The sequence below is a fragment of the Lissotriton helveticus genome, chromosome 3_1, assembly GCF_964261635.1.
Source record: "Lissotriton helveticus chromosome 3_1, aLisHel1.1, whole genome shotgun sequence".
Taxonomy (NCBI): domain Eukaryota; kingdom Metazoa; phylum Chordata; class Amphibia; order Caudata; family Salamandridae; genus Lissotriton; species Lissotriton helveticus.
This window is the reverse complement of record NC_136061.1, coordinates 551,543,970-552,120,685: the sequence shown is the minus strand read 5'-3', so window position 1 is coordinate 552,120,685 and position 576,716 is coordinate 551,543,970. Positions and strand designations below refer to the sequence as shown.

The 576,716-nt window shown below is 44.6% G+C and overlaps 1 protein-coding gene and 2 long non-coding RNA genes across 7 annotated transcripts; 2 read left to right on the top strand and 1 right to left on the bottom strand.

The window, feature by feature from the left end:
- Positions 1–98,143: 98,143 nt before the first annotated feature.
- C3_1H3orf70 (chromosome 3_1 C3orf70 homolog) lies at positions 98,144–233,638 on the bottom strand. The gene is made up of 2 exons (XM_078680453.1): positions 232,890–233,638; positions 98,144–101,844 (listed from the first exon to the last, which is right to left on the bottom strand). The coding sequence occupies exons 1-2, from the start codon at positions 233,071–233,073 to the stop codon at positions 101,285–101,287; spliced, it is 744 nt and encodes a 247-aa protein (XP_078536579.1). The 5' UTR covers positions 233,074–233,638; the 3' UTR covers positions 98,144–101,284.
- On the top strand, positions 195,198–476,320 carry LOC144822677 (uncharacterized). Of its 5 annotated transcripts, XR_013608674.1 has the most exons (8): positions 195,198–195,324; positions 195,430–195,486; positions 195,582–195,645; positions 195,740–195,859; positions 196,021–196,141; positions 196,240–196,313; positions 196,550–196,622; positions 196,776–197,155. It is a non-coding gene; the product is annotated as an uncharacterized LOC144822677 (long non-coding RNA). The 5 variants fall into 5 exon arrangements; XR_013608673.1 differs by having other exon boundaries at positions 196,240–196,622; XR_013608676.1 differs by lacking the exons at positions 196,240–196,313; positions 196,550–196,622; positions 196,776–197,155 and adding an exon at positions 475,536–476,320.
- On the top strand, positions 213,819–276,073 carry LOC144822680 (uncharacterized). Its single transcript, XR_013608677.1, has 2 exons — positions 213,819–213,959; positions 272,069–276,073. It is a non-coding gene; the product is annotated as an uncharacterized LOC144822680 (long non-coding RNA).
- Positions 476,321–576,716: the final 100,396 nt, after the last annotated feature.

Sequence of the window (576,716 nt, the reverse complement as noted above, 5' to 3'; positions counted from 1 at the left end):
TTTTTGATAATATGTATTTTTATGTTGTGTAGCATAGCAATGTTCTTGACTGGTTATACCCTATTCGTCTTTCAAGTTTCCTTGTTCTCAAATGACACTCGGCCAACTCCTCCTCTCACTCTCTCCACACACTCCTTTCACCCTCTACCTGAACACGAGTCTGCCAGAAGACTCAAATTTGTAAATAACTCATTCATTCAACTTCTACACCAACACCAGTCCATAATGAACACATCGAACTGTTGGGTATGCGGACTCATGCCGCACACGACTGATAAGGGTATCCCATACTTCATCCTGCCTTTCAGTTATTATGGTTCTCTGTGGGCTTTCCAGACCATGTTCCTATTCGCCCGAGAACCATACCCGACCCGTTCTACTGAGAGTGATTCCAGTAACAAGGCACTAGTAGCAGGGATAAGAAATATGAGTAGAGAGTTCGACACATATCTTACGATTCCCAAAGATGAACTCACTCCGTACACTCGTTGGAACGTAACTAAATATGGGGTTTACATGAGTAAGAGCCAGACAGCAAAGAAATCCCGCCCAGTTTGGATAGTACCCAACCGAGGTCACTTATGTTTACAAGGTATCGGCAGGGATCCCAAAGCACAATTAGGAAAGAGTATATGCACGGAAACATATGTGTTCGCTTCCCGAACTTCCCCTATACTATTAGCAGCCAAAGGCACGTATTTCGTCTGCCATGACCAAGCCTACACCTGGTTGCCCCCTGACTTCTCAGGTACATGTTTTATCTCATTTCTGCTGCCTCCCACCTACACGGCCAGAGCAGATTACCATTGGACAAGGACAGCTAGAGGTGTCGTGAGTAAAGACGACACCGCGGGTCAGGAATTCGCTGACTTCGCAAAGGGTTTTCTGTCATTTTGGGGGCCTATGGTGAACAGCAGGAATATTCGCCAGTTATCGAGGATAGTTGAATCCGCCGTGATTACAACGGCCGGAGCCCTTGGCAATTTGACGACCGAGCTTCAGTCGGATCGACTTATGACCCTTCAGAACCGAGTTACCCTAGATATCATACTCGCCGATCGTGGTGGTGTGTGTAGAGTGATCCAATCCAGTTGTTGCATTTTCATCCCTGATAACGCACCGACAGTGTACCAGGCCATCTCTAAGCTACACGAGATATCTGGTTCCCTTCACGTAGAAAAAGGGGACTGGTCCTTACTAGGGTGGTTCTGGGAACTGATCCCTACCTGGGGATGGAAAACACTGATCTTCATTGGGATGATCTTAGCACTTCTGTTTATGTTCTGCCTGTGTGTACAGTGCGCTCCTGCACTATGTGGCCTCTGTGCTACCTCATGTGTACGGAAGCCTGTGTCAAGGGACGAACTGAGCAACAGAATGATGCTACAGCAGCATCTCCACGAATTCCTTCATACAGACTTAGACTCGGATTAACATGAATTATTGCCTTATATGAGGGCAAAAGGAGGGTCTGTGGTTCTGAAATTTTGGACCCTACTGTTGTCCCGGTATCGAGGTCCGATACCCGTGTCCCGAAACATCAACGTACCATGACGAATTTGGTGTTGACGAACCGATAATGATTAGGACATCATTCCTATGCATTTGCGTCATGATCGAGACATGCTAACACCCCTGAATCGTAGTTTCCGTCCCGACCCCTCAGACTCCATTTTGTAAACGGTATCCATCTTGTGTCTTGCCCTCATGATAAGTCAATTAAAGGTCGAGCTTGATCTAAAAGGACACGTCCACCTTCCCTGACTCCCCCCTGACCTGTCCCAACTGACTCCCTTGCCTCCAGCCAAACCTGTTTGGGCAGCTCCTCGCCCAGTGGCCTAATACGATAGCATCAATGCATAACATGCCCCAAACCATTCACTACATCCAGATCATGTTTTCTACACACACGCCTGTCTGCGTTCCCTGTTTATGGCCAGTTTTATGACTAGGAGGTGCCTTCTTTTATTGGGGCTTCACCGATATCTGATGGGAGTTCCGGGCTTGGCTGGGTAATCTATCACGAATTGGACATCTAAAATACGAGCTTGCCTACATGACTTCGCTCTTTTGTATTATTGTAGAAATATGTGTATAGCCATATCATAAACTCAAGAATTCTTGCTTGCAGCTATTATTTTTGTATATAAGGAGAAGGCTGGTTCTGTAAAAAGGAACAGTCTCCTGAGAACACATGACCCGTGTTTGTCGTGCTTCTAGGACACCTGTTACTTGGTAGCTGCCAATAAAACTTGATCTCTGACTGCGACTAGAAGACTCAGTGTTTCTGTGGTCCGGAACAAGGGAGAACTCAGAGGTCTTCGGGTGTTATCCCCTGGCACCAAACGGGTTCCTAAAAACCTGTTACCTCAGAAGGACTACTTCTGCTACCTGTGTAAGCCTATGTAAGGGTGTGGGGTCTTCGTGGGAGCCGCTTTTAACTTTTAGGATCACTTTTTCAAGTTCTGGCATATCTACAGGCGGAAAAAGATCAAGGCTAGGCTGCCCATTGACAGGGTGAGTGAGCGGAGAGTTTTTATCTACAGAGGGAAAGGAGGAGAAAATAGTGTTGATTTTGGTGACAAAGAATTCGGCACGGTTGGCACACTGGGAACCTGAGGTGTCGGAACTGGCGGGATTAGGGGGAAGCTTTGAGAGGGATTTTACAACCTTAAAGATCTCGCACGTTGAGTTGGCTGCTGCTAGAATTTTTCCCGTGTAATAGCTGGCCTGTGCAGTTCTAATATTGGCTTTGTAAAGGTTGATGTTTTTCCTATATATCTCTTTTGAATCTGGGGAAAAGTTTTTTCTCCACGCTATCTCAGTTTTTTTTACAATTCTGTTTTAAGACTCGGAGAGCATCCGTATACCACGTTTTTTTGGTTTTTGGCCTTGATTTTAAAATCTCTTTCAGGAATAAGGGAATCCAGGGAACCTGTGACCCAGCGGTTAAAATTATGGTTGGCTGTCACTATATCTGCCGAGGGTGCCGGCTTGGAGGCTTTCAGATTAGTGGCCCATTGTTCAGATGACAAATTGGACCAAGGCCTGGCTTTTACGGGAATGGGGGCTATTTCCGTAATTTTGCCTGGTGGGGACCAAGTAAATGGAATAATAAAGTGATCAGACCAGGGAACAGGTATAGGGTTTACCACAACCAAAGTATCCAGGTTTGAAAAAATGGCGTCCAAAGAGTGGCCCTTTATATGAGTGGGCTTAGAAACTTTGTTTGACAATTGGAAGGCCGCAAGATCTTCAATTAGTTCTGCCGCTGAGGTGTGTAAGAGGTCGCCAAAATGAAGATTGAAGTCCCCAAGTATAGAGAAGTTGGCGGATGAACTGGCTAAGTTAGCAACCGAGTCCAGAAGAGATTTGCAGAAGTTCAGGGAAGGCCCGAGGGGGTCAATAAATTAACATACCTGTGAACGTAAGAACAGGGCTAAATTCAATGGTGAATATAACATTCTTACAGTCTATAGCAGGGCTACCCAGGATTCTGCAGGTCAGTTTGTGTTTATAAATGATAGCAATTCTGCCACCTTTCCCTACAGGGCGGTCCATCCGTGTGATAGCATAGGCCGGGGCCAAGATTTGGACGAGGTCAGGATCCGAATTAGGGGAAAGCCATGTTTCTGTGAGAAAGATCGCCTCCGGCGCATCTTCTTCAAGAAGAATAGAAATTTTGGTAGCATGGCAAGGCAGAGATCTGCAGTTTATTAAAAACATTTTAAAATTCAATTTGTTAGCGGGGGGCGCATTGTGTCCTAACTGAAGGCCACAAGTGGGCATAGTGGAGGAAGGCTGTGCGGTGCGTGGTATGCTTACATGCATCCACCAGGGAGGAGTTCAGATGACAAAGTGCCTCTGGGCTATAACATGGCCGCTGGCCGGCTCAGAGACCATGGTCTGTGGCCCCTGGCCCCGAACGGCCGCGGAGGGGCGCAGACGGGTTTGCCTTTGGCGCGTCCACTGTGTGACCGGGTAAGCATTGCTTTTTATGCACTCGAGTGGGGCGTGCGACTAGACCGCTAACCCTGACCCCAAGATGGCATCCCTGCCAACTAGCAATGTGGCCCAGGCCTCCCTCCGCACAAATGGGACCACCCGCGGCGGAACAGGGAGGAGGGGCATGCAAGATTTACAGTGGGACAGCAAGAATCCGGTGAGCAAATAACGAGGCTAACAAAATTAAAGTATAAACTAATGCAGTTGAGGCAGGTACATAAAACGTTTTAAAATACAAGAGGTCTGTGCAAATAGCAAATACAAAGTGCAAATCTTAGAAACTCTGGTGCCCTCAGCGCGTGCTTCTGAGTAACAGAAGGGTGGGAAGTCAATTATTTTAAATTAATTAATAAGTTGTTAATTGATATTAATTTATTAATGTAAAATTAGTTATGGAAATTGTGTAATGATGGTGTGGAATGCGGTGTTTATTGGGGTAGAGGGTGGAAAGTAATTTATGTCTAATAAATTAATAATTGGTTGATTATTATTATTAATTTATCAATTGATAAATAATTATAGTAAGTGTTTTTTGTTCTTTTGTGTGTGTGTTCAGTTTTTGTAGGGGTAACGATTGGGGAGTAAATTAATTTATATTTGTTTTACATTTTTTTCAATTAATAATATTTGTTCAACTGATCATTAATTATGTTAATTTTGGAGGTACATGTTAAAAAAAGAATTATGTGGGTTGTGAATTGTTTGGTGCTAATGGGTAAGAAATAAAAAATATTACATTTATATAATAGTTCAGTAAGCGCTACAGGGGATTGGGGTTATGACAGATTGCACCTATCTTAAGTCCTATATCTATACAAAGATTTTTTGGTGCCACGGACCGTAGATTCAAAATCCCCTAAATTTCCAAAGACATAAAAATTTCCTTACATATAAGCACAACAAGAAATGGTCCAGCACACTTAATCAAAACAGTGACAAAACTGCATGTACATAGGTTAATCATTCAAAAGGCTGAATCAGTGATCTTGTGGAAGTTAATTCTTTATTGATTCTTCATTAAAAATGCTGTAGCCATTGCCAACGCGTTTCGTCCTTCACGGACTTCTTCAGGGCTACAAACAACATACATACAAAAAATTCTTATCCAAAAATAGTTGACCCATATGTACAAATTAAAAACAGTTCACATTTCTAGATACAATTTTCTACAGTCCTTTTCCTAATATATACACTTTATACAATATTTATATTCATCAAAAATTCGCCTTCACTGATTCATCACCATTTGTCCTTGTAAGTATAGATATTTTTACCTTTATAAATGCAACCCTTTATATGGTAAGAAGACAGCTCCAAAACACATTCTGGCCTAATCCTTTTTCTTCTACTTTTAACAGGGTTTTTTAACAAATCATCAAATTTAAATTATCAGAGAAAATAGTTGTTAGATTCAGCTTACCGAAATAAATCTTGTAATATAGAAGTAATTTTGCATCAATTCCAGTGTTTTTCTTTTTTTTTGAGGAACAATCTTAAAGCATACGTCTATAACAAAATTCAAAGCAATACCCTTAGTATCAACTATATCGTTGTTAGATCACATATGGCGGGTCATCTGAGTACACATAAGAAATTCTAAAATAAAGGGATTCACCTCAACAAGTATTTTATATCCTCCTTGGCGTTGTATTTTCACAAATGTTTTGGTGTTGGCCTGCTTTCACGTTGATAATAAACTTCACAAAGTAATTCCTTTAGTAGGTATCTGAGGAAGACAAAAATATAGTGCATAGCAATGTGACCTTCTTCCAATACCCAATTTGATTCATTTTAATTTTGTATATTGTTATATATTCTCATTCAGATATTTTTTAGTCATAATTCCTTTACTCCATAAAGAAGAAATAGGATAGAACCCTCATATCCACTAAGAGAGTTTTATACGCGGGCATAAAGTGGATATTTTACATGCCTAATTAACCTCAATTTCAGAATTAATGTCTCCCACGTAACGTTTATGAGACAAGGTTTATACACTATAAGGTGATCCTGTTTCTGTTATTTTGCTAACACACGAAGTGGAGGATATTCTAATCACAGCCACTCACTCACTATACCACAGTACCCACGTCTATCCATATGGAATGCACTAAGAGGGAAGGTTAAAGATGGACGGAATTGCAAGTAAAAACGCCATCTTGCAACATCCATTGCATATTTTAAACCCATCTCAAACATTTTCAAAGTCTCTCATCAGTGTATTGCATAAGATATTTATCAATTTTTTAGAAACCGCAGGTATAAAAGAGGAAACATAAAGCTACAACCCGAGGAATATGGAGTGAGAAACAAATGTAGATTTCACTCAATATAATTAAGTGATATCGCTCCAAACGCCCATTTAACGTGTACTAACGGCCCCACGGTAGTAGTTTTAAGTCCCACCGAAGCCCTAATGACACTTACTTTTTCTTCCGATATCGGCTGGCTCCATGGCGTGGCGTCCTCCATGATGGCATGAAAACTACTGCCCGGTGCGCCATTTTTAAAGGTCACGAATATGTGAAAATTGGATGCACCTGATTCCAATTGCCGTACACAACCTAAGACGCGTCATTTATCTCTGCGCCATCTTAGAAGGATAATATTATACACATTTTCTATGCCTAAGTTCTCTATATTCGCAACATATCTTGATTAATTAGAAGAGAACATTAAGATTTTTATGGTATTAAATGACCCAAATGTTTACACAAGCAAAGAACAAATGGGCGATTTCAATCGCCGTACACAATCTAAAAAAGTCATTTATCTGGCGCCATCTTGGAAGGGTAATATTGTGCACCATTCCTATAAAAAAGTTACCTATATTCACAACACATCTTAATTAAACAGAGAAGTTTTTTTTTTTTTTTTTGTAGTATCAGGCAACTGTCGTATTAACGGGAGCAAAGAACTAAAAAGTTTTTTGGCGGTCCAATTTTTAGAAACGGTTACAGAGGCTGATGCGCACGAGTTATAACCGGCGCCATCTTGGAAAAATTATATTTTCAATCGATCTTTGTAGATAGAAACATGTTCTCATCAATAATTTATATTTCTTCTTTACCCGTTTCTTTTTTCTTTTTATATTTAGTTACGGTATTCTTAAATATATATTATAATATAGTGTTCAAGTTAATGGCATAAAGTCAATCAGTTTTTGAATTTTATACAAACGTTCACATTTCTTTCAATAAACTTTAGATTTGTACATGTATTGGTTATATTGTATTATACAAGTATCCATTATCTGATCTAATTCGTTTTTTATATATGAACTTATGCCCCCTAGGCGCATTTGGATTTTCCATGTGGCCCATACCAGCATATATTAGCGGGATATAATTTAGCTATATGATATACCTGACACATTATCCTTATATGGACTTATAAGATGTATATTAATACAGGACAATCCTTGAATAAAAAAGCATATGCTGGATCAACTAGTATTAGCACAATTTTTCACAATTAAATATACAAGCATTAGTAATTGGATAAACAAGCATTTTCAAAAAATTACAGATATCCGAAGATTCATCTGCATATTATAGGCCTAACAACCAATATATATTCTCTTCTTCTTTCTTATACATAATATCCATGATATACATGGCAGTTCAGGAGACAAATCGATTTACATCCAAGATCTTTTTTCATATATAGAGATATCATAGAAAATGATGCAGTTCATTACATGTATTGAGCCCCATAAACGTTGTCCTCAATCTATATATCCACCCAGCCTCTGCCTTTCTAAGGGCTAACTCTCGATCATCACCCCTTAGTGGGGTTTCAACATGTTCCAATGCGTGAAACCAAACATCCATTTCTAAAGGATGGCTTTTCTGTATGTGAGCTGCCACGGGGTTTCTTTCATCTTTATTTTTAATCGCCCTAATATGCTCCTGCATTCTGATCTTTAGGCATCTAATGCTGCTTCCTATATAGATTTTAATTGCATGCACATCCCAGTGCGTAGACCATATAGGTGGTGTTGGAATTGATGAAATTACGAATGACATACTCTCTTTCTGTGTTATACTTAAATTTCTTTTTTTTATTCACACCGAATTGGCATGTCACGCAAGAGCCACAAACATAAAAACCAGCCGGTTTTTTAGTTAGCCATGATGTCCCACTCTCCTCTTTTTCACTTCTTGTTCCTTGACATAGCTGGGACAGAGAATTCTCTTGAGATTTTCTCCCCTCCTGTACACAACCCTCGGTTTCTCGGATATTGTGCCTCCAGGCATTTGACCAGAAGCAATCAAATGGCAATTTTTCCGTAAGATGTTATATATATGGTTAGTGTGTACGTTATACCCAGTTATAAAAAGAACCCCGGGGCCTGCTCCGCCCATTCTGAACCGGGATCTGACTCGGGGCCGGGGTGGCCCAGAGAAATAGCGTCACCTGGGCGCCTCGCGCTTGGATGCCCTGCTGTGCCCATCTTGACCATCAGATCTGAGTGCGAGTGACCTGAGCAGTGAGGACGGCGGTGGCCGGTGTGGGGCCTGTAGGCCGGGGTCTGGAGTTTCGCGATCCCCCAAAGGCGAGGGATCGGATCTAGTGCTACCATCCTTGGAGGAGCCTGCGGCCTCGGGTGCTTCGTCGTGGTCCCGGTCCGGGTGACGACTGTGGCCTTTGCTGGTTGGGTGCCTGGATACTGGAGGGGCTTTGTGGTGGCGGTCTGTCGCAGCATAGCGCCCTGTGGGGGTCCCCCCGGCCTCAGATTCGGTGGGCCAAGGCCATCCTGGTGGACATTGGATTTGAATTGCGGTGAGTGGCGGGTCTGCCACGGGCACGGAGCAACCCATCTGAACATCCTGGCCATGACCAGAGGCGGGGGAGGAAGTGGCTCCGCCAAACAAGGGCCAATTGACAAGTTTACTGGACCCAGTGGGGGACCCAGTGCCTCCGGGGGTGGCCAGAGCACGGGACCTGACAACGCGGCATTGATGGCGGCCATCACCCAATCAAGGGACATGTTGGACGCTAAAATCGGTGCGGTGGGGGCTGATGTAACATTACTGCGACAGGATCTCCCCAACGCAGTCGCTCGCATCACGGAGGCCGAAACCAGGATCACGGGGGTGGAGGGTGATGTGAGCACCTTGAAACAGAAAGTGGCAGAGATGGACAGGATTCAAAAAGGGCTGGCGCTCCGCGTTGAGGATGCAGAAGGGCGAGCACGCAGAAATAACCTCCGCTTCGTGGGTTTTCCGGAGGACTGTGAGAAGGGGCCCATGGATGAATTCCTGACACGGTGGCTGGAGAGCTGGCTTCCCCCGGACGTCCTGTCGCGTTGCTTTGTGGTGGAGCACGCACACAGAGCCCTGACTCAGAAACCGCCTGTGGGAGAGCGGCCTCGGCCAGTCATAGCCAAAATACTGAACTTCAATCAGATCATTTCCACGACAGGGACACAATACTGCGGGAGGCGAGGGCCAAGGAGACTCTGCTGTTCGATAATCACAAGATTATGATTTTCCCGGACTATACCAAACAGGTACAGCAGCAGCGTCATTCCTTCCTGGCGGCGAAGGCCAAACTGCGTGGTCTGAAGATCCAATATTCATTGCTGTATCCGGCCCGCCTTCGAGTTGTTTTTCAGTCCAAAACCCACTTCTTTGATGCCCCGGAGGCAGTGTTCAGGTGGACGGATGAGACGGTCAGGCTCCGACCGAACGCCCAACCGGGCCTGGGCTCTGGACCGTCGCGTGGATCGTCACAGGAGAGGGGTGACTCTGCCGCCAGGGGTAAACGACACAGGAAATCTCGGTCGCGGAGACGCTCCCTGTCTCGCAGTGGCCTACCGGATGAGACGCAGCTCGACACCGATCAATCGGGAAAAGAGAACTGAGCCCTGTAGGAGTCCAGCCCTCCTCAATTAGCGCTTGTCCATTGATGGATTCCACAGAGGGGCCTGTGAGACTGTTTCATCGGCCGAGCGGCTAGCATTTGGCGCTGTGCGACCTGGATCTTGGTCTGGATCAAGGGGAACAATGCTGGTGGTGTCTGGCTGCCTCGTTCTACTTGAGCTCAGAAAGTTGTGGTACAGTGGGGTTCGGGGTACTGACCTGTAGGGCGGCCTAGTCCCCCCACGGTAGGGGGTGGCCCTGAGGGAGGGTCCTTTTGGTTGGTGGGTATAGTTGGGATCCATTGGTATGGCTGGCTTTGGGCGCTCTGTTCTGGGCCCGAAGCTCCCCATGCCGCGACAGGTACTTCAGTGTTTCATGAGGTATAGGGGAGGGGGGTGGGGAGCAGGTGTTGGGCAGTTGGGGGGGCGATGTTGGAGGGAAGTGACGGGGGAGTGGGGGGTGTTTTGAGGGGGGTGCACGTGATCTCTGCTGCATTGACGTTTCTGGTGTTGAGTGCCTGGGCTGGGTGCTGGGGTCCTCGGAGACTTTTCCATCGGGACTATGGCTGATACTTCAAGGCAGGAACTCGCTGGAGACTCTGTGCGTATCTTAAGCTGGAATGTCAGGGGAATGTTGGACAAAATCAAGCGTGGGGCGGTCCTGCGATGGGGTAAAAGGGATTCAGCTGATGTGATGCTATTACAAGAGACGCACATGATGGGGACAAAGGTGCTTAGCCTACAGAGATTTGGTTACCAACAAGTATTTCATGCTGGGTTCTCCAGGGGTTCGAGGGGAGTGGCTGTTCTTATCCATCGGAGGTTGTCCTACACCCACGAGCGTCAATGGATTGATCCGCAAGGTCGTTATGTGTTTGTTAAGGGCATGATTGGTACGGAACCGGTGGTGTTTGGTAGTGTGTATGCCCCCCCCCCTCTACAATGGTCCTTGGCAGAGAGACTATTCGAACTGTGGGCCGAGATCCCTGACTCCTTGGCCGTAATTGGTGGTGACTGGAATGATGTTGTGGATGTGTGCCTGGACCGCAGGAGGTTACAGGGGACTGTGGCGGCGGCCTCCCCTACACGGTTAAAAGCAATGGTTGACGGATTGGGCTGGGTGGATGCCTGGAGACACTTGCATGCCATGACGCGTGAATATACCTATGTGTCTGCTGTACATGGCTCCTTCTCACTTCTGGACTGTGTGTTTGTACCAAGAGCTTTCCTTGATAGGGTAAGACAGGCCACAATTCAGCCTAGGGGGCTATCCGACCACTCCCCTGTCGCGGTGCGGATCGAAATGCGCAAGAAACGTCAGCCATTCGGGTGGCGGATGTCCTCGTGGCATCTCCAACAGGTGGACTATACACAACATATGCGCAGCGCGGTTGCCCACTACTGGCAGGAGAATCTGGTGGAGGGGGTGGATAGGGTGACGGTCTGGGAGGCCATGAAGCCCACTCTGAGAGGCATAGACATAGCATGGTGTGCTGCTGCCCGTCGTCGTCGTCGAGAGGCCGGCGTCGCGGCTGCGGCACGGGTGGAGGTGTTGGAACGACGGTGTCAGGGGGGTGGTGACGAAGTGGCGATACGACTGCTCCTGCAAGCACAGCAATCCTATGCCTCGGTCTTAATGGACGAGGCTAGACAGGCGTGGCTGGCCACGCGGAGCAGAGTATACCAGTGGGGCGATAAGTCCTGCACCATGCTACATAGGCTGTGTCAACATACTTTACAGCCAATCACACTGCCGGGCCTCACTGATGGCGAGGGAGTTGCCATAACAGACCCTGCGACTCTTGCTGCGAGCTTCGCCCACTACTATGCGGAGCAATATGCTCACCGAGACAGCCTCCCGTCGGACGCAATTGTCAAGTTCATTGCAGCCCTGCCCCCCGTGCTGTATCGGACGATGCCAGGAAAGCTCTGGACCTCCCCTTGACTGCGGAGGAGCTTGGAGATGCACTGGGGCAACTCAACACGGGTAAGGCGCCCGGACCGAGTGGATTCCCCTGTGAATTTTATAAGAAATTCCACCTGCAGCTGGGACCGCACTACAGGCGGGCATTGGAGGCAGCGCGGGAACGAGGTGGCTTGCCAGCAGACTGGCGCCATGCTGAAATTGTAGTTTTCCAGAAGCCGGGTAGGCCTCCCGACCGACATGAGTCTTATCGCCCCATATCATTGCTCAACTTTGAAGCCAAGTTATTGGCCAAGGTGTTGGCAAACCGCCTTCTCCCATATGTTGCAGACTTGGTTCATCCGGATCAGGCGGGCTTCATGCCGCATAGGGCGACGCGACACAACATCAGACGTGCGCAGGCGGCGGTGGACGCTATGGGGGCGACTGGAGAACGAGCGGCGCTACTGCTGGCAGACATCGACAGGGCGTTCGACTCGGTCAGTTGGACGTACCTCTTCGCCCTTTTGCCACGCCTCAACCTGGGCCCGGTTTTTGTTTCCTATGTCAAGCTGCTGTACACAGACATCACCGCTTCGGTGCGTGTGTCAGGGGCGATTTCGGAGAAATTCTCCATTGCCAGGGGGACCCGACAGGGATGCCCCCTATCCCCTTACCTCTTTGCGTTGGCCATGGAACCATTGGCGGCGTGGGTGCGCATCGACGCACAGCTTCGTGGCTTTGTGTGGGGGGCGGGACTCTCGGATAGAATCGCGCTGTATGCGGATGATGTCCTCTTCTTTATGACTGATCTTAACCGCTCTGGCCCTCGAATATTGGAAATAATGTGTATATTTGGAGAGGTATCGGGACTCTTCCTCAACCCGCGCAAGTCGACCCTGTGGGTGCTGGGCGGAGAGCCAGGGATATACCCTTGGGCATCGGCCTTGCGGGTGGCGGTCGGTGGTCTACAATACCTAGGAGTCTTCCTGTCTGAGTCCGCCGCAATTGCGTGGGAGCGCAACGTGCTGCCCGTGTGGGATAGAGTCCAATCGGACATTAAAACCTGGTCTCGCATGCCTCTCAATATCTAAGGTAGGTCTGCAATCTTCAAAATGGTCGCCCTCCCGCGTCTCTTGTATAAACTGCAGAACCATCCGCATAAGATCGAACCACAGTGGTTCCGTCGGGTAAATTCGGTGCTGGTCCGCTTTCTGTGGGTGGGGGGTGCCTCCAGGGTGGCGCTACGGACTTGCTTCTTATCCACATACTGTGGAGGTATAGCTACCTCAGACCTTCTGTCCTACTACCAGGCCTCCCACTTATTGGTTCTGAACGAGTGGTGGTACAGCGATAGCAGTGACCCTGCATACGCACTGGAACGCATGTTGATGGGTGACGCCATGCTACATACGCTGTTGTACTCGGCTGGGCGGCGGAAGAAACTGCCGCAGGTCACCCAGGTGGTCTTCATGATCTGGAGACAGGTACTGCGCCGTATGGGCTGGTGGGGTAGACTGACGGCGGAAACCCCACTATGGCACAATGGACAGCTCCCCGCACTGGCCTCGTTGACGGGGTTTGGTGGCTGGGACTCTATCGGAATTTCGTCGCTCGGACATGTTCTTACTGGGGTTACACTCAAATCCTTCCAAGACCTTAGCACAGAATTTAGTATGCCCAGGACCCAATTCTTTAAATACCTACAACTCCGCCATGCGCTTGCACCTAGTCTGGTTGGGTTGGACCAGCTTCCCGAATTTAGCCCAGTGGAAGCCAAGCTCTTCATGGGAGATCTGGGGGATAAGAAAGTCTCCAAAATATACCAAACACTGGTCACCCATTGCTCCTCTTCCCTACTGCCGCTGAAAGACTCCTGGGAGACAGACATTGGTCCTTTAGATGAAGATGACTGGAGGGAGGCCCTGGAGTCCCCCCGTGGGGCTGCCATAGCCGTGCGACTCCGGTTCATACAGTTCAAATACCTACATAGGGCCTATTACACCAGAGAGAGACTGTGGAAGGCTGGCCTCATTGCGACTCCGGAGTGTCTGCGCTGTGGGACTGAGAGAGGCACACTGCTACATACTGTGTGGTCCTGTGTGGGTCTGACCCGATTCTGGACTGGGGTGTGGAATTGTTTGTCGGGGGTGCTGGGGTGGGACCTTCCCCGTACGCCCAAGCTGGGTCTTCTGCATGTTCTGGAGAATGTTGGTGGGAACATCTACAAGCGTCACCTCCTGTTTTTGGGCCTAGTAGTGGCCAAGCGGGATCTGGCGAGGGCATGGAAGAGTGACCGTGCTCCTCCACTAAGCGCCTGGAAAGCGGGCCTGGATTATCTCATGGGGTTAGAATTGCCAGTGTTTGAAGCCAGGGGATGCCCCCGGAAACATTACAAGATCTGGAAGCGGTGGGCGGATTATAGAGGGTTAACCTTGGAGCCCCCAATCGACTTAGATGATGGACTGCCAGCAGATGGGGACCTCGGGGCCTAGGGGGGCGCTCGATACCTACTGTACTCCATTCTTGTGCGGCGGTTGATGGTGATCACATGCATTGGGTTAGGGTGGGATAAGGGGTGGGTAGCAGGGGCGTTGGGTGGCTGGAGGGGTGAAGGGGTGTGGGAGGGGGGCGATTTAAGCGTTTAGGCTATGTATACATCCTGCTATATGTTTGCCATTTGACAGTGTCCTCCTGATTGTGGAGAACTGTGCCTATGCTATGCCTAAACGGTCAATAAACGCAGTTGTGAAAAAAAAACTCATCAATGAATGCATCCTGAGGTCTAAGTGGTAGGAACTTGGATGGTTTTCTCAGGCCACTATCAACAGATATATCTTCAACAATGTCCAATGATCTAGCAGTCTCAGTAATATCAACCAATTCATCTCCTTCCTCTAATGTGCAAAGCAAGTGTGTTACATTTAAATCAGCAATAGACATTTCAGTTATTTTAGGCTGGCTTAACTGATCATTCTGCACAACTGTATGATTTTCAAAAAATAATTTTAATCTCAATTTTCTGACAAGTTTACAAAAAGGTCAATATGCACATCAACAAAATTACAAGTTTTTGTGACACAAAAATTCAACCCTTTTCGCAACAAAGTTTCTTCTTGAGCAGTCAGATTTTTATCAGAAAGATTTACAATATTCAATACATTGTTTTTTTTTTCTTTTTTCTTTTGTCCTCATACATGCCACCAGTAGATGTTATCTCTAGATGAGCTTACTCCAGGCCACCAACACTACTGTTCTTTTCCGCCCGTGTGTTATGGAGAGCCTTTGGAGATTGCCCAGAGGTAGGTCAATTCCAATCCAACTCCCGATTTCGATGTTGCTTGCCTCTTTGGGAGGATCGGACCATTTAACCTCTGGCATAATCATTGGACTTATGTATTTCATTTTTCACACCATGCGTTTAATGCTGACCACAGTTTTGTTGAGTTAACACCACCACACAACAAATCTAGACGACTTATTTCCATATTATTCCTTAAACAGTCTGCAAATTTTGGAGGACATTCAGATTTCCACTCCCTGCAGATCTCTCTCCTAGCGATTACAATAACGTAAAAAATAAACTGTGTAATGCGACTGTTTATGTTGTAATCTTGTGAGAGACCAAATAAAACTAATCTAGGGCTGTAGCTTATTGGTATTAATAACACTTCCTCGAGAAACTCACAGACCTGCCTCCAATACGTAACTATTTCTGAGCATTCCACAAACATATTACCATCGTCCGCTGCTGAAGATTTACATCTTGGACATAAGTATTCTTCCGTTACAATTTTAGAAAGTTTCGCAGGTGACCAATATGCCCTGTATGACGTAAAGAGATGGTTTCTTCGCAGGTTTGAAGGTTTTATGATTTTTTGGGATAGGGAAAAGGAATCTTTCCAAACTTTTGGCAGGTCACCTTCGATCTGTACAGAAGAATTACCCCATAACTTAATAATTTCCACTTCATAGTTATCCCTTCTTCCCACTAAAATCCTATACCATAGTGCAATCTCACCTTTCCATCCCTTGTCTCTACTAATTGATTCGAAAATGGGACTCTCCTCCTCACGAGACCAGATCTGATTTCCCCACTAAGCTGATAGTTGATCAAATTTAAATCTAGTCATCGTTCCTCTTGTTAGATTTGATAGGGATTCCCAGCTCAATAAAGAGGAGTTAGTACATAAATCTCCCCAGTTAGTAATACCAGCTGTTTTCAACGGAAGGGCAAGTTGATCCTGTAAACATTCCGGAGTGCCAGGAGAATCCCATATCGGTGCATGAGAATGGTAATATGAAATATCCAAAATTCTTCGTATTGATTGCCAATTATCCAAGGCTGCCCGTAAAAGCTTCAAACGAACTTTCTTAAAAAACTTCTGATCTCCAAATTTATAAAGAAAAAATCTGGGCCGTATATTAGGTCTGATGTCATTGCTCGAAAAAGTTTACCATGCGATGAAGAGTCCAATTTATTAGCCAAGAGTCTGAAGTTTTTAAATTGAAAAGCATAACAGTAAAAAAGTAAATCCGGAAGAGCCAACCCCCCCAGTTTCAAGCCCCTCCTCAATTTCTTCCAAGCTATTCTTGGGGATTTTGTGGACCATATAAACGAACCAATCCTCCCTTGCAGTTTATAAATGTCTTTTTTATCAAATTTTAAAGGGATAGAGTTAAAAAGGAAAGAGACCTTTGGTAATATAATCATTTTTATTAGGTTAACTCTACCATAGATATTAAGAGGCAGAGTATTCCATCTGGTCAAGAGCTTATTTATTTCCTTAATAACCATTGACCAACTCGTTTTTGGGATTTCTTCCAACTTATTTGTGAGATAGATCCCTAAATATCTAATTTTTAATTTTGCTTCAGGGATATGAACTAGATTATTCCAACTCATTATGTCAGTTTTGTCTTCATTTATGGTGTACCCTGATACTGAACCAAAATTTTTAGCTAATTCAAAAAGCCTTGGAATAGCCTCAATAGGATTAGATGTGTAAAGGAGGAGGTCGTCTGCGTAGAGGGCAGTTTTAAGGATCATATCTCCCATTACAAATGGTTTAATTATTGGATCTTGTCTCAGGGAGCAAACAAAGGGTTCGATGTAGATATCGAAAAGGAGAGGAGACAGGGGACAACCCTGTCTTGTTCCCCTGGAGATATTAAGCCACTCAGACATGCTACAATTAACTAGAACTTTAGCCCGTGGGCTCCTGTATAAGGTTTCGATCCCTTTAATGAAAATTTCTGGAAACCCAAATTTTGTCATAGCCTTCCATAGGAATCGCCAGTTGACTTGATCGAATGCTTTTGCAGCGTCTATGGCCACTATGGTGAGGGGTATCTTCTTTTTAATCGCTACATCAATTGCGCCTATTACTTGGAATGTTAGTTCATTCAATTGACGGTGAGGAATAAACCCCCTTTGGTCTGGGTGAATAATGGACTTGATGATTTTTGCCAACCTAGATGCCAGAATTCCGGAATACATTTTTGAGTTTGAATTTAAGAGAGAGATGGGTCGGTATGATTCTATTTTTTTTGGGTCTTTGTTTGGTTTGACTATTAGAGAAATTGTGGCCTCCGACCATGAGGTTGGAATGCTTTCCCCCTGTAAGAATATTTTATTGAAAAGCCTCAATTGCGTAACTATCATTTCCTCTATGTTGTCTTTGTAGACCTCTAATGGCAACCCATCAGGGCCGGGGGCCTTATTTCCAGCCATTTTTTTCAGTTGGGATCTTACTTCTCCCTCCGTAATCTCAGCAGCTAAAAAAGTTCTGTCTGTCTGACTAAGCTGAGGAAGGTCTCTCGAAGCCCACCAGGTTTCTAACTCTTCCACCCCTTGTGTATTCTTTTCACGATATAGTTCCTCCATAAAGGCTCTTGCCTCTTCTTTTATCTCTGTATCTTCTGTTAAAGGTAACCCCGTATTCCGCTGTGTTAGAAAGCTGATGTTATTCCTACCACGTTCTGACCTTACCTTCCAAGCTAACATAGAACCGCACTTTTCTCCATACTCGAAGTTACGCAACTTACTCACTTCCCACCTGTCTTTAATTATTTTATCCGCTCAGGCTTTGAATCTTGCCTGTAGATCTAGTCATTCTTTTTCGAGACCCTGTATTCTATTCCTATCATTTAATACCACCTGCTGCAATAAAAGTTCCTTTGTTTTTATTAAGTTCAACTCCTGAGTATCTCTTTCTTTCTTAAGTTTCCTATTTAAGATCATTTGAGAACTAAAAGTCCCCCTTAAATATGACTTAAGTGTGTCCCATAGTATTTGGTCTGAGGTCGTTCCCTCATTAAACAAGAAAAATTCCACCACACTGGCCTTGGTATTATTTTTAGTCTCATTATCTAATAGGATGGTCCTATCCAAAGTCCATCTGTATTCTAAATGACTGATTTTGAGAGATAGTTTTAGTTTGATCGCTGAATGGTCTGACAGTCCTACTGGAATATGTGAAATTGAGTCTATATTGGAAAAAAAAGATTGATCTACCAAAAAAAATAATCTATTCTAGAGAATTGGCGATACTTTTTACTATAAAAGGAATACTCTCTAAGATTTCCATACTTGGCTCTCCAAACGTCTCGCAAAGAAAAGTCTTTCATGATATTCTTTAAGGCCGAGAGGGATTTATTGGGTGGATTATATTTAGTTTTGGAGGTACGGTCTAGTTGCGGGTCCAATAGAAGATTAAAGTCACCTCCCAATATAACTGGTACTGTGTATTGTATTAGGTATCGCTCCAGTTTATGAAGAAAGCATGCGTTATCCTCATTGGGACCGTAGTAAACCGCACACAAGAATTTAAGGCTATCAATTGAAAGAACAGCTGCTAACCATCGACCCGTCTGATCTGTTCCCCAGTCATGAATCCTGATTCCTTTGTTAGATCGTAGTACTAAGGCTACCCCTCTAGTAGAACCAATTTGCTTAGAGCAAAGAACTTCCTGTACCCAATTAAATTTCATAAATACTTTCTTGCACTCTTCCGCCCCTAAGTGTGTTTCTTGTAAAAAAAATATGCATGCTTCTGAATCTTTCAAAAAATCACAGACTCTTTGCTGTTTTTTTGGGCTCCCAATACCATTTAAGTTCCAGGAAAGGATTTTGCTATATAATGCCATATCTATAATTATGTACTAGTACCTTTACAACTGCTGGTGATAGTGGCCTGTGGTCAAATTTCAGTTTAGAAAAAAATAAGCTTATGGCAGTTGAGGACATTTTTATTTGTTTTTCCCACTTGGTGTCCCTCCCTTCCCACCCCCCGAGGAACCCAACCCTTCTGTTTGGCGTACTCACGCCGTTTGGAGCCTCCGTACCCCTGGACACCCTCTATGTGTAATTTAACCTACGGTGCTTTTTTCCCAAAACAGTTTTTAAACACAACACAACACCACACCCCTTTTTTTTTCCCCCTCCTTTTTTAACAAATTACAATTATTATTCGCGATTATTTTAGTTCTTAAATAATAATTTACCAGGGTAACAATAAAGTGATAAAAGGGGGTTAAGTAGACTCCTCTACGAAAGAAGAGAGAGAAAAGAAAAATTAACTACTTCTCATTTTTGCTAGTACATCATCTACTTCTTCTGGGAAGTGGCAGGTAAACATCTTATTGTTCCACATTATCTTCAATAATGCGGGAAATTTCATTTGGACCTGGGCCCCTAATGAGCGTAGCTCTGGCATCCTAGAGCCCAGCTCCCATTGTCTCTGAGCAGTCTTACCCCCGATGTCAGATCTAACCTGGTATGGGTTTGCTCGGTAGTGGAGAGAGGTGCGTGCCAAGCACCTCCCAAGAATTAGTTCTTCAACACTATATGTTTGAAAGTAGACCAGAATCTTCCTCGGTGCCTTACGTTCAGGATGAAGTCTATAGGGGTCTCTGTGTACTCGCTGAATTTCAGCTTCAAGGTCGATATCTGGCCGATCCTTCAATATGTCTTCGCGGAGTAACCTACAAACAAACCCCTTAATGTCTTCGACCTCTGCCCCTTCCGGAATTTTAAGAATTCTAAGGTTGTTGCGTCTTGTCTGTGTTTCCAGCCTCTCCAGATCCATCGTGAGTGATCGATTTTGCGCTTTAATGGCATCTATGTCTTTGGAGTTACCTCTTGTTACCTCTAAAAGTGTAGCGACTTTGCCCTCCAGGGTAGTAGTCCTTGCTGCGATCTCTTCTAGTTTAGTCTCTAGAGTGTCAAACTTATCATGTAATCCCTTTTGATTCCTCTCGGAAATTTCAAATTTACTCCACAGGTCCTCTCTAAGCGATTTAAACAGAGAGCCGAGTCGGTCACTCTCAGTCTCTGATTCGATCCTAAATCCAGTTCCATCCAGTCCATTAGCTCCATCAGCTCCGTCAGGTTAAGAGGCCCCACTGCGTATGTCCGATATTAGTTGTGGTTGGAGGGGAGACTCAACATGAGCGGTATGAGGAGGAGGAGGAGATGGGACCAGCACAGGACCGAATAGTTTCATATTTAGAGCAGTATGTGGAGTGGTATGTAGGGCAGGAGCTTTGCTCACCGTGGCAACTGGATGGTCTGTGTCCACTGCTAAGCCTCCCTCTATTTCTAAATCAACTTCATGCCTTAAACCTGGTCCATTTTCGTGCTCATCCTCGTCTTCATGCTCGGGGGTAAGAGTGGTCTGTGCTGCCGCCCCCAGCTCTCCCTTACCGTAGTTGTTAACTGACTCCAACACTGTGTACTTATTGCAGAGGGGTAGTACCTGAGTAAATGGAAGAGAAAATAACTCTTTCGGTGGAGCCTTGTCTGCCCCATTAGGACTTAAATTAGTTCCTTCGTTATGCTTTGAACTCTCCTTAGATTTAACCGCCCTCTCCATTATATTAAAATAACTTTTGAGTGATGGAGTACTTTTTGGTATTTGAAGCTGTAATTGCTTTGCAATCTTTGCTGTTCCACCCTTTCTCACCCCTCCTTTCCTTGTTTGCTTGCGTGGAGTAATAGGTGCCGGCCCCCCTCTTTCAATAGTCCCAGCAGAATCCCAATCCCAGATTCCCTGCTTTTTTAACTCTTGTTTCGATCTTAGTTGGTATCGGTTAATTTCCCCCACTTTTCCTCTAGTTACACACTCGGGCTTAGGACAATTGGAGACTGACACTCCCTCAGCATCAACTTCTATACTGTCAATTATTGTGGACTTTACTAAATTGCTGTGCACACTTTGGCAACCTGGCTTGCTGGCCACTGCCTCCATGCAGTCTCCCCCACCGCCATTCACCTTACCAGTAGTTAGAATGATACAGGCTTCTCTGCCTACCGGACTTCTTCGTCGACAGAGCACCTCCCTGGAACGAAGCCAGAGGGACCGGAGATTTGCACAGGACTCACGCCCGTGACCACAGTTACGCTCGGCGGTTCGTTTTGCCGTGGCTTCCGACAACTCTCGGCCCTGGATCCGTCGCAGCTGGCCGGTCTGTACGTCTGTGGCGTAGTACCTTACCAGCATTCCGCTTGGTCCTAGCGCCCTATGCGCTACTCACTCGCTTGCCGCTGCTTGCCAGCCCTCTGCGAAAAAACAAAACAAGAAGAAAATCTCTTACGTTTTGTTAAGCGCTAAAAACGTAAGGATGTCTGCTCATTCTCACCGCAATCTTAGAGGCAGTCCTCCTCTCATTCCTAAGAAAAAGACCGTCTGTATCCGCTGTAGGTGTTTCGGAGTGCGGAGCTCCTGCGGCAGCCGTCAGCCTACCGCCGCCATGTTCCTCCCCGTCCTCAACTAATCAATTCATTCAATACATTGTTGGCAGTATCATTGTTTGTTTTATCAATTACTTCCTCATCTGTGTCCTGCTCTGCAACCTGGTTTGGGCGCCTGGCTTTGTGTTTCTTCCATCCCCTTCTGATTCTGAATTTTGATTTTTTCATTTGTTGCCCAGCCTGTAAGTACTATAAATGCAATACCGTATGGTGAGATGATACGAGCCCGGCGCAATTGTAGCGAGGAACACAATTTTCACAAAAATGTCAGAACTTTGAAAAGCGAATTCAAACAAAGAGGATACACGAAACAGTGTTTGGAGAAAGCTGAATCAAGAGCCACGAAAGTAGATCGTAAATCCACATTAAAGATCGTCCCCAATAAACACAGCAAGGACAAGAATGTGAAAAAAGATGAGGTTCTTTTTATAACTGAGTATAACGTACACACTAACCATATATATAACATCTTACTGAAAAATTGGCATTTGATTGCTTCTGGTCAAATGCCTTCAGGCACAATATCCGAGAAACCGAGGGTTGTGTACAGGAGGGGAGAAAATCTCAAGAGAATTCTCTGTCCCAACTATGTCAAGGAACAAGAAGTGAAAAAAGAGGAGAGTGGGACATCATGGCTAACTAAAAAACCGGCTGGTTTTTAAGGTTGTGGTTCTTGCGTGACATGCCAATTCGGTGTGAATAAAAAAAAGAAATTTAAGTATAACACAGAAAGAGAGTATGTCATTTGTACATTCATCAATTGTAACACCACCTATATGGTCTACGCACTGGCATGTGCATGCAATAAAATCTATATAGGAAGCAGCATTAGATGCCTAAAGATCAGAATGCAGGAGCATATTAGGGCGATTAAAAATAAAGATGAAAGATACCCCGTGGCAGCTCACATATAGAAAAGCCATCCTTTAGAAATGAATGTTTGGTTTCACACATTGGAACATGTTAAAACCCCACTAAGGGGTGGTGATCGAGAGTTAGCCCTTAGAAAGGCAGAGGCTGGGTGGATATGTAGATTGAGGACAACGTTTATGGGGCTCAATACATGTAATGAACTGCATCATTTTCTATCATATCTCTATATATGAAAAAAGATCTTGGATGTCATCGATTTGTCTCCTGAACTGCCATGTATATCATGGATATTATGTATAAGAAAGAAGAAGAGAATATATATTGGTTGTTAGGCCTATATTATGCAGATGAATCTTCGGATATCGGTAATTTTTTTGAAAATGCTTGTTTATCCAATTACTAATGCTTGTATATTTAGGTTTAAAGCATTTTATTGAGACATTTACAAAAACAAGAAACAGTGGTCGCAAAGGATTCGTGTTATGATACAGCTATTCAGGAGCGCATTTGGTGCGTAAAGTCTCTGGAAACTAAGTGCCCATCCGGTCCGTCATTCGATGCGCATACAGCGACAATAATACACAAATAAACAACCCCCTTTCAAACTCCCCCCACCCCTCTTACCCCTTCTGTCCCCTCCCTTCCCTCCCCCGTCCAGTGCCAAGTTCGCCCCCCTGCTTCACTCCTCCTCCGCTTTCCCTTTTCGGCCAATCCCATTCTAAGCCTTATCAATCAGTTGAATCTGCAGGTGACGTTAGTCCAAAAGTCGAAGATATCGTGGACATGTGAGTTCTTTAAATTCCGTAACCAGCAGTGAATGAAACGGTTGCCACAGGTCGTTAAACTGCTCCACCTCTCCCGCCACTGTGAGCGACAACTTTTCCATGCCCAGGACATGCCATAATCTATGCAGCCAGCCCGTGATAGAAGGGAGTGTGGTGGTGCGCCAGTGTATGAGAATGTTTTGAACAGCCGAACCCAGCGCTATTGCAATCTGTCTGCCTCTTCGGGACTTTAGGGGGTACATCAACCGGTTGGGCAAGCCCAGCAGTACATACGCAGGGAAGCGTGGCAGTTCAATGTCAAAGTGTGTGTCAATCTCGTCTAAGATCTCCTTCCAGTAGGGGCTTAGCAAAGAGCAATCCCACAACACATGTGTAAGTGTGCCTACCTGCCCACAAGCCCGCCAGCATGTATCCTCAATACTACAATTCAATTTGTGCAATCTTTCTGGGGTGTAGTACCAGTAGGTAGTCACCTTAGTAAATGTTTCGGTAAGTCCCGTGTGGTATGCAGAATGTCGCGCCCGATATGAAATCTGGTCCCACTCTGTATGGCTCAATTTCCTCCCCAGTTCCCGTTCCCAACGCTCCCTACCCGGGTTATAAAGATGAGAGGAAGGAGGCTGCAAAAATTTGTAGAGATCCGAGATCAGTTTCGCATCCGAAGTGCGTGTCACAAGCCACTTCTCATAAGGTAAAAGCCTTCTGTCCGCTGACTCACGCACCTGCGGTTGCAGTGCCCAGTGGCACACCTGTAAATACCGCATTCTCTCCGTTTCAGGTAGGTGATATTCGCGCTTGAAGTCCTGAAATGGAATGATGCCCTCTGGAGCATACATATGGAACAGCGCCCTGCACCCCGCAGTCCGCCAGCGCTTAAAGGCACTCTGTTCCATCCCGGGGGTGAAATCCGGGTTCTCGACCAATGGTGTAAACGGTGAGGGGAACGTGGTGAGCTCATGAACAACACTAGTGGCATCCCACACCTGCAGTGGGACTCGCTTGATGAAAGACGCGTACAGATTGGGGGGGCGGTGTGCCCTGCGTAGGAAGGGCACCTCCTGTAGAGGCCGGCCCGCTACCGCCTGGTCTTGGAAGAGACAGTGTTTATCTGACTCCCATCTGCTCCACTCCACGAGATATCGCAGTTGTGCCGCTTGAAAATACTTGCGCAAATCTGGTATACCCAGACCCCCTGCCTCAGGGGCTAGCGTGGTGAGAGCCCTCTTCAGCCTAGGTTTGCGGCCCTGCCAGATGAAGCGTGCAAGGTCCGCCTGCGTCTGCTGAATCCACCCCTTGGGAGGTAGGAGCGGCAGGGCCCGGAACAGATATAGAACCTGTGGTAAGATCGTCATCTTAACCGCTGCTATCCTGCCTAGCCAGGACAGAGTGCCTTTGTTCCAGCGCCCCAGTTCTTCCTTAATTTTCTTTCCCAAGGCCGTGTAGTTGGCGTTTACCATAGCGGGCAGGGTGGGCGCCAAAAGGATGCCCAGATAAGGTACCAGATCCGAAGACCAGTGCATGGGGAAGAGGTTCTGGAGTTCAGTTCTTGTGGCAGCGTTCAACGAGACATCAAGGGTTGCGGACTTCCCCATATTCATTTTGAATCCCGCGACCGACGAGAAAGCTTCCAGTTCTGCAACACACGCTGGGAGCGCCTCCCTTGGGTCAGCTAGTGTCAGTATAACGTCATCCGCATGGAGGCTAATCGTGTGGGTATATCTCCCCATCTTCACTCCAGTCGCGTTCGGGTTCTGACGTATCCTTTGGGCAAGAGGCTCCATATATAGAGCAAAAAGTAGCGGGGATAATGGGCACCCCTGCCTGGTGCCCCTCTCTATTGAAAACCTCCGGGAGCTACAACCATTCACCCAAACTACCGCCGATGGGAATCTGTAGCAATTGAACACTAGGGTGCGGAACTTCTCCCCAATGCCCACCTTTGCCAGGACCTGCTCTAGATAAGGCCAATGTACCCGGTCGAACGCTTTCTCCGCGTCCACGGGTAACAGCATTCTTTCCCCGGGAATCCGGGAGGCTTTCTCTAGATGTGTACCACTCTCTTGGTGTTGTCCACCGTCTGCCTCCCTGGGACAAATCCTGCCTGGTCCGGGTCCACCAGTCCTGGCAGATGAAGTGCCAGCCGAGTCGCAAGGATCCCAGTGTACAGCTTGAGATCAATGTTCAGGAGAGAGATCGGTCTGTACGAGCTGCAATGAGCCCGGTCCTTCCCTGGTTTGGGGATGACCGACACGGTTGCCTGGAGTAGATCAGGTGGGATAGCTCCAGGAGCGGAGAATGAGTTGAAGAGCCGGGTAAGGACAGGGGCCAGCACGGAGCAGAACGTTTTATAGAAAAGTGATGTATAGCCGTCCGGGCCTGGAGCCTTCCCATTCTTGAGTTTAGAGATGGCTGTAATCACCTCTTCAACCCGAATGTTCCTTTCCAGGTACTCTGCTTGCTCCGGAGCTAAGGAAGGGAGGGTGACTGAGTCCAGATAGCCAGCTTCCGCATGTGGCGACGGGGATTCACTGGCGTATATTTCTGCATAGTATTGCCGGAAAGTCTCTGCTATCCGGTCGTCCTCCGTAACTGTCTCGCCGTCGGAGACCAAAAGCTCCTTCACTAAGTGCCGTTGATGCGCCACTCGGAGTTTGTTCGCAAGCAGCCGGCCGCACCTGTCCCCCCCTGTGTAATACGCATGTTTCAGACGGAACGCCGCATACTCCGCTCTGTCCATATCCAAGGCCGACAGGAGTTTCCTAGCTGCCTTAAGTTGCCTCCATACCCTAGGGGCTCCCGTGCGCTGATGTACCTGCTCCAACTCACGTACTTTGTGTGTGAGCTCGTCTCGTTTGAGTTGGCGTTCTCTATTCTCCGCTGACGATATTGCTATAAATTCTCCTCTGAGCACTGCCTTTAAGGCTGCCCATTGCGTTGCCAATGAAGTGTCGGTATTATCATTGTGGGTCTGATAATCGCGGACTGAGTCTGTGATGTGTTTCACTACTTTTTTTTATGCAGTAGTGTATCCCTGAGGCGCCAAACCCCACGCGACGAGGACACCGGCGGTAAGCGAAAGGTGCCTGTAACGGGTGCATGGTCTGATAAGGAGAGAACCCCCATTTCAGATGCCGTAGCTAGGTCACAGACTGGCCCCGTGACCAAGAGGCGGTCTAATCTCGCATATGTCTTATGTGCATGTGAGTAATAGGAGTAGTCCCTGTCGGTGGGGTGAAGGCGGCGCCAGAGATCGTGGAGATCTAGGTCCTATAATTGGGATTTACCCCCTTGCGCAATCTCTCCCGTTTGTGGGTACCTATGCGCTGACCTGTCTAGAGACGAGTCGAATACCATGTTCAGGTCCCCTCCTATGATAATGTGTCTATCTGAGGTGGCCGTAACGTCCACTAAGGCCGAGTTAAAAAATCGCTCTTGATGCTCGTTGGGGCTATATATCGATCCTATGGTGAACACCAGACCTCCTGACTTAACCCTGTACACTAGAAGTCTCCCTTTCTGTTCTGCAAACTTATGTAAAACCTCCCCCTTGAATGTTCGGGACACTAGGATTGCCACCCCCGCTGTCTTGGTGGTGTTGGAGGAAAAGAACTGTGTTGGAAATTTGTGAGATCGCATCCCATGGCAATCACAGGCTAGCAAGTGGGTCTCTTGTAAGAGACAGATATCCACCTGTGTGCTTTCTAGCAGAGACAAGACCGCCCTCCTCTTGACTGGATTTTTCAACCCTTTCACATTAAGGGTTACTACCTTAAGGGCTGCCATTATTGTAGGGGCAACTGTAGCGCAAGCAATGAATCGGAACCCAGGTCTGAGATAAGTAGCGCGCAGGGGCCCTGTCAGGCCAGAGTAGATGCAACAAAAGCACTGGACGACCCTTTCCCCTCCCCCCAAACTCCCCTTAAACTTCCCCTGAACCGCCCCTCCCCATCCCCTCTCCTCCTCCCCCACTCCCCAGCCAATAATTCCCTCTTGCAAACAACCAGCCCTTCCCAGCCACCTTCCCTCTCTCCCCCTGTGCCCCCCCCTGGAGCGCCAACAACCTTTAGTCCCAGTCATGTCCCAAGTGGACAAGTCTGTGGTGAATTACCTGTATGGAGTTCCAGCCAATGTCTTCTCCCTACGGCCCCCCACCCCGGACCCCAAACCTGCAATATCAGTAAAGCTATGATGTTCTCCCCCCGGAGCTTCTTTACGCTGTCAACGCGACATCATCAATAGGAGCTGTGTCTCTGGCCACTTCGGACACAGCATTCGCCATGCTGGCTCTAATGGTGGGTGAGTCTGGTCTCAAGGGGGTGGTAGGCGCCCGCCTCCTCGACACTCTGTGCCAGCCGTCCCTGGAGCTACGCCTTTGGCGTGGCGTGGTGGTATCATCTTCCTCTGTGGTGATCCCTAGAACCTCGCATGTCTCCCGCAGTGATCGTAGTTGGTGCATCGTGCCATTCCACTTAAAGATAAGGCGGAAGGGGTGGCCCCAGGTATAGGACGTTTCGTGCTCTCTCAAAAAATCAGTCACTATCTTAAATGCTTTGTGTTTCTGAAGGGTGATAGCGGACAAGTCCTGGTATAGAGCAACAGAATGGCCGCGAAAAGTAAAGGATTGTTTCTTTCGCGCTTCCGCCAAGATGCGCTCTTTCAATGGGAAGTCTGGGAAAAAGGCCAAAATATCCGGTGGTGGTGCCGACGCACGCCTCGGTGGTCCCACTCTGTGCGCCCTGTCAATCCGAATCGGAAAATCCGCCGGCTCTCCCAGGAGTTCCCTAAACAGGTCTCTTAAGTAACCGGCCACATCCGGGCCCTCTTCTGTAGATGGAACTCCGCGGACCCGAATGTTGTTTCGTCGAGACCTGTTTTCGAGGTCCTCGTTGTGCGTTTGGAGGTCCAGATGTTGGTCTGGTAGGCGTAACACCTCCTGTTGCAGCTGCACGATTTCGTCGTCAAGTCGGTGGTCCGTGCTCTCCACGGTGGCCACTCGTTCTCCCAGGCCGTCTACATCTCTGCGTATTTCTCGCACTTCTCCTGCTACTTCCTGCTTCAGAGTTTGAAAATCGTCCCTGAGGGTGCTGAAGAGGTATTCCAGGAAGGATCTAGTGACTGGCGGCTCCCCATCGTTCATGTTCTGAGATCCTCCGGCGGAGCTCGGTGATGGGTGCCCCCTGTCTCCTCTGTGCTGGGTCCTGTTGAGCATCTCTGGGAGTGTGCAGTCTCCCTTCTTGTTACCTCTGTTGCCTGCCATCGTGGTAAGGATGTGGGTCAGATCCCTCGCCCCACCTCCTACGCCACGTTAGGTTCTCCAGATGTCTCCTGTGATCTACTGAAAAAGCTCTATCAAATACCACCAAACTCGTCACTCACTGTGGCCGGGAAAAGTGCCCCCAGACCGCTAGGGCCCGAGGGTCAGATCTGGTCTCAGTCTGCTGTTCGGGGACCGTTGGTGGGAAGCTCCATATGTAGGATGATTGTCTGTCGCCACCAGGCAGCCGCTCTCCACTGCGCCGCCAGGGGACGTGGCGCACAAGGGTGTCCGTCGCAATTCGTGGTATTGGAGACGTGCCTCTAGGCTTGTAGCACACCGGGGACAACCCGTTGGGTGGTGGCCTCGTGGTAGGACAAGTCTGGTCCGCTCCGCTGCCCTTCCGTGGCAGCCCTTCTGTGATGCCTCAACGCGATCTCTGGTCTCACCAGCCTGTCTGTATTCGGGGCCGTGCTCCCGTGCTCCGCAGGTCTCTCCAGTCCGGCGCGTATCGTTGGGTTCCGCTGCTGTTACGACCCGTTAACACTGAGGGTCCCCCTTGTGCTGTGTTATCAGCAGTCCATGCATGTCAGTGTTCCCACTCCGGGCCAGGGCGCCGGGGTGTTCTTCCGCTCTCATGCAGCTTCCACTCATCCGTGCAGCAGGGCCATACCTCCGCTGTTCAGTCCCTGTCCATTGTGCTCCGGAGACCCCGCTGAGAGGCCGCAGCCGCGACCCCGAGATCTGCTGCTCTTTCTGTCTTGATAGCCGGGTTCTGCCGATCTCTGGACCGGCCGACACTGCCGGGTCCCCCGCCCAGTCGTGAGACTCTAGGGTCGGCGGGCGCGCCCCACACCGACGCGCCTCCTTCAGAAGCCTCGCTGGTAGGCCGCAGCCGCGGCCCCCGGTGCCGTCGCTCGGCTCGTCGTCTCAACTGGGCCCTGCTAGGCACTCGATGCGGTCGAAGTCGCGGGGCACATCGGTCCGCTCCGACACCCCTGGGAAGGCAGGCAGCCGAAGGCCTCTCGGGGCGGTCCTCCCTGCAGCTATGCTGGCGCTGCCGCGCTCTGGCGTCCTCGGTATGGCAGTCGTTCGCCGGCCAGCGTGGGTCAGGCCCCACCTCCGGCGCCCATTAGGCCACACGGGATCCCCTCTGTTCTTCCGTCGCCTCTTTGTCCGGGGGTAGCTCCTGAGGGAGCTCAGGTCTCTGGCCCGGGGCCTATCTCTAGGTTTTGTTTCCGTCGGCTGCTGGCCGCCCCAGGCGAGCGTTCGGTCCGCTAGGCCGCAGCCGCAGCCTCGATTATCGCCCCAGGCGATTCCCTCGGTGCCGAACCAACCGTCGGGGCACAAGTCGGACTCCGGGCAGTCTCGGCGCCGCAGAGTCCTTCTCTTCCCTGTGTGCCACACCGGGCCGAGGATTAGCGCGGTGCGCAGGCGGCCATGTAGCTTCTTTCTGTTTCCCGGCGGTCGGCTTCCGTCACCCTTGTCTCCGGGGTCGTTCTCCGTTGTCGTCCAGCAGGTCGCGCCAGGACCGCTCCGAGGCCAGTTCTTTTGGCAAAGTCGTCTTTTAGGGTTCCACCACCTCACCCGGCGCCACTGAACGGCAGCGGGGGGAGGAAAAGCTATGTTCCAGGGCTTGGGTCTAATCGGATCGGGGAGCCGCGAGGAGAAGCGTCCTCTCACTCCGCCATCTTGGCCACGCCCCCATGCTTGTATATTTAATTGTGAAAAATTGTGCTAATACTAGTTGATCCAGCATATGCTTTTTTATTCAAGGATTGTCCTGTATTAATATACATCTTATGAGTCCATATAAGGATAATGTGTCAGGTATATCATATAGCTAAATTATATCCCGCTAATATATGCTGGTATGGGCCACATGGAAAATCCAAATGCGCCTAGGGGGCATAAGTTCATATATAAAAAACGAATTAGATCAGATAATGGATACTTGTATAATACAATATAACCAATACATGTACAAATCTAAAGTTAAAATTCAAAAACTGATTGACTTTATGCCATTAACTTGAATACTATATTATAATATATATTTAAGAATACCGTAACTAAATATAAAAAGAAAAAAGAAACGGGTAAAGAAGAAATATAAATTATTGATGAGAACATGTTTCTATCTACAAAGATTGATTGAAAATATAATCTTTCCAAGATGGCGCCGGTTATAACTCGTGCGCATCAGCCTCTGTAACCGTTTCTAAAAATTGGACCACCCAAAAACTTTTTTAGTTCTTTGCTCCTGTTAATACGACAGTTGCCTGATACTACAAAAAAAAAAAGGAAAAACGTCTCTGTTTAATTAAGATGTGTTGTGAATATAGGTAACTTTGGTATAGGAATGGTGTACAATATTACCCTTCCAAGATGGCGCCAGATAAATGACTTTTTTAGATTGTGTACGGCGATTGAAATTGCCCATTTGTTCTTTGCTTGTGTAAACATTTGGGTCGTTTGATACCAGAAAAATCTTAATGTTCTCTTCTAATTAATCACGATATGTTGCGAATATAGAGAACTTAGGCATAGAAAAGGTGTATAATATTACCCTTCTAAGATGGCGCAGAGATAAATGACGCGTCTTAGGTCGTGTACGGCAATTGGAATCAGGTGCATCCAATTTTCACGTATTCGTGACCTTTAAAAATGGCGCCCCGGGCAGTAGTTTTCATGCCATCACGGAGGACGCCACGCCATCGAGCCGGCGATATCGGAAGAAAAAGTAAGTGTCATTAGGGCTTCGGTGGGACTTAAAACTACTACCGTGGGGGTGTTAGTACACATTAAATGGGCGTTTGGAGCGATATCACTTAATTATATTGAGTGAAATCTACATTTGTTTCTCACTCCATATTCCTCGGGTTGTAGCTTTATATTTCCTCTTTTATACCTGCGGTTTCTAAAAAATTGATAAATATCTTATGCAATACACTGATGAGAGACTTTGAAAATGTTTGAGACGGGTTTAAAATATGCAATGGATGTTGCAAGATGGCGTTTTTACTTGCAATTCCGTCTATCTTTAACCTTCCCTCTTAGTGACGCTCCGCATGGATAGACGTGGGTACTGTGGTATAGTGAGTGAGAGGGTGTGATTAGAATATCCTCCACTTTGTGTCTTAGCAAAATACCAGAAACAGGATCACCTTATACTGTATAAACCTTGTCTCATAAACGTTACGTGGGAGACATTAATTCCGAAATTGAGGTTAATTAGGCATGTAAAATATCCACTTTATCCCCACGTAAAAAACTCTCTTAGTATAATAGGATATGAGGGTTCTATCCTATTTCTTCTTTATGGAGTGAAGGAATTATGACAAAAAAATATCTGAATGAGAATATATAACAATATACAAAATTAAAATGAATCAAATTGGGTATTGGAAGAAGGTCACATTGCTATGCACTATATTTTTGTCTTCCTCAGTTACCTACTAAAGGAATTACTTTGTGAAGTTTATTATCAACGTGAAAGCAGGTCAACACCAAAACATTTGTGAAAATACAACTCCAAGGAGGATATAAAATACTTGTTGAGGTGAATCCCTTTATGTTAGAATTTCTTATGTGTACTCAGATGACCCGCCATATGTGATCTAACAACGATATAGTTGATACTAAGGGTATTCCATTGAATTTTGTTATAGACGTAATCTTTAAGATTGTTCCTCAAAAAAAAGAAAAACACTGGAATTGAAGCAAAATTACTTCTATATTACAAGATTTATTTTGGTAAGCTGAATCTAACAACTATTTTCTCTGATAATTTAAATTTGATGATTTGTTAAAAAAAACCCTGTTAAAAATAGAAGAAAAAGGATTAGGCCAGAATGTGTTTTGGAGCTGTCTTCTTACCATATAAAGGGTTGCATTTGTAAAGGTAAAAATATCTATACTTACAAGGACAAATGGTGTTGAATCAGTGAAGGCAAATTTTTGATGAATATAAATATTGTATAAAGTGTATATATTAGGAAAAGGACTGTAGAAAATTGTATCTAGAAATGTGAACTGTTTTTAATTTGTACATATGGGTCAACTATTTTTGGATAATAATTTTTTGTATGTATGTTGTTTGTAGCCCTGAAGAAGTCCGTGAAGGACTAAACACGTTGGCAATGGCTACAGCATTTTTAATGACGAATCAATAAAGAATGAACTTCCACAAGATCACTGATTCAGCCTTTTGAATGATTAACCTATGTACATGCAGTTTTGTCACTGTTTTGCTTAAGTGCGCTGGGCCATTTCTTGTTGTGCGTACATTTATATAATAAATAATGTTTTTGTTTACAAACATTTCTATTAAAAATAGATTTTTGATTTAAAATTATTTTTGATTTTTTTAAATAATCTTTCTAGGTATTTGTTAGATCTTTTTAACATTCGAATCTGAATCTTTCTTTTGTAATATTTAAAACTTTAATATATGTTTTTCTTCTTTTAAAATATTTTGTGTTGTGTTATTTTGTTTGTTTTTAATTTTGAACTGACTCCAGTGGAAATATTAAATGTGACCCCTCCACTATCCAACACTTTCCCTACTGTTGCACCCATTGGAGTGGGAATTGTAATTTTTACCCCTCCGCTATCCAACACTTGTCCTACTGTTGCACTCAATGGAGTGCAAAATGTAATTTGAAAGACTATTAAATATTTGTATGTTTTAATGTATAATATAATGTGTTTTTAATTAGGTTTTATGTTGTAAGTTTATGTAACCATATATAATATGTATTTGTACATTTTTATAAAATTATAAAATAAATTAAAATTAATAGTTTATGAATTGTTTTAAAGGAAATATATATATATAAAATGTTATAAACGTATGTTTAAATATTCTTTTAATTAAATTAATTTTATTGTATTTCTTAAAATGTATATTAAATCTAAATAATTTTTTTAAGTTCATTTTATTATTTAATATATTTAATCTACATTTTTATTTTGTACATCTATATGTTTACATCGATATTTTTCTTTTGATATTTTTGTACTTACACTTTTAAATATAGGATGTCGATACATTTGGCATCCATACTTTTGAATCAATATTTGTGTATGGGGATATTTTGGGAATCGATATTCTATCAGTGAACCCTGTAGAGCATATGCCCCTCTCAAGGAGGATCTTTGCACAATGCCATTGATATAATGATAACAGGTATTTTGCCATTTTACTGCAGAAAATGTGTCTCATAGATTAGATTCAAAATATATTCATGCAAGGCTTCTAAGGGGGACTGCGGTCACCCAATATGGGATTGAATGATTGTGATAACCATGGGCATTTCAGCTAATCTATTCAATCAATCAATCAGGATTTATAAAATGCGGCAAATCACCCGTGATGATCTCAAGGCACTGGAGTTGCTAGCTGCTTCACAGAGAAAGCAGTGAAAAAGAGGCAAAAGCAGGAGAAAGCACTCAGAAAAACAGATGGGGAGGAAAGGAGAAAGCAGTACGAAACAAGGCAAAAGCAGGAGAAAGCACTCAGAAAAACAGGGAGGAAGAAGAGTGGTGCAGCGGGTGACCTGGGACTGGGGCCAGCTCAATTGGGTTGCACTATGGCATACATTAAGCATGTCTTATGAGGAAGGATGCGGTGCTGAGAGGCGGGGTTAGGAGTGTGGCGGGAAAACGTGCAGCTTGCAGGAGTGGCAAATGAAGAAAAAAATGAGGAGGAGCAGTGAAAAATAAGTGAAAAGCAGGAAAAAGCACTGAAAAAATGGGGGGGAGAAGGAAGGAGAAAACCAGTGGGAGCTCCTTCGCTAAGGCAGAGGAGCGTTGCCCCACTGCCTTGAAGCAGGAAAAGAAAGGAACAAATAAAATGATAATAACATAATTTTATTATCATTTTATTTTGTCCTCCTGTTGTGGCAGCGTTGCGTGAGGGGACGGGGCTGGGCTGCAGAGCTGAGGACAAGTGGTAGAACCCAGACCCCTCCTAAGTCCGCAATAACTGGCCAGCACTCTCAGTCGCCCAAAACAGTCACATGCACTTTCCCTGTTCTCCATTTAGGCTGCATTACAGCCTGAGTGGAGAACATACCCACCCTTCCAGCCCTTGGCTGAGCACTGTGTCATGGCGCTCAGACCAGTCCCAGCATTGTGATTGGTCAGGGGAGCCTGTGTGCCGGGTGCTTCCTGTCCCTGGAGTCCAAGGCAGGAGAGCACGGACAGAGACGCAGGACCCAGCAGCAAGGTGATTCTTTTTTTTTTATTTGTGACCCGCACACACACACGGTGTGTCGGCTGCCACTGGAGAAAATAGTAAAGAACAAGGGACAAGCAAGAGAACGCACTCAGAAAAACAAGTGAAAAGGAAGGAGAAAGCAGTAAAACATGAGTCGATAGCAGGAGAAAGCACTCAGAAAAATAGGAAGCAGTAAAAACAAGGGAGAAGTAGCCAGAAAGACAAGTGGGAAAGGAAGGAAAAAGCAGTAAAAACAAGGAGAAAGCACTCAGAAAAACAAGGGGAAAAGGAAGGAGAAAGCAGATAAAAATGAGGCAACAGCAGGAGAAAGCACACAGAAAAAAAGGAGAGACGATGGAAAAAGCAGTCAAAAACGAGGCAAAAGCAGGATGAAGCACTCAGAATAACAGGAACTGGGGCAAGGGAGGAGAAAGTAGTAAAAAATGAGGGAATTGCAAGATCAATCTAGGAAGTAGGTTCCTTCTTTGAGGCAGATGACTAAAATACCATATCTTAAATCCCTGAGCCCTAAACTATGGTAAAAATGTTGGACACTATACTCGCAAAAAGAGTTAGAGATGGTTACACCCTTTGAATTGCCCCTCTTACACTCCCTCAACCTGTAAGACCAGTCTATGCTAGGTCCAGCATCCTGCTCAAACATGGTTGATCACTTATCCCCATATCAACACTAAAAGCACTGAATAGCTTTTAACTGGGAAAAGGCATACGTATCATTTTGGGGTAATTCTATAGCAATGTGTGCATTATTTTACTGAGCTCCTATATTTTCTTATGCCCCATTCTCCTAAGAGAATTTTAATTGTGGACCTCGTTATTTGACCTAATTTATATAATGTGGTTTGACTGATACTAAACTAGATCTGATCTAAAGTATTTCACTTGTGTTGTTGTGTGGGCTTCAAACCTCGATCATGTTTTATATTTTTCCCTTTTTTGTGTTTTGTCAAGTAATAATAATTAACATATACAAACTAAAGCTATACATCATTGTTAGACCTGACATCATTGGTGTGGGTCTCCCTTCCATTTTCTACTGATTGCCTCCTCTGTTTTTGATATGTTTTGCTGGTTATATGCTTTGGGCACTGTGCCACTGCTATTCAGTCCCACAGTGCAAGTGCTCCCTATGTTAAATTGATGCATTGATTAGTGACTCCATGATTGTGTTTTTTGATTTACTTGTCAGAACCTAGTATAGTGCATCATGTGTGCCCATGGCTTGTGAATCAAATGCTGCTGGTGGGCTTGCAGCACTGGTTGTGCCACCCACAGACGCAGCTTGTAAAGTGGGCCTGCCATTGCAGAGCCTATGTGCAGTCTAGATTGCCATGTCGACTTGGCCAGTGCACCCACTTGCCAGTCCCTAAACCATACCTTTTCTTCATATCAGACATCCCTATGGTAGGCCCAAGGGCAGGGTGCATTGTAAGTATAAGGTAGAACATGCCCTGGTGTGTGTGGCATGTCCTAATAGTGAATTACAGCCATTTTTGTTTTCACTATTGCTACCTGTTCTCCATAGGCCAGAATGGGTAGTTAGATTATTACATCTTGTAATCCTAACTGACTCAGGGAACATGGTAGAAATTCGAGTTTAGTATGCCTGAACTCTACATCTTTTAGTGAAGTTGGTTTTAACATTCTGTGTTTGAAATTACCACTTTTAGAAAGTAGGTATTTTCTTGTCTAACTATCCAAGCCTGCCTCTGCTAGGTTGTGTATTCCTTGTCTTGAGTTTGAGTGACAGGCCTGGGGGTTTCCAGGAGACAGAATGAGTCAGCCCAGTGGTGAATAGGGAGATCTGCATCTAGATGGGAGGGAGGGGTTGCACCTGGGACCTGAATAGGGCTGGGCCTTCCCTCCACAATGCTGGCTCCACCCCCTGGGGTGCGGCTGATGTCTGTGCCCTGCACTGTGAAAGAAGAGAAGGAATCATGTCAACAAAGTGCTCCAGGGCTGTGCTTTCCCTGCACAATGCTGGCTCCACCTCCTGTGGGGCATCTGATGTTTCTGCCCCACACTGTGAAAGGAAAGAAGGAGTTATGTCAACAGAGTGCTCCGGAACTGGTTTGGACTGGGCAAAGGCCCCTCTGCCTTCAGAGAACAAAGAGAAAAGTAGTATAAATATTGGGACCCAGACCCAAGAACTTTAGGGCACTTCAGGGAACAAGACAATCCTTTTGCCAAGGAGAAGAACCAAGGAAGCTGCAGGAGTTTGGACTGCCCCTCTGCCAGTGTGCTGTTTGCTGGGTTGGCCTGCAGTGGTTTCTACGTTGCCAAGGAGAGGAGAAGGAAATTTCAATGGACTTTCATCATCTTACAGAATGTTTCTCCAAGGGCTTGAACTTGTACTTGCCTCCTGCTGAAGTCTCAGGGACAAAACCAGCTTCCCTCTGAATTTCCTTGCTGGGAATTCTATCTGCAGGAGCCTGCGTTTCGCGGGGAGCTGGAAGCGCGACGCAATGAGAAGAAGCGTGACGCCGCCGCAGCTGTAGTCGCATCGCCGGAGAAGCGTCCCTCCGCCGCATCTCCCAGGAAGCGTGTCTTCGTTGAAGCTTTCTGCTTTCGCATCACCAGTGAAGCGTGACGCCATCGAGAGGGTCGCCATCGCATCACCGGACAAGTGTGTCGCAGGGCCTGTCGTGGCTCCAAAGTACAGAGTCACCGCAAGGCTTCCAGGACGTGATTGCATCATCATCTCATCGTCGCATCAAGGGCGCCATCGTCTCGCATCACACCTCGATTGTCGCATCGCATCGAGGCGCCATTGCAACGGGGCCGCAGGCCGAGAACCCACGCATCACCCCCGCACCGGTAAGGATCACAACGCATCCCCTACTCTGCGCAAGCATTGAGGCGCGACTCATCATCTCCACCGGAGCATGGAACCAACGCATCTCCCTCTGCGAGCCTTTTGTTTGTTTTGCGTTACGCATCCAGGTACTTTTGTGAGAACTGTGTTGCATTTATCACCAACTTGAACTAAGTAACTTTTACCATCTTCAAGTCAATCTTAAGTACAGTATTGTGGATTATTGTCGTTTGTGGTCTTGTGTTAAGTCTTTATAAAGAATACTTATTTTTATAAAACCTGTGTGGTGTCTATCTGTAGTGTTTTCACTGTATTACTGTGTATATTCACAAATGCTTAACACACTGCCTCTGGGATAAGCCTGTCTGCTCGTGCCAATCTACCAAGGGGATGAGCAGGGGTTATCTAGGAGTGTAATCCCCTTGTCCTGACTTAGAAGCAAGGGTCCATATTTGATCAAATGTGTATACCAACTAGAGACCCCCAGTTCTAACAATCATCTCTAGGCATCTGTAAATAGAGAGCAGTTAAGAAAATTTTAACCATGAGAACAGAGTCTTAAGCATGTCTTTGTACCAAGCAGATATTTATGGCCTGCTTCCCAGATCTACCCATGATTTGTTAATGCAGTTTCGTAACATAAATGTATATTTTTTAATTGCTTTATCCTCTGACTTCTAACATAAGTGGGGTAATATATCAGATGTGCAAATCTGAGTCCCCTAATAGACCACACAATGATAACTCTATAGGACGAATCCCACCACTTCTCAACTTAATAGTCTTGATCAGAGTCAGGGGAATGAAACAGGGGTCAAATGATCATCAACAATAACAGCTCTATCTTCAATCATTTTCTTAATCATGGAAAAGGGTTTCCTGACCAATTAGTGCAAAATCCGACTACGATTGTATATAATTCAAACGTGTTGACTTTTTCTCGTAATACAGCTTTGTAGTGCATGTGAATTTCTATTTGTATGTTAAACCAAGACTTCATGTTTAATGTTGGATTTACGTACTTGGTCTTACTGCCGGTGTCTATTTAAATCTAAATCTAATCACAATTTATGGATATTGTGTGGAGTATGTTCTTTGTATTCTCTATACTTTAATCTTTTGTGAATAAGATCCTTCAGACTGTACTCAACTAATGAAATATTGTACTACATAAACAGCTTGGGCACCACTGTATTGTTTTATAATTCAAGAAGTGTATTTGAGACTTCTCAACCAAGATAGTACCTATGTAGAAGCAGCTTGTGTTCAAGCCTCGTTCTCCTTTCAACAATTTGGAGCCAGAAAGTTACATCCCCAATAAATGCTCAACACACATAATCTACTTCTAAAACAATAAGTAAATGAAGGAGGGTGGCTGGTCGAAATAAAACACTCTCAAAAAAGTGATAAGCAAAACATGCAAGCATAATAAAGAAATACATTTTACAAACAGATAGAATCATTCGCAACCTCAGGCAACCTTATGAAAAAAACGCCTACCTCTTCCTCAACAAGCTTGCATATATTGGATAAAATGCACAAAGAGTAATGAGCATCTTTTAAAGAAGTATTTTATAAAAGAATGCAGAAGCACACAAAACTATACTAAGTAGGAATTTGCCCTATTGAGGGCTACATTGCCCTTCACATCATTTGCATTTGCATAACCCCTTTCTGTGCCACAATGTCAATAAGGTAACACTATAAATTAAAACAGAAGGTACAAAATAAAGCTGTTAAAGAAAAGAGGAGCTTTAGAGGGAAAAGCTAGTCAATAGGTCGCCCTCCACTCAATATGCAACTACTACACAACGAGACCTAGACTATAAAAGCACATGTAGACATTCCACCCTTATTTAGGATATTTCGTTTGTTGCTCTTCGTTAGCAAACCTTACTCCCCTTCTTAAATATTAAACGGGGTAGCCGAAATACCTGAGGGTAGTGCTAAATTCAAACAATTGCCTGATTCTCATTCACCAATAAAATACAGTTGAGAGACCAATCATACCACACTTAATCTCGTGTCCAACATATAAAGTGCTAAACCGAAAAAAAGTGTGCAAGAGCGAGATGGCGCCTCACGGGCGCACCACCAAACGGGGACCTGACTGGTACTCGCCAGGACAGCCCCGTTGTCATCATCGGTACCATCAAGCTCAGAACAGAAAATCGTGTCCAAATACACAAAAGATTTGTGAAAAAAAAGGTGCAGTGAGCATAAAGCAGAAAAGTAACCACTACAGTGTCAATCAAAACATTAAAACACTCATAACACAACACAGACAGTACAATTTTATTCAATTTCTTGTGTTGTGTATGGAAGAATAAAAGGAAAAAGTAGATATGGTTATCACCTATTTAACCACTCATACTTTTACTTGCCGACATGTTTCATTGCCTGGTAACTTGTAGGCAATTTCATCAGGGCGTCATGTATATTAAAGCCACTGCAGATGGACCCACACGTCTTCACAACCTCATATGGCCATAGGTGCTCCTACCAGCCGGATGGAACACGGTTGTAATTTAAAAGACATGAAAAATCGCTAGAAGTCGATAATTCACTTCTCCCCTTCGAATTGCGGACGGTAGAGAAGCGGCCGCTGTGTCTCAGCCCGTGCGTGAGGCGCCATCTCGCTCTTGCACACTTTTTTTCGGTTTAGCACTTTATATGTTGGACACGAGATTAAGTGTGGTATGATTGGTCTCTCAACTGTATTTTATTGGTGAATGAGAATCAGGCAATTGTTTGAATTTAGCACTACCCTCAGGTATTTCGGCTACCCCGTTTAATATTTAAGAAGGGGAGTAAGGTTTGCTAACGAAGAGCAACAAACGAAATATCCTAAATAAGGGTGGAATGTCTACATGTGCTTTTATAGTCTAGGTCTCGTTGTGTAGTAGTTACAAAATAAAGCTGGACAATAGCAAGTAATGAGTATGATAAACAGAGGTTTTTCTGCCATACTATTTTCTGAGGTATGGCTTACTCCTAGCTTTTCAGGAGTAAAACATGCTGAAGATGAAAGCCTTGTGAATAAGGCCCATTGTTTTCGACATGTCATTCTGCATGTGTCATATAACAAAGCTGCACTTCACATTGAAGCTGCCCTTGACCCCAAATAAAGGTGCAAAGTTATTCCAGATTCTTTGAATATCAATAATTTCATTATCTATTCAGGGTTTTTAACGTGTTCAGGGTCGGTGTAAGGTTTTCTGGAGTAAGCAGAGAATGAGGATAACTAGTAAGTAACCAAAACATTATTTAGCACTTAGAACTGAAAACTGTTTTGCATGCTGCTTAAGGATTGGCTAAATTAAATTATTTATTTTGCACATTCCGGGGTACCCCTCCCAAAACCTTTGGTTGAAGTCAAGCTTCCTGTGCATTCCTATTCATTTTAAAACTTCACCACCTGAAATTGCCTAATGTTTCTCTGACTGATAAGAAAATATTATTTAGCCTTTGTACCAGCAGTCCTTGATTTCAGATGAGCAATTATCTACAATGTGATGATCGTTGATTTTTTAGGTAGCTAATATGAAATCCATACTCAAAAACAATGGATAAATTAAAAAATACAATTTTGACAGGTGGAAGTTGCTACTAAGGGCCTGATTAAGAGTTTGGTGATGCATCCGCCGCGCCCCCACACAGCCCAACCTGTGGTCAGGCCGCCCGCTAAAACAGGAGTTTTCTCCTATCTGGTGGGCCAAATTCAGTTCCTGCACGAACTAGTGTGCCTGCACACAGGGGGCACATGTTGTGCCCCCCTATGTGCATCCACAGGGCGCAGGGGCACCAGGGGACCCTGTAGGGCCCCCTTTGTTTCCCCTCTGCCATGGTTTATATGGAGGAGGAACCGCCATGAAAACCCTGGCAGAGAGGAAACACTAATATGCCAAGGAACAGTGGTTGACTGGTGGCTGTGGCTGCCCTACTGCCCATCTCTTAATAGTATGGTTGGGAGGCCTCCACTGCCGCGCCTCTACGAATTTGGCTTTCTGAGGACCGCCAGACTCTTAATCAGTCCCTTAGTCACTCAGATTTCACGCTTTACTCCAGACATTTAAGTTTGCGTGCCTAAATTAGTAAAAGCTAAGAGTGTTTTATAGAAGCCGTTACGTTCACGAGTAAGTATTATCATTCCGCTGTTGTACAGATAGCGTCCATGAGTCAAACATTTTGTGTCAGTTCAATAACCCTATTCCACAATGAGGCATGCAAGCCTCACGACTCCTGGTAATTCAGTTGCCAATAGTAGACAGAGTACACTAAAGGACATATTTACCAGAAAATGACGCAACACAGCAAACTATCTTGCTGCGCTGAGTCATTAGGAAAGTACAGGAATGCATCATATTTACAGCAAAACAATGCAACCCTGTGCTTTCCTTTGCAGTGGTGCACAATTGGCTGTCTAGCATCAATGCAGGCACCTTTGCGCCATGGTGCAAGGGTGCCTGAGTTCAACGGATGATTGTTTTTGTGCAGGAAGGAAAACCTTCCTGCACAAAACTAATAATTGATGCCGTTTTCCTCCTATTTGCAAAATAAACAATTGATGGACGGAATGCTGGGCAATGCAAACATTCACCCCCAGGCACAAGGATCCATCATTCTTTTGCTCACCACACCACCCCAGTTTGGACCCAGCCATATGCATATCAGTCTTGACGCTGTTCCTTTTGGGAAGTGTACAGCACAAACTGCGAAGCCAGGTCCTCCCTGAAACAGATACAAGCACCCTGGGACCGGTTTCAGGGCATTACCCTTCATCAGCCAGGCTAGCTTGAATCCAGTGGTGTGATGAGCACGGTACGCACGTCTGGGCATACCCTTCCCACTTAGGGCAACATATGCAAAAGAAACAATTGATGGTCAGGATGCTGGCCAATGCAAACATTCGTCACCAGTCACAAGGATCTGGGTTAAACCTATCATTCTTTTGCTCACCACTCCAACCCAGTTTGGACCAAGCCATATGCAAATCAGTCTTGATCCTGTTCCTTGTGGGAACAGTCCAGCCCGAACTGCCAAGCCACAAGGATCTGGGTTAAATCCATTATTCTTTTGCTCACCATTTAGTCCCAGATCTCTGTATTGGGGTGAATGTATGACATTGTTCTGCATTCTCTCCATCAATTGTTCTTTTTGCATTTGTCACCCCGAGTGGGACGGGTATGCCCAGACGTGGGTCCTGTGCTCTCCATTCCACTGGAGTCAAGCTATCCTGGCTGATGAGGGCTAAAAGCCCAAAACTGGTCCTAGGATGCTTGTATTCCAGTCCAGGGAGGACCTGGCAGTTCAGGCTGGACTGTTCCCATTGGGTGCAGGGTCAGGACTGATTTTCATATGGCTGGGTCCAAACTGGAATGGCATGGTGAGCAAAAAAACAATGGATTTAGGCCCAGATCTCTGTACTGGGGTGAATGTATAACATTGTTCTGAATTCTGTCCATCAATTGTTCTTTTTGCATTTGTCACCCGGAGTGGGACGGGTATGCCCAGACGTGGGTCCCTTGCCTTCTATGCCACTGGAGTCAAGCTATCTTGGCTGATGAGGGCTGAAAGCCTGAAACCGGTACTAGGATGCTTGTTTCCAGTCTAGGGAGGACCTGGCCTGGCTGTTAGGGCTGGACTGACATATGCCCAGAAGTGAGTCCCTTGCTTACTTTGCCACTGGATTCAAGCTAGCCTGGCTGATGAGGGATGTTAGCCTGAAACTGGTCCCAGGATGCTTGTTTCCGGTCCAGGGAAGACATGGCTTGGCAGTTCGAGCTGGACCGTTCCCACAGGGTCAAGACTGATTTGTATATAGCTGTGTCTGAACTGGGGTGGTGAAGTGAGCTAAATAACAATGATGGTTTCAACCCAGATCTGTGACTGGGGGTGAGTGTCTGAAAAGTTTCAGCGCTCTGTCCATCATCTCCTTGTGTTTGACTTGTAAACATTACTCAGCATTGTGCGTCACCACAGCGTCAGAAAAAGTGATGCTCCAGTGGCACAGGGCCCTTGTAAATATGCCCTTCAGTTTTTAATGGTATAGACGAGTCCCCTGTCTCTATAATACATGTCAATCTGGAGGGATGGATCACATACACTTTAGGAGGAATTACAATCCACAAAAAGACATTAACTAAAATTAATTGCTTTTGTTGTTGTTGTTTTTTTTAATGCCACAGATGTTCATTTTCTTTAAATGTGTAAAACACTCAATTTAAGCAATATACCACTACTTGAATATAAGGATAACTGTGTTATTTTTAATTGGAATTTTTATAATGCACAATCTGCAATTAATGCGGCATCACTCAGTTTTAGTTGTCTAGGATTACATTTTCCAGATTAATTGCTAAATGGGTCAACAGCATTACCCGAAAAAGCAAATTCCAATCATACTGATTGTACGCAATAAAACAGCCAACCATCTTGATTATTTGAAAATATAAATTGTTTTGCGGTGTACATGAGGTTGCTGTCCATCTATTGACTCCTGGTGTTGGGCACCTTGAAATTCCCGGATAGGTGAAAGGTGACAGAAACCTCCACGGCCAGAGTATCATGACCTGAAGATTGATGCAGGCTTATATATTCTACACCAAGACTTCATGTCAAAGCTGTTGAAATACTTTGAGGTGGACATTTAACAAGAGAAAATAGGTAGCGGGATGACGAACATGGTAAAACGAGCCACTTCACCAGATTCGCCACTGATTTCTTTTTGCACAAAGAAGCTATGAGAATAGAAGAATTCAAGGTGGCATTTCTTTCCCAAATGTAGACTACAGTACAGTGCAACCATAACTGAATAAATTTAAAACACAATTCAAGACTTGCACTTTGACAACATATAATGTCGCATCAAAAATGCACATAAGGCAATAAATACACTGCCACTTTTGAAATGGAACAATAGATGTTTGACAACTAAGAAAAGCACTGCTCTGCATTACTTAGAACCAAGGGGGAGTTACTCGGGGTTGGTACATGGGCGTTCCCATGCAACCACCCATACAAACAATAATAGACAGGGGTTACCACCAAAAGTTAATGCCATTTGAAAGGAGGCGTTGCAAGGAGAAATATTTGTATTTCTCTTTTCTTTTCTGGCTTTGCATGCATGCAGCACAGTGCAGTACACATACAAAGTAGGAAAAGCTTTAAAGTGTGCCTAAGCATAGTAGTTTGAACTGGGAGGGTCTCTTTCAGTACAAAATATATGGTAGACTCAGGCACGAACCCTAGCACTATGGCACTAAGGTGTGTGCCTGACGCACGGCAGCTAAAATCTGCACTGGTTCTAGGGAGCGGGGAAGAGAGAGCTTTGAGTGACAGGGTGTGATCTCTCCTGCTCCCTCCCTGTCACGCAACGATGCCCTGCTTTTTCATGATTCTTTTGAGAATCTGGACCGTCCTGCTTTCAGAGGAGGAGGCTGTAGGGTGAAGATGGGCTAGTCTTAGGAAAGTTACCCCATACTTTATAAAACAACTGCAGCTAATACACAAACTACAAATTAAAGACTAAGATTTAACTCACGTATTCTGAATTTCTGACTAGTTTGTAGATATTCTACTTGTGTGGTGCAGATTCTGCTTGTCATCTGCAAACATTTGAAAAGCATGTTCTGTTGATTAATGATTTTTACTAAGGATCCCTGTGTACCTTGACTAGCCGCAGGCAGTGCTGCACTTTTAAGGACCCCAGGTGTTACCTCTTCAGAGCTCAGGCAAGAATTGACCGACATTTATTAGCGTTTACAAATCTTCACACAGAAATGGAAGTAGATTATTACTATATGATCAGTTTACACCAGCGACTCCTGAGAGTTCTGAGATGTCTTGTGCTGTAATGTCTAAATACGCAAACCGTGTATAGAGCTGTATGTAGTGCTTTTCCGCTTTCTTTGGAGAACGTCAAAGCACTCTAAAATGAATCCATCATGCCAGGTGCCATGTCAGCATTGCATTTGCCGCCTCTGCAAATCTTTTTCTGAGCACCATTGAGCTGAGTAAGAATAAACATCTGTTCTCCTGTCAATAGTGCCAACAACGCTTGAAGAGAACCCTTTGGGGTGCCTTCTGCAAATGCACATTATGTTATGTTCTCAGACCTCCCCTACTATGCGATGCAATTGGCCTTTTAATTGCAGAGTTTTCAGCGTGGCAAAAGAGTGATGTGCCTCTATTCTCTGATCCTGTTATTGTTTCCTGTATCCAATGTTACCAACCTATGTCTCCCTTCGATCTAAAAGTCCATTTGTACATTCTTTGTTAAGATTTCCTATCCTGCCTGCATTATTCTTTTGTGTTGGCATTACTGTGGAAATTAGAGAACATGCGCAATGTGCATGTTTGTGCCAGGGCAAACCTTTAATTAGATGCACCAGATAGAGATAAGGCATTGTTCACACTGAAAGGCGGATGAGCTGCTTCAAGCCACTGTGCACCTTTCAATGCAAGCTTCTTCTTTTTTTAACTTTATTTTCCATTTCCATAATACAAAAAGTCACAGCATTCACATATGTAGTACACTGCTGCACCGCAGTAGGCAACTCCACGTTGAATCATACAATGAACATTGCTTGCCGAGATTGTCTCCCCCAGCCTCCAACCGGCTTTGCATCGGTAACTGCCTATCTATGTAACCAGAACACCCAGACAATGCTTTCCAACCCCACAATAATCTTCTGTAATATAAGAAGGTCGGATTCCCCCCCTAAGATGAAATATACATAACAATGGGTGCATCTGAGAGGCGTATGCCCACCCTGTAGTGTTGTAGGAGGTACAGGAGTGTGACCCATGAACCTAGTCGGGATTAGGGTTCAAAGGTGTAGAAAAATACAATATCCCAACAGGTAATATTCGTTAGACAATTACTTTTGTATGCACGAAGCATTACATGAACATGGATAAAGGAGACACTGATTCGGATATCAAATTTGTAAAAATTAATCTTATATTTCAAAAAAGGTTCAGAGGCGCAGGGTCATATTCATACAATTCGGGCAGCGCAGCGTGAGACAATTCATATGACAACCTGAAATAGACTTGGTGCTCAAATATGTACACGTGGTCAGTGGCAACACAAGTGACAGGGTGAACAGCGTGAACGGCGCAAGTGAAACGAAGAATAATAAAGAGTGGGTGGCTCAGTGAGTGATACAATAAGAGTGACTTTGCAACTCAATTCACAATTTAAATGGAGCCACGGTAGAAAATGCGCCTGTAGTAGCGCTGCGGGGTCGATGGCGTTTCGGTCCTTGGTTAGTTGGGACCATCTTCAGGACATGGTTGTCTCAATTGTAGTGCTGCGGGGCGAAAAGGACCGATAAGGGAGGCGAAGGGGAGAGGGAAAAAGATAGGCAAAGAATGCCAAGGATAGAGGTAAGAGACAACTCGCAGGTAGCCTAAAACTGGGCTGAGTAGACCAAGGACAGGAGTGGCCCACAATTCGTAAATATCATCAAGAACCACTTGAATTATAGGGATACTCTATAAGTGGTTGTTGTCCATGGCGGCGGGTTTGTGATGGCAAAGGCACTGGGATGAAAGTGGAAAGGAGATGTGAGAAGGCGGGTGGGGGGCTGAAGAACCCGTTGGAAGTTTACCTGGAGGGTGCTCATAACCCACAACGCCAGGTGAAGGTCGTATCTGTGGTAGATGATTTCTGTAGGGGAAAGGGGTCAGGAATAAGGTGTGATTGTATGCCTAAGGGGGGGCGTAGGTGAGGAAAAATGCGCCTGAGGGATCCGCGACAATTACCTGTTAGTGACTTGAAGAACGGAGCGCCGAAACGCGGGCGTCTCTGTTGTAGGGAGCAATTAAAGTTCCAATTGGGCAAACCTGTGGAAAAACGGGAAGCAGGGTGAGATCGTGTTGGGGCTGATAGACGATCTCAGAGGGGGGACGTAGGGCAAGGGAAAGGGCGCCTGGGGGAAGTTAGACAATTACCTGTCAGTTACTTGAAGAGGGGAGCGCCGAGAGGTGGGCGTCTCTGTTGTAGGGGGCAGTTACTGTTCCAATTAAGCAGACCTATGGAAAAGACGGGAAGCAGGGTGAGATCGTGTTTGTGATTAATAGACGATCTCGGTGGGCAGCGGCAGACAGGACGTGAGCATACCTGTATGAATCACGGTCAAGAACCGGAGTTAATCCGTGGGGTGCAGTCAGCCGAGAAGGGAGACAAGGCTTCCGCGTTCAGAGCTCCAGAGGGAATGGAAAGGCGGGCTAAGTGAAGCCGCAGTGCGGGTAGAGGGAGCGGGGTCGGGGAGGAGTGGAAGGGAAAGAGGGAGGGGTCAAGGGGCAGGAACAGAAATTAAAGGGACAGCTTGTATTTAAGGAAGGCACATACAAGGATAAAGCAATCCAATTCCAAAACGCCCAAAAGGACCGAAACGCCGTCGACCCCGCAGCGCTACTACAGGTGCATTTTCGACCGTGGCTCCATTTAAATTGTTAATTGAGTTGCAAAGTCACTCTTATTGTATCACTCACTGAGCCACCCACTCTTTATTATTCTTCGTTTCACTTGCACCTTTCACGCTGTTCACCCTGTCACTTGTGTTGCCAATGACCACGTGTACATATTGAGCACCAAGTCTATTTCAGGTTGTCATATGAATTTTCTCACGCTGCGCTGCCCGAATTGTATGAATATGACCCTGCTCCTCTGAACCTTTTTTGAAATATAAGATTAATTTCTACAAATTTGATATCTGAATGAGTGTCTCCTTTATTCATGTTCATGTAATGCTTCGTGCATACAAAAGTAATTGTCTAACGAATATTACCTGTTGGGATATTGTATTTTTCTACACCTCTGAACCCTAATCCCGACTAGGCTTATGGGTCACACTCCTGTACCTCCTACAAGATTGTGAGCAGCTGCTGAGCTGCGAGAGTTGCACCCTTGTGGTACCTACTACTGGATCCCAGTAAATAGATCCCCTCGTAGTGTCACTTCTCAGGGCACTTACGATGTCTAAGGAGACCCTCACATTCAATCCCTCATGGTTGGTCCCTCACTTCTCTCTGGACCACCCATTCTACCCGCTTCTTCCTCCACACCCAATACCTCCCGTGCATTACTGGACAAACTTGAGCAACTTAAGAAAAAATAGATCAGGACAGAACTCCATGCACGCCTGCTGACCGACTATCTGAGATCAGGAGTGATCCCGGTGGGCCTGCACATTCGAAATACACCTGCAATTTTCACAACAGACCCTAAATTCAGAACCAGTTTTAGCCATTTAGCTACCACCTGTTCTCGTCATTGGATGGTCCTTGGAATAGACACTGCCATTGAACACAGCCGCCTGGAATTAGAGGAGATCGCCAAACTTGAAAAACTCATCCTAGCAGACACCTCTCTCACTGACGCCAAGAGCCTACTAGAAAAGATCAACAATACAATTTCCACCTTTAACACTTTCGAACTCAATAAAAAAGTCAACAAAATACAGAAAGACATCAAATATTACAAAGTAGAACAGACCTACCCATACTTGAGTGACGACTTCTTCAATACTGCATACATCCCTCCTAGAACACGTAACTGGGGACGCTATCGGAACAACCAGCAAATTAAATTTTCTGACTCTTCCAATACCTCCATCGAGGACTCTGACGGCCCAAGCACATCAGGCTCCAGCAATAGACCACCACCACTACTCTCCACCGTTTTTTTAGGACGTGGCCGCGGACGCGGCCAACTACCGCCGCCCCGCAAGAAACCGTCAATACCAACCACAGTTTGCAGGCGAACGCCAAACGCGCAATCGCTATTACCAATGGGGGCCCCCACAGTGAGCGCGACTAACTGCGTTAGAATTGTTGATCTCTCCATGTCCATTTTCAATCTGTCCGATCACATTCTGAGTCACGAAGAAACCTCGCTTCTATCTAGAGGCCTGACGTTTGTCCCCACTGAACGAACAGATTTACTTGATCTCCAATCCAACCTTTTGAAATTCTTCAGGCGCATTAGACTCACACAATTCTTCTTGGATAAACCTGATTCCACTAGCCTCGCAGTATCTTACTTCCTTCCACCTTCTTCCTTCAACCCCCGCTCAAATACCATGCCTCCAGAGATCCTTTCTTTTGAACGCCTATTGATGAAGGACATCATGAATCTTAAATCTCAAGCACATTACATCCCTTATAATCTTCCAATGGCTGAGAAAGAAGCTCTTCTCTCATTAAAGAATAATTCGGAAATTATCATCAAGCCAGCTGACAAAGGGGGTGGAATCGTGGTCATGGGATTAAACAAATACGATCTAGAGATACAAAGACAACTTACCAACCACCACCATTATAGGCCCCTTTCTAAGGACCCCTTAGAGGACATTAGATCTAAGATACTCACAGTCACAAAAGAAGCCAGAGACTTAAACATCGTCACTAAAAAAGAATTTGATTTGTTAAACAATCCCAACCTGCGGACACCTGTCCTCTATGTCTTACCAAAAATTCACAAGGACCAACTCAACCCCCCTGGACGTCCCATCGTGTCCGGCTGTTGTTCTATTTTGGAACCTCTGGGCAAATACATTGACTCTGTCATCAAGGAGTTCGTACCAGTCACAGATACCTTTATCCGGGACACAATGGATCTAATAAACACCATAGAAGACACAGCTTTTGACATCACCTCACAATTGCTGGTGAGTATGGATATCGAATCCCTCTACACCAATATCCCTCACGATGAGGGACTTCTAGTTATAGAAACACTTCTTCAATCAAGACCACAACCAGTCAAGATTCCCACCGAATTCATCATGAATCGTTTACGGATTGCCCTTCAAAACAACTATTTTCTCTACCGCAACACTTACTATTTACAAATAAAGGGCGCCTCAATGGGCGCTTGCTTTGCTTCAAATTTTGCCATTCTATTCGTTCACAATCTGGAAAAAACTGTTATTCTGACCCCCACCAACCCCTTCATTTCTCACATAAACCTCTGGCGTCGCTACATAGACGACATCCTACTCATTTGGACCGGTAACGCTGCAACTTTGGAGCCCTGCATCACTTGGCTTAACCAGGCCCAGGAACATCTTAGATCCACGAGTGAAAGCAAGACCAACGATCTCCCGTTCCTGGATGCGACCATCCATGCGGAGGATGGAATACTGGGCACCACGCTGTATCGCAAACCGACTGAGAAAAATACTTTGCTGGAGTATTCAAGCCACCATCCCCGAGGCCTCCGGGATGGTCTGCCCTACGGACAATTTCTTCGGATTCGCCGCAACTGTAAATGGCGTAAAGACTATTTTAAAGAGGCCGAAATTCTGACTAAAGAATTGATTCACAGAGGATACCCACGCCGTCTGGTTTCAAGAGCAAGAAAGAGGGCATGGTACTGCCATAGGGACCTCCTCCTCACACCCCAACCGAAGAAACCAATGACCAGGATTCCTTTCGTCTCCAAATTCAGCCCTGATAGCACCAAAATCAGTCAGATCATAAAGAAGAATTGGTCCATCCTCCGTGCACACGAACCCTTAAAAAAAAAAAACTTTTCTCCTACCAACGCGGCCGGAATATCGCATGCCATCTGGTCCATGCCATTACTTGGCCCCAGCCTTCCGCTGACAGACATACCATCACTGCAGCTTGGGGACTAGACCCAGTTCTTGGACACTATAGATGCCAAAACTGCAGCGTTTGCGAACTTACATCAAACACCAAAGATTTCATCAATAAAGACCGGACGTACAAATTGAAAAGTCACACCAACTGCAGAACACAGAACGTGATCTACGCGATCAGGTGCCCCTGTGACCTCATTTACATCCGGCAGACAACCCAAATGATAAAACAACGGATCATTCAGCATAAGAGCAGGATCAACTGCAAGGTGTTGACTGCACTTCTGGTCTCCCATTTCCTGGAACTGGGGCACCTTGACACGGATATCAAGTGGCAAGTGATTGAGAAACCCACACTACCCACACGTGGAGGCGACATCAAAGCCCTCTTAAATAAAGCAGAATGCAAATGGATGAGCATTTGCAACTCAGTCAGTTTAGGCTTGAACACCATTGATGAGTGGAACAGCACAGTAACTACCTGAGACAATGTTGCTTACACTGCTCAGTCCAAGTGCCACTCTCCGCAGCGATACACTGTGCCGTTATCAACGGAGCTCCTATGCCAGACCCGCAGCCCCACAGTACCACTGATAGAAGCATACCAGTAATATGCTCACGTCCTGATACTGTAACGGGTCATTCTGGGTTCCCCTGCCCCTTCTTTGTTATACCCCAGCTCCTGTTCCGCCCTGTCACCTTTTAGCGGCTAGCTCCCTAGGTTGCACTCGGAATTGTTTTGATTCAGTTTTTCTTTTGTCCATTGTACCGATCTATTCTACTAAACAATTATACATGCAAGGTATTTAGTTTTATGATTATTTCTTATACCGGCTTTGTACTTAGAATGAACCCGAAATGGGCGTTTTGGAATTGTATTGCTTTATCCTTGTATATGCCTTCCTTAAATACAAGCTGTCCCTTTAATTTCTGTTCCTGCCCCTTGGCCCCTCCCTCTTTCCCTTCCACTCCTCCCCGACCCGCCCCCTCTACGCGCACCGCGGCTTCACTTAGCCCGCCTTTCCATTCCCTCTGGAGTTCTGAAAGCGGAAGCCTTGTCTCCCTTCTCGGCTGACTGCACCCCACGGATTAACTCCGGTTCTTGACCGTGGTTCATACAGGTATGCTCACGTCCTGTCTGCTGCTGGCCACCGAGATCGTCTATTAATCACAAACACGATCTCACCCTGCTTCCCGTCTTTTCCATAGGTCTGCTTAATTGTAACAGTAACTGCTCCCTACAACAGAGACGCCCACCTCTCGGCGCTCCCCTCTTCAAGTAACTGACAGGTAATTGTCTAACTTCCCCCAGGCGCCCTTTCCCTTGCCCTACACTCCCCCTCTGAGATCGTCTATCATCCCCAACACGATCTCACCCTGCTTCCCGTTTTTCTCACATCTCCTTTCCCTCTTTCATCCCGGTGCCTTTCCCATCACAAACCCGCTGCCATGGACAACAACCACTTATAGAGTATCCCTATAATTCAAGTGGTTCTTGATGATATTTACGAATTGTGGGCCACTCCTGCCCTTGGTGTACTCAGCCCAGTTTTAGGCTACCTGCGAGTTGTCTCTTACCTCTATCCTTGGCATTCTTTGCCTATCTTTTTCCCTCTCCCCTTCGCCTCCCTTATCTGTCCTTTTCGCCCCGCAGCACTACAATTGAGACAACCATGTCCTGAAGATGGTCCCAACTAACCAAGGACCGAAACGCCATCGACCTCGCAGCGCTACTACAGGCGCATTTTCTACCATGGTTCCATTTAAATTGTGAATTGAGTTGCAAAGTCACTCTTATTGTATCACTCACTGAGCCACCCACTCTTTATTATTCTTCGTTTCACTTGCGCCGTTCACGCTGTTCACCCTGTCACTTGTGTTGCCAATGACCACGTGTGCATATTTGAGCACCAAGTCTATTTCAGGTTGTCATATGAATTTTCTCACGCTTTGCTGCCCGAATTGTATGAATATGACCCTGCTCCTCTGAACCTTTTTTGAAATATAAGATTAATTTCTACAAATTTGATATCTGAATGCTACGTGCATACAAAAGTAATTGTCTAACGAATATTACCTGTTGGGATATTGTATTTTTCTACACCCTGTAGTGTGTCACTCTACCCCTGTGCGGATCAGCCGGTCCGGGGGTTGTGAAGTGGGGGTGGTGTTCACGTCAACTAAATAGGCTTTGAAGGGACCCCAAATATCCTTTGGACGTGATGCTGCAGGTATGGTGTGCGCGTACCCATCACTATTCGTGTTACAGTAGGCTAAACTCTGGAGCCAGGCATTGGTCATGGGAGGGGCCTTGCAGCCCCATTTAAGGGCAATCTCCAGCTTGGCCAGTAGGAAGGCCATTGCAGGAAATGTACGATCTGGCTTAGGGAAGCTTAGTACACAACCCAATAATACAGATCCAGGTGAGAAAGCCACATCCCCATCAATCATCTTAGCTATTCCAGCAGAAATCGAACGCCAATATGCCCCAAATCTTTGCGCAGTTCCAAACTAAATGTGCAAAGTCTGCGTGTGCTGCGCCACACTTTACACATGGGTGTGGCCTGCTAGCGTCAATGGTGTGCATTTTTTCTGGGGAAAAGTAGACCCGCCATAAGAATTTAAAGGGAAAAAAACGGTGTCTGCTGTTTAAGGAAACTTCTTTAATTTGTGCCCAGCTAAAGTCCCAGTGTGTGTCTGGAATAGGATGCCCAAATCCATTTCCCAAGCCTCCCTGATCTTGGTGTCCTTTCCAGGAACTAGTGTAATGCATGAACTATACATTTTCAAAACCAGTCCGGCACTACCGGGGAAGAAATTATAGTGGTTAACAGGCCGAAGTCGGCTGGTGCTAAGGGAAATTCTGTAAATGTAGCCCTAAGCGTGATTCACACCCGTCGAAGTATGAATTTGTCCATAAATGTAGCTACACTAAATCTATCATCCTCGTCTCCATCAAAGACATGGCCGTCTGGAAATAGGTCGCCGATCTTGCTGATTGTAAATTTGGTTAAAGTGCCCTCCACTGTGTTTACAGTCATAATGGGGATCCATGCATTATTCAAAACCGGAATTTCAGAGGAATATAGTGTATTCACGGTTGTGGTTCTAACCAATGTCCGCCAGGCCCAGCTGGTTGTGGAAATGGTTTGAATGTCTCTAGGGTCTCTTGGAAGGCCCTAAGGTAATACTGTGTGAAGTTTTGCAGGCAACGCCAGGTCATCTTCAGGTCTTGAGTAGGGCAATCGAGCAACCGGATGGTATCAGGGGTGTGCAAAGCTGCACTGCGCTACCAGGTAATATATGTGAAAGTTCGGAACCCCAAATCTCCCCTGGCATAAGGCAATGTCATAGCGTCCCAGCTGACCCTGGGATTCCTGCCACCCCAAGTTAAGCAAATTAAATCGGACCGAAGTTAAAGAAAAAACTGTTGGGAACCAGAATCGGAATATTATACAAGTATAAAAACCGAGGGAGGATAATCATTTTTTTTTTTTGAAAACTTTTTATTGATTTTAAAACAAGAAAACAAAAGAACAATACAAAACAAAACAAGGCAGTACATTAAAACGTGTCAGCACGTGGTCTGTGGGGGGGGGTACATAGAGGAATCAAGCAGTAGTGTAATCAATAATTGGGGGGGGGGGTGAGAGGGGGGGAAAGGAGACCAAAATACATACAAAACAACTATGTTCCTGCGGAGGAAACGTCAGGTTGGGGGGAAGACAAATCAGCATCAAATTCCGACATTGGGGGAGTACATATATCTCCACGGTATGCGTTCCATTGGGTCCACACTTTCCCCCACTTGCCTGGTTTGCCACGGGAAACATACACAGTTTTTTCTCGAAACATGCACCAATCCATGTTTTGTGTCCATCCCAGAAGTGTCGGAGGCTTCTGAGCGCCCCACAGTTGGGCAATATCACGCTTGGCCACCATATTGCCCAAGGTCACCCAGCGGAGCTGCGCTCGATTGTAGTCATTCGGCTCCATTCAACAAGCATCTTCGCGCTTCAGGCATTAATCGCACTCCCGTGACCTCACTCATTACTTCATGCACGCGGTTCCAATAACGTATCACAGCAGGGCACTCCCAGATAATATGAAGGAACGTAGCCACCATACCGCATTTGCGCCTGCACAATCCATCCATCGAAAATCCCATACGAACCAGACGTGGGCCAGTCACATACACCCTATGCAGAATTTTCAGTTGGACGAACCGAAGACGTGCCGGGATAGCCACTTCCTTCGGGGAAGAAATAGCGGACTGCCAGTCCTCATCATCGAGTTCCAGACCATCTCCGGTCCACAACCCTCGAAGACTATCTAGTAGATCAGTCCTGGTATTGATCAACTTTTTATAAATTAGCGAGATCGTGCTATCAGGAACGTGACCATCCAGAATCCGATCCTTGAGCGGGGAAGCCTCCGGCACGTCCGAGCCTAGTGGAAAAACAGACAAGACCGCATGTCGGACTTGCGCATATCTGAAGAATTCCTTATCATTCAGCCCATACTCAACTTTCAATTCCTCAAACGTCTTGACCCTGCCCTTGATCCATACGTCATCTACCCTACTGATCCCGATAATGTCCCACCGATCAAATCCCTTCGATTGCCAAAGGGAGCCCAGTTTATCCGAAGCATATAGTGGGGCAGCCCGGGTCGGCCTATCGGCCCATCCCGTGGCCGCCGTAGCTCTACGCCACACCTGCACTGCTGTTTTGGTGGGGCCTGTAAGAGTGTCGCCAGCTGATTTCGCATATAGAGCCCTATTGTAGTCCCCACCGGGTAGCAACCATCTGTCCATCGCAAAAGCCGGGTTTAGTGGGGGAGTGTAGGTGCCATGGTTGATGGCCCCCAATTGAGAGGCCCAGTAATAGCGACGAATGTACGGGAGAGCGATGCCGCCATCGTACCAAGGGAGTGTAAGCTTCGAGAGGGCGATGCGAGGACGGCCCCCCCATAACAATTGCCGCTGTAGACTCTCAATCTCACGAAAATATTCCGCTGGCACTACATCAAGCGTGTTTTGAAGCGCATAAAGGAATCGGGGGAGCGACATCATCTTAAACAACGCAGCTCGTCCCAAGGGAGAAAGGGGGAGCTTGCTCCAAGTCCCGACATCCGCCCGAAGGCGTCTGAGAGGGGGCAGCAGATTGCGCTCATACCGAAGTGTGGGGTCCAGGGTGACAAAGATTCCCAGATATTTGAAACCATCTAGTACCACTGGAATAGGACAATCACGGGGCAGGAGGGGAGTATCACCGGAGAGAACATAAACGCAAGATTTAGACCAATTTATAACTAAGCCGGAATTTTTACGGAAAGAAGTCAAAACGTCAAAAAGGACAATTAACGACTGTCGGGGCGATGTGAGGTACAAAAGAATATCATCCGCATACAGAGATACACGGTCTTCAAAGTCCGGAGACCATCGAATACCCTTCATGGATGGTTCCCATCACAGCCAAGCCGCCAGTGGCTCTAAAGCAAGGGCAAACAAGAGTGGGGACAGAGGACAGCCCTGGCGCGTACCTCTACCGAGAACAAAGGAGGCCGAGACACGTCCATTCACCACTACCTGGGCTAAGGGATCAGCATAAAGCAATCGAACCCAACGGATAAAGGTGGGCCCAAACCCGAATTTGGAGAGGACCGCCCAAAGATAGGGCCATTCAATCGTGTCAAACGCCATGGTGGCGTCCAAAGACGCCAAGATGGCCGACTCTCTCAATGTCCCGGCTCGCGCGAGGACTCCATGCAAGCGTCGAAGATTAAGTGCCGTATTGCGATGTGGTATAAATCCGGACTGGTCCGGATGAACCAGATCGCTTATAACAGCCACCAGACGATTAGCAAGAACTTTGGCCAGGATCTTGGGTTCAGCATTTATTAGGGAAATAGGCCTGTACGATTCGCAGCGATCACGTGGCTTACCCTCTTTATGTATAACCACTATGGAAGCCAATCTCTGGTCAGGAGGAAGAAACCCTTCCGCCAGTGATTCCAGAAACATAGATCGCATATATGGTGCCAGTACATCCGGACGAAGCTTGTAGAGTTCTATAGGGAGTCCATTAGGGCCCGAGGCCTTCCCGGAGCGAATCGAACGGATAGCGGTCGCAACTTCATCCGCCGTAGGCGGAGCCTCCAGCAGGTCCCGCTCAGATTCAGACAAACATGGTAGCGAGATATCGCATAAAAGCATGTGGGAGTCCTGCTCCGGTCTATCGGACACAGGGGAGTACACTACCCGAAAATAATCGGCGAACCTCCCAACAATCCCAGCAGGGTCCGTGATACTTTCACCATTCGCGTCAACTATAACAGGAACCACTCGACTCGCGCATTCTCTCCTATCCAACCAAGCAAGCAACTTCCCAGCCTTATCTCCCACATCATACAGACGTCCCTGCTGTTCACGACTCATCTCCTTCGCTGCATCAGTCACCAGAGCTCTGTACTCATGTTGTTTTAGGTCCAACAGATGAAGCCTCTCAGGGGAAACTCCAGCATCAAACTCTCCCTCAAGAGCGGTAATTCCAGTCTCGAGACGAACGACCTCCTCTCGTCTACATCTCTTAACAGTGCCAATCGACGAGAGGGCCTGCCCCCGAATTACAGTTTTGTACGCCTCCCACAAGGAGACAGAAGAGGATACTGACCCCACATTTTCGGCAAAGTAGTGATCAATTGTCTTAAGTAGTTCCGCTCTAATCTTAGGATCACGGAGGTACCATGGGTTGATCGGGGCCACGCGACCCTCCGATCCCCCATGTGCGTTCACAACCAACCACAGTGGGGAATGATCCGAAATACCCCTGGCAAGATGTTTCACCTCCCCTATACGGGAAGTCTGGGAGGAGGGCATCAAAACATAGTCCAATCTCGAAAGGCTGCCGTGGGCCCCAGAGTGGAAGGTATACTGTTGTTTCCCAGGATGATGTAATCGCCAACAATCGGTCAGCCCCAGCGCCCCCATGAAGTCCCCAAGCCAGGATTGGAACTTAGCGAGAACTCGGGGAGGGTAACGATCACACATCCCAGATACTACTGAATTAAAGTCTCCCCCGACCACAAGCAAACCCTCGGGGACTCCCAGAATCACTCTTCCCAAATCCGCATAGGTCGTAGTTTGAAGACCTGGGGGTATGTAAACAGAAAATAGTGTAACCACCCTACCCTCCCAACGCCCCACAATGGCGGCGTACCGCCCTCTATCATCAAGTATAATGTCGTCAACAGCGAGGGGGAGGGAGGTCCGGATTAGAATGCCCACCCCTCTGGAGCCAGAAGTGAAACCTGAGTGTGCAATGAGACGATAGCCACGCCTATTCATGGCGTGGCACGTATTACCCAGCAAGTGCATCTCCTGAAGCAAAACCACATCAGGGGACAAGCGTCTCAGTAACTGCAAGACCACTCCCCGTTTAATTCTGTCTCCCAGACCATTTACGTTCCAACACAGTATCCGTAGTCCCCTACCCCCCATCCCAGAGTCCACCCCAAGCCTCCCCCCACGCCAGCCGCGACACCACAACACAGAAGATCAACAGCATTATGCCTTGAAAAAAACAAAGAAACACATCCCTGGACTTCCCAACCCCCCAAAACAACATCATACCCCCACCCCGCACCCCTGCGTTAGACTCAAAAGCCACCCCAACTCGCAGCGTGCCTGTCGCCCTAACATACAACTAATCTACGAAAAGAACCTCAGAGGAGGAAGTCTCAGCCGCCCCTCACCCACACCCCAGTGAGACAATGGAGTAGCAATCATTATCAGTATAGCATCGAACCACTGCCGAAAGTCAAAACGTTGGTCCGGGAGCCGATGTCGCTCCCTATTCCTGCTCCGTCGGGCCGCCCTCCGCTCCACCGGAAGGTTCCGATTGTTCAAACCGCCCTCGGCTCGTAGGCAGCGAGTCCAACCAGTCATTAGCCGCTTCAGGATGGTCAAAGAAAAATGTTCTATCATTGTGGACGATACGCAATCGAGCCGGGAAAAGCATGGCATATTTCATGTCCCTGTCTCTCAGTCTCTTCTTCACTCCTTGAAATCCTAGCCGCTGCTTCTGGACTTGTTGGGTGAAGTCCGGATAAAAGCTGACCGAAGCGTTCTCATGTTCCGTGGGGCCTGATGTGCGGGAAGCCTGCAGTATCACATCCCTGTCACGAAAGTTGAAAATCCGCGCAATGATGGGGCGCGGAGAGGCACCCAGCTTGGGCGGGCCACCCGGGACACGGTGGGCCCGTTCTACTGCAAAGAACTTGCTCAGGCCCTTGGGCGCTAAATGATTTAGGACAAGGTCCTCCACCAGTAGGTCCACAGCTGACGATTCCGTCTTCTCTGGGACACCGACCAGTCGGACGTTGTTCGGCCCTCAAAATCGTCCAAGCGACGGGAGAGATAGTCACGGGCGGATCTCAGATTACCGACCTCCGTCTGTAGGTCAGAGACGTCGGTAATGAGACTAGTAGTCTTCAGGTCGAGAGACTTGACCTTTTCGTTGGTTTTTGCAAGATCCGCCCTGATGAGATTGACATCTATGGCAACAGTGTCCAGCTGGTGGGTTAGGGCCTCATACTGTTGTCCCATCGCGGCCTTCATCCCAGCAATGGCGCACATGACGTCTTTCAACGACGGGTCATCACCCAGCAAGGATTCGTCCTCAATGCCGGCCGGGGGTTTAGCCATTCCGCTCGGAGAGCTCTTAGTGAGGGTATATCGGTCCATGACGTTGGATTGGACAGAACCTCCTCGAGCTGCCGGCCTGGTCTTGCGCCTCTCCGCTTCAGGCTTGGTGGCCATCTTAGGTCGTGTGCCCCGGAGGGTATTCTGAGACCTAGTGAAAATGGCTACACTCGATGTGCCCGCAGAAGCTCAAAGAATAAAGTGAGGACCAGTCACTAGGCAAAGAGCAAGAAAGTCCGGATCTCCAAGCGATGTTGCGAATAAACGAGTGAAGCAAGCAACCAGGGCGTCCAAGGCAAGGTCAATGACGTAGGATCGTCAAAATCGAAACCGAAAGTAGAAGACCGGGCAAGGGAGGTTAACGCAGGCCGTTGTTATTCAATTACTACCCGGCTGGCAGAGTAGGCAAGCCCGGGGCAGTGCCATGGAGCAGGCCGCAAATATTCAAAAAGCCATATCTTAGGTTCCCGGAGACCAAAGCGAAATCCGCCAACGGATAAGTGATCAGCAGGTTCACGACCACAGAAGCCCGTCGTCCAAATCAGGATTAGATGCAGGATAGTCGATGGAGGTGGCGAAGGTCCGGGAGCTCTGAGCTCACGCGACCATCTTGGGTGCGCGCTAAGCTCCTCCCGCAGGATAATCATTTTGATCAAGGCAACTCACCCTGCCAGTGAGAGAGGGAGGTGAAGCCATCTTTCAACTTGCTCTTCCAGAGTATGCATCGTGGGACCATAGTCTAATTATCTGGTCTGTATCTGTATGGATATGTATCCCTAGATACCGCGTCAAGTCGGAGCATCAGTCAAGAGGGACCCACAGTCCCATCTCTTGGTGACGGGAGTGATCGAAAAAAATCACAGATTTCTTCCAATTGATCCCCAAGCCAGAATGCAACCCAAAACGTATGATCTCCCTGATGAATGATTCAAGGTTCTCCTAGGGGGTAAATACATAAATAAAGTGTAATATCATCTGCGTAGAGAGACACAAGCAAAGGGCCGTTCTTGAACTGTAGTCCTCTATGAAGATGACGTTCTTGAAAGTGCCTAACCAGAGGGTCGATTGCGATAATAAAAAGTAACGGAGTAAGCAGGCACCCCTGTCTGGTGCCCCGAGAAAGGAGGAAAGACCCCGACAATGTACCGTTCAAGCGAAGTCTAGCAGTGAGGTTCTGGTATAGGAGTACAGTGAGAGCTATAAAACCCTTTGGCATGCCCATTTTGCGCATCACTGCCAGGAAAAAAGGCCATTCCAGAGAATCAAAGGCCTTTTCGGAGTCAAGTAATAGCGCGGCAGCAGGAACCTCCAGTGAAATTCTATGCAGGACAGCAAAAGACGTCCTCAGATTCAGGGCGGTCGATCTATGGGGAATGAAACCAGATTGAGCTGGGGAAATGATCTGGTCTAATAACAAGGCTAGATGCGACGCAATCATTTTGGCCAAGATTTTATAATCTAAGTTCAGGAGCGAGAGAGGCCGATATGCTCCACATGAAGACAGATCTTTACCCGGCTTGGGAAGTAGTATAATTACTGCCACCCCCTTTTGTACCGTCCCGTAGTGTGGGGGCAGTCGCCTTGTTCCAAAGCTTCATTATAAACTTCAAGCAAATGCGGTACCAATAGGTCTTTATAAGCCTTATAAAAATCTCCAGAAAATCCATGTAGTCCGGGGGCCGTGGATCCATTGATCGCGTCTATCGTGCTAGAGATTTCCTCTTTAGAAAAGGGTTTCACAAGGAACTCCTGCATACATTTTTCTAGCCAGACCACCGCAATCTCTGCCAGGTAGGTTGCTTGTGCAGAGCCATCATCGTCTCTCTGGGAAGTGTACAGGTTTATGTTGTATGATAAAAATGAATCTCGTATTTCCATTGTGCTTGTGAGAATCTGCCCTTAAAGTGTGAATTCCAGTGACATAGGCGCGTCCGGTGTGGGGCTTCACCAGTTTGTCCAATGTCCGCCCTGGCCTATCCCCCTCTCCATATCGCCGGGAGTTACTGTATTTGGTTAAAAAAAAAGAGTTTCCCTTTCTGAGCCCTCCCTAAATTCAGTAAGTAGGGTCAATCTAGTGCCATATCATGTGGTGTCAGATCAGGGAGCCTGCTCCCTAACTAGGTCTTCTAATTTTCGCTCAATGCTCATAATCGTAGCTCTGAGATCATTTAATACCCCTGCATGTTTAGAAATGCACACGCCGTGGAGTTAGGCCTTAAAAGCCTCCTAGAGTGTCGCCCCAGTAGCAACTGAGCCCATGTTTAATTCAAAATATTCTTCAATAGCTACCTGAAACTCTGCTCGAAAGAGACCCTCTAGCAGTGCCCATCCAGGGAATCTCCACTGTCTTTCTACCCCTTCAGGCCTAGGGACCAGCAGTTCTAAAATCACCAGGGCGTGGTCCAAATACGTTCTGGGTAGTAGTTTAATACCTTTGTACCAAGTAGACAAATTTGGAGTAATTAACCAAAAATCTAATCTGGTCCAGGTATCATACTGGGCGGCGTAATGTGTGTAGGCGGGGGTGGTCTGATGTCGTTGTTGCCAAATATCTAACAGTCCAATTGAATCGCAAAGCTCAAACATAGCTTGGCATGCTCGTGGCTTAGCATGTGAGGAAATGGAATGGCTATCTAGTTTTGAGTCAATTAGTAAATTAAAATCTCCCCCATGCATATAAACTCGGCCTCCATTTGCAGAATTTGGGAATGTACATCATGAAAATACTCCAGACAATCTATGTTAGGGGCGTATATGTTCACTCGGGCTACACGGTGGCCCATTAATTGTCCCGTTACCATGGTGTGGCGGCCCTCTGTATCATTATGTACTTTATGTAGGTGAAATGGCAAGCGTTTGTGTATTAGAACTGCTGTACCATAAGCATAGGTGCTGAACCAAGCGAAATATCTATGTGTACCCCAAGTGGAAGTAAACAAAGTAACCTCTGTTCTAGGGAGTTGAGTCTCTTGCAGAAATGCAATATCAATCCCATGTCTCTGAAGATACTGCACTACATTCCTTCCTTTCTTTGCATTGTTCAACTCCCTAACATTCCAAGTGACAATTTTAAGGTTGGAAGAGGTAGGTAAATCATCTATAGCAGGCATATTGTTCTGTTAAATTTTGTATTCAAATTGTTGGTGGTATTAATGTGGCAAAGTGTTCAACTAATGAAATGGAGTGGCAGCAAATATAGCCAGGAATATGGTAAACCCCCTCCCCCCGCCCTCTTCCCATCCCTGCACACCCTGAATCAGGGAACATCCCCAGTAAGCATACAGTTAGCTACCCCAAACAAACCATTTAACACTGAACAGAGATATGTATCCAAACAAATTATCAATATTGTACACAAAAGTGTACTAAACACAGGAGGGGTGGCATTTCCACTCTGTGTATCCAGACTATTGATTATCGAATTAGTCCAATGACAGTCCATGAATTAAGATAGCGCAGCTACATCTTGTAGAGAGATACCGAAGGCCACACTCCTGCACCTGTATTATTCAGTAGAGAAAAGCTCCACACTGGCAGCAGAGCCCCTATGTAGGGGGAAGGATTCCACTCCATCTTTGCTACCATGCTGCCAGCCACCCTAGCAGCCTCTGCAAAATTATTGTACTGCTGAAGGAGATTCAAATATTCGGGACCTGCCCTCAATATCAACACGAAGACGTGCTGGCTTTAAAAGCCCATATCACAGGCCCAAATTGCGTAGCGTTGCCTTCACACCGTTATATTTATGCCTCTTCCAACATAATAGTACAATCTGGGTAGAATGATAGTGTAGAACCCTGCCAGCTTAGTGAGCCCTTTTCCCTTGCTAGTCCCAGTGCTGTGTCCCTGTGGCGGAAATTTAGCGGGCACGCAATTATAGGTCATGGGGGGCAGCCAGGGTTAGGGCGAGGGCCAAGTGAGTGATGGGCATGCTCAACAATGAAAACTGAGGTGAAAGCTTCTCTGCCAAATAGATCAGCTAATAGGTTTTCCACAAACTGTTCCCAACAGTATTGGAAGTTTTTGGAACGCTTAGGATACGCAGGTTATTCATTCTACTGCGGGATTCTAAATCCTTGTGTATAATTGCCACATCCTTGAGAATCTTTTTGAATTGTTCAAGCTTGCGCACAGCCTGAGCCAACTCATCCTCCAAGTCTGACACTCTCCCCTCAACAGTGACCAGACGCTTGTCATGAATTTCAATCTTGGCGCCTAGATTGTCCAAACGTTTGTCCAAAATGTCAAATCGGCTGTCCAATCCAAGGCTTTTAATACCACACATAGCTCCTGCAGCAGAAAGTCAGGGCGTGTGGGCTGATCCACTGGGGGGGCCTGCGGCAGAACCCACAGCAGCCATATCTGCGTCAGTAGTAGGGACCTCTCCGTCACCTTGGGGAACTGCAATATTCGTTGCATCTGGTCATTAAAGCCCATGTCTTCTCAACCAGATCCACTAATGTGCACACTCAGTGCGCCAGCCAGAAGATTCCTAAGGTTGCAAAAAAACAGTGTAGAAGCTAGGTAGCAAGCTGTGATGGCCACAGGGGCAAAGCAGGTGACCCAGATAAGAGCTCTGGGCTGACCATTCCCCGCGCAGCGGGCACTGTCATCCACTATATCCTTTGGGGCGCTCTGCTGCGACACACCGCCCCCTAATTGTTTGAACCTGGGATAACCCGGCAGGCCTAAGTTCATGGCACACAGACTTTTAGCAGGCCCACATGTTGTTGGGTTCCTCCCTATCACCGATCTGCAAACAGAAGAGGAGCGCTGATGTGTTGTTTTCCCCCCAAGCACACAACTCTCCGGTCTCGCTGTAATGAATCTTGGGAGGGTAAAGGGAGTAGCCAGGATAGCCCCGCTCACCTCGCTGCTCACTCTGGTGTTCTGTTTGGTGGGAGTTCACCGCCGCTCAGCGAGTCTGCAGCACAGCTTTATGCTAGGCCGCAAGCCGGGGCCTGGATTTGGTCACAGGCCCCAGCACGCAGCTCCACTCGGTGAACTTTATCGGGCTCGGTCTCAATGATGTTTCCTCATAGGCGGCCGCCAGTCCCTGCCTTGCCGAGTCACCACTGCCTTGCGCCACTCGTTCGTTGGTCTCCCATTATCAAGGGGACGCCTTTGGTGCTAATAAATTAAGCTTCTGTAGGCACTACAGAGGAGTTTCAAAGCTGCACGGCCATCGCAGTCGGCAGCTTTCCCACGCCCCCTTCAAAGCACAATTCAGGCAGACAGGTGTAGTATCTAATTGCTTCCCCCCGCAGGAGAATTCCTGTGGGGGCCCTGGGAGCCTCTACTCCTGTCCAATTTGTCACCTTTTGGGGAAATACTGAGGTCCCTCCATATGTTTAGATTCTCAAATTTGGCACACCGTATTGCTTCTTGTCCCAGGACCGGCCCTGCAGGGTACGTCCTCCGCCGAGTGGGCGTGAGCCAAAGGCATGGCATACGTTAACTCAACGTGTTCACTCCATGCTGGTATCCGATGAGGCCAGTCTTTACTAGATTTTAGAATGGCAACTACACCAATTGACACCACACTCCACTGGTGCGGCTATACTGGTGAAAACTAGGTTACTAAACCCCACTACCAGTAATTTAGTGTAGATTCTAACTCTCAATTTAGGTCCTGAAGAATTGCCGCCTTATCCTTTTTTGGACTGTTGAGGCAAGAAACATGTTGACCGAATAAATTCTAGTGCAAATTCTAGTGCAACCGCCTATAACATCACTATAGACAGTCGCCTTCACTTATTTTAATCAGGGTGGGAGACAGGATTATTAAAATTAGTTTTCCTGATCCTCCCATTCCCCTGTTTTAATTCACTTGGTCTTTGAGAACCCACATCACTGCACTTCTACACTCTAGGGCCCCTTACACACACACCTCACCTAACAGCAAGGAATTAAAGATCTCCGCCAAAGTGACCCCACTGAGGGTGCCCATCGGGCATTGCAGCGCCGACCCGATGAGGAGCATGCCCAATGAGGAAGCATGACACCCAGCGGGCTGAGTGTGTGAGGGCCCTAATTCCGAAAGGAAGGATTCCCCAGCTTCCCTATTGGTAGCCACCTGTTGGATCTCACCCCAAGGCATTGTCAGCCGCCTTTCAAGAACTGCATACTCCTTCTTTGTTACACATATCCCAGGCTCGCATGTGTCGCCTGTTGCCATAGAGCCCCCTGGATCATCCCCCTGGCGGGCCACACGCACACAACTCGCTGGTCTTGTGGTAATGGCGAATCTGAATCTTGGGTGGGGTAAAGGGAGTAGCCAGGATAGCCCCGCTCACCTCGCCGCTCACTCCAGTGTTCTGTTTGGTGAGGGTTCACCGCCACTCAGTGAGTCCGCAGCACAGCTTCATGCTAGGCCGCAAGCCGGGCCTGGATTTGGTCACAGGCCCCAGCACGCAGCTCCGCTCGGTGAAGTTTATCGGGCCCAGTCTCAACAATGTTTCCTCATAGGCTGCTGCCGGTCCCAGCCTCGCAGAGTCACCACTGCCTTGCGCCACTCCTGCGTTGGTCTCCCATGATCTAGGGGACATCTTTGGTACTAATAAATTAAGTTTCTGTGGGCACTACAGAGGATCTTCAAAGATGCGCGGCCATCGTGGTCGGCAGCTTGGTCCCGTCCCCTTCAATGCAAGCTTCAGGCAGGCAGGTGCAGTATCTGACTGCTTCCCCCCGCAGGGAAATTCCTGTGGGTCCCCAGGAACCTCTACTTCTGTCAAAATTGTCACCTTTTGGGGAAATACTGAGGTCACCTCATATGTTCAGATTGTCAAATGTAGCACACAGTATTGTTTCGGTGCTCGCATCTTTAATAGCACTCAGGCACAAATGAAAAGGTGTCTTCATTTGAATTGGAAACACACCCCATGCAAATAAGGTAACACCCCTTTGTTATTGTGCCAGTGCATATTTTGCGCCAGTGCATATTTTGCTTCAGCTCAATTGGCGCTACAGAAAGGGTCACATAAGCAACTGCAGCCCAGAGGCAAAAAAAAAAAAAACCAGGGACAACCGCCTGTTAAACCCAAGGGTACTTTATAGAATACAGACCCAGATCTTTCATTTAGAGCATAATTTCAGCTGTGTTTGGTTATTTCTGTATGTAGTGCCTTTTTGTATAATTGCCATTCTTCCTTCTTCTATATTTCATCACAAAGTACTCTGTATCAGTTATTTGTCTTGAGAGACAAATCTTAGCATTAGCGATACATGTTACTGATAGAGTGAATTTCCTCATTTTGCAACATAAACACATCCAACTGAAAGTGCTAATTTAATGCTGAATAACACACTTACAATAAATGCAAATATTTGGAGAAGGTAATCGGATTTTGGCATTATAGGCAAGCATAAATGAATTAACATAATGTATTGATCAAAGTTAGCCTGACTTCTGATGCCATTTTAAAAGCCGATTTTACGGTTCAGAGGCGTGTTTTCGCAGGAAACTGTTGATTTAGCACACGATGCTTTTCTCTTTCCACCACAGATGCTGTAATTTTCCAGAAGCTTTCTGGTAGCTAGTGAATAGGCATTTGTTATGTACCAGACAACTGATATAAGTCTCTAACAAGGAGGAGAGGCGATCACAAGATTTGATCAAATGTAACAAACCAAGGGCATACTTCAATACTGCATTGTGAAGATGTGAGAAATAAGGAGTTTACTTGCTCCAAGAATTTGCCTGAAACGGATTGGTTGGTGGGAAGGTGGAATGTAAGATTTGTTGCTTATGATACGGTAGAATTATATTAGTGAATGTTCCTTACATTAGTCAAAGAGAGAAACCTTTAGAAACCCTTCCCACGGAGGCCTTTTTCTTTCCGAGAGCTTCGCTTTCTCTCCCAGAGACTAGTTATTGTGAGCTTACTGCATAACTTAGGAAGCGGACCTTAGGGATGCCTGCTGACTTTGAGCTTGCATTTTTTGCTCATTTCCATTTTGTGAGTGCTAAGGCTTAATGCCTATGCATTGTTGTTCTCTCATCAGAGCCCTTCATTTGGGTTTCTGAAACTGACACTTTAACTTGTCTTTTGAAGAAAATTGACCTTTATGTCTAAATCCCCATTCGTTTAGACCAGAGATTTTCCTTTATGTAACACACTTGCTGCATTTTCTCATTTCTCATTTTATTTGACAATTCTTACTAATGTGATATTCTATCTTGTGAAATATCAACTAATGGATTATTGGATCTGTAATAATGATAACTGACTTAATACATACTAAATTAACAAAATAAATTAGAATTAGCTTGTTAATAAAACATTTTGACTCACACCGAATCTGTTTATCAATTCTTGTGAATCCCCACTTGGACTTCACTCTTAGTGGTGTTTAATGTAAATGATTGCTCCTTATCTGTCTTTTCAACTAACAAAGGCCCTTACAACCAATGGCGGGAGTTATATAATGGTTATACTCGACCATTGAGATGCAAGAATCCCCGCTCCAGCAAGTGGTAGTAGAGTGAAAAGGAGCCAAAAATGAGTTTAATTGCCCAAGTTTAGAATTGCACATATCCCTAATGTCCATAGACCAACTTTGAAGATTGAAAGTGTTCAGCGGTTCCGACAGCGTTTTTTCAGTGGTGGAGGTGTACCAATAGTGTTGTGAGTCGAAATGGTCTACGGTGAGCTTATGTTATTGTGTTGAGGATGAATGCCTTGTGTTTTAGTGATATTTATGATTTAATTGTATAAATGTGCATATACATTTGATGCTGATAATTTGAAGTGATCATACTAGGTGCAGTACAAGATCCTGGGATAGATAAGAGATATTGTGATATCACTTATTTGCTAAGGTTGCATGGTGTTGGTTTGTGAGGTACCATCAGCTGCACATTTGAGGTCGGGAACATAACATATTGTTACGATTGTACTAAAAGTGACTAATGTTAGTAGAAACTATTGCGCGAAGGGGAAATGATATCAGTTAGGGTGATTTTCGTAGGTTGACCTTTCATCTGTGTGTATGTGAAAGTTGGGTAGGCATTATTTTTGGTAAATATTTGTGTGAGTGAACTACTTTGAATTCTTTAATGGAGTAGCCAAGGGATATGTGCTTGCTTAAAGTTGTGGAATTTAGTTTATGAGAAAGTGTTTAAGGAGTGTGAAATGCTGCAAGAAGCGAGAATTGCATCAGGGAGTACCTCGCTGGGATAGGTCAATAAGTGTGAAGTGTCGCGCTGGGATTGTTTGGTGAGTAATCAGAAGTCGTGTTGTGGTAGGTCAATGAAGAAAAGGATTGTGTTGAGATTCTCTACAAATATTGATCTTTATTGAACTGTGATGTGAACAAAAACAGTAAAAATAACTGAATTGGCGTTGCTCATTTCATTGTTGAACTGCTGTAATCATGACTGGTTTTAGATCCTTCGAGATTTAATGAGGGGTGATGTGTGAGTCTCTGACCGTGAGGGGGAGGCGGTTCCTCCATAAGGTATACCAAGTCATTATATTGTTACAAATGTAGGGCTTCATACATTTGTGGCTTCGCCAATGACTCAATATCACCAAAAAGGAGAGAGCATTAAGATTTCCACAATATGGCACTGTTGATATAAAGGTTATTGAAAATTTAAGGGGAAAAGTGTATGGGATGAAACCACCCCCTAAACCCACACAATACGAAGCATTAAATGCATGGGAACATGCAGCTCATACAAAAAAGAAATAAAGATACAGAATAGAGCAAAAAGAGCATTGCGTAATTACACTGATGATCAGTGGGGTGAAGAACAGCATAGCTGGAGAAAATGCGTAGTTGAGGGAACTCAAATGTATCCATCATTAACAACAGGAAAGCCTAAAAAGAACCAAAAGCTGTGAAATGAAGATGACAATGCTAACAGGAAAACCAATACTGATGGATGCTCTATTGTCCTAACGTCCACCACCTTATGTCACTATATCATCAGATTCATATAGTGCTACAACACCTAGTGGTACAGTTGCCACAGCCCCTGTTGATTGTGTTGAGATTCTCTACAAATATTGATCTTTATTGAACTGTGATGTGAACAAAAACAGTAAAAATAACTGAATTGGCGTTGCTCATTTCATTGTTGAACTGCTGTAATCATGACTGATTTTAGATCTTTCGAGATTTAATGAGGGGTGATGTGTGAGTCTCTGACCGTGAGGGGGAGGCGGTTCCTCCATAAGGTATACCAAGTCATTATAGTGTTACAAATGTAGGGCTTCATACATTTGTGGCTTCGCCAATGACTCAATATCACCAAAAAGGAGAGAGCATTAAGATTTCCACAATATGGCACTTTTGATATAAAGGTTATTGAAAATTTAAGGGGAAAAGTGTATGGGATGAAACCACCCCCCTAAACCCACACAATACGAAGCATTAAATGCATGAGAACATGCAGCTCATACAAAAAAGAAATAAAGATACAGAATAGAGCAAAAAGAGCATTGCGTAATTACACTGATGATCAGTGGGGCAAAGAACAGCATAGCTGGAGAAAATGCGTAGTTGAGGGAACTCAAATGTATCCATTATCAACAACAGGAAAGCCTAAAAAGAACCAAAAGCTGTGAAAGGAAGATGATAATGCTAACAGGAAAACCAATACTGATGGATGCTCTATTGTCCTAACGTCCACCACCTTATGTCACTATATCATCAGATTCATATAGTGCTACAACACCTAGTGGTACAGTTGCCACAGCCCCTGTTGATACAAATGTAATTCAGACTGGGCGACCACTCCCAACTCTTTCTGTTGCAACTGCACCTGAAGAAACAGCTACTACTGTAATTGCTGCAGGTGTTACAGCTTCTGATGTGATGCTTCCTGCGCCAATGTCACAAGTTATATGACCTCAAACATTATCAATTCCTGTTGTATCTGCACCAGTAAATATTGATCCAAATCCTGATGTATCAGGAGTTTTAGGTTGAGTAGCCTTGACAGGTTTTACCCCGACATCGCAAAACTCACAGATTGTTGCCTGGACCCCACCACAGAATGTTCAGACTTTAAGAGAAGGTAGAAAGATTGTTTTTACAACTCCAGTTGTACAGGGGGAAATGGACCATTCAAAAATGAGATTTTGCCCCCATGGTTTGAAGAAACTCCTGGGAACAGGAGATATAGAGAGACCATCCACAAGTCAAGAATGGTGATACCCCTAGAAGTTCCAAAATTTAAAGTGGAACTGAAAGAAATCTTTAGAGGATGTTTAAACATTTCACCTTTGAATCAATATCAGAAACATTAACTGATATACCTGAATGAGGAAATTGCAAGGCATGCTGCTACTACAAATGACGAATTAACAGAATTGACTGAGAAATACAAAGGAGATCGCTCCAAGAGTATTCCTTAACAGAAACGTTTCAGGGCACAATTAGATTATTCGGCAATTGTCACTATGCAATCTTCAGGAATGAAGCTACAAATTGCAGAATTGGTTATATGCATTCAAAAGAGGAGCGATCTTTTACAGATTAGAGAGCAAATGGGTGAAAAAGCAGAGAAAGAAAAATAAGCAACCAGACACTGTAGAGGTAAATGATAAACCACCTTTAGTACCCCCAGATGAGGATGAGGTTTTAACATTTCCTATGAGGGAAATACCAGGTGGAGGTGAAACTCCATGTTCATGTTCCTTGGAGTTAAGGTGCTCTTGTGACATTCACAAACAGCTTCCCTAAACCAAGAGAGAATCCTTTTCAATGGTATAAACAGGTTGATAGTTTAGTGAAAATTTCTAATGTTTTGTGGACAGGTTTGAATACCTTTTTCGACACTGTGGTAATGAGTGATCTATGGGCTGAATGTAAAAAAGCTGTACAATGGCAGCCTACAGAGCTCCCAAGGAGTCCACATACCCATACACCTTTACCTATGGTGCTGACAAAGTATATTAAGGTGATTACTTTCCTGGATTGAAAGGCTCCAGCAAAGGACACTGATTGAATAAAAATCAATAGAATGATTCAAGAAGCTAAGGAATCAGTGTGTGTGTATTATGAACAGATGTTACTGATGTTTAAACAACACAGTTGACAAGAAAATCCTAAAAGAGGACATATGGGGAGTTTTGTGTCACAGTTCATTCTTGGGTTGTGCCCAAAGATCTGTATGCACATACAACAGAATGTGGTTTGCTGGTAGAAAAAACCATTAGATGAGATTTTGAGGTGTGTTAAATACTGTAGCGATGAACGGTAAACAACCGTTACAACGCAACTTTTACAACGGACTACTTTTACAACGCAACTTTTACAACGCAGGATCCATTACAACGAACTACCATTACAACGCATTTTTTTACAACGCAATACCTTTACAACGCATACCATTACAACGGAAGTATTGGTAAGTATATAATTATAGTAAAAATGTTTTATTTTTGGGTTTTTAGGTAAAGGGGCATTTTTAGGGTTCAGGGTTAGGTTTGGGTTTTTGGGTAAAGGGGTATTTTTATGGTTCAGGGCTAGGATTGGGTTTTTGGGTAAAGGGGTATTTTTAGGGTTCAGGGCTAGGTTTGGGTTTTTGGGTAAAGGGGTATTTTTAGGGTTCAGGGCTAGGTTTGGGTTTTTGGGCAAAGGGATATTTTTAGGGTTCAGGGCTAGGTTTGGGTTTTTGGGTAAAGGGGTATTTTTAGGGTTCAGGGCCAGGTTTGGGTTTTTGGGTAAAGGGGTATTTTTAGGGTTCAGGGCCAGGTTTGGGTTTTTGGGTAAAGGGGTATTTTTAGGGTTCAGGGCCAGGTTTGGGTTTTTGGGTAGAGGGGTATTTTTAGGGTTCATGGTTAGGTTTGGGTTTTTGGGTAAAGGGGTATTTTTAGGGTTCAGGGCTAGGTTTGGCTTTTTGGGTAAAGGGGTATTTTTAGGGTTCAGGGCTAGGTTTGGGTTTTTGGGTAAAGGGGTATTTTTAGGGTTCAGGGCTAGGTTTGGGTTTTTGGGTAAAGGGGTATTTTTAGGGTTCAGGGCTAGGTTTGGGTTTTTGGGCAAAGGGGTATTTTTAGGGTTCAGGGCTAGGTTTGGGTTTTTGGGTAAAGGGGTATTTTTAGGGTTCAGGGCCAGGTTTGGGTTTTTGGGTAAAGGGGTATTTTTAGGGTTCAGGGCCAGGTTTGGGTTTTTGGGTAAAGGGGTATTTTTAGGGTTCATGGTTAGGTTGGGGTTTTTGGGTAAAGGGGTATTTTTAGGGTTCAGGGCTAGGTTTGGGTTTTTGGGTAAAGGGGTATTTTTAGGGTTCAGGGCTAGGTTTGGGTTTTTGGGTAAAGGTGTATTTTTAGGGTTCAGGGCCAGGTTTGGGTTTTTGGGTAAAGGGGTATTTTTAGGGTTCAGGGCTAGGTTTGGGTTTTTGGGTAAAGGGGTATTTTTAGGGTTCAGGGCTAGGTTTGGGTTTTTGGGTAAAGGGGTATTTTTAGGGTTGAGGGCCAGGTTTGGGTTTTTGGGTAAAGGGATATTTTTAGGGTTCAGGGCCAGGTTTGGGTTTTTGGGTAAAGGGGTATTTTTAGGGTTCAGGGCTAGGTTTGGGTTTTTGGGTAAAGTGGTATTTTTAGGGTTCAGGGCCAGGTTTGGGTTTTTGGGTAAAGGGGTATTTTTAGGGTTCAGGGCTAGGTTTGGGTTTTGGGGTACAGGGTAAAAATAACTTAAAAATAATATTAAATTAAAATAAATTAAATTAATTTTAAATAATTACATTTAAAAAAATATTATATACTTACCATTTTGGGGTACAGGGGTACAGGTTAAAAATAAATTAAAAATAATATTAAATTAAAATAAATTAAATTAATTTTAATTAATTACATTTTAAAAAATATTATATACTCACCAATACTTACGTTGTAATGGTATGCGTTGTAAAGGTATTGCGTTATAAAAAAATGCGTTGTAATGGTAGTTCGTTGTAATGGTTCCTGCGTTGTAAAAATTGTGTGGTAAAGGTAGGCGTTGTAAATGTATGCATGGTAACATCATACATCCGCGATGAACATGAGATAAAGCAGAAAAGGCTCAAAGTGATGTTTATGTTAGAGCAGATGAATCTGACTCAGAAAGGGTCTCAAAATCAGCAGTATATAGGAAATGTTGGTGGAACGCAGGGTGTCAGTTACCAGAATGGAGGTCAAATGCTGCAAGGTGGAGTTGGTGTTTTCACAATGAAGAGATTGAGGTGTTCCGGTTGATCCATATTCAGGGGTAGATATTGCAATGTTGAAGAGGTCAACTCCTTGTCCTTATTGTAACAAGCTTGGGCTTTGGAAGAGGGAATGCTGACAAAACCCTAACAGAATAAGTGTTGATGGGCAAATGCAAAGTATGAATCTAACTCAAATACTGAATATTTCAGTTCAGGTCCCAATTCAATGAATGTAAACTTAAAATCAGTCACAAGCTCCAATGATGCAGGTCACACAAGCTCCGATGGCACTACAAAATATAAGTAACCCCAGATTTTAATAAGAATCAAGTGCCAAGAGCAAACTCAAATCCTTTCCAAATCAGATTCCATTTCAACAATTCCCTACGTTTGAGAAAGAGAGCTGTGACCCCAACAATTTGCAATGATGGGCCTGAGGGGGATGGAAGATTACATACTTGGTGCAGTCTTAGAGGTAGACCAGTGTTGTCTACTTCTAATAGGTGAGGTAAATGGCTACCAATTGTCTTTTTTAATTGACAATGAACTACCCGTTCCACTTACAGCAGATGACCCATATCTATACAATTGGGAAAGAAGATCCAAGTTGTAGGTGTCAAAAATAAGCAAATAACTAACCCTGTCTCAAAGAAGGATTGCTGTAAAAATAGGCACTTTTTGAAGAAGATCCTCAGTTTGTTGTCTGGTAATCAAGTTCCATAAATCAGTTAGGAATGGATCTTTTGTGCAAATAAATTGCACCATTTACTGTACATCAGAAGGTGTCCCAGCCCAATGCATGTTGAAGACATTGATTTAAAAATGGCCAGACAAAGAACAGCTGTTGGATTTTCCCTGTAAGAACGGTAACGAATTTACCTCCCAATTTGATAGATGTTGTAAAACCTGAAGTATGGGATTTTTCAGAGAAGAGTATTGGGCTCAGCAAAGGTGAAGAACCTGCCTGAATAATGCTTAAACCAAATGCAGAATTTTCGAGAACATCGCCATACAATCACACACCAGAAACATTTACTGGAATCACTCTTGTGATTCAATGAATGTTAAAAAAGGAATGTTAAGAGAAATAATCGGAAGTCCTTGCAATTTGTTGATCATGGGCTTGCAAAAGCCTAAATGAAAATACAAAATGATGGAGCACTTACGAAATTAATAGCATAGTCATCCCATGTTGTCCCGTGATACCAAATACACAAGAAGCTTGCAAACAATAAACAATTGACTTGCTGAATCATTCGGTCGAGAACGGACATAAAGTGTCCCCGCATATGTTACAATACTGCCAATAAGAGGACCTGTATTAAGGGCATTTGATTGAGAAAGGAACAAGGAAGGTGTCACAAGAGAGAAAACTGCAGTCTTGAAAATTAGTCCACCCAAAATGCGGAGAGAAGTCAGAATGTTTCTGGGAATGGTAGGATGCTATAGACAGTGGATACTCAAAAGTTCCCTAGTGGCCACGACTTTACTGAGGCTGAAAACACAAAGATGTGCCTGATCTGCTTCAGGGGTTTGTTCCGTGCTGTCAAATCACCGCAAATGGTATTACTCTTCGAGCCATAGGGTGCTGCTTTTTTCTGCTGCTCAAGTAGATATTCTATTCGAGCTGCAGCTTCCTCAATGTGAGCAGCAGATTTCTTAACACGTGCGGTCGCGACCTGCTGCAACTGCCTGCATTTAGAAATTTCACCGGGAGGAGGTCTAGTGTGTGATTTTTCTTGCTCACCAACTTAATGTTGGGGAGCCGCTGAATAGAAAAAACTTAGCTTAAAATCACTACGCGGAACTGCTGCGCCGAGCGGTGAAAGCTCCTCGAACTCTGGCATTGGAGGGGAATTCTTTACCCACCCCTAGTGTGCTTATTTTTTCAGAAAATTGCAGGTGACAATATTAACTGATAGTCAAAATGGCTTTGGTTTGGTCCATAATTTTGAACAGTTATCGTCATAAAGGGGTTTCATGACTTCGTCCAGGTGATCTATCCGGAATGGAGAATATGTGACAAGACTATTGAAGGCATTACAATTGTCATAGGAAATTACAGTAGTAAATGTGTAGCCAACAGGAGCGGAAAAGATTATGTGATTACTGGAGACAGATATGCAGATGAAGTTGCTCAGCATTGTGCAATTATGGCATGCACAATTAACTAAGAATATGCAAATTAATCTGATTAAGAAACCACCTTTTCAATGTTGTTGTCAGTAGCTGATACTTGGGAGGAAATCAAGAGATTTCAAGAAGAAGTATCAGAGTATCAGGGATGGATCAGAGCAGGATGTGTTCAAAATGCAAATGCAATTTGGGTTTCATCTGATAGAAGATCTGTGTTGCCTGATAACCTATTCTTTCCTGTTACAAGGCATTTTCATGGCCCTGCACACATTGGAAGGGATGCCATGGTGAGATTATTTTGTTCAGAGTTGGCTCAATCCCTGATTTAGAGCTCTAACTAAGGAATTGGGATACACATATGTGACTTGTCAGCAGATGAATGGAGAATGGAGAACAACCTGTAACACAGAGTCACATTGGTAGATCAGGAGAAGCCTTTAACAGAATGCAGTTGGTTTTTAATTAAATGTCTCCTTGTAACAGGTTAACATATATCCTGGTCATAGTGTGCATTTTCTCTTGATAGGTGGAAGTCTACCCAACGTGGAGAAACGACAGCCTCACTGTGGCCAAACTGCTGTTACGAGAGCCCATACCGAGGTTCAGATTCCTGAATTTCTCTGGGGTCAGACTGAGAGACTCATTTTAATAATGAGATCCTTAGAATGCTGTGTGTAGCACTACAAGTGGAATAGGGATTGTGTTATGGTTACTGACCAGAAGCTTCAGCAATAATCGAGCAACTCAACAGTGCACTGAAATCTCGTTTGGCCAAAGTATGTGAATCTACTTCTCTAAAATGGCCAGATGCTTTGTCCTTAGGTTTTATGAGTCTCTGAAGCACTCCTAACAGAAGAACAGGATTCTCACCAAATGAAATACTCATGGTACTTACCATGTGGCTACCTGCAGTGCCTACAAATCTGCTTGAAAATATAACAGATTACATGATTCTCAACTAACGCAAGGGGTTGGCTGATGTAGTATGTTCTGTCTCTGACCAGGTTGGAACTTCCACTGTCATCCCAAGTCAGGAGAAGTGCCACCTTCTTACGCCCCGGCGATTGGGTCTTAATTAGAAAGGATGTTCCAAAATCCTGTTTGAAGCCAAGGTACAAGGGGTCCTATTAAGTGATCCTGTTTACCAACACTGCCATGAAACGTGGTGGGATACCCAACTGGATTCATACCTCACACAACCAGAGGGTGAGGTGCCCTCTTGATGAGGTAGTGACATTTGAGACAAGTTCGCAACCTCTTGTGTCTGTATGTCCTGAAAGACCAGAGGGGGTGACATCCATCAGATTACTCACCTGTCCAGGCTCCTGAAATCTCGCCAAGGTGGTGTAGAAGTATTCCCTTAAGACAAAAATCTGTGACCTGAAAGAGGGGACGTTGCTGAATCACCACTGGTGCAACCAAATGACCCTAGTGAAAGAACATGTGTGAAGAGTGAGAGACTTCAGAGGTAAGAGGAATGGCCAAGAAGTAGGATACAATTAAAATCTAGTGTGTCAGTTAAGCACATACCACAACACATTACCAAAGAAACAGAATCTAGTGGTAAAAGTGATACAGAAAAAGATCAACAGACAGCTAGGAAATCAAAGAGAGCAAGAGTACCTTGTTGCAGGTATTTAGCACCTGAGTGGACTTATTATACAGACAGTGTGCCTAATCAGGCAGCCTATGATCCGAATGAATTGAAAGCAGAACTATTTGAGTTTCTAGGATATGCTACATTAACACAGCACATGATTCAAACTCTTGAAACAAATTCATAATTGAGTTTTGGATATCTGATTTAATTCAACAATATTTGATCCTTTGAGTAATAAACTGTGTCTGAACTGTTAAATAAGGCTATGACACCTGATATATTAACATAATCATTGCTTGGGGAAATAAAATGTTTACTAAGAATTAAGAAGAATTCCCAACGGCCAAGGCTGCAGTAGAAGAGTAGGGTTGGCATTCTTAGAAGAAGACAAAGTAGGGCTAGGGATGCCTCACAAAGTCTGCTGCATATAAGCTGAATTAAAATAACTGCAACCTAACCATCAAGAAGTTGTGCTCAATTCGCACACGTAGAAACCCATGCAGAATATTAAGTCTGCGGCTTCTATCATCAACTTCAGGTCTGACTGTAGACAAACGTGTTTGCTTAACAAGTCTAGAAGTAGACTAGTGATTGCTGTTACCTTAACAGTTATTATGTATAGTCCTCTTATTTGGTATGATTATCACACCTGAGATAAAAATACATAGAAACACACTGCACCTACGGTGCAGAGCAGGAATATCGACGGAGAAATATCGAGGGACATTAATATCGCCACAGAAATATCGATTGGAAGAAATATCGACAACAAAAATATAGTTTGACCAGAATATCGACTGACAGGTAAGTAATATCGATAACAATAATATAGTTGTAATAAATATCGTTTACAAACATATAGTTTACAAAAATATTGATTTATTAATAATGTTATGTATTTTAGTGTTTTTAATGAGAATTGTATGTCTTTTTATTATATGGTTTTGAATTGTATTAGTTATTAATGTATTTTATGTTTAATTTTGTGTTATTAGTTCCGTAGCGGGTTGTGGGTTTATAGGGGAATAGGGTGGGAAGTAACTTAATTATATAAAATTAATTGATTCATTAATTTGTTAATTTATTAATAATAGTTCTATAATTAGTTGTTAATTAATTTCAATTAGTCAATTAATAATTAATTATGTTAATTGTTTAATTAATTTTAGGTGTGTGTTGTGGATTTTATACGTGTAAATGGTGTGAAGGGTGGTAAGTAATTAATTTTCTATTGATTAATTATTAAATACTATTTAAATTAATTACCATTAATTAATTAGTAATTATTAATTGTAAATGTGTAATTAATTTTAGGTGTGTGTTGTGGTGTTTATAAGTGTATATGGTGTGACAGCTGGTAATTAATTAATTAATTAATTAATTAATTAATTAATTAGAAATTAATAAATTATTTTCATTAATTAATTAGTAAATATTAAATGTAATTGTGTAATTAATTTTAGGTGCGTGTGGTGGATATTATAGTGTTAAATATGGTGTAATTAATTATTTTGTATTATCTTTGTTAATAATGATATATTTAAATGTATATATTAATTATGTTGATATTGGAAATTAAATGTAATAAAAATGTTGATAGTTTGGTTTTTTATTGTTTTGGGTTCCAGCGCTTTCCCTATTATTACACTCACTGGAGTGGGAATAGTCATGTTTACCCCTAATCTATCCAACGTTTCCCTACTGTTGCACTCTCTGGAGTGAGAATAGTAAATTTTACCCCTACGCTATCCAACGCTTTCCCTACTGTTGCACTCTCTGGAGTGGGAATCTTAATTTTTACCCCTACGCTATCCAACGCTTTCCCTACTGTTGCACTCTCTAGAGTGGGAATAGTAATTTTCACCCCTTCGCTATCCAACGCTTTCCCTACTGTTGCACTCTCTGGAGTGGGAATAGTAATTTTTACACCTACGCTATCCAACGCTTTCCCTACTGTTGCACTCTCTGGAGTGGGAATAGTAATTTTTAACCCTACGCTATCCAACGCTTTCCCTACTGTTGCACTCTCTGGAGTGGGAATAGTAATTTTTACCCCTACGCTATCCAACGCTTTCCCTACTGTTGCACTCTCTGGAGTGGGAATAATAATTTTTACCCCTACGCTATCCAGCGCTTTCCCTACTGTTGCACTCTCTGGAGTGGGAATAGTAATTTTCACCCCTTCGCTATCCAACGCTTTCCCTACTGTTGCACTCTCTGGAGTGGGAATAGTAATTTTTAACCCTACGCTATCCAACGCTTTCCCTACTGTTGCACTCTCTGGAGTGGGAATAGTAATTTTTAAGCCTACGCTATCCACCGCTTTCCCTACTGTTGCACTCTCTGGAGTGGGAATAGTAATTTTTACCCCTCCGCTATCCAGCGCTTTCCCTACTGTAGCACTCAATGAAGTGGGAATAGTAATTTTTACCCCTACGCTATCCAGCGCTTTCCCTACTTTTGCACTCACTGGAGTGGGAATAGTAATTTTTACACTTCCGCTATTCAACGCTTTCCCTACTGTTGCACTCACTGGAATGGGAATAGTAATTTTTACCCCTCCGCTATCCAGCGCTTTCCCTACTGTTGCACTCACTGGAGTGGGAATAGTAATTTTTACCCCTCCGCTATCCAGCGCTTTCCCTACTGTTGCACTCTCTGGAGTGAGAATAGTAAATTTTACCCCTACGCTATCCAACGCTTTCCCTACTGTTGCACTCTCTGGAGTGGGAATAGTAATTTTCACCCCTTCGCTATCCAACGCTTTCCCTACTGTTGCACTCTCTGGAGTGGGAATAGTAATTTTTACACCTACGCTATCCAACGCTTTCCCTACTGTTGCACTCTCTGGAGTGGGAATAGTAATTTTTAACCCTACGCTATCCAACACGTTCCCTACTGTTGCACTCTCTGGAGTGGGAATAGTAATTTTTACCCCTACACTATCCAACGCTTTCCCTACTGTTGCACTCTCCGGAGTGGGAATAGTAATTTTTAAGCCTACGCCATCCACCGCTTTCCCTACTGTTGCACTCTCTGGAGTGGGAATAGTAATTTTTACCCCTCCGCTATCCAGCGCTTTCCCTACTGTAGCACTCAATGGAGTGGGAATAGTAATTTTTACCCCTAATCTATCCAACGTTTCCCTACTGTTGCACTCTCTGGAGTGAGAATAGTAAATTTTACCCCTACGCTATCCAACGCTTTCCCTACTGTTGCACTCTCTGGAGTGGGAATCTTAATTTTTACCCCTACGCTATCCAACGCTTTCCCTACTGTTGCACTCTCTGGAGTGGGAATAGTAATTTTCACCCCTTCGCTATCCAACGCTTTCCCTACTGTTGCACTCTCTGGAGTGGGAATAGTAATTTTTACACCTACGCTATCCAATGCTTTACCTACTGTTTGTTGCACTCTCTGGAGTGGGAATAGTAATTTTTAACCCTACGCTATCCAACGCTTTCCCTACTGTTGCACTCTCTGGAGTGGGAATAGTAAATTTTACACCTACGCTATCCAACGATTTCTCTACTGTTGCTCTCTCTGGAGTGGGAATAGTAATTTTTAAGCCTACGCTATCCACCGCTTTCCCTACTGTTGCACTCTCTGGAGTGGGAATAGTAATTTTTACCCCTCCGCTATCCAGCGCTTTCCCTACTGTAGCACTCAATGGAGTGGGAATAGTAATTTTTACCCCTACGCTATCCAGCGCTTTCCCTACTTTTGCACTCACTGGGGTGGGAATAGTAATTTTTACACTTCCGCTATTCAACGCTTTCCCTACTGTTGCACTCACTGGAATGGGAATAGTAATTTTTACCCCTCCGCTATCCAGCGCTTTCCCTACTGCTGCACTCACTGGAGTGGGAATAGTAATTTTTACCCCTCCGCTATCCAGCGCTTTCCCTACTGTTGCACTCTCTGGAGTGAGAATAGTAAATTTTACCCCTACGCTATCCAACGCTTTCCCTACTGTTGCACTCTCTGGAGTGGGAATCTTAATTTTTACCCCTACGCTATCCAACGCTTTCCCTACTGTTGCACTCTCTGGAGTGGGAATAGTAATTTTCACCCCTTCGCTATCCAACGCTTTCCCTACTGTTGCACTCTCTGGAGTGGGAATAGTAATTTTTACACCTACGCTATCCAACGCTTTCCCTACTGTTGCAATCTCTGGAGTGGGAATAGTAATTTTTAATCCAACGCTTTCCCTACTGTTGCACTCTCTGGAGTGGGAATAGTAATTTTTACCCCTACACTATCCAATGCTTTCCCTACTGTTGCACTCTCTGGAGTGGGAATAATAATTTTTACCCCTATGCTATCCAGCGCTTTCCCTACTGTTGCACTCTCTGGAGTGGGAATAGTAAATTTTACACCTACGCTATCCAACGATTTCTCTACTGTTGCACTCTCTGGAGTGGGAATAGTAATTTTTAAGCCTACGCTATCCACCGCTTTCCCTACTGTTGCACTCTCAGGAGTGGGAATAGTAATTTTTACCCCTCCGCTATCCAGCGCTTTCCCTACTGTAGCACTCAATGGAGTGGGAATAGTAATTTTTACCCCTACGCTATCCAGCGCTTTCCCTACTTTTGCACTCACTGGGGTGGGAATAGTAATTTTTACACTTCCGCTATTCAACGCTTTCCCTACTGTTGCACTCACTGGAATGGGAATAGTAATTTTTACCCCTCCGCTATCCAGCGCTTTCCCTACTGTTGCACTCACTAGAGTGGGAATAGTAATTTTTACCCCTCCGCTATCCAGCGCTTTCCCTACTGTTGCACTCACTGGAGTGAGAATAGTAATTTTTACCCCTCCGCTATCCAGCGCTTTCCCTACTGTTGCACTCACTGGAGGGGGAATAGTAATTTTTACTCCGCCGCTATCCTGCGCTTTCCCTACTGTTGCACTCACTGGAGTGGGAATAGTAATTTTTACCCCTACGCTATCCAGCACTTACCCTCCTGTTGCACTCACTGGAGTTGGAATAGTAATTTTTACCCCTACGCTATCCAGCGCTTTCCCTACTGTTGCACTCACTGGAGTGGGAATAGTAATTTTTACCCCTTCGCTACCAAATGTTTTAACTACTAATGTTTTTATTTTGTTATTAAATGTATGTATTATTTTTTTAAATACTTTAATGTGTTAAATAAATATAGAATATTTTATTTTATTCAAAATGTTTGATATATGTGTTTATTTTATTTTTATATAATTATTAAAGTTTATAAATTAAATAAAGATAATAATAAAATGAATTTAAGTAAATATATGTATATGTACACATGTATTGTGTTTACATTGATTAAATTAAGTTTATTTGTTATAATTAGTTAAAATATAAATGTAATTTAATTTATTTTGTTAATAATATTAATATTATTTAATTATTTAATTTGAGTTTTATTATTTTTTAAAGTCGATATTTTTTACATCTATATTTTTTACATCTATATTTTTGAGTCGACATTATTGTAATTACCTGTTTAAGTATAGGGAGTCGATATTTTTGTAATCGATATTTTTACATCTATATTTTTGTTAACTATATTTTTGTTATCGATATTTAAACATGGAACCGCACCTACATCACCTGCACATACAGTAGATGAGAGAAAATTAAAGGTTTCATTCATAGGAGGAGAGTTTCACATTAAATGTTTATTCTAGATTAGTACAAGAGTACACACGTGCTTTAGATGCTAAGGATTGCTCTGTTTGTGCACACTTACCTGCTTAAGCCACTGAGGATGTTACCTACCATCATATACTCCTTTCATATGCAGTTACATGTGGAATATCGCTTTGTTTATTTTATACAGAGGATCATTTTGAGTATTATTTTTCAAATTATGATTTTATTCTTTTTGAAGTTCCTCTTCACAAAAGAAAGAATCTTCACCCACAGGCTAAAAAGATAGACACTGTTAAGACATATGCATGGACGTTGACATGCTCAATGAAACCATTAGAAAACAAATTAATCCAAACTCTAGAGGAAAGGCTGTTTTGAAGATTGTGTGAAAAGGAAGATGATGAGTATAAAAAGAAAATGGTATATCCTTGCTTGAAATTAGACAAACTGCAGAAGGGGAAATAATGATGTTATTAAAAAAAAGAAGGAAAACCAAAGGGGCTGATGGACGGAGCGTTGACAATACAAACACTCACCCCAGTCAACTGATCTGGGTTTAATCTGGGTTCCCATGAGGCACAGGGTCAGACTGATTTGCATATGGCCATGTCTGAACTGGGGTGGCGGAGTGAGCTAAAGAACGGTGATGGATTAAACCCAGATCAGTTGACTGGGGGTGAGTGTTTATATTGTCGACGCTGCGTCCAACATCCCCTTTGGTTTTTCATTAAAAAAAGAAACCACATCAGAACTAGGCACATGGGGAAAAGTAGCTTTGAGCATATATTTGAAGTTCTTGGAGTGTCTTTTCAAATATTAACTGAGGAAGACCCAGTTATCTGTGGAATGTACTTTATTTGTGGGCAAGATGCTTTTTTCCAATTGCATGCTGATTGCTAAGATGTTTTTTACCTTTATTGTTCCTTAAATGTATCATGTTAATAGCATTGAAGATTTCACAATGAATCCATCTCACAGGCATCGATGAAGTGCAGATTATGGGAGATAAATAGTGAGAGATATTTTTGGTGCAATTCTTCCCCCCATATGAGTAGTCCTTAATGACAAGAAAACTAGAAAGCTTTCTACAGTAGTAGACACTTTAGCCAGTAGTACAGTAGTACATGTAGTACTTTGTTAGCTACTTTGATAGAAGGAAATACAGAATTATTAGCTATTAGATTAATCGTTTTGCAAGATCGATTAGTTTTTGACAGAAAGATGTTGAAGGCACAACATTGCTTTTTATAGATACAAGAGAAAGGCGATAGAAGAATTTGCAAAAAACTTGTATGACTTAAAACCCGAAAAGGAAAACACAGAAACAACTAGTGTATTAGGGACCTCAGGTAAAGGTGCTCCTGTTATAAGTAGCTGGCTTGGAAATATTTGTAGTGGATTTTGGGGGTCTATATTGATTACATTTGCTTAATATGCCTATTTGCTTTATATAAGGGATTTTGAGGTCACTCAAGAAAGAAAAGTGAAGAAAGAAAGTAAAAGATAAAGGAGAGAAGAAATAGAAATGGAGGCTTTCAAAAAGTTGAAGAAGATTCAAACCTTAAAGAATAAGGTAGATGACATAGCAAAGGAAGAGGATGCACCTTAAAGATTAATTTGTGATAAACCGTGATGGCCATTGTAGCCATGAGAGGGTGTAACTGATAGAGCGAATTTCCTCATTTTGCAACTTAAACACATTTAACCGAAAAGTGCTAATTTATTGCTAAATAACACACATAGTAAATGCAAACATTTGTAGTTGGTAATTATATTTAGGCATTATGAGCAAACCCAAATTGATTGAAATAATATATTGATTTAAGTCAGCCTGACTACTGATGCCATGTTAAATGTCGATTTAAGAGGGCTGTTTTTGCATTAAATTGTTGTTTTTGCATGAGATGTTTTTCTCTTTCGACTTTAGATGATATAACTTTGAAGACGTTTTCTGTTAGCTAGTGAATAGGCATTTGTCCTGTATTAGACTCCAGCCACCTGAATTTGCTTGAGAAATCTTCCTGATCCCCCCTCCAAACCAACTTTAACAACTCAGCTAACATCTCATGTCTGCATAGCCATATCACCAACATGCTAACAAAGGTATATGGTGCCAGGTTGTGCAGCTTATGCCACACAGAGGTGAACTAAGCAAAACATTCAAATCAAGATAGGATTCTACCTGCATAAAGTGTTGAAAGGGGGGTGTTGACAGTGCAGCGTACACCCAATTCTCAGACAGGATTGGTGGCCAGGGAGAATTACTTATTTGAGCAGCTTACAGCAATCCATGGTAGAATGTATGTAATTGTCCCAAAAAGCAGTAATGCTCACAGCGGCATTCACAGTCATGTTGACATCTGCTTTCTCGAGTGCTAGGCTATAGTTTGTGACCGGAAAAATTGCATCTGTCAGGGGCCCAGCACCTGGGTACGTGAGGTGTGCACTCAGGTTTTAGCTCAGTGAGGCATCATCGTTATGTTGGTATGTCGATGGTCCACTTTTGGTGGTGGGCAGAGGCACAGGTTTTGTTTTCTGAACTAATCAGCAGTCTGGGTTCAGTAAAGTAGTGAGGCTTCACCATTCATGAGTATGTACAACCTAGCAAGGTAGAGTAAGCTGTATTGTACACCCGATCCCTGGAGAGAGTATTTGACCAGCAGAAACGCCCTGCATGCTGAAATAGTGAATTCTGTATCAAGAGCAATCTGATTGCCATTGTATTGCATGTCCCCTTGCTCTCTAACCAGGCAGAGCACTGTGTCATGGTCCATGAAGTTGAAAAGGTGTGCTATGATCGGTTGAACCGGTGCCCCTTGGCAGAGGACATGGGGCCAGTCATCTGTGAGCACATTCAACCAAAAGAAGATGTGGGAAGGGAGGGCTCAGATTGTTTCGCCATGATCTCATCTCAAGGTCTTTGGGCCTCAGTTATGTGGTTTTGCCGTAGGGCAGCACCGCAGGCTTTCCTGCTGCACTGCCCTACGGCAAAAGTAAAAGACAGGAATGTTCTGTATCTATCATATAAGGCACATTCCTGCATTTTCCCCTGCACTTTTGGTCAAAAATACCCCTTATTTACAATCGTAGGATCAAATAGAAAATCCCTTCCTGGTGTGTTCGTTACTGGTGAACCACTCATCCCACGGTCTCTGCCCCATTGTAGACGGCGCAGTTACGTTCCGTGAGCTGTAAGTATATATTAACTTGCTGTCATTGGGATTTGCATTAAACTCGCGTAATTGGTAAACATTACCCATTTTTCTCTGATTTACCACAGTATACTAAGCGCACAGCCGAAACCTTTCATATACTGCGCCAGAACCTCTGATTCTTTGAAGGTCTAATTTCCAGCGACCTAGAGGTACTGCTTAATTCTCCATGCAGCCAGTTTTTATGTCTTGTCTAACAATTTCCATCAATATCCAAGTTATCCCGGTTTGTAGGTCCTTTGATGTTTTGGATTTTCAGATTAACTGCTTTCATCCTCCGAGGATGTAACTGCGGTTACAATAGATGTACGGGATCTTTTCTGAATCTTATTGATTGTATGTCTCCTCCTTAGTTGAGTCGTCCACCCCATCAGATTGACCACGACGTTCAGCGTGGCTCTCCTGTCCGTGTACAGAACCCAGTTGGGTCGTAAACCATGGTAATTTTGTTAATAATTACAATAATCCGTATCTAAATTTTAGATAGGATGATGATCTTCGTCCCTACTAAGAGTTAAATATTTTATATATATTTTTTTACACAGAATGGCCCCACACCTTCCTTCCCTTGTGTGACGTCCTGATGAAGACCCCGTGAAAGGACTTTAATTGGCCTACAAATAGGGGTCGAAACGTCGACTGTTTTCTTTTTGTTGATTTTCCGGCACACCCCTTATTTCTCTAATGTTCAGATGTGACCGTTGAATTTAACTATCAAATGTGAAAAATTCTGCCCTGTATTTGGGCTTTTGTATTGTAATTGTTTTGATAACCGTCTTTAATTCTGTATTGTTACCTCTTGATACTGTGTTACTTCTTTCTTACACTTCCTTGAGCACTACCCCTCCCTTCCTCCCTCCCCCCCTTTTGGGGCTTGTAATTTATATGACTTTGTACTGCAATTTGCAATCACGTAGTATTGGTTATTAAATAATATATGCCAATCTCACAATTGCTTTAATTTTTGCTTTAGTATCTTTCGAATAATTACAGTGTATGTAACTCACAATACACCTTCCCTATCTACGGGGACCCCTCTATATGTATCACATGTTCCCCTGCGCCGGCACACAATGAGCTACCGTGCGCCAATGCGGCACCTTTGCACCATGGTGCAAGGGTGCCTGCATTGCGGGGATGATTCTTTTTTAAGGGAAACCTTCCTGCACAAAAACAATCACAAGAGGCTGTTTCCTCTTTCTATGTGTGCTGAAGAATGCAGCAAAAATAGAAAAAGGAAAAAACCAGGAGAAATAAAGACATTTCTCATTGGTGTGCCTCCCTTACACCTACCTTGGGTAGTCATAAGTTTTTGGCGCTGCCTCAGAATTACGATTTCTCATAAATCTGAGGCAGTGTAAAAAAGCCATGGATGTTCCTGGAAAAGCCCACAGAAGCACCCATTGCACACCCCTTTAATGCAGAAAACTGCGTTAAAGGGAACAATATTTGTGAGGCAGCATTAAGCCAAAAAAAGTAGCTTAGTGTTGCCTAGTAAATATGGAGGTGCTCCTGCGCCACAGAAAGTCACATAAACGAGTCCCTTTGATTTTAGCTTTTATGAATTTTAGCACTTTTTCCATCTTCAGCAGTTGTTCGCTTTGGCCGCTTGATGTGTCTTCTGCATCAGATGTTTTTTGTTCAAGTTGGCCAAAGTAATCATGGTCATCTACTTTTTGCTTCAAGTATTCCAATCTTTCTGCAAGACTAGCTACCTTGGAGTCTACCTTTTCCAGGCTATGCACATTGCTTGTGGTATGTATGTTTTATGATGAAATTTAGGTATTCTTCAGCCAGTGAAGATCTTTGTTTTGTGGATTCAGAGGATGTTTGGACATGTAGTATGCTCTTTTGTTTTCTTTTCTCAGCTTGTGGAGGAAGCCGTAAATGTATACCTGCAACATTAAACCTCATTTTTCAAACAGTGAGGGTATTTTAGCTTTTGGATTTCCATAGATGGTCAGCAAGGCTGACCATCACTTTGGGGTACCTTTTGCCATATACAAAGATGTTTAAAGATTCACATGCCCACACAACTGCTAGACTTTGCTTTTCGGGTTAAGAGTCAGCTTTCTCCACATCTCAGAGGCTCCAATTGGCATTCATCATCACCTTTCTTTGAAAGTCTCTGCCTTCCTCAGGTTGATGTAGAATGGCATCTAGCCCAACTGATCCAACATCTACTGTTAATTCAGTGTGTACTATGGGGTCAAAATATGACATGTATGTTGCGGTCTGTACCGCCTCATTGATACTTTGAAATTATTTCTCATACTCTGCAAACCTCTTGAATTCCTTGCTGTATTTTGAACATTTGCTGAGGGGTGCAGTTGGCAATGCATGGCCTTTGATGTATCTTGCAAAATGACCAGCTACCCATAGAAATAATCTGAGAGCATGGACATTTCTTGGTGGAGATGTGAGGGTGAGTGCTTTCACTTTGTCCTGGTCAGAATTCATTCCTTTCTCCAAGTATATTTGAAGGAGGAATCTGGGTGTTGGCTTGTGAATCTCAGCTTGAGATTTGCTTCTAGTAGTATTTGACACATTTCTTAGAGTGCACTATCGTGCTTTTGTTCCCAGGATTCAAATACCAGTATATTGGTACTGTAGTTGAAGGCGTTTAGTACAGGTTAACTTACTTTGTTAATTAACTCTTGAAAAACGTAGGCTGCTAACAGAGTAATTACCTTAATATTTCTAGATGTATGGAATAAGTTCTGAGGTATCTTCTTCCAACTCTAGCTGGTGATTTCCTTTGTTGAACTCCAGGTTGGAAAACATTTTAGCCCCATTCAGCTGTGTTATCATGTCACAAATATAGGACCCAGGGTGGCGTTCTCTTTCTGTGGCATCGTTACTCTTGGCACATTTCAACACACATGCACACCTCATAAGCATTGTTTTTCTTTGAGGCGACACTCTATTAGAAACCCCTGGTGTCAGGGGCATAACACAGGCCACCGCAGCCCCTGCGGAGCTGGCGGCCCCCAAGCTCCAGGGGGCCCCTGAGCACAGCACTCTGGCTGCAGAGCTCATGATTGAGCCCAGAGGGGGGGGGCTCATGTGCATTACAGGGAGGCCCCCTCACCTTTTGTTATGCCAGTGCCTGGTGGTGGGCATTTGGATGGTTCAATGATGTCCAGTTTGAGGAGGTTGCAGAATTCTTCCTGAACTGCTTCCTACAGATCGAAAGCTTTCTTCCTATGACCTCAAGTTACTAGCCCTATTGCCTTAAGTGCCCTTCAATCTGCCTCGGCCACTAACAACTTTAGTAATTGTTGCTGTATCTGCGATTTGTGTTGATTGGGAGTAGTTGATGGATAAGAGTCTGAAACACAACTTTACATTTTTGTGTAAGTTTATGATTTTTTTGGTTATTCATAAATTAATTTTACAATTAGAATCTTTATGACTGCGTGGTCTCTGCACTCATGGACATGCCTATCTTTTTATGTGTGGGCTCTCCACCACGAGTGTGGAAACTCTACAGTCGCGAAGGCACTGCTGGTAAAATGGCTGAAGGCTAACTCCCTGCAATGCAACCCTGGTAAAACAGAGGTTCTACTTTTTGGTAACAACTCCTTTCCCAGCTGGTCAAGTGCCAGGCCCACCAATTGTACAGCACGCCACCCCCCACCAATATGACAATGAACCTAGGAGTTCTTATAGGCACTAACTTATCTCTCAAGCCGCAGATCACTGCTGTAATCAAAACTTCTTGCTGGATTCTCAGGGTCCTAAGGAAATTCCTAAAATTTCTGCACTGGGAAGCCCAGCAAACTGTGGTACAAGCTCTAGTCTTGTGAGACTTGACTATGCAACTATCCCATACCTTAGCATGTCAGATTACCTCATCCAATATCTTCAAAAATGTACAGAACATAGCCATTCTGTTTAAATTGCCTAAACTCACTTCACTATGCCACTACCGAAGCCAGCTTCACTGGCTTCCTGTGAAGAAAAGGATTATCTTCTAAGGACTAATGGTGGCACATGCAGACTTCCACAGGACCAACCCCAAATACTTACAGGACAAACTGACACCCTACTGTCCTAATAGATTGTTGAGATCCTAAACAGGCCCCCTACTATGTATCCCCTCTATCAGACTAAAGAAATGGGGCAGCTAGGCTTGATCAACTAACCCCCAGAAGCTCTGAGACGCATAGTTAGCAACAGGAGAGAGGCAATATAATAACACTACACTTAAGGAATTTCAAATTTAAAAAATTCCAAATTCCATGGTTCCCAATGTAAACAGGAAATTCTATATTCAATTCAAAAGTGCTTTATTCGAGTATTACTCATAAAAGCAGACAAACAAACACATAATAAAATACTATTAAATTGCAAGGTCAAATATGACTTAAGCACAATACACGTTAAAAAAGGCATTTAAAATTACATTTCATCCTGTATTTACAGTCATGGTGCAAAGTTCAAATGATAAAAAGTCAAATTTTAAAAGCATCCAATATCACTATTCAAAATCAGTACCAAATATTCTTCCATCAAATAACACCTCGCATGGGAACAGAAAATAGATAAACTAGCAGTCTCTGTTCAACTAAACAGAGAGTAGTCACCCTACTAGCAATCTCTGCCTAGTTACCCACGCCCACCCCAGGTACTTTGCAGTCGCTATGATGATCCAGTTTAAGGAGGTAGATTTGACAATGCGTAGAGCTACCATACTGCTTTTAGTACCCAGGTTTCTACACATTGGAGCCAACCAAACACGTCTAGGAGCAGAATATGCATTACAGGCAAACAAAAAATGACCCAACGTTTCCCTTCCCTCCCCACAAATTGGGCAAATAGCTGGACCTCCATTTCTCCATTTAGATGTTAAATTACTCAGAGGTAGGGAGCCAGCCCTCATTTGGAAAAACAGTTTCCTGTCCATGGGTTTAGTAATGAGATCCCAGTACATTTCAAACATGGGAAACAGTTTAGCTTCGAGAAAAGCAGTCGTCATAGACCCATTATTGTTACTAAGGAAGCTCCTGTTTTCGACCTGTTCCCAATAAAGATTTTTTATGAACAACTTGGATGGGAAGGATGACCCATTTGGATCGGACCACAATTCAATTAACCCTAGTTCACTTAGTGCTATTTTTAGTGATCTAAACCATCTGATTTTATGAAATCGGTCTGCTTTGATGACGTCAGCAAACCCTGCTGCATATTGTGACAACTCAGGGGTGGTCCAGATTCTACGCCAATATAATATCGGACGGAGTTTGCACATTGCCGAGATTTCCTTCCTACCAAGGTCATATCTGAGAGGCAAAATGGGGCTGCTCTGTGGGGTTCCAGTTAATTTCCGCAGGAATTTATTCTCTGATGTCTGTAACTCCTGGAGATTTTCTTGCCCCCACATCTCTGCCCCATACAATGCAGACCCTATTGCCTTGGCCTCATATATGATCAGAGGAGGTTTAATTGGTTTGGTCAAGGATTTACTGTGCTCCTTAATGATGGTACCAGCCAATTGTTTGTGCCTTAGAACTGCAATATTTAAATGATGGTTCCATCTATTATCATTTGAAATGTGGATCCCCAGGTAAGTAAAGGAATTTACTACATCGAGGCAACGCCCACTCATGGATATTTTAGATTTAAAATTTTTAGGAGGATTAAATACCATGAGTTTTGTTTTAGCTGCGTTTACCTCCAAGCCGTGGTCACTACAAAATTTGTCAAAAATCACCAATGCCTTTTGCAGACCGCTAGGGGTTTTTGATAAAATTAAGGTGTCGTCTGCAAACATTAAAATGGGAACTTTTACACCAGCAAGTGAGGGAGCATCTACTGGCTCGGCTTGCATACGGGGAACAATTCCATTAATAAAAAGTGTAAATAATGTCGGTGCCATTAAACAGCCCTGTCGAACCCCACGCTCGACAGGAAAATCAATGGTATCGTTGCCGTAACCACCCCATTGAATTTTGGCATAGGTACCCTCATGGAGTCTCATGATCAAAGTTAAAATGGTCATCGGGACCCCCAGAGCAGCCAGGACCTCCCACAATTTTGCCCTCGGCACCAGGTCGAATGCAGCCCGTAGGTCAACGAAAGCTGCATAGAGACTGCATCCACCCAGAACCACTGTCCTCCACTGTATCAATTGAAAACGGAAGACCTGGTCCACCGTGCTGGTAGCTCTGCGAAACCCAGCCTGAAAGGGAGATAAAACATTCATTCATTTTCTTCTGGATTAAACAAACAGGTGCAGCCAACGCGTTTTGCCCATCACAGAGGGCTTCTTGAGGGCACTATAAATGATGTCTAATGAAAACTATTCAGAATGACACACGGTGCATCCCTGATACCACTCCAAAGATACTTTTAGTGTTTCCACTGCAATCATTACTCAAAAGCTGCAAATATATTTGTGAGATCGTCACAGTCTATGTCCATAAGAAATGGAATATTAATCAGGAGTCATTGCGTATTGTAGATGAAGGAGCCACCATAGTCCAGGTGTCCATTGACCTGTGTACCCAGTTCATGTACTCTTCAAACCGTCGGAGACATTTTACTCTGACGTCTCTTGAGATGGGCGAAACGCGTTGGCAACGCCTGTTTATTTAATCCAGAAGAAAATTAATAAAGAATTTCCTGTTTGCATTGGAAACCATGGAAATTGGAATTTTTGAAGGACTTAACTGTAGTATTATTATATTGCCTCTCATCCTGTTGCTAACTTTGTATTTAATTCATGGCCTTGTGGCAGCTGGCCATTTGAGGTGGGCAATATATTTTTTTTCTGGTGACTTGTTGATGACTATACTGGGTGGTGCAATAGTGTGTGCCTAGCTGCCATTCTTTGTTCTCAGCTCAGAAGCATCCCTGACATGACAAGCATCCCTGACAACTGAAAACCCACCTGTTCAAAGACGATGTTGCTTCTCTCTCCTCCCTGTATGGGCCTAGCATCGGGACACACTAGCAGTAGCTGTGCACTCTACAAATCCCAATATTCATTTAGTCATTCAAAATGTGTGAAAGGCAAACATTTGTAAACATACACCAAAGTGTAAATTAACCTTGGTGAATCAGGCCCTGTGAATATAGCGCAGTGTGGTACATACTTTACGCCGCCAGTGTCACAAAAAGTGACACAACGGCGGCGTAAAGGGCTCATAAATTAGACCCTGTATGTCTATGGTGACTAATCTCCCTTCATGTTGTATGCAGACTGTGACTTTTCCTCTGCCGCCCATGTGTAGAATCACTCTTCACAGTTTCTAGCTTTTGTTTGTCCATTAGCTTTATGAATTCTGTTATCCCCTTGGCATTTACTTATGCGCCACTGCCTAAGATGAATTATACTTGATTTCTCCCTATCAGAGTTTACCCAATCAGGCTTGTTTCAGTATCACTTTGTCTGGTAGCACATATATATAACCCTCCTCAATGCTGTATGTGGACACGCAAGACGTTGAGGATCTGGCAGAAGCGATGTTAAGGTTTGTTGTCTGGATGTGTACTCTATGGCTTTCACCTGGTACCCTGCTCCTTCTCTTTTGTCGCCCTTTTCAGCACGTTGTCTGCTTGCATACTCCTTGGAGCGACTTACCGTTTTGAAAGGATTTTCGTTTACACACCCTTTGCAGTCTTGGCCCATAGGAGGGCAAGTTTCTTATGTGAGTATAACCACCAACAGCGATTGCAGCTTTTTGTGTTTGCCATTTCTGTTGTCCTGAGGTGGGGTCAGAATTGTCTCTCTCTTTGGTGATCATTGATGTAATTTGACCATTATTTTTTCTGGTTGATATTTGCTGTATTTCATTACTGCTTGCCAGCTCTTTGCTCTGCTCTGGCTGGCACCAGCATTTTGTCCAATGTAGCCCTTTCTTTTACCATTTGCCATAAAAATATTTCTGACAAGCTCACATACAAGATGCACAGCCGCATTGCTTCATTGTCACTGAATTAGCTCAATCTGCAGCGTCAGAGCAATTTCTCCAGTTGTTCTGCTAATTCATGCACTGTTTCCCTGATATGTGGGACATCTTCAGGACACACGTGCCTCTTATAATTGACATTTGTGGCAGGGTCAAACGTCATTTGCTAGCAAATCTTACTTTTTGGTGTGTGGCCACTTCCGCCTTAAGGAGCTTTTGGATTTCATCAATCAACTCTGAGTCCTGCTAGGTTTTCGAGGTACTGGATTATTTTGTGGTCTTCTGTTTCATCAAGAACCTTGATGAAGTCATCAGATTTGTTTATTCATTCTGCCGATTTAGTGTCTATATCTTGTCTCTTCATGTTGTCAAATGACTGGGGTGGTAATAGAGAGGCAGCATTATCACAAGTGGCTTTTCTGTCCCTTGAAATTGTGCTTTTTTGAAGTATTCTTCTGAGGATAGTGGAGTGTTTTGGGAGATGGCACTGGTGGTCAGTCACACTTTACCACTAGTATGCAGGGTGTATTGTTTAGTAAGCTCTTTGGGTTTGGTGGAGCAAGAACTGGTGTTATGCCCTAGAGCATGTACAATGGTATTTGTGTTTATTATATTATTGGAAATTCAAAATGGCCGTCACCATTCCTTTTTCAGGGTGTCTTAAAATGAAAGAGCACCAGCCTTCAATAAAGGTCTGCTGGTGAGGTGAACTCGCATCACTTTCAGGTGGACTGTCTTTGTTTTGAATCAAAATGGTGACACCCACACTTAAGATGGTGGCGCCAAGGACCAGTGTAACATGTACGTTTAATCTTATTTGTTAAATCGGAAGTGCTGTACCTAAATGTCTTCCTCCGGTGGCCACCACTCTGACTTCTGGGGTTGCATCTCACTGCTTCATGATACACCGACTGTGATCAGCCCTTTTGAGGTGCACACTCTACTCTTAATACCCCACTGCAGTATCAGGTTCACACAGCTTCACAGGCTTGTCCCCCATTCTAGTTGGCTACATCTTCTGGTCTCTAAATGTCATGTTGTGGGGAAAGTTGGTTTCGTGTCGGTATCAGCAACTACATGCATTAAAAAAACGTACAATTTATTCAGAAGCCTCATATGTAGGATCTCACGCACAACCCAGGTTAAAAATCCTTTCTCTGTGTAGCTCTTTCTTTTTGTTGCCATGGTGGACTGCCCCATTTCCTGTCTCTCTTTGGCCACTTCTTGTGCGCTCCCACTATGTAAGTGGTCAGTTCCCAGAGAGTCAGGTAATCTAATCTCCTGCCCTATTGTCCTTTCCTCGTGCTTCTAGGCCCAACTCTACACAAAGTGCTGGTCATTTTCAGTTTGCTGTTGCTGTACTTCATGGCCACCACAACATGTAGGCTTATATTTGTTGATGTGCTTCAGAAATAACTGTTGATCACAGTTCCCATCTAACTAGAATGCATAGTTCTGGACTCTGCATTGTTCAGATATTTATCTGAAATATATATGCAGGTCCTCAAGCGTGCACACCTGACAAACACTAACAGATGACTTTGATAAAAATTATGTAAATTAGCTTCTGTAATGTTTTCAACATGGAACTGTTGGATTAATTGCTATAATGATTCTTCCTAGGGCTCAGTAAATTCCATCTCAATTTTTCTCAGTTATTTTTCCTATTGGGGTTTTGTAGATGGAGAATAGAGTTTAAGGATCTGGCTGTTTTACCGGGATCTTCAGTGATAGTTTCAATGTAAATAGTTGTTGACTACGATCTGTTATTCATAAGCATTAATGATTACAGATTTTACACAAAACAATATTATAAAGAGCAACAATTGCCACCAACGCGATCCAGAGTTTCCTGGGGACCAAGAGGCAGAAAAGAGATTTTTGTGGACTGGATTAAAATACTATCATGCATTTAGTATTCCCTGTTGACCCTGTTATCATCAGGTTCTCCCCTTTTTGTCCATGTATAATTCCTGTTACACCTTCCACATGGGAGCTAATGGCCCTAGAACATTTTGAATGGGCACCGAAGGGAACCCATGCATAATGAAAAAGTGGCTTAGCGTGTGTTTCTGTATTTCTTGTTTTTTTCTTTTATAGTTCAAGTGTCAATTCACAAACACCGTTTCTGAAAGTCAGAACCCTACTCACTGCCAATTATTCTATGATTTGAGTTGATTTCTAAAAGTTAGATCATTAACAAAAATTCCTAGGAGCAAGAATGACCACCTGAACAGGTTGTTCATTGGCAAGGTGTTGTGTTTTAGGCCTATAAGACCTTTATCAATACCATTAGAATACAGTAGTAATGCACGTTTCTGCTGCCCAATACCCACTCCATGGAGCTGCACATAAGGCAGTCGATCTGCAGGAGAAGTGGGGTGTAAATGCATATTAGCACATTTTAAATTTGTGTCTTCTATTAACCACCAGAAAAATTATTTCTTTTTATAACACCTCAATGAAATATAAGATATTTGGGAAACAATTTGTTAACATTAAGATATTTATTCAAACTGTTTTTTGAGGGAGGATATTCTTGAGTTTAAATGGAGTGGTAGAAATAATGAAACTTTGTTTGTCTTTTCAACATTCCAGAGACCATTCACCCACCATGTTGTGACCCTTTACTGGAATAGGTAATATTCCATTTGAGTGCATTTCACATGATAATACCATCTATCTGCGGTCATTGTGAATGTGGGCCTCTGTACTTTTGGTCTTCCCCACTCATGGCCCTGGGATCAGCATGGAGCTCAAGTCATATCATACTGGCGCTACAGTGTGTGAGACTCTGCATTTCCAAATACCTGTTTAAGTCCAAATGCACCAGAACTTTGGATTTCTGACACGCACGAACGCTGAAGATAAACTCTACAGCGTGATGGAACATATCATAGCTCCATACAGAGGGTGACGTGCATGATTAGTTGATGACATAAGAAGTGCACGATTGGATGCGGAGAATAAAAGGTGAATCTCACGTTAAGTTACATGAACATTGGACATTTTATTCTCAAAATTCATACCCATAGAAATTAACAGTGTGTGAAGCATATCGTAGTGAGCCTTGAGGAAGCCCTGGACATGGCAAAACGTGCGTCGGCTTTGGAACATTTTACTAATGAATGAATAAAACGTGATTGAATCTACACTACGCAAGCTCTATTTATTGAGAACTGCTAGAACATTTATTGCAAAAGAGTGCAAAATGCATCGAGGATGAAAGTTACCATAACCTGATGTGCTCTGGTGTCTTTTGATACGGTTAGATCTGTTTTCATTTTTATGGATGCAGAATTTGGCACCCAAGGTGGATGAGCGTTGGACACTGTGATTGCACTCGATATCTATTTTAGCTCTATTGTTGTTAAGCCAATACACTAATGAGACACATTGATGTGCAGATCGATTTAGGCATATACACTTTGCTTTGTATACTGTACATAATCATTAATCTACCTTCATATGACCAGAATCAAAAGTACACATGCATTCAGACATGCACGTATATACACACACCCACAGAACAGTCAATTCCATAAGCAAATAGCAGAAACATGCAAAAGAAGTGTTCATAAGTAAACTAACATGCCACACACACACACAAACAGGTTGTGCATAAATTACAATAAATGCTACAGATATAAAAAATAAATAAAAAGAAACATACATGTACAGGTGATGGTACTTCAAAACTCTTTTATTTGTGCTACTTAATATGAGTTTCACAGCAGAAGCTATACACTGGGGTGGCCAATTTCCTTGCTCAAAAGAGATGCAAGAACATCACAGAACTAACTTTGCACTGTAACATAGTTTGAGAGAGAAATATAATCACAGCACCATTCTCACGGTACACGAAACACCTGGAACACACTTTCTATCACAATATGACTTACTCCTCAGGTGTCCCCGTACATTGTAAATTTGCTTCCAACCTATGTTAAGAAACTAACTCAGTGTCCTACGGTACTTGCTATAAAGGATAAAACATTTATGAAACCATGCCAGCAACCAGTATCTAGAATTTATAATTCGTACAAAGTACTAGTGACTATTTTACTTTGTGGCTTCATAAAGTTGCGCTCGTTTAGCCACCTTTTTTATATAGCAAAATGTGTTAAACCAGGAAAGCCTTCTATATCAGAAACACGAGACGTGCGACAGTGTGAGTGATAGAAACATTTTCTGTCCGATTCAAATTCAGAATGTCTTAAAACTGAAAATATGTGGTTATGAGTGCGTTTTTAAGTTTTTAAGGGAACCAGAGTATATCAGGGTTGTTCAAAATCATCACCACACATCTTTTAAATAAAACAATATTGTGTGTTCTTAGGTCTTTAGGCAAGCCCTTTAGTTTTCCCTAAAACGAAATAAATAAATATATATATATATATATATAATTTTTAAATGGGTTTTAAACCAGCCCTCTTCCACCACTGGTCTGTCGTCTCATTCATTTTTGCATACAGCATGGGCCAGCGGGTAGGCCCACTTCAGCCAGTGCCTAACTTAACTATAATTTACATCATTCTAGTAATTCACAAAGAGCTCACCACCCACAAAGGAGTTCCCTTCATTGCCAGTGTCTACAATGTCATTGTGTGAATTTGTAGACCAAGAAAATATATTTTTACTTTTAGCAATGTTTTTGTTACACCAGCAGGGTGGAGGACTACAATGGCAATGTGCGCTTTTTGAGACCAAAAAAAATATTTGCTTTTAATAATGTTTTTTGTTATATTAGCAGGGTCCAAGCAGCTCACACAACTATAAAGGTTTGCAGAAAACATATCAAAACAACCAACGTCAATACTTGTATTATATATGTGGCAATCTCACGAATCAGGTAACCCTACAGTGCCAAATATCAATATAGATCGATGGAAAACCTTTGTTAATGTAGAAGATTCTAAATCTTGCCCACCCCCCAGCTTAACTTTCTTCATACCAGACATATTTATAAATGCATTAATCTCTACATGTGCTTTACACTACATGAAATACCATAGTCTCATTTGTTGGAAGTGTTATAAGATTCCCTGGGAGGCAGATTCTCCTCTAGCTGACACAATTAGATGTTCCAAAGATTTTCACATAATCTCACACCGAAGCTAAAACATTTGTTCCCCTGACCTAGAGCCCCTGGAAGTACGTTTACCAGTTTATTTGTGAGCTGTAGCAGGCGCACCGTTGACATGGAGGCCAGTCTAAACCCAAACGTGTGATCTCAAAGCTGTTGTAAACTACACATTATGATAGCGCTCACAGGGCACTTGCATAGTGTCCTCATTTCAACCCTTGCTGTGTTCCTAAGGGTTGTGTATTTTCTTCAGAAGAGTTACTAATCGGTTCATATCATAACTCAAGTCACGTTTAAGACAGACAAGAGACAGATGAAGACCCTTCAATGCATACGCAATAATGGGTCTTCAACCGTAGTGTGTAATGGACTTGCCTCCTGAATGTATATAGAGTGATATACACCATTGTGTTTATAAGGGGGGTATTAAGAAAGAGTGGGATTTTTGTTGGTAGTTTTTGTTAGTTTTGATGATACTTCTTTTTTTAATGCAAGAAAAGCATGAAAAAAGTCTCAAAATTTGTGGTGAAGGATTGATTATTTGTGCTTAACTTTGAGAGGTCAAGGTTATTCAGCTCTGTAGAAATCCAAGAGAGACAAATGTATATTACTGATCCCCTCAAACTCTAAGATGAGTGTGAATCCCTCGAGTTTGGTGCTGTCTGGAGGCACTAGTGAGGCTTCTCAGGCAACTCCCTAGGAAGATGGACCTTAGCATTTCCATTTTTAGAAGTCTCTGCATGATTGGACAGAATCCAGACAGATTTGATTATACTTGTTTTCTGGCACTCAGCCATGTTGTTGTGACTGTTCAAGAACAATTCAAAATGTATCGAAAAGCTGTAGGTGAAAAGGAAAAAAGTACAAAGGCATAGCATTTGGTCTGAATTTTTTACTTGTGCTGCTAGGCCATTTGAGAAAGAAACTAAGTGCAAGAGGTCGTTTCACGGTCATGCAGATCATGGGCATACAAAACTTGATTCAATGTGCCAGAAAAACATAGTCTATAAAGTACTTTTTTGCAAATAAATGCTGAATAGTAAAAAGGAGGCAACATAGTAATATCACTATACAAATATAAAACAGTGGTTTATAAATATCATTATTTTAAGATCGACAGTATACAATAATAGTGTGATTATATGATGTGCTTTTTAATTTACAGGAACCTTCCTGAAGAATATATAAGGCACCATTTACGTTTCAGTATTGGATTATTATTATTATTAAATATCAGGACAGAAGGTAGAAGAAATATTAAACACATGACCACCTGATTTGTTTGCAGTTTGACACTTAAGAGGACCATGTTGTTCATTAAGATATTTTTAGGAAAAAGTGATGTTGAGCTATTAGTAATATTATTTATAGAACATTTGTATTCCATGTGCATGTGTGAGATTTTTGCAAATTCCTAGTAAGCCACTGTTGCCATCTTGAATTCCCAGAATCGCGATTTTTGCTTTAGAGGCATACAGAAGACAAAGCTCCAGTGACCCGTTTCCAACAATCTATTTGTATTTTCCAAGTATGTATCTTGAGGACAATGGACTGCGTTTTGTCTGAAAATGTATGCCCGTAGCACAATGAATGAGTAAAGTCAACACATAAAAGAGTATAGTAAACAATACGATTTGAAAGATGTGATAGTGGCAAACCTAATTATAAAAACAGAACTAAACATACCAGCACTGCCAACAATCGTGTGTGTGATTAGTTTGATATTGTTTTTTTTGCTCAAACTGTAGTTTCTATAGTTTCAATGACTTCCAGGTCGGATTTAGAAGGTGACAACAGGGTACAGTCATCAGGTTCCCAACTGCAATCAGGGCTGTAATCCTCTTCAGAGCTTAACTCCGCCCCTTCCTCTGTGTCGTCATCACATGATTCCATGTAGTGAGCCCCAACCGCATTTATGCCAGAGTCTTCTGAGCTAGATGGGGAGGAGCAATGGTCTAATTTTGGCCCATTACTAGCTTTTAAGTTTAAGGCATCTTGTGTGGTGCCTTGTTCAGGTTTATTCTTGGGTGGTGGCGGCTGTGGTTGCTGTCTCTGAACGTAGCACATTTTCCCGTTGATGCATTTTACCTGATAGTTGTCAATGAAAAGGTCGGAGATGGTGCAATATCTTGGTGACTCGGGAAGGAGCGGAGGTTGGAAGGCAGATGCAAACTTCAAAAACTGCTCAGTGAGAGAGACAGAGATTTGAATGGTGTTTGCCTGCTCCCTAGGTTTGGCAGGGATTTCTGTGCTGGGAAGCTGTTCTACCGGTGTCATGGGTTGATAAACATATTTACCTGAAACAAGAGAAGGACATTTATTAGACAGGATACCTTAGATCTTCATTGAAATATGTTTTTCTGCAGTAACAGTTATACGTGCAAGGAAATGTTAGAGACATATTTTTGGAATGAAACAGGGAAACATGAGACGATTACGATTTAGACTAAGAATCATTTCTGTATTGCAAGGTCATGATTATCAACATTGTCACATAGGAGAAGGTTAACCCGCCTGTCTTGAGCTTGTATCCAACTTCTTAAGTTCTTGCAGCAATGCTAGAGTACGAGTAACTCTACTACTCCATTGTCAGTGACAGAAAATCTGGAATTGGGTGCTGAATTCGGTAGATTTTCTCTTCCTGAACTCATTAATGGCCAAACTCTACCAAGAGGAAACCCTGTAACACATAGGCAGAACAGAGTAGGCATCAGATGGTTTCTTCTGGCGACAGGTTTCCCTATCATCATCCACAGTAAGAGAGACATTCTGTGGTTTGTGGGGGAAACAGAAGTCATATGAACACAAATATGAAAGCTGAAGACCAACAAGCGACCAGGGAATTAATGTTTGCCTGTTGGGGAGTGTGCTTATTCTCCATAAGGGCGATAAAAAACATGTAAGAGTCAGCATACAGAAACTTTCAGGAGGATTGGGTCAGCTCCTGGAGTTCGGTCATTGAGTAAATTTGTATTAAGCCAATTTTGTGCAACAAACGTCAGTCACATATTGATAGTTATAGAGGGCCCTAAAAGGTATAGGAAAAGAAGACATGGGTCAGGCATAGTGGGAGGATTGAGGGGGTTTGACCCTCACTGAAAGTAGTTTTAATATCACTGGTAGGAAAACTGGTAGTAATAGTACTAAATGATGGCGTGACTCTGATTGTCATGCTTATTTGTGTCAGCCTATTTGTTTTTATTAGCTTGTGAGATGCTTTGCTTTTTAACAGTTGTGTTGTACTGGTTTGTGCCTTGCATATGCAGCTTCTGAACACTGGATCTTCTAGTCTTTGCCAAAGGGAGAGTAGATGACAGAAACCCTGCTAACAGGTTGAAACAAGCATTGGCAATGGCAATAGGTCCGGCTTTAAAAGAATGTTGTATGGTAAGATAAAGCATTACAAGTTAATAGCATGGGAATGAATATGTAATTGTGTGGAAGCAAAGAACAGTTAAATTATTATGGTAACAGTTAAAAGACCAGGTGACAGTTACACTGTCAAGCCAGACCTAAAAATCCATGCAGGTTAATGACTGCTCTCCTCCCATCTGTGGTGCTACTAGACAAAAACATCATAATGCATCTAATTATCAAGACACATTAAAAGCGTTCTCATGCCATGTGTTCACCTGAAAGTTGTGTAGATAGATAAATAAAGAAAATTATCACGGCTGCATGCACATTTTTTGTGGAAGCACATAACTTCTGCCCAATCAAAACATGTAAAGCTAGCCCCCACCATGTGGGGGGAGCCAAACCCCCTCTCTGGTAATGTCCCCTAATTGTCTGATGACAGCTGTGCTGTCAAGCCAGACCATAGAAAGTGCCTATGAGAGGTTTTTCTTCCTCTCTTGTAGGGTCAGAGTACTAAAAACCGCAATGTACTATTATTCTCGTGCTCTCCTTCTTTTGCTATTTCATTGTTTTAATTTTAAATATTAATGTTATTGTTTCAACTACCTTTTCTTAATTGGTTTCTTTCTAATTTTTTTAAGATGCAGAACAGATAGCACATTACACAAATATATTCATCCGCTTTAACATTGTATTTGGAAATGAAACACCTCATTAATATTATGCAAACAGAGAAATATTCATCTTTCCTTAATGTGGCTTTGATAATTAATTAAGTTCTGAATACCAATTTCTTCTATACACTGCCGGTCATTAATCAGATACATTGCCATTTTAATATTAAAACAGTCAATCACGGAATTCCCCCATTGCCTAAAATGTAGATTGTTCTGCGCCATGGCATTGCTTAGCAACACATAATGACCCAATCTTTACTGCAATGAAAATTAAGTCTTGATGTTCACGATATTTATTCCGACAAATATAAACTTCTATGCACCTGAAATTAGAACTTAATAATCTTTATCAACTCTCTAAAACAAGATTTCATAAACCAGATATGGAGGAACACTATACAAACATGTGCAAAGCTCAAGAATACTCCTTTGTGCAGTCATGTAGTATCAACAAATTATTTCACGTGTACGTGCTCTGAGGTGGCTAATACATTTCAAGCAATGTTCTGTAATTCTATGTTTTATATATAGCAGTCATTAGCCAGTTCTGAAGGCTAGAAATCTCTGAGTCATCTTTGATACCAAGCTATGCTTCAGTGCTCAGATCAATGCAGTGGCCTCCAGGGGCTACTATTTGCTTCGGGTTCTGAAAAAAATACTTCAGTCTATTCCGACTGAAAGTCAGAAGACCGTGATGTTGTCCCTAGTTGGGTTCAAGTTAGATTATTGTAATACACTCTATCTAGGTATTCCAAAATATTCAATAAAAAAAACTGCAGTCTCTCCAAAATGCGATGTCAAGAATGTTTTTGAACATTCCTAAGTTCAAACCTGTGAAGCAGCTACTACATGCCCTGCACTGGATCCCAGCAGGGAGGAGAATTTCGTTCAAAGCCCTGTGCCTAATGCATAAGGCACTTCATGGTACTGGCCCCCTTTACTTTCAGGAGCTATTTACATGGTACACTCCCAGTAGAATGTTGACATCCAGCACAGAACACAAGGTTCAGATCCCGAGAATTAAGTGATTAAAATGGGGTGGGAGGAGTTTGACTTTTCAGGGGGGAAAGTTATGGAATTCCCTCCCTCTGGCCCTCTGCTTCCAACAAAGCCTGCAGCTGTTCAGAAAGCAGCTGAAGACCTGGCTGTTCCCACCGACTTGGCCCTAAAGCCTGATGACTCACTTTCCTGGTTGCTGTTCTTTGCTGTCGTCTTGTTCCACTTAGCACTAAGACACCCTTGGGTATTGCCTCATCCTCAACAATTGACACGAATCTATTAGTCCAACTCTACTGAAAATGTAGATGCTAAATGAATATAAGATTGTCAAATCTTGGAAGAATGTTGCTGAGATGTAAATAATTCCACCCAATTATGTGGTGGAAGACAAACTGACGTCCACCGCATTACCTCCGTAGTTTGGAGGACATCAATAGGACAGGACAACACCACCCACAATGATCAGAAGCATTTAAAAAGGGAAAATTGGGATATGAGGGGTAAAGCTTCCCACAATTATTTGTATTTGGTGTGATGTGCAGTGATTACAGCACACTACTGTCACAGTAAAGAAAGTGCTTGTGGTTTTTATTTTCACAATTTGTTCCCCTCATATGAAATGACTGCATGATTCATCCTAATCTGTGTACTAATGCAAGGCTCACTCTATGGAGTGAGCACCTCCGTGCACTACTTGAAGACCATTGGTCTAATTCCATATAAATCAAAAAATATCAAATGTTAATGCCAAACGTAGTTTTTAAACAGCTGTCACATTTTATTCATGTGTGACCGGTGAAAATCCATGATTTTATCCACAAAATAAACTGCATTCCATGGGTGGATGAGTTGCAATCATTAAATTATTGCACATCACATTATGCATCCCAATGCATTTCGGGACCAGCCCTTCCTCAGGGGACAGATCTAAGGAAACAATCCAAATGAAAACATTTCAATATCCTATACCGATAACTCCTAACTTGAAAGCATATATCTCACAAACTACATTCTACTGTGTATTCATACACGTAAATAAAATACGTCATGTGAACCAATAACGTTATCATGAATGCATATATAAACATGCTGAATAAACATGCTAATACTGATAACCATAAAGCTGGACATAATTGTAACCAAACCAAGTTCGCCACAAACAAGAGTGAAAGTGCAGGTGCTCGAAATGTCCCACAGTGAACATGCTCCGTTTTCAGGAGAAAAATGTGTGTTACAAACAAATGTAACCAGTGCGTTTTAAAATACCCTCGTGCAATACAGTCTGTGCCTGTCAACAGACAGGGGCTAAATAACAATCCCCCACTCGGTACTTACAGATTGCGGATGAACAAGCGACTCAGCAAGGAGTCGTCAAAAGCGGTGAATCGTCAAGAAAGTAAGAGCGTGAGTGCTCATTAAATCAAAGGTCCGTGAAAAATGCATGCAAGAAAGAAACGAAGGACTACCCCATGTGCTGCAAACACCAGTCATCACCATATTAGCGGCCATCTTAGAGTGGTGAAATAAACATAGAAGCACAAAACAATAAAAACATGCAAAAATGATGAATCAATGAACATATAGAAGAACAAATCTGTAACAAACATATAGATACAAACTCCAGTACTCATATAAAGCTGATGTGAAAACATGCAGAAATAATGGGTGCATCGACAGATAAACATACAAACATATAAAAGACATGCAGATACGGAGTTAAGCAAAGATATATTTAAAGATAACACAAAAATTCCATGCGGTCATTGAGGCCGTTCGGTGCCATGGTGGACATAAAGCGGATCCAAAAGTTCTCTCTTTTCAATAGAGTGTTCTTGTTGTTGCTGGTGATTTTAACCTGCTCAAGAATTAGAAACTTCATTTGCGCCACACTATGTCTGTGTTCCAAAAAATGGGTAGCCACACTGGATTTCATGTTTTGTGTGCGTATATTGCTTTTATGTTCCAAGATTCGTACTCGAATCTTTCTTTCCGTGTGACCAATATAGCACTTGCCACAAGGGCATTTGAGCATATAGATGACATTGCTGCTATTGCACGTGGCATTGACTTTCAGTTTTATGGTATGTCCCTTCAAAGGATGAGTCGTTTTGTTGCCTGGGATACAGTTCCCACAGTTACTACAATTGTAGCAGGGCTTTAGACCATTGTAAATAAGTGAGGATGAAGTTGCTGTTGGGTGGTTCAATAACTCCTTGACATTGCGGCCTCTAGTGAATGCAAACATAGGTGGTTGGTTAAACAAACCATTGAAATCAGGTTCCATAACAAGGATGGGCCAATGTTTCCGAATGATGTGTTGAAACTGATTCGACAGTTTAGAGTATTTTGAGACAACCACCATTCTGTCTGAAGTTTTTTTTGGTTTGGATTTCAAAAGTTGTGCTCTCACACATTTGTCAGTTCGCTGCATGGCTAGATCCAAGATGGGTGTGGGATAGCCCCGTGCTTTCAAACGTTCCAGTGTGTTTCTGAGGGCTTGTTTACATTCCTGTTCTTTAGACACTATGCGTTTCACTCTTAACAGTTGTGCATAAGGTAAATTGTTTTTAAGGCCAGGTCGATGAAAACTGCTGTAGTGTAATATGGAGTTCCTATCGGTAGGTTTGCGATAAATCGTCGTATGCCAGTCTGTGATGTCACGATGTATTTCAACATCAAGGTAGTGGACGCATTTATCACTGTATTCCCAGGTGAACTGGATACGTTCATTAACGTTATTCCAAGACTCAAGAAAGGTGGTAAGGGTTTCAGTAGAGCCTGCCCATAGCAGGAAAATGTCATCTATGTACCGAAGGTACATTTTTCCATGTAGTAGCCAGTCATTTTGAGATAGAATATGAGACTCTTCAAACACTTGCATATAGATATTAGCATAACAAGGAGCTGCCGAATTTCCCATGGCAGTCCCGTTCAGTTGGAGTACCCATTTGTCTTGTACGTTGAAGTAGCTATGATATAAGGTGTACATAGTCAATTGCATCAGAAAGACCTGTAGGTCTTGATCCAAATTGGAAGTCATCAGTGTTTGTTCAATCGCTTCCATCCCTCCATCATGGGGGATGGAGGTATAGAGTGAACATACGTCCACCGTACACATAATCAACTCGGTGTTTCTGAGGATATTCATAATCGGTTCAAGTTTGACAAGAAAGTCTGTAGTATCACGTACATGTGACTTTGATTTCAGAACAAATGGTTGTAAATACTTATCCAGAAATTTACCCGTATTCTCATGGATGCTGCCTCTGGTAGACACAATTGGACGGAATGGAGGTTGAGTCGCATGCTTATGCATCTTAGGAAGCATATACATCGTGGGAGGTTTAGGGTTGATGGGAGTGAGATATCTTCTCGTCCTGTCGTCGATGGTGCCATTGTCAAAAGATGTATTGATAATTTCAATCAGAAGATATCTCATACTACAGACTTTCTTGTCAAACTTGAACCGATTATGAATATCCTCAGAAACACCGAGTTGATTATGTGTACGGTGGACGTATGTTCACTCTATACCTCCATCCCCCATGATGGAGGGATGGAAGCGATTGAACAAACACTGATGACTTCCAATTTGGATCAAGACCTACAGGTCTTTCTGATGCAATTGACTATGTACACCTTATATCATAGCTACTTCAACGTACAAGACAAATGGGTACTCCAACTGAACGGGACTGCCATGGGAAATTCGGCAGCTCCTTGTTATGCTAATATCTATATGCAAGTGTTTGAAGAGTCTCATATTCTATCTCAAAATGACTGGCTACTACATGGAAAAATGTACCTTCGGTACATAGATGACATTTTCCTGCTATGGGCAGGCTCTACTGAAACCCTTACCACCTTTCTTGAGTCTTGGAATAACGTTAATGAACGTATCCAGTTCACCTGGGAATACAGTGATAAATGCGTCCACTACCTTGATGTTGAAATACATCGTGACATCACAGACTGGCATACGACGATTTATCGCAAACCTACCGATAGGAACTCCATATTACACTACAGCAGTTTTCATCGACCTGGCCTTAAAAACAATTTACCTTATGCACAACTGTTAAGAGTGAAACGCATAGTGTCTAAAGAACAGGAATGTAAACAAGCCCTCAGAAACACACTGGAACGTTTGAAAGCACGGGGCTATCCCACACCCATCTTGGATCTAGCCATGCAGCGAACTGACAAATGTGTGAGAGCACAACTTTTGAAATCCAAACCAAAAAAAACTTCAGACAGAATGGTGGTTGTCTCAAAATACTCTAAACTGTCGAATCAGTTTCAACACATCATTCGGAAACATTGGCCCATCCTTGTTATGGAACCTGATTTCAATGGTTTGTTTAACCAACCACCTATGTTTGCATTCACTAGAGGCCGCAATGTCAAGGAGTTATTGAACCACCCAACAGCAACTTCATCCTCACTTATTTACAATGGTCTAAAGCCCTGCTACAATTGTAGTAACTGTGGGAACTGTATCCCAGGCAACAAAACGACTCATCCTTTGAAGGGACATACCATAAAACTGAAAGTCAATGCCACGTGCAATAGCAGCAATGTCATCTATATGCTCAAATGCCCTTGTGGCAAGTGCTATATTGGTCACACGGAAAGAAAGATTCGAGTACGAATCTTGGAACATAAAAGCAATATACGCACACAAAACATGAAATCCAGTGTGGCTACCCATTTTTTGGAACACAGACATAGTGTGGCGCAAATGAAGTTTCTAATTCTTGAGCAGGTTAAAATCACCAGCAACAACAAGAACACTCTATTGAAAAGAGAGAACTTTTGGATCCGCTTTATGTCCACCATGGCACCGAACGGCCTCAATGACCGCATGGAATTTTTGTGTTATCTTTAAATATATCTTTGCTTAACTCCGTATCTGCATGTCTTTTATATGTTTGTATGTTTATCTGTCGATGCACCCATTATTTCTGCATGTTTTCACATCAGCTTTATATGAGTACTGGAGTTTGTATCTATATGTTTGTTACAGATTTGTTCTTCTATATGTTCATTGATTCATCATTTTTGCATGTTTTTATTGTTTTGTGCTTCTATGTTTATTTCACCACTCTAAGATGGCCGCTAATATGGTGATGACTGGTGTTTGCAGCACATGGGGTAGTCCTTCGTTTCTTTCTTGCATGCATTTTTCACGGACCTTTGATTTAATGAGCACTCACGCTCTTACTTTCTTGACGATTCACCGCTTTTGACGACTCCTTGCTGAGTCGCTTGTTCATCCGCAATCTGGAAGTACCGAGTGGGGGATTGTTATTTAGCCCCTGTCTGTTGACAGGCACAGACTGTATTGCACGAGGGTATTTTAAAACGCACTGGTTACATTTGTTTGTAACACACATTTTTCTCCTGAAAACGGAGCATGTTCACTGTGGGACATTTCGAGCACCTGCACTTTCACTCTTGTTTGTGGCGAACTTGGTTTGGTTACAATTATGTCCAGCTTTATGGTTATCAGTATTAGCATGTTTATTCAGCATGTTTATATATGCATTCATGATAACGTTATTGGTTCACATGACGTATTTTATTTACGTGTATGAATACACAGTAGAATGTAGTTTGTGAGATATATGCTTTCAAGTTAGGAGTTATCGGTATAGGATATTGAAATGTTTTCATTTGGATTGTTTCCTTAGATCTGTCCCCTGAGGAAGGGCTGGTCCCGAAATGCATTGGGATGCATAATGTGATGTGCAATAATTTAATGATTGCAACTCATCCACCCATGGAATGCAGTTTATTTTGTGGATAAAATCATGGATTTTCACCGGTCACACATGAATAAAATGTGACAGCTGTTTAAAAACTACGTTTGGCATTAACATTTGATATTTTTTGATTTATATGGAATTAGACCAATGGTCTTCAAGTAGTGCACGGAGGTGCTCACTCCATAGAGTGAGCCTTGCATTAGTACCTTGGTTTTCACACTGTTAGAGCAGACAGTGTTTCCTCTGTTGCACACTCAGTGTTCAAAAGACATTACCCGATTTACTTTTAGCTGTGCGAGTACCCACGCTTTGATTGTTCATCCTAATCTGTCCCAAGAGGGGCAGAAAGCCCACTGCATGCATTGATTATTTAGTTTTAATTGGGTGGATGCTCTTCCATCCTGACATCAGGTAGCACCCCCATTTCTAAAGCCCCAATTGGCTTTCTGCCCCATTGGGGCCTACAGCATCCCTATCCCGATGGCAAACAAGAGGAAATTTGAATTACCTCTGCATAGTTTAAATATATGGGTTTGCAGAGATGGGGTGAATCCAAATTCCCTCTCATTTGCCATGGTGAGTGGCCACAATATTCATGCCTACAAACCCTGGGTATTTCTGAAAAATAGGGACCCAGATGAATTCAGGGTGGTAAGACATGTGGATCCCTCTACATTTTCTTATCCACAACACCCTGAAAACTTCAAACTTTGGCTAAAATCACACATTTTTCTCACATATCTGTGAGGAAAACTTGCACTATGTGTGGGGACCCGCAAAATTCCTAGCACTCAGCCTTTCCTTCTCCTGATAAAAACAGCACCCCACTTGTGTGGGTCAGTTTATTGCCCGTGATAGCAAAGACCTCAAAACGTGACTCAGATAAATCAAAATGTTATCATGAATAATTAGCCAATTTGGCAATGCGGGGTGCTGCAGAATTTGGGCCTGGGATGGCCATCACCCGGGGAAACCTACCAAACCCAGACATTTCTGAAAAACAGATAAACAGAGGAGTCCCTGGTGGTGTAATGTGCAAGGATCCTACTACCTTGTATTACACAGAAAATGCAAACCTCAAGCTGTGGGTAAAATCATGAATGTTTTTCACAAATCTTTTGAGTTAAAATTCTGAAACTTACTGGGATCCACAAAATTCCTACCATCCAGTGTACCCACACTTTTTGTGATACAAATGGCATCCAACGTGTGTGTTGGAACCTACTTTTTCAGTTCTACATGTTGTACCATGAAGTAGATCAGACAGATTAACATTACCCCAGAGAGGACTGTGTTGCTTGTAATTTTTGGACAGGTGTATGCAAGCTGAACCCAGTATCACACTGTGCACTATTGATAAAAGTATCCATCTCACACTTTTAAAGCACTTGCAATTATCACATTTCATTAGATACTGATTGATTCAAAAAATGTAATGTACTGACAGCAAACAATATAAGTATTATTAAATCACCTCGAATTAGACTTATGGTTGCCTCAGCCATTTAGCGGTGGGGGAACTGTATTATTCTACTGGCTGAGCCTCAGCTGGCTCCGCCTACAGAAACCCTTGACCTACGAGCTAGTCCTACACTGAATGGTATTGATAATAGCTCCGCCCTGCTATTGGATCAGAAAAAAAGGCAACGACATGTATCATGCATGTGTAATCACTCATGCACATGTATGTGCCATGATGAGTGTGATGACATTTACACATGCCTGCATAATCCAACATATAAAATGATGCGTTCACCAGTCTTTACATTTACTGTTCTAAAAAGTGTAATAAAATGAGGCGTTTTGAAAAGGGAGCAATCCAAAGGCAAATTGAAGCTGTTGGCCCCTCTAAAAAAAAGTATGATAAACCCTTCTGTTTTAAAAAAAAAGAAAAACAAAAAAAATTTTTGGGAGCAATAAAGGTGCTATAGCCAGGAGAAACATAGATGGGAAAAAAACATGCAATATAGGGTAGATGAAGCAACTGATGATCTTGGTATATGGAGACGTAGCAATCTGTAGCTTGCAAGGGCAAGAAAACACATGTACTCCCGTGGAGTGCTGAAAGAATGAAAAAACCAATTAGCAGTGGAAGGACACAAGCCATCCAATCAGAACACTGAAAAGAAGAAATGCTCTTGAGGTGTGACAAAGACCAGAGGGCAAAGCCATTGAATAAAATGCAGGCACATTAGATAAACAAAAAAGCCTTCCAATTAGTAGCAAAGGGCTAACCTAAAGCCCATTATATGTATGTAGTTTGATGCATTGGCGACAATAGAGTTTTCAGCAACAGATATCTAAAGCTGCCGGTACCTGTGACCTAAAGTGAATGTGAAATGACACCCAGTGACAGAACATTGGAAGAAACCAATCTATGCAAACCGTGTAGAAAAACCAAAGGTGAAGCTCGATTTTTAACATGAGTGACATATACAGCTATAAAAAAAAGTTGTTCAAATTCATTGTCAAAAATTCTAGTGTCTCTATTGACTTCTAAAAAACTATGACTGGCATTTAGCTGCTAATTTTCAATTAAATGGTTTAAGTTAAATGGTTTCTCAGGTATTCTATTCATTTGCTTTCTATCAAACACATACAGCTGCAAGCCAGAACTCCCCTTTGATTGAAACTGAGGGCTTTTAACAATGGCATCCTGCCCTGGGCTCCACTGTTATGTCTCCATTTTGATGCCCCCCTAGCTTCTATGAGCCCTGAGCAGCTCAGAGAGCAAGTCCAGGGCAAAGTTGGTAAACAGTAGGTGGCTTTAATGCTGCAATTTATTATTTAAATCTGCTTTATGTATATGTATGCTTCTGCTTAAATGTTCTCTTTTAAAATTTTTACTAGTCCATCTTTTTCTCTCTCTTTCCTTTTTCTTTCACAGATACCACCCAGCAAAGACAAAAGAAACAGTGCATCAAAGTCCAATCAAGTTCAGCCCAAACCCTCACGATCCATCACGATGACCCCGTCCAGTACAATTAGGTCGCTGCGTTTCTCCACGCAGGCTCTGTCCATCCGAACCGCCATCACAACAAGAATAATAGAAAACAGTACAGTGTCAAAATCAATTTGATAGGAGGGAAAACAGGATAGACGTCCACAGAGTCCAAAAGTCAAAGCAAGTCCACTGCCCACCAGCGATAAATCAGCAAAGCGGCCTTGACCACTCACGAAAAGAGGCAAAGGTGTGATCCGACAGACGTTGGAGAAGTCACAATGGCTTACGAAGATAGTCACATCCATCTCGGGCGGGCTCGACATAGGGCTAAATAAACGTCCAGTTCTTTCGGGCTCGATCGCCGCCATCTTAGGGTCGCAGTAGATTTCCATGTCGGTATCCTGCACAGGGTCCTCGGTGACAATCAAGGCGTTCTCTGCGGAAGAAATATCTCGGCTCTCCAGGAACAAAGGGCCGGAATCCGGTCCCAAGCCTATATGATCAACAGTTATGATCATCTCCTGGAAGGTGGCGGTGAATCGTGTGTGGAGCTCCAAAATGGTGTCCATTACAGTGCGTAGCGACGGTGTAGTTTCAGCCCGCTCCATTGCCCCTCAATGAGCGACCAGGCGGGTGTCTGAACCTCGGAGGTCGACTTCTCCGGGGCACAGGGCAGAAGCAATGTAGAAACCACTTTTAACACGTCCAAAGCACGATATAAGTACCGTCGCCGCCCACGGGGAACCGAGCCCAGAAAACCCCGGGAGCTCAACAGGGCCAAATAGTCGGTACAATAGGCCACCGTAGTTGCTGGGTAGAGCTGTCACCAAAGCACCATCCATAACGGGAGAAGAAAAACGCCACTTCGGGAGACCGGAACCGCCCATGGTCCGCGGCCGGGTTAGAACTCGAGGCCCCGGCTTCAAATCTGGGGTAGGCCAAGAATGACACACGACATATCTTTGTCGTCCGAGCAGCTAGAAATTCCGGGATTGCACCTTTCGAGTCAGGCGCAGTTCACCTGCACGGGAGTCCAGGAAATCAGGATAGGAGTCAGGATTCATGAGCCTCAGGCGGAGGTCGGCGGAGCCGGGAGCTTATGCGGCCATCTTGGTTACGAGCGTAGCTCCTCCTCCTTTAACTCTGTTCTTAACATTGGTTTTAGTTCTTGATAATGTATGAATTATAATGTTTTCACCCATTTTTCATACATATTTCTTGTTAGCCTTTGTACTTATTTTATCATTTCTTATCATAGTTCTGTACCTTGCTTTTTATTTGTTTCAATAAAGCTCTTTAAACAAAAAAAATTAAAAAAACTGTACTAGTGTGCGAAAAAACAGACTGGGATCACAGGTATTTACTGGGTAAGCAGGGTGCGCTGCTAGTGTTTCACCCTAAACATAAGCACACAGTAATCTCCATTTCTTGATCTCCCTGCTGCTGCGAGCTCCCCTGAGTGAGAACACTGCATTGTGAGTGCCCTGCCTGCTTATAAGGCACACACTTAGCTGCCGATACCGGAATGGGCACTGCCCCAGGCCTATTGACACTGCTATTCCATTATTTCAGGGTATTTACACTTTGACAATATGCTAGTGTGTTTGCAGCTGCCTCTGCAGGAGCAGGAGGGCCCCTTGGACTATGGCCATCTAAGCACTGCAGTACCCTATCTGTGCGGTATGTGCTGCCCACGCACTGCACCACAAGGAGCTGGCTACATCTTTGGATGTCACAGCTTATTAGGTCACACAATCTCCTACCTGCCTGAAGTTAGCTTGCCACACAACCTTCCTGGCACTGGGCGTATGACCGGCTCCACTACACTGGCTGCATCACAGGCTCTCACCGCCCTAGACATCGAACTACCTTCTGCAGCACTGTGTGCCTTTCTTCTACATACACCTTCATGGGGAAGTCCCCTTTCTGCGGCCGGAGACAGTATCTGTAGGAAGATGCAAGGATGCGAAGAGGCTTATAAGAAGTTAAGAACGCCGAGCTTTATTTAAGCGTCTGCTCTCGGTGAAATCAAGTCAGTTAATGCCGCTCTCTTTTACACAGCACAACAGCCAGGTTCCACAATATTTAAAGCATAACACATTCCCCAACATTCCCATTCAACACGAGCCAGTCACGAGCTGTGACACAACCACCACGCTCGTGACAACTCGTATTGCCTAAGCAGTTCCCAACAAAAAAAGAGAAAAAAATAACAGAAAAACAAGAATAACAATATCATAAAATTAACTCATTACAAAATCTTTATACTTAGCAGGAAGACGGTGAGAACGTGCGATCCTGGTGTCACCAGAACCACACTCTGCGATCCCGGCGTCACCAGGACCGCATTCAGCATACGTACTTCCTTCCTCTTAATACAAACTAAATCACCAACCTTTATCAAGTGACTAGATGTAGAACCAATTCTCTTTTCCATAGAAAGTTTAATTTAATTTTTTTATATAGCTCACCTCTGCGTTGAACCGCCTCAAAATCCACTTTCAAAAAATTATCAGACCCACTTATATTTTTCTTTAACCACCAATTTGCCAACCTGGTACTAGGTTTACGTCCTCTTAAAAGTTCAAAAGGGCTGACCAAGGTTACAGAATTAAGCGAAGTCCTGTATGCCAAAAACATGGATTGTAACGCATGTTTCCAATTCAAATTTCCATTAATGGAAAGTTGAATGGCCTCTTTGATCACACGGTTGAACCGTTCAACCTGGCCATTGGCCTCGGGAAGGAAAACAGCAATTCTTCTATGAACAATACCACATTTGATCATAAATTCTTCCATTTCCAAGCGAACAAACTGGGAGCCATTATCATTTACGACCTCTTGGGGAATCCCCTCCCTGCAAAAAATCTCATCCAAAAACTCTATCACTTTGTGGGAAGTAACGTCTTTATCCATCTTGACCTCCGGCCATTTAGAATAGTAATCAATAAGAACAATGCCAAAAGCTTCCTGCTTAGGCAAACAACTAAATGGACCAATTATGTCTAACCCCAGTTTACGCCAAGGACCAAGAGGTAAATCAACAGGATGAGGTTCAGGACGCAAACCCACAGCTGTTTTGTCACTATTTGAGCAATGAACACATAAACGCACAAAGTGGTCCACACAAGAATCAATGCCTGGTCACCTAAAAAACTCCTTTAAACGTCTTCTGTTGAAAGATATCCCTAGATGCCCCTCATGAGCAATTCCAAGAACAACATTCCTGAGAGAAAAAGGTGGAACAATTTTGTCTTCTCTTAAAACCAAACCATTCTCTACAGCAAGCTCTTCCTGAACCTTATAGAAACTCATCATATCCCCAGATAACTTCCTCAGTTCGGGCCAACCTTGTACTAGATACTTCTTGACATTGCCCAATTCTAAATCCTTATCCATCTCCACTAACCAAACATCTTCTTGCAAACATGACCGTTCACCATACACCAAATTAACATCACGCATAGTGAAAGCTACTTCACAATCATCCTCTATGACCCCCTCAGGAGCTTCAATGGGAGAAACTAATCTGGACATGCAATCTGCATGTACATTCGCCTTGCCCTGAACATACTCAATCTGACACTGAAAAGATTGTAATCTGGAAGCTAATCTTGCGAGACGCGCCGACATGGTCCTGCCACCACCAGGTGCCATGAGAAAAACCAAGGGCTTATGGTCAGTTTTTATGATAAATCTTGTACCCCACAAAAAAGCTCTAAAGTGTTCGGCTCCCCAAACACACGCCAACAATACCCTTTCTATAACGGAATAGTTTCTTTTCGCGTCTCTCAAAGCTCTTGAGGCTTATGCAACTACCCATTCCTTCTCAATATCCCTCTGCAAAAGAACACCACCCAGTCCAGAATTACTAGCATCCACCATGACAATGCATTTCACTCCACACACAAAAGGTCTAAGACACGGCGCATTCACAATAAACGTTTTCAACTTCCTAAAAGCCTGAGTCATATCATCAGTCCAAACAAATTTAGCATTCTTTTGCAACAGACATCTAAAAGGATAAACCTTTGAAGAAAAATTAGGTATGAATTTCGCATAAAATTCAATGAGTCCCAAAAACGCTACTAGTTATTCTTTGGAAACAGGTAAGGGAGCATTTACAATACTTTCAACATAATTCCGTTTTGGTTTTATCCCCATTCCACTAATGGTATGCCCTAGGTATTCAACCTCTTTTTGCCTAAACTTGCATTTGTCAAGACAGAGCCTAAGTCCCTTCCTTGACAAAGCGGCAATCACACATTCCAGATTGTTATCATGCTCCTCATCATTTTTGCCGTACACAAGAATGTCATCTTGAAATGCCACTGCGCCACTTAACCTCTCCAGAGGGTCTCTCATGAGTCTCTAAAACACTGAAGCAGCGCTTGCCAATCCAAATGGCATAGGACAAAATCTGTAAAGATGCTCAGGTGTAATGAAATTAATTACAGGAAACAAGTTGTGATGTGTTGAATTTAATTCAGTCACTGTAATCGACTCAGACCACTTGTTTCCTGTAATTACTTTATGACCCAGGTCCATGAGCTACGAGGGCACACCCCTTTACTACTCATACTCTCTGAGCAAGAGCTTTCTTGCGAGGGTTTTGTCCAAATAAATATCACTCACTAACCGAGTGTTTCTTATCCGGGGGGTCGATACAAATATGTCACTGGAGACCCTCTCTTACACAGAAGACTATATCAAGGACTTGATCGGGGGAGATACAGGGAATGCCTTTCTTTCATCCAATAGCACCAACATAGACTACTCTCTCAACGAAAAAATCAATAGACTAGAACGTCTGGAAAAGAAACTAGTGAGAACAAAATTGCATGGACATCTACTCACCGGATATTTGAGAGCGAATATCATCCCAACTGGACTACAAGTCCGCCACGAACCAGCCATATTCGTGGACAGTCCTAAGTTCAAGGAAGGTTTCAGTTTTGTGGCGAACAACTGCTCCCGGCACTGGATGGTGCTGGGAGTGGAAACCGCGAAAGAACAGGTTGAACAACTAGCCAAAGAGATAGAAGACCTCAAAGCCGAAATCAGTTGCCACGCTGCCTTTGGTGACGCTAAAGAGACCCTGGAAAGACTAAAGAAAACTTTGAAAGATTTTGATATAGAGACTCAAACAAAGAAACTAGATAAACTATCCAAAGATATCCAGTACTACGACAAAAAGAAGACCTACCCATATCTTCAAGCGGATTACTACAGGCAAGATACTCAGGGTCGTTTTTTCTACAGGGGAAGAGGCGGCTACAGGGGCACACGCAGATTCACCAACTTCTCAGACTCCTCATATAGTGGGGAAAGCGAAAACGAACAATCAGGAGCTAATTACCAGCCACATGATCAATGGTACCAGCCGCAACAGGGACACATGAGAGGTCCTCAAACTTCTTTTTTAGGAGACACCCAATGGAGACCACCGAGAGGCAGGGGCAGAGGAGGATCCTGGAGCAACCGCCCAACCAGGGGCCAAAATCAACAGCTATGGGACGGAGGAAGACAACAAGGTCAGAATCCCAAACAGGTACACTTTCAACAAGAAGAACATGGCGAGAGGAGTACCAGGAGGAAAACCTACAGATGGTAACTGGGGGGCCCCCCGGTAACACTACGACAACTACTATGTCCATAAGCCCTATCATCAATCTATCTAAATACACTCCCACTGATGAAGAAACCAGTGTGCTTTCAAAAGGACTATCATTTGTACCCACATCACCGGTTAACAGATTTAACATCCAAACTGAACTAACCCGTTTCTTCCGCAAATTACGTTTAAAGAACTTCTTCAAGAATCGCCCAGCCACCACTGCTACATCATTTACTAATCTACGACCCCCGTCCTCATTCATGCCAAACATGGCATCGGTTTCGCATAGGATCATAACCTATGAGAGTGTGGTAATGAGAGATGTTCTTCAGATATGCAAAAAAAGATCATACGTGAAGCACAACATCACAGAAGGAGAAAGAAAAGCGCTGGACACTCTAAAGAACAACAAATCTATAGTGATTAAACCAGCCGATAAAGGGGGATCCATCGTGCTGCTAGATGTGAAAGACTACAAGGCCGAGATCCTTTCCCAACTCTCGGATGGGGTGAGCTATAGGCCCTTGCCATCGGACCCAACAAAAGAAATCAGAAAAGAAATCATAACCATTACGAAAAAAGCAATGGAAGTAGGTTTCCTCACCAAGAAGGAATTTGAGTATTTGAATGTGGAGCAGCCCAGAGTACCAACGATATACGTACTACCCAAAGTACACAAGAACCTAGCCAAGCCTCCAGGAAGACCGATCATATCGGGATCCGGGTCCCTGCTCGAACCGATATGTAAGTATGTGGATACATTCCTGAAACCCCTGGCCGAAAAAACACCTATGTACCTCAGGGACATTATGCAAGTTATTAACCTGGTCGACCAGACAAATTTCAACAAAGAGAGCCAAATTTTGGTCACAATGGACATTGTATCGTTGTATACAAGCATACCACAAGGGCCAGCGTTGACATCAATGAGAAGGTCTCTACAACAGAGGGAACAACCAGCTGGGGTCCCCACGGAGTTCATAATCGACCTTCTAGAAATTGCCATGACTAAGAACTTCTTTCTATTCCAAAATAAGTTTTATATGCAGAGCAAAGGAGTAGCCATGGGCGCAGCATTCGCCCCAGACCTGGCCATCCTGTTCATGTCTGAATTTGAACAATGTTGTATTTTATCCCAACATAATCCACATCAGACAAAAATCGTGAAATGGGTCAGGTACATAGACGATGTCCTCATGATCTGGAATGGCAATGATGTCGAGCTGCAGGATTTCTTCGAATGGCTTAACAACCAGTCAGATGATATAAAATTTACCATACACAAGAGCAAAGAATCAATTGACTTTCTCGATATTACCATTAAAGTCAATGAGGGAAAACTGTACACCACTCTTTATAGAAAAGCATCAGAAAGGAACACATTGCTGAGATACACGAGCCATCACACAAGAGGACTCCGGGACAACTTGCCCTTAGGGCAATTCCTCCGCATAAGGAGAAACTGTTCGCTTAAGGAGGACTATTTCAAAGAATCTGACGATCTTATCCTTCGCCTGATTGACAGAGGATATCCCCAGAGACTGGTGAAAAGATCTCGAAAAAGAGCTTGGTTCCAGGACAGGAGCACCCTGTTGACACCCAAGGAACGACAGCAATCTCAAGAGAGAATGATTTGTGTCACCACGTATTGCAACAAAAGCAACGAGATCAAAAGAGCAATCAACAAACATTGGGGCTTGGTAGCGGATATCATAGAAAGCCCAGAACCACCGATGCATGCCTTCAAGAAGGCTAGAAGTATCAAAGACCACGTTGTCCGGTCCCTGTTGAGCACGCCACAGGCACCAACCATACAAAGCCTTTGGAACCTACCAGCAGTGGTTGGCCACTACAGATGCACAACCTGCAAAGCTTGCTTGACATGTTGGGAGACCAAACAAATCACGAGCAACAATATAACACTAGACCTGAAATCTCTCACGAATTGTAACTCAAGCGAAGTTATATACGCCATCATCTGCCCCTGCGACCTCATGTATATAGGACAAACAAAGCAGAAGGTAAAAAACCGGATTTTCCAACACTGTAGCAGGATTAGATGCCAGACACCAGGGGCACCTCTTGTTGAACATTTCATTGAAAAAACACACTCTCCAGATTCTATGAAATGGACTGTACTGGAAAAGATCACCCTGGGTCCCCGAGGGGGGAATCTCGATAATGTTCTGAACATTAGAGAATGCAAATGGATGCATGAATTTAACACGATACACAATGGCCTGAATGAACTGGACGCCAATTATGCACAAATGGCAGGTCTGGATCCAGAATAACTGACAATCTATCGAATGTACCCCAAGCAACTAATCACCTTACTCTTAAGCCTTTACCTCTGCTTCTGATATACTACTTCAATGAGGTCACCCAAATGTAGGCTCATACCTTTGCTCCTGACTTTCAGGAGAATGTAAGAATGCTTAAAGTCAATGACTTCATGTAATGAACATAACCATGTTGGTGTTGATTTGTGGTAAGAGGGCAATAACCTTGTTGATCATTTTTTCAGAACTTTATGAGAAAGTGCAGTAATTTAATATTCTAGATTATGACTGTACAGGTGCCAACACTGTACATGTACTAACCCCATACGAGATGATGAAATATACAGTGTTTTCACATACTGTAGAGAATATACTTGGAATATGTATGCATGCTGATTTTTACTTGTTTAGGATAGATGGATTACGACTTGTACTATGCATTAACGTTCTGTCTCAAACGGTTTTTCTATGCGCATGCTGAATCTCAAAAAGATGACCTCGAGTCCAAATAACTACCATCTCTTTATTAATGTCGAACATCAATATAAGCCCTCTATGGATCACACCGTGAGCTCCTGGCCCTTCATTCACTCTAACCTCAGACACTTTAACAACAGTCCCTCGCACGTTAGAAGTAGGCGTCTGAACACTTCCCACCCAAGGCTGCCCATTGGCCACCTGAGCCGAGCCTCCTTTCCAATACAAGCATCCAGCGGCTGCACCGCGAGCAGCCACAATCAGAGTGGAGCCGACGGGTGCAGTTCGCATTAGACGCGAAGATTAAACGGAGACAAAACGGTATGTCAAAAGTCCCAGACCGAGCACTCCAGAATGGTTTTCAATGTAAACTGTGTAGAACGTGTAACGATGCAGGCCGCAGCATACGCGAAGCTATAACGGCAGGTCACATTCTCAGACCGAGCGATCTTGCATGAACACTGTGTATAACGTTAAGTTTACATGCTCAGTGCACCTCTCTAACGACACATCCACACTGAGCCCTTTCAGGGCACTTTATAGGAGATGTTTAAATCTATGTAATGACTCCGTATGTACAACACGCTACAACGGGTCAACTGGATACTTATCTGAATGTCTGTTACATGTTTTCCCCAGAAAGACGTGCAGTATATTTCAGAAGCCCACCCCAGGATTTCCTGTCAGCATTGTACTAAAGACGCCATATAATAGTAAGTGGAACATACTAATATGTCCTTCACTCCTAGGTAGACAACTGATAGAAAGAGCATTCCTGTCCTAACCCCCTCCCCCCTCTCTCCTTTTAGACTCTGACACACACTGGAGCACACCTATGCTCAAGAAGCGACGTATGATTTGTTCTACGCCAGTCACCTTGTAGGTAATTTTTGTAAATGATTCTTAAATCCCAACGTCAATACATCACTTTCTAATCTCTAAAACAAGGCATTGTCCTGTTTTCTAGGCTCTCCCATTTGTCCTGATGAAGACCCCAACATGAGGGAAGAATAACCCTTTAACACTGGGGGTCGAAACGTAGACCGCGCCAAACCCGACACACCATAGGAACAAACGAATGATTCGCTCTTATCTATGTGTGATGTGATTTGGGAACACAATCAGCAACTTAATTGTAAAGGCATAACAATTGTAATGTGATGTAATATTGTCACACCACCTTTACCACGTCCCGCACACCTATCACTCCCCCTCCCTTTCACTCACTGAGAGCACCAATTGAGCAATGATTGTATAATTGTTTCAATGAAATACGGATGATCGAAAACAAAGACATGCAGTAAAAAGAGAAATAACTGCATCTGTGTATGAAATAAATACAAATTCATACTCTTAACAATTTATTTATTATTTATATATATTTTTTGAAGTCAAAGCAAATGTATTACAATTGTGATGTGTTGAATTTAATTCAGTCACTGTAATCGACTCAGACCACTTGTTTCCTGTAATTACTTTATGACCAAGGTCCATGAGCTACGAGGGCACACCCCTTTACTACTCATACAGGTGTAATGAAAGCAGTGATGTTTTTAGATTCCTCAGAAAGAACGACCTGATGTTAAGCGCTGGCCAAATCAAAACAGGAAAAAACTTGTGCACTCGCTAGAGTGGAGACCATTTCGTGAAGATTAGGTAAGGGATGGGAATCAATCCAAATGGCATTATTAACACTGCGAAGGTCCACACACAACCTAAGCTCGCCAGAGGGCTTAATGGAAATTACAATGGGAGAAACCCAAGGGGACGATTCAGTTGATTCTATAATATTCTTCTGACATAAGTCCTTAAGCATATCCTTTAATTTGCTCCTGTAAGTTAGGGGAACATTCCTTACTCTATGTCGAATAAGGACAACATTATCATGCAACTTGATGACATGTTCAAAACCTTGATAACGTCCAAGAGTACCACTAAAAACTTTTGGAAAAGACTTCCTCAACCCATCTACCAAACGGGAAGTATTCTCATGAACAACGGACATACTATGTGGTTCCACAGCAAAGACAGGGGGATTGGCTCTTGAATCAATTTTCATTTCCAACTGATGTTGGTGCGGCCACCCTAAAAGTGACAACCCTGATCTTGTTACATACATTTTCCCAAAGGTATGACGACCAGAAAATTGTAAGTTAGCATTTAAAAATCCAAGTAGATCAATTTTGTGGCCAGTATAACCACCAGGAGATATATCAGGTAGAGACAGAGTTTTGTTATGCCATTTCTCATGAAAGACCTCCAACAAAATGATGGTATACCATGCACATGAATCTACAAAAAATTCCAAGTCAATATCGTTAACAGTTACAACACAGGAAGGACATTTTGCACATTCCCCATCCTCACATACATTGATAACAGTGTTAACTTGAAACTCACTCTCATCATCTAACTTGTAATTATCACAGCAATCATGTACACAATTCACTCTTCTGGGTAATGATCTACAAAATCTCGTAAAATGGCCTTTCTTGTTGCATTTTGAACACGTTTTTCTTAAAGCTGGACAATTTTTACAATCTGCTAAATGCCCATCACTTCCACATCTAAAGCAAAGTAATTTTGAATTCTTCTGTTTTCCACCTTAGATGAAAAATCACTCCTTGGTGAATATTTTTTTTTGACCTATCAGAATCTTTAGATACATTAAAAACATCGCCTTTGTCATTCCCCCTAATTTCCTTCACAAATTTCTCGGAATGTTCTATTGACTTTGCAATATCTATGGCATTGTTCAAAGACATGTCAGATGTAGTCCAAAGTCGTTCCTGTACTTTCTTGTTATTAGTTCTCATCAAAATTTGGTCCCTTAAAACTTGCTCATAAGAAATATGTTCAAAATCACACGTAACAGCTAATGATCTTAAAGCTGAAACAAAATCTTCTACAGGTTCATCTGCTTGTTGTTTCCGCGAATAAAAAATAAACCTTTCCATAACAATGTTCTCTTTTTACCATATCGCAAACTCCGTTGTGAAGAAGCATATTCATACACATTAAGATTTCATGGATTTACAAGAGCTGGTAAAGTCTTAAATTCTTTTAAAGCAATTCCACCTAAACAGTGCTTCAGTAACGACAATTTCCTGTCAGGCTCACATTCCCCCTCCTCCAACACATCCACATAAGCCAGAAAAACAGGCTCCCATATTTCCCAAGCCATGGGAGGTTCCCCTGGAGACGACAGAAAGGATGGGGGAGGAACAATGCCAGCCATGGTAATCCAGTAAAATAGATAGAACAATAATGAGGTGGAAAAGAAAGAAAAGTAAATAAATAATAAAAAAACGATAATTAGACTTATAATAGCAGTATAATGAGCTATGAGGCACGCGGTGTGCGTGTCACCGATATAATAATTACCCCAAAATCCATAGCGTGAGGTACGCGGTGTGCGTGTCACCGAAGTAAATATTCCAAAACAAACTCGAGACACGCGGTTTGTGTGTCACCAATATAAATATTTAAAACGAAAACTTCCTTGTTGTGTTGAAATAAAGTTGAGATGAAAATGTTGCTAGGAAACCAAGGAGATTAAATGAAAATGGCGCCCACGTCGCGTGCTGACGAAGTGACACGTAACACGTTACGTGATGACAAGGCAAGACGTCAATGCAACAGCTTACGCGAACGCCAGCTTATTCAAGGTTCCAAGATTCCAGATCGGGTGAAGTGCAAGTCCCAAGTCCACAGTGACTAAATGGAACTTCTATTTCCTTGTAAAATGCCAGCGAAACGGTAAGACTACTTCTCCAAGTTTGCAGCGAAAACCAAGAGAAAAGGAAAAATCCTTCATAACAAAAAATATAATCCTTAAGTAGTCAATCAGCAATCCTTATAAGCGTTTCACTGCAACATCCAGTAAGTAAGAAAAAGTAGAAAAATAAATAAATCCTCTCCTTCAAGAAAAATGATAGCGGTAAACGAATCCCGTCCGTCGCCATTGTAGGAAGATCCAAGGATTCGAAGAGGCTTATAAGAAGTTAATAACGACGAGCTTTATTTAAGCGTCTGCTCTCGGTGAAATCAAGTCAGTTAATGCCGCTCTTTTTTACACAGCACAACAGCCAGGTTCCACAATATTTAAAGCATAACACATTCCCCAACATTCCCATTCAACACGAGCCAGTCACGAGCTGTGACACAACCACCACGCTCGTGACAACTCGTATTGCCTAAGCAGTTCCCAACAGTATCTTCCTCTGTTATGCCTGAACCAGGGTGTCCCATTATGCAGGAGGACCTGTGGTCCCCTCTGGTGTGCCCATCGGATTGCGTATGTGGAGGGGCCTACCTTCTCATGTGGGCCTCTCTGTAGCCCACATCACTGGCAAGACTCCCATGGTAATAACCACACTTTCCCAGAGAAATCAGAAACTCACAATACCACAGACAGTGTGTGCCTGGCGTGACCTGCCTCCTATTTTCCATCTTCACTGCACCATGATGGGGAAAACAAGGACGGCGAAATCACAGAACCCTGAGCTCCACACCGTAGTGCCACAGCCAGCACCCGCTGACACCACCGTGGGCACCTTAAGGCATCTAGAAACTACCCTGTGTAATAATTCAGAACAATTTGCAGAAGTGTTGCATGCCATCCTTGAAATAAAAGATTTGCTCAAAGCGAAAATTGATGCCATATCCCTGGATGTGAATTTGCTGAGGGCAGACCACCGCAAGTTAATGGACACTGTGGACGAAACAGAATCGACCCTGTCCTCCATGAGCCCCACTGTGAGTGATCTTAAAGCCCAGCTGCACACAATGAAGGAGGAGGTGCACTCCTTGCAACGCCGCTCAGAAGATGCCGAGGGGTGCTAACAGCACAGCAATATTTGCTATCTGGAGTGGGCTGAGCATCCCAGCATTGAGATCTTCCTTGATAACTGGCTCATGGCCACCGTACTGGAGAATAGGGTTTCCAAGTTGACTTTGGTTGAATGATGCACCACATCCTGGGCTGCCTACTCCTCCCAGAGAACTGCCTGTCCCCTCATTGCTCGCTTCCTCAACTCCTGGGACAGGATCTCATATTGCAACTCTTCCTCACCAAGAGTATCTGCGGTATGAAAACATGAAAATCTCTGCATGCCTGGATTTTACAACTAGACCCAAGGTCTTCAGGGTTCCTCTATGAAGTTGAAACAACGCCTGCGAGAGCTGCACCTTTCCTATGCATTGCTGTTCCCAGCAAAACTCAAGGTACTAGACAGCAGCAGATCCCACATCTTCTCCACTCCTGTGAATGTCTGGACCTGGCTTCATGTAAAGGGCCTCACAGGCTCAGCCATGAACATTCAAATGAATGGGTATGGGTTAACTGCAAAATCCAAATGCAGAAGACACAAGATGATGCAGACTCAGACCTCCCAGGACCAGGTGGCGGTGCAACAGGCTTGCACATTGGAAATGTCTACTCTGCACGCTGCGAATTCCTTTACAGCTGTGCGCCACAAACTGACCCAGGACTCTCGCTCGGTCTAATAACAGTGCCTCCAGTGTTTCTTCCACGTGCAGCACTCACGATCCTAAAGTCACACCACGATCGGCTAATGACCTCCTATGACTAATCTTGTTTCTCGGCTTCTTGCCCCATTCGGCCTCAGGACTATGCTGGCTCTCCTCTGACAGGAGACTCTCCGGTGACATCGTTGGGTAGGGTGCTGAACCTCGAGAGATGGGCTCGGTTGACGTAAGTCAACCTCAGCTGCTGCACCATGTCCCATCCGCATTCCAATGAGAACTTATTTGGTGCTTTTATTTGTTCTCTTGTTTTTCTTTTCAAGTTGGGGATTTCTGGACAGGGGCCTATATGCCCACTGTACTGGGAGGGTTGGAGCTGTTAAGGTTAGCTGTTGTTCCAGCATACACAGTTATGTGATTGGAGTCTGCTATAGGTTTTGTCTTTCTTCTCTAGGTTATTTGAGGGCCACCTTTTACACTGTTACATATTTCTTCTGCTGCTTGGCAGCTATTGGCGGGGACCTTAATGGCAATACCACACTGCTCATCATGCATATCACCATCCGTTCTTTTCATGGGGTTCACATCTGACATACACACCTCGCAATAGCACAAATGGACATGGAAAGTGCTCAGCACCCCTGCCAAAAGATATCGCACATATGCTCACCTCATACGCTGACGCGCACACACTGCCGTGCTCCAAGAAAACCATCTCACAGCAACTGAGTTACAAAGGCTCCAACACCAAGTGGTAAAGACAAGTGTATGGCACTTCTATATCAACCTTCACCCAAGGGATGCTCATTTGGATTACAACAGGGGTCCCATTTGTAGTAGAGCACCTTAGGGTGGATTCAGAAGGGCGCTTTGTGATCTTAGAAGTGCAACTTAACGGGCCCCCTTCACACTAGTGGTGCTCTACGCTCCCAACATTAACTTGTCAGGATTCCTGGACGCACTGACACAAGCGCTTTTTCAAAATCCTTTGCACTGTGGGTTCTGGGGTAGAGACTTTAATTGTGTGCCTGGAATTACCCTAGATCGCTCCACTTCCCCCTTGCATGCTGCCACTTGTGTTTGTACCACACGGCACTTTAACAACTAGATTGTGTAGGCAAGTACCTCTTTTCAACATGGACACCCCCACTTTTTATTCACTGCTACCGATGCTTGTGATTGTAAGTGCACTGGGTCCCTGCTAACCAAGCCCCAGTGCTCTTTCCCAAAATGTGATCCGAATGTTAATTGCAAACCAACTGGCTAGGGCTTTTGCACCCTTGTAAGACCCTGGTGAATGGTACCCCTGGTACCCAGGGGATGTGTACCAAAGAAGATCCCTAAGGGCTGTGGCATATATAATGCCACCCATACTCACACTGCATGCACACTGCCATTGCAGGATACATGAAATGGTGCAAACCATTCTGAAAACACGACATTGCACACTACCTGTGTACAGTGCCAAAGTATACTACATATACTGTATGTAAGTCACCCCTACAGCAGGTCTTTAGAGCCCTAAGGCAAATGGTGCATTATAGTGCATGTGAGGGCACATCTGCATAAGCAGATATGTCCCTGTGATGCCTAGTTCCATTGCTAGTCATTGCAAGTGATCAGGAACTAATTTCAAAGGTTTGTACTGGGCACTGTTCTTTACGAGTTATCCAGCTATATAATGGCTTCACTGAAAATAATACTGTTTGGTATCAAACACCTTGTCTCAATAAATCTGTACTAATGTCAATGTCAGATTAATGAAGATATGCACCCAGGGGGCACCTTAGAGGTCCCCCCCTGTACCCCTACTTAACTCTTAGTGTGTTCGCTGACTGATATATTCCAGCCTACCACCACAGACAAGTTTCTGGCCCGCTGCAAGAGAGAGCCGGTCGCTCTCAGAGGTCAGGAACAATTCCTGCTTGGCAGAAGGTGTTCTCACCTCCTCCAGCAGGATGGCTAGTGATTTAGCATATCAAGACCAGAGGCTTCAAAGCCTCCTTAGTCTTTGATATGTGACTCAGGCTTCCCCCAAACCTGGGGAATGCCACCCCCTGCTCTGGGGCCCATTTGACACCAGAGCTGGGGGAAAATTAGATATTCAGGATGTTTGTTTCACTCACAGGCTAGTCACACCCCTAAGGCGGGCTACCTGAAGTAGACTGCCAAAGAAGGATTTTACCATTATGGTGTTTGGGTGAAATAGAGACTTATGCCAACTTTCCAGAGGAAGTAGTCTTATAGGGGGTGTAGTTACCCTAGTGCTAGGTAACCCTTTGACTACCTCCATATACTCCCCTAAACACCCCGACACCACACCAACAGATTTGACTTCTTGAGAACTGAAGAAGGACAAAGAAGAGATGACACTGCGATAACCAAGAACCTGCACAGAAACCGGCGCCAAAACCTGCCTTGCGGCTTGCTCCTTAACAATTGCAAAGACCGGACACATACTGCAGCTGTGCATCCTCCTCAACAATTGGAGGACTGTCCAGTGCTTCAACTAGCAACTATCATCTTCCTTGGGGTGGAGGAGCCACCCTCCTGCATCTGAAGGCACCAATCCCATCTGTCTGGTTCCCTGTGTTTTTGGCCCATTGGCCCCACTGAGGGAGCACCACTTCAGGAGGAGGATTCTGTGACTCTAGGGGGTCAGCTCTGTCTCTCTCTGTGTTGAGATTCGAGAGGCTATACCCTATAGCAGCCCCCCTGCACCAATACCCTGAGTACCGGGGCACTGGCACCAGCAAGGCTTGTTCGTTGTCCAGCAATTGGAAAGCACCCTGCACTTCGAAGAACTTCAGGACTGATGAGACCAACAACCAGAGTGGCCATGCTGTTTTGATTTTCCCTCCTCTAAAAGTGACTGACAACTGTGAGAGGCTCGCCTTCAAGTGACCAGCCAGACAAGCACCTCTGCACTGATCTCCACAACCCTGGTTCTCGAATTCTGACTACGTCCCCTTGGCCTAGGGATCCCTATGACCTGAGACCCTTTTGGGTTCAGCTGGACCTGTCCCCAAATCCCCCACTGCAGCCTCTTTGTTTAATATCCCCTTGATTTTCCCAGTGTAGCAATCAAGACTACCATCACGATAAGCACCGCTGCACTTAGACACACCAGGTTAGGTAAAAGGAAACTGCTGGTGCTAATTTGGACCTTGGCCCCCAAGCAGCTTAAGTCTCAAAGGTCACTGCCGAACTCTTACTGCAAGCACCTGTTTAATATGTGTGTCTTTCCTGCCATAGGATAACACTGTAGGTGTTCAAGGCTTATAACTCAACAACCGTTATTTGGGTATTTTACTGCTTTCCTTCTCAATTCGATATCTCAGGAAAGTATTTTGGTTATGCAAAAGATCTTGGTTTCTAAATTCATATGAAAATCTACTTTATTTTTATAAATTGGTCTTTTTAAGTGTGTGAACCTTTTATTGACTGTGTGTGTACAACAAATGCTTAACACTCCTCTCTGGTAAGCCTAAGCTGCTCAACCACACTACCCCAAATACAGCTGCACGGATTGCTGCTCAAATTAATATGGAGAGAGGGGAGCCGCTAAGTCTCACTCATCACCCTGCAGCGTCCGTTGTTTGAAGGAGGTCTCTGTGCACCTGACTTTGAGTGGTAATATGTGGCAGCGTAAATATAGCAGCCAATGGCCTGGCTACATACTCCCACACGTCCAACTGGCATCGGTTCATGCGGTACTCGGTGGCGTACCTATATACACGTTGTTATCTGATCTACTACTTGCCTTTGCCAGGAAACAGGGATCTCGAACTTGCCTCACCTCCGTGGCACGGCACAGCGACACAATGCTGCCCCTTGGAGAGAAGCGGGGGTAGATCAGCTGGGGGAACTTTACCATGAGTGCTCCATCCTTTACTTTCAGGACATCATAGACATGTAGGGCATAGGCTCTGAACAATTTTTGACACACTATACATAACACTTGGAACGCTGACGATGGTGAACCTTCCATGTCTACCACAATGCATGTGCTCCTCACACACGACAGGATGCATCATGCGATTACCATTCTGTACAAAGCCCTTTACTAAATCCCACTGGAACACGTATTTATTTATTTATTTATTTTTAACACTTATAAAGCGCTGCTTATACCCTTGGGCGTCAAGGCGCTGAAACCAATATTAAAGAAGAAATGGGGGATGAGAGAATGAACAGATTTGACGGATGAGAAAAAAGAAAAATTACTGAGAGAAAAGCCAGGTTTTCAAAAGTTTGCGGAACTGGAGCAGAGTAACGCTTTGTCTGATGTTAGGAGGCAAGGTGTTCCAGAGTCTGGGGGCCGCCACCAAAAAGCGTCGGTCACCCCAGGACACTGTTTTGGTGCGAGGGACAACCAGTTGGTTGAGAGTGGCTGATCGTAAAGCTCTTGTAGGTTTGTAAAGTTGAAGTTGGTCTCGTAGAAAATGTGGTCCTTGATTATTGATTGATTTGAAGACTATACAGAGTGCTTTGAAATGAATTCTTTTTTGTACAGTCAGCCAATGAAGATCTTTTATGTTTTTGGCAATGGATTCGAACTTTGTTTTGCCAGTAATGAGGCGGGCTGCTGCATTTTGTATAGTTTGAAGTTTTGCAGTTACTCGGATTTGCGCATTGAGAAATAAACCATTACAATAATCCAGGGATGAGAGGACAAGAGCAGAAACCAGTGTCTTAATAGCAGATTCAGGAAGAAAAGGACGTATTTTGCGGATCATTTTTAGCTTTAAGTGCGCTGTGGATACTGTTTTGTTAGCGTGATTCATGAAATTAAGTCCATCATCAAAGATAACACCCAAATTCCTGACCTTCGAGGTCGGCGTGGGAGGAGTGCCGAAGGTCTCTGGCCACCAGCAGGTGGACCAGGCTGGGGAGAGTGGACCAAAAATGAGTACCTCAGTTTTTTCTGAGTTTAGCTTTAAGCAGTTTGTCGCCATCCAGTCTCCTATGTCTAGGAGCCCTTTCTTAAATTTTTCAGCTACTTGTTCTCCGTCGCCTTTGATCGCCAACACTAGTTGGGTGTCGTCGGCGTACGAGGTAAGGCTCATCCCATGTGCTTTGATGGTCTTAGCTAGGTCCGACACGTAGATGTTAAAAAGTGTCGGACTAAGGGATGAGCCTTGAGGGACTCCGCAGGGGGCGGAGAGTTGGGCTGATTGAAAGGGTCCTAGGATAACAGCCTGCGTTCTGTTGGCAAGGAAAGAGGCTATTAGGTTTTTGGCAGTATGACAGATGCCAAGTCCTTGGACACGGTCGACCAAGATGTTGTGGTCGACCGTGTCGAAAGCCGCTGATAAATCTAGCAGAACCAGTATGGCAGTGCCACCCTGGTCCCTGATAACCCTGATATCATCAGCGGCTTTGATCAAGGCTGTCTCGGTCCCGTGATATTTTCGGAACCCAAACTGCGTGTTATCAAGAAGCTGGTGTTCTTCAATAAACTCAGAAATCTGGGTATTCATGATCTTTTCAATTGTCTTTGCCATAAAGGGTAGACTAGCAATTGGTCGGTAATTTTTTAGCTCACTTTTGTCGAGCGAGGGTTTTTTTAACAGCGGTTTTAGTAGTGTATTTTTGAGAGGATTCGGGTAATAGCCTGACCGCAATATTAAATTGCAGACCTGTGTGAGTGCCGGTATGATGACGTCTATGACTGGTCTAAGGACAGATAGAGGGCATGGGTCTAGGGGTGAACCTGATTTGATGGTCAGTAGTGTGTTTTTTATTTGATCCTGGGTGACTGGTTGAAAGCACGGGAAGGCATTAACTGGGGAGGAGGTAACGGATGAAGTTAAAACCGAAGGTGATTTGGAGGAGAATGCTTGGTAAATGTCATCTACTTTAGTGTAGAAAAAAGATGCAAGAGAGTCACACAAAGATTGTGACGGGGGGCGTGAGGTCCGGGGAATTGCCTGATAAAGCTTTGGTGATAGAGAATAGTTGTTTACTGGAGTTCCTGGCCTTCTCAATTTGGTCAGTGTAGTATTCTCTTTTAGCTTCTGCTATCATGTTTTTATATAGTGCTAAGGATTCCTTATAGGCAGACTTACTACCGACATCATAGTCTTTTCTCCAGGTTCTTTCCTTGCTGTGGTTTATCTGTTTTTGTGTCCTGAGTTTATCGTTATACCAAGGAGCGGTGGGTTTAGCTCTGTTACTGGAGTGTTCCTTGGAAGGGGCAGGGTCCAAGCCAAGTGGGATGCGGTGGTACCCCCAAACCAATCTCAAATAAATCTTGGTCCTGAACACGCCAATCAGTGAAAGATGTTTCCAGTAACCCCAGATTCTGATTCACACAATGTAACTTTGTGCACCACGCCATATCTCCCTTCAGTGGATTAAGCAAATGTATCCCACCCTGACCCTGGATTGTCCTTGGTGTCACCTACCGGACGCCAGATTTTATCACATGGTATGGGATTGCCCGATATTACACCCAGTCTGGTAAGCTGTCACTGCCATAGTGGATGAACTCATGCAGCGTCTACCGAACTGATACTGACTCCTGTTTAGTGGGGCTGTATGCCCGAGCAAAGGGCGATAGACACCTCCTCAGCTTTATCGTTGTGGCCTTTGCCCTCTTCAAGAGGTTGAAAGCTATGCCATGGAAGGTGGCCCCAACTTACATTGCTGGCTAAACACACTGCTCACATAGACAAAAGTGGAAATCAATATCTTCCGGGTACTCCGCATGCAAGGAGACTCACGCATGGTTGAACACTTACCTATTACATGTGGAGGCAAAAAATGACGCACACCCACACTGTACTGTGCAGATTGGACAAGCGTAGCGACTACTCTCAAGCACCTGCCATGGATTCCCTTGCCCCGTGACGCACTGACATGATTAGATACTAACATGATACCCACTACCCTCCGCACACAACACCGGGCTCACTGCAGACCCCTACACTTTTTCCTGTACATCTCCCCCCACTATCCATATGGGCCCCCCTCGCACTTTATATACCTATATTCCCTGTCGTCGTCCCCGGGCCCCTGCCAGACAACCCCTAATATTGACAGTCTTCCCCCACCTTGCCCACAAAACGCACCACACCTAAGGCAGACTCCATAGTTTCTACAAGTTCTATTTCATTGCTAATGAGTTTTGCCCACTCTGACACAAACCACAGCATGATATTGTGGATTGTAACAATAATCTCAGATTTATTCCATTTTAGGCATGTTGTGTTTCACTGCCAAGCCTTTATATATATATGTGTGTCACTGTTTTAAAAAGTGCACAGAACCTGCTTATTCCTTTTTGTTTGTGTTAAACTGTTTTTGGGAGTCTGCTTAGGACAGTTCGACTGGTATGGCTCACGGGTGGTGAGGCGGGCTCTGGTTAGGGGGGTCACGGGGTTGTGATTGCAGGGTGGAGCATAATTTATTTTAAAAATCAGTTACCTTGCCACCGGGTCCAGCGTCTCTGCTCCTGCTCTCCTGCCTCCGATGTCTGGAACAGGAAGCAGGTAGCCAGGCTTCCTCCCCTAAGTCAATCACAGCACTGCATTGCAGCGTTCTGCTTGGTCTGACCTCCATAACACAGCACTCAGCCAGGGGATGGAGAGATGGGCATGTTCTCCATGCAAGGGTAAGTGAGCATGACTGGTTTGGGCGGCCCAAGAGGGAAGACTAAAGAGTCCTTGCACACTTAGGAGGGGGCAAACAACTCATCCCCTGCCCTACTTCAAGAGCAGAGCAGCCTCGCCCACACACCCGCCTGCAAAGCACAACAAACATAAAATGATAATAACTGAAAGTTATTATCATTTTATGATTTTGCTTCACGCATTGCTAGAAAGTAGTGGGGCTAGGCTCCTCCACCATAACGGAGGAGCAACCACTGGCTTAGTACTCGTTTGTCAGGAATGCTGGTGGTAAGAGAAGAATTTAAAGTGTGCAATTGCATTTTCTAGTGATCTTAAATTGGTCCTTACCTGCAGTACTGAACAGGAACTGAAAAGTATGTATTAGGCAGTCTGCAGTGGAAGAGATTGTGAGCTGAGTAGCAGCTCCCTTCCCCCTTAGTACCCCAGTTGCAGGCTACATGGTTCGGCTGTGCCTAAAGTCACCTTAACAAAGCTTTTTCCTGCCTCCTACCTTGCAAAGTCCCTTATGTTTAAGGTGACCTGATTTATAGAGCTAGGGTTTCCATTGGCCTAGGTCACCTGATAACAAGGGTTATTTAAACGTAGAGGTTAGGGTCTCCAGCCTAGTTATTCATGCAAAAGGTTTTGCCTGTACGTCGCTGGAAAGAGTCTAGAGCCAGAACCTCTGCCAAAAATGAAGCCCACAACAGATACAATGTAAGATAATGCCTTACTCCTGCAGCAAACCCCACTCCCCCTGCCACTCTCATACCTTTGACACAGGAGTACGATACCGGACAGCATCTCATCACACTTTAAAACAGATATGTATCTATACTCCCATCTAACCTATGCAAACTCTCTGCCTGTATTTCCACCTATGTCCTTCTGCACAACCTCACATCTTTGCCCTCTGTCCTCTTACACTGCTACACCAACTAACTAAAGAAACCTCCATGACCTACCTTGCGCACTTACCACACACCTACACAGAATTTCATCACTACCACCTGTCACCTACCCTTCCCATCATCCCAATCAAATTAAACCCATTCTACTCAAATCCCCTCCGATCTATTCCTACCAGCCTCGTGCATCAATCTTACTCTCAACACGGCATGGTAATCCCATTCCTAGACACCCACACTCGAATTCTATCTTACCTATCCTAACGTACCTCAAATCAAAACTCTCTATCATAACTTATAAACCCCCTCCCCTCGCTACACTTAAAACTACCATCTGCTATAGAAAATCTGATTTACACTACTACCTCAACTCTTAATATTCTGTCACCCCCAAACACACAATCTCCTATTCACAAACACATTCCACATGGACTACCATCCACCGACGGAACTTATCTAACATCATGACCAACCTTACCATCATAAAAGATCATATGGCTCCTCACCCCTCTCTCACAAACCCCATCCTCACACTCCCCCCTCTTCATGTAACACAGTAATCACTCAGAACAACTCATCCACGACTTTCATATGCACCATCAATTACTCATGAATTGCTATATTTAGATACCTCGACGGCCTACCACCACCTCTTACTCATTCCCCTTCCGCTTTCAACAAACAAAAAAGAAAAACAACACCAAACACAAAGATTTCACATAACTCATACTATATCACAGCAAAACTGAACTTTGTTGTAACACATCACCTAAACAAAATGCAACATCCTCAAATACCTGTCAAACACAATTAAGTGGGAAACATTAGGAGCAATAAAATAATGTATCTTTATTAATGCCTGCTTCAAAGTAACATCAGTTGGTGCAAAACCATGTCTATTGTTTTTGGTAAATCGTGTTTTGCATAAAAAAACATGGCTGGTTTCCTGGAAAAGCCCATGTGCCACCCATGAAATGCGCCTCCTTGAAACAGAGTAATGCAAAGTTGTGCTTTGTCCTTATTTACATTACTTTGAGGCACTTGTTTTATTAATGTTAATACATTTTATAGAGCCCGCACTTACCATAAGACTTTGTGGCACTAGTGTCATTTTAATTAGAAGTTTTGAATGATCGGATAACAGAGCCTGGGGGTTTATAGTCAACTCGAGAAGAGCTATTGATGTGTGTTGCTAAACAGATACATTTTCAATTTCTTGCTAAATTTCAATAGGTTGGGCTGGAAAACATATCCACAAAAATTGTGTGCAAGATTGCAGCACTTTTGTGACACAAACTCAGTGCACAACATTTTAGATCTGGCTCATAATGTTTCTACATAGACATAACTGAATGTATAAATCATACATGAAGAAGGCCACCAAAAACCACTACCCAGCAGGACCAGCAGTGCAAAATGCCCAGCCAAGGAAATCCGTAAAGTTCGATAGGAATTTCACAATCCAGAGATCTGTCAAACTTCCGCCCCACTTTCACAAGACTTCTGCAATAAACTAGAAATTAATTATCTAAACAAAGCAGACACATTGGATTCTTACCTAGGAGAAGTAACTCATGCCATCCTATACAACTAACAGCAATCAAAGCATGTACCCAACATTTGCCCACATCAGCCTTCCAAAAAATGACAACAGCAGAATTTGAGAACATACTAGAAGTTAGCAACCAAGTTGGCTGTCCTTCTGATGCCTGTCCACCTTTTTCTTCAGATTCTTACTGTAATAAAACCAAGCGTATCACAAGGAACTATAACCTTGTCTCTATTCTTTAACATGTAAATGAAACTATTACTAAATCTAATCAACAGTTTCAAACACATCTGTTCCAACTAAGCAGATGGCACACAGATAATACTCAAACTGAAAAACCTTGAAGACCTAGGAACATTAAAAGTTAATGTCTGCCACACAGCCATAGAACATTGGATGACATTGAATGCTCTCCGGCTGAATACTACAGGAACTGAAATAGTTACTAGCAGTGATTGGAAAAATTACGACCCTTCTGGGTACTATCACATAGATAATCTGTATGATTGTAGTACCCAGATTGCGGGGTCTGGGCGAAGTTGACCTCAAGAACTATGAGGTAATGTGTCCCTAGAGGCGAGGTAAGATTCAATACAGCATTTTACAATACAGTCAATAAGGAAGGACCTACTCAAAAAGGGAGTTTAACATCAAGTATTAGAACAACCTTGTTTGTTGTAAACAGGTTTACCGCTCTTTTTGGTGTATGCTTGTTTGATTTTAATGTTTGGGCAATTTTATATTATGCCTTATCGTACTTTTAGGGCTTGTAGCCGAAATAAAGGTTTGAAACGATAATCCACTATCCAGTCGTAAAGCTTATTATTAACCCCTTGGCTGCGGGGCACATTCCCCTGCTGTGCTGGAGGGAGAGGGGGGCACGCACAGCGCACCCGGTGCTCATGACGAGCTCAGCTCGTCATGAGCCACGGTTCTCGTGTGCTCATGACGAGCTGAGCTCGTCACGACCACGTCTGTTTAATGGAATGCTCAGCACAGCAGGGGAAATAGCCCCGCGTTTGAGCATTCCACGGCTCATGACGAGCTCAGCTCGTCATGAGCACACGGGAACCGTGGCCCATGACGAGCTCAGCATTGGAGGGGTTAAAAACAAGCCCTGAGATCTTCACTGATGTTTAATATCTAAATGGAAGAGAATGAACAGGATCTCTGTCATTGGGGGTTAGGTGGAGCAACCCAAGAGAGAACTACTTATATCACAGGCCCACAGGTAATCAACTTTCAGCCGTTGTTCTACTATTTATACTTCCCCAGATTGCATCCTACCTCAACATTCCAAAAACACTACATGAAAGTAACCGGATTTATACCTAGTGATTATTCTCTCCTCTCTTCCTAACTGAATAAGACTCTACTTACACTCTTCCTCTGCATGTATTAGTGCCTCAGAGTTTACCCTATTCTTGCACGTGTCTGCTGCCTTACTCTCCACTAAATCTCAGTAAAATAACAATGTCCCTTCTTACAAAGCATAAACTTTCCTTCTGAGTAATCATTCCTGCTATACCAAAATCTAACCCATCTACTCATCCTGCTCCCATAAATCACAATGCCTCCTTCTGTTTAACTTCAACTTGCTGGTGCACAATGTTAACCTCCTCCACCTTTTTCCTCACCCCATTTTCCACATACATTAACATACTTTAATAATTACACCTATTTCCTATTAATGTATTGTGTCCCCACTTTAAAATGGAGGAAATCCTTTAGTTTCCTCGCACAAGATGAACCCAATAACCAACAAATCTATGACAATAGTTAATCATCACTGGATTAACCACTTACTTTGGGTTTTGGAGTAGCATGCTATCCGTCATGAAGTGCTTCTAGGCCTCTTAATGGGTAGTAAGCATTATATAAATACAATTACATTGCAGGCCATTACAGGAAAACAACAATCTCTTTATATTGTAGTAACACGTTATAAACTGTAGCTTTTTTTTAAAGTGACACATTTAACCAAATATATGTTTTTGCAACAAATTAATAGTTCTCTTTTGGTGTATCTAGGTTATTGCTGCATTTATTCAAAACAACTGTGTAGGAAAGTGGAATATTATGTGGTATGGTTAGGAGACCTTACCATGTAGTATTATCACAATGCCTCAGGGATGATCCTTCGATGCAACAACAATAATCCTTAGCTCAGTCATGTTAGTGTGGCAAAAAGCAGACATTACAGGAGGAACATATGTTAAGCATTTTACAGTACCATTATGATGCACAGGGCACGAGTCGGGGTGCCACGGGGGTGGACTGCGTCCCCCCACTTATTTTACCAGGTGGACACCGTCCCCCTGCTCAAATGCTGGACTTTCAATGATGTTGTCACTTGCCCGCACGGTCTCCCTATTGAGGCTAAACTGCTCTGTAATAAACAGTTTAAGGGACTCAGCTGTTTCATGGGCAAGGAATGCATCAGCTGAGCAGCCGATCTCATTTGAAAACACTGCCCGGGACACAGAGGGTTGCAGTGCAATAAATAAACACAGCGGACAAGTGTGATTCTAACATCGAACCACGTCCAGCGTAATATGATGTCATTCGGGCATCACACAGAATACTTGAGGCAATATAAACACTAGCAACCTTTAAGATATATATATAGATAGTAGCTCAAACTCCCACATAATCAGTACAATATGGGAAAACGCAGGGGCCCTCTTCAGCAAAAACAACTGCAGTTTCACAGCCCATAAAATACACTATTTAAAAGGCTGCAGTGTGCTGATGAACCTAATCTGCAAATGCTGGTAAATATAATCGGTGCAATAAAGGTGACATAATACACCGAAAAATGGTCGAGAAACGCTTCCACATACCCAAATGTTTATAGAAGGTGAAGACACCAACTCCTGCTCCACTTGTCCAACAACGAGCTAGTGATAGACGTTGACAACCCTCTCAATAAGAAAGAAACATATTGAATCAGAAATGCACTTAACATTGTTGGACAAACGTGGGTTTTAATAATGGAACTCTTGCACACCAACGTGATTATTTGGCTAAAATTGTACACGTTACAGGATGAAAATCAGCAAGTAACTGAGAGAGCCAGCAAAGCACTTGTGTGCCGCATTCTCTTTTTCATTCGCAGAGACACCCATTGCCCTTGCACCGCAAGTTTGATACCAACTGGCCGTTCTATGCGGCATTCAGCTTCTTAAATATCCTAATCAGATTTAATTATTAGCCTATCGACCTATTCCATCTCCTCTAAAACAGATTTAGAAATAACTGAAATTGGGAGATAAAAGGGTAATTTCCACTCGTAGACGGTCCCTATTCTGAACACCCACCACCGTTGCTTAAGAATGAGGCTTTGTTGTGTTCCCACTCCTTCTTAGAGCCCCTGCATCTTCACTCTGCCGATTGCTGGAAGAATAAGCCCCCCCCCCCATAATTTCACTCTAGTTGCGCCTCTGATTGTAAATGTACACCATGCTGTCCAGAAAGTGAACACGCCTATTCCCCTTGATTGCTTGGAGGACGCTTTATTGGTTCATCATGAGTTCACAAATGCCAAGCACTTTAGTTTAATAGGCACTTTACTGTGAATGCCTGGGGAAGCTGCGCAACTTTCATGAACAATAGACTGAATAAACCTTCACCTCTGTTGTTTAATTTGTGCATGATGTAGGCAGACCTGAGGAGTATATAATGCACGTTCTCCTATAACCAATGGCTCATTAAGGGGCTAGGGAGTGCACCCACCACAGTTCTATGTAATGCATTATCATTTTAAATTAATATTCTCCGGTTCTGTCAATAAGTTATTCCCCTAGTTTTTAGCATGTAGTTTTCTTTGTGTTTTTTACAACGCGCAAACTCTGGTTTTGTTAATGGGGACATGTTTTAGTATGTTATGTTATGTTATGTTATGTTTATTTTGGTAAAGCGCAAACAGCTGCCCCAGCAAAGAGGCGTCCCGGCGCTAGGGAACCTTGTAAACCTGCTGAGAAAGGAAGGGAGCTAGGAGCAGGGGCCTAATATAGTGGAAACAAGTGGGTTTTGATTGCCTTTCTAAAGGCGGACAAACTATTGATGGAACGAATAGTGAGTGGCAGGGAGTTCCAGAGTTTAGCCCCTAGAACTCTGAAGGAACGACCTCCAACCCGACAAAGTTTCGTTCGGGGGACAATCACAAGATGTTGGCCTAAAGAGCGCAGAGCGCGCTGAGGGATATAGGGTTCTAGGAGAGGACGTAGTAATTCAGGGCATTCAGCTTTAAGGATTTTAAAAGCGGTGGTGAGGGTCTTGAATGTAATTCTGGACTCAATGGGGAGCCAGTGAAGTCTTTGAATGGTAGCTCTGGCGGAGCACCTACGAGGAAGGCTCACCACAGCCCGTGCTGCTGAGTTTTGAATCCGTTGCAGGCGAGCAATCTCCGCTTTATTAGTGCCCAGGAATAAGACACTAGCGTAATCCAACCTGGATAGTATAGTGGATTGGATTATCAGCTGGCGTGTTTTTGAATAAAAAAAACCAAGAATTGGGTTGAGGCTCCTCAGCAGGTCCACACAGGTAGCTGCCACTTTCTTTGTGTGTGCCTGAAAGCTGAGTGAAGGATCGAGCCACACACCCAAGTTTTTCACCAGGGTTTTTGGGGAAGGGATTGGGCCCAGCACCGAGGGCCACCAGTGGTCGCTCCAAAGACTGGGGTTCCTTCCGAGGAGTAGCACCTCCGTCTTTCCTGCGTTCAGCTGGAGACAGTTGTCCGTCATCCACTGGGCAATTGCCTCCAGGCCATCCCTAAGTCTTGTAGCCGAGTTTGAGGGGCCCTCAGTAAGGGTGATAACTAGCTGTGTGTCGTCAGCGTACGACACCAGCGTGAGGTCCCACTTTTTGGCTACTGCAGCTAGAGGCTGGACATAAAGATTAAAAAGGGATGGGCTGAGTGCGGAGCCCTGGGGAACCCCCTGTCCGATGGAATAGGACCGGGAGATAAACGGAGGAGCCGAGACCCGAAAGGATCTGTCCTGCAAGAAGGAACGAAACCAGCCAAGGGCGAGATCACAAATTCCTATAGCCTCGAGGCGTCTTAGCAGGATGCTATGGGACACCGTGTCAAAGGCTGCGCTGAGATCGAGCAGAATCAGCGCAGCACTCTGACCGGCATCCAGCATCCTACGGAGGTGTTCGGTGGTAGCTAGAAGGGCAGACTCAGTACTATGGCCAGGTCTGAACCCATTCTGAGAAGGGTCCAAGATGTTATTCGTGGCCATGTGGTGGGACAGGATGTTGTTAGTGTGGGCCTCAGCTAGTTTGGACACCCAGGGGAGCAGCGAGATGGGTCTGAAATTTTCCAATTTCGTAGGATCCAAGGTGGGCTTTTTTATAATGGGAGTAACCCATGCCTGTTTCCAGCAGTTTGGAACAACAGCCGAGGAAAAGGAAAGATTGAGTAGCGTAGCAAGAGAAGGAAGAAAGAAATCTAAGGACTCAAGAAATTGAGCCGGTCTCATGGGATCGTTAGGAGAACCGGACTTAACCTTTTTGCAGAGTTTGGCTAGATCATCATATGAAATCGCCGGTATGTTCGACAGCTTCGTGCCGATGACGAATGGGTTAGAAGGGTTAGTAGAATCGGGTGAAGCCTGTGAAAAGGCACAATAGATTTTCCTCACCTTATCTATAAAAAAGGCGGCAAGATCTTCACACTGTTGAGTGGAGGTGATACAGGAGACAGTATTGCCACAATTTTGTAGTTTTTGCACTATTTGGAAAATGGTTTTTGTAGGGTTAGGGCTAAGGCTAATTTCTTTGGCGTAGAAAGACGCGCGAGCGGTGCGTATGGCTTTGTGATACAATTTCAGTTTGGACATATACAGCACTTTATCCCTGTCCTTGTACTCTTTCCTCCAATTTCTCTCCGCTACTTCACACTCTTTCCGCATAGTTTTTAGAGTATCATTATACCATGGGTTGCTAGGGGAGCCGCGTCCCCTAGTCCAGTTGGCAGGAATAAGGGTGTCAAGTCCCCCAGTAATCCAGTTCTGGAATGCCGCATAGGACAGATTAATGTCCTCGTTGTCATTATGACGGAATTCACCCAAGGTGGTAAGAAGGTCGGCAGAATGCAATCTATGCCATGGTCTCTTGAGACGAGAAGCAGACATTTCTTTCTTGGGCAGTTCTTTTACCATTATAATGAATCTGATGAGAAAGTGGTCGGTCCACCCCATAGGTTTGGGTGGGTTAGCCCTGACCTCCGAGATGTTAGTGAAGACAGGGTCTCGTAGGTGACCGGCGGAGTGTGTGGGAGTGTGAATGAGTGGAGTTAGCTGGAGGGAGGCAAAGTCCGCCAGTAGGTTTTTAACAGTGGAGTCTATGGTAGAATCGAAATGGAGATTGAGATCTCCCAAAATAGAGAAGTTAGGTGAAGTTACCCTTAGGGCATGGGCTGCCTCTAAAAGTGCTTCAATGAACTTAGTATGCCTTGCTTACAGCACTTAATGTCTTTACTATTGTAGTTGTACACCAAACTTCATCCACATTTGTGCTGTTAATTCCTCTATACAGGGACCTTAAGTCACAGGCTTAAGCACGGAGTAGCTTTGATTGTAAAATCTTGCAATACGTCAAAATGATAGATCTGCTGCACATGTTATATCACGTCATGTGATGATGTCACTTCCTGTGGGGATGTCACTTCCTGTGGTGATGTCACTTCCTGAAACGCCACCTAACTTGGAGAGTCCCCCCACTTCTTTTTTTAGGACTTGTGCCCTGATGGTGCATAAGTAATTGACACAATTAAAAAGAAATCCAACACCAATTTATAAAATAGAGCTTTTTAATAAAAATATAGACACGAAAACTAACTTTGTGTTATACATATAACCGCAGTTATATTTTTTCATAGCATTAGAAAATAAATGCATTAAATACTGTAGAGATTTAACAATGCAGTCAATGGGAAATTGTGCTAATGACAAACGGTCACTTAGGGTACAAGTTCCTTTCCATCCTCGCCAGGTAGAGATCTTTGGGGGCCCTGGACCAAATTTCAACAGTTAGAGTATTTTTAATGTGCTCTGGGGATCCGATTGCAGAGGTAATGTTTCAGCTGTCAGTGGGCTTTAAAACTGGATTTTTAACATTGCGGTCAATACTAAAAGCTGATTAGTGACAAACGGTCACTTTGGTGTCAAGTTACTTTTTACCCTCGCAGAGTAGAGGTCGTTTTGGGGCTCCCAGGACCAAGGTTCAACAGCCCAATCGCTTTTTCCTTGCTCGTTGACTCCGGGTGCAGAGGTAGCTTTGGGCTGTCAATCAACTTGAATCCAGTCATGCCGAGGCTGTTTTTTCGATAGGGCCGCCGCCGCCGCCAATAAAAAGATCCAGGTACACATGAGCAGGGGTCGGTGCTAACATCGGTCGCTGTTCCTTGGAGCTGCTCTTTTAATGCAGAGTCAACTTGGTGACCAACAAGCCTTGGTTGCTGTAATGGTAACCCAAGTGAACTTCGGCTTCTGGAAATCAACGGGAATGAGGCAACAGATTAAGACTTCAGGCAGAGCCAGACTACAGCACCCAGAGTGCACTGCACCACTTTTTCTTGGGCGATCTCTCAGCAGGCCCAGTGGCCAGCACCTCTTTAGTTTCAGCATGTCAGTTTACCTGCAGTTTGCAGGGGACTGTTGCCACCAGTCCATGGGAGTCTGAGACTGCTTCTGGCTTAAACAAGGGTCCCTCTTCCAATGAGGGCTGAGCTTTGGCCACAGTCAAAGGCCGCTCATGCAGTTCCAAGCAGTGCTGCAACAGGGATCCAGTATCCCTCTCTTTCTTTGTGGCAGGGGCAAAGTCTTGTTGTTGGTGAAAACAGTCTTCTAGCTGTCCTTCCTTGAATTATGTTGATCAGAGCTGTGGTTCTGGTGTCAGGGGTGTACCTTAAATCCTGGATTTAGGGGAGTTAAGAATGTGAGAGCAAATACCCAATGGACAGCTACTCCCTACAGCTAATTTGCCCCTGAGGTGACCACATCCGATGGTGTAGGTCACTCTTCCTACCCAGAACCCTATACTTCTTCCCTCCTAAAGATGGCAGAATTCCAATTTAGGTGTGCAGATCGACTGACAGCCCTTAGGGGTGTAGGCAATCTTCTTGGAGGTGCATACCTCCTGCATACCTAATTTCCTGCTTTGCCCGGGAAAAACACTCCTGGGGCATGAGGGGAGCTTTGTCTTCCATGGAGAAACAGCCTTCTTGCATATCAAAGACAGTAAGAGTTTTTGAACCTTGCCCCTCTGATGTCTCACTTTACTAGCCCACTCAGGGGTCGGGAGGTGTGACCTACTTCCTGCCTAAGCCTTTGTTCTACCTCCTGGGAGCATGCATACTACCTGGAGGGAGATCAGAACTCAGTCTTTGCAACAGCTGGGGCAGGAAAGCCAGCCAGCCAGAGTGCATGTGATCTGGGGTAACCAGGTAGCCACTTTCTTTGTTAAAATACCCCTCACACACCAAAAGGGCCCTTGGTGTCATGCTTCATCATCGGGGTCTTCCCGTCCCGCTGCGGGGCGGGGCAGTGCTGCGACAAGCGGATACGCTGGAGCACCTTAAGGTGGAGGTGCTATGTGTTGGGAGTGAGTGTCAGTGGGGTCAGGAGTGATATAAGTGTGAGTCGTTAAAAAATACCTGGCCTAGTGGAAAAAAGAAATTTTATTAAACACTGGCTGGTATTATTAAAAGAAAAGTGAAGCGGAGAGATGGAGCAGATTAATGGTCTCTCTCTCCTATGTGGGTCAACATGTTTCGAGGCGCGGGGCCTCTTCGTCAGAACCTAGGGGAAGATCCCCCTGTCACTCACTAGTGTTTCTCCACAGAGGTAGAAAAAGTGTATATACAAAAAAAGTGAAAAACGATTGACTATGTGTGTAACTACAATTAATAATTACGACACATTTTTTGCTTCCACACTAATAATGTAGTATGCCTGCAAGATAAGAAAAACTTATTATAATTGCGCCGATCCCAAAGTGCGCTTAACTCTAAGTCACCTGTAAGGGAGAAAGAGACACACAAACATATATACCAGTTTGGAATGTTGGGATCATGCGTAAGCAGTGAAGGATATTGAAGCACATCCTGAGAAAACACACAGTCACACACAGAAATGTTACACATAGGGGATGTTAATAGCCTGGGGTGGAGTTATTCAAATGCATACTTATCATTGGAGGAGTCAATGCCTCATGAGCCAGCTTAAGACAGAAGGGTAAGGTGGGGTCCCAACTGCAAAGGGGAAAGAGAGGGAGTGCATTGAAATTCTATCCCATCAGATGTTTTCCAAGTATCACAAGGCAAGGGTCTGGCTGGGATACAAGGTTCATCCTATTGAAACGGCTATGCCGTACTTACTGAGCCCCTCGCACGCTCGTGCTTCCTCCTTCGTCTGCGGCTTCCGTGGATGTGAGGGAGGCTGAGGGCGGCGAGTTTTTATAGAGTAGAGTAATTGATTAATTGTTCAATTAAGTGAGGAAAGCCCGCCGAAGTAACAGAGGCCCAAAAGGTTAGTAATGCGGGCGGCCATATTAGAGTCGTAGGTAGACCCACCCCCGCTCCTTTTGATGCAGTTTCGGTCGTGGGTTATTAGATCGGGTGCCCGGATCCTAACAGGCTTAGACTTATCTCTTGAGTCCGTTGTAGCTCCTAGCTCGGCAGACTAAGGTTCGAATTAAATCAGCCCGCAACCGCGCTGTGAGGCCCAGTGCATTCTACTCATGCACGGCGCATGCGTGGATTGCTCGTTCTGCGCGCTGATTTAATTCGAACCTTAGTCTGCCGAGCTAGGAGCTACAACGGACTCAAGAGATAAGTCTAAGCCTGTTAGGATCCGGGCACCCGATCTAATAACCCATGACCGAAACTGCATCAAAAGGAGCGGGGGGTGGGTCTACCTACCACTCTAATATGGCCGCCCGCATTACTAACCTTTTGGGCCTCTGTTACTTCGGCGGGCTTTCCTCACTTAATTGAACAATTAATCAATTACTCTACTCTATAAAAACTCGCCGCCCTCAGCCTCCCTCACATCCACGGAAGCCGCAGACGAAGGAGGAAGCACGAGCGTGCGAGGGGCTCAGTAAGTACGGCATAGCCGTTTCAATAGGATGAACCTTGTATCCCAGCCAGACCCTTGCCTTGTGATACTTGGAAAACATCTGATGGGATAGAATTTCAATGCACTCCCTCTCTTTCCCCTTTGCAGTTGGGACCCCACCTTACCCTTCTGTCTTAAGCTGGCTCATGAGGCATTGACTCTTCCAATGATAAGTATGCATTTGAATACCTCCACCCCAGGCTATTAACATCCCCTATGTGTAACATTTCTGTGTGTGACTGTGTGTTTTCTCAGGGTGTGCTTCAATATCCTTCACTGCTTACGCATGATCCCAACATTCCAAACTGGTATATATGTTTGTGTGTCTCTTTCTCCCTTACAGGTGACTTAGAGTTAAGCGCACTTTGGGATCGGCGCAATTATAATAAGTTTTTCTTATCTTGCAGGCATACTACATTATTAGTGTGGAAGCAAAAAATGTGTCGTAATTATTAATTGTAGTTACACACATAGTCAATCGTTTTTCACTTTTTTTGTATATACACTTTTTCTACCTCTGTGGAGAAACACTAGTGAGTGACAGGGGGATCTTCCCCTAGGTCCTGACGAAGAGGCCCCGCGCCTCAAAACTTGTTGACCCACATAGGAGAGAGAGCCCATTAATCTGCTCCATCTCTCCGCTTCACTTTTCTTTTAATAATACCAGCCAGTGTTTAATAAAATTTCTTTTTTCCACTAGGCCAGGTATTTTTTAACGACTCACACTTATATCACTCCTGACCCCACTGACACTCACTCCCAACACATAGCACCTCCACCTTAAGGTGCTCCAGCGTATCCGCTTGTCGCAGCACTGCCCCGCCCCGCAGCGGGGCGGGAAGACCCCGATGATGAAGCATGACACCAAGGGCCCTTTTGGTGTGTGAGGGGTATTTTAACAAAGAAGGTGTATTCCAATGACATCCGGATATACACCCACCCAATGTGAGGTGGCCCTTTTTGATTAACCTAAATCCCTGATAAGAGGAGGACGTGCCCACCTCGGTGCCCATCGGCATCACCTCTTCACTCCCCCTTTTTGATTTCCTTAGTAACCAGGTAGCCACCTGGGTGCATGCCAGCCTTCCCTTGACACACGATGCATGCCAAGGGAGAGAAGGCAAGTTGTTTAACACCAAACTAGACATGTTTAGGTGGTACCATGAGGGAGCTAGCAACCCTAGTATACCTGGCTACTAGTCCCATGTGATCATATAGACCACATACTACTTATAGTGAACTTTAATGGTAATGTCACTATAGAGACACGTAAGTTTGCACGCATGTGTAGCTCTTAATATACTGCACCCTGCCTCTTGGACTCAAGAGGCCTGATCTAGAGGTGACTGACATATACTGAAAGCAGTGCTTTGTCATACATGAGGACAAAGTCGAATTGGAGTAGTGAACACTATTCCTGCAGTCTTCAAAGGCAGGCCTGCTGTCATTAATTTACTTGAGTCACTCAGGGAGGCACAACCAGTTTACAAGCCCAGAGTACCGCTTTACCAACCATTCCCTGGGTACCACAAGTACCACTTACCAGGAACGTATAAGGAAGGTAAGTTTTTTTCAATTGGGGATGCCAATTACACATTGTTACTTTAGGGGAAAGAACACTGGCATTGGATCCCGGTTAGTAGGCTTCAGTGCACTGTCACAGCCGAAAACCAGCATCTGGCAGTTCAAAAAGGGGCAAAAAGTGAGGGTGGGAGGGACATCTGCAAACAGTCCAGTTTACTACAAACTGCAAATATACTCTTGTACATGAAGTAAGATTAAGCCACCAATGAAGGCATTTTGGGGAAAGGGCAATGATATGCCCATGTAGTATATGGAATAAAATACACTCTGTTTTATGTTAAAAGGATATTGCAAGTAACCTTTGATTTCCATTACCTTATAAAGGAATTTGACCTTCAGCCTCTAATCAACATTTGTGTTATATGTGTATCAATGAATCTTTGATTCTTGGATTAAAAGAGCAAATGAAAATAACAGTTACATAGAATGCTAAGGCAAATAATGTACATTACGGAAAGAGATGGCTATCCCCTCACCAGTTGTAATTTGCATACAAAAATCACATATTACTTTTTGGGATGGGGAAATGCTGAGACAAAATGTGTACCACAGCATAGTTCATATTTCTGAGCATCTCTATGGTTGCTGATGCACATGGAAAATAAAGCCAGCATATTCAAGATTGTTAGATGCTATTATAGAAGTATAAAAAGAATCTATCTCACCTTTCATATACTCACTAATTGGGCTTAATATGGATGACTTGACAATAGAGATCTGATGCTAAAATTGTGTACAGGGGTTAAGAAGTGGATCAACTGTGCTTACTGTTCTACTGCACCTATTTCTAGATACAGCTGAGAGCAAGGTTCAAATCCCTACTGTTAAAGTCAATAGACGTGTTGGACTTGGGCCTTTTTGACAGGTTCACCCCTAACTGTTTTCCTTAAGTCTCTGGCATAGTAGTAGTGATTTTAGGCCTCTGCGCACTTTAGCACTGTGGCCCAGTGTAAAGTGCGTGCGCACTCTGAGTGCGTGTGGTGAGATGGCCTGCCCTCGAAAAGGAATGCATGGGGATGTCTGCCCATGGTAATTCCTGATATGTGGGGAGTGCGGGGTCAAGTTTAGTATGTGCGAACTCGTGAGAATAAAAGCTGCGCAACGGTGTGCGCAGATTTATTGTGTCTAGTGGAGAAGTGCCACTTTTAGAAGTTGTACAAAAGGGGGTGGTGATGGACGGAGCATCTGAATCAATCAAACACTCACACTTTTAGAAGTTGGCCTTTCTGTGTGCTGTGAGATCTGAATTGCCTGTCTGGCTTGTGAGTGACAGGGGCTGGCTGGTGTGGCTGGCTCCAGGAGCTAGGATGAGTCTACCCGGTGGTGAATAGGGAGATCTGCATGTGGATGGGAGGGAGGAGTTGCACCTGGGACCTGAATAGGGCTGTGCCTTCCCTCTACAATCCTGGCTCCACCTCCTGTGGTGCATCTGATGTCCCTGGCCTGTCCTGTGAATAGATAGAGGAGCTGGGCAAAACAAAGTGCTCTAGAACCAGTTGTATCTGGTTCTCCCCTTGCCTGCACCTTTGAGACAAAGGAATTGGTGGTATAAATATAGGGGCTGTGACCCCAAGTAAATGTTCTTGTTTGTGGACTTGAATCTACCAGGGACGTGCTGCTGCTGGGGCTCAGGGGAAGGCTTGCCTGTCTGGGCTGGGTCCTGCCCCTGGATGCCTGTAGGACTTCTTTTCCTGGGATCCTTCTGCCTTGCCTGAGGATGACTGGGGGACTTTTTCTTTGCAGGGAGCTGCCTGCTCCCTTTCCTTGCCCCAGGGCTCCTTGTGCTCCCTGGCGCCCTGTGAGCGCTCTGCTTTGGTTCCCTTGTTGGCCCTGTAAGAGGAAATCCCCAGCGTAGGGATTCCCCTGTGGCCCCTTCATTGCGGGTGCCCACCCCGCTGATTTTTGTCTTTACTTGCAGCTGCCCACCCTGCATTATGTCCGCTTATTTAATTATGTCAAGTGCGCAGGTGCCCACCCTGCGTCTTTTTTAAAAAATTTAAATAAAATAAGCCTGAGCCTCTTAGCGGGTGCCCACCCCGCTGATATACTTTTAATGCCGAGGGAGCCTACCCCTCTTTGTGCGAGTGCTCTAAACCCCGCCGCGGCCTGCAGCGAAAACCGGAATTCAGGCGGCCGGACGCCTGGAGCGGGGCAGGACTTCTGCTTGAGGAGGAAGTCCCACTCGACATCCGCCGGAGCTTTGCAGGCTCCTTCCACAAGTCCCGGTCTCAAGACGGGGGACCGGGTGAAGTACGGCACAGAGGTGAGGCGAGACCCCCGTAAGGAGGGAGAGCCCCGCATGCACCAGCAGTCGAGTAGGAAGCCCCGCTGTGTCCACCGCATCGGAGGAGCCCCGCATCCAAGTCGGTGAGTCAGGGCTCTAGGGGGCTGTGCGCATCAAGGCATAGCCTCGGTGCTACGCTCCACGAGGGGGCCCCCAGCTGATTTAGAAGCCCCGTTGGGTCCCGAGGCACAGAGGTGCCAGAGACTCTTTTCCAGAATTCCCAACGGTACCGTCAAGGTGGACCAATGCCACGATGGGGGCAAAGATCCTGAGCGGCCCCGTTTTGGTAGCGGGCCGCTCCAACGACATGGCAAGTTGTTTATGGAGCCTAGGTGGCTCCAACCAGGGGCAAAGTTAGTTACAAGCCCCGTGGGGGCCAGAGGGCACCGTAGTGCTGGGCCTCTATCTTCCTCCACAGCTGCCCCTCTGGCTAGAGGGCAGCTGCCACGTTGTTGGTGGCATGTTTATTTTTAGAGCCTAGGTGGCTCCAACGTTTTGGCCGCCTCATTTTTAGAGACTAGGTGGCTCCAACGTTTGGCATTGATTATTTCCAGAGCCCCGTGTGGCCCCCATGTGGGGCATCATTTATTCTAAGGGTCATTGAGAGCCCATGCCTCATTTTTACATTCACAGCTGCCCAGCAAGTAGTGGGCAGCTGCAACGTTTAGGTTATTCTTTTCTGTAGGGGACATGTTTTGAATGCAGGATTAAGGCGCACTCCTTCGACCCCATCTTTTCCTTCACAGCTGCGCAGCACTTAGTGCCAGCTGCTACATTTAGGCCTGCGCAAAGGGTGCACCCTTGACTGTCGCTGCATTGGGAGCGCACCCTGACTCTTTTGGACAGAGGTCATTTGAGCCCCTTAGAGATGGCCAGTTGGCCAGGGGGATTAGTAGGTTTGTAGGGCGCCAGGCCCTAGTGTGATTGATAAAGGTGCTAGCAAATGTAATGTATATGCTATGTTTTATGCACCTTGATTTATGCTTTGTCCCGGGGTGACCGGGGACGCGAGGGGTGGGCTGCCCTCCTCAGTAGTAACCTGCTCTGTAACGGAAGGAGAGGCAGAGACCCTGAATAAGGTACTTAAAGATGGCTTTATTTGTGCATACGTCTTCCTTCTCCTACTGGTGATACATTCTCTGGCGAACGCTGCCGGGTCGTAGGTAGGCGGGCGATGAGGGTCCAGGATGGCTCTTGCTTCAGTTCCCTGCGTCGACCACTCGGGCTCCGTATAGGAGGAAAGAAGACAGGATAGTATCAGTACTGGGGACACCGCTGTACTGGAAGGGACCGGGAGTGAGGGAAACCAGTGATAGGTGGTGGCAGGAGGCAGTATCACTAGCCTAGGTGCAGATAAGTGCTCGTGAGAGGGAGGGGGTCGTAGGCGCTTGTTTACTCCTAGGTACTTCACTCGGTACAGGTTGGGTCTTTACTTCCCATCCACCCTGCCATACGCCCCCGTACCTGCTGTAGCCACGTTCCTCCCGTGGGACCGTGGCGGGGCGGGTCGCAGAACCGTTGGCCTCCTGGCTTCTCCGGCACCTCAGGTCGCCGTGGAAAATCGTCCTCTTCCTCCTCGTGAATATCGCTCGCTCTTCTCTCCTCTCCTGGGCTTGCAGCTCGGGAAACGCCGTCCGCTGTTTCCTCCTTCCGGGTCCCTTTTGACCTCCACGCGTCATTCCCTGGGGGCGTGGTTGTGCACCTCGGGTCCAGATCCTTAAAGGGATAGTCGTCCTTTTCGTCCGCGGTCGGCCACCAATATCCCGGATCTCCTGCTCGCCAGTCTACTTCGGCTTCCGTTTCCTGTGGCTGGGGAGAAGAAACGGAGGTATGTGAAAACGCAGGGCCGGACCACCAGTCGGTGGTCAGGCCCCCTTCAGGGGTCCCCCGGGAACCCACCCCGTCACATGCTTATAGATGTGATTTTATGATTCTTAAGTTTTACCTACTGTCTTATGTTTTATGTGATTCTCTACTGTGGTCTAGGTTTGATTTACTCCCTACTGCAGGTTATGTTATTAAGTCTATTTCCTAATGCAAGTTATGTTTAGGAGATTATGGTCTACTATATTTAGGCTGATGAGGTTGGCTCAGAATAGAGTTCTCGCCTTATGTGATACTGTACATGTTATGATTTATGTTACAGGTTGACGCTGAGTATAGTGTCTGCCAGTGATTACTGGCTGTGTTCTAAGTTCCTGATATATTCTTACTTTTACTATTTTTACCAAGTGATAATTCTGACAGTGGCCCACGTGGCCCTGTCATGTGTAAATAATCCCCTGTAAATATTGCCTGTGCCAGTTGCATATTGTGTGATTACCATCTAATGTGTTTTATATATAACCTTGTGTGGAGTTCCTTATGTGGTGTGCCTAGTATGTTGTTACTGTGTGTGTTGTGCAAATGCTTTACACATCGCCTCCGGGATAAGCCTAACTGCTCGTGCCAAGCTACCAAGGGGGTGAGCAGGGGTTATCTTTGGCGTGTAACTCCCTTTCTCTGACTAGAGTGCTGGTCTCTGCCTGGCTTTGGCGCAAGCCTTAGCCAACCAGAGATCCCCATTTCTAACAAGACCCATAATAGAAATGATGGGGACGCCACAACTAAAGGATAACTGTAATTTCATTGATGGTAAAAGAGTGAACCTGCTTCCTATTTCCTGCCCCAATATCAATTTTTACAAATACATTTTTCTGGGTATCTCCATCAGGGCTGGAAGGGACCTCTACTGCTAAACATCAGAAAGTACCATTAGATTATGCTGTATCAACAATGAGAGTGGAGACTACCTACATTCGTTGTTAGTCAAGTCACTTGGATCAAAAGACCTAACTTAGTTTTATTGAATTTTTGGAGTATGCTTTCAAAATTGAATATTCTTTCAAAACTAATATGTTTTAAGGATATTCACATAGCAAGAAGAATGTTCTCACCACTATTTATGACAGAACTTGTTGTTCAACGAATTCACCACTTGCCAATGTTTTGGCAGTATTTTTTTAATAGTTAGTATTCTTATATAATGGTGGGTTGCAGTTATCGTTTGTTGTTGAGGAACCACTGGTTATCGCAATGCATTTCAGAACAAATCCTTTATCACGATTAACCTTAATTTTGCAATATCATGACTCATAATGGAATGATGAATGTTCGCATCCAAGGCTTTCTGTTTCGGATGTAATTATTCAACACGCTCAAGATACTCAAATGGTCTCTTTACAAGTGGCCCTTTAAACTGTGATTCCTGCGCAGCAATTACAAATTGTTCAATGTTTATCACACCCAGTAATCACCAGGTGTGAAAACGATCTCACCCTTTTTTTGTCAAACCTGCTGAAAATTAACAAGAGGAAAGTGCCTGGTATTTATTAGGGTATGCAGATTTTGGAGTGGTGAGCATCAAAATCTGCATGCTAATCCTATGGGCTCAATAAATGAAATTAACATTGTGGGGTCGATTCCAATTCGGGAAAAACCGCTCCGAATAGCCGTTCAGAGCGTTTTTCCTGTACGAATCGTACCCTGCAATGTCCCGCGTACGTACGTCGAATTATGATTCGTACCAGGAGCCGGACTCCGTACGAATCGTACAGAGACCGTACGACTCGAATCCCCGTGCGAGTCTCCGTCGGAACCCGCTGTACGCGACATCTGTATGGCTCGCGGCTGGTTTATACGACCCAGCAAGTACAATACGTGTCGGGTATGCACCGTACGACCCTTTTTTTACGGGAGCTGAAAACAGCCGTAAAAGCAGAGTTCGTGCCGAAACAGGTACGGAACGGCCCCCCCGGGTACGGTGCGTACCCCCGATGATCGCAGGGGTATGTCCCGTACACCCAGCGTACATAGGGTATGGTGCGTACCCCCATGATCGCAGTGGTACGCCCCATACACCCAGCGTACATGGGGTACGGTGCGTACCCCCCAAGATCGCAGGGGTACACTCCGTACACCCAGCATACATGGAGTACGGTGCGTACACCCCATGACCGCAGGGGTACGCACCGTACACCCAGCGTACATGGGGTACGGTGCATACCCCCCATGATCACAGGGGTACGCACCGTACCCCATGTACGCTGGGTTTACAGGGCATACCCCTGCGATCATGGGGGGTACGCACAGTACGGTGTGTATGTGATTGTGCGCTTTTCCGTACAAATCGCCCTTACTTGACGTGGACCTTACAGATCGCGTTCTGATGCCCCGGTCCAGATCGTACTCATCGGGTCGTACGGCGTGTGTACGAGTCATACGGAGAGGGCTCCGGATACGATTCGTACGGACGTTTTTTTTACCGGATCGGAATCGACCCCTGTATGTGATAATTCCCTAACACCTTGTGTCAGATTTTTATCAGCTGCAGAGTGGGCATACTTGTATTCATGCCCTAAGTACTGATGTATATCCGTTGTTTACATCCAATAGTAAATTATAATCTTGTCTCTGAAATTAAATGTAATTATTGTGAATTGAAACCCCATCTCTGGGATGTAAGTAGCATCACCTTGAATGGGAAATCGTAAAAACTCCTGTATATGTAATTAGAGTTGTTGTACCTCTGCGTCTGTGCCAGACATTATGTACCAGACTCAATAACAGGTTCAATAGGTGATGATGCAGTAATAGTGTTTTTGTTTTCTCAGAGATCCATTAATCTGCTAATGGTTTGTCCAGAAGTATGCAATCACTTCCAATTATTTTGGAGAATTATCTTTTGGTATCTCATCCAACTATAAATAGTCGTTTGAGTCCTGAAGGTATTCATAAGCTCTTCTGTATGATATTTTGTGTTGCAGATAAAACTATTACTCCTCCTTTGTCAGCATGTTCGAAAGTTTTATATAAGTGCATATTTGTTCCTGGAGGGATGAAAATACTTATCCCCGAAACATCTTGTTGAATAATTTATTTTTATTTTATTTTCTTATAAAGCGCTAACAATCATCCTGATTAGGATATCACGGCGCTGTCGCAGCTATAATGAGTGATGGTTTATCATAGGTGATATCAATTTAGTCTGGTTTAGGGAACAGGTGGGATTTCAGATGTTTCCTAAACGCCAGGTGGCAGTCCATAAGTCAGAGACCCACGGGCAGATCAAGAACAAATATTTTAATTGTAATTTAGTATACATTTGAAAATGTCTATGTTGTTCCTAAAGAAACTGACGTTGTTGTGAATATAAAAGATAGGCCTTTACAGAGTAATTTGTTTTCTTGGTGTCTTAGTATGCAGACTCATTTAGTTCTATGTTTTCCTATTTGTTTTTAATCTTGTTTTCTCTAAATTCTCCTGATTTTCTTTTAAAATCCAAAACAGTCAGGAAAGGGTAGTTTAAAAATAAATCACGCCATTACCAAACTCATCTGGAGAATCTTACAACTGATGTACTTGGAAAGGCATCTCCCTTCTAACCACCAAAAAAAGAGGCCAGCAAATACATCTGCAACACAAACAGAAAAATGGATACACACTATATATCTATAGAAGAGCTCTTGTACGTAAAATAGAACACCTGGAAAGACATCTGTCAAAATATTCAATGATTCAACTAAAGCGGAGAATGAAGAGGTAAACAGCTTTCATTGGCCTTTGTTTCATTCTGATCCATAACAAAGACTTTATGCAACTTACGTCTCGCAATATTCATGAGTTTTTTTTTTATCTCAATACTGGATCAGTATTAGCTGTTATGGGATGGAATTGCTTCAAACAAATGTTTGATTACTGCCCATCAAATATTCTGGGGGAAAGTGTTTGGAAGTTCTGCAGGGACGATAGAAATACAAAATGGAATGATACATCAATGCAATTCACAAATGACAACAAGTCATTCGAAATGTGAAAGGATAAGAGGAAATATGGAATTTTAATGCGTGGGTGGCTCGCTGAGGAGGTGGATGAAGTGATTGAGCAAACAAAATTTGGCAAAGCACTTGTCTCCTCATTCATACCTCACAAACTATTTAGGTCTTTCACTGCATCATGGGCTCCAAGCTTGCAAAAAATGGTTCCTAAATTATGCTTAGCCACCTTTCGTGCTTCACAGAGGACCAGTATTCAGTTCCTTCTACTATAATAATCTGCTTTTAAAGGTTTTAACTATCCGAAACAAATAAAGGTTTTACTGTACTTCACTGAGAAGTTCTAACCCTAAACCCTAGAGACTGATTTACCTTTTATAAGAGATTGTTATAAAGAACCTGATGGAATGGCTAGAGAAGAAAATGTCTGGTCTTTATAACAAGGACGGTCAGAAAGAGCCTAGACACAACAGGTCAGGAAGTCATGTGGTATTATTTCATCGGAAAACACTGTACAGAAACAGTGAAACTATAATTGGCTTTCACTGATGCAGTTAAGCTTCTGACCAGGGCTGGACTGGGAACGCAAACTAGCCCTGGCAATTAGTTCAGAACGGGCCGGGGAGGTGCTGTGCTTTAGTTACAGGGGGCTGATATGCAGCACTGCTGTAGATCTAACCCCCAAAAACAGAAAAGGCCCCCAGCGGTCCAAAACTGGCCCCCGCCCTTTCAGCCCACCAGGAAAAATCCCAGTGCCCGCTACTTCCAGTCCAGCCCGCTTCTTACTTGCTAACCTTCGGTGTTGTGATACATTGGACTATCTGAAAACCGACCCAGATAGGGTTTACAGACTCTGCTTTCATTCACAAGTATATGTCAGAACTGGATTAAAGGGTTCGCTCACTAAGACGTTGAAAGCAAAGTAACAGTGTCTATTAGCAGCCACTCTGTTCCAAATCAATAACAACAACAGGTATGTCAATTTTAAGAACACATCTACTGATGTTACACAAATTGTAGAGAGATAAATCCCCATTGCCATGTATGTGGTTGATTCCTTGTTTGTTTTGGTTGCTTGACTATATATTCCGCACAATAAAACTACCATTAAATACAGCTTCAGTGTGCCCACAAAATAAAATAGAATCCAACATAATAAATAGAAAATAACACACAGTAAGAAATTTAAAAAACACATAAATGTCTATACAATTCCACTAGCTAGTTATTACAGATACAAAACAACTGGAACAAGTGAATATCTAATGTGATCATATTTCTTTTAAACCCAGGTCTATCTTTAATTGTTTCTTGAAACCTGGAAAAGTGGAAATGTTCCAAGTACATGTGAGACGATCATTCCAGAGATTAGCTCCCAGTTATTTGAGAGGCTTCCCTGTCAAACAAACTTTGGAGTGTATCGCACGCTGGAGGTTAGAATCATGAGCTGCATTTAACTGCCTGTTATTGGGATAACAAATAGACAGCTTGGAGGGGTGGTTGGTGTGTTAATCTGCTTCTGCATTAAATGAGAAGTTCTGGAATGGATCAAACTATTCACTCTCAGCAAACCTAATTCTTTGCGATAATGCTACAGGTTATCAAAACTTTTGAGCCCAACATTAATTTGTGTGGCCTATTGTGTAGATCTAGTTTGCAAAATGTTACTATAAATTGCCATACAATTTCCCAAAAGCTTGCACAAGTTCTAGAGTAGTGCCAATTAGTGTGGGCCACAATTGGCACATACAAGGAGCAGAACCTCAGTTTTGTTGCCATTCATGTACTGTCAATCGTCCCGTGTGAACGGCCACATCACCCTGAATGTCTCTGTAGCCCTTGCCAAATCACCAGAATACTTACATTGATCTAGCAGAATCTTGGTGATATAAGCATGCAACTATCTCTATAGACCAGCTGGGTTAAGGGAAGCTTGGAGGTATAAAGCAAAGAAAACCGGTCGAAATCTTGGCAATTCCACTGAACTCGGTATGGATGATCAAATTGCATTACTCACTTTTAAATGCCAAGGCTAGCGTGGAGTTTAAGTGTTTGTTGGAGTCTGTAAAGTGATACTACAAAGGCGATAAGAACCAAATCAACACTTCCAAATCCAAGATTATGACCACAGACCCAAAAGGACAATGTTATAAGAAAAGCAAAGTTGCTTGGACAATCGGAATTCGAAAAGTTGCCTTCCATAACACAGGTATCACAATTTTGGAGAAACATTCATTGAAACAGCATTTTGTAAAGGTGAAATAGAAAGCTGACAAAGTTGTATAGATATGAAACATTTGGAAATAAATACAGTGTATGTGCAGTAGCAAACCTTGCAACCACACACAACCCTCAAACCTGCCAATGGCAGAGAGGTTTGAGGACTAGATAATACACACTCCTCCAAAGGGATCTCACAGAAGAAGTTTGGGAATAGTCTACTTCAGGAGGCTCTGGCTTTTTGATTGGCAGGAGACCAAAGGCTGGAGAAAAAAGGTAAGAATGGAATTCATAGATTCTGTATCTGGCCCTCTTTCTTGATCTAAGATGCTGGGAAGAACTGGTGACCCAGAAAATTATAACCATTGAAGAACCAAATGAAAGAGTAGCTCATAAACCAGAATCTGTGGAAAAACAGTATTCTCTGTTATGGAATTTCCATGGGTCCCCTAGAGAAGGCAACATAATAAGTGCTCACAGCCACAAAGGACTATAAATGACAGGCAAGTCTGGAAACTTTAAAGTATCTCCTGTGGAAAGATGTTTCTGTAGGTCAGTGATTCCAATAGTCGTGTCTAAATGTGCTGAACAATGAAGGGCAAAGGAGATTTTTCACCACAGCATGCATAAACCTGATAGAAGTTGGTAGGCTTGTTGACAATACAGATGTGAACATATTGAAAAGAAACCTTGTGCCACTACTATACTCCACATTTAGTACACTTTTGCCTGAAGAATAAAAGAAGAAACGCATTTCTCTGTACTATAAGGAAATCATCAATAAACAAGAGGTTAATTAGGAGTGTATTTCTGCTTAGAGATGTTGAACCAAAGCCACATTCTACACTTGGAGGCATGGAAAAAAAATCAGACAATGCATGGCAAGCAATTAAAGCAAAACATTATCAAAGCTGTTGTCGGGCGATGGAAAGAATTATGATACAAAACTGTATATAGAAGGATCAGGAAATGTGGGGGGTGTTATGAAAAGTAGAAGTCATCAACAGTGAGTTATAAGGGTACAGCAAATCCCGCCAGATTCCCATCCATAACATAAACATGCTTCAGAGCTTAAACTAATTATTTTTATTTAATACACCTCCCCTCGCTTGAGCTTTTTGTACTTTCCCAATCAAATATTTGAGAGGATGTACAAGAGCATTAGATATGACAGGTGCAAATACCAAGCCTAAATAGAGGTTTTGGGATGTATGACATTACAATGCAAGCTTTTACATCGCATGCTTTTACAACGCGAGTTTTACAACGCATACCAATACAACGCATAGTGCTTTGGGGCACTGGATAGTGAATAGTTTAATTTACTATTCCAACTCCAGTCCCCGTGGATAGTAGGGAAGGTGTTGGACAGTAAATTAAACCTATTTCCTATCCTAGAGCGCCCCCCAGCACAATGCGTTGTAATGGTTTGCGTTGTGAAAGTTGTGTCGTAAAGGCACTGCGTGGTTAAAGTTGCGTTGTAAAGGTTGTATACCGAGGTTTTGAGTCATGACTCGGTATTTACGACAAAGAAGACAGTGATTAATGTATTTACTAGGGAACAGGTTGCTAATAGTTTAGTGGAAGGTGACGAAGTTTGTGAGGCTGTAGGTGATTTCTCTATGAAAATGCCTTCAAATAAGCTAACACAGATACTAAAGAGATACTTAAGTCACATTTAAATATGGTAGCTCTCCCAAGATCTCCAACGAGATGACAGAATGTGTCTTGAAACAGAATTAAAGTCGTCAATAAAAAATAAAATACCAGCTGTTGTGGTCAATGAAATATTATCTTTCCCATTTTCAATTCAAATGGACATGACTGAAATGACTCTTCTGCTTTTTTTTTATTTTACATGTTTTAGATCCCCTTGTACAATCATAAATAAATGTCCAGGCTCATTTTATACAATGGGATAGGGTGCTGAACTGAATTGATACACACATGATCTGATTTTATTTAGTTATCTGCACTCATCCTTCTGGATCTGAGCGCGGCGTTCGATACCGTGTCCCATTCCATCCTTTTGAATTCTCTTCGATCCCTGGGAGTGGACGGTCCGGCATTGGCTTGGATTGCCTCCTTCCTAAGTGAGCGCACTTTCCAAGTCTTTTCCACTAAAGCCACATCCGCCACATTTCCACTGGTGCATGGCGTTCCGCAGGGGTCCATACTCAGCCCCTTGTTGTTTAACATCTATGTGAGACCCCTGGCTACCATCGCGGAGGACGCTGGGCTGACTATTTTTTCATACGCCGATGACACTCAAATTGTTTTCTCCCTTTCCAGCAGTGAGCGCAACAGTGTATCGATTCTGAATACTGGATTGTCACGTATAGCTGAGGGGAAAACTAAACGGTGACAAATCCGAGATTCTCATTTTAGGGAAGCATAAAGATCTGTGGGGCCCCCAACATTGGCCCAGTGATATGGGACCTATTCCCCAGCCAACTTCTGTGGTTCGCAACCTCAGATTTCTCATAGACGACAAACTCTCTATGAGACAGCAGGCCACTAAGGTGGCCGCCATCTGCTTTGCTACCTTGCGATGGCTCCAGAAAATTCTATGGATGCTGCCTCATGCCACCAGAAGAACCGTAGTCCAGGCGTTAATAACATCTCGCCTGGACTATGGTAATGTCCTCTATCTCGGTGCCGACGCTGCTACTGTTAACAAACTCCAGGTTGTTCAAAATTCGTCGGCTCGACTTCTCTGTAACATCCCGAGGAGATTATCGGCCTCATAGGCTCTTCGCGATCTACACTGGCTTAGGATCCCCAGTCGTATTACATTCAAAGCCCTATGTTATCTCTTCAAAATCAAGCAGGGCTCGGCCCCAAAATACTTGCAGAGTCTGGTCCAACCCTACAAGCCTAGTCGCACTTTAAGATCTTCTGCCAACTGCGACACCGTTGTCCCAAGATTCAAGCTTGCAAGGATGGGGGGTCGGGCCTTTTCCCATCTAGGCCCCAAATACTGGAACACGTTACCCATCACCCTGAAGTCAGAAACTAATTTTCTCTGTTTTAGGAAAAAATTGAAAACCACACTTTTCCAATGATTCGCATGCCGCTTTAGTTGATTCATGGTGCTGTTTGAGAGGTTGGCTTTTCTTCTTCAGTCTATCCCTTGCGCCGGGAAACCCATTGCGGGTAGCTGTTGCGCATTATAAATTTTAAATAAATAAAATAAATACTTTGATGCTTATTTTTTAATAAATACATGTATTTGGCTGGTTGTCCTCTCCAAGCTTAATGTAAGAGAGACAGAGGTGCTATCATGAGGCTAGATTATGTAATATTAATAAATGTATACAGTGATTGAATACCCGGGCTGTCTTGTTGCTGGTTAATACCAATAATATCCCACATTTTGAGAATAAAAACAATTTTGAGACCAATAATCATTGATTACGTTTATACTTTGTACACCTAAAAAGACCTAAAAACTGTCAGAATCAACTATGTGATGCGTTAGGAGACTGAGAACAGTAAGTGTATGCATGGATCCCATGCAAGTCAGATGATTAAGGGCAGATAACAGAGATGGAGGCAAAGGAAGCCTAAGCAAATACTACACCACTGTTCTCACCTAGAGTGATCTGATTGTGATTAACTTCTCTCTGGCTGCCACTCATCCACCTTCTTCCTCTGCAGATGCCTTACCTACGTTACATGGTACATTAATAAGAAACCGCCTGTAAGGAATAAGCTATATGTACATCCCCGGGGACCACAGCAAACGATATTAATGCAGTGTTGCTGACAAACTGAAGTAAATGGTTATGAAGGATGTATCACTGAAAGGGTACTTATTGAAAACGGGTACCTGCAGGTAGTGATGAACAGGGGTCAAAAGGTGCATACACGAGGAAAGATTATTAGAAACAACCAGCAATGAGAAAAGTGAAGCCCGATAGGCAAACTGACATTTGTGTCTAAACAGCCTACCAACATCCCACACATTGCAGGGACTATGGGAAAGAATGAGGCAGATGTGAAGACCTTCTTGATTCAAATGATGTGTAGTCTTCCACCCATCTGGATCAAATGCAAAGTAGGCTGAACAGACAGGATTCTTGCTTGGAAGGGGCAGAACAGCAAATTAACGATGTTGAAGAGGGATGCAAATCCATAGAAAAAAAAGTGTACGCTCTTGAAAAATCACCCTGCAGATGTAACATTAGGATGGCTGGCCTTCCAGAAACTACAGCCATTAGTAATATGGAAACTTACATAGAGAAACTAATCATTGATTTTTTTGTACTTATCGACTTCTCCCCTTTGTTTATAAATAAACAAGCACATGGGTCTCTGGGCCCAAGATCCTGCCAGGAGTGCCTCCCTGTCCAATCATCATGAAACTCCTAGATTATATGCTTCAGAATGCCGTAGTGCGCCTAGATAAAGAAAAAGGTGAGTCCCAATATCAAGGGGCTTCCCTTTCCTTTTATCAGCAATTTATGCAGGCTGTCAGGCAGGCCAGGAAGGCCTATGTGCACATTAAAGTGGAAGTTCAATAATCACAATCTATAACACCACATGATGTACTTTGAGAAACTGAGAGTCGGATGGGAATACAAGACATATGTAAAATACTGTAATACTGTGCCTAGAGTGGTAAAAGGCTTTTGTCATTTTACAGCTCAGCATGTATTGCACTGTGCAATTCCTATGCATAAAGACTTTGCTGTAGAAATGGCAAAATACTTAGTCCCATTCTAGCTCAGCATGGATGGCACCATGCTAATCCTATTTTTAAAAATCTGCTAGAAAACTGTACATGTGAGGTGAGCAGAATCAGAGTGTCATTGGTGTTGTAGGTTGCTCTATACAGGAGCAGCTCTCCACCTAAACTTGTGAACTACCAGAGTTTTCTTGTTTTTGGCATAATTTATGCAGCACTTTAAGCTTGAAAGGGCATTGCTTTGACATATACTAGGTGCTTCCATGTGTCTGGACAAAGCTAAACCTCTTGAGAGCTATAACAATAACGAAATACTTGTCATGGGTTGCTTTTGTTAATTCCAGTTGGATTGGATGGTGTATTACCTCCAATCCAAAGCTGTAATATTGTGCCTGGAGTGGTAAAAGGCTTTTATCATTTAACAGCTCGGTGTGGATGGCACTGTGCTAATCCTATGCTTAAAAACTTTGCTGTAGAAATGGCATAATACTTTGTCCCTTTCTAGCTCAGCATGGATGCCACCGTGCTAATCCTATGCTTAAAAACTTTGCTAAAAAAACAGACATTTCGTCTGTATAGAGAACCCTACAACATAGTTGTAGGGTTCTCTATACAGGAACTGCTCTCCACCTAGGTAGATATAGTTAGGTATGCTTTTACAAAGTTAGAGCATTTTTGGTGTGCTAATAACTTTGGTCACGTTTGAGAAATGTTCATAAAACTTTCCCCAAAAAAAAGTTCATTCTCTGCATGCAGTTTCCAAATACTTGTTTTTGATAAGGCTACAGCAAAAACTGCTGAACCGAAGTACACCAAATACGACAGGAAGCTATATCTTGGTCTGCAAATTGTGCTTTTTTGATTTGGTGTAAATACATTCAGTACTTTTTAAGAAATTAGGGCCAAAATATTTGTAAATCTGGAATGTTGGGTCTGCTAGAGACGGAAGTGCCAATTTAAAAATAAAGTGTTCTGAATGGCCCAGACAACTTTATTTCCCTTGTTGTCAACAACATGAGAAAAATGTTGTTGGCAGTCATTACAGGACTTGGGGACTTAGTCACTTGTCCTGAACATTAAAAAAATGTAAGGGGGGTGGGTAGGGATACCCAGACCCCCCTAGCACCATGGGAAGATCCAGAGGGAAGACCCAAAAAAAATCAGCAGCAGAAAATGCTGTGATCCTGCACTTTTCCTGATTTTTCACTCTCACGGGTGAAAAAAAAGCAAACTTGCTGCCATGCTCCATTTATTAACATTATGCCCCGGGGGCACCCCTGGGGCTGTGCCCATGAAGGCGAGGGGCTGCATGGCCCCCCTCCTTGAGCCTAATGAGGCCCAGGGACCCAACCCCAGTGCTGAAATAATTTTTCTATGGGGAGGGGGGCCAAGTGACCCACCTCCCTGAGTATGCAGAGGCCCAGAGGAGCCCACCCTTTGTGCCAACATTTCTTTACATGAGGAGTGGGGCCATACAGCCCCCCTCCTCAAGCCACCAATGGCCTCAGGTAATCCACCCCTTGGCCAATTACTTTATGGGAGTAGGGCCATATCATACCCCCTCCCTGAGCCCTTAATGAACCCGGGAACCTCAATCCGCGGGTCGGCTTGTAAGGTATGTCCCGGGAGCCCACTCTCGGGACATAGTGGTTTCCCTGCCTGCAGCTGCGTAGGCAGGGAAACCTGTGTTTGCTCTTGCATGGTGGAAGCATTTCTGAATTTACCAGAAATTGGAAGCAGACAGGAAGTCCATTCCCAGCAGGTGGCAGCTTTAAAAATGCTCCTGCCCGCTGGGAGCAGACTTTTGATCTGTTTCCCTGCCTGCAGTGATGCGGGCAGGAAACAGATCAAAATATTGTTCCTGCCCAGGGTGAGCACATTAGTAGCTGCCCCCTGCATGTTGGGGCAGCTGGGGCCACTGGGGCCTTGGGGCTCCCCTTTGGCCCCTAACAAGAGTATGGTGGGTACACTGGGTGAGCACCAGGACATCTATCTACCTTTAAGTTTGAGGGCCCCAGGGGATGAGGGCCCCAGGGCTGAAATCAGCCCAGAAAGGAGGGGGGGGCATGCCCCCACCCCCTAAAAATTTCACTGGGCCCCAAGGGATGAGTCCCTGGGACCCAAATTGGCCCTTTATTTAAAAGGGCGGCCCTTTATTTAAATAAGTGACCCCGGGGATGGGGTCCCCGGGTCGGTATTGGCTTAGGGAGAGGTGGGCTGTGGCACCACCCTCCCCTTAAAAAAAATACACAGCCCTGGGTGATGGGGTCCCCAGGGCCTAAAGAGGATCAGGGAGGGGGAATGTGTCCTCCTACCCTTAATTTAAATAAGTGGCCAAGGGGGATGGGTCCATGAGAAAGATAACAGCTCGGGAAGGGGTGCTGCATGGTCCCCTCCCCTAGGGCCTAACAAGGCTTCAGGAGGAGGGCCAGCCAAGCGGCCCCCTTACCCTTTATTCAAGTATGTAGCCCAGGGGATGGGGTCCTTGGGCCAATCACAGCTCTGGAATGGGAGGCCGAGCAGCACGTCTCCCATTAATTTGTTTTTTTCAGTGATGGCCTTGTGGGATGGGGTTTGCTGGGCCTAACAAGGCTTTTGGAGGGGGGTTGTGCCCCCCTCCTCTTTTAACTTATATGTATGGCCCTGGGTGATGGGGCCCCCAGGTCCTAACGAGGCTCTGGGGGGGCATCCCCTTTTAACTTTTATGTACAGCCCTGGGTAATGGGATCCCCAGGGCCAGGCCCTTCGACCAACACCCTTGTGGAGTGTGGCTTTGGCTGCATTTCAGGGAGTTGACCTGAGCATCTTTCCATAGGCCAGGCCTTGTGGCCTACCCCCCACCACACATGACTGGAGGACAAGCGCAGCGCTGGGTTGATTGCAAGCAGGGGGTTGGCCGCAGGGCCTGGCACAGGCAAGGCTCTCCAGCCAACCCCCTTACCGTGCATGCCCGAAGTCCCTGCACAATGTGGTATTAGCTGCCTTTATGGGGGTTGGTCAAAGGGACAGGCTTTGTGGCCAACGACTCACTGCTCACAGCCTAAGTCTGTGCGCAGCATGGGGTTACCTGCTTGAGGGAGGTTGGCTGTGGGACCTAGCCGCAGGCCAGGCCCTGCAGCCAACCCCCTTCGGGCACGGCTGAAGGATGCGAGCGGCTGGGGTTTGCATTTATGTCTGGTAATTAAATATTACTTTACACTGAAAAAAAACTATAAATGCAACAACAAAAAATAAAGTAATTTTATAGTTAGGTATGAAGAAAAGATCTGGGTCTTTTTTAAAAAAAAACTAAGAAATTCACTAAAAAAACAAAGGTTAAATTAAAGTTATAGTTAGGTGAATTTGTTGACCTACCTATAACTTGTGTCCCCGCCATGCACTACTTATGACCTCACATATGACATCACTGATTACATGTTCTAGGATATAATTTATGAAATCACTGATGATATCTCAAATGACATCACTGATTGAGTCCCAAATCCTAAAATGACAGCCTCTTCTTCCTGTTTGATGCGTTGGCAGCCAATCTGATCTCAGCAGGAGATCTGTTGGCTCTGCTGCTCCTGCGCGACGTGATATATACAAAGTTTTTGAGCATCAATTGCTCAAAAACTACTAAATATAATTACACTATGTCACAAAACACACTCATTCTAGACCAAGATCTAGCTTTCTGCCAAATTTGGTGTAAATCCGTTAAGCGGTTTTGGGAACCATGTTTTTTCACAGTGCCTGCTTGACAGGTTACCCTGAAACTTTCCTTGGGCAAACTAGTCAAAAAGTAGCACTTTTTTGGAAAAGTTTCGTGGAGATTCGTCAAAAGACATCAAATTTATTAGCAACACAAAAAAGGCATTTCCTGTGGAAACATGATCCTAACTTTAACTGAGTAATTGAAGGCTTTGTAAAGTTATACATTCGATTAGCACTGGGAAGCAAATTGCATTTTGATTGCAAGTTCCTTGTTGCACCTGAAAACTGGGTTACAAGTTGGGTGAAAATGTTGCCATGTTCAGTCTCTGCGATTTTCAGCAGGAAAAATATGCTGCGCATTACAAGAGCAAATTGAGCATAATGTCATTCAACGCACCTGCTAATGGGTGAAATGGTGTGCAAACTGTGCAATTGCCCCCTCCTGGGTGCATTAAAAAATGAACTCCTTGCACTTTCCACTCAGTTCATTTGCGCATGATGTGCTAATGCAAATGAGAGCTCTGCATGTGGCACCCGCCTTTTGCGGAGTCACTGTGTTCGGATCCAAATTTGTAATATGCACTACAGTGATTAATACATTTTCATATACATAGAAATACTAATAAGAAAACAATCCTGTGACTAACTCATTTCTTCAGCAGTCACTCTCTGCTTGCTAGTCTGTAAAGCGGCCTTTCCTTTCCCGACGGTTTTCCGGGCTGCTGTTTCCCTAAAGAGAAACCTCATCCCTGCGTTTGAAACTCGAATCTCCGCCCACTGTGAAGCGTGAAGACACCAATTTCGACGAGCCAAGAAATTAGCAGACAATGGAGGGCTGAAACAATGCATTGCAGGGGTAGCTGCTTACATCTGCTCGAGTCCTGCCATATATCGTCCCCCCCCACCAGTGGTGCAGTTAGGTTCACTCTATGCCTCTGACAAGAGTATGTCTATTGTAAAACCGGACCCGGAGCTCTCTCTCTTTCATTGATATACATGTTCAGATTAATTAATTGGAACCTGTAAATGGCCAATGAAGCAAAATCTGACGATATATTATAGATTATAATTACTTGCACTGTAGACTGGTAAGAATATGGAAATAGAATAACAAGCCCAAACATTTTTTTCTGCAGGTCTGAAAAATGACACCAAGTGCACAGCGATGAATGAGTGCAAAAACAGACGCAGACAAATGAAAAGTGGTCTACTGAAACTCCTTCTTGGCAGGGAACAAGTATGTTGAATTAATGGTTGCCACAAATCACGCCGACCCACATTACTACACTCCACTCTATGCCTCTGACTAGACTATGTCTATTGTAAAACCGGACCCGGAGCTCTCTCTCTTTCATTTATATACATGTTCAGATTAATTAATTGGAACCTGTAAATGGCCGATGAAGCACAATCTGACTATATATTATAGATTATGATTACTTGCACTGTAGACTGGTAAGATAAATTAATAGATGCCATTTATTTAAAAAAATGTTTTTAAAAGATTAACAAGAAATCTTTATAACTCCCTATAAGAAGCTATAAGTCTTACAAAAAAGATTACTTTTAACGCTGCATAGAGATAGAATGAATGATAGACAGAATCACAAATTGTTCATTGATTGATTGTAACAAAATGTAAGATAATTGGATTGTGTTTTTATGTGGTACATGTTAGTAATGGAGTCAGGATAGGTTTGTACACGAAATGTAAACACTGGCTGTAAAGTATACTTTGCGCAGATCTTTTCAACTACACCCTCTCAGAAATTGGTAGTTGATTATTTAAAGTTGAAGGGAGCTTTGAACTATGTGTCCTAAAAATCATAGATAATTTTATCCAACTTCCTAACATGGGCAACCCGTGGTTCCAAGTGTGACCCATCCTGTCTTCTTTGTTCTATACTTTATTACATTATTCTTACTCTTTTATCAGAGCACATAGGTTTCAAAGAAAAGATTTGTATCCTTCCTCCCAAATAGTACCAAAAGAATAAAATTGGGAATACCCCTTTGAAACCCACCCACTTGCCTTTCGGCATACCGCAAGTGTCATTATGGGTTCCAATCCTGTTCAGTCTATATGTTGAACCTCTATGCGAACCCCGTTAACATCACAGTCCATTTTTCACCAATTTGAAGATGAAATCCAGATTTATCTAAGAATTAACTGTTAAAATAGCCTCTCAGCTGTAATCATATGCTTTTCTAGAACATAGATTTGGATGAGGAACATGAGGCCCAAAACTCAGGTCTAGAATAGGGTGCTGCCAGTTCTCTCACCCACAATAAAATCATTGTCAGACAAATGACTGGAGCAAACAGATGAACACAATTGGTGCCCTGATCAGACTCTGAGGAACCCTACAATAGTTAGGCAAATGATCTACTAGAGATTTATTTCTTATTGAATTAAAAACTGTGCCCTGATTGAGTGGTTCTTAATTGTGCCTTCCATTACCTCGCACCGCTTTGCCTCCTCGAACTAATTTTGACTTGTAAGTAAAATGAATGTAGTAGAGAGTGGTGGATTAAGTTCTGATGTTACACTCTGCTCCCAGAACCCTCCTGCACAGGTGTCAAGTCTAACAAAACTGGGACCAATGAACTGTACCCTCCTTTAAATTTTGCCCCATCAGCAGAATTTAAGACAACATTCCACAATTTAAACTTAATCACAACGTGCACAAAACGCACTCTCAGAAAACCCTAGTTAAATAATTTCCAACAATCTTCTATTAATTCTTGGACTTAACATCACTCTTTTCACCTTAGCCCTAACAAAACAGATCAGTGTTTCTCAACAATCGTCAAATGTATTATTCTTCATCCTTCATTCGCATTTTCCTTTAGTTACACGCCTCCGCACAGAATCTTTGGTACATCTTTTGACTCCACTCTGTGGCAGGTTTAATGGTAGCCTCTGGTTTCGAAGCCTGAGTTTCTGTAAAACAAAGCCATTCGGGCAGTCCCGCTACCATCAACCGCGCAGATAACTGCTTCACATGACTGCAGCAATCGGCCCTCCGGAAGCCCGACGCGAGCTTGTGAATATCTGATCCTGGGATTAATGCAGCCGGACTTCTTTAATGCTCTGCTTTCGTGCGGAGTCACTTATTATATGCAGATGGAGGAGCCCGTCAGCGGAAGTCATGGTGACAGCAAATCGGCTGCTGGCGCGAGGCTAGCTGTCTCCCTCGTTCGCTGGGAGCAACAGATTAAAGAATGGCGAAAAGAAAACAAATTATACATTACAGGCATCAATTTAGAAGCATTCGCAGTTTAATTCCAGTGTTTGTGGCAGGGCCATACTGTGAGGCTGAGAAACTGATTAAAAAAAAATGCATATTATGCCGAGGTTTATATACCAACAGATATTGTTAATTATGGGCAACACTGATCAATTTACAGCAGTACAGCATGTTTGGCTAAGGTTTATGACAGAGCCCTTGGGTTACCTTCACTGCTGCATCACATCCATGGCCCCCATGCTATTCATGGTGGACCCATACTGTTGGAAAATGTGCTGTTGACAGCCAAGAATAGTTTTTTTTTCCATTGAGCAAAAAAGAAATGTTATATAGAGCGTTGGCAGCTCTAATGATATTTCAAAACGCTGATCATAAATATTGTCAGTGAGGAGACATGAGTGAGAAGCGTCATTCTTATGTTTGTGATGTATGTCATGGGGTAGTGGGTGGGGGAGTGAGGGAAGCAGTTGGCAGGGTAATGGATATGATACCGGCTCATTATTTCCTGTACAGAATTGCCATCTAGACACATAACTCCCACATAGCTATGCCAACTCCCTCCATCTTTCTCTGCATGTGCTGTCTGCTTTGTGATTTATCTATGCATTGGTGACTGTGTATGCACGGCTAGCTGGCCGCTCCAGTGCCTTGTTCGGGGAGCACTGCATTATAATCTCGGTTCTATTATGCATCCAGGCAGCCGTAACCAAGGGCAGGCATTATCAGCTAGGCACTTCACCCCCTATCCTACAAATGAACACTGCCTTGAGAAAGAGTCGCATTTTCAGATGCATAGTGGTCACTGCTGTGGAACATGCAGTGATAAGAGACTGGACTGTGCACATCTGTGCTCCTCTTTTTAGGTCTGTCCGAGGGATAACTACATCAGGTCTGGTCCAGCGACAGTTTTAGCTTTCTTACCAGACTCGTTAAAAAAAATCTTGATAAGAGTGTATACATAATTTATATATGCACAGGGGCATTCGGTCAGCCCTCTTACTCCATTGGACTGATCAAATGCCATTCACATTTTGCTTCCACCTACCACAGCATACAGAATTGGGCAATCGGTCTGCTCACTTCAGTCATTGGTTGTCTTTGATGGTAGTGATGGCATTTTGCTCATGAATATGTGCAAATACTCCTAACAAGCAGTCTACTTCAGAGTCAGGGGCTAGAAAACAAATCTCAGCATTCATTTGTTTTCTCTTGATGTCATTTTCGCAATTTATTTTTGTGATGAGTCGTTTTTTTAAACTCTTTGTTTGGCCAACAACGCATGCCATCAATAGACAGCAGCATTTTCACTTTTTGATACTTGTAATGCCTATTGCATATGTTAGCAAAAAAAATCTATAAAAACAATGTCAATGCGTGCTAATTGTTGCTGATAAGTACTTGTACTGCATCTTTTTTTATTATTATTGGCAAATTCCAGAGTGCTTCGGAGGGCCAAAATTTCACCAACTCCAGAGTGCTTCAAGTTCAAAGGGCCAAAATGTCACCAAAGTGTTGAATTACAAGAAGCTAATATCTTCAGGAAGCCTATAATCCAGAGTCTTTTGCACTGCCAGAACAAACCTCTCAGTGATAGTGACACTTTTAACATGTAAAATCTTAGACTTGCTTCCTAGGTGGTTTCTGGGTGGTTTCTGGGTGATACTAAGAAAAAGGGAGAGTACCAAAATAAGTTCTACCTGTGGAATTTCCTGTAGGAATTTTAGACACAGCTAAAGTCAAAACTGCTGTACAGAATAACAACTAATTTGACAGACAGATAGTTCTTTGCCAAGAAAGTGTGGTTTTTGTGATTTAATGTAAAGCCATTCAGCATATTTTGTGAATTTAAGGTTAGAATTGTAGATGCTATAGATACCTAGTGACGCAGTAGAACTGCAGCATACTGCAGTACCACAAGCTCAAAGCGTGCAATCTGATTGGCTGGCCGCAATATGAAGAGAAAGTTGCTCTCACCATTTTGTGACTTAGGGCCTCAGCAGCTGCAGCCTGTAAAGGTAAGAGCGGTGGGGAGATGGGCAGAGTGGGGGTAATTCAACACACGATCAATCACAAGGGAAAATAAAATAAATAAATCATTTTCTCTCAGTGTCGTCTGTCGAATTACCCCCACCCGGCCTCATCGCGCATACCTGCACGGGCCGTGGCTGGGCCTCAGTCTCTGTGTTGTTGAACGTCGAAAACAAATAAAAATAAGGAATAAGGGTGTAGGGCGGGGGTTCCTTAACCCCCATGGCCCAATATTTTTTTGTGGCGCCGCTACACTGCAGTTCTATTGCAAAGCTCATTGTGGCCCGTGTCATCTTGCAGTAGTACCGTAGTGCCGCAAAAAAAAAAAGAGCTAGTCTTGGGTGCCTGCAAGACCAAAGGGATTGGCCAGCCACATTAAAAAAAATCGAGAAATTCTTTGAAAAAAACAAAGGTTAAAGTGAGGTGATAGTTAGATATAGGTATAATATCTTATTTTACATTAAGAAAAACCTGAGAATTTTTAGACTCCCATATCTCAAAACAAATTCATAGGGTTCGGGCTGAATAGGAGCCCCTTGAAAAGTGTGGCCTCTTCAGAACTTAATTTGAGCCAGTGGGGATCACCAACACTTACTTTTGGGGACTGGCACTGATTTTCCCTCATCAGACATTATCGAGACCAAAATATAGAAAACACACAAAAGGGAAAGAAGGAGTCAAAGAAAGATGGGAAAATCTTCACAAAGGGAGAAAGTAGGGACCTACAAGTGTGAGATAAAGTGGTAGGCAGTGTCTGGTAGTGGATTAAAGAGTCATGAGGCGAATTCCAGGCTACACAGTTTGGGTTTTCGGCACCCTGACATAATAACAGTGGCCGTGGGCTACTGAGAAGAGCACTGGTCATCGCAACTCATTCCTTTACAAATGAAACACTGGGTCTCCTGTGCTGCCGGTGCTGCAGCGCCTGCATTATGCCCCTGCTGCTGAATCGGGTCTGTACCTTTTTGTTGGTAGTACAAAGATATAATAGCACTATATTTGTAGAACTCAATAAGATGGGATAGCGGTCGAGCAGGCATAATACAGCAGGCAAAAGCTATTTAAAATAATTGAGGAATAGGACATTGCACCAGGGCCGAACTAACACATAGTCCAATCTTGCAGGGCCCAAAGGGCTAGTCTAATAGGGCAATGTGTGGGCTGGATTTTTGGTGGTTTCTTGGCCTATTTTATGGTCTGGTGGACTGTTTTTTTACTGTTGATTGCTCTGATATTGCCACAAACAATGCCTACGGTAAGCGCAAATGCATGCAGTGTCCCAGGCCATAAAAATAAACTTGGACAAAGTGCTATTAGAAGTTCAGAATTTACCTAATTTACAAATTATGCTACTTTTTAACTGTCTGATTCGCTAACAAGGGCCCCATTATTATAATGTTTTTATAATTGTATGTTATTGATTTTACAATATATAAACAGAAACGTACAGCTGGGCAGAGTCGGTCCTGCTCTGCTACCCTACCATCATATTTCCCCTCAAGAATCTTCTCCGTGATGGAGAATATTTTGTTTCATTCACAACAGTCTGTAGAATTCCCACCACCTCCCCATATCTTATTATGTTTCTTAGGGCACTCTTGGGCCGCATATATAGTTTCTCCTTACTTTGCACCCCGTTCATAGCACTTCACCACTCAGATATTGCCAGAGAGCTTGGCGATTTCCCATTCTGTGCAATGCCTTATTTGGCAATTAGTGGTACTATACCCATAATGTGCATTTTCCCCTAGTGCCTCCCAGTTCTTCTAGTAAGCTGAAAAAGGCAACCTTGGCAGATAAATCAATTGTCCTCTCTGGCACTGGGCCAGGGTTTTTGTAATCATGTTCCAGTATCTGGCAATGTCTGGACACTGCCATATCATGTCATCCAATCAATCAGCATTTGTATAGCACAGCACTGTCACCCCTAAGGGTATGTAGGCACCGAGAGTGCAGTGCTTCCGTCAAAAGTCCAGGTCTTCTGTTTCTTTCTGAAGTCCGCCAAGGAGGGTGCTGTTCGGAGGTGGAGGGGCAGATGGTTTCAGGTCTTGGAGGCAATGAAAGAGAATGAGCGGCCCCCACTGTGGCTGCGTAGGATGCAGGTGTGTGGGCGAGGGCGAAGAAGGTGGAGCGCAGATTGAAATTCAGTCGATGGTTGATATATGATGGTCCTTAATCATGGAGAGTTCTGTATGCGTGCATGAGGACTTTCAACTGGCATATCTTCTGTATGGGAAGCCAGTGGAGGTTCCGGCGTTGAGAGGTGATGTGAGTTAATTTGGGAAAGTAAAGGATGAGTTGGGCTGCTGATTTCTAAATGGTCTAAAGTCTTTTTAGGAGCTGGTTGGAGATGGGTAAATAAAGTAAGCATCCGGATATGCACATTTGAAACATCTGCATGCTAGAGATGGAATTGTGTGAGTTAAGACACGAGTAGGTGGCGCAGTTTAATCAGCCTTAGCGCGTAGGAAATGGCAATTTCTCCACGGGTCATACTGCCTCCCTCTATTCTGTGTCCTCGAGAAGTCCAACCCAACCCTCCCACTTTGCCTTGAGGCTTTCAAACTGCTCCTGGGCGTTACAAATTAGTGAGTGATAGATCTGCAATACTCGTTCCTTTCCCAAGAGGCTCATCAGCAACTTGGCCTCAAGTGGACTGCTTGTCAGCAGGTTAGAAGGTTATGAGTGATGCCTTGCTAATGCATGTCTGAGCTGTAGGTACTTGTGGAACGGGGTTGATGCTAGATTGAAATGTAGCTGCAACTCCTGAAACAACTTCATATGAAACCCATCCCAGAGTTCCCGCCCAAGATGGTGATCCCTATTTTGTCCCATTTCCCAAAGCCCTCAAGCCAGGCACTATCGCTCAACCAGAGAGGGGTCTGCTGCGTCAGCTTCCCTGATCAAGTACATATTTTGCAAGGTGCACCAGCTTAAGAACACCCCCCTAGTGATCTCGGGTGTAGGGGCTGGAAGAGGGCTCCCATAGAGAAGACTCGTCACCTTGTCACGGACCAGACTGTGTAGGCTGGGTCATCCCAACCCCAGGCAGCCAGTCATTGGCTGCCAGGAGATGTGTGGCTCAGTAATATGCCTTTATATCTGCCATTCCCATTCCTCCATTGTAAATTGATTACTGCCTTTTGTCGAGTGCCACACTCGAAGGCCGCCCTCCCCACAAAAAGGAGCAGACCAGAGACTTAGCAGAAGCAAACCATGAGTTTTTTATTTTTTATTTGTATTTAATGCGATTTTATAGAGCGCCAACTTTACCCGAAGGTGTCAGAGCGCTTTACATAAGAACCATAAGAACCAGTTGCAAAACATAAGGACTAAGGATTACATGCGTTACATAAAAGATACAAACAGAAAAAAAATGCAAATGTACAAGATGTAAAGTCACACAAGGAAGAGATACAAACAGAAAGAAAAATTGCAAATGTACAAATAGTAAAGTCACTCAAGGAAGAGATACGAATGGATATACTCTAAGAGTCACATAGAATGGTAGATAGTACAAAGGTCTACTACATATACTAGTGATTAGAGTTAACTCTATATACATAGGGAAGGGATGTGAATGGATATACTCTAAGAGTCACATAGGAATGGTAGAGAGTACAAAGGTCTACTTCATATACTAGTGATTAGAGTTATCTTTATATACAGAAAAGCAGAGTTCCATTAAGTGGGGTTGGAGGGGGACCCAGTCACAGCACCAAGGGAGGGTGGGAGGGATACACGGGTATGGAGATAAGGCAAATCAGAAAAGGGAAGAAATATTTGAGGATCGTCAAGGGGGAAACGAGGGAAAAGGGTTAAAGGACGATGGAATGGGCAAGATGGTGGGTCAGGGTCCAGAGAAAAGCGGCCAAGAGCAGCAGCAAAATGGCAGCCAGGACAAAAAAAAAGTAAAGAAGTCCAGGAGAGTCCGTGGCATAGTTTCTTTCATTCGAATGTGGCTGCAGGGCTTCTGCCTGCATCTGGTGTTTTCACGGCCCCGCTGCTTAGTTTTGCGGAGTGGTGTGTGTGCCCCAAGGGCCGCTCCGCACGGGCCCTCTCTATTGGCCCAGAATTGTTGGAGCAGGGCCATGTATATTTGGTGTCCGAGCCTATTTATTGTTCCAGTCCGACCCTGTATTGCGCGGATAGGGACTGTGGTTTGAAGTACACCTCGAACTGTATCACTACATGCATTTTAGGAGAAATACACGTGACGTGCCTCCGCTGGAATAGATGCCCTGGTAGCCTGGACGGTTTGTATTGTTTTAGTGATGCCAGTGTGTTGCATATCTTCACTACACAAATAACAGAACAGCTGGAGACGGGAGCTGAAACATTTCACAAATGATGCGGCTCCATCTGATCTCATATCTGCCTCCCACCGCTGGAAGGATGGAATTGGCAGACAGACCCTTGGAAACAGATGGGCCTATTTTTATGAAACTCTTGCAGGGTAACGAGTATGCAGCATACGTGGCCGCAAAGCAATTACTTAGAACCGACCAGATGAAAGTCTTGTGATTTTGTGAAACCATCGGTTTATAGAAAGAAAACCTCCCCCTGTAACCCTCGGGATTCGCTGCCACAAATACCCTCGAAAAATGCTCATTAAAAACCGGAAGTTTTCCGTAGGAGATTATCTTACAAACCAACCTAATTTTCTAGATTGACCTCAAAAGCTTTTCTTTTGGGGGGGGCGGCGTTGAATAACAAGAAGACAGAAATGTTTTTCCGTGTTCCGTGCACAACAGTACATTCAGCCTCAGTATAAACTCAAGTGAAAGAGTAAATGCCTAAACCTTACAAAATGAAAATGTTCAAAAGAAGCACAACATTGAATCATCCAGCACTGGCATACGCTGTTAATAGAATAGGAAAATGGAGAAAAGTTATTAATGAAAAGGCAAAAGGTAAGGCTGCTAACTAAAAATCTAAGAGAAAACACGCTATGTAGAATTATGAATGTAGGAGTCACCAGACATGGTCAAGGATAGGGGCTGTCCTTAGCTGGGGGAAGTTCAGGGGCCACAGAAGCTTTATTCACCTGCTGTTGGCCCAGGATTTTCGCAGCTTCTCTAGAGAGCGGGGACTCTGGAGGAAAGAGTCTTCACCTCTGCCAGGATCATAGTAGGAAACCCTTTAGTAGCTGGAGGGCAGTCTGATGGTGATGCAAGGGGCCTTTTGTGAGTTAGTAGTGTGCCCAGAAGCAGGCAGTGCTGAGCCATGTGAAAATCTGGAGTCCCCTCGGCCTTTGCTTAGACCCCAACTCTGGTACAGGGCTTGGGAAGTGTGACAGAGAATGGGTAGAGGCGAGCTATCCCATGACGTCCGGCACCATTCAATTTAGAGATAAGTTCTAATGTATGCCCTACCCATTAAAGGGATCTCAGACTACCCAGTATGCCCTCCTTGGTGGCAACTATGAAAATTGAAAACCTTATTTTTATTTAATTCAGTTTATTTGTTTTCTTTGAAAGTTTACAACATGCAACTCCAAACTTGATAGCATCCAGATGTCCCGTTGAACATTTGTCTTGCTTACCATCTTGAAGTGGTCCATCAGTCGCTCACTCACTCAATCCTATTGTCACGTAAATAATTAATATTTCTCTCACCTCCGGCAAAGTTCTTTTTACTTTTGAAGAGGCCATCATAAAAATCGTCCTAAAAAACCACAGCCCAGACCAAAAGACGTGAGAAACTTTAGATCCATATCTTTATTTCCTTACAAGGCTAAACTCCTAGAAAGAAGGTTATGGCCCAGTTCCAACCCTCCATGGAAAAGAATAACTTGCAGGACCGTCCTTGGAAAACGGCGCCGGGAAACTCAAGAGGGAGAACTGCTACGACAAGGTGTACCCGCCTTTCGTGTTTGTTGACAACGTCACGTATCTGAAGTTACCTGTCAATCCTCTCCTCCCGGTTTATACTTTGTGCATTATTTAAGAGACTTATCCGGTCTCGGAGTGCGACTTCACTCAACCAGTGAAACTCCGCCATACAGGATTCTTCGAATACACTTATGCGAGGTGGCCTTTGCACCTCACCTATTAGGCCCTGAAGATTCGCAGTCTGTTTCCCTGCGATGAAACACGTGTTGGCCTACCTAAAGGAACAATAAACGAAACTCTTTCGTACCAACAACGGATTACATCCTGATTTTCCTTCCCTATTTTGTCTGAAAAATGATTACCGACAATTGATCTACTTGAATAAGTTGGATGTTGTTCTAATTTTTCCCTCATACTGAGCTAATTGACAGTGTTGTTATCACACACCTTAATTACACTTCTGTACGAGTGCAGGGGCATTGTGGTTTTCAACTTGCAGGCCCCTACACAGCCAGGAATTCAGTACGGGATGCAAAACTGAAGCCGCCAACACTTTAGATAGTCATGATTTAAGAGAGATAGTTGATAAAGGATGTCCAGGAGTAGCAATACTCCTGGTCTCCTTCAGACTAATTGATTCCATTCACCACAAGATTCTCCTTCAATGGTTTGAACTCTTACATATGAAAAGTAGGGCCTTCCAATGTTAAAATCTTTCACCGCAAACAGGACACATCAAGTCTAACTTCGAACTCTCTCTTCTTCTCCTAGCCCCTACTTCTTAGCCTCTAAATTCAACTACTAGCCAATATGCTCTGTCAATTCAATGTCACCATCTACTTATACGCTGATAATACCTAAATCATAATTAACTTTAACAATGGACCTACTGATCCAATCTCGGGCCTTCACCCACAATTAGGTGTGATTTGCACCAAGATGAGCCACAACTATATGAAATGAAATCCAGCTAAATTCAGTATCCTTCCAGTATTCAATAAATATTAGTCACTGGAATGCCTCAATATGGACTCTTTCTTTAGGCAATTGCCTCCACCACTATCATCAGTTAGACATTTTGGAGTGATTTTAGACTCTGAGTTTAACCCAGAAAAACAAATTGTGAATGTCAGTAAAATGTGTGCACACCATATTCAGGCACCCAGAAGAATCACGCCTCTCCTTTAGCTACAGGATTAGAGTAGCCAATACCGTCATTCAGTCATGCCTTAACTGTGGCATCTCAGCCTATCTTTTTCCACCTAAGCAAACACACTGCATTTGCAAACAAAAATCCAAGCTACTGGAAGAGTTTTTAAATATCAGGAAATATGATTCTGTCGCTAACCACCTACACCATCTCCACAGGTTCTCAGTAAAGAAACGCATTTACATTAAGTCCTGTTGGGCCTGGTCCTCTCTGCAGAGTCCTCCCCAAACTTTTTGCAGTCTTCCTAGCTTTTTTGCTGAATTTGTTTTTGTTGGATTTAGGACTCTGTGCACTTTACCTCTGCTAACCATTGCTAAAGTGCTAGTCCTCTCTCCTTAAAACATGGCAGAATTGGCGCATCCCCAATTGGCATATTTAGTTTACTTATTAGTCCCTAGTAATGTGCACTACATGTGCCCAGAGCCTGTAAATTAAATGTCACTAGTGGATCTGCAACACTGATTGTGCCACCTACTTAAGTAGCCCTTTAAACATGTCTCAGCGCTGCCATTGCAGAGCTTGTGTTTGCAGTTTAAACTGCTGTCATGGCCTGGTAAAATAAACCTTTTGCCAGACCCACGCCTTCCTCTCTAATAAATATATTGTCACCCCTAATGTAGACCCTGGACAGCCCAGAGGGCAGAGTGCATTGTATTTCAAAAGTAGGACATGTACTTTTAAGTTTCAGGTGTCCTGATAGTGAAAACCTCCTAGATTTGTTTTTCACTACTGCAAGGCCTAGCTCTCCCATAAGAAAAATTTTGAGCTACCTTATTTTATTTTATAAGTGTAATTGCCAAATGGAAAGATATAGCCCTTTTAAGTATCTCTGGAATCACAATTCAGAATTCTAACATATATTGAAGTTAGATTTAAAATTGCATTTCTGAAAGCGCTACTTTTGGAAAGTTCAATTTTATTGCCTTAGCCATTTGATGCCTGCAGTCTGCCTGGGTCACATGGCTGGGTGTAGCTGGCAGCAGGGCTTTGTGTATTCCCCTAGAGAGCCACACACAATAGGAACTTAGGTGTGACTAGGTGGTCCATCACTGGCTGGGTGGAAGGGAGGAGCTGGGCCAAGCCTCACTTGCACTTAAATAGGATGTGGCCTGTATCCACACAAAGGGCCTAACAAACCTGCATTGTCACTTCAGTCAGCTTGGAGCCAGAGAAGAGGAGATATGGAATTCCATGCACTTCAAAGACACTTTCTACAAGCTTCTCTCACCTTTCAGAACCAGGGCACCAGTTTATAAAATAAGGCCCTCTGACACAAACTCTTCAGTACACTTCTGGACCTGTGGATAATCTACTAGGAAGAAGTGCTGCTGAAAAGACTCACTCTGCTGGACTGCCTCTCTGAAAGAGTTGCTGCCCTGTTGTGCTGACTTGCTCCCCTCTTACCTAGGGAGGAAGAACTGGACATTCAACCCACCTTGTACCCAAAACCCCAGAGTTATTCCAACTGCTAGTCTGCTGTCCTCCTGATCTGAGTCGCATGGACTAAACAGGCTCCCCTACTGCTCCTTGACCTTTCAACATCACATGCCGACCCCCAAGTGGTATACCTGAGGTCCTAGACAGTTGGTGTGGCTCATTGGGCTCTTAAATCAAGCTTTTAGGCTCTTTGTGAACACATGTAGGTCAGTCACTCTGGAACAGTGCAGCTCTCACCAAAAACAAGTGCAAGCTCCCACCAGCCCGTCTGTTTGAACAGCAAGCATCGATCCCCACTTAGGACCGCAAATGCAAGGCTCCAGTCCACCTGCTGCACACCTGCTGCGCCGCTTGACCTGCTCCTCGCACTACGTTGACCACTGCCAGTGGTGCTCTCATTGTTCCCTGAGGCCCTCTCCAATGTAAACAGGACTCTTGGCAAAACACTTGAGAAGGTAAATCTTCCGCAGGACTAATATGGAACTGTAGCCCACCTGCACTCCATTGCGGTTGGCCTGAACTTTTGAGTTTGACCTAGTCTAGCGCAACTAGACAGCTGCGGTTGGTACTTTATGCTTTTAGAAACTTTATTGCAGTTTATTCTTTAAAAATTCATAACTCCGGTTTTGCTGATTGGATTTTTGTTGTTTTGATCTTTTTTTTATTTATTAAATTGAGCTCTATCTTTCTAACCTGGTATTTGATCTTTTTGTGTGATATTTTCATTATTTTACTGTTTGAAGTGTTGCACAAATACTTTACACATTGCATATAAGTTACGGCTGACTGCTCTGTGCCAAGTTACCAGGAGGTTGAGCACAGGTTAATTTGGACTTTGCTAATGCCTTACCTGGACTAGGATTGTGATTTCTGCCTGACCAAGGCTCACGACCAAGTCAACCAGTAACCCAGTTTCTAACAATCCTTCTTACATAATGTATACAATCTTCCATGAAACATGCAAATAAATCTAAACTCTTGCAATCCCTCAAGGTAGAATTCCATCCTATTGTTCTTTTGCCAACCATTCCATCTCAGTTTTAATCTAGCCATATCCAAACCAGCCTTGATGCTGCTCCAATAAGAACAGTCTAGCCTGAGCTGCATGCCAGGTCCTCCCAGAACCGGAACTCAAGCAACCCAAGACCGGCTTCACCCTGATAGTGGCTAATCACTCAGGTGCAGCTTGGTTCCAGTGGCACAGTAAGTAAGGGACGAGCATCTAGGCATATCCATGACCATTTAGGGTGCTACAGAAACCACGCAAAAGGTGATGTAAGGCATGCTTTCCAGAAGTCAAACTACTAGCAAGGGTTGAGGAGGCATTCGACCTATCACTATGGCACCTCAGTTTGGGCCCAGCCATATGCGCAGCAGCCCGAACTGCCAAGCTAGGTCCTCCCAGAACCAAAACGTAAGCAACCCAGGAACATTTAGGATGTTACATTAAACACAAATCCTTCCATCACCTTTAATGATGTTGGGCTGGGTTATCTATCCGTCTTCCAAACCCATATTGTAGTCAATGGACCTATAAAAGTATAATTATAGACATTACCCACTTTGGAAAGGAATTTGGTTGAAAGTGATGTCGCAAATTTAATGCTGATTTTGATTTAAAATATTTTTCAAGGGTCCTTGACCTTTAGAAACTATTGCTCCTTCGAGATTTTGTTCCTGTTACAATTAATAGAATGAAGTCAAACTAGGTTTGACAAAAAATTGAGTGTTTTCAATGCACGGAAATTTGGAGTTTAAGTGTGCAAAGTTTTATATAAGTATAACTTTCAGGGATAGTATGAGGACAGATTCTGATGCATGGAATGGTACAACCTCTCTATGTGAACAATGTGTTAAATGAAGTTTACTTAATGTTGAAAAATGCTCTTACTCAAGTCCCTATGACCTGGGATTGATAAATTCCAAATGTGCTGACTTCTTAGGTGACTCCAAGAAAATGTCTACACTTAATGCTGATTGGTCATGCCTGCAGTTTTCAAAAAGCCTTTACTTTGTCAGGGTGTCAAATATGACATCCATCTTTTTGAAAGATGGAATTTTATTTTGATAGGTGGGACTATGCTAAGTGTCATACACACCGTGTGAGCCTACATTCTACTTTAATGGACAACACATGTCAATCTTTAGAATTACTTCAGTGGTACTTGACATTTACAAAGCAAGACCACATGGAAAGTGACAGCTCAGTGGAAAAGGTTGTTAGCCATAAGCAGGGTTCTGGGAGACGCATTTGGTGTTTGATTAACAGATAGGGGGTTTGGAATAAAGTTACAATGAAATGGATGAATATCCTCAAAATATTTTACCTAAACTATCCTGGTAAATCCTGATCCGATGACATCTGCCATCACCTATCCCCACTTGGTAGCATTGACTGGCCCACAGCACTCTCTTGAACCTGTAGAGACCCCTTGTGCTAACTATAGGGCCTGAGGCAGGACATCGAGGCGAGGCCCAAGATTGCACTATATCCTGCTGCACTTCGACGATACTCTGGACGCCGCACACCCTTGCACACTTGGCGGCTGCTCCTGACACCCTAATGCCCGTACCCTCTGAGCCCCAGCCCATCTAGGAGTAAACGAGGCTCCGTGGCAACAGCCCTGCTGACCGACTTTCCAAGCTTTCTGCCTCGACCCGAGTTCGAAGTGCGGTGCTGCAGGACTCTGGTATTATCTGAGCGGGTGTGGGCACCCCGCAGTTATTGGGGCCGGGCCCCAATTGCACAAGTCAGGGTGCTTTGTGTGCCAATTGCAAGTAAATGAAGCGAAAGGGTCTGGGTGGGGCCCCCTAAAAGGAGCAGTTTACCAGAGAAGTATCAGCAACCCTACCTCCAAGATGTGACTCTAATACTGATGACCGCAAGTTCTTCTTCACTATACATCTGCCCCTTTTTTGATTAGGGGAATTTAACTGGATATTAGACCCAGATATAGACAGAAACCCAGTCAGGATAGGAACGAAACCACACATGACGGTGGCGCTCCAGGAGGTCATGACTAACTTTGGACTAGAGGTTGCATGGCATTGACAGCATCCCACACAGAAGGTATATATATATATATATATGCTACTCTGCAATCCACAACGAATATAGTAGGCTGGGCAGGGTTTTGGAGACTGTGCTCCCTGACTCAGAGGGCACTAGAACAACACATATGGCACTTTTTTTGTCCAATCATTTCCCCCCGTCTGCTGCGCAGGTACATTGGAAACTACACCACAGGGACGGGGGTCCTGAAGGATGATAACAGATATACTTGAGGATCCGGTAGAATGCAATGCACTCTCACAATCCCTGATGGGTTACTTTGAGTCTAACTGGGGCTCCACCTGTAGTAGAGCTATGGAATGGGCTGTACTGCGGGGCACTTGCATGGGACTGACTTGCGGCCAACTCTAGGCAGAAGTAACTGGAGAGGAATTAAAACTTGTCAAGGTACAGACATCACACCTACCTACACCCACCACAGTCAGGGAGGAACACACAATTCTCGGGCATATTATAAACATTTGGAATCGCCTCGATAAATATACTGTAAAAAATATCGACAACGGTTAATAACTTGCTTGATCACCCCGGGAGGTGTTAGAGCCACACCATGACCAGGTGTCATGGACACATTTCATATGCATCTGCGGGGAGGCTGCACCGGAGATCCGACTATTGATGCCCTCATGTACACCCACTTTTCAGTAAGCTTGGATTTCCCTGGACTAAAGTTGGCTTCAGCTGAAACTCTGGACAAGCAATTAGATCTGAAAGAGATCAAAATGGCCTTCAAATTGCTTCCGGAGTCTAAGCTGAGGACTTTCTGGAGGCCATGGAAGTTGGGGGTAGTTACGGACAACCCCACCACTTATAGGCCCTCACGATGCTCAACACAGACATGAAGATGCTATGCAAAGCACTGGCCTATCCCTTGACACCACATATGGCACACGTGGTCCATGAGCAAGAGTGCGTTTTATACCGGGTGTAGCATGAATCTCAAATGATTAACCCATGTTCTACATGAGATCCAACATCGCGACGAAGAACTAGCACTGGTCATGATCAATTTAGAGAAAGCCTTCAATACGATGGACTGGGGCTTGAGATAGTTGTGGCTTATGGGCATTAGCCAACAATATTGTGGATGGATTTGGCTGCTCTATACGGGGCAAAAAGCAAGAGTGTGCATTGGACAATACAGCTCAAAATCCTGGAAGCTCGGTCGGAGTACATGGCAGGGCCGCACATTGTCACTGCCATTGTTTACGCTTGCAATAGAGCCCCTGGTACATAGGGAACTGCGTGACAGTGGTATACTAATAGGTGAGACTTCACATATTATTTCACTCTACGCAGACGATGCCCTGTTTTATCTCTCCTCCACCAGACATGCTCTGCCAAAACTGTTACGGATGCTGGATGATTTTGGCAAGATTTCAGGCCTTCGCCTTAATGGCGACCAGTCTCTGCTGTTTCCCCTTACCTCCTCAGTCGGCATGACGTAGTTCTGGTATTTCAGAATCAGGGTTGCTCACACATGTGTATTAAAGGTACAACTGAACATGGACAGGGTCTTGGATGTCTTACGGTCATCTGTGACCTTTTGGAACGCACTGCCACTTTCATTGATGGAAAGGATGGCCATAGGTAAAATGGTTCTGCTGCCACGCTGTCTGTACATATTACAACACTTATTCGGTCCCTTCCCTCCTGGGGTCTTCAAGTAAATGAACTCCATTCTTACCTTGCAACTCGAGGCGAGTCGGTCATAGAGGGTGGCATTGTCGACAATTTCCAGACAGTACGAGGACAGAGGACTGGAAATCCCCTGCCTTGATTTGTATTACTATTCCTCACATTTTCAGCAAACGGCCCATTGGTTATACCAGGGTGATAATTAGGAAAAACTTCTATTGTCCGGCAGCATATAAATAGACCGGCTACCGGAACTCCTGAAGGAGGGGTCTGGGCTCCCAATGGAATTCCTGTACACAGTCCGACAGACAGCAACCCTTTAGCAAAGATTTGCCCGAGTAGCCATGAAGCTAGCTCCATTCCATAGGGAACTAAGAGTTTGGGCATTAAAACCGGTCAGACAGATGATGAGCAACATGTTCTTCAGAGTGCTGCAGGATGGGGGAGGATGCACCTACCTGGGGGACTTATACCCAGATGAGTAATTTATTTCCTTCGAGGAGGCCCCTCCCCCAAGAATTTGCTCTTGAGCCTGGACACTTCTTGCATCACACTGGCCTAGCTGATATCGCTAGAGTGACCTTGCCATGCTACCCTGGGATATGGATTTGGATAACCCCCCTTGGGGCTGGGGACTGGACAAAGATCAATGAGCTCACACATGAGCTCACACACCCTGACTCATGTAATGCCAGCTTTCAATTGATTCATTACAATTTTCTTCACAGGACGTATCTTACACCAAGGGACCTACATTGTATATCCCCGACTCGACCTAATAATTGTCCCCATTGTAACACAGATAATGCAGACTTTCTACATTTAGCCTGGCAGTGCTCACAGGTACAGGACTTTTGGACTCAGGTGGTTGACGACATCCACAGAGTCAAGCATCAGTCTATGTCTCTTACACCACAGTGTTATCTGCTGGGCAACATTAAGTTCCCAAAAGTTAAGAAGATACCATATAAATTCTTACTATTAGCATGGGCCTTAGACAAACGGGGGTAGCCATTATATGGATGGGACAGAAAGTACCTGAGATTGCGCACTGGCATAGGGATATCATGGAATGGACTTTTGCGGAGGAGATGCATATGCAGACTAGTAGCCGTGATAAAAAGGTGTCAGACGACATGGCTGAAAGGAGAGCCTTCTGTACCACTCTGCTAGGTCTTGATTCTGAAATGGTGTCCAATGATAGAACTGATACGAATGACTGAGAGTGAGAATTTGTGGAGAGCGTGGAATGGCTAGATTGTATGCAACCCTGAAAGAGTGGCGCATGTGTTCTCCCCATACGGACATGCCAGATTTATGTCCTTGGATTTTCACCTGTTGTCATATTACCTTGCATTGCATGTGTATATTTCCTCGCCTTGCATATCACTGTCTTCTGCTTAATAGTTGTGAAATGGTATTAAACGGATTAATAAAGTTAGTTAAAAAAATATACATATTTTACTTATTTTACCGGATGCTTTGTTGGGGCAGTTTAGTACTAGCTCATATTCGAACATGTCAGCAGCTTCTGATTTTACTGAGTACTAAAGATGTGTTATAGTTTTTACTTCTGTAAAACTAGAAAATTAATCAACACTTTTAATATCCTGTTTTTCCCTAATCGAGCAATGCTATATGCTTAATAGGACCATAGTGCCTTAACACAGGACTTGTAAAATCCTGGAGTAATCCTCCCTGCCTTTTCGCAACATACTTTCTTAGAATATAAAATCATCCCTAAAAGTTCAGATAATGTTCAATCGAATAGTTCAAAGTCAGTTTTCTGCCTGCAATACAACCCTAATAATACTTCCCTGTGATCCAATGTTCCATGCAAACTATCCTTTGAAAATCAACGGGTCTTTGTTATAGAAATCTGGACTCCATGTATCATAATTGTGACTGCAACAACATTGTGGCACAATTGCTTAGAAAAGGAGAATATGTAACCTCCAGGATCAAGCTGATATGTTTCTCCAGACACGGTCTCCTTTCTTAAAAAAAATTGATCATACCGCTAACTCCTTTGTTTCACCTAATACACCCAGTCAAGCAAACCAATTCACTGTTTTACATCTTTGTACATTAAATGTTTTCATCTCCATCTGCTTTATTTCTTCCAGCTTACCATATTCCTTTATCAATCCTTTCCCTTCCCTTCTTCCTCTTTCCTCCCTTTCCTTACTCTGGCTTCACTTCTCCACATTATTCTTCAAATTTACTATTTTTCTCTTATTTACTTCTTCTCCTTTTTCTTTTTTACATTATTTCATCATCCTCTTCCAAACTACTGTGTCTTAAACTTTGCAAGGTGAGTATTTTCTATGATAGCACTTTTTTCCCTATTCTTATTTCGATGATCTTATGTAAATTCACTGTCTAATATTTATATTTGTTTTATTTATATTTATTTATGAATAATATATGATACATCAATTTTTTACTCATGTCTTTTGTCCAATATTCACTACTTCTCTATTTATTTATTTAATCATTTATATATAATATGCCTATTTATATAATCCATATTTATCCGTCCATATTTACCATCAATGCTATGTATTAATGTTACCTTTTATTCTTATAATATTTTTTCTGTATTTATCAACAATTCATTGCGCTTCCCTATTTTGCTTTACCACGTATTTTACTGTAAAGTACTAATAAAAAATGTAAACACAAAAAAAAGAAAAGGATAACATGAAGTTATATCCAATAGTCCATGATTGCTGCCGTCCCTCTGGAAACAGATAATAATTTGTGGTGTGTCGGGAATCATACTTTACTACCAACACTCGCCGCACAGTATGTCTCCCATGTGCATGTAGCTCCAGTTCTGGCAATACCAGCACTCAGTGATGCCCACTAGCCATTGCGTTGCTAAAAGGAACATAGAGCGAGAGGACTTGGAGTCCATGCACCTTGGACACACAAGGCAGTAGGCTGAACCTTCAGCCCCACTTCCTGACACCAATAAGTACAGGTGATCCAATTGTTCAGAGCATCTTATCCCTTCTCAGGCCCGCCTGACAACCATTATTGAGTTAAATATTTTGTAACAATGATACATTGTTCCAAAAACTGAGATGGTCCAGGAGCACAACAAGGAAGTTTAACCTAAATCCCGAAGTTGTAGGGCAATATCATTAATTACTTCAGCAAAACATAGATTATGCATAGAAGTGATGAACACCCCTATAGATTACATAGGATAACCTTTAGGAAATTAACCCATTCCCTTTAGGCTAATAAATGAGAAACTAGAAAGAATTTGGAATTGATCCTGATCGTTAATGCAATTAATAGAAAGGATGTAGTTGCCTTTTTGAGACTAATGCCCAAGGCCACTGAATCTTTTCGTAACTGACAGGGTTCATCAAGTAACAACAGAAGCATTGCAGGTCTATACAATTGAAATGTATAGTGGTAACAGATTTGTCTTTCCATCTTATCTTTGGCCACTTGGGAAAATAAGAGAATTAGTGGCATGATGTATAGTATTGATTTCACTAATGTCGCTGGGACGATTGGAGCTTAAGCACTAGCAAAGGTAGTGGTTTTTGTATTGTAACCAATTATCACAGCAATTGATTTGATAAAAACAACTGCAAGTTCTCAGAAGTGAAGTACTATCTGTGTAAGGTTTGAAAAAATGACCCCTATCTTCTAATCCTTAATAGCCATGGATCCAACATCTAAATATTTGATAAATGCTAGCTAGTCCTTTTGATGAATTAGGCAGAAGAGTCAGCTGTATTGCTCTTTTATGAAGTAGTTCTTAAAGCAAGGTTTTTAACATGGCACAATGATTTAGTGATGACTGTTTTCGCATGAGAACAAAAAAGGGGTCTTACCATTATATTGTGCATTTATAGATTTTAGAACATTACTTGATTGAGTAAGTATGAGTATTGAAGTTGAGGGAGGAATTTGCAACAGAATGTCAGAGGTTGGCCATTGGGTTCATGAGTTTTTCCCCCCGGTAGTTTCCTGAGAGCTCTTTGGAGCTTAGTCAAGGTGATGGGAGCATCCAGAATCTCCGAGTGGAGAGGATCCAAGGGTTCCCAGGGCAATCGTTAAGGTATGCATCTATGCTTTCTTGGGAGGTGTTGCTCCGTGTATAGAGAGCCTGGTAAAAGCTGGGGAATTCCTCCTACTTTGAAGGACGATGATGGATTCAACCCACATCTGTGACTGGGGGTGAGTGTCTGAAAAGCTTCAGCGCTCCGTCCATCATTTCCTTGTGTTTGCTTTGTTCGCCCTAAGTGGCCAGTGTACGCCCAGATGTGGGTCCCTTGCTCACTTTGACACTGGATTCAAGATAGCATGGCTAAAGAGGGGTGTTACCCTGAAACCAGTCCCTGGATGGTGGTTGTTTGCGGTTCAGGGAAGACCTGGCTTGGCAGGTCGGGCTGAACTGTTCCAATGAGGCACAGGGCCAAGACTGATTTGCATATAGCTGGATCTTAACTGGGGTGGCAAAGTGAGCTAAAGAACGATGATGGATTCAACCCAGATATGTGACTGGGGTGAGTGTCTGAAAAGTTTCAGCACTCCGGCAATCATCTCCTTGTGTTTGCTATGCCTCCTACTTTGCCATTTCTTAGTAGCCTATGTACCGTCACCTAACTTGATTTAAGAGATGAGTGCTTGTGTGGTTCGTTGGTGCAGTCTGTAGGAGAGTAAGGAGCCTACCTTGTAACCCCCCCATTGCAGTACCTCTACTTCAGGGCAACAACGATGGCTCTGCCTTGTTTGTCTGAAGCGTTCACAACTGGTCTCGGAGTGCGACAAGTTGCCGTTTGGTGCATCTAGATGGGACGGATTTGTCGAGGCATTTCATGGCCTCGATGCCTGCTGTGAGACTGGACTCGACTAGTCAGGCTTCCAGCGCACAAACAATGGGGATAGAGTATATGGTTCTCCATATTGTGGCTGTGAAGCCATCCTACAGAGTGGGGCCTGAGATCTCGGGGAAGGTATTAGTTTCAAAATACGCAATGATTTTCATTTGGTTTTCAGTGACATCAACAGGGTGCCTTGTCAAATGGGGAGGGAGTCGCCACTGGGGGCCGGCGGGTGCGGTGGAGCTCGCTTTGGCTAGAGTGGTCTCCAGGTGAGTCTGGTCAGAGATGCAGATGTCTGAGAGGCAGGCAGAATCTAAGCTCTGCAGTAGTGTGGGGGTGAAGAAGAAGTAATCGACGTAGGAGTATAAAAAGATGCACACTACTGCAGGTGTTCATCAAGCCCAGGTCTGTAAGGTCATGTGTGAGGGTGGTGGACATTGCACCCATCCCCTAGAAAGAAGCAGTACTGCGGTCTAGTACGGGGTCCCACACAATATTAAATTCACCCCCCACCATCATGTACCCAATAAGCTGCATCGCGTGTTCCAGTAGGTTTGCTCTGAAGTAGGCATCTTAGGCCTGGTTGGGGCATAAATATTGAGGATGGTAAGAGATCAGGATCTCCGTTGTATGGTGATTTTTAGGAAGCAACCGTTATTGTCCCTCTAAACCTTTAGTAGCTTGAAGCAAAAGGAGGGCTTGCATAGGATAGCTACTCCAGCAGTTTTGGCTGTGGTGTATGCCCAGTAGCTAAGAGGATTTTTTGTATGGGACATGTGAGGAGCATCACCCTGAAGTGAGTTTCCTGCAAGAACATAATATCGTGTTGCACTAATTCTTACGCCATTTGTTAGGGGCGTTCAGCCTCCGTGCGTTAAGAGATAAGAATTTGATATGTGGGTTAGCAGCCATGGGGAGGAGACAATGTGTGCACTTTAAGAATGCAGAACACGGAGTGGGACCTGTCGCAGAGAGAGGTATGAACCTTCCTGATAACCCTGGTGGCTAAGGATTGTGGGGCCCCATCCCATGAAAGGAGAGGGAACAAGCGGATATTGTGAATCGAGGGAAGGGTATTGAGAGACAGGTTCTTGCTGACCAAACTGTGGCAGTAGCATCATGGGCAACATATGGGGAGGGGCATATCAGGGCAAGTTTTTCCAGTTTTCTCAAAGGCCTAAGAAATGGAAAAAGGAAACTAGGAAAGAACACAACACGGTCAAACTACTCCATTTCAGTCTAGTAATGACCAGTGTACCCACAGGGGGGCCATTCAAGAGAAGTCATTCTCCTACGGATTTAATCATGGGGTGTCGGGTGGAAGTATGGAGGTTCGTAGGCTCTCATTCCCACTGCCTTTAGTGGCTGGGAGGTGAAGAACAGCCCAGAAGGGGCTCCAGTTTCCCGGGATAGCAGAATAGTGCATTCGAAATCCAGCACCACCCAATGCAGTGGGTCAATTGGGGCTCCAGATGGCTCCTGCCCAGTCCTGGGCTCCATCCGCCTGCATCAGGAGTCCAGCCAGGGCGCAGCTTGAAGAAGTGGTGAAGAAAATGCAGGGGATGTACCGGACTGTCCGTTGTCAAATGAGGGGAAGCAGGGGGTCCTGTGTTAGACAGAGCCAGAGGTTGAGGGCTGGGCGGTTGCGGATGTGTTGGATGATATCCTGTTTGGACTCCGGAGAAGCATTGTCCCTTTTGTGTTTGCAGGGGTGAGTGTGGTCCAATGAGATTTCACAGATGGCCGGCTGGGAAAGCAAGGCAGGAACGAGTCATCACTGTTAGAGTCCAGCGTAAAGCCCAGGAGTTGCTTCACCTATCTCAGGGAGCGAATAGCTGTGTGCTGGTCCTCCAAGGTATATGTGATCGCAAACAGATGGCACCATTGACATTGGCTGTTGAGGTCCCTTAATTTATCTGTGATGGGCTTCAAGTCTCTGTGCCTTTTCAGGATGATTGGTGCAATGTCTTTGAAGAGTTGAACTGTGTGGCCTTGAAATACAATGTCCATCTTCTTCCTCCAGGCTTGGAGTATGACCTCCTACTCCATAAAGAAATGGACCCTTATAAGGATGTTGGGGCAACATCTGGGAAACCCGGAACCGGGGCCTTCTGGTGAGCCTTGCCTAGTGCTGGAGGGGAGGCATCATCGTCGCTCATGATCGTATGGAGGAGGTCAGCGGTGAAGGTCATTATGTTCGTGCCATATGCTCCCTGTGCAAGACCACAGATGTGGATGTTGTTTCTCCTACTTCTGTTCTCCAGGTATTTTTACCTTTGTTGCAATTCGATTTCCTGCTCCTCCTGGATCGTGACTCTGCACCAAAGTGTTTCCTGTTCCTCCAAGTGGGCGTCCACCGTGCGTTCCAGGTCGTCCACCAATCTCAGTGACCTCACGCTTGATTTTGCAAATACAGGTCTTGATATTAGACTTGAGTGAGCCTATTTCAGATTGAATTTCTTGCAAAAACGTGTCCATTTAAGCCTGAATGATGGGCACCCGGGAGGCATTGTCAGAGCCGGTCCCCAGAGGGGGGCCCGGAAGGGTTCATAGTGGCAGCGACTGACTTCTGCCACTCAAAGTGACCGGGTTATCCTACCTGGGCTGCTGGAGGTATCTTTTGCAGATTTGCTTTATGTCATGGCAAAATGAAGAGTGGCGTTTTAGTGTGTGTTAGGGCTCAAGAACCCTGTTACAGTACTCCAGCCACCACCCACGAAGCCTTCGAGATAACTTGCCTTATGGTCAGTTTCTTCGTGTTCGAAGGAACTGCAGCAAAAAAGAAGATTATATGCTTCAATCTGACATTATGATGACACGTCTAATAGAGAGAGGCTATCCAAAACGGTTGATTAAACGCTCTAGGAAGAGGGCTTGGTTTTGCCACAGCGAAACACTCCTGGAACCATCAGCACGTAACCATCAATCTGAAGAACGCATGATCTGCGTGACCACTTTCTCAACGAAGAGTAATTCCATCAAAAAGGTTATAAACAAACATTGGAGCCTTATTGCAAAAGATTTGGAGATCAAGAACGTACCCATGCACGCCTTCAAAAAGGCGAGGAATGTAAAAGACTATGTAGTTTCATCTTTCTTAGAATGCCAACCCGAACCCACCTTAGCCACATGCTGGAAACAACCACGGATAGTTGGACATTATAGATGCGGGAATAGTAAATCTTGCCCTTCGACGATCCAATCCAAAGATTTTGTTTTCAAAGACCATCGACACACACACAAAGATCACACGAATTGCAACACCAAAAATGTGATCTATGGCATAATCTGCCCGTGTGACCTCATCTATGTAGGTCAGACTCAACAGCGTGTAAAAGCACGATTTCTCTCACATTGTAGTAGAATTAGATGTAAGGTACCTGGGGCACCCTTGGTTGAGCATTGTGTAAAACTAAACCATTTGCCTGAATCACTTAAATGGGTAGTGCTAGAACATGTCACACTAGGCCCAAGGGGTGGAGACCTACCTAGCACTCTCAATATCAGAGAGCTCAAGTGGATCTATACCTTTAACTCTGTAGCTGAGGGTCTAAATGAATCCGAAAACAGTTTTGTACAATTGGCGAATCTTTGATATACATCCCCAGGGCAATTTGTGGAACTATTTTCAGCTGTCCTATGAGAAATCAGTACAATTGACAGTAAAAATATTTTTGCTCCTTCATTTACAGTGATAACATGAATATACTGCCGGAGTTTACACTATCCTACGAGATAAGTGCACTCTATTTTTTGAACCAGCAGATACATAAATGTCTAGATGCATAATGTATTAGGAATACAAAACGTAATGTTTGTCCAATTCCTTTTTCAGCGTTTTGTTCTGTATATAATCTTTTTGAACCTATTTATCCTATGAGTCTACACTATCCTATGAGATAAGTGCACTCTACCATGTACAAATGGAATACAGGAGCCATGATAAATCCAATGTGGCTAGATGGATCACAATTGTAAGATGTTACAAATCATCACATATTCTCAGCTCTTAACATGGCTCCTTTTGATATGTCCTGAATTTATTTAATAATTTTTCTTAGGGGCTATGGGTATATTAGCGCTGTTATAAATTACCAATTGGGCAATACATTTGGTTTTTCAAGAGCGGTATCACACCGCAAGGTTATCTTAACTACTAGGCTTTAACACGGGACGAGTCTTTCCTCTACTCTTATGACTCGAGGCTCCGCCCCCCTTTCAAGCAACCAGGAAGCAAACAGTCCGACGCGGCTGAGCACAGAGATTTCGGAGTACTGTGAAGGGAACGGTGGTCCGCGGTAGATGGCAGGTTTCTGAGCCATTTAGGATGATATTTCGGGGCCAACTTTCAAAATTCTAAGGTAAAGAATCCTACTTAGAGCCTCAATATTTTTACGATGCGGCTGAAAAACGGGCCGTTACTTGAAACCCACGGGCTCTTTATTCTCTCTTATATTCTTTCATAGGAGGCTGTAAACTACGTATGACGCAGTCTTCCATCAAATTAACTGTGAATTGTAGAGGTAAGGATCGGATCATAGATGCCCCCCCAGTATTCATGCTTATAGTCCAACCCTGCATTAACAGTGATAAGGTCTTTTTTTCCCTCAATGTCCAGGCGTAAACCATAGCCTATACCTTGTATTCTGACTGATGCACCCAGAACATTTCGTCCCTAAGAGGTAATCTCTCCAGGAGAGCATTTTACAGATAAAGTCTTTTTTTATGTGCAAGTACACAAGATAGAACTTGAACCCTGTTTCTCATGATATTTAGGCGTTTTTCCAACCAATTTCAAGAAAGTCTATTTGAAGTAATGTGCTAGATTGGAGCATTTAACGCACAGGCTGTTCACACAGATTCCAATCTGTCTGCCAACAAAATTACAAAACAGTGGTAAGCAGTATAGGATTTATCCATTTTTTTAGACATTTCGCGTCCCTTCTTCCTCTTTTGTTAATGATGACTATATAGTAGAGCAATTTACAGCTAATCTGTTCCAATTAATATGCGAGCACCAAACATAGGATTCTAATCTGGTTTCTCTTTGCACTTAGACGTTTTCCAGCAACAATTTTCTAGTAAATCGATTTGGAACAGTATGAGATATTGGAGCACTTAACCAATGTGCAGCTTATATAGAATCCATCCTATCTACCGCCCTAATGAATAGTAGTGGTAAGCCTCAATAAGATATTTTTTCCTAGACTTCTTGATTGTTTGGGTTAATGATGCCTTCAGTTTATGACAAAAAAAACAATTTTCCCCGTCTTTAGGTTGCATAATTTAATAACCCATAAGGACGTTTCTAAGAACCTGGAAGAGTCCATCTGAACCTTTGAAATCAGAGGTAAATAATAGACTACGAGTATGACAAGATGTCACCACCCAGGGACAGTACACCTTCACTGTTCCACGCCTTTAATTGGTGTGCCCCTATGTCAATTAAGCAGATTATTGTTTTCAACAACTGTGTGAAATGACGCAACAAGCCCTTTTTTGTTTAAATGGCTATTTTTTGTTTGTACCAGCTGACTTGTCATAAAGAGTGGTTGAAATATCCGTCTATTTCTCCATCATTTGCAGTTAGAAATCATCGCTTCGATCCAAGGTGAATATACCTTCTGTTGATTCAACCCCCCTCGCCATTTTCCGATAGGTGAGCGACATTTCACATGTACTCTTCAATTTAGCAACATGTGATTCTGAAACAAGTAGACAACACGTTTTTAATTGTTCACACTGTTCCGCCCTGCTTGTAATTCATAACAGGATGGGCGTGTTTCTAATTAGTTTTTTAACTATTCCCCAGGAGGTTGCCCACCCACAACTTCTTTGTCCTGACGAAGGCCCTTTCTGTAAGGAACAGACTCCTACCATTTTTCGGGTCGAAACGTAGACTACACAACTATCGACCAACTCCGACCCCAAGCAAGACATTAACGGCACTAGCGGAGTTAGGCTTTGTTCATTAGTCGTATTTCAGGACTCTATACGAGCCTCATGGTGTGGCCTTTGGTTCAAGGGACCACATGTACACGGTCTTTAAACTTAGAGTAAGACTTGTCACTGAGTGATTCAGACCATTCCTATCCCATTCCTGACACTTCCCTCACTTCACCCCTCCCCGTTGTGAATGTGGGCACGCACATTTATATAAACTTGTATTTATATAATGTTCCAATAAGGGATCGTCCAACTTGTTTATAATAATTAAATGTATTATGAGTTCTAATCCATTAAATAGGATGTATATGCAATTTTGAATTAAACTCTTTTGCATTCAATAGCTTTGCTTTTTTGAATTGATTTAATACAAATGAAATTATTGTGAATTTTTTGTTCTATGTCTGAGGACCCCTTCCTTTCATTCTGTTACGTAGATCCCGGTAGGAACAAACAGCAGATCAGCAAGGGTCTGTTACAGAAAGGAGGCACCGGGCAGAGCACCCTGACACACCCGCAGGAAAGCTCAGCAGAGGCGATGCTTGGGCTCTCTGGCATCCGGCGGTTCCAGGTCGAAGCCTCTAGGAGAGCCACAGGCCACGGGGAGGGTGCAGCGCAAAGTTTTGCATTGGGGCTCACAGAGAGCTGGCAGAGCTGTTCAGGGCATCAGTGAAGGAACAGGGAAGTCTCAAGTAGCTGGAGAGTGCCAGGACAATCTTCGCTGCTGAGGGGAGGGTCCCAAAGGATGTAGTCACATTTCCCCAGGCCGCAGGTGAGGCAAGTCCTAAAAAGCAAGGCTGCTAGGCCTTGGTTAGCAAGAACAGACAGGACCAACCCACAGATGGCAGTGGAATAGGGAGTGTGAGTAGTCCACAGGCAGAGTCTTCAGGGTTCCCTCTCTCCTGGCGGTCGTTAAGCAGCAGTCGGAGATCCGATGGCAGGGCCCACAGAGATCACAAAGCCTTCTTAGGATATTCCTTGGACCCCCTTGCCTGAAGGCCACCAGCAGGCAAAGACGGCTGTAGTGGTGTCAGGGAGGCCAGCCAGAGTGCACAGGGGCAGCGTGGTCTCCACCAACAGTGTCCGGAGGACCACGCGCACCCTCCTCAGGCACCGCAGGCCCAGCCGCTGGTCACGCTCCAGAGTGTGGTGCACTCGTCCCACCAAGGCCCAACAGGTGTGACCAAGAGGGCCCACTATGAGATGGCAGCTCCCTCTGGCAGCGGGATCACGGTTAGACCCCAGGGGGCCGCACAGGAGTAGTCTTGTGATAGGGGCTAAGTCCCTAGGACACTAACAAATGTGATCAGGGCCCCAGCAAGGCCTGTAGGTGCCAGTCACAAGTTGCTGAGGTACTGCCTGTACAGAGAAATGACACTGAAGTTATCAAGGAGGCCATCCAGAGGCTCATGACCAGCCTGATGCTCAAAACCAGCGTCTCAAGGTCCACAGCTCTCTCCGCAGGTGCCATATGGTCTGCCTCTGCCCCCACTCAGTAGCGTGGAGCCTGCAGTTAACCAAGGCCTAGCGAGAGCAGATGATAGGAACCCAAGGCGGAGCAGCGGTCCCTGCCAGCAGCGGGACCGCAATCAGGTCTTGTGGGGCCGCTTAGAAAGGGTCTCTCGATGGAGGCTCATTGGCAATGCCCGAGCATCACCAGAAGTGGTCGGCCGCGTTAGGCCCATGTATGCTGGCCACAATTTACGTCACCATGGTTATCAGTCCCAAGATATCAAGCAGGGCTTCGCGGGGCCACCCAAAGATGTCACAGCACTGAAAGTGTCTTCCAATAAGGGATCGTCCACCGAGGTTCAGCTTACTGCTTTGTGTGTCCAAGGTGCATAGGCTCTGTACTTCAAATCCCCTCACACTGGCTTCCTTTTAAGAACGTAATGCCTAGTGCTCGTCATTGAGTGCTGGTATTGTCAGGACTGGAGCTGCATATGCTCAAATTACTTTCATATTTCACTATACTAATTCACCACTAACACTGTATGGATTCCGGAGTAGCGTGCTACTCGCCGAAAAAAGCACTTCAACCCCCCATCAGGGGTAACAAGCACTATATAAATGCAAACCTTTTTCCCTTCTCTGTCCCTCCACTATCCTTCACAATCTAAAGAACTGACTAACATATCCACCACTCAAATTACTTTCATATGTTCACTATACTAATTAACCACTGATCCTTCATGGGTTCTGAAATACTGTGCTACTCACTGAAAAAGCCCTTCAACACCCCATCAGGGGTAGCAAGCGCTATATAAATGCAAAATATTTTCCCTTCTCTATCCTCCACTATCCTTCTCAATCCAAATAACTGACTAACATAGCCACCACTCAAATTACTTCCATATTGTCACTATACTAATTCACCACTAATCCTTTGTGGGTTCCGGAGTAGCGTGCCAGATGCCAAAAAAGCGCTTTGACGCCTTGTCAGCTGTTGTAAGTGCTATATAAATGCAATTACAATACAGTACAATACAATAAGAGGAAGACATTGCGCGCCGGTTTCTGGTAGTAAACTATGAATTCCGGCACACCACACATTCTCACGTGTCTCTATCGGGGGCAGCAATCATGGACTTTCTTGTATTTAACTGCATGTTATCCTTTTCTAAGCAACTGTGCTACAATGCTGTTGCAGTCAAAACCATGATACATGGAGTCCGGATTTTCCTTACAAAGACCTGTTGATTTTTCAAGGATAGTTTGCATGGATATCGGGTCAAAGAGAAGTATTATTAGGTTGTATTGTTACTGAAAACAAACTTTGAACTATTCTATTGGACATTATCTGAACTTTTAGGGCTGATTTTATATTCTACTAAAGTATGCTGGGAAAGAACAGTGAGGATTACTACATTTTAGTTTATAAGTGCTGTGTTAAGGCATTATGGTTCTATTAAGCATATAACATTGCTAGATTAGGGGGAACAGGGTATTAAAAGTGTTGATTATCTTTCTAGTTTTACAGAAGTAAAAAGTATAACCCATCTTCATAGGAGAGTGTATAGATATAATGCTTGAGGTATTTATCCAAAGCATAAGGGGAGAAATACTAGCACACATATATATTTGGTGTACTTATTGTTTCTATGATTAGTTTTTAGAAATTACCTCTTTCATTTCGAAGTACTGAGATTGAAGTACACAGAGATAGAGTTCAGGTATATCAATTCACAACTGCAGTAACGTTTAGTGCGTTAAACAATTAAACACTGAAGGTATGTTGATTGCCTTGTAGGAACGCACTACATTCCACAGACCTAATTTCACATTTGAGTGATGAGGCAGGAGCGATGGAGTGCTATGTCTCTGTTTTCTCTCATATCTCATTCCCTTTTCCCCACTTCTACCTCTGGCTCTAACGTTTCTGTGTATGTGGTGATGAGACGGAAAAGATCAGGGCTCCTGTTGGATCCTGCACACACGTTTAGTTTAACCTGACTCTTTTCATATGGTCATGTTTTGTTTAACTGGCAGCTGTTCCTGCAATGCTGTCCTGGTTAGAATGGCTGTACCATGTTATTTTAAAGTAGACTTGTAAGAACAGAAAACAAAGTCAATGAAAATCTTTGTGTATTCTCAAACCGATATAATCCGTTTTAATGTCCATTGGTTCAATTTATTATTTACAAACAATGGTAAAACGTGATAATAAATGCATCAAGTCCATTGGCTTTCGTTGATTAGTACTGCATTATGAAACTGGGCTCCAAGATGGCCTTACCCAGGAGTTGGCGATGCATCCTGATGGGTTAAAAGGGTGCAGGCATGAGGTATTTGCAGATCCAGCCTTGTAATGATAATCTTGAAGATGGTGATCCAACAAGTTTCCCTCCCACTAATGATGAGCAGAGGAGGCAGGTTGCTTGGCGCGTAGGCAGAATGGACGGACTCTCCAAGTATTCTTCTCAGCCCCTGATGTCAAATGCCTGGTACCAGGTGTTTTGGTTACGATACCACAGGAAACTATGTTGGGGTACTATTACAAGTCAGAAAATCATTTTTGGTTGTGTAAAACCACATTCTGAGAATGCCAAATATGTCTCCAAATTTAGAAAAAACAGCTGCACATGCAAGCAAAACTGACACCTGCCATAGTTTTGTCAATCAGTCTCAAAGCTTTTTACACACACGAGATATACATAGGCAAAAATAGATCTGTGGGTGGAAATTCAGTGATTCTTATTCACAGAAGGAGGAGTAGCCAACATTTCTTCCAACAAACTGGGATGGAATATTTTATAGGACGAAATATTTTAGAGAAAATACTTACGTTTTTCCCAGTGAAGTGAATCTCTAAGCTGGGTTGAATATGGAGCAATCTTAGAGGGCTGCCTTAGAAAAAGTTGGTGAAGACCCACAAAATCATACCCATGTGGGTGCTCACCAAGGTTTTGCAAATTCCTTCCCTTCCTGGAAATTTACTCCTGTGAAATGCAGGAAGAGGTTCCTTTGTCAGGGTCAGAAAGTAATGGCTAAACCCCCATGTTTCATGGTGATGTGGGAAGGGGTTTCTTCACTTCTCATAGGGAAAAGCAGAAGCATTGCTTTCCTCCATGCATGCTCCTGCAGGTGTTCCTCAAGGCGGACAAGCAGCTGGAATATGCAAAGTGGCCCGTGTGCAGCCCTGGCAATATAAAATTCCCAGGGCATAGTATGCAAATCCCTAAACTTGTCTAAACCTCCCAAAAATCGTAGTTGTACATTTATGGTGCACAGACTTAGTCACTTTAAATGAAACGTGCTCCTAGTTTTCATTTCTGTAAATCAGTCAATGCAAGCTGCTTCTTTATAGAATGTTGCTTCTTTAGAGCACAGCACCTAAACAAATGAAGCAAGAAATGTCCCTTTAAAAAAGAGATCGTTTTCGAATACGGGACCAAACGCATTTCTCGGCCGTAAATCTAGTTATTGTATCTGGGAACAGCTGATCAATATATGAGTTAATGGATTCACTTATTTTACAAGAAATAACAACCTTGTAGTTATTTTTACTAGAGCAGGTGGAAGCAGCGTGAATGGTGTTCCAGGCATGTTGTGTGGGACCAAGGCGTGTTCACTGCTTCAGTAACACAAGCCAGTAAGTAGTATCTCACTGTTACCCTTTAGTATTTAGGCGGCACCGCTCTACATTTTAGATGAAGGGCTTTATGCTGAGTCTACTACGGGAACACCAAATAACTATGTCCTATTGTGAACTGGTGCACCGCACTTTCAAACATGGATGCTGTGCATAATGGATATCATCAAGTCACAAAAGGTTATCGTTTCGAGTTCCATGTAATGTACAGACAAGAGGTGGCAGATTACGCCAATGGTGGAGAGCCATAGCAGGAGCAAGGGCGCACTTTCATTGCCTATTTGTCAACATTCTGAGCTTAAAAGGGGATAGCGCACGTTTTAGTTTGCTAATTAGCATAATGATGATGATATAGGACATGGTACCAGTATCATTTTACTTCCTTTCACTTTTTGAACAAGGGAGTTATTGACATGGAAACAGTATGCAGTCCAGTCCCTCTACCTGAACAACTATGTTACGGTAATAGTCATACTCAAAATGCAAACATGGAAAATAAATCAGTTCTTTTGTAAACTTCATGTGAAAGGCCCTTGTGTAAACTTCTCTTTTCTAGGCATCTACTTAGATGCAGCATGTAACTATACTTTTGTTATGTTCTCTGACAGCCACTGGGTCTTGCTCGCGCTCTAGAAAGCTGCAAACTAAATCTGCTCAGCTCTGGCAGGGTGATGAATTTCCTGCAGGCTGACTTCAAGTTCAGGAGCCTTCTCAAACTTCATTATTCTCTTGTCTCACTTCAAAGCCAGCGCTACCGGCCTTTCAGAGGAACTATCTTCCAGGAAATCTGTGCATTCCCCTGTAGGCCTGTCTGCCTCGAGACCAAAACCAATTTATCTTTGTTTTACCTGCTGTATGTTTAAGCCCTCAGCTCCCGTTTCTCATTCTCAGAATTGGCACTCCCTTTGCTCATTAAACTCGCCCCTAAAACGTTTGATACCCCAAGAGATTGAGAAGAGACACGAGGGAGTCAAAAGCCTGTGGATGCACACAGTTCCTTCCTATGCCCACTTGGCTTTCCTCAGTGCTTTGAACCCTGTCTCTTCACTGCCATGCTGCTCCTCCTACTTCATAGCTGGCCAGTGACCCCTGACACCTGATGTCATGTAATATCTGGAGCGAGCCCGGGTTCAACACTTAGCATGTTTAGATTGTCCTGTACGTGCTTACAGTGTGAAACAAGCACTGGCAAAGCCAATAGGTCTCGGCAATGCCCGAGCTATAGGCCTTGTCAATCTGAATATCTTTTAGCCATGTTATCTAGCAGCACATCTGCTGTTCAGCACGGCTGTAAGTTACTGAAAGTCCAGAATCACAGGACGTTGAGCCGATGCAGAGTCTCTTCGCCTCCCATGTGGAGTTTATTGTCCTGTCCCCCCTAACACAAAAAAGCGCTATGACGTGGACTGTGCTGGCCACATCATATCGCTTTTTTCTGTGACTCTCAGCCGTGCTGAACAGCAGATGTGCTGCTAGCCAACATGGCTTAAAGGATTTCTTTGTTTTGGGCCCAGCTGCAAGTGAAAATAAGAAAATCCCCTATAAGCTACTGGCTCGAACAGAAAGCATACAACGTATGGTGGCAGCTGAACGTATCCAGGTGTTATTGTATTACCAGGGACGGATTCCACTGGGGCTAGTCTGGATCTGACTCAATAATAGCTGTCAGATCTGAGAATCTGGCTAGATGCCAATCACTTCCTGTACTGGGGCTCATAAATCTTTGATTATGCCCACCACTACTCCTGTCTCTCGGCTCCATCCACTACCTCCATCTATTCAACCCTGTGTTTTCATGTTTCTCTCACTGTAAAGGGCAACATCAGGACCACACACCCAGTACAAGTGCTCCTGATCTAGAATTCAGTGCCAGTGTTCTGGACATCCAACCTGCTCTTATGGATTTTTATTTGCTAGATCAGTCTTCTCCAACAAGTAGCTCGTGAGCTATCAGTAGCTCTCCAGCTACATGTAAGTAGCACTGCTCTCCTGTGTGCCGCCCAGGCTACAAGATTAAACATTTTTGCTTAGTTGAATTACTGTATGTATACGAAAATTGAAAAGAATGTGTACGAGAAGAAAAGCTGTGCATTTTCTGAACATGTGTTCTGATGTTTGGAGAAAATGTTTTTATTTCCAGAATATATTTAAATCATTTGAGTGGTGAATCTTGCAATATTGGGAGACTTATTAGTCATATTTGGTGCCTGTGGGGCCACTCAGGGGTGTTGCAGCTGTGGCTAATATGTATTTCCCAGGTCCTGGCATTCCAGATTAACAAAACCTTGTAGACATTTGAACTAGCAACCCTGAGTGATGCACTGAGGTGGTCACTGTTGGTAATGTTGCATGGGGTGGCTACTAATTTATTGTTGCCTGATGCGGTCACTGATATAACACTAATACTTTTAGTACTACAGATGATTTTCATTGAGCATAGGTAGCTCTTATTACTGAAAAAATTGGAGGCCCATGTGATAGACATACTCAGATGACAGTGCCTTGAGACCCTCACAGGTGAGTAGCGCGCTTTACAAACCACAGATTGATTGATTGACTGACTGCTTGCAGCATTATCAGTTTCAGGCAAACTCCGAGACTACACAGGGAACAGGTTTTGATTTCTTTTGCCCTGCTTAGAACTTCCAAAACCAGTAGGATGACGGGATCAAATCCATAGGCAGTAGAACTGCAGAAAAAGCAATAGCCCACCGCCTAAATCAATAGGGTTGGAAAGTATGTGTTCGGTCCTGTCCACCACATTGCAAACAATGTGCTCTCATTAGCACTGGCACAGTTCTTGGAGAGCAATATAAAATGGATCAGTGATTCATTAACTGGTCCATATTTCTCTGCAAGTTGCCCCCACCCTAAATGGTGGCCCTGAAGGCATCTATGCGGTTGGGTGCACAGTGGGACTTAGGGTTCCCTTCAGCGGCCTGTATTCAGCGTACACCTCTAAAGACACTGACAGAGTGGTTTCTGCCTAACCATTACTGCTTTTAGAGGCACATCCCAGCCTGCCTTTCGATAGGGGTCCGGTCATACAACCCCCCACACTAAAGACCCGCTGTGCCCCTTTCAAAGGGCATCCTGAGGAATACACTAGTCATATGCTAACTCTTATTGATCCATGCCCAAGAGATTTGTTGGCAATGCAGCTGTAATATGTTGCAGAGTATTAGGCAAAAGCATTCCTTAATTCATCAACCACATCAATAAAAACAGAGCCGCTTTCCATGCCAGGTACTAAACTGACAACTACTCCATGAGTATTATTAAAGGGCCCGGGCCTCCTCTCTTTTAATATTGGTGTGCTCTGGGAGAAGTACAAAGTGGTGCAGCTCCCACATTGCTCCTACAGTGCTTCTCTAATATTGCTCCAAAGATGCCTGAATTGCTTTGATTGGATTAGCAATGCTTTGCAGCTCCTTCCTTCACCACCTCTTCACTTCCTTCCTAGCGTTGGACTGACTTTACATTGATTATCATGACATAGGGCTCTTTTACGAAATTTCCATTTACAAAAAAGTGGTCAAAAATTGCTCCCAGACAGTTTGTGAATGGAAAATCATACTGTGATCAGACCTATGTATTAATAAGTCAGTTCACAAAATGTGTAGTGGGTCGCAATCTGACCTACGTCTTCAATATTCATGAGGTAAGTTGTGAATTGTGACTCACTACAAATGGATGCCATCACTGGAATGGACAATGGACCACCATGTCTGTGATCACATTTTAATAAAGAAATCTTATTATCAAAATGCAGCCTGTTTTCCTTAAAGGGAAAGGAACTGCATTTACAAAGAAAAGTTTAATACGTTTTTTAAAGTTTGAGAGTTGGTCCCTAGACCACTGCCTACTGCCCAACTAACTTTTTTGTTTTTACATACGCAAATGGGAAGGGATTTCCTGGGGACCCCTTCTTTTTTGAGAAGGTGTTGCCAGCCAAACTCTGTAAATTTTCCATGTTTTGAGACAAGATTACAGTTGCAAAACACTGATATATACCTTAACGAAATGCTAGGTAGAAGGTACACCTTAAACATGCTCCCTACACATAGCGATTCATTATATGCTTCTAAGTCCATTTCGTAATTCGGTAACCTGTTACAAAATTGCAAAACGACTTAAGTACAGAACAAATAGTCATTTTGCAATTGCAAACCCTGTGATTTGGCATGCTTTGTGACTCTAAATTGCTTCGTACATTCGGCCCATACTTATGAAGTGGATTCTAAAGCAGGTCTGATTTTGCTCTCTGAGAGAGGAGGAATAATTCTGTTTAGATAATCTAGTTTTGTTCACCAGCTGCTTGCAGGTGGGATACGTGGTTGCCACCATGACAAATTATACAACGAGCAGCGGCATAGTGCAAAATGATGGTGCCCCCTGCAGAATGTGATGAAAGCACGGCCGGACTGGCAGCAGCGGTCATCGGGCATTTCCCTGGTGGGCCGGAGGGGTGGGGGCCAGTTTTGCAGCAGCCGGGCCGGTTTTATCACTGGGGTCGGTTTTGCAGCAGTGCTGCAATATAGGCCCCCTGTAACAAAATTAAAGTGGCAGTGGTCCTCACAACTAGAGCTTCTCAGTGCCACAACGCCCCACATCCCATCCCACCCAGGTGGGGCAGACGAGTGGAATTTCGAGGGCTGGTTTCTCTTCCCAGTCCAGCCGTGAAAGAGGGGGCCGTGAGTTTTCAATAACGAGTGCCTAAAATGGGCAGATTCTGTCCGGTACTGAGTACCTGCCCTTCTTTAATTTGAAAAGGAGAGTACCTGCATTGCTGCAATACATTTAATGATGGGAGAGTATTCTCATTTCTCAGGAGCAATCAGATATAGAAAGTTGTGAGTACCTGCATTTCTTCTATATTTCCGTTTAAAGAAGCGGCATAACTCACATATATTAAATGTGCTGGACTGTATGTGGGCCCACCTTAAGGGTCGGGGCCCCGTGCGCCACAGGGGCCTTCGTTACGCCCCTGGACTGCACCAGAGGGAAAAGGGTACCACTGTACTTAGGGTAACAGACTACGGTGGCTGCGCTCAGATTTGACGGGTTTGGCTGCAGCCTGCAAGTGATGCTGGGATAAGAAAGAATATGCAAAGCAGCGCCAGGTGTGAGTAAAAACACGGGAGCGCGCTGTGCAGCAAATACGATGCGGTGTGTGAGGAAATGTGATGTGCTGGGAAAATGCCAACGACTGTGCGACACGAGCAGAATACGTGATATATTTCACTCGAAGAAGAGTGAAAACTGCACAGCTGAAGGGCAAGAACGAACAAGAAACTTACTTATCACATGCCTTTAACATCTGTGTAACTGAAGGCTGGCAGATTTGAACACCACATGTTCACCTCCAACTTGCTAATGTTTTTCATGCATATTTACATTTTCAACAGAGTTATATACATCGCAGCCTGCCGCCACTACACCTCCAGGGTGCTTGTAACACGACAACACGGCGCCGCAGCTTGTAGCGCCACCTAGAGAAAGGAAGCGGGTGGGGCTGATTTTTGGAGTGAGCACAGCTCAGACACAAAGGTTTTCGTAACACGCTTTGACTGGAAAATAAAGGCTTTTTTATGGTCTGATGGCCCCCCCGACAGAACGGACAGCTCGATGCCCTTTTCCTTGCACCATGTTTAGCCGTCACCAGATCACTCCTAAATGGATCTGACACAGGCATGGCAGAAGAATGTGTAGCTGATTAGTCATGCCCCAATGAGCTTTCAGCGACACAGTTTTCAAATGCTCCCTTTCAGGAATGGCCAGAAACACCATTAGCTGCCTGCCAGAACTTATGTGAGCAGCAAAAATATAAATGGAGAGTAGCTTGTATATTATCCTCCTCATTCGCTTTGAAGTGCATCACTCCCATTGTATGGATATTGAAGTGTTCGTGCAATCCACGGGAAGCACAATCCACGGGAAGCACACCGTTTTGTGGTCAGGTGCCTGCCACGCATGAAAGCAGCAAAGAAGCCATCGCACCAATTGGAACCCGATAGAAGTGTTCCAAAACCAGCGCAGATTGCCATTGGCTGCCCAGGATGCACCGCGAGATCCACGAGGAAGGTGGGAGGAGAGCCACAAACTTAGGCTGGATGCTATATGAACTCAAGACTTAATCAAGACTTAATCCACTCTTCACAAATCGATTATTGCTACAAGTCTAGTGATGGGGCAATCTGTGGTTGAGCTCTCCGCAAACAGCCAGAAAGTTACTGACCGGTAACTTTACGGTCAAAAATGTGGGCGCAGGGGTCTCCACTCCCTCGTTTGATGGCATGGAGATGCTTAAGTCAAAATATAGGCTTAAACCTCAACATGTTAAAGGTGAATTCCGTCCATGAGAGCTACACTAGACATCTTCAACGAAACGTGCTTTTGTAAATAGGGCCCAAGTTCTCTGCTTGGTGCTGTTTTGAGAGCCTTCCTTCATTTTGCACGAAGACATGTTGCACATATATGACTGTGGAGTGACCTAGGAGTGAGACAAATTCTAAAACTGGTGTTGTTGGGCTAAGCAGAAGAATCTGTTGATTATATTTTATGCATCGTAGGCAAACAGATTTTTGGCCTGGTTATAAATTGTATGAGATACTATTTTAACACTGTACTTTTATGGTATTATCTTATGCTGAATAAAGTATATTTTGATTGATTTGATTTGATTGTTGATATAGCATGGAATGAGACTGTACATGGTTTTGGGATTGATGGGTACTACTTTAGAGATTGATTTTATCCTTAAATATGCATCCAATGCAGAGCATTCAGACTTCACACAAAGAGTGCCCAGGTTATTTCCACAACAGTCTATCATATCCAGAAAATTATTGCGATGGATGCAGGAAAGAGCACTTTTGCTGTATGTTATCAAGGGATGGAAGGAATACTTTAAGTTGAACACTTAATTCTCAAGCATTATTTCATCAATTTCCACCGAACTATCTTGATTCTTTGGAAACCATCCAAGAGCCTTGAGAGACTGTTAACCTTTGTAATAACCTCTGGCAGCAGAAGACCAATAAATTTGATTTGGACACTGCATGGTAATTATAATTCATGAAACCATCCCTGACATTATCCAGAATCCCCAAGTCTCTTGAGGAGTTGTCCTCTTCCTCAAAAGCCCTAATTTTGGTTCCAAATTGATTAATATTTCTACTCTCTACGGAAAACACATTTTTCTAACGAGAAATCATCAGTTGCCTGTTGCATATTAGATTTAAAAGGTATATTTAAAATGACCTCATCCTTAAATCCCCACCAAGTGAGTCTTCTATTGCTATACTAAACAGTCAGATGGCCAAAGACAGTGACATGATGAGAAAATGCTTTCAGTAAAAATCTCACAATTAGTAATCCAACTTAAGATTCAAGTCAACAAGACACAATTTCATGAGAAGAGAAGAATTACATGTTTACTGCATGACAGCAGAATGTAGATGATGGTCATCATCAATCAGAGAATCAAAGCCTAGAAGTTCACAAGGGAAAAAATATGACACACATCTCGATCTGTCAGTATGAATAGTAGTGTTAAGTTCCCTGATCTGATTCATAATTAATTCATGGAATTGAGTTGAACTTCAACATGAATTTGACTTTAGCAAAAGTAACTAAAAATCGACAGAGTACCCTCCCCTCCGAAGTGAATTTCTGCTTCCATCTTTTTTAGATTGGAGTATAAATTCATTTAAGTAGACCACAGAAGCTACCTACATACACCTCGGACAGTCCAACTGTGTAAGGGATGTCGGAGATTTGGCCATGTGTCCGCACAACCTATAAAGAAGTGGGCAAACACATGGCTAGGTTTCGCTTTCACATATCACCACATAAATGGGATGTATGTCGTTACTACGCATGCTTTTACAACGCATGCCTTTACCACGCAACTTTTACAACGCAAGTCGTTACAACGACTTGCGTTGGGGGGCGCTGGATAGTGAATAGTTTAGTTCACTATTCCAACTCCAGTCCCCGTGGATAGTAGGGAAGGTTTTGGATAGTAAATTAAACTATTCCCTATCCTACAGCGCCCCCCAGTCGTTGTAAAAGTTGCGTGGTAAAGGTAGTGCGTGGTAAAAGTTGTGTTGTAAACGCTGTTCCCCCATAAAATGTGGCAATGTGTGAAAGCAAAAACTTTTAAATGACCCACAACGCCATTGGAGAAAACTCGCATAATGAGAGGTACTTTAAAAAAAGTATATATATTTTTTCAAAAACAAAATCACAATTTTGAATTCTGTTTTTGAAAATTTAAAACATTCAAAGTTTGTCATGTTTGAGGAGCAATTTGTCAAACTTTCAATGCATTTACAGAAAATGCAGTTATGGCAGAGTTTGCAGACATCTCTAACTTTGCTTAGGGAGGCCCTTGCCATGGTGGGAGTAAAGTTCTCTGTCATGGCAAAGATACATACGCTGTTTGCCAAACTCGAAATCAGGCCCTTAGTAACTTTTGTGCCCTCTCAGTAATAAAGAAGGAGGAAACCTACCCGGATTGCCAAGTTGTAACTTTTTCATTACTTTTCCTAGTTCCTCAATTAATACAGATTCCAACAAGCCAAAAATGTGTGGTACTTTGATGTGGGACACCCTTTCACGTTACAATTTTTCAGCTTTACTTGTTTAATTAATCACATCTCAGCCAGTGCTTTATTTGTGAAAGAAAGAGTGCCAGTGCCTGAAACTCTGCCCAGAAGCCCACAGCTGGTGCAATTAACTGTTGGCGCATGGAACACCAAGGCTGATAGTTGGCTGATAGTTTTAGAACCACCTCATAAGTATTTAATGCACTACAGGACACTCCCTCTCCCTTTATCTCACACCTGCACGTTCCTGCTATCACTTTTTGTGACTATTCTGCCATCTTTCTTGTCCTTCATTTGTTGGATCTGTGCATCTCTCTTTCTTGCACTCAGTAGATAAATAATGCAGAAAAATAAACGCCAATCCCCAAAAATAAAAGTTCAATGCCCCCACCGGCAACCACCTGCTCAAATTAATCACTGATCAGAATTCTAATGTTTGATTTTGGCTTCGGGTGGATTGTCTCATTCTCAACTCTGACCACCCTTTTTCAATCTTAGCCTTCCCAGCCAAGGGGTGACATTTTTGTGTCCGCAAGCATAACACATCAAATAAAATATGTTTGTTCGGAAGATAGAAAAACAAGTCATTAACCTGTAAATTCAAATAATAAAGAAGAAGACATAACGTTCAATGTGTCGTTCAACAAATATAATATGGAAAATAAAATAATAAAAAAGTAACAAATTGATACATACATTTTTGCGTCTGATTCTAAAACCCTGAAGCAATAATTGGCCAAAACAGTAGAATTCATCTTGTAGAATGAATAGATATAAATGGATAAGTCCACACTAAGATATCCAGTTCTCTGTTTTCAATACCACTTAAAAAACATAACATAAGCACAGTTGCTTCAATTAGCTTATAGATCATAAAAGCAATATTGTATAAAACGAACATTCACCTTAACTATTATCCTACGACTTGCAATGGGTGAATCGCAAGCCACACTCAAGTAAGTAAATGCATTACATACATATTTCCAGTTATTATAAAATATTCCTCTTGGGTCAACAAGGTTTTTAACAATAAGCATGAATGTGCTTTAGGTTTTCACCATCTCTTGGTTTCCTAGTGTGGCTCGAAGTAGTAATGACATTTGCCCTTAACTTGGCTTTACCATCTGTTTTCATAGTGCTAGGGCCAGTAAAATATTCTCAAGACTGAGAACATCAGTGATGATTGTCTGAATGAAGGCAGTACGCTCATTGACTCAAACAGAGTGTAACGAAAATAATGAAGCCACTGATTATTATTGTTAACATAGAGCAGGATAAAGTCTGGGTGCATTACAAAGAATGCTACTGTTTGGTCCCAATAAAGGAAGCAGAAATCTATTTTATTTTATTTTATTTTTTTTGGAAGCAAGTATCCCCGATAAACTAGACCCATTTGCAGTAGTAATAGGTAATCACCTCGCACTGTAAAACTTCAACATAAGAACAGATTACCACCAAAATGTTTCCCAAAGGATAAATTAGCTCCATTTAAGGTTCATCAACGAACACACACTGGAGAAAAACCATACCATTGCAGTGAATGTGGAAGTAGTTTTAGTGAATCTTCAACATTAAGGATAAATCAACGAACACACACTGGAGAAAAACCATACCATTGCAGTGAATGTGTAAGTAGTTTTAGTGAATCTTCAACATTAAGGATTCATCAGCGAACACACACTGGAGAAAAACCCTACCATTGCAGTGAATGTGGGAATAGCTTTTATCAATTATCAAACCTAAAACGGCATCAGCGAGCACACACTGGGGAAAAACTGTAGTGTGGCCCCTAGGGTCACGCTATTCTTTGCTAAAGTTATCCTGAGTTAGAAACCATTTTATCTGCGGGTCTTTTTATTTTTGCGCACAACACTCTGTATCTTCTTGTGCAAGACGCCTTTGTGCCCACATGAGCTCTTGCACCTGATGCATGCGACCTCGGTAATTTGTTGTCTCACTTTTTGTTTTGAATTATGTTCCTAACTGTTACAATGCGGTTCAACTGTTGTTATAAAAAGTATTGTAAAGCACTCTGATATCCTTCGGGATCAAGTTCGCACCTTATAAAACTTTATAAATAAAGAAATAAAAAATGTATCATAGCCATAAGGGTACAACATATTAGCAAGTAGCAAACCTAGGACAGATTAGCACTGAGGGATCTGGTATACTAAGAGGTAGCTTGCAAAAAGTGGTCGCAAATTGCGCACTGTACTTTGGTAACTGTGATGCGGCCTATGTACTATAAGGTCATAGTTAAAAAATTCCAGTTGCATGAGGTTGCAGGATGACACATCTAGCAAATATTAATTAGGCAGGTTGCTATTTTCGACCCCTTACGATTTACTACAAACACATGGATGTTGCCCTGCAAAGAACAGTAAACCACTATATCTGGATTTCCATTCCCAAATGGTAAACTTTTTAGGTCTCGCGCCTAGCATTGCAGTGCGCAGCAATGCTCGCACAGCGATGGAACTCATGTAGGGGCTTCTGAAAGCGGACCACACGCTCGTGCGTGTGCTTTTGTTTTCGTCAGCTGCTATTGGCTTTTGTGTGTGTCTTTGTAAAAAAGGCAGCACGCCATTGGTGAAAGGCGTGTGCATGTCTCAGCTTCTTTAGAAATGTAACCGCCCATGTCCTATTGGTGTCTGTTACGCGCAGCAGCGGCATCTGAGACCTAATAATAAACATGTGTTTCTAATTAGCGCGCGTTTGCTTTCCTACCGCGCTCCCTCGCCCCCGCTCCTCTGTGGTGCGCGCGCACCCTGGTTTAGAGACGCGTCCCCGCTCCTCTGTGGTGCTTGCACACCACTTGTTTCAATTCCGTGCTTGTTTTAAGATACAACAGCCTGCTTGGTTATGAAGTCACTACTACCCGTAAATAAGCTGTTAATCCAGTCCACAGCACCATGTGCCAAAAACAGACACATGGTTTCACTCTATCACTCTGGGACTCAGCGTTTAGCTCAACCTCAGCTCTACCTTTGTGGGTGACCAGACTGTTCCTTTAAATACGGTAAAAATGAAATTTTATTATGATCAGGGGAAACAGAAGAAATCTGTGTTTCAATAACTTTCTGACAGAGCAGCAACCCTACTTAACACTGTACAATGGAGATTAGACTACAATACATTTAAATCCCTATGAGAGTTGTAAATACAAATCGCAATTCTATCAAAGACAGGTACAAACAAAGTGATGGCCCGGACCCGATATGGTGCCCGTCGCATGCTCAGTCTGCTTCTTCCAGCGCTGCAAGGCGTGGGTTTGTTTGAGCTGCCTGCAGCAGAAATGCCAATGATAAGTGGATGTTAGGAGACTGAGACCTGTCAAAGCTGATAGGTAAGGCCGATGAATGTTTTCCTAGCAGTATTTATTGCTAGTTAGTAACCATGACAAATGGAACATAATTACGTATTATGGTGGGCTTGATTCATGGGTCTCTCAGAAGCCTGCCGTGCAGCAGTGGGTCACGTGCTTCCCTGTAATTTATTTGAGCTGTTTAGTGCAAGAAAGTGCTGCACTGAAAGGTATGTTATTGACATTGTTCATGAGCCCGGCCCGTGGCCTTTCTTGGGGCGGGTGGTGTAACCACAACAGGCACGGTATATTGTGAGAAAAAAAAACTTTAATTAGACAGGTCTGCACTAAGAAGAAACCAATCCCTTTCAGTACCTTACATGCCATAGCCACCCCTCCTTGCTAATACAATGTCACTTCCTAACAATCCACACTTGAGCCACCCCACACAAGCCCTAGACATTTGAAAATGTCTCCCAGTTATTTTACTCCAGCAATCTTCACTTTATGTGGTGTACCATCACTTGCCTTTTGCCTTATGTGCCCTCTTTCAGCTCTTCTCCCTTGCCCCATCTGTGATTGGCAGACCATCACAACCTTTTGCTTCCATCCTGTAACCCCAAGTACACTATTTTGTTCATTGTTCGGCCCAACCCTCTTGTCACCTCTCCAGCTGGAGACCAACCCACTTCACCTTTACATCAAAATCCACACCTGCAAACCTGTCCTCCAGCACCAGAAATATTACATCAAAATCCCTCATGTCCAGGCTTGTTCCACAAGAAAACACTGATGACGGCCCGCCTCTAGGAAGCCCCTCACAAATCCATACATTTCCAGAGGGAGAGTATGGGAAAACCGGACAGTCGCATGTGCGTAGGGATGATGAAAAGAGAAAACCCTTCCCCTGCGCCACAGCCTTTAGTATGCCCCAGCCCCACCTGCACCCAGACCAGTAAATGGGATCATCCACATCACTCAGGCCCCGCCACCCACGAAGCATGCCCTGTGAGAGACCTGCAGCATCCTGTCTCCGAGGCACCCCTTGCCAACCTATAGTGTCCTCTTTCCTGAACTCCTGGTACAACCCTACCTGAAACCAAACTCCCTGAATGCCCTATGGCTCCCATTACCAAAAAGAGGCAGTGCTAATGATAGTATGCGTCGACCTCCACCTATAAACGAGCATTTGCAATGCTATAGGCCTCGCATTACTGAAAAGTTTGAGCTATTGGCATATTATTATTATATGCAATGCCAATAGGTCAAACTTTCGGCAATGCGAGACCTATTGCATTGCAAATGCTTGTCTTTTAAAGCCGCTGGTGATCCTCAAAGAAACCTGTGCTGCTTTAAAAAAAAAATCCATATGAACATGCATTGCAATGGGTTTAGTAAATATAATGCAAAATGTTGGGGTGCCAAAGCCTGTGATTTTGAAAACTGCAGGGTTTGCAATCGCAAAATGGCTTTGTATGTCGGGCATCAGATTCAATAACCACATCGCTAAATTTTACACCATTCCATGCAGGCCAAATTACACCAAAGGGATTTGATCCTCAGGCTTCTAGTACAGGGACACATCCCCTGAGACTTCAGTGTATCAGCTTGCAGATCTTCTACCTATCAGTTGGCACATCTGTTAAGAGCACATAGGTGACACAGGAGATTGGTATCTCAACTACTGTTCAAGATAAAAGCACTGCATATTCAAAGTAGAGGAGTAAGCGGGTGTGTCTTTCGCCACTCCTCTGGGAACCAACCCTTATATTTAAAGATGGCATCCAGCGAGTAAATGTAACCATTAAATCGGAATGGCGGAAACGGATCCATGCTTATCCTCCTCATAGAAAACAAGCATTGGCAAACCCGATGGGTCTCAGCAATGCCCAACAATTGGCCTAGTCAATGTGAATGTCTTTTAACCATGCTGTCTAGCAACACTGCTACTGTTCAGCATGGCTGAAAGTTATTGAAAGCCCAGAATCACAGGATGGTTAGCCAACACCAAGTCACTCCACCCCTATGTTAGGTTCATTGTCCTGGCCCTCTTAACACAAAAAGCACTAAGAGGTGACCTGTGCTGGCCGCATTATAGTGCTTTTTTCAGTGACTTTCAGCCATGCTAAACAACATGACTACAAGGCATTCACATTAACAAGGTCAATAGCTCGGGCATTGCCGAGATCTATTGGTTTTGCCAATGCATGTTCAGTGTTGACCGAGTCTTGCTGAACAAATGGGGAAGTGATAGTGAGAAACAGTTCTGAATGTTTGAAGTGAAGTGAGGATGTGGCATAACGGCAAAAGCTGCAGACTCGGGACCCAGGTTCGAATCTCAGGGTCAGCCCACCAATTTGTGATTCTGGGCAAATTGCTTACGCCTCTCCTGCCTACGACAATGAATGTGTCATTATGTACTGTAACTGCTGACACTTAAAGCACTCCCGTACCATTGGCTCGTGTTTGCTCCAGGGCAAGACAGAGGACAGGGTGAGCACTCCAATACCATCAGATCTTGCAAAAATTAAAACAAACAAGTGCTGTTCGGATTTAACAACTTTTAAAGAAAAGAATGTATTTATGTTCACATGCATGCATTTTCGTGGTATGTGTGTATGGGTACAAGGGAGATGGCCTGAAAACACAAGTACTCCTATGGAGTGCTTGAAAACAAAGGAAACAAGCATTTGCAATGCAATCGGTATAGCATTTACAAAACTACCAAAAATGCAAGCGCTATTGCATTGCAAATGGTTGTTTCCAAAAGCACCCCATGCCGAGGGTGCGCGGCCATCATTAATGTCTAGAAACAATGGTCCTGGACCAATTATTCAAGGAAAAGTTAGATTAACAGAATAATCATCTTATTTGAGCTTATATTAATCAGCTCACAAACGTCGGTAAATCGTGAAAATAATTAAAACAAACCGATGTGCAGAAAAATCAGTAAGTATTATTACAATATATTTATTTAGTCATTTAAAGGAACAATCATTAGAGGGTCAAGAAGGTAGGAGAATGTTCTAGGGAACCTGTAAGAAAGAGTGCTCAAGTGTATATATAGGCGTCAAGAGAGCTCAAAGTGTTTAGAAAAGTAAAAGGCATATAATTACAAGACTGTACAAAACTGATATCCACTAAACAGTTAGATGCAACCTGGACACATGCAAATTATTCCATTGAATTATATTTTCCAAAGTTGTAAGGAGAGTTTCCTTAAGGCTGTAAACAGGGGTAATGGGGTAGGGGAATTGGTCAAGGTGCGGTAGGGGGTAGGGTCGACGTTTCGATCCGGCTTATCGGCAACAGAGGGACTTTATTACCTCAGCCATGCGGATCTTCCTCAGGACGAGGGGACAAGTGAAGTGACCCTCATTAATCTTGCAATGCTCAATTGGAGTCCAAAACCTGGTTACACCAATGCCCGTAAAGTGGCATGGGCCAACTAAGGACAAATCCTGTTATTCATTAGAGACTATGACGGTTGTGCCCAGACTATCCATGGAACATAATAGTCAGGCCCGTATGTGTGGCAAAAGTTTGCTGAACGAATCAGGCAATCCGGGGCACAGCATAATTTATACGACTGGAGACGATCTGATCGACGCCCTTATTCCATCGCGACATTCCTTGCCACTTTACGGGCATTGGTGTAACCAGGTTTTGGACTCCAATTGAGCATTGCAAGATTGATGAGGGTCACTTCACCTGTCCCCTTCTCCTGAGGAAGATCCGCATGGCTGAGGTATTAAAGTCCCTCGGTTGCCGATAAGCCGGATCGAAACGTCGACGTTACCCCCTACCGCACCTTAACCAATTCCCCTTTCCCATTACCCCTGTTTATACCCTTAAGGAAACTCTATTTACAACTTTAGAAAAGATAATTCAAAGGAATAATTTGCATGTGTCCTGGTTGCATATAACTGTTTATTGGATATCAGTTTTGTACAGTCTTGTATATATATGCCGTTTACTTTTCTACACACTTTGAGCTCTCTTGACTCCTATATATACACTTGAGCACTCTTTCTTAACGTTCCCTAGAACATTCTCCTACCTTCTTGACCCTCTAATGATTGTACCTTTATATGACTAAATAAATATATTGTAATAATACTTAGTGGTTTTTCTGAACATCTGTTTGTTTTAATTATTTTGATGATTTACAGACGTTTGTGAACTGATTAATGTAAGCTCAAATAAGATTATAATTCTGTTAATCTAACTGTTCCTTGAATAATTGGTCCAGGACCATTGTTTCTATATAATAACCGATACCCAGGCCCAGGGATCATTTGGGAATATCCCATTGTTTATAATGTCATTAACGTCTTAGCGTGGAATGGGGCGCTTTAAAATAGAAGAAAAAAAACAAGCAGATGTGTTCAGTGCTGCAAATCGGCACAAACAAACAAAAGCCGCGGCCACCACTGTGGTCTGCTGTGCTATGAGAAAAAAAAAACCCTTACAAGAGAGCGTGGTGAAAATAATTTAACAAAATAGTGCTCGGAGGCTGTAATACTGAGCACCACCAGACGTAACAAGGGCTGTCCTCATGGGAGGTTACAAATGAAGACAAGGCGGTACTAAGGAGGGACTAACAACCTATTAACAAATTAGAAGCCAGCATTCACCATGAACAATGACACAGCCAATGAAAATTATTGACGGAGAGTGGGCAGAGCTTCAAGTCCATACCTGAATACAGCATGCCAAGCAGAGCAGCGCATGCGCTGCCCAGGCTCAACCTAAAAATAGCTTTGCAAACCTGGAGAAGTGTAAGGAAACATGTACTTAGTCCATGCACTATGGGAGGGCCAAACACAAGAAGGGGGCATGACGCCCGCATGCCATGATGAATGGCATTAAAGAAAATGAGAGCCGTACTGAAGGTTATTAATCTTAGAAGATGGGCAACCGGTAAGCCTGCAGATAGAACACAACACATCTTTTTGAGACAGTGCATGCAGTGCCTAGCCAAGACCTAATAAAATGTGGTTCTTTCGTTGAGACAGCCATCTAACCAAGACCAACTCAGACCTTCCCACTCACACAGTGCCACAGTGTGTGTTACACAATATCGGCTCCCATCATATAGTTACCCATGAGGAGCCGATATCTCCACTGTGAGGTTCCGCTCAGGCGATGTCCCTTAGAAGGTGTGAAACCTCCCCATGACATCAACAGCATATTCAAAAGCATTGTTTTTGGTTTTGGCACGGCATGGGGGAGGTCAGAGAGGGGGGCTTACAGGCCGTAAAGCAATTTAAAAGTGTTTTGGGATGTTCTCGGCATGCGTCCCTCCTCATGGTGAAAAAATATCACAAGATGGCTGGTGTGCAAACTCAACATGCTGAAGGGTGGGCTGAATCCCCGGTTCAGCTAACCCAGTTAATAATTTTAACCAATTGACACAGTCAAAGTGGGCTTTAAGCCCATAAATGTGAAACTTAGGGACTCAACTTTAACAGTGGCATATTTGGACCAACGCAAAAAAAGACTAAGGCATGGCTTGATGGACCCTAAATCTTTACTAACACCAAATTGGACATCCACCAAGAGTGCCTTAAATTGACTCCCATCCTTCATTTACACAGTGCTCAGCCAGGGGCTGGAGGGGTGGGCATGTTCTCCTTGCAGGCTGTCATACAGCCTTGTTAGATCTGGGGGTCTCTAGTTGTCAATGGTATTTACCTTTGTCCAAATAGGGACCCTTACTTCTAAGTCAGGATAAGGGGATTACACACCTTAATAACCCCTGCTCACCCCCTTGGTAGCTTGGCACAAGCAGACAGGCTTATTATCTCAGAGGCAGTGTGTTAAGCTTTTGTGAATATACACAGTAATAAAGTGGAAACACTACAGATGGACACAACACAGGTTTTATAAAAATAAGTATTCTTTATATAGACTTAACAGAAGACCACGAATGACAAAAATCCACAATACTACACTTAAGATTGCTTAAAGATGATAAAATGTTGCTTAGTTCAAGTTGATGATCAATGCGACAAAGTTCTCAACAAAGTACCTCGATGCGTAACGCAAAGAAAACAAAAGGCTCGCAACAGGGGAGATGCGTCGGTTCCGTGATCCGGGGGAAATGATGCGTCGTGCCTCAATGCTTGCGCAGAGTAGGGAATGCGTCGTAATCCTTACCGGTGTGGAAATGATGCGTAGATTCTCAGCCTGCGGGCCTGTTGCGGTACGCAAGATGGCGCCTCGATGCGATGATCCGGTTGCGATGCGATAAGATGGCACCCTTGATGCAGCGATGCGATGGCGCATCGTAGACGCCTGGGCAGCCTTGCGACGATTCTGTACTTTGGAGCTGCGACAGGCCCTGCGACACGCTTCTCCGGTGATGCACTGGCGACTCTCTCGATGGTGTCACGCTTCTCCGGTGATGCAACAGCAGGCAGCTTCTATGAACACACGCTTCCAGGGAGATGCGGCAAAGGCTCGCTTCCCTGGCAATGCGACGATTTCAGCTGCGGCGGGGACACGCTTCTTCTCGATGAGTCGCGCTTCCAGCTCCCAGAGACATGCAAATGTCTGGAGTTGAGAATTCCCAGCAAGGAATTTCAGAGGGGAGCTGGAGATGAAGTCTTCTGTCCCTGAGACTTCAGGAGGAGGCAAGCACCGTTCAAGCCCTTGGAGAATATTCTGTAGATGTAAGTCCTTAAAATGTTTCTTCTCTTTTCCTTGACAATGAAGCAACCACTGCAGGCCAACCCAGCAAACAGCACATTGGCAGAAGGGCAGTAAAACTCCTGCAGCTTCCTTGGTTCTTCTCATTGGCAAAAGGTTTCTTGTTCTAGAAGTGATCTAATTTCTTGGGACCAGGGTCCCAATAGCTATACCCCAAAATCCTTTGTACTCTGAAGGCAGAGAGGCCTCTGCCTAGTCCAAACCAGTTCCTGAGCACTTTGTTTACATGACTCTCTCCTTATTTTCACTGTGCAGGGCAGCGACATCAGCCGCCCCACAGGAGGTGGAGCCCACACAGGGGAGGGAAGATACAGCACTGGAGCACTTTGTTGACAGGATTCCTTCTCGCTTTCACAGTGCAAGACAGAGACATCAGACAAGCCACAGGAGATAGAGCCAGCCTTGTAGAGGGAAGGCCCAGCCCTATTCAGGTCCCAGGTGCAACTCCTCCCTCCCATCTAGATGCAGATCTCTCTATTCACCACTGGGCTGCCCCAACCTGTCCCCTGGAATCCCCCAGCCCTGTCACTCACAAACCCAGATAAGGAATACATAACCTAGCAGAGGCAGGCCTGGACAGTTAGGCAAGAAAATACCTACTTTCTAAAAGTGGTATTTTTAAACACAGAATATTAAAACCAACTTTGCTAAAAGATGTCTTTTATTATTCTGAGTTCAGGCATACTAAAGTCGAATTTCTACCAGGTTCCCTGAGTGAGTTAGGATTATGAGAATGTAATAATATAACTGCCCATTCTAGCCTATGGAGAACTGGTAGCCTTCAATAGCGAAAAACGAAAATGGCTGTAATTCACTACTAGGACATGCTACACCTATCAGAGCTTGCCCTACCTTATACTTACAATGCACCCTGCCCTTGGGCCTACCATAGGGCTGTGTAATATGAAGCAAAGGGAAGGTTTAGGGACTGGAAAGTGGGTGCACTTGGCCAAGTCGACATGGCAGTGCTAGACTGCCCATAAGCCTTGCAATGGCGAGCCTGAGACACACTTTACAAGCTGCTTCTGTGGGTGGCACAGCCAGTGCTGCAAGCCCACCAGCAGCATTTGATTTGCAAGCCCTGGGCACACATGGTGCACTGTACTAGGGGCTGACAGCTTAATCAAATAACCCAATCAATCACCAATTAGTACATCAATTCAACATAGGGAGCACTTGCACTGTGGCACTGAATAGCAGTGGCACACTGCCCAAAGCATATAACAAGCAAAAACACATCAAAACAGAGGAGGCAATCTGTCAAAATGGAAGGGAGACTCACGCCAATAATGCCAGGTCTAACACGCCTGCATGGAGAAGGGGAAAGTGCGCATGACTTGTTTGGGAGGCCCAACAGGGCTGACCAGACAGTTATTGCGCACTTAGGAGTGGGCAACTCACTCCTCCCCTGCCCTACTCCAAGAGAAGAGCAGCCCCGCCGACCCACCAGCATGCAAAATAGCAAGAAGCATAAAATGATAATAACGCAATGTTATTTTCATTTTACGTTTCTACCATGTATGCAACGCACTACTTAAAAGCAGTGGGGCGACGCTCCTCTGCCATAGCAGATGAGCCGCCAATGTAAAAACCTTATTAATTACCTTGGTTTATAAAGTAGATAAAAAAGGCACAAAACTGAACAAACACAAGAAAGTGCCAAGAGAGAGGGACTTTATTATTAGTATACTAAATGAATCAGCAGCTTTCCACAGTAAAAATTGTTCCAGGGGATTGTCTACCAGTGTAATATTGCCTAGTGTCTTTAACTAAAGAATTACAGTATAATCTTCACAAACATAAAAAACACTGAGAAAAGGGAAACCATCGTCCCCTTGGAGCATTTGCAGCAAGGATACTTTTTTCGATCAGAATTAGATCCTGTTTTCCAAAACCTGGTAAAGTCATCAATTTTAATTGCTTTTTAGGTGTGTGCCAAGTCTCCCTTTGTATCTTTTTTGTCGATGAATGAATGAATGAATAGCACTTTTATACCGCGCAAAACTTAGCCCCAAGGGCATCAAGGCGCCAACAAACAAACAAAAAGTCCACAGTACCAGATAAATGAACCAGGAAGCCACTAAAAGCGCGGCCCCTAATATGCCTGGGAGAAAAGCCAGGTGTTTCCTGAAGACCGCCAGGGAGGATTGACTAGTGCGCTCCAGTGGCCTCACCAGCTTTTAGCTTCTTGTTACCTCTGTCCCTTTCTTCTCTATATATTGCACCTACTCGGGTCTGGATCATATAGACTTCTCAATAACTCCTGCTTCACCAGCTTACAGATGACAAGTCAGCCTTTAAGCATGGCATCATTCTTTGAAAGGACCACTGAAGCTTGCAGCTTTGTGGAAATACCTGCTGAAGGAGTACGTGTCTCGTCAAAGCTGTTCATGGTAGAGAAACGAGCACCGACTACGACCTTTTTACTTATGTTTAAATGATCATACAACTCACAATTAGCTCTATAACTGTAGATACTCACTTGGCTGTGATGCTCAAAAGACTGATCACTTCATTTGCTGCTGGAATTAGACAGAATAGTCAGGGTATGACCACTTCGACCCTTTCAGTAATGGAAATGTATGTAGATAATTAAAATTTCCCAAACAAACTAAAAAAGAATTCATAATAGTAGCTTTAAGTTCCGCTACACAGCTGAATCAAGCATGGGTGTCCAAAGAGAAGCTTACATTAATAGTGCTTTATCCAGGATCAACGATGATGTTTAGAGAGAGCAATTAAGTTGTACCTTAGAGTTCAGAAATTAAGGAAGACTACATCATCTACGAGGGCGACCACCACCTTATACACCCGGTGCGCTCTCCGACTGAGCAGAAGTCATACTACAGCCATAAGATTGTCAAGTGGAGTTATGCAGTTTGCTTGATTCATGTGGCTACTGTTTCACATATGAGGACATTACTGGCATGATATGCAAGGTTCGGAACAAATATTAGAAAATTCTATGTATTTATAAACTCACAAATTCCAGATAATTGATAGCCAAGGAGCTCCCTCACGCAACCCTAATACGCTCATGTTTTCCGAACAAATGGGTTGGTTGGATGTCATAATGACACATAGAGAAATGCATTACATAATATTGTGTCCTAAATATTATTTAGATTGGTGGTTCCATCCATCATCTCACGTTTCCAAGGTAAATAAACCATCCCATGAACAAATAAACGTTTTCTCTGGGACCTTGGTACACAGAGTGAAAGTTAACCTATGCTAACTCACGTACAACAATTGTTCACATGCAGAACATTGGATCATGTTCAAACAAATCATAATATTATCTGGATTTTTCAGTTTATTCTAGAGTACACACTTTTCAAGAGCCCTACAGTGCGGAAGCAGCCGGCCAACGAAAGTCAATATGACAAGTAAGCAATTTATAAAGCAAGATGTATAGTAGGCGGGATAAAAGTTCCACAGTGCAGTTAGAGCAAAATCTACCATGTAAAGTCACCCTGGAACATTTGGATCTCCCTCTGGTACATCACACGTTTTTGCGAGGACCAGGTCAACGCATTCGAGCAGAGCCACCACAGGATGAGCTCCTGTTTCAATGTTTAAAAAAAAAAAAAAAAAGTCCTGCAGGGACAGACACCATAGCGTTAATCCATCACCTGGCTTCGTCTGCTTTATCCGCCCTAGCTACCTCATCAATAATATGGTAAGATTGCGTTAAATTTTGCAAATAAATGTTGCAGCATTAGCACGGGGCCCTGAATAGGTGTGGGCCTGGGGAAGAATATCAACCACTCTGACCCGCTTCTGACGAGCCTTAGTACCCACACAAAGTAGGCTCCAGCTTCCATCTGGCTAATTGCATGTGGACACCACATGATGAAGCGATGCCAAATCATTCATCAGCTTACTCCTCCTCTTGCCTTATTTCCCTATTGCAAGCGTTGGACACTCGAAGAGCAGTAGTGCGGCACTGCACAAACACATTCAATAAATACATGTTACAGCATTTCCTCATAAAATGGATTAGCGTTACTGCTTGGACTACTCTAACTTGCAAGGAAAAGGAATCACAGTACACGAGATAAGGATTCAAGGGCAGTACCTCAGAGAAGAAAGCCAGGTCCTCCCTTATACTTAAGTATAAGCCTTCATTATTCAGAAGCGAACATTTCCAATGAGCCAGAACACAACTGGAATAACTGCAGATTGAGCACAGTGGAGAAGTGTGAGTGCTTTTGTCACCAGTTTTACCAGGTCATTTTACCTCGAGTGTAAATGGGGACATTCACAAATACTATCTACCTGCCAATTTTACACTTGTGCCTGACGCGAAGTGAGATGAAACTTCAATCTCTCGTTTACCCATACATTTTGCAGCAGTACACACGCTAAATGTAAAAAACTAAGTATTAACATATGCAAACAGACTCAAACATCTTTTTAGCGAATTACACCTCTTTGTGTTTTTACAGTCAGGTGATATTTAGCACAAAAATGCACCCCTCACTAAGTGGATATGTCACTTGCTTGTGCATCTACATTTAACATCTGCCTCTAAATGACCACCTTAGATAGAAATTACAACTTTCTTAAGAAACTAACAGCTAGATTCATCAAAGACCCGTTTTGCGAGTCTTTAATAGCGATTCATAAGGAATCGCTATTAAGGACTTGCAAAACGGGATTCATGTAGGAATTGCAAAAAATATTGTGATTCCTACATGTTCCTTATTTGCGATTAGCAAATTGCTAATCGCAAATAAGGAATAACTCCCTATGCATTCGCCCATAGGAATGCATGGGGAGTTATTCCTTATTTGCGATTAGCAATTTGCTAATCGCAAATAAGGATGCGATTTCAAGGGTGCAGGGGTGTCCAAAGGACACCCTGTAGCACCCCTGAAATGTGAATTTACACTGATGTTGTGCATACACATGTCCAGAGGACATGTGTGTGTGTAACATGCAACTTAGAAAAATGAATTTAAATGCATTTTTCTAAGTTTTCGCTATTTACCACGAGGTTTGACTTCGTGGTAAATAGCGGTCCTAAATTTGCGAATTCGCAATTTTTAAATGTTTCATGAATAGCATTTAAGTAATCTCTAATAGAGATTCCTTAAATGCTAATCCTCGCAAATTTGCGAATTCTTTATTAGCGATTTTTGCATTTGGGATGATGAATCCCAAATGCAAAAATTGCACTTGCAAAGGGCCAGATTCTCAGAATCTGGCCCTTTTGCGAGCGCATTTCGCTTGATGAATCTGGCTGTAAGCCTCTGTGTAGAAGATGCCTCTTCTGATTGATGGGCCCCTCCGTTGGTGACAGTCAGGTTAGTGGGTTATATGTAACCATATCTTCACAGACGACTTTCAGGACATATGCAGCCTGGGGCAGCATATATTGCATCGCCTCATGGCGATCACTACAGACTAATTTCTTGCAGAAAATCGCATGCTGAGGTGAAGAAACCCTTTGGTGCCCAAGCAGGAAATTCCATCATTTCAGGAGAGAATGGGTCATATATTTGCTTCAACTTAACCTCCAATCCAATAATTTTGCTTGCTAGCAACCCTAATAATAGGCTGCATTATAAATTGTATGTTGCCACCAGGAGAATTTTGTCATCTGGAAAGAGCTGGACACTGAATTATAGTCCTGGAAAAGTGAAGGGGCTCCCAACGCTTGGATCCTAGGAACATAAGTGACTTATATTAAACTAAGATGACATCAGATTTCATTGGCTGACCCATGACGGGTGCATGATTTGTCAACTGGTCGGAGAGCTAGGTCTGCACGCGGAGGAGGAACAGATGTTTTAGTCAGATCATGCTCGATAGGACGGCTCCCTGTGTTCCAGTACCAGGCAGGAAATGGATGTATGGATGCTTTAAAGGCTCAATTAAGCCAGTAACATCAATAACACTCATTTTGCACTAGAATATGCGGACAAATTGACGTTTACAATAATTTCAGAATTTTACGATTGGATATGTAAGGCAAGTCAGCATGGCAAAGGAATGATTTTTCTTCTGTTTTCTGTTTTTGTGTAATCCTTATAGAGATGTGTGATTTCCGTAGCTTTAAAGGTAAAGTAAAATAATAATAATATGTAATACCTTGATTCAATAATAATGTCCTGATACAATTCCTGACTCAGGGTCTGCAGCATTATAAGTATTACTTGTCTGTCGCGACAAGTCGTGTTGTCACGTCCCCTCTGACAGCCAGCAGCCATTCTCCAGGACGGATCTGTCACAGGTCTGGACCTGAGCTTCCCTCTGTGTCCTAGGGAGAGGATAATCCTGGAGCCGGCGGTGCGATCTGAACCGAAGAGCAGCATGCGTCAAGTGGCTCCAGGAGGGTACTATTTCTGGAGAAGCATTTTTGCAAAGACCATGAAAGGCTCTGAAGATTCCCAAAGACGGTATTTGGAGCTCTTTATACCACCTAAACAAAAGCAATGTTTTTGCAGCTACTCAGTACTCAGATTTGATCAAATATGTTCCAGTTCCTTTACCAAAGATTGACAGGTCTCCAACGTCAGCATCAGCTCCCTAGACCATCTAGTATTGAGGTGCCTCTGAAGGAAATCTCCTACCACAGCTGTCTGGTCATTTTTCACCTGCATGGCCCGTCCTCAGCTGTATTTCGTAACTACTCATTTTATTTATACTTCATTGGGTCACTCTGTTTGATTTTCCAACGAATCCTCGGTGCGATGGCCATGCAAGAGATCTACTCCTCGATGTGCCATGTGCCCCTCGAAGCGCTAGCACAAAACGAGCTGGTGTCATCAGGAATCCTGAGACCAGCCGCAATAGGCTTCAGCACTGGAGAGAAGAGCACACTTTTGTGGCCATCTCATCTACCTCCTTTGTACAGCAGTGGTACTGAAGGAAGGAGGATTCTATTATCTCTACCATGGTGTGCTGCCCTGCAAACTTCCCGCTTGGGTGTTGCAGCAGGCCCATGACCTGCTACAGTAGACAGCCACCAAATGTGAGGGACGCACCAGGAATTTTTTGAAAAGAAAAAGAAAACCACGACAGACTCCTGAGGGAATATCAGGCCATCCTACAATCTCAGCCTCCCACTCACAATGGTAATCCACGGGAGAGTCAAGTAGGATTATGGGATAAAAGTAGGCTAGAGGATTATCTAAGTCAAGTGTGATTAGTGCTTTATAAATGAAGTCTGAGTCTCCCAATTTGACAAAGGACTCGCTCTCCATTCTTCCCCCGGCGAGCCTTGACTCCTAGGAACCATGGTAACACTGTACATTTGTGAAACCTTAAACAATGGCCAGATCGGGCTTCTAACCAGACAAATGCTTCTGAGCCCCAAGAGCTGGATGACAAGGGGCGCTTTTTCTACAAGGTGATTGCTCTCATGGCAATGCTCAAAAGAAGGAGGTAGCTGTGCTCACATAAGGCTCTCACCGAATGTCACACGCTAGTATTATAGGAAAGTGGTGCTCCAAGACAAAGGTTGGCTAACATACAACCTCAAGACATAAACCCCAATGTCGGGGTAAACATAATCAATTTCCTGAAGTATCAATAGTTCAGGTATTCTGCAGAATATCTGATCTATTGATACCTCAGAAATTTGGTGGCTGACTTCTTTGAGTGCTCAGGACTCTCTCTGTGTTGATGCGTTCATTGCAAGATCCCCACTGTCGTCACATACCCAGCAAACATTAAGATACTATCGGCCCATCGTGAATTCTCTCATTGGTACCAGACGCCCAGGCACATTTGTTTCCTGAAAACAGATTGAACACCTTCAGCTCAGGTACCTGATGATATTAATATTAAATGACTGTTCAACAGCATTGCCTATGGCATCAACTTGCAGTGACAATTGTTCACTTAAATAGGGCTTGGTCCATGTCCAATATGGGATTAGAGACAATGTATTTGCTTAAAGTATAGATATAATTTATTGAAAGAAAGGTGACTATAGCACAAGAAACACAGTTCGTCTCATTTTGTGCCCTTGTAACTCACCTTTGGCAGTGGCAAAAAGTTGGTCGCCTGTGAATTTCTACCAATAGCAATCAACCCCACATAAAATCTTGGTCAACTGTGAAACTCTGAGTCACAATGGCAAATCAATGGCACTCTTATTAGAGCAAGGTCGAGTTGAACTACAAGAGATGAATATGAAACCAAAGAGGAGTGAGGCATATAGGAAGGCAAGTAAACAAGCTAACAGATGGCCTAAATAACAATGCTTGAGTAAATAAAATTAGATGAAAAAATGGGATTCGAAAATGGCTACGATTAATAATACTATTTCGAGTAGGCCAGGCTGACCAGTGAATATTTAACATTTTCCAAATTAAAGACTGACAATCAATCCGAGCAGTGAATGTGATTTCATTTTGATGAGCTGATGAAATGGTCGACTCTGATCAGATGAGGCAATCAAGTGCAGTTGCGTTATGTTGTTTTGATTATTTGATAAATATATTCAGTACATATTAAGAAACATTTTTCAGAGCTGTACCCATACGGTGCATTGCGATCGAGGGCAGCAAGCATGCTTGACCACTACAATGGAGTTTGGGGGGGGGGGGGGGTTTCGCCCGCCTAGAAATTTTTGGAGAAAATAGCAAAAGTTGTGTATTTGACAACACATTTTTCATTATATGTTCAATTGTATTTGTTTTTAAATAATAGTAAATGATGGCCTTATAGTGCACGAGGATACCGCAACCTTTATTGGGGCTCTTCAATGATTCCCCCACTATCATCCTTCAACAGTGCCTCTCACCTGTCCATAGCACAAACTCAGGATTCAGAATGTAATACAGTGGAATGTATCTCAACCTAAACAAACCTTTTTAGCAAAATTAGGATACCAAAATCCTGGGGCAAAAAAAAACTACTTTAACCTAGATTGCAAATGTAACTTATGAAATTAACATTAACAAAATGATCTTTGTGACAAAAGCAGTCACCCCTGAGCTATACGCATAAAATAATGTTCTGTGATCTGCATAGTACATGCTCTTTATATCAGTCACATTAACCCTGTGTGCTACCTTAGATGAGTCAGAACTGCTACTAGAAAAAACTCCGAACTCTATCCAGTAGTTACATTTATTACCAGAGTTCATATTGCCACTTTTATTGTTGCCTGATTACCGTTGGATATACAAGGAACTCTGGGGTGATTTTTAAATTGCGTAACTCCTACAAAACCAGCCCCCAGTAACAAAGGTAGCCCCCACCACCCTTCCAAATTCCCCGGAAAATGCCCGGCACAGCCAATCTGGCCTTGGGTACAACCAAAACACACAGTGACAATAATCAAACTGCATAGATGTTGCTTTTGTGTAATCTCTTAGGTCGTCCAATTCCACAACGTAGAAAAAAGTTGTGGATAAAGCTAGGCAAATCAATTGAGAATGAATGCTTATTTATTCAGTTTTTCCCCCTTAAGTACTATATCATGGCCCGAAGATATGATATGATCAGCAGTAACTCATAGTGTCAGCAACTGTCAAAACGTACTTAATGCAGTAGGTAGTACAGTCGGCTCGCAAAATAAAAGTACAGCTCCCGGATTGCTTAAATTTGCACTATTGCCTGGTAATTTTGCAATCACGTGTTCAAATGTAATTTTTTGGCATCAGATGGTGTAAAAAAAATTCCTTCTGATCATTACCTGCAAATGTTCCATCAATAGTGGTACATAATTGCTCAGCACAGGTGCAAATGTATGTGATCTGTTTGTGGGCATTATTTAAGGTTAAAAAAAATGTAACCTTGCAGGGGTGTACCTGTCATAATGCAATGTTATGTTAAGTGCATTTGCATTGTGCATTTCTCCCATGTGTATGATGCTGCAGTGCTTTCAGAGTCTGACAGCCCTTTAATGGTCTGGGATTCTCGTGGACCACATTCAAGGTGGTCTTTGGACACAGTGTTTGGCATAGTTTATGAATGCATTTTATTGGCTAGCGTATATAACTCTCTGATGTATGATTTACTACTGGTTCATATTGGACAGTTGCTGGTTACTTCTTGCCATGGGTCTCAATAATGCACCCCGAGTGTGCATTATATAATAGTATAATACGTAGGATTCTGTAATCCACGTATAAATGGCAGTCTGATTTCTTCATAATCAGTGACTTGTGCACCCAGTCACCAATTGTAAAGAAAAAATGTCAGAACTGCACTATTATAAGATATTACAGTTGAGTCCTGACAACAAAATGCCTGCTACCAGAGCCAACAGCTGAGGTGAAAGGCAGGTCATTGAGCTTAAGCAGCTGTTTGAAGCAACCAAAATGGAACATTGCTTTGGTTCTTCTGCTCTATTTTAATTGCTTACAACGACGATTTGCCACTAATATTTAAACAGGTTTTTGATGGGTTTAATTTTGCATTAGATGTTTTATTTGTATCCTTCATGTTTGCAAACAGGCTTTTTCTTTCATAGGAAAGAGGTACACACCAAGGTTTTTAGTAGTTTATGGAAAAGGTGATGGTGTGATCATGCATTATACAGTTTAAAGTACCCCCGGCATACATAAGGATATTGCAAGTCACCGCGGAGTTCCAAAATCTTTAAAGGATCTCTGCCTTTGGCCGTGCTCCTCTATATGTTTATTGCACTCCGGTGATTTGCAATATCCTTGCAATGTATGGCAGAGGTACTATAATCGTTCTGGTTTCCAGTAATGTTTTACTACAATCACAGGAGATGAATTTCAGCTTTTCGTGTAAATGTCTTTTATTTCAAGCACAGGAATTAAGGCTGCTTGAGAATTTGTACACAGGCTTAGTTTCGGACGCAGATACGTGTCCCGGCGGCCAGGAAGCATCCTGAAAGCGCCCGTGCTCGCCGGAGATGAGAGATGGAGTGCGCGCAGAGGAGATCCCTCTTTTGCTAAGCCCTGGGCAAGCCGCGAGCGCAGCAGACTGAATCGGAGCCCAGCCGTCGCGCGCAGACGAGCCTCCCTCCAGCATCCTTTCATACACTAGTCTGTCTGAATCGATTGTAGATTATTATGGCAGCCTTCAGCTCACGAAGCTGTCATTCTTCAGCCGCGGGTCTTTTTTCCAGGCTGAAATAAGAAAGTCGCTAAACAAAAAAAGTGTATGTGTGTGTGTGGGGGGGCGAGGGGAGGGGGAGGGACATGTTGAAATATAAAGGTTTTTTTTACCCGGCTCAGAAACACAAAGCAGCGCTCGCTCGCGCCTGCATGGTCTACAGCAGCTGAGATCCACCAGCGCGCGTATTTAGGCAGCTTTGGGTCATTATTTTAATTTCTGGGATAACGCAAGGGGTGCACCCGGCAGGGCACCCAGAGGCGGAGTTTACCAAAATCACGAGACGTCATCTAAGGGCAAGGCACGCAAAAACAATCGCACAGCCAATGTTCGTTTACACGTGTATTTCTAGAGGCGGTGGAATAACATGGAGGCGCGCGGACATAAATTGCTTTGAACCCGTACACACTTGCAACCCTGCAAACACGAATTATAATTGTGTGATGCTGAAGCCTGCTTGTACCCTCCCACAACCCTGTTCTGTCGGTATATTTCCCTCGCAGAGCAGCTGCGTCTGATCTGTTTTTATAGTTTGGTCCACTGCCCAGAAAAGAGATTATTTTCATACTTCAATCACAGTGGCAGATTTGCTTTTCGTCGAGCTCTCGCGCCATATGCACGCCGGGGAAGCAATGCCAGGGAAGGAGGCGGTGTTGTGAGCTCCTGTGCCGCCTGCGAAGAGCAGGAGCGGAGGCGAGGGATGCGCTGGAATGCGGCGCAGAGGCAGGGTGCCCGCCGCCCTCACCTCTCATGTGCGTGAAACACTCGTTCTGGGCAGTCTAGCTCTGTCTTTCAAAGTGGGAAATGTCGTTCCGATTCTGTGGAGCAATATTTATCTCAGAGACTTTGGATATGGGCCAAAAGTTGAGAGCTGGGGAGAGAGCCCGGCCTCGGAGCGCCCTGGGTGCAGCCGGCCTGCGCGCGTATTGTGGCTCAGGCTGGTACCCTCGAGTGAGGTATGGTGGGGCCCAGGTCCCAGTTCTGTGTGTCCTAGTCCCGTGTGCTCCATCACCACAGACGTGGGCTGTTGCTCTGTGCCAGGAGCGTCACGTGAAGAAACACACCGCGCCGTGCAACAATCATATTCACACACGCACACTTTCCACTTAATCTTCCTTTGTAAGTGGCCCCTCCAGTTTCGTCTGTGGCCCAATGCGCGCCCCCAAACCCAAAGAGTCCCCCCCAGAGACGGCACTAGGTACTTACAGTGGCACCAGCCCAGGTGGCAGCACCAGTGCAGGCGGAAGCACTTCCCGTGGCTGTGCGTGGCACACATGGAGAGCCCGTCGCAGGGCTGGAAGTCCGGCCGCCCGGCGCAGCTGCGGGCCAGCGCCTGCGCCTCGTCCACTTTGTCACTCTTGAGCGCCTTCAAGGCGGCCGCGGCCGTCATGCTCCTGGCGGTGGGACGAGCGGGGATCCGCTCCCGTGAGGTGTCAGTGCCTGAAGGCGGCCGGGGATCCCTCCTCTCTGTCCTGGAGCGGATGGGGTTCAAGAGATCCGTTCAGAGCCCAGCTGATGGGGGATCCCTCCCCTGAGAGCCAAGTGAGGGCTGCAGGAAGGGCACGGTCTGCACCAAAAGAACCTCTTCAGGGGGACCGAGTCTTGCCCAGGAGGGAGCCCTGCGTGCGGGCAGGTGGGCGACGACCCGCTCCTGGGAGCCCGGAGAGGTGGGCGAGGTCCTCCCTCGGACAGTAAAGTGAGGCGGACGGGGTCCTCCTCTCTCACGGTCACGGGGAAGCTGCGAAGCTGGCAGCTCTGTCACTGGCAGCAGCTGAGGCAAGCAGAGCCCACCCTCCGGAGATGGCATCAGACGAGGCGGACACTTGGGGACCCCAAGCGCCGGATGTCAGTCGAGGCTCTGGACCCGCCCCAGGATGGGAGCCGCCCGCTACCCACCCCCTGCTCTGGAACCCGACACGCCATGGCCGGTCTGCTCAGCCCACTAGCTCGCTTCCCTGTCTGTTCAACCAGCCCCTGTGACAAGCCCCGGCGCCCCTCCCACAGCCACGAGACTGTCAGATCCGTCCGGGTCCGCCTGACCTCCAGGGAATATCCATCGCTTGAGCATTGCGGCGGAGCCTAACAGGGCGTGCACCCCCCCAAACATGTGGCCCCCACATCTCTCAGAGCCTGCCTGGAATTTCGCACCCAAGCCTAACTGGACTCGGCACCCCTTCACCAACCCCCAAACCAGCCTGAGAGTGGGGGACGCGACACCCACTGAGCGTGATTATGGGGTACCAGGAAAAGTATCAATGAACACCTTATGAACAAAACGTAAGGGCAATGTACTGATGGTCCACGTTTAGGGGCTTGACTTTAGGCACTCTGAAATGGAGGATGGTAACTGACGAGGAGGCACAAGTATTATCCATGGAGTGAGCAGGTCAAACCTAAGTCATACATAATTACTTCCTATCGCCCTACTTGTTCCCCTTTCAGTATGATTTGGACAAGAAATTATTCTGTAGGAACTACTCGTTAACAGTCGCATTGGTTCATCGAGAGTTTGATGGCAGGTGAACAGAACAGATGTGAGATTGGCCAAGTGGATGGATAAGTGAGTGCATGGCTGGATTTGAATGCATGAACAGAAGAATAGTCGAGAGACTAGGGCACAGTGCTTTAAATGGGAAAAAATAACTGCAGGTACTCATTAATATCAGCTAGAGGCGTGGCGAGTGGGCGGGTCTAGGGGCGGGGCTTAGGACAACATATGAGGATACATAATGACTTCTATATCAGTAGCAGCAACTATGAACAACACATGAGAAATGTGTGTATGTAAACGAAACAGGTTAACCCATTACACAAAATGAAACCCAAAAAGGATGACATGTGAACAGTTCCTCGTTTTGAAATATTTGTTGCTTCTTAATGCCGTACTGTTATTTGTTTGGCACAATACTATATACTCTCAAGCGTACACACACACACACACGCACGCAAACACACACACTCTACACATTCCCTCTAAAATCTACTAAGTCTTCTGATTCTCTCCCTTTTCTCTCACAGAAAAACAGGCGCACACACACACAAGTAAAAGCTACATGAACAGATTTGTTGCATGCACGGTATACAACCCTCAACTTTTTTTTAGCTGTGCATCAATCAATCAATCAATCAATCATAGGCATTTATAACGCGCACTACTCACCCGGAGGGTCTCAAGGCGCTGGGGGGGGGGGGGGGGGTCCGCTACTGCTCGAACAGCCAGGTCTTGAGCTTCTTCCTGAAGGAGAGGTGGTCTTGGGTCAGGCGTAGGTCGGTCGGGAGGGAGTTCCAAGTCTTGGCGGCCAGGTGGGAGAAGGACCTTCCTCCTGTTGTCGCTCTTCGGATGCGGGGGACGGCGGCGAGGGCGCGACTGGCCGAGCGGAGGTGGCGTTTGGGAGCGTAGAAGTTGAGGCGGCTGTTGAGGTAAGTCGGGTCTTGGTTGTGTAGGGCTTTGTGTGTGTGGGTGAGGAGCCGGAAGGTGATTCTTTTGTTGATCGGGAGCCAGTGCAGGTCTCTCAGGTGTCTGGAGATGTGGCTTTGTCTGGGGACGTCGAGGATGAGTCTCGCCGAGGCGTTCTGGATACGCTGGAGTCTCTTCTGGAGCTTGGCGGTGGTTCCGGCGTAGAGGGCGTTGCCGTAGTCCAGACGGCTGGTGACGAGGGCCTGGGTGACCGTCTTCCTGGTCTCGGTGGGGATCCACCGGAAGATCTTACGTAGTATGCGCAGGATGTTGAAACAGGACGAGGAGACGGCGTTGACTTATCTGGTCATGGAGAGGGAGGAGTCCAGGATGAAGCCCAGGTTGCGTGCGTGGTCTGTCGGTTTGGGTGCGTTGCCCAGGGCGGGGGGCCACCAGGAGTCGTCCCAGGCGGAGGGTGAGGAGCCCAGGATGAGGACTTCCGTCTTGTCTGTGTTCAGTTTCAGGCGGCTGGTCGTCATCCACTCGGCCACATCTTTCATCCCTTCGTGTAGGTTGGCTCTGGCGGCGGCGGGGTCGTTGGTCAGGGAGAGGATCAGCTGGGTGTCATCGGCGTAGGAGATGATGTTCAGGTTGTGTTGGCGTGCGATGGCCGCAAGGGGGCTCATGTAGACATTGAAGAGGGTGGGGCTGAGCGAGGAGCCCTGAGGGACGCCGCAGATGACTTCCGTGGCTTCTGATCTGAACGGGGGGAGGCGGACTCTCTGTGTCCTTCCGGCGAGGAAGGAGATGATCCATTCCAGTGCCTTCTCCTTGATTCCGACGTTGCCGAGGCGCTGTACTAGGGTGCGGTGGCAGACAGTGTCGAATGCCGCGGAGAGGTCCAGGAGGATGAGGGCCGCTGTTTCTCCGTTGTCCAGCAGGGTTCGGATGTCGTCAGTGGCAGCGATGAGGGCGGTCTCGGTGCTGTGGTTGGCCCGGAAGCCTGACTGAGATGGGTCGAGGGATCCAGTCGCCTCGAGGAAGGCTGCCAGTTACTTGTTGACGGTCTTCTCGATGACTTTGGCTAGAAACGGGAGGAGCGAGATGGGGCGGTAGTTCTTGAGTTCGGTGGGGTCCGCCGTTGGTTTCTTTAGTAGAGCGCTCAGTTCGACGTGCTTCCAGCTCTCAGGGAAGGTGGCGGTGTCGAAGGAGGTGTTGATGATGTCCCGCAGGTGGGGTGCAATGACAGTGTCGGCCTTGTTGAAGACGTGGTGAGGGCAGGGGTCGGTTGGAGATCCGGAGTGGATGGAGTTCATCGTGCTGATGGTGTCTTCGAGGTTGATCGGTGTCCAGGCGTTGAGGGTGGTGGTGGGGGGCGTTGGTGTGGTCGTGGGGAGCGTTGTTTGTGTGTTGAAGCTGTTGTGTATGTCAGCGATCTTGTTGTGGAAGTAGGAGGCGAGGGAGTTGCAGAGGTCTTGCGATGGGGTGATGTCGTTGGTTCCGGCGTTGGGGTTGGAGAGCTCTCTCACGATGTTGAAGAGTTCCTTGCTGTTGTGTGCGTTGTTGTCCAGCCGGTCCTTGAATGCTGTTTTCTTGGTGGCGTGGATTAGTTGGTGGTGCTTTCGGGTGGCGAGCTTGAGGGTCGTCATGTTGTCCGGTGTAGGGTCTTTTCTCCAGGCTTTCTCGAGGGCACGGCAGTTCTTCTTGGAGCTCATGAGTTCGTCGGTGAACCACGGGGCCTTCTTGCTTCCGGGTCTGCTGGGCGGGGTCCTCAGAGGGGCGAGTTCGTCCGCGCAGGTGCAGATCCATTTCGTGAGGTTGTCGGCGGCTTGGCTGGGGTTCGCTGAGCTGGTGGGAGGGTGCTGGTTTAGGGATGCGGCGAGATGGTCGGCTGTGGTCTTGTTCCAGCTTCTTCGTGCAGCCTGTTGCTGGTGGTGGTGGACCGTGGTCCTTCTGAAGGTGAAGTGGATGCAGCTGTGGCTTCATTGAAGCCTGTGCTCGGGATATGATTTTACCCCAAAATTGTCATGATTAGAGTAAAAAACATTAGTGTAACTGTAAGTATGTCGTTTGGGTAGCTCTTCTTCACTCCTTGAGTTTGAACCTAGGGGCATGAAAGGTTTTTTTGTTTTTTTTCTAGAAAAAGATAAATGCAAACTCTGTGCAGGTTTTCTTTGCCAACTGTGTACTCTTTCACCAGGCGAGAATCTAACATTTGCAGGATTTGTTTGGAAATTATTAGTGTAACCTGCATGTAGTAGTTTTTGCTAGCTGTTCCTCAAGACATCCTCAGTTTGCACTTCTGGTCATATCATGTGATGTGATGGAAGCCTCATATTCTCAGATTCTGTCTGCAAAAGATGAATTGTAGCCTGCTCGTGTGTAGCCTTGACTATCAAACTGTGCATTATACGTCTAGGGAGGAGAGCCTAAGATTTTCAGCGTTTGTCTAGAATTGATTAATGTAACCTGCATGGATATAGTCCCGCCTCATTCCAGGTTCAAGCATGCGATGTGGTGTTTCCCATCAAAATGTCAGGCCTATTTATGTGATGGAAGATTGCACCCAACCTTTGGTGGAGCATGTGGGATGCACTGCTAAAAACCCACGGCCGGAGAAGTGGGGTGAATAGTAGGCTCGGCTCCTGCTGAACCACAAAGTTCATTGCCAACATTAGTCAAGCGTTTGACACTTCCTGATTCTTTCTTGGACAAGTTGGTAAAGTAACATGTTTGTTGTGGCTGTGGGGAAGGAGAGCATGCCCCCGTATGGCCCTCATTCACCATTGCCTGGAAGGGGTCCCAGGAGTGATGGTTATTTTTTCATGTCTTGACTCCGCACATCCCTACTCCTGCCTTCCACAAAGATAAGCAGCTCCTGTCCTGAATAAAAAGATGAGGGGAAAAAAGCGGCTTTGGTGGAGGCAGAGGATTTTGTTGGGCTGTCAGTCAATATCCTAAATAAGACTGGATTACTGACTGACTGCCCCTCCCAACCAATTTACACACCTGATGGAGAGGGGCGGGGATGAGACTAAAGCACTCTCAGATGAATAGCCCTCTGGCACCTGATCGACAGTGAAGGGTCTGTCTAGACCCTGCACTGTTAATCACAGCGTGACGCACGGCGAGCCCTCTTAGACCCCTGCAGTCTCAGGCCATTCACATGGGCGCAGTGACTCGGCAGGAGGCTTGGCGGCTTACACGCTCCTGAGAAGCAGAGCGGCATCTACGCTGTGCTATAGGAGAGACATAACCGGAGCCTGCAGTCCCGTCTATTAGGGTACCGGTACTCTTCCCTGCCTAATAAGAAGTGCCAGTACTGAGGGACAGAAAATTAAGAAGTGCCGGTACTCAGGGCACAGATCTACGACAAATTCGCATATGGCAGTAAAGCAATTAAAGTTACTGCGTTGTGCTGCGGTAAACGGAGAGAGCGGACAGAGCTCGATCTACTAAGATATGGCGCTGTTTTCCTCTCTTTGCGCTCTTTAGGGTGCCATCCCCCAGTGCACACACCCTTGTGCAATACAGCAAGGGCGTGTGCGTTCTGTACAGAATAATGTTTGCACTAGAAGAGGACCATTCCGGTAAAGAAACTATCGCTTAACACTTTTCCTCCTTTTGATATGTGCTATACAATGCAATGCAGGATTCAAGCAAAGTAGGAAAACTTAGGGAAAATATCCAATGCAAATCCTGATTTGTGTTATGTAGTAAATCACAGCTTAACACGTTGCATCAAGTTTGCGTTACAAAAGTAATGCAAACCTGGCACACAGGGTAAACAACCTTTACAACGCAACTTTTACATCGCAGAGCCTTTACAACGCAACCATTACAACGCAAACTATTACATCGCATTGCTCTGCGGGGCGCTCTAGGATAGGGAATAGGTTAATTTACTATCCAATAACCTTCCCTAGTGTCCACGGGGACTGGAGTTGGAATAGTAAATTAAACTATTCACTATCCAGCACCCCAAAGCACTATGCGTTGTAATGGACTGCGTTGTAATACTTGCGTTGTAAAGGCATGCGATGTAAAAGCATGCGATATAATGTCATACATCCGGCGCACAGTGTTGGTGTTGGTAAATCTGAGCCTAAGTAATAGATGAGTACGTGCATGGATGGGTAAGCAGTAGTGACAGGAGAGTATTGCATCTCCTGGTACAAAAAGGACTGCGGCTTTCTCAGCACCTTGCACTTGTCCACCCATGCACTCACCCATACTCATTTATGAGTGCACGCAGTCATTTATCAGTCACTTATTCACCAACGCACTCGCTCATCCATCCATTCACCTACTTAATGCCTCATTATCAGAATTTTATATTGAAACGCAAAATGGGATCATTAGCAAGACTGAGTATTTTTTTCATATGGCGCTCAATTAGAATCAGTCAGAAAAATGACCCATGTGACAATCCACTCAGATATAATGTTGCAACTGGACTAGAAAGTTCCATTTTTTTTGTCTATGGGCAGGTGGCTGAAAATGAACTGTGTCACACTTTTCAAAAGGAAGTTAGTTAAAAACGATTCTAAAGATGGCAAAACATGGAGTTGCATTTCCTGATGGCCCCATACTTTGAATTCATGCATTCCATGAAGGAGACCCACGTTTTTAGGTCTCGCGCCTAACGTTACACTGCGCAGTAGTGTTCGCGCAGCGAGAGTCCTTTTGACGGGGTTTCAGAAATGGACCCTGGAAATGAACACGCTCGTATGTGTTCATTTTCTATGGTCTTCTCTGATTGGGCTTGGAGTGCGTGTTGTTTTGTAACAGAACACGCAATAGGCCATAGGCGGTTGCGTTGCTCCGCCCATGGACTATTGGTGTCTGTTTCGTGCACCAAAGCCAATATGTCTTCAATTATCGTGCCCAGACACAGGCGCGATGATTGAAGACATATGCCTCGCATTGGCGTGCGCGCATCACTCGCGGGCGTTTTTTAAAAATTTGGATCCATTTCACGGAGAAGTCGTGTTTTGTTCGCGTTCTCTGCACCTTTCCTGCCGGGTCGGTTTCTTCCTCACACCGTGTCCAGCTCTTCCTGATAGAAAGAATGAGGTGGAGAGAGGTGGTGTGCAGAATTGCATCTGCTGTGCAATTTAATTTACCCTTGGGTCCACAGTTTGCAATTTTTATACCAAACTCTGTCTCTTTGAACACATTAAATGCTGATTTAGTTTGTTTGGCACTGCTGTTTGTCATGAATATTTTCAGTGTTTCTGCAGCAGCATTTTGCCGTACTGCACACGCCAGGAGATTCTGCACCGCTGCACCTGACGCTATAATAGAAGACCTTCTGTGCTCTGCTGTGGGTGATGGGACCTTGCCCTGCTGTGGCTGGTGCTGTGCTGTGGCTGTTAAATACAGTACACAAGGTTGCCTTTGCAGTACCTAGTCTGTGTGTCGGGGAGCGCGCAGCACTGCCGCTGCATGCACAGCAGCGGTGGGTGTCCTTCTGTCGCTGAAGGTCGAGTTCTTTCCATAAGTCGAGGGAGGGTTCCAAAGAACAAGGGGAGGTGGTGGTGTGACGGAGTTCGTCACGAGGTGGCTCCCTCTCCCATCGCAATTGTGTACTCGTAAACGCTGAGCGTTGTTTACAATACACCGTGTACGGAAATCCAACTCGGACATTCCCTGGGAACCAAGCATTGCTTGCACGGCTGCACATGCCCCCTCTTCAGGGCAGCTCCAGCTGCGGTGGGCTCGGGGAGAGGCCCCTCCCCAGGCTGAACACATGTCCCCTCCACAGCTGTGGGCTGCATGAGAGGTGGGGGAGGGGCCATAGGATCTGACTGTACACTCTGTAAGTCTGTGTGTGAGCGCGCACAGCAGACATTTCATACCTTCCCGTGCCCGAAGGGAACTAGCTCATAGACAGCTCAGAGGGTCAATGCGCCCGCTCCAGAGATCTGTGCGCAACGCACATTGATTCTATAGGATCACAAGCTAACTTAAGTATGTGTGTATAACTTAAGTGCATGTGTGCCTGAGGGAAAAGATGGGTGAAAGCGCGTGTCCAAAGCAACAACTTTAGGTAAAACAGCGCAGTGTGTTTAGGTGCCTGCTGCAGAGATGTGTGTGAAACGTAAAAGTTACTGGCACAGACGACTTTCATGTGGGATAAAAATAATATGGCCTTGAGTTGGGTATGAATTAGGTCTAATTTTAAAGTTCCCACAAACAATATAGCCTGTTACATAAATCTTTAATCCTAGTGAGTGGAGGGTAGAGTAGTGCCAACACTCTCAGATATGGTCTTCATGGGACCTTTCGGGAGCATCCACTATGCACCTTAAATGTTTAGGGCCTCTGAGCGCCTTATTTTGATATGACTGGGTGCCCCAGTACCCGTTTTTAACGAAATGCGTACACTCCCTCGGTAAGTACAGGTTTGTGCACGAGCTGCAGCCGGCACCGGGCCGGAGTTAATGCAGTGAGTGCACGGTGTGCACGAAAAGTCGCTCCTTGCCGTAGTCATGTCCATTCTAGTGGAGCGATTTGTTTCCAAGTGCAAACTGCACCCTAGGTGAGAGCTAAACAGGAGCCTGTGGGATGAGCCACATGCATCTCTAACACGCGGGAAAAGTTCACGGAACAAAATATGCTTGAACATTCCTATAAAACACAAAAAACAAGCATTTTGGCTGCCCCGAGGCACGTTCACAAGTCACCAGCATGGAATTTCATCATGGCCACGTGCCAAGAGGACAAAGTGGGATTTCTTTTTTCGCAGGAGCGCACAGCCACCGTGCTCCGGTGTTCGGAACGCTTTGGGGCCTAATTACCCCAGCTTCATTACTGCCCTCCACCCTGTTGGGACAGGGGCAACAGAGCACGGTGGTAAACTAAATCAAAACATAGGCTCCTTAACTGCGAGCAGCGCATCTATAGAGATTGGTTTCTCTGTCACTCAGTTTGAACGTCATTCGCACTGTGTGCTCTTGAGCACCCCCAGTGGTGTTATCTAAATAACTGGCCAGGAGTCACCATCACTCCACTCTCACAGGAGGCAGGGTCCTTTACTTCCTAGGTTTTAAATTTAATGGATTGTGAAAAAACGGTGGTAGGTGTTGCTAGATCTTGTTGATGACAAGGAGAAGCACTATGTGTTTTTAAAATACCCCTCACACACTACGAATCCCATAGTGCCATGCTTCATCATGGGGGTCTTCCCGTCCCTTTACGGGGCGGGGCGTGCTTCTACCTACGAACTACGTGGGAGCACTTGTTGTTTGTGGAGTCAGGCTATGTGTGCTGTGAAAATAGTGAGTGGTAGGGGGTGAGTGTGAGAAGTTGGCCGGGTATATGATGCTCACTAGTTCTAGTGATCACCTTGTACCATGCCAAGCAACCCTTATGATGATTGGTTGTAAGTCAACCTTAATAGACCAGCTATCCTAGTAGCGTGGACAAAGCAGTCTTAGGCTAAACTCTGTAAAGGCATGTGAAGCAAGCTGTTTTACCATACACAATCCCCTTGAATACCAAATGAAAGGTCACCACACAGATATATATTGAAAATATATATAGATTTATTTCTACAAATATCCCCTATACTCTTTATGAGCACAGAAGCAAATGCGTTAAAACAAAACACAGTTTAAATATACATAAGTTGCACAATATGGATGAGCCCTATGGGACACCTAAACCATATACTAAAATAGTGGTATAAGAACCGCTATGGGGAAAGGAAAGAGGCCTAGGGCCTGGGGAATCGCTGGAGCTGTTCGAGACTAGCAGTGATGAAGTCGGGAAAGGCCCGCGGGACTCGGGTGCAGTGCTCAAAGTGCACGCATGCACCAATGTTAAGTCAATGGTGCGTAAAAGTTACAAAGTTAGTGTTTAAGGAACCTTCCGATGGACCTACAAGGATAAAACTTTAGACACAGGCACTAGAGGTGTATACCAGTGTGGGAACACTGGCGTTGCTGAGTTACCTCACCCACAGGAAGCGGGTGCACAGGTGCGAAGTAGTGTCGGGTTTCGTCACGCAGGTCAATGGTGCTTGGAGCTGAAGATGCTGCAGGCGGATCGTCGAGGAGAGTTCCGGTTGAACCAAGGGTGTATCTGAAGAGGTGAAGACCTGAAAGCAGAGGGGACAATGTTCAAAGTCACTAGCCAGTGACTACCGTGGAACCAGAATGGAACCAGGCAATGTCGGGTGCAAACAGGTGAAGAGGTGCAGCTTGTCTCCGCAGCCACGTGGACACGAAGAGGTTAAGGACATCCAGGAGTCGATCACGAGCTGTCCCACAAAGGCTCTAGCTGATGGCGGTGTCGGCAACTTGATTGGAGCAAACAGGCCTTGGCTAATGCAAGCCACGCAGGAAGTGGAAAAAGCTTAACACTCGGACCAGCAAGGTCAGAGCGAGGGCTCCTTTTCAGGGGAGCAAGGGCCAGTCTGGAGCAACCAGACCAGTGGTGCAAGTTGTAGTTTTCGTCGCCAAGATGGCCACTAGCCGCGTGGCAAGTGACCGGGAGGGCGCGTCGAGTGGCAAAGTGCAAAAGGGCCCCACGTCGATCGTGGAGATGCTGGGGGGGCTGATCTTCGGTGCAAATGCTGCTCGGGGTTGGGGCTTCCCAAACCCCAAAGCACACCATCGAGGGTGCCTCAGGTGCTGCGTAGTCAGCTTTTCGAGGGTCTTCCGAGATGTCCGGTCCCACGTCTCTCGGTGCCTCCACAGGTCCCTTCTTTGCAGGGACTGTGGATCGGGCTCTGAGATGTCTGGGAGTCTGGGTCTCGTTGGGCTCTGGGCTCCGGCAGGAGGCGGCGGCAAAGCAGACGTCGAGTTGCTGGTTGGTGCCTGTATTCACAGGGTGGTCACTCCTTGGCCATAAGGGAGATTCTCTTCAGTCTTCTGTGCAGCAGAATGTCGAAGTCCAGTCTTCTTCTTAGTTTCAAGTCGAGTTCAGGATGATCTGAAGTCTTGGGACACAGCTCCTACTCTTATTCGAATTCTAGGGGCCGGATTACCTGCTAGGTCCCTCCTCTGGGTGGGACCAGGAAGGGGGGTGGTTACACCCCCTTTCCTTTGTCCAGCTTCGCGCCAAGACTGGGGCTGGAGAGCCCCAGCACCGGTTTGAACTGGCATATGCACAGGGACACCTTGTGTGCCCCAGGCATGTCTGATTCTATTCAGCCCTGTCCTACCCAATACACAAAATCCTGTCTGGGGTGGTGCTAGCACCTCCCAAGGCAGGAAACCCTTTGTCCAAGCTGCCCTCGCTGGAAGGACTCCCAGCAGCAGGAGGTCAGATTTGTGTCTGCGGTGGCAGCATCCATTTTGTGATGCTGAGGCGCTGTTTAACTTTAACTGGGGTTGAGGTTAGGTACATGTCGTATCCCTCTAGAACGGTGGAATGCTACCCCCGTTGCCAGAACTGGTGAGGGGGTAGTATTCCAATTCGTATGACACCTTACTCGACATGTTTTGATAAAGCCAAACCAAAGATAGCATTTAACCGCGAGGTTCATAATGCACTTAATAGTATATGGTATGGCAGTATCATGAAACAGCTAAAGGACATGGTTCTGAAAGCTGCAGACAGGCTCAGCTCATGCCAGAGCACCATCTCACATATTTCCAAGCACTCTGCCTCCAGGATTGATGAGGCCTTCCATAGGAGTGGCTGATAGGAACATATGTGTCCATTTTAGGTTAGGCATAGGCATACTACACCTAAGTAAGGGGTGGTTACACCGACTTACCCCAGCTGAGTGATCAGCCAGTTGTGTCAAATATGGAGGCCAGGCCAGGGGTGGCACAATTTGTGCTGCAGCCCCTGGTAGGCCTTGGAAGCACCTATGCCCTGGGTACCTGGGGTACACTGTTACAGGGGCCAATAAGGCGAACCAGTTCCAATTTCATACTGCACCTAATGTGCATTGGCATTCATTTAGAGAGAGAACAGCAGGCTGTGGGTCTGATTAGCAGGCCCACAGCCTCATTAAGTCATAAACCAGTGAAGCAAAAAGCAAAAATTTGGGGTGACCATAGGATAGCAGACCCTACTCTCCTACACAACCCCCCCCCCAAACGCAGGGACATTAGACTAACCTTGACCAGTTGTGTCTTCATGTTCTAAGTGGAAGTACCTGGAGAGACCATCTGCATTACCATGGTCAGTCCCTGGGCGGTGCTCCACTGTAAAGTCCATCCCCTGTAGGGAAATGGACCACTTGAGCAGTTTGGGGTTTTCACCCTTCATCTGATTAAGCCATAAGAGGGGCTTATGGTCGGTCTGAATCTTGAAGTGAGTCCCTAACAAGTATGGTCTCAACTTCTTCAGGGCCCACACCACAGCAAAGGCCTCCCTCTCAATGGCTGACCAACGTTTCTCTCTGGAGGTCAGCCTTCTGCTAAGGAAAGCAATGGGCTGGTCTTGACCATCTACATTAAGTTGTGAAAGCACAGCTCCCACTCCCAACTCAGAAGCATCTGTTTGGACAATGAACTCTCTTGAGTAGTCAGGACTCTTCAGGATAGGTGCATGGCCTTCTTCAGGTCATCAAATGCCTTTTGACAGTATTCTGTCCACTGAACCTTTTTGGGCATCTTCTTGGATGTCAGATCATTAAGAGGAGTCACAATGGACCCATAGTTCTTAACAAACTTCCTGTAGTACCCAGTCAGGCCCAAGAAAGCACTGACCTGAGTCTGGTAGTTGGAGGGTACCAGTCCTTTATGGTCTGGATCTTACTCTCCAGTGGTTGAACTTGGCCTCCACCTACAAGGTGGCCCAAGTATACAACTTTACTCTGCCCTATCTGGCACTTGGTTGCCTTGATAGTGAGGCCTGCCTTTTGCAGAGCCTCTAGCACTTCCTTCAGGTGGACCAGGTGATCCTCCCAGGTGGAGCTGAAGACAGCAATATCATCCAGATATGCTGCGCAAAAGTCATCCAACCCAGTAAGGACTTGATTCACCAACCTTTGGAAGGTGGCAGGTGCATTTTTCAAACCAAAGGGCATCACCACAAATTGATAATGCCCACCTGGGGTAGAAAATGCTGTCTTGGCTTTAGACTCCTCAGCTAACCTGATTTGCCAGTAGCCAGCTGTCAAGTCAAATGTGCTCAAATACTTGGCAGAAGCCAATTTGTCTATGAGCTCATCTGCCCTTGGAATAGGGTGTGCATCTGTCCTGGTGACAGCATTGAGTCCTCTGTAATCCACACAGAACCTCATCTCTCTCTTCCCATCATTGGTGTGAGGTGTGGGGACCAGGACCACTGGGCTAGCCCAGGGGCTCTCTGAAGGCTCAATGACACCTAATTCCAGCATCTTTTGCACCTCAGTCTTGATACAATCTCTGACATGGTCAGGTTGCCTGTAAATTTTGTTCTTTACAGGGAGACTATCACCAGTGTCCACCACATGGGTACACCAGTTAGTCTGACTGGGTGTCAGGGAGAACATATGTCGATATGCCTGCAAAACTTGTCTACAGTCATTTTGCTGATGTTCAGTGAGGCTGCCATCTAAGGCCACACCATCAACTGAACCATCCTCAGGGTTCTGAGTCAGCAGGTCTGGGAGAGGGTCACTCTCTTCCTCCTGCCCCTCATCTGTAGCCATGAGCAAGCCCATGTCTGCCCTGCCAACATATGCTTTCAGCCTGTTAACATGGAGCACCCTGTCGGGGCTCCTGGGAGTTCCTAGGTCCACCAAGTAGGTAACCTCTCCCTTCTTTTCAATGATAGTATGGGATCTAGACCATTTGTCTTGGAGTGCTGCTGGGGCCACTGGCTCCAACACCCATACTTTCTGTCCAGGCTGGTACTCAGTCAAGACAGCCTTTTGGTCATGCCAAGCTTTTTGTAATTCTTGGCTAGCCTCAAGGTTTTTGGATGCATTCTCCATATACTCAGCCATCCTGGAGCGGAGACCAAGTACATAGTCCACTATATCTTGCTTGGGCTTTTTGAGAGGTAACTCCCATCCTTCCCTCACCAAACACAGGGGTCCTCTTACAGGGTGCCCAAACAACAATTTAAAGGGGCTGAAGCCAACCCCCTTTTGTGGGACCTCTCTGTAAGCAAACAGAAGGCAGGGCAGAAGAATATCCCATCTTCGCCTGAGCTTTTCAGGTAATCCTTTGATCATGCCCTTTAGGGTCTTGTTGAACCTTTCAACAAGCCCATTGCATTGTGGATGATAGGGAGTGGTGAACTTGTAGTTGACACCACATTCCTTCCACATTGCTGTTAAGTATCCTGACATGAAGTTGGCACCTCTATCAGATACTACCTCCTTAGGAAACCCCACTCTGGAGAAAACTCCAAGTAAGGCCCTGGCCACAACAGGAGCTGTTGTGGTCCTAAGTGGAATTGCCTCTGGGTACCTGGTGGCATGGTCCACCACCACCAGTATGAATCTGTGCCCAGATGCTGTAGGGGGATCCATTGGTCCTACAATGTCAATCCCCACTCTTTCAAAGGGCACCCCCACCACAGGTAGTGGTATCAGGGGGGCCGTTGTAGTACCACCTGCTTTGCCACTGGCTTGGCAGGTCACACAGGAGCGACAAAACACCTTGGTATCTTCAGACATGTGAGGCCAGTGAAAATGACAGACAAGTCTGTCCCAAGTTTTATTCTGGCCTAGATGTCCTGCTAAGGGAATATCATGGGCCAAGGTAAGAAGGAAGCCCCTAAATTGCAGAGGTATGACCAACCTCCTGGTTGTACCAGGCTTGGGGTCTCTACCCTCTGAATAAAGGAGCCCATCATCCCAATATACTTTATGGGTACCTTGAGCATTCCCAGCAGCCTCAGCAGCAGCCTGCTGTCTGAGGGGTTCAAGGGAAGGACAGGTTAACTGAGCCTGCCCCAAGTCTGCCCTAGAAGGTCCCCCTGTCCCCAGAAACTCAACCTGATCAGGTTCAAGCTCTTCAGGGACAGTTCCTTCAGGGGTCTCAAGATCATCTTCCTGTGAAGGCTGATCCTCACTTGTAGGCAGTTGGGAAGGCACAGCCTTTACCCTCCTGTTCTTCTTCTTGGAAGGTACTTGGTCCATTGTTCCAGGATCCAAGACCTGAGGTTCAGAGAGGCACTTTTTGGCCTGTGACCTGGTCACAGCAAGGACATGTGATGATATCCCTAACATCTCTGCATGAGTCCTGTACTCAACTTCTGACCATAGAGAGTTCTCCAGGTCATTGCCTAACAAACATTCTACTGGGAGATCAGCACTAACCACAACTCTTTTTAGGCCAGTTACCCCTCCCCAGGAAAAGTTAACAAGTGCCACACTATGTGTAGTAGTGACATTGCTGGCATTGGTCACCAGGTAATTATCACCTGGCAGGTATTGTCCAGGGTCCACAAAGCTAGGTGTCACCATGGTGACACTGGCACATGTGTCCCTGTATGCTTGAGCCACTTTGTCATTAATCAAAGTCGTCTGCCTGTACTTGCCCAGATTACTGGGACTGACAGTAGTGGACAAATCAATCTCCACATCACAGATCAGAACAGCCTGGTAGGGGTTCTGACTAGGCCAGAATCTCCCTCAGTTCCCAGGGTGATACCTACTACCCCCTTAGTTTATGGACCAACACTGCTAACTGTACTATTGGGTGCAGGTGCCTTAGGGGCTGCAGAGTTGTGGTGGGCTCCACCCTTTTTACACTCACTTGTCCAGTGAGAGGTGTTTTTACATGTACTACACCAGGGTTTTCTTTGACCTTCTTTCTTCTTCTTCTTGGAAGTTTGGGACCCACCCTCAGTATTAGTTTGGGGCCCTGTTGAAGACTTCTGGTCTTTAGCTTTCTGCTCCCCACCCTTCTGGTCTGTTTTCTTTTGGTCACCACCCTGGTTCTGGTTCTGGTTCTTTTGCTTAACTCTGGTTATAACCCATTTGTCTGCCCTCTTTCCCAATTCTTGGGGAGAGGTCAGATCTGAGTCAACCAAATGTTGATGCAACTGCTGGTTCTGACAGTTATTTAAAATCTGTTCTCTCATCAGTAAATTGTACAATCCTTCATAGTATGTAACCTTACTTCCCAGCAACCAGCCCTCCAGAGCCTTAGTGGCACATTCAACAAATTCAGACCAGTCCTGAGTCTGTGTCTTCTGGGTGTCTCTGAACATTAACCTGTACTGTTCAGTGGTTAAGCCTAACCCATCAATCAGAGCACTCTTCAGGACCAGGTAGTTTCTAGAATCCCCATCACTAACTGTGAGGAGTCTGTCTCGGCCTCTACCTTCAAAGGAGAGCCACAAGATTGCTGCCCACTGCTCCTGAGGGATCTGCTGTACTCTGCAGGCTCTCTCAAGTGCAGTCATCCATTTGTGGATGTCATCCCCAGTCTTGTAGGGGGGCACAATCTTACTCAGGTTTCTATTGTCATAGGACCTGTCTTTATCCTTTTGGATATTGCTGCCACCAGTGGATCCTAATCCACTCTCTCTAGGCTGTCTTGCTCTAGCAAGCTTCTCTTTGGCCAGGGCAACTTCTAATTCTTGCTTCTGGATCCTAAGTTCAGCCTCTCTCATTTTGGCCTCATGTTCCCTTCTCTGAGGGCTAGACAACTCCCTTTTGGAGTGTCCACGAGAACCTCTAGAAGCTTGGGAGGCATTGGACTCACCTGAGTGATTCCTTCTCCTCCTTTGCTCCTGGTTAAGTCCACTTGGGGGTCTGAATGGGTTGGACCCACTTTCAGTCCCAAATGTGCTTAAGTTAGCCTGGTTAAGCCTGCTGACTAGCGCCTGACTATTTCTCTCATCATCAGACCCACTTTCCTCCTCCTCCTCCTCTTCTTCCTCATCCTCTGGCTGAGTATCTCCAGTGACGTGGTCTTCCTCCTCTATCTGGATGACAGGGGCAGGGGTGTCAGTGTTGTCATCTTCAGTGGGAGAGCCTCCATCTCCATTCCCTCAGGGGCCTGGTTTGGAGGTCTTTAGAGCTTCAGACTGGTCTAACAGCTCTCTGAGGTGACCTGCTGTAGGGGTAGGACCCGTTTTGATTCCTCTTAAGGAACACAGCTGCCTCAGTTCTTTAAAAGTAAAGATAGCAAATTTGGATGGTGCCCTTGGAGGGTCACTCTCAACAGAGATAGGTCCAGTGGATCCCTCTGCTCCAGACATTGCTCTAGTGTGGGTGGATATGTTGCAATCTACCTACACTGGTGTTTGCCTACCAAACCTATCTAGTAGTTGTAGTCAGGGTGTGCTACTCCCTATCCTCTACAACAACTAAGTTCAGTAGAACTTAAGTATACTAGTCTTGTTTTAGTGTACCTATCAGGTACCTGTATGATCTTTCAAATTATACTCTCCAAAGATTGTAATGGTAAAACAACAGCAAGCTCAAATCCCAACCGCTGCTCACCAATGTGAGAAGTTGGCCTGGTATATGATGCTCACTAGTTCTAGTGATCACCGTGTACCATGCCAAGCAACCCTTATGATGATTGGTTGTAAGTCAACCTTAATAGACCAGCTATCCTAGTAGCGTGGACAAAGCAGTCTTAGGCTAAACTCTGTAAAGGCATGTGAAGCAAGCTGTTTTACCATACACAATCCCCTTGAATACCAAATGAAAGGACACCACACAGATATATATTGAAAATATATATAGATTTATTTTTACAAATATTCCCTATACTCTTTATGAGCACAGAAGCAAATACGTTAAAACAAAACACAGTTTAAATATACAAAAGTTGCACAATATGGATGAGCCCTAGGGGCCACCTAAACCATATACTAAAATAGTGGTATAAGAACCGCTATGGGGAAAGGAAAGAGGCCTAGGGCCTGGGGAATCGCTGGAGCTGTTCGAGACTAGCAGTGATGAAGTCGGGAAAGGCCCGCGGGACTCGGGTGCAGTGCTCAAAGTGCACGCATGCACCAATGTTAAGTAAATGGTGCGTAAAAGTTACAAAGTTAGTGTTTAAGGAACCTTCCGATGGACCTACAAGGGTAAAACTATAGACACAGGCACTAGAGGTGTATACCAGTGTGGGAACACCGGCGTTGCTGAGTTACCTCACCCACAGGAAGCGGGTGCACAGGTGCGAAGTAGTGTCGGGTTTCGTCACGCAGGTCGATGGTGCTTGGAGCTGAAGATGCTGCAGGCGGATCATCGAGGAGAGTTCCGGTGGATCCAAGGGTGGATCTGAAGAGGTGAAGACATGAAAGCAGAGGGGACAATGTTCAAAGTCACTAGCCAGTGACTACCGTGGAACCAGAATGGAACCAGGCAATGTCGGGTGCAAACAGGTGAAGAGGTGCAGCTTGTCTCCGCAGCCACGTGGACACGAAGAGGTCAAGGACGTCCAGGAGTCGATCACGAGCTGTCCCATGAAGGTTCTAGCTGATGACGGTGTCGGCAACTTGATTGGAGCAAACAGGCCTTGGCTAATGCAAGCCACGCAGGAAGTGGAAAAAGCTTAACACTCGGACCAGCAAGGTCAGAGCGAGGGCTCCTTTTCAGGGGAGCAAGGGCCAGTCTGGAGCAACCAGACCAGTGGTGCAAGTTGTAGTTTTCATCGCCAAGATGGCCACTAGCCGCGTGGCAAGTGACCGGGAGGGCGCGTCGAGTGGCAAAGTGCAAAAGGGCCCCACGCCGATCGTGGAAATGCTGGGGGGCTGATCTTCGGTGCAAATGCTGCTCGGGGTTGGGGCTTCTCAAACCCCAAAGCACAGCATCAAGGGTGCCTCAGGTGCTACGCAGTCAGCTTTTTGAGGGTCTTCCGAGATGTCCGGTCCCACGTCTCTCGGTGCCTCCACGGGTCCCTTCTTTGCAGGGACTGTGGATCGGGCTCTGAGATGTCTGAGAGTCTGGGTCTCGTCAGGCTCTGGGCTTGGGCTCTGGCAGGAGGCGGCGGCAAAGCAGACGTTGAGTTGCTGGTTGGTGCCTGTATTCACAGGGTGGTCACTCCTTGGCCACAAGGGAGATTCTCTTCAGTCTTCTGTGCAGCAGAATGTCGAAGTCCAGTCTTCTTCTTAGTTTCAAGTCGAGTTCAGGATGATCTGAAGTCTTGGGACACAGCTCCTACTCTTATTCGAATTCTAGGGGCCGGATTACCTGCTAGGTCCCTCCTCTGGGTGGGACCAGGAAGGGGGTGGTTACACCCCCTTTCCTTTGTCCAGCTTCGCGCCAAGACTGGGGCTGGAGAGCCCCAGCACCGGTTTGAACTGGCATATGCACAGGGACACCTTGTGTGCCCCAGGCATGTCTGATTCTATTCAGGCCTGTCCTACCCAATACACAAAATCCTGTCTGTGGTGGTGCTAGCACCTCCCAAGGCAGGAAACCCTTTGTCCAAGCTGCCCTCGCTGGAAGGACTCCCAGCAGCAGGAGGTCAGACTTGTGTCTCTGGTGGCAGCATCCATTTTGTGATGCTGAGGCTCTGATTAACTTTAACCGGGGTTCAGGTTAGGTACATGTCGTATCCCTCTAGAACGGTGGAATGCTACCCCCGTCGCCAGAACTGGTGAGGGGGTAGTATTCCAATGCGTATGACACCTTACTCGACATGTTTTGATAAAGCCAAACCAAAGATAGCATTTAACCGCGAGGTTCATAATGCACTTAAGAGTATATGGTATGGCAGTATCATGAAACAGCTAAAGGACATGGTTCCGAAAGCTGCAGACAGGCTCAGCTCATGCCAGAGCACCATCTCACATATTTCCAAGCACTCTGCCTCCAGGATTGATGAGGCCTTCCATAGGAGTGGCTGATAGGAACATATGTGTCCATTTTAGGTTAGGCATAGGCATACTACACCTAAGTAAGGGGTGGTTACACCGACTTACCCCAGCTGAGTGATCAGCCAGTTGTGTCAAATATGGAGGCCAGGCCAGGGGTGGCACAATTTGTGCTGCAGCCCCTGGTAGGCCTTGGAAGCACCTATGCCCTGGGTACCTGGGGTACACTGTTACAGGGGCCAATAAGGTGAACCAGTTCCAATTTCGTACTGCACCTAATGTGCATTGGCATTAATTTAGAGAGAGAACAGCAGGCTGTGGGTCTGATTAGCATGCCCACAGCCACATTAAGTCATAAACCAGTGAAGCAAAGAGCAAAAATTTGGGGTGACCATAGGATAGCAGACCCTACTCTCCTACAGTGAGGATATGTGAAAGAATTAAAATGTTTAAAAAATCCCTGGCTAGTAGAAAAAAACAATGTATTCACTTCTCTAGCTGAGAATGTTAAAATGGGGTTGTGGTAGGGATATTTACTATACCCTACTCGGTCGACATGTTTGGTAAGCAGTCCCCACTGCTTTACTCCAAGGAGATTGGAGGAGTTAACGCGGGTGTCCCCGTTTTCGGTCGAGAAAGTATCCGACGCTAAATACAGGGCGACTCACAAACAGGCGTGCGGCTCAAAACGAGAGATTTTTTCTCTATTTGATACATAAAAAGACCTGCTGGCTGGTAGGAGATTCCTGGGCTTTGCATGGTCTCAGTGTTGGTGTGTTCAACAAACTTTGCAGTGGTAAAATACTATAGCCCTGAAGAAATTGCCTACAAAGTCGTGGAAGGCAATGAAACATGTCGGCTTGGTTTAATTGGTAGGCATGTTTAGCAACCAACCCTGCTTTTTAATCGGGTAGGTGGCACGTAATTAAAGAATAAAGTAGTAGTAATCGTGCACGCCTATACATTTTAATTTCATTTCCAGTCTTTGGTTTTCACTGCACTTATACTTTGTTTCTGAACACATTCACCTTGGGCCTGATGACCGCCGATGATGAGAACAGGGCATACTTGGTGAGTACCTATCAGGTATCCCGATGGTGGTTCGCCCGTGAGGGGTCATCTTGCCCGTGCACATTTTTTCTTTGCAACAGTACATACTACTGTGGGGTGTTTTTCTCGAGACTGTCGTAATTGGGATTTGAGCGTGTTTTTAATAGGCAAGACACGTTGTACTCTCTACCCCTATTGTAATTAAATGAAGGGGAGAATATTGTAAAATTGCAATAAGAGTTACACGTCGTATTTAATGTACAATTGCCCTGTGAGGACCCGGTCATTGTTGTGTATATGACTATATGAGTGGAGGGCGACTTGGGTTCTAGCTTTTTCCCTCTGTGCTCCTTGTTGAATACGGGTTTTGTGGATGACCAGTTTGGCGCCAGATCTGATTTTTATTTTATGTTGGTAATTCTTCAGTAGACCCAGGTCGTCACAGAATAGGTGAGGGAATTAATCACAAAGAGTAGTTTCAGGATCAGATTTCTCTACTAGGAAGACTTGCTCTCTATTGTTAGGATCAAGAATGATGCCTAGCTCCTTTTGGTGCCTCCAACCCAGAAGATTTGAGCCTTCACTCACTAAGTAGACCTTCCCCACCGTGGATCTTCCCTTAAATTCTATTTGTGCTTCTAACATTCCTACTAAAGGAATAGGATCCTTGGTGTAACCTTGTGCGGAGATGTCTGACTTCATTATCTTGGTTTCTTGATCTCCCAGGTACTTTTTAAAGTCTTCTAAGTTTAACAAGGAGAATGGTGAGCAGGAATCGCAAACACAACAGTGATGGACAGAATGTGGATCAATGTCACACATTCACCCCAGTCCAAAGATCTGGGCCCAAATCCATCGTTTTTCCACTCCACACCACCCTGGGTTAGACAATGGCGATATGAAAATCAGCGCTGACCCTGTGCCCCATGGGAACAGTCCAGTCCGAACTACAAAAGCCATGTCCTTCCCAGAACGGAAACAAGCATCCGAGGACCGGACCGATTTCGAGGTAACACCTCTCATCAGCCCGGCTAGCTTGATTCCAGTGGTGTGGAGTGCCTGGGACTCACGTCTGAGCATCCCCAGTACACTTAGAGCGGTAATTGCAAACACAACAGTGATGGACAGAATGTGGATCAATGTCACACATTCACCCCAGTCCAAAGATCTGGGCCCAAATCCATCGTTTTTCCACTCCACACCACCCTGGGTTAGACAATGGCGATATGCAAATCAGCGCTGACCCTGTGCCCCATGGGAACAACCAGTCCGAACTGCAAAAGCCATGTCCTTCCCAGAACGGAAACAAGCATCCGAGGACCGGACCGGTTTCGAGGTAACACCTCTCATCAGCCCGGCTAGCTTGATTCCAGTGGTGTGGAGTGCCTGGGACTCACGTCTGAGCATCCCCAGTACACTTAGAGCGGTAATTGCAAACACAACAGTGATGGACAGAATGTGGATCAATGTCACACATTCACCCCAGTCCAAAGATCTGGGCCCAAATCCATTGTTTTTCCACTCCACACCACCCTGGGTTAGACAATGGCGATATGCAAATCAGCGCTGACCCTGTGCCCCATGGGAACAGTCCAGTCCGAACTACAAAAGCCATGTCCTTCCCAGAACGGAAACAAGCATCCGAGGACCGGACCGGTTTCGAGGTAACACCTCTCATCAGCCCGGCTAGCTTGATTCCAGTGGTGTGGAGTGCCTGGGACTCACGTCTGAGCATCCCCAGTACACTTAGAGCGGTAATTGCAAACACAACAGTGATGGACAGAATGTGGATCAATGTCACACATTCACCCCAGTCCAAAGATCTGGGCCCAAATCCATTGTTTTTCCACTCCACACCACCCTGGGTTAGACAATGGCGATATGCAAATCAGCGCTGACCCTGTGCCCCATGGGAACAGTCCAGTCCGAACTACAAAAGCCATGTCCTTCCCAGAACGGAAACAAGCATCCGAGGACCGGACCGGTTTCGAGGTAACACCTCTCATCAGCCCGGCTAGCTTGATTCCAGTGGTGTGGAGTGCCTGGGACTCACGTCTGAGCATCCCCAGTACACTTAGAGCGGTAATTGCAAACACAACAGTGATGGACAGAATGTGGATCAATGTCACACATTCACCCCAGTCCAAAGATCTGGGCCCAAATCCATCGTTTTTCCACTCCACACCACCCTGGGTTAGACAATGGCGATATGCAAATCAGCGCTGACCCTGTGCCCCATGGGAACAGTCCAGTCCGAACTACAAAAGCCATGTCCTTCCCAGAACGGAAACAAGCATCCGAGGACCGGACCGGTTTCGAGGTAACACCTCTCATCAGCCCGGCTAGCTTGATTCCAGTGGTGTGGAGTGCCTGGGACTCACGTCTGAGCATCCCCAGTACACTTAGAGCGGTAATTGCAAACACAACAGTGATGGACAGAATGTGGATCAATGTCACACATTCACCCCAGTCCAAAGATCTGGGCCCAAATCCATCGTTTTTCCACTCCACACCACCCTGGGTTAGACAATGGCGATATGCAAATCAGCGCTGACCCTGTGCCCCATGGGAACAGTCCAGTCCGAACTACAAAAGCCATGTCCTTCCCAGAACGGAAACAAGCATCCGAGGACCGGACCGGTTTCGAGGTAACACCTCTCATCAGCCCGGCTAGCTTGATTCCAGTGGTGTGGAGTGCCTGGGACTCACGTCTGAGCATCCCCAGTACACTTAGAGCGGTAATTGCAAACACAACAGTGATGGACAGAATGTGGATCAATGTCACACATTCACCCCAGTCCAAAGATCTGGGCCCAAATCCATCGTTTTTCCACTCCACACCACCCTGGGTTAGACAATGGCGATATGCAAATCAGCGCTGACCCTGTGCCCCATGGGAACAGTCCAGTCCGAACTACAAAAGCCATGTCCTTCCCAGAACGGAAACAAGCATCCGAGGACCGGACCGGTTTCGAGGTAACACCTCTCATCAGCCCGGCTAGCTTGATTCCAGTGGTGTGGAGTGCCTGGGACTCACGTCTGAGCATCCCCAGTACACTTAGAGCGGTAATTGCAAACACAACAGTGATGGACAGAATGTGGATCAATGTCACACATTCACCCCAGTCCAAAGATCTGGGCCCAAATCCATCGTTTTTCCACTCCACACCACCCTGGGTTAGACAATGGCGATATGCAAATCAGCGCTGACCCTGTGCCCCATGGGAACAGTCCAGTCCGAACTACAAAAGCCATGTCCTTCCCAGAACGGAAACAAGCATCTGAAGACCGGACCGGTTTCGAGGTAACACCTCTCATCAGCCCGGCTAGCTTGATTCCAGTGGTGTGGAGTGCCTGGGACTCACGTCTGAGCATCCCCAGTACACTTAGAGCGGTAATTGCAAACACAACAGTGATGGACAGAATGTGGATCAATGTCACACATTCACCCCAGTCCAAAGATCTGGGCCCAAATCCATCATTTTTCCACTCCACACCACCCTGGGTTAGACAATGGCGATATGCAAATCAGCGCTGACCCTGTGCCCCATGGGAACAGTCCAGTCCGAACTACAAAAGCCATGTCCTTCCCAGAACGGAAACAAGCATCCGAGGACCGGACCGGTTTCGAGGTAACACCTCTCATCAGCCCGGCTAGCTTGATTCCAGTGGTGTGGAGTGCCTGGGACTCACGTCTGAGCATCCCCAGTACACTTAGAGCGGTAATTGCAAACACAACAGTGATGGACAGAATGTGGATCAATGTCACACATTCACCCCAGTCCAAAGATCTGGGCCCAAATCCATCGTTTTTCCACTCCACACCACCCTGGGTTAGACAATGGCGATATGCAAATCAGCGCTGACCCTGTGCCCCATGGGAACAGTCCAGTCCGAACTACAAAAGCCATGTCCTTCCCAGAACGGAAACAAGCATCCGAGGTGAGCAGGAATCAGCATACATTTCAATGGCTTTCTTATTCAAACATATTTAGCATTTAGGGTAATCCTGAGCAACCCCACTACACAAACTCTTCACTTGGAATATACATTTCTGATGTTCATCACTTTTCACATTGACAACTTTTACTTGGCAATTGTCATTGTCTCTACATACTCTTGCCAGATGGCCTCTCCTGTTACATTTTTTGCAAAACGCATTTCTAGCAGAGCATAAAGGATTGTTCGCCAAATGGTTACAGCTCCCACATCTGAAACATTTAAGGTGCAATTGTTCTTTGTTATGCTTGTAGGGGAGTTCTTTCTTAATTTTTATTTTTAAAACGTTACTTGACGGGTCTTTAACTTGTACAGAAGCTACAATTTCCACGTAAACTTTCATTTCCTTCATGCACTGGGAAGAGTGTTTGATGGATTGAGCGATGGCCATCGCTTCTTCTAAAGAGGTATTCTTTGCCAAAAGTTTTTCCTGAATGCGACTGTTACTTGTGCATGGTACCAACTGATCGCGAATTAAAGAGTCATTTAGCTCACCAAAATCACACTTTTGGGTGAGACCTCTTAGCACGGCAATGTAGCTTTTTACTGACTCATTTTTTCCTTGGGCACGGTTGAAGAATTTGTGCCATTCAAGTACGACGTTGATCTTGTCACCAACGTGGGTACCTAATTTTAGTAATGTAACCTCATAAACGTCCATTTCCTCATCCTCATCCAATTCTGGTTCAGGCAAGGTCTCATAAACTTTACGGCCATAAACACCTAAGTTGTGGAGAAGAATGTGCTGTTTGTGCACAGCAGAGAACCTTTCTCCTCCCATGGCAATTAAATAGGATTCAAAGAGCTTTTTCCACTCCTTCCAGTGGATCTCAGGTTCCTCACATTCGTTTAGAAATGATGGAGGTTGACTAATTCCCGGAGTGCCCATATTAGAGTGTGGTAAAGGAGAGGGATAATATAATGACATGCTAGCACTGGGAACAGTATGATGTGAGGTTCGATAGGGGAAAAAAAAAACTGGTGGCGATAATAGATGAAGGAGGGGGTGAGCACGTCAACGTATGAAGTGAAATATACAATGGTAATGCACATTAAGTAAGGAGGAAGGGAAGGTCAAAAGAGTTGAAAGGTAAACATTCCCATATACATGGCACCAACCCCAGCAGTGTAGAAAGAAGGTGGGGGCAATAGCTATGAGGACAATTACTAATGAGGAAACTCGTGTCCCAGACAGCAAGGTCTTGACTAACGTAGGTCCAACCCAAAATAAAGCGTGTAATACACTTTTCAAAAGACCCAGTTCAAGGTAAAATAGAGTCAGCAAAAACGAGGCCCACTTTCACTAGAGTCCCCAACCGCAAAGTTGAGACTATGTAAAATAGAGTCAGCAAAAACAAAGCCCACATAAAACTTGAGTGCCCAACCGCAAAGTTCGCAAAGTTCTGTCTAACGGAGTCCCGGCCAGAATTCTCATCATGGAACACACTTAATTCACAAAAACACGAGCTTCATAGGGAATACTCAGTGAGCAGGAACTCGGCGGGAAGCCCCCCGCAGGCGTGAATGCAGAGGCAAAACGAAGGTGCCTCCGAGGATGACAGGGAGGTCACAACATATGAAGATGTGAAGAGAACAAAGACGAGGCCGGCTGAGGTGGCGCTGTGATGGTTAACTCCGGCTGGAGCGGTCGATGTGTGGCTGGTGCGCCGGGAAGCAGGTAACAGCTGAGACGGCAGCAAGCGAAGAAGACAGGGATGTCGCAGCCAGACGAACAGGACTCCGGAACCTCGCAAACAGCCAGGAAGCTTCGGCGCCCCACCGCTCAGGCGAGTCACAGCGCAGGATAGATTCAGGCTGCCCAGATGGACGTGGACGAACCCAAGTCCCTGAAGCGGTGAGCGCCTCACAACCAGCTGCTGAGGGTTAAGGTGACCCGAAGACAGGAGGATTGTCAGCTAGCACTCCGGCAGCTGGGGCCACTACAACACTCCAGGGGGGGTCGGTACTACCACCCGGAGGGTAGGGTGAAGAATCTCGGAGTTAGCAATGAGTCTCTAGCCCCCCAAAAAATAACTTCACAGCAGCAGTCCTGACTGGCAACGACAACTTCAGTGGAGGAGCTCGTTTGTCTCTCTCTTCAGTGCCGATGACAAGGCCCTCCTGAGTTAGCAGGTGTGGCTGACGCCGCCTTGTTTTAGTGCCCTGGCCCGAGGGGCCTTACAATTGGCTGCCCCACTCACCTGAAAGGCTAAGACGGAGCACGGCAGAGTTTGCCCCTCCCTACTCAAGTTCTGGCGACACTGACGGTGAGGCGGGAAGACAGCGGGGAGGGCCCGAAGCCAGAGTGAAGTTCACAGCGACACATGGCCGATTGCCGGGAGCCAGTTGTGATGAGCCCTGTGGGGTTCCAGACTGGAGGAGGCACAGTGATGCAGTGCCTGTGGCCAGCAAAGAACTACGACCCTTTCCCCCACAAATAACCGGAAATGGCAGTCACGGGTACACGGCGGGTCCCGCTCCTCCCTTTTCTTGACTCAGACCTTGGATGCAGGCGAAGAAGAGCCGGGAGGCCAGAGATGGCTGCAATCAAGGAGATGAACGCAAGCGTTTGGCGTGATCTGGATGAGCTGTGGAGAGCACTGATTGGGGAATAACACAGAGGTTGGCGCTGGTCCGCCACTGGGTGAAGGTAACAGGATTGGCCCCCCTGAGGGCATCCAATGAGGTGCCTCAGTTGACACAAGACCAGCGACCAGACCTCTGGTGTGGCGAGGGACACCCTGAAGGGGTGGACCTCTATCACAGTGCTTGGCAGGAGCGTGAAGGTGGCCCTCATACACTATCCCAAAAGAGTGGGTCCCTGACTCACCTCTCCTCCTCTCCCCCTACCGCTGTCCTCCCAGCAAGCAGGCAAATCTGAGGACTTTTTAGGAGGCCCGTGGCCCACTCACTTCAAGGAACCTAGCGGTGCTACTGACAACTCTCACCAGTGCTGCCCAAGAGAGGAGGTGCCCATTTCAACTCCACTGCAGTACTATGCTGTAGCCAAAGCGAATGCATGTCTCTGCTGGGAGACAGTGGTTTTGCCAGCCACGGCCGAAGCCGGGGGCCCCCTTTTTGATGCTCACCCCCAGCCAACACCCTATGAGAAGTGCGGGAGACTTTGTGCCCACCATCATCTATGCTCACTCAGCCCTTGACACGCCTGGTTGACGAGAACTCTTGGAGCCACATCAGACTGGGACAAGATCCCCGTCCATTCTGAGCCACCACAGCAGGATGCAGCGGCCTGGGGGCCACTTCTGCCTGAGGACTACTGGGGTTGAGGGCCTTTGGGTAGTGGACTTAGGTGCTGGTCCTTGCCAGAGACGGGTTCTGCATCTACAGGTCCCCCTTCTTCTGATTCTTGCAGCTTTCTCTCCTCCAGGGCTGCTGGTTCACCTGTGATGGGCAGACTGCCATCAACCGCGCCGATATAGGCGCCTCAGGTGCCTGGCCCACTGACTATAGTGCTGGACAACCATATGTCGGAGGATTCTCTGCACCCACAGACGATAAATTGGACAAGGTTCTCGCGGCCATAGAAAACTCCCGGATCTACGTGGAAACCAAGCTTGGCTCCCTAATGACAGAGTTGGGATTCCTCCACGATGACCACTGTAAACTCATGGACAGGGTTACAGATGGGGAGAATGTGCTGGTCCTACTGCAGTCACAGTCCACAGTTTACCAGCAAGCTATCCAAGACCAAGGTTGAATGCTTGAGGGAAGTGCGGAGGATGACGAAGGGCGATCCTGTAAGAGCAACATCCGAACCCTGGGCCTGCTAAAGGCAATAAAAGGCCAAGGTCCACTGACATTTCTGAAGAACTGGTTCAAGTCTTTTGTTTCTACATCTGACCGTACTTCATTCTTTTAATTGGAAAGGGCCTACAGGGTGCTGGAGCGCCAACCTAAAGTTCGAGACGCCACCCTGAAAGCCACAAGATTGACTGGATTCTGAAACTCGAGGATAAGACCATTATGTTATTTCAGGGCTACACTCAGGCAGTACAACGTCAACGAATTTCCTTTTTGGAGGCTGAGTTAACAGCTTTGACAGTTGGGCGTGCAATACTTTCTACTATTCCCCCCCACCTCAAAATCCTTACAGCCGGACACTCCCTCTTCTTCACCGACCCCATGGATGCCTTGCACTGGGCCGACAGACACCACAGCGAGGCACCTGCTGGGGCTGTGGGGAGCTCCCCCAGCCCTCGCTGAAGGGGTGGAAGCGAAATAACTGGCCTTGGCGAGGCCCTTCCCCAAAGTCCCCACTGCCCAAGTCGTCTGCACTCGAACAAATCATTGAGGACTACCGTAGGGCCCTCCAGGTGGCCCTGTCTCTGAGGAACAACACCAGAACTTCAGATGATGAGAGGGGTCCGCACATCTTCCCTTCAGATGAAGACTCAACCATGACAGACATCTCTCACCGGGATTCCCAATCTCCACCACTGGTGACTCTGAATAATATAGATTCCACCACCAGTGATTGATCCTAGGACACTGTCACATCTGATCCTACTCCTCAACTATTGTTCAGCATCACAAAGTCTGCCTGCTGTACAGAGACTGGGTTATTATGGGCCCTCAGTTCCAGAGGGGTGGGAGTTTTGACCCTTCCCCACCTCTTTACAGATATTGACAACGCGGGCTATCCCATGTCTACACATCACTTACTATTGCTTAACCACTACCCCACTTTACTCAATGGCTTGACGCCCTAGTCAGTTTGGGCATCCCGTTGTATGCAGCAGGCTCTCCGTGTTGCTGTTTCCACTTGTTTGTGTTTCCACAATTCACCACCCAATGATTCGACCACATAGGCAGGTTTTACTTTCTCCCTGAGGGGCAGACTGCTGCGTCACGGTGACCAGGAGAACTCACCCAGGTGCACCTAACACTCATCAGACACACAGGCCCTCTTACATTATGGCTTAAACCACTAAGACTAGTTTCTTACTATGAATGTGCGCGGTATGCACACAGCCAGAAAGCGCTACTCTACCTACTCCTATCTCAAGCACCAGAATGCACACAACTTATTCCTATAAGAAACTCACACCACTGCTGTGATATTGCAGCACCTGCAAAAGCGGTAGATGCGGTTGGTCTATGCCACCACATACTCTGCGTATGCCTGGGGGCACAGATCTGGGTTCAGCATGTTTCCCCTTCCAGGTACTTGACACCATCATAGACAGAGAGGGGTGGTACATGCTAGTTGAGAGCCGGCTTGACGGATCGTGCATCCTCCTAGGGAGCATCTATGCCCTTAACACTGGCTGGGGGGCCTTCTGGGTCACACTCTTGAGGATACTAGCGCACAGGACTGTGGGTACTGGGCAGTGACTACAACCGCATGCTTGAAATGCAGCTCAATTGCTCCTATTCTCTGCTTTCTCGCTCCCTCCCACATACACCGTTGGAGCGCTTTCCCCTCACTTGGCACATGGAGACCCAGACACCCATATTCACGCTGATCACTGACATAATATCGAGGGACATAATATCGACTAGCAAAAATATCGGCGAAAAAATATCGACAGACAGAATATCGACTTTGTATCTACAAACACGCAAGTACAAAAATATTGAGTAAAAAATATCGTTTACAAAAATATAGTTTATAAAAAGATCGACTCTATTAAAAACCATGTTAAATTTAATTAATATTAAAAATTAATTACTAAAATATACTTAAAAATACTTAAATTACCTTATAATAATTAAATAATTAATTACAGTTATAAAAAAGAATTACAATCATATTTGTTAAAACATACATATAGTAACATAATATAATTAAAAAATATCCAATATTATTACCGTAGGATAGCGGAAGTGTAAAAATTACTATTCCCACTCCAGAGAGTGCAACAGTAGGGAAAGTGTTGGATAGCGTAGGGGTAAAAATTACTATTCCCACTCCATAAAGTGCAACAGTAGGTAAGGCGTTGGATAGCGTAGAGGTAAAAATTACTATTCCCACTCCAGAGAGTGCAACAGTAGGGAAAGCGTTGGATAGCGTAGGGGTAAAAATTACTATTCCCACTCCAGAGAGTGCAACAATAGGGAAAGCGTTGGATAGCATCGGGGTAAAAATTACTATTCCCACTCAAGAGAGTGCAACAGTAGGGAAAGGGTTGGATAGCGTAGGGGTAAAAATTACTATTCCCACTCCAGAGAGTGCAACAGTAGGGAAAGCATTGGATAGCATAGGGGTAAAAATTACTATTCCCACTCCAGAGAGTGCAACCGTAGGGAAATCGTTGGATAGCGTAGGGGTAAAAATTAGTATTCCCACTCCAGGGAGTGCAACAGTAGGGAAAGCGTTGGATAGCGTAGGAGTAAAAATTACTATTCCCACTCCAGAGAGTGCAACAGTAGAGAAATGGTTGGATAGCGTAGGGGTAAAAATTACTATTCCCACTCCAGAGAGTGCAACATTAGGGAAAGCTTTGGATAGCGTAGGGGTAAAAATTACTATTCCCACTCCAGTGAGTGCAACAGTAGGGAAAGTAGATACTTCATATATTATTAAAATATATATATATATTAATATCTATAAAAAAAATAATTAAAGGTAATTACCAATTTAATATAATATAATAATTAATTAATAACACTAATTTAAATTTATCATTACAATTAGTTATCTATTAATACTAATTAATTACAAATTAACAATTAATTAATTAGTAATTAAAAAGTTACTTAACAATTAGAATCTAATAAATACCATAAAAAAATTAACATATGTAATTAGTTATAATTAAATTACTTCCCACCCTATTCCCCTATAAACCCACAGCCCACTACATAAAATAAATTAGTAAAATTAACATAATTATCAATTAATCAATTAAATAAAATTAATTGTCAATTAAAATTTAATTAATTACCAAATAACAATTATTTAACAATTAATTATAAATAAATAACAATATATAAATTAACATATTTAATTAATTACAATTAAATTACTTCCCACCCTATTCCCCTATAAACCCACAACCCGCTACAGAAATTAAATTACTTAAATTAACATAATTATCAATTAATCAATTAAATAAAATTAATTGTCAATTAAAATTTAATTAATTACAAAATAAAAATGAATTAACAATTAATTATAAACAAACACCAATAAATAAATTTACATATTTAATTAAATATAATTAAATTACTTCCCACCCTACTCCCCTATAAGCCCACCACCCGCTACTAAAATAATTACTTAAAATGTAAATAACATTAGATTCATTAATTAAATTACATTATAACATAAATAAACACTTTTAACACATAAAATACACTATAAAAAAATCGATATTATTAAAAGTTCAATATTTTTATTAATCTATATTATGTACTTCGATATTCTGACTATCTATATTTTAAAATTCGATATTATATTACTTACCTTCAAAATGATATTTTTGATGTCTATAGTCTGTCATTTCGATATTTTGTCCAGCCAATATTTTGTAGTCGATATTAAGTCCATTCGATATTTTGTAGTCGATATTTTGTCTGTTTACCATTCACGCATCTATTCATTGTACCCTGTGCAACACAACCTACACCGCTGCGCCTTTACCGTATTCTCTATTCTAGCTCTGTTATAGACACGGTCATGCAAGCTGACTATTTAGGGCACTTCATTTCCGACCACGACACACACCTAGTGGATCTAGCATGGAATGCCCTGATCCCCACAGACACCACGTGGCATCTCACCCGGTACTGTCTGCGCCAGCTATGCTCCAAAGCTTCCTACTCTCCAAAATTGCAACCCAAACCAAATGGGCATTGCAGGTGTTGGTTGCCCATAAATACATGGCCAGTGTTTCCCACCTCACATGCCATGTCACACCATATGCCCCAGCATTCTCCTTACAGTGCCTACCACGATTCCAAGGATCCTACTTCGCCATGGATCTGAGGAACTCTCATGAGCGATCCCTGACCAGTCAGTGACTTCTTTGCAGATAGCCACCTTCTTACCCTCGACCAACTTATCTTCGATCAAGTTCCATATCACATGCCAAGTGCTCTGGTCCACTAATGGCGTGGAACCTTAGACCCACTTTATCACACAAACACTCCTTCACATAGGAGCAGGGCAACACCTAATAATGTAAATTTTTAAGGCGATACAGGGATTCCACTGAACACTCTACAAGGCAAATGGGATGATGATAAAGGAAGGATGCTATAAGACACTGAATGGGAGCAAACCTTGGAATTCTCCCAGCGAGTCTTTAGAATTGGTAGGTTTAAAAGCATACAATTCTCTATTCTACACCAAGCCTACCTGACACCAGAGCAGCTCAACCGCTATTTCCCCATGGCACACCTTTGCTGTCCCCACTGCCGCTTGGCTACAGATGACTTCTGCATATGGTGTGGTCCTGCTCAGCCTTATCCTCATATTGGTGTTCCATCCGTGACGTGCTGCGTGAGGTAACAGAACTCACTGACATTAACACATGGGAGGTCTGCATCCTAGGCATCTTTAAGCGTAGGAAGCGCCAAAGGGTGAGAACTAGCTCTTTTGCTCGCTAAAAGTCCTCACTTTGCAGTGGAGAGCTGCACAGGTCCTACCTGTGACTGTGTGGCATGGAGCGATGCAATCGTGGGGGAATGTTGAGAGGGAAAACGCGTAATCATCAGGCACCATGAGGAAGTTCGACACCTCCATAAGCACCCAATATCCCTGGCCTGGGATATTCTCCTCGGCCAGTTCCAACACCTTACTCGTAACTACGAATTTCCCCCGTGAGCCCGACTGGGACTTCATTGGTTCCCATCATCATTTGTCTGCGCATTACGCCCTTAGCGCCCACCTCAACCCCGCTCGGCATTCCAGTCCATAGCACCTGCAAGTAGCCCAGCCCTCAGTTACACCCGCAACGCCACCTTCACCATAACAGGAGCCTCACTCTGGATTTACACCAGCACCCTTCACAAGTATGATTCTGCCAGACTCCAGATCCGAATCACCACTTTGTTCCCCCAGTGTAGGGATAGTACGTCGGTTAGATGTGTAGACACATCAGCTCACAACTGTCTATTATTCATACACTTATCGTCCTGCACAGGGAGATTTTAGTGGCTGTCTCCATTAAATCATTACCATGTATGTCTGTTACTGCTTTATGAACACTTGCATTGTGGTAATGCACAGTTGCTGAGTTCCATTATGGTCACGTATTGCTGTTTTTGCTTGCATTTAAAAACCCTAATAAAACTGTAAAAAAACAACAACAAAAGTGAAGTACATTGGCAACAAGCAAGTGCGGGTCATGAATCCAGCAACATAACTGTTCACTGATATTTTGCATGCAAGTTCGAATAGATAGTTTCTCAAGCTTCCAAAATAGGCTAAAGCAGTTTTGAATATCAGCATAATGTATGAACATATTGTAATGGGGGCATCAGAATGCCCCAATTTTGTCTTGGAAACACCACCGCTGGGTCAGCGGGAACACATGGGACCGCCGCAGAGGAATGGTGGTAAGACCTCCAAACTCGTAATCAGGCCCTGAGACGGATATATGTCACGCAGAAAAAAAACTAAAAGAAGAAATAAAGAAACCAGAACCTTCCAAATCGTATTTGGCAAATAACCCTATCCTGCAATAAAGACTGTTCATATAAAATACCACTGACACAACACAAGTACATCCACATTATACAATCTAAAAGAATGAGGTTGTCCAGGGCCAGCGTTAGTTTATATGTACTCTTATCTAATCGATAGATTTGTAATATAGATAGTAGAAGTTAATACTTTTCATAGATGATTTGTAGCTCTAATTACAATCTCTGTACTTATCTGAAACATTAAACCACTGAGGTTACTTGAATTGTGGGTCATCATAACTTAGATCAATTGCTGGAAACGTCATTGTAATTGCATCAACTCGTAGTTTAAAAAACATGTTTACTGTTACATTTCACTGTGGGTTTACTTATTTTCTATAATGTCTGGTATTTTCTATAATTTTACTTATATTCGAATGCCAAATAATGTAAGCTCTTTACAAGATGTGTCTGTAGGAAATGAGTAAGAATGTTTTCAGTAATTGGTCATTCTCTGGTGGTTCATACAAGCATTGTCGGAGCTCTGCTTCCCTCTCACTGCCTCTGTTTTTCGTCCCTTCCTCTCTGATCTTTGAACCTGCTGTCAATTTACCTTCATTACTGTAATTACTTTACTCGCATAAACAGTGTTTTGTTGCCCTTACTGGCTCGCATAAGATTTAGAAGTTGTCTTTGGTCATTAAAAATGCACCGATACAACGAGGAACACGTTCAAAGGTGACTTTTATTCGCAAATGAGCGCCTCTGCCGCTTGAAGGGAAACATTTTTAACATCTTGTAAACCTGAGACGAGTATGGTAGGTCTGGATGCCTTTGAGCTGTGATTTGGTAGATACTATGTTTCACTTTGGAGTCAGGGCTACATAGTATTCTCAGTATAAGAAGGGTAATTTCGTGATTATTTAGGGTAATGTCAAGGGGAAACCCATGTGAGGACGCAATATTCCTCAACCCAAGATGTTGATACTTTCATAGTTGATGAATACTGAATCGCTCCTGGTACTGGTAGTAATACTCCTGCCACCTCATAGACATCATGGGCCTAGTTAGGATGTGGGTCAGAGTTTCCTCCGGCTGACATCCCGGCTGTTTAGAGACCAACCGACCTCGGGACGAGGTCCAAAACCGCAATTACAATGCGACCGCACATGGTGTGGTCACAGAGTCCTATTTCCCTATGAGAGCTTGTGAGGCCACTGGAAACCGGTCGCAGCACAGGCTCCCATTGAGAAATGGGAATCACTGTAAATCCCTGCAAAGTGTGGCACGCATCTCACGGTGCCTGCCACACGGTTAAGGGGTTTACAGGGAGGTCAGCTCACAACTGGAGGCCTCAGAGAGAGGGGGGCCCTGCTAGGAACCCTCAAAGTCGCTTTCCGACAGGTTTTCCATGTCAGAAAGCCCAACATGGAAAGCTTGTCGGAAACTGATATCATAATCCTGACGGCGGAAAAGCAGTACGCACAGAATTACGCTTCATGAGCCCGTCGGAAGCCAGCCGGAATGACCGTTCCGTTTGAATTCCAGCAGCCATAATCCTAATATGGCGGTCGGAATTCAAATCAAGGATGTCGGTCGGAAAGCGTCCGGCCTGTGGTCGGAGGCTTTCCGACCAACAACTTAATTAGGCCCTAGGTATCATTGTCCTTATTATGTTGACTCTAAACCATTTTGAAAGCAAATGTAACACATTGTCGCTCGTTCAAAACGACCCCTGCTTGGACACATAGATCAATGAAAACTGTGCCATGTCCATTTTCTGCAGCTCCTCCACTTAAGAAGCAGGTTTAAGGTAGAACACAATCCAGAGTATATCATCCTCCAAATAAAAAGATGACAGACTTTGTCAAAATATCCGTCTGTGCAAGCAGGTTAAACTCATCCGGCAATATTCTAAAACATGTTAGTCTACACAACGGGGCCCCTAACTCTCCTAATTGCTTTACTTGATGTCACTGCCCCCAGGAAAAGGGTCTTCTAAGCAAGGATGTCCAACAGCATCACTTTGAGAGGTGTAAAATGCTGACCTTGCAAACACTGCAGAACTCATTGGCCTATGCAGGGCATAATCCCTTATGCAGGAGGGCTATTAGTAATTTATGAGATTAATCAAGCACTACGGAGTGAAAAGTAAAAAGAGGTTCTTATTAATTGACATGGGTTCTCACGACACTGCCCTAATCTCTGGCTACAAATGATTAAAAAGTATTTAACAAACTTCAAAAAACACATCATTCTTTACACCTGCTGCGAGTTCATCATCAGGGTTGTGTCCAGTGGGACCGGTTGCCTTGCACATCAGGAAGGATGTGTGAGGAAGGGCTACATACAGGAAGAGGTGCAGTAACGATAAGACGAGGAAGTGGTGAGGAGAGAGGATGTTCCTGTGGTAGAGATGTGTGACCTCCGCATTCCGGGCTGACTATGCCACACGGTGCGCCTTGTGCTGGACAGGAAACAGGTCATGGACACTGCAGCTCAAATTCCTTATACTTGGTGGTATTGGTTTCCCACAGGGCCCTCTCAACTACCAACGGCTTAACAATGAGCGTATCCTATTTCTGAACCACCTGCTGGAATGCAAGGCAGGATGAAGTGGGTGCTGGAGCAGTCTAGGAGGTGTCTTAAGAAAAGACATGTTTGCCAATCAGGGAGCAGGCTTGGTGCGAGATCACGGGGTCAGCAGGGGTGGTGACTGGGGGAGGTGATGCAATGGACTCACCACACCACAATCGAGACACCGTGCTTTGGGCTAGGCCCTTTTAATCCACAGAGGTGTGCTCCTCAGCTGTACTGGCATCGATGCTCGCCTGTGATTGGGTGTCACTGGTGTGTGCTCCCGAGGCTGTCCTGCCAGCAACGGCTCCGATTTCTCTTTTTTACGGGTCTCCCCCAGGTGTTTCAATTAGAACTGTCAACAAAAAAGCAAAAGGAACTGTCAAAGGCTATAGATTTGTATTTAGTGTGCTACAACATGCAAACACATGCGTGCACGCAGGCAGTTTGAAAGCATTGGTATATTCAAGTCAAACCTGTTAGGTTTGCTAAGGTTTGTCTATTACTTGGAAAGGGAGCTATCCAAATTGCTCCGGGGTAACATGTGAAAAGAAATGGCTTTATTCAATCACACAAGGGTGGGGCTTGAAACTTCCAGACTATGAATAAAACGAAAACCACCTCGCTGCTATGTTACATCATCGCCTGGTTCACTGCAGGCGCCCGGTTAGGCAGAAGAGAACTCGCCACAGAGATGTGCATAAGGGTATCTTTATGATAGGCAGAGGGACAGGCAGGACCTATAATGACCAGAGGACAGAGACAAACACATCCGTATATAATGAGATTGGTGGAAATAAGTCAACCTCGGTGTATACTGAGAACTAGAAGCCTCTTTTCAGCAATGCTGCCAATCTGGGCAAGCAGCTGTACTTATGGAAAGACAAAAATAATTGGAGGTGTGAATGCGGGCAATGTAAAATGATTGGTGTATTTATATTAAAATCATGAACAGTTTCCATGAAATATGGTTTTTCATGACTCATTTATGTTTAATCCTTTTGTGCATGCAAAGAGTTTCACAGGTGTAAAAAACCCAGAACAATTGCATATGCAGCGCTAATTTATTTTAGGTCTGACGTGGGCAAGAACCTTTAGATTCTTTTGTAAAATTATACATAATATACATACTTAAGACGCATTTCAACCACCTCTCTTCATCCTTTGGTCTGTTGTGTCATTCACATATTGCTTTCTCCCACTACAGCATATAGCATGGGGAAATGGGTCAGACGTCTTAAGCCATTGCATTTTGCTTTTCCATAAAGAGTACATGCACACAAAAGGTAGTTCTCTTCTGAGGCAGTTTTTTGTTTTTACTTTATAATTACTTTAGTGTTTTGATTAGAAAACAGCACATTCCAGTTTTATCATATCCCATCCCCTGTTAATTCTGTGGTAAATACCTTTTACAAGTACTCTTTTTTATCTGACTGCTGCTATTTCACATCAGCTCACATGAACTCCAATATAAACTAATCAGTGTTCTCTATCAGTCTTGCAAACCCTGTCTTTCTTTTTTCCCTTCTTTCTTTGTTTTTTTCCTTCCTTCCTTCCATTCTTCCTTCCTTTATTTCTACATTTCCTTACTTCATTTCTTCTTCCTTCCCCCCTCCCTCCCTTGCATTTTCTTTTTTCTTTCTTTCTTCCTTTCTTTCTTTCTTTCTTTCTTTCTTTCTTTCTTTCTTTCTTTCTTTCTTTCTTTCCCTCTTTCTCAAAGTCAAGAGGCTGGCAGCCAATGCCAGACCGATTAGCTATTTTTGATCGGTGTTAGCTAAGACATTTTTAGTCTAATACAATTATGTTTATAACATCTTACCTATAGGGGTTTTTCAGAAAGACTGAAATCATTAGTCTGTGGTTACTTCATTCACCTTTTTACTTCCACGTACTCCGGTATGTATCAAAGGCCAATGTGTCATCCTTCTTCTCCCATTGGCTGACTTCACATTGACTTACGGCATGCTGCAGTTTCACAAAGAACACATCCACACACAAAGTAATTCCCTTCAGTGTCAAGAATGGATGCTTTTTTTAGACCAAAAAAATATTTGCCTTTAGCCAATGTTTCTTCTTTTTATTTTAGAATGACAAGGGCCCAGCAGCTTCATAAACAATAACATTTTACAAAAACCATGATGAAACAAGAATTGCCAAAAAGCTGGAGGCCAACGCAGACCTAATTGCTTTGCCAATGCTTGTTTTGGTTGTAGGGACAATCTTAGGTTAAGTCCTTTCCACACACCCCTTCAATTTATGGAGAGTTCCAATCAACTTTGACCAGGATGAACCTGGTTGCTGTATCTGATCTGCGCTCCATCGTGGCGAGCCTCAAATTACGCCTAGGTCCTGGTCTATGGCGACAAGTGACTATCATTGGAACTTTGAGCTTATTGGCACTATTACTACTTAAAGCTTCAAAAATGCATATCTATTGTTCCCCTTATATGATTTTTGACATTTTGGAGCTATTTTGGTTATTACAGTTTTCTGTATTTTTCTTATTTGATGTATAATTTTGAGTGTTTCACATTTTGACTTTGTTACAGTTTTGCTACTGCCTAAAATATTGTATCCATTGCCCTAAGGTAAGCTTGTCTGCTCAGTGCCACAGCTGCCAGGGGGTTGGGCTCAGGTTCATTTAATGAAGTTGAGAGTTCACCCTGACCAGACACCGGCCACAATAAATATTACATTCCTTACCGCTGCATACAATTTAGACCTTGTTAAATGTAAAGGAGGTCATTTTTTGTACATTCCCCCTCGAACACAGAAAGACCTTTTACTCACGCCCTGGTCACCAGCAGGCTTGACTACGGCAACACACTCTATGCCGGAATAAACAAAAAACTCACCCACAAGCTACAAAACATCCAAAAGGCCGCCGCAAGACTGGTCCTCAACCTGCCAAGTCACTGCCACATCTCCCAGCACCTCCACTGGTTCCCCATCGAAGCTAGAGTCACATTCAAAATGCTAACCCACGCTCACAAGGCCCTCCATGACACCGGACCAGCATACCTGAACAGCTGACTCAAATTCCACACACCCCAGAGGACCCTACGATCAGCCCAGCTCTCCTGCGCTCTGGTCCCCCGCACCAGAAAGACCAGATCGGGAGGCCGCTCCTTCTCCTTCCGCTACACCTCAGACAGATAACATCGCTCCCCATCTTTGCAAGAAACCTCAAAACCTGGCTCTTCGACAGCCCCCCCTTCTTGATGGACTGGAACCTGCGAATCCCACCCCCACAAACCCAGTGCCTTGATACCCTCAAGGGTGAGTAGTCGCGCTTATCAAACACCTGATTTGATTTGATTTACATTGAACGCACTGAGGTGCATGACAGACGTTTATGGCTTAGAAGACACGCCTGCTCATTATTAATTTAGACTTATCAGCTTTGTGTAGACGTACAAGTTATACATGCTCAATTAGCACATATTTTTCTGTGGCTCGCACATTTCAGAATAGTTATGCATCTGTTTTGCAAGTGTAAATTACCTTGTATCACTTCATATCAGGTGTGGGCCAACTGGAGGATACAACAGCAGCAACTTCCATGTGCTTCCAAAAATCTAAACAGAGGCATTGTTGAGTATCCTGCTTGGAAAATACAGGAGCCAAGCATGAGCGACGACTACTCTGAAGAACATAGAGTGTGAAAGAAGAATAAAAGAAACCAGTGAAAAGCGTATAAAAGAAACCAGTGATTGTACAGAGCAAGGCAAAAGGATTCGTTGCTAAAGGGATGGTTAAAGACTAGGCTTCACCTTTAGGGGCATTTCATGAATTGGCAAATAATAATCAAGCTGTAAGTTAGCTAATTGTATCATAGGTAGGGTTACAATAAGGCCCGGAATACGACTTTTGGTGGAGTGGTGGCGTGGTGGTGCACACCGGCCTGCCACCGCTCTGCCAGAGGTCGCCGCTGACCGCCCGCCTGCTCGCCAGATTATAACTTTTGAGTAGACTGACAGGCGGGTGGCCTGGCGCTCCCATGGCAGTGCCTCTTTTAAAGGGCTCAATGGGGCGCACTACAAGGTTCCTGCACAGCATGGACTCAAAAGTCCTCTTGTTATGCCCTCCTGTGTGCATCCACATGTGGTTGAGGCATGGGGGGCCCTGTAGGGCCCACTTTGTTTCCAGTCCTCCAAAGTTTACATGGAGGTTGAAACTCCATGTATACCCCGGAGGAGAGGAAACTCGTAATATGCTTTGCAGGACCACGGAGGTCCCGCCAAGAACATTGCGGCCTCAGACCGCCGCTGCAATGCCAGACAATGGCAGTTCCCTGGTGGAGCCAGCGGTCCTAGGGTAGTCCGACTGCCCAACTAGTAATGGGGCAGTCTGACCCCCAGTGCAATGGTGGGTGCATCCACCACCGCCCTGCCACCACGAGTCTGACGGTCCTTGGACCGCCAGACTTAAATCGGGCCCCAACTGGTTAGGGAGATGTCATGAATTAGGTGTATTTACTGTTCACAGTTTTGTCCATTTTATTTGGAGTTGCTTATCATAATGGTGATGTTTCTTACATTAGTTGTTAAAAATAGCACATAATAAATAGTTTATTGTAAAATCTTGCCACGTCAATCTAACCTTGTGGCAGGATCCAACCAAAGTGATATTCTTTTCTATTTCTCACCACCCTCTCTACTGACTACATATTCATAAATACGATGGCCTGTAGACAGAGGGGATGGGAGTGGGATAAGAGAGCAAGTTGAGACACAGGAATCCACCACTGCTTCCTTGCCACTTGGCTGATCAATGACATTTGTGGGATGTAGTAAAATAATACAAGGCAAAGATATATTAGATGTCTTGCCATATGTATAACTAATCATAACTGTAATTGTGAATGGATATACATAACTACTATCTCTGTGTAACCAGATCCCTGTATTTTAATATGTGATGGGTAACTCCTGAAAACTAATCATACAACAAATAAGTATCTCAAATATAGATGTACATTACCTTGTCTCCTTTATTTAAGATAGTTACTTCAAATTCTGTTACCACACACTCTTGGATGCATGATGAATTGTAGCTTCTATTTTAACTTATGAAACTTTTACATGACATTAATAAATACGTAAGTAATGATCCACTTAAATAGTCCACCAATTTACATTACAGGCTAACATTATAAATAAACCCACTGTAAATAGTCCACAAATGCCCCAAAAAATAGTTGAAAGTTTGTTTTAATCTACAGCACATCTTCGGGATACTTCTTTATAATCCAGTTACCCATTCAAAACAATCATATGGACAGCAACAAGTACTTGCAAGTAAATTCAGAATCCATTTACCTAGGTCCTGGCTGCAACAACATTATAGCATATTTGCCTAGTAAGGGATGCAGTGAACCACAAAGAAAGCCATATCTGATATTCCCAGATGACTGATGTCTCACTGCGACACAACGTAATTTGTGGCCTACTAAGAATCATAGTTCATTGCCAGACTGTGCTGCCACACAGTGAGTTCACTAATTTAGAGGAATGTGACAAGCTCTTCCAAGGGTATCACAGAATCCTCTGCCCCCCCCCTATTGCTTTCCACCCTTGAACGTTTTGGAAGGGCACCACCAAGCCCCCTCTTTCATCCATTTCCCTTACCCATATATTTTTCCTTTCTCCTACTTTAGTTTATGCTGGTCTTCCTTTCATACTCTTGTTCCTTCTCCTACCCCATTCCCTTTATTTCCTTCAGCTACCTTTGTCTCTTTAAGTCTTTTTTTTTCACTTTAATATGAACACTAGACAGGATTCTCCAATGGCTCCACACATTTTGTATTCTAACAATCACAATAGCACTATTCCAAAAAAAAGAAGAAAAGCCCTTGGCATATTTGTTCTAATATTTTCTCGCCTGCCTCTAAATGTATCCTTGCTGACCATCAGCTCTTTATAAGTCTACAATATTTGTGGTAAATTGTTCAGACATGACTCTCTCATCTGTAAATATACCACTGGTGACAATGTTTTTTAACGTATATTATATTTTTTCAACATTTCCGGTTTTATAGAAATATTGTTATGGTTTAAATTAACTCAAACAATAAAGATTAAACGATTCATTCATTCATTCGTTTTCTTTTAAAAACAGAATTTTATTTTGTAGCTTAACATTATTAATTTTAACTGTACTTTCATTAAACTGTATTTAGTATTAATTTGCTTTTCCAGTAAATGGGGTGTAGACTATTAAGCTACACAGAAACAGGTTACCGTTATTTTGGACTTTTTACGAATTTGCATAATAAAGTTGAAAAGAACAAATCATATTCCGAAATAAATATGAAATATATTGAAATGAACATGACATACTGACATTAATATGACAAGTGTTAATAAATATGATCTCTGTTGAAATTAATGTGACCTGTTCAAATAAATATGACCTACATCGAATGAATATGGCCTGTATTGAAATAAACATAAGTGTTAAAATAAATATATTATATGCTCCAATAAATATGACATTAGTTCAAATCAGTATGACATGCATTGAAAAGGATACAACACACATTTAAATATGACATACTAATTTGACAAACATGTTGAAATGAATATGAGTTACAATGAAATGAGTATGACATGATTTTTCATAAAGAATGTAACCTGCATTTAAATGAATATGGTCCATATTGAAAGAAATATGACACCCATGGCATGACTATAACAAGTCATGAAATAAATATGGTAGGTAGAAAAATGAATATGGCATGTGTTGAATTTAATATGAAACATATTGAAAATAATACAATACAGATGGAGATGATAAATTGAATATGACACATGCTAAAATGAGTGTAACATGCAATGAAATAGATAAGAATAATCTAAAAGAAGTATAAGAGACGTAGCTGGAATATAGATATCTTAAAATGAAAATAAACGCTTTGAAATGAAGGATGAGTTGAAAATTAATATGGCACACTTCGAATTGAATATGACCCAAGTTGAAATGAATATGATGCACATTTAGAGGAGTAATGAAACACTTTGGAAAAATGTCATACATCAGAATGACTATGAAGCATAATACCATGAATAAGACACATATTGAAATTAATATAACCAACCACTGGTATCACCCTCTGATGGGAAACCTCTTATGAAGGAAAAGGCCCCCACAAACACAGTTGGGCACAGAACTCCATAGTATTTGTGGTATTTATTGCATACTATCTTTTGATCAATATAGCTAAACTACACATTAACACACCAATGAACATCCAAGTCCACTCTGTCACCATACTGGGATCACCTATGCCATCCAGAGCAGAATAGACTTAACCTACTAGCAAGGTTTGATTTTCGCTACCAAATTTACCACATCACTGTCATCTCACTAGAATTAGTGGCTCATTACGAAGGTGGTCGAGAAAGTTGTCTGACCACCATGGTATTGAAAAAAATCCACCCAGTTCCGGGGAGTAACCGACGGTCCCATTACGATACATAAACTGAAAAATTCCGACCACGCCGGTCTGAAATACAGAAAAGTATGTCCATCAGGGTCGGAAATCCTAAAACTCCGACCGAAGCGGTTGGAAAGACTATATTTCCATACCCAACTGCTGATTTCACCGTGGCATGACCGCAGAGGAAATTGTGATGAGACCGTGGTCCTGTCGCAACGAACTCTGAGTTCCGACCACCGCGGTCCTACTAACCCAATAAAGTGTCCATAGAAGAGTCAGAAAGGAAAAACACAGCTGGTTATTCCTCAGATGGACACATCCAGACTGCTTAGTATAAAACACACCCATACCCTAACCAGCATCATTTGCAAAAAGCCAGCATTGAAGGCCCACACACCACGGCTGTTAGGAGAGGAGACATGTCACACTGCACACCATCCCACCCACCTATCTCCACGCACCAACCCTATTCACCCACACACCTGACACCTCTCACACCTTCACTACCACATTCCTATTTTCAATAGTTTTCACACCATTTACCATGTCACAAAAAAGATGCCCAAATTCACTGACAATGATTTGTCAGTAATGGTAGAAGAGATCATTAGAGTTAAACCACATTTGTTTGGAACCCTAGTCCAACAGGCCCCACTTGCCAAGAAGAATCAAATGTGGAACTGGATAGTTAACAAAGTCAATACAGTATGTTCCACCCTGCGCACACTGCGTGATATTAAAAAGAGGTGGCATGGATGCCCCAAAAATGGTCCAGAATATGGGGGAAGTGGAATGAATACCGAGGAAATATATGTGAACCTCCACCTGCGATATCTGACTCTGAAGCTAGCCCATAAAACTGTAGGGGACGGGTATCGAACGTGTAAATGCCATGGGAATCCTGAAGGAGGGGGGGAAGAATGCTGTTTTACTATATAACTACTATCTGGGAAATTGTGTTCCGTATATACTAGAACCGGTGGTTACTATTTACCGAAGGGAACTTTCATACGGATTTCACTTATCCAATGACTATGCATATGCCGCAAATATCTATGCCTGACGCAGTTGGCCATAAAATGTAATGATATATTCATATTAGAGAAAAATGGTGTCTAGACATGTTACATGTGAATTTTGCTGATGATTGTACTGTTTTAACTTAAAGAGCTAATAAAAAGGAAAAAAAAAAAAGAGAGATGGCATGACCTCAAGGCCCGGTAAAATACCGGGCCAATAGGAACCACGAGGTGGCTCAGAGGACTGGCGGGGGCCCTCCTGTGCCTATAATAATATTCACAGAATGGGAGGAGAAGGTGCTTGCCATACTGCATCCAGCGAGTTTCACAGGAGTAGCTGGGGGAGTGGAGACTGGTAACTACTAACTACAAAACTGCCACTACACTGTCATGTTCTGTTTGTACAACTATTGACATAGACTATCACTTCCAATGCTCACATATGTAGTACCCACTGCTCCCACCCCATTCCTCACTTGGCAGCCATTTCACTCCTCTGCTCCACCTAACAGGATAGGTAGCCATTTTATGCTTTCTTGCCTCACCCCTGAACAGGATGTAACACTCCTCCCACCACAGAGCCATCTGGCAACCATTTCACTCCTCTGCTCCACCTCACAGGCCATTTTATGCTCTCTTGCCTCACCCCTGAACAGTCTGTATCACTGTTCTCCCACTATTCCTCACTTGGAAGCCATTTCACCGGTGGTTACTATTTACAGAAGGGAACTTTCATACGGATTTCACTTATCCAATGACTATGCATATGCCGCAAATATCTATGCCTGACGCAGTTGGCCACAAAATGTAATGATATATTCATATTAGACAAAAATGGTGCCTAGACATGTTACATGTGAATTTTGCTAATGATTGTACTGTTTTAACTTAAAAAGCTAATAAATTAATTTTTTTTAAAAAGAGGTAGCATGACCTCTAGGCCCGGTAAAATACCGGGCCAATAGGAACCACGAGGTGGCTCAGAGGACTGGCGGGGACCCTCCTGTGCTCTCTTGCCTCACCCCTGAACAGTCTGTATCACTGTTCTCCCACTATTCCTCACTTGGAAGCCATTTCACTCCTCTGCTCCACATCACAGGTAGGTAGCCATCTTACTAAGTGGTGTGGGGGCAGGAGAACACAACTTCAACTCCCACCAGGTCCTCTTGCCTCATCCATGAACAGGGTGTAACATTCCTCCCACCCCAGAGCCATCTGGCTGCTGTTCAACTCCTTTGCTCCACCTCACAGGTGGAGCAAAGCCATCTTACTGGGAAGTGTGGGGACAGGAGAACACCATGACAACTCCCACCATGAACAGGATGGTGGGAGTTGTAGTGGTGTTCTCCTGCTTTAATGCCATTCCCCAATTAGCAGCCATTTTACTCCTCTGCTCCACCACACAGGTAAGTACCATCTTACTAGGGGGTGTGAGATCAGGAGAACACCACTACAACTCCCACCAGGCCCTCTTCCCTCACCCATGACCAGGATGTAACACTGCTCTCACACCATTTCACACTTGGCAGCCATTTCACTCATCTGCTCCACCTCCCAGGTAGGTAGCCATCTTACTAGGCGGGTGGGGGACAAGAGAACACCACTACAACTCCCACAAGGCTCTCTTGCCTCACCCATGAACAGGATTTAACACTCCTCCATCACCCAGAGCCATGTGGTAGCCATTTCATTCCTCTGCTCCACCTCACAGGTAGGTAGCCATGTTATGCTCTCTTGCCTCACCCCTGAACAGGATGTAACACTACTCTCACACCATTCCCCAATTGGCAGCCATTTCACTCCTCTGCCTCACATTACAGGTAGATAGCCATCTTATGCCCTCCTGCCTCACCACTTAACAGGAGATAAAACTGCGCTCACGCCATTTCTCACTTGGCAGCCATGTCTACACTGCTCCATATGTCACATCAGCTGCATACATAGCTATGCTCCCGTCCATGTCTTTCTACTCACTCTGTCAATAACCAAGGCTCCAGGAAAGCTATATTATAATATGTGCACAATGATATGCGTAAACACAAAAGAAGGAAAGCATAAAGGTGATATAGCCACAATTACATGCCTGGACACTCGTTCAAAGAACACAACACATATGATGAGCATTGCATATTGGACAACACAAATTGGACTATGCCTGCATAGTAAACACGTTGTAGTGTAAACTGAATAATACACATGCCAAAAGTACAGTGGCTGAGCATCAAGTTAGTAGACATCTAAATTGGCAATATTAAGATGTACAATCCTCATTATGTCCATGTCAATTCACAAACAAGTAATGGATATACCTCAATTTCATGTTCCCATTGATAATGTCCTTTATGTCCAAGCCCAAGCCTTTTGTCTCTTTCAAACCATTACTCATTGTGTAGCAAATTTTGTGGAATGCACTCAACTTCCCGACAATGTAACAGTTCTCCAACAGGCGGATCACAATCAACCCTACAATAATCTTTTAAACAATTTTAGAGCATACACCATGTCAGCTCACAGTAATCAAAACAATCAGTATAATGATGTGCAACAACCCAAATTTTCCCAAATTAACAAAGATTTTATTCAATCATAATTAAACCAACAGTAGATACCTTACTACAATGGAGAAAGGAAACAGGAAAAGGAGGTTGCTCCAGGGGAATGTGCGGAGGGAGATAGTGCTCTAGTGTGAAGGTGTGAAAAGGGAATTCCAGAGTGTTTTTAGAAGGAAAATTACAATGATTCATAGGTTGGACTGATAATCAATTATCAATCTTATATAGCCTGGCCACACTTAATCAATAGGAATCCATTCACATGTACTTTTGGAATACATAGATATATCATCATATGTCACGTTAGAGTTGGGGGCTTGTGATCCAGGCTAAGTAGATATGGGCGTCGACATTTCAATCCGTCTTGGGGCTCATAGGGTTATTAGGAGCCTTGGCATGCGGGTCTTCCTCAGGACTGGGTAGGGCAAACTGGGCAAGGGTGTGGTATATGTGTTACACACCCGCAAGGTATTGCAGAGCGCAGTTGTAAATCCTCCGATGTAGTCTTGGCTGTTAGCGTCCTCATCCGTCAGTTAAGGGTAATGTAAATTCATTATTTCATGATGGGCAATCAATACTGGCGCTTTAGAAACAAACTACTGGCTTCCACGATATGCTCACTGTCAATCGCCAAGGCTCCAGGAAAGAAATATCAAGATATATTATAATATGTGCACAATGATATGTGTAAACACAAAGGATGGAAAGCATAAAGGTGATATAGCCACAATACATGCCTGGACACTCATTCAAAGAACACAGCACATATGATGAGCACTGCAAAATGGACAACACAAATTGGACTATGCCTACATAGTAAACATAATGTAGTGCAAACTGAATAATACACATGCCAAAATTACAGTGGCTGAGCATCAAGTTAGTAGATAATGACATGTCCATCTAAATTGGCAATAATAAGATGTACACTCCTCATTATGCCCATGTCAGTTCACAAACAAGTAATGAATGTACCTCAATTTCATGTTCTCATTGATAATGTCCTTTATGTCCAAGCCCAACCCTTTTGTCTCCTTCAAACCATTACTCATTGTGTAGCAAATGTTGTGGAATACATTCAACTTCCTGACAATGTAACAGTTCTCCAACAGGCGGACCACAATCAACAGCAGCTGAGACTCACCCCCTGGATGATGAAGTCTCTGATGCCAAATCTCCCCAACATTCGGATGTGGAGGTCCAACCTGGCCCTTCTGGACAGCTAAGGCGAACACAACCAGTGGGTCTCACTGGCCCCACCGCCACCTTTCCCATCACAGTAGCCACACCAACGTTGAGCACTGCCCCATCTACCTGCTGACCGAACACCACCACCACCACTGCCTACACTACAGTACCCGTACCGGATGTAAGCACCAACATCATGCTCACAAAGGATGCAAGGGACAGTGTGTGGGTGCAGGCTCAGCCAAGGGCACAGGCATGGGGCCAGGGCTGGTGGGAGGGCCACTGGGGGCCAAGTACGTGAGACTACTGTTGACGCTGAAGCTCTGGCCACCATCTACGGATACGAAAAATCTTACCTTTACTTCCTTTTCAGGTGTGCAGGATTATGGTGCAAGCCCTCATCCTGTCCCAACTGGACTAGGGAACGCCCTATATTTGGGCACTCCCTGTGCTACTATAAAAAAACTTCAAGTAATCCAGAACTGCGCAGTGCGCCTACTCGTTCAAATTCCTCGTAGGCAGTCTGCGAGTCCGGCTCTGAAAATGCTTCACTGGCTTCCCGTTCAGTCCAGAATACGTTTTAAGGCCATGTGCCTCACCCATGAAGCTATTCGGAAAACTGGTCCCTCTATTATCCATTCACTGGTGGCTCCTTACTTACCCTCTAGGAGTCTCCGCTCTAGTAATGCCTTCCTGGCTTCTTCAAGGAAGGTACGCAGAGAGAGATGGGGCGGATGCTCCTTCTCACTGAATGCTTCCAATCTCTGGAACTCCCTTCCCCTCACTCTTCGCAGGGAATACAACTTACAAATCTTCCGTAAGCTGCTTAAAACTCACCTTTTTAACACTACTTAACAATCTTGCTATGATTCTGCCTGTCTGCTCACAAGCGCTACGAGGCCTCCGGGTAGTTACGCGCTATAGAAATTATTTTTCATTCATTCATTCATCTCCAGAGTCCTTGGTGCCTATGAAGGCAGCCAAGGACAGATGGGAAAGGTCCTGGAGGAACATCAGGAGGTCAAGCTGCTGTAGCGGTCAATGGACAACAGGTTTGGACAACTAATTGAGATCATGGGCCAGCTCATTGGAGTGCTAAGGGACATCAGTGCAGCTGAAGTCAAACCTCCCCCTACAACATCATCACCCTGTGGTCGGCCCACAGCTACACCTTCTACCTCTGCAGCTGCCACAGGGAGGGAGGTCCTGACACACGCTGAGTCCTCAGAAACCTCAGAGCCTGCAGCAGTGGACCCCTCCCAAACGTAAGCGAGGACGTCCAAGAAACCCAATGGGAGTTTCAAGTGGCAAGGCACCAACTCAAGCCAGGAAGCAGAGCCACCCCAGATATCACCATTTGTGCGCAGAACATTGTCTTTATGGACTATCATGTCACACATTTCAATTCTGATGGCAGGAGTCTGTTGGATTGTGGACCTTGTAAAATGTGGTAACAACTCTAATGTTTTCAACTACCATCACTGACAACTTCACCCCTCTGTATCAACTTCCCACTGTATGGCACTTCCTTTACCTCACCTTATGCACCTAAATAAATACACTTATCACACATCCATTTGTCTATGTTGTACTTTTTCAAAAGAAGTACTTTATGATTTTGACTGCTAATGTACCACCAGATGACATTATGTGCAAAACAATGTAGGCAGTCACTAGGTGCAGCGCAAGCTAACATTGAGATGAGTATCACAAACATGTCAACATAAAAATACATTGAAGTCTAAAGTACACACATATCTTCATTACAGTGTCACACCCGTAGGTGCTTAGGAGGAGAATCTCATCCACACAGTGACATAACACATTTGTCACTAGTGGAGTGTGAAGTACCATAGTTTTCACATATCAACATCTCAGATACAAATATATTGAGGAAACATCATGCACTGTTCAATGGCGGAGTAATCACACTAATTTCACTAATTTATCATTGGTGCTGCCGCAGACATGTAAAGTAGGCCACAAGAGACTTCACACAGCCAAACAGTGCCAGCAACAGGGGATCAAACATACAACTCGGCACTGGTACACTCCAAACAGTTATATCAGCATTTTCTGGATATCCTTAGGATATGTGTACATGTTGTCACTTAAGCTCTGTGGCATAAAATCATGACACACATTGCCACCTACATCCAGTTCACCCACAGAGTGATATCAATCTATGTGAACAGTGACAAACATGTATTGGCCCACAAACACAATGCGATGAAGAACACAATGGAACACATAGTCAATGCACCAACACACAACACCAATGCACCAACATACAACACAATAGAAACACTAAGGTGGCCCTGAAATATCCATCCTATCACTGTGCAACTTGCTTACAAACCTGAGTTGTATTCACAAAGTCAGGGTCAGACATTCCCAAGAACACTTCATGTCCATTTTGCCGGGCAGAACAGCATCATAGTGCAGATGATCTCAATACACTGACATGTCATATTGAAAATGACAGGGCGAAGGGACCTACAACACAAGAAGGATATTTCAGAGAGAAGTTCAATGATGTCACAACAACAACACTCAACTCCTGGAGTACACAGTACATAGATAGATCAGACATCACATACCCACACCATAGATGTATGCATAAGTTGAGAGCTCATCCAATGACAGCTCTGCACAAAGTAGCCCACAGTTTTGCACACCAAACAGTCAGCAGCCACCACACCCGCAATGCTTCACAAGACAGCGAAGGCGACTGTAACAGTCATGTCATCTTACTGCATACTTGCACTGAAGGGAAAAGGTTGTGATGAGCTGTTGACGCAGGTCAAGACCTTCCTCTTCACCACTATCATCATCACTGTTCATATCAGGATTCTCACCCGGGGCTCGTGCTGGTCCCCATCCTTCACAAACAGTGGGATGTCCTTGCGCAATGCAAGGTTGTAGAGCATGAAGCAGGCGACTGTGATCTGACATACCTTCTTCTGTGAGTAGAGGAGGGCTCCACTGGTCTTGTCCAAACTGCGGAATCTGGCCTTCAGAAACCCAAAAGCCCACTCTACTACCTGACGTGTCCTTCCATGATCCACAACTAGGAGCCAAGGGGGTAAAAAAGAACAGGTTGCCACCCACCCACTCACTAACTTCACCACAAAAATTGACCTGTTCTAGCTAATTGTATGGACTTCTACAAACATCCAGCGTATATTTTATAGTCCCACAATTTTATGTGACACGGCAGTGAATCAATATCTCACATCTGCCAGTCAGTGATCTGAATCAGTAACTTAAACTCTGATATGTGGTGCTGTGTCTGCTTGATAAGACACTCCCACAGGTGTAAGGATGACCTAGAGGTGGAAAAAGGTGAGGAAAAGTTGTCAGAGCCTAACAGGAGTAACACCATGGGAGTTTACAGACTGGTACTCACCTGTATCCTCAGGTTCTCATCATTAGCAACTGCCAATTGTGCTCTATGTGATGTGACCCTATAGGGAGTTCCAGGATCTGGCATAGGAAACCCGGTGCCCCTTAGTCTAAAAATGAGCTAGACCCACTAGCTATACTATTTAATTAATTGCTGTGTGCCTGCTCAATTAAAACCGATTTTAGGTCCTTTTTTTGTGGTGGTGTCCTCCCATGAGCCTCATTGAAGCAGATATCCCTTGGCGTTGTTGGATTTCTCAGTGGGGTCAGCAACCAAAGCCGGTTTGGATACGCTGAGTCACCTAGTTGTGTGACACACAGATGTACAATCAGAATCCAGAAATTTGCTGAGGACAGCATGTCACACACACACAAAAGATGGACACATCTCACTCACCAACAAGCCAGGCCCACTCCGGTTGTAGATGTGACATCAACTGAGATATGTTGCTGTTCCACATGATATAGGAGTCATGGGCAAATGAATAGTCATGTGGACTCAGTGTCATGCATGTGTGACCTGTGTACAATCATTGTCATCATGTGTTGGATTTGGAAATGTTACTTCTGTATGATCAAAATTTCCTATTTGTTATATTTGAACCCCTGTTCTCGTAAAGTTATCATACATGGCGCCATCTTTATTGGTGCCATGTTGTTTCGTAACCAATATTGAGTGTCTGTCTCTGAAAATGCTTGCCTCTGAAAAAAAGGCTGCCCTGCTCCTCTGGCTTGTACTTTTCAAGGTTGAAGCTTTGCTGTACAAATTAATGTGCTATTCATCATTGCATACCTTTACCATTAGATACACTTGTTCTCACAGCTTTACATAGTGGAGAGCTGCCGAGAGGCCTTGGGACTGAGATTGCCATGTTCCCTGTCCAGTGGCACTGCCCATCTTATGTGCCTTCTTTGTTCACCGTGGCCTGAGCTGGAAAATTCCAGTTTGGGCGGGAATTGTTGAAATTGTATAACAGATGGTACCATGTGGAGGGAGATCAGACCCCTCAGCAGTCATCTTAGGAGACTGGTCAGACTGGGCTCAGCTGCAGCGTATTTCCAATAAACTAACTGGTTTGTATTCCTTCACATGTAGTTAATGAAGTAGTCAAGATGTACACACAAAATTTTCTGTGTGTGATGAGAAATATTAGTATCACCCTATTGAGTCCCCTTACAATCTGCCCCTGATGTCTGATTTCGTGTGGAGCACAATGCTGCAATTTGTTAGTCAAGAACTGCAAAGGCCAGATGGTGTTACCCACGAGGTAGGTGCCAACCACGGCGGCCACTGCCATTGACCACAATTGTAAAATGCCAGCAATGCAGTGGAGAGATTCTGACCCAAATGTAAATGTAAATGTATAGGCATTTATATAGCGCACTACTTACCCGTAGGGTCCCAAGGCGCTTCGACCGCTGCGAAACCCTTCCTGGCTTCCCTGAGAGATGGTCCCTTAATGGGTATCTCCAGGGTGAGACCAGGCATCCCCGGCGGTCTGGTGGGGCCGTTAGTGAAGATGAGGCAAGCTAATGCCCAGAGTTGCCGAGTGTGATCGCTGATCAGAGTGGGCACCGAGGCGAGAGAATTATCGAGTCCGCTGACCCTGGTCCAGAAACCTGCCGCGCCGGGAATCGAACCCTGGTCCCGGGCCGTCCTCTGCTCTCGGGTCTGCCGCCTCTAACCAGTGAGCCACACTACTACACCCAGCGGTCTGACACCGCCTATGAGAATAACACAGCAGCCAATGGGACATGTTGTCGCGGCCACCACTTGCAGTTTTGAAACTCACGGTAGGCGGCCACTGCCATTGGCCACAATTGTAAAATGTCAACAATGCGGTGGAGAGATTCTGATTCCCGCGGTCGGACACCACCTATGAGAATAACATGGCAGCCAAAGGGACATGTTGCTGCGGCCACCACTTGACGATTTAAAACTCGCGGTAGGCGTGCTCAGTCATGGATGCCACTGCCATTGGCCATAACTGTAGAATGTGACCGAGGTGGACCAATGGCAATGCCGAGCTACCACTGACACCACTCTAGTGACCTATTTATAGGTGGCAAATGGGTATACTTGTCACTTGCCTACAGACACTGCTGCCTGCTATTCCTCCCATCAACTGCTGCTGTTTGTTATCTCTGGAAGCAATCATGGCTCGTACTGAGTAGGTAAGGGCCCGTCACTTCACCCCAGAGGAGCTGGAGCTCCTGGTGGACGAGGATCCTTTGCCAGTATGGACTGCTATATGGTGCACCACAGGTACCGATAAGTGAATGTATACATCATTTGGTATAATGTGAATGCTTAGCTTTTGTAACTGTACACTAGTATGTGCCACAGAGTGCAATCCAATGTAGATGTCTTTATTGTTGGACCACTACACGGCCCATACATGAAATTCCATATGTTTCACCTAAGTCTGTGGAGCGGATGACCCCATTGTAATCAGTGTAGCGCGCTTTTACACTTTTACCTCAGATATTTCTCTCTGCGTGGCTCTGAATCATGTTTACTACTTTGACTTGCATAATGACTACACGGTTATGGTGCAATGGTATGGCGAGCCTTCATCCCCATGACCCCGGACTGCATACAATAAGGACGTAGACAGAATGAGGTTTGGCAATTGTACAATTACACTGATGACTGGGCCAATTTTCACTTTGTGCACCTGTTCCCTGGGAGGTGCTTCTCATTCACTATCAAACTTAGCATGTCAACATAACTGAGATGAGACATGTCTATTTGGCTGAAGGTACAGATACGTTAAGTAAATTGGAATACAGGAATACAATGGAGATGAGTACTTCCTGCCCACGAGATCAAGGCCTGTATCCGTATTGTATAGATTTATCTGAACTCACCTCTTACACATCTGAGACATGTACAGTGGAGATGTAATCATACTATTAGTATTATATTGTGGTGAGGATCACATGTGTAAGTACTGTTTTACCATTCACATTCCACATGCAGATGAGTATTGTGATAGCATCCCAGTTTCAGTGTCACAATTGGCAAATGGGCTGTCTGGTGACTTCACAATGTTCAAAGTCCACATCTCACAACTGACTAGGTTAGGCATCTGAGTAGTGCCCCTTCCAATCTGGCTACAAACAGTAATAGCTATCATTTGAACACATGACAGCCCTTGCCGTGTCACCTTTATTAGTGAATGTTGTGTATGGACCTTACTGTGCCTTCTGTACCACGTGATGCAATGCAATGGGCCTGGACGTAAAGGTGAAAAGGTGTTTGTAGTGTCAGACAAAGTATTTCCAAGAGGTTTTCATTACAGTGTACTGTCTGTCATAGTCACTCACATTATGAACCACAAAGGATGTCCTAGCTCATCCTGATCTAGGCATGTGTATGTAATGGCCAGGTAGTAGGTCCATCCTCACAGACGTGGACAATGCAATTACTAAGCTTGATCAGTGCATAGCATGTGACATGGTCTATATGACTTTGCTGTCTCCCCTGCCTTTAGCTCAAAGTCCATCAGCGAAAGGCCATCTGGAAGGTCATCACCAGGAAGGTGAGGACCCTGGGGGTCTCCAACCGGCGCAGTACATACTGCCAGAAGAGGTGGATGACATCTGCCGCCTCAGCAAGAATGTTTCAGAGATGCAGCTGGGGAAGGCCCCCCAAAGTGGCAGGTTGGCACGCCGAACCTTGACCCCCCTAATGGCCCGTATTCTGGCGATGACCCATTCTGAGAAGCATGGACATTGAGGGCCCAACAGCAGGTATTTGGGGGGAGTATTGGGCTGAGTGTGACTTTGTGCATGAATGACTATCTTTATCCCAGCTATCATAAACTCAGGAAGCTTAGAGAAGTCTCATGTGTGATGCAATGTGTAGTAAGTTGATTCTCTAGGCATGGCAGTAGGTGCCTGGTGTATACAACTGTCTCAACTTTATGTTTCATTAATATAAGCTGTGTCACCTAAACAATCTTACCATGTTTGCAGAGCCCATTTGGAGAATCATGTCTGAACTGACCCATTCGGACACATGAAAAGAATAGTGTGAATCATCTAGCACAGTATACTTTTCATCGTTGTGTGTGCAGTGTGGCTCCCAGACTATTGTGGCTCATGTGATGGTGTGGCAGTGGCTTGTGTTATGGCCAGTTTGAGCACTCTGGGTGCAATGAGTTAGCAGAGGGTCCACTCGTCCAATGTGTTGGGTACAGCCAAATGTTACAGATGACAGCATCACAGCTCAATCTTGAGTTGCCTACCTGCAGAATGGCATCACAATAGTTATTTTCCTGGCACAATCACAGCAGCTGCACCCATCCGCTAACTGAAAACAGTTATGCATAAGGTGATGTCAAATTGCACATTGTGTAGATGGCAATATGTCTTAGTGATGGGCAGACAGTGAAAGGTTGATGCACTGGAGCAGCGTGTCGGTATTGGGTGAATGTTTTACTCCCTAAGGTTTGACATGGTTGTCTAGGATAAGTGCAGATGAAAATGTGTGGTTTTTTTTAAATATGGGTACTGTAGTTTGCAAGCAAGTCATCCAATGTTAATCTGAGTGACCAAGCTTACTGTGTGTGCTTTGAGGAGGGGTGTACATGTGCATCAGTGCTCAGTCAAGGTGTGGCTACTGACATGCATCAGGCAGTGACCTCTTGAGACATTGATGTGCCCTGGGTGTCAGCAGTCAGCACAACAAAGGGATGACAGACACCAGACAAAGGCTTTGACCACACATTCCCTGTCGTTGTGGAGGCCACTCTCATCTTCAGTGATTGACTCATTCTAATGACTACTATCCTTTGAGGGTTGTCCTGACATTGACATATGTCTGGTGTATGATTTCTGCTCACATACAATTCACTTGGCTGAGATTGCCATAGACAAGCTAATGTGCCTTGTTCATTGTTAACACTAGTACATGGTGATTTGTTCCATTTATCCATACTCCCTGTAACAAATCACAAGTCCACTGATGTGTATGTCTCAACTACATAATCTGGCAGTGGATAGCAGTGATCCTGGGGGTGTAAGTTGGGTGTGGTGTCCACTTCCATGTCAATGACGCGTTTGAATTGTGATGCCACTGATCCCAAGTAGGTGTTCTACAGTACTAAGAAATATTAGTGTATGCATGTAAGATCATTTATCTATTTGCATGTCTCAGTTTGTATGTGCAGTGTGTGCCCTTTCATCATAACGTTAGATAAATACACCACTGGATGTGTAGCTCCTTTGATAGAAAGCATGTAGGTGTTGCTCCACACAATAGGATGTGAAATGTATATGTTGGCACATGCAATAGGATTTGGCATTGTCAACAGATCATGTAGCTTGAATTTACACATCATGTGTCAGTCCATCCTGTTCTCATGAGAATATTTTGTGCTGATGTAGGCAGAACATGTACAAGTAATATCCTGTACTGATGTGTAAGAGTTGAATATGTATTTGCTTTCAGATTTGTAGCAAGGCCATTGTATTGAACCTACGTCTCCTTCTGTTACAGCATCAACTGAGGGCAGGGAAGGAGAGGGGCCAAACAGTGTTGGGGAAGCAGCTGGCATGAGTGGTCCCCAAGGGTTAAGCGACAGAGAGGGGACCAGTGCCTCGGAAGGTGTTGTGAGTGTCCTGGAGGAGACAGTAGATGATACGCCAGACTCCACAACGTCACACTCCAGCGGTGATGCCATGGTGTTGGCAGACCAAGGAAGCTCTACATCTGCATATCCATCCGCCAAACCATGTCCTGTCTCCAACCTGCATGCTGTTCCCCAAACTGCTATCCGGGCCTGCTCCCCTAAGAAGGGTAGAGTCTCTTACCACCCAGGCACAACAACCCCTGCTGCTGTCTCCTCTGCTGCCCTCAGTGTGGCGGCCAAAGACATCATGCGCCAGATCTCTGTGGGTAAGACTGCAGTCCTGAATGCCCTCCAGGAGCATGCCAACAAATTGTCCCAAGTTGTTGCATTCCTGGAGTGCCTTCATTCGGACATGGCTGGCCTGCAGAGATCTGTCCAGTCTCTGGCCTCAACAGAGTTAAGAAGGCTGGCTTAACCCCAATCCCTTCCACTTTCATTTCCAATCATTCCCCCTAAGAAGGGTGGCACCAGCAAACATGCTGAGGAAGTCCCTTCCCAACAGGGAAGGAAGGGTAAAAGATCCACCGCACCGATCCCACACTTAAATCTGGCAAAAGATTAAAAACAGAACCCCCACCGCCTTGTTCTGAGAAAAAATGTGGCTGATATAGCCACCTCCATTTCCATTCCCCATAGTCACCTTCGGTGTTATACGATCCCCAAATTGTTGAAGCCCAGACATCCCCATACCGGACTAAGCCCTAAAAACGCCACAAGCCAGCCCCCCCTCCCAGGTCCAGTCCTCCCACTGCCCCAGACAAACCTCCCCCAACCAGGTACAGTCCTCCCACTGCCCCAGCCAGCCCTCCCCCTCCCAGGCCTGGTACTCCCACTACCACAGCCAGCCCCCCCTCCCAAATCCAGCCCTCCCACTACCCCAGCCATCCCTCTCCCTCCCATGTCCAGCCGTCCCAAGGATGTAACCAGCCTTCCCCTGCCCACCCATATCCCCCTTGAGCGATGCCTGGAGGGCCCATTTGATGTCCCTGTCCTGGGGAGGTTTCCCCAGCAGTGAAATGTGTGATAAGTTTAGTGGCATACAAGGGCTGTCTGATCTTTGGACTGGCCACTGGCCTTGTTGTCTTGAACTTTCTAAAAAAGTTAATAGCATTGATTAAAGCTATATTTTCAGTATGACCTTTGTCGCTGGCCTTGATAAAGATGCTGGACAATGTATGTGTATATGGTGACCTCGGTTCGGTTCAAAAACTTTATTCGATTCAGAAAGAATCATAAAAGTACAAAGGATGATTTACAAATGTTTTTAAAAAAAGCAATCTAAAATTACACATTGAGCAGATAAAGACATTAATTAATATATTCACAAATAGTTTAACATGGCGGAACATACAGACAATAGGACCCATACCGATCACTTTAGGTCAACAGGTGTTATTTCATAGGGTATTTATACTAGAATGACCATCAAAAAAGCAAAAAAGTAGAAAACACGACATCCCACAAGAGCAAACAGGTCTGAGGCCAAATTAACCATATCGTTTCCTAATCAGGAGAGACACTCGTATAAAATTTAACATGGCGCAACACACTCCAGAAGATGACAACGATAGCAAATAGTCATAACCTTCTTTGTAGTTACATGGTTGCTTCCCCTTCAATATAGGCTTAATAAACCTAGTTCTCGGATCCTTATATAAGGAACAAAAAAGGACAACATGCATACTACTTTGACTAACTTTGTTATTACAAGGACAAGGGGGCAGCCTCTCACACCAACCCCCTTGTTTAGGGAAAGCAAAAAGAAAATGCAGAATATTTAGCCTAAATCTTGTGAGATAAAACCCGCCATTGCACATGAGTTGTGAAAGTTAAATAAAACTGGTGGTGTAGTTTAACCATACATCCAGATGGCCTAACCAGGGAGTGTTCATGTGAGGATTTCCAGTAACTTGTTTTGATAACAGTTTTAATGTCTCCCTGGATTTTTTCAGGGTTATCATAGACATCACCCAAACCTATTTTATGAAGCATTTCATTAACATATGATATCCAAGGGATCTGCTTCCCATATTCCTGATTTAAACAGTCCTGAAGAATATCTCTAGAGAGCTGAAGATCCTCAGATAACCATATTTTGCCCCATAATAATAAAGGTGAAAGACGGATGGTATCACTCGCATAACTCAATCCTATTTCGTCATGAGCAAATTTATTTGATGATCCTGATGGAATTGCTAGTACACGCTTTATGAATTTGTTCTCCATGACTTGTATCGAGGCAGGGCTTTCGATCCCCCAAACCCCTGCCCCATAGGTGGCCACAGAGAGACATTTAGATCTGTACAAGGTTTTTAGATGTGTAACAGGTTTTTGACCTAACTTACCACAGAAGCGGAATAGCCCTTCTATGGAGCGACTAGCGCTCTGGACTCGAGTCTTCATTAATGGGGCCCAACTCAATTTATTATTAAAAAGGTTTCCCAAATAGTTAAAATTTTCTACCTTTTCAATGGTAAAATTATTTACCATGAACTTTCTAGATTTAGTCCCCTTTGGGCCACAGACCATAGCAAAAGATTTTGTGAAGTTTACCTTAAGGTCCAGGTCCAACATAAAGGTATTAAAAGCATCAAGACAGATTTGCATGCTATTTCCTGTGAGGGTCATAAGTACCGTGTCATCGGCGTAAGAAAGCATAGGTATGCTCTTGCTATTAACCTTCGGGAAGTCACAACAATGGTCCAACAGATATTTTTCTAAGCCATTTGTATACACAAGGAACAAAAAAGGGGCTAATATACAACCTTGTCGTACACACTCAGTTGAGGGGATAGATTTTGTCTTTTCCCCCCCTGGCCCAAACCTTATGGCTACAGTTGTCGCTTCATGCAGTCTACGGAGCAATGTGACCAAAGATTCCTCAAAGCCCATATCACCCATCATTTGCCAGAGCTTGCTTCTACACACAGTGTCGAATGCACTCGAGAGGTCCATGAAGGCAAGGTGGATGGAAGAATTCCTTGCCTTCATGTACTTGCCTATAATTAGTGCCAAATTCAGACACTGTTCGACCGTCCCTTTTCCTTTTCTGAACCCGTATTGGGAATTCACAATGAGGCCCACCGAATCTGCCCATGTTTCCAGTCTAGCTAAAATGACCCTACCCAACAGTTTACATGATGCATCAATTAATGATATAGGGCGATAGCATCGGGGGTCAGATCTGTCGCCCTTTTTAAAAATCGGCACCACCACTGCCTCCTTCCATGATGCCGGGATACGGCCAATAACAACTGCCCTAAACACATTTAGCAGTAAAGGTGCCCATACCTTGGTGTTGTGCCTAAAGAAATCCAAAGGTACTGCATCAGGTCCAGGGGCTTTTAATAATATGCCTTTCCTCAAGGCCTCCTCCACCTCTTGCAAAGTGAACAAGGAGCTCAGAGACAAAGATATCGGTGAGGCCACCAGATCCCTAGTGTCCTCCAGTGAGCCCTGAAATTGAATTGCATTTGGGTTAAAGATTTTTTCAAAGTGGGCTTCCCATGATTCACCTGTGATCTGCATCACAATATTATCCTTAGCATCGCTCGTAAAAAGTGGACGATTAATTACTTCCCAGAAGAGCCTACTATCTTTTAGTTCCGAGGCCTTCTCTAGGTCTTCCCATGCAAGGTTTTTTAAATCCTGCTTCCTTAATTTGATGGCCTCTTTTTAGGCCAATCTGGACGTTCTTATCAACTCTATGTCCCTTGGTTTTTGTTTTAATGCTATTTTTAAGGATCTATGCGATGCAGAGCACACGGCATCAAACCATCGGGGGCCCTTTAATTTATTTTTCCCAATTGGTTTTTTGAGACGGTCAGCTACATGCCCACATAAAATTTCAAAATCCCCTATAACTTTTTCAGGGTTGGCTGTAGGCGATAGACATGACTCAAATTCAGAGCTATAGGCATTTAAGATCTCTGCCTCTAGGCTAACAGCATCTATTTTACCCCATTTAAGGATGATGCCTTGATTCCTGTTATATTTTATGGGTTGCTCCCAAACTGGATGTTTGGATTTAACAGGACAAAGCAGGGATAACATTAGAGGATTGTGATCACTGGCAGCATTTACGATTACCTCAAGCTTGTCAACATAATGAAAATAGCCACTAGACACAATTGTGAAATCAATGAAACTTATCGAGCCTCTACTTCCCTGAAAGGTTGGTATTGGGGATGAATTTGGGACAACCCAGGGCTCCACTATACATAAGTCATTTAAGATGATGATATTATTTAAAGCATCCCCCTGGGGTGTGTGTTTAAAATGTATCAGGGGTTGTTCATGTGAGCTGTTCCAGTATTGTTGTGCCACTGTCACTGTAGCAGGCAATTTATTTGCAGTTGAAGGAGACCACAGAGCATGGAGCAGGTAATGTGTTTATTGAATCAGAGGGTAAATGGGTACATGATGCATATCTGTGATGGGCTACTCTTGGCCTATACATTGCCTTGTCTAGGCTCTACTTTGGTGCGCATGGCATCTTTGCTTCCACTACATCAACATCAGCAATTTGGCTTTACTGTATTACTTGTGGGGTGAACAGGGTGCCTCATATGTGCATCATAACATTTGATGGAGACACACCTGGGTAGGTCTGCAGTTGTCTTTGAAATGTATGGCTTCACAGGCAGATGAGTGCATTTTCATGTGTGTACTTAACAACCAATGCATCATTGTTGCCATGAGAAATGCAGTTGCAGGAATGTATGATATAGAGTTGACCTTCAACATTTCAGACATGTACATGCCAGTTGATGAGGGGGAAGTTTGTGCCAATCTCAATGAAATGCAACAGGTTGTGTGCACATGGGAACATTGATGTAGGTGCTATGTGCAGAGTGTCCTTGTGACCTTGCCGTACTAGAATCCCGCTACATGTGGGCCACATCAGCTGGGATTAGGGAGAGTGTGTTGCTCAAATGTGTGAGATAATGAGTTGTGGATATCACAATTTTCAGCTTTTCCTTTGTACATGTGAATTCACTGTGCTGCCTAACTCGGCACAACATATTTTTTATTGCTGCCCTATTTCATACATTCATGTCGCATGCCAATGTATCCACTCCATACCATGCCTGCCTGCCTGTACGCCACTTTACTGTATGCTGTTACACAGTACCTGAAATCACTGTATGACACTACAGTCTACGCATCTCCATTATAAGCCACTCCAATGTGCAACATTTCACTATATCCTATAGCACTCTACACCAATCCACTGTACAGCACTCCTCTCTAAGCTACTCCACTTTACACCATTCCACTGTATGCCATTCCACTGTTTGACACTCCACTATACACCACTCCAGTCTGTGCCTCTCTACTGTGGCACACACTTGATTCTGCGGCTGATCCATTGTACACCTCACTGGTGTTTGGCACTCCAACGTATGCCATTCTACTACATTCCAGTGAAGTCAAATCTAGTGTAGTACACTTCACTTTGCAACCCTGTCCTCTAAGCTTATCCCCTGCACATGTAGCTGCTGGAGATGAAGAGCAGTGGGTGACATCAGCTGTGTAGAGGTATTTGCTGAGCCACTCCCACCCATCCTGATGTGTGTTGTCTATGAGTATGTGAAATATGTGAAGATGCATTTGAGGTTGTGCAATGAGCTGCAGGCTCTGCCATGTGTGAGGATGTGCAGGTAGTAAATACTGTTGAATGCATACTGCACAGAAAGGGCTTGTGAGCCAGACACAGATTTTTGATTGATTTGTGTTGGCGTGTCCATAGAGATTTGTGTAGACATAGGGTGACCAACTCAGATGTAAGTGGGGGTCTGGTGTTTGTGAAGTTGCATACAGGCTCACAGTATATATCTTTGGATCATAGAGGTGAAAGTCAAGACCTTTCCCACTGTCTTGATGTTCCAGAGAGGTGGTGATATCTGATGAAATGTTGGGCCTTGCCAAATGATTTATTGTAGGCAGCACGAAGTGAAATATGGACATGTCATCATGACTCTGCTTTCTCTTTGTACTAGAAGTATGTTAACGATTTACTTTACAACCAAGAATGTTTTGCCTGAAGCCTAAAATTGTGTATAAGAAGAGAAGCCTGACTTTGTAAAAGTGTGCAGTCTCCTGAGAATATACCCGTATTGTACTTGTAGGACACTTGTTACCTTGGTTGTAGCCAATAAACTAATCTTTGACTTCACCTAGAAGACTCTGAGTTTCTGTGGTCTGGATCAGGAAGAACCCGAGGTCTCTGGGTGTTGATTCCCTGGCACCGCTGGGTTACCGGTTCTGTGCCGGTTCTTAAAAACCCAGTACCTCAGTTGGCGCCCAACGTTTGGGGCGATTCCAGTGGTACCAGTCAGCCAGAAGTCGTGAGGAGCTTTGTGTGGAAATTCCGGAGGACGGCCAACCACCTCATCGACCCCTGCATGTCGACGTGGTCCGAAGGTCTTTGCTGCGAGGTTCCCCGCTTCCCGACGGCTACAAGGACTGCTGCCCTGGCTATCGCCCTGATTTGGACCCTTGAAGTTTGGTAGAGCGAAACGCTAAGACGAGTCTTCTGGTGACGTCATCGATATTTCAGTTAAGTATAAGTGGAGCGTCTCCCAGTCCTTAGTTGGACTTAGTTTTGGGTATCTTTTGGGATACATAGTTTTGTGTTGGTACTTGCAAGCACCAAAACTGAAGGACTCGTGTATTCACGAGAAATATCGTAATCGATAATCCTTTGAAGTTTTGAACTAGACTAGAGAGCGAAGATGCCTAGTCTTAGACTTGGGAATTTGTTTTGTCTTGGTGGTAATAATAGGGACTCCCAATTGGAGGACTCATGTCCGGTTCCTCCAGTTGGAACTCCGACTTACGAGCTATATGTGAAACATGGGGTAGGCCCCATCACCTACAACGAAGTATGGATTAAATACACCAGGAAAGATGGTGTTCTAAAATGGCCCCAATATGGTAGCTTTGATTCCGAAATCTTAGACAACCTTGAAGTAAAACTCTTTAAAAAGAAAGCCCGGCCGGCGATGTTTGACTCTTTCCGCTTATGGCGTAAAGAAGCCAAACAAAAAGAAATTAAATTAGCTAAGAAAAATAAGAGAGAAGGGGGACTTTCAGTAATGCAAGCTGCTGTGCAGTTTAAAGATAATGAAGAAGAGCAGATGAATGAGCAGTTGCACAGGCAACGTAAAATGGCAATAGATAAGTGTTATCCAGTTTTGCCGTCTCTTCAGCAAGAGGCAGCAAAAGAGCATGAAAAAGACCCATTAATGTTGCATTTGCTAAATTCACCACCCCCTATGCGCAGAATGCCACAGCACCCCCTCAACCTTTAATTGCGCAAACTACGCCTCCTGTTCCTCCACAGCACCCACCAGCTGTTCTTCAGCTGGCTCCTACTTCTTCGGTGCAGCCTTCTCCAGGCCCACCGACCACCTCTGTTTCACCTGTGTTCTCTACGATTTTGCCTACTGTATTTTTCACGTCGCCTAATGCTCCCTCTACGATTTTGCCTAGTGCCCCCTCTATTTCCCCTGATACCTCTTCTGCTATCTCTACCCCTGCCTTATCTCACCCCGTTTTTCCATCTGTTTGTCCTTCAGTTTCACCTTCCATTCGGCAGAAAATGGCCAGCACTGTTACTAACCTTCTTTCACCTCTTTTCGGGTCGCCTACTACGACCCCTAACATGGGAAGAAGACAGTTGCGAAGTCAACTACCCGATTATCAAGAGAGAGATTCACTGAATAGTTTAGCACGGAAATGGGTCATGGACACTGTAAAATATGATGTACAGTCTGTCATGGAAGTCTTCCATCAATGGGAAGCAGTGACACAGAGATATGTTTTCGAACAGATGTGTGTTTTCCTTTGCGAGGATTTAGAAGACAATGATCAGGAATGCATCCCACGAGAGATGTGTCGTGTACGATTTAAGTTCGGGGAGGGTATGATTGTAGGTCCAGATGTGGAGAAAGCAGTTGAAATGTTGTTATCATATCGGAGTAAGGGAAGCAGTTCTGGGTCACCATCTGAATCTAATACATCCAGTAGGAAAAAGGCGCGACAATACCCTATGAGAGTAGTTCCCCCACAATGGAGAGAGGGCGACACGACTGCTGTCCCACCTATTCTGCCACACTTTCAGCGTGTATGGGTACATGTCCCATGGAAGCGAGCTGAAGTTTTAGCACTCAAACAAACATTACCAGATCCGCGTAAAAATCCTGCAGGATACTATAAAGAGTTGTCGCAAACTGCTGGGTCATGTATAATGAATTTAGCCGACATCGATATGTTATTTGGGAATGTTGTTCCACAGCCTTTATGGGGTAAAATTCGTCATATAGATCATGACCAGGAATTAGGTGACACATGGGCTAATATTACTGCTGCAGATGCCCGACAAGTTGGTGGTGCCAAGCCTGAGCCTTTGATAGCAGAACTCCCTGGTAAAATAGTAGATTACATGAAAACGATAATGCCTGCAATACGTGTAAATTGGGATAAGTTGTCTGCATGCAAGCAGAAGAAAGAAGAAACAGTCTCAGACTTCTTCACCAGATTTGAAGAAACATTCGTTGACCACAGCAGTCAAGACATGACCACAGAAGGTGGTCAGAGATTGTTTGTCGATAAATTCGTGCACAATCTGCTTCCAGAACTGTGTAAAAAATTAAAAGATTCAGAAAGTTCTTGGGCAGTCTCATCTTCAGCCCAGATATTGGCTACTGCACAATATTACGAGAATAGAGACAAAGATGATAAAGATAGAGTAGAAAAGTAAACTAGAGAACTAAAAACGAAGGTTTTGCTACAGCAAGCCTATCCGCCACGTGGTGGTGGTAATCAAAATAATAATGGTCAAAATCACTACCAAAATACTTTTCAGCAGCCTCAACAGTATCAGAGAAACTCGCAAAGATTCGAGTATACTCAACCCCGTGTACCTGTAGGCCCCAACCAGTGTTTATATTGCAAACAAGAGGGTCATTACAAGTATAATTGTCCTATTCTATTACAACGTGCAAATGGAGTTTCTGGTGTTAGAGGTCGTGGCAGTCAGCAAGCACCTAGAGGTAGAGGGCGTGGAAACGCCCCTCAGGACACACGTCCCCTTCCACCACAAAACTCTATGAACAGGTTTGATCAGCAAAATAACGTATCTGACAGGACAGCTCAATACTACGTTGATGATTATCACACAGAAGATGAGCAGTGGGAGAATAATGATTGCTAGGACAGCCATAGACAAAGAGAGGGAGTTGTTTCAGTTCCAGTAGATCAGAGTGGACCTTACGTTGAGGTGATTACATCAGGTGTGTCAGAACCTTTTCTGTTGGATACTGGTGCTACAAAGAGTTCTATTATGCACTCCAAACTCCCTGGCGCACCTTTGTCTGGCGAAATGAACGTCTCTGTAGGTTTTTCTGGCGCCCCAGTTAGAAATCCGATTTCTGACCCTTTATCTCTTTCTGTTGGTCCTTGTGAATTCGAAGCACCCCTTATTCTGACAACAGGTTGTGGTGAAAATTTGCTAGAATTAGATTTTGCTAAAAAGATTGTATGCGACTTTGTACTGTTCTCCTTCAGGAGTACAACTTACTTTAGGTAAGAAAGTGGTTTCTCCCATGTATTTGTCGAGAGATGCACTTCCAGCGGAATTGTCATTTCTCCCGGATATTCTTTGGGCCGCTGGTCCTAATGATATAGGTCTTTTAGAAATTCCACCATATGTTGTAACATTGAAGGCCAATGTCAAAATGCCACGAATTCCCCAATACAAAATATCTAATGAGGGTGAAAAAGCTTTGCTAGCGATTGTTTACGAATTGATTGAAAAGGATGTGATTGAGGATACACGAGGCAACGTTTGCAATAGTCCTGTTCTACCTGTTTTAAAACGAACTGACCCTTCTCAGCCACCTGTGTACAGATTCGTGATTGATCTTCGAGAAGTAAATAAGATAGTTGTGCCACAATTCCCAGTTGTCCCCGACATTACCACATTATTGACTATGATTCCAGCTTCTGCCTCTTGGTTTTCGGTGATTGACCTAAAGAATGCTTTCTTCAGCATCCTAATTGCTGAGGAGATCAGGGATATCTTTTCCTTCAGTTTAGGAGGTCGAAGTTTCCGCTTTAAACGCGCTCCTCAAGGCTACTGTGAAAGCCCCTCAATATACAGTCAAGCTCTGAAAACTCAGCTTGACACGATTGTTTTACCTAAAGGTGCTACTCTTGTACAATATGTGGATGATTTGCTCATTGCTGCAGACACTGAGAAAATTTGTAAAAAGGCCACGTTGACATTATGCGTCATCTGTGTGATCTGCATCACAAGGTGTCACTTTCCAAACTTCAATATTGCCGACAAGAAGTGACCTACTTAGGTCACCTCTTATCGAAGGAGGGAAGGAAACTGACCCCAGAAAGAATTCAGGCAATAGCGAAATTGAGTGTGCCAAGAACACAGAGAGAAGTGCGTGCTTTCTTGGGCATTACATCGTACTGTAGACAGTGGATTCCAAATTTTTCGTTATTGGCCAAACCCTTGGTGGCATTAACGTGTAAAAATACACCCAATCCCATTCCTTGGTCTGAAGAGTGTCAGAAAAGTTTTCTCGAATTACGCACAGCATTATGTTCGGCTCCTGTGTTAGGTACCCCCAACTACAGTAAGCCTTTCACATTGTATGTCCACGAGAAGGAAGGCTGTGCATTGTCTGTGCTGACTCAGTTATTTGGAGGTAGACAGCGGCCATGCGCCTATTTTTCGTCAACTTTGGATCCAGTAGCACAAGCATTGCCAAGTTGTTTAAGGGCCACAGCAGCAGCAGCTGTTTCTATTCGACAGTCTGCTGGTCTAGTAATGAATAATACACTGATCGTGATGGTCCCGCATGCAGTGGACACATTGTTAAATAGGACCAAGACACAGCACTTAACTAGTGCTCGACTGTCCAGTTACGAATTGACGCTGCTAGCGAGCCATGGGCACATAAAAAGGTGCAGTACCTTAAATCTAGCCACGTTGTTACCAATTGCAGAGGAATCAGATGCTTTAGAACAGCACGATTGTTTCCTCACAACAGAGGAAGAGACAAAAGGGAGAGTGGATTTATTTGACACTCCTCTTGCTGAATGTGATGGTACATTATGGGTGGATGGTTCATGCTTTAAGCTCCCAAATGGTAACGTGACTGCAGCATATGATGTCACGACTTTGCACACAGTTGTTGAAACTGCACGAATACCACATGGTTCAGCTCAAGCCGCAGAATTAGTTGCACTAACGAGAGCATGTGTATTGTCTAAAGGAATGAGAGTGACTGTCTACACTGATAGTCAGTATGCGTTTGGAGTGGCTCACAGCTTTGGACGATTGTGGAAAGAACGTGGGTTCCTGACTTCACATGGAGCTAAGATTCAGCATGGTCAGTTGGTGAATGAGCTTCTTGAATCACTGACCTTGCCTCTGCAAATGGCGATTGTGAAATGTAGTGCTCACAAGAAGGTGACTGATGATGTTGGTCGTGGAAATGCATTTGCTGATGAGACCGCTAAAGAAACGGCAAAGAATGTGATGAGCCGAATGTATGTTGCAGGCCCTGAAAGATGGACTGGTGATGTCGGAATATGTGAGGACACGATAGAGAGTGTGAAGTCCATCCAAGCTGAGCCCACAGAGAAAGAGTTGAGCACGTGGAGAGAAAGTACAGGTAGAATGGATGCAAATGGTTGTTGGGTTGAATTGACAGAGCATCAGAGATGGTTGTTACCCGATGCATATGTGCTTGCAGTGGTTACAATGGCTCATGGAATGGCTCATATCAGCGTGAAAGGGATTTGCGAGTTGTTGGCCCCAGTATGGAAGAATTCAAGGATTCCCAAGTGTGCAGAGAATGTTGTCAAGAATTGCATGGTATGTCTGAAGCACAATCCTGGTAGGGGAACCCCAACTCCAGCTGGTCATTTTGCACCTCCTACGTATCCGTTCGAGGTTTTGCAGCTAGATTTCATACATATGGAGAGGTGCAACAACTTAAAATACGTGCTCGTGGTTGTTTGTGCTTTCTCAAGATGGGTAGAAGCCTATCCCCTAAAAGACAATACTGCCTTGTCCACAGCAAAAGCCCTTGTGAAAGAGTACTTCCCCAGGTTTGGAATGCCTAGAATGGTCTGGTCTGACAACGGAAGTGAATTTGTGGGTCGTGTGATGAAAAGAGTGTGTGAAGGGCTAGGCATTAGGCAGAAGTTCCACGCTGCAAATCACCCCCAATCAGCTGGATTAGTAGAATGTTACAATGGCACTTTAAAACTTAAATTGGCCAAAATCCAAGCGAGCACAGGTCTTAAATGGCCTGACGCTCTACCCTTAGCACTCCTATCCACCAGAATGACTGTGCATTCGCGAGTGAAACTCAGCCCTTATGAAATTGTCTTTGGCCGGCCAGCCAACATATGGGGAGTGCCTAGACCCACAAAGTTCAGCGAGCTAGAACACCCTATTTTGCTTGATTACTTGTATGAATTGACGGCTAAATTGCGTGTTTTGCATCAACAGGTCCACAACACCCTGCCTCCGGTCTCTGAGACTCCAGGTCACTCCATTGTCCCTGGATCCTGGATTCTCGTGAAAAACTTTCAGAGAACAAAGAACGACCAGCCCAGGTGGACCGGGCCACATCTCGTCCTTCTTTCCACGAGGTCAGCCGTTCGAGTGGAGGGGAAGGCCAACTGGATCCACGGGGTCCACTGCAAAAGAATCCCTTCACCTCCGCCACATGACCAGTGGGTCCAGAAGGGTGTCACTGACCCAGAGCTTACAACTGTGCCACGTGTCATACCTTTCAGCGATGACCGTATAAAAGAAACTAACCCTGAATGTGAAAGCGAGGACATTTTTCAAGAGACTGTGCCACCATCAGAACAATTGAACTTTTTGGAGCCTGAACTCCTGTTTCAGGACCAGACAGTACCAGGAAAAAGACGCTACAATCTGAGACCGAGAAAAACGGACTAATAAAGTGATTCCTTTTTATGATTTGAGACCAAGACCTATGGGCAAATAAATATATATTTTTCCCTCCCAAGTACTCTTTTTGAAAGTACAGCTCTCCCATTTAGGAAACTTGCTTATTTTTGTTTTTCGAACCGCCATCCGGGTTCCGCTGCTAGGGCCGCGGTTGATTAAAGTCTTTTGGGTGCAGCTGACGACGTTAGGTCGGTAGTTCTGGTTGGTCAAAGGGAGTTGCCCTAGACTGACGGAAGCATCTTTTAGCAGAATCAACCTCCCACCGCGGGCAGCACTTTAGAGAGGATGGAGTTTCCTGATGTGGAGAGACCTGCCAAACAAATGAACTTTAAGCAGAGACTGTGTAACACGATGACAAAGAAAAGTTTTATAATATTGTGTATTTTTATGCTATCCAGCGTAATTATCTTTTTGATAAGTTATGTTTTATTTTATTTCCATGTAACATTTGCGCCCACTGCATCACCCATACCTCCTTCTACTGTTTCCTCTCATTCTTTCCACCCTCTGCCTGACCACGAATCAAATAGGAGATTAGAGTTCGTTAATAACTCCTTTGTTCAGTTATTACACCAACACCAACTTGTAATGAACACGACTAACTGTTGGGTGTGCGGTCTCAGTCCTCACACAACGGATAGAGGTATCCCCTATTTGGTCCTGCCATTCAGTCACAATGGTTCAGTATGGACATATAGGACAATGTTCATATATGCACGAGAAGTCCAACCCCTACGTTCTGTAAAAGACAACCTCAAGACTAGCGCCCTAGTCAAAGGTATAGTTGACATGATCAAGGAAGTAACTTCTTATGAAGATACTCCGGATGATGAGATACTTGCATATGTAGGTTGGAACGTGACCGGATATGGCACTACTTTAAGTGAAAAACAGCAAGCCAAAAGATCCTCCCCTATCTGGATCGTACCCCATCAGGGTCACTTGTGTCTGCAAGGTATTGGCAAGAATCCCAGAGCTCAGCTAGGGAAGAGTATCTGTACAGAAACGTATGTTTTTGGATCTCAGACTTGCCCTGCGTTTTTAGCAGCTAAGGGTACTTATTTCATCTGCCATGATAGAGCCTACACATGGTTGCCCCCTGACTTCTCAGGCTCATGTTTTGTTTCATTCCTGTTGCCTCCCACCTACACAGCAGCGGCGGATTACCACCGGACAAGGGTAGTTAGAGGTGTTTTGAGTAAAGAAGACACTGCAGGTCAAGAATTTGGGGACTTTGCAAAGGGTTTTCTGCCGTTCTGGGGATCCATGGCTAACAGCAGAAACATAAGGCAATTAACAAGGGTAGTTGAGTCCACCGTGACTGAAACTGCTGGTGCCCTTAGTAACTTGACTGCTGAGCTCCAGTCGGATCGACTTATGACCCTTCAGAACCGGGTCGCTTTGGATGTTATACTTGCAGACCGAGGTGGGGTATGCAAATTGATCCAGTCTAGTTGTTGCATTTTCATCCCAGATAATGCTCCAACAGTGTACAGGGCCATCTCCAAACTGCATAAGATTTCCGAATCTATTCATGTGGATAAAGGAGATTGGTCGTTAATGGGATGGTTCTGGGAACTGATATCTGCCTGGGGATGGAAAAACTCTGATGGTCATTGGGATGGTCTTAGCCATTCTTTTCCTGTTCTGTCTGTGCATACAGTGTGCTCCTGCAATATGTGGCCTCTGTGTTACATCATGTGTAAGGAAGCCTGTGTCAAGAGATGAACTAAGTACTAGAATGATGTTACAACAACATCTCAATGACTTTAGGAATATAGATCTGGACTCAGACTAACATGAGGATAGATTAATTTCCTATGTAAGGGCAAAATGAGGGATTGAGGTTCTGAAAATCTGGATTCGTATAATTATTCTGGACTCGAGAATTAAAACTTCGTCGAAACATGACGAATTTGGTATCAAAAGACCGAGAATGACGAGTACATCATGTACTTATATTTTCAGCATATTCGAGTGACGATTTCACCTCGAAATCGTCATTTACATTCTGAATCCTTGGCTTCCATTTATGTGTTGCCATTTACATAGGCCTTAATCCAGTTGAATTCAACTCCACAAGGACACATACTCCTTAATCGACTTTTCCATGACCTGTACAAGTTGGAACCATTGCCCCAGGCTGAACTCGTTAGGTCAGTTCCCCTCCCAGTGGCCGAGCAAGATAGCATCTAGGCTCAACAAACCATAAAACGATTTCAGCGCGCACACCTGCCATATCTCGCTCACATCTATCTCCACTCCTGTGCTTCACTTACTTTATGGTGGGGAGGTGCCCGTTTTTATTAGGGGTCCAGTGATATCTGATGAAATGTTGGGCCTTGCCAAATGATTTATTGTAGGCAGCACGAAGTGAAATATGGACATGTCATCATGACTCTGCTTTCTCTTTGTACTAGAAGTATGTTAACGATTTACTTTACAACCAAGAATGTTTTGCCTGAAGCCTAAAATTGTGTATAAGAAGAGAAGCCTGACTTTGTAAAAGTGTGCAGTCTCCTGAGAATATACCCGTATTGTACTTCTAGGACACTTGTTACCTTGGTTGCAGCCAATAAACTAATCTTTGACTTCACCTAGAAGACTCTGAGTTTCTGTGGTCTGGATCAGGAAGAACCCGAGGTCTCTGGGTGTTGATTCCCTGGCACCGCTGGGTTACCGGTTCTGTGCCGGTTCTTAAAAACCCAGTACCTCAAGCGTGTCATCTGCGAATAGGAAGGTGGGGATTTTCTCCCCGGCCAGAGTTGGAGCATCAGTTGGAACCTCTCTCAAATGGTCTACCACCCCATTTACACAAAGAGAGAGAACAAGGTTGGAGCCAAAACACAAACCTGGCGTACCCCCCTATTCACTGCCACCCTTCCCGTTAACTGGCCTTGATTGCTCCACCTGATTCTGGCATAATTCCCCTCATGGAGACGCTTGGTGAAATCAAGAATCAAAGGAGGGATCCCCAGATCATACAGAACTTGCCATAGCTTGGCACGTGGGACCAAATCGAATGCGGTCTTGAGGTCTATAAAGGCCAGGTATAGGCTACCTTTCCCGATGGTTACTACTTTCCAGTATAGGGTACAGAATCTGAACACTTGATCTATCGTTCCTACTTTCTTCCTGAACTATGCCGGGAAATGCGAACGGACGTTGGCTTCATCCATCCAAGACCTTATTCTCATTAGGAGGACCCTGCCAACCTCTTTTTGTGTTACGTCGATTAAACTAGTCGGCCTGTAGTTGGCAGGATCCTCCCTGTTGCCCTTTTTATATATTGCAACTACCTCAGCCCCTTTCCAAGAGTCCGGGACGGGATGGCCTCTGGCTATCAGGTTCATTATAAGCAGGATGAAGTCAGCCCACACTTTAACTTCACGCAACAGTAGATCTCCAGGGAGGCCATCAGGACCCGCCACCTTTCCTGCGGCTAGCCTAGCTATGGCAGATGAAACCTCGTTAAACTCAAAGAGTTTGTCTAGTCTATCCCCCTCTAGCGAGTACTCTGGTATGGAACCCCCAGCTGTTAATGGGATATTTTCTTTGGACCCTACCGGAGTGGTTTCAATATCACAATACAGGCCAAGAAAATGGGCATGCCATTCATGTTCTGTAATATGATAAGGAATCGAGTCGGATCCCTTCCGACTACCTTTATTAAGTATTTCTCAGAATACAGCTGTGTCTTTTAGTAGGGAGGCGGCTTTGAGTTCCTACCAGTGGTCTTCTTCCCAGTTGCGTTTGGCTAGCTCTACTGCCCTTGTGTACTCTTTCCTCGCTAGTCTAACCAAAGAGGGATTGTTGCTTTGTAGAGCCAATGAAAGGCTGCGCCTTTTTTCCCTGCAAACATCTGAGTACCACAGGTTAGAATGCCTGGGAAGATGTTTATTATGGGTACTCTGATTGCTAGGTTCCGGAATAGCAAAGAACTTTCCCAAACCGTCTATCGTCTTTTGATAGAATTCAGGAAGGGGAGAGTTCTCTATAGTTTCTATGACACCTCTAATGGCATCAAGCTCTATAGATTTCTGCTCTATGAGCTCTCTTATACTAATCAATGTGTCCTCCTGGTAAGCGACCTTATGCCATTTAAGACGGCGGTTGCAGTAGGATGGGACTACCTCTTTTGTCAACGACCTCACAGACTTTGAGGACTTGGAGACTGCCCAGTTGTTTCTTATTTGCATACAGAGGGGGTTATGATCATTACCCTGGGTTGGTTTCACTTCCATATCCAAAAGGTCTCCCCAAAGTTGGATATCTAGCAAAATATAATCAATCCGTGATGGGCAGCTGGATCTGTTGTATGTATTAGACCTTTTTGGATCGGAACGTGTACGTCCATTCACTGCTCTTAGATTGTACTCCACAGATAGGGCATTCAGTTGTATAGCTCTTTGTGTCCACTTTTTAATTGAAGGAAGGCTAAGCAGTGGGATGGCAAATTTGCTGTCCTGCTCCCCAATACCCAGCACATCCTCCTCACTTAGCGGTTTGAATGTGCAGTTAAAGTCTTCAGTCACTATAATGACAGAATTGGGGGGTATAGTGTACAGTTCAGAATCTAGTACTGCTAAAATAGCCGATGGCACGTTCCCAGGGGCCCCTCTGGCATACACATTAAATATCTCCACATTGGGACTGTTTGGAGGACCTTTCCCCGTCAGGTGTAGAATGTCTTTGGATGGAGTAGTATGCATGATGATTGACCAGTTTAAGGAAATGCTGAGCCAAATATGGAGACCCCTGATGGAGGACCCCTCCCCAAACTTAATGCTGGGATAAAATAAGTTGCCAACCCAGATTTGTGTAGGGGGGCCAGACTCCAAGTCTCTTGGAACAAGCAGATATCTTGTTTATCAATAAAATCATTCCACTCCGGGAGAAGCAAATTTTTTCTAAACCTGCTATATTCCACAAGAGAAGGCGAATTTCCCCAGCGCTACTTATTTCCTCGATACATGCATCATTTGTGCTACCCCCCTCAGCTCTACCGGCCTCTAAACCACTAGGACAAACAGGTTCATCATCCCTAGGCCCAACCACTACTTCCTGACGGGGATCCATAGTCAGGACCTCGTCTAGTCAATCAATTGAGCCTAGGCCAGATTCTTTCCCCTCCCCCTCTGATGACCATTGTGGGGTGCAACGAAACTGAATTGCGGAGTGCCCAGGTGGGAGAGTGCGGAACTCAAGTTCGACCAAGTTCTTAGCAATTGCGGCGCTAAATAACTGTATCTCAATACAGTCTGCCTGTGAACTTCCCAGGGTGACCCTCCTTACTTTTGCCAGATCCTCTCTTATCACCGATCTGCAGCCCCTTACATGTCTTATCCAGTGTATCACTTTATTTTTAAGGGATTCACTACTCTCATAGCTTTGGTTACTTGAAAGCCTTGGAACCTTAGTCATGTATATTTTGGGAAGAGGTTTCTCTAGAGGGGTACTTCCCATGTGTGTGCCCGGTCTTGAATGGCTATCCTGGCCTTTCCTGGTTGGGGCGCTGCTGTGGTAGTTTTCTTTAGGAGGCTGTTGTTCTGCTGCCACACACCTATTCCCCGTGGCTATGTCTCGATTGCACCAGAGTTTAGAATTCGAATGTCTAAGAAGTTTGGCCCTTTCAGGGGATCCCTGTGCACGGATCTTATGCCCTAATGCTGGCCTCAACCCTGCTCCCTCGGTATCCCCCACCAAGGGCCTATTGTAAACACTACAGGGAGTGGGGAGTGTAGAGGGAGCGACAGTAGCAGGGGGTCTATACCCACGGCTAGAGTCGGATAGTGCAGAAGGGGCAAAAGTGTTGGTTCGACTGTGGCTAAGTACATCCACCTTCTTTCTCAGGTAGGCTAATTCTCTTTCGAGGAGTGTTACTCTTTGTAATATTGTGCTAATGTTAGAAGAGCAGGAGCTGCAGGTCACTATGCTGTCAGGGGATTGTGTTGCATTTTCTTTGCTTAAAATCTTTACTATGCTGTCCTCATTAATGGATTCTAGGATATTAAATCTATTTGAGCATGGTATTTGGGCCTTAGCTATGTCTACATCTAGACTCCCTTTGGCAGTGTCTCCAGGTATTTCACTAACATTCTGCACTGTGGGAAGCGTCACTGAGGTACCCTCCGCTGATCTATGTACCTCTCCAATGGTGTAACTTTGGGGTGTTCTCTTGCTGAAAATTGCAGGGATTACTCTTCTCTGTGCCCCAGCTAGCACATCATCTAGTGGGTCATTATTGGCAGCTGGGAGAGTTGTGTTGTTAGCCCCTAAAACTTCCTCACATTCATTTACGATTGCTTCGATCCTTGTTAGGACACAGTTGCTAGCCGCATGTGCTACTTTCTTTGGTTTTTTACCCTTTTTTGTTGGGGCTGATCCTCCCCCCTCCATTGACTTCCTTTTCCCCATCTCTTGGTACTTGTGCAGGGGGGGGCGAAAAGAGTGTTCCAATAGGGTTAGCACGGCCCCTCGTTAAAGCACAAATCCACTCAACCCCTAAGCAAATAATAATTTAGAAGAGACCAATCTCCTGAGAGTCACCTGCAGCAGACAGTACCTTATTGTCCACGAATCCCGCTGCTCAGAGAAGTAAGGGGGGGGGGCCCAGCCCAGCCTCCTCCGGTCCCGGATGGCCAGAGATGGCCCGCCCTTAGCCCGGCGCCTCCCGCGCGCGTCCCGCGTGGCGGGAAGCGCAGGTCAGCTATATCCGCCTCTGGTAATTGACTCCAGGTGAGAGTGGGAGGGGCTGCAGTCCGTTCACTGCCCCCGCGGCAGCCTGGATGCTGTAGGCGCCGCTCTCCTGCCCAGCGATGCGTCTAAAGCGGAGCGGGAGGCGCGAGGTGTTTTTCTTTGCCCCCGGTGATTGACCCAAGGGGAGAGAGGGGGGGGCGGCAGTCCATTCACGACCCCAGCGGCAGCCTGGATGCTGTAGGCGCCGCTCTCCTGCCCAGCGATGCGTCTCCCGCGGAGCGGGAGGCGCGAGGAGTTTTTCTTTGCCTCCGGTGATTGACTCCAGGTGAGAGTGGGAGGGGCGGCAGTATGTTCACGGCCCCCGCGGCAGCCTGGATGCTGTAGGCGCCGCTCTCCTGCCCAGCGATGCGTCTCCCCAACAAATGTAACAAATAAACTTATTTTAAAAAAAAGAAACATACATATAGTAAGAGATATATATATATATATATATATATATATATATATATATATATATATATATATATATATATATTCTATATATTCGCTCTCCTTTACACCTGCGGCTTCCGCACTCGCGAACGGGCGCCCAATCATTGCGAGGGAGTGTTGCATACGTATTTTTGCTCCCAAATGTCTTACGACCAGCACTCATGGGAAAGGGTAACCATTTATTGGATTACTCGTGCACTTTTCACACAACACAGACATGTTTCTGCAAAATGCCTTTGTCGAAAAACAATAAAGTAATTTCAAAATCATAGTAAACAAAAAAAAGTATAGATATGTAAAAAAAGAAATACAAATGTATTTTATATTAATAATTATATACAATAAATAAATATTACAATGTTAAATATATATAATAAATAACGACAAATATTATTATAATTAAAATGCAATAACATTTTCATTTAAATAAGTAATTTTCTTTAAAAATGATTTATTACCGGAAAAGTTTATTAAATAATTTCATTTAAGCTACTTCCCACCCTATATCCCTATAAAACTCACAACCCGCATCTAAAACATAACTTTATTTACACTATTAACATAAATATTTATCAATAAACTAGTTATTATTCATAAAAAATGAATTATTAGTTAATTATAATTAACTTACTTCCCACAAAATACCCCGACAAAACACACAACATGCTACTAAAATATAACATAACAAAAAACTAATTGCACAATTAACATGATTAATTATCAATGTAATAAATAATATGAATTAGCAAATTAATTATCACTTAATTAAAATAATTTTTAAAAACGTCACATTTAACAGAATTATCAATTAAATTATTGATATGAATTAACAACTAAATATTAATTCATTAGAATTCATTTACTTCCCACCTTGGACTCCTACAAACCACACACCCCACCCTAAAATAAAAAATAAATAAATGAGTACACAATTAACATAATTAATTATCAATTAAATTATTAATATTAATTAACAGGTAATAATTAATTAATTTGATTCAATTTACTTCCAACCCTGTACCCCTATAAACCCCACCACCCGCACCTAAATTAAAAAAAGTATTTACACAATTAGCATAATTAATTATCAATTCGATAAATCATATTAACAACTAATTATTAATTAATTAAAATTAAATTACTTCCCACTCTGTACCCCTATAAAACCCCACAACCTGCACCTACAATTTTAATTTAATAAAATTATTGCACAATTAACATAATTACTTATCAATTACATGAATAATATTAATGAAAACGAATTATTGTTTCATTAAAACTAAATTACTTCCCACCCTGCCACCCTTTAAACCCACAGCCCGCTACAGTACTAAAAATCACAAAAACTGAATTACATTAAATTTAAATACTACTAAAAATGTAACAACTATATTAAAAAACATAAACAATACACAACATTTACATCATATACATTTAAAATACATGCTAAAATACATAACAGTAATTAAAAACACGATATTTTAAACAACTATATTTCTGTAAATTATATTAATGACTTAAATAATTTAAAAATCGATATTACTTTCCAGGAAATCAGTGGTCTTAACAACGATATTCTTGCTGCTGATATTTCCATACCAGGATATGTTTAACACAATATTTTGGTAGGATCATCCATCCTCTGACAATATGGCCCAGACTTACTAAAATGTTGTGTCCAGATTGTGTAATTTTTGTGTTGCAGCCCTGATGCAAAATTCATTTTGGCGTTTACTAAACCACGCAAAGGCCATTTGCGTGGCTGTGCTTGGTTTAGTAAGTACAAAGTATGCAACACAGTGTAGCGTTTAGAGCTGCCTTGCGTTACTTTGCGTAGGGTAGGTGTTACATAGGTGGGGCAAGGGCATTCCCATCCATCCACACGTTTTTTGATGCAAACTCAAATTTACGTAGACTTATCAACCTGGGTTTGTGCCAAAATGGTGCGCCTACCAGACAGAGGCGTAACTAGTCGAAATATCTTCATTTCTCCTCGTAAGTTCCTCTTTTCACATGTGCTTCATTATGCAGCACACATAGAAAGAGGATATGCCTCTAAAGTTAGGTTTTGTGCTGCAAGGTATCTCTTCCGTTTGTGTTAAGGCAACCCTTGAATTGGTTAGTGTCTTTCCAGTTATGATCACATTATTAATTTCAGCATGAAGATTGTGATGTTTCGTCTTCACTGCCGTCACTAATAAAAGTTCGGTTATATAGTGTGAAACTGTGTTTGCCCATCATCCATTTCTTAATGCACTTTTTGCTTGATGGTACTGTTCATTTTTGGTTTAAGGGTAGGTACCTTCATGGCTTGAAATGAGAACGTCTTTCTAGAGTTCAATGATTTTTGGGTTAAATAGGTATTACTTAAATTGATTCTTTTCATTAGCTGATTTAATTTCTTCTTATAGGTTGGTATGGATGCTTTAATTTGGCTTCTTTTTCAAGAAATTCGATTAGGATAGTTGTAGAAACTTTTCGTGGTGTTTATAATCAATAGGAGCCATTCGTGAGTACACTTCCAGCTGTGTGACTCCAGTCTAACCGGAACTGTAGTTAGTCCAGGAAGGTAAGGGGCTTATTTCTGACTATCAGACTTGGAAGGGCTGTTATAGCTCTCAGATACTCTGTCATGATTGTCCCGTGTAGGGCTGTTTTAATTTGGTTTAGTTTCAACATAGATAATGCTTTCCATTCATCAAGGTGACTCTTTGTGAGGTATTAGATTTGGAACCTAATATGTCAGAGACCAGATTGTCATGATAGAATAGGCCACGGTCATCTTCATTTTAACATCCAAGTGCCCCTGGTCAGGATTTGCTTTAGAAAGGGTATGTAAATTGAGAATATAATATCCGAAAATTGACTTCGAACCCCAAAGGTGGTTAGAGTGGAGTCTTTTTGTAAAAACTTCCTACCAAATCATAATGGGGTACAATACTAAACATAGGGATGCACCTTTTTTGTGTTTTTATAGAGCTAAACAAATTGTGAGGGCAAGATTTTACGTTTCTATTGAGATGTTTGCCTTTCTATTTAGATCCATACAGCTCCTTTGTATTTACATCTCTTGCATAATGACTTCTATTTTTTGGATTCAATGATATTTACTAAATGAACAGCAAGGCCATACATATGTTGGAATCACCGCTTAGGAAACGCACACTCAAACACAATGCAAACCCCACCGTTATTTTTCTTCTCCTTATAATCAATTATCTTTTTTTTTGTTTTTAGAGTATTGCTGTACTATACCTTGAAATCATTGTTGTGAGCGTGCCTTAAATTGAAACATTTCTAAAGTCATACAAAAAGGGCTACATCGAGATTGGTGAGGGTGCAGAACGACTTAGCAGTATGTAGAACAATGAACCATGAAAGATAAGAGAATTGGTGATTGAATTCAAACATATGTTTTGGGACACTAAAGTAGGAATTGTCTGAAAGGTTGGATTTTGTGTTGTTCGTGGAAGGTGGTGATTGCCCTCAGGGGCATAGCTAGAGCTTGTGGCACCCGAGGCTATCCCTCAGATTGACTCCCCCTTGGGGGGGAGGTGCTGGGGAAAAATGACGGTGAGCACACTGGATACCACGCCCTCCGAGCTGTCCTGCCTGCAGATGCCTAGGACTCACACAGTTTGCGAGGGGGGGGGCTAAAAAGATTAGCATAAGCAGCATTAACAGTATGGTACTGGATATACAGCTCAAGTACGTACACCCCTGGCCAGGGCTCTACGAATCACTAACTGCAAAAGTGGTGGTGTAAAACTGCAATTGGGAATGTGATTAGCTTCCAGGACACTGCTTGAGAGCTCTGCTTCCTTTGTGCAACGAAGCCATGTGTACCACCTCTAAAACGTGAAGCGGCTTTAGACCTACTATACTCTTTAGAATCCGGCATTTATTGACCTCCATTTGAACTTTACTTCACTTCTTCTGAACGCACCTCAAATTGTCCTCCTTCTATGTCCTACATGACTCTTGTGTATAAATCAATCTAAATGTCATATCTGTAGCTCTAACCCAAACAGTAGCTATTAATTCGAACAGGCATTTCATTCTCACAAAGCCCCTGAGAAAGGTCACACCCAAGTAACTAATAAACACAAGGCTAACCCCAAATAACCAATGGAGTGGCCACTAGTTTAGTGGCATGCTACGTGCCATAAGTCAATTCAAAGCCTTGTCTGGGGTAAGAGCCATATAAATAAGTTTTCAATTCAGTTACGGATGTACACACTTCGAAACAAACAGTATTTCTAGTCCTAAAGTCCACCACCATTTGAGAAGGCACCAACTACAATGACTAGAGTTGTCACAACTGATGGACCTTTATTCCAGATATTATGCAGTTCCGTAAAATCCCAAGCTGTGCTACAAAAGGAGAAATTTACTCTACACACAAGGCCACTGGAATAAGAGATTATGCACAATTATGGATTTTCATGCTTAGAAACACATCTTAAGGCTATAATTGAATAATGTTTCGAACAAAGGAGAGAGTAAGGGAGTTCGTTCACCCAAAGGTGAACTAGAGACTTCTCCTATTCCCCTGGGAGGAAATATGGCAAAAACAAAGGAAGGAGTATCCACTATGATTTTGAAGAACAGACGTATCTGGAGGATCGGTTCTTGGCAAAAAGAAGGAAATTCATCCTTTTGATAGAAACCCCTCACTCACCACCTAGTGGTGACATGCTTCATCATTGGGGTCCACCTTGGCGTCCTAGCGACACCAAGGTGTGCTACAACACCTGGACTACAGTGGAGCGGGTTGTGGCTGTAGGTGCAAAAAAAATGTTAAAAATTGTCCTGGTTGTACTCAGAAAAAGTAATTTTATTTATAGAGCAACTGAACAATGTTTTAAAATTAATAATGGCGAGATCCTGGTAGGGAGGGTTACGACCCTGGGATCTCTATATGTGTTGAGTGGTCAACATGTTTCTACCATAAGGGCTATTGCCCGGTATTCGTCAGGACCAGAAAAAAACAGGTGGACAGGGGGTGCGTGCTCCCTAAAAAGCACACCCGACCTTGATCCCCTGTGTGCCTACTGGCAAAAAATGCCAGTGGTGAGTGCCGCTCAATAAAATAAGTGAGCTGGCGGGTTAAAACAAGAGACCTGTAAGGAGAGAAGAGTGGATAAAGCACAATCAGGTATTGAGTGATAGACTTACTCTCCTGTAACGTCGTGCAGTCTCTCAGTGCAATTGATATATAGTGCCAAATGAGGTGGATGGTTCTCCAGATATACGTAATACCGAGGTGAGGTGATACTAGTCAACATCTATGGCAAAGGGTGGGTGCACGCAAATTGCATGTAGTGCTAGCACAACCCTGGGGGGGTTAGGGTATTGGATGTAAAATACTTGTGCTACACGGAACAGGTCTGTTACGTGGTGCCTAGGCTACTCGCTGGATATTGAATGCCAGGGCGGAACCTATTTCATTACAGTTGAAAGTAAGGTGAAGTGAATTGGGGCATAGATGTAACTCGGTAGTGCTATATACATTTGTCAGCAACCGACTTAAAACGTGTGAGTGAATAACATTAAATCAACAAACAGGAACAAACATACATGTAACACTGAAGGACACACTTAAGTTCAGAATGACTTGGGAATATGCTTACTCCAATATGAGTACTCTGGGCTTCAACGGGCAGGGCGTAGGGTCAATGCCTGTATAATAACAACTTCTGTAAGAGACAAACAGTGCGCGAGCGTTGTAAATCTCTGCGCCGCTCAGGACGATCTGTGGGTGGTGGGCGGCGCCCTCGTGGACCCGGTATGTGGATTTGTATCCGGGGCTTGGTATCATGGATCTACTTACAGTTTCAGGCAGGTAAGATCAGAGTCGACCTACTCCTCGCGTCCACTGCTCGGCTAGTAATTCCGATGGCAGCAGGACGCGGTAAAGAGGAGTCGACCGCTTCCGGGTTTGGGCGCGGCCTGGGCGTGTAGGGGGCGGGGCCAGCAGTACGCGGTAGCGTGCTGCCGGTAGCTAGGCTACCGTTAGGATACAGCCAGCAGGTTAGGTAGTATCATAACACATGGCAGGGTCGGTTGGCTCGCAGGGTAGCTCCGCAGTGCTGGAAGGAAAACGGAGCGTGGGGTGCACGCCGGGACTTACATAGTGGGAACAGATATTCACGCAGCAAAGTAGTTATTGGCATTTATAATTAACGCTGCGTTTGGACTGAAGACCCGTGTCTGATCACTGGTATATTAAGTGCCTCACTATCAAAAGGAGCCTTATTTCAAGGTTGTTGAGGGTGATATATTAATAAAAACAAATTAAACCTGCTGGGTCAAGTTGGAAAAAGGCCCAAACGCTGATGTGTCAGAGCGGATCAGTGGGGCCAAGGTGATTCATGCTATGGTATTTCGTAGTGCGAGGAACAATAAGCTAAACGCTCAGTGGAGCAAAGCTTAGGGATATATTAGGAGTATCAGGTGGCAGAGCTCTGTAGTTAACTCTTGGTCTTGGTGGCCCTAGGGATGGAGTCTCATTTCAGGACCGAGTTCCATGGGATATTGTCGTTGAGCCCAATTTTATGGGAGGAAAGACGATAGATCCATCGCTGCTCTTTTTCAAAAAGTCGTGTTTGTGCATTGGGACCTGGTTTGATTTGCTCAATTACAGTCCATCTCATGTCGTTAGGTGTGTGATGGGCTGTGAGAAAGTGATCAGTGAGCCTGGTGTTCGTTTTTTTGCATCGAATTGTGCTACGATGTTCCGCTATTCGTTGCTTGACCTTTCTAGTCGTCATGCCCACATAGGGCTTGTCACAGCTACATCGGATGAGGTAGATCACAAAAGTGCTGTTACAGTTAGTGTGTGATCTTTGTTGCCAGACTTTGCCTTCCTCAAGGTTAAGAGTTTTGGTGTTGTTCGTGAGGTGGCAGACGCTGCAATCACCACATCTGGAATGTCCGGTCACTGGGGGAAGGCCCCAAGCGTTGGTGATAGTTTGGTCGGTTGTCACCATGTCCATTCTAGGTCTGGTGTTGACCAAGGTGTCTTTAAGGCTCCGTGCTTTTTTATAAGAGAAAAGTGGTTTGTCCCAATTGTGATTTCCAGTGTTCAGTATTTGCCAATGTTTTCTGATACTTTTACTGACCTGGTTAGACACCGCATTATATGTGGTCACGCATGTAAGTGGAATCTCTTCCTCTGTTCTTGGTGTGTCCTCTAGGAGGGCTTGTCTTGGCTGATTTCTGGCCCTTTTCTGACATCTCCTTGTGATTTTCTCCGGGTATCCTCGGTTGGTTAGTTTCTCCGTCAGGTCTGCTGCCTGTGTTTTGTAGTCCTGCAACTCGCTGCAGTTCCTCCTAAGTCTGAGATACTGCCCGTAAGGTAAATTTTCCCTCAACACTAATGGATTTCATCAGGTGGCTTAACACGTGTGACCCTAACCTGAGGTTCACACATAATGTGGACAAAGACAAAATGGTCTTCCTTGATATTGAGATCGAAAGAGACACTGACAAGCTCAAGACCAAAACCCACTTTAAGCCCACCGCTAAGAACAACCTGCTGAGATTTGAGAGTTTCCATCCTCGCCCTCTGAGGGAAAATTTACCTTACGGGCAGTATCTCAGACTTAGGAGGAACTGCAGCGAGTTGCAGGACTACAAAACACAGGCAGCAGACCTGACGGAGAAACTAACCAACCGAGGATACCCGGAGAAAATCACAAGGAGATGTCAGAAAAGGGCCAGAAATCAGCCAAGACAAGCCCTCCTAGAGGACACACCAAGAACAGAGGAAGAGATTCCACTTACATGCGTGACCACATATAATGCGGTGTCTAACCAGGTCAGTAAAAGTATCAGAAAACATTGGCAAATACTGAACACTGGAAATCACAATTGGGACAAACCACTTTTCTCTTATAAAAAAGCACGGAGCCTTAAAGACACCTTGGTCAACACCAGACCTAGAATGGACATGGTGACAACCGACCAAACTATCACCAACGCTTGGGGCCTTCCCCCAGTGACCGGACATTCCAGATGTGGTGATTGCAGCGTCTGCCACCTCACGAACAACACCAAAACTCTTAACCTTGAGGAAGGCAAAGTCTGGCAACAAAGATCACACACTAACTGTAACAGCACTTTTGTGATCTACCTCATCCGATGTAGCTGTGACAAGCCCTATGTGGGCATGACGACTAGAAAGGTCAAGCAACGAATAGCGGAACATCGTAGCACAATTCGATGCAAAAAAACGAACACCAGGCTCACTGATCACTTTCTCACAGCCCATCACACACCTAACGACATGAGATGGACTGTAATTGAGCAAATCAAACCAGGTCCCAATGCACAAACACGACTTTTTGAAAAAGAGCAGCGATGGATCTATCGTCTTTCCTCCCATAAAATTGGGCTCAACGACAATATCCCATGGAACTCGGTCCTGAAATGAGACTCCATCCCTAGGGCCACCAAGACCAAGAGTTAACTACAGAGCTCTGCCACCTGATACTCCTAATATATCCCTAAGCTTTGCTCCACTGAGCGTTTAGCTTATTGTTCCTCGCACTACGAAATACCATAGCATGAATCACCTTGGCCCCACTGATCCGCTCTGACACATCAGCGTTTGGGCCTTTTTCCAACTTGACCCAGCAGGTTTAATTTGTTTTTATTAATATATCACCCTCAACAACCTTGAAATAAGGCTCCTTTTGATAGTGAGGCACTTAATATACCAGTGATCAGACACGGGTCTTCAGTCCAAACGCAGCGTTAATTATAAATGCCAATAACTACTTTGCTGCGTGAATATCTGTTCCCACTATGTAAGTCCCGGCGTGCACCCCACGCTCCGTTTTCCTTCCAGCACTGCGGAGCTACCCTGCGAGCCAACCGACCCTGCCATGTGTTATGATACTACCTAACCTGCTGGCTGTATCCTAACGGTAGCCTAGCTACCGGCAGCACGCTACCGCGTACTGCTGGCCCCGCCCCCTACACGCCCAGGCCGCGCCCAAACCCGGAAGCGGTCGACTCCTCTTTACCGCGTCCTGCTGCCATCGGAATTACTAGCCGAGCAGTGGACGCGAGGAGTAGGTCGACTCTGATCTTACCTGCCTGAAACTGTAAGTAGATCCATGATACCAAGCCCCGGATACAAATCCACATACCGGGTCCACGAGGGCGCCGCCCACCACCCACAGATCGTCCTGAGCGGCGCAGAGATTTACAACGCTCGCGCACTGTTTGTCTCTTACAGAAGTTGTTATTATACAGGCATTGACCCTACGCCCTGCCCGTTGAAGCCCAGAGTACTCATATTGGAGTAAGCATATTCCCAAGTCATTCTGAACTTAAGTGTGTCCTTCAGTGTTACATGTATGTTTGTTCCTGTTTGTTGATTTAATGTTATTCACTCACACGTTTTAAGTCGGTTGCTGACAAATGTATATAGCACTACCGAGTTACATCTATGCCCCAATTCACTTCACCTTACTTTCAACTGTAATGAAATAGGTTCCGCCCTGGCATTCAATATCCAGCGAGTAGCCTAGGCACCACGTAACAGACCTGTTCCGTGTAGCACAAGTATTTTACATCCAATACCCTAACCCCCCCAGGGTTGTGCTAGCACTACATGCAATTTGCGTGCACCCACCCTTTGCCATAGATGTTGACTAGTATCACCTCACCTCGGTATTACGTATATCTGGAGAACCATCCACCTCATTTGGCACTATATATCAATTGCACTGAGAGACTGCACGACGTTACAGGAGAGTAAGTCTATCACTCAATACCTGATTGTGCTTTATCCACTCTTCTCTCCTTACAGGTCTCTTGTTTTAACCCGCCAGCTCACTTATTTTATTGAGCGGCACTCACCACTGGCATTTTTTGCCAGTAGGCACACAGGGGATCAAGGTCGGGTGTGCTTTTTAGGGAGCACGCACCCCCTGTCCACCTGTTTTTTTCTGGTCCTGACGAATACCGGGCAATAGCCCTTATGGTAGAAACATGTTGACCACTCAACACATATAGAGATCCCAGGGTCGTAACCCTCCCTACCAGGATCTCGCCATTATTAATTTTAAAACATTGTTCAGTTGCTCTATAAATAAAATTACTTTTTCTGAGTACAACCAGGACAATTTTTAACATTTTTTTTGCACCTACAGCCACAACCCGCTCCACTGTAGTCCAGGTGTTGTAGCACACCTTGGTGTCGCTAGGACGCCAAGGTGGACCCCAATGATGAAGCATGTCACCACTAGGTGGTGAGTGAGGGGTTTCTATCAAAAGGATGAATTTCCTTCTTTTTGCCAAGAACCGATCCTCCAGATACGTCTGTTCTTCAAAATCATAGTGGATACTCCTTCCTTTGTTTTTGCTATAATTGAATAATAACTGCGCAATGGGGGGGGGTTTCCTCCTTAATACCAGTTAAATATGCGTAAAAACACATTAGGACACCTTCATTTGAGCTTTGGCTGTAGCTAGCGCATATTATGCAAAGAAAACAAACTTAAGGACAGCCTTTAACAAACCTGAAAGTATGTCACACCTCATCCTTTTTTTTAATGACTGCATGCGGAGGGTTGGTCCATGAATTATTCATTAAGGGTGCTAAACAGATTGCTTTGTGCAAAGCAAGCAAGTCAGGGAAGTGGTTGGAAAGTCCAGCAAAACGCCCAAACACAACGACAAGAGCGTAGCGGTGAAGCGCGTAATGCGCCACTGCTGCGTTCTAATCGCGAGCGAGGGCTGGCCAAAAATGTCATTTCAGGGCCGTCATTGGTAGCGAGGGCCGCGCACGCTACAAAATTGACGGCCCTGGACTGGGAGGTGGGGGACGACAACCGTCCAGGAGTCCGAGAGGAATCAAACGCGGGACTGAGCCGCCAGCGCTGCAGCCTGCACTCCTTGACTTGCGTTGGGTAACTGCTCCACAGTGCACACAAACGCGGGACCTGCACTCCTTGACCTGCGTTGGGTAACTGCTGCACAGTGCACACAAACGTGGGACCTAAGTCCCGCGTTTGTGTGCACTGTGCAGCAGTTACCCAATGCAGGTCAAGGAGTGCAGGCTGCAGCGCTGGCGGATTTGCACCTTTAAACTACGGCCGCGGGCCGCGGCACTGGAGGCCCATTGCGGCCGCCTTTATAATTTATTTGGGACTGGACCAAATAAATTATAAAGGTCACCGCGGCCGCTTCGGGCCTCCAGAGCCGCGCGGCCGCCTCAAAAATGGTGCCGCCTGGGGCGGACCGCCCCCCCTAGTTACGCCGGTGATTGCCCTTGACCTCTGAAGGTTTGGATCTTCAGACAGAAGACATTTATAACTTCTCAAACCTCTTAGACTGCTAGAAATATTGAAAAAATCAGCAAGTTCCGACGGGGACAAGGAGGTAGATTTTGAATTGAATTCTAGCCCAGGAACTAATGGGATGTGTGGTCAAATGTACCTGCAGAGTGGATTTGTCTCGCCGCTAGCTGAAGTACCGCTTTACTAAACTTGAGGAACGCCAGCCAACAATGCATTGCCAAAATTAATGAACAGCAAATGGACAGCGGGTTTTAAGTGTTCATTAAAAGATGAAAACTCGCAACCTTCACCATCTTGCTGATATGGGGATGACAGTGAGGGACAAATCAAGTGTGACTGAAAATGGCTGGAGCGGATGTCAATCATTCAACCTCAGAGAGTTAAAGCAAAGAGAGGGGGGAGAATCTGATTTTAGTTGACGTTGAGAGTAGAAGAAAATCAATCTCAAAAAGGATGTCTAGTTCTCCAAAAGGAGGCAGCGAGATAGTTTACTCAGGGTTGGAAAGCGAAGTGTGCAGCAGGACTGTGACATGTTTCTTGTGGTGCATACAATACAAGCCAGATGGTATGCACCGTGTGCTCATAGCAGTGTGTTTTGCATTCAGGTGATGTGCATGCATGGTGGAGGATGGAAGGCCTAGAAGCAGAAAGCAGCCAAGCGTGTAGTTTTTATTTTTGCAGTTAATAAACGTGTGTTTGGATTGCCATGTGTTTTCTAACTCATACTAACGGATCACGACGTTTTTGAGCGAGGCAGCAGCAGATATGGCTACGAGGGAGATGATCACGTGTGTTTCATTTAGTAGGAAGAAGGAAAGAGAGAAGCAGTAAGCTTCAGCATATACTTTTGAGCAAAATGTATTGTTAGAGATGGCCACTCCCCGCTCAATTGAATACCATGCCTTTAAAAAGTATATGGTATTGGTATAGGGGTGGGATAGACACATGAACTGATTGCTGGGGAAGGTTCGGAACCATGCAATAGTGACTACGAACCTGAACGAACCATATGGTAGGCAGGAGATATTGCACGACTAAGCACATCAGCATATTAAAGAATGGACAACTAGTAGCACAGGCATATGTGATGAAACATGATTGACACATATTCTATCTTTGCCATAATGTGCATTATTAAGCTGAGCTATTTATAACATTTACAATTATATATAAAAAAGAACCATATAGTAAAATACCAACTGATGTGTTTGCATACTGAGTTCAGGGATATGGGGTGGGCGGGGTCAGACTGGGACAGACAATGGTTACGGGCATCAAAATAAAAGTGGCCTCATTACTGAATCATAGCTCTAAAAAGTGGTCCCCATTGGCAAACAGGGAAGTGTTAAACTTGTATAGACATGCTCCATAGATGTGGTGTAATTTATTGGAAACATCATGCTTTTGTGCTTGCTGCAAATAGTATTTGAGGTAACATAACAGAAACCTGTAGAAAAAAATCAGCCAGCCAGACCCTAAAAGAGGCACTCAAACAGCCAACATAACAACGTGTATTTGTAAATCACTCATTCATCCAAGGGTATCTTGGCAGTAAATAATGGATGTTTATTGTTGTCCTTTATGCCGCCCCTAAGCCCAGTTAACCGTCAGAAGGGGCACCAGACAGGGCTGCCCCCTCTAGCCCCTCCTCTTCACTCTGGTCATTAAGCCATTGGTGGTCTGGGTCTGATGTGACTCCTAAGTATGGTGCTTTGACTGGGGACTGGCGACGGAAGATCAAATAGACCTATACGCTGATGACGTGTTACTATTCTTTGCCCGCCCAGCGGAGACGGGGCCTAACTGATTCATATTCTGGATACCTTCTGGGCTGTCTCTGGACTACAATTCAATTGGGACAAGTCCACCCTAGTTCCCCTGAGTTTCCTATATCTAGAAGTTCATATTTCCTGGGAGCCATGCCTCACTTGGAGCCTTAACCTTCGTCCCTTGTTGCAGGAGGCCAAGGAAGATATGGCTGTGTGGGGCAAACTTCCCTTAACCTAACCTCTTTAAAATGATGATCCTTCCGCGGTTTTTGTATGTCCTCCAGAACTACCCCCTCCATATCCCACAGATGTGGTTTGGGCAATTGCGGCCATTAAACACAAATGTGTCTGTGCGGGAAAACTCCCTCTAGTGGCTTCGGGTAAATGCATCCTATAGGTATACAAAGGCTGACTCACCATGGCAGACTTCCGGCTCTATTATTAGTCCAACTCCTTATCATAAATGAGTGGATGTATGGGGTGGGTAGACCCCGCATACCAGAGGGAACTCTCCCTTTTTGACTTTACTGCACCTATGGGCATTTTATATAAGGTCTTTTGGGATTATAAGGTGGCTCTGAGGTGGACAGAGTGGGATCGCAAGCTCACACTTGAAGCCCCCCATGGGTGGGCCGTTGACTGGCCCAAGTTTTGGGCTGAGAGGGCTGAGATCATGTAGGGATATCGAAACTTGGGGACCTGTGGGACTGAAGTCACATCAGGGCCTTCCAAAGCCTGCGTGATGACTTCCCATACCCAGCTCCCAACTCTTTAGGTACGTACCGCTACACCACGGGCTGATTGCATAACAAGTAAGCCTAGAGGATGTCCCGGAGAATAGCCCACTAGAGGTACGCTGCTCATTGGCCACCTGAGAAAAGGCGGGACCTCACAGATATTTAAAACGCTGGTGTCAAACTCCCTTGACCTGTTGGGGCTTCTGAAGGAAAAGTGGGAAGTTGGTTGGGACCCATGGATGAGGCAGATTGGCACGACGTCTGTCTGACCCGTCATACCTTAGTGATATCCGCAAGACTCCGGCTGGTGCAATTCAAATATCTGCATCAGGCATACCTCTGACTATGGAAGGCTGGCAACCATACTTCTTCCAACATCCAACAGATGACAGGACCGAAGAGGAGACTTCCACCGCATGGCATGGACATACCCGGCTATACGTATGTACTGGACCACCATTATAGGAAACATATTTGCACTAGTGGGAACACACATTGAGGCACACCCTAGGATTGGACTGCTAGGCATATTGGAGGATGTATGTGGGATCACAGGGAACAGGATCCTGGTGAGAATGGGCATCATGGTAGCCAAAAGAAATATCTCCAGGCACTGAACCTCGCAGGCTGCCCCTCAATAACACCATGGACTGGTGCGCCAAAATGGAGGAAACGGTGTACCTAACCAGGGGATATCCATGAAAATATGAGAATGTCTGGAGGGAATGGTGGACACATTACGGCCTAGATAGTTGGGAAGGGGACTTACTAGTTCCTCCGGGAGTCAGGCCCTTGATGGGTGCACAAAGGATAGGTGAGGGGGAGGGGACTGTACATGATATAGACCAAAGAATAGCAAATGTATTTGTTTTGAATGTTAATAATGCAAATGAAACAATAAAGAAATAATGACAAGAGTTCTCAGGAAATGGTAACAAAAGATTGACAATGGTTCTAACACCAAGCCAATAAATGAAACGATGGATCGGGTCACGGTCTTCTTACTTTGTGGATTTTGGGGAGAGTATAAAAATATATCGTTTTTGGATCCGTATTCAGTAACAATTCTCATTCCGTTTTGCTAAACAACCAACATATCATGCTTCCAATACTGTGCTCTTAATAGTAGTTAAGAGTTGAGGTTAAGATCTTTCGTAATGACTTCATAGCTAGTGGTATCTGACATTTCTTTGTTTACTCACTCGTACTTACCAGTTACCTTTCATAGTAATGTCACAGATTTTCAATATCTTTCAAAACTACCTGCCTCAATGTGAGGACCTCTGGGGTTTAGTGTTGGGTGGAGAATTAAATCTGCATGATCTCCATGAGCAAGTATTGCTATGTGCTGTGGGGTGAAGGAACGTTAAGGGAATTTTCCCCAAAAAAACTGATAATTCGCAGTGTAAACAAAACAGGTCAATTTTAGGAGTGGTGACACCACTGGAGACTAATATTCGCTTTACCACTGACAGAATTATTTGTGTCTAAAAATGTTCTACAACTTCAAATCCTTTACAGAGAGTTGTCAAAAACATTGGGGGAGTTTGAATACAGGCAGTACCTACTGACAAATATAATTATTATTCTTTAAAAGGGAATCGAATAGTAAGGACAGCTGATCAATACATAAATCCCTGGTTACTAATGATCAGACTACCATCTGGGGTCTCCCTTTGGTGACTTTACACTGCCCCTATGGTCACTGTAGTGTCTTCATCCTAACTACTACTACAAAATAACTGTATTCCGTCTTATCCGCATGTGACAATTAAGAAGGCACACCAACTGTCAAATTGAGAACACTCTATACATGATACAATTCCATGCAATCTCAGATTTATAAAGATGACCTCATGCAAGGTCAGACTTTGTATAAGTGAACATCTCAGCAGCATTCGTGGCCAACAAAGTACCCCAAGAATTACATCTCATCTTCTGTAACTTGGCCATTCTGAAAGTGAGCTTTGTTGGGTGTCCCTGGAAACTGTTCCTACTGGTACCAACAGTAATACTATTCTGTTTGAGAAAGAACAAGGAGGGATTCCTAACCTAAAAACTCAATAAAGGTGGTTTAAATGATGATATACCCTCATCCTTACTCCACCACAGGAGCAGTCACACCTCGTACATGAGACTGATTATGTGGGTGGCTATATACTGTTATAAAGGAATTCCCTTTTAGGTTATCCCTATGAGTCACGCTAAATTTCCACAATACATCATATTTAATATTGGGACATACACTAGGTCATCTGCGGCTCCCTCTTACTTGTAATTGAATTTGTCTATGCAATGTCCTCTATGGAATATGGTATTTCCGCAAACTAAATGCTGATTAGGTGCCTTGTTTCTTTTATCCAGTAAAAAAGGCTTCTGAATGACAGCACACACCATTGTTCACCTCTCTTCTGTCAATACCACATGTTTATTCTGTCACTTATGTGCCCATTACTCCTCCAGAAGTTGTTCTGAGGGATATTTTCTCATGCTGTTGTCGAATTTCATATACTATCCATCAACATAAGAATCACTCCACATCTGTTGTATTGGTACGGACTGTCTCTTTTATGGTAATTTGTCCCAGCCCAGCATTTAAAATGAGTTGCCCCTTTGGTATTCTTTTAACGTTTTCGCACCGCCATGTATCATTCCTTTGTTGTACAGGTTGCCCTTTCCAGTAGGAACTGTTTGTTGTTGCATGACACAAAGGTTGGGATGGTGCCAGACTGATTCAATGCACGACCTCAGGATATGGTGGCCTATAGACCTGCTAGCTCACAGTGCCAAGATACATACCCCTATAACTTGGCAAGGTAACAAATGGCTTGGGCAACCTCAGAACATGACAATCCTGACTGTCCAGGGAATCATGGTAACAGATCTAGAACCATTTCGCTGAGTCACTCGTGCTCACTCAAAGAGATACACAAGAAATATACAAAGGGGAGTATTCTATATTTATTGAACTATTATGTTTATTGTATAAAACATGTGTGCTGAAATGATTAATAAACAGTAGCAGATAAAAGTGATTAGCAATATAAGGACAGTGAAAAGAATGAATGATTCCACCATTGTGCTAAAACAATGTGTATAAGCTGGCATATAAGTAATGGGTATAGGGTACTGCTACTATGCATTCCTTCACCTTGTTGTCTAAAGTGGGAGTTCTGCCAAGAATCCCCTATTGAATTATCTAAATACCCTTTACCAGAAGGCAAGATATGGTGGTCCAAGCAAAACTTTGCTCACTTTGCCACTGGATTCAAGCTAGCCTGGCTGAAGAGGGCTGTTATCCCGAAACCGGTGCCAGGATGCTTGTTTCCGGTCCAGGGAAGACACGGTTTGGCAGTTCGACTGGACTGTTCCCATGAGGCGCAGGGTCAAGACTAATTTGCATATAGCTGTGTCTGAACTGGGGTGGCAAAGTGAGCTAAAGAATGATGATGGATTCAACCCAGATCTGTGACTGGGGATGAGTGTTAGAAAAGTTTCAGCACTCCGTCCATCATCTCCTTGTGTTTGCCAAGATATGGTGGTCCGATCTTGATCACAAGTTGGACATCCCTCCTTGCACATGGTAAACAGAAATCATCTGGGCTGAGACTTCGACACAGCGACAACCTCACAATTATAGCAGAGTGCTCCTCTAATTTGATCACAGAAATGCATGTGTACTTCTAATAATCTCATCCATGCTTACTTGTCGAGGCTTCAGCAGGGCTGACATTGTTTATTGTCTCTGTGATAGCCCTGTCACCTCATGGACGAAAAATAAACAACAACATTTGCACAATGTGTTTTCAGGACTTGTACTGAATGTTTAAGGTGGTGTGCTAGTGTACTTACAAAGTGGAATTGTAAGCAATGTGGTTTCAGAGCAACTAATCCTGCACTCTCACGCAAGCAAATGTGTGTAAAAAGTCATTGTGTCGAAAAGAAGGCAACTTAAGAAACGTGTTTATGTAAAAAGTGTTTCTTACTGGGCCTATCCTATCCATGTGACACTTTGCTCTTTAGGCAACTAACTTTTGGACTACCTACTTTTTTCTCATTACTCAATCCAATTGAGCTTCACTTTGTTTACAGAGTACCCGGACATTTGGATTGCTGTTGTGCTATGCAGCATCAAAGCCAGGTAGGGACCTGATGGAAATTGCCTCATATAGACCACTCTCTATGCTAAATGGAGACACAAAGATCTTAGCCCGGGTGCTTGCCAATAAAGTTTTGCCCTAGGTAGTGGTGTTAGTACATGAAGATCAATGCAGGTTCATCCCAGGACAGAACACCATGATTACCTGGGGCGCATTAGGCACATGCTAAACTCCATGCGGAATGCCCAATGGGGTGAGCCCTTGTGATCCTGGACATTGAAAAGGCATTCGACTGTCTAAGTCGGGAATACATGTTCTGACCTTATGGGATTTGGTCCCCAAATCTTGAAATAGGTTAGGCTCCTATATACAGGTCCAATGACGAAACACCGCACTGGGAGACAGCTATCACTGATCTGAGCGTTGTAAAAGGCAGGAATGTCCCCTACTGCTGCTGCTTTTTGCCCTAGTAATGGAGCCCTTGGCCATGAGACTACAATAGACACTGCAAACTTGGGGCATGAGAGTGAGGGAAACAACATATTTTGTATCTATGTACGCAGCTGACACTCTGGTGTACTTAGACAAACCAGAGGAATCGTTATAAACTCTATTCCATGAACTGACCAAGCCCAAGAGAATGTCAGACCCACAGGTTAATAAGCAAAAGACAGTGCTTTATCCTTGTGTGGCCTGGAGTAGCACCCCAAGTGCTGACCTCCCGGATGTGGTGATTCCATGGGAATCAGGTGCATTTCGCTATCTTGTCATCTAGCTGACAGATGAATTGGCACGCTATCACCCTCTGAACATGGAAAGGATACTGCAGGAGCTCCGGTCCTCCATCGCATTTAGGAACACCCCTGCTTCTCAATAATAGGATGGGTGGTGCTGGCCAATATGGTTCTACTACTAAGAACCTCAATGTGCTCCAAAACACACTGCATGCAATCCCGACTCAATCTTTCCAGATCTAGACAGACACCTCATTACCCTATTGGGGAGGGGGGACGGAACTGGGTCTGCTTGGAAGTACTGAAACTGAGCAGGGAGGAAGGGGTACTGGGTCTACCAGATCTTGAGCTTTACTATAAGATGTTGCAGTTGCAACACACAGTAAAATGGTGTGTAGCTGAACCCAACTGGGAGATGCGTCTTCTGAGAGGCACGATGGAAGCGGAAACACTGCCTGTCTGAATTATGCGAGGTCGGCGACTGATTGCGACAGTGTTGAACAGGGTAATCTGTTTAGTGCTCAAGCATCCACCATTTACCAGATCTCTCCTGATGGCCTGGCTGCAGCCGTATCGACAGACTGTCGACGTCATGACACATGGTGATTGGACGACTGGGGGTTGCCTCCTTATTACTTTTGAGGAGGCCAAAGAGAGCTTCAGAGACAAAGGGGTTACAAAAAGGGGGTGGTGATGGACAGAGTATCTGAGTTAATCAGAACACTCCTACCCAGTCAACAGATCAAGGTTTGATCCATCACCGTTTTTTAGCTCACTGCACCATCCCAGTTCAGAACCTGGCTATATGCAAATTAGTCTGTCCCTGGCCCAGTGCATCATGGGAACAGGGCAGACCAAACTACCAAGCCAATTCTTCACTGGAAAGGAAACAAGCTTCCGGGGACCGGTTTCTGGCATTACAGCAGTCTTCGGCCCGGCTTGCTTGAATCCTGATGGTGCAATGAGCAAGGGACTCATGTCTGAGCATACCCTTCCACACTCATGGTGGCCAAAATAATTACAAAAAGGGGGTGGTGATGGACAGAGTATCTGAGTTAATCAGAACACTCCTACCCAGTCAACAGATCAAGGTTTGATCCATCACCGTTTTTTAGCTCACTGCACCATCCCAGTTCAGAACCTGGCTATATGCAAATTAGTCTGTCCCTGGCCCAGTGCATCATGGGAACAGGGCAGACCAAACTACCAAGCCAATTCTTCACTGGAAAGGAAACAAGCTTCCGGGGACCGGTTTCTGGCATTACAGCCGTCTTCGGCCCGGCTTGCTTGAATCCTGATGGTGCAATGAGCAAGGGACTCATGTCTGAGCATACCCTTCCACACTCATGGTGGCCAAAATAATTACAAAAAGGGGGTGGTGATGGACAGAGTATCTGAGTTAATCAGAACACTCCTACCCAGTCAACAGATCAAGGTTTGATCCATCACCGTTTTTTAGCTCACTGCACCATCCCAGTTCAGAACCTGGCTATATGCAAATTAGTCTGTCCCTGGCCCAGTGCATCATGGGAACAGGGCAGACCAAACTACCAAGCCAATTCTTCACTGGAAAGGAAACAAGCTTCCGGGGACCGGTTTCTGGCATTACAGCCGTCTTCGGCCCGGCTTGCTTGAATCCTGATGGTGCAATGAGCAAGGGACTCATGTCTGAGCATACCCTTCCACACTCATGGTGGCCAAAATAATTACAAAAAGGGGGTGGTGATGGACAGAGTATCTGAGTTAATCAGAACACTCCTATCCAGTCAACAGATCAAGGTTTGATCCATCACCGTTTTTTAGCTCACTGCACCATCCCAGTTCAGAACCTGGCTATATGCAAATTAGTCTGTCCCTGGCCCAGTGCATCATGGGAACAGGGCAGACCAAACTACCAAGCCAATTCTTCACTGGAAAGGAAACAAGCTTCCGGGGACCGGTTTCTGGCATTACAGCCGTCTTCGGCCCGGCTTGCTTGAATCCTGATGGTGCAATGAGCAAGGGACTCATGTCTGAGCATACCCTTCCACACTCATGGTGGCCAAAATAATTACAAAAAGGGGGTGGTGATGGACAGAGTATCTGAGTTAATCAGAACACTCCTACCCAGTCAACAGATCAAGGTTTGATCCATCACCGTTTTTTAGCTCACTGCACCATCCCAGTTCAGAACCTGGCTATATGCAAATTAGTCTGTCCCTGGCCCAGTGCATCATGGGAACAGGGCAGACCAAACTACCAAGCCAATTCTTCACTGGAAAGGAAACAAGCTTCCGGGGACCGGTTTCTGGCATTACAGCCGTCTTCGGCCCGGCTTGCTTGAATCCTGATGGTGCAATGAGCAAGGGACTCATGTCTGAGCATACCCTTCCACACTCATGGTGGCCAAAATAATTACAAAAAGGGGGTGGTGATGGACAGAGTATCTGAGTTAATCAGAACACTCCTACCCAGTCAACAGATCAAGGTTTGATCCATCACCGTTTTTTAGCTCACTGCACCATCCCAGTTCAGATGTGAGTCCCTTGCTCATTGCACCATCAGGATTCAAGCAAGCCGGGCCGAAGACGGCTGAAATGCCAGAAACCGGTCCCCGGAAGCTTGTTTCCTTCCCAGTGTAAGAATTGGCTTTTGTAGTCTGGTCTGCCCTGTTCCCATGATGCACTGGGCCAGGGACAGACTAATTTGCATACAGCCAGGTTCTGAAACTGGGATGGTGCAATGAGCTAAAAAACGGTGTTGGATCTAGCCCTGATCTCTTGACTGGGTGAGAGTATTCTGCTTAATTCAGAGACTCTGTCCATCACCACCCCTTGTTGTAAATATTTTTGTCCACCCTAAGCGTGGAAGGGTATACTCAGATGTGAGTCCCTTGCTCATTGCACCATCAGGATTCAAGCAAGCCGGACCGAAGACGGCTGAAATGCCAGAAACCGGTCTCCGGAAGCTTGTTTCCTTCCCAGTGTAAGAATTGGCTTTTGTAGTCTGGTCTGCCCTGTTCCCATGATGCACTGGGCCAGGGACAGACTAATTTGCATACAGCCAGGTTCTGAAACTGGGATGGTGCAATGAGCTAAAAAACGGTGTTGGATCTAGCCCTGATCTCTTGACTGGGTGAGAGTATTCTACTTAATTCAGAGACTCTGTCCATCACCACCCCTTGTTGTAAATATTTGTGTCCACCCTAAGCGTGGAAGGGTATACTCAGATGTGAGTCCCTTGCTCATTGCACCATCAGGATTCAAGCAAGCCGGGCCGAAGACGGCTGAAATGCCAGAAACCGGTCCCCGGAAGCTTGTTTCCTTCCCAGTGTAAGAATTGGCTTTTGTAGTCTGGTCTGCCCTGTTCCCATGATGCACTGGGCCAGGGACAGACTAATTTGCATACAGCCAGGTTCTGAAACTGGGATGGTGCAATGAGCTAAAAAACGGTGTTGGATCTAGCCCTGATCTCTTGACTGGGTGAGAGTATTCTGCTTAATTCAGAGACTCTGTCCATCAGCACCCCTTGTTGTAAATATTTTTGTCCACCCACAAGCATGGAAGGGTATACTCAGATGTGAGTCCCTTGCTCATTGCACCATCAGGATTCAAGCAAGCCGGGGCGAAGACGGCTGAAATGCCAGAAACCGGTCCCCGGAAGCTTGTTTCCTTCCCAGTGTAAGAATTGGCTTTTGTAGTCTTGTCTGCCCTGTTCCCATGATGCACTGGGCCTGGGACAGACTAATTTGCAAACAGCCAGGTTCTGAAACTGGGATGGTGCAATGAGCTAAAAAACGGTGTTGGATCTAGCCCTGATCTCTTGACTGGGTGAGAGTATTCTGCTTAATTCAGAGACTCTGTCCATCACCACCCCTTGTTGTAAATATTTTTGTCCACCCTAAGCGTGGAAGGGTATACTCAGATGTGAGTCCCTTGCTCATTGCACCGTCAGGATTCAAGCAAGCCGGGCCGAAGACGGCTGAAATGCCAGAAACCGGTCCCCGGAAGCTTGTTTCCTTCCCAGTGTAAGAATTGGCTTTTGTAGTCTGGTCTGCCCTGTTCCCATGATGCACTGGGCCTGGGACAGACTAATTTGCATACAGCCAGGTTCTGAAACTGGGATGGTGCAATGAGCTAAAAAACGGTGTTGGATCTAGCCCTGATCTCTTGACTGGGTGAGAGTATTCTGCTTAATTCAGAGACTCTGTCCATCACCACCCCTTGTTGTAAATATTTTTGTCCACCCTAAGCGTGGAAGGGTATACTCAGATGTGAGTCCCTTGCTCATTGCACCATCAGGATTCAAGCAAGCCGGGCCGAAGACGGCTGAAATGCCAGAAACCGGTCCCCGGAAGCTTGTTTCCTTCCCAGTGTAAGAATTGGCTTTTGTAGTCTGGTCTGCCCTGTTCCCATGATGCACTGGGCCAGGGACAGACTAATTTGCATACAGCCAGGTTCTGAAACTGGGATGGTGCAATGAGCTAAAAAACGGTGTTGGATCTAGCCCTGATCTCTTGACTGGGTGAGAGTATTCTGCTTAATTCAGAGACTCTGTCCATCACCACCCCTTGTTGTAAATATTTTTGTCCACCCTAAGCGTGGAAGGGTATACTCAGATGTGAGTCCCTTGCTCATTGCACCATCAGGATTCAAGCAAGCCGGGCCGAAGACGGCTGAAATGCCAGAAACCGGTCCCCGGAAGCTTGTTTCCTTCCCAGTGTAAGAATTGGCTTTTGTAGTCTGGTCTGCCCTGTTCCCATGATGCACTGGCCAGGGACAGACTAATTTGCATACAGCCAGGTTCTGAAACTGGGATGGTGCAATGAGCTAAAAAACGGTGTTGGATCTAGCCCTGATCTTGACTGGGTGAGAGTATTCTGCTTAATTCAGAGACTCTGTCCATCACCACCCCTTGTTGTAAATATTTTTGTCCACCCTAAGCGTGGAAGGGTATACTCAGATGTGAGTCCCTTGCTCATTGCACCATCAGGTTTCAAGCAAGCCGGGCCGAAGACGGCTGAAATGCCAGAAACCGGTCCCCGGAAGCTTGTTTCCTTCCCAGTGTAAGAATTGGCTTTTGTAGTCTGGTCTGCCCTGTTCCCATGATGCACTGGGCCAGGGACAGACTAATTTGCATACAGCCAGGTTCTGAAACTGGGATGGTGCAATGAGCTAAAAAACGGTGTTGGATCTAGCCCTGATCTCTTGACTGGGTGAGAGTATTCTGCTTAATTCAGAGACTCTGTCCATCACCACCCCTTGTTGTAAATATTTTTGTCCACCCTAAGCGTGGAAGGGTATACTCAGATGTGAGTCCCTTGCTCATTGCACCATCAGGATTCAAGCAAGCCGGGCCGAAGACGGCTGAAATGCCAGAAACCGGTCCCCGGAAGCTTGTTTCCTTCCCAGTGTAAGAATTGGCTTTTGTAGTCTGGTCTGCCCTGTTTCCATGATGCACTGGGCCAGGGACAGACTAATTTGCATACAGCCAGGTTCTGAAACTGGGATGGTGCAATGAGCTAAAAAACGGTGTTGGATCTAGCCCTGATCTCTTGACTGGGTGAGAGTATTCTGCTTAATTCAGAGACTCTGTCCATCACCACCCCTTGTTGTAAATATTTTTGTCCACCCTAAGCGTGGAAGGGTATACTCAGATGTGAGTCCCTTGCTCATTGCACCATCAGGATTCAAGCAAGCCGGGCCGAAGACGGCTGAAATGCCAGAAACCGGTCCCCGGAAGCTTGTTTCCTTCCCAGTGTAAGAATTGGCTTTTGTAGTCTGGTCTGCCCTGTTCCCATGATGCACTGGGCCAGGGACAGACTAATTTGCATACAGCCAGGTTCTGAAACTGGGATGGTGCAATGAGCTAAAAAACGGTGTTGGATCTAGCCCTGATCTCTTGACTGGGTGAGAGTATTCTGCTTAATTCAGAGACTCTGTCCATCACCACCCCTTGTTGTAAATATTTTTGTCCACCCTAAGCGTGGAAGGGTATACTCAGATGTGAGTCCCTTGCTCATTGCACCATCAGGATTCAAGCAAGCCGGGCCGAAGACGGCTGAAATGCCAGAAACCGGTCCCCGGAAGCTTGTTTCCTTCCCAGTGTAAGAATTGGCTTTTGTAGTCTGGTCTGCCCTGTTCCCATGATGCACTGGGCCAGGGACAGACTAATTTGCATACAGCCAGGTTCTGAAACTGGGATGGTGCAATGAGCTAAAAAACGGTGTTGGTTCTAGCCCTGATCTCTTGACTGGGTGAGAGTATTCTGCTTAATTCAGAGACTCTGTCCATCACCACCCCTTGTTGTAAATATTTTTGTCCACCCTAAGCGTGGAAGGGTATACTCAGATGTGAGTCCCTTGCTCATTGCACCATCAGGATTCAAGCAAGCCGGGCAGAAGACGGCTGAAATGCCAGAAACCGGTCCCCGGAAGCTTGTTTCCTTCCCAGTGTAAGAATTGGCTTTTGTAGTCTGGTCTGCCCTGTTCCCATGATGCACTGGGCCAGGGACAGACTAATTTGCATACAGCCAGGTTCTGAAACTGGGATGGTGCAATGAGCTAAAAAACGGTGTTGGATCTAGCCCTGATCTCTTGACTGGGTGAGAGTATTCTGCTTAATTCAGAGACTCTGTCCATCACCACCCCTTGTTGTAAATATTTTTGTCCACCCTAAGCGTGGAAGGGTATACTCAGATGTGAGTCCCTTGCTCATTGCACCATCAGGATTCAAGCAAGCCGGGCCGAAGACGGCTGAATTGCCAGAAACCGGTCCCCGGAAGCTTGTTTCCTTCCCAGTGTAAGAATTGGCTTTTGTAGTCTGGTCTGCCCTGTTCCCATGATGCACTGGGCCAGGGACAGACTAATTTGCATACAGCCAGGTTCTGAAACTGGGATGGTGCAATGAGCTAAAAAACGGTGTTGGATCTAGCCCTGATCTCTTGACTGGGTGAGAGTATTCTGCTTAATTCAGAGACTCTGTCCATCACCACCCCTTGTTGTAAATATTTTTGTCCACCCTAAGCGTGGAAGGGTATACTCAGATGTGAGTCCCTTGCTCATTGCACCATCAGGATTCAAGCAAGCCGGGCCGAAGACGGCTGAAATGCCAGAAACCGGTCCCCGGAAGCTTGTTTCCTTCCCAGTGTAAGAATTGGCTTTTGTAGTCTGGTCTGCCCTGTTCCCATGATGCACTGGGCCAGGGACAGACTAATTTGCATACAGCCAGGTTCTGAAACTGGGATGGTGCAATGAGCTAAAAAACGGTGTTGGATCTAGCCCTGATCTCTTGACTGGGTGAGAGTATTCTGCTTAATTCAGAGACTCTGTCCATCACCACCCCTTGTTGTAAATATTTTTGTCCACCCTAAGCGTGGAAGGGTATACTCAGATGTGAGTCCCTTGCTCATTGCACCATCAGGATTCAAGCAAGCCGGGCCGAAGACGGCTGAAATGCCAGAAACCGGTCCCCGGAAGCTTGTTTCCTTCCCAGTGTAAGAATTGGCTTTTGTAGTCTGGTCTGCCCTGTTTCCATGATGCACTGGGCAAGGGACAGACTAATTTGCATACAGCCAGGTTCTGAAACTGGGATGGTGCAATGAGCTAAAAAACGGTGTTGGATCTAGCCCTGATCTCTTGACTGGGTGAGAGTATTCTGCTTAATTCAGAGACTCTGTCCATCACCACCCCTTGTTGTAAATATTTTTGTCCACCCTAAGCGTGGAAGGGTATACTCAGATGTATGTCCCTTGCTCATTGCACCATCAGGATTCAAGCAAGCCGGGCCGAAGACGGCTGAAATGCCAGAAACCGGTCCCCGGAAGCTTGTTTCCTTCCCAGTGTAAGAATTGGCTTTTGTAGTCTGGTCTGCCCTGTTCCCATGATGCACTGGGCCAGGGACAGACTAATTTGCATACAGCCAGGTTCTGAAACTGGGATGGTGCAATGAGCTAAAAAACGGTGTTGGATCTAGCCCTGATCTCTTGACTGGGTGAGAGTATTCTGCTTAATTCAGAGACTCTGTCCATCACCACCCCTTGTTGTAAATATTTTTGTCCACCCTAAGCGTGGAAGGGTATACTCAGATGTGAGTCCCTTGCTCATTGCACCATCAGGATTCAAGCAAGCCGGGCCGAAGACGGCTGAAATGCCAGAAACCGGTCCCCGGAAGCTTGTTTCCTTCCCAGTGTAAGAATTGGCTTTTGTAGTCTGGTCTGCCCTGTTCCCATGATGCACTGGGCCAGGGACAGACTAATTTGCATACAGCCAGGTTCTGAAACTGGAATGGTGCAATGAGCTAAAAAACGGTGTTGGATCTAGCCCTGATCTCTTGACTGGGTGAGAGTATTCTGCTTAATTCAGAGACTCTGTCCATCACCACCCCTTGTTGTAAATATTTTTGTCCACCCTAAGCGTGGAAGGGTATACTCAGATGTGAGTCCCTTGCTCATTGCACCATCAGGATTCAAGCAAGCCGGGCCGAAGACGGCTGAAATGCCAGAAACCGGTCCCCAGAAGCTTGTTTCCTTCCCAGTGTACGAATTGGCTTTTGTAGTCTGGTCTGCCCTGTTCCCATGATGCACTGGGCCAGGGACAGACTAATTTGCATACAGCCAGGTTCTGAAACTGGGATGGTGCAATGAGCTAAAAAACGGTGTTGGATCTAGCCCTGATCTTGACTGGGTGAGAGTATTCTGCTTAATTCAGAGACTCTGTCCATCACCACCCCTTGTTGTAAATATTTTTGTCCACCCTAAGCGTGGAAGGGTATACTCAGATGTGAGTCCCTTGCTCATTGCACCATCAGGATTCAAGCAAGCCGGGCCGAAGACGGCTGAAATGCCAGAAACCGGTCCCCGGAAGCTTGTTTCCTTCCCAGTGTAAGAATTGGCTTTTGTAGTCTGGTCTGCCCTGTTCCCATGATGCACTGGGCCAGGGACAGACTAATTTGCATACAGCCAGGTTCTGAAACTGGGATGGTGCAATGAGCTAAAAAACGGTGTTGGATCTAGCCCTGATCTCTTGACTGGGTGAGAGTATTCTGCTTAATTCAGAGACTCTGTCCATCACCACCCCTTGTTGTAAATATTTTTGTCCACCCTAAGCGTGGAAGGGTATACTTAAGCATGGGCGTAAAATCCGCTCCGCTCGCGGATTTTTCGGATTTTCGGCAAATCCGCAATCCGCGAACGCTCGCGAATTTGTCGAAAATCCGTGAATCCGCTCGCGGCGGATTTTTTGCTTGGTTGCGGCGCGCGGCGTGGTGCACGGCGTTCACTTTCCGTCATTTTAGCGTTTGCCGAGTTGTTTTTCTTTGCGAGTGACGCGCCATTTTAGATCTTGCTGCGTGTTCCCGCGGGAGTTTGTCGCCCGCGAATACGTACTCGCGGCTTGCCACCTTGCACAGCACACCTCGCGAGAGTTCGCAATTGCGAACATGTAGTTGCGGCGGAAAGGAACAATCTCGCACTTGCGAAATAGAGATTTTGCAATTTCGCACAAGAAAATCACCAGCAAACAGGATAAACCTTCAGAAAATTATGATTTTTATCAGAATCACTCCTCAGGTTGACATTTGCATGGCCTTTTTTTTTGCAAGGAGTCCATTTTGGGGGGGGGGGAGGAAGGAAGTGCCCCACAGTCTCCAACTTCCTGTTCCTGTCCAGCAGGCTCCTCCCAGTGCTTTGTCCATCTCCTGGTCACTTTCATTTGGATCTGGAGCTGGAAGGATTACTTTTTGTGGGTGCTGCTGGATATTTGGATTTGAGGCCTTTTTGACTGTCTTTGGATCACTTTTGGATTAGAAATCAACTTTCACAAGTAAGTTTGTTTGGGGCATTACAGTTGCTGCAAGTACAATTTTGGAACTTTTTCAGAAAATTAAATAAATTATATTGTGGGTAGCCACAGTATCCAGTAGGACCAGGGTTGGTTATGGGTGCATGATACAACTGTTTTGTTGAATTTAAACACCATTGAGGCCATGGATGGGCTGGGATTGTGCAGATTTTATTGTTTTTTGTCGTTTTTTTGGGCCTGCTGGTGTGGCCCTTTGCCCAGGGGTGGTGAGTGTTGCATGGGCCTAGTCTTTCTGTGGGGTGTCTTCTTGAATTTAAACATAATTGAGGCCATGGATGGGCTGGGATTGTGCTTATTTTATTGTTTTTTGTCGTTTTTGGGGGGCTGCTGGTGTGGCCTTTTGCTTGCCCAGGGGTGGTGGTGGTGCATGGACTGAGTGTGCCTGTGGTGTTGTCTCACTCTCTTTGATGTAAACATCATGGATGGCATTGGATTGTGGTGATTTCTGGCTGTTTTTCTGTTTTTTGGGGGTGTACTGTTGATGTGGTCTGGCCATGTGGGTGGTGGTGGTGGCCATCTTGAGTGCTGGCTGGTACAGGCAACATGTGCTTGGGGTGTAAGGGGGCCATTTTGAGGAGAGGCAGTGTCTGAGGCCTGCACTTATTTTGCCTACTTTTCATCCCTTATGCCCAGGGGTAGTGAGTGTTGCATGGGCCTAGTGTTTCTGAGGGGTGTCTTCTTGAATTTAAACACCATTGAGGCCATGGATGGGCTGGGATTGTGCAGATTTTATTGTTTTTTGTCGTTTTTTTGGGCCTGCTGGTGTGGCCCTTTGCCCAGGGGTGGTGAGTGTTGCATGGGCCTAGTCTTTCTGTGGGGTGTCTTCTTGAATTTAAACACCATTGAGGCCATGGATGGGCTGGGATTGTGCAGATTTTATTGGTTTTTGTCGTTTTTTTGGGCCTGCTGGTGTGGCCCTTTGCCCAGGGGTGGTGAGTGTTGCATGGGCCTAGTCTTTCTGTGGGGTGTCTTCTTGAATTTAAACATAATTGAGGCCATGGATGGGCTGGGATTGTGCTTATTTTATTGTTTTTTGTCGTTTTTGGGGGGCTGCTGGTGTGGCCTTTTGCTTGCCCAGGGGTGGTGGTGGTGGTGCATGGACTGAGTGTGCCTGTGGTGTTGTCTCACTCTTTTTGATGTAAACATCATGGATGGCATTGGATTGTGGTGATTTCTGGCAGTTTTTCTGTTTTTTGGGGGTGTACTGTTGATGTGGACTGGCCATGTGGGTGGTGGTGGTGGCCATCTTGAGTGCTGGCTGGTACAGGCAACATGTGCTTGGGGTGTAAGGGGGCCATTTTGAGGAGAGGCAGTGTCTGAGGCCTGCACTTATTTTGCCTACTTTTCATCCCTTATGCCCAGGGGTAGTGAGTGTTGCATGGGCCTAGTGTTTCTGAGGGGTGTCTTCTTGAATTTAAACACCATTGAGGCCATGGATGGGCTGGGATTGTGCAGATTTTATTGTTTTTTGTCGTTTTTTTGGGCCTGCTGGTGTGGCCCTTTGCCCAGGGGTGGTGAGTGTTGCATGGGCCTAGTCTTTCTGTGGGGTGTCTTCTTGAATTTAAACACCATTGAGGCCATGGATGGGCTGGGATTGTGCAGATTTTATTGGTTTTTGTCGTTTTTTTGGGCCTGCTGGTGTGGCCCTTTGCCCAGGGGTGGTGAGTGTTGCATGGGCCTAGTCTTTCTGTGGGGTGTCTTCTTGAATTTAAACACCATTGAGGCCATGGATGGGCTGGGATTGTGCAGATTTTATTGTTTTTTGTTGTTTTTTTGGGCCTGCTGGTGTGGCCCTTTGCCCAGGGGTGGTGAGTGTTGCATGGGCCTAGTCTTTCTGTGGGGTGTCTTCTTGAATTTAAACATAATTGAGGCCATGGATGGGCTGGGATTGTGCTTATTTTATTGTTTTTTGTCGTTTTTGGGGGGCTGCTGGTGTGGCCTTTTGCTTGCCCAGGGGTGGTGGTGGTGCATGGACTGAGTGTGCCTGTGGTGTTGTCTCACTCTCTTTGATGTAAACATCATGGATGGCATTGGATTGTGGTGATTTCTGGCAGTTTTTCTGTTTTTTGGGGGTGTACTGTTGATGTGGACTGGCCATGTGGGTGGTGGTGGTGGCCATCTTGAGTGCTGGCTGGTACAGGCAACATGTGCTTGGGGTGTAAGGGGGCCATTTTGAGGAGAGGCAGTGTCTGAGGCCTGCACTTATTTTGCCTACTTTTCATCCCTTATGCCCAGGGGTAGTGAGTGTTGCATACTTGCATGTCCCTAGTCTTTCTGTGGGGTGTCTTCAATGTAAACATCATGGATGGCATGGGATTGTGCTCATTTTTCTGTGTTTTGTCGATTTTTTGGGGTGTATAACTGAACTGATGTTCCTCTGTCTTCCATTGCTTTTAGGTGCACAAGAAGACTCAATAGAACCACCAGTGCCAGGAAGAAGTCCTGCAGCGGTGTGTGCAGCATAACGTCACGCGACGTCACGTCTGGACACAGAACCCTCTGCAACTCGTGCAACTGCTGCCTGCTGACCTGCTCTGAAGAAGATGGCCCCAAAAAAAGTAACCCGTAGCTCCTCTAGCAAGAAAGGTGCCAGTAAGGAGCAGAAGAAGCAAGTTACCAAGGACACTGGTGTGCCGCCCGCCCCTTTTTTTGTGAGTAAAAAAAAAAGTATGCCTGCAGCAGCTGCAGCGGGATCTGCTGGGGACCAAGCTGGCAGCAGCACCCCCGCTCCATTGGGCTCAGTGCCACCACCACCACCACGCCAACTTAAGTCCAAGCCCTTGAGTGCTGCAGAGGCAGCCAGTATACTTCTTCAATCACCATCAACCAGTGATGTTGGCTCATCGCAAGAAAGCAGCAGCAATGTCCCTCAATCAACACAGGTTGTTGTAGCTCATCTGACGAGTGTTGAACAACCACAGCGGCAACAACAATCACATGTGCAAGTACAAGTCCAAGTACATGTGGAAGGAGAGGCAGCGCAAGGAGATGCGCATGCAGAGGTGCATGGAGGGTCACAACAAGTGCCCACAATAGTTGTTCCTCCCGAAGTAGGGGCACATCAGGAAATCGACAATCAAGGCGAGGTATCATTTGAGGAAGCCACTCCTCCTGATGATCCTTCATTGTCTTCCACAACCCTAGCAAGGAAGAGATCAAGGGTGGTGTCTACATCCTCTTCAAGCACACCTCCTTCTGATGATACGGATCAAACTTGGGAACCAGCACCACAGCCGTCTGAGAGTGAGGCACACCATGATCCAACAAAGGTACTTAAGCGTAAAAGGAAGCTCGTCCAAAGTCTCAGACTTATGGAGTGTGATGAGGCTCAACAAGAAGTGGCGGATACTGCTGCTGATGAAGACTCTGCCAACGACGACCCAGTCATCATAAAGGTCACTGCAGCCCCAGCGGGCATGCAGCAAACAGACATTTTGACCCTAGCCCGAAGAGCTGCTGCGCGTGATGATGATGATGATGATGTTGTCGATGAGGAGGCAGTGGAAACACCACAATCATTGGAGTTAAGTAGTACACCAACTCGTCCCGCTTCCATATTTCTTTCTGGCAAGAAGAGACCTGCGTCAACCTCGACCTTAATTAGTGGCGGTGAAAGTGGAAAACGTACAAAAGTTGGCCAATCCAGATCCTCCACTTCATCTGGCATTAGCTTCATGACCACCACCACCACCAGTATCGCCGCCTCCTCCAGGTCCCACAGACACTTCAAGTCCCCAGTTTGGGACTTCTTTACTGTTTGTCCCAAAAATCCAAGGTTTGCCATTTGTACCCTTTGTAAGCTTGCAGTTAGTCGTGGTAAGCCAGGTAGCAACTATGGTACCGGCGGCCAGAGTGGTCATCTTGACAGAAAGCACGGTGTCCAATGGTTTGCGCACCTAGCTGCGATCAAGAAAGGCCAAAATCAAGGAAACGTTGATGTTTCATCTGATGTTGACGAGCAGGAAGAAGACGTGTCAAACACTTCCCTTACACCCAGTACCCCTCTCAGCAGCACACCCAATGTGAGGCACACTAAGAGTGTTGGAGCGAGTGAGACACCAACGCACAAAAGTTCACCAGCGAGCAAAATTGGGTCAACGAAGTCATTATCAGCCCGTAAATGCTTGGTCCAGGCCAACATTAGAACAATGCTTACTTCAGACGTGCCATATGAACGCAACCACCCACTGACGCGTCTGTATAACACTAAGCTGGCTAAAATGCTAGCTGTGGACCTTCTACCTTTTTCTTTTGTAGAAGCGGTAGGTTTTCTTGAATTAGTTGCAACGCTCTGCCCTAAATGGAAGGTTCCGAGCCGGTTCTATTTTGCCAGAGTTGCGGTTCCAGCACTACATGAAGATGTGCTGCAGGCGATTGGGGCAGCTTTGCAGAAGAGTGCTGTTCACACAATACATCTGACAACAGACATGTGGACCAGTGGCCCAGGCGATGATTACATGTGCATCACTGCACACTGGGTCTCTTTTTCAGGTGTTATAGCAAAGCTAAACGCAGGTGTTGACCCGGACCAAGTTTTCAAAGCTGCTCGGAAACATGCAACACTAGCCATGTTTGCCTTGGAGAAAAGTCACACAGCAGAAAACCTTTTGGAAGAGTTTGACAAAAAGGTGTTGTCAATGCTATCCCCCCTAAAACGCAAGATTGGTTATGTTTCCACGGATAATGGCGCCAATGTAGTTAAGGCCATGTCACAGGGTCACCATGTTAGAGTGCCGTGTTTGGCGCACTGTATCAACCTGGTAGTTCAAAAATTCTTGAGTGATAAAGAGAGTCCAGCGTTCGAGGTAATGGCCACCTGCCGCAAAATGTGCAACCATTTCAGCCATTCTTTTAAGGCCCGGAAGCATCTGCGGAGACTGCTACTTCAACGTGGAATGCCAGTGAAAGCACTCATCCAGGAGGTGGCAACACGTTGGAACTCAACCTTCTACATGCTTGAGCGTCTGCATGAGCAGTATACGGTACTCGATCACTATTTCTTGACAGAGGCTACATCTCAGAAGGAGGACCTGCGGATGAGTAAGGCGCAATGGGCCATAGTTAAAAGCCTGACAGACATGCTTCGTCCTTTTGAGTTCTTCACGCGTGCAGTCAGCCAGGAGGACTGTAATTTGGGAAAAGCTATCCCATTGTTGTGCATACTGGAGCACCAACTGATGGCGGTTTCTTCTGAGTTTGAAAAAGATGAAAAAAAAAAAAAACATTTCATTTTGTCTGAGAAATTATTACATCGCCTACGTGGTGATGAACGTCTTAAAAACATCAACTCAGATCAGCATTACATTTGTGCTACTATTCTGGATCCACGCTACAAAAAGGCGCTGGCAGACAACGCATTCTTTCCTTTCGCTGATGCAGATGTTCAAAAGTACAAACATTGGTTAGCCTGGTCAGCCAAGAGGTTTGAAAAAGAACGGCAGGTTATTGAAGGAGAAGCCAGTACATCAGCATCAGCATCAGCAGGCCATCCGCAGTCACAAGAATCCACTTCTGCACCTGTGGCTGGGGCACAAGTGACCTCTCAGCCGTTAAAGACACCGGCAACTGGATCATCTGCACCACACACAATGACAACACTAACAGTGGCTGGGGAGGAGGATTGGCTAAGTTTGATGGGGTATGGTTCTCTAAAAAATGTCACAGGCACAGCAAAAAGTAAGCAAAGTGGAGGAACAGTTGATGACCTTGAGTCGATGGTGCAGGACTATCTGAATGACTCAACAGTGGTCTTTCTTAATGAGGAGCCATTGCAGTATTGGCATGGCAAAAAACAATTGTGGCCACAGCTCTACAACCTGGCTATAAACTATTTGTCTTGCCCACTCGCAAGTGTGTCTTCTGAACGTGTTTTCAGTGCTGCTGGTGGCATTGTAACTGCCAAACGGAGCCGCCTATCGCCCAAAAATGTGGAGCGGCTGACAATGATCAAGATGAATCAGCACCTCATACCACCAGATTACAAAGTGCGAGAAAGCACGCCACATGAAGACGATGAGGACAGCAACGTAGATGAGGGGATTTTTTCTCTGTTCGGTGCCACTGACCTCATCCAGCCTGAATTCGCAGAGTATGATGACGAAATCTTGTTCTTATTCCCTGACACCGAGCCCTGAAAATGAGACAATCAATCAAGAACTTTCTTTTTCGTCCTTATTCACTTTTATTCCTGTGTGCTTTGTGTCTCTCTTTCTTTGTTTTGCACAGTTAATTTAATTCAAACTTTAATCACCTAATCCCAAAAACAAGACCATCATCAGAACTGTCTTCACTTGTTTGCTTATTGATTTGAAGGTGCCGCAGTCTACATTCCTCAGGTTCACAAGTTCTGAAGAACATGCTCCTCTATCCTCCTCCTCCAGACTGCGATTTCCCTCCAAGCAGAGTGCTGGATTACGCACAATGAAGAAAGACTCAGCACTTGTGGGGGTGTTGTACTTCTTTGCGGGTGAGTTGACGGTTTTGGGCCCATTGCTGTGAAGCTCTAATAATGGACAAAAGTGTTTTGGACCAAATATGAGGTGGAAATTTCTTGCCGTTTTTGCTGACTTGCTTGCCTTTGAGGTGCTCTTTGGCGGGGTTCCGGGGGTTTGTGTGTAATTTTTGGTGTCTGTCGAAGCACTGCTGCGACAGTCTAATCTTGATTGCATTTGCTTTTCAGGAAATCCGTGGTGGAAAACAGGAGTTATGATGATTGATGATGACCTAGCTGCACAGCGCGTTACTTTGGACCGAAGGCCGAGAGATATTGTAAGTATGAGATTTAGCTTTTTCGCTGTTTGGGGGTGTTGTCGGGTGTTTTTTTGCGGGTGGGTTGGCGCCGGCGGGTCTTGCCTGGGGCATTCCTGGGAAGGTCTAATACCGGATACAAGTGTTTTGGACAAAATCCATAAGGAACAGCCTTTTTTTTGCCATTTCTTCAGACATCTTGCTCAATGTAGCCTTTTGGGGGGCTTCCTGCTGTTCGTGGGTGGGTTGCGGCCGGGGTCTCTGTCGAAGCACTGCTGCGACAGTCTAATCTTGATTGCATTTGCTTTTCAGGAAATCCGTGGTGGAAAACAGGAGTTATGATGATTGATGATGACCTAGCTGCACAGCGCGTTACTTTGGACCGAAGGCCGAGAGATATTGTAAGTATGAGATTTAGCTTTTTCGCTGTTTGGGGGTGTTGTCGGGTGTTTTTTTGCGGGTGGGTTGGCGCCGGCGGGTCATGCCTGGGGCATTCCTGGGAAGGTCTAATACCGGATACAAGTGTTTTGGACAAAATCCATAAGGAACAGCCTTTTTTTTGCCATTTCTTCAGACATCTTGCTCAATGTAGCGTTTTGGGGGGCTTCCTGCTGTTCGTGGGTGGGTTGCGGCCGGGGTCTCTGTCGAAGCACTGCTGCGACAGTCTAATCTTGATTGCATTTGCTTTTCAGGAAATCCGTGGTGGAAAACAGGAGTTATGATGATTGATGATGATGACGACCTAGCTGCACAGCGCCGCGTTTGGACCGAAGGCCGAGAGACATTGTAAGTATGAGATTTAGCTTTTTCGCTGTTTGGTGGTGTTGTGTCGCGTGTTTTTTTGCGGGTGGGTTGGCGGGTCTTGCCTGGGGCATTCCTGGGAAGGTCTAATACCGGCTAGAAGTTTGTTGGACAAAATCCATAAGGAAACACCAGTTTTTGCACTTTTTGTAAGTTAGGGTTCGTTAGGGTTAGCCCTAGCAGCAGGATTGCATGTGTTTAGGGGGGTTCTATTGCAACGCGGTTCTGTTGTTGTAGAGCACTGTTGGAGCGATGCTGGCTATGGATACTTTTGCTTGCAGGCAAGTGGTTTGAATACAATCCACGGTCTGTATTTGGGTCTACTGTTACTTTCAAAGTACGTTTTGTAACCATTTTTCTGCTAGGCATCGTTTTTGGAGATATGATTGGGTTCTTCTACATTTTTGCGACTGGCTTTAGTAAGGGTCTTGGTGGGAGCATTGCTGGGAAGGTCAAATTTTGTTCTAAAACACAGTAGTACACCCACCTTGAGGGGAAAGATCCGCTATAATATTTTGGCCATACTTATTGATCCTTAAAAAGGTGACTCAGACAGAGCACGCAATTTCAAAAATATTGTACTGTCTATTAGGGAAATCAAAGTGTGACTTTTTGAACCACACAGCGTACATACCTTTTATTTATTTATCAGTGGTATTGTAATAGCACTTCCTGTTTTCCGTTCAATAATTACAGGCCGGGTTTCAGTCAACATCCGCCAGGCAGGCAGTGGACAGGGTGTCTCTTCTGTCAGTGGTCACCACCACATTGATGGACGAAGCGTCAGCTGGAATGGAGGAGTGCCGCCAATAAGAGGAATTGTTTGCTGCATGCAACTTACTTACCAATTTCAACAGGACAACTCCAACAACATACGCAATACAGATACAGTATCCATTGTTGTCTTTTATTCTATGAGTGTGACTGCATGTGCTTACCTTTACTTTGTAACCAAAGATTGTCTGTAAACTCTGTATCTTCAATTATTGTTTGTCCATGCTCTGCTTTTTTTTTCTTCTCTCAACAAAACCTACCCAAAAAGAAACCCCCATTCCCATCCATTTTACAAACCCTAACCCTCTTCCCCCGGGCTGTGTTGTTTTGCTTGATGTCTGACTAAAATGACATCAATAATTCCACACACTTGCTGGGGAGGATAAGGTGATAGCAGCAACAGGCTGGTGAAGGAATACGAGGATATCTTCTAGACTTACTCAGCTTCAGTACTATATCTTCTAGTAGTAGTAGCCAATGTCAAATAAATTCAACGCAAGTACTAGTTATACTTGCAATACTTTACCATTTGTTAGGCTACATTATGGCACTGTTCTAGTGTACTGTCACCTGCTATTTTCTCGATCGTACCGTAACCGTTGTAATGCTACAGTAAGGAGTACAAACAAGGTTTCGTTTTCTTTTTTTCCATAGGCATGCAACTGCCACTGTGTCACACCACTAGTAACACCGCAATGAGGAAATGTCACCCGCCCAGGAATGACAACGTTAATCCCCATTTCACCTGGAGCCAGCCCTGGGCCTAGCCCTAATTTCTAACACAAATTACAGGTAAGATAAGCGTTTGGTGGGAGGTAGTATAATGGAGTATTATTTCGGAGTAGACAAGAGATTGACGGTTGTACTACTAAAGTCCTACGACTGTTCAGGAAAACAAAGTTACTGTTACACCCCCGCCCCCCACCCACCAGACTGAAAAGCAGTAAAAAACAGGTATGGTCAGATAAAGTAGTTGAAAAATATATTTATTTATCCCTAACAAAATAATCTCCCTCACCCACCCTAACCCCAACGATTGTCTCTGAAACGTCCCAAAACGATCCCAACTCCCAAATCCCACCCCCCAAAAGTCTATAAAAAAAGGGCAAGGGACACTCCACTACTGGAGGGTGCTGGTGCTGGTGCATGATGCGGCATGGGCATCATACTCCTTGCGGAGGGTGGCAAGCTCGGAGCGGAGGCCCTTAACCAAGGTCTTATACCTCAGGACCTCCTGCTCCAGGTTGGACATGCGGACTCGTAGGCGGTGTTGGCGTTCCTTGCAGCTCCTGTGGGGGGCAGCTGGTATTTCGGGTGCTTGGCGGTGGCGGTCGGCTTTCTTAGCCCGGCTCGGTCCCGCTGGTTTAGTCACGGAGGAGGATGCAGTGGTCACAGTCGAAGATGTTGCCCCGCTCGACTGCGTGTCCTCCTCCTCCTCCAGGGCCACCAGCCGCCGATACTCGGCGACTGTGGCCTCCAGCCTCCGTTGCCGGGCCAATCTAGCCTGCTCCCTCCTTGTTGTTGATTTGGAAGGAGCAACTATATGAAGAAAGAAAGACATAGTCTGTAACCAATGCTCCTTATTAATAACACAAAGTGATTGAGCCGAAAGTTGGGTCACAGAGTACAAGTAGCAAATTGAAAGCACAGTACATAACTATTGAGGACAGTATCTATGTAACCCTCCCACTTCTGCATCCTTGCTCTAACAGTAGTGGTAGTTTAATGAACTAATTCTACGACCACTATGGACTTCCATTACAGTCGACTATGACAGTACACCAGTCTTATTCTTCTTCTTCTCTCTTGTTTAGGGAAATGGGTACGTTATCTTATGCAAGCCGGCAGAATGACATGGACACAGCACAGTGAAGTTGCACCCGAGAAAAAAAGTTGCACACCATGATGATGGAGACAGACTTGCGTTACTGTACCGGTCCAGTACATGCAGGTGGTGAAGCTATTACTTTTCTATTACGGGTGGCACTGAGAATACTCTGTTACAAGGGCTACTGCTTAATTAATTTACCTTTCACCCTACAGTGCAAATGAGTACTAGAAAAGGAAACTGAAGAAGCTAACTAATTTGATTATCTATCACTTCACATGGGACGTATTTAATGACAGATGAGATGACTTTAGGTGCTTTGCTTAATATTGAGTGAACACAGTGATACACCCACACATGAATGACGTACTACAAGTAAACTAAAGTTATTAAGAGAGGTACGGAGTGTCCACCGTAATAACCAGATATATGCTGTGAATGCAAACGCAATACAAAGTACTGCTACTATTCATGGTAGTATTGGACACATTTACAATTTCTTTTCCTTGCCTTCCCTGCACTGGGACGGACGTGCGGGTGCGGTGGTACATGCTCTTCAAGGTAACACTTACTTCACCTGGCGACCATCTACTCTCTCTAGATACACATTTGCTATGTAAGAGTCAGAGAATACCATGCTCCAGGCATCCATTCATTCAAAGTATACGCACACATACAGTTTCTGTTTCACCCACCCAGGCTGCTGTCCTTCCACCCATCCTTGCTTCATCATTGACCCAGCCATGCACCATACCATATTCTTTCCTTCCCAGCCACCTCTGGGTCCAAGCAAACACATATCGTTCTTCTTTGCCAGCCATCATACAAGTTCGCGTCCCACTTACTTACACCCTTCTTTCGCTTTTCGTTCATCCCATCCATCACGTTCGTCTAAGAACTTATTGGGATTCTTCTCACCAAAAACTTCACAGCTAAGTCGAAGTACATTTCGAGGAGGCTACTACCTGGTTGATTTGTAATTGTAATACACCCGTGCAGAAAGCACACTATGCAGTCTTCAATCTCAATAAGTAAGGAATATATAGCTTACCTGTTTCCGCCACCACCGTTTGATCCCCCACAGGAACGGCCACCAGCTCTTCTACCGCCGCATCCTCCCCAGAGGCCTCCGAGTCCAAGTCCAACACATCAGCCACCTCCGCGCTGGCCCCGTCACCAGATGTTACACCTACAAAGTACATTTAAGAAAGTTAGAATACACCACTCACTACTATATAATATTTGGTCTAGGAGAAATGTTAAAAAAACAGAATACAATGTAATAATTTGTGACTGTCTACTCCATAGTAAAAATGTCCCATTTTCCAGGGAAGGCTGTTGTCTTGCTGCACTTTTATGCACAACTGATGAATGCTTGCTTTTGATTTTTAACACGCACCACTTTTTCTCCTAACAGACAGAAGCTTGACTCCTGAGTCCTAAGAACACGACCAGGATCAAGTTCAAAGTAGGTGAGAGTTCGGCTCGACCACAAGAAATGTGTCCAATTAATCGTCAGCACTAACCACTTTTCCGTTTACAGTTAAATAGTTTTATGACAAAGTAGATTTCAATAAATGTGTTTACTTTTAATAAAGCTTTTACACTTAAATAGACTCTGTGGTTTTTGTTCCTCTAGACTAGAGTGGATGAGCTAAAGGTTTTGGAATTTTTGCAAGCATGAGTGCCTCTGACACTTCTTGACTGTGCTGTGACTCCGTACTACTCTCTTGTCCTGCGTACGATAATCTAGAGATCATTGGGGATCTATAATCGGTGACTTCGGGAGCTGAATGACTCTGCCACACTATCTAGTCAGTAAGGAGACAGTGCATAGAGGTATTGCTGAATATAATGGGAGTCCAATGGAATTGCCAAATGTCCAATCTTAGTTAGCTACACAGACAGACTAATAAGAATAGTCTAGTAATACCACAGGGAGTCATATTCGAGGCAGGATAAGAATTTATATCCAGTCTACAAGAAGATCAAAGACGATTTAGAAAAAATCGAATGAGGAACGCTAGGAAAAAATAGGTACTGTTTAGTAAAATGTAAACTTACTGGGGCCAGCAAAGGAGCCCTCGCCTGCCCGATCCTGGCCTGCATCCTCAGCACCCTCCTCCTGTGTCCTCTTGCCCTTGGGGGGAGCTGATGTACAACATGAAAGAAAGAAAAACCATAAAACATGGATGAGATTTTTCAACCAAATCAAACATTTCAAAAGAACAATAACAACATATTTTGGAAAAATAGCAAATAGATAGACAACTATTCCACGGGATCTATCTCATGTGGTATACTACGTTATTCGTATTGCCTGATTTGCGGAACGTTGACTTAGAAAGTTCCTATGTAACTCAATAAACAGACTACTAAAGAGGTTTGCCTAGGCCTGGCACTGCAGGCAGTAGTGCGCAACACGTGACAGACAAAGTCCATCCTGCTTGCAGATCAGTGAATACTCAAACTATCAATCCACCCGCCACCACCGCCACTATTTCTTCTGATAGCCATGTGACTGTCTAAAGGAAGGACACTGGACTTCAGTCTGTTGGGGCTGATTTATAAGTCCCTTGCGGAAGTTGCGGCTGATTTTCCTCCATTGTTGCGTGCCTTTTCTGACGCAGCGGCAGAACAAAAGACTCGCCATGGTGTTGGTGCGGCGTATATATTAAAAAAAAAAACCACATATGGGCATATGGGCGATGCATCACGTTGTAAAGCCCTGCGCCATCAGGGGGCGTTCCGGCGCAAGGGAGGGCGTACCTGCGCAGGAACGAATCCTAAAAGTGGCTGAGGGAAATCTACAAGATGTCAATCAGTCATTTTTATGACAATGATGCATGACTCAAACCCTGCGCGCTTGAAGCCGACGTACGGCTTGATGCAGCATTGGGGAGATAGGGTACCCCAGAGCATTGCTGGAGCTGCGCCATCGTTGGCACGCAACTCCAGCAATGCGCTGCCTTTACGGCACAGATGCGTAAGGCTTCTGTGACGTTTTGGGCCAATGGGTGGTGGTGGCATGGCACACAATTACTGCCGCATCCCTGCTACTTTGCAGGGATGCGCCGGTAATTGAAAATATGACCCTTACTGTCTAGCATTACGCAGTTCTTTTCTTTACAGTACACTGATACATAATTTCTCAGGCCAATGAAATGCTTCTGAACACAACATACAAAACAAAGAAGCATAGTAGCAAGCAAGGCTACTGAGAAGGAGAGCAGTGCACCTGAAAATGAAATGCATAGAAGATTTTGAAATATAATTTACCTCAATGTAATCGGCAGCATTATTGCTCTTGGTAAAGAACAAAGATTTGCAAATAACAGAGCAGGATAAAACAGAGTAGTAAATGTACTACTACTACTACTCACCAAGCCCGGGGACCTCTACGCCGAGCGCGTCCAGCAAGTCCCGCTCCCGGTCCATGACATCGGTCCAGCGGTGGGTGGCCTGGTTATATGTGCGCCGGACCCCAGAGATCTTGTACATGGCCCGGCACACCTTCTCCCACCGCTGGCGGCGCTCCCGGATGCCATAGCCGGTCGCGATCTTGCCGCCTCCCAGGATCGTCTTGGGGAGGCGGCGCTGGACATGGAAGATCAGTGCCGCCACTTCCTCCGCGCTGAAGATCTCCCTCGGGACCACTTGCTCCCCCCTTAAATGCCCGCACGGGAGCCGGGCACGGGGTGCGGGACCCTTCCCCTTCTCAGGGTGCTTCCCGGCTCCCTTTACCATGGTCTGGGCAGAAATAAACTTAAATGATAAAGAAGAAATAGAATAGTGAAGAAGAAAAGAAAAGAGTTTAAAAAAGTAGTTTAAAAGTAACTAAAAGCTGCAGAAAACACAAAAATATAGAGCTAGAAAAATAGAGGGTTAGATAATAAGTAAAATTAGATCAAAAAAACTTCAAACAAGCAAAGGATGGCAGAGATTGAGAGAGGATAGAGAAAGCATGCCCAGAACCATAGCAATGAATGAGAAACAAGATGGCCGCGCCCGTTCACGACCGCGTGGGTAAGTTCGCGCGAGATTTTCCTTGCGAGTACGCGCGAACTTGTACTCGCGAGCAGCACACTTTGCGAGATTACACATAGCGGGCGGAAACGGAATTACGTCACGCCAACAAGATGGCCGCGCCCGTGTACGACCGATAGGGTAACTTGGCAAACGAATAGCTAGAAGCGCCTCGCGAACACGCGCAAGATCACGCGAATATACACGTCGCAACAAAAACAATTTTGTATTCGCACGTATTCGCGGCTTCCGAAATCGATCTCGCACGGATTCGCGCCCCAAATAACGCGCGAAATTGCAAAAAAAACGATTTTAGCTAAAATGAAAGCAATGAGCAGGTGCAAAAGTTCAAACTTAACATTAGTAACATTCAAGGTAGTGCTTCCTGATGGGCCCCTCCAGAGTTTGCAACAATTCTATGACCCTGCTATGACCCAAACAGCAGGCTCATAGAATAGCACCATAAAGGTCCTGTAAAAAAAAAATTTCACTGCAACAAAAAGCAAATTACAGATAAGGAAGGAAGCAGGTGCCAGCCAGACTGGAACTTTCAAAATTACTGACACATTAATGAAACACAAATTAATTGATGGCAGTTGAAGAAGGGCAGGTGTGCTAGCTTTTTTCAACCACCATAATCTACAGTAATAAATAAACCTAATAGGTGCCTGTGAGGATGTACTAGAGGGTGGCATGGGTGTCCCAGAGGGTGGCAGTGGTGAAACAGAGGGTGCTGTGAACCTGTGATGATAAACCAGACGTAGAAACAACATAGTCGCGGCCGTTGCAAGCCGAAAAGTAAGTTCGCAATTGCGAACTTGTCCCAAAATCGGCGCGAACACGCGCCAACACAAAAAACGGAAAAATCCGCAAGTCCGCTAGAGTTCGCGGATCTTCGCGGATTGCGAATCCGTAAATACGCAAGTTCGCGGATTGCCAATCCACAAAATCCGCCCATGCTTAGGTATACTCAGATGTGAGTCCCTTGCTCATTGCACCATCAGGATTCAAGCAAGCCGGGCCGAAGACGGCTGAAATGCCAGAAACCGGTCCCCGGAAGCTTGTTTCCTTCCCAGTGTAAGAATTGGCTTTTGTAGTCTGGTCTGCCCTGTTTCCATGATGCACTGGGCCAGGGACAGACTAATTTGCATACAGCCAGGTTCTGAAACTGGGATGGTGCAATGAGCTAAAAAACGGTGTTGGATCTAGCCCTGATCTCTTGACTGGGTGAGAGTATTCTGCTTAATTCAGAGACTCTGTCCATCACCACCCCTTGTTGTAAATATTTTTGTCCACCCTAAGCGTGGAAGGGTATACTCAGATGTGAGTCCCTTGCTCATTGCACCATCAGGATTCAAGCAAGCCGGGCCGAAGACGGCTGAAATGCCAGAAACCGGTCCCCGGAAGCTTGTTTCCTTCCCAGTGTAAGAATTGGCTTTTGTAGTCTGGTCTGCCCTGTTCCCATGATGCACTGGGCCAGGGACAGACTAATTTGCATACAGCCAGGTTCTGAAACTGGGATGGTGCAATGAGCTAAAAAACGGTGTTGGATCTAGCCCTGATCTCTTGACTGGGTGAGAGTATTCTGCTTAATTCAGAGACTCTGTCCATCACCACCCCTTGTTGTAAATATTTTTGTCCACCCTAAGCGTGGAAGGGTATACTCAGATGTGAGTCCCTTGCTCATTGCACCATCAGGATTCAAGCAAGCCGGGCCGAAGACGGCTGAAATGCCAGAAACCGGTCCCCAGAAGCTTGTTTCCTTCCCAGTGTAAGAATTGGCTTTTGTAGTCTGGTCTGCCCTGTTCCCATGATGCACTGGGCCAGGGACAGACTAATTTGCATACAGCCAGGTTCTGAAACTGGGATGGTGCAATGAGCTAAAAAACGGTGTTGGATCTAGCCCTGATCTTGACTGGGTGAGAGTATTCTGCTTAATTCAGAGACTCTGTCCATCACCACCCCTTGTTGTAAATATTTTTGTCCACCCTAAGCGTGGAAGGGTATACTCAGATGTGAGTCCCTTGCTCATTGCACCATCAGGATTCAAGCAAGCCGGGCCGAAGACGGCTGAAATGCCAGAAACCGGTCCCCGGAAGCTTGTTTCCTTCCCAGTGTAAGAATTGGCTTTTGTAGTCTGGTCTGCCCTGTTCCCATGATGCACTGGGCCAGGGACAGACTAATTTGCATACAGCCAGGTTCTGAAACTGGGATGGTGCAATGAGCTAAAAAACGGTGTTGGATCTAGCCCTGATCTCTTGACTGGGTGAGAGTATTCTGCTTAATTCAGAGACTCTGTCCATCACCACCCCTTGTTGTAAATATTTTTGTCCACCCTAAGCGTGGAAGGGTATACTCAGATGTGAGTCCCTTGCTCATTGCACCATCAGGATTCAAGCAAGCCGGGCCGAAGACGGCTGAAATGCCAGAAACCGGTCCCCGGAAGCTTGTTTCCTTCCCAGTGTAAGAATTGGCTTTTGTAGTCTGGTCTGCCCTGTTTCCATGCTGCACTGGGCCAGGGACAGACTAATTTGCATACAGCCAGGTTCTGAAACTGGGATGGTGCAATGAGCTAAAAAACGGTGTTGGATCTAGCCCTGATCTCTTGACTGGGTGAGAGTATTCTGCTTAATTCAGAGACTCTGTCCATCACCACCCCTTGTTGTAAATATTTTTGTCCACCCTAAGCGTGGAAGGGTATACTCAGATGTGAGTCCCTTGCTCATTGCACCATCAGGATTCAAGCAAGCCGGGCCGAAGACGGCTGAAATGCCAGAAACCGGTCCCCGGAAGCTTGTTTCCTTCCCAGTGTAAGAATTGGCTTTTGTAGTCTGGTCTGCCCTGTTCCCATGATGCACTGGGCCAGGGACAGACTAATTTGCATACAGCCAGGTTCTGAAACTGGGATGGTGCAATGAGCTAAAAAACGGTGTTGGATCTAGCCCTGATCTCTTGACTGGGTGAGAGTATTCTGCTTAATTCAGAGACTCTGTCCATCACCACCCCTTGTTGTAAATATTTTTGTCCACCCTAAGCGTGGAAGGGTATACTCAGATGTGAGTCCCTTGCTCATTGCACAATCAGGATTCAAGCAAGCCGGGCCGAAGACGGCTGAAATGCCAGAAACCGGTCCCCGGAAGCTTGTTTCCTTCCCAGTGTAAGAATTGGCTTTTGTAGTCTGGTCTGCCCTGTTCCCATGATGCACTGGGCCAGGGACAGACTAATTTGCATACAGCCAGGTTCTGAAACTGGGATGGTGCAATGATCTAAAAAACGGTGTTGGATCTAGCCCTGATCTCTTGACTGGGTGAGAGTATTCTGCTTAATTCAGAGACTCTGTCCATCACCACCCCTTGTTGTAAATATTTTTGTCCACCCTAAGCGTGGAAGGGTATACTCAGATGTGAGTCCCTTGCTCATTGCACCATCAGGATTCAAGCAAGCCGGGCAGAAGACGGCTGAAATGCCAGAAACCGGTCCCCGGAAGCTTGTTTCCTTCCCAGTGTAAGAATTGGCTTTTGTAGTCTGGTCTGCCCTGTTCCCATGATGCACTGGGCCAGGGACAGACTAATTTGCATACAGCCAGGTTCTGAAACTGGGATGGTGCAATGAGCTAAAAAACGGTGTTGGATCTAGCCCTGATCTCTTGACTGGGTGAGAGTATTCTGCTTAATTCAGAGACTCTGTCCATCACCACCCCTTGTTGTAAATATTTTTGTCCACCCTAAGCGTGGAAGGGTATACTCAGATGTGAGTCCCTTGCTCATTGCACCATCAGGAATCAAGCAAGCCGGGCCGAAGACGGCTGAAATGCCAGAAACCGGTCCCCGGAAGCTTGTTTCCTTCCCAGTGTAAGAATTGGCTTTTGTAGTCTGGTCTGCCCTGTTCCCATGATGCACTGGGCCAGGGACAGACTAATTTGCATACAGCCAGGTTCTGAAACTGGGATGGTGCAATGAGCTAAAAAACGGTGTTGGATCTAGCCCTGATCTCTTGACTGGGTGAGAGTATTCTGCTTAATTCAGAGACTCTGTCCATCACCACCCCTTGTTGTAAATATTTTTGTCCACCCTAAGCGTGGAAGGGTATACTCAGATGTGAGTCCCTTGCTCATTGCACCATCAGGATTCAAGCAAGCCGGGCCGAAGACGGCTGAAATGCCAGAAACCGGTCCCCGGAAGCTTGTTTCCTTCCCAGTGTAAGAATTGGGTTTTGTAGTCTCGTCTGCCCTGTTCCCATGATGCACTGGGCCAGGGACAGACTAATTTGCATACAGCCAGGTTCTGAAACTGGGATGGTGCAATGAGCTAAAAAACGGTGTTGGATCTAGCCCTGATCTCTTGACTGGGTGAGAGTATTCTGCTTAATTCAGAGACTCTGTCCATCACCACCCCTTGTTGTAAATATTTTTGTCCACCCTAAGCGTGGAAGGGTATACTCAGATGTGAGTCCCTTGCTCATTGCACCATCAGGATTCAAGCAAGCCGGGCCGAAGACGGCTGAAATGCCAGAAACCGGTCCCCGGAAGCTTGTTTCCTTCCCAGTGTAAGAATTGGCTTTTGTAGTCTGGTCTGCCCTGTTCCCATGATGCACTGGGCCAGGGACAGACTAATTTGCATACAGCCAGGTTCTGAAACTGGGATGGTGCAATGAGCTAAAAAACGGTGTTGGATCTAGCCCTGATCTCTTGACTGGGTGAGAGTATTCTGCTTAATTCAGAGACTCTGTCCATCACCACCCCTTGTTGTAAATATTTTTGTCCACCCTAAGCGTGGAAGGGTATACTCAGATGTGAGTCCCTTGCTCATTGCACCATCAGGATTCAAGCAAGCCGGGCCGAAGACGGCTGAAATGCCAGAAACCGGTCCCCGGAAGCTTGTTTCCTTCCCAGTGTAAGAATTGGCTTTTGTAGTCTGGTCTGCCCTGTTCCCATGATGCACTGGGCCAGGGACAGACTAATTTGCATACAGCCAGGTTCTGAAACTGGGATGGTGCAATGAGCTAAAAAACGGTGTTGGATCTAGCCCTGATCTCTTGACTGGGTGAGAGTATTCTGCTTAATTCAGAGACTCTGTCCATCACCACCCCTTGTTGTAAATATTTTTGTCCACCCTAAGCGTGGAAGGGTATACTCAGATGTGAATCCCTTGCTCATTGCACCATCAGGATTCAAGCAAGCCGGGCCGAAGACGGCTGAAATGCCAGAAACCGGTCCCCGGAAGCTTGTTTCCTTCCCAGTGTAAGAATTGGCTTTTGTAGTCTGGTCTGCCCTGTTCCCATGATGCACTGGGCCAGGGACAGACTAATTTGCATACAGCCAGGTTCTGAAACTGGGATGGTGCAATGAGCTAAAAAACGGTGTTGGATCTAGCCCTGATCTCTTGACTGGGTGAGAGTATTCTGCTTAATTCAGAGACTCTGTCCATCACCACCCCTTGTTGTAAATATTTTTGTCCACCCTAAGCGTGGAAGGGTATACTCAGATGTGAGTCCCTTGCTCATTGCACCATCAGGATTCAAGCAAGCCGGGCCGAAGACGGCTGAAATGCCAGAAACCGGTCCCCGGAAGCTTGTTTCCTTCCCAGTGTAAGAATTGGCTTTTGTAGTCTGGTCTGCCCTGTTCCCATGATGCACTGGGCCAGGGACAGACTAATTTGCATACAGCCAGGTTCTGAAACTGGGATGGTGCAATGAGCTAAAAAACGGTGTTGGATCTAGCCCTGATCTCTTGACTAGGTGAGAGTATTCTGCTTAATTCAGAGACTCTGTCCATCACCACCCCTTGTTGTAAATATTTTTGTCCACCCTAAGCGTGGAAGGGTATACTCAGATGTGAGTCCCTTGCTCATTGCACCATGAGGATTCAAGCAAGCGGGCCGAAGACGGCTGAAATGCCAGAAACCGGTCCCCGGAAGCTTGTTTCCTTCCCAGTGTAAGAATTGGCTTTTGTAGTCTGGTCTGCCCTGTTCCCATGATGCACTGGGCCAGGGACAGACTAATTTGCATACAGCCAGGTTCTGAAACTGGGATGGTGCAATGAGCTAAAAAACGGTGTTGGATCTAGCCCTGATCTCTTGACTGGGTGAGAGTATTCTGCTTAATTCAGAGACTCTGTCCATCACCACCCCTTGTTGTAAATATTTTTGTCCACCCTAAGCGTGGAAGGGTATACTCAGATGTGAGTCCCTTGCTCATTGCACCATCAGGATTCAAGCAAGCCGGGCCGAAGACGGCTGAAATGTCAGAAACCGGTCCCCGGAAGCTTGTTTCCTTCCCAGTGTAAGAATTGGCTTTTGTAGTCTGGTCTGCCCTGTTCCCATGATGCACTGGGCCAGGGACAGACTAATTTGCATACAGCCAGGTTCTGAAACTGGGATGGTGCAATGAGCTAAAAAACGGTGTTGGATCTAGCCCTGATCTCTTGACTGGGTGAGAGTATTCTGCTTAATTCAGAGACTCTGTCCATCACCACCCCTTGTTGTAAATATTTTTGTCCACCCTAAGCGTGGAAGGGTATACTCAGATGTGAGTCCCTTGCTCATTGCACCATCAGGATTCAAGCAAGCCGGGCAGAAGACGGCTGAAATGCCAGAAACCGGTCCCCGGAAGCTTGTTTCCTTCCCAGTGTAAGAATTGGCTTTTGTAGTCTGGTCTGCCCTGTTCCCATGATGCACTGGGCCAGGGACAGACTAATTTGCATACAGCCAGGTTCTGAAACTGGGATGGTGCAATGAGCTAAAAAACGGTGTTGGATCTAGCCCTGATCTCTTGACTGGGTGAGAGTATTCTGCTTAATTCAGAGACTCTGTCCATCACCACCCCTTGTTGTAAATATTTTTGTCCACCCTAAGCGTGGAAGGGTATACTCAGATGTGAGTCCCTTGCTCATTACACCATCAGGATTCAAGCAAGCCGGGCCGAAGACGGCTGAATTGCCAGAAACCGGTCCCCGGAAGCTTGTTTCCTTCCCAGTGTAAGAATTGGCTTTTGTAGTCTGGTCTGCCCTGTTCCCATGATGCACTGGGCCAGGGACAGACTAATTTGCATACAGCCAGGTTCTGAAACTGGGATGGTGCAATGAGCTAAAAAACGGTGTTGGATCTAGCCCTGATCTCTTGACTGGGTGAGAGTATTCTGCCTAATTCAGAGACTCTGTCCATCACCACCCCTTGTTGTAAATATTTTTGTCCACCCTAAGCGTGGAAGGGTATACTCAGATGTGAGTCCCTTGCTCATTGCACCATCAGGATTCAAGCAAGCCGGGCCGAAGACGGCTGAAATGCCAGAAACCGGTCCCCGGAAGCTTGTTTCCTTCCCAGTGTAAGAATTGGCTTTTGTAGTCTGGTCTGCCCTGTTCCCATGATGCACTGGGCCAGGGACAGACTAATTTGCATACAGCCAGGTTCTGAAACTGGGATGGTGCTATGAGCTAAAAAACGGTGTTGGATCTAGCCCTGATCTCTTGACTGGGTGAGAGTATTCTACTTAATTCAGAGACTCTGTCCATCACCACCCCTTGTTGTAAATATTTTTGTCCACCCTAAGCGTGGAAGGGTATACTCAGATGTGAGTCCCTTGCTCATTGCACCATCAGGATTCAAGCAAGCCGGGCCGAAGACGGCTGAAATGCCAGAAACCGGTCCCCGGAAGCTTGTTTCCTTCCCAGTGTAAGAATTGGCTTTTGTAGTCTGGTCTGCCCTGTTCCCATGATGCACTGGGCCAGGGACAGACTAATTTGCATACAGCCAGGTTCTGAAACTGGGATGGTGCAATGAGCTAAAAAACGGTGTTGGATCTAGCCCTGATCTCTTGACTGGGTGAGAGTATTCTGCTTAATTCAGAGACTCTGTCCATCACCACCCCTTGTTGTAAATATCAGAGACAAAGGGGGGCAATTTTTGCAGTTTGTGAACCTTGCACACACCACCAGGGAGATCTGGACAGATTTCCCAAGTCTGCCACCAGTGTCCCAGATGCTGAATATACTACTGGATGGTGGAAAGAGAAGACGACTGATTGCCAGGTTGTATCAGGTGCTAACTGCTCTATGACAGACACCACTGATTAAAGCACGACAGGTGTGGGATAATGGTTTGCACACTCCCCTAGCAGATGGAGAATGGGCATTGGCATGTGCTCGAATTCAAAAGTATTAACACCAGGTTTAAACTCACCAACTTTTATTACTTACACCAGACATACATGACCCCTGTTAAGCTGCATACAATTTATCATACTTGATCATCAGAACGCTCTCTATGTAAAGAACTGGACGCCACATTCGTCCACATGACATGAACGTGCAAGATGTTGAAGAGATACTGGGAAAAAGTGACTGGGAGACTGGCACGAGTGACTGGGGTAGATATCCATTGGAATAAAATATAGACTAAATAGTTTCTATATTCTTTGTCCAGCCGGACAGAATTTAATGTATAGTATATAGGCTAGTAGTCAATTATCCCTACAGATTCAAGTTGGACATACAGAAGGGGGGGTTCAGGGCAAGGGTACACTATTGCAACATGTTATATAATACAGTCATAGGCATATAGTGTATGCAGTGTTGACTGCGTTTTGATCCCCATGTAGGGATAAAGGGATCATTCTCAGGACATTTAATTCATGCCTGTATAACATTGCATTATTAACTACGGCTGGTGGAGGTGACAAGGGCCGTGGTCTGTCAGTGAAGCAGCGACGGCAAAAGTGCAGCCGTTGACTAGCTTCACGTAAGGTACAAGCTGCGGTTCCGGAATGAACTCTTCAGCTGGGAAAAATACGAACTCTGTAGCTAACGATTGAAGCGAGAGTTCGTATTTTTCCTACCTGAAGAGTTCATTTCAGAACCCCAGCTTGTTCCTTGCCCTTGCCTGAAACCCCCCCCCCCTTCTGTATGTCAAACAGTTCTATATGTGTGTAATAACGTGATACAGTCTAGTGGTTGGGGTGGAGTTAAGGGGAGGAACAGGAACGGGAGGAGCCGGGGACAGGAACTAGGGCACTTAGAGTAGGGACAGGGAACCTAGAGGAAGCATGATAAAGAGCTCCTAAATATATGCCTTTGTGCAGCGTCATCATTGTAGCAAGATGCTACAGCTGGCAACGAGGGTGGGATCGGGCACACTGTGCAACTGACATCGATCCCGTGACGCTGCATGACCCTGTCCCTGGTGGTGCCGATGAAGAGTTTGCCATCCCGACCACTGCGATCAAAGGGAGTGCTGCGGCGAAAATTAAGCCGCCAGAAACAAATCAAATTTCAAAGCTTTATTCGACAGCAAGTCATAAAAGCAGTTTACATCCTAACGCTACACAATAAATACTAAGCCTAAAATTCAAATTTTAAAACACACATTAAACACTTTTTGCTGTCACTTCCATTACTCAATATAAAATATTCCATCAAGAATTGTTATAAAAATTGATCATATATAAAAGCCATGGTAAAAATAATTCATTAAACTGCGTCAGATAGTTGTAAGGTGCGGGTGCGAATAGACCAAGCCCATCCTAGGAATTTTGCAACAGCAATCACAAAGTAGGGTGTACAATCTGTTTCCAGTATTCTAAGCGCCTCTATATGCCTGCGTGTTCCTAAATTATGACACACTGGTTTTATCCATTTTCGACGTGGGCAGTGATAGAGCGGGCAAACAAACAATAAGTGAGAAACATTCTCAACTAAATCTTTGCAATAATGGCATTTCCCATCCCGGTTCGCAGACCAATTTTGTGTAAATGCGTTTAGGGGAAGAGTTCCAAATCTGAATTGAAAATACAGTTTTCTATCGAGCGGTTTTTCGATAATGTCCCAATAGAGTTCACAAGATGGTACTGTTTTAATATCAAGAAACCGTCGGGTTAATTTGGAGTTGGATCCAGTACAAAAAGCAGATGACCGAACCATGGCCCAATACATTTTCTTCAAGATGATCTTCGATGGAAAGCATGATGCATTGGTATTAGCCCATAGGTGGTCTAGATCCAGCTTAGATAATAGACTCCGTAATTCTTTAAGCCACAAGATGGTATGAAAGCGGTCAGCATTAATAATATCCGCTAATGCGGTAGCATAATGAGCTAATTCCGGCGTTGTCATTATCCGTCTCCAATATAACAGAGGGCGTAGACGAGCTAAGTCCTCAATACTTTTCCTGCCAAGATCGAGCAACAGAGGAACAGTGGGAGTACTTTGTGGTGCCCCCACTAGGCGCTGCAAGAACCTGTTCTCTGCCAATGACAGGTCCTTCAGATTAGAGAATCCCCATAATTCCGATCCATACAGTGAGGCACTTATCACCTTCATGTTATAAATTTCTAAAGCAGGGGTTATTGGTTTAGTCAGTGAGGCTCTATGTTTGAGCGCTACTACACCCGCTAACTGATGGAATTTTAGAATTGCCATATCTATATGATTTTTCCATCGCATATTACCCTGAAGTTATATTCCTAGATATATAAAGGCCTCTACATGCTCTAATGGGGTACCTTTAAAAGTAATTGAGCCTTTGAATGTCTTCCTCTGGTTCATACACATAAACTTGGTCTTAGAAGTGTTCAACTCTAAACCCCGGTTTTCACAGAACTCACCAAATGCATTCATTGCCTTCTGAAGCCCACTAGGAGTTCGTGATACTATCAGCGTGTCGTCCGCAAACATAAAGACTGGCACACGAGCCCCCGCTAGTACTGGTGCATCGGTGGGTGACCTTCTTAAGTAGTCCACAATACCATTAATGTATATGGAAAACAATGTGGGGGCCAAGACGCACCCCTGTCTGACCCCACGTTCTACAGGGAAGGAATCAGTCACCTCACCCTGAGCCCCCCACCTTATTCTAGCATAGTTATTTTCATGCAAGCGGACAAGCAGTGTTAGCAGTTCTGGACTTATACCAGCTTCAGCAAGCACACTCCAGAGTTTTGGCCGTGGAACTAAATCAAAAGCTGATTTTAAATCAACAAATACGGCATAAAGAGGGCCATTGATCAAAGTCACATTCCTCCAATAGAGGGCTATAAAGTAGAAGACCTGGTCAATTGAGCTTGTCAGGGGGCGAAAACCAGCTTGATATGGAGTCAAAATATTATTTTCAGCTATCCACGATTGAAGCTTATTCTGCACTAGTCGGCCCATCAGTTTTTGAGCTGAATCTATAAGACTGATGGGTCTATAGTTACTGGGTAGTGATTTGTCTCCCTTTTTAAAAACTGGAATTATTTCCGCACCCTTCCAGGAATTCGGAATCGGTGCATCCTGGGCCACAGAGTTGGCTAGCCATGTAAAATACTGACACCATGATTCCCGATCACTTAAAAACACATCGTCAGGAATGCCATCCATACCTGGCGCTCTTCCCCCTGTCACACAGTCCAAGGCAATACTGACATCTTTTATGGTAAATACTTGACAGCTGTAGAAGACCGTGGGGGGTAGGGTTTAGCAATCTGCAACTAGGTTACAGGCATACTGGGGCTTAAAGAAATATATCCACAGGTTTCTTGCAACATTATTTTGTGGGGATTCTGCTTCCCCTCCTCTGTCCCACTTAACAATTGCCCAGAATTGCTTTTGATCTTTAGCAGCACAAGCAGATTTCAAATCAAGCCAATGATCCTCGTCCCACTGTTTCTTAGCTTTTTTGTGGGCTTTTCTATATATGTTCCTGGCCACCCTCACTCCTATGATATTCCTAGACCTGAGTTCCATGCTAAGATTCTGACGGGCTGTTCTACAGAATTGGTTATACCACCCTAGCTTAGGTAACTTTCTCGTAACCTTATTTTGTTTGATTGTTTTCAGAAAGAACCCTTGAAGCCTAGTAAAAAAATTAATGTGAGCCTCCGCCATAATTTCAGAGAAATTTGGTTTATTACTGTGTAATTTCAGATTATTTACTTCCTCGGCCACTACTCTCTTAAGATCCTCAATCTTCTCTGGATCTTCTACCAGTCGACCCCATTTTACATGGCGCTGATTGTTTGAGGAAACTATATCTAAGGTCACCTTGTCACCCCTCAGACTTGGTTCTCTCGACCCTAAATTAATTTGGAAATCCATGCAAAGAGGATTGTGATCACTTTCAATTCTGGTTTTTACAATCATGTCTTGCAATCTATGCCAATCCCTGATATCCACCAGGAAGTAGTCTATTCGGCTAGTTGACCTTCCATTATCAAATGTATTACTCCCTTGACGATCTGATGGAGTGCTCCCGTTTGCTGCTCTAAGGCCCCTTGCTAGGCATAGACTCTTGGTTTGGATAGCCACAGCGGACCATCTCTTGACCACGGCCAATTCGAGCTGGGGAACTCCCCATTTACTATCCTCCTCTGAGGCCAAAATCAGATCCTCTTGCCCTAGAGGTTCAAAAGTGGTGTTAATATCACCCCCTACTATAATAGATAGCTGGGTTGGCAGCAATTCAAGCTCTTGGTCAAGTACAGACATTACTTCTGATGTGTTCCCACCCCCAACCCCCCTGGCATAAATGTTGAAAATAGCCAACCCTTGGCCGTTAGCCCACATAATGTTAACTGGTAATATGTCACTTGATGGAAGGTTCCTTTGCTGGATTTTACAATTTAATGATTGGCGTACCCAAATTGTCAAACCTCTGGATGGGCGCCCTTTAGAATATTTTATAGCTGGGATGTAGAAGTTGAGAAACCCTAACCGATAAACTGGACTCAGTGACCATGTTTCTTGAAATAAGATAATATCATGTTGGTCAATGAAGTCACACCATTCTGGGGAAGTCAATTTGTTAGCTATTCCGTCGAGATTCCAGCCGCCAGAAACACTGCCTGCTTGTCCCTGAACTCCATGGCTGCGAAGACTGCCTGGAGCATGGTATGCTGCAAGTGAGTGCCTCGTAGAAAGCAGCTAGCGCGATCGCGCGCCAAAAAGAATTTAAAAAAGCTCACCCCCGAAGCGTGAGTTTCGAGACGGAGGACGCGACGTCGGGAGTTCATCCCGTCGTCCCCGCGCTGTTCGCTGCTGTGGTGGACGCAGTGGCAGCTTCTGCATCCCAAGACGAGCCCCTGCACCCGGTGAGTGCTGCGAGTGGGGCCGAGTGACTGCAAGTGGGGAGAAGAAGCCAAATCTCGGGAAGGCTGTGATTTCACAGCAGCGGCCATCTTTAAGTCAGGCAGCCACAGACATCCCCTATGTGAGGACTGTGAGCGGCCATTTTGAGGTCAGGCGGCAAGAAGAGAAAACAAGCACAAGCAAGTGTAAAGGGAGGAACGGCAAACAAGCACGAGCTCCTGCAAGCCGCAAATCAGAAACAAGCACATGCAACTGTAAGAGATAAAGCAAGAAAACAAGCACTGGCGAATGGAAAGGAACAAACATTGATAAACATCAGCAAACAAGCACTGGCAAAGGTAAATGCGCGAACATTGACAAGCGTGAAGGAACAAGCATTGATTATATAAATGAACAAGCCTTGGCAAAGATACAAGAACACGCATTGGCAAATGCAAGAGGTGAAATAAGAAACACAAGCACAAGCTAATGCAAGAGGCTAAACGAGCAAACACAAGAGCCAACACAAGCAAGCACGAGTAAATGCCAGAAGTGCAATATGTAAACAAGCACAAACAAATGCAAGAGCTGAAACAAGTAACCAGGCACAAACAAGGACAACAGTAAGCACAACAAGCATTGGTAAAGGCAAGAAATACAAATGAAACAAGCACGAGCAAGCACAAGTAACAAACAAAGACGACCTTGAGCACCATCGAGCACTGATACAAGCAACAAGAAGTGTGATGAATCGAAGAGACTTTAGCAACAAGCACAAGCCAAGGCACCGATAAACACAACAAGCACAAGCCAGTACAAAGCTTGAATGCGACAAACACAACCAAATGCAGATCCAGAAGCAGGAGTAAACAAATATCAAAGAAGCCTCTCTCATCAACTAAGTGACTGGATAACCTGCACTAGTCTGGAACGAAACGCAAGAACAAGATGTCAACGTTGCCACGTATCATTGCGGAAGCGCCACCGACCACCTTCAGTTAGCACGCAACACCAAAGAAAACGGGAATTTGCGGCGCCACGAGTCACGCATGGTGCAGCTGAATGGTGGCCATTTTGAACTCAGGAAATCCAAGCTTAACTCACTGAAGCATACCGAGACAGTCGCACCACGGGCGGACAACATACAGTAGCCACCCGGGAGCGGTGAATCTTACCACGATCAAAGGAAACGACCAAACAAAGGCTCTCGCCCGAGGAGGGTCGGCAAAAGAAAACAGGAAACAAAGTGAACAGTCCTGTGACATTGTCATACTAGCACACTCCACTATCATGTCGGTAAGAAAAGAAACACACAAGTCCAATCCCTGCATTGAAGTACCACCCCCAGTGACACAGACTGACATTCAGAGTTTGGGTCCCAAATGGAATCGGTGGCTGGAATCACTGGACGATTTTCTGGACGCAATCGTGAACGAAGAGATGGAAAATGTCTGACACTACTCCTCCAGCTGGTGGGTCATGAGGGCCGACGCTTAATCAGAACATTCTCTGACAAGGACACAGAGACCTATAAAAGACTCCAAGAGAAACTACGCGCCTATTTCAACGCACAGGCAGACGTGGATCATGTTCGCATTGCCTTCAGCACAGCACGGCAGGAACCAGGAGAACCATCACCTGGTTGCAAAGCCTACAATGCTGCCATTTCAACACATTTACAAATGAGGAAGCAGTTCGGCTCCAGATAATCGAAGGCTGTTCAAGTTCTAACACGAAGCGCAAGATCCTTCGAGGGCATTGGTCGCTAAAGGAAATCATCAAGAAGGCCGAAGTTGGAGTGCGGGTCAAAGCAAGAGAATTATCAAAAGAATTACACCTGAGTGCAAGACACAAAGATACCAGGAAAGAGACATCTCTCATGTCTGTAAATAAAGCCCCTGAAACAAACAAAACCAGTAACAGGGAGAGTGAAGGCAGACCAGAGATAAGACAGCGGGAAAGACAAAGTGACATGAAATACTCTGAGTCAACAACACAAAAGACCGAAATGATCCAGGATTGCGACAGCGTCACTGATACAACCTCAAGGAGTTATTCAATCTCAAGGAGCCATTCCACACATGGTGCAAACAATTCTAAAGCAGATGACGTGTCAAGTGGGACGGATCGCACCAATGGACCAGATGACAGCTTGCCCCACAAATGTGCAAGAAAGGCAAACTATAGAAGACTGGACCAATCACGTCAACACTGGGAATCTGTACACGATCACACCCGTAACACAGATGTCAGTGCACAAAACAAGCGGGAAGAAGAAGCAAACCGGATAAGACGGGCTGATCCACTCAGACACCGGAAAGTGGAAGACAAACGCATCCCCGACATCCAAGACAATGAAGAAACTGAGAGGAGGCCATTATCATCACACGAGAGAGGCAGAGACAAAATACCCAGGGATCAAACACAAGAAATAAATATGTGGTTATCAAACAACTTCTCCAGTAAGATGACACCGCAGTCACTTCGAGAAAGGTACCCAGAGAAATATCCCAAAGAGAACTCCGACTCTAGGAGCAGCTTGTCACGGCATACCTATTTCAGAAATCCTCCATTCAAGACACACCCAAAGGAACGGTATCAAAGGAAATCAACAAAAGACTCCTCCGATTCAGAAAGCATGTCTGTCCCATCTCTCGGGTTGACCGAGTCATGGTCCCAACAACGGCCATGGCATCAACCACTCGAACACACCACAGAACCACCGGACATTCTTCCCATCCAGAGCGACACAACTCACACCAATGTCTCTGAATACTTAATCACCCCACAAGATAACATGTCATGTCAGTCGCAGGTATATCAAGACATCAACAATATACCGTCACCTCTAAAGGGGTCAGCGAGACTGACTCAAAGGGCTTACAGAAGGAAAATAGACATAAAGGGCATTACCAACTGGATGGGAAAAGGCTATCCAGTCACTCTGCAAGGAAGGCCGGGTGTGGTGACAGCGACAGATCATCATGCGACAGATCATCATCGGATGAGGGAGGAACAGGTCCATGCCCAGATAGTTAAAGGGCTCACCAGTCTCGGGGCAAGACAACCAGAGGCAGCAGATGAGTTCCCTAACAAAATTAGGAAGACACTTTCAGATAATGCCCTACCGGCTGGCATGCATGACTCTGAACAGGAGGACAGTGTTACCCCCGACCGGACGAGACAAAAGGAAGTAGAATTATATGCAGGTGCTCTGAAGAGAACCAGAACAACATCCACTCACAGAGGAGATCGAGCGTCAATTGAACAAGAGCCACCAAAGAAGACGGAGTGCCGCTATCAAGCTGAGCCCTTCACGGTCACCTCCCGAGAGGCAATCATGGTCGCCTCAGAAACTGAAGATGAGTGGATAACCCACAAGCTCATAAGAAACCGCCACGGATCTAGGAACAAGAAGATCACACGAGACATTTCGCAACTTCAAAGATGCACTCCTGTGTTCAAGGATGATATTGTCAAAGCAACGGAAAGCCACACCAAGGAAATGGAGACGCGTCTCCAGAGCCTAAACAGGCGGCCTGCAGACCGTGTGGCTGATTGAGGAACTATAAACATGCTGGACGCTAAGTTCATTTTTCTTTGTTAACAAGGTGGGAGGTGTAATAACGTGATACAGTCTAGTGGTTGTGGTGGAGTTAAGGGGAGGAACAGGAACGAGAGGAGCCGGTGACAGGAACTAGGGCACTTAGAGTAGGGACAGGGAACGTAGAGGAAGCATAATAAAGAGATCCTAAATATATGCCTTTGTGTAGCGTCATCATTGTAGCAAGATGCTACAATGTGGTAGTAGGACACAGGCTGTGTCCCACTTGAATCTGTATGGATAGTTGACTACTAACCTATATACTATATATTAAATTCTGTCCGGCTGGACAAAGAATATAGAAACTATTTAGTCTACATTTTATTCCTACGTTTAACTCACATTGTCTAGGGACCACTGTCTTTAGAAATGCTATAAGTACCCAAGGTCCCTGACCAATTGCTAAATTGGATTTCCCTTGTGCCTTGAAACACAATGGGGCAGATATCCAGCTGGTGATCCAGTACTGTTTGCTGGGCATGAACCCCAGAGAAAAGAAGAGGGCGATGCACTTTAGATTTGCAAAGCTGGGTATGCTGACGGCAAAGAGGATGGAAGCTGTATGCTGGGTGGCAAGTGCCGGGCCCATGGCGAGTAGATGGCAACAGGATATGTTGGAGTGGGCACTGGCAGAAAAGATCCATCTAAAGAAGGTAAGGCCATGTAAATTGTCGGAGGTCTTGCTCTAACATAAATTCGTAAAATGGTAAAGCAGCCGGGGGAGCACCACCATTTTCAAAAGAGCTATACGGCCCATGGTGGCTAGAGGAAGATAAATAGTTTATTATTGCCTCGTTGATCAAGTTTGCACCCAAGATAATCAACAGGATTGAACAGACTAACGGGACATAGTACCACACGTACTGATGTTCACATCAAGTCCAAGAGAGGGAGTCGATTTTGTTTGCTGAGAACCACCAAAACACTTAATTAGTTTGCACAGTACCGTCAAAGCGTTTTCAATAACATTGGTTCTACATATTGTTTATCATAGTGTGATTATTTATATGAAAAACACTGATCTTGTAAAAGCGTGAATTTTTGTTGTTATCAAAAATGTTAATGTTCAAGTAATTACATCAGTGCATCAATGGGAGGAATGCAGTGGCAGATGGGAGTTGTATTTCTGTTATGAACGTGAGTAGATTTAACGGGGATTTAGAGTCACGGAGCACGTTAGAATGCACGTAGGAGGGAGGAGTTATGTTTGGGAATATGTAATGAGGAGTGTCAGGGGTGAGCTGTTGGTTGACCACTTTCGTAGGTGAGGACGAGGAGGCAGCAGCTGCTGTTTTACCGTCATACGGAAGATTCAGATTTCGCAGGTACATGTTAAGTTGTTTGCTTGTAGAAGTGAGCCTGATGTGAGCGCAGTGGTGGATGGGAGTTGTATTTCTGTTGCAATTGTTAGTAGGATGATGAGCCGGAGAAAGTCACAGAGCGGGTCGGAATTAAAGTAGGAGGGAGGGGACACGTTTGAAGAAATGTAATGGAGTATCACAGGTGAGTTGTTGGTCGAGCACCTTCACAATGGAGGTTGGAGAGGCACTTGCGAATGTAATATTTTGTAGGTACACACAACGGCGTTTCTTGTTTGCTTGCAGGAGGTTTTATGGAGAGAAGGTTACATTGGGAATATAACGTTTGTATTATGTGGTCTCACTGGGGCATTTTCCATTTAGTTTACGGCGGAAGTATAGAGGTTTGTAAGGTATAGGGGGGATTGGGTTAAAATTATTCTAGGGTTACAATCTTTTTAAAGTGGAATAACTTTTTTTTTTTTTAAATGAATGAAGTGGAGTTACTGCATATCGAGTGAGAGATGCACAGTTTGCGCTGTATCATAGAATGTAGCAAAACAGTTAATAGTGGTTTTTAATCTTTTAGTTACCCATGACGATGGGCTATTGAGCCCGAAATGAATTGGGTCCCGGCGAATATGGCTGTCAAAGATGAACAATGTATTGCTGCGTACTGGAGAAAAAGGCCTGGATAGGCATATCTTCAGTATTTCTAGCAACAAGAAAATATGAAGCCTTACATGTGGATGGAGAAAGTTAAGTATAAAAACGTGATAAACAGTGGAATTATCTTCACACAATGGGATACCCCACTCTGCGCTGCTCTTGCGGAGAGGCCTGGCCAGTGGCTCTCTTGTGAGCGCAAATAGCAGTGGGGAGAGTGGGCATCCCTGCCTGGTGCCATACTCAATGGAGCTCGCTTGCGAAACGTAAGGACCTGTTTTGATTTTGGCTGTGTGCTGCGTATATAGCAATTTAACCAGCCCAAAGAAATGTTCCCCCAATTCATACCTGTCAAGGGCTGCAAATAAAAAGTGCCACTCGAGGGTGTTGAACGCCTTCTCCAGATCAAAAAACAGGCAGCCCGAATGTGTCCACCTCTCACCAGAGTAATACAATACCCTGAAGAAGCGGCGTATGTTCAATGAAGTGCAGCGAGCAGGCACAAACACGTTCTGATCTGCGTGCACCAATCGCAGCACCAGGGAGGCAGCCTGCACACCAGTATTTTGGCTAGCACCTTGTAATCCATGTTTAGCAAAGCCAGGGACCGGTAGGGGCCCAACAGCTCCTGGTCTCAGCCTGGTTTGGGAAGCGAGACCAACAATGATTCGCGGAGCGACTCTGGTATAATAGATGATTCCTTTGTGCCATGATGCATGGCGAGCAGACGCGGGGCCAGAACCGATTGCAATGCATAATAATATTTAGTGGGGAAGCCATCCCGGCCAGGAGCCTTTCTGGTTGCCAGCGCCTGTATAGCTGCCTGCACCTCCTGTAATGTGATCGGCTCTTCTAGTTCCGCGCGTTGCTCCACCGACACCACAGGCAGCAATAGTGGGGACAAATACGAGTCAAGCCCCGGGAGCTTTACCCAAAGAGACGATTTATATACTCTACTATAGTGGGCTGTGAACTCCTTAGATACACTATGCTGGCCTGATATTAAATGGACTGACGGGGATCGTAATATGAGGGCCTGGGGGAGTACCTGTTCTTGCCTGATCAGCCTCGCTAGAAGCCTACCCACTCTCTGCCATTGCATGGGTGCCCGCCGTGAGTGTAGCATAGTTAATGCATCCTAAAGGTTCCATGACCTGTGTGTGTTCACACCTTAACTTGTCTAAGGCCCGTTTGGCCTCTGGCAGTCTTGCCACATCCGACTCCAATGCGTGTGGCGTCCCGATCCAGCTGACAATGCAAGCACTGGTTTTGCTCCATGCATTGCCCACGCACCACAGCTTTGCAAGCTTCCCATACTGTACCTACATCAGGTATCGAGTCTGCATTGGTGTCATAATAATTTTTGATAGTGGTTTCAACTGATGTCCTGAAGGGTGGACCCTCCAGTGCCGCAGACTGTAGCCTCCACACACGGACGACCCGCTCAAATAGCAGCTGAACCATGTGCGGAATGTGGTCAGAAAGTGTGCGGCCCAGGTATTCTACACTGGTGCATCTAGCGAGTAGTGTCTCACTCCCTACAAACCGGCCAATGCGCACATGCAATCCGTGTGGGTGAGAGTAGTGTGAGTATGCACGATCATGTGGGTGTAGTGACCTCCATACGTCAGCGAGACCCCAGTGATGTAGCCATTCCCCCACGCCCCGAGCATGCGATGTAGCAGTTGTGCTCTACAATGGCGGGAAGGACCTGTACCACGTGTTATCCTCACGGTCCTCTGGATCGGATGATGCTCAGAGGTGTCCACCTCTTGATCTAGCCAAGCCTATAATGCTATAATAGCATAGGTCATTGGAAGGATCAAGCGAGGGAAGGAAAGGAACAGCAGGGAGGGAGATCTGGAACGACAAAGAAGAATCATATAACACTTGCTCTCCAGTATATCACACTACACCACTATAAACCGGTTCAACGCCATACCTGTAAAGGAATAAGAACAGCAATGAAACTAAGATAATTCACTTCCTGATATACTGTGTCTTCTGGGTGGCAATACCATGGACTATATCCAACTGTAGTAAAAGAAAGAATAATGCATAAGGAACCCTATAAACATATACAGTGTCATAAACGCCAGCAAAACATAATGGCTGAGACGTACCCAACTGTGGATTAATACTGCTTCAAAATAAAGCATCCAGGTTGTACTTATACAACTATGTCATGTAATGTGTTGAATAGCCCACATAATAATTCAGCCACTGCAGTTTAGAAGGATAACTGAATAAGGGTTGAGAGTAAGTAAAGGGGTTACATCACACACTGTGCTCTAAAACAAAACAGTACCTCTGCAGAGCCTTTCCGGCCGACAATGCCGGGCGATGCTCTAATTAATGCCTTCACATGAGCTGCTAATCGAGAGCTCTCCAACGGAGGACACAAGGGTCACACGGCCGAAAATGCCGTTCGATTCTCTTGTGTGCTTGGGCGCCCTTCCAGGAAATACTCTCGGGGCAACAAGAAGACGTCCCCCGCACCAGCCGCAAGACGCAGGCTCACGAACGGAGGGCAATCAAGAAATAATCGACTTCCGCAAGAGCCGCTAGATGTAGACTCACCAACGGAGGGCAATCAAGACATAATCGTCCTCCGCCACAGCCGTTAGAAGCAGGCTCACCAATGGAGGGCAATCAAGGACTAACGGCGGAAAATGCTGTTCAACAATAAACAAGTGGTCTACTCCGTCGCATGAGACGCGGAAGCGCTTGCCAATGACAGAGTAACCCTCTGGAGGTCGGTAAGAGTCAACTATGAACAAGAACAACAGCTCTCCGTAGAATCCACTGTTACCAAGAATATCCGACACTGTTCACGGGTATGGCCGCACTATGTAGGAAGTTCCTACGATGTTGTGCGTGCTTGCACCAGGCATGATGGGAAGTGTAGTTTCTATCCCGGGACACTGACGCTCCGTAATTCCAAGGCAGGGGTAATCATCGTGTTGTGCTTGAGTCTGGCGCGTATAACAGTACATCCCCTTTTTAACAAGAGTGCAACAAGGGTCCGGGTTTCAGAGAGGATTTCCTATGGAACAAGGACACCAGTCGAGGAGTATGAACTCCTGACGCAGGCTCCCATGAGTTCTCCTCCGGACCGTACCCTTTCCATGTCACCAAAACTTGCGCCCACGCCACCTTGAGTCCAGTATGCTTTTAACTTCATATTCTGCTTCTTCATTTCCCAAGAGAGGCGGAGGTAGCCTCCTCACTGGGCACAGCTCGGGCTTCAACAATGATACGTGAAACACCGGGTGGATTCGGAGATGTAAAGGCAGCTTGAGTCTCATAGGCACCGGGCTGTATGACCCTATGTACCGAGGGTTAAATACACTGTGCTTCCGAAAACGTATGTTCCTGGTAGATAACCACACAGAGTCCCCCATCTGATACTAAGGACCAGGACGTCTGTGTTTATCGGCTGTGGGTTTGTAAGCAATTTTTGAGGCCCTCAGATTCTCCTGAGCCATGATAAGCGTTTGCTTGATGTGCGAAATTCTCTTGGCTGCCTCAGGTATATTGTTTTCATTGACAGGGTGGAGAAAGGGAAGAAACCTCGGATGTCTACCGTAGTTACAGTCAAACGGGGACCCTCGTGTGGAACAGTGAGTAGCATTGTTATAGGCTACTTCTGCAAGCCACAAATAATCCACCCATTCTTCCTTACTGTGATCAACGTAACACCTCGGGTACTGTTTTCATGTTTGATTGAGATGCTCAGTCTGCCCATCCGTCTGAGGGTGAAAACTGGTAGATAAGGCTGTGGTCATATGAAGGGAGGAACACCAAGACTTCCAGAACTGGGCCGTAAATTGGGAGCCTCTGTCAGACACTATAACACTTGGCAGCCCGTGCAAACATACCACATACAACATCAACAAACGTGCCAGTTGCTCAGCGGTGGGTACTTGTCGACAGGCAATGAAGTGTCCCATCTTATTATTAGATAATCAATGACCACTAAATAAGGCTTATCCGGGTCAGGGTGAGACAATACAGGAGCTGACACAAAGGCTGCTTTCAAGGCTAGGAACGCTGCATGGGCCACAGGATTGCAAACAAATGTCTGTGATTTCCTCAGCAGTTGAATTATTGGAGCTAGCAACTTGGAAAATTGATTGATAAACCGCCTGTAAAAATTGGTGAAGCCCATGAAACATTGTACATCTCTCATGTTCTGTGGGGGAGGCTAATCTCGAACAGCCATAATCTTGAGCTCCGCCATCTCTTTGCCTGATGGACTGAGCATGACCCCAAGGAATTCCACTGTAGTCACATGGAAGTCGCCTTTGCTCAGTTTGCAGAACAAATGATGCTTCTGTAAGATTTGAAGAACAGCTTCCACATGTTTGGTGTGCATTTCTTCAGTCTCGGAATAAATGAGAATGTCAATGATGTAGACTACCACGTAGTGGTCAAGGATATCTCGCAGTACATCATTGAGGAAGTATTGGAACGCCGCAGGGGCATTGCAGAGCCCGAGCGGCATTACCAAATACTCAAACAGACCATAGCGAGTCTTGAAAGCTGTTTTCCATTTGTCACCACTCCTCAAGCAAACCAGTTGGTAGGCCCCTTTCAAGTCTAGCTTAGTGTAGATGTTCGGTTTCTTGACCTGCTCAAGCAACATATTGATCAATGGCAAAGAATACAGGTTTTTAATAGTTATTGCATTCAGGGCTCTAAAATCCACACATGCCCTCAATTCGCCATTGGCCTTTGGTATGAAAAAAAGTGGGGAGGCAGCTGGAGATTTTGAAGGACGTATGAAACCTATTTCCAGGAGTTTGTCCAAATAGGTTCTAAGCTGGAGATACTAGGGTTCCGTTAAAGCAGAAAGGCATCCGCTTGGCACTACTGCACCGGGAACAAGGTCTATTTGGCAATCGTATGGCCTATGGGGAGGAAGCTCTTCAGCCTGGCTTCATTGTATACCTCCTCATATTTCTGATAAACTGGGGGCAACTGCACCACTTTCTCTGCCGCTGTGGCAATACACATTCCACAAGCTAACGCTGACGTTGGGCATTCAGGAATCCCATAACAAGTCTTCCAGCAGTAAGGAGAGTTAAATATAACTGTTCTTGTACCCCAATTGATTTCAGGATTGTGTCTTTGTAGCCATGATAACCCCAATATAATCTCATATTGAGGGGCATTGATAATGTTGAACTTGATCTTTTCCCTGTGGGTGTTTCCTTATAGCATTTCAACTTCCTCTGTATGGTATCAAATGGGACCTGTGACCAGTTTCCTCCCACTTACCGTGTATACTACTTCGGGTGTGTCTTTGGGTACAAGGAGGACACCAATGCGTTTGGCTTCATCCATAAATATGCCAGTGGCTCCTGAATCCACCATGCCATGCATGGATAGCCATTCAACCTGTATCAACATCATAACGTCTATGAACAAATGGCTGGACCCAGCCATGTCCTTGTGTAACAAAGAAGGGACATAAACACGACTCCAAGGAACCCCTTCGCCATTCTTAGAGTCCTCTAGTTTTCCGAAACTTTGTCTAGCGCAGTGGTCATCATTAACCGGACATTCCAGCACAAAATGTCCTTTTTTTGCCGCAATATAAGCAGAGTCCTTGTTTGCGGCGGAGATCCTTTTCAGCACTGGTTTAGGAGTCCCTGACGGTTCCGATTTCCATCGGTTCTGAGCCTGATACATGGTTAGAGTCTGTGAATTTTTGGATGCCCATAAGAAGGTACCTGTCTCTCTTTTCTTTTATAGTCGCCTTTACGCTCACATAACATATGGTCCAAGCGCAGCACCAAATTGATCGGATCTTCACATGTTGCAGCTGGGGGTCTATCTGAGCAATGATATCCTTATGTTATGAGTGCTTGTATAGCCCGTGACTCACCCGGGGGCATCTCAGCGCTTACCTATACCTAGATCATCACGTAATCCTTGATGAAAGAGAGCAGCTTGGTTGGCCTCAGGCCACTTGGTTTCAGTAACAAGCCGCCGAAAGGAATTTAAATAGGTTAGCAGGTCTTGGTTGCCCTGTTTAAGTTCCAACAATTCCCTATCTGCAGCATATGATTCTGCTCTTCGGTCAAATACTTTTATGAACTCGGCCCGAAAGGCTTCCCAATCATGTATTAGAGGGTCGTCTCTGTGAACCAGCGGTACTGCCCATTGGGCTGCATCTCCTGCAAGGTATGAGATGAGAAAAGCTACACTAGCCTGGTTGGTGGGAAAAGATCTCTGTTTACACGAAAAGTGCAACATGACCTGCGTGAGAAACACCTGTACGGTGCTGGAATCCTCCCAAAAACGCTGCCTAGACGCAGGTAGCTACCTGAACTGTGGCTAAGGCTGCTAGCACGTCATCAAGAGTAGCCATTCTGAACACCACCCAACCGGGAGGACACAATTTCGTGGGTCGGATATTCTGTTATCCTAACGGTCCTCGGTATCGGATGATGCTCAGAGGGGTCCACCTCTTGATCTAGCCAAGCCTATAATGCTATAATAGCATAGGTCAGTGGAAGGATCAAGTGAGGGAAGGGAAGGAAAGGAACAGCAGGGAGGGAGATCTGGAACGACAAACAAGAATCATATAACACTTGCTCTCCAGTATATCACACTACACCACTATAAACAGGTTCAATGCTATACCTGTAAAGGAATAAGAACAGCAATGAAACTAAGATAATTCTCTTCCTGATATACTGTGTCTTCTGGGTGGCAATACCATGGACTAAATCCAACTGTAGCAAAAGAAATAATAATGCATAAGGAACTCTATAAACATGTACAGTTGTCATAAACACCAACAAAACATAATGGCTGAGACGTACCCAACTGTGGATTAATACTGCTTCAAAATAAAGCATACAGGTTGTGCTTGGGCTCCCTTCCAGGAAATACTCTCGGGGCAACAAGAAGAAATCCCCCTCACGAGCCGCAAGACGCAGGCTCACCAACGGAGGGCAATCAAGAAATAATCGTCCTCCGCAAGAGCCGCTAGAAGTAGGCTCACCAACGGAGGGCAATCAAGGACTAACAGCGGAAAATGCCGTTCAACAATAAACGAGTGGTCTACTCCGTCGCATGGGACGCGGAAGCGCTCGCCAACGACAGAGTAACCCTCTGGAGGTCGGGAATAGTCAACTATGAACAGGAACAACAGCTCTCCGTAGAATCCACTGTTACCAAGAATATCCGACACTGTTCGCGGGTATGGCCGCACTATGTAGGAAGTTCCTACAACGTCGTGCGTGCTTGCGCCAGGCATGATGGGAAGTGTAGTTTCTATTCCGGGACACTGACGCTCGGTAATTCCAAGGCAGGGATAATCATCGTGTTGCGCTAGAGTCTGGCGCGTATAACACCACGTTAAAGTCCCCTCCCAGCAACCAAGGTATATCGCACCAATGGGACAGTATGCCAAAAGGTTTCTGCCAGAACTCTGTCTGATCAGTGTTTGGGGCATAGATAAATTCGATGACTATCTGCTTCGCATCTATGCGACCACGTGAGAGTACATAGCGCCCGTAAATGTCAATCTCAGTCTCTTCAGATATGCAGTGGGTGCAGGACGCATCCATATGAGGGCACCTCTAGCGTATGAGGAATAACCTGTGACTAACACGTGGCCTCTCCAGCTATGCTGCACTTTACGTACCTCTGGTTGTACAAGATGTGTTCCTTGTAGCAGCGCTACATGGGTGGCGTGACATGTTATGTAAGCGTATGTTTCATACCTGCGTGCTGGCATATGCATCCCCCTAATATTACAGGTAACTATGGTGGTAGGCGGCATTGATGAGGGGCAGAAATGGATACAGGTAGTATGGCACTAGGGGTTCAGTGGACAAGCAACATGTATGTTTTCCTTGCAGAGGGTACACCACCAGTGGCTGTTGCAGTACAATAACACTCTGGGATTCAACCAACTGGGGAAGAAGAAGCATTTCGCTCTCTAACTGGATCCGAGCAGAGAGACAACGTGCATCTGCCCAAGCTGTGAACTTCGCCAATTGGCGAATATCGGATGTGTACGCCTAGTTTGTTTTTGTGGGGGGTGAGCTTAAGCAACCATGGCGTAAGTAGGACTACGCAGCAGTGAGTTTTGCATAATGGAATACATAATATGTGCACATATTCATAGCCTGCAGGTATATATTGTGAACCACGGCAATGTGGGTAGCAACTTATCGCACACTTTCAGTGTGTAGGTGTAAGTAGCATGTGGGTGTGTGTGTGTGTCCAGGCCCAGCATTATGCAAGTGTCGCTGATGGGCTCTACATTAAATAACCAGCAGTTTGATGAGTCACTATATGAAGTCTCTGCAAACTCACACCAGTTGGACACACCGCAGATGAGCTGCCTTCACTGAGGGATCGCACAGAGAAAGCGTCCGAGTCTCCAGTGGTCTCCGTTGTGGCTGCTGTCCTCAGCGCCTCCTGTCTTTCCTGTATCATTTGTTCCAGGTCTGGAACTGGGTGCCGGCGCGCTGGCAATTTTCTGGCCCTTCTGCAGTTCCATCTTTGGCTGCTCTGGGCACCTGAGGTGATTCTGTGAGTGTCATTGTGCCTGTTCGGGGAAGTGTGATGCCCTGCTGCCTCCAGCCAATCCCAGGTGCCTACAGCAGTGCTGAAGAAATGAGTGGATCCCTCTGCAATTACCTGCAAGTGTGCAGGAAAAAGTAGGGAGTAGCAGATATCGAGTACTCGTGTTCGCTTCTTCCCTGCAAGAAATGTACTCTGTTGCTTCTGTAGGAAGGGTTTTGGTCCGGCGCCTGGAGGTGGGTGACTCTAGGGTACCCTATGAGCCCGTACTACGGCAAAGAAAGGAGACCGCGTTTCCGCAGGCATTAAGGTTTTCAGCCATTGTTCAGTATATGCGACTGCGTCTCGGCCTTCTGAGCCTTTTGGTAGGCCAATGACACGAACAGTGTTGCGCCGGTAACTGCCCTCGGAATTGTCTATTCTGCGTTCCAGTCAGCGGAGCTGTTTGGCGAGTATACGTACCTCCGCAGACACTGTTTTGAGGGTTGTGAGGGTCTTCCGCATCTTTGCCTCCACCTGAGTTACTCATCCTGCTAACTTGCAGTGATCTGCGTGCAGCAGTGTAAAATCAGATGTCACCTTGTCAATGTGGCTCTCCAGGGATAAACGGCTCTGTGACAGATAGGTTCCAATGTGCTCAACCACTTTGAGCACTGCATCAAGCTTGGACTCTCGGGTGGGAGGTCCAGCGGGTTCCGTCCCCTCCCATTCCTGGACGGTTTGCTTGGCGGCTTTGGTCGGCAGCATGTTTGTTGCGCCTGCCCCAGTCCATTGCCTGACCTTCACACTATCTGTATGTCTTTGTGTCTCCCCGCAACACTTGATTCCTGCGCAATGGTTTGTTGCCACAAGTGCCCGAAGATCAGCACCCAGGCCTCACCGGATTGAGCCCGCCAATAAGTTTGCCCAGTTCGTATGGTGCCAGATCAGGTCTCCCAGACTCATGCTATGTGTCAGTCTTAGGATGGGTTCCTTGTCCTGCTGCACCAGACATTTTTGTCCCGCGCGGCCCCACACGTCACAGGATAGGAGCGCAGCTTTGCCTGTTTTTATTAGAGGATCACAGTTGTTGGGTTTCTTACAGTGTTTCTTAGCCTCTGCCGTATGGTCTCAACAGGTTTTTTGCCAGTATGTGTGTTGTTCGCTGGCCTCACCGGTCACATCCACAGCATGACAGCTATCGTTGCCCAGTCACACATCGGATCTTTTGTGGTCTCTGCAGGGGCCCTTTCTCTCGCTTCCCCCCAATCAGAGGGCTTGTCACCATAGTCCTCTAAGCGCCATAGGAGGTATCACTAGCATGCAGGTCCGGGCCTAGGCTCGGCACAGCCCCCGGTCCCCGTCTGGATCACCCCAGGTGTCGCGTTAACGTCCCTGGTCTCGGCCTGCCTCCGGACGCTCAGCCTCCGCCCCTGCTGCCCGTCTAAGGGCCGTTGTAGGTATTTGGTAATGGTGAGGGAGGGGGAGCAAGGAGGGCCCAGGCGCCGGCACAAGCCGAAATCGGGTGGTTTGCCATCCCCGCACACCTTACCGCTTAACTACGTTGCTGTCCATAGACGTTCCTTCAGGCCTCCTCAGTTGTGCGGTGGGGCACCTCCGCATGGTTGTGCTGTGAGCGTTACCTCTTCTCTCATCGTCTTCTTTCTGTAGCCGATGGGCCCGGTGCCTGACTCTTCTGCGCTTTCGCTAGACCACAGCTCCGATGGGTAGGCCCAAGCTCGGTGTAACTCCTGGGTCTCTTCTGAGCCGCACCAGGCGGAGGCACCTACATTTACTGTCTGAATCCCCCACCAGCCACCTTGCTCCAGTCCTCACCGCACTCCGGAGGTCATCTACCGATGTGCATCTCGTGCCCTCTGGCAAGAAGTTGGAAGAGAGAGGGCCCAGGCTTTGCTGTGAATCGAGGGCAGGTTTTCCACTTTCCTCACATCCTGCCACTCGATTTGTCTGATTTTCCGCCTTGTCGTCTCCCAGGATGTCTTGTATTCACAGTAGCCAATACAGTGCCGTGTCAGAGACAGTGGAGGAAGCCTGGGCGCTCCAGTGCACTCCAGTGCACTTGTCTGCCTCCTCAAGATGGCCGCTTGTGGTTACTTCTCTTGCGTCCACAACACCGGAGGTCTGCACCGTTCAGATTGCACCATGCCCCATGCGCGACCACTCACCAAGCGTACCTGCTTGTCCGTTAATGTTAGATCTGGGGGTCTCTAGTTGGCAGAGGTAAATCCAAATAGGACAGTGGTACTTACTCTGGGAAGGACAGAACTCTCTCAGTAGCGTTCAGGGAAGCTGGGGGTGAAGTCCTTTTGTTCCTAGGACTTCTTAACTGGGAGCCAGCTCTTCTCAGGCCCTTGGAGATTCCTTCAATCAAGGGGACACAGCACAAAGCAAAGTCCTTCCCCTCTCCTTGGCAGCAAAGCAACTGCAGGTCAGTCCACAAGCACACAGCAGGACAGTCTTCCTTCTTCAGACTTCCAGCTTTCTCCTTGGCAGAGGTTCCTTCTTGATTACAGGATGATCTAATTTTCTGTAGTCTGGGGTCCTGTACTTATACCCCTAAAAGTCTTTGTTCCCTTTGTGCAGGAAGGCTCTGAGCCTGGTCTGAACCAGTTCTGGGTGTTCCTTGAGCACTTTGTTTTCCTGGCCTCTCCTTTCCTTTCAGTGAGAGGGGCAGGGTCGTCAGCTTCCCAGCAGGGGGTGGAGCTAGCATTGTGGAAGGCATGCACAGCCCTATTCAGGCCCAGGTGCTACCTCCTCCCACCACTCTAGATGCAGATGGAGCTATTCAGCCCAGGGATGGCCCACTCAGCCTCTGGGAGCCACCCAGCCCCTGCCACTCACAAACCAGACAGTCAATTCACAAACAGGCCAAGGCACACAGAAAGGTCAGACAAGAGAAAAGGCACTTTCTAAAAGTGCTGTTCTCAAACACAGGATTTAAAAAACACCTTTCCTAAAAGATGTGTTATTAAATTCTGAGTTCAGGGATACAAGACTTTTATGTCCTATCTTGCTCCTATGGGAAAATATGCAGGTAACCACTGTAGCCAGCATTTCCCATGATAGCCTACGGGCAAGATAGCCTTACAATAGTGAAAAACGAAAAGGGCTGGAATTCACTACCAGAGCATGTCACCTGCACTAGTACATGCTCTACCTTTCACATACACTGCACCCTGCCCAAGGGGGTACCTTGGGCCTTCCATAGGGGTGACCAAAGTGTACAGAAAGGGAAAGGTTAGGCCTGGTCAGTGGGGACACTGACCAGGTTGACATGGCAGTTCACAGACTGCACACAGGCACTGTGGTGGCAGGCCTGAGACACCATTTTAGGGCTACTCATGTGGGTGGCACAATCAGTGCTGCAGGTCCACTAGTAGCATTTGTATCACCAGCCGTGGCACACTCAGTGCACTTTACTAGGGACTTCTTGGGGATACATGTATGCCAATCATGGATAACCAATTACAATAATAATTTTCACAGGGAGCACTTGCACTTTGACACTGATCAGCAAAGTGCCCAAAGCATCTAAACCTGCAAAAATGAAATCCATCACAGCGTCAAAAATACAGGAGGTAGAGGGAAAAAGACAGGGGAAACCACGCCAAAGATGCCAGGTCTAACAGCTATGTTATGCACTATTTGGCGTGATGAGCCACTGCCTGCAGATGATTGATTACGGTGGATAATTGGGCCGCTGGTACAGAGCTTCCTCAAAGCACGCCTGCCATCTTGGCTGGCAAGCCACGTCCCCAACTGATATTCTTCTTAATGTTAACCTTTGATCCCTGTGAGGGTTCAGCCTACAGAAATATACCAGAGCCCTATCTAGTACCCTGTTCCCAGGTTAGCTAGGTAACCTGATCCATACATAACTTCATACATCCTCTTCTTTCACTTTTCGCATGTGCAATGTTTTGCACGGAGTGCTGTGACATGCACTTATGGCTATAGTTATTGGGGTGTGTTTCTTACAATTGAAATATACATGGCATTGAATTAAAAGCTATGTTATGTCTATCTTTTTTCTTGTCTTCTAAGTATAGAGACTATATCAAGGATGGTTTAGAATAGCCGCTTATTCTTATCTCTGTGATTTCTGTGCACTTACCTGCCCCACTTTGCATCATACACACATATACTTTAGAGGCTAGATCTTGATTTAGTCATGTATATCATTGTTCTTTGGTCATTATGAATGCTATTGACCTGTATAGGTGGGATTAGGCAGCACGATGTTACTGATAATGATATAACGGACAATATGGTACAATGAGGACCTAGTAGAGTCCAATATTATTTTTACTCTTACCAGAGGGAACAATATTAAAATGGAGAAGTTCACATCTAGGTAATTGTAGCAGTGTTTTTAACACCGACAACAGGCTTGACCAAGTGCAACCTAGCCTGAGAGGAAGGAAATAATCCCTCCATGGAGCTCTTTGGGAATTGCACATCCCTTCCAACGAGGAGCAAAACCCAAGGAGGAAGCTTGCCGCTTTAGTGGATGAAGGTCCTTGCGTCCTAGAATTAAGACTTCTTGGGATCTAAGTGGAAAAGTTTTTCTCCATTTCTGTGGAATGTCATATTGAATGTTTTTGCCACTTACAGAAGTGCTTGTGCTATTTACGGTCCTAGGACTTCTGGAGTGGAGTCTTGTGGGGGAAGTGGTATTTAACAACATCATACCATAAAGATGGGTGAGTGGTGACTAGTTTGTTTGTACCTGTTTGTCTTTCTATGAAAGTGGTGTTGTAGTAAGCATCCTTCTATGTCTAAGTAGGATATTCACTCTGCTTCTTCTGAATATCGTACTACCAGGGGAAAGCATAAAAATGCTTTTGCTTCTATGTCGCATCCTAGATAAGGTAGAGATGATTCTGGTGGGGGTCCTTCTTTCATATTTAGATGATTGGTTGATCCATGCCTCAATTTGCCAGTCAGCATGAAGTCTGACAGACTTTTTTTTGTACAATATTGATGACATTTGGTCAGATTGTTAATCTAATGAAATCGTACCTGATACCCAAAATAACAAAAAAGTGTATCTGGGCTCTTTTCAGCACCAATGCAGGGTATGTACTTCTCCCTATTGCAAGGGCAGTTAAACTCAATACTCCCCATCAAGATCCCTTATAGTCTTCTACTCCAGTCCGTCTTTGGCTAACATCGCTGGGGGATATGGTAAGCTGTTTCTTTGTAGCCCTGTGGGTGATTCGTCATCTAAAACCACCAGTGAATCATATATTAGCTCAATGGAATCCAGCTTTAGAGAATTACAAATCCTTATTTCTAGTCATGGAATCTCTGATGAGTGCTCCCCAGTGGTGGTGTGTGAGCAAACACCAATCACCTGTCCCAGGGTATCGAGCTTTGGTGTCCTTTACCACCTGCGTTGACCACAAACTCCAACTCTTAGGCTGTCATTCCACTCTAGGTCTAGAGTCTGCTCAGTGGTCTGCCCAGGAGACTAGATCCATATGGAGGGGTTTGAAGGCACTTTGGATGAGGTTGCTGCCAGTTTCTGTCCCAGATAAAGGGTAGAGGTCTGATTGTCATGACAGACAATCACCTTGCAAAGTCCTGATTAGTTGAAATTCCCTACGCCTGTTCTGTGCAATGCCTGTCACTGTTTCACTCGCTTCTCTCCTTGAACCCCTCTCCGTCCCACCATACCCATCCTATTTGTCACACATTAAAATACTATACCTTCTCTGGCATGTCGGCATCCTCCCTTGCTGTTGTTCTTAGCTATTATTGTTGACTTTTTGTATTGCATTTCTCCCCCAATTGCAGAAGCGGCTTTGATGCAACCCAAAGCATACCACATGCTACATGCTTCAATAATTATGCTATGTCACTATGAGTTAAGCTCTCTTTCTATTTGAAGATGGTTATGAATGAAATGCGTGATGTATTGTGATGTTCTTATTTTTATTTTTGAAAACCTACAAAACATTTTTTTTTAAAGAGTGCAAAGTCCTACGGAAACGGACATGGGGACCAAATCACAGAACTTGGAACATTCCCGGCTCTCTTAGAAAAGATTCACCTTCACTACATTCAAGGAACTTATCTCCTGGGTGTAGCAAACCCTTAGGCAACACTTTAGGCAAATTATTCCTGTCATCAATTAACTTTGTCTCGGAATAGAAGACTTCAGAGAGTTTGTGGATTGCCTAGGAGAAGCCTGGAAGGACATGTTACGCTCTACTGCCTCTGTCACTTTAAGAGGGAGGACTCCGAAGGCTTGGGGAGTGGATGCTCACTTGTTCCTGTGTCACAAGGGGTTGTTCTTTGAATTTCCTGTATTTATTCTGCTCCTCAGGGTATTTTGCAAAGTCAGGAGGTAGGGGGCCATCAAGGTCCTGTTTTCCAATTCTACATCTCCGACCAGTGTGTCAGTAATGGAAGACTACACTTTCACTGTCTCATCTGAGATAGCCAGATGGGTTCCTGTAGAAACAGGGACAGTGTTGGGTAGTGTGAGACTGACTGAATGGAGGCTAAATGCCTATGTTTTAATTCGTTTAGGTATTTCTAGCTGAGTTGGCAGGGGCTTTGCATCTGTCCAGAAGGCCTTCCACACTTAAGAGATACAAGCACCACTGGAAAGATTTGTGTTCCTGCTGTGAGTTCCAAGAGTGTGCATTTTAACCTATTACACATCTTAGAATTCCTGAGTGATGGGTTTGAATTAGGTTTGACTCCATCCTCCACCAGTTATTTGGAAGTAAGTTTTCAGGAATCCTTGAGAGGGTGAGAGGGTCTGTTGTGTTCTTAGTCTTGTTATTATTTAATACTGTGGAATTTAGAATGTGTATGTGTTCTGTTCTATGCTCTGTCTTGCTTCAGCCAAGATCTCACTGCTGCTGATGCGGACGGACAAGTTTCCTGTGCTTGAATAAAAGAAGTTATTTTACTTGAATTTCTCGTGGAATTAATACAACAAATTATGGCGATGGGCTGGCGGATGAACTACCAGAACATTATTTATTGAAAAATAAATTGCTGGATAAACTCATTTGGTGCTAAAGGATTTGAGAGAAATTATCGAAAAACAGCCTAACTGAACATCATTAAGTGTTGTGTCTTCTAATGTTGTGTTGCGAGGTGTTTGGTTATACATCATAGTATGTTTTCCTTTTCCATGGCCTGACATCACCCGGTGTCACCATGGAATGTTCACTATGTATTTATATGACGTCACGGCAACCATCTGACAGTTGACAGATGACTCCCGTGGCGTATAGTGTTCTTATCCCCGCTCCTGCGGGCCCTTTTACGCAAGTAATAAATTATCCTTGACAACACCTTCGATTGTCGTGCTTCCACACTACAATTGGCGACGAGGACGTGGGATTCGTAAAGGGGCCTGCGGATGAAGTGCCGAGATCGGCAAGTTTGATTGAAGAAGCTTGTGATCCAACTTAAAAGCGAGGGAGTATATAGAACATTCGAATCAAAACTCACGGAGTAAGTACACAGCTGTGTATGGCATGGCCGATTGAAAGAAGAGCCCGGCGCATAAACGAGGCAGATTTAAATAAGCCAGCGGTGCGCTGATTATGACAGTGAAGTCTAAAAGAGCGTTGTGAAGGAATCTAAGTAAGCGCATTAAGTGAGCTTGACTGCGTGGATCTGCGAACGGATGAAGGAGATCCTACGTGACTGCAATGGAGTAACTGGCGAGTTTTTGTCAATGCATTTGGCGCGCTTCCCTGTCAGAGCAACAGCTGAGAGTGCAGTCAGTTAATCACCTCAGCTGCGCCGCGTGAAGCATGCCGGGAGTGTAATATCATTGGATCAAGGCAGGACACGTCATCAAACGTGTGCTGCGTGCGGCCATTTTGAAAATATTCTTGTCAAAGGAAAATAAATACTAGACGATAGGCGCATGGAAAGGAAATAAACTGCAGGATTAAAACCGAGTGTTTGGAAACCAAGTAAGCAATACATTTAAAACACTGTATTAACATCGATAGCAAGAGCATTTAAATCCATATAGGCACAGAGGCCAATTTGAGGAAATTTTACATAAAAATCTGTGGAAAATATGGCAGAATGTAACAACATATGTCCACGTTTTTTAGAGGAGCCTGGGAAACCCACGATGAAGTGGAAAAAGTGGAAAAGGGCATTTGAGAATTATATAATATCCATTGATGGGAAAGCTTTTGACAATGAAAGAAAATGCTCACTGTTGTTTGGGTTATTAGGGAAGGCTGGCCAGGATGTATTTGACAGCCTGCCCGAATATGAGAGTCCACCAGGAACATTTGTGCCACTGAATGAATACCAAGAAGCCTTAAAAAGGCTGGAAAAACAGTTCGATGAGGAGAACAATATAATGGTTGCTAGACATAAGTTTGCCCTGAGGAAACAACAAGAAGGGGGAACAATCGATGAGTATATTGCATGTTTGAGGATTCTTGCTGTAGAATGTGAATACGAAGAAATGACTGATGTGTACATTAGAGACCAAATTGTTTTCTATTGCTATTCTAAAAAGGTGCAAGAAAGACTGTTGGCATGCAAGAGACCTACATTACAAGAAGTCATAGATATTGCTAGGGGTATCGAAAGATCGCTAGTATCTACTAAAGAGTTGTCAGTGGCAGGGAATAACACAAATGTATTTTATTTACAGGATAAAAGGAAGGGTGATGTTAAAGTTTATGAAAAGAATTTGGGTGAGAGGAAGATAGGAGGTAAGCAACTAAGCTGTTTTAGATGTGGGTCTAGCGAGCATCTAGCCGATCACAAAAATTGTCCTGCAATCGGTAAAAAATGCATCAAATGTAAAAAGTATGGACATTATTCTACCTTATGCAAAACTAAAAGGATGGGTAATAGCGTGAACATAAATACGGTGGGTAGTTTTGACGAGGAAATGTGTGCAGATATTGTTCTGTATGTTGAGATGGAGGAAGGTAGGATAAAGGGTCCAGTTGGTGATGTAAAGATAGGTGATGTGGAACTAAAGTTTACGGCTGATTCAGGGGCACCCATGACAACCATTTCTGATGTTCTTTTTGAAGAAAAATGGCAGAATGTTAAACTAATGGAATCTGATGTCAACCCAAAAGCGTTCGGGGAGAAGGAAATAAATATGTTAGGATACTTCAATGACACGGTTAACTTTAAGGGAAGAGTTATTGAAACCAAAATATATGTAGCTGAAAAGGGGAGGATATTAGTAGGTTGGAGAGACCTAGCCCAGCTGGGTGTCATTTTGATACCTGGAGCTAAAGAACCGATTGTCTTGAGGGATGAATGGATGAATAGTATAAGTGTAGAGGAGAACAATGCTGATTTAACAACTACTCTTGAAAAGCATAAAGAGGTTTTTAAAAATGAAATTGGGTGTGCGAAAGGTTTCAGCCATGACATCAAGCTGAAAGAAGGTGCCATGCCAAGCAAGCACAAGGTAAGAACCATACCATTGTCCATTAGAAAAGAGTTGAGAGAAATGCTTGAGAAATTGACGAAGGAAGGGGTGATTGAGGAGGCGGATGAGTCTGAATGGATTTCTGCTATCGTGGTATCAAAGAAAAAGAAAACTGGTGACATCAGGTTATGTGTGGACCTGAGGTCATTAAATAAAAACATAATCATAAACTGTCATCCATTACCAAAGATTCAGGACATTCTCCAGTCAATTTCAGGATCTAAATTCTTTTCATTGATTGATTTAAAAGCTGCGTATCACCAGGTTAGTCTATCAGAAAGGTCTAAAAAACTGACCACCTTCATCACGCCGTTTGGAGCATTTAGGTATGTGAGGCTCCCATTCGGTTTAGCTTCCTCTTCAGGAGTTTTCCAAAAACTTATGGACGTCCTGTTTGGGGAAATGAAAGGTGTAGAAGCCTTTCAAGATGACATTCTTTTACATTCAGTTACAGAACAAGACCATATAAGGCTAATTGGAAAAGTATTGAGCATATTACAAAAGAAAGGGATGACTGTCTCTAAAGACAAATGCAGATTTTTGACAAAGGAGGTTGAGTATTTGGGGCATGTATTGACAGCAGATGGTATCCTACCAAAGGATGATTTAGTACATGCAATAAGAGAAGCCCCGGAACCAAAGAACAAAGATACCCTCAAATCATTCCTCGGACTGAGTGAATATTATGCAAAGTTCATTGAAAAGTATGCAGAAAAAGTGGAACCGCTCAGAAAACTGTTGAAAAAGAATGTGGTGTATAAGTGGACCAGTGAGCAGGAAAAAGCATTCAAAACATTCAAAAGTGAAATTGCAAATGCACCTGCCCTAAAACCCTATGACCCACTTTTGGACAACGTTGTGACAGTAGATGCAAGTAATGAGGGGATTGGTGCGGTATTTTGTCAGAAGAAGGGAAATGAGGAGAACACAATTGCCTTCATTTCCAGAAGGTTGAATGAGACGGAGGTTCATTACAGCACGATCGAGCGAGAAACTTTGGCATGCGTATGGGCTGTGCACAAACTCAAAGACTATCTATGGGGAAAAAGTTTCACTCTTGTAACTGATCACAAACCATTGATATACATGATGGACGGCGAAGGAAGAGGCAACGGAAATATTAGTTCCAGACTAATAAGGCTAATGTCGAAACTACAGGAATTTAACTTCAGGATTGAGCATATAAAAGGGGGCAAGAACAGTGGAGCGGATTGCTTGTCACGTTTGCCCGTACAAAATCGGAAAGAGGAAGAGCAGGATGATACAGAATGCGTGGTGGCACTCATTGATGCCACAATAAAATGCGAAGGGTCAATCACGGACGAGGAATGGCAAGAGTGTATGGAAAAGGACAATATTTTAGCCAAAGTAAATGCGTATGTCAGAACCGAATGGCCGCATGTAAGAAATCTTCCAAATGAACTAAGGAGTTACCAGCAGGTGAGCAATGAGCTAACATTGGAAAATGGTTTTTTAAAAAGGGGAGAAGTTTTTGTGCCGCCATATGAACTAAGAGGAAAAATAATCAAGATGGCTCACAGAGGGCATCCGGGTACCACTGCGACTAGAAACGTCCTAAGGATGCATTATTGGTGGCCAGGGGTGGATAGTGAAATCAGGAACTTAGTGGATAAGTGCGAGGTATGCTTAAAGTCAGACAAGCATTGGAGGCTTGAGAAGAATGAACTGCAAATGGTGGAAATTCCTGATGGACCCTGGGCCAAGGTAGCTATAGACTTTGCAGGACCGTTCAACATATTGCCAAGAGAGTGCAAATACTTAATAGTTTTAACAGACTACTATACGAAATGGGTGTGCTATAAATTTGTGAATGTGGTAACTACTGACGTGGTCATAAGGTTCTTAAAGAAAATATTTGACAGTGAAGGTCAACCTAAGGTCCTGGTGTCGGACAATGGATCACAATTGGTGTCACAAAAAATGATTGATTTCCTGGAAAACTTTGGTATTGCACAGGAAAAAACACCACTGTACAGCCCGAAGAGCAATGGCCAAGTTGAAAGACTAAACAGATTCTTCAAAGATGGCATTCAAATGGCCATTGCAAACGACATGGATGTGAAAGAATTCATAAGAGTGAAAATAAATGCGTACAACAATACGCCAAAAGACGCCACTGGTTATACCCCATTTTTCTTGATGAGAGGGAGGTCATGCATGGACATAATGACACCAAAGTTAGGTGAATGGAAAGAAACTGTTAACCAAGCGAGAGAAGTATGTGAAAAAGAGCTCAAAGTGAAAGAGAACATTGAAAGGAAGCAGATAAAAAACAAAGCTTCTTCTGATATGACAAACAGGGCAAAAGACAAACATATAACAAACGGAGAATGGGTATTGGTAAAAAAGCCAGGTACCGTGTGCAAAGGAGAAACAAGGTTTAGTAAACCCATGAAAGTCAGCAAAGCTTCGAGTGGTGCTGTATACATAGAAGGCGAAGGATGGCGCAGCAAAGACGATGTGGTAAAACTTAAACAAGGACAAGAGAAGATAATAATGAGAAATGGAGAAAATGGTGGAGAACATTTTGACAACAGTGTGCTTGAATGGGAGGTCACTTTTGAATGTCAAAATCTGTCAAATAACATGACTAGCCCGACTTTTTCTCCTACGTTGGGAGAAAGTTCAAGGATATCCTCTGCTGAAAGAGGGGACAGGGCTATAACCCAGGGTGATTCTGCAGTAGGCCTTGGCATAGGTGGAACTAATTCTCTTGCAGCATGCATAAGAGACACTGAAGTCGAACCTGCAAGGGGTTTATCATCCAGAGGGGGTAGAGTTATACATTTGCCTGCAAGATTCAAAGACTATGTTATGGAGTAGAATTGTATTTGTTTTCAAATTGGAAAGAAGGGAGATGTTGTGTCTTCTAATGTTGTGTTGCGAGGTGTTTGGTTATACATCATAGTATGTTTTCCTTTTCCATGGCCTGACATCACCCGGTGTCACCATGGAATGTTCACTATGTATTTATATGACGTCACGGCAACCATCTGACAGTTGACAGATGACTCCCGTGGCGTATAGTGTTCTTATCCCCGCTCCTGCGGGCCCTTTTACGCAAGTAATAAATTATCCTTGACAACACCTTCGATTGTCGTGCTTCCACACTACATTAAGGTACTCTCTTCTTCTTTTGGTTAATTTTTCCTAAAATAGCGTGGGATAATCGGTCCGCTATTTACTCAGGTCAGTTACAGTTTATGCGCCCATAAATAAGCAGTGCGACTTTTGAAAAGTCATTGCACGCTTACCTGCTGCCTCCACGCGCTTAACTGCTGCCTCCAAGTTGTTAGAACGAACTGCCTTGCGTACGCTAAACAATGAAATAGTGCATAACGTAACGTGATGAGGTCACGCATCGTGACCCGACAGAGGAGCCATTTTGTTTTAAATCAATTTCAAGTCTTTTCGTCGTCATAGACGGCTTTTCTTGGCAACCGAAAAGTGAGCAACCACTTTAAGAGATCTTCATCGGATTACACAGGAAACAGGTGGGAGTCCTTAAATACTTTATTATTCTTACCAAGTCTTATTTCATTTTTGTTCATTCAGAGAGAGTAGTACTTTATATATTTTAATATGACTCAACAAAACTATTCAATAAATCCACCTCACAATTTTTGGGTGTCAGGCAACGAACCAGCTATGATTTGTACAGAGTGGAAAGAATATTTTGACAATTACATTGCTGCCATAGATGAAAACTAAAAAAAATGTCTGCTGTTCAAAAGAAAAGAATTCTTTTGCTATCACTTGGGCCAAAAGGTTTAAAAACATATAACAGAATGCCAAAAGCGGCAGTTAGTGGTGATGCAGATGCATTTCTAGCAGCTTTAAATGATTTGGACAAATATTTTACGCCTAAAGTTTGCATAGGGGTATCAAGATACAAATTCTTCCAACGCAAATGACTTAAAGGTGAAGCCATTGATGACTATTTGGCAGAACTTAAAAACTAGCTATTAATTGTAAATCGTAGCTAATCACAATGACTTTAAGAGAGATCAAAATGTGATGCACAGTAGCAATGGCACTATACAAGATCGCTTATGGATCAACGGTGACTCTCCTCTACTAGAGGTGGTTAATTAGATTGCGCAAAGCAGAAATGTCGGGAAGGTGTGCAACAGAATTACAACTTCCAGATAAAGAACGTTCTGACGTATGTAAAGTGAGCCATAAGAATAAAAGTGAAAATAGTAAGAAATATGAACAAAAATGGAAATCGAATAATTCAGAAGGGAGATGAAGTAACTCTGAATGGAAATGCTACCGATGCGGCAGCAAAGATCACTTAGCACACAGTAAGTCATGCCCTGCACTTAAGCAAAAGTGAATGAACTGGGGTCTGGTTGAGCATTTCGCAAAAAGTTGTTGAAGGAAAAAAGTCAAAGTGAAATGCATCCAGGATGTGGCAAGTTCTAGCAGTAGTGAGAATGATAATGATGACGGAAATGACAAAACGTCAGCTGTCTTAAATCTTCAAGAAAGAAGATTAGTGCTAAACATTGATGAGAAGAATACAAAAGGGAAACCTGAATGCACATGTCCATTCGTGGAGTGAACATTAGAATTTACTCAGATTCAGGTTCACCGTTTACAATAATTAATGAGGAGGTGTGGAAGGATAAATTTAAGGAGCGAATAGGGGAATATTTGTCTCCACCGCATATCCATCCAGAAAGTTTCACAGGCGAAAGTATTGATATAATTGGATTCAGATGGCTTCTATTTGAATTTAAAAAACAGAAGTGCTGGAGGAAAGTTGTATATTGCAAAGAGTGGTCCATCAGTACTTGGTTGGCAAGACCAAGGGAACTTACACATCATATTAGCGTGGAAAAGGTCTCGGTGGTTGACAAGACAACGTCCATTGGGAAAGAAATGGAATGTAAATTTCCTGGAGTATTTAAAAAAGAGCTGGGCACCCTTGAAGGATTTGAACATAAGATCATTCTGAAACAAGATGCAACTCCAAACTTCCATAAAATGAGAATAATACCCATTACGCTATGTGATGAAGTAGAATTGGAACTCAAAAAACTAGAAGATCTTGATGTTATTGAATAGGTAGAAGCCTCCGACTGGATTTTTCCCAATTGTCGTGGCACGGCAGAGTAACGGAAAAATCAGTTTATGTGTGGACTTACGCCACATAAATAATAACATTTTAGTTGATCGCTTTCCCTTATCAAAGATTATAGAGATGGTATCCTGTCTTAAAGGAGCGTCTTGGTTTTCAACCATTGACCTTTCGAAAGTATATCATCAAATCTTATTGTCGGAGGAATCTAGAAGAGTCACAGCCTTTATAACACCTTTTGGGTGTTTTCAATACAAACGTATGTCTTTCGGACTGGCATCAGCTGCGGCTGTATTCCAAAGACTCATGTAGAAAATTATTTGGCTAAGTAAGTGGAATATAATTTTTTCAAGATTATATTTTGATTTATGGGGAGAACATGCACCAACATGATGAGAGACTAGAAAAAGTTTTAAGTATTTTAGAGAGTACAGGTTTAACCATTGAGTTGAACAAGTGTAAATTCTGTGAGAGAAATGTCTCATATTTAGGTCATTTGATTAGTGCAGAAGGTGTTAAACCAAAACCTGAAGTAATTGATTCTATAAAGAATGTGCCTTTCCTAAGCAGCAAAGATGAGGTAAAGTCTTTCCTGGGAATGGCGGAGTATTGTGCGAACAACTATAAAAAAAATGTGAAATTTAGTTGGGATCCATTGTGTGAAGAGGAATTCCAGTATATCAAAGAATTTTTAGGGAAAGTGCCGCATTTGTCTAGCTTCGACCCGTGTACATCACGGTCGACTCAAGCAATAAAGGTTTGGGGGCGGTGCTTACTCAAATGAATTCTAGCACCAAGGAAAAAAATATATTATTTGTGTCAAGGTCAATTTCACCCTCAGAGGAAAAATATCCTATAATTGAGCGTGAGGCACTTGCATGGGCACTTGATCATTTCAGAGCCTTTGTTTGGGGTAAACCTGTAGTCTTGCGGACTGACCACACACCACTAATTAAGTTGCTTTCCACAGAAGGAGTTTATTCTGCTTCTGCAAGACAAGCACGTTTATCCATGAGAATAAACGATTATATCTATAAAATGCTCTCTCTTCCAGGCAAGGACAATTTAATTGCTGACTTTTTGTCACGTTCACCCAATCCTTTGGAGACATGTGAGGACGACCCTTCGGGTGATTTTAAAGTGGCCTTAGTACATGATTCAGGTTTATCTACAATCAAACATAAAGATTGGATGGATGAACATTCTAAAGATAAAGTTTTACTACAAGTTGTTAAGTACATGTCTGAGGGTTGGCCAAGAAAGGATTATATGCCTAAAGAATGCAAAGCTTTTTAGGATGTTCGATCTGAATTATTTATTGAGAATAACATCATTTATAGAGGTTGTAAAATCATTCCCCCATCAGGCATAAGGAATGTACTTTTAGAATTATGTCATGAAGGTCACTTTGGGATGGTAAGGACAAAAAATTTAGTTACGGAATCATTCGGGTGGCCATGTATTGACAGAAGTCTGGAGCGATTTGTTAATGATTGCACTATTTGTTCTCGTTCAGACAAAACACTTCACACCATTAAACCTCCTATGTCAATAGTTAGCATTCTTAATCAATCGCTATAATGGGGCCAATTGGTGAATCACAAGAATATATCATTGTTCTAATGGACTTATTTACTAAAAGGCCTATCATTGAGATTGTGAGCAAAGCTGACACGAATTCTGTCTTGGAATTTTTGGACCATGTCTTTCTTTCAGAAAGAATACCTATCACACTTCTAAGTGATAATGGTGTCCAATTCACTTCTTTGGCTTCCAAAACATATTTTGAAAGAGTGCGTTTAAAACACAAAACTACGGCACTATATAATCCATGGAAACGGTACTGTAGAAAGATTTAATAGAGTGTTAAAGGAAGCAATTCAGAGTGCCATTTGCTGTAACAATGATTGGAAGTTAGCAGTCAAAAAAACTGTCTGGGCTTATGGAATCACAAAGAATGATATAGCAAAATTGTCCCCTTTTTCTATGATGCGTGGCAGGTCTCCCAGATGTAAGTTCAATCCTGCATGGTTAATGAAAGTTCAGTTTTAACATGATCACCCCAAGAAGTTAAATAAAGAATTGCTGTGGACAAGTCCAAAACCAGAGAATATTATAATATTCATAATACTGTTTCTAATACTAATGTGAAAGTGGGAGATTGGGTGAGAATGACGATTCTCCAATTATTATGAAGAGAGAATCTTGATTTCATTAAAGACATACGGAGGCTAACATTATGCAAATACTTTTATTTGCTGCCCAAACATGCAGCCCTTTAAAGAATGTCATTACATCACAATAAAATAGAACTTTAACAACATAACAACTAGGTTGAGCAGGCTCCTATCTTCCTCGTGGGCTGCGATGACACAGGAGTACAGTGAAGAAATTTCAGCAAAATAGTTATTCCTTAAGATTGTTATCTGAGAAGGAACAAGAAAAAGCCATATAGTAAAAAAGGCAACAGACAATAATCACATTTTCAGATATAATAAGAAAACATTTAACATGAATCAACCCAACCTCTCAGGGAGAGGAGGGTGGGATAATGTTAGCCTCCGTATGTCTTTAATGAAATCAAGATTCTCTCTTCATAATAATTGGAGAATCGTCATTTCATTACAAGACCTGAGGCTACCATTATGCATGTTTAAAGCCATGCAAAGCTGCACCACTAACATGTTCTATCGGTCTCAAGTAGAACTTCGAGAAGGTACTTGCATTAGACCAATCTGCAGCTTTAAGTATTTTGGACAGAGAACCTCCAGCCCAAAAGACTTTGCTAGCCATTGCACCTCTAGAAGAGTGAACACCAAACCTAGATAAATCCACACCTGCCTCATGCATAATTAGACGGATCCATCTCGCTAAAGTTGCTGATGACACAGGCCTATAAGGTCTAATACAAGATAAAAGAAGTTGATCACAGCCAGCAGGTCTAAAAAATGAAATCTTATTTTCATAACACTTCATGCAATTAACAACACATCATTTTTCACATTCATGAAAAAAGGGATAGAAGAAAGATTCTGACATCGTTTTCGTTCTTTTCCAGATATCGAAATGAACACCTTCAGAAGAATAAAATCTGTAGGAAAGTTCAAGAGCTTTAATATCAGACACCCTCCTGAAGGATATTAAACACAATAGGGTTGCTAATTTCATTGAAATCTTTTTAAGGGAAAGTAAATGATTGACAGGCCAGGACATGAAAAGATTAAAAATAAGATTAACATCCCAAAGGGATTCATAACGAGCCCTAGGAGGTCTCCTCAATCTAATACCCTTCATGACCCTTTTGATTAGTGGATTACTTCCGATAGCAAGGTTATTATTCAAACAATGACCTGAAGAGATAGCTGATCTGTAGCAGTTGATGGTTCTAAAAGAAAGACCCGACTCAAAAAGATGTGCGAGGTAATTAGCTACATATTGTAAAGGACATTGAACGAGATCCAAATCCCTTTCAAGGCACCAACCAGACCATTTCTTTCATACTCCTCTGTATCTCTTTCTGGTCCCAGGGGCCCATGATTCTTCCAGTAAGCTTTTAGCTTCTCCCGAAAGTTCAGAATATCTCCCTGAATCCCTGATATCCTCCAGACAAGAAGGTTCATTTTCCCCTCCAAGACTAAAGGATGTTCTTCTCCATCTGGGCCTTGTAGTAGGCCCGAACATGATGGGATCAACCATGGGAAGTCTACCGCCAATTCCATTACACCGGGAAACCATACTTGAGATTTCCAGAAAGGAGTCACCAGAATTATGTTGCATGATTCGAGTCTCACTTTCCACAATAATCTCTGAATCATTGAGAAGGGAGGGAAGGCGCAGCCCTTCGTCCCTTCCCAAGGTTGGAGAAAGGCATCTACTCCTGACACATTTGGGTCTGGCCTCCAGCTGAAGTATTTCGGGACTTGGTTCGTCAATCGGCTGGCAAACAAATCTATCAGAATTGGACCCCAAACTTCCTGAATTAGACGAAATAATTTTGGATTCAGCATCCAATCGCTGGAATCGGGAAGAAAACGCGAATTCCAGTCTGCCCTCAGATTTAATGAACCAGGAATAAAATCTGCTCTGAGGGTGATCTTGTGTTCCCAACAGAAATACCATATTTTCTTTGCGATATCTGAGAGATTTTTAGATTTCGCGCCTCCCAATCGATTTATGTAAGAGACAGCTGAGAAATTGTCCAGACGGATTAAAGTATTGGAGTTCTTCAGAACTTCTCTGAAACTCATAAGGGTATTTAAGGCTGCCAACATTTCTAAAGAGTTTATGTGGAGGGATTGTTCTAAAAAAGACCATCTCCCACCGTTGTTCAGACGAGCACCCCAACCACGGTTGCTCGCATCTGATTCTAGGATAAAATCTGGAACATTTCCAAATATAGCTTTTTCATTCCAAGCTTGGAGGTTGTTTAACCACTAATGCAGGTCCTCCCGAGTGTCTTCTGAAAGGGGAAGGGAATCTTCGTACCAGAGACCCTTCCTCAAGCCTTGAGCTTTTAATCTTTGCAAGCCCCTGTAATGAAGTGGGCCCGGAGAAATTGCCTGTATAGAGGATGAAAGGAGACCCAAAACCCTGGCTAGGTCTTTCAGACGGATAACATCTTTTGAAAGGACGTGGGAAACGTGTTTCTTGATTTTGGTAACCTTTTGGTGGGGAAGGATCAGGTTGGATAGAATAGTATTGACTTTGAAACCCAAGAATTCTATTTCTTGAGTTGGGGTTAAAATAGATTTTTCCAAATTTATGATAAAACCCAAGTCTTGAAGGAGGTTCATAGTGATATCTAAGTGTTCCAAAATTTCTGTCTTCTCTTGAGACATGATGAGGATATCGTCTAAATAAATTATAAGATGAATCCCCCTTTCCCTTAGGTAACTGACCACCGGACGAAGAACCTTGGTGAAACACCAAGGGGCTGAAGACAGGCCGAAGGGAAGACATTGGAACTGATAGTGTTCCTTTCCAAGTAAACCGGAGATATCTGCGACATTCCTCGTGCATGGGTATGGTGAAATAGGCATCCTTCAGATCCAATTTCACTAGCCAGTCCTTGGTTTGAAGAATGTCCCTCAAAAGATGGATACCCTCCATCTTGAAATGTCTGTAGATTAGAAATTTGTTTAAGTTTTTCAAATTTATAACTGGTCAACAACCCTTGTCTTTCTTTTTGACCAGAAAGATAGAACTTAGAAAGCTTTTCGGTAACTCCGAAAGTGGAATTTTTATAATAGCTCCTTTTTGTAACATTTGGGAGATCTCTGTCTCTATTAATTTTGAATTTTCCTTGTCTAAAATGAGCTCTCTGGGAACTCTTTCCTGCAAGGGTTCCTCCCAAAATTCTATTTTGAATCCCACAACAGTCTCCAAAACCCATGGATCTTGAGTGACTCGAACCCAATTCTTTTCGAAGTGTCTCAATCTTCCTGCCACCTTTAAGGGGAAAGAAGGGGTTGTGCTTACCGTAATTTCCTTGATTGGATGCTCGTGGTCGGCCACCATGGGATCTTGAGCCCCTTCCTCTCTGTGGATAGAAGTTTGAGTTTCCACGGAAACCTCTATAGGGGCGATAGTCTCTGTTGTCTTGATAAAACTGGGACCGGAATGAGGTGCGGCTGACAGATTGTCTCCTTCTGTCAGCCCTTCCAAAAAGTGATCGAGTTCCAAAGACTCTACGCATATTTGACTGTGCCCTACTGAAGGCATTAAAGGTGGAGACATACTTCCCCAGTGTTTTAACGAAGTTGTCTCCAAACAAGAGCCCTTTTGTATTGGACATATCTTCACTGGCTGAGAGATCAGCTAACTTCGGGTTCATCCTTAGGAGAACAGCCTTTCTACGTTCTGTGATTAGATTTGCGTTAGCATTGCCAATAAGGCAAATAGCACATTGTGACCATCCTCGAAGCACTTCGATGTCTACAGGTGAATCATTAGCTTAAGCTTCCTCGGTCATATCCAGAATTTTAGAGAGTGGTCCCATTACATCAAGCAGCTTATCTTGAGCTTGTTTGAGACATCTTTCGATTCCTTTTCTTGGATCCCTTCCGGATTTGAACAGAAAGGTGATTAGATCAGGATCAAGGTTAGGTGTATTACAAATCTTGTCCTCCGAAGAGGGACGAGGGCATACGTTCCTTAAAAGATTACGGGTATTGATATCAAGAGGTTTTCTAACCCATTGTGATAGATATTTACCTACATGATCCATAGGCCACCATTCAGTGCTACGGGGGTGGCGGATTGTAGTGGGATTAAACATTTCCCCACCAAATGGGTCTTTGACTGAGGTAGAAGTAGAAGGAGTTACTAGATCCTCGTCAATATCTTCAAAGGAATCTTGAGGGTCAAAAATAAATTCGTCAAAATTATCATAGTCTGTTGCTTGACTTTCAAAATAATCATTTAAATCATTTGTCCCGTAACGGGTACCGCCTTCTATTGTGCCGCTAGGGACACCTCTTCTCCTTGCCTCAAGAAATTGAGGTCTATCTATTGTGCTGCAAGGAGCACCATTAACTCTTGTAGGGCGAGGGCCACCAATCTCGTATGCATTGTTGGATGCATCAATTGAATGATTTCTCTTTTGGAGTACTTTTCCTTTTTTCTGCCCTGCAGATGATGACGGAGATTCCCCATCCGAGAGTGAGAAGTAATTCTCCTCTGTAGGTGAAACTCTCCTTCTTTTTGCGAGAGCAGCATCGACTGCTAGATGGGCTTCTCCCAAAACTTTAATTTCCCATTATTATGTACAAGTAACTGCAGCCCCGGGGAGAGGTGCTGTTTTGAGTGTAGTAGAATCTTCCTTGACGTCCTCTAAAATTTGACCGTCATTTCTGTTGAGAAATACTTTTTTGCTGTGATCTTTGTTCTATGCATTAAAACTGTCATGAATATTAACATAACATTTGTATTTGTAAAGTGCACGCTCACCCGTAGGCATCTTGGTGGTGAATAATAGATATTTTTTGTTACCCGGCTCAATGGTACTCATTTTATCGACCTCAGATGTATGAAAGGGTGAGTGGACCCGCAGGCATTTGACCATGAGGTCGAACACAGGGCCCTGCAGTGGACGCATTAGTCCACTGAGCCACCAGACCCTGCTGATTCACATGTACTTGTAATGTGGTGTAGTAAATTGGGCACTCTCTTCATGTTTACTACATCATCACATTTAAGGATTGACAGGGATGGGAGTTAAAGCCTGGCTTACTTGCCTGCAATCGTTACTACATCGCATCCTAGTCTTCCCCATCACAGTACATCTTGCTGTCCTCCATTCCAAGCGTGGTGGGCGCCCTGCTTGACTTATTTTTGGTTTCACTACAGAATTCATTTTACCCAGACTACCAAAATGGAATGGATCAACAAAACATCAACAACAAAAATGTACCGGATGGAATAATTACAATCCAAAAGGAGAAGTTGAATATTATAAATATATATGGATTTTTTGTAATTTGAAGAGCATATAGTGACGGGCTACACCTGGGAAAAAAGATAGACAACATATTGATACTATGTATACATGCAATACAAACACATATTAAAATCATTTTGGGCTTTTCAGCACATCCAATAGAAAAACGGAATGCAACAGACAATTTTGTTGCTATAATCCAATTGATGACAAACAATTGACCTTTCGGAGCTGATAGAAAATTGTCAGGACCATCATCAGGACTGGTGCATGAGGATACAGACGGGATTCATTCTCTGCATTGGTGCTGTGACTTGTAATTGAGACGTTATTTTCAGGAAGTTTTTTGGATTGCACAGGGGATTATTGGTATGTTTATAGGTAGAGCTTCTGTATGTTCAACTTTTATAACCCAACGCTTGCTAGACTCCTGTCCCTTGGAAAGATAAACATTATTTTTGGGACTGTAATGGTGAATAGCAGGATGCGGTGTGATGAAGATTACCAGTAAGCAATCTTGCCATTAGATTAACTCATGGTCTGATTTAGAGATGAGTGGTGATGGAAACTCCTTTGATTTTTTTTTTAACAAAGTGCTAAATCTAGAGGAGAATCTACTAGTGGAATTTCCTTTTCCATAGAATAAGTGTGGTAAAGAAAATTCCACACCTCAATGCAACACGTCTTCCAAAAATGAGAGGATGATACTTTATCGCACAGCACTAAAATAAATAGACTGTCAGTTTTTAGATCGTGTGCCATGCTTTGAATGTGGTAACTACTTTACTTTGGAGGATGAACTTGTTCACGTTCATTTCAGTGAAAATGCACGGTACTGGATGCAAATGTTTTGTCCTGCACAATGCGTCAGAAAATCCTCCTGGTGATTTCTCTTTCAAAACAAAAGTCAGGAAAATGAGTGTAGCTTTTCTTATTTTGTTGTTTACTGTGAAAGGCAGTGCCATGACGTCACAGTATACTAAAGGGAAACCAGTCCACACCATTAGTCGCATTCTGCTACCATTTTTATCAGTGCTCGAATGGGGCAGAACTCCCCCCCCCCACACCTCCCCCCGAGCACTAATAAGTGTGGAGAAGGGTACAATGTCCCCTTACCAGCAGTACCTGTCGTAAGTAGAGCCCAAATTGGGTTCCACCTTCAGACCGTGATCCACCCATTGTACACCGGGTAGTGAGTTTTGGGTGGGTATGAAACAGCCTCCGCTGGGCATGGGCAAGTGCACTGCCTGGCACAAAATCCTTTCTGTGCCCCAGTAGGCTTATAAGGAGTGTCCATCCCAATGTGCCCCTTTGGCTGTTGGGCTATGCCCCCACCTCCAAAAACGGAAATACACTATTTCAGATTAAGCCAAGGACCATGCGAAAACCACTGTGACTTTGTATGCTCACAATTTCCATCCTTTTCTGTCTTCGGCACTATGCCCAGCCACATAAGCAGAGTACCTTTTTTATCAGCATGAGTGTGGGAATGCTATGTAGTAGGATTTGTGTGTAACCCTACAGACTTGAGAACTTTTCCTCACAACAAATTGAGGGAAAGGGAAGATTTTAGCCGAAGTTTGCAGTGCATTTTCATATGAAAACCTAGTGGGATTCATGTGATGACGCAAGATTTAAAAATCATAATACACGACACATTTAGTGATTTTTTTAGACAAGTAAGCTGAAAGTGTAGCTTGCACACAATAGACACAGTAACGCTTGCAACTGTAATAGAAGCACCATAAAAGTGTGCTTTGAAATGAAAGATGAAGTAACCTTTATACAACACAATAGTACATATCGATAATTTACATGAATGAAAATGTCTATGAAAATGTTGTTTATTGGCATTTGCCTATGAAATGTGCTGTTAATAAAGTGGCTTTGTGTTTCCATTGCTCTCCATTAGAATGCACCATGCAGAAAAGGCAATGTAAAACTGCAAAAATACTAGTTAGGAACTTGAAATGTAAACTGATACTAGAGATTCTACAGTTTATAAAAAGTTAAAAACGATTTTTGTAATGAGAGCTTAGACAATTATAAACTCATGTGAAAGTTGAGAAAAATTGTGGTATTAGGCTAATTGTACCCTTAGTCATTTATGTGCTAATGCTTGATGAAAGTTCTACATCATTTACAATATGAAAGGATTTTATTCCAATTTATTTAATATAGGTTTAGATGTTATTTCATTTAAAATTGTTACGCCAACGTAAGGCGTTTTTCAAATTTACTCTTTCTCTAATGCTGACTTACTCCTCTGACTACTACAATGGTTCTTATGCAACTAGTAAAATTTTGCCTTATTTGTTCAGTATTTGTATAACATTCCTAAATGTTTCCTCAGTATTCACAGTGAAGTGTTCCCGTGGGAACATGATTTCAGCTGTTACTACAAACTGATACTTTGCATTCTTTTTCACCATTGTTAGACCTATGTGGACTTTAAATCCCTAATTTCACATGATGAACATGGGAAACCATCTTGTAGTTGTTAATATCTTCGGTGAACTTATATGAATCTGAGCACATAAGAATCTTCCGACCATGCTGTGATGGTGCATCACTAGGAGTGTAACAGAGACATTATAATAAGAAACCCCAAAGGAAGTTATAAGAAGAAACCCTAAAGGAGGGGCAACCCCACTTGATTTTTACCTATTGATGAGCACTATTCTGTTTTTTCCTACTTGAGACCAGAACTCTATGCTGCTCAATTTTTGATGAATTTGAAACGTATCCTCTTTGGCTTTTTACTTTTGGATTACTTTAGTAATGTTACAGTGTGTAGCTGATGGACTGAAACCTTTCTTTGCCAAACCATTTTATTTTCCTTATTTCTTTTGTCCCATACTAATGGACTCTTCTTTAGTGGAATTTAAATCTGAACCTTTTCCCTTTTTTCTTTTAGGAGTGTGAGGTGTTAGCTACATGAACTATCCTTCTGCCTTTGATGGTAGTGGAAATCTGTAACTCTGTAAATTGATGTATGCGATAATCATTCTTTAAAGCTTGGCTTAAATGTTTGCCACTATATTGCAAGCTGTGATCATTTTAACTAAGTTACTTAAAAAACTGCTTATTGCCATTCATTTTGAATTTCTAATACAGTAACCAAATTAATTGAATATCTGTCTAAGTCTATTTTTGAGTCTTGTTGGTTCTTCCATTGAAACTGTGCTATTTTCCAATGGTTTAAATGTGTTGAAAGGAGAATCGGCAATCTTTTACGGAATATCAAATTCTGCTTCTTTTATTCGGTTTAGCCGTAGCAGAACGTTTGGTTTGCATAATTCTTGTCCGACTTAACCCCTTAAGTGCTGCGCACGTTCAGCGGCCGACGGCACCACTACCTCCGTAGTGCTGCTGTCGGCCGTTGAACGTTCGAACTGCACCTGCGCAATGGAACGTCCAGCACTGGAGCTGGACGTTCCATAGCAGCTATGAGGTTAACTTCTTTGGGAGGTTGGGTCTTCCTATTGCAAATTATTTATTTCTACAGCATGGTTTTGAGAGTGTAGTAACCTGATTACAAATTTGCAAGTTAGCTGTCAATTTATGGTCCTCATTGTACAACAAACTGGTGTTTGGTCACCCTAATTTCCACCCCTCCTATCGGTGAAGAAAGATTCCTCATGAAAGATTCATTCATGGTAAATGGAAATGCTGCAGATTGTTTCATCATAAAGGGCCCAGTACGGTCCATCATTTGTTCTTTTTGCAGTGGGAAGGGTATGCCCAGAAGTGGCTCCCATGCTTGCTAAGCCACCGATTTCAAGCTAGCCTGGCTGATGAGGGGTGATTAAGTATGGGTAAAATTTGCGAATTCGCGGTCCGCGAAATCGCACGAAAGTGAATTCGCGATCCGCAGAATTCGCGAATTCGTGCAAATTTGTGGATTTCTTTTTTTTTGTTGCATGTTCGCGCGGTGTTTTGCTTATTCGCGGACCGCTTGCAGTGCACCGACCGCGAGGTTGCCCATGCGGTCGCACATGGGCATGGCCATCTTGTGCGCATTGCGTATTTCCGTTTCCGGGCGCTATTGGCAATGTTGCGTTGTGTGCGGCACGCTATTACGAGTTCGCGCGTGTTTTTGCGTACTCGCGGGTGAAAAATCGCGCAAACTTACCCATGCGGTCCTTAATGGGCGCGGCCATCTTGTTTTTCATTCATTGCTATGGTTCTGTGCATGCTTTTTAATCGTATTGTATTGTATTGTATTGTATTGTATTTATTATTTGTATCGCGCAACTGTCACCCTACGGGTATCCTTTCATCTGTGCAATCCTTTGTTTCTTTGGACTTTTTTTTAATCTTTTCTACTCTATATCTATCCCTCTTTTTTCTAGATCTATATTTTGTGTTTTTTCTACTTTTCGTTACTTTTAGAGCTACTTTTTTAAACTTTTTTTTTTTCTTTACTTTTTTTCTATTCTTTCCTTTTTTTTTCTTTCTGCTGTACAGGACCATGGCAAAGGCAGCCGGGAAGGAAAATGGGAAGGGTCCCGCACCCCGTACCCGGCTCCCTTGCAGGCGGTTACGAGGGGAGGAAGTGATGGCCAGGGAGACATTCAGCGCAGTGGAGGTGGCCGCTGTGATCTTTTATGTGCAGCGCCACCTCCCCAAGACCGTGGCAGCAGGGGGCAGGATCGCGGCAGGGTATGGCCTCCGGGAGTGTTGCCAGCTGTGGGAAAAGGTGTTCCGGGCCATGAGGAGGGAGTCAGGGGTCCGGCGCACCTACCAGCAAGCGACGCACCGGTGGTCGGATATCCTTGACCGCGAGCAGGACCTGCTCCACCTGCTCGGTGTGGAGATCCCGGGCCTTAGTGAGTAGCTATTTAATAACTACTTTGTTTTCTTCTGCTCTGTGTTATATTGCTAATATATGTTTTTCCCGAAGAGCAAGAATGCTGCCAATTCGATTACATTGCAGGTAAATTAACATTTAAATAGCTTCTGGGATTGCAGGTGCTCGCCTGCTCAGTGGCGTTGCTACTATGCTTACTTGTTTGCAACTTTGTGCTCATTTGGCCTGAATATGTGTCGTACTTTACAGAACTGCGTAATGCTAGAGAGACTAGAGACTCAAGTCTAGTCCTTCCTTTGTACTCCTGCTGCCACTAAGAAGAAGAGATAGTGATGGATTGATAGGTTCAGGTTGAGTATATTATGACTTGTTATTATTATTAGTAGTAGTAGGACATTTTTTAGTGCTCTGCAATCCTGATGACAGACTGTGTCTGTCACATCGCGTGCTGCTGAGTCCTGGCAGTCGTAGTAGAACCTTTTTGTTGTTGGTTTAGTTAGTGATTTACATAACTTTCCAAGTAGATGGTCTGGGAATCCAGCAATACTGTACTAGTATCCTCCTAGTTGACCAGATCAGATAGGTCAATACATGTAGTGCAATTCTTGCTAATTTGTTTCCCCGAGATAATTTAGGATTGTGGTCAAAGAAATCAAATATTTCCAAAAAACAATCATCCATGTTTGTGTTTATTTCATGATCATCAGCACCTCCCAGGGGCAAGAGGACAGCACCACCCCAGACTCCGGCGGAACAGAGTGGGCAGGAGGAACGTCCACTGCAGGCTCTTCTGCTGGCCCCAGTAAGTAGTTCTGTTGTTAATATAATTATACTTCCCTAACTCCATTTTTTACAAAATAGTCTTTGATCTCCTTTTACATTGTTTCTACATTCTTATCCTGCCTCTCTACCATTACTCTCTGTGCTACTACTATTTACTATTATTTCTGAGTCGGTCTGTGTAGGTAGCTAAGCTTGCCTAGTCGGCAAACGGTGTTAAACAAAACTCTGATCCAGCAATAGCTCTAGAGGCACTCGGTGCAGTCCTCTGGGTTGCCTTGCTGTCTATTCCAGTCTTCTTAATGTTAGTGCTTTGACAATTTCCAACAACAAAATGTCAATGTCCACCAAGAATAAGCTAGTAGTTGTCTTTTTGATTCGATAGTAGCACATACCATACCGCTAGTGTTTCAGGGACTATTCTGCACATACAGAAGTATGGACAAGAGAAATAGGGCATTGTTGATGATAGGTGCCGTTCGACTTTCCACATACCTCAGTCAGAAGTAACTGTGCGGCACTCGGGAGTCCTCACCTTGTTGGAACTTCAAGTTCTCCTGGTGATGATGAGGAGTAGTTGGTTCTGTCTGTAATTATAAAAATGTTGCACGTTAAAGAGCAAGCATTCATCAGTTGTGCCAAAAAGAGTTGCATGTTATGGCTAAGCATATAAGTGAACACCCTCCCCAAAACCGTGACTTCTTTTCACTCCCAATAATTAAAAATTGTTTAACATTTTCTCTTCCATTACGAGACGAAGTAGGGGGGTGGTGTATGGCATCTAAAAATATGACATGGTTTTTCTAGGCGTCACAACATCTGATGCAGCACTTGCCACCACCTGTGCCGGGGTCAGCAGTGCGGAGGGGTCCACTCAAGCGGCGGCGCCACCAGGAGGAGCTGAGGGGGATGACTCAGCAGCGGCGGACGGTGGTAAGTTATTATTATACTCCTTACTTATTGACATTTTAGAGTAGGCTCGCAAAGGAGTGTATGTTGTACTGTACAGTAGAAAGTACACTACTACAAGTACACTGTACTGTTAAGAACAGTTACTGATTTAGAATACAAATTTTTTTCGCCAATCATGGAGAAGACCGTCACCCTTGACTAAGCAATAGCATTAGCGGTGGTAGTTCTCGAGTAAGCAAAGGCCCCCTCTATTTGACTTCAAATCAGCTGGGAAACTTTTATCATGAAGCCAAGTCATATCAGATGAACTTGAGGGGTGTGATGAACGAAAAGGGAAAGAACTTAGGGTCAATGGAAGGACGAGCGAGTCGTAGCATTTATGACTAAAGAATGATACGTGTTTTTGAATGCAGACAGAGGTGGCTGATAGGAAGGAATCAGATGCATGGCTGCTTGAAGCAAGGATGGTTGGAGGAGAAAGAAAAAATGACTGCCTGTGTGGGTCAATCAGAAAATTCATGTGTGGTGTGCTTTGCAATATATCATTTGGGTGAAACTCAAATGCAAGTCAAGAAGACGGTGGTTTACCAAATAAAATGAAAAGGGTGTTATTTGGTTGTTGAGAAAAAGTAAAGTTTTTACAGTTGAGACATAAAAGAAGAATGATAGACATTTACTTTGGAAGCCTGGATGGTATCTTCTTCCTCATACATAGCAAAGGTGTATGTAGAGCAGACGCTCAGTGCATGAGAGTGTTACTTTGTTCGAACAGCATGTCTGTGCCAGAGTAGCAAAGCAGAGGAAATCCAAATACCACAAGTTGTGATTGTTCTGAAACTCTCCCTTGCCTAAAGTAACAGTACAGTAGTTTACTTTGCAAGCACAGCATATATTGTGTATGTATTGTATAGTTGACAATTATATCAAGTCAAGTCCCTTCCTCCGGCAATTATGGTTACCACACTCACTCCCAATGTTCAAAATTTTCTTTCTGCTGTGTTAATCATGGGTGGACTATCGCTGTTGTTCACTCAATCTATCAGAATAAAGCACCTAAAGTCATGCATCACATAAGCAAAGAGATCATGTGATGGGCTGGAGACATAATCAGAAATGAATAATCTTAATTTTCCTTTTGTAGTACTGAAGGCCCGGGGGGGCAGTGCAAAATATAAATTACATTGAGCAGTAGCCCTTGATGTAATCGAGTATGGCCAGTGCCACCCCTATACAAAAGTAAGAGCTTCCCTATCCCCACCTGCATATACTGCTTAAAGTAATGCATGCAAGTCTGCGTCATCATGGCTTGTGTCTCTTTTTCTTGGGTGCAAGCTGACTGAGCTGGCATTATGCCGGCTACCACAAGTTCAAGTACAAGTAATTTCTTTCGTAAAAGTAGAGAAAAAAAGACGAATACTGGTGCACTCTCTGACTATGTATTGAGTCCATAGTGCTGCCTGGTAGTAGAATTCCTGAAACTCCCACTGTTACAGGCCTACAAAGACGGCAGAAAGTTACAGGCCAAAATGTTATACTGTGCTTGCAAATTGCTAGTGTTACTGTGAGACAACTTTCTGTTGAATCATTTTGTGTTATTGTTAAAGAGTATTGGTTAAATAATTTTTCTTTCTTTCTTCATATAGATGCTCCCAAAAAGCTCACCAGAGGGGAGATGGCTGTCCAGGCCAGGGCCCAGAAGATGGAGGCCATTCGAGTTGAATATTGCCGGCTGTGGGCTTGGGAGAACTGAGGAGGGAACGTCAACAACCTCCTCCAGCACTGCCACCGTGTCCACCAGCCAGCAGCCTCCATCCCACCGCCGTGCTCGGACAGCCCCCTGCCGCCGCTCAGCTGCAAGACCATCAGCAGCTGGCCCCCTCAGAGCCTGGAAGGCAAATATGCGCCGCCTAAGCCTCAGAGTGGACTACCTGGAGCGCCAGGTGGAAGACCTTGAAAAGCAGCTCCGGGACCCCCTCAAGGACCGCCTGCCCAAACACCGCCGGAAGTGACTGTGTCCCTTGCCCCTTTTTTAAAGACTGTTGGGGGGGTGGGAATCGGGAGTTGGGGATTATTTATTTTTGGACTACTTCAAATGGACAATTGTTTGGGTTAGGGAGGGGTGGGACTAGTTTATTATTGTTAGGGGAAATACAATATTCATTTTACATACTCCAACATAGTGTATGCTTTGATCTTCTTTTGTGGGGTGGTGGGCGGGAGTTACGGCACGTTTGGTTTTCCTCAAACTTACCAGCATGAATTATCTAAAACGTCCAAAAATGCCACTAACAGAGTTAGTGAATTCAATTGGCCTACTAGTACTTTACTTGTACTACTATCAGTCTCTCCTCCGCATCCTAGCCCATCTTTCTACCTCGCCAAAATGCTTATCTTACCTGCGATTCGTGTTTGAGAATAGAGTTAGGCACAGCGCTGGCTGCATTGCAATGGCGATTACACCATCCCGGACCGAAATTCCATTGTTGTGGTGTTAGTAGTAGGAGTGGTACCACACTAGCAGTAGCAGCATATGAAAAACAAAGTAAAAAAATTATACATTGAGTGGCCTGAGAGGAGTATTAGAAGGAACAGTAGCCTAAGCAAGGCTGAAGATAAGTATGGGGAAAAAAGAATTGCATGGATGATTATGGCTACAACAAGAACAGTGACACAGCAGCGTAACACAAGTCTTCTTGACATGTAGGAGGATAATGTTGACGATGGATCCAATCGATGGTGGGCATGAAATTAAGAATTTATTTTAAAATACTCGTTTTTTTACCCAGAATTACAATATGCTAGGATTCATCTAGCTGCCTTAAAATTTAATTGAGGAAGTTGCTTGCACCTTATCCTCCCCATCAAGTGTGTGGAATTATTGTTGTAATTTGCTCACACCTCAATGAAAACCACACACCCCGGGGGAAGAGGGTTAGGGTTTGAAACTTAGATGGGAATGGGGTTTGTGGGTAAAGTTTTGTGGAGAGAGGGAAAAAAAACACAGTTTGGACAAACAACAAATGAAGATAAACAAATCTTTGGATACGAAGCTATTCATAAATCTTTTAAGGGACATAAAGGAAGTGCATGCACTACTGAATGCATGAAGTTGTTTGCTAAATGGATAGGTTTTTGTAAAGTAAGTAGTACTTTCTACAATGTACTATGAAGAAACAACAATGTGACTGTACAGGGATGCAGTAATTACGCAATTTCACTTGCCTATCTGCCCTCAGAGAGAAGAACCACTTTGTACATTAAATTAGTTTAAAAAATAGCAAAGAAAAAAGTATACAATGGCTGGAGGGATGAATTGAAGCAGAGAGCAAACAAATGCACAGTGTCACACTCACAGTAGTTCACAGCAATAACATTACTTAAAAGATAAGTCAAAATGAAGATGGATACTGTAACTGTATGTTGTTGTAGTTGTCCTGTTGATTTTGGGAAGTTGCATGCATCCAGCCAATCCTCTTTTGCGGTACTCCTCCATTCCATCTGACGCTCCGCCGATCAATGTTGGGGACCAGAAGACACCTTGTCCACTGCCTGCCTGACGGATGCTGAATTGCGGGTCGCTAAGCCTGAGGTCATCCTTTTTGTCATTGCACAGGGTAAAAGCCGGCCTGTAATTGTTGATGGGAAAACAGGAAGTGATATTAAAACACCACGGAGAAAAAATATAAGGTACCCTGTGTAGTGCAAAAATAACACTTTCAGTTTCAGAGTCGACAGTATTACAAAACATACAAGCATCATTTCGAAAGTGCGTACTCTGAGTCTCCTTTTCAAGGATAAATAAGTGTGGGCGAAATTTGCAGATCTTTCCCCTCAAGCTATGTGTAAAGTGTAAACAGTGATTTCAGAACCCTGACCCTAACCCTAACCCTAACTCTAACCCTAGGCCCTAACCCCCCTTTTTCACAATGGATTTAGTCCAAACCACTTGATTCCGATATTAGACCTTCCCAGCAATGCCCCAAGAACCGCCAACCCACCCGCAAAAAAGTAGAAGACCCCCAAACAGGCAAAAAGTAAAAAATACAAAAACGGGGACTTAGAAATATTTAGGCCTAGTTCCAAAATCACTCCATGCGCGCTCTGCAGCTGGGCCCTAACTCCCCTTTCCAACCATGGATTTTCTTCGAACCACTTGCAACCAAAACTAGGCATGCCCAGCATTGCTCAAGGACCCCCCAAACCCCCGCAAATCCCCCCAAACAGCCCCCTGAAAACAGGCAAGTGAGCAAAAACGGAAAAACTTTTTCGCCATGAATTTTGTCAAAACCACTTGATTCCGATATTAGACCTTCCCAGCAATGCCCCAAGACCCGCCAACCCACCCGCAAAAAAGCAGAACCCCCCAAACAGGCAAAAAGCAAAAATACAAAAACGGGGACTTAGACAAATTTAGGCCTAGTTTCAAAATTACTCCATGCGCGCTCTGCAGCTAGGCCCTAACTCCCCTTTCCAACCATGGATTTTCTTCAAATTTATTTACTTATTTATTTATTTACGGATTTTATAAAGCGCACGGCTACCCCCAACGGGGGTGTCCCGGCGCTAAAAACTGACAGCAGGGGGAAAAGAAATAATCTAGATAGATGAAAATAGCCACGTCTTCAGGCGTCTGCGGAACAGCGCTTCGGATGGGGCAAATCTAAGATCGATAGGTAAACTGTTCCAATGTTTGGCTGCAAGAACAGCAAAAGCTCTGCCACCGTTCTTGTGCGACGGAATCTTGGCACAACCATGAGACGCAGATTGTTGGAACGAAGATCCCTAACCGAGTGGGACAATCTCAGTCTCTTTCTTAAATAATCTGGACCAGTTCCATTCAAAGCTCGAAAGGCGAGGATAAGCGTTTTGAACTTAATACGGTTGGCTATAGGAAGCCAATGAAGCTCTTTACGAAACGCTGAGATAGGGTGTCTGTAAGGGATATTGCCAATCAATCTTGCTGCCGCGTTCTGAACCACCTGGAGACGTTCAATTTGGTATAGAGGGGCCCCCGCATATAAACTGTTGGCATAGTCCAGGTGGGAGGTAATTAAGGCCTGAGTGACAGTTCTGCGTGCCTCAATTTGCAAAAATGGAAAGATCTTCCTCATCATTTTTAATTTACCAAAGCAGGCCGAAGTAACCTTATTGGTTTGAGAGCTGCAGGATAGCGTATCATCAAATATAAACCCCAGATTGCGAGCAGAATGCACCGGGGTAGGGGGGGGATTAAGAATCGTTGGCCACTATAATGACGGTGGGATGGTCATTTTTTGATTAAAAAACAGAACCTCCGTCTTATCGGTGTTAAGTCGCAAGTGGTTCATGGACATCCAAGAACAGATTTTGCCAAGACAATGGCGGAAACTGGAGAGGCTGGAGTCAGAGTGATCGCTAAAGGAAAATATCAGCTGAGTATCATCAGCATAAGAGATCACTCTGACTCCGCATGCCTCTACTACCTTGGCCAACGGGGCCAGGTAAACGTTAAAGAACAAAGGACTTAACGCTGAGCCCTGTGGGACTCCGCGTACCAGAGGTTTACATTCTGATTTGAAAGGTCTGAGAAGAACCCTCTGTGATCGTCCTTGGAGGAAGGAACCCATCCACGATAGGGCAACGCCGCTCAATCCAATCTGCTCCATACGGTCAAGAAGAATTTTATGGGACACCGTATCGAAAGCGGCGGATAGGTCGAGGAGGACCAACATGGCCTCCTCGCCCTTGTCCACACACTCTCGCACAGTCTCCGAAACTTCTAGCAGTGCGGTCTCAGTACTGAATCCAGTACGGAAGCCGGACTGGGAATCATGCAGAAGGGAATTGGTCTCTAGGTACTCTGCGAGCTGTAATTGGACCGCCTTTTCCAAAACCTTCGCGGGTTTCGGAAGGAGGGAAATAGGTCGATAGTTACTGAATTGCGTGGGGTCAGCATCAGATTTCTTTAAGATGGGCACAAGCAAAGCTTCCTTCCAGGCTAAGGGAAATTGGCCTAGTTGTAAAGAGGCGTTCCAAATGGAAGTGAGTGGCTCTAACAGTAGGGTAGACAATTCACTCATGATTTTTGAGGGAACCGGGTCCAAAGGGGAACCCGATTTGCACTGTAATAGTAGTTTACATGCAAGATTAGGAGTGAGATCCTTAAAAGCCACTAATGTAGGAGCAGTGTCCTGGTTAGTTGAGACCGGGGGAAGGGAAAGATCAAGAGCTCCAGCTGGAGGGAAGGAGGATGCGATTTTGTCGATTTTTTCTTGAAAGAAGTCTGATAGTCCATTACAGAGAGACTGATTGGCTAGATTGTTAGGAGTCATAGCAGGGGGTTTTACAAAATCCTTGACAATTTTAAACAGTGTTTTTACCGAATTGTCTGCATCTTTAATTTGTGAGGCAAAAAACTCTTTCATAGCCAATTTTTTTGATTTAGTGAAATTCCTAAGGGCCATTCTGTAGATGGTTTTTGCCTCAGAGTCATAAGTTAGTCTCCACTTGCGTTCGAGTTTTTTACAGTGGCTTTTTTCTTTACGTAGAACATCTGAGAACCATGGAGCAGATGGGCGGGATCTTGCAGATGACGTAGAAGTAAATGGGGCAATTTCATCGATCGCAGCCGATAAGATCGTGTTAAACTTAGTAACACAGGCATCAATATTTCCTAGGTAAGACTCCAAGGGGCAACTGAATATTGGCTCTAAGGTAGTGCAGGTAACCTTATGCCATTTTCTTCTATAGTCTGATCCCAGTTCCACCGGGCTAGGTGCCTGAGGGATAGGAATGTCGACCGCAAGCAGAAAGTGATCGGACCATGTGAGGGGGAGGGAAGGATGCGTAATGGTCCCTGGGAGGTTAGAGAAAATAAGGTCCAATGTATGGCCCGCTACGTGCGTCGGACCATGGATGAGTTGCGTCAAATTCAGGCTCTGAAGAGAGTCGAGAAAACGTGTGGCTTGGGTGCAGGTGGGGTCATCAACGTGAAGGTTAAAATCACCCAAAACTATGAAGTGTGGGTGCTTAAGGGATAGGTCCGTGATGATGTGCACCAACTGTGATAGGGCAGAGGGGGAGGCTTTAGGGGGGTTATAAACCAGGATGCCAGTAAGGTAAACTGCCGCAGAATCAGCAACCGAGAAATAAATGGCTTCAATCAGCCCAATATTGGTAATTTTCTTAATAGTAATATTAAGGTGGGTTTTGAACAAGATGGCCAATCCACCTCCTGTCTTTCCCTCCCGATTAACGCCCAAAAAGCGATAGTCTGGGGGGGTGGCTAAGTAGATATCAGGATTTGAGGTATCTTTAGTCCATGATTCCGTAAGGAATAGTATATCCCAACTATGAGTAATAAGGGTCGACCAAATTTCATTGGCATGACGGGGGAGGGATCTACAATTAATCAATGCAAGTTTTAACAAGCAAGATGACAGGGCGGAGGATAGAGGACGGGCGCGTTCGCGCCATGGGGAAAGAGATAGGTAGCATTGAGAACATTTGAAGGTATGGCCATCTAAATCGTTAGGGGAACAGCGATCAGATATAGAACAGGAGTCCGCTCCTATTTGTAACAGCTGTTCTCTAGTCCAACTGACGCGGGTCTCATTCATGACCTGGGCAGGGGGACTGGCCCTAGGCCCGTGCCCGGCGCGGACGGGCGCAGACGGGCTTGCCTTAGGCGCGCCTTCGGCGCGCCATCGGCGCGCCCGCTGCGCCCGTCCGCTGCACGGACGAGATGCGCAATTGCTTTTACACATGACAGGAGGGTGGGAGTGGTCGAGAAGCTGTACCGCTACCCTGCCTGCCTTCCCAAGATGGCGGCGTCAATTCCGCATCTACCGGCGTCAGCGCCTTGAATTCGGCTGCGCCGGTAGAATCAGGCTTCAGTCATGAACCCCGGAGGAGAAGCAGATCTCTCCTTCGAGGTAGCGTTATAACAGGTATTAAAATAGCGCCTCGTAAAATATGTACAGTCTTTAAAACAAGTCCTGAGATATAGTAAATACACTCCACAATTAATCAGAAGGAAGAAGAGAAGAGCGCCCCCGGCTTCCGCCTCAGGGGAAAGTTGCTAATCAGTTTTGCACAGGGGATGAACAGCTGATCCTTAAGTAAGGCGGGAGGGCGGGAGTGGTCGAGAAGCTGTACCGCTACCCTGCCTGCCTTCCCAAGATGGCGGCGTCAATTCCGCGTCTACCGGCGTCAGCGCCTTGAATTCGGCTGCGCCGGTAGAATCAGGCTTCAGTCATGAACCCCGGAGGAGAAGCAGATCTCTCCTTCGAGGTAGCGTTATAACAGGTATTAAAATAGCGCCTCGTAAAATATGTACAGTCTTTAAAACAAGTCCTGAGATATAGTAAATACACTCCACAATTAATCAGAAGGAAGAAGAGAAGAGCGCCCCCGGCTTCCGCCTCAGGGAAAAGTTGCTAATCAGGTTGCAATCACTTGCAACCAATATTAGGCATGCCCAGCATTGCTTAAAGACCCCCCAAACCCCCCCAAACACCAGGAACCCCCCCAAACAGCCCCCCGAAAACAGGCAAGTGAGCAAAAACGGAAAAACTTTTTCACCATGGATTTTGTCAAAACCACTTGATTCCGATATTAGACCTTCCCAGCAATGCCCCAAGACCCGCCAGCCCACCCGCAAAAAAGCAGAACCCCCACAAACAGGCAAAAAGCAAAAATACAAAAACGGGGACTTAGACAAATTTAGGCCTAGTTCCAAAATCACTCCATGCGTGCTCTGCAGCTAGGCCCTAACTCCCCTTTCCAACCATGGATTTTCTTCAAACCACTTGCAACCAAAATTAGGCATGCCAAGCATTGCTCAAAGACTCCCCAAACCCCCCAAACACCAGGATCCGCCCTAAACAGCCCCCCGAAAACAGGCACGTGAGCAAAAACTGAAAAACTTTTTCGCCATGCATTTTGTCAAAACCACTTAATTCCGATATTAGACCTTCCCAGCAATGCCCCAAGACCCGCCAATCCACCTGCAAAAAAGCAGAACCCGCCCAAACAGGCAAAAAGCAAAAATACAAAAACGGGGACTTAGACAAATTTAGGCCTAGTTCCAAAATCACTCCATGCGTGCTCTGCAGCTAGGCCCTAACTCCCCTTTCCAACCATGGATTTTCTTCAAACCACTTGCAACCAAAATTAGGCATGCCAAGCATTGCTCAAAGACTCCCCAAACCCCCCAAACACCAGGATCCGCCCTAAACAGCCCCCCGAAAACAGGCACGTGAGCAAAAACTGAAAAACTTTTTCACCATGCATTTTGTCAAAACCACTTAATTCCGATATTAGACCTTCCCAGCAATGCCCCAAGACCCGCCAATCCACCTGCAAAAAAGCAGAACCCCCCCAAACAGGCAAAAAGCAAAAATGGAAAATCTCATACTTGGAATATTTTCGGCTTCTTTCAATTCTGTCCAAACGCGCTCTGCAGCTTGGCCATAACTCCCCTTTTCCACCATGGATTGCCTTAAAAACAAATGCAATCAAAATTAGACTGTGCCAGCAGTGCTCCCAGACCCCCCAACCCCGCACCGCAAATCTAGAACACCAAAAAGAAACCCTCAAAAACCTGCAATACTGGTATATTCAAAACATGGCAAATTGCGCTGTTCACAAAAAACAAACAGCAATTGGTTTCAACAGAGACAGACAGCCATTGCTGTCCACTGCATGCCATCTTCTCATTATTCATTACCTGTTCTACTTTTTGTCCGCATCTTCTTCGTAAAGTGTGGGCCTACAGGGCAGCCTCTCCTGTCAATTTTAGAAGTAAGTCTGTCAACCATCAGCAAGCATGTAGTCAGTCAGTAATTTCAGTCCCACTTGAGGGGACTCGTCTACGAAGACAACGTTTATTTATTCTCCATAATCCATCCATCTGCCTTGAGGGAAATGGATAGGGGGAGTCTGGAGGAGAAGGATAGAGGAGCATGATTGAGTTGTGAACTTGTGAACATCAGGAATGCAGACTGTGGCACCTTCAAATCAATAGGGAAAATAAGATGAAGACAGTGCTGATGATGGACTTTGTTGTGATTAGGTGATTAGAGTTTTGTTGTGGTAAAAGTTGCAAAACAAAGAAAGACACACAGGAATAAAAGTGAATAATGATGAAAAAAAAGGAAGTAATTTTCAGGCCTTGGTATCAGGGAAGTAGAGCTCGTCCTCAAAGTCTGTGAATTGAGACGGGAGTAGGTCAGGTGACAGAGAAGAACTTCCGTCGGCGTCACCTAAGCCGGTGTCCTCTTCTTCCTGCGTGCATTCACGTATTTTGTCATCGGGTGGTATGAAGTGCTGATTCATCTTGATTATTGCTAACCTCTCCACATTTTTGGGCGAGAGGCGGGTCCTTTTTGAAGTTACAATGGCTCCAGCAGCACTGAAAACACATTCAGAAGACACACTTGCGAGTGGGCAAGACAAATAATTTAGAGCCAGGTTGGTGATCAGTCGCCATCCAGACCTTTTCCTATACCAATACACCAATGGGTTATCATTAAGACAGACCTCTGTTGGGTCATCCAGATAGGCCTGCACCACCGACTCAAGGTTCTCCAGGGTTGCTCCACTTTGCGTACAATCTGTGGCCTTTGCAGCAGTGGACCGAGCAAACCCATGCTGAGATAGCCAATCCGCTTCCGACAATATTTTTTTGGGGCCTGGTGCAGGTGAGGATGATGATGACACGGTTGCTGGTGTCGTTAACGGCTGTGAGGGAAAGTGACTCCCTTCGGTCACGGATTCAGAAGTGGAACTTGACGCCGGATGGCCTGCTGATTCAGTTGTACTTGTGCTGTCTCCTTGCAATTTCTGCCGCTCTTTTTCGAACCAAGTGGCTGACACAGCGAGCCAATGTTTGTACTTTGAAACATCTGCTTCATCAAAAGGAATGAATGCTTTGCTGGCCACTGCCTTTTTGTACCGTGGATCCAGAATAGTGGCACAAATGTAATGTTGTTCTGTATGTATGTTTTGAAGCCTTTCATTGTGAAGTAGGCGCCTTAATAACTTTTCCGCCAAATCATATGCTTCTCGCTTATCAGCATGATCTCTGAACGTTGAAGACACCTCCTTCAGTTGGTGCTCTAGCATGACCAACAATGGGATAGCTTTGCCCAAAGAACAGTCCTCCCTGCTGACTTCACACGTGAAGACCTCAAAAGGACGAAGCATGTCTGTCAGGCTTGCATTTAGCTTCCATTCCTCCAACTCTAGCCCCATTTCTTTCTGAGTAGAACCCAGTTTATGGACATACTCATTTATTACCCCCCACTGCTCAGATAGACGCTCAAGCATGTAAAAGGTTGAGTTCCAACGTGTTGCCACCTCCTGGATTAGTCCTTTGACTGGCAGTTTACGTTCATGTTGAATGCTCCTCATCTGCTTCCGGGCCTTAAAAGAATGGCTGAAATGTGTGCAGATTCTTAGGCAGATGGTCAGTAATTTGATGACTGGGTCTTTTTTTTTCAAGAATTCTTGCACCACGATGTTAATACTGTGCGCCAAACACGGCACTCTGAAATATTCACCATCAGTCATGGCCCTAACTATATTACTGCCATTATCCGTGGAAACATAACCAACTATGCGATTTCTTGGATGCAGCCATTCTTTGACCTTCCTGTTAACCACATGAGCGCTAGCGAAATTCCCCTCCTGTGCTCTTCTTTACAAAAACCCATTATTCATGACGAGCTGGGCTCGTCATGAGCGTAGCAGGAGGCTACCTCATGACGAGCCCAGCTCGTCATGAGCGTCGAAGGGGTTAAACTCCTCCAAAAGGTTAGCTGCAGTGTGAGATTAATTATTTATTTATTTATTTATTTATTTAAGGCATTTGTAGAGCGCAGCTGTCACCATTGCAGGCATCCTGGCGCTAAATAGATAAGAGGAAACGGAAGAGGTCACAGAGAGTGTGAGCTTTCAGGCGGTAACCACGGGAAATAACCAGGTTTTAGTCCTTCTTCTGAAAGGGAGGAGTTCAGAGATGTGCCTAATCTCAGCGGGGAGAGTGTTCCAGAGTTTGGCAGCAGCCACCTCAAAGGATCTGCCTCCGGATCTAACTTTCTTGAATCTGGGTACAACAACCAGCTTGGCCTCAGAGGATCGTAGCTGTCTGGTAGGAGTATACCAGGCAAATTTCGATTGTAAAGGGGCAGGGCCAGTTCCATGGAGAGCCCTAAAGACTATGCAGAGGGCCTTGAATTGTATCCTCTGTCTCACCGGCAGCCAATGCAATTTACCCACGGCGGACGGCCCATGAGATCTTCTCGGAAGCCCCTAGGCCAAATTAGCAGCTGCTGATTGGACCCTTTGGAGCCTATCCAAAAGGAACCCAGGGGATCCTAGCAGGAGGGCGTTGCAATAGTCCAACCTGCTAAGGATGGTACATCTTACAACTTGGGCACGGGCCTGGGATGGTAGGAGAGGCAGGACTTTTCTTAGGGAGCGAAGGATTGCCAAGCAGCAGGCAGACGTCTTTTGCACATGCGTCACCATACTGAGCCTTTGATCCAGCATGACCCCAAGATTACGGACTGATTCCACCGGACGAACTGTGGTCCCTGTTTCCGGGGGCCAAAAGTTGTTTGGAAATGGTCGGGGAATCTTAGTTCCGGCACTAAAGAGCACCTCCGTCTTTCCTGCATTGAACTGGAGGGAATTGTCCTTTAACCATCGAGACGTGTCACGTAGACAGTTGTGGAGGACCTCCACAGAAGTTGAGTCCTCACCTTCCAAGGAGAGGATCATCTGCGTGTCGTCAGCATAGTTGACAATCCTGATGTTAAAGCTTTGAATGAGTGAAATCAGGGGTCTGAGATAAAGATTGAAGAGGATTGGGCTGATTGCGGAGCCCTGAGGAACCCCATGAGATATCGAGGAGAAACCTGACTGAAAAGGTGGTAGGGACACTGCCTGCTGCCTGTCCTGCAAGAATGATTGGAGCCACTGCAACGCTGTACCTCTCACTCCCGCCTCAAACAGCCGCCTCAACAGAATCTTGTGATTCACCATATCAAAGGCGGCATACATATCAAGCAGGATCAAGAACACTGCCTGCATTCTGTCTGCACGCCTTTGAAGCTCGTCCATAGCGGTGATTAGAGCTGTTTCTGTTCCATGGGCAGGCCGGAAGCCAAATTGAGCCCCATCTAATAATTGATGACGTTCCAGATGGTTGGAGAGAGTATTACTAACTAAGCGCTCCACAATTTTGGCAGGGAAAGGTAACAGGGAGATGGGCCTGTAGTTTTTTGAGCAGTCTGGGTCTAAGGAAGGCTTTTTTAACAGAGGCGATACTAGCGCCCGCTTCCATTGAGCTGGAACAGTGCCAGTCACTAGTGATTGGTTACAGGTTAGGTGGAGTGAGAGGAATAGTTCATCCTCAAATTCCTTCCAAATTTTTGGCGGCACAGGGTCCAGAAGAGACCCAGAGGAAATCCCTTTGGCTAGCTTAGTAAAGGCCTCGTACGTAAGTGGTAGAAACTCAAGTAGCATTTCTTCCATAGCCAAGGCTGGACCCGCCATCTGGCCCACAGAAGACCCAGGTCTCAGATCAGAAGGAGGGACGAAATCCGGCGGATTTTCCAAGTCCCTAAGGATGAGTTCAATTTTTTCTTTGAAAAAAACAGCAAGTTTATCACACAAGTCTTGGGACGGGACGATGGCGTTCCTGGAGCACTCAGGGTTGGAGACACTATTAAGGATATTAAAAATGCTCCTAGAATTGTTGGTGGAGTTACAAATCAAGGAGGAATAATATTCTGCCTTAGATTTTTTAATCAGGTTCTTATAAACACGGACCTTATTTTTCCACTCCTCTCTAAAGGTGTCCAAATAGTCACGTCTCCACCTTCTCTCGGCTTGTTTGCAACCCTGTTTAAGGTTTTTTAGATTGTCATTGAACCAGGGGGCAAAGTCCTTACCCTTACAGTTACGTGTTTTTAAGGGAGCATGAGCATCAAGGACCTCTGTGATCCCAGTGCAAAGAGAGGTGTAATGTTCCTCTATGTTCATATTCCCATTAAAGAGCAACTCCCTATGGAACACCTCCCCTAGGGAGTGCAAACGTATGAGAGCCCTCCAATCTCTGCACATAAATTCCCTATTCGTCACAGGAGCCTTGTAGAGACCACCGTTCAAGTGAATAAAAAATTTCACGAGTGAGTGGTCTGTCCACTCCATAGGTAAGGTTTCCCCCATCGCCACCAAGTTAGGGGTCGCGAAAACCAAGTCAAGGAGGTGGCCTGCTTTATGGGTAGCCCCGGTCACCTGCTGAGAAAGACCAAAACTTTCACAGGCTTGAAGTAGGTTGCAGAGACCCGAGTCCAGAGCGCCATTGCGCCAGAGATTAAAATCACCAAGGATAAGCAGCTTGTGGTGAGAAAAGGCGATATTAGTCAGGGTAGCCAATAACTCTTGTTGCTGCTGAAGGCTGAAGGCCCCTGGCGGGCGATAGCTTACGATCCCAGTAACAGTGGTCCCGGAGTGGGCCTGAATTGACAAACCTAATAACTCAGTGCCCACAGTGGGGTCTAAAGCAATGATCTTAATGCTGAAGGATGCTCTAAAAATAACTCCTACCCCCCGCCTCTCCCACTAGGCCTAGGGGAATGGAGAAATTTGAACCCAGGAGGACACGCAAATCCGGGGTCGACCAAGCAATCCGGACGAGTCCAAGTTTCGGTCATGAAAAGGATGTCTAAATCATGAGTGTCAATTAAAAGCTGGATCTCTGTACAATGTTTAGGCAGGGACCTAACATTCAGAAGCCCACAGTTTAGAAGATCATCACTCAGAAAGTCGGCACATGGAAGTGCCGTATGTAGCAGAGTAAATGATCCTCTATCAGCATGTTGCTTACCGATTTGTATGAGCCTCTCTCTGGAGTAGGGGGGCCCAGAAGGAAGCTGACCAGGGTCAATTGAGGCAAAATAGGTAGCATGGCTGGCACAAGGCGCTACCTTGGCGCGGACGGGCGCAGACGGGCTTGCCTTAGACGCGCAAACGGCGCGCCCGGAAAGTGCACATGATTTAAAGGGAGAATGACGCCCGTAGGGGGGGGGCGTGGCCTCCGAAAAAGGGCGTGGAAATGGCGGCAAGAGTTGTTGTGGTTCTTCCGCGGCAGCGCTGAAATCAGCTGCGCGGCGTGGACAGGAGCAAGCTAGTGCCCAGATATGGTGCCAGGAGGGGAAGAGGGGTAAGTGATAAAAACACACACAAGTGACTCTCAAATATTTTAAAAGTAAAACAATTCGCACTCCCGGCTTCCGCCTCAGGAGATCTATAATATGGACTGAAAGGCACTAGTATTCAGCGTCTTTATGGGCTCGGCGGTGGGCGTGGCCTCGAGAAAGGGGCGTGGCCTTAGCAAGCACCAGGGAATGGCGGCAAGAGTTGTTGCAATAAGTGAATAAAAACACACAAAAGTGACTCTCAAATATATTAAAAGTTAAACAAATCGCACTCCCGGCTTCCGCCTCAGGAGATCTATAATGTGGACTGAAAGGCACTAGTATTCAGCGTCTTTATGGGCTCGGCGGTGGGCGTGGCCTCGGGACGGGGCGTGGCCTTAGAGAGCTCCGGGGAATGGCGACAAGAGTTGTTGTGGTTCTTCCGCGGCAGCGCTGAAATCGGCTGCGCGGCGTGGACAGGAGCAAGCTAGATTTCTCCATGGCAAACATGCCTACTGTTGCATGTTTGCGAGTAGCTTGAAAAACTTTCTCCGTGTCAACACCTGCGTGTTTTAACTGTTGTGCGACCCCTGCAAAAGAGTCCCAGTGTGCAGTGATGCACATGTAATCAAGGGCTTGGCAACTGGTCCACATGTCTGTTGTGGATAGTGTGAACAGCACTCTTCAGAATAGCTGCGCCAATCACCTCTAGCACATCTTGATGTAGTGCTGGAACAACAACCCTGGCAAAATAGGACCAGCTTGGAACCTTCCATTTAGGGCAGACTGTTGCCACAAATTCAAGAAAACCCACCCCTTCCACGAAAAAGAAAGGGAGAAGGTCCAGCGCTAGCATTTTAGCCAGCTTTGCGTTATACAGACGTACCGTTGGGTGGTTGCATTCAAATGGCGCATCCGACCAAAACATGTTGCTAATGGTGGGCTGGACCGTTTTACGTGATGATGATGATGATGATGCAGACTTCACACCAGTTAGGCTCATTGATTTAGTTTTTTGCATTGGTGTCTGTCCCAGACTCTTAGTGTGCCTCATACATGTTGCAGGGGTAGAGGGTGTGGGCGCTACCACTGCAGTGCTGCTGCCTGGGGTACTGGGTGTACCAGAAAAAATGTTGGTCGGTTCTTGACTTCCCCCCTGCACAATCAGCCCCTCGTCAGCATCAGATGCAATGTGAATGGATACATTTGGATCAGTTCTACTTTAGACTTCCTCGATCTTACTTAGGTGCGCATACCACTGGATAGGGTGGTGTTTTTTTAGATGACCTCTCTGGCCTCCGGTACCATAGTTGGGACCAAGCTTACCCCGACTAACTGATACTTTACAAATCGAACAAACAACCATGTTTTCCGCCTTTTGGCTAACAGTAAAGAAGTCCCAAACTGGGGACTGGAGATGTCTGCTGGTGGTGGAGGTGCTACTTTAACTTTCAGTGCCAGATGAAGTGGAGGTTGGGCGTGGCTGAATTAGTTTCTGTTGTTCACTTACAGCACCACTACTTGAGGTAATGGAGGTCGAGCTGGATGGAGGTCCCTGCCGGCCCTTCTGACAAGAAAATATGGAAGCTGTAGGTCGTTTTGGTATTGTAGTTAACTGCGTTGGTGGTGGTACCAGTGCAACGCCGCCCACATCCTACTCAGCAGCCATTCGAGATAGGGTGAAAATGTTTGTCTGCTGCATGCCCGCTGTAGCTGGAGTGACGTCTGTGATGACTGGGTCATCATCAGACTGTTCATCAGCAGCAGAAGACACCACTTCTTGTTTGTCGTCATCACCCATAATTCGAAGCCTTGCGGGAACCTTCCTTTTAGGCTTAGTTACCTTTGTCGGCTCATGGCGTGCCCCAGTCTCAGACTTTGGGGGTTCCAATCAGGATCAAGGTCATCAGAATTAAGGGGGCTTGAAGAAGAACTTGTAGTAGTAGTAGCCCTCCTTGACCTTTTTCTTGCCGGGGTTCTGGAAGACAATGGATCAACATCAGGAGGAGTGGCTACCTCGCATGATACCTCCGCTTCAATATCAATTTCTTGATGTGCCCCTACTTCTGGAGGAACAAGCGTTGTAGGCAGTTGTGCCGCTCCATGAACCTCTAGTTGCGCCTCTCCTTGCGCCTCTCCTTGCCCATTAACTTGTGCTTGTACTAGTTGCACCTGTGGTTGTCGTTGCGGCTGTTGAACACTCGTCAGCTGAGTTACACCCGGCGTTGATTGAATGGTACTTTCTTGTGATGAGCCAACATCACTGGTCGATGGTGATTGAACAACCAAAGTGGCTGCCGCAGCAGCACTCATTGTCTTGGACCTAACGTGGCGTGGTGGCACTGAGCCCAATGAAGCGGAGGTGCTGCTTCCAGCTTGGTCCCCGGCGTACACCGCTGCTGCTGCAGGCGTAGTTTTTTTCCCAAAAAAGGTGTCGGTGGGCACACCAGTCTCCTTGGTAGGTGGTGCCACTTGCTGCTTCTGCTCCTTGTTACCGGCAGTGGCACTGGCAACTTTTTTCACTGAGGCGCTACGGCCACCTTTCTTTGGGGCCATCTTCTTCAGATGTCAGAACAGCAGGCCGCAGTTGTACGAGTTGCAGAGTTGTCTTGTCTGTGGCCACACGTGACGTCACATGACGTTGTGCTGCACACACCGCTGCACGACTTCTTCCTGGCACTGGTGGTTCTCTTGAGCACCTAAAAGCAATGGAAGCCAGAGGAACATCAGTTAAACACCCCAAAAAGTAAAAAAACACACACAAATTCCCACAATCCAATGCCATCCATGCCCTCAATGATGTTTAAATTCAAGAGGCCCCACACAAAGCCTTGCTACATGCACCACTCACTACCCCTGGGCATAATGGGTAAAAGCAGGGCAGGCTGGGTTCAGGCCTATGGCTCAGACCACACTGCCTGGCTTCAAAATGGGCCCTTGACCCCCAGCTACATGGCCAGGCACTGCCTGGACCAGGCCTCAAAATGGCCCCCACCCACATGGCCAGGCCACAACATCACCCCAAAAAGTCGAAAAACACACAAAAATGACCACAATCCAATGCCATCCATGCCCTCAATGATGTTTAAATTCAAGACACCCCGCAGAAAGACTTGGCCCATGCACCACTCACTACCACTGGGCCTAATGGATGAAAGCAAGGCAACCTGGATGCAGGCCTGAGCACACTGCCTGGCTTCAAAATGGCCCCTTGACCCCACCACATGGCCAGGCCCTGCCTGGACCAGGCCTCAAAATGGGCCCCACCCACAAGGCCAGGCCCCAACACCACCCCAAAAAGTCGAAAAACACACAAAAATCACCACAATCCAATGCCATCCATGCCCTCAATGATGTTTAAATTCAAGACACCCCAGAGAAAGACCTGGCCCATGCACCACTCACTACCACTGGGCCTAATGGATGAGAGCAAGGCAACCTGGGTGCAGGCCTGAGCACACTGCCTGGCTACAAAATGGGCCCTTGACCCCCCAGCTACATGGCCAGGCCCTGCCTGGACCAGGCCTCAAAATGACCCCCACCCACATGGCCAGGCCCCAACACCACCCCAAAAGTCGAAAAACACACGAAAATCACCACAATCCAATGCCATCCATGCCCTCAATGATGTTTAAATTCAAGAAACCCCACAGAAAGACTTGGCCCATGCACTACTCACTACCACTGTGCCTAATGGATGAAAGCAAGGCAACCTGGGTGCAGGCCTGACCACACTGCCTGGCTTCAAAATGGCCCTTTGACCCCCACCACATGGCCGGGCCCTGCCTGGACCAGGCCTCAAAATGGCCCCAACCCACATGGCCAGGCCCCAACACCACCCCAAAAAGTCGAAAAACACACAAAAATCACCACAATCCAATGCCATCCATGCCCTCAAGGATGTTTAAATTCAAGACACCCCACAGAAAGACTTGGCCCATGCACCACTCACTACCACTGTGCCTAATGGATGAAAGCAAGGCAACCTGGGTGCAGGCCTGAGCACACTGCCTGGCTTCAAAATGGCCCTTTGACCCCCACCACATGGCCGGGCCCTGCCTGGACCAGGCCTCAAAATGGCCCCCACCCACATGGCCAGGCCCCAACACCACCCCAAAAAGTCAAAAAACACACAAAAAGCACCACAATCCAATGCCATCCATGCCCTCAATGATGTTTAAATTCAAGACACCCCACCGAATGACTTGGCCCATGCACCACTCACTACCACGGGCCTAATGGATGAAAGCAAGGCAACCTGGGTGCAGGCCTGAGCACACTGCCTGGCTTCAAAATGGGCCCTTGACCCCCAGCTACGTGGCCAGGCCCTGCATGGACCAGGCCTCAAAATGGGCCCCACCCACAAGGCCAGGCCCCAACACCACCCCAAAAAGTCGAAAAACACACAAAAATCACGACAATCCAATGCCATCCATGCCCTCAATGATGTTTAAATTCAAGACACCCCAGAGAAAGACCTGGCCCATGCACCACTCACTACCACTGGGCCTAATGGATGAAAGCAAGGCAACCTGGGTGCAGGCCTGAGCACACTGCCTGGCTACAAAATGGGCCCTTGACCCCCCAGCTACATGGCCAGGCCCTGCCTGGACCAGGCCTCAAAATGACCCCCACCCACATGGCCAGGCCCCAACACCACCCCAAAAGTCGAAAAACACACGAAAATCACCACAATCCAATGCCATCCATGCCCTCAATGATGTTTAAATTCAAGAAACCCCACAGAAAGACTTGGCCCATGCACTACTCACTACCACTGTGCCTAATGGATGAAAGCAAGGCAACCTGGGTGCAGGCCTGAGCACACTGCCTGGCTTCAAAATGGCCCTTTGACCCCCACCACATGGCCGGGCCCTGCCTGGACCAGGCCTCAAAATGGCCCCCACCCACATGGCCAGGCCCCAACACCACCCCAAAAAGTCGAAAAACACACAAAAATCACCACAATCCAATGCCATCCATGCCCTCAATGATGTTTAAATTCAAGACACCCCACAGAAAGACTTGGCCCATGCACCACTCACTACCACTGTGCCTAATGGATGAAAGCAAGGCAACCTGGGTGCAGGCCTGAGCACACTGCCTGGCTTCAAAATGGCCCTTTGACCCCCACCACATGGCCGGGCCCTGCCTGGACCAGGCCTCAAAATGGCCCCCACCCACATGGCCAGGCCCCAACACCACCCCAAAAAGTAAAAAAACACACAAAAATCACCACAATCCAATGCCATCCATGCCCTCAATGATGTTTAAATTCAAGACACCCCACCGAAAGACTTGGCCCATGCACCACTCACTACCACGGGCCTAATGGATGAAAGCAAGGCAACCTGGGTGCAGGCCTGAGCACACTGCCTGGCTTCAAAATGGGCCCTTGACCCCCAGCTACGTGGCCAGGCCCTGCATGGACCAGGCCTCAAAATGGCCCCCACCCACATGGCCAGGCCCCAACACCACCCCAAAAAGTAAAAAAACACACAAAAATCACCACAATCCAATGCCATCCATGCCCTCAATGATGTTTAAATTCAAGACACCCCACAGAAAGACTTGGTCCATGCATCACTCACTACCACTGGGCCAAATGGATGAAAGCAAGGCAACCTGGGTGCAGGCCTGAGCACACTGCCTGGCTTCAAAATGGCCCCTTGACCCCCACCACATGGCCAGGCCCTGCCTGGACCAGGCCTCAAAATACCCCCCACCCACATGGCCAGGCCCCAACACCACCCCAAAAAGTCGAAAAACACACAAAGTCACCCCAATCCAATGCCATCCATGCCCTCAATGATGTTTAAATTCAAGACACCCCACAGAAAGACTTGGCCCATGCACCACTCACTACCACTGGGCCTACTGGCTAGTGTGGCTTTACAGGCACCCCAAAATAAAAAATAAAAATCCACATATAGTGATCTAAAATTCAATGACATAAATGAGATTTAAGTTCAGCAAAACTCACAGAAACAGTTGTATCATGCACCTATGACAAACCCTGCGCCTACTGGATACTGTGGCTACCCACAATATATATTTTTTTAAGTTGGAAAAGTTTTAAAATTGTAGTTGCAGCAACTGCAATGCCCCAAACAAACAACACCAACTTACTTGTAAAATCTCAAATCCAAAAGTGAAGTCCAAAAAGTCCTCAAATACAAATATCCAGCAGCAGCCACAAAAAGTAATCCTTCCAGCTCCAGATCCAAATGAAAAGTGACCAAGAGATGGACAAAGCACTGGGAGGAGCCTGCTGGACAGGAACAGGAAGTTGGAGACTCTGGGGCACTTCCTTCCCCCACCTCCCCCAAAATGGACTCCTTCCACAAAAAAGTGCAGCCAAATCTCAATCTGAGGAGTTATTCTGATCAAAATCCAGATTTTCAGAAGGTTTATGCTGCCTGCGGTGGATTTCTTGTGCAGAATTACAATTTTTGCAATTTCGGGAAAGCGAGCTGTTCAAATCTCCCGCCGGATGTCAGCTGCGCGCCGCATCTACGTGTTCGGCATTGTTTACTCCCGCGATGCTTGATCGCGGGCCCTTATGACGTACTCGCCTTGTCAAACTCTCGCTGTGCAATATGGCAAACCGCGATGACGTAATTGCGGTCGAAAAACTTACGCGCGAACACGCAGCAAGATCTAAAATGGCGCAGCACACGCAAACCGGGAGAAAAACAACTCGGCGGACTCAGAATCACGGTAAGTCAACGCCGCATGCGCGATATTGTATTTTTCAAGCGCGACCAAGCAAAATAATTCGCAACTTGCAAATTTGCAGATTTTTGGGCAAATTCACGTGATTCGCGGACCGCGAAATTTTCAACAATCCGCAAATTCGCCCACAAAACGGATTTTACGCCCCACGCTTAGGGGTGATACCCTGAAACCAGTCCCAGGATGCTTGTTTCTGGTCCAAGGAAGACCTAGCCTGGCAGTTCAGGTTGGACTGTTCCCATGGGGAGCAGGATGAAGAATGATTTGACCCAGATCTGTGACTGGGGGAGAATGCTTGATTTGTTCAGCATTTTTGCATTTACTCCCCTTTAGTGGCAAGAGTATGCCCAGATGTGGGTCTCGAGCTCACTATGCTACTGCATTCTAGACAGTCAAGCTGAGGAGGAGTGAAACCACGAAACATGTCCCAGAATGCTTGTTTCCGGTCCAGGGAAGACCTGGCCTGGCAGTTCAAGCTGGACTGTTCCCATGAAGAGCAGGGTCAAGACTGATGGCTGGGTCCAAACTGGAATGGCATGGCAAGCAAAAGAACAATGGATTTATCGCAGATCTGTAATTGGGGGTGAAAGTTTGATTTGTTCAGCATTTTATCCATCATCTGTTCTTTTTGCATCTTTACAGCTAAGTCTCAAAATAAAAAATAAAAATATATATATATGCATGTGTGTGTATATGTATGTATGTGTGTGTATATATATATATATATATATATTCACTGAAAAAACCATAGGTTATAGACCATATATAGTTAGGAATTAGCATTTAAAAAACCTTATTTTACTCACACAAAACCATTGAAATTCCATATATAGTTAGTTCCACTAACTATATATCGCGCACCCGCAATCCACTGCTGATCATGTCACATATTACATCATTCATGACATGGTCAGTGACATCACTGATGACATCACTGATGACATCTCAAATGACATCACTGATGACATCACTGATGACAACATCCAGTGACTGTATGTTTCTGTAAAGTTAAAATATGTCTTACATATTGAAGAATGAGTGGATGTATAAGTGTCTGGATGAAGGATTTAGTAGGTGCGTGACTGACTGTATGAGTGAGTGATTAAATGTGTCTCACTGAATGCATGGGTTAGTGACTAAACTGTCTTAATTTGTGCATCATAATGTCTGTTGTGATGTAAACTGCTGCATGTGTTGATCATTAGCTATACGAGAGGCTATATGTGTTATTGATTGGTTGCCCAAATATTTGTATGGGAGATTGAGTTTGTGTAGGGGTGGCTGGGAGGTGTGTGACTCTGTGCATAGATGTGTGAGCAGTTGATTCACTAGGTGTATGAGTTCAAGAGTGCATGTGGAAACAGCTACATGGGCAGTTGACTGTGTGCATGAGTGTATTGATGAGTGAATGGATATCTCAATGCTACATGTCATAGTAAGTACATATGTAAAACACAGTACATGTGAGAGTTGGCATATATAAATAACTGTGCATGAGAGCCACTGAATGTGTGAGTGGTTGTATGGATCATTGTGAACTTGTATCAGGGATTGTATAAGAGAGTAAATATGTGTTAGTATATGTTTGAATAAGTAAGGTGTGTATAACTGTATAGTTGAAGAAATGGAGGTGAGATTGTTTATTTGCATGACTGACTAGGTGTGTGAGTAACTCAATGGATGAGTGACAGTGTGTGAGTGTCTCTATACACTGAGTGTATCTAAGGTTATATTAGAGTCTGAAGAGGTTTATCGTATTAGCACAAGAATGATGTCAAATGAGATGTCATCATTGATGTCATCAGTGATGTCATTTGAGATGTCATCAGTGATGTCATCAGTGATGTCACTGACCATGTCATGAATGATGTAATATGTGACATGATCAGCAGTGGATTACAGGTGCGCGATATATAGTTAGTGCAACTAACTATATATGGAATTTCAATGGTTTTGTGTGAGTAAAATAAGGTTTTTTAAATGCTAATTCCTAACTATATATGGTCTATAACCTATGGTTTTTTCAGTGAATTTTCAAGGTTTTGTAAATGCTAATTCCTAACTATATATGGTCTATAACCTATGTTTTTTTCAGTGAATTTTCAAGGTTTTGTAAATGCTAATTCCTAACTATATATGGTCTATAACCTATGGTTTTTTCAGTGAATTTCATTGTTTTTTTAACAGCTAATATCTGTAGCTGTAAAATGTATTCTTCTTTAAATCCAAAAATATATTTTATATGTTTATTAATAACTTTTTTTTTAAATATTTTTTTTTCTTCGTTCCCGCTTCGCGAATCGGGAAGCTTCCTGTTAGCTGACCTTGATGCCGCGAAATAGACCGCGAGCCGGTAAACGTTTCTTTACCGCAACTGCCGCGTTAGAAAACAACATCATCACGCCTCCCGTCCGCATGACGTTTCGCGTTGTCGCGTGATACGTCATATGACGTGCTACGTTAGCGAACTGGTACGCTTACCAAGTCGCAAAGCACAGGTTTCTGGAAGCAAACCGGGAGGCCCTGCAAAGCGCGTAACGTAAACACAGCAGGTCATGTGACTTGGTAATAACACTTTTCATTGGTTCATTTCACTTTTGGTTTCCTAATGATGTAAGACTAGGTCATATAATATAAAATGAACACTTTTCATTGGTTGAGAACTATTGTTTTTCCCAAATGATGAAAATCCCTCCTTCTTTCCTCACTCTGACTTTCATCATTGTGAGAGAAAGACCCTTTGTTACCAGTGAGCAATGGCTTCTTTAGTAGCTTCAGCTGGTGCTTCCCCACCACCTCCACCACATCCAAGGAAGAGTGGACCACCTGCTCAAGTTATAATTCAGCAAGAAGAGGAAGAAGAGGAACAGGACGACGAGCACGAAGAGAGGCACTTTTTGCCTGAGGAGCCCAGGACGTCTCACCGGAAAGAAAACTTCATTTGGCAATTTTTTTTAATTCCCAAAGGTCAGAAAAAAGTAAATGCAAGATACGTAACTTGCCTTATATGTCAAGATAGACTGTCCAGAGGGACCGACAAAAAATACAGTTTCGGAAACTACACAATGCATCGCCATATGACTAGGTGGCATCCTAACAACTACAGTGCTGCACAGTTTCGTAACGACCTAGATAATCTCCCTATTATGGCCAGAAGATCTGTTGTACCGGAAGTAACTGGACCAGAGGGCAGGGAGATGGTGCCAAATATACAAACAAGATTTCGTGAAGTAAAACAAGTCTGCGTACATTGCAGTGGATTCATTTGCTACGGAGAAAGAAGCATCACTCTGATCAACAGAGCTATTGACTATCATATGCAAGTTTGTACGAAACGCCCCAAATAATAAATTCTTTTTTTTTGTTTTGTTGCTCCTGTTGAGCCCTTTACAATGAATCGTTTTCGTTGCCCCCTCCGAAAAAAAACCAAAAAAAATATAAAACTGTTCAGAAAAATTCAAAAAAAGTAAAAAAATGTTCAGAAAAATAATAAAAAAAATATAAAACAACAAAAACAATAAAAAAAAAGTTCTTTTCAGAACTACCTCCCCGTTATTAAAAAATTGGTACAATATTTGGAACTGTGCCAACCTCTATTTCTCTTAGTTCGCTTCCCAGTTCGCTCCCCGGTACGCGAACCGGAAGCGAACCAAAAAAATTTTTTTTTTAAAAAGAACAGTAAGTATAAGGGAAGGAAACAGACAGTTATGTTAAAAGAAAGACAGCTATAGGGGAGTAAACTAGAGATACTATTACCCGTAATCCACTGCTGATGATGTCACATATTACATCATTCATGACATGCTCAATGACATCATCAGCAGAGGATTGCGGGTAACAGTATCCCTAGTTTATTCCCTATAGCTGTGTTTCTTTTAACATAACTGTCTGTTTCCTTCCCTTATACTTACTGTTCTTTTTAAAAAAAATTTTTTAGATCAGTCAGAAACAGTGAAAGTAATGAAATATAAAAGACTACGTACAATATAAGCACTGTATGCAACAACTTTGACACTTACAGAAGCCTCACCTTCTCCATGCCTCCTACACAGTTCTACATGTACATCATAAATGCAAACAGAACAGAATTAATTATACATGTTAAATGGTTTATTTTTGCTGTTCTCAGAATGTATCAAATTTCACTAAAACAGTGACTTGAAGGTATTCATCATATAACAGCGGGGAAAAAAAAACACAATCAAAATGATTGTGTTTAAAAAACCCATACAACATAACAAATCAGAATTCAGAACTCCTTAAAGTTAACTTACTTTCCATGACGGCCAAGGATGTCCTATGAACAGCTTACACTCTGTTGTGCTGTTATTACTTTCAACCCGCCACTTTCTGAAAGAAAACCTCCATCGTTTTCAAAAACATGTTACATACAATAAATGACTTCTCGCTCTCTACCACACGTTTCCACAAGGCCAAATCGTGTCTGAGCCATTTATAACTCTTAGAATTCTTTTAAACCAATCCCGTCATGTTGTATTTCCGCAACTTTCACAATTAAAATGTTGAAGATCATTTTCACAATCCTGGACTAGTAATATCTTCCCCTTCTTGCTCAATCATGTTCTACATTTCCTATCACACTGATACTGCTTACTATGAAGCAGACTTACACTACCTTTATGACTAGTACAATTATTTAATTCTCTACATCACTTTTAATCACAAAGCAATGTAAAACAGTAGACAGCATTGCAGACTTACATTCCCTCTACTCCATGTTTTGATTGGCTGCTTCAATTAGCTTATAAAAAGAAACAGTTTTTCTGAACTCATTCAAAGTGCACGTATTTCTCCATGACGTCCAGTGTTATGATAAGAAGTTATGTCTCTATACTACACTTATCCTCAAGGCCAAATCGTGTGGGAGCCATTAGAACGTCTTGAAATTCCTCAGAGCACATCCCGAGATTCTTTCCCTAAAATTTTGGTTTTAAAAACACCAGGTAAGAGTTTTTAAGGTCATACGGCAATTTTTTTTGTGAAAATTAAAACAGAATCATTGCAGAATGACCAGCCATTTCTACACTTTAAATAAGCTGTATAATGTCCTGATGTTATTGAAGGACCATCATGATATATAATTGCTACAGTTACAAAAGTCCTTCCTGATATTGACAACTGTGAAGCCACAAAATTTTTAATTAAAGATGTCAATTTTGTTCCATCAGGCCTACATCGTTGGAACATTAAAATGACATACTGGCCATATGTTCGTATAAATAATGTGGACATCATTTCAGATTTACATTGGCTACACTCCATGTTGTGATCAGCTGCTTTTACTAGCTTATTAAAAGAGACTGATTTACTGTCTGGCAAAGTTAAATATATAAATCTTTCTGAGTCTACACTAGTAGTACTTGATACCCTACAGTTCTCGCAGTCATGCTGCCATTGATAAGAAAGCCCAAACAGGTGATCTACATCTACACCTTCATCATGCAATACATCAAGCATATACATTAAAAACTCCTGACAATCTTGCTGACTATTTTGAGAGAATTGTGTTTGGCCTGAACATCTGTCTAACAGATTTCGAATTTCAGACACACTTTCTATGTTTGTTCTATCAGTGCTACATTTCTCTAACACAGAATTTAACAAACTGCAAAATCTTTGATCAGAATTGACCACAATCTCTTCTTTTACATTTTCTAGAGAAAACAAAACATTAACCACTACATTAGCATAGCAGTTGACACCAGAACTGTTTTCAAATTGAAAACCAACAACATCTTCAACAGAATCCTTTTTGTTTCTGCTTATAATTTCAGGTTCATCAACTTTTCGTCTTTTTGCTACAACCTCCCCAGTATTGGTCACATTTCTTCGTTTCCGGCCTACCACACGTTTCTCAAACAAAGGATACTGAGGCAAATGTGGCGCATACTCTCTTCTTAACCTATTGTATTCCTTAACACAATCTAGATCCGCACAAATGTTTGTGACATCACACTCAATCAAGTACAATCCCGATAAAGTTCTAACTCGTGACAATGCCACATATGCCATACCCTCCTTGAACACAGAACTGCCAATATTCACCAATGCACAGTCTACACTTAAACCTTGCGATTTATGGATTGTCACCGCATATGCCAAGCAAACAGGAAACTGCTTACGACGAACATATAAGTCTTTTACAAGCAAAAATCTAGCAGAACAACGACCAATTAGCTGTACTTCCTCAATGCCATCAAATTTAATTTTTAAAAATTCAATTCCATCTCTATTTCTGTATTTCACAAAATCAACAACATTACCCATTGATCCATTTACCAGACCTCTTTCAACATGTAAATTCCTTCTTAAAATTATACGGCAGTTCAAGCACACATTCAGAGTCTATTCAAAACCCGCAGTTTTAGATATACTCTTCTCTAATGAATCCAATTTTGTTTTCAAATTCTCAGACAAAATAATTGTTGATCCCATATGCTCTACTCTGTCAATAGCTTCCAGTTTCACAATCTCTTGCTTTTCTAAATGCAACATTTTGTTATTGAATTTGGCACATTCTGCAAGAGTTGGCATCAAACATATTCCAGATTTTTTCTCAGTAACTTTCTGAAAAATATTCTCAGGCACAACATCTTCGTCTGGATATAAATTTGTCAGTAATCGTGCATGTAAAGCTTCTTTCCCATGCTCGGTCACTTTTCCAATTCTAACATCTTGTAGAATAGTCTTGTAAACTTCATCCTTTGCCTGACGCATATTTTCATGCAGTTCAGCATAATTGAAGTTTAACCATATATTGACGTTGCCAATGCTCCCTAAGCACTTCCTGGTATCTTCATGCGTGAGCATTTTGAACACAGGTTGCCCTTTCACTGGTGTCAGCTGCAGAAGATCTCCGAAAACAATGATGTGTTTGCCACCAAATAACACATCATACTCTGTTTTGAGAACTTCTTGCATTCTCAAATGCACAAAGGCAAGCATGACATTGGAAACCATGCTTACTTCGTCAATGATAAGAAGTTTCATTTTCCTCAAGACTCTTGAAACTTCAAAACAAGCATCTCCAGATAGCTTGTGATATTCTAATTTGTTGTCATGCTCCACTGGCAGCATCAGTAAACGATGTAAAGTAATCCCTTTAATGTTATGTGCTGCCAGTCCAGTTGGAGCGGTGACAACACAAGACAGCGATGACTCTGTCCTTTCCTGCAAATAACATGAAATTGCTTTAATAAGGAAACTTTTTCCAGTTCCCGCTTCTCCACTCACGTACAGTCGGACAGGCTTCAACGACGTACATGAGCACTCTTTCTTGTCATGACTTAATCCATGATCAATTTGCATGGTAATCTCGTCATATATTTTCCTCTGCTCAACGTTGAGTTGTCTTTCCAACTCTTCTAAGTTAACCGCATCCTCCTGAGCATGTGCCATGGCTCTTTCCACTTCATTCATAGCAGTGGCAGCTTCATTTTCGATAAGAGGTCCTCCTAGTGGATGCTGACTCAATGAAGCAGAACTCTGACTGTCCTGAGAACTGTCTCTGGCAATCTCGGCTGCAATCGTTGCTTCCTGCTCAATTTCCACATTCAACATTTCTACATATTTGGGAAAAGCAGGACATTCTATGGTCTCCTTGGCAGCATTGAATGAGTCTTCATAACAAAGGAAATGTCCAAGCAGTTCCTCTTCTGCACGCCAAGGCTTAAAAAGTTGCAAAAGTGCTAAATAGAAAAACTCCTTTTTTTCAGGAGATTCGCCACTCAATTTTCGATGGTTTATCAAGTGGCATTTTCTTTGCTTGACCAGACATCCCTCACTTCCTATTACAGCATACACTCCTTTCTCAGTATCTTCTTTGATGTTCCTCTTGAATATGTAATTTTGCAGAACCTCATACAGACAAACATTCTCGAGGTGACTGCTTCGATTTGGATAATATGTATCCAACATGTTGCTCTTCAAAATGTCGGTACTGTTTGGCCCCTTTTCCGCCAAATACTCAATTTCCCGCACAGGTTTCAGAACTCGATTACGCGTTGCAGCAAGACCAACACTCGCCCAAACGATACTCCTGGACTTGGCATAGAGACTTGCTGAAGACAACCGGTCAGAACATTCGTAAGCTCCGATTTCTCGATGCGACAACATCTTCAGACTGAAACTGTACAACTTCTTGCTGAGGCTCTTTTCATGGGAAATGTCCTCCCACATATCCTTCAATTCTGTCTTCTCTTTTTTGGTGATGTAAGATGTCACATACCGAGCCACAGCCATACAGTTATCAGCCACAAACTGTATATCCATGTTAGCATTCCACATGGACAAAATCACCGGGTTGTAGTCGTTGATGTACTTAGACTCTTCGTTCCTCTTCAAATTGTATGTGTTTTTAGGTGATTTCTTCATCACATTATGTCGCAGCGAAGACATCAAACTGTTCACTCTTCCTTTAGAAATCACCGGTCGTGGAAAGCCGAAACGACATTTGGTGTAGAACTTGTCTTTGTTCCGGAATTTACGACGACAGTACTTTCCACATCGATGGCTTTGGAAACGTAGAACTTTTTCTCTTAGGCTTTTTTTCTCCTTTGCGTTTTGAACAGCACACGTAGAATACTGTTCTATGAAACTCATCACTGAGTCTTCTGCATCCGTTCCAAATTTAGGTGCATCCTTGATCCACAGCAACATATGTATATGAGGAGCACCTCTTGCTTGGTACTCCTTCCTCCAGAAGAAATCCAACACCTCTCCAAGAGGTGGATTCTTCTTATTCATGATGAAAGACATCATACCTTCAAATCTATGATTGAAGTACCTACATACATTGACTGGATCCAAAGAGCACAGTTCTCCGGGTGTCTTGAATTCGATGTTTTCTACGTTAGCATTTGCCTCTCGTAGAAATTCAAGTAAGTCTTCCCAGCCATACTCAGCACAGCTCAAAGTGAGGAACCATGTGGGAGTTCCTAAGTTCCTCAGCATACATTTTAAATCACCATGACGACGGTACCAGTACTCATTAGTACCACGCTGACACGCCATGAGATTAATCAGGTGAGAATCCAAAATACTAGTCACTTGCCGAGATGTTTTGCATGTGTATACCACTTTTCAAGATGTGGTTCACTGCATATGACAGTCCAGACAGATCGCTTTCAAACAGGAGATGAAACAAATAAGGAATGCATTGTCGAAACCTAGGATCTCCTGCATACAATCGCAAAGTCCGGTATTCAGAAGCAGGAATTTGATGAGGTCGCTCATCATATCTTCCTCCCTGACCTGTTGGAAAAAGCTGTGGGAAACACCGAGCTTCCAAACTTTCCTCCCAAACACTAATGGGACTCCCTTTCGCTTGTTTCATTTGAAACAACTCAATAGCATTCCCCATGACTTCCTTGGAATGCAAAGGATGAACACTATAATGTTCATATATTTCTTCACTAGTACAGGGTTCTACTTTCTCAATTTGACCAGCACACAAATCGCTATCCTCTTCCTCACTTACTTCCTCTTCTGCAACATATACATTTTTATAGTATTTATTATATTTTTTCAAATACAATGTTGCCCTTTTGACTTTCCTAACATCTACTAAATCTTGCCATATTTTCTTATTCTTTGTCGGAACCCCATTAACTAAGATAACAAGAGGTTCCTCTTCCACTTTTTCTACTCCAATTGTGTTAATGTTTTTCTTCAAATCTAGAGGCAAATAAACAACTCTTCCCTTTAATCCTCTCTGTAAATCTGATGGAGGCAATTTCCCTGTCTTTGGCTCCATTCTTACAATAGCCTGAAAGGGATGGATACTTTGAATCAAAATAGATTCATAAGTATTTAAATCCTTCAATTCAGAAGGAATCTCAACCAATTCCAGATTATTATGAACTGCTCTAGCAGGCATCTGGTTTTGATTTAATTTGTTACAACAATAAGTACACACACGTTGATCCAATCCCAAATCAAAACAATTTTCTACCATCAAGTATGTTGTAAAATCCTTCCATTCACTATTACTTTCCCTTTCACTTTTTGCATATAAATCCACTAACTTAGTCTGATTCTTATAATAAGTGCGTCGACAACACACACAAGTGAAATTTGGCCTCTCACTTGATTTCACCTCAAACGTCGCAATTTCCCTCTGGAAATTATCTGTACTGGAAACCTGTACACTATCTTCCACATTACTCTCTTCTTCTTGGTCAATTTCAACATTCTCCTCTTTACTTCCAAAGTAACAAAACTCAATTTCTTCACATATATTCTTCACATCTATTTCAGAACCATGCAAAAGAGCAGCGCATAATTGTTTAAGCATAATTGCTGGACTCTTAGCATAATACAACATTCTAACTAATTTCCTCACTTTATTATGATGCACTGCTAGCATCCTGAAATGATGCAAAACACTCCTGCATACTCTCCTGGAAAGACAAGCCAGTGAATGACCATGCAAACCTATCACTTCTCTCACTCTGCAAGGATCTAATTCTTGCAACAACTTCATTTTCTGCTTCAAACTTTTCTTATTAAATGACCGTATAAAATCACAAAGCAAATTGATGGAATCCTGTCGTACACTGCAAATACTACTACACTTCCAGGTGTACACAGGACCCTTAGGACGTCTCCCTAAAACCTCATTACCTAACACCTCTTCTATCTCTGTTGTCACAAGTTTTTCTTTTTCAACTGGACAACCATCTTTCACTTCATAACCTCGACCACTGGTGTCAACTGCATGCACCAAATCATTATCCTGGAAATAACTCTCCTCATTAAAAAATGCCTCAGAGCTTGAACTATGCATCCATTCTCCAGAAAAAACTTCACAAAAATTACTACGATTAACTATTCTCTTCCATCTACTATTTCTTTTGAAATCATAAATTGCCTTGTTTAGCTTCCTAATTCTATTGATTGTCAAAATAAATAACTTACGTTTAATTTCAAATGCCTGATCAATAACTTTCTCAACTATTTTTTTTCTCTTATAAAAAACCACTTTCTGTTGACCTTTCTTAATATTTTTTAACAAATTGCCAATTATCCTGTTGCGGAACATTCGTTTACGAATGTCCCTAAACTGTTGTTTCCTTTTACTTTCATGCATAGAGTGATCTCTTACTCTAGCAGTAACATTTCTCATTGGCCTTTCCTTACTGTTTGAATTGCTTCTCCTTTTCTGGACTGAAACATTTTCTGTAGTAATATTTTTTTTACTAGATATATTTCTTATGAATGTTTTTGTACTCTTACCCGGTGCTTTCTTGGTGACTTGACAAATCTTTTTGTTAGAGGACTGCTGCTTTTTTTCATTCACCTGCTGTCTTTGACGTTTTGCAGCCTTTCTCAATCTTTCTTTGCTTGGCATCCTAAAATCTTGAAATAATCTGCAGTTGAATCTGTGGTAAAATAGAATAAAAAATGTTATTAACCACTATTACCCAACAGTAAATTAATAACAGTCATCAAAAACTTAACACACTACTTAACATTTTTACATAGAAGAATTTTTTGTACATGGCAAATTTAGAATACAGAAATAGCAGAAAAGAAATGGAATTTATATTCATTTTACCTGTCCTGTTTTATATATGAATCTGATCTAATTTTATGACCATATTTTAATATTTTATTGAAGACACTACACATAACCTGTTTTTGAAGGTGTCTTTATTTTTAAATTAAACGGTTTACATATTTACTTTTTATTTATTATAAATTTATAAAATAAATGTTTATAGTTCCATAGGCTCAAGCAAGTCAGCTTCCCATCCTATGTCATACAATTCTGACAAATCTGCATCCTCATCACGTTCTTCTTCATCCTCAGGATTGAAATCATCCAAGGGATCAACATCCACTGATGTTTCAATTACGAGTTCAATGATGAGGTCGAAATCAACTGATTGCTGATTGTCGCTCATGTTGATGTTGTCTTTATCTTTAAAGAAAGATAACAACAATGAGATGTTGCACAGTAAGAGACAAATCTCAGAGATTATAATAGTAAAATTGTTTAACAAGAGTAACATTTTGCAGCTATTATTTAACCATGTCCAACGATGCTGAGGAGCAGAGGAGGTGAAGCCTATCTCCAATTTTTCACTGAACAGGACTCATCTCTTCTTAAACTTGGATAAACCTCACCGACTCTGTGTCCCCTGCACATAATTAAATGTAAAGGGGCAGATTTATATTAACTAGCACATCCCCAGGGATGCACCAGTTAACATGCACCGCTGCTCTGCCACCCACAGTGTGCCGCATTTACAATCAGATAGGACAAAGCTACATCAAAACCCTGCGCCTGCTTGAAGCAGGCATAGATCTTGACGCAGGTAGGCTGAAAGCTAAAGCAACAACTAAGTGTCGTGTGCAGAAGTTGCAAAAAAGGAAAAATGGCGTTTAAACCAGTAATGAGCCCATGCTAACTTAACACAGAGTAAAGATATCCAGGATCTACATCAGTTTGGGGTTCACGAACCTGGCAGGTACAAGGCACTGAGGCTTTGCACCGTGCATGTCTCATCCCAAATCATATGTTGTTTGTGAATGAAACAATTTCCCAGACCAAATGCTTTGGATTGGCTACTTCTAAACAATTAAACACCCCTACTATCCCGGAGTTACAGGAATATGATGCTTGGAGTAATTTTACTCGTTGTCCATTAAAGATTTACAGGCCCTACTCCGTAATTCTTCCTTTAACATTTCCAGTATAAATCCAAAAGGTTGACTGCTTTGGCAACGTGCCTTATCCACGGTTTAATAACGCTGCCTTTTGCTTTATATAAGTTTTCAAATTGTATGAAATATATACCAATAGGTCGTTATTAACCTTTAGCTAGTGGTTTTCTTCATGAGGTCTGGTCGCTTCCATACACATACAGATTTTCAAAGATGATCAAGAAGTTTATCTGAATGGAGAGGAATGCACTGAGACGCCAGATCATTCACTAATGTGTAGGCACATACAGTTACACGGTTCATGCAACAAACACCGACCAAATATGGCTTGCGTGTTGCAAGGCACGCCAGTTCCTGCTATCATCCCCACGTTCAAGTTGTTGGAAAATGGTAGTTATTTGATGCTCAATAATGAAGATTGTTCTGGGTTAATTAAAAGTATTCCTTTTATCGTAACAGTAAGTGAACGGGTTATTTGCTGCAGAAATGTTCTATTTCCTCCCACACATGAACATAGGGAGTTTTCAATCTGGCCACAAATACCAACCTTGGGAGCACATTTCAACGGCATGGCAAGAATAAGAGCTCTTTTGTCTCAGAGAGAGGTGGCCTTGACTTCGGCCCGTGAAACTTTCGTGCTTCACATAGCGAACACCCGTACAGAGGTGCAGACCCTTTTAAATACAGATTCGCCTTTCCATTTCAGCAAGATGGTTCGGACTATCTCTAACGCGTCCTCTACAAAGGGCCTGGCACACTTTTTTAAAGTTGTTACCAGTGGTCTCGTGACTTCATTTGAGAAAATCTTTGGAATCATCCCTGCTTTCTTTCATTCTATTTTTTCCACTGTGCTTGGTGGATTCCCATTTTTACTTGCATTACCAGCGGACGCTCTAGTGCTTTTTTACATTTTTAAATATGGATGTCCCTCCTGTGCAAGCTCCCGCCCTGCAGCTGCTCACGCTGTTCCGCAATCGCATGCTTGAATATTATGGCACAATGCCGTTGGCGATATTAAGCACGGCATATGGATTATCTTTTCGATTCTCCTACTTCACCTGTGTCCAGCCTGTATTTCACTGCCTGACCTGTGATTTCGATTGGGCCATTGATTTGTGTCTCTGCGGACCGGTTTCTCCTGACGTCGACTTTAATCAGCTGATGAGTCCTATCATTACTCACGAGTTGGTTTGTCCTGGCGAAAGTATTATGGCTGTGGCATTGACATTGATCCATGGACTAATTGGTCCCTGGAATTTACTGGCGGCAACACAGTCTTTCTTGGAACAGAGCTTTCTTGAAAACCCACCGAGCTGTCCTCTGATGGTGATAGAGGATCCGGTGCTGGAAGAGCACGTATGTTCTTTTCCGCTTTTAAATTGGATGGCTGAACTCTTTTCGGATGAAGACGGTGACTTCCTATTAGAGGCTGTTGCAGCTTATTTTGCATACACAGTTATGTCATAGACCTTTTTCATGTTTGATATGCTGAGTACTAGCATTTCATTGACAATTCATTGACTTATTTGTCAAGTTTTTATTATTTAGCTTGCCTATTGGCTTAAGCCTCGATAAAGTAGTTGGCTGTTTTATTTTTCTTTAGCATTAAATTTTCCTAGTTTTTAATGTTTTACCTTGCGGACCGTCCACATATAAAGTTGCAATCTGCTCTCATGAGATGGCACTTCTATTATCTTATTCAGTTCGTTTCCGGATCATGGGGAGGTGTCATGTAGATCCTATATATCTTTACACCGTGTTAAGTTAGCATGGACTCCTTACCGGTTTAAACGCCATTTTTCCTTTTTTGCAACTTCTGCACACGACACTTAGTTGTTGCTTTAGCTTTCAACCTAATAGTTCATCGTGATTTACATGAGAATAATATGTTATTGCTCTACTATCTGCTTTACTTGTTAAACTATATCTGTACAGCGAGTGCTGAAGTTTCAAGAACAACACGATACAGAATTGTTATGAGGTCTGATCTCCACGACTTCATACTCATAACATAAGTGCAGCTTCTGCCAATTCTGGGCATGAGGCGGGTTTTATATTGCTTTGCCGAACACACATACACAACACTTGATGCGGTTCACATGAAGAGAGAGCTGGTGTATGCTGATGTGATTCCTTCAAATCTAAGACACTAAAGTATGGGCACGCCCTAAACCAACACAAAGAGACCTTCTTAGCAAATAATATAATATGTGTATTAGGGAGGGTGAGATATAAGCAGCCGCGGGCCGTGGAGGGAGTTACGGTGGGGCAGGGAGGCGGGGAGGGGGAGGGGCAGGGTGGAGCCCTCTCCACCCTGCCCCTCCCCCTCCCCGCCTCCCTGCCCCACCGTAACTCCCTCCACGGCCCGCGGCTGCTTATAAGTGTTGCTAACTCTTATTCATTTACAGCATGTTAACATACTGTCACCATTCGCTTTTTATGTACTAGTAACTATGCTGGTAATTTTGCTACTGATAATATGTGTACTTGTATTATCTAAGATACTACGCCTGAGAAGACGGCATTAGTAAATAAACATTTCAAATACACATGTGTTCTTCTTAACTCCATGTTCTGGTTTCTAAGAAATATATAACGACCGACTGTTCATGAGTTCCACGTATCCTGAGGTACTATAAGTTCATATTCTGGATTGTCTAAACATTGAGAGTTTGTTATATCCAATGTGACACTGTACCTAGCTTGCTAAGGGTTTTTTGATTACTAAGGTGAGTTTTGGGGCACCCTAATTCGCCGAGGTTCCAATCCTCTGTCCACAGTTCTGTGTGAGAACAGAAACCCTGCGACAGGGGCACCCCTGAGCCTTGCTGGAGCTTCATCACACTTGCGATACAACTCCAGCAATGCGCCACCTTTACGGCACAGATACGTCACGCATCTGTGCTGTTTTTGCCCCATGATGCGCCGCATTGTAAATGCAGCACACCATAGGTGACGGAACAGCGGCACAGAATGACTAACACATCCCTGGTGATGCGCCAGTCATCATAAATCTATCCCTATGCTTCTTATCTTGTTAGACATGAACCGCCATATGTATCATCAAAGTTTTTTGCATTTCCTAAATAGCGAACTTTAAGGAATAAATAGCGATTCTTTACCATTCCTAGTTTGCGATGAGCTATTTGCTAATTACAAATTACCCATTCATTTCCATGCAGCAGGAGGCCCATAGGAATGAAGGTGCAATTTGCGATTAGCAATTACCTCATCGCAAATTACGAATTTTTCCGAGGGTGCAGGAGTGTCTCAAGAACACCCTGCTGCACCCCTGAAAAAGAAATTTGGGGGCATATGGCGCACATAAATTTTGAAAACATTCCTTTACCTCAAAAACGATTTTCAACTCATAATTTGAAAACACTGCACATGGGGAAATGACTTAAAATGTCCTTAAGACACATAAAAGCGTTTTTTGATTGCCTTTGCAGCATGTTTCAGTCACCTTTAACATGCCTATGTAACGCAAACATTCAAAATCTAAATTTGCCATGCACAGGTGGGAGCATATTTACAAGCAATTTGCTCCACAGACAAACTTCTTACATTGAAATGGGAAAAATAACATCAGAGACTCTCAATTACCTTATAAAGAAGCAGACACCATTATGTCCTTCTCATCAATATTAAAACCATTACTTTTTCTCAAAAACGATTTACAAGTCATAATTTGAAAACACTCCACAGCTCCTATGCACATAAAAACCCTGTCAGTACTAATACTTCACATTTTCTCCAATTACAATTTCTCAAAGAAACAAAATCTATTTGTAAAACACTTGAGACAAAGCAACATTTGAAAAACACAACTTTCTTCATAATTTTCTCCTTAAAGCACACTATTTTCTATCTAAATTAAAGAAATCGGGGAGGAGCCTAGCTCGCGACCGAGATGGCCGCGTTTTAGCTCGGCTCCGTCCGGCCGCCTGTTTATCTTCATTTATCCTGTATTCCTCTTGCCCCGGGAAGCCCTCCTTGCTGTGTTTCGGTACTCCAGTCACTTAGCGGACACTTACCCGTTGCTCCGGTGATCCTGAGTGCTGTCGATCCTGTGCAGTGGTCCCGCTCGGAGCCTCCGGGGCGGTCTGGCCGGGCCTCCTTGCTACGCTGGGCCGTGACGGAACATGTTGGTCGGCCCTTGTTGGCGCTGTGGAGCTGGACGCGGAGGCTGATGTGTGAATTGGCCGGCTGTGCCCCTTGACGGACCCGACTGGCCTGGGCCCAGAGGTACGAACGCTGCTCCTCGCGGGAGAGCCTACTCAATTGTCTGGTTGGGTCCCCCTTCTATTCCCCGGCCCGGCCATTTTGAATCTTTCCGTCCGGGCTCGGAGAACGGGGCCGGCGGTACGGGGGGACCGACGGACATCCTTCTTCTGGTGGCTCTCCTTTCTGCCTTGGGGCGCCCTGCCGCAGTCTGGCTGACCTCCTTTTGCTCTGGTGTTACCCCGGCCGGGGTTCCCGACGACCGGGGAAGTGCTGGGCTCTTAAGATGGCGGCCGGCCCTGGGAGTCTTTGCCGGGCCCGGGCGAGCACTGGGGGCCCGCCGCATGGCCCGGATGTCGGATCTTGTAAAGAGTTTCCTGCGCTTCGAGTTGTCCTGGATGCACTGAACTCCTGGCGGACTACCGTGGCTGCGTCTGTCTCCACTGTGGAGGCGGACCCTCATTTTGAACGATGCGGGCCCCCGTCATCGGATTTGGCCTCCTCGTCGATGATCGCGACTGATGTGCTCCTTGACTCTGTGCCCCCGGCGGGGACCGCATCCTTGGCTCGGAGAGTCTCCGACGCCCCCCGTTGTCCTGTCTGGTTGCCTCGGCCACTGGGCTGCGGTCCGCTTGTATCCTGGCCTGGCGTCGACGTTCCTTCCAGTCTCTCTTCGCATCGACTCCCCGACCGAGAAGTATGTTCCGGCCCGGCTGGGCCTGCCTCGTTCGAACTGTCCTTGGAACTCTGTCTGCAATACGATTGTTGTACTGTGTCTTTCCTGGATCTTCAATATTTTCTTTCCAGTTTCTTCTTTGGACTGCCGCGAAATTTTCTCCTGAGCCCTGGGTCCCTCATCGTTTGCTCTTGGTTTGTTCGGATGGTTACAACCTTGGACAAAAGTGGACAGGGCTGAAACGACTTTTATATGCGGTAGTCTGGTCTCTTTGTTATGTGATTGTCAAGAGCTGTTGTGATGTTCCTGTAATTTTATGAGACTCCTGAAAATTTTTCTAATATCGTTAACTTCCCATGGGCTATACCCTTCCCTTGTAGCAGGTGGCGGGATGGAAGCAGATGATACTGATTTTTCGCCCTCCCCCGTGTGCGTTGCTCCTTCCCTTCCCCTGTCCCTTTCCTTTTATCTTTGTTTCTACCCTGTTCCTTCTCTTCTATATTTCGGGTTCTATTTAGGGCGACAGGCACGCTGCCGGGGGGTAGGCCATAGCCCTCTGCAGGGGTGTAGGGAGGGCTTGTGGGGTGGGTGGGAGGGTCTGTTGTTGTTTTTGGAGGGGTCTTTCTCTCCTCCTTTTTCCCCTATTTGGTTCTATGGCCCTTGTGTATCCCCTTTTTCGGGGCTCTGTATCACCGTCTGTCCCCCGGGTGTCTTTCTGGTGTATTTTTCCGGTATTACAAAGATGGTGATTTGTTCTGTTTGTCTTCCTATTTTGTGGTCGATTTTGTACCGGAATTTTGTTTTTCCTGCTTTGTCACCTGGGGGCGGGTGGTTGGGTTGGGGTCCCTTCCTTTTCCTTTTTCCCCCTTTCCCTTCCCTCTCCCCCCCCTTTTTGTGGGGGTTTTTCTACTTGGGGGTGCATTTCGTATCGTTTTGGTATTTGGGTCCTTTATTGTGCTGATCGGTGGGACGGGTGGTGGCTGCGGTGGGCGGGCAGTGGATTGTGTGTACAATTGCTTTTCTTTCTACCCGTTGTTTTGCCCGGTACTTACTGGTATACCTCTGTCGTATTTATTTCTCCTGTGTCTTTACTATCGCTGCGTTGCTGCCTGCCGCGACCCCGCCCCTCTGGCTTGTGTTATGGCCCGCCAGGCTCCTGACCTCCCAAACCCGTTCTTTAAAAAAGAAAACTATTTTTCTATTTGTTTGCTCCTGAGATTGCTCTAAGATGCTTGCTCTTTCCCCTGATTTGTTGCCTTAGTATATTGTGACACCTGATATATGTCTCCTGCTGTTTTTGTTATGTGGTGGCCAGCCCTGGTGGGTTGTAGGCCCGTATTTGTGAGCTTTCTCTGTTCAATAAAGGTTTTCAAAAAAAAAAAAAAAAAAAAAAAAGAAATCTTTTCTCACCTTAGCAAATACTTTGAGTTTCAAAACAGTCTCAGAAACACACCAATTTGTCTTCAGCAGAGCAAAAGGTATGCACTCCAGAGTCTGCAGCTATCAAAAGCACAGAAATGCTGTAATTCCTCACACATATCTCTCATGTCACCCAATCAAAACTCTTCCCTCACTTTTTTTCAAAGCAAAACCCTTCCCCCCTCTGCCCCCTCTCTGCTTTTTCTGCATAGCAACCACCTCTTGCAAGACCTCTGGTGTTTCCAAGTTCACACAACAAAGTTGCAATTGAACTCTGAACTCTCAGTGCACCTGCATATCCAGTGCAATCTTTCATTTAATGATTTTTTCTTCGCCACTCAAAATACATCTTTCAACGAACTCATCCATGCACCCTAACTTTCTGTTTTCAGCAATCAAAATCCACCAATCACTCTTACTGCTTCATTAACACAGAAACTCCTCAGTTTTTTTCATTTTACACTCTCATTTTTTCAACTGCCATTTCATTGCCACACTTCATCTGACTGCAGGAGAACCTTCTCTCGCCATGTTTTCTGTCTGGATTGTTGGACATAGTTACATCTATTGGGCTCAGAGGTACGCTGAAAACAGGAATTTACCTAACCTCAATTTACAAGATGTGGAAATTAAGTGGTTTGGCCACAGAGGATTAAAATGTCACCAATTGATACCATTGGTGAAAACCTTTATGCATTTGCCAAAACCTGACCTGTTAATTGTGCACTGTGGAGGTAATGATTTGGGCACTTTGACTGGGGTAGGTCTGGAAATGCTTTTAAAGGACACCTTTGAGCAATTGATGGCACTTTTTCCTCAGACTGCCTTGGTATATTCAAATATATGCCAAAGACAAAAATGGAGGTGGTCGAACCAATTTTGTCCACAAATTGAGAAATCGAGGAAGCATGTAAACAAATCTGTTTCAGCTTACATGAGAGACCATGGAATGGGCTCCCTGTACAACAATAACTTGCGTTACTACATGCAAGATATCTACAGAGGAGATGGAGTTCACTTCTCAGATGAGGGCAACAGAATTTTCACTCTGAATTTAAGACTGTGCATTGGTACCTACTTATAAGTACCTAAATGTACCATAAACCCAAAAGCTCTTCTCAGAGCTACCCTACATCTGATCACTCACAATTATTATTTTACTCTAACTTTTTTCACTAATTTTCAAGAAAGTACGCTCCCCAGAACGCTTCCCGGTTCGCGAACCGGGCGCACTCCACGCAAAAAAACTAAAAAAACTGTATATTTTTTTTTTGCCCTGCGAGACCCTTTTAAAGCCTCCACATCAAACCTAGGGGGTCAGGGACGATCTACTATGCCCCCTTATGGTCATTTGCCCCTTAGCTTTGGCCTCCTCTTGTCTCTCGATCCTACCGAGAGACAAGATGGCGGCCGCTACGGACTGTTTGGAATGTTTACAGACGCCGAAGAACCAATCAGCTTCGCAAACCTCCGTAACGCGAAAAGTACGCGAAGCGGAGCGCTGTTACAGATATATATCTTTTTTTGAACGTTAATTTCTCAAAATCCACTGGAGCACATATATTGAGACCTAGCAAAGGCACATCGGGCTACCAGTCCCTACAATTTTGCCAAGTTTCGTGCAAATCCATTCAGCCGTTCGATTATTATTATATATTTTTTTTTTTGCCCCGCTGGGCCCTTTTAAAACCTCCACATCAAACCTAGGGGGTCATCGAGAATCTACTATGCCCCCTTATGGTCATTTGCCCCTTCGCTTTGGCCTCCTCTTGTCTCTCGATCCTACCGAGAGACAAGATGGCGGCCGCTACGGACTGTTTGGAATGTTTACAGACGCCGGAGAACCAATCAGCTTCGCTTCACAAAGCTCCGTTGCGCGAAAAGTACGCGAACCGGAGCGCTGCCCGGTCCGCTGTTACAGATATATATCTTTTTTAAACGTTAATTTCTCAGAATCCACTGGAGCACATATATTGAGACCTACAAAAGGCACATCGGGCTATCAGTCCCTACAATTTTGCCAAGTTTCGTGCAAATCCATTCAGCCGTTCGGGCTAAAAGTGAGGCCAACCGCCCTATGGAAAACTCAATGTTAAAAACACGTTTTGGGACCCCCCTTTTTTCTCGACCCCCCCTGGACGAACCCCCCCCCAATTTTCAGGGGCTGCTCAGAAACAAAATGTGCCATTTTCCTGAAAATTTCAGCCAATTCCGTCCACAAACGCCAAAGTTATTAGACATAGAATTTTCAAAAATCCCATAGAGAAAAAATCCTAACTATATATACCTACTGGCGACCGCCAGTAGGTAATATATATATATATATATATATATATATATATATATGTGTGTGTGTGTGTGTGCGTGTGTGTGTGTGTGTGTGTGTGTGTGTGTGTGTGTGTTTTGCGATTGAATTACGATGGCAAAACATACATTTTTCCAACACCTCAAGAGTGGTGGTAACCATTCACAAATGTGAAGGGGTCCCATGGGGACTTCTTTGTGAATGTTAAAACCTATATTTGTGATGAGCAGGCCGTGGTCCAATCATTGCCTACTCTTCAAAGAATTCAACTTAAACGTTTCATTTTATTTTTTGAAACATCGGTTTTCCTTTAAGGAAAGCAGGCATATTTAAAAGAAAAAAAAGATTGCTTTATTAAAAAGCACAGACATGGTCGTCTGCTGACCCCAGCACGCTACCATCCCTGTGATGACCGCAATTCCTATTTTGTAGCAAACTGTGAGCTACCGCATTAATATTCATGAAGTGGGTCAACTTGCAACCCAGTAGGAATCATTACATAAAACTGCATGAATTTCATACATTAGAAGTAGCAATTTCCTATTTGCGATTCACAAAAAAATACAATTAGTTAAACGCTATTCCTTACATTTGTACATATCACTAAAAAAGCATAAGTAAATCATCATTAAGAAACAACAGTTTCCACTAGCTTATAATTTTTATTTTCCTTTTTTTGCATTTTTCTCTTTTGTATTACAATTTTGTAAATAGTATTTATGTCTGCGTCTGCTTCATAATGATGTCTTGACGGGAGACGTCAGTCCTCCTCTGGCACGTCATAAACACGCAAACCGTAAAATTCTCTGGTATTTATTGCATCGTGGACCATGTTAACTTACCCTCTCTCTCTCTGTACAGCAAGCAGAGACTCATGACCTCTGGCCGTTGCTGGGTCAGTACACTTCAAGTGCATTCACAGAAAGCTATTAGACTTATGAATACTTCAACTTCAGCTAAATATTAACCAGAGTCAGAGTTGAAGGCCCAGATTCTGAAAGGTGTCACGGAACACAGCGCGGCAGCCAAAATTGCTGCACTGCGTTGCGTTGTGTGACAGGGAGAGAGCAGGAGAGTGCCAAATACACAGAGAGATGACTCTCTCCTCCCCTCTCCATAGCGCCAGTGCTGATTTCAGCTGCTGTGCGCCATGCACACACCTTAGCGCCAGAGTGCTAGGTAGTGTGACTGAGTCGAACATGGGTTTTGCACAAGAAAGATACCCTTCCTGTACAAAATACTATGGCTAGACACACCTTTAATGTTTTCTTACTTTGTATGTATGCTGCACAGTGTAGAACGCATGCAAAATTGGGGAAAAAAGGAGAAATGTAAAATGTTTTCCTTTTAACGCCTGCTTCCATCTGTGCCAGTTTTTGGCGCTATACCCTGCCTACTCCTGTTAGTAGATAGGGTTGGGCATGGGTGGTTGCATGTAATGCCCCCTTGATGCAAAGTAATGCAAAGCAGTGTTACTTTCCCATACAAACCAATGCTAATATCAATTAGCGTTGGTTTGTTAATACCCATAAATGTCTAGCATTGGGTTAGCATTACAAAAGTAATGCTAACCTGATGCTAAACATTTGTGAATCTGGGCTGAAGTTTGTTAAACCATTTAAAGACAGTCAAGTTTTTATAAAAGGGGGGCAGATTTGCCATCACTAAGGTTCGCAAATTACTTGTTCTACAGGTTGCACACAAGTATGTGAGAATAAGGTATCACATGCTGCCAGTGCTTTTAAATCCCCATTCCAGCACACACAGACAATGCAAGTATGGTATTTGCTTCTACGCTTTGTGCAAGATTACATCAGCTGCAAAATGCCCACAGATAATATGAATTGGAGTTTGCGCCACAAGCAGGATTTACAATCCAATTGTGATCACTAACTCAGTATAAAGTGGATGTTGGTAATTGCATGTTAGAGAGTATTTCACTCAGCCTTAGGGAGTTTCTTCTCAATATGTAGCAGAGATAGCCGAGGAATCTGCGACTCAGCATACGAGGCCAGAATAACTGGTAATAAGAATTAACCTAGAAACCCCCAGATAGTTATCAGAAATACTGTGAATAGTATGAGGATTGTAAGCTGGGCGCCTCTGTGCACACATGGTCTGTGCATAGAATTACATTAGTGCAGCAAATTGGTTTCTTGGATTTGACCCTGAAGGACTTAAATTTTTTTTCCCTAATCCGAATATGGAGGAGATAACCGTTCTACCACAGAGGCAAATGCTCATACCGATTCAGGGTCACACAACCCCCTGTCTCTCCCGTACACAAACAACAAAATGAACACAAAGAACCTGCTACACTGGACCAGCAATACTCTGACAACTAATCAGTTCAGCATTGCTTCATGCATTGAAGCCCCACAATGCATTTATTACCAGACAATTCTAGATAGAAGGGCTTAACCCTAGTAAATATCGAACAAGCACTTGGAGGGGCAACCAAGAAAACAGTAAAGAAAGATATATCAATGTAACACAACTCAGCTGATGTCCTTCATTGAAGTATAAAAAGTCTTGTTTTAATGAGTCTCCTTGACACTTGGATACAATGGAACAGCCAAAATTTTCAATAACAGATAACCAATGAGACAGCCAAGAAACAGCCAACGTGTTTCGCCCGAAGCGGGCTTCCTCAGGGCAAAATTCACTTGATCTAGTAGCAGACAAAGTAGTGCGGCTTACGGTGGAAAAAGATGTGTAGGCAAATGAACTTATTTAGGTACGTATCCTGTATGGAAATAGCATCAACAGTAAAGGAGGACGTAGCTTGAACAGGACGCAATTGTAAACAATTTTTTTTTTCTTGAGCACCGTACTGAGAAAATCTTTACTTTTCCTTTAAACGTCAAATAGGATTTCGCGATATGAGTGTAAGCTATGATAAGCCACACACCTAAATTAGTATCTACGTGTAGGTCGTCCCCATTTTTTCAACCAAAGTAAGCTCCACGTCCTGACAGCCCGATTCCGTGCGATTTTCGCTGTGTTTTCTTAACCCTAGTAAGTATAATGTGGTCACTTTCCTTGATTTTGTGTCATGTTCCTTTATAATCCACCGCCTACGTTCGGCACAGTCCAGTCTAAAAAGTATCTTCTCAAAGAAAATTATTTAACACAAATTAAATACCTAAGGTACTTATGGTTTATTTATTTATTTTATTTTGAAAGTTTTATATAGCGCGAACAAGATCTTCGCAGATATCAGAGCGCTTTACAGAGGAGGGGAGCATATATAAACATATACAACAATAGTGTTAAACGTACAGTTAAGTGATATCATAAACAATCAAGTAAGTCAATTTCAAAGTCAAACAAAAATGCAAAGGGTTCGAACAAGTAGTACAGATCAGTATCGAGCCTTTGATGTTAACCCCCAGTAGTAGTTCAAGTGCATTTAGCCATGAGGATAGCTTTTACTTCTTTCTTAAAAAGTCTGGTAGAGGGGATGAGCCTGGTTTCAGGGGGGAGTGAGTTCCAAATCCTGGGTGCCATTCCTGAGAAGGAGCGTTTATACGTTTTTTGCTTGCGGAATCTTTTAGGCTTTAGCAAAAGATTGTTTGTGCCTCTAGTGTTTCTGGAGCCTCCAGAAATCGTCAGCTTCTGAGCGAGGTATCTAGGTGAGCTCAGGTGGACAGCTTTGTGCGTCAAGCAGGCGATTTTCAGATGTATTCTGGCTTCAAAAGGCAGCCAGTTCAGGGATTTGAAGTCAGGAGAAATGTGTGAGTGTTTTTTTGATCCAGTGATGAGTCTCGCTGCGGCGTTTAAAGAGGCTCTTATGGGTGCCGTAGTAGCTAGGGGGAGACCGCAGAGGGCGATGCTGCCGTATTCTATTCGAGGTATGACTAGTGATTGTACCGCAGTTTGGAAGTCTTTGGCTGGAAGGAAGGGTTTAAGTTTCCTAAGGGTGTTGATTTGGTAGTTCGCTCCCTTAGTTGCTTTGTTGATGTGTTCCTGCATGCTGAGATTGGTGTCAAGTGTTATGCCCAAAGATTTTGCTGAGTCCACGATGGTGGGTTGAACATTGAGTGCCGTTAGGTGTTTAAGCCACATTTGTGCGGTAGTGGTCTTCGCGGGAGGTGAGATCAGAAGGAACTCTGTTTTAAGGGCATTGAGTTTGAGATGATTAGAGGCCAGCCAGGATTGGGTGCTTCTAATCGTTGAATTCAAGAGCGTGATGTCTTTGGGTGATTGTAGTTTGAGATAAAGTTGGGTGTCATCGGCATACATGTGGAAGTGTACATTGGATTCTTGTAGCAAGGTGGTGAGAGGTTCCATAACTAAGTTGAACAAAGTTGGGGATAGGGAGGATCCTTGTGGTACGCCTAGCGATACAGGTCTTGGCGAGGACATCAAGTTGTTGCTCTTGAATTTCTGCGTCCTGTTATACAGAAAGGACGTGAACCACTTGAGCACAGTTCCAGATAGACCCATTCTTGTGTTTAATAGTTCGAGCAAGTTCTCATGTTTGACAGTGTCAAATGCAGAGGAGAGATCAAGGAGGATGAGGAGGCAGGTATCGTTATGATCTAGGATTTGAAGGGCGTCGTCAATTATGTGAGTCATAGCAGTTTCAGTTCTGTGATTTGCTCGGAAGCCTGATTGATGAGAGTTGAGGAGATCAAACTGATTAATGTGTCGAGTCAATTGTATTTGTGCACATTTTTCCAACAATTTGGCAAGAGTCGGAATATTGGTAATGGGACGGTAGTTGTTTAGGTCAGAGGGGTCAGCTGTAGGTTTCTTTAGCAAAGGTGTGACTTGTCCAACTTTGAGGGAGTCGGCAATGGTCCCTTGTAGAAGTGAGCTGTTAATGATTTTAGTCCAGAGTGGAAGGAGCGACGGTGTAAGGACTTTGACAGCGTTAGCAGGAAGGGGGTCCGTGAGGTGATTAGATGGTTTCAGAGTGCTTAGCAGTCTGCCAATTTCTTCTTCCGTGTAGGTGACAAAGGATGACCAAGTGGCATTGTTTTTTGGTTTAGTGGGTGCTATGCAGTGGGGTTCGGAATAGAGGCTTGCGTCAATAAGGAGATCATTCTTTATGTTGTCCGTTTTTTGGATAAAGAAAGAGGCGAAGTCTTCGCAGGAGGGAGCTTCGCAAATAGTGCTGAGCGGTTGGGGTTGTTCTTTGGATTGTGTTCTGATAAGCTCAAACAGCTTTCTCTGACGATTTTTGGCTTGGTCGAGCTGACGGCTGAAGAAGTCTGATTTTGAGCGTTTTATTTTCCTGAAGTAGGCATTTCTCTTTTTCTTCAGGGTTTTTAGGTTCAGTGCAGAGGGAGCTGATCTCCAGGTGCGCTCTGCCATTCGCATGGCACGTCTGTCGTCATTGAGACTCCCGTCGTACCAGGGATTGGAAATTTTTGCGGAGGCTTTTTTTAGCTGCAAGGGTGCGACTTCGTTAAATATTGAGGTCATAGTGTTGAGATAGTGATCAGTCAAGGATTGGACGTCCTTAACGCCCGTAGGAGGAAGTAGTAAGTTGCAGCTGTTGGGGGGTAGAGAGTTTGAGTTTAGTTTTTTCATGTCTCTTTTCCAGACTTTGGGCCTGGAGGGTTGAACAGGGTTAAATTTAACTTTTTCATTGATGAAGAATGTGATAATATGATGGTCTGACCAGTCACAGGGTTGGATAGATTCGAGTTGGGTAGAGGCCTCTTTGGAGATGATAAGGTCGAGGATAGAGCCTTTCTCGTGTGTCGGACTGTTGCAAATTTGAGTGAGGTCAAGGGCGTTAAGGAAATTCTTCAGACCTTTTACCACCGCATCATTACGATCATTCCAGTGGAGGTTGAAGTCACCCAGGTATATTTGTGTGAGTTGTCGCCCGGAGTTGGTTGAGATCATGTCCATGATTTGTTGGGAGAAGATAAGGTTGTCGCCGGGTGGGTGGTAAATGCCATGAAGAGTGCATATCGGTTTGCCCTCATTGATAATATCGAGGCAGATGTATTCACAGGAGGTTGGGGAGGGTAGGGAAGGGGAGTTTACTTTTAAGACAGAGAGGTTGCTCCTGTATATACATGCGATTCCGCCACCTTTTTTATTGCCAGACCTGTCAAGTCTAGTGATGTTGTAGTTGGGGGGAACCAGAATGTCCATTATAGGTGTAGAAGATTCTGTTAGCCACGTTTCAGTCATGATGATTAAGTCAAGATCCAGTTTTAGGATGAGGTCAGCGATAGCGGAGGAGTGTCTAGCGGCTGATCTGCAGTTGAGGAGAGTGCATTTGAGTCGTGGTGTGTCGAGGGTGGGAGGGGGTTCTAGAGCGAGGGGGACTTTACTCAGGTTGCTATGGTTAGCGATTCTGTTATTCAGTGTGGGGGGTCTAAGGGGATTGGAGTGAATCGTAGGAATGGCGATGAGAGTGTCGGGTGTGTTGTTATGGGGAGCTGAGTCGTAGGAGTGGAGGAGGGTGATTGTGTCGAGGTCCGAGAGAGGGTTGCAGGAGCGATGGGGGCGGTTTTCACGGTTGTGAACAGGGATTGAGGTCCAGTGCGGTTGGAGTCGAGTGCGAGAGTTCGCCGCCCGGGTGGAGGACCAATTGGGAGGGGTGGTGATTGTGGAGGCGCGTGAGGGGTGTCTGGGGTGTGTGCTGAGTAATTGTTTGATGATGTGAATGTCTTGCTTGATCTGGTGGAGGGTGTTGGGTGAGGGGTGACTGGAGTGTGATAGACAGAGTAGTTGTTGTTTGATGATGTGCATGTCTTCTTTGAGCTGGAGGAGGGAGGCTGAGATGCAGTCCAGTGTGGGAGAAGTGTTGGTGGTGGGGATGGGAGGGTCGGGCGTGGATGACCTAGGGGAGAGGTTGGTGGTAGAGTGCAGGGTGGAGGATGAGCGTTTGTTAGTGGTGAAGGGGGTGGATGTTGGGAAGTGAGGGGTGAGACTGGGGGGAAGTGGGATTGTAGATGGTTCTTTTTTGAGGGGGTGGAGTTGAGTTGATGGAGGTGGTGTGTTCTGTGTTATTAGTTAATGGGTGGAAGTGGGGGCTGAGGATGGGGGGGGATAGAGGGTGGGGTTTGCCTTTGTGTGTGTCGGTCTGATGCTGATCTAGGTTAGGCGGGTTGCGGGTGGGAGCTGTGGTATCAGGGGTGTGAGGAATGGGGATGAGGGCTGGTGTGTGGGGGGAAGGGGTGAGGTGGTTGGTGTATGAGGGAGAGAGATCTATGTCTGTGTTTGAGGGGTGTGGGGTAGCTACGGTAGGTGGGTGAATGACTAAGGTGTCGGGAATAAAGGAGAGGTGCATGTCGTTTTGGGTGGGAGCTGTGGTATCGGGGGTGAGAGGAATGGGGATGAGGGCTGGTGTGTGGTGGGAAGGGGTGCGGTGGTTGGTGTAAGAGGGGGAGAGATCTATGTCAGTGCTTGCGGGGTGTGGGGTAGCTACGGTAGGTGGGTGGATGACTAGGGTGCCGGGAGTAAAGGAGAGGTGCATGTCGTTTTGGGGCTGGGTTAGGTTAGAATGTTTGTGGTTTGAGGCTGTGGTGTCAGGGGTGACAGGAATGGGTGTGGTATGAAAGGAGGACAAGGTGAGGTTGGTTGGGGGGGAGGGGGTGCCGCTGGAATGTGTGGGTGAGGGATCTATGTCTGTAATTGAGGTGTGCGAGGAAGCTACATTAGGTGGGTGAATGTCTAGGGTGCCGGGAGCGGAGGGAAGGTGCGTGTCCTTTTGGGGTTGAGCTAGGTTAGAGGGGTTGTGGTTGGGGGCTGAGAATTCAAGGGTGATAGGCCTGAGGGTGCTATGAGTGGGGGTCCGATGATTGGCGAGGTGTTGTTTGAACGTGGGGAACAGGTTGTCTAGTAGTTCCAGGTTCTTGTCTGTGGATTGAATTAGGATAATCCCGTTATTGTAGATAGTGATGGTGGTTCTGCCCGGGAAGAGTTGGGATGATGTGATGGAGAGTTTTAGGCCATGCGCAAAATTCCTGGAGGTGGAGACGGTGAGTAAGGTGAGGAACGCTTTTCTCCATTTGGCTCTGCGTGTGGTGTGGAAGATGATATCAATGTTCATTGAACCATTGACTGGTGAGAAGTAGGTGTCTGCAAAGGGAGTTTCAGGGTGGGACCTCAGGAAGTTGTGTTTAAAGCGTTTAGCGGCTTTTTTAGTGAGTGAGGGTGGGTAGTTTATTCTATATGTGTGCTTGCCGATGGGTTCCATGATGGGAGGACAGTCTAGGTAGGTGTAGGAGGGAGGGTGCACTGTCATAAACAGTTGCATGGGCCAAAAGTGACACTAGTGAGCGGCCCAGTGTATGAGGTAGTAATCAGTGCTTACAGGAATAAGGCTTGGAAAGGGTGCAGGTTGCACAAATGTAGGGAGCACAATAATGCTATACGCAGAGTACAGATGCAGACAATAATAGTGAGATAATCAGAAGTGACACTAGTGAGCTGCCAAGGTATTTGAGGTAGAAATCGGTGTAAACGGGAAGGAACCAGTGTAATGAGTGCAGGTTACATCAAGTGGCAAGTCTGTGTGAAATAATCGTCGGTACATTAAGGGAATAGAAGTGAGATCGATGTAGGTTATAAACAAATGCAGGATAAAGTAGAAGTATAATACTGACAAAATACTGGCATAAAATAACTGTGCAGACCATAAAAATACCTCAATCGAGGGTGACAATAGTGAGTAGTCAAAAATATGTAAGGAACAGGAGTCAGTGGCAGGATACAATTGCACACAAAAATTATATGAAACAACAAGTGGCATTAGTGAGCATCAAAAAATATATATGAGGTAGCATACGGTGTATTACCGGTGACTATAAAGTGGGACGTGCAAGATACAATTAGGAGTATAAAATATAATACCACTGTATAAGGCAATAATATATGGGTAGCAATAGGTGCAGAAAAAGTGAAATGTGCTGGATACAATTAGGAATATATTAGGAATATATTAATAAATACCACTGTAAAAAGGCAGACTATCAAAATCCGATGTGAAAAACACCAAACTGTGTAAATTGTGCAGCCGATAAGAGTAGTCTAAAAGGACTTAGGTCTCTAGGTCATACAAATAGAAATATAATACTGCTGTAAAAGGCAGACATTCGCTAGTGAGAATCGGTTGGAAGGCCACTAGCCTAAGCGATAGCAGTCTTATAGGAGTGTACAGTATACACGTAGAAATATAGTATTAATGAAATATCGAAACAAAATATTCGAATAACAAAATAGACACAGAGCCAAATGAGTCAAAAATTGCGACTAGAGAGCGGCCAAGAAAATAGGAAGTAACAATCGGTGCATTAACTACAAGTAGCCATTAGACTAAGCAGGCCACCTCAATGGATGACTAGTCAAAGATGGCCGCCCGAGTATCCTATACAGAGACAAGCGTCCTTTGTAGTAGTCCTTTGTCTGTTGTGGATGTCTTCTTGAGAGTTTTGTTTCCCTTTCTTCTCTGGGGCCGATCTGGTTAGTCCCTCATCTATGTTCGTTGGTGGGGAGGAGAGAGAACATCTCCAGTGTTGCAGGTAGGAGAGGAGAGCGTCTTATCTCTTTTTTTGGTAACCCTTGCCCCTTTGGTATGTAGCCTCATGGTCGTCTGGTGGGCAGAGGAGGCGATTTATAGCTCTTCTTTATGGCCCCCGCCATTTTAGTTGGTGGAGAGAGCAGGACCGCTTTGTCCGGAGAGATAAGATCTTGCAGGCATAAAATCTTGCATGCAAAGGACCCCTGTAGTAGTCGGTTTTGCACATTCAATATAATTGTTTGCGTGCAAAAACCTTCACGAATCTCGAGTTCATCATGCACATAGGCTACACCACTTTTGCACACAGCAAACCCCTCGCCGAGGACGCCCTTGTCGCCCAGGTCACCTGTGCAGGTCTCTCTCTTTTCTCACTGTCTACATTGGAGGGGGTGACGGGGTGCATCCGGCTGAGGGGTTCGCGAACTAAGTTCTGCGTTGACCCCGAGAGTACCCACGGGTATGGGATCGCTCTCCCTTCTCCGCGCTTTGCCTCCCCTCTACACAATTAGTTCCCCGGTCGCGGCTCCACAATACCACCAGCTGTTCAGAGGGGGGGACGAAGGGCTTATTTTGTGGAATGGGGGCGGACACAGAGCTCACCTTCCTCCAATGTCGCCGCGTTGTGCAGATTCAGCCCGGGGCAAGATTCAGGCGCCGCGCAGGACAGCCGGCACCCTGCTTGAACGGGGCACCAGCGCTGCTTGCGGCGGTGATTGTATTTGAACAAGCGGTAGCTGCAGGCAGGCAGGAGCAGAAGTCAGGCGACCAGCCCGCAGGACAGCAAGGCTCCCGCCGTGTACGGGACACCAGGGGTCTCGGCTGTGCTTGCAGGCAGGAGCATTCCGCAGTGGTATTCCCGCTATATGTTCGGCGCCAGCGATGGTCCCGGTCCGGATCCAGCTCCACTATGGCTATCAGCGTGGCTGTGCACAGGTCGATCTCAGCGTTGTCGTGTTCTACCTCTGGCCACCGAATAGGCAGGTGGGGATGGCTCGTCTGCTCTTCTCCTGCGAGGCTCCGCGCACCAGTGCATGCAGGCTCCCGGAGCCTCAGCCGCTAAGTCCCGGCAGCGCGTTGGGGGGTCTGCCGTGTCCAGTCGCAGTGGTGATCCATGGGGTAGGAGCCAGTGCAGGCAGGCTCAGTCCAGTATCAGACCGCTTGTGCTCCGGTTCCGTGGAACAGACGGGCGGGCGGGTCCGTTGTCGTGGTCTCGTCCCTTTGCAGTCCCGGCTTAGCTACCAGCGTCTTCTGCCATGGGAACGGCCGGGAGGGGGTGTCTCTCTAAACCCTCCGATTCCACAGATGTTCCTCTGCTGCAGCGATGATCCGTGGGGAAGTGTAGGCTCAGCAGGCTCCCGGATTTTTTCAGCCGCACAGTCCAGCAGCGCGATGTGGGTGCCTGAAGGCGAGTGTTCAGCAGCCGATCTCTGGGCTTTGTAGGTTCAAAACCTCCATCGATCAGGTAAACAGGCAGTCCGGGGCAATCCAGTTACTTTTGTAATATTCCAGTTACTTTTATTGTTTTTTCCAGTTACTTTTCGTGAGGGCTGATGGGTGCTGACAGGGATAAAGCCCTAAATGGGATCCCGAGCACTGGGAGCTCTTAACGGGAGCTCCTACCAGGCGGCCATCTTCCTGTATATGGTTGACTCAGGCTGTTGCATGTTCCCTGGATTACAGACCTATATAATGCAGAATAAAATACTCAGATAGGGGTTGGAGTGTGGGCAGTTAGAGTCATCTTGTTTAATGTGAATGATGTAGCATTGTACATGTTTTGCAATGGTCCTCTAAACTTGTCGGACTACCAGAAATTGAGTGCACTGTTTCGGCTGCAAACCAGCTGGATGAAGGTAGACACGCTGCTTCTCACAGAGAATCTAGACAGGGGTCACTTTTGTTCATTACCGCAGAGAATTCAATATCTGCATTAAATGTAAGAAGTGAAATGAAAGAGTTATCCCAGCCCAATATGGATCTGCTGAAGTCAAACTAGACGGAGTCTGGAGAGGAGGGCAGCCTGTCACAAAACTAGGAGTCGTGCATCACGATCCCCAGATTAATTTGCGTATTCTAAAATAAACTTGTCAAAATGTGTGGGTCCCTTTTCAGACATATTCTTACCTTTTTCGCTACAGACCATAAGCCATATTACTTTGAGGTCACTTTTAAAGTGTAATTTCATCCCTTTTACTGATGAAAAGAGACACAAACACCGTGGTGTATTCAAGATAACAACAGTTGCATCATGATAGCAGCATCATACTAAGACCTCTCAGCTCTATCAACAAGGAGGCTCATGTGCTACAACAGCCATAAATAGATAGCCTGCCTGATCAGTTCACAGACGGACATCTGAATGGCCCACTATGAACCAATCACATTAGCCAAAAAAGGTTATGAAATACGTACTGTTTGAGCGTAGAATATTCCGCCTACCCACAAATAGCTGCCTTGAAGCTAGCCAGAATGTCCACCCACTTTCTGCCACTTAGTATTAGGTGAAACAAACCCCTTTGCTATATACACACAATCCCACTGTGAAAGTCAAGAAGAGTGTGTAAATATAGAACTGTATAACTGGGTTCTCCACCAGATCTAAGAACACTCATGCTATACCGTTTCTTTCTATAGCGCACACGCGGCTCACTTATGTTAGCTACAAAGCGGTCTGAAGTATGTTTTTGGGGGAGGGGTTTCTGCAGATTTATATAGCGCGAACTCTAAGTATTGGAGCGCTTTACATGAGCACCAGTTACGTTACATAAGGACACATTCATTTTTTATTTTTTTTGGGCGGCACAGAGAGATTAAGAGATTCGCCTAGAATCACAGGTTGGGGAGTTGACCACGAGGATCGAATCTTGGTCTCCCAGCTCCAAAGCCGGCAGTCTAGCCGTGAGACCACATCCTCTCCCTAGATGGTTGCTGTTTTATTCGCGATGAACATGATATGCAAAGTGACTACTACAAACATTTGCACTGTCACGTAAAACAGACATAAAGGATGAAAACATGTTAAGTAAAGGCAGAGTTTGTGCGTTACTAAAGCAACCATAACAGTTTCAATATTATCACTCGGTGATGGTTGAGCACTGTGCTGCTGTCATTTACACACTGGTACTCTGGTGGATTTACAACCGTTAAGCACTAGATTTCTCTCCTGAGTTCGTGTCTGCTTCCAGCACAGTTATTTATCTAATATAAATATAGGTATCAGAGACAGATGGATCCATTAACGAGAGCCTGTCATCTTCACATGGAAATGATGTACACATTTACAAACCTGCAGCTAGAGATAGATCGCAAATTGATAATCATTAAACTACATAAGTATTCAGTAAATGGCCAATGATTTAACTTGACTATTGAATATTTTGCAAAACAGTCACTCAGAGAGCAATCCTAAAAAAGAACTTTAAACGGTCCACTAGAAGGCACCCGCGAACAAACATTGGCAAAGCCAGTAACTCTGGTTTTGGCTGGCAGCCTTTTCCCTTTGTCAATGATCGTTATTTTTTGTCATAGGTTTTGCAAAACTTTAATGTTGAAGAAACTGCAGAGTCCTCAACGATCTAAAAATTAAACATTGACTAACACATATATATATATATTTTGTCTCACAAAGCACATACTAACGTAGTAGTCTTTGGTTCTGACTGGACTATTTTCGTTGGGACGTGTTCCTAGTGAAAGGGCAAAATGCCATCCGTCACAATGAAGTTATCCAATGGCTGAACTGGACTGACCCATTGATCCATGCTGTGTAGAGGGTGGAAGGGTTGGAGAGAAAGGCAAATTACATAATAATAGACCAAAAGACGAGGAGGCGGTCTGAAAGCCCCAATAAATATAGTATACATGTATTAAACCAGTGGAAAGGCAACTTTCAAACAACAAGTACATATTAAATAGTCCCATCCTTGGTTTTCACTTCACGTGTGGTAGATTAATTCCATATTAATGGAAGACACAAAAGGGAGTTCATTGTATATTTCAAAATTCAGAATCGTTTATTGTTCGTTTGATGAATCTTCATAACATACAATACAGCCACAAACCAGCCAACACGTTTAATTTCATTGCATTACATTCAAGGATTTTATATTTGGAAATGTACTTTAAACACACTTTTGTGTCTTCTTTGACTACAGGATCGATTTACAACATACAATGAAAACCAAGGATGGGACTAATTAATACATCCAATTGTTGCTTGAAAGTTGCCTCTCTGCTTGCATAATATTTACTTTGAGCAAAGTGTAGTAGACAATAGCACATGACAACTATTCTACCCAGTGTAGCCACATTGGACTAAACAATAAGCTGTGCTAATGTGCGGTGGGCCATTTCAACTGTCTGTCTTGGATGAGTATATTATACATTGAATTTTCGCAAAATCAAAAAGTCGTGGCAAACGTCGGACCTAAAAAAGACAATTTTACATTCCCATATACATTGTGCAAACTTAATGAAGTTGCTGTCTGCTTAAAATACATTAAACACAACCATTATAGCAACCCAGGGAACTGGCTATGCTTCACTTATAACCTGTAATGAGAAATGTACTTCTAAACTAAATGTATTTATGCAGTGAGTGGCTCTTCTAAGTTTCTAATGAGATAAACATTGCTCCACCATTGCACAGGCCGACTGATGAACCTGCCTTCTTGTTATCGAAAAGTATAAAGCCACTAAAGGCAAGATGCATGTCTGGCCCTCTGACGCAATCATTAGTAACAAGTAGACATGGGGCCACAGAGAAGAAAACGATTTGATAACTTAGTGGAGTCTGCATATCCATTGTATCTCCATCACCCACAACCGTTTGTATCATTCATAATCTGATGACACACATCTCTGCCTACACTCCACCAGCATTATAAGTAAACCTAGCATACTGTTAAGTGGGGAGCCACTTTGTTAATGACCCTACTCCAACAATAGTCACAATCCTTGTCAAGGTAAACCATAAAGTGTCACAAAATTAACGTATACGTAACATTTGGAAACATGGCACAAAGCAGTCAGGGTTAACTTAGATGCAATGTATAAAGTGTTTATGCAGCACTCAATCAGACAAAGTGAAATTACAGCACAAGGAAAATCCCACACCAACTTAAAAAAATTGAGTAAAAGTTAATAAATCATTTGACACCTAAATGACAAAAATACAAATGCTAGTACTGGAGACTTGCAATTTCAAAGTTTAAAGGTAAGTACAGGGCACAAAAAAAACAAAGTGCTATTCGCAACTATCTGGTCGTGCGAGACCAGGTGAAAGTCACAAGTTCAGTGCATCCATGATGCAGAGCAGCCCGAATACAGGGGACAGGTTAGTCCTGCTGAAAAAGTTACCTTCTAAAGTCTAGCACAATGTATTCTGTTTACAGTTGTTCCGCCTGCGAGGAGAATGGAGAGCATTGCAGATGGTAGGCGCTGTAGCCTTAAGAGCTGGCCAGGCATTGCTGTAGTGTGAAAATCCATTTGGGCGTGGGAGACAGTCACTGCTGGAGATTCGGTTAGAGGTCACTATGGGCTGTCAATGCTGTAGCGCAAAGTGCAGATCTTGTGTTGCCGGTCATCGCAGGCTGTCGATCTAGCTCAGTCGGGTACACCGGACCTACAACGTGGCGGGCGGCAACTGGCCCATTGGCAGTCATGAAGAGTCAAATACTTCAGGAGTTTTCCTTTTTGAGTTAGAGGAGTGCCCTCTGATACCAGCCACAGGTCCAGAACCTGGGAAGGCACCTCTTGAGGATCAGGGATTCACTCCTGCAGAGGCCAGCTGGGCTCAGGCAACTCCAGTTGCAGATCCAAAATGCAGGCCCAGGCAGTAGGTCAGCTGATCAGATGCAAGGAGGCCTCTGGAGCTTGTTTTGTCCCTGTATCTCAGAACAAGTCAGTCACCTGACCCTTGGAGTCACTCAGTCTAGGATGAAGGGAGCAAGTCCAGTTTCCTTCTCAGCAAGCAGGGCAGGCCTTAAGCAGCAGAGCATCTTCCATCAGTAGTATCCATAGGTCCAGGAGTGATCTGAAGTGTGGGTCTGAGGGTCCAATTTGTATATGTTATGCATCCATAGAAGTATGAAAAGCGTCTGACATTTCCCCCTACACAGGTGTAGTCATCCTAGCATTGATCACCTCCAGACTCGACTATGCTAACACGCTGTATGCCGGAATTCCATCTATCCACCTCCACCGGCTGCAACTTGTCCAGAATCAGGCAGCTCGCCTCATCTTTCGCCAGCCTAAGTACCAGCATGTCACTCCTCTCCTACGTAGTCTTCACTGGCTTCCCATCACCAAACGCTGTCTCTTTAAGCTTGGCTGTGTCATTTTTAAGGCCTTGTCTGACTCAGCCCCAGCATTCATTACCTCCTGTCTGACACGGTACGTCCCTCATTGAGACCTCCGCTCCGCCACCCTCAATCTCCTGGTCATTCCCAAATCCAGGCGGAAAAAGCATGGTGGCCTTAGTTTCTCCGCCATGGCACCTACCACCTGGAATTCCCTTCCCACTGCACTTCGTCTCTGCCCTACTTACGACCATTTCCGTAAGCTCCTCAAAACTTTTTTATTTCAACAACTACCTGAGTAACTTCCCCACCCTAGCTGCTGTTACGTCAAGAGCGCCATGAAACCGTTGGTGAACGTGCGCGGTATAAATATTTTTAACGTAACGTAACGTAACGTAACAGGTGTCTGGAATTTCCTGCCTCACTGCCCTTGTCCTAGTCTATCTGGGAGGTATAATAAGGTAGTGTGCATTCATATGTGTGTGAGCTGAGGAGCTGAGCCAATGTCTTTGAAGTACAAGTGTGGAAGGTGACAGCTCTGCCCCAATCCTGCTAACACCCAGACCCTCTATTGTGATACTGTCTGGGAGGAGTACAAAGAGGTCAATAGCCAGCTATACCTAGTCATGTGACCCAGGAACAGGCTGCAGGCACCAAATGGTTAGACAAGAAAATGCCAACTTCATGAAAGTAGCATTTTCAGAATTGTGACTTAAAAGCCACCTTTACCTTTAAAGAGGGGGTTTAAAGTATGTTTGGGTGTGACCCTGCAGACATATGTATCTCATACTCCTTCTGCAAGTGTCAAAGGAGAATACCCCGTTGGCATCCCAGACTTATTTGAAAATTGAGACTCCAATATCATGCCACTTCCAGACAGTTCCACCGGCATGTTCTTGACGAAAGTCTCATTCTTTTTAGAAACGCTGACCGATTGAAAACGGCACGAACTCCGAATGGCGGCAGTTACGCCGTTCTAAATTGAAAGGTAAACCTTCCTTTTTACCGCTCGGTGCATTTGAACACCAGGCTACTCAACCTGGTAATATTAGATTATTTTTTGCACATCTCTGTTGTAGGTTGACCGCCACAGCTTTGTAAACCAAATTGATCCAGTAAACCAACAATACTGGCAATAAGAAAATAAGGTACACCGCGTCACTTTGATGTAACATTATGCTAGATATAATGGATTGAGGATTGTATAGTAAAACTATCTCCATTGTTTCCCCTTGTTTTAACAGTCCCCCATGGATACGAATTATACTGCCCTGATGAGAGTCCTGTGATCTGTACAGTGGGACTCGAAACGCGTCGGCATTTTTTCATTTAAATAGTAACATTCAATGCTATTGAGAGAGACTGATGATATAGTAACATCTTTGTACTCTTATGTTATTCAATGCCCGAAGTGATTTCCACTAGCCGTCATTGTCTCAAAAATGTGCATTTGATTGACTGGCTTACATATATATCCATGTTTTTGTAAATTTCTTCCATGTTTTTGTAAATTGTATTCACAGTAATGTCTCACAATTTCGTTTTGTTTCCATGAGTGTAAATATTCCCTTCATGTAGAAATGTTTTTTGATATGGTTGCACATGAAGTTGATTACGTGCTTTTCACTGCCTAGATCTTAAAACTATTGATCATTCATTTTTGAAAAAAAGTGACAATTAAATGTCAGGGTAAACCAATAAAACTGTGTTTATCCCTCTCCTTTCGCATTCAGTGTGTAAAGTGTTACCAGAGGCTTAGGTACATTCCCCAATTTCTTTAGTACTTCTGGAATCTCAGCAGCTGCACCACCCCTTTCAGGTTTGCTGCTATCCCTATGGCAGTTTTTGGAGTCCATCTTTCTCCCCAAGCCATTTCATTATTAACTTTATTCCATGCATCTATTGACGCTGCAGTGGTTGGAGAGGGTGTTGTGTGCCTAGTTACTCCCCCTGCACTTGTATAGTTCATTCAGGTATCCTTTTGGGCCTAGCACATAGCTGTCTATTTTAAATGGCCGTTCCTCAAGTAGTGTGCATGTCTACTCATTTACACAAAATGATGTGGCCTCAAAGTATTTAAGTATATTTATAACGCTATTCCCATTCATATGATGATTTTTGCAATGTTTTAGTGCTATATGTTGGGTGCGTTCTGCTCATAGTAATTCTCTGGTGGTTTGGATTATTTTCAGAAAAAAGAACTACTGGTGATATATTATTGGGTATATTGTAATATGTATAGCAATTAGGGCGGGTGATCATCTAATGCATTGCTGCTTTATCTAGCAATGTCAAAGCTAGTGCCATCCAATAAGTCTTCATAAAATGTATGCTCGTCCCTGAACAACCGATCCCCAGATATTTAAAGTGTGAGTGCTCTACCTTCAGAGGCATAGGTAGTGAAGCATGTGGCTGCTATTCTCCCAAAGAAAACAGTGAGGAGTTTGCCTCATTTAAAACAATTCCTAAGTATTCTCTACAAAAGTCAAATATCAATTTAAGTCTTTATAAGGAGGGATCTGAATGTGCTATGCACAAAATTACTGCCTCAACGTATAGCGATATATCCTTTCATGGGATAACATTTGAGCAGCCGGTAGCAGTATGCAGCTGCTGGGCATGTGCAGAAAAGAAACGATAATTAGACAAAACATTTAAATCATGTACATTAAAAATATATACTAAAATACATAACAATAATTACAAATATATATTTTAAACAACTGTGGCCCTCATTATGATGTCGTTCGGAATGACCGTCCGATCAACCCAGCCACAGTGAGATTCTGACGCCTAGTCCACAGTGTCTTCCCCGCTCTATTATGATGTATACAGTCCTATTCTCCAACCGCGGAGGTGGACTGCGTCGGTCAAAAAGGCTGTCCATAGGGATTCTGACTCTGCTAATGCATCTATAGTACTGCAGAGCAGATTATACTTCCAATGCCTTGGTGGCTCTATGGCGGTTTGTAGGCCTCAAGCAAGTGTGCCTCTGAGCAACTAACTCTAAGCATCACAACACCAACCATAGTATGCATTGACAAAACAACACAGCGGATGTCAAGACACACCTACCAAACCATGATCCATTGCTACCATACTTCAACAGACCAGGATTGACCGTGTCGCTTTCTTTAGTGTCACAGCAGCCAGCCCTTACACACATTCATGCACTTTCATAGCACCATTCACTGCCTATATTATTTATAATTAGTATCCTGTACACTCCTTTCATTTCACACTCTCACTCACTAAATCCCACACAATGTCATAAAAGAAACAACCACCTTTTTCTGACACTAAGCTATCAGTGCTCGTGGATGAAATCATCAGAGTTGAGCCACAGTTATTCAGAACCTGAGTCCAACAAGCCTCTGTCACCCAGAAGAATCAGATGTGGGACAGGATAGTCAAGAAAATGAACGCTGTAGCCAGCACCCTGCACAACAAAGGACAATATCAGCAAGAAGTGGCATGACGTCAAGAACCGGGTCAAGGACAGTGGCGGCTCCTTGAGAGAGTGCTGCGGGGCGGTGGGGTGAGGGAGGGGCAGGGTGAGGAGTAGTAAACTCCGGCATACAGCCGAATGGAGTTAAGTAAGTAAATAAATAAATAAAACTAATTATATTGCGCTCGCTGCATCGCCATTTGGCTTTGCAGCACGTGCAATGTAATTTGTTTTAGTTATTTATTTATTTACTTAACTCCGTTTGGACGTATGTAGGAGTTTACTACCCTGCCCCGCCCCACCCCACCACCTTGTAGCTCTCCCTCGAGGAGCCGCCACTGGTCAAGGCCTTGGCAGTACAGAAAACTGGTGGTGTCCCTCCTGTGCCACCATTACAACTCACTGCCTGGGAGGAGACAGTGCATGCCATTGTGCTGCCAGAAAGTTTGCTTGGAATACCTGAGGGAATGGAGTCTGGTAGTTTACACCTCAACATTTGCCTTAAGTTATCCATTTCACCTTAGCACACATTACAGTAATAACTAACGTCTTGTAAATCTATTTGTAAGAAAAGCAGTAGCCAAAGTATATGATATGTGTAAGTAATGCTGACAATCTGTATATCTGCACATAAGAATAAAAATATCAAAAGCAATGACAATTTCACATGTGTACATGTAGGCTGAAAGTGCATACCCACTAAGTCATCATCCCAGCAACAATAGCATTTGGAAACATCCTAAACTATGGCCAATAAATAGAGTAAGTAGTTATAGGTATGTAATGCTTACCGATTAATCAAGTAATCAGATCTGCCAAATGGAAAGGCCTACACCTACCACCAGCCACTCAAACTCCACCTAATAACAACAGGTACCTGTGTTGTGTCTCCATAACCACTTGTCAGCCATCTCTCATCTGAACATCCACTCAATGGAAGATATTGGTCTGGGGTGGTGGTGGGAGGAGGAGTCTTTGCACTGACCACAATTACCATCAGGCATTGTACTCCAACTCCAAACTACATCCACCTGTGTCAGCCATCTATCTACTGAACTTCCCCTCACTGGTAGGCAGCTATTGGTCGGGGGGGGGGGGAGAGTCTTTGCAATGACCACAACTATAATCAGGCCTTCTAACCCGAGCTCTCAAAAACATGTGATGTCCCTCAATAACCATCTGTCACCCATCTCACTGTGGAGGGTAAGGTCAAACTTACTGACCTGTGTACACACAATGCTATGCTCTGACACATGTCTGCTTACTTAGGCTGAATTAACCATGGCGCCTGAGCAGGAAACAATAAGTCCATTACTGACACCATGCCAAATGTGTACGTCACATCTCATAAATACTGTGGGGTAAGGCTGTTATTTCAATGTGCCAGGTGATACATTGACACTGCACAGCACACAGGAATAACAACAACTAAATATTCTCTATTGAAGTATGTCCTGTGTTCCATTTGGAAATTGAATGTACTAATCCTCAAGTGTCGCCTACAGAGTGTCAGGTTCAAGTCACTGGGATTAGCTATATTCCATTCCATATTGTGAAAATAACCATTTATTTTTTGTAAATATGTTTTTATTGCAGGAATCAAAGATAATCACATCATTGGCACCTGATACGAAGTAAATCAACATTGGTAGTATTAATCAAAACGCTATACACGGCCATTCAGCCCACAACTCGGAGGTCGGGCGGCGTGTGCCAATTCTATTTGCAGTAATCATTTCCACACTTTCGCTACTTATCACAGGTTGTAACAGGAAATGTCGTCTGCTTTATCAAACACCTTCAACAAGTTCCCCACCCTCCCTTCAGTCAATTCCCCGCCCAGAGGAGTAAAGTGTCAGACATCACATTGTATGACCCCAACGAATGTCGGAATCTACTGACATTCCTCGTCCCCTATCCCCCACCCACTACCCCACTCGTCATCGGTAGATCAACTGTTGTATGTCCTTCAACTGATAAATAGGCCGTGAGACTGCCGTGGTGGCGTCGTGCTAAGCTATTACGTCGCGTCAGTGGGATCTAGACCTTCCCCCTCCGTGCTGTCCGTATCAGTATGAATGTTATGGTCGCGCAGGGCCTGCACTATCGTTTCCCAAGCCTGCGCCGTCTCTAGCGCCCGGTCATCCTGTCTTCGCTTCGCCTGCTGGAAACGCAGCGTGCTTTCACTCCCCGCCCATTTAAGCAGCTCATTGCGCCATTTAGTGTCCGACGGACCAGCCCGCGCCTTCCAGTGTCTGGTAATCTCTCGTTTTAGCTAACAGTAATCCCAAATCGATGAATTTACTAGTGATTTTAGTTTTAGGGGTGTGCGGGAACCAGTGTAAAATCCCCACAGCTGCGTCCATCTGTAATACTCTACCAGTCGCCGCGGTCAGCGTGTCTCCTACGATCGACCAATAGGAGGTCAGCACAGAGCAGGACCACAACATGTGTAATAGGTCCGCCTCGGGTGCCCCACACCTAGGGCAGGCCGCCGTCTCCAGACCAAAGTACTGCTGCAGCTTCACCGGAGTCAGATAGGCTCTATGCAACACAAAGAAGTGGACCAACTGGAAGCGTGCGTTCCTCGTCCCCTTCCAGGCTCTCTGTAGTAGCTGGGACCACGTGGTCTCTGGAATTTCCCTGCCTATGTCCGTCTCCCATCTGGTTTTGAGGATCGCCAAGGGGGTCAATCTCCCCTCCACCATTCTGGAGTATAGGCATGACACTGCCTTCACCGTCCCCGCAGACATCATGACATATTGGCATGTCGTTGACAGCTGCGGCTCCTCGTGGCCAGTCCTCCAGTGAGCCTGAATCGCTCTCGTGATTGCTGCGTGGATCAGAAAATCGCCTCTAGGGATGTCGTAGCGGTCCAAAAGGGCCCGGAAGGGCAGCAGCCCCCGATCCTCGTAAAGGTCGCCTAGCGTCTGTATCCCCATGTCTTCCCAAACACTGAGACGAGACCAGTCTCCACCGTGGGGCAATGCAGTGAGCATTCCCAGCGGGATCTCCGGGGCATAAGGACGCGATCCGCCTAGTCTGCGATGCACTCGGTTCCAGCAGGAACGTATGGTGCGGTAATTGTGAAAATAACCATAGCAGCACATATAAGGAGCAGGCCCATACTACTTAGTGTGAAAGTGAGGCAATATTGTCATCTAATGAATACTAACATAATTGGGATAGGTGCTAATTTTCCCATCTAAATATGTGTTCTTATCCAGGCAATCAATTGTGTTTTTGTTGAGGTACATAGTAGACCTACATAATTAACTGTGTAATCTCTGTGCCAACAGGGTGCTCTGGTAACACACCAAGGCAGAATGAGGAAAACACCCAGCCTCAGACTCCAACTCGGAATGAGCCCTCCAGCAAAGATGACTCTCCTGCAAACTTGGAAGTAGAGGAGGAACCTGGCCCATCAGGTTTGGCTGGGCAGACGAAACCAGTGAGTCCAGCTGGGTCCACTGCAACATCTCCCATCACAGCTTTTAAGTCGCAGCTGACCCCTACCGCAACAGCGACACAATCAAGCACGGGCCACAACAGCTCCAGTGCACCACTGTCCTCTTCAGAGTTGAGGATTTAAAAGCCACTCATTATAAACAACTGCAGGTGTCCCTAGACTACCAAGTGGAAATACATAATGAGCAAATGGATGAGGTCATTGGGGTGCTGAGGAACATTAGTACCACACTCCGTCAGGCATTTGCACAAACAACTGCCCGTCCCTGTGGTACAACTACATCTGTCTCTTCAACATCTGAAGCAGCCACAGGGAGATACGGCGTGTTGGGTGGAGAATCCTCAGAAACCCTGAAGCCTGCAGTTGTGGATCCCCACACCCGAGGTGCAGTGGGACGTCCAAGAAAACATCCAGGAGGGTCGGATGACAATACACACACCACTGCCTGTAAGAAACGGTGCCCCTGATTTCCTCGTTTGTGTGCTAACTCTTCACATTGTTGACTATTCATCCACAAAGTTCCACCTCTGATGGGATGAGTGTGTTGGACTTTGGACTCCAGTCAATGTGGCTTTGATCTCAATGAATTCCTCTACCAACACTGAAAACCACTCCATTGTGGTTTTTTTCTTTGTTTCATAATGTGTAATTTCTCCTGCTCACCATGTCAAATGCAATAAATGTACTTAACACAACAATACTAGGTCATGTATTATCATTTACATCTAGCAATATATGTTTTAATTACCATGCGATCCCGCTGATGAAAGTGTAAACTACTTAGGTCAACATGTACATGTTAATTGTAACTGAAGTGCAACAAAGTTACTCAACCATGCCACCATAAGATAGACATACAGATGTTCTTATCTGACAAACTTTATTCTATAGTGTCTAACAACAGATTGTCATGTGTGCAATCAGCAAAAGTAGTTATCCCACTCAACTTTCTGTGCCAGTGACCACATTTGTCATGTGCATATTTGTTGTTAACAATGTAGGAAGAGACACATCCGACAATGCCAAATGATATAAGTAACAGCACATTTGTTCACTTAACCATCTGGAGCCAGAACCAATACATCACAAAAGGTATCCAACATTACTAGACAAAAGAAAACTAAACAGGGCAGTACTACTGATCTGTAAGCAGAGGTCCTTTCCAAACGATTCTTGCTACATCTGGTGGGATGTCACAATCATATGTCAGTGGTGTGGCACTAGCACTGCGTCACACAATGATGAGACACATCTGCTGCTACATCCAGATCTCACACATGGAGTATATAGCTAATGTGAAAGAGAACTTGCATGGTCTGTCGCCACAACCTCATTGTTTTGGAGCAAGAATAATAAATGTACTATTCCCACTCCATTATGTGCAACAGTAGGGAAAGCATTGGACAGCAAAGGCGTGAAATTTACTATTCCCACTCCAGTGTGTGCAACAGAAGGGAAAGCATAGGGCTCAGGAGGAATAACATATACTGTTCCTACTCCAGTGTGTGCAACAGTAGGGGAAGCGTTGGACTTAGGAGGGGTTACGTTTACTATTCCCACTCCACTGTGTGCAACAGTAGAGAAAGTGTTGGACTCAGGAGGGGCAAACTTTACTATTACCATCTACATTCACTGGTGCAGTACATAGAGAGTACCTCACTTCAAACAAATGGAATATTTCAACAACAACTTTAATTAAATACCCCAAAATATACAATACTATGGGGTTCATTACGATTGCAGGAGGACTGCCACCGTCAGCCCATCGGTGGTGGTCCGCCCCCCATTTCTGAGGGCCGATCAGACTGCCACATTAGGATAGTGGTCAGAAAATCCGACCACGGTCCAAACAGTCGGATAGAATGTAAAATAAATAAATTACATAATTTGAATCTTTATCAATTAAAAAATGATTAATTAAAAATGATTAATTTAAATTAATTTAGTTCCCACCCTGTACCCCTACGAGGCCCACAACCTGCACTAAAAATGTTACTTAAAAAGTACATTAATTACTCAATGTGATAATTATCAATTAAAACATGAATAATAATTAAAAATTAATTATTAATTAATTACAATTTATTACTTCCCACCCTATACACCTACAAAACCCACAACCCACTATGACACAAAAATTATAATAAACAATTACACTAAATTAAAAAACAACTAAAACACTAAAAACATTAACAATAATTATACAAACAATCTATAACATATACAAATAACATACTAAAATGCACAAAAATAATTAAAAAATTATATTAACAACTATATTTTTGTAAATGATATTAACAACATTTGAAAATTGATATTCTTGTCAACGATAATCCTGCATCTCGACATATTTTACTCAATATTGTCCAAATAACGAATATAAACAGTGCACCTATGCTGCTTCTTCCTGCTGATTCTTTTTTTTTCTTATGTCCGCCTATTTCAACCCAGAGCTGGAGGTGCCCTCTCCACTACTATGATTAATGGACAAATTGGGCATTTTAATAAATCGCATGAATGTGTGTGTAATTAAATTAGTTGTTAAATATTTGACCGCATAGTAGTGAAAGGGAACACCTATGGTGTAATTTGTGAGCTGTTTGCTGATAACGTTAGTGCACACTATTAATAAACTACTTTTTACAAATAAAATTAGAACACTTTAAGTGCTTAGCACAGCAGGGTTTTGCACAGCCTGTTCTTTCCTCCCATTTTACAATTTGTTTTGAACAATAATTTGGTCCTTTTTATTTAAGATAGATGTATGCTCTCTCTGTAATATTGTTAAGTTGCTTTCTGATACAATTTTTTTTGTTGAAAGTCACAACTTGTCAAACAGGAGAATTGCCATACCCCCTAGAGCTTTTCTTACTGTCTGCTGCTGGAGTGAGGCATGACCTAACTGATTGCTTTACTGGTGGTAATCTGCAAAATCACTTTGCCACATGCTGCCCGCTTGACCACCTCCGGACAGAGCAGGAACAGTCAATGTAAGTTAGCTGTGTGGGCTTGGAAAAACAACAGAAGACTGGGGTTGGCGCCCTTGAAATTGCTGATCAGTCATTGTGAAATAATACACGATATACCACCATGAAGCGTAAAAGGCCACTTTTTTAGGAAAGGGTTGTAAAACAGTCACCTTCAACAACATAGCAAAGCATCAAAGTTTTGAACCATCATGCCCTTCTTCGCCCACTTTTCACATCATACCAAGCTTTGCCAATTCCCCATACCATGCCTCCTTCTTTCTCTTTTCATTCACTGACCTCCTTCCATTCCCCAATCTCTCTCTTAGTTCCCCTAACACTGATCCTCAAATGAAGCCTCCTTGTCAAGTTCCAAGAATCCCACACCCCGTCTTGCTTTGCCTGTGCTCCCCTCCACCCACTTCCCAACTACTACCATCCAGGAAAACCCTGTAGGGCTTATGAGTGCCGCCCCTAACGTCTGTTTGTCAATGAGCTCTTTACTGATGCCCTCTTTTGTATCAAATCCAGTGGCATAGCTTGAACTTTAGTCGCCTGTGGAGGTCCCTGCTGTTGCCACCCCACTACGGCCGCAGCTCAGAGCAGCGGGGGTGCTGGCGATCCCGTGCAATGGCTACAGGTAGGAGCCGGGATGGTGGCAATCCCTACGTTTGCCCTAGGGGCCTCAGGTAAGAGCAGAGGGAAGGCTACAATATGAGTTGCTTCTTATAAGTGGACCTGCTGATTCTTGTTACAAACACACCAGTTCAGTACATTACATTTCTTTACACTCATTAGACCAGGAACAGTAGTAAACACAGGACACGTACAATGAGAAATGTGAAAATTTGCAGTGGTTGTAATTTCTAAACCATCCTGATGCATTTGATAACATGAATTCTCAAATTCATTTGCGAGAATGTTAAGTGCAATGACATGGAGCATTCATGATTTGTATATTGTAGCTACTGTACACACAGGATTCATTGTTTACCAATATGCACTTGTTTGTTACACAGAAGCACACATAAAATTATTGGCACCTACACAGAGATGATCATTCCATGAAGTGTGGCTTTATACATAGAGAAGATGCATAGTGCCGCCCCTTAAGGCACTATGGGCAGAGAAGCCTATTATCGACAGTTTGGAAAGTTTCTGAAACGTCAGGAAGATCGGGCAGGTACTTTGGAGCCAAATAAGTGTTGTACTGTAACACGTGTACCCGTGAGAGGGTGTATGTTGAAGGATTGGGTTATATTGCCTGGCTGGAAGAACCTGTGGACAAAATAATCTGACTTTTTCTGAACAAAGAGAAGGTGCGGGAAGTAGCTGCATAACTACATAAAGGTATGACGCTGTGGTAGGAGCATGGGGGAGTACCGGTGTGATTGTTATCTGGCAGAATTGTTTCTCTACAGGTACGCTGTGTGGTTTCGTTCCCTGATTGGATAAATGCTGGAACTATTTTTTATTCGTGAGTACACTTGACAGCTATGGTGCAGGTGTCGCAAACGCTGGTGTTTACCTGGAACCACAGTAGCGTTGATGGTGTTACACGGCAGCCTTGTGGTAGTTGGGACGACCGCACTTTGGGTTGCACTATAATATGGATTATTGGTGAAATGAACTGTAGGAATGTGGATAAAAAGGGAGCGGGTGTACAACAATATATATCAAATGAAGGAATACATTCCAGCAGAGCATGTCCTTTCACACTGGCCTCCAGGCTTAAACTGCCAAACCACCTTCAAAATATGAATCTGAATGGCAATTAGTAAGCTCAATATGTACATTACAACAAATAATAATGTTGACAGCTTTATCTCTCTCACATGACAGCACAAGGGGAAGTAAGAAAACAATGAAGTATAATTGAGATAGTTAGAACACAATAAAGTATAAGAATAAGGGTTACACCACATCTCCTCACTTTACATTTCTTTTATCTTCAGTCCATAGAATCAACACTATGTTTCATGCTCAAACATAAATTAGACAATTCACAGACCAAATCAGGCACATGTGAACTATCACCAGAAACAGTTTCCTCATTCACACCACAAATATATGGAAAATATTCCAAAATACGAGGCACAGCATCTCCAAAAATAAATTCTTCAATTTTTGGATAATTTCTCACCAACTGAAACATGGGTTTAAGGACACCAGAAGGATATTGATTGTCGCAAAGCAAATATGGAGTAATAATTTTCTTCTGTTGATCAGTTACACTAACAGATCACCATGTACCATCCTCTTAAAATTGCAGAACTGCGTAAAGGTTTCTACGTGAAAATGTTCTTCGTACTTAAAATTAGGCTTGTTTTGTTTGACTTTCTTATTAAGTAAAATGCAACTACTATTTATTGCTAGATATGCCTTTGCACCACAACACTTGTTATGATACATTTTCATCTTATATTGCATTTCTTCTACCTTACTTCAGTCCAATTCTATGCTTTCAGACTTCGCTAAATCAATCACAATCTCCTTCACCCATGCAAGATTGAGGCTAGTTCGGGCACAATACACTAAAAATAATACAAAAGGACTAATACCAGTGATCAAGTAAGGTGAGTTATCGTATTCTTAAGCTTGTTTTCTTATGAATTTTTCCACTTCCACGTTGTTAGAAAAGCAGTTTGCACACTTTCCTTCTGAATCCTACTTACCGTTTATATAAGTCCATTTGTTTGTGAACAAATAGTATAATGCTTATCATATTCCTTCACGAATACTTGACACTATTGTCCAATGCCAACCCTTAAGATAGTTCCTCTAAAGCAAAAACCACTTCCCAAAAAAATCAATTACAACTCCTGTGATAGTGGAACTCAGAAATTTATAATAAAATCACCTCGAATAATAATCTACTAATACAGTAAAAAAAAATAGATTGAAGAAGCGCATGAAGATGTTTGGAAAAATCCATCACAGTTGTTCCCATGGTGTACTTGATAAATTTACCAAAAACAATTGATTGACATCTTTAAGTACCGTACGAAGCGGCGTCTTACCTATTCTAAGCCCTGATGAAGTTCTCAGATGGAGAACGAAACACGTTGGTTGGACTGTAAAATTTTTTGTATTGAACATGAAATAAAGGAACTTTATTAAATCTACTTGGTGATCTTTGGACTTCTTTTCCTCGCGCACGCCCAAACAATCATAGTTTGAAGGATCTGGAACACAGTGGCAACAATAGACGGTTGATGCCGGGGCTGTTTGCGTGGGACACTGGATTTCAGAACAGGCACGAGGTGCAGAACCATATAGTCAACCGTCTTCTCTGTATGTCTGTATAGTTAATTTACAGGCATTTAACTTTTTGTTATGTTTATGAAAAATATAACATTCTACAGCATTTCCTTACTGACTTCATGTACCCTAGCAAGATTGTCACATAATTCATTTTACTTTTCTTTCTCTGACTGCAAGTGAGAGTAATTTGTAAACACCAGTCCCCATATTAAAAAACCTAAGCAGCATTTTGTCAGGAAACATTGCCTGTCGTTTGACCTCTGTGAAGCAAATGTGACCAGATAAATAGAGAATTTAAAGACCACTTTAGTTATTGATTGAACTTTCATGACCCACCAAAAATTGTCTCAGGCCTATAATTTAGGAAATACTGAAATATTCTGAGTTTGGATGTCATCTTGGCTAAACTATGAAATTGTCCTATAATATTATATTTTATTATAATATTTTTAGCATTCCTGCTCCGAGCACACTTTGTGTAAATGTGTTGCAGTCATGGAGGTACCAATATGGATCTAGAAATTAATCAGCCGTCTCCCCTAGATGGGACACTTAATAGGTTTATGTATATTAAAGATGGTATTTCTTCCATAATGTATAGTACAGTATGGAACAAATATACAAAAAAGGATCCTGATCTACGATGGCCAGTAAATGGGTCATTTGATTTTAAGAACATTCAGTATGTTTGAGCAGTGTCTGTTTCAGAGAAAGAGTTGACAAGATATGTTTGATTTCGTATTTACAATTGGTTTGGTTTGACTACAGTCTGTGGGCTGCCTCTTGTTTTTGTCCTAGTTTTGATTTGTGGGTTGATTGTGTGTTTGAGAGTCTATGAGGCTTCTGGACTGACACCGGTGGTAATGCTTGTGAAGTACTTGTTTGAGTGGTGAGTAGCGACTGTGATCTTTGTGTAAGGATGGCTTGCCTTTGCAAGCTGTGTTGTGTGTTATGAGTGTGATGTGTAGCCCCTTCTTGAAAATTTCTGGAATGAGCTCAATTTGGTTTGTTGTCGTCATTGTGTTCAGCAGATGCCATTGGAAGAATTACACTTTAAATTTCAAAGAATGAATTATATAAAATAAGATAAGTAGCTGCACGCTACTATGGGAAGTAAAAGCAGTACCAAAGTAGAGATGTGTGAACAAACATTCAATTATTATATTGCCACAATAGTAAAAAATTAGAAATAAAACTTGAAGTAGAATTGCCTAGCATTCCATATAAAAAGATAAAATGTTATCTCTCAACAAATAAAGCGCTTTGAGACCTTTGGGTATAGCAAGAGCTATATAATGTTAAAACTAACTTTACCTAGAAAAAGGCACTCAATAGGAAAAAGTAGGCCTCAGAGAAAAATTAATTTGTACAACTAGGACTTAACAAAATTAAAAATAGATGCCCAACATTTGGTTAGTACTGCCTATCAGCTGTGCAAAATATTACAGCACTATCCTTAGATACATCATATTAAATATTAAAAGACATTCACATTATATGGGTAATTGGTTGCTGCTAATATAAAAGCGTCCTTCTTTTACCACACTGCAAACAATAGATTTTGACTGGCTTGGAATGCCTGGTAGAATGAACAGAGCCTCATTCCCAGCACCAGAAAGAGCTTTTAACAGCTGCTCAAGTTGTCTGTCCGAAGGAAGCTGTCTGTCAGAGCAGAGAGAGGTAATGAGTGGGTTATCAACTTTTTGGGGTTTCTGTGAGGACATTAGAATACAGCATATTGCTGTCATATTGGAAACAGATGGCATTATAAGGGGCCCTGTGCCATTAAATGTCAGACAGGATTTATCAGTCCTAGAACACAAGGCCTTCTCTCCTTAAAGTGTAGAATCTAAAGCCTGCCGGTCATAAAACACAGCTGAATAAATAGCACTGGCTTTACCCAGGCACAAGCTACAAATAAACGCTGTGGCAACTAGGTTTTAAGTTAGTACAAAACGGCATAAAAGCACGTGCATTTAAGACTACTAATTTTGAAAGTTAGAAATACGGCTTGATTATTTTGGATAAGAGAGAAAGGATAAAAGTCAGGACTTTCTTTCCTAAGAAGCACGTTTGTAGTTCTAATGGTAAATAATGCCTTATTTCCAAAAGGGTAAAATAACTTTCTATGTTTCAGTAAAGCTTCTGTGCTTAAGTTTTGTAAGTGTTATAAATAAATGCATTTAAAAACAAAGAAGAAAAGGAATGAGGCTTGCTTTTCATATGTAGAAACAACAAAAGGGTTAGTGATCATTATTCAAAATATGACTACATGAAAAAAGTTATTAAAAATCATTGCTCTAAAATCGTTTTTTCATTATTATGATCTTTATAATGTCTACTATTGTGAAAATTCAGTAATATTTAGCAGTGTAGCAAATTACCCTGTGAAAAGTGTGCATTAAGATTTCAATGTTAAATGGATAACTATATAGTGCATCAAAATTAAAAAGGTGAGTATTAGTTTCTTTAGCAATGACGATATTACTGTATCTTAGTGACAAACTTAAAATATGTTTTTTAGTATGGCCTAATGGCTGCAGTCTCAAATACAATTAAAAGTTATACAAAAAGAGTAGCTCTAAAGACATGTGAATTGCATTGCACGCCTTAATGCACAATAGTTCTGGGCGCATTGTGGCGTACTGAAAACTTAAATTTTTAGCAAGTTCTTTAGGTGCTAGTGCACAGTGCGCAAGAATAAAAAAATAAAGAGCAAAAGTTACATCCTACCTTTAAAATATCACCACACAGGCACGGAGCAGGGGTGCCTTTAGTCATGCTTCTGGAAGAGTTACTTTGAATTGTAATGGCCACATGGAAATAACTTTGCTCAGACGAGGGACAACAGGTTTAAGGGTCAGAGGCCAATTCTGTATTTAGCAGACTAGCATGGCTGAAAGAAAAATACTCACACAGGAGGGTTTCTTTCTGACCGGCTTGCTCTGGCACTTCGACCTTGAAAGACATTCCGAAGGAAGGGGTGAGGGCGTGAAGAGAGAGAGGAAGCTTTGCTTATTATTTTTGGCAAAAGACCAGGCAGGTTCTATGAAGCCACAAGAGAGAAGGAGGAGCAGCAGCATCTGTGGGCCATGTGCAGAGAAAAGCTCTGCCATGCATACAGAAATAATGTTTTTCAACTTAAGGTTGCTGTGCCAGGACTAGATAAGGAGGCAATGAAATTAAGCTTGCATTCATGCGCCATCATGTTAAAACAGTAGAATAGCTAAAGGAATTGGTAGTTGGTCATTGGATTAATGTTTTCTAGTTAGCTCAATGTACTTGTACACTAATATTTACAAAGTGGTACAGTCCAATAGTATTGGACATGGCCTCCTAGGTATGGATCCCCCTAGCTATTTACCTCCTACAAGTCTGTCTGTGCCCAACTGCCAAAAAGGGGTAAATATAGCCTGCTTAGGTTACCTGCTGTCGAAGGGGGGTAGCTCCTGGGCAAATTAAGGGTACTGTGTGAACAAATTATTAGAATTAACAAAATGAATAAATAAATACACCATGTTACTGCCCATCCTCTCTATAAACTGATGAAATTGGATAAGGATTAAAGGATGGGTAGAATAGACTGATCTTCCCTTATTTCACCTTTAAAGGGAACTATATGTTGGGGGGGTTTGTTCCAAATTTCCAGGTGGCAATAAAATTATTGTTGATGTTATTACAGCATTACATTAGTCGCAGAGGCATCACAAGTCCCTCATTAGTTAGGCTATGTAATCCAGCTGACAGCCCTAGCTAGAGCCGGTGAATAGATGTCTCCCCGAATGTGATATTACATGGCCCAGATCGTGAAAAGTATGATACATATGGTTCACAATGCTAGGAAAGATGCCCATATGCCCTTGGCACACACTTTTAAAAACACAATGTTCTTTTGCTTGTGTTCTTGTCTGTCACAAACAAGTTCTGCTGGAAAATTCATGTGCTTACTAAGTTATGTTTAATTTATCAGTTATTCATGTAATATGGATCTCTGTTACATTCATAGTTTTAGAGTTTCCCGCTACACCTATAATATGAGAGCATGATCATAAAGGGCAAAACATGGTTGTTCTTATGCAAGGAAAATAAATTTAGAAGTGTCTGTAGTTTGGCACACTAGTGAAGGTTTACAAAGTAGAAGCTGTATTCTCATTTCTGTGACTTATTAAATACAAGTTTTAAAAAACATATATATAGTTGTTTTGAAATTCCTTTTCTTTGAGGTTCCTCAGATGAATAATATAGGTGCCTTTTTGAAATAGAATATCCTCTTTTGATTGATTATTTGTATGTTGTGTCTAAAGATTTCTGTTCTGTTCAGTAACAGATATCTGCTGCCCTACAACCATTGCCAGAGGGGCCCGACATCAGATCCAGCCTGGGGATTCAGCACAAATCCAGCTTGGAGCCAAGGTGAAGGGAACCAGCACAGGTGTTGCTAGCAACTAGGACAGCGGTGACGGTGGAAGGCCGGAAGAAAAGCGTACCTCTACCACTGTTGGATAATTCTTGGGTGAAAGACGGCGTCACAAATAAGGAAGGAAAGCAGAGTCTTCGCTTTGTTCCTGTTTTTTTATGCCTAGCTGAGAGAGGCACAGACCGATAACAAGAGTAAGGAGGTTTTGCCTGAGGTGACCCCCTCCGAAACAAGGGTTGCTTCGGATACACCAGGTTCTGTGCATCAGGCATCTGAGTCTCCAAGTGAATGCAAGTCTGCACCTTTGTTTGTTGATAAGGAGGTGCCTGGGCACACTAGGTACAATCTGTGACCCCGACAAAAGAGCAGTGCGCCAGCAGAGCAACACAGAAGTTAGGGAAGGACTTGAGTTCAGGGTACAGGTGCTGTGCCTCTGGTGCCTGTTAGATTAGAGTGTAGAATACTGGTTTTGTGTCCCTCACTGAATAAATGCACGGACACAGGAATGCTGGAAGAGCGCGTCTTTATTCTTGCGCCTTCATGCCCGAACTGCCACATCCACCTGTGGCTCCTCCCCTTCCTCCCACAGCCATGCCTGACCTTGGGGCAAAGCCAGGACATGCATGGCGACATGACATCCATCCCTTTTGTATTTTAAATGTTCGATGTCTCTCTCAGAGTTCTTCAATGCCTCGGATGGGGTCTCCGAATGTCCCATCGTGGTCGGCTGGGTCGTGATTGACTGTGGGGGAGTTCTCTTCTCAGATCAAGGGTCTCCGATACCCGTATGGGTTCGTCGTGACTGTTCTCTTCTTGACTTGACACGTCCGTGTCCCAGTCAGGTCTCCGAGTCCAAGTGTAGGCTGTCGGGTTGCATCTTTTGAAGTGTGACACATTTCTGGTTGTTCTCTTGCTTCCAGACTCGGCCGTAGTCATGGTTCCTTTTCTTCTTGTTACTTGTAATGGGTGATAGTGATAACAGCTGTCTGTTTTGGATTTCCTTTCTCATCTCACCAGCACCCAGTCTCCTTCTCGGATGTCAGATGTCTTGGCGTGTCTGCAGTGATCTGCGTATTCCTTCATCTTGGCCTTCTTAGTCCGTTTGAACTCGACCTGGGTCTCGTGCTCAGAAGTCGTAGTTTTGGACTGCGTGACGGCCTTGGTGGTTGGTATCCGGGTGCGAGAGATTCAGTCGAGCAGCAGAGTGGCTGGACATTGGTTCGTCGTGCTGTGTGGCGTGGTCCTGTATGCTTGCTGTACTTCATTTAGTGCTGGTTGCATATCACGGTGAGTTTGCTCAGCTTGTTGAGCTGTCTTTTTGATGGCGGCCATAAATCGCTCCACCATCCCATTTGCCTGCGGCCACAGGGTAGTGATTTTCCATAGCTTGAAGTTTAGGTGTCTCGCGAATTCTGCAAATTCTTGTCCATTAAAAGGTGGGCCATTGTCGGACTTCACCACCATGGGGATTCCCCATGCGGCAAACGCTCCGTCAATTACCGGTATGACAGTCGTCGCTTTGGTGGAGGAAATCGAGTGAGCAATGGGGAATCGGGACTATTCGTCCATGAATGACGATGATATATTTTCCCGACTTCAGCGGGCCAAAGAAGTCAATGGCTACGTGTTGCCAGACACCATCTGGTACGTCTGACATCTGCAGTGGAGCGTGTGGTTCATCTCACCCTACTAGTTGACAGTGTGGGCAGTCTTGTAGCGTGGTCTCCACCATCTGGTCAAGAGAAGGGAAACAGACGCGCTCTCGTATCGCTTTCTTCGTGGCTACCACCCCTCGATGTCCTTTGTGTGCTAGATTTACGACTCCCTGTTGCAGCTGGCTGGCAATGACGAACCTTTGACCTCTTAGTAGTAGTCCATTGTCGCTGATGGAGAGTTCATCTTTGACGTGCTTGAATGCCATAAGTTCCTGCGTGTTGATGGTGTCAATCATCTTTTGTTCTTCTATGTGTCGCCATGAGTCCGTGCGAACGCGGTGCATGATGTTTTGGATGGTGACATCATTTGTAGATGCATCAATGATGGCTTCTAGTGGAACAGGCGGTGGGCAGGCTGGATCAATGACGAAGTGGAGATAGTCTTCAGCCACCAAGTGTCGTGCTCGTGTCAGAGCCTGGGGATGCCATGAGATGTAATCTGCCGGGTTCTCCGCCTTCCCCAGTTTGTGAATGATGGTGTACCTGTAGTCTTGCAGGCGGATGCCCCAGCATTCTATTCGCGGAGGCATCTTCGCCCTGGGGTTCCCAAAAATAGTTGTTAGCGCTTGGTGGTCGGTGATGAGTGTGAAGTGCTTGCCATACACAAAGAGGTGAAAATGCTCACATGCCCACACGACTGCCAGGCTTTCTTTTTCTGGTTGGGAGTACACCTTTTTGGTGGCAGTAAGGCTGCGGCTGGCATACGCAATGATGTGGCGTTGGTCGGCTTCGTCATCATATTGCGCTAGAATTGCCCCTAGCCCAACAGGGCTGGCATCCACAGTGATTTCTGTCTTCGCTTGGGGTTGAAATACGCTAAGTTGATGGCTGAACTCACCGCTGCCTTGATTTTGTTGAACGCTCAGTCACACGTGGCCGACCACTGCAAACTTTGCCCTTGTCGAGTTAGTTCCCTCAGAGGGTAACTGATGGTGGCGTAGCCTTAAATGTGGCGGGCGCAGTAGCTGCCATACCCAGGAACGAGCGGATGTTGCTGACATCGTGCGGCTGCGGAGTGTCCGATAGTGCTGACACTTTTTTGGGGTCAGGTCTCATACCCTCTTTTGAGAAGATGTGTCCGTAGAATTTGAGAGTTGACTTGTGAAACTCGCACTTTTTCTGATTGAGTGTGAGTTTGACGTTGAGGAGGGCATGGCACAGTCGGTCTAGCGCCTTGTTGTGTTCTTTCCGGGTCTCTCCAAACAACAAGATGTCATCACTACAGTTGAAAGCGTTTGGAATATCTTGTATGACTCGCCGGACAGCCTTCCGGAAAATATCAGCAGCTGATCAGATCCTGAAGTTGAGGCGCTTATACCTGAAAAGTCCTTGGTGTGTGGTGAATGTGGTGATGTATTGTGATCGTTCATGCAATTTGAGCTGATGAAACCCCATGTTGAGGTCTAATTTTGAAAAGACTGTTGCCCCGTTCAGGCGTGGGTTCATGTCTCTGATGTGGGGGCCTGGGACTCGCATGTCTACGCACAGGCGTACTTTGTTGTCCAGGCCTCTCTTGGCGACACCCATGGAGTGGGGCCAGTTGATCTTTCTATGATGTCTGCCTTTAGTAGATCTTGGAGTTCGTCATCTACTGCTTGTTGTATGTGAAAAGTCACTTTCCTGTGGTGCTGTGCCACTGGCGTCACTTGCTCATTAATGTGCAGCATGACCTTGAAATGCGCTAGCTTTCCTAGGCCACTGAACCGCTTCGGGAACTTGTTGACAATGTCTGGCGAGTCGTCCACTTTGTACAGGATCTCGACTAGCTTCAGGCGTTCTATCGTTGGCAGGCTGAAGAGACAGTCTGCAGCTTCAGGGCCTTCAATCAAGTGGATTTGTGCTTGAATTTTCCTGTGTTTGTAGGTCAGCGTGGTATGAAATTGTCCTAGACATGGTAGTGGTTCTCTGGACATCCATATGTTGACCCTTACTGCTGCTGGATCTAGTTTCGGGTTCATGCTCTGGTATTCGCTGACACAAATGTAGTTGAGTGATGCGCCTCTGTCTAGATCAAATTCGGCATAATGACTTCCTATTCGGATGTGTAGTTGTGGGTACTTCTTCAGTCTATCTGGAACTGCCACCATGCATACATATTCATGACTGTCTTGTGAGATGGGTGAAAGAGAGGATGACTCTCTGGACGCTGACCGTTGGGATCGGTAGGAGCTGTGTGACCGTGTACTGGATCTTGATGAGCCCGTCGAGTGGTCTCTCCGTCCTCGGCCCTGGCGTGATGTCGTGATCCTGCGTTTTGCTTGATCTGTCTCGCTCCGTTCACTGGGCTTGGCAAGCGGCTTCGAAGTGGTTGTCTTTTCCAAATCGGTGGCATAGTTGGCCAGTGGCTGGACATTGACCCGTGTCCGGATAGTCTTGTCCACACCGGTAACAATGTGGGGGGTGTCTTCGGGAGTAGCTGTTCTTTGTCCCTCGGCGGGGTGACTTCGTATGAGGTGACCTTGCAAATCTTCCCGAGGTGCGACGATCTGGATGGTGCCTCAGTTCTGTGTGAGATTGCATGCGAAGAGTCTTGGTCTTGTCAGTTTTACTGGCCTCCATTTTTTTTGCGTGCTCTTCTGCTTGATCGTTGATGCGAGTGAGTTCTTCTATTTCATCTAGTGTGTAGTGCTTCTTCAGTAGTCGGTGGAATAGTGATTTAGATTGGCATCCGTCAATGATTCGTAGACGCAGCACGTCTTCAGTTGTGAAGTTGTCGAATTCACAATAACGAGCTAAGACGCTTGAGATGGGAGATGAAATCGCCCATGGGTTCGTCTCGCTCCTGAGATGCGAGGTTGAATGTGTAGCTCTCGTAGTCTAGGTTCCGCTTGGGAAGGAACTTCTTGTTTAACGCTTCTCTCATGCCCTCATATGACGCAGTGTTGGCCAGAGGTAGGTCTTTGATGATTTGTCCAATGTCTTTACCTACAAGGTTACGCAGGGCTATGAGTAGTTGGTTGGAGTCACGGACCTGTGACCCCTTCATGAAGTTCTCAATGTACTCATGCCAACTCTTACACACCGGGCCCATGCTGCTACCAGACGTCAGTGGTAGTGGTTCAGGGGGTGCAGGTATGATACTCCCATGGGTATCAGTCCAGGCGGCAGGGCATTATGTGCTATGCCAGGCGCAGCTTGCTACGAAGAGTCAGGGTCTGACATTGTGAGGCACAAAATGGCTCTAGTAAGCTTCGGAGACGTTCACAGAAATTCAATATCACTTTGGCAGGCCCAGGGGTCTTTTTTAGTGAGTTGCCTGACCTTAATATGGCCGCCGCATCAGGACTAGGCTTGGCTGGTGCAAGGTGCCTGACTTTAAAATGGCCACCAAAGTGGACTCATGCAGGCATGCTCCAGCTCTCACAATGGCATTGTTACTGAGCTTACCCCTATTTGTATGCTGTCTCTCCGTGATTCTGTCCTAGAGTTAGGCCTTCAGGTGCATTTCCTTAATTGTGGGCCGCATATGCGTGCCGCCTGCTGTTCATGCTCCTTCTGTTGGCTTGAGCGCTCCGCTCCTGTTCGCGGTATCACACGCTTCCTTTGAACTTGCGGGAATATCGAGGGGAGGGTGACTCCGCATCCCACCCTCATCACCAATTTCATGTCCCCCACTGAATAAATGCATGGACACAGGAATGCTGGAAGAGCGCATCTTTATTCTTGCGCCTTCATGCCTGAACTGTCGATTCCACCGACGCCTCCCCCCCGTTCCTCCCACGGCCATGCCTGAACTTGGGGCGAAGCCAGGACAGGCATAGCAACATGAAAACTGGTGCACTGCCTGAGACACTGGACAGGATCGTTGAGGGTATTTGCCCTGTAGGGTGATTGCCCTATCCTGAAAGAAAATCTTTTCCCTTAGCCTGGGCCGTGATTGTTTTTCTGGGTTGCAAGTTGTGCAGCTCCACTGTGGGAGAAGTGAACACTTGATGAACGATAAGAGCCTGCCTGTGAGGCTCAGACGGACACAGGGAGAAGACTCCCCTGTGGCTGGTTGTACAGTGGCTTCAATTTCCCATGTACTTTGTTTGTTAGCAATGTACCCCTTTGGTCATCCTATTTTTGAGGAAGAGCAGACCTTTGTGGCTCCTCATTCTAATTCCTGTTTGGTCCACCTGGTCCCCCAAAACAAAGATTGTTTTGTGACAATATGTGTATTTGCTTTAATATTTGTATTTGGAATACTGTTTTTTCTGCAAGAAAAATATTTTGTGCACACTTTGATAAATACTACTCCGCCGTCCCCGAACATATCATTGGTACTCTAGCCCTCATAAAGAAGAACACTAGAAGGTCTATCAAGATACTGTTTTTATTTAGACATTGCATCAGACATGTGCTGTTGGCTATTTCCAAAACTGAATAGGATAGCCACTGAAATACATCAGAGCCGTGGAACTTGGAATTGGACTGGGTGGTTTTGGGGATTTGCTTTTTGCTTGGGGTTGGAAAATAGTGACAATTCTGTTTGTGATAATAACCATTATTTTCTCCTTTTGTGCTTCTACCTGTACCTCACATATACCAACCAAACAAAATGCCAAGAATGTAAATGCCTCACTAGTAACTGACCAAAAAAGTTGTCAATTTATGTTGATAGAATATCCATGATAACTTCCATGTTCGGTCTACTGCATAGCGATGTCTTCAGCTAATGCTAAAAGGGCTATCTGTAGAAATCCCAGAAATTGCCATTAGCATAAGCTGAAGTCATTTTGTTATGGCATCCGTTTTGTTAAGCCATGTGATTATGACGTCTTCACTGTTGCCTGCCTTTCTGTTCTTCTTGAGTCATCAACTGTAGTTAACTCCTTCACTAATGAGCTAGAGCATGTGTAAGCTCAGAAAGGCTTGTAATTGCTGGAATGCACCTGTCTTAGAATGTAATTGTCAGGCTGTTTCAGCTGACATAAGTAGTTCTGTCTCCCTACCCACTCTGCTGACAAAGGGGGTTCTACCTGACCATGTTAGTCGATAGCTATTCCTGTGTATGCTTCTACCTTCTATTTGAGTCTCCATGCTTACTCAGCAACCAACAGGGTATAAAAACGTGTTATTTGATGTGCCAATCTCTATTTTGTTGGTTTAAGGACCAGTGGACAGATGAGGGTGAACCCCAGCACCGGTGGGCCTCTAATAAGGCTCATTTCCACACTTAGTCAGCTCCCCCTCCATACACCCACCCGACCCTGCAGCCTACTGCTTTTTTAATTAGGACATTTTAGTTGTACACCTGCAAATCTCACTGACTGATTTTTCTTTGAGCTCTGTATTGACACTGTTTTGGTTTTGGCCCTTTTAGTAGGAAGCTAAAAAATACTGGACAATAATGTAACTTCCAAGGGAATTTTTTCAAACAAACAAAAAATGGAGCCTGGGCTTTAGAATCATCTGTACATAATGTTGGCATTGGTTTGTGTTGTACAACATTTGTGACTTATCTTTTGTTGTAAAATGTGTTATTAATGTTCCTGTGTGTTGAAAAATGTACAATTTTTTTTTCTCCAAAATATATGAATAATATACCTACAAAGGTCTTCTTTGTAAAAAATGAATACATAATTGATGAGCATGACAATTGAGGTGTGTGCTCGCGGTTTTGAATGATAATGTTGAGTGACATTAGTACTGGCACTTGTGTTCTTTTTCATCTTTTAGAAAGTTGGCATTTTCTTGCTTTAGCCATTTCATGCCTGCAGCCTGTCTCTGGGTCACATGACTTGGTGTAGTTGACAGGCTGTGTCTATTCCTCATCAACAGCCAAACACAATGGGAACTTAGGTGTGACTGAATGGGACAACACTTGCAGGATTGGTGGGAGGAGCTGGACCCAGACCCACTTACACTTGAATAGGCTGTGTCCTGTCTCATCACAAAGGGTTACACACCCCCTATAGTTAGTCCGGAGGCAGGGCAGCTGTGCACTTCAAAGGCACAACTGGATATAAATATTGGACCTCAGACACCAAGTCTACAATATGCTTCTGGACCTGTGAATACTCTGCCAGGAAGGACTGCTGTGCTGCTAAAAGTACTGTCACTCTGCTGGACCACTGCTCTGAAGGACTGCTCCCCTTAATTCGTTTACGCCCACTTCTTCTGTGGTGTTGCATCTGGTCAAAGGAGGATTTACATTTAAATAGACAGGACTGTTTGCTGCTAGATAAAGCTGACCATATACCATGGATCTTGTATAGAGAGAGAACTTTTATTGATTGAGCCACCCAGACCTCTTCCATGAACCCATACATTACTAAAAGGTTTCTATCTGGGTTAAGCAGGCCTTCATTAAGGGGGTGCTCGCAGAATGGGAGAATTCCGCAACTTGTTGTCTGTGATGATTCCAAAATGTCTTGGGTGAGCTCTGGAGTGGTGGTGGGTCCGAGGTCTGTAGGCCACCATAAAGAGTTCCACAGCTAGGGATCCTTTCTGAAAATCACCACCTCTCTATTGTCACTTTTCTGCTTAGAGCAGTTGGACTTCATCCAGGTGTCGTACAGGCAGGGAATATGTTATTTGTGTTGGGGGATTTGTCCAAGAGGGAAAGTATACGCTGCATATCATCAGTGGAGGAGATGTTGATGCCATCAATGCAGATAACGTCGACCGGACGGCCTGTACATGCTGAAGAGTATAGTGCTGAGAGAGTAGCCTTGATTTATGGTGCATATGAGTTCCCGGGCTTCTGAGGAGTATGGCGGCATGTTGACTGTTTAAATACTTCTGTTTAGAAATGTGCCGATCTATTGGAGGGACGGTCCCCTGAATGCTAGCCCATGCAGTCATCTGATCATGATGGAGTGATAGACAGTGTCAAAGGCCTCTGAGAGATCCACTAGAATGAGGGCTGTAGTTTCTTCTCTCTTTACAATCATCCATCTATTGTCTGTCACTGTAATGAAAGCTGTCTCTGTACTGTGTTTGGATCTGAATCCTGACTGCATGGTGTTGAGCAGCTGGTGGTTGAGTGAGGCATCTGTTGATGGCTTTCTCCAGAACCTTGGCTGGGTAAGCAACGAGGAAGATCAGCAAGTTGTTAATGAGCTTGTGAGTGTCTACTGAAGGTTTATTCAGTAGGGCACTGACTGCTGCGATATTCCAGAATTCTGGGAAGGTGGCTGTGTTGACGGAGGTGTTTACGATGCGAGCGATGGCTATGTTGATGGGGTAGGTTAATTTGTTGATGACGTAGTGAGGGCAAGGGTCTGAAAGGGCCCTTGAGCAGATGGACTTCTTGATTGTGGCAGTTTCAGCTACTTGATGGTGTTTATGTGTTCATAATACGTTTTTCATCCAGGATTGGCAGACTGGCTGCAAGGTGACTGGGGTAAGGTTGAGGGTGGAAGTTGTAATATATGGCTATGATTTTGTTTCTGAAAAAATCTGAAAGGTTGTTGCACAGTTCTTGAGAGGTATTAATGATGCTGATGACTGCAGGTGTGGTGAAATCATTGATAATGGAGTAAATGTGCTGCTATTGGAGCTGGTGTCAATGTGGTCTGCTAACGCCTCGGCTTGGTGTTGCGGATTTGCTGGGGGTAACCTTCCAATGATGATTTGAAGGTGTCCCTGTTCATGGCTGAGTTCTTCCCTGTACCAGATGGCCTACAGTTGGTTTCTCACTGCTTGGCTTTGTTTGCTAGACCCAGGGTGTCAGGTATGATGTAGGGGTGGGCGGAGTTGCACTACATGGAATTCCACTGAGTTGCATAAAAACTCAGTGGAATTCTGCGGAGTTCCGCTCTGCCCTACTCCACTCCCCAAGCAATATGGCTGCCACCCAGGAGAAAGGAATGCGGCTGCAGAGCAGAAACTACAGCAACAGGCACACACTTCACTCTTTCTAGTGTGATTTCCACATATTTGTATTTTCTCACGGCCTAATTTCAACAAAAATGCCCCTGAATTGTCATTCATAGAGAACAACCTCTTCCCATAAACCTGTACTATGATTAGTGGGGTGCTGAAGGGGCATGTCTGCAGCAGATGCAACAAAAGCCACATCTGGTGAAGTGCATTGCAAGCACGCACTGTACGAACAGGACAGTCTGACAGACAGATACAGTGCTCCCAAAACACAGTCCCAGGCAAACGTGCCCACACCAGGTAATGCTGAATAATGCCACAGAGGAACCCTGCCTCCCACACCTCCACCCACACGCTGTCCTGGCAGATTAAAGGAGGGCTGGGAAGGCTTTATCATGCCTTGCAGATTAAAGGGGGATTCACGCACCAAGAAGCAGTTCTGCACGTGGTGCACACTGTATCGATGGCGGTATTACTGTTCCCGAGTAAAGGCCCCTCGGCTCTTACCTTCATGTCATTGATGATGTTCTGGAAAAGACCCTCTAGGGCCCCCCATTCCTTGTGCAAAGTCTCCATGGTAAGCTTGATAAGATCCGGGAGGCAGGGGAGAAGAGATGCAAGGACTGCAAACAAAGTAACTGTAAAGACCAAATCAAAACCCAATCCATGGCGGGTGGAAGCAGGGGACAATTTGTCACTGGTCCATCAGGGTGCAGGCTGCTCAGTCTAAGGGGTGACTGTGCCAATCGCTCGGGGTGGACTGTGGAAGAGGCGGCATGCGATAGTCTCCCTGTCAAAGAAATACGTGCAATCAGACACAACTGATGGCATCCCTTAGGGCACACTTTTTTAGGCGGTTCTTGCCTACACCTTTCAAAAAGACTTCATGATATTGTTCATCACAAAAGGAAATTTATTTGTTTCCAAGTTATTCCATGTCAATAATGTTGATTCACATTATTCATTATGGCAGTTCATTCCATTCACGGTTTTACAAATTATGCCACATGTTGCTCCAATGCATTTCGGACCAATGGTCCTTCATCGGGGAGCCTAAAAAGAACGACATACAAAACCTGTATGAGCTAATAAACAATTTATGTGACTGACCGAAAATAAGAGTAAGTGCACCACACTAGTGCTTAAGCGGTAAATGATGATGTGAAATTACACCCCTGAAAAGTTAATCCATATCGTAAACAAGTAATAAACTAGTGATGCGCAAAATATTACTTGTTCATGTGAATCAACATTATTGACATGGAATAACTTGGAAACAAATAAATTTCCTTTTGTGATGAACAATATCATGAAGTCTTTTTGAAAGGTGTAGGCAAGAACCGCCTAAAAAAAGTGTGCCCTAAGGGATGCCATCAGTTGTGTCTGATTGCACGTTTTTCTTTAGCATTTAATCGTCCATTGGGCAGAGGACGACACCTAGGAGCACCTGGTGAAATTGAGAACCACTGTTCAGCATCGTTTAATTGGATCTGTGCACGTGTCACAATCATTCATAGTCTAATTGAGCCAGTCTACCCACTGACAACGTAGCACGATACGCAACTTTTTCTTAAAATATTTCTGAAAATGAATTACGAGGATATTGCCCGATCAACGGAAGCCAGAGCAGATACCTTTGCCTACGGCATTGATGAAGCAAACAAAATCTATGCTCTAATACAAGACGACATAACAGAACGATCATCAACAAGGAGTAAAGAGCAGAACGCAAAACAATTGTTATATTTATCTAAGAGAAAAATCAATCAGACTTTACACGCTGAAACCCTAATTAAATATCATAAAACACTGCGCATTCCCAGAGGCCTAAGAATTGCGTTAAAACCCTCTCTATGCAAGAATTCTAAGTCATTTCTAGACAAGTGGTATGCCATACTAAATAAGTGCAGCCTTGATTTAATTCTTTTAATTGTTGAAGAATTGTCTAAAATTATCATTGACATAGAAAAAGAAATTGTGACAACAACAGAAGAATTGAAGAACAATATACCCACAGAGGAATGGGATGATTTCATAACTGATATAAAACAACAACTTGATAAACATTATAATGACATCAATGAATGGAAGATTAGGAAATTCAGGCGTGACACGCTGGATTATAAATTGGACGAAGTGTACACCTGGGCGGAGGTTTACGCCCAAAGAAGAAGATCTCGTCCATACACCCAAAACACCGATACATCCTCATCTGAAGGAGAATCCACAAATCGTCAACGAAGAAAAGGACAACCTGATGTTCGAACCCAAGGACCCCAACAAACTTCCAGGACTGAAGAAATGGCATCAAGCAGTTCAACCGAATCAACGACTACTGCTTTTTTAGAACAGGTCAGAGAACAAGACGACCCAGGAGGGGCAAAACAAAAAAGCATTCCGCAAACCAGAAGTGCAACCTTGCCAAAGGAAAAAGAAAGGAAGAAGAAATAACTAAAGATAATCAACTTGTGATCAACATATCGGATTATAACTTCACATCATTAGACGTGAACTTATTAAGTAAAGGCACTTCATTTGTTCCATCGAACAAATCTAACCAACTGGAACTAGAAATTGCTACATTCAAACTGAGCAGAAAATTAAGACTTAGACATTATTTTGACAACATAAGCAACTTACAAAGCCAAACAAAAGAAGATCCTCTAATGGGTTTAAAAACATCTAGTACTTTCCAGGCTCCTGTTAGCCACAAAACAATCGATCTCTTCGAACAATTGATCAAAAAAGATTTGACTTCTATTAATTATCAAAAGAATCCTCATAAGAACATGACTCAAAAAGAGTTTGACCGGTTGAAATCCATTGCTCACAATGACCAGATAATTTGCACAAAAGCAGATAAAGGTGGAGCTTTAGTTATAATGAATGCTTCAATGTATCACAACAAACTAGAAGAGCATATCACTGACGAAACCGTTTATATGAAGCTGCCTAATAACCCCACTCAACAATTTTCTGCTGAATTAAAAACTATCATTGAGAAAGCTTTCACTTCGGGTGTTATAGATCAAAGAACCAAGAATTTTTTAACACCATCTCACCCAAAAAGTCCTTCAATTTATGTAATGCCGAAGATTCATAAAAACCTCATGGATCCACCAATCCGCCCGATAGTGTCAACATGTGGCAGTTTTCACGAAGCTGTGGGTCAGTATCTTGATCGTAAGTTACAGTCAACTGTTCAATCTCTGACAAGCTACATTAAGGATACTACAGACTTCTTGGGTAGATTACAAGCTTTGCAAATTCAACCTGGAGAAACAATATGGTTATGTACAGCAGATGTTAGCACATTATACACCTCCATTCCGCATTCAGAAGGCATAGAGGCAATAAAACAAGCAGTTTTGAATCTTGACATAGATGAAAGTGAAAAAATCTTTTTGATGGAACTAATGACTTTCACACTATACCACAGTTATTTTAAACACCAAAATGACTGGTTTTTGCAACTCGTGGGCACCAGCATGGGCAATTGCGCAGCTCCAGTCTACGCTAATATCTATATGGGAGAATTTGAGCAAGCCAACATCTGGTCAAAACCAGAATGGACTGACAATTTAAAAATGTATGTACGATACATTGATGACCTGTTCATCCTTTGGAAAGATACTAAGGTAAAGCTAGAAACAGTTCTCCAAAGTCTAAACAACGTCAACGACAGAATTAAGTTCACATGGAACATCCAATCTCAAACCATAACTTTCTTGGACGTCCAAATAACACTCAAAAACAATCAACTAACCACAGATATTTTCAGGAAATCTACAGACCGCAATAACACCCTTCACTACACCAGCTTTCATCCTCCCTCATTGAAAAACCATTTACCCAGATCACAACTACTCAGAGTCAAACGCATCATTTCAGACCCTATCATAGTTGAAACTCGCATCAATGAAATGACTGAAAGATTTCGTATGAGAGGATATCCGAACAAGATCTTGGAATATGCCAAAGAGTACGTACAACCAATGAATCGCCAAGAGATGTTAAACAAATCCAGAGAAAAACCCAAGACAGACCGGATGGTCGTCGTCACAAAATTTTCCAACGTTAGCACCACTTACAAGAACATAGTACTCAAACATTGGCCACTCTTGCAACAGCCTAAAAAACAGCAACAACAACATCGGGGTACAAGGCCATGTAACAACTGCAGCAGTTGCAACAATGTAATAACAGGCACTGATATAACACACCCCATGAGAGGATACAAAATTCATCTACAAGTAACGGCTACATGTGACACCAGTAATTGCATTTACCTTTTAAAATGCCCATGCGGAAAAACCTATGTAGGTAAAACTGAGCGAAAAATGAAAATACGCCTAAATGAACACAAGTCTAATATTCGCACTGTTAATGCGAAATCTACAGTAGCCTGCCATTTCAATGACATGAAACACACCGTCTCTCAACTAAAATACATCATTCTGGAAACTGTTGACAAAATTGAGGGAAGAGATAACAACAAACATTTACTTCAAAGAGAAAACTATTGGCTTTACAAATTGCAGTCCATGAAACCGTTTGGTCTCAATGAAAGAATTGAGTTTTCATGTTACCTTTAGTTATTCAATGAAACACCGTTTAGGTGTTCTTTAGTTCTGCGAACCTCCTTGCTGCTGCTTATTTTAACTACCTGTATATTTGTGTATATTCGTACTCATTGTTTTACATTTGTCTGATTATGTTAATATTTGCCACATCTCATCTGTTTGCCTTATTTGCTTGATTATTTTTACTTGATTTCATCCTTTATTTTAATTTACTTCATTTCGTTTATCATTATCACTTTTACAATCTCACATTTTGAGACCCCCTTATGGTTCAGCCATTATGAGTCTTTCTTCTGACTCTAGCCTCACCACGTGACTGTTCACTCAGCCGTTTTAAAACACTTCCGCGTTTATCGCGGTAACACACCACGGAGTTGTTTGTACCCGCGCACCTAACCCACAACCACCGGTAAGCTTTACGAGCTCCCTTTACACGTTCTAATGTTTTTAATGGGTAAATTTTTTAATGCAACGGCGCGAAATTCGACTTTCTGTCTAACAACCTAACGGGCAAATTTCTGAACGCCACAAGACGAAGGTTTATATTCTGTCTGTCTCACGCTGACCACCAAGGGCACAAAAATCTTCATTCATTTAATTTGCACGATCTTTTTTATCACAAGGCATGTTTTATTTTGCGCATCACTAGTTCATTACTTGTTTACGATATGGATTAACTTTTCAGGGGTGTAATTTCACATCATCATTTACCGCTTAAGCACTAGTGTGGTGCACTTACTCTTATTTTCGGTCAGTCACATAAATTGTTTATTAGCTCATACAGGTTTTGTATGTCGTTCTTTTTAGGCTCCCCGATGAAGGACCTTTGGTCCGAAATGCATTGGAGCAACATGTGGGATAATTTGTAAAACCGTGAATGGAATGAACTGCCATAATGAATAATGTGAATCAACATTATTGACATGGAATAACTTGGAAACAAATAAATTTCCTTTTGTGATGAACAATATCATGAAGTCTTTTTGAAAGGTGTAGGCAAGAACCGCCTAAAAAAAGTGTGCCCTAAGGGATGCCATCAGTTGTGTCTGATTGCACGTTTTTCTTTAGCATTTAATCGTCCATTGGGCAGAGGACGACACCTAGGAGCACCTGGTGAAATTGAGAACCACTGTTTAGCATCGTTTAATTGGATCTGTGCACGTGTCACAATCATTCATAGTCTCCCTGTCACCACACAGCTGCTCCCAGTTCCATGGAGGGGGTTATCCTGGCTCCCAGAGCCATGTCCTGGGCCCCCAGCTACTCCTGGGAGTCAGCATTGGTGCAACAGAGGACAGCATCCCGGAGCAGGTGGAGCAGGGTAGGTGTGCATCAGGCACAGGAGCTGAGCAGACCCTTAGCGTTTTGCTGGCAGGCAGGAGAAAGTCAAAGTGTGCCGGGGAGTGCGCTGACGGAGAAGGGTGAGCAGTGTGAGGGTAGGGACGCAGTCCTTGGTGAGTGATGCCCGTGCAGTTCCAAGTGCTGCAGGGAGGAAGACATGCACAACTGCAATCCAGATGTGGGGGCTGGGTGTGATCCCGGGGAAGCAGAGATGCTGCAAAGTAAGGGGGAGAGAAGAAACAAGGCCGAACCTCAAAGCCTGCACTGCAATGCCTGCCCTGGAATGGCAGAGTGCACCAAGTGGTGCCTTGCATCAGTAAAGGCACAACCCGTGCACGCCCGTTTGGGCGGTGGGTTTTTAACACTTAAAGCCGTGAAACAACAAGAGCCCAATGGGACCTAATCTGACTTCTTGTGGCAGCCTATTCTGCTTCAATGCTGAACTTTTAGTGTTTGTCACAGAATGGCACGTGGTGCATTCTCCCAGCGAAACACATGGTTGGCAAAACTCTGCAAACTTCACTGGCAGAGCGGAGTTCACTGCCCACCCCTAGTGTGATGCCCCAGTCATTGAAATTCTTACTGTCTGCAGGTAGGTTGCATGTGTGCTTGGGGTGGGGTTTGGAGAGGGTGGAAGCCAAGTCCTTTTCCTTAATGGAGTGCTGGGACTCTAGCTGTAGGTCTTCTCTGCTGTGGGAAAATGATTTTGAAGCTGATGAGTTCAGTTCAAATGATGGGTCTTGGTTTGTTGATCATGAAGTCATTGAATGAGGTGAAAACAAGCTCTGGAATGTGCCCAGCGATGTGGGTGGGGCCTGATACATGCTGAGCGAGACTGAGGTTTCCAAGGCATTCAAAGAGGAGACAGATATGGGTCAGTGAGATCCTCTAAATGAAAGTTGAGACCTCCAAGGAGGATGAAGGCTCTAGAGTCGATGACTAGTGGCATGATGAAGTCCATTAGGCAGCCGCGGCCGGCAGTGGGAGTACCTGCAGGGCGGTGACGTGGGGAGGGGGGGGGCAGGGGGGGTAGTAATGTATGGATTATGGAGCTTCCCAGGTAAGTAAACATTTAAATAAATAAAACGAATTTTGTTGGGTGCACTGCATCCCCAAATGCGATGCAGTGCGCACAACAAAATTAGTTTTATTTATTTAAATGTTTACTTACCTGTAAAACTCCGTAATCCATACATAACTACCCCCGCCCTGCCCCTCCCCTTCCCCACGTCACCGCCCTGCAGGTACTCCCACTGCCGGTCGTGGCTGCCATTAGGTTGCTGGTGAAGCTGGCACAGGGTTCTGGTAGTCAGTAGACAAGGGAAACGGAAAGGGTAAAGTTCACTGTGATTTGCAATTTGAACGACTGGAACTCTATGTAGTTGGTTTCAGTGTTCGTGGAGGCAGTGCAGCTGATGGTGTTCTTGAAGATGATGTTGAATCTGGGTCTTTGTTGTTGATTTTTCCTGCCTATGAGGCTGAAAAGAAGAACAAAATGTGTTTGAAAGATATTTAGATAGATATGAAAGAGTGAAAGCAGGCACAGACAGAGTCCAGCGAGGCACAGGAGTGAAAGTGAGAAAGAGAGCAAGAGAAAGATCCAAAAGGGACGTTGACTAGTTGAAGAACAGGCACTCAGGGGGACATGGACTAACTAAATAATTGTTGGCCGGTCCTCTCTGAAGCAGCCATTAAGTAGGTTCCGGAAGTTTTGAGAAGTATAGGGGGCAGTGGCGGGCAGAGGGGGCACGGAAGGCAGAGGAGCACAGTAACAACTAAGTGGCGCTTCGGGGGAGGAGGGTGGGAGAAGGATGGGAAAACGTGTCAGTAGGGTACGAGGCACCAGAGATACAGGCACAGAATTACAAGGTCAAAGAAACAGGTGATTAATGTGCCAAAAGAAGGCACAAAAGTGGCACAACTGTTTTACAGGGAGAAGCAAAAAGGCTCAAACAAGTTTGAAAAGCAGGAGAAGGGGCACAAAAAAGGGAGGCAATAACAGACTAAGAGCTGAAAAGGGGCACATGAATCAGTTTGAAAGATGCATGTAGAGAGATGAACAAGACACAAGAGTGAAAGAAGGCCAGGGTAGAGTACAGCAAGGCACTGGAGTGAAAGATTGGGAGTGCAAGAGGCGCAGACAGGAGTGAAGAGCTTGGTGCGAAAGGGCCTTGACCGGTCCGAGGACTGGTCGCATACAAGTCCTAGGGAGAGCGAGGGATAACCACCCGATTAATGGCTAGTTAGCTCCGAGGACGCCATTAAGTAGTCCCTGGGAGAGAGGGAGAGCACGGGCGGTGGGCAGGGTAAAAGTGGCACAGGAGGTGGACGCGGGAAACAGAGGAAAATAGGTAATTGGCGCTGGAGGGAGGAGGGCAAGAGAATAGCAAAGGGCTACGAAGCACAAGATAAACAGACACAGGAGTACAACAAGGGTAGCAGAATAGCAAGTACAAAATGCAAAGAAACAAGGGAAAAATGCTCTAAAAAGGCAGCAAAAATGTTTTCCGGGAGGACTAAAAGGGCACAAACAAGTTTGAAAAAGGGCAGAAGAGGCGCAAAAAGGGAGGCACTAAGGGCCAGATGCATCAAGCTAAAAACCGGTCGCAAAGGGGCAGATTCTCAGAATCTGCCCCTTTGCGACCGGTATTTTTGCATTTGGGATGCATCATCCCAAATGCAAAAATCGCAAATAGAGAATTCGCTAAATTGCGATTGTTTGCATTTAAGGAATCTCAAATTGAGATTCCTTAAATGCAATGCATGAAAGTGTCAAAAATAGCGAATTCGCTAATAGGGCACGCAAATTACCACGAAGTACAACTTCATGGTAATTTGCAAAAACTTTGAAAAATGCACTTTTGGGCATATTTCAAAGTTTCATGTTGCGCACACACATGCCCTAAGGGCATGTGTGTGCGCAACATATGTGCACAGATCTAAATCAGGGGTGCAACAGGGTGTCCTTTGGACACTCCTGCACCCTTGAACTCGCAATCTCAATTTGCGAATCGCTAATTGCGAATCGCAAATTGAGATTGTCTTCCCATTCATTCCTATGGGCCTCTAGGCCCATAGGAATGAATGGGGAGGTATTCATTAATTGCGACTCGCAATTTGCGAGTCGCAATTAAGGAATTCTAAGGAATCGCTATTTTTGTAGTGATTGCTTGATGCATTCCATTTTGCTATTCCTTATTAGCGATTCCTTATTTTTCGCTAATAAGGAATCGCAAAATGGATGCTTGATGCATTTGAGGCCAAAAGCCTGAAAGAGTTTGCAAGATGCACAGAGAGGGATGAAAAAGGCACAAGAGTATAAAGAGCCACAAATCGAGTTTGAAGCTGTACAGAAAGAGATGAAAGAGGTACAAGTTTGACGGAGGCACAGGCAAAGTTAAGCGAGGCACAGGAGTGAAAGTTAGAGAAAGAGAGAGAGATTTTTTTTATTTGTTATTTTTGCAATTTTATACAGCATGGACACGGCCCGAAGGCATCAGAGCACTTTACAACAAGAAAGATACATGGGTTACAGTGCATTACAATACCATTATTTAAACTCCTGTTGAGTGCAGGAGTTATCACAAGAAATAGCTATAGCAAATGAGCAGGGGAGATACACAGTAAAAGCATTGATTTAGGTGGGGTGGTCGTACAAATAGGGCAGTACAGATCGTAGTGGGGGTAGTATATAAGTCAGATCGAGGGTAAATTAACCAAGACGTCTGTCAAAAAGGAGGAGCTTGAGGTCCCTTATGAAGGTTACTTAGCAGTTGGTTAGAAGAAGGGAAGCGGAGAGTTCCAGATTCTAGTGGCACTTCCAGGCAAAGACTGGTTCTTGTATCGTTCTCAACTGAAGGTGGTGGGTTCCAGTAGCAGGGATTGGGCATTTCTGGAGCCCCAATTTGCTCCAGAGATTTTCAGTTTTTTGCGTAGATAGGAGGGTGAGGAGGAGTGCAGCGCTCTACAGGTAATGCAAGCAATTTTGAATTGGGCGTGTGCTTCAATGGGGAGCCAATGGAGGGCTAGCAGTGGAAGGAAAATGTTGTAAATTATCTTGAGACGTAAAGCGAAGCAAGCTGCAGCATGTAGTGTTGTTCTCAGTAAGCCTAGGTAAGCTTTGGGAATGCCCGAGAGAAGGGCAATTCCATTGTCTAGTCTTGAGAGGACAAGAGACTGCACCACTATTTTGAGGTCTTGTTCCGGATTCAATTGTCTCATGCCCCAAAGCTGCCCAAGTTTGTGGTGTGCACTTTTGGCCATGGCTGCAATGTGGCTGTGAAGATTGAGATGATTATCATGGGTGATGCTGAGTTATCTGGTATTCTGGACAATGGCAGGGCAGCCATCCAGGGCTGGAAGTTTGTCCATCCGTTATAGTACTGGGGTTTTTGCTTTCAGAGGTGGTATCATAAGAAATACTGTTTTAGTTGGGGTGAGTTTTAAGTGGTGTTTGGACATCCAGTTTTGAATCCTTAAGAGTGTTTTCGAAAGCAGGGCAACATGTTTCAAGGATGAGATTTTCAAGTATATTTGGGTGTCATCAGTGTAGAGATGGAAGAGAATTCCAGAGTGTCTGAGAATCCACAAAGAGCTTCTAGGTAGAGGTTAAAGTGGGTTGGGGAGAGGATCAAGACTTGAGGGACCCATTAGAGAACAATGACAGGTCTCAAGAGCGAGTTGCCCAATTGAACAATTTGGAAGAGGTTGGATAGGAATGAGGTGAAACAGTTGAATACAGTGCTTCCACATCCCATGCGCAGGTCAAAAGTACAAAGGAGAGCTCAGGAGAGGAGTGGGAAGGAGTGGAGCAAGGCAGGGGGCTCAATGGACAGATGGGTCCAAAAGGGTCTTGACTGGTCGGAGGACCAGTCGCACGTAAATCCTAGAGGGGGCTAGGGCTAATGACCTGATTAATGGCTGCTTCACTTTGAGGCCGGCAGTAAGTAGGTCCTGGGAGGAGAGAAGAGCACAGGGGGTTGTGGGCGAGGCAGAGGTGGCAGTTTCAAAAGTTTAGAAAGTGGCAGAAAAAGCACAGAAAGGGGAGGCAAAAAGAGGCTAAGTGGCTGAACGAGTTTGAAAGATGTACACAGATGGATGAAAGAGGCTTAAGAGTAAAACAAAGACAAGTTTGAAAGATGCACAGAGCGATAAAAGAGTTACAGGGTGAAGGAGGCATAGACAGAGTACAGTGAGCCACAACTAAAGAGAGAGGCAGAGAGAGAGTGGTAGAGCTAGCAGATCAGACAGGAGCAGAGCTGAGCAAGGCGGGAGGATCAACAATGGGCCTTGACTGGTCAGAGGACTGGTGGCAGGTAAGGTGTTCCCTGGGGCCGGGAGATAACCACCTGCTTAATGCATTATCCATGTGGAGTTTGGACCTCAGTCAGATACATGGACTTAAACTTAGTCACACCACGGTTACCTGTGGTTGGCAATTGCGAAACAACATATGACAGGCTGTTTTCCCAATTTTGAGGGATCACAGAGAAAAGGCCTCTCTTGAAATTGATGTCAGGTGGCACAGATATTTACCCTATCAAATGGCCATTCCTTAAATGGAGCAGTACAAACCAAGTGACCAATTCACCAAGTTACTTACTTGAAGTAAAGTTACAATTGCGGAGTCTGCGCACTCAAGGAGGAATCCCCGCATGGTGCACTCTCTGCAAGGCACCGCGCGGAGATTCTGCCCCGAGTGCAGAGATTCCGCCACAAGCGTGGAGACTCCACCGCAAGTGAGGAGACTCCGCACTCATGGCAGAATCTCCGCACTCAAGGAGGAATCTACGCACGGTGCACTCTCTGCAATGCACTGTGCGGAGATTCTGTTCTGAGTGCAGAGATTCTGCCACAAGCGTGGAGACTCCGCCGTAAATGAGGAGTCTTTGTACTCATGACCGAATTGCCGCACTCATTGAGGAATCTCCACACCGCACACTCTCTGCAATGCACTGTGCAGAGATTCTGCCCCGAGTGCAGAGATTCTGCCCCGAGTGCAGAGATTCTACCACAAGCGTGGAGACTCCGCCACAAGTGAGGAGTTTCCGTACTCATGGCAGAATCTCCGCACTCAAGGAGGAATCGCCGCACGGTGCACTCTCTGCAAAGCACTATGCAGAGATTCTGCCCAGAGTGCAGAGATACCGCGCAAGTGTGGAGACACAGCTGCAAGTGAGGAGACTACGTACTCGTGCCAGAATCTCCTCACTCAAGGAGGAATCTCCACACATCGCACTCTCTGCAATGCACCCTGCAGAGATTCTGCCACAAGTGTGGAGACGCAGCCACAAGTGAGGAGACTACATACTCATGACAGAATCTCCGCATTCAAGGAGGAATTTACACACTGTGCACTCTCTGCAATGCACCGTGTGGAGATTCTGCCCTGAGTGCAGAGATTCTACCACAAGCATGGAGAGTCCGCCGCAAGTGAGGAGTCTCCGTACTCATAGCTGAATCTCTGCACTTAAGGAGGAATCTCCGCACTGCGCACTCTCTGCAATGCATCGTGCAGAGATTCTGCCACAAGCATGGAGACTCCACCGCAAGTGAGGAGACTCCGCACTCATGGAAAAATCTCGGCACTCAAGGAGGAATCTATGCACGATGCACTCTCTGCAATGCACAGCGCAGAGATTCTGTTCTGAGTGCAGAGATTCTGCCACAAGCGTGAAGAATTCGCCGTAAATGAGGAGTCTTTGTACTCATGACCGAATTTCCACACTCAAGGAGGAATCCCCACACCGCGCACTCTCCGCAATGCACGGTGCAGTGTTTCTGCCCCGAGTGCTGAGATTCTACCACAAGCGTGGAGACTCCGCCGCAAGTGAGGAGTTTCCATACTCATGGCAGAATCCCCACACTCAAGGAGGAATCTCCGCACAGCGCACTCTCTACAATGCACCGTGCAAAGATTCTGCCCAGAGTGCAGAGATTCCGCCACAATTGTGGAGCCGCAGCCGCAAATGAGGAGACTATGTACTCGTGACAGAATCTCCGCACTCAAGGAGGAATCTCCACACCTCGCACTCTCTGCAATGCACCGTGCGGAGATTCTGCCCTGAGTGCAGAGATTCTACCACAAGCATGGAGACTCCGCCGCAAGTGAGGAGTCTCCGTACTCATAGCAGAATCTCTGCACTTAAGGAGGAATCTCCGCACTGCGCACTCTCTGCAATGCACCGTGCAGAGATTCTGCCCAGAGTGCAGAGATTCCGCCACAAGTGTGGAGACGCAGCCGCAAGTGACGAGACTACCTACTCATGACAGAATCTCTGCACTCAAGGGGGAATCTCCACACTGCGCACTCTCTGCAATGCACCTTGCGGAGATTCTGCCCTGAGTGCAGAGAATCTACCACAAGCGTGGAGACTCCACCGCAAGTGAGGGGTCTCCATACTCATGGCAGAATCTCCGCACTCAAGGAGGAATCTCCGCACGGCGCACTCTCTGCAATGCACCGTGCAGAGATTCTGTCCCGAGTGCACAGATTCTGCCACAAGTGCGGAGACGCGGCCGCAAGTGAGGAGACCCGTACACATACCTTCATGAATCGGGTCCCTAATGTACAGACTGGTGACTGCCAGTATGATGGGGAAGCAGTAGGTTGGATTCCTTGGGCAGTTTATAGGAAATTCTGCTCTAGAATATATATAGGACGTGGATTTCAAGGTCACCAGGGCAATGTCTGGAAATCAGTCTTCTCCCAGATTAGGAGCTTAATTTAGGTTTACTGGGAAACGTGTGAAATGGGGTTTACTGAAATCCTGTCCCGTGTTTGACCTCTAGTGACCTCATTTTCAAATATAAATCACTGACGATTTGGCTCTAAGAACTACATTTAAAATACGAGGGCTAGATTGCAAAATACTGCACACTTTAATAACGTATCCATGTGGGTAGGAATCTGTCAACAAAAATACTTAATTTAGAGGATCAAATTAGAGAAAAAACATCTGAAACTGAACCAGCGAGCTTTAAAAAATGCACCATTGTATGTACTAGAAAAGTTATTTATACTTTCAAATACCATGAGTGCCACATATAAAACTTAAAAATACATTGCTTTCATACCTCCCCCCGTTTCTATAGTGATGCTAAGTGAGTACATATTATTTACTGGCGTATAGATCAGGCACATCATTATTTTGGCATCTTAAACACAAATGAATACAAATGGAACGTCACTAATGAGTGGGATCATTTGGCGCACAGAACACAGACTCACTGGAACATTCTATTTTGAGTTTCAAAACATATTTGTCTCATTTACAGACAACCTAATTGGCTCTTGAAGGGGGTGTTGGCTCCGATGTCGGTCAGTGGCCTCCACATATCTAATAATTAGATTTCGACCAGGTTTGAGGCTTTAATGAGAAATTCAAGTGAATTTTTCAGATCGTTACAGCCCACTCTCTTCAAAGAAGAGCCGCTGCCCTCATCTGAACCTGCCGCTAAAACCAATGTTTAGGTGAAGGGCAATTTCAATCAAACCACCCTGTTAGCGTTTGGCCTTTTCTTGTATTTTTGCAGCCGCATTTAACCCCTGCAGGGCCAGTCCCTGTGAACCAGATACCATGGGGCTGTTTTGATTCCTTTGTAGGTGAGGAGGCATGTAAGTACACTTGGTCCTTCGTACCCGCTCCAAGATAGAAACCTCACATCTTGCCAAGCTTAACACCCACCTTTACACCCACAACACACCACAGCCTCCTCAATAGTTTAGATCTGTTCTACTACTTCTTTCTTTTTCTCTTTCTACTATGGTGCAGTACCCTGTCCATGTAAGGCTGGGAAGGGTATTCAGGGAGTGCAATATTTGTGGTCAAGCAGCAGTTCAGCCTGTTGTAAGTTTTGCTGATTGACCCTCAACTGGCAGGGCCGAAGAAATTCTTTGTAAAACGTATCCTGGTAGTGGTACATCCAAGAGTAAGGTCTGTGAAAGAGGCTACAGAAGACCCTGTCCAAATGTTTTATCTATGCACTTTCCAGCGCTAAACCTGCTTAGCGCTGGAAAATCACTTGAAAGTAATGCAAAGCAGTGCATAGCGCTGCTTTGCATTACTTAGTGCATTACCGAGGGCCCTATGTATCAAGGAACCATTTTGCGATTCGCTATTTCAGAATTGCAAAATGGTATGTATCAAGAAAAATGCAATTTTTTAGCGATTTCTTGATATTCCTTAATTGCGAATTCGCAAATTGCGAATTCGCAATTAAGGAATAGTTTCCCATTCATTTCTATGGGCCAGGAGGCCCATACGAAGGAATGGGAATTTTCTCTCAATTTGCGTTTCTTAATTTGCAAATCGCAAATTGAGAATAATTTCAAGGGTGCAGGGGTGTCCAAAGGACACCCTGTTGCACCCCTGAAATAAGCATAGGTGCACATGTGTTGCACACACATGCCCTATGGGCATGTATGTGCGTCACATGGCACTTTGAAAAATGCAAAAATGTGCATTTTTCAAGGAATTTGCAACTTACCACCAACTAGAAGTTGGTGGTAATTTGCGATTCCTTTAAGGCCATTTAACAAATGTTTTTGCCTTCTTACATTGCATTTAAGGAATCTCAAAATTTGCGATTCCTTAAATGCAATCGTAAAATAAGGAATCGCAAATTTTGCAATTCCTTATTTTGCATCGGGATTTCCTTCATACATATCATTTTGTGAATTCGCATTCACAAATTTCGGCCTTCGCGAATGCGAATTTCAATGATACAAATGGCACCTAGTTCCCATGCAACCACCCAAGGTTTCTGACTCAAAAACCTATTTACTTAAAATAGGAGACAGTGTTTTGCATCATAAAATAGTGCCCACTTCTACCAGGCACTAGCCCTGAGAATGCTTTAATTTCTCCTTTCTTTTCCAACTTTGCATGTGTGCTACACTGTACAGCACACATACAAAGTGGGAAAAGGTTTAAAGTTAGTCTAAGCATAGTATTTTGTACTGGAAGGCAACCCTTCCAGTGCAAAACCTATGCTAGGTTCATGGAGACACACTTGCACTATTGTGCAAAGTTGTGTCCATGCATACAGCAACACATTTCTACACCGGCGCAATGGAGAGGGGAGCATAGTCTCCTTTTCATGCACCGCAGCATTTGAAGCTGCTACTCTGTGCAATAATTGAGTAAATCTGATGTATGTTGGGGCTTTCATGAAATTCACAACGTACTGATTAATTGATTGATTGGGGTATGAAAACGAAAGGTTAAACAATTCCAGGCTTTCTATCAGTCACTGTAGCAAGCATGGGTGTCGATTCACCAAAAAGCCAAGGGTAGCAGAAGTGATATTACATGTCATTTAATGTAAAGTAATATAACTAAAATAAATTACAAGTGCAAAATCAATAAAATGACAAATGTAATTGTATGCTTAAATACATCTACATAAACTCAATTGCAACTTGTACTAGCTAGGCACCACAATCACATTCTCATGCATAGATTCACATGCCCAAAGACAGTCTCAAATGTCCTGGTTAGACCTCCAGTGTCCTAGCAAGAGAACAGAGGTATCCCTGAGGTCTCATACATCTTGCATCCTCGGGCTTTGTCCAGCAAAACTACCTCTAAGGTTAAGCAGATTTTACTGGCATATACTTCAGACAACTGGTCTATCCCTTAGGTTAAACAGATTCTACAGGCTGAGATTTGGTCCTCAGGTTTCCAAACCAAGCCTAAGACAGAAGATGTAGGCCTAAGGTTGAACATATCTTGTAGGCTTAGGCCTCAGACAGCAGAGTTATCCATCGGGTACACAAAGTTTAGAGACTCAAACCTCCAACAGTAGACATAACATTCAGGCTACAAGGATCTCACATGTTGTAACAGAGCTAGCCAGCAGGTAACACGCATGTTACAGTTTCAGGGTTCAGCAGCAGGCTTTTTTATTGGGTTACACTTATCTAAAAAGCTAAAACTTTGGCAGTATAACTACACCTAAGGTTAAATAGATCTTACAGAATCACTCCTCACACAGCAGAACTATTCATCAGATTACACAGATATACAGCTTCACAAATTAGAATGCATATAACTCTCTGACCTTTACACAGATATCAAAGGCTCAAACCTCAAATACCATTGCAGAGACATAGCAGACCCATGCTTCTGACAGTAAATCTATCCTTCAAGTATCATAGATGTTACATCCTTACATGTTCATGCCTCTGACATCAGATCTATCTTACAAGTTGCATGGCTCTTGTATTCTTGGGCATCAAGTAATTCTAAAGTCTGTGCAGTCCCTTGACAGATCCTATCATCATTTTAGGAACTAACCAATAATGTTTAGAGAAAGGTGAAAACTGTACAATTAAATTATGTTCCACATACAATCAGTCTCATGTCATGTGTGACAAATTCGGCAAGGGACAGGATACTTTGTACAATGAGCTAATGAGGGTGATGCCTAAAATAAAAAAAAAGAAACTATGGGGCATATTTACGAGCCCCTATTGCCACCACAACGTCTCTTTCAGCGACGTTGTGATGGTGATAGGGGCTTCGCCTTATTTACAAGGCAGCATTACGCCATTTAATGTGGCTTACGCTGCCTTGTAAATAAGGCACCCTTTAATATTCAGCGTGAAAGGGGAGGGCAATAGGTGTTGTGGTGGGCATTCCACAGCAACACCTATTGATTTTGACGCTGCCCTCTATTTACAATGTGACGTTAATAGGAGGCAGCGCCAAAATTAAGACTAGAGAAAACCTGGTCTTAAACAGGCAAAATGAGGAGAAATGCTTTATTTTTCCTTGTTTTTACTGTTTCCGTGTTCTGCGTTGAGCAGCACACATAGAAATAGCAAATTGCCATTGATTGTTTAAGTGCAGGAAGATGCCCCTTCCTACACATAAACAATAAAAAAAATGACGTTTTGCAACTCATATGTGTGCTGCATTAGCAGCACACATAAAAGCTACAAAACACCATTTGAAGATTGTGTAGGAAGGGAGACCTTCCTGCACATAAGCAATCTTCCCCTCAACGCCGTCACCCTGGCACTATGGTGCAAGGGTGCCTGTGTTGGCTCTAGGCTGCTAAGTGTAGCGCCAGGGCAGGGGGAAACGCAGTTCTGCACCATATTGTTGTAATATGGTGCAGACCTGCATTTCTGAAGTGGCTATGCGCACCGTCAAGCCAAGGAGGCTAACGCTGCTCTCTGCCATTTCGTTGTACATATGCCCCTAAAAGTCTCTCAATGCAATCTGCAGTTGACTTAAAAAGCACAAATGTCTTAATGTGACGCTACTTGGTTGCACAATGGTTCATATATTAAAAATATAATAGTAGGTAACTAATTTACGAATTGATCACCTTTGCTAAAGAAAACATGAAATAGGTCAGCTTTTTGATTACACCGTTTTGTTAAATGCAGTGTGGAAAATGTTGCAGTCCTTCCTCTTACAGTCTGTGGAAGAGTAATATTTTCATTGTAACAGAATAGAGTGGGCTACGATTTCTATACATACTTGTATGTATATTAATCCGGAGGATTATGCATGTTTTAATCACTTAGAAAAACATAAATACGTTATTTTCTTCCTTGATTGGTGCTCCATAGGTTCTTACATATAATGAATTGTTAAAATGAGTATGTCGCGGGGGCGTGGCTAGCAGCCGATCGTGATGGCTGCCTAGTTGAAGAGCTCCAGGGACAGTGTAGCCCTTCACACTAATCCGGAACAATTATCCGACATTCTAAATCACCCCAGGGGCCTGAGCTGCGGTCCGTGACCAGGCGGCACAGATCGGCGAAACTCTGGACTGATTCCGGCATCGAGAAACATCGGCAAGCGTGCGAAGTCCGCAGAGGCCTGCTGGCTTTCCAGAGACCGGGGCCTCGCGTGACTGGGGGCCCTGACAGTAACAGGCCGCGATCACTCTCGGCCTGAACAGAGCAGCAGCAAAATCCTTAGCAGCAGCTGCGGAGGTGTTGGTGGCAGCGGGAGTGTGGGGTTGCCCCTGGTTTCGGCCCCCTACCCACCGGTGGCGGTGGGACACAATAAAAAAAAAAGCAGCTGGATAGCCGAAATAATAAATCTGTGAGACATCTTGAAGAGACATCGCGCCACAGGCGATAAAGGCGCAGTCGGAGAAGGGTGAGCACAAGACTGGCAATCGCGTTCGGAACCGGGCAGTGAATCCGGCCTCCAAGACCGAGTAAATACATCACAGGTGTGCCCCGCCCCCCCCGCAGACTATAACTCTTCCACGTGTCAGCACCGGTGCATGAATCCACGCCCACCGGCCCGCAGAGCCCGCACGCAGCGAAGGCGATTACTGCAGCTCATAGCAAACCCTGCAGCCACCGACGCCATGACGGGCCGAGCCCCGCGAAACCAATCGGCACAAGCCAAGCTAGATAAATATGCCTACGATAAAGGCCTTCCACAACGAACAGAGGGGCGAGTATCCACGGACAAAGGGGTGGAAGGCAAAGGATCAAAAAGGTGACGCTGGAAGACATTATGGCGGCCCTCTCGAGCATCCAAAAACAGTAGGGACGATTTCAACGGACATTACGCTACTACGAGCAGACTTCCACAAAATGGCGGACCGAGTGAAGGAGGTGGAGATAGTCACTAAGTCTTTGGAGACGGACACCGCAAAATTGCAAACAGCTCTGTCTCGAATGGAGGTGGAAAATAAACAACTAGCAGAGAAACTCGATGACCAAGAAGGACGCTCCCACCGGAATAACGTACGCATTCTTGGTATACCGGAAAGCGAGGGTGCCCGAGCCATGGGTCTCTACGTCAAAGAATTGGTGAAAACGCGCCTGCAGCCCAAAGGCCTCTCCAGTTTTTTCTCGGTCATGAGAGCACATAGGGTTCCAGGCGGGAGACCCAAGCCAGGGGCGCCTCCCAGACCGGTGCTTGCTAGACTTTTCAATTTCCGTGACAGGGATGCCATATTACAAACATTGAGAGTTTCCCCACCAATCCAGATCAACAACTAACAAATTGCCTTCTTCCCAGACTATACAGTTGCAGTATCGCGGCGTAGGCGCAGTTTTATGGAAGTGAAAAAAGCGCTGTGAGCGCAAGAATTGCCCTATTCTATGCTGTTCCCTGCCAGGCTCAGGGTAGTAGCAGAGGGCAAGACATGTTTTTTTGAGACCCCAGAAGCAGCACACGACTGGCTGGAAGGTTGGCGACGAGTTGGTAAACCAAGACGCGAGAATAGGGGCCGTCACAGCAGCGAAAAGGAGGGAGACACACACGGCCAAGCAGCAAGACGCCCGGATCCGACCCACTTACCATGGTCAGATGCAGAGGAGGCCGATCAGGGATAAGCCAGCAAACCAGAAACTGCCCGGGACTTAAATCGCATCAAGATAAGGTAGTGATCATGCTGGCCTTGGACACTGGGCTGAGACGGGCCATGGAAGGGAGGAAGGACTGGGCCTCCACTGGACTCTTTACCCCCGTCAAGCAAGTACTATGGTTGGGGTTGGGGAGAAGCACTCTGCTGAGTTGGGGTGACGGGCTGTTTTCAACCTGTTAGGCTGGAAGGCAGGGAGGGAAGGGGGGATAAAGGGACGGGAAGTTTTGAACTTGTTTAAATTAGTTATAGTTTATAGGGCAGTGCTGATAGAGCAAAGAAACGATTGATCTGTGGACTACTGATAGAGAAGGCTAGGCTACACCTCATGATACCCATACATCGCTCCCATGGCGCAAGGTTCACAACCTGAGAATTCCCCACACGCACCCCTAGAAGCTCCAGTAACCCCTCTAAAGTTTATAACATGGAACGTTCGAAGACTGGGAGATAAAATTAAGAGGGGCCTGGTACTGCACGCCCTAAAACGCCACGGCCCCGCATTAGCACTATTACAGGAGACGCATCTTACAGGGACAGCATGCAAAGCATTGGACAGATGGGGTTATAAAATGGTGGTGCATTCGGAATTTTCTTCAGGGTCAAGAGGGACAGGCATTTTGTTACGGAAAAACTCCCCCTTCATAGTGCTCCAGACGAAGACGGATGACCAGGGACGGTTCGCAGCGATACAGGGTCAGTGGGAAGGCAGACTCCTCAATGTGGTGTCCGTTTACATTCCACCAGCACTACACTCAGTGGCATTCCCAGCTCTCAGTGACTTCCTCCTGGCACTACCTGAGGGAGACCTTATTATTGGGGGGACTTCAACGCAGTAATAGACACCACCGTAGATAGATATCCGGCTAGACTTGCGACATTGGGAACCTCACGCCTTAAGAGTTTTGTGGAAGCAATGGGACTAGTGGACATTTGGAGGCATACACACCATACGGCCTGTCAATACACATATCATTCCACTGTACATAATAGTTTATCTAGACTAGACTACTTCCTTACACTAGATGCTCACCTTAGTAATGTAGAGGAGATAGAAATCAAGCCCCGAGTGATTTCAGACCACTCCCCGGTGATAATGACTTACTCATACCGCCGAATGGCGCGCCGGAGACTGTACCCCATTTACCCCGGCTACCTTCGTGTGCCAGACATAAAAAAAGAACTTCATAAAATTACGAGATATTACTTTGCAGAAAATACCATGTCGGTGGTGTCGCAAGTGACAGTGCGGGTAGCATACAAAACTGTCCTTCGTGGACAGGCAATAGCATTGATCACAGGGCACAAGCGGGCCAAACAGAAATAATTGAGGGATTTGGAATTAGCATTACAGACGGCTGACACCGAGTATTCAACTAACCCCACACCAGATAAGGCACACACCCTACTCCTCAGACAGCAGCACCATAAGGAATATTTGCAAGAGAGGACAGCGGTCAACTTGATAGCTACCAAACACAAAATATATGATATAGGTGACAAAGCTGGGAAGATGCTGGCCTGGCTGGATAAATGGGAGTGTAATGCAAGGGGTATACGCCAGATACGTCAAAGGGGGGGACAAATCACAACGGACCCGGAATTAATTGTGAATGCGCTAGCAGATCATTTCCGAGTGATATATACACCAACCTCAGTTGTGAGGGAGGCAGGGGTTGAGGAATCCCTACGAATGATTGAGATGCCAACACTGGCGCAGGAAGCCTCCTTGGAACTAGAAGCAGCATTAACGATCGAAGAGTTGCAGCTAGCAATTAGGTCACTACAGTCCGGAAAAGCACTGGGACCCAATGGGATTCCTGTAGAATGGTATAAGCAAATAGCAGAATCCGTGAGCCCGCACCTGTTAGCAATGTATAACGAAAGTTTAGAGAAGGACGTTCTGCCACGGGATCAACGGATAGCCACGATAGTGGCAATCCCAAAACCTGGCAAGGACCCGTCTGACTTCAACTCTTATCGCCCGATCTCTCTACTAAACACAGAGGCTAAGAACTTATCTAAACTGTTGGCAAATAGACTGTTGACCCACCTGCCATACTTAATACACCCTGATCAATAGGGCTTTATGCCAAACAGAAACACGGCCCTTAATCTCAGACGCCTACATGGCGCATTAACAAAAGCTCCCTCTTTGGCAGAACCGGCGGTGGTCTTATCCCTCGATGTCAAAATGGCATTTGATATGGCAGAATGGCAATACCTCTTTGGGGTTCTCCCACATCTAGGATTTGGCCCTAAATTTTGTGAGTGGGTACGACTCTTACAAACGAGACCTCTAGCCCGAGTGACGGCTAATGGGCACTTGTCGGGGGAAATACCGTTAGCAAGAGGGACGCGTCAGGGCTGCCCCCTGTCACCTCTTTTATTCGCGCTCGTCCTGGAGCCTCTGGCGACGCTAGTTAGAAAAGCACTGTTACTAAAAGGTATTAGATGGAAGGAAGGGTGGGAAGATCGTATATCGCTGTACGCCGATGACATACTGGTGTACCTCACAGACCCAAACCACTCGATACCAGAGCTCCTTGGCATCTGCGACGACTTCGGGGCAGTAGCAGGATACACAATAAACTGGTCCAAATCGATACTCTATGTGTTGATGGGACCTGCGCCACAACTCCCGGCAAATTGCCCATTGGTGGTGGTAGAAGACTCCTTTAAATACTTAGGAATACATGACACACAAGATGAAGCAGAATACCACGCCAGGAATCTGACACCCCCCTTAGACCAACTAAGGAGAAATGTAAAACATTGGGGATCTTTGCCCCTTACACTCCTCGGTAAAGCAGCATTGTTTAAAATGATGGCCCTACCCCGGTTTCTCCCTGGATAATACGCCTTTTACGGTCCCGCCCCGGTACTTTAAGCAAATAGCGGCGCAGGTGTCAGTGCTTCTCTGGGGTCACCGGCCCGCGCGCATAGCACAAGCAAAGCTACACAGAAGCTGGTATGATGGCGGGATAGCACTCCCGAACGTACAGCTATATTACTGGGCGACCCACCTCAAAGTCATTAACCATTGGATCCATGTGTCCCAGGATGATCCAGCGTATAGGGCAGACAGGGCACAATTGGGAAATCAAAACATGTTAGCGGTCCTCTATAACAAGGGACTAACATCAAAACTACAAGGCCCTACACGACATACTGCTACAATATGGCACGCAGCGCAAACTCGGATGGGTTGGGGAGGGGTTATAACCAAGCATACTCCACTATGGGACACAAAGAAGCTGGGTCAGCTGCGGACAAGCAAAGGGTTCACACAGTGGGACAACATCGGCATCTCCACGGTAGGGGATCTATGGGACAAGGGAACGGTAATACCATTTACCCAACTTCAGCAACAATATAAACTGGGCCCAACTGAGACCTATAGATACATACAGATAAGGCACACACTGATGTCAGTGATTCCACCAGACACTGACATCCCTGAGACCGCTCCGCTAGAAGACCGGACACTTACTGACTACATGCAAAAAAGCGCCACTTCTCTCACATATAAGAAATTGATCAATAATCTGCCAGACCCGACAGTCACTCTACGTGACAAGTGGGTGGCGGATTTGGGTGACATAGAGAATGGCAGGAAGCCCTGGCATCGCCCAGAGAGGTAGGGATCCCCGCACGACTCCGTCTCATACAGCTCAAGATCTTACATCGAATATATTACACCAGACATACCATGCACAAACTACAGAGGGCACAGCACCCATATTGTCTTTGGGGATGTGGGGAGGAAGGCTCATTTATACATACTATATGGGAATGTGCAGCTTTAGCAGAATATTGGCGACAAATACTGCGAACAATCTCACAAGTCATGGCAGTGTCCCTTATTCCGCCTAGGTGCCTGCTGAACATATGGAAACTAATGATTTTACGCATTACGGTCAGATGTGGGTCACATTGGGACTAATGGTGGCAAAACGTTACATTGAGCAAAAATGGGGCGCAGCGGAACTACCCTCATTAACTATGTGGTGCCGTGATATGGATCTGACGATGATCACAGAAAGAACAGTGTATGTCAATCGGGATGTCCCCGCAAATGGACAAAAATCTGGACAGCATGGAATACCTACCGAGGGGACATCTGCGGCCCGCCGCCAGAATCAGATAGTGATAGCTCAGGGGAAGCGTAGGGAGGGGGGTGGGGGAAATGGGAAGGACTGCACGGTTGAAAGGATTATTGCATTTTGTACAACTTACTTTCACTTTTATGATTGAAATATGTATGAACCTATGTGACCTAGCTATATCCTGTGGATTTCTGTATGCTGTCAGCAATGCCGCTCTGTTGATAAGGTTAATAAAAACATTTTTTTTTTAAAAATGAGTATGTCGCACAATCATGTATTTGTAGTTCTCAAATTTTGAAAATCAGTTTTCATTTCAAAATTAGACCATATACATTGTGTCGATATCTCTTCTCAAGTAGAAATCAATGCAAATTGCACTATGATCTTAGGAAATAGTAATTAAACACACTTTCCAAGAACACATTTCCAAAGAAACTTTAGGCCCCCATTTAAATATTTCTCCTTGATGGAAGTGTAATTCACATGTTGATATGTTGACATGGCAGGTATGTGCTCTCCATCATCTCCAGAGGGAGTGCATTGTGTTGCCCCATGCAAGCATGCAGCAGGCAGGACATCTGTGTCAAGGTTTTGTCGGGAGGGACGCTAATAACCGAAAAGGAACACATTTCTCAAAACACTACATTCTTGTCCTGGTGCTGTTTCTGCTATTTCTGAGGCCAGGGGTTCCAGGCACAGTAACAGGGGTCGCAGAGAGTAAGCCATGGGTCGCAGTTGTGACCTCTGACGACTCTAATTCAGAAAGGTAAGCAGTGGCAGAGAGAGAAGATTACCTGCCAGACTCATATTTTCATTCACTCAATCGAAAACAATTGAATTGGAGAAGGACGCGAGTTAGAGCGAAACAAGATGACCGCCGCTTGTTGAGGTCCGCTGATTTTCCCCGTTTTTAAACAAATAACAACTATTTTTGTGTCAGAAAACTTCAGATAATGAGGTCGCTGTTTTTTTAAGTACATACCTGTACATTCCTGGTCTTTTCTTCGGTGGCAGTGGCATTTTGTCTCTTCCTGCTTCAGCTCCCAGCCCTGCTTTGAGGTAATGCCCAGCTTCTCTTTCAGGGGTAGGAGTAAGTGCTTAGTAGAGGGCCTGGCTTTGGCCTAACCACTTCCACAGTTAGTTTTAGCTGCTGCACCTTTCATTTTCCCAAGCTTTTTCAACAATTCTCACTCTAACTTCAGTTTTTCTCAGAAATTATTACTATTCTTTTCTTATTTCTCCTAATTTTATAATCCTTGCAAGTTCATTTATTGAAACAAAAGCATGGATTATAAGAATGCGCAAACACCTTATAACAAAAGGAAGCAACAGGTCTCACCTCCTCCTGTCAAATCTAAAGTGGTTGAGTCAAGTGAACCTTCTTTATCATTAATTCTTGATGAAATTCAAGCGCTTCGTGTCAACACAGACTCAATTGCGTCACAGATAAAAAAATTGCGCAAAGACATGGCTAGTATGTCAATGAAAATTTCTGACAACTCAATTAAAATAAATGACAATAAAGTTAAAATCGACTCTTTTTCTTCTCTTGTGGCAAAAATCTCTCCTATGTCTGCTCACCTTCTGGATATGGAAAACCGTAATAGACAGTACAACTTACGCATTTTTAACTTGCCAGAAGATGTTGAAGGTTCCAATTGCAGATTATATTTGGAGAATCTGATTCCTGGTCTTCAAAACCTCACATTTCCCCAAAAAATTTAGATTGATAAGGCACATAGGATTCCATCACATCGTAATCCGCGCCACACAAAACCTCGACAAATGATTTTTAAAGTTCTTTGGCACCATCATTTGGTTTTGATAAGAAAAGCTGCATGAGAAATTCCTTCTTTGATGGTCAATGGAAATAAAAATGTTATTCAACAAGACTTTGCTAAGGAAACTGTTTCTATTCCCAAGGAATGTACTGCTCTTCGCCCTCAACTTAGGAGTCTTGGATTCAAATATGGTCTTTTTGACCCATCAATAATGCGCATTTGGAAATATACTTTTTCTAAATCCTTCCAATGACCTGATGAGTTAAGATTATTCCTGGATCAGAACTCACAGCATTCAATGGATACTCATGACTCTGCTGCCTGAACATTAGTTGTAAGAATTTTCCTGACAACTCTTATGGTTATATTTCTAAGGGGCTCCAGCGGTTTCTGTCATGCTTGTAACATGTGTGTGCATTTCATTCCTGTTATTAATGTTTAGTGTTTGTTATTTTTTCTATGTTTTTCTTGTTTTCTTTCTCCTTCCCCTCTCTTTTTTCATCATCTGTCTTAGAGTTACTATTTTTCTCTCTCTACCTACATCTTTGTCTCCTCTTCTTGATCTTCTTTTTTGTTCTTTTTCACTATGGCTAGTGTTCATAATATTAAGATAGTTTCTTTAAATGTTAAGGGGTTACGTCATCCTGTTAAACGTACAAACATTTTAGACTATTTGGGTAGTTGTAAAGCGGATATTTGCTTTATACATGAAACTCATATTGATGACAACATTTTGGAGTACATGAAAAAAAATGGGTTGATAGTATTGTTTCATCTCCTGCAAATGACAAGAAAAAATGGTGTTGCTATTTTTTTTGCAAAAAGATTACATTATCAAATGCTGAATACATTTTCAGATACAGAGGGAAGATATGTTATCGCTAAGATTAAAGTTCACGATTCGGTTATGTTTGTATGAAATATTTATGGACCTACTGCTGATGAACCTTACTTTTGGTCTGTCTTGGCAACTGAAGTTCTCAAACTAGGTAAAGTTCCTCTTATAGTTGGGAGAGATTCTAATGTTATATCAGACCCCCTATTAGATAGATTATCTCCTACTAAATTTTGAACAAATTACAAAATATGAGAGACTTTTTATCACGTCCACTGACCCTGAATACAGATTCATATTACAGAAACTTAGATATGAGTTTATCTCAATCCTTAGCAAAAGAGCTTGTATTCAGCTTTCAAATTCTAAAGCAAAATTTGCTTTTAATGCAAATAGATCTGGAAGACTGTTAGCCAATTATTTACGCATTAAAAAAGATAAAACACAAATAACTTCAATTCATGGCACTAATGGTACAATTTCTATATCCCAAAATGATATTGTTAATGAATGTATGTTTTTTTATACTACTCTATATAACAAACCTGATTTTGATGATGCCTCCTTAATTGATTCTTTTTTATCAAAGTGTGATTTACCCAAGAATTCTCGATCAGATAAAAATGAACTTGAAGTCCCTATTACTCAAGATGAAATTCTATTAGCCATAAAATCTCTTAAAAAAAAATCCCCTGGTCCTGACTGTATTTCCGCTGAATTTTTAATGACTTTCAACTACAATTTATCCCTCATTTACTCCAGCTTTTTACTTCTTTTGGTACTACGGGTACTACTACCGGTTCTTTTACTGAAGCTCTAATTATTGTTTTACCCAAACCTAATAAAGACCCTACCCGTGTATCAAATTATCGCCCTATCTCTTTAATAAACCAAGATTGTAAATTGTATACCAAAATACTTGCTTCTAGATTATCCTCTATATTGGATTCTATTATTCATCAGTCTGGTTTTATGAAAATTAGATATTCAGCCAATAACACTAGAACCCTGTTGCATGCTATTGAACAAGAATCCTCTTTATCTCTACCAGCAGGAATTCTAGCATTGGATGCTAAAAAGCGTTTGACAAAATTCATTGGCAGTTTTTATTTCATACTTTATTGTCATTTAATTTTGGTGATGTATTTAGTCGTTTGATTTCTGCTTTATATTCTACTCCTATTGCTCGTTTTTTCATTAATGGCCACATTTCTAGTCAATTTTCTCCTTTCAGAGGTACAAGACAAGGTTGTCTCCTCTCCACCCATTTTGTTTCTTCTTGGTATTGCACCATTGCTTGTTTCTATAGGAAAATAATATTACAGGAATTATTAACAAAGGGGTTATTATTAAAACTTTAGTATATGCGGATGATGTATTGTTATTTATTAGTGATCCTATATCCTCATTTCCTTCTTTACTTGACATTATATCATTCTATTCTACAGTTTCTGGATATAAGTTAAATACTAACAAAACGGAATTCTTTCCTTTAAATATTTATTGTACTCCTGATATGTTACCCATGATTGATATCATTTGGCAAAGAGATAAATTGAAATATCTTGGAATTTAGTTCTCTTTATCCATAAGAACAACATTGCTAAACTATGAATCCATCCTTAGCTATATTAAAGATAAAACAACCAAATGGCCTTCACTTCATCTTTAAGAGTGGGGTAGAATGGATGCTATAAAAAATGATTATCGCACCAAAAATATTTTACACTCTTGCCATGATTCCAACACAATTTCCCTTAAAGTTTTATAAAACTGTCGACAGACTCCTCTCCAAATTTCTTTGGAATGATAAATCATCTCGTATCAGTTATACAAAATTAAAACTACCAAAGTGTAATAGAGGCTTTGGATTACCAGACTTTTATTATTATCACAAAGCATTTATCTTAAAACAAAGCTTTATTTGGTTTAATCATTCTTTCTTAAATATTCCCCCTACTTGGCTTTTCATTGAAAAGACTTTATTAGAACCTTTTCCATTACCCACTTTGTTAACTATGTCTAAGAAATCTACATTTTTTCATAAATCTATTATTTTAAAGTCCACCAAACTAATTGTTTAATAATTTGGTTTTAATTTTTCAATCACCAACATCCACTATTGAAGATGTGTCATTATGGTATAACCCAGTCATAAAACCTAATAGAAATGGATTTAAGCTGGTATTTTTTATCTTAAGGATATCTATCACAATAAAGCTTTTTATCATTTGAAGATTTGCAAACAGAATTTCTTTTGCCTTCTTCAGATTTTTAAAAAAATTATTTGTTCTGTAATTCTCTTTTAGATTCATTTCCTCATAGTATTCCTTCTAATATCAAATCTGACTTAACAATTTATATTCAAACTATTTCCACTTTACCTCATGGTGTTTCTATATTATATAAAAAAAAGTCCAACTTTTAAGGTACCAATATTAATATATCAACTTTTTGGAATAATGAACTTTCAATCTCTCTTTCTATTGATACATGGAAAACTATTTGGCTTAATAGTATTTCTGGTTGGTTACCTGTTTCACTATATCAAACTAACTCATATATTTTATATAACTGTTTATGAACTCTATTTCGATTATTTCATGCTAAACTTCTTCCGTCTTCAATTTGCTGGCACTGTAACTTACATTCTGGTTCACTACGACATATGCTTTATGATTGTCCCTCTGTTTTAAAATTTTGGAATGAAGTTTGGATTATTATAAAAAAAGATATTTAATATTCAGGAAGATGTTTCATTCAAAAAAATAATTTGCAAATCTGTTGTTCTTTCACAAAAAGTAAATGAATTAGAAGGTAAACTTTTCAACTTTTTATTGTCAGCTGCTTTAAAATCCATTACAACATGTTGGAAATATGTTTCATTACTGTTTGTTCAAGCTTGGTGGTCTTGGGTTATATTCACTTTTTTTTTTATTGTTTTTATTATTGAAGGAAGAACAGATAACACATAAGTTATACATTTTAAAAAAAAAGTATAAAAGTAGTTACAATGTTAATTGGGTAGACAATTTTTGGACAAAGAACGTTAGAAACAGAGGTCTGACAAGTACTAAAATAGTAAAGAAAGAAAAAAAAAGATTTTTTTTTTTTACAGATACTATACCAATATTTGAGCTGGCCTCGTTTTCTTTCTAGTTCATATAGATCATGATTCAAAAAAAGTTTAACCAGATTTTTTCCTTCTTTTGTAGAGCCTTGAGGCCCCTGTGTCTTGCTAACGACAGTTCCATAGTGTTGATTTCTTTCATCAAGAGCCACCAATCGAAGACATCTGGGATATCCTTAGATATCCATAGTCTTGCGATGACTAGCCTGGCACATGCAAAGATAATAGTTATTAGTTCTTTATAGGGACAATTCGTTTCCTGGATATCTAGTAAGACCAATTGTGCTGAGAATGGGGGTGTAACTATGTGTTTGTTATTTAAGATTTCAGACAGTCCTTTACAAAATAGCAAGAGCGCTGGGCATGAATAAAGCATATGTTCTATGCCTACCGCTTCTTGATCACACGTCGGGTACTTAGTCTTCTTATTTACTTGAGTACCCCGTACCCAACTAGCTATTCTCTGTGGTGTATAATAAAGTTGAGTAATGGTTCTGTACGTCTGTAATCTCAAGCTAGTAGACTGGACGATCAAGTTTATATGACGTAAAGAATATGAGATCTGTGAGGGATTAATATTCATACCCAGTCAGAGAGACCATTTGGCAGCTATTTTCGTATAGTCTTCGTTTTTACCCTGTATCAAATATCCATACCCTAGGCTTATTAATGATTTTAATTTGTTAGAATATAGACATTTAAGTATATCTGATTCTATTGCTTCCATAATTTTCATTTTAAAGAGCAGATAATCCCTTATCTGTATGTATTTAAAGTACATATTATCCCTTAAATTATAAAGAAATTTGAGTGCTTCAAAATCCAAAAAAACGTTTTGTCCATATAGATCCCCTAATGTATAAATGCCATGTCTCTTCCAAAGGGAACCTGCTCCATCAGAGAAGATATCAGGAAGCCCTGGATTGTCCCATAATCCAAGCTCTGCGTTATAGAATGAGATTTTCCCAATAATTATTATTTGTTCCAAAATTTTTTTAATGTGCCTGGCTAACTTGAATTTCATTCGCTTGAAGTAATTTGGGTCTTGCAAGCGGTGCAAAAATTGGTTGCTATCCAATCCCAACATAAGCCGGTGAAAAAATAGTAGGCTGTCATTTTTTAACAAACTTCGAATACGACAAAAGAAGGTAGATAGAAAATATAACCTAAAATCAGGAAATGTTAATCCACCCTTTTCTATTGACAGTGTTAGTAGTTTCAGCGCCCTTCTCGCTTTTTTGTATGCCCATATGAAGCTGCTACATATACCGTCCAATTTTTTGAAGAAGATGTTATTGGGTTGCAAAGGAATAGATCTAAATAGATATAGCACCTTCGGCAAAATTTTCATTTTTACTAGATTAATACGTCCCAATAGACTAATCGGTATATTATGCCATTTTTTGAGTGACTTTTCTGTTTCTTTTAAAAGAAATTCATAGTCTAGCGTAATAATTTTATCAATATTGGATGCTAATTTGATGCCTAAATAAATCGCGCTTTGACATAAGCCTGGGATCGGTTTCAAAGGTTTATAGTTGGCTATTACCTGCGTTTTACCTACATTTAGTTTGTAACCTGAAACATGGCCGTAATGCGCAGCTTCTTTTAATATTTCAGGTGTAGCTTTTACTAAGACTGTGGTGAATACAGCTATATCATCTGCAAAAGCAGTGATTTTCAAACTCTCTCCACCATGTACAAATGGGAGAATATTTCCTTGCATAGTTAGTGCATTTAAGAACGGCTCCAAGGAAAGAGCGAAAAGCAGGGGGGAGAAAGGGCACCCTTGTCTGGTTCCCCTCCCTATGGCAAAGCTCCTTGACTCTTTTCCCCCATAACTGATTATGGCCTGCGGGCTGTCGTATAATGAGCAAACCCACTGTGGGTATTTACCCTGAATGCCTACCTTCTTTAATGCCTCCCACAAATACTCCCACCCCACTCGATCAAATGCTTTTTCGGCATCTAACATAACCATTTCGAGTGGGGTGAGAGTAATCGAGGCGACATCAAAGGCTGTAATCACTGTATTTACATGGGTCGTTGTATCTATCCCCGTCACGAAGCCATGTTGTTATAAGTTTACCACGGTCGGCATATTAGATGCTAGGCGATTTGCTAGTATCTTAGAAAAGATTTTAGCATCTGCATTGAGCAGGGAAATCGGCCGGTAAGAGCCACAGTCTTCCGGTGTTTTTTTTTTTTTAGAAAGAATACTATTTTGGCTACTTTCCATGACATAGGGACTTTTCCCAAACTGTCTATAGAATCGATGACATTTTCTAACAGAGGTATTAATTCTTCTGCACAAACCTTATATAGTTCCATGGGCAGACTGTCCTCCCCAGCAGCTTTTCCCGGTGGTAAGGCTAAGATCGCTGCATTTATTTCAAGTTGTGTTATTTTTGAATTAAGAAGTTGCAATTTTTCCTTAGCAGTATCTTTTAATATAGGCATATATTTATCAAAATATTGTGTGATTCTAGCTCTAGTAGGAGTGTTGTCAGGAGTATATAAGCTCTGGTAGTAGTTAACAAACTGTCCAAGGATTTGTTCTGGTTGATCATATTCATGTAAATTAGACCCTATAATCGTTTTCATCTTAGTTCTCGCCTTTTTATCCGCGACTTTATATGCGAGTATTTTCCCGATTCTATCTCCTCCTTCATATTGATTTAGTTTATATTTATGTATTTTAGCACAGTATCTATCTCTTAGCGTCTTTTTAAGAGAAGATTGTAATTTTAATAGTTCGAATCTTATATCCTCAATGTTTCCATTCAGTAGCTCAGTTTCGTCGGCTAATTTCTGCTCCAATAACAATATATCTGAAGTGGCTTTTTTGGTAATTCTACGATTTTCGGCATTGAGTCTATAAATGAATTGTTGAGTAAACCCCCTTATACAGCACTTACATGTATCCCAAACTACGTCAATTTTAGCTGAGTTAATATTCAATTCAATAAATTCTTTAATATGTTTCTTTAGGGGAGTAACAAAGCCCAAGTCAGTCAGTAGATATCTCGGGAATGTAAATTGTCTCAAATCTGGCCTCGACTCGCCATTCTCGAGTTCTAATAGTATCGGATTGTGATCTGAAGTAATCCTTGGACACAGTTCAATCTTACAATTACTCAGTATTTGATCGGTTGCCCACACCATATCTATTCTCGAGCAAGATCTGTGAGGGGATGAGTAGTATGTGTGTCCCGCTAAGTTAGGGTGTTTATGGCGCCATACATTTATTTATTTATTTATTTTATTTATTTATTTCAAAGGTTTTATATAGCGCTGCTGGACCCGAGAGTATCAGAGCGCTTTACAAGGAAGGTAAAAACAAACATTGAACAGTGAGATCAAACAAGTCAAGTGCGTCAGAGGAGTATGGACATATAAATTGAAAAGAACACAAATAAAGAGGGGAGGAGAGAGATGGAAGTGAAGCGAGGGAGAGATAGAGAGGGCAAGGGTATAGCGGAGGAGGGAGGGGAGAGCATAGTATGAGAGAGAGGAGTTATCAGGGATGGTGTCATACTACAAGTAATACGATATATTGGGCATGTAAAGTGTCCGTGACATTAGATACCCCAGTATTTGTTGAGAAGCAGTATTTTAAGTTCTTTTTTGAAGAGATGGTAGGAAGGGTTGCATCGGATATCCTTTGGGAGGGAGTTCCAGATTGTGGGAGCGTTACCAGAGAACGCACAGGATTGGGTCTTCTGATGTTTAAGTCTGGGTGGGATCAGGATAAGTGAGTTAGTGCTTCTCAGGGATCTGGAACAACCTGCTTTCTGAAGTTTAATTGCAAGGTAGGCAGGGGAGTTTTAGTGAAGAGCTTTGTGAGTGATGCAGGCAATTTTGTATGTGGATCTACCTTCTATTGGAAGCCACTTGAGATTTTTGAGGATGGGGGAGATGTGATCAAATTTTCTGCAGTCGGAGATGAGTCTAGCTGCAAGGTGGAGGACAGATTTAATTGGAGCAAGATGGATTTTAGGAGTGCCAGCCAAAGTGGCGTTGCCATAGTCGATCCTGGAGAGGACCAGTGACTGGACAACAAGTTTGAAATCTTCTGCTGGAATGAAAGGTTTGAGTTTTTTGAGGTGGAGAAGGGTTAGAAGAGCGCTTTTGGAGGCATTTTTGATGTGGGGGATGAGATTCAGATTTTGGTCAATACTGATGCCAAGGGACTTAACAGTATTAGAGGTGGAGAGAGTGCAGTTTAGTGCATTGATGTCCTTTACCCAGAGTTGGATGGGAAGAGGATTGTTTTTGGGGGAGAAGATAATGATTTCAGTTTTTTTGGGGTTTAATTTGAGATGGTTCAGATGGAACCAGGTTTGAATTTTAGTCAGTGTCTCATTTAGGTGAAGGATGTCTTTGTGAGATTTGATTTTGTAGTATAGTTGCGTGTCATCAGCATAGAGATGGTAACTGATATTAGCGTGTTTGAGGATGAGGGTGAGTGGTTCCATGAACAGATTGAATAGGGTAGGGAAGAGGATGGAACCTTGAGGTACTCCAAGTGAAACAGGTTGAGGTTTGGAGAGGAAATGGCTAAGTTTGATTTGTTGGGATCTGTTTTGGAGGAATGAGGAGAACCATTTGAGTACCGTGCCTTCAAAGCCGAATCGATCTTTGAGGGTGTTGAGATGGGTAGGGTGGTGAACGGTATCAAATGCAGCTGAGAGGTCAAGAAGGATAAGTATAGAGGATTCACCTTTGTCAAGGGAACGGTGAATATCATCCATGACATTTAGCATAGCAGTTTCAGTGCTGCAACCCTTTCTGAAGCCGGACTGGAAGACATCAAGGAGGTTGAATGAGATAATGTGTTTCTCTAGTTGCATTAAGACACATTTTTCGAGGGCTTTGGAGAGGAAAGGAAGGTTAGAGATGGGACGAAGGTTGTTTGGATCATTGGGGTCCGCAGTGGAGTTTTTTGGGAATGGGCGTAATTTGGCCAAGTTGGAGGGATGCAGGGACACAGCCTGTGGAGAGAGAGGAGTTGATAATTTTAGACCAAATAGGGGCAATGGTGGATTTGAATTCTTGGGCTAATGTGGCGGGGAGAGGATCTTTGGAATGTGCAGAAGGTTTAAGTTTGACAATGATATTAGTGATCAAAGATTCAGATACTGGGCTAAAATCATTCCAGGAGGCGTTGTTTTTAGCGGGAGAGTTTGTTGTATGAAGGGTATTATGCAGGAGTAGATCAGGTAGGGAATCAGAGGTATCAGGCGAAGTGGAAGATGAGATCGACGTCGACTTATGAGTGTATGGAAGAGTGTGTAGGGTAGTGGTGGGTTGGGGTGCGAGAAGGAGGGAAGAGAAGGATAGTTCAATCATGTTGATTTTGTTCGTGAAGAAGCTAGCTATTTCTTCGCATTTGTCTGTGGAGGCTAAAATTTTAGGAGGGCCAGTGGATGTTTGTTTTTTTACAATATTGAAAAGTTCTCTAGGGCGGTTTCTGGCTCGATCAAGCTGAGATCGTAGAAAGGAGGCTTTATCTTTAAATATGTGTTTTTTGTATTGGGCACGAGCAGTCCTAAGAATAGACAGATTCTCCACTGTAGGGTGAGATCTCCAGACCCGTTCACAATGTCTAAGTGACCGCCTTTCATTATTAAGTTCAGAAATGAACCAGGTCTTAGGGGGTATATTCTTTTGATGTTTGAGTTTGATAGGAGCAATTTTGTCTAAGGCTTCAAGAATAGAGTTGTTATAATGGTTGGTTAGGTCATTTGTGCTGTCAGAGAGAGGTGGTAAGTCTAAGTGAGCCTTAATTGTTATTTCGAGTTCACCGGGAGGAATACGTCGAAGGTTGCGTGAGGATTTTTTGGATAGTATGTTGGTGGTCGAGAGGTATTTTTGATCAAGGTGAAAAGGATGAGGTAGTGGTCAGACCAGTCAACCGGAAAAATATTTGTGAGGGAGGCTAGATCATTGGTCGTTATAATGGCATCAAGGGTGGCACCTTTGTTATGAGTGGGAGAGAGGCAGAGTTGGGACATATTTGTGATGTCCATTGTATTATTAAGTTGGATGACAGCAGGATCAGCATTGTTGTTCCAATGGATGTTATAATCACCAAGGAAGAGGTTCTTAGAATGGGAGAGTGACGATTGAATGATAAGATCAGTCAATTCTTCCGTAAAGGGAATGTTGTTACCTGGGGGGTGGTAGATGACGTGTAACCGGGTAGTGGGGGAGTCAGGTGTGATGAGATCGGCGCAGAGGTATTCAAAGGATGAGGGGTCTTGAGGATTGCCTAGTGAGATGTTAAGATCGGCTTTGAAAATTAAGGCGAGTCCACCGCCTGTTTGTTCGATTCGGTCTTTTCTGATGATATCATAGCCAGGGGGGATAAGCAAGTCAAGGATGGCGTTGGAGTGGGGTGTGAGCCATGTTTCAGTTAGGATAGCAATGTCAATGTCTTCACTGAGAATAGTTTCAGCAATCTCCGTGGCGTGACAGGAGGCAGATCTACAATTTATCAACATGCAGCAAAGGGGGGTGGTGATTGGTGGAGGAGAGGGGGGACAGATGGGGATCTGTATAAGTAGTTGGGGAGGTCTGGGGGAGGAGGGAGGAGGGGGGGATTGCTTGTTCCTAAAAGAATTGGAATAGACGATATATGTGTCGGGTAGGACGTGGATCGGCAATTCCTCATCAAGCAACATTGGGAAGTGGGCTCAGATGATTGGGAGGGGGGGAAAGGGGGGATAGCTTTAAGTTGTTGAGGAGGTCTGGGTGAGGAAGGAGGAGGGGGGAGACTTCTGTTTCCTATGAGAACCGGGATAGAGGATTTATGACTGAGGGGTAAGAAGTACAACGGTGGTGGTGGGGAGATAGGTAAAATCGAGGGAGTGTGAGCATTAGTAGATGGGGGTGGGGAAATAGTTAGATTAGGGGAAGTTTTAGCTTCTGAGTTATTAGGTAGAGTACTAGGTTGTGGATGAGAGGATTTGAGTGGAGACACGATTTGAGAGGGTTGAGAGGGTAGTGTGTAGGTTAAATGGTTGTAGGAGTGAGGGGTGTTATTGCCGATGATAGAGTTAGGCCGGCATTGAGTAGGTGTGTTGAGGAGGATATTATAGAGTAAGGAGATAGTTTTAGAGAGGAGTGTGATGTCGCTTCTAAGGGAGGAGAGTTCTACGATGAGGGACCCAAGGGCAGGTTCAATGTACGGGGAGGCTAGAGTGTGAGTTGATGAGTGCGGGGGGGCCGTGTTTGGGGGGGGAGATGTGGGGGTAGGAGACGAGGGGGATGTGGGGTAGGGGGGTTGAGTTGTTTGGATGTAAGAAGTGTTAAGAGGAGGGGAGATGTTGGTGGTGAGGTTGAAGGGAGAGGTGTGTGTAGCGGAGCAGGGTGAAAGGGGAAAAGGTGATGGGGGAGAGGTGAGGGTAGAGGATGGGTGTGATGTGGGGAGTACTGTTGTTTGGATGTCAGAGATGTTGTAGGGAGGGGGGATGATAGGGGGGAGGTTGGAAGGAGATGATTGTGTAACAGAGTATACCGAAGTGGGAAGATGAGATGAGAAGAGGGGAGCAGTGGGGGTAGATAGGGGTGGAAGGAGATGAGGAGTGTCGAGGAGAAAAGGGAAGAGGGGCGTGGTTGGTAAGGTGGGTGATGAATCACGCAGTAGAAGGTGTGCAGAGACCGTGTTCAGGGATAGTGATATGGTTTGGGATGGCGTGCTAATAGGAGGTGTCGAAACAGTAGGGAGCGAAGGAGAGGAGAGAGAAATTAAGGGGGATGTGGGCACTGTGGGTTGGGTAGGGTCAGATGGGAGAGGTGAAGGTGAAGAGGGTTGGATGGGGGGTAATGGCTCTAGGGTGAGATGAGGTGAGAGCGCAGGGTCAGGGGATAGTGTGGTGGTTGGGGATACATTGCTAATAAGTAGATCATTAGAAGTTGTGGAGGACGGGGGGGCATCCAGAGGAGGTGATATTGGTTTAGGCGCAATAGGGGCGGATGAAGAAATTAAAAGTTGAGGTTTTTCGGAGAGACAAGATATTAGTGGTATGGGAGGAAGGGGGGGCGGTGAGTCTAGGGGAGGGGGGTACTGGTGGTCAAGATTCGAGTAATTTAAGAGGGGCTGTGGTAAGGCGTTGAAGTGTTGTTCAAAGATGTCAAGGTGTTTTTCAGAAGCTTGGATGAGTATGGTTCCCGATTTGAAGATGGATATGTCTATTTCCCCGGGAAAGGAAGAAGATGGTTTGGTGGAGAGTTTAAAACCGTAGGGGATGTTGCGTGAGTTGGAGATTAGGAAGTGACCTAGGAATATGCTTTTCCATTTAGACGGGCGTTTGGTGAAGAAGATGAGATTGGTGACAAGAGAGGAGTTAAGGCTGTTATGGTGGTCAGCGAATAAAGTTTCAGGGTGGAGGCAGATAAGTTTGTGTTTAAGTTTTTTTTACCATGTTTAGAGAGATGGGGTAGGTAGATGATGGACCAAGAGTTTGGGCCAAATTTGGAGATGAGGGAGGATGGGGATGGAGGCAGAAGAGTGAGTGGGGGCATGGTTGAGAGAGAGGAAAAAATGGGGGGGGGGGAGAAGCACACTGTAATGAGAGTGAACTAGTATTCCGAAGTATTATGGTATGGAACAATGTCCTGGGCAATGTTATACAGTAAGGCAACAAAGGCAAGGGTGATAGGAGGATTAAACATAGAGAGAAATCTGAGCAGTTACATGGGACATGATTACAATGATCATAAGTGATGGTGGACTGAGCAAAGGAATATCATAATATAAATGATGACAACAAAAGTAATAAATAACATATAACACAATGAACATTCCTGTTAGCCATAAAAAGACTTAGGAAGCGTCACAATAAGAAGCATATCTGACATGATATCAAATTGAGAGCAGAATAAGTATAAAACAGGATAAAAATGTGATAGAATATGATAGGTAGAGTAGATTAATAAATCGGATAACAATAGTAGTTATACATAATGACGTAAAATAATAAATGACGTGAAATAATAAATAATACAATGAACATTCCAGATAGCAATAAAAGAATTAGGAGGCGTTACATTACAATAGCAAATCAACATGATAACAAAATGAGAGCAAAATAGGTGTAAAACAATAAAGATAAAATAAAATGATAAAATGCGATAGAGTTTAATAGAATTAATTAATAGGGTACAAAACAGTATTTAGTTCAATAAATGTGAGTAATAAAGATAGGAAGGAAATGAAGATGAAAAGAGTGACAGAAGAGTTCAGTAAGCATGAAGGGAGTAATAAGATGTAGAGCGGAGTAAGAGTGATAGTGGAGGTTATAGATAAAAGAATTAGAGGTGATGGGGAATAAATAGCGGTGATTGTTGAGTAAAAACACAGGCAGCAATAAAGTGCAAAAACCGAACGCAAAATTAGTGAGGGAATGGAGTGAACCACAATGGAATAACAACAAAACCTAATTCAATCCCCGCAAAGATACGCAAGGTGAGGATCGCTAGTTCAGGACCAAAAGTATTGGGTCATCAAGCTGCACATAATCTCAAGTTGGATTCATTGTTAAAAACAGTCCAGCGAATCAGACAGTCAAAGATCTTCAATGTTAAGTAGTCTACCTAACTCAAGAATCGCAGATCTGACCTTACGCATCCTGCGTGGAGAGCCGTGTCCAGTAGAATCGATTTTATAATCTATTACGCAATTAAAGTCTCCCAGCACTAATGTTTCACCCTCCCACTCTAGTAGCTCAAGGCTTAAGTATTCAAACAACTTGGGGTCGTCTATATTAGGGCCATAAACCAAACATAAGACAAACTTCTGGTGTTCCATCTGAACTTGTGCAATCGCCCACCTCCCCCGTGTATCTGATGATGTTTTTAAGATTTCTAACGCTAATCCTTTCTGTTTTAATATGGCCACCCCCCTAATGGAAGCACCCATGGTTGAACACACCACGAGCTCATACCCCAGTTGTGAAAGCAATTTCCTGTCTTGGTAACTGATATGAGTTTCCGAGAGAAGAGCAAATTGTGGTTTATACATAGCCAACTCTTCCTGAACCAATCTCCTCTTTTGCTTACTATTGAGGCCAGCAACATTCCAAATTAACAGTTTTGTCTTAGACATAGCTCACGTCTAAATTCTTTGTCTTTCCTCTGCATTAAATCTCTATTATAGTATTTCATTACTCTGTCCACACCATATTTCTTCCTTACAATGTATTTTTCCCCCTTTTTTCCCCCTCCCTCCCTCAGCCCCAGTCCTTCCCTTCCCTTTACAAGTAGAGGAGCTGAGTTTTCTTTATATGGTATTAATCATAATTCTATCTCATATAATTCTTTTTGGAAACCTGTTGATATTTATTTATCATCCTAAACATGTATTATTTCAAATGTTCTACTGTTTTGTATAGTAATCCAGTGTGTTAAGTTTTAGTAACTCCCTTTTGTTACTAGTAAAAAACATTTATAGTTGCTCCCTTTCCCTCCCCCTCTTTACTGTTTTATACATCTTATATTCATTGGTTACCTATTGCAATTTAATTGATGTTTTGATGATTTATCTATTACTATTGGGTATTTATTCGGTAATATTTTGTTAGTGTTTCTTGTTCTTGTTGACCTATAAAAATTCAATAAACTATTTTGAACTTTAAAAAAAAAGAAAACAATTGAATTATTTGTATAAGAGACTTGAAAGAATAAGGAAAAGCAGCCATTAGAAATCTGAAATGCAATGAGGCCTCAGAACAAGGCGATCTGAACACCAATGTTTCATCAAAACCATTCACCCACGAATGAACTTGCACACTTCCAAAACTTTTTTAATCCCTTCTCAAAGATAGGCAAAGGAAAAGGCTAGCAAGTCTTACTGGGGACGAACCGTTCTTACAGGCTTATTGCCCAAATACAGTTTGATGCAAAAAAAAATTTGGTGTGGTTTGTTTGGGGTTCTGTTGTGTGTATCTTGACACTTTCAACAGGTATCAGTGGTTTGATACGTTGGTCACTATTTGTGTTCTTCCTTCACTATTCTCACGTCCGCACTACTCTTCTGTTGAGTGCACGTTTGTCTTTTCACAATAGAGAGAGTCGCCAATGATGAGAAGTGGGTATACCGGGAACCATCAACCGGAAACCCCCTCGGGTTGTTCTACCGTGAGGTACTCTCTCTATCTTTCACACTTTTTTGGGTGAATGTTCTGGTCCTGTGTGATTGTATTTTGTTAAAGAACACATCCAGACCTTTGAATTTATGTTATTTGACATATTTCGGGTAGCATTGAAAATTCACTTCTACCCGGTCCACGTTATATATGGATGTGATCAGGTGGGTGAGGCATTAACTGTTTGAATACTGTTTGAGTGGGGGGCTGCCTCGCCCATTCCCTTCCCCCTTTACCCCTTTAGATTATGCAGATTTAGTACGGCGGTTCAGCCGTGAGGGTTTCACCTTTTTAAAGAAGTGGTACATGAAAGTGACCCCTTTTCTTAGATACTTTTTTACTTTTGCGGCGGCTATTAGGCACACAGTTTTGCTTAGAATATAATTTGTGTATCCCCTGTAAAATAGTAGTTATATCACTCGGTTCCATTTGGTAGATCTGCACCACTGGGATGAATTGCCTTGCTTTCTCTGAAGAGCAAATTGCCCTTATCTTAGCCGGTCCCTCACTACTACCTGATGCACCCCTCAGCACAGAGGGTACAGCCAGGGAAGAGTGGGAGAAAATCAGCGTGTTAAAGAAGCGCCAAATCTGTGTGGCTCTACATGGAGCGCTTATGACTGAATACCTTCGGGCAGGCGCCTCCCCTCCAAGCTTGATTGTTCGACTCGAGCCTAAGATCTTTCTCGAGGACAAACAATTTCGGGTGGATTGGAGTTGCATTGCGAATAAATGCACCCGCGATTGGTTGATCTTGATAATCAACACGGCGAAACGATTGAGTGAGGCATTACTCATTGAAATATTGGAGTTGGAGGATAGCCTTAATAACAACCAGGCCCTCACCGACGCCAAGGATCAGCTTTCACGCATACAGGCAGATTTGGCAGAATACAAAACATACATGGTTAATCAAAAAATCAAAGGCCTCAAAAAGAATCTTGAACGGTACACCCATACATGGGCATTTCCTTACACAGAGGATGAATATTATGATAGACCACCAGAGCATGTAAGGAACCAACCATATCAGAGGCGGGGACAATTTCATCAGAGAGGAAACAATAGGGGACAAGGGGGCAACAGACGAACCCCCAACAACTGGCGGTTTGACAACACGAGCAGCGAGGACGAAGAGGGCCCAGCACGTCAAACGCCGCCTACAAACAACAGGGTCAATTTTGCCCCTGAAAGCAGATCTGACGAGGACTTGGGAGCTCTACTGAGGTCTTTTTTAGGTCAACCTCAGAGAGGGGCTCGGGGGGGAAGAGGTCAACCACAGGGACGAGGCAGGGGGACACAACAAACAGGGGACGCCTATTTAAGGCGGACTCGTGGTGTCTGACGGCGGTCAGGCTTTGCTGTTACTCGTGGCTTAGCTTTTTAGCGCGTTGCTCGTCAGCGCTGAATTTTAACCTGTATGTGCATTTAATTGCGTTTATTTTTCTTTAGCTTTGCTGCTTGGTCTGGGGGAAAGGGCCTCCACTTACCTGCATTTAAAAGACTGATGCACCGCCGTTTTGGTGGGTCCGGGTCCCGAGGGGGCATGTTTATTCAACTTTAGCTGCCATCTTGGATTGGGGCTGTTGGCGCTTTTCACGGGCGCCATCTTAGAGCGTCCTGACGCTCGATTCAGCCCAGGGGACGCCTATTTAAGGCGGACTCGTGGTGTCTGACGGCGGTCAGGCTTTGCTGTTACTCGTGGCTTATCTTTTTAGCGCTTTGCTCGTCAGCGCTGAATTTTAACCTGTATGTGCATTTAATTGCGTTTATTTTTCTTTAGCTTTGCTGCTTGGTCTGGGGGAAAGGGCCTCCACTTACCTGCATTTAAAAGACTGATGCACCGCCGTTTTGGCGGGTCCGGGTCCCGAGGGGGCATGTTTATTCAACTTTAGCCGCCATCTTGGATTGGGGCTGTTGGCGCTTTTCACGGGCGCCATCTTAGAGCGTCCTGACGCTCGCTTCAGCCCAGGGGACACCTATTTAAGGCGGACTCGTGGTGTCTGACGGCGGTCAGGCTTTGCTGTTACTCGTGGCTTAGCTTTTTAGCGCGTTGCTCGTCAGCGCTGAATTTTAACCTGTATGTGCATTTAATTGCGTTTATTTTTCTTTAGCTTTGCTGCTTGGTCTGGGGGAAAGGGCCTCCACTTACCTGCATTTAAAAGACTGATGCACCGCCGTTTTGGCGGGTCCGGGTCCCGAGGGGGCATGTTTATTCAACTTTAGCCGCCATCTTGGATTGGGGCTGTTGGCTTAGAGCGTCCTGACGCTCGCTTCAGCCCAGGGGACGCCTATTTAAAGTCGTCCTCTCCGCGCAGCGGGAACGTGCAGCTGGGACGCCGTCGCTTAGCCGGAGTCGTGCCTGAGTCCTGCCCGTCTGCGCCCGTCCGCGCTAAGGACGCGCAGGACTCGGGCCAGGCCCTGCTAGTGCGGTGTGCGGGTGGTTATTTCCAGCCATGTTGACATACTCCAGCGACACCTTGCGTGACTTAGGACGTCGGACGGCTGGGTGCAGTTCACATCTTTCACACCCGTTAGTCGGTCCTTATTATTGTGCTGGCTGTCGGTGGTTTTTGGAGCGAGCTACTTCTATCGCCCCTACGTATTCGGGGGCAGCCGTTCGCAATAACCGCCCGGAGCATGCTCTACGCATCTTTAGTTTCAATGCTAGGTCTTTGGTGTCGCACTATCAGGAAGTATTTGATCTATTGCAGGATGAAAGCCCAGACATCGTGGCTATCACGGAGACATGGCTGAAAGACGAGGACGCAGCCATTATTAATCTGGCATTCCCCCCTGACTATATAGTCCGTACCCTTAATCGATCTTCTAGGGGAGGGGGTATTGCCCTGGCTATTCGTTCTAGTTTTTCTTGTTCCTGGACTGCACTGACCATTGCGGGATGCGAGAGTGCTATGTTTAAGATTTTGGTTACTCCTCACTTTTCACTTTCGGGGATGGTGGTCTATCGTCCCCCAGGGAGCGAGGCGGCGTTTCGCGCTGCCTTCCCTGATGTGGTCAGCTCCTTGGTGGTAGGGTGTCCCAATTTTTTGATTTTGGGGGACCTCAATCTCCACTTCAACAGACCTAACCTACCCGTGGTCAGTGGCATTCTCGCGGATTTGGAGGCCTTACAGTTGTTGCAATTGGTTCAGCAGTCCACCCACATCGGTGGCCACACGCTAGATCCCTTCTTCACTAACTTGGCAGACGCTTCTGTCACTGACGTCTCGCCCCTGGGCTGGACTGATCACTCTTTGGTCGCCATCAGTACCCCTTTACCAGGTAGGACTGTCATTCCTCCTGCCAAGCTGCTCGTAAGGCGGCACTGGGGTAAACTACGGTTGGAAGATCTGCACTGTGTCCTTGCTGCAGAGCCATTAGATCCGTTCGTGACTGTTGATGCAGGCTACGACAGGTTCTTCGCGTGGATCTCTAAGGCGCTAGATGTGCTTATTCCACTCACCGCCTGCAAGACCAGTGCTAGAGAATCTAGCCCGTGGTACGATGGCGCCCTTCGTGCGCTCAAGGGTAGCTGTAGGCGTGCAGAGAGGGCTTGGCGGAAGGCGTACGACTCGGGGAAAAAAGCTACCTATCTCGCCTCCGTCAAAGTGTACCATCGGGCTGTATGCCGTGCTCGGGCATCGTACTATACTGCCGAAGTTGGCAACAGCCCTAATCCCTCGAAAACCATTTTCAAATTGATGAAGGACCTTCTAGCGAAGCGCCCTGATGCTCCGGCGACTGGCTCCATTGCACATTGTGAGGCCCTCGCGGTGTTCTTTCAGGAAAAGGTCCAAAACATCTACAAGACCTTTCCATTTACAGGACCCCCAGTTGAGTCTCCGATTTCCATCTGTGGAGACACGGTCCTGCACGCGTTGCCCCTGTTGACATCGGAAGGGTTTGACATCTTGGCAAAGCAGGTGAAGTCTGGGTCCCCCGCTGACCCTCTTAGTTCGGCTCTCTTTAGAGATGAGTCGTTCCTGGGTCGGACCGTGGTTCACTCCTTGATCAACAGCTCGTTGGAGTCGGGCACGGTCCCCCTTAGTTGGAAGCGGGCGGTGGTTTCTCCCATTCTAAAGAAACCCTCTTTGGACCCAGGCAAGCCTGAAAACTATCGGCCTATCTCTTTGCTTCCCTGGCCGACCAAAGTAATGGAGGCCCATGTCAACAAAGTTCTCTTGGCCCATCTCATCCAGTTTAACATCTTGGATCCCACCCAAAACGGCTTCCGTGCTGGTCACAGCACGGAGACCGCCCTTCTCTCCATGGCTGAACACCTGCGCACAGTGATGGATGCGGGGCAGACAGCGGCGCTCGTTTTATTAGATCTGAGCGCCGCGTTCGACACCGTGTCCCATCCTATCCTGTTGCATCGCCTGGAGGAGATCGGGTTGGGTGGCTCTGCCCTCCAGTGGTTTCGCTCCTTCCTGAACGATCGTTTCTTTAGCGTTGCGCTGCCACCGTCCCAGTCCCAATTCCTTCCTCTGAGACAGGGGGTCCCGCAAGGCTCCTCGCTAAGTCCCACGCTGTTCAATCTGTACGTGAGACCGCTGGCTGAGATCGTCAAGCAATGGGACATGACTATGGTCTCGTATGCTGACGATACTCAGCTAGCGGTTACTATTAGCGGGGATGCGGACCGGGATGCCCCTAGGTTTCAGAGTGGACTTAGGGCGGTGGCAAGCTGGATGAAGAACAACTGTCTCCAGCTCAACGCGAAGAAAACCGAGATCATGATCGTTGGCAGGAGGGCGGAACTGTGGGGGGACAAGTGGTGGCCCGTTGAACTGGGGCCGGTCCCTCTCCCGGTCACTGAACTTAGGAATCTGGGAGTTTGGATGGATCCTGCTCTTAGTTATGAGGGCCATTCGAAGAAAATCGCGGCCTGCTGTTTTGGCATCTTGCGGTCGCTGAGGCCTATTCTTAAGTTTTTTGACCGTGGTACCAGGCAGCTGTTAGTCCAGGCCACGGTACTATCTCGCCTGGACTATGCCAGCTCGCTTTTGGTAGGGACCAATGTGGCGGAGACCACCCGCCTCCAACGCGTGCAGAATGCCGCGGCGAGAGCCATTGTTGGCTTACCCCGAAGGAGCTCTGTCTCGGGAGTCTTGAGATCTTTGCATTGGCTCCCCATTAAATCACGCATCCAGTTTAAGGCGTTGTGCGTGGCGTTTAAGATCTTGAGGGGAGTTGGTCCGCCAATTCTTGATGGTCTCCTGTCATGGTATGTTCCTTCCCGCGTTTTGAGATCGGGAAGTCAAGCGCTCGCGGTGGTCCCCCGATACAGGCTGTGTCGGGCTGGGGGTCGCTCTTTCCGGGTTAGGGCGGCTGAACTTTGGAATTCCCTCCCCGCAGACTTGCGGCTACTGGATGACCTTTTGGCCTTTCGCAAAGCGCTGAAAACTTTCCTTTTTAAATAAATTTTCTTATCTCTGTTGTGTTTCTGCTATCTGTTGCACTTTGCCTGCCATGCGCCAGGACGCCCCTTAGCTGGGGCAGCTGTGCGCAATACAAAAGTGCATAACATAACATAACATAACATAACATAACATGGCAATCATTCTCACCCCGCATCACACGGAGCAGGGCCAACACATTCCGCAACTAGGGGAAATGAATCATTCGCACCCTCTGACTGCCAATGATATCGTAGTAAATCTATCTTCCTACGAATTAACACCCACGGAAAAGATCGTGTTAAACAAAGGACTTGGTTATGTCCCCACACCGAACCATGATCCTTTTCTATGCAGAACAGAGGTCTCAGAAATGATGAGAAAAATAAAACTTCATAAATTCTTTGCGAGTAAAGACAGTACGCCCCTCTCTCTCTTTGACACCAATCTTCATAGGCCATCCAATTTCTGCCCCCCCTCATCACTTGTAGGACCTGAGGTGGCAGTATTCGAACAACGTGTCATCCGTGATATAGAAGCCCTGGAACAAACCACCGGACAAAATCTGAGTCATAACATGACGAAGGCAGAATGGCAGGCAGTCGGCACTTTACAAAGAAACTTGGCTATTACCATCAAGCCAGCCGACAAAGGCGGGGTGGTAGTAGTACTAAACACCATAGACTATGAGACAGAAATCCTTAAACTATTGGGTGTTCGAACTAACTACCATCCTCTCATGCGGGACCCTACACCTGAACTTGCTAATACCATCAAGCAGATGGTTGCAGAGGCAGTGACAAAAAAATGGATCTCACCCAAAGAGGCGGACTTTATATCATTAACAGCAATCCTAGGGTGCCGGCATTCTACATCTTGCCAAAGATTCATAAGCCCCTACGTCCGCCCCCGGGACGTCCCATTGTCTCAGGGATTAAGTCCATCCTTGAACCCCTCTCCCAGTTCGCCGACTTCTTCCTGAGGGAGGCGGTGGTGACTCAGGAGTCATACGTACAAGACACAACGGATATCTTGAATATTTTGAAAGATATATCCTTTGACCCTGACAATCAACTACTGGTTACAATTGACATTGAGTCATTGTATACCAGCATCCCCCAGGACGCCACGCTGGTGGCAGCAGCACGGGCCCTGGGGGAGATGGAGTGGTTCTATGACACACCTCAGATGTTTGTCATGCAGTGCATTGAGTTAGCACTTACAAGAAATTTCTTTGAGTACCAGGGGCAACTGTACCTGCAGACGTCTGGGACATCTATGGGGGCCACATTTGCTCCGAGCCTGGCCTGCATCTATGTGGGCCAGGTGGAGAAGAGTGTGGTCCTCCATGAGTCCAATCCTTACAGAGAAAACATTTCTCTGTGGAGACGTTACATTGACGACGTCCTCTGTATTTGGACAGGTACAGAGGACCGGCTCAAGACATTCTTACAATGGTTGAATCAGGTGGACCAGAGTCTCCGGTTCACTTGGTCTATCAGTAACGTCTCTGCAGTGTATCTCGATGTAGACATCACTGCGACTGATTTCAAGTTGGTAACCAGTGTACATCACAAGGCTACAGATAGGAACTCCCTCCTCCACTACCATTCATTCCATCCGAGGTCGTTACGCGACAACCTCCCGGTGGGACAGTTCCTGCGATACCGCCGGAACTGCTCATCCACTGAAACCTTTCTAGAGCAGTCCTCTGAATTGGTCACTAAGCTGCAACAGCAGGACTATCCAGCTAAAGTCATTAGACATGCACGTAAGAGGGCTTTGAACACCCCGAGAGAAGCACTACTGGAGCGCAATGCGAAAGAGAAACAAGTGTGCTTGCCAGTAGTGACTACCTTTGATCCTTTGTCAAGTAAAATCAGGCAGATCATAAGGAAAAATTGGTCTATTCTCGATACAGCGGAGAATAAAATGCCCACTCCGCGTTTTGCCTTTAAAAGAGCCCCTAATCTACGGGATAAATTGGTCCACACACAGAATCGGAGCACTGCCAAGACCAGCAACATACCCGCTGGACATTATCCTTGTGGGAATTGTTCTGTCTGTGGGCTCACAGAAGCAACTAAGACTGTCAGTCTACGCGGTGGCCGGATTTGGTTTCTCAACCGATTTAGCAACTGCAATACGACATACGTTGTTTATAGATTGATGTGTAGTTGCGGTCTATATTATATTGGCCTTACCACCCGCAAGATAAAAATTCGTGTGCAGGAACATCTAAGCACCATCCGTGCAAAGAAATTGACCACACGGTTGGTACAACATTTTAACACATCAGGACATGACCCTAGGGAGCTGAAGTGGACCGTCCTAGAAAAAGTGGTGGGCGATTCACACAACCTGGAGAGTATCCTGGCAAAAAAGGAGGCAAAATGGATATATCTGGAGAAGGCAGATCGTGAGGGACTCAACGAAAATATTGAGTGGAACAAAGTCAGTAGGCGTTGACAGGGCTCTGTCACGTGCCTCATTCTGACACTCCTAGCCATTATCCATTTCTCTATCCTGGGTTACTGCACACTGGACATCCAGCATAGGATACCCTCTCCCCTGTGATTCCTCTTTTTTCCCCCATGATGTCAGGACCCCAACCAGTGCTCTTGACCGTCTCAGGGGTACACATATGTTTATACGGGCAAATCCCCTGCACTAGTGTCTGTACATAACCAGAAAACGCAGCGTGGGGTACATACACATACTTTGTTTTTACGCAGCCTACTTACACGCTGCACTTGAGTAGTGATTTCAGTAAAAATTAGTGTGGTAATAGACGGCCTTCATATTCCACAGAGGCTAAATATATTGGGGCCCGGATCCCTGCTTATAGTGGATTCCATTCCATAATGATGAAACTGGGCTGATAAAAGTCTATGCCGTGCTATTAAGAACAGCGAGCGCTGCAGTCAAAGGGAAGGTTTTGAACCTGATCTAAGATGGCCGCCACACGCAGCGTGAGGGGCGGGGCTCCGCCCCCCGTGCTACTTCCTGTCCAACACACAGTCTGTGTGTGTGGACCGTCGGAAGCGCCGGAGGGACGCGGCTTTAGTAAGAGCGTGGTTGTGACTGAGTGAATGTATGCGGATGGAACCGCCCAGGTTTGATTTTGGTACCGCCGCGCATTTAGAAACTGGAGCGCAGATGGGCAGATTTATATAACATGCCTGACGAGTAACTCGAAATAATATATGGAATGGGTGTGATATATACAAACGCTTGGTCTGTATGTCGTTATGATGAACAAACATTGGTGGGCATTACGGGCGCCTTATAAGTTCTTGAGGCCAGACATTACAGAAACAGCATTGAAGGTGGGGAGTGCTGTGCAGCCCATGAGTGAACATCCCGGGCATGCATAATGGAGTGACTATACCCTTAACAAGTGTGGTGATTCTGAAACTGTTGTTTTAACTTGAAACAGGTGACTGTGATTTGCTCGGGTCACGGTTACGGACACGTGAACATCTGGCACGGTGTCCAGAGGAGTGACGCTGGTATGTGATGACATAGCGTACTCCAGGTAAATTAGCCTGCAACTGTGTGCCCATATACGCTGCACTAGTAATGCCTCGGCGCTGAGGTATCCGAATGACGCTTTGAGCGTCTTTTCTGTTTTACTTATCACACAGGTCCAGTACAACGTGAAAAGATTGAGAATAGCAAACCCCTCATATGCCCTGATGAAATCGCCATAAAGGGAGCGATGAAACATGTCGGCTTGTGGAGAGAAACTCTGATGGTATATAAGTAACCAATTTTAACTAGTAGTGCTTCGCTGCATCAGAATAAAACAGCATCAGCAAGCAAAGCACCACTACACAACGTATTTGTTTTTTTGGTGTGGTTTGTTTGGGGTTCTGTTGTGTGTATCTTGACACTTTCAACAGGTATCAGTGGTTTGATACGTTGGTCACTATTTGTGTTCTTCCTTCACTATTCTCACGTCCGCACTACTCTTCTGTTGAGTGCACGTTTGTCTTTTCACAATAGAGAGAGTCGCCAATGATGAGAAGTGGGTATACCGGGAACCATCAACCGGGAACCCCCTCTGGTTGTTCTACCGTGAGGTACTCTCTCTATCTTTCACACTTTTTTGGGTGAATGTTCTGGTCCTGTGTGATTGTATTTTGTTAAAGAACACATCCAGACCTTTGAATTTATGTTATTTGACATATTTCAGGTAGCATTGAAAATTCACTTCTACCCGGTCCACGTTATATATGGATGTGATCAGGTGGGTGAGGCATTAACCGTTTGAATACTGTTTGAGTGGGGGGCTGCCTCGCCCATTCCCTTCCCCCTTTACCACTTTAGATTATGCAAAATTGTATACACCAGGGGCCATATTATGAATCCGGTGCATGTTTGCATCACAGCGCACCCTCAGATAGGTGCACTAGATGCAAACATGAACAGTGCGGCTGATTACAATGAATGTGTTACCCTCAGCGCAGCCGTGAACTCAGGGCTGCCCTGAGGGCAGTGCATTCAGGTGAAATACAGAGGGCGCCTTTAATCATCCACTCTGTGTTTCACTGTACAGGTTGCACTTTAGTGAGGAAACAGAGAAGGGGCAGCACAAGAGTTTGCGACCCCTTCTGTAATACAAAAGTGCCCTTGGGGTGGAAAAAGCGGGCCATATGACCATTACACCACTGGGCACTTTGTGTAATATGGCCCCCGTAGTTTTTAACTTTGTGACTTCTATGGACCCTCACTTAATAATTACTCTATTCCAGGGACCCCACTGAATCATTTTTGGAATCTGGGGATCCCCACATGAGTTATTAATGATAGCTGGGGACCACGGATTAGCAGTTCCGATGATCTGAACCTCAAAACAAAACACACAAGTATATAGAAACCAGCTTTCATCAAACAAACATACAAATGATTAAATATTTAATTTAATTAAGAAACAAAATAAACAACAAAGTTTTCATTTTAATGGAAATTTCAAGCTTTTCTAAATGCAACTAAGGCCACCCGCCATCTATACTATATTCTGTATGATTAGTTTGCACTTCTCTCATGAATGAATGTTGGTGAGGACACCAACTTACATTTTTAACCACCAATTTCAAATGTTTCACATTTATGAAACATTTAAAATATTTAGTTATTACATTTTATTTACTTTTTTCCACTAACTTTATTGGTTTTGAGATACATACATTACATACAACATCAGTGTTACTGCATACCATTTCTGGTCATATATTTAATTGTTTACATACATTTAATATCTCACATCTTGCAGCCAGTAATAGAAGTTTGGTCAATACCGAGTGCAGTAGTTATGCCATGTATAGTTTGTGAGTGCTAACTTATAAACCCCCTACAGATTAACTATTTACCACCCTCCATCCTTACTTGGCGGCCTCTTGTGTGTTAAACACAAGATGTAGACTGATTTTGTTATAGGATTAATGACCCTGCAATAGGTTGAACAGGGCCTAGGACCTTTAGGACCTTGTAGGTGTCTATGTGGAATGTCCAGGACATCATTTTTAAAATATAATAAACTTTATCATCACTTCTTCAGCATCGCCCATTTACAGTATTAGCAGTTAATGTCTTCCCAAAGTTTGCAGGCTGTATCACTTATACAGAGGCTGGATGTGTAGAGTTCAAGTTGTTGGTGTATCTCAGGCCTTAAAAGATTCCAATAAAATGTCCCATTCCGTTGCTATTGGTGTCTTCTGTAATTCCCTGTATTCTTCTCTGTGGAGTGTTTTACTTTCTGCCCTCCTCCACTGGACACATTCGATGGAGATACCAATTTCTATCTTATAATTATTAAGAGCTTTGCGCTGAGTAGTGCTAAATCTGCAAATGTCGCCAGCACTTTTTGGATCTGTGGTATTAGCCGAATAAACAACTTTCTGCTGTACCCCAGTGCGTTCCTCCTGCCACTTTTCCTATTGTGTCCACAATGTGTGCTCAAAAGGGTGAGAGGATGGGACACGCCCATAACATATGAGTCAGATCTGCATCTTGCGCTGTACACCTTGGGCATGTTGCTGACACTTCCGGGAACATATTATGTAGTATGTGCGGTGTCAGATAGGCTCTGTAGTATTATGTATTGAATTAATTTAAATCTAGTGTTACGTGACACTTTCTTAGGAAAAGCTAGAAGAGCTTTCCACTCCTTATCATGTATCACCCTGCCCAGGTCATGTCCCCACTTCTCTCTCAATTGTGTTAGGCGAATATCCCCTTCCACCTATACGCCGATGACACCCAGATCTATCTAGAAACCTCCTCCCCAAACGACATCCTCAGACTTAACAGCATTCTAAAAGAAATTCAATGCTGGCTATCCCAAAATCACCTTAAACTCAATCAGGAGAAAACGGAGATCCTCCTCATCTCCAACAAAGAAGAAAACCCTCAAATAGCAGAATGGCTTAAAGCTTTAGACACTCTAAATGGTAATCTCACCCTGGCTAAATCAGTAAAATCCTTAGGAATCACCCTAGACCTCAAACTGGACATGACCAACCACATCAATAACTCTGCAAAGACTGCCTTCCTCAACCTAAAGCTTCTATACAAAATCAAAACATTCATCCCTACTAAAGACCTCAAACAAGCCACCCAATCGCTGGTGCTATCCAGGCTCGATTATGGCAACGCAACCTTAACCGGCGCCACAAAATCCAACCTGGCTCCCCTCAAAACAACCCTCAATGCAGCAGCCACAATGGTCACTGGAATCAGGAAATATGACCACATTTCACCAGCACTAAGAGAACTAAAATGGTTCCCAGTTGAACAGCAAGCTAATTTCAGAACGGCATGCCTCACGCACAAAGCCCTCCACACTGGAAAACCGGACTATCTGGCCATCAAACTCAAGAGGGCCAGGGAGACAAGAAACCTCAGGAGTTCGAACTACCTCATTATCATCCCCTTGAGAACACGCAAACACAAAACAGCTGCGAGGTCATTTGCTGGAACCTCACCAAAAACCAGGAACTCCATCCCCGCAGACATCAGAACTATCCCTTCCTTCACAAAATTCCCAAAACACCTCAAAACCCTCCTCCTGAACCGCGCCCTCCCGAATGAATAGCCACGCTATCCCTGACGTCAGTGCTCTCTGACTACACACTGCTCACATCCTCCTCAGCCCACCTCAAGATTAATGTGCATTATATTAGGCTGCCTCAAGATCTTCGGTCTACCTCAATTTAGCATTCAACAAGGCTACCTCAGGACTCTATCACTACCTCTAGAAGCCTCAGCACTCTTGGACTGCCGAACTTTATGTTCAAGACTGCTCTAATATGTTTAACTATCATGATAAAATGTTGTAAAGCGCTCCAATACCCCCGGGTCAGGTCAGTGCTATATGAATCTCCAAAAATAAATAAATACAAATAAATGTTAGGGGTATAGCCAGATGCGTTCGCAGTCCCCGGTATAGCCATCTAATTAGGTGTTGGCCATTTCCTATTAGATATACAAAATTGTGCACAACGGGATCTGTGCCGTCTGGAGACCAGTGAAATCTGACGTATTGTGTAATATTTGCGTGTATAAGGAACAAGGAGTCTAGCAGTGGCTCGAGAGTTTAGGGGCCCATATGGTCCAGAGGGATGGTAGCTCCCACGCCATGTGATGTAATTTATAATACTTCTGCAACATTTGCGGCTTGGCTCACTCACCGCAGAGAAACGGACGTTGAGACAATGTTGGAACTGTAGTCAGCGTAGAGCCGGGATTATTCATCCGTACGCCCCGGAGATTCCTTTGGGCATGTGTACTGCTCTCCCACATGGAGGGGACTGGTCAGCGCTGGCAGAGTGGGAGTTGATGGGTGTCCAGGTAATGGGAGATTTATATGAGGACAGGGTATTACTGCCTTTTCAGACGCTGCGGAAAAGGTATGACCTCCCGCGAGGGAACAACTTGTTGCATGCAGCCATGGTCTCAGCAATACAACGCTACTGGAGGGAAGGGTTGTCGGAACCGCTGACCTCTATGGCGTGCCAATATGTGGTAATAGCAGCGGGGACGTTTCAGGCTGTTACTTGTATGTATCTACAGTCGGCTGATCACAGAAGGCCTGCAACCATTGCAAGAATCAGTATAGAACAAACAATTCCCTTGAACAAAATCACATATATGAACACCATGTAAAGAAAAAGCAATGACTATTGCAAAATAATCATGGGTTTGTAAAATTAGCAGAATTTATTGTATACAAATTAAATTAAAAAAGCAGGAGGGGCGTGGCTAGCAGCCGATGATGGCGGCCGCTGCTTAGGGAGGCTCCCGGGAACAAGCGGCTTCCCGCAACAATCCGACGCTACAAATCCTTCACCCACTAGCTGAGTGGGGCGGACCAGACCCGGAGTCCGTGCGGCTGTCTTTGCCGAAATTCTGGGGTACACGGCGGCTTTCTAAGGTGCGGAATCCCCGTGCAAAGCGGAGGAGGAGCTGGGCCTGTCTGCCGCAGTGAAGCCGCGGAGCCGCGGAACGTCTGGGACCGGCCGGAAGCGGCCGGGTGTCGGTGGAGGAGAGGCCGGAAGTGCCGGTGAGCCGAGCGACCGGCTCCGAACATCCGAGGAGCCCCTCCGGTGCCGAAACTACTTGTGCGCCTGGGCGAGAGTGGCCCCGACGCCTCTGCAGACCTGTGTGTCCCGCTCCGAGGAGCGGAGGACGCCGCACGACCTTGACTCGGCGCCGCCATTACACCGCAGCACCCAGGAGGCACGCCGGGACTGCGCGACGGCCTAATTGACTACGCAGTGCCCGCGGACTGTGAAATACGCACATCGTGCGGTCCGCTTCCTTGGGGCGCCGAGTGGCCGAGTGGCATTTGATGACTGGCCCGGCTGCGGGCGGGGGCATTACACGGGGGCGTGATCTGTGGCTGGAGGTACTTGGGGGTGACTGCCCGGTTCCCCACTGAGCTCCATCGGGCTCACTACTGAGGTGTGGATTCGACGTAGATTCGACACAGCGTCTATAGGGGCGGCCCCCCCCGCCCCCCCCTCCTCCTGCCACGGCCTTGCAGAAGACGTCAACTGCCCCCGCTGAGTGCTGGCCTGCACGTATTGCCGCGACCTCTCACTGATCTGCGTGGGGGCGACCCGTCTTTCGTCACGCCCGTTTACACCCCCCCAGCTGGCGCCATGTCACACAGGGGCCCTAAGAACACCCTAACCCAAGCCAAGCTGGACAAGTTTGCGTATGACAAGCAGTCATCGCCCCAGGAACAGCGCAAGAATGCTGGAAGGGTGACGGAGACCGATGGGGCGAAGAAGGCCACGCTGGATGATGTGCTGGCGGCGTTGGCCCAGGTGCAGGCAACGGTGGGTGCCACGGCAACCGAAGTCACCTTCATTAGGGCGGATCTCCAGAAAATGAATGAGAGGGTCAAGCAGGTCGAAGTGGTTACTAAGTCGCTGGTCGAGGATGTGTCCGAACTGCAAACGGCGGTGGAACGACTGCAGACTGATAACAAGCTGCTCAGAGACAAGCTGGATGACCAGGAAGGTCGCTCTAGGCGCAACAATGTCCGCATTGTGGGTGTGCCAGAATCGGAAGACAAGGGGGCGCTTGACCTCTATGTGGAGGACTTGATCAAGACTCGGCTGCAACCCAAGGGGCTCTCAAACTTCTTCTCGGTCGAGAGGGCACACCGTGTTCCGGGAGGTAAGCCCAAGTCGGGTGGCGCACCGCGACCGATCTTGGCCAGACTATTCAATTTCCGCGATCGTGACGCCATTCTACAGGCTGCGAGAGTGGCGCCGGCCATCCAAATCCAAAACTCGAAGATTGCCTTCTTCCCGGATTATACGGCGGAAGTGTCCAGGAGGAGGAGGACGTTCCTAGAAGTGAAAAAGACTCTGAGGGAAAAGGAACTGCCGTATTCCATGCTATTCCCGGCTAAGCTTCGAGTGGTTGCGGACAAAAAAGTTTGGTTCTTCGATACCCCCGAATCGGCCCGGGACTGGCTGGAGGGCTGGCACACTGTTGGGCGACAACGCAGGACGCACAGGCCGGATCAAGACCGCAGAGGTGGCAGCAGAACGGGATCCCAAGCATCTGGTCGTATGGAGGGAGCGGAACGGTCTCCTTCCCACGGATTTGAAGGGGGAGGTGGGGACGAGTGACTCCTACCCCGAACTCTGCATCCCTGAGGGTCGCTAGTTCCCAATGTTTACTGTTTCGTTACAATGCTGCGCGTCGACTCTGGCATGGCCGCCCCGACAGCCTACAGGGAGGCCGCATACCCGGGGAGACGCTCTCCCCCCCACACGCAAGTACTCTGGTTGAGGGATGGGTACAGCACTCTGCTCAGTTGGGGTGGCGGGCAGTTCGAGGTCCGTTAGGCAGGGGGGCAGGGAGGGGGGTTTGTTTTGGACTGTTCTTGTTCTTATTAGGAATGTATGCAAACGGTCGGGATTGCTGTTTTAAATTATGTGTGTGCCAGTGCATGTTGATGGGGAGGGAAAGTGATACTAGGCCCCCGTGATGTCCCTGTGTTTTGGGCTGTGCGATGGCGCGGCCGGTTGTTTAGTCCTGCTTCTCAGCAGGTACATCAGGCGCCCCTTTACCACCGATGGCTGTTAACTCTGGCCCGTCAGTGGATGTAGGGTCTACTGACTCACGCTGTCCTCCCTTCCGATTGATGTCCTGGAATGTGAGGGGCCTGGGGGATAAGGTTAAGCGGGGGTTGGTTTTAACTGCAATCAAACGCCAACGGCCTACTGTGGCCCTGTTGCAAGAGACTCATTTGGTAGGGGGGGCTGTGAAAGCTCTGGACAGGCGAGGTTACAAGATGTGGGTCCACTCCGAGTTCTCGTCAGGCTCCAGGGGGTCCGGCATACTAGTACTGAAGAATTCACGATTCCTACCTTTGTCAACGAAGATTGATGATCAGGGGTGCTTTGCAGCCTTACATGGGCAGTGGGAGGGGAAGCTTTTTAATGTAGTGTCCGTCTATATCCCACCAGCACTACATTCGGTCCACCTCCCGAGGCTGGGTGAATTCCTCTTGAATCTCCCCGAGGGTGATACTATTCTGGGAGGGGACTTTAATGCGGTTATGGACACGCAACTGGACCGACACCCTGCACCGGCTCCACAGGGGGGGGGCTCCTACCTCCAGCGCTTCGCGGCAGCTATGGGATTGACTGACGTCTGGAGGCACTTGCACCCTAGCGCGCAGCAATACACTTTCCACTCTGCAGTGCATGGCAGCCTTTCGCGCATTGACTACTTTCTATCGCTGGGGGAGGGCCTCCGACATGTTGATACTATGATAATTCTCCCGCGTGGGATTTCCGACCACTCACCACTCACGCTGACACTTTCTTCGCAGACTAGTGCGCGCAAACGTATCTACCCTATTAGTGCTGCCTACTTCAAGGTCCCTCAGGTTCGTAAGGCCCTTAAAAACACGACGAAGCAATATTTCATTGAGAATGTGCGTTCGGTGAGCTCCCCGGCGACTCTCTGGGAAGCCTACAAAACGGTCCTGCGAGGGCAGGCCATTAATTCCATCACGGGGCATAGGAGGCAGCTGTCCCGAGAACTGGCGGATCTGGAGGTGACACTGCAGGAACACACTGAGACTCATGAGCGGCACCCCTCTCCCTCAGGCCTTCACACACTCACCCTCCAACAACAGTTGTACACTGCTCACTTGCGCCAGCTGGTGAAAGGACACATAGCCGATACTCGAAATAGGATTTATGAGGTGGGTGACAAAGCGGGGAAGATGTTGGCGTGGCTTGATAAGCGGGAGGGTAACTCTAGAGGGATCCAACGTCTGAAAGATGAGAGAGGGGACACACATACTGATCCACGGCGTATCACGGAGATACTGGCGGCCCATTTTGAGCGGGTATACACCCCGGAGAGTGCGATCACAGCGGAGAGGGCTAGGACCCTCTTAGCCCCAATCGAAGTCCAGAGGTTATCGCCTGAGGCCTCCAGTCAGTTGGAGGCGGACATCACTGCCGACGAAATCCAGTTGGCGATTAAGGCGCTAAACCCGGGTAAAGCAATGGGCCCGAACGGCATACCCGTTGAATGGTACCAGGCGATGCCCGAGACCCTTAGTGTGCACCTGTTAGGGATGTATAAGGATTGTTTGGAGACAGGTTGCCTCCCGCTGGACCAGCGGGCAGCGACCATCGTGACCATCCCCAAGCCGGGCAAACCGCCGGAGGAGTGTTCCTCTTATCGGCCCATTTCCTTGTTAAACGCCGAAGTGAAGATATTGGCTAAACTCCTAGCGCAAAGGGTCTTGCCCCATTTGTCGTCGATTATACACCCGGACCAGTCCGGATTCATGCCACACAGGAATACATCGTTGAATCTTAGGCGGCTACACGGAGTATTGGCTAGGGCGGACACCATCGGCACATCAGCGGTAATTTTGGCATTGGACGCCAAGATGGCTTTTGACTTGGTGGAGTGGGAGTACCTCTTTGAAACACTGAACCACTTGGGGTTTGGACCTCGTTTTATAGCATGGGTCAAACTACTGTACGCCGACCCGGTGGCGCATGTGTTGGCTAACGGCCACATTTCACGCACTTTCCCATTGGGGAGGGGCACGAGGCAGGGGTGCCCTTTATCGCCTCTATTGTTTGCGATCTCCCTGGAACCTCTTGCGACTCTTTTGAGGGCTTCACCACTCCTCAAGGGTATAACGTGGAAGGGGGGTTGGGAGGACCGTCTGTCGTTATACGCGGACGATATGTTGCTTTATTTGACGGACCCTGAAGATGGGGTGCCGGCTTTGCTACACATTTGCGATACGTATGGCAGAGTTTCTGGCTACGCGTTGAACTGGTCTAAATCAGAACTGTACGTTCTGCAAGGTCCAGCCCCGAATCTGGCCGACACATGCCCACTGAAGCTGGCGGGCTCCTCGTTCAAATACCTGGGTATTCATGTAACCAAGGACCCGACCGAATTCTTTGATAAAAATTTGAAACCTCACCTAGATAGGCTGAAACGGGATGTCACGTTCTGGTCTGGCTTGCCGCTGACGCTCTTGGGCAGGGCGGCGCTTTATAAGATGATGGCGCTACCGCGCTTCCTATACGTCCTTGACAATACACCCTATCCTGTGGTACCGCGTTTTTTTCAGAGAGTGGCTGCTTTAGTTTCAAACCTTCTATGGGGGAATCTCCCTGCGCGTGTGGCGCAATCTAAGCTGCACAGAGATTGGTATGACGGGGGTATTGCGCTGCCGAACCTTAAGCTCTACTACTGGGCGGCACACTTGAAGTCGATAAACTCCTGGATTCATGCCCCTCAGGCCGAACCGGCTTTCCAGTCGGATAGGGCTCAACTGGGCACAGACACTTTGCTGGGTCCCTTGTATGATCGCCGCAGGGTGCGGGCCTTGGTGGGCCCCACCAAATTGACTGTTCAGTTGTGGCACACGGCGACGGCGGCACTGGGCTGGAAGGGGAAGATCACTGGGATGACTCCGTTGTGGGATTCCCGGGCCCTGGGGAATATGAGGAATACGAAGGGTTTTACACACTGGGATACGATAGGTATTTCCACGGTCGGTGATTTGTGGGAAAGGAATGCTGTGATACCCTTTGTCCGGCTGAAGGCACTGTATGGTTTGAGTGACAGGGAGCTTTACAGGTACGTTCAAATACAACACGCACTGCTCGCGGCCCTGCCCCCTGACACGCCTCTGCCGGAGTCCTCGCCCTTGGAAGATCGCCTCCTTACTGAATACATGTTGGAGAAGGCGACATCCCTCACGTACCGCAAACTGATTAATAATTTCCCGGATCCGACACTCCAATTAAAGGGGAAGTGGGAAGGGGATGTAGGTGACATGGATGAACATGAATGGTTCGAAGCACTTGGGTCCCCTAGGGAGGTGGGCATCTCGGCGCGTATGCGCTTAGTGCAGTTTAAGATCTTACACAGAGTTTATTACACGAGGACCATGCTACACCGCATACACCGGGCACCCCATCCGTATTGCCTTCGTGGGTGTGGGGAGGAAGGCACGTTTTTTCATACCATGTGGGAGTGTCCCAGGATACAGGACTATTGGAAGCAAATACTCCGTACGATTTCACAGACACTGAACCAGTCCCTGTTGCCCGACCCGCGGAGGTGCCTCCTTAACATATGGGAACCTACTGACCTCACCAGGTATGAACAACTCTGGGTCACGGTGGGGTTGATGGTGGCAAAGAGAGACATAGCGCAGCGATGGGGTGTGGCAGATCTCCCGTCCAAGTCCCAATGGTGTCTGCATATGGATACGGTGATGGTGACCGAGAGGGCGGTGTACTCCAGCCGAGCCTGCCCCGGGAAATGGAACAAAGTGTGGTTGCAATGGAATGGGTACAGGGGAGATATTTGTGATCCCTTATTGGAGGATGACCAGGAGGACTCGGATGGGGAGGGGGAGGGGGAGTGAGTCTGGGTGTCATGGTGGAGCGGGGGTTCGAATGAGGCCGCTAAGCGCATCCTGCTTTTAGACCGCTGGAAGTGTGACGAGGGGGGATGTATGCATGAAGTGAGCGGGGGCGCTGGACCGCTGGGACATGGGATGGGAATGGGCCTCTCCCGAGAGGCACTTATGATTCAGATTGGTTTAACCCACGACTGACCGTACTATCATTCCTAATGTTGAAGTTTTGGAGTTTGTTGTTTTTCAAAAAAAAGATAAAATACCATCAAAACCATCTCGAATGTTCACAACGCTATCACAAATGCACTTTTACTTTGGAAAATGCTTTATTGGACGATTACAGGAACTGTTGATTTTTGGGACACCATACGAAGCTATGTTTTGTCTGATGAGCGCGGTTTAGCGGCCGGCCCGCAGGGTTGTAGGCGTTACGCTGTGTACTATGTAAAGTGCAATAAAGGTTTTGTTAAAAAAAAAAAAAAAAAAAAGCAGAAAACAAATTGTACTGCTTGACACAGGTTAAAACAATAAAATGACAATCATACATTCAATATTGACCAGCAATATTGCTATGGGTAGACAGAAAGGCAGTAAGACATACAGTTTGTGCAATACAGGATGTATGTTCTAGTCTCAATTTATGGCACCGGTGTTATGCATTCTAAAACATGATATGTCAACACTAGTGTCTGAGCCGTGAATCATACTATACAAAAGAGCGTCGACGCGTTTCGGTGGCTTGTTGAGATTCTATCCACCTTTATCAAGACAAAGAAGAATTGATTTCTGTCGTAGTCTAGATACATTCGTTCCTCATCAATCAAGAGAACCGTTCTATGAAGGTTTTGGGGTCGTCTTGTATTATAACGATATTTAGCAGCTCGAGCGTTTACTTGAGATCAATACTCGTATTTGACATGTGCTCGTCTTCCTTCTCCAATGATTGGTAACGACCGAAGGTGGTTATCGTTTTCACATATGTTGATCAAATTTGATATCACGGTGGTTAATTCTAATGAAACGTCTGTATTGCACTGCCGATAGGTGTGCCTGTTAAACTGACTGCCGAGCTGTCAGATCCCACAGCGTTTTTCTTTTAATCGCGTTTTATGCAGGACCAGAGGCGCCTAAAGTCATGCCGCAGCAGCGTGAGAATGAACTCCCTCTACGTTTGCTTGTGGCTGCCCACTTCTCTGGTCGCATATAGTCTGTACAGTTTTATGCAGGACCAGAGGCGCCTAAAGTCATGCCACAGCAGCGTGAGAATTAACTCCCTCTATGTTTGCTTGTGGCTGCCCGCTTCTCTGGTCGCATATAGTCTGTACAGGAGTAGTGGTGCCGTAATTGGGGTCCGTATCTGGGGAAAGAATAGTGTCTGTAATGTACCCTGAGCCAGCATAAGCGACGTATATCCTATTTCTTGTAGGTTGTGTCCTGCCAGCCAATACACTAGCCATTGCAACTGGCCCTCTAGACAGTATGCCCAGAAATCTGGTGCACCTAGACCTCCACTATTAGACGGTAACTGCAGCTTTGTTAGTCCCAACTATCTGCGGATGGACCCCGGGGCGTGGCTTGCACACCAAGATTGTGGTCGTTTAGGCGACATGCTCTGGGCCAGGGCAACTCATCTGTGCATAATCCGACATTCATTCCTACATCCGAATACTGGCAGAGACGCAGGGAATAGCTGCCCACAAGGCAGAATGCTGAATCGGACGATCTGAGTGGCCGGAATGACTGGGAGTCCGAGTTTCGAGTTGCGATGGATTCCGGTGAAGCAATGGGCCTAAGAAGTGGGAGGGACCTATAACTCAGCGGTCTATCCTGGGACTTGGCCGGGCCAGAGGAGCTTGGAGGCGGCTGGTGCACAAACTCGAAACCCTGGACCTGGGCCCAGCAGCAGGAACCTGTGCTCGTCCCCCAAAGAAACTCTGATGTACACTGCTAAGACTTGCAACGCCTAGTGTGAGTTGGGGCACCCCTGGCACTGTGGTACAATATCGGGGGGTATTAATTGGACAGCGTAGACGAGCCATTTGCCATGTGCATGGTTGTCTCTTCCCCCCTCAGTTTGCCTCGCCTAATCCACCGGCAGCTATACTGTCTCCGAGGTGAGTCGCTCGGACCACCACACTGGCGAAGTCTACCCATATTGCTGGTTCCCCCCCCACAATGAACGTTACTCCGGGGTAACGATTTCAAATCTGTTGTTACTGTGTGGGGCCCCAGGAACAGTGTCTGGAGTAAGGACCTGCTTGGGGCACTTTATTGTGGACCAGGTTGATCGTGCCCCAGATCGGCCTGCGCTGCCCCTGGAGAAGCTGTGTAGCCGGTGGAGGCCCGAAATAATAAATACGGTGATACCGCGGAGGACCCTGAGGCCGCCTCACTTTTCCTGCTTGCCCCTCCTGTTGAACATAAAGCTGCAGGTCATTGGGGGCCCTCCATCGGTGATCGCTGACTGAGCTGGGAGCCCTTATTGAGACGGGCACCCTGGCGAAGCCCTAATGTGCTGCATCTGATCCCCCCATATTAAACCCTGGAACCCATATGGGGCCTGCTGGTGGGGTCTACAGAGCATTGCAATGATTGGGTCCCGGCTGGGATATTCCCTATGTAGCAGAGGCGCATTGTGCTACTGTCTCCAGAAGGTGGAAATTCCGCAGTGCAGCTGCCAGTTGTTCCTTTCTTCCTGCCTGTGTTGGAGTTCCTTATGAAGGACAGTTTTACGGCCACAACGGGGCACCGGCATACATGCCTCATCACGTCAGACTGTGAGTATCTTTATTTCACATGGGATTCACTGTCTGAGAATGGGCAGGATGCACTGCAGAGTCCACGCTGAGGTCCAGGGTGTTAATATCTGAGGAAGAGGCGTGGCTGAGTATAGGTGAGATACGTATGTGGAAGGGTCAGTGCGATGTACTGGTGGCAAGACAACGGCTTTATAGGACACATATAACTAAGGTGATGCCCTGAAGACAGTAAGGAAGCTGGGCATTGAAAATTTGAATGAACTGTACCGCCATCCCCAGTGGCTAGCGCAAGGCGAAGCGACACCACTGAGGCATTAAACAATAGGGACACCCCTGCTACGTGTAACAAGCGTTGGACATTGGTGGGCCCTCGCAAAGATCCACATCACCGTGAGCTCAATTGCAAATTAGAAATTTGGACTGAGGCGCTGACTCCTTACCGTTGTCTGAGCCCTGCCCTCACTTGTACATAGGCTGAGCAAAGAGTCGAAGTGGAGATTGGTTTAAGCCATCGTATAATTAAGTACCTCTCAATAACCCAGTTCCTTTGTAATCATGGGTAGAGGAAAGCCGAGAACAGCCTCTAGATGTGGGAGGGCTGGATTGCACTAACCGCACTCAGAGCACTCATCCGAATGTTCACATCAAGCAGAGTAGGGGGCTGTATCCAATCCCCCAGTAGATAAACTGGACATGATCCTGAAAGAGATACGAGACTCGCGATCCATGATTGAAAATCAATTGGGCACGATCTCAGTGGAACTCAACTTGCTCAAGGACGATCATAGGAAATTAGCCGACAAAGTTAAGTCCACAGAACAAACTTTAGAACCAATAGCACCACAGGTAAAAGCTCAAGAGGAACAATTAAGCCAAATGTGCCAGCAAATTGAATCTCTACAGGCTCGTGCGGATGATGCAGAAGGTTGGGCTCGGCGTAATAACCTTGGAATCGTCAGCCTTCCGGAAGGAATTAAAATTAAAAGCTCGATCCGAGCAGCGGGCCTCACATTTGCATTGCTTTTTCCAGAAAAATTGAAAATCATATATACCAACGTTCTTTATTTTTCGACACACTGGACAGTGCTTGGGATTGGCTGGACAGGAACTTCCCAGATACATTGCCTTCCAGACGTCTAGAATCAACGCAGCCGAAGTCACAACGCGCCCCCGGGAGACGCAGGGGGTATCTTCACACAGGGTTCATGTGCCAGTCCTCCGCCTCGTCAGCAGGTGATAGAAGGTAGGCAGGAGGCCCTCGGATCCGCCACGACCCTCCGTGCCTCTCATCCACCTATTAGCACAAGTCCCTCAGATGAGGTAAATTCGGACTCGGGCAGAAGTGTTGCACTGTTTCCATCGGAGTCTACGCAGCTCAGCAACGATCCCTTAGTGTGACATGATTGTGTATAACATGGAACATTGTCTCCAAACTGTTAGACTGCGATGTGTGGACCCTACATGTAGGCCATAACACTGACCCCACAGTCAGGTTAGTCAGTATATAAATTACTATGCAATATGGACATATTATTTTGGACAAACAAAAGGGATGGACTTGTAAGTCCCCTGGCCTGGCCTGTTCTGGGCATTCCCACCCACTGAGTACTGTTTGAGTTTTGAATGGTATACGCAGCCTCCCCCGCAAACGAAAGCAACTGTTTAATGCGTATTATGGTGACTTTTCTTACACAGTTTGGTCGAGCGAATTTAGATCGTTGGACCCAGTATTGGGATAAAGTTGTATTGTTTGTATTATTGCGCACTGTCTGATGTTGGGTTGGGGGGTGGGGAAGAGGGTGTGCCGGGTGGGATGGGAAGGAGGATTTTATATAAATGTTCCCTGATGATGTTGATTGCCAAATATTATACTATATAATCCTGTAATGTCCGGGGAACGGGAAAGATTCACAAGCGGCATAGAATAACCGCACAACTCCACCACCCTAAAGCCCAAATAGTGTATCTCCAGGAGACACATCTACTACCATCAGAAACTATGAAGTTACAGAGACACTGGAGGGGCCAATTTTATGCAGCAGCTTATTCCGCCTTCTCTGGGGGGGCTGCAATTCCCTTCTCCCTCAGTGAGAGTAAAATAGTTGAGCAAGGAAGATATGTGTTTATCCGGGGGGCATTGGATGGTAAACAGGTGGTGTTGGGTTCCATTTATGCTCTGAATGTGGACCAAGATGCTTTTCTATCACGGTATCCCAGGTGCTATTGGACTGGTCACAATACACATGGATAATAGGTGGGGACTTGAATGCAGTGCGTACATACACCACTCTCATGCTCCCTTGTTGAATACTAACGCTCACTCACAAGCTACAGCTTTGACTCGATGGGCACAGGGATGGAGATTATTTGATGTCTGCAGGTCCATGCCTGTTAACATGCGGGAATATTCCTTTTATTCCCACCAACATAAATTACATACCCGCTTAGACCACTTCCTTTGTAACCAGATTTATCCTCGACCATTATGCAGTGTACTTACCTAGGCAAAACCATATTGGATCTTAATCCCATAGAGTTGATGCTAAATTGGGGCTGTTCTCCCACACCTATCCCAGCATGGCAAATGCAGCCTCTACATTTAGAAGATCAGGTGTTCCAGGCCACATGGGCTACAGCAATATATACACAAATTTTGAAGGAAATGACAGCACAGCCATGACCAGACCCTTAGAATGTGGGGCTTTTAAAGTAACAATACGGGGAGTCTACATGGGGTCCTTGGTGGGATTCAGGAGAGAGACAGTTAGAGACATAACAGAACCAGAAGATATTTTGTATGCAAAAGAGGTGGCGGCTAAAGTAAGCGCAGACTGGGCAGAAAACCTACAGGAGGCCAGGATAAAGTATGCAGAATTTTTGGAACGTTTAAGGATGATTGACTTGAACCATACACACTTTGCAAGCACACTAAAGCTGATAGAGCTAGCACATTATTAGCACGATTGATAAAACCCCAAACTAGCCCCACTTCCATACGGGCGATAAATAATGCCCAGCGCACATTGATCACTTCCCAAGCTGAAATAAATAAAACCTTTCAGGAACACTACACGAATCTGTACACTGCTCCCTCCCTAGACATGACAGAAGCAACTACTTGTTTCCTTGAAGATATTGAACTTCCCACAGCTACAGATTCAAACGTCAAGGAGCTGGCAGCTCCGATTACTACAGCAGAGATCCGTATGGCTATAAAGGCATTAGCTCGTAATAAAACACCGGACTCGGATGGGCTCTCTATTGAATTTTATTCAACTTTTGCAGCAACATCAATTTCCAAATTATCACAACTTTACACTACCTCACTTACTGAAGTCTCGCTGCCTCCTACTTCTAGAGAAGCATTAGTCACATCCCTGTTGAAACCTTATAAGTCCCCGACTGAACTTACATCCTAATGGCCTCTATCATTCTTAATACTGAGTACAAAATACTTAGTAAAATCTTAGCGTCTAGATTACTCCCCTTACTTCCTGAGTTAGTACATATGGATCAATGTGGGTTAGTACCCAAACGTAGCATCTCACTAAATATTCACTGGCTGCACGCCCTGATGCATACAGCTGCGGCATCAGCGCTGTTAACTGGATGTCTATCACTAGATATACGCTAAGCTTTTGATACCCTGAGTTGGCCTTATATGCTGGCTGTATTAGCCAAATTTGGGCTACCCCCAGAATACTGCAATTGGGTAAAATTGCTCTACACCAACCCTAGAGCCTGTGCCAGGACTGGGACAACTATCTCACCCGCGTATCAAATCTATTGTGGAACACGTTAAGAATGCCCCTTGATGCCCTTATTATTTGTGCTAGCATTAGAGCCCCTAGCACAACACTTGCGCCATAGAATGGTCCCATATGATATTCCAATAGCTGAGACAATTCATTCTGTAACACTATACGCAGATGATATGCTGCTGTATTTTAATGATTTGAATGAAGACATGCACACGATAGCTGCTGTGTTTTCACGGTGCGGGGAATTATCCGGATTATATCTTAATGCCTCAAAATCTGTGGCATATTCCTTTTACGATACTTAAAATAGACCCTATTTACAATTTGGCCAGATGCAGTTCAAATTGGAAACACAACTTTCAAATATCTAGGAATACACATCTACAGGACCAGTACAGACACTAAAGATGGGAATATGGTTAGAACGATTAATTCGCTCCATTCCCAGATCTCGTTTTGGAATACTTTGCCATTGACAGTTGTGGGCCAATTGGCTGTGTCTAAAATGTTTATGCTGCCCAGACTTCTCTATCACTTTGTGAACCTCCTTACCTTGTTATCATCTTTACTTTGGGGAACGGGCAGGCACAGGCTAGCGTTGGCCAAGATTCAGCTTCCAAGTACCGCGGGCGGTATGGGGGCTCCTGATTTTAAGGCATATTTGTTATGTCCTCAAGTAATCAAATAATCATGTAGAAGTCATCTGGTATATTCGAGGTTTTCTTTATTTAAAACAGCACACAACAATAAGTGAAATCGGCAGTCAGGTCCGGATCCACAGTGCAACTGCCGAACTCCAGAACCTGCTCGCTGGAACTTGGAATGCCTTAATGCATAAACTCAAATTTAGACTTTAACAAGTGAGGGCACTAAGAACATAACACACCTTCCCTCTTTAAACATAAAACAATGAGAAGGAAAAATAATGGAAAAGAATAAATAAGTAACAAAGAGATGAAAAAAATATATAAACGTGAAGGTAACAAGAAGGTATTAATGCAAAACCTAATCTTTGAAGCAATGAGGAGCACAAGAGTTTCTTGTGCTTGTTCTGGGTACAATAGCAGAATTATCATAAGGAACAGACCCTTCTCCTCCTTCAGAACAAGATAAATTATCCAAATTAGTAACAATTGAAGAATCATTATTGATAACATCATGTGTGACAACAATATCGCCACAACCAGTGTGACAAGGTACAATGGATTGTTTGAGAACACGCAAATTAAGATTAGAAGAGAAATTTTCAGCTGTGAAATTTTCAAAGTTAGATTTAGCATGAACACTATTTTTTTGCAGAACTACATTTCTTTTACTCCACCATTTACCATTTTCAGCCAACACTGCATATTTAGAAACTTTGATGATATGAGTTTTGGGAAAAAATTTAGATTTATTCCCTTTTCCACCAAGCGATCTCTTAATCTTAGTAGTAGCCTCAATTTTCTAACGTGTACTACAATAGATTGTGAAAGTATAAACTATGAAAGTGAGAGAGGGAAGCAGAAATGAACCCATCAGCCCACCCATTGGCGGAACTTCATCATCTGGGTTAAAGAAGCACCAGCTTGGTATCCACTAGGTGTCTCACCTTGAGGATGTGAGTACGACTGCTAGTGTAAATTACGCCAGTGGTAGAAATCTGGGTAATAGAGTATGGAGGGCTGTGGGAAGTGAAGAAAGTTGCAGTGTACAAAGCATAAGTGCTATTGAAAAGGTGGTGAAATAAAATTGACTAACATGGTGCCTAATAAACCTTTATTCAGACGGTCACCATGGTGCCAACATTAAAAGCAGAGTGTGAATGGATGTAAGCATATATTACCATTCATGAATGAATCAATCGGTCGACATGTTTCAGCCTAAAAAAGGCTTTCTTCAGGACCTAATAAGACACTACTGCAACTGTGATAGTGAAGATAAAAGTACATACCATGCCAAGGACAATAACCTACCAGTTGTATATGAGTAAATTGGTAGGAGATGAGGTCATGGTGTTGTGAAACCAACTGCTCCTAAAACACAAAAACAGTGTATACAAACAAACAGGTACACATATTGTAAATACTAACACAACATAATGGGCTACAGAGACATTGCTCTATCGTTGTCAATTGATTAGTTAATTAATCACTCACCCGCAATTTTGCTAGGAGAAGGCCTCACCTCGCCTGGCGCTCGCTCAGGACAAAGAGGACCCGCTCTAGTGAGAAATAAATAAAGAGACACCAACAAAAAAACTAATTATGCTGGGAACATATCTATTTCTTTAACCACTTGGTGTCTAAGAAGGCGAATGTGGCAGGACGATAGTATTTGCCGGCCATATAAATTCGATGATGGGATGTAAATAAAAATAATAATAATAAAAATGAAAATAAAATGGTTCATGCGCCCCTTGAGTATCTTCATGAACAGGCATGAGCAGATACCATATTCAATCTACTCGTGTCTGGTGAGTGAATTCATAGAGCTCACGATATTTAGCTTAAGAACATAGAGGAAATTGAAAGCATGCCTGAAAAATCGTTGAGATAACAAACATGCCAAGAAATCCCTCGAGGGATACAGAAACTAGGAAGAGCCAAGAGCTATTAAGCACTCACCTGTCCGTCGGTACCTCGGATCCCTTCTGAGTCGAGGGGAAGGTGACTCGACGGACAGGGAGGTCTGTTTAAATGTAAACACAACAACACCAACGGAGGGGAAGACGAGGGGGAGGACAGGGAGGACAAGGTAACCAGAACTTCCAGCAGCATCCTTCATACCCAATACCACCACTATGGCAATTCCCTCAATTCCCACAAACGTTTCCACCCTATGGCCCACAATTTCCTCCCCAGTTTGCCCCACAGGGTAATAACCGACCTTTTTTAGGCAGAGGTTGGGGCAGAGGGCGAGGGCGAAAGCGAGGCAACGCGCCCGAGAAGAGAGTACAGTGTGAAACAACAACACCCCAACAAGGGATGGACACCAGGAGCATGACGGCACGCAAGTAAGCCTGGTTGTTAACCTCTCAGCACGCCAACTCTCTAAAGAGGAAGAAAAAGTACTACAGAAAGGACTTGGTTTTGTACCAACCCCAAAAATAGACCTGTTCCAACAAACATGCGAGATACAGAAATTTTTCAGGGAAATCAGATTGAGGGCCTTCTTTGAAGGTAAACCTAAAGAATCGATTGAAGATTCTGGGCTACACAATCCCTCTACTTTCACCCCACACAGCGGGATGGTGCCAAATGAAGTTCTCACGTATGAACAGGCAGACTTTAAATCTTCAACGGGGTCACCAAAATATCTCCCAGGCCGAACTGATATTACTGGAATCCTTGGCTAATGACCCAGCTATCACAATCAAACAGGCTGACAAGGGGGGCACGACTGTACTCATGAACACTCAGGACTATGAGACAGAATGCCTCAGACAACTGGGAGATAGACGCTACTATAGCCCCATTCCATCTGATCCGATGGAACGCCTCAGAAGCACCATTACGGGCTTAATTGAGGAAGCTGAAAGTGAAGAATGGATAAGTAAAAAGGAGGCAGAGTTTCTGGTCAAGAAGGACCCACGGACCCCATACTTCTACATACTCCCGAAAATCCATAAGGAAACAACCCCCACACCTGGACGCCCCATAGTGTCGGGAATAGACTCAATACTCGAGCCCCTGTCCCAGTTCTGTGACCACTTCCTATAACCGTTGGTCAAACAAATACCATCCTACATACAGGACACAACAGATGTCCTACGCACCCTTGAGACTTTTCAGGGCAACGGGCAGACAGATGGACAGATCAATTTTCTCATCACCCTTGACGTGGAGGCCCTCTATACCAACATCCCACAGAGGGCCACACTCAGGGTGATAGAAGAAATTCTCAGCGGTGTCCAATGGGGATCCAATACACCACCGGCTTTCATTATGGACTGTGCAACCCTGGCATTGACAGAGAACTATTTTGAGTTCAAAGGGAAATTTTACCACCAGACGCAGGGCACCAGTATGGGTAGTACTTTTGCCCCATCGGTAGCCTGTTTATACATGGCTGACTTCGAGGGGAAGCACATACACCAAGAAAGGAACCCCTACCACAATAACATCAAACTGTGGCGGAGGTTCACTGACGACATCCTGATCTTTTGGATGGGTACAAGCGACTCCTACCAGGCATTCTTTGACTGGATTAATACACTGAACACCTACCTACACTTCACTATGACAGTGTCTGAAACACAGATCCCCTTCCTTGACCTGACTATCAAACTCACTGAGGGTCAATTGAACACCACTATGTTCAAGAAACCCACCGACCGCAATAGCCTCTTGCATTTCACAAGCCACCACCCAAAAGCTTTACGAACGAATCTTCCATTCGGACAGTTTCTTAGAGTGAGACGAAACTGTAGTAGCTTACCTGAGTACAAAAAACAATCTACCATCCTATCCAAAAATCTACTGGACAGAGGCTATCCAGCGAGGAACATAGCAAAAGCACAAAAAAGAGCCAGGAATAATCACAGGGATGCCTTGCTTGAACACAAAGTAAAAACACCAAATGAAAACGAACCCATGACCTGTGTAACCACTTTTACACCAGCCTCAACACAGATCAAAAGCATAATCAAACGTCACTGGCAGATTTTGAATACTGGGGACTGTTCCTTCGAGTTGCCAAGATTCGCATTCAAGAGATCCAGAAATGTCAAGGACATTCTGTTCAAAACTAGACCTAAACCGATCAGGAAACCCACTCAATCTACCCTCTGGCATCTACCTCCAGTTACAGGACACTACCCATGTGGGTCCTGCAGTGTATGCCCCTACACAGCCATACATAAGACAATTCAACTTACAGAATCCTTCAAATGGGAGCTAAGGGGCCACACGAATTGTAACACTTCACACTGCATATACCTGCTGAAATGCCCATGTGATTTACAATACGTAGGCATGACCTCACGTCCCATTAAGACACGAATCACAGAACACCGCAGTAATTTCCGTTGTAAAAAGGACAACACCAAAATGTGCAGACACTGGATTGAGCACCAACACACTGCAGAATCACTGAAGTGGTTAGTCATAGAGGCAAGTCCCAACTGCTCCAAACAAAGTCTGTTCTTCAAAGAACAACGGTGGGTACATCGTCTGGCCACAGACAGGGAGGGACTTAACGAAGATATCCCATGGAGTGCACTATAAGGGCGGGTGACAATTAAATCGCCACAGCAGTTGACCTCCTAAAAACTCCTCTTTCAAAAAAACTCCCCTTTCAAGTCTACGCTGGTAGAACCCTAAATGGCGGATACAGTCTCAAAACGAAGGAGCAATACCACTAGAGAATAGTACATCACAACATACTCCGCTTGGCTGTCCTTTACGGATAATAAACCCAGAAAGACCCATCCGTCATTCTGAGCCAACATCGAGGGTGCCATATACCAACATAGTTGTCTCATAACCCAACACCACTTTAAAATGGCCGCCGTACAATCCAACCTAATCACATGACACGCATTTCACTAGCACACACTTCCGCCCTCCCTCCTCCCATTCAGAGACGTGGCCACGCCCCCAACAATTTGGTCTCTTTACCGGGAGAGACGGGCCATTTCTCACCAGCCCGATCTCGGCGGTCAGAGGGGTAGGACACAAGCCTACCGCGCGAATAATCATAGGTGAGTGAAATTAGCGAGACACGCCAGTTAGAGGCACAAGCTTAGTGGGAAATGGGCCGGTATACGTATACCTTGTTTATATTGATCCCTACACGCTGCCTTAAAATCTACGAGTCAACACATCATACGGACACCAGCAACCAGAGCCCAGGGTCTATGAAATATGGCATGACGGTTCGCACAGAGCCCTTAATTAGTGGTGGGCGACGCCTCATGCATACAGCGCCACTATTCAGGCGACTGCTCTCCGAACTGGAAGATTGTAGTTTTGGTTACAATCCTGTGACTAGTTGGTCCAAGCGCCCCCATACTAAGTACTGAGTACACATTTTACATCTTTACCCTCAGTTACCTGTATTTTGTAACTTTGGCTAATACTCTGGGACAAGAAGGTCGAAGCGCCCCCTTACACAGCATGAGTACAGGGCTGCCTAACCGAAGTAACGCTATATTCAGAATGATCAACTAGACAGACTAACACACAACGTACAATTATGAATTGATTAAATACCACTCGATACCAAACCTGTTTTTAAACCCCTACCTCCCAGCCTACAATTCAGAGGCACTTTTCGCGCTGTACAACCCACCGAGTTTTGATGAGGCGGATAATTCTTGACCTTTAGGTAAGTTGAGAATATCCGTTCTCAATCACAACAACTTGAATACTGCTGCATTGTTTTTACTGTTTTTAATCACTTGATCCACTAGCATGCAGCCACACACCTGTATGCTAAACGTTTGTAATTCACACTGCTCCACATCAAGCATCACATGTGGTCCAGTTTTCAACGGGGTACATGCCTAGCGCGCAATTGCACCGTAGAGCATGTCACGATATACACACCTGGTCACTGTTCAAACGTTACTTTGGCTTATAACCTCTTTTTGTCCCCTACTCCAGGCAAGGAAAATCACCATTGAGGTAATCCTTCTACCCATACGTTGATTAACGAGTAACACTATTTATATAGGTAATTCCTATGGTAGACAACACAATATAGGTCCTGATGAATCGCAGTCACTGCACATAGCGAGAAACATGTCGACCAACCTCTTCAATCCCTAGCCTAGTCTAGAATAAGGAAACATTACTTTTCAAGCTATTCTAGTCTAGATCCACGTTTTTAACTGTAACGAGGGACCACCCGAATAAAATAGTCTCAGGTACCCTACGCTACATTTTAACTCACATTTATGTCTACTAACCTTCTGGCCCCATACCCACACTTCACCAATAGGCAGTTGGATTCAAAAGATCTCTGCTAAAGAGCCCCTCTTAGAGGTGAGCCCGTTGGGAATTGCACCGCCTACCCGACGAGGAGCAAATGCCTATGATGAAGCATGACACCTGCAAGGGTGTGTGAGGCAAACATATCCAACATAATGGATACCCAGTGGGAGGCTAACACCTTTTAACCACCACTTCTTCCTTGACCAGGATATCTCACCCCCTCCTCTCCCCTCCTGAGGAACAGCCTTGTCGAACTTTCTTGAATAACTTTGACTGAGGGCACTGACTTAGGCTGGACCTTCCATTCCATGTGAGTGGTAATCACGCCCTTCTTGATCGATCTGGATCACCCTCTCCCTCCTTTTGAAAACATGTTCATGAAGATACTCATGGGGCGCTTGAACCATTTTATTTTCATTTTTATTATTATTATTTTTATTTACATCCCATCATCGACTTTATATGGCCGGCAAATACTATCGTCCTGCCACATTCGCCTTCTTAGACACCAAGTGGTTAAAGAAATAGATATGTTCCCAGCATAATTAGTTTTTTTGTTGGTGTCTCTTTATTTATTTCTCACTAGAGCGGGGCCTCTTTGTCCTGAGCGAGCGCCAGGCGAGGTGAGGCCTTCTCCTAGCAAAATTGCGGGTGAGTGATTAATTAAATAATCAATTGACAACGATAGAGCAATGTCTCTGTAGCCCATTATGTTGTGTTAGTATTTACAATATGTGTACCTGTTTGTCTGTATACACTGTTTTTGTGTTTTAGGAGCAGTTGGTTTCACAACACCATGACCTCATCTCCTACCAATTTACTCATATACAACTGGTAGGTTATTGTCCTTGGCATGGTATGTACTTTTATCTTCACTATCACAGTTGCATTAGTGTCTTATTAGGTCCTGAAGAAAGCCTTTTTTAGGCTGAAACATGTCGACCGATTGATTCATTCACGAATGGTAATATATGCTTACATCCATTCACACTCTGCTTTTAATGTTGGCACCATGGTGACCGTCTGAATAAAGGTTTATTAGGCACCATGTTAGTCAATTTTATTTCACCACCTTTTCAATAGCACTTATGCTTTGTACACTGCAACTTTCTTCACTTCCCACAGCCCTCCATACTCTATTACCCAGATTTCTACCATTGGCGTAATTTACACTAGCTGTCATACTCACATCCTCAAGGTGAGACAACTAGTGGATACCAAGCTGGTGCTTCTTTAACCCAGATGATGAAGTTCCGCCAATGGTTGAGCTGATGGGTTCACTTCTGCTTCCCTCTCTCACTTTCATAGTTTATACTTTCACAATCTATATCTTTAATTTTGTAGTACACGTTAGACATTTGAGGCTACTACTGACCTTAGCACCCCGTATGTGTTTTTTCTAGTTCGATAGGGGTAGGGTGCTGTTAGGTCTTTAATCTCATACCCCCCAGACCCCCTCCACTCCTTTTTGGTCTCTTAATCTTAACCAAATCTCCAACAGTGAATTGGAGCTCTTTGACTTTCTTATTTGAGTCTTAAGTTAATTTCATCTTCATTTGCGCTTTTTCAACAGAAGAACGTACTTGTTTTAGATCAGGAATGTTATTGGCAGAATTGGTGTATTCAAGAACCCAAATGGGACTAAGTTTTGAGGAACCATAACGCCCTTTGAGAAGTAAAAAAGGTAGAATACCTGTTAAAGAATGAGGAGTGTTATGGTAACTCCAAATTCGTTCTTGAACAGTTTCTTGAATTGCTTCACCTTGTAAGGATGCTTGTTGAATGGTTTCTTTAAGCATTTTGTTGACCCTTTCTACCATACCGTTACCCTGGGGTCTAGAAAGGGCAACTGTTAAATGCTTAACACTCATGTTTTCCAAAATAAATTGCATAAAATGAGATTTACATTGAACCACATTGTCCGAAATCAAAGTTTTGGGCATACCTTCACGTCTGAAAAGATCATGAAGCATATCAACTACAGCAGAAGTAGAGGGTTCAGAAAGAAATTTGCACCCCACCCATTTAGAAAAATAATCAACCACAAGTAAAGCATATCTTAGATTGGAGTGGAGATTATACATGGGACCAATAAAGTCAATGCCTAATTTTTCTCAAGGACCGTTGGGAAAGTCCACAGGATGAAGAGGATTATTACGCACCCTTAAAGATTTGTCATTCATGGAACAACTGACACAATGCCCAACAAAATTTTCTACCTCAACGTCCATGCCAGGCCACCAATAAAATAAATGTAAACTTTTTTTGTACCCGTCATTCCAAGATGACCTTGGTGAGCAACATTAATAAGTCTTAATCTGAGCTTCCCAGGAGGGATTAACAAATTGCCTCCTAGAATAATGTCACCCTCAATGGTAAAATCATCTTTGATTTTATGAAAAGCTTGCAACCCTTCACCCCAGGGGGCATATTATCAAGGACTGGTGTTGAAATTATCGCTGTTTTTTCGGCAGGAAACTGCAGATAAAACGGCGATAATTGGCTTGATAATACGCCCTTGTTAATTCCCATAGAAGCCCATGTTCTGATGTTAAAATGGGCTTCTACGGGAATTAACAAGGGCGTATTATCAAGCCCATTATAGCCGTTTTATCGGCAGTTTCCTGCCGATAAAACAGCGATAATTTTAACAAAAGTTCTCTCTTCAGGCCAACCCTTAACAATGTATTTTTGAATAGTGTTTTGTAAGTTGTCTGATTGTGAGTATTGAATCCATTCAGAGCAAGTAATGGCTCCTTCTAAAACCATCAACCCGTCAATTAAACCAACTATACATTCAATATAATCATCGTTGGTATCACACTTTTCTTCAACTAAGGGACATCTAGAAAGAAAATCAGCACAGGTATTTTTCCCTCCAGGAATATGCTTGATGGAAAAATGAAATTCAAACATTTTGGAGAGTGATCTTACAAGTCTAGAGCTTACTTCATCATGATCACTCTTAGATAAAAGAAAAACAAGTGGCTTGTGATCAGTAATCAAAAGAAATTTTCTTCCCCAAATAAAAGTTTCAAAATGTTTGGTAGCCCAAACACAAGCCAAAGCTTCTCTCTCAATTGTGCTATAGTTACATTCAGATTGAGAAAGAGATCTGGAAGCGAAAGCTATAGTATGTTCAGTACCATCAATTAATTGAGTAAGGACAGCCCCCAGACCAACAGCACTTGCGTCAACAGTGACAATGGACTGGATGTCATCCCTAAAGGAATGTAAGGCAGGTGCTTTTAGTATGAGATCTTTTAAATTGGAGACAGCTAAGGATTGGGTTTCTTCCCATTTAAATTGTTCGCCTTTCCTAAGAAGTTTCCTCAATGGTTCAGTTTGTAAAGAAAAACAATCAATGAATCGCAAATAATATTCGCACAGTCCCAGGAAGGACCGGAGTTGATCTTTATTGACAGGTACAGGGCTGTCCAAAATAGCTTTGACTACATCAGACTTGGGTTTGATGCCAGATTCAGAGATTTGGTGCCCTAAATAGTCAATACTATTGAGAAGAAATTTACATTTTTCTTTTTTTACTGTAAAACCCTGAGTCTCAAGAACATTTAAAACATCACCTAGAATTTGAATATGTTAATCAGAAGTTTTTGAAAAGACCAGGTTATCGTCTTGATATGCAAACACATTTTTATAATCACCAAAAAGTTTGAACATTAACTTCTGAAAAACTGAAGTGGCCGAAGCAAGGCCGAAGGGCATTGTCAAAAATTGAAAAGCACCAAATGGTGTGTTGAATGCTGTAAGTGGGTGAGATTCTTTATCAAGTTCTACCTGGTGGTAAGCTGATTTTAAATCAATACATGAAAAAAGTTAGCACCACCAAAACCAGCCAGCATTTCCTGGATTTTTGGGAGAGGAAAACAGTCAATCAAAATATTCTTGTTAAGAGATCTTAAGTCAATGCATAGCCTAATATAATTATTATCCTTTTTTTTAGCTACGACAATTGGAGAAATCCACTCAGAAGAATTAATTGTCTCTGTAACTCCCTCAGCACATAATTTCTCCAAGTGATGTTTCAATTGATCTTGTATAGATAAAGGAACATTTCGTACTTTGTGACTAACTGATATGGCATAATTTTTTAATATGATTTTGTGTTCAAAATTATGTACTAAGCCACGTCTTTCTTCAAAAAGTTTGTGATGTTCAGGCAGAAGTTGTTGCAATGTAGAATTGAAGCTGGGAAGATCAATCAATGAAAGAGGACTAGCGGTGCCTGGTCTTAAATTCATGCCGAATTTTCCTTGGTCTCTCCAACCCAGTATCTTGTAACCTTTCTTTGCCACATAGATGTTTGTGAAAATCAGTCTGTCTTCAAATTTAATATTATCAGAGAAAAAAAAACAGCATGTTGATGTGCCCACCAAAAGCAATGGTGCGGATATTTGGTGGAGCAAGTTCCAATTTTTGAAAAATAATTAGTCAGTAATGAAGGTAACAGGGGAGCCAGAGTCTACAGTCACTTGTAATTTAACGTGACCAATAGTAATAGCACACAAAGGACCGCCAACAGCAACTTCAGAATCAATAGAAAGAATAATTTTGTTACTGCTTCTAACAGTACAAACACTGGATTCAGCACTGTGTTCGACATTTTCAACAATAGCAACTTTGCAAGGAACTTTACACAGTCGAGAAAAATGTCTGACTTTGTTGCACTTAACACATAATTTTCCCAAAGCTGGACAATTTTTAGCATTGGCCAAATGTGTAGAGGAACCGCATCTGAAACAAATGTGTTGTTTTTTGACATCTTGAGTTTTATAATTTGAAGATTTAAGTTTAGTACCTACAGCATTAACAGGTTCAACAAGAGATTCATTTTTATTTTTATTTAGCTCCTTCTGTGCAACAACTGACCTTTCAATACCTCTGGCCAATTCTAATGTTTCCTCTAAAGAAGGGTTCCTGCAACATAAAAGTCTTTCCTGTACTTTTTTATTAAAGCAGTTGACAACTAATTGGTCTCTTAAGTAAGAATCAATATTGCCATCAAATTCACTGGTAGCTATCAATACTCTCAATTCAGTTAGAAAAGTATCAATTGACTCAAATTCAAACTGACTTCTCGTATAAAACTTGTGTCTTTCAACAACAACACTAGTATCATCTTTGAAATAATTAGAAAGTCCAGAAACAGCTTCCTTATAAACATCACAATCCGTTTCACTAGGTTGAGTTTTCACTGGTAAATGGTCAAAAATACGTTGACCTTCAGATCCTAGATTATTATATAGTAACGCTAATTTTCTCTCAGGATCAAATTTTGCTCCATAATGTAGCTTGCAGAACCTTTAAACCACTGCTTCCACTTGGTTTTCGCAATTCCAGGTTCAGGTAAAAAGTGAGGTGGACTAGTAACATTTTGCATGGTGGATTGGTAGAATGTGGAAAGAGTCAGTTGATGTAAAAGTTAAATAAGAATAATTGAGTAAAATGTTCTAGTAAATGATGAATAAATATGTGCACTTCAAATAAATTGCAGTAAAAAACAAACAACTTTAAATACCTTAATGGTGTGCACATCACCGATAAGTGCACTGGAAAATATTCAAAGTAAGTAAATAAGCAAGAATTAGTGGCAGTGATGAGGTGTGCGTGTCACCGAGCTGAAATTGTAAATAATATCCATAAAATAAAGCGGAATATTATACGTAGTATGGTGTGCGCGTCACCGCTCTGAAATTGAGTGTAAAGTTGGTGCCTTTAAGATGGAGGCACATAAGGACACATACAAATGACCCTGTCACAGCTATGTAAAAGCGTTGTGACGCAGCTTGGATAAGGACGTCAATGGCAAGAATTTCGAAAAGGAGAATTCCGAAGAGCGTGCGAAGTGAGAATGCTCTCGCTGCTGCTCGCGCTAACGCTCGCGGTAAGGCGGTTGAGAATTTTTAAAGGAAAACCAATGAGTAATTCTCACCAGTGGTTTTAGATTAAAAAAATCCATACAACCTGCTGCAGAGCATTTCAGCTTGCCACAGAGTGTCTCCAAATAATCACAGCAGACATCCAGTAAGAAATTAGTCACTGAAAGTTGTTCAGATACGCAAACAATACTGTTCAGGTGCTGAGTCCAAATCCCGATCGTCACCACGTTTGTTATGTCTTCAAGTAATCAAATAATCATGTAGAAGTCATCTGGTATATTCGAGGTCTTCTTTATTTAAAACAGCACACAGCAACAAGTGAAATCAGCAGTCCGGTCCGGAGCCACAGTGCAACTGCCGAACTCCAGAACCTGCTC

Coding starts and splice junctions, on each gene's coding strand:
- C3_1H3orf70 (XM_078680453.1), bottom strand. CDS start 233,073: ATGACGGCCGCGGCCGCCTTGAAGGCGCTCAAGAGTGACAAAGTGGAC. Junction 101,845..232,889: donor CCACCTGGGCTGGTGCCACT/GTAAGTACCTAG, acceptor CTCTTGTTTCAG/GTAAATATGTTTATCAACCC.